We start from the raw sequence: 507,664 nt of genomic DNA on the forward strand, positions 1-507,664 counted from the left end.
AGTGTCCCACTACCAGTGAATCACATTTTTAATACCATTCATTTCCTTCAAAGGATCCTGGTGCCAAAAAAAAACTAAAATTTTGTAAATATGAATATTTCTTATAGTGAGTCAGATGAGAAAATGGATACCACATTCATATGTGTGAAATAAATACTAAGCTACAGCCAGGAAACATTTAGATTAGTTTACACGAAAGGGGACAAAGCTAGACTGGCTCGGTTCAAAGGTGAGAAAGGGCTTTGGAGCCGACACTTGTTGCCTGAAACTTTACAGGGATGCCAAGGCTCCAGGAAGTCATGGCACAAAAACCCCAATAAAACCATAATTTGTGGTTTTTACACTTTGCTTTGTGTATGAATTAAACAAATTAGATATAACATGTTAATCTGTGGATTAACAATGTCGGTAGACATTTTTTTAAGCATTTGGCAGAAAGCGTCTCCTGGCTAAAGCTTTCTATTTAGCTCACTGATATGATTGGTGTCTCATTTAAATCTTGGCATAATGTTGAACTTTTCTTCAAAAGCTATACTTTAAAGTTAGTTTTCATAAAATCAAACATCATTTTTGATGCTATCTTCAACAGCCATTCAATGTGTTAACATTCAGTAATGACCTCTCTATAGACTGTAGTAGTTTTTATTGTTTTGTGGTTCATGCCGGGAACCATGGGTTTCATCAAATCTACCGGGATGGACATCTTAAAAATAATAGTTTTAAGGTTTGTCTTTGCTTTGATGCAAGCACACATGACACCAGTGTCTGCATTGAACATTCACTCCAACACAAACACGTCCTTCATTTACTTCATTTTGAAGAAAATTAAAAACATCGGCCCTTTTTTTTCTCCAAAAGTATACCTCTGTCTAGCTCATTCACTGAGTTTTCTTCCAGAAAAGTTTAACTTTGTGTTTACAATAATGCAATTTCAATTTCCCCAATCAATTATCATTAACTTATAACATATGTGCATAACTAAAGCAATATATTTGTTGTGGTATGTGTTGTTTGGTCAGTTTGTTTCTTGAAATCATTAAGATGAATAATTTGGATTAATAACTACTAAATTAGACATTTTCCAGTAGTATGGTTACGATGATCACTTTACCATAATTGCTCAGCTGTAGTGCTTCCTCCAGATGTAATAAAATGCTTGGGTGAGTCAGTGAGCGGGTGCAGTGCAGCTTGGTGGTATCACGGTCTGCAGACTGAGGAGCTTTAGCCTACAGGATGACATCACAGCAGCAGAGCTTGTTACCTCGTCATGCTCCAGACATGTCATGGGATTATGAGTAATGTGAATCACTTAGCAAAGATATTGTGTGCCAGTGCTCCGGCAGCAAGCATTAATACCCTGTAATTGCATTAAGTGTGATTTGCATAACAAAAACATAGAATGGATTAATTTTTGCAATGATACATTTCTTTATGCACAATTTTATACATATTCATTACGTTGTGCAGCCATTTTCCGTTTTTTCAAGCTTCACTCTCAAAGTATTTGCAGCTGCCATCAACTAATTTCTTCCAGTGGATCCCCCATGGGAAATGTATCCTAACTGAGATATGAGACATGTTACTTGTTCAAATTTTTATCACTTATGTTGGATGACACACAAAAATCAGGCATTTTCATCCGTTAACAATAACATCTTTGTTAAAGCAGACTGTAGCAATTTGTGTCAAGCATTTGGGGACTTGTTCAGCTCTGATGTAAATAAGCCAGCAGTGGTATAGTTTGCTCTTACTCTGACAAACTGACAGACTTGTCAGAGGGATTATTGGGATGTTTCATTTTAAAAAAGGTACTACCTAATCACCACTGTCACACTTCCCCCGTTACTGACGAATCCTCAAAGTATTCAAAGCATTTTTCCCCTCAATTTCTTCTTGTCTGCTCTCCTCAGCACTACTTTAGTGATCTGCCTTTGTACTTATCAAGTAAAGAGTGAGCTGCACCTTTCTTTATTCAAGCTATATAACCATTACCAATTACTTTCTTAACATCCATGCCAATCTAAAAGTGTGACACATTGCATGGTTGCCGTCTTAAGCAAGCTTTCTTTCAGGCTTCTTTGCTGCATTTCCTTTATTCTCCTACATTCTTTCCCAAGGACGTTTACAGTCCTTTGTGGGCTTTCCACTGAACATATCACTACTGTCCGTGGCCATAGAGGAGCTTTTAATGGATTTCTCAGCACGCCTCTGCTAAGATTGGAGGCTTGTGTGTCGGTAATGCACCACAGGAGCCTGAACACTGACATCAAATCCACTGATCAAAGCGAAACATTTAGTTATACCAAGAAGACATCAGCTTTTAACTGTGACCTGGAGTGTCTATATATTTGACTCCTGGTGTTAGGTTTCAGGGAGTCATGAGATCTTCATTGATTTCTATCTTTCCACTATCTCTAGTCTCTTATTAAGTACATTTTTAGATTTCTTACATATACAGTGGGTTCCAGAAATCTTTGACCACATTGAAACTCTCTAACCCCAAACCTGGAAATAATCAGAAAGGATTCAGATAGTAAGTGAACGTTTTGGAAGTCAGATTGTTATTTGAAGCAAAGAGGGGATTTCTTAGCGTCAAATTCTTCTAGACTCAAGGTTTCTAAGTGGGCAGTGCACAGAACTCCAAGAAAGTGACAACACTATCAGAAGGTAAAGCTCAGTTCACTGAAAAATAGACGAGGACGAGTAGCAGTTTTAAACCACTTCTCAGGAAGGGAACCAAGGCCAAACACTTAAGGTGGGTTAAGAAATACCAGAATTTCACAGTGCAAGCCCTATGAATTGATGACTCCAAGTTTGGGATTTATGGCAGAAGAAGGACACCACAGTGTTTCAAACCCACAGTGAAACATGTTGGTGGGAAAAATCAAGTCTTGGGCAGTTTTGCCTTCTCTGGAGTTGGACACCTGCACAGAATTGACTCCACCCAAGGAGAAGTACCAATCAATTCTTCAGAGACATGCTCCACCCTCTGGTTTGCATCTCTGTGAAGGAGGATTCATACTGCAGCAGGGTAATGACCCCAAACACACCTCAAAGCTTTAACAGAACTACTTGAAGACCAAACAAGACCAAAGAGTGGTGACTGTCATGGACTTTCCTCCACAGTCACCGGTCAACCCGATTGAACCTTTATGGGGGCACTTGAAAACTGAAGCTGTGTCTCAGTTCGGGGGCTGCATCATGCAAAGGACGCGGTCCATGAAGACGTAGCCTTCATATGTCACAAAGGCCAAACTGAGCATTTAGACAGGGAGAAATGAGTTTCATATATACATCAACAACTCCCCTTGACCTTACCCTTGCGTCACAGAGCGCTGCTTCTGTCCCATAGCAACCTTGAAAGTATTGGTGTTTTGTCAGCATTCGTACCGTTGGTTATTCAAGTGATCTGAAACCACAAACTTACATTTAAAAGTGTCTTCAGCTGCTGCTTCGCTCTGTGTGTCCACCACACTTTTGGAAAAATGAATCCAACCACCAGCGCACAATGAATCTTGGGATAGAGTTGGCCAACCGTTGGATCCTTCATGGCACAGGAAAGGACTGCATTAGAAGGAATAGGACGGCCTTGTCTCACTGCTGTGATGTATTGGGTCTTCAAATGCAGCCTTCGAAAAATGCGTCCCCCAAAATGAGACACAGCCTGAGAAAGCCAAGCATTCTGTGACATCACAAGAAGCTATGTGGAACACTGTCAAATCATGTTGGGATAATGCCAGCATATATCCATGCCAGCTCGAGTGCATGCTGTCATTAAAGAAAACATACCAAATACAAAGACATTCTGAAATTCAGGGACGGGATTCCAATCACATTGTTAAAGGTCCTAAAAAAAAAAACAACTGACCCTTTGGGATGGTGGCCGACCGGACTAATGATACCAAAGCGTCAATATTTGACTAGTTGGGAATGAGATTCAAAAATGAACTTTCTTATAAATAGGAGCTTTAAGCTGATATTATCATTTGTAAGGGACAAAATAGTATCACTTTCAGTGAGTGCAAAATAGAAGTATTTTAACTGGTGGTCTCAGACTTTTAGACCCTACTGTACATAGATTGTTCATCATGTTGTAAATCCTTTTAACCTTATTCTCAGATTTCGTTACAAAAGCACAAGAGGGATCAAACCATACCAGCCTCTATTGCCACTGAAAATCCATACAGGTTTTGTGCCTAAGGGGGGTTGGAGCAACGCACACACACACACGCACACAAACACACAAACACACACACGGACACTGCTCCGTTTGATGCCTGCCTGCCAAGAGCCCTGAAGGCCGGCCAATGCCTGGTAATAATGCCAGTCTTCTGTGTGTATGTGAGCACACTCTTGTATGTAAGTCAGTGAGTATGTATGGGTGTGCATGGTCTGTGGAAGTGTGTGCATATGTGCGAGTACATGCACAGGTGTGCCCTGTCCTCCCAGAGCGATGAGAGGGCAGCTCTCCGAAGTGTGATAACTTGCTCAAGGCTGCGACTTTGAACAAGGGCGCCTCCCCGGCCATTGAGAGGAGGCTCATTCATCATTAGACATGCTGCAATACAGCCGACAGACAGTCAGACAGACAGACAGACAAAACAGACAGACAGTGAGACAAGCAGGAGCTTCTGAGGAAGACATGTCATGCCTGCAGTGAATTGATCAGCCTATTTGTGGATCCGACATGTACATGTTGTCCCAGAGCTGCTGGCCTTCACTGGAGAGCTGTCCTTAAAATGACACACATTTATCCACTCAACATGAGGTAAACTGACTGGAGAATTAGGCCAGACACTGTGTAGCTTAGATGCAAGCACGATAATTGTTCTGTTCCTTAAACGCATCAGGGTTGTTGTTTTCCCATTCTTTTAGGGTCAATTTAATGTCAGGGTCTGGTTTCCTTAGATCTAGTAAGAGATCAGATTTATGTAGTTATCTTTTTAAGCAACTTCAAGGAAAGACATTGTTTCAGAGAAGAAAGAAAACCCATTTTCCTAAGAAGCCATTAAAACAAGCCAGTCAAGCATGGACAGTGAATCGAAGACGGGATGCAGAAATGTGACGGACCACTTTCAACTGCCCAATGTCCTCGTTTGGTAAGCAAATGTTTTTGTCCTGTGTCTGCGAGGCTTGGAAAACATACAGGAAACCAACCGATTATTAAATCCGCCGGCTGAGGCTTGGAGAACATTCTCTGATCCTGTTTCCCCCTGGAGATTGATGCATGCAGACTGAGAGCTGCCTTACCATGCTGGCCAGATTTACTGTTTTTTTTTTTGTGGTAATAAAAAACATCTTCAGTGTGGTTTTGCTCTTTATAATGCACACTACCGAGGCAGTGACCAATCTCTCAGTTGCACTTATTAGTGTCAGAGCTCAAAATTAGGTTTTAGACATGTCTAATGAAAAAGGTTGGAACCAAAAGGCCAGGTACGAGCAATCGAATCAGACTTTCAGCTTAGTAATTGCGAAGTTTGGAAGATATGAGCCCCTAGATGAGCCTGGATCCTGCATCTTGCTTCTTGAAAATCAAACTCTGTCCTTTTTCGATGCTAAAACAGTTGGAGGGATGAAGGGAAGAGACTTTGGACAGAAACAATGGAGCAGAATCGCCATGGTTACTGCCAATCTCAAAATCTTTTTGCTCCTCTCTCTACCTTCAACTCCTTCTTTCCCTCCCTCTTGCTGTCTCTCCACCCGCTTGTCTGACTCCTTCTCCCCATGCTCGGTGGGTGTGATGTCTGGAGCTCATCGAGCGTTGCCAATGATTTACACCATGACATGCTGGCGCTGACGGATAGCCGCATTACTGCCAGACGTGTCACGCAAGACGAACGGCGATGGTGGCAGTTACCGGATAGGGTTTGGGTGTGGAGGGGTGTGGAGAGGCAGGGAGATGGCTTGCAGAGTGGATGGGTGTGATTGGAGGTTGTATGTGTGGTTGGGATGTTGCAGCTGGTGCAAAAAATAGAGTCTAAATTGGGAGGTAGACCTGTCATCTCTTCCACAGCCTACTCCCAGTTCGGCACTGGTTAGGCTTTTTAATATCACTGATTAGATTTGAAAACAGCGGGGGAGATGTCACACCGCAGGCAGGCAGAATTTGTTGACGATGCAGTCATCAGAACACGTTGGTGAAATAACCTGCTTAGATGGTGGCTCTGACTCTCGTCATGTCACATAGGATTTGCATCATTAGAGATCCCCCCCGAGGACAGGCTTCCTAATGTGATGAATGTGCACAATCATCAAAAGAACAAGTATTTTTAAAACGGAAACCTCTGCCAGAATCATCCAATTAGAGCATTAGGTATAACTTAAATGCTGTGTGATATTGGCTCAAACAGCCACAGCCACTCAATTTGGATTTGGGAAATTGAATCACAGCCGAAATGTTCACAAACTGAATTAGAAACAGGCTCCTGCACTCGATCACAACACTATGCTAATTTGTCAGTGTTTACCCAAAGAAGGTCATTAAACTGAATAACCGAAATGCAAATAAGCACTGCTGAAAACTGCTGTCTATTTGTGAAACTCCATTGATCCCCGTGTGCAAAAATTTGAATTTACTCCTGCCTTCATCCACAGGGACGCTGAGTTCAGCAACAGAGCAGCAAACTGCTGGGCAAGGTGGCGTCTTGCTCGTTGAGTTGTCGGCAGCAATGACGTTTGCGGCCACAGGGGCTTGAACTTGCACTTTCACATGAATGATGCTAAGTGTAATCGCCACGCCGTTTCCCTCAGTTTCCACTTTAAAATCACAAGATGCCTCCCCCATGCCACTGCAGGCGGCTCCTCTGGCGCCTGTCTTGACCTCTAACCCCCAGACACACGGCTCCTATCACACAGTCAGATGTTCATCTCTGATCCGCACATGAGGTCACCATTTCCAAGGACAGAGGTCATTAATGAGATGTGTGAAGTGGGAGGATAAAGAGCTCAACCCCCCCTCAGTGCAGGTTCATCAGAGGGACCCCTGCTGAGAGTGTAGCTGGAATTAGCATTGATCTGACTTGCTCATGTGCACATGTATTTATGGACATGAGCGTGGTTCATATTAGTGTCAGCATGGTTTGACTGGATCAGGAAAGGAAGTAAAGTTGGAAAACAGATGAAGGACAAAGGTATTTTGGGCATAAGAAAATTTGGAAGAAATTACTAAGCAACATGTTGCTCATTTGACGGCTGTCTACTTTTGTTTCTTTTGATTTCTTTTGATTTCATCATTACACTGCTCGTGTAGCTGAGGAAATTTGGGATTCTCTTAACCCTTGACTTATGGAGTGGCTCACTTGATGCTATTTGACAGTATCTAATTTCCCCTGTAAGTAATGCTGCAACAATTTGTTGATTAATCAATAAGTCAGTCAAATAAAAACATTATTGCCCACTATTATCAAAAATTTGCTTCTTAAAGGAAAAATATTATGCTCATTTTCAGGTTCATACTTTTATTTTGGGTTGCTACAAGAATAAGTATACATGCCCTAATACAAGAAAACACATTCGTTTTCTTATGACGCACTGTTTTTACCCTCTGTCTGAAATGCTCTGTTTTACCTCCGGTCTCTTTTAGGCACCCCTCCTAGTCTGCTCTGATTGGTCGGCTCACACAGGCCTGAGTCAGCACGGCAAAATGGGCTTCAAATCACCTGATTTAACAGGCTGATCTGCAAATTAAACAGAAAAGTAACATGAACCATGGCAAAACTTTCAGCTTCCAGTTTGAAGTCAGGTCACAAACAGCCAGTATTGTCATGATCCTGGTTGTGGTTTCCTGTTTTATTCAGAATTTTTTGGTTGCTGTTTCTGGATTTTCAGCTTATCATTAAAAGCTTGTTTTTTGTTCTTTATCCTGCCTCCTCCTGGTGTATTTGCAATTGGATCCTCACATTATTTTTGTAAATCATAACAAGTATCAATCTATTCCTGACTTCTGGAGCTTGCTGATAATGCAGTTTGTAGTAAAATCAACACATCCTCGAGCTTGTGATGGGAAGTTAGAGAAGTTCACAAGTGCACTTTTTTATTTTAACTGTTTGCTCCTTGAATAATTGGTCTGTGCTAGAGGATTTTAACCACCCCAGTGCCTGCCCCCTGTAAAGTCAGGCCAGTGCTGAGCCTGATGTCCCGCTAGCTCAGACTGAGATTGGATTCTTCTTGGAACAAGCAGCTCAGATAAAACAGAGCACCTGAAATGTTTCCTCGACAGATAGACTCGGTTTGTTCATGGTTGAAGAAATGTGGGATAAACATTAGTGCAGAGAGTGATAAGAGAGAGAGAGCAGGCTGTGTTTCAACATGTATTTCAGACTTCGCTGAGCATTAGCTAAACTCCTTATAACTTTAAGTACAGTGAGTGACATCTCCTTATCAGTTAATCAGCATAAGCTTGGAAGGATGTATTGTTTGCCACTGAATGATGGGAATTTTCACCCAGATCTTTATGGACAAGAAAACCATTGGCTGTCTGACAGAAATCCTTGGTTTTTCGTGTGATTAAATGCAGTCTGAACTGTTGATTGTTTGATAAAGCGACAAAATCCTTTCTTGGCTCGTCCAATTCTGAGTGTGCTTTCGAGGCTTGGCTCTATCCCACACAACATTTTGGTCGGAGTCCCTTTCAGATCACTGTGAGTGGGGCTGGAGTCTTGCCAAGAAACATCAATACTACACTGTGGCTTTCATAGATTGGTCTCATTGCACTGGAACTCTCTGGAAAACTGTTGATTACAGTAGCTTCACCGCGTCCCACCCCTTGCATCTGTACACAGATGACTGTCAAAATGTAAAAATAATGGGAGCAGCTGGAAAAGGGGGTAAAAGCTGTCAAATCGGCTGGCTAAATTTGACTCGTTTCTCTGTGTGTGCATGGCGGTTTAAACAGATTATGCTGGAGCCCATGGCGAGACAAAGTGTTTGTGGATAAGCACAGACTTTCTGGAGATTACATCCACATTTTATGCATGAAGCTGTGGCTTTTATTCGCTGTGCTGTTCTGAAAGATGGTTCGGTATCTCTTTCGAGGACACATGGCTCTTGGGGAACAAACTGGTAACCTTGGCTGATTGCGCCTCACGATTTACATCCAACGACAGTGTTCAGCATCAATAAAGGAGGTTGTGTGCTCTTTATGTATTGAGGCGGAAAGTAAGGGTGTGAAGCATTAAGTGATTTTATACTGGAAACCAGGGTTTGCATCCAACCACTGTCTTGGCTCATCCAGAAGAGTCAACAATGACCCTGATAAAGGCCGCAAGGTGAAACTTGTCCCAGATAGCAAAATTGTACCAGACAGGTTCATCTGGTCCACATACCGCTTGGAATGAGGTCCACTCCTGTTTGCCAGATCTGAGCCATAAGCAGGCCATACCATGGCCACATGTCAGCCACGAACAAACCGAATAAACCAGAACTGGCCCAAGTCTGCTGCCAGAATCAGCCCACCAGAATAGAAATGACTTGTGGCCCAGTTTTGGGCCAGTTCTTGTTAATTCTGGATGTTCTTGTCTGGTGATAGGGCTGACTTTTCACTTGATCATTTAGCTTGTATTCCATTTCCCAGGTGATCTAACCGATAAATGGCTATGTTACACTTTGGTACCACATTAAATTTATTTTATGGAAAGCTGCATCAGTATCGCTTGGTAACGTCGTGTCACTCTCTGCTGAATGATTTCTGTCTTTTTATCTACAATCGATTGAGATAAGATTGCCAGAATTCTCACAATTTCTGACCCATAAGAATTGATTTTCATTAGCTCCTGCTGTGCCTCTCCCCTTTCCTTAACAGCACACACACAAGGAGACAACTTGATTGGACCTATAACAGTGATTTATATCCTACATGCATTTAAATTGTCAGCCACAGCTGATGCCAGTCTACACACCTAGATCGCAAATGTCAAGGCTCTATCCTTGCCCCCCCTCTTCTGGTTCCTCTCAGGTTCGACACTCAGTGAACAGCCACGGATTGTCTGAAATGGAGCACTAATTGGATTGTCATATTTTCACACAGGGGAATACAAGCGAGCGAGAAAAGGGCTTCACGCAGTGGCCTTGTTTGACTCCCTTTTTTCTCCTCCTCAATCCCCTTCTTGGCCCAGTGCGATTTTTTTTTTCCATGCGACTAGCTGGAGCTTAAGCCCTAATCTCCTCTGCAGTACATGAAAAGAAACCGGCTATCGCTCCTTTGGTTTTCTTCCCCCTCCAATTCCTGGCAGATCAATTCACTCCCTCATCCTAACGCCAAACCCCCTCCACTCTACGCTATCGGCAGGAGCTACTGTTGCATCTGGAACACCATGGTGCTGTAAGTCATCTTTTACAGCTGCCTGGAGGGCCATATAATCTCTGCCACCGCCCTTCTCTCACAAACACACGCATAGATGAATGGACAGAGGAAGGTCAGCAAAGCAAGAGCAACAGAGGGAGGGGGGTGCTGCCATGATAACAAACATCAGAGTCCTCTGGGTCGCAGACCAGATCTGGTGTAAATGCTCTGTTAAAGGGACAGGAAGAGGCAAGAGAGAGGATGACAGTGACTGCACAGATTGAGTTGTGAATGGTGGACCAGATCTGAAACAGAGATAAACCCTTCCTGAACCTGATGAGCATAAATAAATTGTCAAAAAGTGTGACCTGATCTGAAACGGATCAGAGGACATAGCCCGAATTGATCAGAGGATGATCAAACCCAGTTCAAACTGCGGTCAGACCTGACCAGGTCCAAATGGAGAAAGGACACCAACACTGGCAGCAGCATGATGTGCCACCAGTTAATGAGCAGCTGTGGTTCTAAACAGTGCCAGTGCTTGTCATTTTAACCCACACCTTATTACTCATACTTGCTCTCTTGCCACGAAACTGCAGTTTTCTCTTATGATGATTACGATGCGCCACATGATCAGAGCCAGTAGCGGGTATGCTAAGATTCGTGTGGATATTTTTGACCAGACCCAAGATTTGTGGCAGTACAGCAGGACCTGATTTGACCTGACCGCATATAATTTGGACCTAGTCCAACTAGGCTAGGTAGCAAATCTCATGTTCCCCATCAGGTGTCAATAGTGGTACCTTTTTAAAAATAAAAGGCAAAATAGTAAAGCTTTTGTTGTGTGAAGAGTACACCTTTCAGGTCATGTGGAGTCGGAGGAGGGTGACCAACATGTTGAGCGGGTGGAGAGCACCTTTGATGTTACATTTCTGCTCACTGAGAAAGTCCTCACCACACATTGTGCCTTTTGCCTTTTGAGGATTATCACATATCCCCTCCCCGCAGCAGCACTGTAGGTGGGAGTGAGGTGGGAAGACACAGCATTACAGTTAAGATAGCCGGGGTGAATCTCCTCCTATGTCAGCGAAAGGAGTCCCAGTAAGCCCAACCTGATGGTAACTGCCAGTGGAGGTTGTCATGAAGGGTGGGCGTACAAGAATGGAACGATTATAAGGTCTGGAGTGGAGGGAGGTGGGGGGTATGCCTGCCTCTCCTTGGGGGCTGTTATCAGACAGGAACATGGCTGGTAGATTAGGATTAGGCAATATAAGTGAGGAGGACCACTGCTTGATGCAGAGAAGATCCGTTCATCTTTAGTGTCCTTGAGCACAATACAAAATGCTCTTCAGGGTCATTGTTTTGACCCTGACCTCTGATCTCTATGGAGGATGTTGAACGTAGTTGAAAATTTCTCAGCTGGAAAGCACAAATGGATTAAATTGCTCAGTGTGTGTCGCAGTATGGCAGTTTATATTATAACAGGCCATGCCAAACAGGTTTGGCAGACAAATACTGGAAAACTGTAGGCTTTTTAGACTCATCTCAGTTCATTACATTATGTACAATATGCAGATGAAATTGGCTGAAATTTATGAAATAGGATTTTTTGTCAGTTTTTAAGTAAAACTACAAAACATTTGCAGGTTTCAGCTTCACCGATGCTAAATTGAGATAACTAGATATAGATTTTGATTTTATTAGCAACTGGTCACATGTAGGGCTGGCCCCAGTGCTTTGAAGCTTCATGTTGCCATGGTAATTGATGTCCAAATTGGTATTCGAATGCTTCAGGGTTTTTGTTTCTGTGAAGAGGAAGGAGATGTTGCGTAGGCTGCAACGAGATAGGGGCAAAAGACTGATAAATGGGAAAGAAAGTGAGAAATGGAGCTTCTCTATTAGTTAATTAGTTTAAACCTGGGCACATAAAAACATACAAATATAGAACAGTATCCGCAGGTGGAAAACCATTCTGAAGAGGGAGCGTTTCTGCACTGCCTACACAAATGCAGTCTAGCAGTAACATGACTGTGACAAGCTTAAGCTGAACCCTCACTACACAGACAATGTCTGATGTTTCACCTTCTGTCCTTGTTTCAATAGTAGCAATACAAAGTATATAATATACAAAAGTTAGCAGGGCCTGCAAGCAAGAGGGAAGTATCATAGTGAGTGTGCCCGCCAGCCCCCAATCAAATATTCACGGGTAATACTTAATGAAGAAAGCTCTATTTTGCAGCAGCCCTAGTCACATGTTTTATGGTGGATCCTCTTTGTAGCAGCAGACTGACAATGAACTGTTTGCAACAAAAATGCAGTTATACTTTATGTTGTGTGTGTTTCCTGTGTGCAGGTGGAATTTATGGTCAGGACAAGGCAAGGTGATTAGATATATATGGAGCATTTCATAACAGGTAAGCAAAATTTGATGTGCTGTGCATCAAAGTATATATAGCAACAAAGGGCATGAGAATATCATGAATAAAGTACAAGATTATACTCCAAAAGACATCCACAAATTGAATTTTTGACCAGTAGTAGTGAAGCTGTGAAGCAAATGTTTGATGAGTGTGTCACCATCCGTTTAGTTTGTACTATACACATACGCACAAGGATGTGCATAAAGGCACATGCAACCCATTACAAATTCCAAGTTTCAAGCTACTTTGTTGATCGACAGTCAGTTGTAGTAATACACAAAGACGTATGGTAATAAATAGTAATGCAGAAAAAGTCAGTGAAGAAGACTGCAAGCTAGTAAAGCTAGACATATTGGTGTAAACAATGCATGATATTTAATATTCAGGAAATCGCCTGTTAGGCCTCAACGATACACACAATTTGGGGGAGAAACACTGAATATAAATTTAACTTTTGTTTATTTACAAGAAAACTCCAGGCATTTTCATTTAGACAGAAACAAAACCACATCACTGCAAAAATACTCTGTCTCATATGAATTGAGGCCAAACAGAGTCAAAAGCTTGATGCTGTGCAAAACACAAAGTTAGAAATCAAAGATATTTAAAGTTCACAGAGGCTTGTGGGACCGCCTTATTACATGTGCAAATTAAGGAAGCTAATTTAAGCAGGCACAAATGAGTCCCAGTTCCTCCTTTAAGTTAAGGGCACACTTTGGAGCAGTAAAGAAAGACAGGCCTCACTCTGACTGTGATCAGTGACTAAAACAATATCACATATCAAACTCTTCTAAGGGTTTGTGTCATAGCAACAAGCCTGTAAGGAGCACCTGCTGCCAGAAACACACTTAAGTAACTTCTCTATTACTTTTATGCGTAATGTGTTAGTTAGTTTGTGGAGGATAGTCATGAAAGTGTCACTGAATGTGAAAGCGTTTGTGCCAAGTTTCTTGGTTCAAACTGCCAATTGTGCCCATGTGTTAACATCTGATAATATCTCCATAATATATATTTGAATATGTCTCCTGGGTCGTCAGCGATGGATCAGGTGAACATGCAGTATTGGCAGTTGAGTGTGAGCGAGACAGCGGTTCTCTTGTGTCCACAGGCCACAGACGTGGGTTCTGGCGCTGCACACAGACCTAATCAATGCGCTCATGGCTCCCTGCCTGCTAGCTAATGAACAGCTAATGCTCTCCACTCCTGCTGTTCTGAAAAGCACCCACTTTCAAATTGCCACAGTGATGATTACCTCCTCCATATTGCATGAGTTTTGATGTAAACGATTTAGCTCCACCCCCTGCGCACTCATCTCTCAAAGCTCCCTCACATGATCATGATGCCAGCAGATGTATTTCTCCTTCCCTCCAGGCGTATGGGAGCTGTCATGCTGTGCTTTGTGCGAGAGATGTTTGTGTTTGTATCAGTATCTCCGTTTTCCTGCGCTGAGGCGCTCCTCGGAGGACATGAGCCAGGAGCACGAGCCTCTGTGTTCAGTTTTCTTGAAACAAGCTCTTCGGCTGTTTTGACACTTACGTCAGTGCTGTTTTTCAGCTGCTGCACTTGTTTTAGCATCACTGCAAAAAGACTTAACACTGACTCAGCACAGCATCAGCACACTGCTTCGAAATGTCTTCGCCTCTGAACATCCCCCTGAATAAACATATACAACCACATTGTTTATCCAGTAGGCTAATTAGCTAATTGTTTAACCCCATGCTACTCTGACTGGTGTACTCAGCAATTCCAGTCCTTCATTAAGTCTGCCTTTGTGCTTTTTTTCCCCCCTTTGTAATCCACATTTCCATGTCACAGACAGAGCTGCAGTAATTGTAGAGGGAGATAATTGTTTACATACTGCAGGACACATGAACTGACAATAGAGCCAGGCTGGAGCCTGTGTCACAGAGGAAAAAGTCATTTTTCTGTGGAAGCCAGGTCCTCAGGCGACCTCAGAGGAAAGCAAAGAGTTGATCAGGCTGCACAGCTTATTGGACTGATGACAGATGATGCATTAATGACTGCAGCATGTGATCTTTCTCTCTGTGTGCCTGGGCTTTATGTAACTGTGGCAGCCGCAGACAACAAAGGCAAAGTTGCAAGTATTGGTTTCTGAACAAATTGGCACACTGACACTGGCACACTGACACAACACTGTATTGTGTGTTTCGAAGAGCTCATGTCCCGCTAGATAGGAAAGGAGTAACCATTCTGGGGCTGATGTTTCCTGGCTAGACTGAAGGATGTTTCAGAGTCACTGATTGCATCTACAGTTTGTTGAAGTCAGATAAATCCTCTGTTTTTTATTAGTTGGATAGTGCCTTGATATTAATTTGTTTAGATGAGATAATACCGCCTGCTCGCATGCACTCAGACTAAGAATATTAATGCAGAAATAATTATATTTTATACCACTTGAAGGCAGTGGAGCAACTTGTAAACACAAAGTTGTGCCATGCTATTGTCCACATTTCACTCAGCATTGATCTCTGGTTTGTTCGTCACCAGCCCTTGAGGGAAATATCTGACTATTGTTTTGGTGCTGCAGCAATGTACAGTACATTTATCTGAGCTTTTTTATTTATTTATTTTTTCCTACAACAGCTGCTTGCTGTGGCGGAAACAAGTGTAATGAGAGCTGTGAAAATAAAAACAGTTACGCTTTGAGCTCCATTCATATTGCACATAGCCATTTGATCCACTGTTTAGGTGCAACCAGACCTTTCTCGAACAGCAAACTAATAAAAGTTAAACAGGAAAAACAGTAGATTCACTTACCTGCCTATGTTTGAGGTGTCTTAATGTGAGATACAGGTGGGATCTCTGTGGACAGCCTTCATGTAGCTGATCTCCGCATCTCTAGAGGTTAGCTTAGCATAGAATAAGGACTCGAAACAGGGGGAAACCGCTAGCCTCGTTCTGTTGCTGCGCATGGTGCGTTCCATTTCAAGTCAGAAGTTGGAATTTCTGAGTTCCCAGTGGGCACTTTCAACTGGAACGCCCCCTGAAAAAAACCAACCCCAACCTCAAAATCCAAGATGGCTGCTTTGCGGCTGAGCAGCTGTAAAGGCTGTAGAATATACTGTGTATTAGCACTAATGTTTTGTTTGTGTTTCATTAAATCAGTCTTACAAGAAGTTCTCTCCAATTTCTATCCGTGGACATGTTGCTTCGGTGTTTGTATGCTCAAAATACTGTGTAATGCATTGTAAATCTATTGTAAACAATAGCTAACAATCTCTAACCTAGATGGAACTGGTATTCCACCTTGTTTTCCTGGACCACAGTCAACTCGGCTAATTGTTATGACTGCAGCATGTGATTGCTTTGACTCCATTTGAACCTTTTGTCATTTTGTCTAATCAGGGTTTTTGTTCATCACATAATGCAAAATAAATGCTGATTGGTAATAATGCATACTTTGTATTCTGCAGACTGTATTCTGCAGTCATTTGTTGTATTAACTAAAACCACAATAGAAGCCAGTGTGAATGATATTTCAACCCACTTCAGTATAATAATCCTACTAATTCAAATGGCAGCACACTGAGTGTTAATTAGTGTTAATGTTTTTCACCACTTATAACCAAACCTGAGGATGGACCAGTATGAATTTAGGAAAATTAGACTGAAGGCAGCATGTGCGCACGGGATCATGGGATTCCTAAATGGTGTTTCCATAGCAACAGCGGTTTCCCCTCACTGCAGGTGATAATTCTGTGGTGGTCCACCCGGCCGTGGCCTACCTGTGGTGGGGGCTTTTGGAAGGGGCGGTGAGGTGGTGTGTAGTCATTCATTCTTCCATTAACCTTTGTTTATACCAGGTGGTCCAGTGAGAATTAGCAACCCTCATTTACACACAGCAATAAAGGCAGAGATAATGCATATTATGTATGTAAAAGCAAGATTTATTTAGCAAATAAAAACAGGACATTAAGAAAAGGCAGTACAGGGCTATAAAAGTGCTTAAAGATGAAGAACAGACATCAGAACAAAAGCAGCAAATTTAGAGTTTGATACAGAGTTTAGTTCAGACAAAGATTAGTATTGGAAAAATGCAGATCTAGTCTAGGCTTATGGATATGCAATTAAAGCTTTATACTCAGTCAAATACTTTGTCGATCTTTCAAATTCAACTACGGTTCCACCTGAAGCTAAATATTGACGCTTTTTTAGTTTCAAATCAATCTTAATGTCTGATCAGAGACTGCTCCAGCATCAACAGTGCTGAAGGTGGAATTCACCTTTATCTAAACCATTGGGATACCTTTGTTTTCATTGACCCGATTGTGGGAAGAAGCGTGTCTATGGATTAGTGTTCATTATACCTTGGCTCCGAGCCACAGCAGATAAATTACCCACAAACAAGGATGTTTAAGGCACCAGATTTAGACTTGATTGGAGGAAGTGTGCAGGACACCTGAAATACCGCACACAGCGTGCAGTTATTAGACTGCCAATGACTGTGACGAGCAGGTGACTGATTGGCCCCGGTTCCTAGTAAACAATGCTGTAGATTGGCCCAGTCTCTGATTGTAGACCAGTGGGGTAGCCAGCAGGAGGGAATACATTTCCGTCAACCCACTGAGCATCGCGCTTCTCTGTGTTTAATCCAAGCAGGCGTGTGAATAACAACCTGTAAGTGCTAAGTGAGATTTATAGACCATAGGTAAGCAGATTGTGGGAATTAATTTCCTCGTAGTGATTCTACTTTCCTGAAAACACACAGCATATCCTGTTTAATTAAAAATACATACATATAGAATATTGGCCATCAGTGACAATTTGGACCAACACTCACATGAATGGAGATTTGTGAGATGCATACATGGGTTGGACAAATTAACAACAACACAAACAAGAATCACAAAACTAAAGCCTAAAGTTCAAGGCAGGAATGCTGCACCATTATTCTACTTTGACTTTGGGTTTGCAGAAAATGAACAAAAGCACAGCATTCAGTTCAGCTGCCGAAAGCGATTTCACTGCCTGATGCCTATTTTATACATAACGCTAGACTCTATAACACGTCACATCTGTAGGGCCTCTTGGAAACAGCCGCAAGCTCTCTAAAATCACACACTGGGGCGGCATTATTCTGTCGTTGTTTAGTTCAGTGTAATGAAAACAACAAAGCCAGCATAATGACAGGTCCTCTGTGCCAAAATGTTAAAGGCCCTGCACACCCAAACAGCGTGTTGTTACTTCTTCTAGCCAATTACACTTATGTCCTAGTTGAGGTGGAGAACAACAGGCAAAATTAGTAAGAAGCACCCGTGTGATTGAACCATAGGTGCTGAGCCTTTAACAGCCCTTACCCACAATTTACCTAGTGCTTGGCATGTTTGTGATTGTCATGGTAACATGGGTCCAAGGGTCCAAGGATTAGGATTCATCCTCTGGGGACCACAAATATGTATACCAACGTTTCTGGCAATCCATCCAATAGTTGTGGAGATTGTTACTTCTGGAGCAAAGTGGTGGTACTGGTGAGGTGTTGATTGGGTTGTAGTAAGTGATTACTCTTTGTCACTTAAAGGCTACACAGTCCAACATCCCTGCCACGTTAGTGAGTTTCAATGTGGAGTAAGTCAAGATTATTGTTTCCAGGATCAAAACTAAACTTTAATGTTCTACAATACAGGGCTGTCAGATGATATTACATTATGTTGTAAGACAATCTATTATTTAGTCTCCCCCCTGTGGCCCCAAGACCACAAAATCACTTACAATTCCTTCACATTTGAGATTCAGCTGACTCAATGCTCTACTGAAAGACATAAAAGTGGTTCTTTCATTTATTTGTCTAATATTAGTCCTGCAGGCAACACTACCCAGTCAAACTCTATTAATAAACACTGTGAATCAAAGCTTGGAGTTTCCCTTAGCTAGTTACTTCACAGACCATCCCTTACAGCTGAGAAGAAAGCTAAATTAGTTGCCTCCAACTGTCCCTCTTGAGGATGAAGTCCAGCGGTTTATTCAATAAGCAGACAGTATAAAGTAGGACTCATGCAGCGATTACATCTGTACCCCCATGTTGCTAACTGTACGCTGCGAGGTGATGTATTTAAAGTTTGCGTACGGCCTTTAGGAGTTGCTGAGAGATTCTGCGCCTGGATATCCATTCATCATGTCTGCCATGTCTGTCACTGCCTGTTTGTTATTGTGGCTTTCTACATCCTATGTGTGGAAAAAACGGCTGCTTGCACTCTCACTGCACCACAGACTCATTCATCATGGACCTCTTTGGTGCCTCTGTGTGTCTAGTGTTCGCTTGAAAAAGAGAGGTTCTCGGAAATGGTTAACAATGTTGTTTTAAGAGTTGTTTCTATTCTGGCAGGTGACTGCACGGAGTGATAGCAGATTTGGTTGAGTACTTTGGACTTTCTGAAGTAGGCCAGCCCTCGTTTGTAATTGATGGACTGGCCTCTTTTCTTATGTTCATCCTCAGTGGAGGTGAGGGACACATTACAAGTACTGGTACAACTATCCATGCTACTACCACTGACAAGTACTACTAGCTGGTATTTGTGCCAACCTTGTTAAAACTGTTACAACTGCTACTGCTACTACTGGAAAGGTACCTTCAAATATAGCTTGGAACAGATCTGAAGATTAGACCAGACGTCACGCCAATAACTATTTCCACCACTGTACACAGATTCTTTTTGGTCTGAACATCAGAAAAGAATACATATTGAATTACTTAATAAATACAGAAGACAACACACTCGGTGACATGTCAGCTAGACAACCTCCAAAATGCCACAAGAGCACAAATCCTTCCAGGCCCTTCTTCCAAACCAGAAATGGAGATCCATCAACAACAGTTCCCCTGATGATTTATGCTGCAATTTGCAAAGAAAAGGCAAAATAGGAGGAAAAAAAGACATTTGGATGAGATGCTGTTGAGTGGAAGAACATGGGCAACACGGCCAAAAGCTACAGAGAGCTGGAGGTGAACTTTCTGTGAGCTGTGACCCTATATTGAAAATGATCAGGGCATTTCTCACTTTAAAATGTCATAATAATGATCTTAATAGAATGTCGGGCAGTGACAGGATCAGAAGTTAAGTGTTCGGAATTGAACAGACACACATTTCCCAACTGCCAATACCAAATGGCCCAGACTGGAAAGGATTTGGTCCAGCTGGGTCCATTCTGGTGCCCAATCGTAGCTATAATAAAGTAGACAGCTGTAATGTCTAGACTCCCCTTCAGCAGTTAAAACAGGAATTAAAGATGCTGTTTGTACTATTTTAGCTAGAAATGAGCCTGTATGGACGGTATTTCCTGTCTGTCTGTCTGTCTGTCTGTCTGTCTGCCAGTCAGTCCAACACTTTGATCCAGACTGAAATATCTTAATGTCTATTAAATTGGTTGCCATAAACTTTGTTAAAGATGTTCATGGTCAACAAAGGATGTTGATTCTGAACGCCACCATAAGGTTGATCAGCTTTTTGTAGTTTTTTAATGACATGTATCAATAACTAACGGATAGACTGCTATGACATCAATGTCCTCCGCAGAATTAATTGCAGTAACTTTGGTGATCCTTTTCTTTTTCTTTTTCTTTTTCTCGTGCCATCAACAAGTCAATATGTTAATTTCCCCAAAACTTTGTTTGTAAACCAAATACATGTTCAGTTATTACATTCCCATCAGTCTCTTTACTTTGTGTTCAGAGCAAATTATCAAACATTAACGTGTTCATTTTATTACTGTCAACGCAATAAAATAAATATAATACTAGCTAAACATAAGCATGTTAGCATTGTCATTGTGAGCATGCTAACATGCTTATATTTGCATTTAATTCAAAGCACTGCGTGAAGTAAGTACAACTTCACATATTGTGAGTGTCGACTCGTAGTCTTTTCTTTAGGTAATTCATTAATATATTGTTTCACTAAAAGTACCATTTTCTAAACTCTTCATCCTGTTAAGAGTAGATTTCAGAGCCGATCTAAAATGGATTCTTGGAAAACTCACACAAACAGATAAGATTTTTTTTTTTAAAAAGGGACCCAAACCAAAAAGGACCCAAGGATATTTAAACCTGCTCCAAGCTGTGGTCAAAGAACAATTAATGAGCAATGACAGTGGAAAAGAGCAGCGATATAAGAATATTTCATGCCATTTTTCTTTGCTTTGAACAGTCCATGCTCCCCATCTTTCCTCAACATAACAGTTATTTCTCCAGTGATGATTATGACAAAAATACTATGATCACTGCTCATAGTGTCCAGGTTTGAATCCACTTAGGTGTTATGTGAAGTTCACACACAACAAAGTTATAAAACGGCCAAGCAGGTCGAGCTACATTGTCGGCAAGTTGCTGTTCACGGTTTAAGCCACCTCAACTTTGAATTATAGCGCGTCATGTCGATAGTCTGTTTGTAGCTCATATCACTGGCTTCTATTGAAAATGTCTTGTGGCCTGTTCCCTTGTGGTCTGAATCCACCAGTAGACATATTGTCACAAAGACCTAAGATCTATAAAAATAGCTCTGGACTCAACTGGCCTGGATTTAAATCAGATCTCACTCAGAACTGAAATGACCGTGAAGACCTCGTGTTCACAGTAATGGGCAGGCTGGACTCAATTCCCAGCATGTATAAAAGAGCAATGTCTATGACAACTATTTAAGGTCATAAAATGACTCGAGCCTGTAAAAGCGAGCTATAAGAAGTGAATGCCGTGGAGAAAAAATAATCAGACCTGCTCTTTTCCTTTAGTTAGAGCAGCTTTAAGATGCTCTACAGAGGAGTTGTGTTTCCATCAGGGACTGCAGCGGTTTTCAGTGTGTGAAGTCAAGAGTTCACGTTGCGCCCAACCTGCCTGGACTAGTTTAGTCTCCTGACCAGTAACGGCAACAATCTCTCAACACCTGCCCATCAAAGCCTCCCACTTCCTCCCCTCTCCTCCGTGCGATTCGCTGTCGGGCAGAGCGATGACGGCTCCTCGCCTTCTAATTGGTCATTTTCCCTTCCAATATCCCGGAATGGTTGACTTCATCATTTGGCATGTCTCAATATGACTTCTCCTATTCCACTTGTGGTCAGTTCCGAGAGAGACCACATCTCTGCAGCTTTGATCTTTATTTTTTTTCATTTTTGTTGTTGTTTTTTTCCCACCGATCCGAAGACTTTAAATTGCTTTCTGGTCTCATTCTCAGGCAAAGAGCTCGGAAATGCTCCAAGGTCAGAACTACTCTGTCAGCACGTCTGTGCTTGAGTGCTAACTTACTGTGGTACAGACAGAAGAAAGCGCTTTGTCTTGAGGGTTCTGAGTTCAAGACTTTCGCATTAGCAAATCTTGAAGTCATTCATTTTCTGGGATACCCAAAAATTAGTTTTCACTTTGCACTCTTAGTTATTTTATTGGAGCTGAAGTTTGTTCGGGACAAATGGAAGAAGGATCTGGGTTTGAATCATTGTCTCAGATGTGGAAACGGTAGAGTAGTATTTGCACAACAAACTACAGCCCTTCCCACCCTTGATTTGCTTTGTGAAAAAGTTCAACAGGTCCCATATTTCTTCCTCTACCTTTTGCCTGAGAACAAGCACTTCAGAGAGGAAGCTGGAAATCAATAGTTTCTGCAGTTTTACATGCTGTTGACATCAAGCTGGGTTCATCAGGAATGAATCATTTCACTGTCGGTGATTTAAAAGGTGAGGTTGAGCAGTGGGAGGCTTCTGTTTGAATTTACGTCCAGTGGAAGCTCTGTTTGTGGCCTCCTTTTACTGCACCGCTTGGGTTTATTTGGAGCAGCTGTGCTTATCGCTACAATCAGCTTGTAAACCTCGGATGCCTTGGCAGCTCTTGGCATGATACGAATCCTCAGGTTGATTCACTGACAAATGTCAAACACCCTTTGTTATTAAAGGTTATGTAATCAAAACAGCTAAATGATATTTCATTTTCTGTTAATTATTATGGAGTGAGGACAGGCTCTCTCTTTTATTTATTTATTCGGACTTTTCTTTAGTTGCCGAGCTGGATCCCTAGGAGGGTCAATGGATGACTTTTTCAAAGACTGGTATTGTGCTGGTGGCCTCTTAAATCATTAATGCTATGGGCAGTGTAAAGATGATGCTGTGCTTCTGTCCAGTCTGTGTGGTGTGTTTTTTTGTCGGTGTTTTTTATTTTCTCCATATTTGTACATTTGTGTTAATGTTCATGTTGATTGAAAAACTAAATAAAGACTTAAATAACAAACAAGAAACAGCTAAATGAATAAATCATGTGTTTGGTTTTAATTGTCTTTGGTACTTGCATTAATCTGATGAAACATGCACAGCCTTCTCTAGGTAAAAATATAGCTAAAATTAGAGTTGCACTCTGGTATTATGCATACTTATATCAGTCATACTGTATATGTACATATACATACAGGTATTGTACATACCTCTGCCAACAGTCCCCTCTTGTACTCACTCATACATACCAGCCACCTAAATATGATTGTATGATTCAATATGATTGTTTTCATGAAGATCCATGCATTTGTCCCTGATAAACTAATGAAAATGATCCGTCCCTTTATCCAGATCTGCACCAAAAGTTTCATTTTATTCCATCCAGGTGCTCAAACACAACCAGCCAACAAACAAACAAACAGACCTGGCTGAAAACATAACCTCCTTGAATGAAAACAATGACAGAGTGTATTCATTTGTACCCATAAAACATATTTTGAAAGAAATCTTTAAAAGATGAATGAAAAAATTAACTAATTACTATTTTACACAGGTTCATGAAGAGCTCTTTTTGACTGATAAGGTGCTGGTTAGTTTAGAGCTTATAATGTTAACCCTGCTGCTGTAGGGTAAGGGGGATAACGTGAGCAGTCCTTGGCTCTGGAATCTTTAAACCAGGAATCTGGAGGTCTTCTCTGGGTTGAAAATCATTCATTAATCACTTGCCTGTCTGATTTGTCAGGAATTGTTCATTCCTTTAACTTCAAAAAAATATATACATAGACTGTATTATCATCACATTTTAAATAACCTTTGCAGAAAATGAATGTCTGAGTAAAGTGCAGCTAAATTTCTATTTTACCTTAACATTGTACGTACTTTCAAATTAAACAACACAGCTGTGGACGGCTCCATTTATACTACAATGAGCCAGCGTAGAGCCTGTGTATGGGAAGCACTGCAATTCATGTACAATCCCACTGAAAATGAGACCAGAGGTAAAAGGAAAACAGCTGTGACAAGCTTCAAAAACTGTCAGGACAACACAAAGTTATATTAGCAAGGTCTGTTGTAACCCATGTTAAAATATGACATAAATAAGAGTAAATAGTTGAATAAAAGCTGCATAAATAAGTTTGAAAGTTAGAAGTGATTTATTTAATGTCAATTAATTCATCAGAGTTAATTAAAAACGTTAATAAAACAATCATTTAGTGTTTAAGATTAAAAGTCTGTTGACAAAAAATAACGTCGCTGCCCCTTTAAGGGACCAGCGACACAGACGCAGCACCTCAGTGACGCTGCAGCAGAGACCTGAAGGAGAGAGCAGAGGAGGAATCGGAGAAAACGAGCGGTGATTAATTAACAGAAAAAGCAGTGAAAAAGTCGATAAAACAGTTGAAAAACATAACTTACCTGGTCGGGAACTGACAGGGATTTTATGAGAACTGAGCCACATCGGTTTTGGTGAGTTTTGTGTTCATTTTCATGCATTTTCACCGTGTAGTACTTTTTTTTCTATGGCGGAGAGCTAACGCTAAAAACGTAGCTGTTTACAAAGAAAAGCTCCGTCATAAACTGTTTACAAGTTAATATTTTGGGTTTATGACGACTGTGAATGTTATAAAAGTGTGTGTAAGCTGTGTGAATGAAGGATTCATGCAGTAATTAGCGCGGGAGACGGAGCCGTAAGATAAAAGAGACCGCTCCGCTGCCATTTTGAGTTGGAAAAACACCGTAGCAGTAACGTCACAACTCAGAGACTGTGAAGCATTTATTTGTGTGATTTAAGGATTTAAAAAGAGTTTTTGTCGTGTTTATGGCCTGTTACACAGGTCAGGTTTTTTTGTTCGGTTGGAAGCTCGGTCGGAGCGAGGATTGGTCTGCCGTGTGCGGGCGTGCACATCCACAGACGGGATTCAAGATGGCGGGCTAGACCCAGACCTTCAACTCATCTTCTCCATTGCATCAGTGAGGACATCCTCCTTGTGTGGTAGCTCGCTGCCAGAGTGGTAGGAGTATCAGGAACTAGTTGAACAGAACAGAACTGAGAACTGAATAAATTATCGTTCTTTTTGGACTGAATCGAACTGGAACTGTTCACTGAACTGAATATTTAGATTCACATTTAGACTTGAACTTAAAATTAAAGTGCCATACTTTTATTTTCATATGTTTATATATTTGAATGTGACTTGAGCAACTGTGGTCCACTTTAATTTTATTGTGCTTTGAAGGTGTTTTCTTACCTGTACAGGAAGGAAAAAGGAGTTAACTCCGGAAGAAAAATAGGAATCCTAAAATAGGTACAACCCAGGAAAAAAGAGACTGGTCTAACTAACTCAAATTAGTCTAACTAAAATAACCTAGGAGGAAAAAAAGAGACTGGTCTATTAAATTAGATTAGCTTTACTCAAATAACTTAGGTGAACTAAAGAACAAAAAGAAAGAGTGAGATACTTTTTTTTTTTCCATTTATACCTACTTTATTATTGGGAACCTGCAGGGTATTTTTTTGGTTTCATGCAATGTGTCTTATATGTGTTTTGCATTCAGTAAATTGCCGGCCTTTTTCTACATAAGCAACGGTCTCTGGTGTAATTATTCTTGCTCCCCACTCCTTAGAACCTAGAACTGGTCCAGTGGCGCAGTTAGTCAGGTAACCGGTGCTACAAACATGGCGAGCTAGCCAGGAGTGGCTTAAAGCATTTAAAAGTAGAAACCAGAGACCGTCTAATATTGCTGTCAGTTTTTCAAAATGGATGTCATTCAAATGAGTAGTGTAAAAATCCCTAACTCAGTCATAGTTCGTGGTTTAACCAGTACAGAAACTGATGAAGAACTACATGACTTCCTGAAACAATATGGTTCCATTCAAAGGGTAATTCCAGTAGATTTCACTGAACAAGAGCCAGGCAAACAGGTTATTGTAGAGTATGTGTATGGTACAGCTATACAGGCTCTCTTACCTTTATTGCCATACAAACTTAACAGTAAGACTAAAACTGACGTAACCTATCACATCAGAGCTTTAGCCAGCGTTTACACACCTGTAGCCAGCAAAACAGCTACACAGACTTACCTTACAGAGTTAAAGGACATTGCAAAACAGACTGGCAAAGACTTTGCAGCTGTCCTCAGAGAAGAGCTCTCCCTCATCAGTGAGACTGTTGAGCTAGATCACTCAGAGACCCAAGATGAAGATGCAGAGCAGAACTCACCTGATACCCCAGAGCAGCATGTTCAACATCATTGGTCTCCACCACCGACACCATCTAAAGAAAAGACACAGCCTGCTCTGAAACTTTCTGTTGTCAATCCACCTGACATACAAAAAGTAATCGTTGAGCACATAGTGAGAAATGAAGACTCTGCTCTGCAGGTGCACACTTCCTTAAGACTCAGACCCTTCTCTGGGCGTGTCCCACGTCCCAACAATGAAGTGGATTATGAGACATGGCGCTCCAACGTGGAACTTCTCCTTAAAGACACAACGCAGTCTGATCTTTACAAGTCACGAAAGCTCCTTGAAAGTCTCTTATCACCTGCCATTGATATTGTGAAGCACCTGACACCTGAATCTCCTCTTAAAGTGTACTTAGAGATCTTGGACTCCGCTTTCGGCACCGTTGAGGACGGAGATGACCTCTTCGCAAAGTATCTCAACACAATGCAAGATAATGGTGAGAAACCCTCAGCTTATCTACAACGGCTGCAGATGATGCTGAGCACCACCCTCAGGAGGGGAGGTGTAACTGCAAGCGACCTTGACCGGCATCTTCTCAGACAGTTCGTCAGAGGCTGCTGGGATAACATCTTGATAGCTGAACTCCAGCTAGAACAAAAGAAACAGAACCCACCTACCTTTGCTGAACTTCTCCTGTTACTCCGCACAGCCGAAGATAAGCGTTCTTCCAAAGCATCACGCATGAAACAGCACTTCAATGTTTCAAAGCCAAGAGTGTCTTCTCATTACCAAGGTGTTTATGTGCAGAGTGAAGAAGACTGCAACTCATCTCAGCTAGCTCTTGATCACAGGTCTGAAATCCAAGACTTAAAGAAACAAATAGCTGATCTACAGTCCCAGCTCACACGTATCACACAGAAAGACAGTAGAAAAGCTAAACCAGCTGCCAGACCACTAGCTCCTCAAACAGCTAGCACACATTCCCCAGCTATCACTCACACATCTCAAAGGCTGCAGCCCCACAGCCGAGATGTAAACAACAACACAAGCAATAGACCAAGGCCCTGGTATTGCTTTAGATGTGGGGAGGACGGACACATCAAGCCTCAGTGTGAAAGTGAGCCGAACCCATCTCTTGTAGCTGAGAAGAGGAAGCAGCTGATAGAAAAGCAGTTAGCATGGGATAGTCAACATGGCATTCCAAAGCCTGATCCTTTAAACTAGACCCAGTTCCGGTTGTGGGACAAACGGGGACTGGAACACAGACAAAGTGTCCCAAAAAGAAGCTACACAGAGCCCATGTGTACTCACACACACAAAGACAGTCAGTGACCCTGCCAAAAGGTCTGATTGGAGCCAAGTGCACCGCACAAGTGACCATAGCTGACAAAGACTGCAGTTGCTTGTTGGATTCAGGCTCTCAGGTAACAACGATCCCCAACTCTTTCTATCTGGAGAACCTGTCTCACTTACCTCTCAGTTCTTTGAACGACCTGCTTGAAGTGGAAGGAGCCAACGGTCAAAGCGTCCCTTACCTTGGCTATGTTGAGGCCACCATCAGATTCCCAGAGAGCTTGCTTGGAGCCGACATCGAGGTACCTACGCTGGTCTTGGTTGTACCTGACATGCGCTCCACCTTGTCATCAGTGCTTATAGGCACAAATACTTTGGATGTTCTCTATGAAAAGTACACAGACATTGCACCTCAGAACTATGAGTCTCTTCCTTATGGCTACAAAGTCGTCTTAAAGACCCTTGAAATCCGGAAACGACAGTCCGTTGATTCCAGCCTGGGAGAGGTGAGGCTTCATAGTAGAGACTTTGAGACCATTTCAGCCGGACAGACCAAAGTCCTCGAGGGATCAGTGAGCTGCAGGACGCTTGATGTTGGAAAGTGGGTGATGGTGGAGTCACCAAAGTCATCGTCCCTGCCAGGTGGCATCCTGGTGACAGATAGCCTGGTAAGTCTACCACCAAAGCTACCACGCTGCATACCAGTCACACTCAAGAACGAGTCGCACCATGACATCACCCTGTCTCCAAAAGCTGTCATAGCAGAGATACACGCTGTCAAAAGTGTTCAATCTGTTAAGACCCCTGACTCAGACTCCCCCACAAAACCTGACCAAAAACCAAATCTCGACTTTGACTTCACTGACTCTCCTGTACCCAACGAGTGGAAAGAGAGGATAACAGAGAAATTGAGTTCCATGCCGGAGGTGTTTGCACTGCACGAGCTAGACTTTGGCCGCACTGACAAAATCAAACACCACATAACACTCAGTGACGAGACACCATTCAAACATAGGCCGAGACCTATACATCCCCAGGACATAGAAGCTGTGCGTACCCATCTTCAGCAACTCCTTGATGCAGAAGTCGTCCGCGAATCGGAGTCACCTTTCTCCTCGCCGATTGTAGTCGTCAGGAAAAAGAATGGCGACGTCAGACTCTGCATAGATTACAGAAAATTGAACACACAAACAGTAAAGGATTCATATGCCTTACCTAATCTGGAAGAGTCCTTCTCGGCATTGACCGGGTCCAGGTGGTTCTCGGTGCTCGATCTCAAATCAGGCTTCTATCAAATAGAGATGGAGGAAGCAGACAAACACAAAACTGCATTCGTCTGCCCACTAGGATTCTTCGAGTTCAACAGGATGCCTCAGGGGATAACCAACGCCCCTAGCACGTTCCAGAGGCTTATGGAGCGCTGTATGGGAGAGTTGAACTTGAAGCAAGCCCTAGTTTTTCTGGATGACCTCATCATCTTCTCCTCGACATTGGAGGAGCACGAGGAAAGGTTGATGCGTGTGCTCAACCAGTTGAAAGAGTTTGGCTTGAAGCTGTCGCCAGGGAAATGCAAGTTCTTCCAAACCTCTGTGAAGTACCTCGGCCACATCGTGTCTGAAAAAGGCATAGAAACCGATCCTGACAAAGTAGCAGCATTAAAAACCTGGCCAAAACCAAACAACTTGAAGGAGCTAAGAACCTTCCTGGGTTTCTGCGGTTACTACCGCCGGTTCATAAAAGACTACTCGAAGACCGTGAAGCCACTCAACGAGCTCACCGCTGGCTATCCGCCGTTGAGAAAGCACGCTAAGATCACAGTGAACCCTGCGAAGTACTTCAATCCAAAGGATTCCTTTGGTGACAGATGGACGCCTGCTTGCCAGGCAGCGTTCGACACCATAATCGAAAAGCTGACGACCGCACCCATCCTCGGGTTTGCTGACCCTAAGCTCTCCTACATTCTACATACAGATGCGAGCACCTCGGGCCTCGGTGCTGCCCTCTACCAGGAGCAACAGGGACAGAAGTGCGTCGTTGCTTATGCGAGTCGAGGTCTGTCGAAGTGTGAGTCCAGGTATCCTGCGCACAAATTAGAATTCCTTGCCCTTAAGTGGGCAGTAACGGAGAAATTTCAGGATTACCTGTACGGGAACACATTCCTTGCTGTCACAGATAGCAATCCATTAACATACATTCTCACCTCTGCTAAGCTCGACGCCACGAGCTACAGATGGTTGGCTGCTCTGTCGACGTTCGATTTCCAGCTACAGTACAGAGCCGGTAAGCAGAATCAAGACGCGGACGGGCTGTCCAGACGTCCTCACAGCAGAGTACCTGATGACACATCATCACAAAAAGAGTTGGAGAGGATACAACAATTCACAAAAAGACATTTGTCAGAGGCTGATTATGCACACCTGAATGAAAACACCATCAAAGCCATCTGTGAGAAGCACTTGGTCCATGAAGTGATCAACAATCACCCTGGGGAAACATCACCCAGCACCACCTTGGTTGTGTCACTTGCCCACCATCCAAAGGCTCTCCCACAAAGCTTTGAAGAGGAGGATCAGCTTGGTGGCTTACCTGTCGTCTCCTCGTTAACACCAGCTGAAATAAGGGACAAGCAAAATGCTGACCCCTGCATCTGCGAAGTCCTCAGGCAAGTGGAGTCGGGAGAGAAACCCCCACCATCCTTGAGGAAGGAACTTCCTGAGCTTGGTCTCTTATTGAGAGAGTGGAACAAACTTGAGGTCTTAAATGGCATCTTGTATCGCAGGCGGCAAGAGGGTGCTCAGACTCACTATCAGCTTGTGCTCCCTGAAGCCCTGAGATCCTTAGTCCTCAAGAGCCTCCATGACGACATGGGCCACATGGGCACAGAGCGCACCCTAGATCTCGTCCGGAAGCGATTCTATTGGCCCAAAATGTCAGCCGAGGTGGAAACTAAGGTCAAAACCTGCAGCCGCTGCATACGACGTAAGACCATGCCCGAGAAAGCCGCACCACTCGTCAACATCGTGGCTACAAGACCACTCGAACTCGTGTGCATGGATTTTCTCAGTGTGGAGCCGGACTCCAGTAACACAAAAGATATTCTGGTCATTACCGACCATTTTACGAAATATGCAGTGGCAGTCCCCACCCCGAATCAGAAAGCCAGGACGGTGGCCAAGACCCTGTGGGACCACTTTTTCGTCCATTATGGCATTCCTGAAAAACTCCACAGTGACCAAGGTCCCGACTTTGAGTCTCGAACAATAAAAGAACTGTGTGAGCTCATTGGTACTCAAAAAGTAAGAACCACACCTTACCATCCGAGGGGGAACCCTGTAGAACGTTTCAACAGGACCCTGCTCAACATGTTGGGAACCCTCGAGAACCAGAAAAAGAGTCACTGGCGGGAGTACGTCAAGCCGTTAGTACACGCTTATAATTGTACTAAGAACGAGACAACCGGCTTTACCCCTTACGAGTTAATGTTCGGGCGTCAGCCAAGATTGCCAGTTGACCTAGCCTTTGGCCTACCAGTCAATCATCAGCCAGGCTCTCACTCGCAATATGTCCGCAACCTGAAATCCCAACTTGAAGACAGTTACAGAGTAGCAACTGAGAATGCTAAGAAGACAGCTAATCGCAACAAAGCGAGGTTTGACAAGCATGTTGTTGACTCCACCTTGGGAGAAGGCGACAGAGTCTTGGTCCGAAACGTCCGTCTTAGAGGCAAGCACAAGTTAGCCGACAGGTGGGAGTCCGACGTGTATGTTGTCCTGAGACAGTCTGGAGACGTCCCAGTGTATGTTGTGAAACCTGAGACAAGAGATGGTCCCCGAAGAACTCTTCATCGTGACCTCCTACTGCCATGCGGTTTCCTTCCTGTTACCCCAATCGAAAGTGAAACTAACCCACCAAAGGCAGTGAGGCGACCAAGAACTCGACAACATCCTAAAAATGACACATCAGATGGAGCTGAAGGGGATGAATCCCAATCTGACTCTGAGGAACATCACTATCACAGAAACCTGAGAGTGGAAACACTAGGTTTCAACCTGACCTCTGAACCCATGGAACACTTACCTGACAGGAATGAACTGGAACCTTCCAAAGAGTTGACTGCTGTTGAGCAAGATCCTTCAGACGTAGCCAAAGCTTTCCCTGAGGATTCTCCAGTAGAGACTCATGACTTGAACTTACCTGAACCCAGAGAGAAAGACTCACCTGATCCCGCAGTTGATGACTTGTCTGACCCTGAAAAGAAAGACTTACTTGATCCTGCAGACTGTGACTTACCTGATCCTGCAGACTGTGACTTACCTGATCCTGAAGAGAAAGACTTACCTGATCCTGAAGAGAGCAACTCAACTGCTGGACAGGAAACTGGAAACCTACCTGGGGAAGATCTGGAAAATGTCCATCCTTCTACTCAACCTGCTGAGGAGAGCAAAGAAAACACAAGTGATACGGACCAAATGAACAACCAAAACGAAAGTGACTGTTCAGAAAGACCTGTCAGAGACAGAAAAGCGATTAAAAGACTGACTTATCCTGAGCTAGGAAACCCGTTGGTTACAATAGTTCAGTCTTTATTTCAAACCTTGAGTGATGTGTTTACAGACTCCCTTGAAGAACCTAGCTTTCCAAAAACTCCTAGAGTTATGACAGTATAAATTAAAAAAATGCACAGGGACGTGCATTAGGTAAAGAGGGGAGGATGTAACCCATGTTAAAATATGACATAAATAAGAGTAAATAGTTGAATAAAAGCTGCATAAATAAGTTTGAAAGTTAGAAGTGATTTATTTAATGTCAATTAATTCATCAGAGTTAATTAAAAACGTTAATAAAACAATCATTTAGTGTTTAAGATTAAAAGTCTGTTGACAAAAAATAACGTCGCTGCCCCTTTAAGGGACCAGCGACACAGACGCAGCACCTCAGTGACGCTGCAGCAGAGACCTGAAGGAGAGAGCAGAGGAGGAATCGGAGAAAACGAGCGGTGATTAATTAACAGAAAAAGCAGTGAAAAAGTCGATAAAACAGTTGAAAAACATAACTTACCTGGTCGGGAACTGACAGGGATTTTATGAGAACTGAGCCACATCGGTTTTGGTGAGTTTTGTGTTCATTTTCATGCATTTTCACCGTGTAGTACTTTTTTTTCTATGGCGGAGAGCTAACGCTAAAAACGTAGCTGTTTACAAAGAAAAGCTCCGTCATAAACTGTTTACAAGTTAATATTTTGGGTTTATGACGACTGTGAATGTTATAAAAGTGTGTGTAAGCTGTGTGAATGAAGGATTCATGCAGTAATTAGCGCGGGAGACGGAGCCGTAAGATAAAAGAGACCGCTCCGCTGCCATTTTGAGTTGGAAAAACACCGTAGCAGTAACGTCACAACTCAGAGACTGTGAAGCATTTATTTGTGTGATTTAAGGATTTAAAAAGAGTTTTTGTCGTGTTTATGGCCTGTTACACAGGTCAGGTTTTTTTGTTCGGTTGGAAGCTCGGTCGGAGCGAGGATTGGTCTGCCGTGTGCGGGCGTGCACATCCACAGACGGGATTCAAGATGGCGGGCTAGACCCAGACCTTCAACTCATCTTCTCCATTGCATCAGTGAGGACATCCTCCTTGTGTGGTAGCTCGCTGCCAGAGTGGTAGGAGTATCAGGAACTAGTTGAACAGAACAGAACTGAGAACTGAATAAATTATCGTTCTTTTTGGACTGAATCGAACTGGAACTGTTCACTGAACTGAATATTTAGATTCACATTTAGACTTGAACTTAAAATTAAAGTGCCATACTTTTATTTTCATATGTTTATATATTTGAATGTGACTTGAGCAACTGTGGTCCACTTTAATTTTATTGTGCTTTGAAGGTGTTTTCTTACCTGTACAGGAAGGAAAAAGGAGTTAACTCCGGAAGAAAAATAGGAATCCTAAAATAGGTACAACCCAGGAAAAAAGAGACTGGTCTAACTAACTCAAATTAGTCTAACTAAAATAACCTAGGAGGAAAAAAAGAGACTGGTCTATTAAATTAGATTAGCTTTACTCAAATAACTTAGGTGAACTAAAGAACAAAAAGAAAGAGTGAGATACTTTTTTTTTTTCCATTTATACCTACTTTATTATTGGGAACCTGCAGGGTATTTTTTTGGTTTCATGCAATGTGTCTTATATGTGTTTTGCATTCAGTAAATTGCCGGCCTTTTTCTACATAAGCAACGGTCTCTGGTGTAATTATTCTTGCTCCCCACTCCTTAGAACCTAGAACTGGTCCAGTGGCGCAGTTAGTCAGGTAACCGGTGCTACACTGTGGATGTAACATTACTATCAGTCAGCTATATTAATGTAGGCTGTTAAGCATCATAATGTGCCCCTAATGTTATCCTGTGTCACCAGCTGCGATGCCTGCCAGACGTATAAAGTCCAGGAAATGTGCTGCAAACAGCTTCTGTCATAGTTCCCGCTATAAAAGGTGTCTCCAGGACCATATTCTGCAATGATGACCTGCACACACACAGAACCATTTAACCCTTCAGCTAATTTCAGCTAATAATCCTCACACTCACCAACAAAGTCTGCTCCATATCTGGCCATCATGATTGATGACCAACTAACTTTCACTAAGCATGTTGCATCTGTCACTTGGTCATGTAGCTCCACACTATATAAAGTCAGTCCTATCTGACCCCTCTTGCATGCACTGCTCATCTCTCGCCTTGTCTACTTCAACATCCCTCTGACACGGCTGCCAGCATTCGCATTAAAACCTCCGCAAATGGTCCAAAAAGTGGCAGATTGTCTGGTCGTCAACCAGCCAAAGACGGCTCGTGTCACTCCACTTCTCATTACTCTCGGCTGGCTCCTTGTGCTGCTCGCATCACGTTCAGATCACTAATGCTTGACTACAGAGTGGCCGCTAGCACAGCAACCACCTACCTGGATTGCCTCATTCAGGAGTCTTCTCGTTAACCGCTGTCTGAAAATGAACAACGACTAGTCCTACAGTCACTGTGAGGAAGGAAATCTCAGTCCAAACTCTTGTCTTGTCATGAGGAAGTCATGAATAAAGTGAAGATATTTATTTTGCATATAATTTCCAGCATTCCTTTAAATCACAGATATTCTCTGGTCAGTTCTCCAAACATGCCACCTTCTGTTGTCCTCAGGGTTTTCAAATTGAGATGTTTTCTCTGATCAGGTCAGTGTTGGCATCAATAAGTTACGTCTTGCTCTGTGACCGACGCAGCATCAGGAATTGTATTCACTCTGGTCTGATGTACTTTTACGGTGATGTTGCTTTCTGGACGCTTCTGATGGTCCTTTTGTTGTTGGCAGGGGAAGCACCCCTTTGCAGCAAAGGGCTGACGCCGGCGCATGCAATATGCATGAAGCTGTCGGACAATGGAGAAGGAAGCGAACACACGTAGCGCATTTTTAATACAAATGCTCTGGGAGAGTATCGCCTGGATGGGGAGCACTTAGCAGACCACCTCAGGCTATTGGAGGTGTTTCCTGATGACCAGCTGATTGTTCTAAATGAGCTTCTCTGTGATTGTGAGCACCAGCAGTGTTAATAGAGCAGAGAGTATCTACTGGGGTTTAAGTGTGGGCTTTTAAATGAAGATGTGTTATTTTACACTGCACGAAGGCCCTTAATCAGTTAAAGGATAAGTTCACCCAACAATGAAAATTGTCATTATCTACTCAACCTCACGCTGATGGGAAGTCAGGTGAAGTTCTCATATTTGGAGTTTCACCGCAAAACAGTATTGTATTATCCTGAACAATTGCAGTAGATGTTAATTTGTTTTCAAATGTAAAGCAACAACCGAATAGAAAAACATAAAATGGCTCCATATAGCTCACCCTTTAAAGTACTTTAAAAACGTCCCAAAACGGATCACCTCAGAATTTCCAGTTAGACTATTAAATTTAAGATGTACGAGCTAAAAAGTAAAAATTATGAGTTAATTTAAGGGACCGGTTTCCTTGATTTTCTAAAGTAAAGTTACTTTCTCAGATTTTACAATGCAATCTTTTTAAAGCTGAAATATGTGCTTAGCTGCTAAGCTAAAAGTGTGCCCCCACTTCAGACAGGGTGCACACCTCGACTGCTTGTTGTAAATAACACCATTTCAAATCAATTTGGGCTGTCGGGGCCTCTGGAAAATTGGATTACACCGGACAAGCTGTATGGAGCCATTTCATGTTTTTCTTTACATTTTTGAAACAAGTCCCCATTTACTTCAGTTGTTTAGGATAATGCTGCAGTGCTGTTTTGCTGTGAAGCTCCAGAAATGTTCTGTGGACTATGCAACTTCACCTGACCTTCTATTGGCATAAGACTGACCAGATAGCTACTGGATTTTCATTTTTGGGTAAACTTATCCTTTAAAGCTTCTATATGGGGATTTTGACATCAGTCTCGCACCGTATTATTGTACTAACTGTAGAGACATTTTAAAAATGGTCCTGAACTTACAGTTCCTTCAACAAGACCACTGGCAGCTTCTGATGATGCATTTAATCTATTTTGCAATTAGTGAGATTTGATGGGAAAACAGATGGATTCCTCTATGATATTAGAGAAAAGACTGTGACTTGAATGTAATTTCTGATTTAACTGATCTAGTTTAAGCTTCTATTCAACACAAGGTTTACATTTGTTTAGTATACAAGATTCATCAGCTGTAGATCTGGCTTTGTTTATTCCTTACAAATTGCTTCTCAGTTTTCTTTGAGGACTGTTGTTTTCTTTCTCCACCTATAGCTCCAGTTCCTCAGTAGCAGCTTGCTTACTGCTGCACTGTAGGATCTAATTGGACATCAGGCCTCCAGGGTGAGTGTGAAGCCAGTATGACCCAGACAGGGAGACATGACCCAGAACCAGAAGGGACTGCCGATAGACATATTTGTGTGTGCGTCTTAGAGAAAGGGTTGCAGTGTCTAGATTTCTTTCCATTCACGCGGTACCTAAACTGTTCCGATGCTCCGAGGCTGATATTCTTAAGGGACTGCTTTCTTTTTTTCACTTTTTCCTCTCCTCCATACCAACATCACCGCCGCCACCTTGTTGTTGTCACCCCTGCAATTTATTGCTTTGTCTGCTCCGGGGAATCTTGGCTGACCCACCCCCCAACAAATCAAGCAGTCGTCCCACCCTCCAGGCAGGTGCAGAGGTCAAACAATGCACAGCCTCCTATTTTTTATGAGGAAGGAGGAGGGACAGCGGGCGCACTGACGCCGTGGAAGTGACTAGGATGTGATAACGTCTGCCAAAGTGCCTCAAGCTATTTGGCATTGTAGAGCAATACTTGTGAGATGAGAAATTTCACACGATGAGATAAGATGAATTTTATTGATCCCTGAAGGGAAACTGGGTCATTTCAGCAGCAAATGATGGATGGTGAGCTTGAGAGTACAGAGCGAAGGAGTGATGAAGAATTTAAAAGCTAATTTTTACAAATTTTGACATGATGTTTAATGGATTCTGTTTTTAAACATAGTCTGACCCCTGGAATATTGCATGTCCAGCTTTTTATGAGATAGCGGCATACTTCAGTCTAATTTAAGCTATGAACAAGCAGATTTTTTTTATGTGTAAAAGAATTTTAAATAGTCACTAAATCAATTAATGTAAGTTTAGCAAACTTTGGCAATAAGTTATTTTGTTGACTTGGTTTCTCACTCAATAGCTGATGCTTAAGTGGAGTAGTCAGCTTATGAGCATCGTGTTTAAACTACAAATACCAGAAAAAGGCTAAAAGTCTAAAGCCATGCTAACAACTCTGTAAGGCCATGTGCAGGCATGGTGGTTGTCTGACTCTGACCTGTTGTAGGTTGTTTTTATAAGCATGCCATTGGGCACCTATTCCTATGCGAATTGCTAATTGCAGTAAGACCATTCTCCAGTGCTTACACAGTGCTGTGGAGATGGCTGTGGCTTGGCTATGCAAGACTAGCATGGCGGCGCTTTGAGTGCAATGTTAACATTAGCGTGCTTACAAGTTCGCAGTGACTGTACTTACATGCTGCGATAAATGTAGGTATACTGTATAGCAATGTTTACCTTGTTCACAGTCTTACAGTATTTTAGTTTGTCAGCATGCTAACATGCCAATTAGCCCTAAACACAAAGTACAACTAAGGCGGACGGGAATGTCAAACGTTAGGTAGGCAGGTATTTAGTTAGAAACCAAAATATTGGACAAACTGAAATGTGACCTGCAGGTGGCGCTAGAGGAAAGATGGAGATTACCAAAGTCATTAGGAATCATCATTCTGGCACCATCCATATCTGTACAAATCCATTCAACAGAGCTATTTTATTAAACCCAAATGAGATAGACCCACCAATAGACTTTGTCATCCCTAGAGCCAGGCCACTAGCATGGCTAAAAATCACCTTTGTGGAAATTCAGCTTGAAAACACTGAAAGCCAGGTACAAGAGTTTTCCACAAGTGCAACATACTATACTATATACTCTCATCTTTATTTGTGTATTCATATGTGTCAACACTACTGAGACCTCTTCCTGTCTATACCTTTGCAGATGTGCTTTGTACTCTCACTTCTCATCATTATGTTCCTGTGTCTGATTCAGTGAGCCCATTCTCCCCTGTTCGCTCCTCCACAGCGAGGTGAACATGAATCCAGCCGTGCGGATGCAGAAATGCTGTTAGTACAGGGCTCTGGCTTCATGAGGGACTGCTGGCTGAAATGTCACACCCTTAGAGAAATCGGCGAGTTTCATTGAGGAGGCTGGCAGTCGCACATGGCTCCATGTTCTGCCCGTTGTTTTCCTCTCCTCTTTACTGCTTCCCTGCATTCATGCCTTGGTGTCTCTGTGTGTTACGCCTGGTGGTGGTGCAGAGGGAGAAACGGCACAGCCTGAATGGGACACATGCACAGCTCCAATAGGTTGGCAAACTGCGCAAAAAACTGTCGCCTTTGTCCCCTCTAATTCCCTTATCTCGTGGGCAAGGTGTTGGTGTTGTTGCCTCTCAGCGCTGTTGGCAGCGGCAGCAGTGATCTCTGCTTATCTGAATTGTGAGTTAATAACCAGCAGCCAGTTCTCTCTCAGCTCTGTCCACTATTGTCTTAATCCACATGAGGACCCAAGTATTTTAAGAACAGCAAGAGCACAAGAGCATGTATTGCATCTTACCACCTACAGGTCCACATATTTATATACCCCACTGTAACGCTTACTATAGGAGTGGAGGTGGACAAAATAACAGAAACACTTTGCAATACAAGACAGTATTGTTCAAAATTGAGATGTGAGCGAAAGGGAGCCAGGCAGCAACTCTCTGGCCTCTCTGTGAGCTGTTTCTTTGACAACTGGCTTACAAAGATGGAGCAGATATTCATTAAAGCTAACACATACTGTTCTGTACTTTTAATTGATATGTAACTTTATATGATTCCCTATTACATTAGCTACTGTCTGTGGCACTGGTTGCAAACATTGCAAAGTAATAACCTGTGACAAGAGGATAAAGCCTCAAAAATCACTTCTGCACAAGAAACATGCACTGACTGACAGACAAAACGTGTGAGGCATGTAGAAAACACAGTACATGGAGAAGTTGCAGTGTAGTGTATTAAGCTGGACACTGACTCTTCTTTGAGCAAGACACTGAATCCCTGCAACTTCCCAGGACATTATAATAGAGTTAACCCTGACCTCTGAGGAAGAAGGGATGTGAAAAGAATAGCAAATGTTTTCTAGAGAGATCAGGGCCATTATCAATCAAACAAGAGTTCTATCAACTTTCCTAGAGACGTGCACAACCGGGATTTGTTGGTTTCACTTCAGGTGATATTGACAGAATCACTGTACTCTGTCTGTGTCCACCCATCATGTTGAGTTTAATATCTCTGAAGTATAGTGATTTCACAGAGTATTTCAATAGACTATCGCCCAACGTGGGGCTCGAACCCACGACCCTGAGATTAAGAGTCTCATGCTCTACCGACTGAGCTAGCCGGGCTATCAATTCTGCAAAATGGGTCCAATTTGTTGCTGCATTAACATCTATGGACTGAGAACACTGAGAATAAGGATGGTTGGAAATAATGTATCATTTGACCAAATGAACCCAAGTACAAATGTGAATAGACCCCAAGAGTCTTCTGCTGTACCGACTGGAAACTAGAAGTCTCTTTGCTCTGGAACGTGTCAATCCTCGAGTGTGGTGCCTCAGACTGTTTGGCCAGCAAACTGAAGACATATGACACTTAACACAGTTAAGTGAAAAGCACCGCACGACAATCACAAATGTCCTTGGTTCAGCTGACATTTACAGAGTCAACATACTTTGTCTGTGTCCATCCATCACATTGATTCCAACACATCCAAGGGAAAGTGACTTGATTACCGGACCGTTTGTGCTGTGCATAAACAACTTTTTTGTTAATGTTGATTGGCAGTCCTGACAAGTGAGAGCCAGGATTCAGTTAAGCAAGTAGCACGTTAGACAACCACAGATCTTTGGGGTTCAGCTGACATTGATAAAGTCGCCATTGATTGTCTTTGTCCATCCATCATATTGAGTCCAGCACATATAAGTATAAATGATATGATTGGACCAGAGTGGTCCAAAATAACATTGCCTTACATGGGGCTCGAATCCACGAACCTCGGATGAAGAGTCTCATGCTCTACCGACTGAGTGAGCTGGGCTGGATAGGTCAAAGAGATGGGTCTGATTCGGTCATGCAATTACTCTCATGGACAATGAACACTTGGAACGGTGGAGGGTTAAGAATAATATATCATTTTTTCCCTTGTTTCAGTCCAAATGAAGCGGGGTACTGGTGTGAATCCACACCAAGAGTCTCGTGCTGTACTGACTGGAAACTACAAGTTTCTTTGCTCAGGAAAAGGTCAGTCCTGAGTGTGGCGCCTGAGACTGCTGAAGGCCGGAGTTCAGTTAAGACAACGGCACCCTGCAAACACAGATATTGTGGGTTCAGATGACATTGACAGAGTCAACCGTCTGTATCCATCCATCATATCGAGCCCAACACATCTCGGAGAAACTACCTACCAGACTAAGTAGTGCAAAAGCACATCGCCCAACGTGGGGCTCGAACCCACGACCCTGAGATTAAGAGTCTCATGCTCTACCGACTGAGCTAGCCGGGCATTTTCAAAGAGAAAAATGGATCCAATTTGTTGCTGCATTGACTTTACAACTGCCACAAACGTCCTTTGTTCATGTGATATGACAGAGTCAATTTACTTTAATCTGTATGTGTTCATCCATCACCATGTCTACACAGCCAAGGAAAATTGCTTTGACGAGTGGGCAGGATAGTTCAAAACATCATCCCCCAACATGGGGCTGAAATCCTCAACCCTGAGAATAAGACTCTCATTCTCTACCCAGTCTGATGGCGAAGACTACTTGGCCATCCTGCAAGTCACAGCCAGAGTTCAGTTTAAACTAAAACATTGTTACAGTATATGTGTTTTTATTGTTTTCCTTGTTCAAAAAAAGACCAATTTTATGAAAGAAAACGTGAGAAGATGGGTAGGGGGAGCAAAATATGGCAGATAGAGACACAGAATGAAGTCAGCATACTTGATGTGAAAGTGAAGTCACCCTCCTCACATAGAATGCAGTACAGTGGATGCATGCCTGTGCATATGTGTGTGTTTCTGGTGTGTGTGTGTGTGTGTGTGTGTGTGTGTGTGTGTGTGCATGTTGGTGCTTTCTTGTGTGCATGCACCTACTTGAGATCAACGTGAGGAAATGGTGAAGTCATCCAACTTCTCCAGTCAAGCATGAGCACTGCATGCCTGCAGATGCAGTGCACCAACTGAGCCCCCACCTCAGCCCCCCTCCTCCTCCTCTGCAACACAATGGTGTGTGATCAGACAGTTCAGCCCAGTTTCTCTCCCGCATCACTATGTTGGTTGTACTCGTTCACCAGCTTCTACATTTTCACAGTTACTGTTTGAGTGTATATGTGACCTGTTTTCAGATATTTGCCATATTGTTCATTTAGTGTTTGACATCATGTTTTTCTATCTGTATTTTATTTTGAGTGTACTTCTCAACAGAGTTTTCCAAATTCTTCACTTCAATTTTTTCTCTCATGCAATGCATCCATAATTTACACTCATTAATTTCTACATTCTCCATCTGTGTAGAGTGTTGTAAAATACACAAATGAGACATTTGCTGTGGTTGGATGGACTCCCCTCAATTTGCTGTTGATAAATGTTGATGGCTTGTCAGGTTTCCCCTGTGCTGTTTGGCAAAGCCAGTAATCAATTTATAACAGAGCCAGTGCACTGAAAGTGGCTAAATTCACTTTGTTTTTCTTCATGGAAACTGAACAGAGACGTTTGGCCCCAACCTGCAGACCACGACTTCTAGTTGAGGTCGGATTACGTTTCCACCACAAATGAACAGCTCCAGAATTAATTTGTATGACCACTCCCACTAAAAGTTGGTTTCTTTGGTCAGCATCCGAATACAGATTCTACACCAGACTTTGTCTTTGATGGCCAATTAAATTACCACGTAGAACCTACATTTAAACGGCAATAAAACACAAAAACAAAAGGCTATGATCCACTGATTTGTCCTACCTGTGCTCTCACAAATGGGGCAGAACATTCAAGTCTATATTGTCCAACCTTTTAATGCCCCGATGGTGTGCATGGAAGCGGGTCTGAATGCGCAAGTAGCCTGGGCCAAGTGTGCCATTGACGAGCAGTGCGACATGCGCTGAAAACTTCCAAATATTGTTACTCACACCTGGCACGGCGCACAACAATGGCTTTGCTGGAGACGTGTTTCTAGCGATGTGTCTGGCCCAGAGATGGTTGCTTTGCCGCTGACGTTTTAGAGTTGAGTTAACTGCTGTACTTATGCTATTAATTACTTTCCATCAGACATTTTGGTATTTCCACCAGCTTGACAACTACACTTGATACCGGCAAAAAACCTACTGGAGTCTGATTCAACCAGACTAAGCAACTGAGGTTTGAAAAAAGCCCCCACTCTACTTCTATCTTCTGCCTTTCAGCTTACCAGGACTGGGGTGTAATTGTTCATCCAGCATGCTCTTTCCATTGTTCTATGCAGATAAGTTTGGCCAAGATAGGCTGTAACATTAACATGCATTTAGTGCATGAACACATACACGCTTTTCATTTCACATCACTGAGAATAACCAGCCTTCAACACCTTTTCTGAGCAGCAGACTTAATCTAAAACAACACATTATACATTCTTGGCTTTTAATTAACCTGAGCTGACTGTCTAAGTATGAATATTATGTGGAGAAAAGCTCTGAAACAGCCAGGGGCTTGAACCGCCTCCTCCTGCTGTCTAGGAAAGCCTGAATGGTCATTTCGCTGTAGATAATACAATATGTTGCTATGCTCCTCGGTTTCCTTGCTGCAGGCGTTTTCCATCACAGCTGGTTGCTCAGACGCTTCCCTTCCTGCTTGTTTGAATGTTGGCTGGACGATTCTGACCCTGCAGCCATCCTGTCCTCCTCCTCCTCTCATCATCCTCTGGCTGGTCAGTCTGGACAGAAGAAATGGGGACTGTCTCATTATCGCCTCAGCCTCCTCCTGGATCTCTTCCAAACTGGAGCGAGTTTGGTTTGTCTGGACTCAAGCTGGAATCAGTCAGCTGTCACCTCTCTGGCTGCATCTGGCTCCCTGCTTTAACATCCTCCGGTCCTCTTTATAGTCGAATCTCCTTTCAGTTTGAGTCTTTTTCTATGTAAATGTCCCTTTTCTTGTTTGCTTAAGTCATTGAGCTTTAGTCAAGTCCACTGAGCAATTTTGTTCACTGATACAACAATGCGCTTCTTCACATTCACATTGCATCACACAGTCGTACAGGGAGCTGCCCAGTATAATCACTGTCTTTCACTGGTTGCCACTGGGAGCTGCCCAGTACAGAACAGTTGGAGTGTCACTGCCTCGCTACCCTCCCGGTGTCTGTCCGATTCACTCACCTCTCTCTGATTCTGTTTTCTGTGTCTGAACGTCTGTTCGATCTTTCATCTGTCTTCCTCCTTTGTTGTTTTTCACCCTCTTTTCCTCTTTCTATCCTTGCGTCTGTCTGTCCTGTTTTTCCCTTTATTCTGTCTCATTTTCTCTCTCTCTGCCCGCTGTTCCTCATGGCCTCTATCTCCCTCTCTCTCTGTCAGTCTCTATAACCTTCTCATCTCTCCCCTACCCTTTTTGTCTCCAAAACCTTTCCTTTTTAATTGGCTTTGTTTTTCTTTTGGCCTGTCTGGCTTTTTCTGCCTCTGTCTGGGTTTTATTTCCTCCTTCGGCCCTTCTTTTAGTAAGTCAGATGCCTCCTGTTAAACCATGTTATCCCTCTGTATCCATGTGCTTGCCATCTAACTGGACACTACAAAGGTTAGATGCTTCCCGTGTCCTTGATCCTGGATCGCATCATTAAAGCATTAAAACCCTGGTTGGTTAGATTCACGGTGATTTTGACAGTGATGTGGTTAGTATGGTTCTATAATTAAAAAGGTTACTTCAAAGTAAGTACACACTCTGACTGGATGATTGAGGTGCAGTTTTTCTCATCAGGACTATGATTGGAATTATGATGAGCAACGTAGGTCAACATAGTCATACACTAGAAAGTTACAAGGTAAATGTATTTAAGGGTTTAAAAAACAACTATGTTTGAGTCCTTTGTGCTTCATCTATTTTAGAAAATGGAGTATTGATCACTTGTTGAGGACTAAGATAGAGAATATGCGACTGCCAAACTCTCACTCTGCTTGTGAGGAAGACAGCCTCATGGTGAGATTGTGTTGAATTCTGAGCTGAAGTCAGCAAACAGCGTTCTGATGTCGCTGTTCTGATTTTCCAGGTGCATGAAGACTGAGTGAAGGTCAGTAGATATGGCATCCTCTGTGGATCTGTTGGTTCTGAAAGCATACTGGTGAGGGTCCAGGCTGGCAGGGATGATGTCTGTCTTTGATGTGCTGGAGAACCAGTTTCTCAGAACACTTCATCAGGATGGGGGTGAGAGCCACAGGGCAGTAGTCATTAAGACTCAGTCACAACAGAATTTTTTCCAAGAAAATCTAACTTTTTCTACCTTAAAATGTTATTTAAAAAAATGTAGTTGTTGAGGTCCCCTGGGGTAAGGTCAAATTAAATGTAAATGTTACCATTTTAAGTTAGCTAATGAGCAAGATTATGTTAGTGGTATCACGTTTTTACTAGTAGGCTACTTTATGACATTAAAAAGTGGCTTTATATTTATTAAGAAACTCCAGGTAAATTGGAGGCAATTGGACTTGCTTGAGTTTTCAGATAATATACTGGAAGGAGGAATGTGTAGGACTTTCCTTAAAAAGGTGCACAGACTCATACAAAGATAATCCCTCTCAATAATCACTTACCCACTAGAGGTGTGTATCTGTATCTGCAGAGAACCTTCCCTCTGCCTATATTTTCTTATTTTGCTATGTTGGGACGTACACTGCGATCAGCCACAACATTAAAACCACCTGCTTAATATTGTGCTGGTTCCCCTTGTGTCGCCAAAACAGCTCTGATTCATCAAGGCACTGACAAAAGACCTCAGGTTGTGTCCTAGGGTTGGGCGATGTCTGCAGAATTGGCATATGATGATGTCTACAGTGAAACATCGTGATGGACGGTGACATCGTTGTTTATGAATTGGAGGCAGCGTGTCCCCTCAGTGTTGTCGTAAGGCAGCATTTGCGTATTAGCTCACCACTGTAGCCGCCCCTGTTTCCCACCGATGCTCTGACATGAATCTCCAACTGTCTCACCCTTCAGAGGAAACGATTGACACCGACATACACACTCATACATCCCTGTGCCAGGTTTGAAAGCGTCCTTGTCTCCTCACCACATGTCTGTAACTTAGCTTTGTTCAGCCTCATATGCATAAGACTACGTTGTCCGACTAGCCAAGGAAGCTAACTGAGAGGAACAGTGGCCCTCCAGAAAAATGTAACCGAGTGTCTTGGGTTCGCCTAACTGAGCTGATTTAATAAGAAAATAATGAACGGGACATGGAGACGTAATGTTAGTGCACTGAGCAGCAACATACTTCTTTTCATTTCCTCTCCCCACATATCACTAACAACAACTCTGCCCTACGGCAACTCTGAGGGTACAGACCACTTAATTGTGCTCTCTGGTGGGGAGCCTTTTGAATCACGGTGTTATGATGGTCAGGGATTAGTAGTCCATGGCTGTCAGCCATCAACGATGGATGATGGCATCATTTGTAGTGGATGCTTTGGAACCTTTGGGTTAGGGAGTGGGGCCTATTGGGATCTAGGGAATTTGCGGGACGGGTCAACGCCTCTGGCTTTTTGTCACATTTGCTGGGTCATCCAGAGCAGTTTTTGTGGTGTGGCAGGGCACATTGTCCTATTGGGAAGTGTCATGCCAGGAGGCTGTTTACGTCGTCTTCATCAGTGTTGGTTGGGTGGTGCATGTCATGTAATGAATGCCAGGACCCAAAGATTCTCAGTGGAACATTGCTTTGTAATGACATGATCAATGTTGATCACTCACCTGTCAGTGGTTCTAATGCTGTGGCTGATCAGTGTATCTGGATGTTAGCCTCTGGGATGCGAGGCTGTAGCCTCCAGCCAATAACAGCGCACAGACTGTGAGGGCTGCAGGTGATCCATGTTTTGTCAACTGAGATCAGCACGTAGTAGCACAAAACACCATCGCCCAACGTGGGGCTCGAACCCACGACCCTGAGATTAAGAGTCTCATGCTCTACCGACTGAGCTAGCCGGGCTGTATGTGGTCAGAAAATGGGTTAGATTTGAGCCTGCGCCACCTCCCGTTTACTAAATTCTCCTCTCCCTCTGCAGGCAGGGCTGTAGCCAGGGTTTAGAGATTAGTGAGGTCCAGATTTTCATCTCTGTTCTTCATTTATCTCTCCCGCACAGTTTAGCTGTCTTATTGAGAGCTGTCAGTTCAACATGCAGAGACAGTGGGGGAAGAGGTGGGTTGAGTAGCCAAAAACAAGTACTGTTACTTTGCAAAAACAATTAGTATAGACAGACCATGTCTGTTATGCCTAAAAGATATAAAGAGTGTTAACATGTTACAATGTCCTTAAACTTTGATAAATCCACTGTAGAGGTCCCAAGTCCCAGTTCCCATCTCAGATGACCACAGATCAGCTGTTTCCCCGACCCCGACATCCAGCTCTGTCCAATCACATGAACACAGTGAGATTAGTGATGTGGCCACATCAGTCTGATATCCTTCTGAAAATGTCTCGTATCAGATGACTAATTTAGTTTCATGTTTTCACTTTTCCCCTCTGCGGTTGAAACACATCATCAGTAGTTTGCCTCTTTTGTGTTTTCTGCTACGACCATGCCCGCAGCCATTATTAAGTTGCCCTTAAGCAAGGCTACAAACCCTGCAAAAACTTCAGCTAATTTGTATCGGGCAGCAGTAATAAATGTGTGCAACTGTGTGAAAACCAAACAGACTGGTGAAAGAGAGCATACGTGCTGAGTCGATTATTGGCTGAAGGAGGTCGGGCCAAGCAGACAGATCTGATCTGCTTTTAGCAGACGGCTCTTCATTAATTGAGGCGGTGGCTCATGTTGGTGAATAGTAAACAAAACCTCACTGCTGTTTTTCTTTAGCTGCGCTTCAGCTGTTGATGTATTCCGTGAACATAACGCTGGTTTCTCCTGAGAGTGGAAGACAGTTTCAGCTGTCATCAGAGCTTGTGAGGTGTGGTAACAAAGATGGCATCAAAGCCTTTTTCTCCTTGACTTTCTCTTTCTCACTCTTGTTGTTTCTCACTCTCCTTCACTTATTCTCTCCATGCCTCCAAGTTAGCATCCATCCCCTTTGTCACACTTTCATCATCTGTTATCCTCTCTCTGTTTCTGCCTCTGACACTTTTCTCTTCCTCTCTTATTCATTCTCTGACTTGTTCCCTCAGGCCCAAGACCATGTTGGTAGCTATGTGCATGAAGACAAAAGCGTGTGCTGCATCCCCAACTGCAGCCAACAGCCACCTCGCACCAACAAAGCTTATCTGCTTCTTTGGCCGTCCTTGGAGAGTAAGTGAATTGACGGTTATATTTTGCCTGGGAGAATTTTTTTTCTCTCTCTCCTGTATGGAGGGTGGTTGAGCCGCAGATCGTCCTCGGTGATTTGCTGCCCGTGAAGAATGAAGATGTGCGAGGTCGGGCGCGTTCAAGGACAACTCTGGACTCCAGCTGCTGGCAGGGGAGGGGACTGTAAACACAATTGTAAGAAATAGAAATTTAAAAAAAAATCAAATAGCTCTTGCACCAACAATTTCAAAATAAGATGATAAAAAATCATCGTAAAATGGCAATGAATTAAAATGATTAAAGGAAATATAAGTTTTAAGATAAACCAATCTTAAAGGAAAATCTTGAGCATTTTGAGAAGTTGCACATGTGGATTATTGAGGCCAAATGTACATTTTTTACCTTCAGTTTGGTTTGTAAATCTCACTTTTTCTCCAAATAATCATGTACGTAGAGGCTGAATGAAGAGGTACATCATGCTCCTCTACAGGCCTGAATGGTGGTTTCAGGAAGACTGAGTGTGTGTGAGAGAGTGTATTGAGCGGGACCAGCAGTACATCACAGCCTGGCTAATGGAACACTGCGCTCCTGAAGGGTCCTCAGCTCTGTCTCGTCCATCACGGCTCCCTCATGGCTCCGCGGAGGATTCTGGGTAGAATGTGACACCTGAGAACACCTGCAGGACTCAAGTCCATCATGTGTCTGTGAAGTTCTCTGCTTCTTGGTTATCAACCTTGTTAAAGTCTTAAGTATTTCGCTATTTATATTAGATATTCATGGCTAAATGACTAACAATCAAAGTTGGAGTTGGAGTTGATGTACAACTAATTAGTTTTTTTTCTAATTATGTTCTACTGGGAAACATATTTTTAATTTATATGCTAATATGGTTACATATGTATGTATTTAACCCAAACCACAATCATTCCCTAATCATAACCACATGCCTTAATGCAGGGGTCTTCAATGGTTTTTGATGCCAAGGACCATTTAGCTGATAGAGACGGAGCAGGGACCCCCTACTACATATATAGTAAAACATTCTGTTAATAATATTAAATACTAAACTTGGCCTACAAAAACGTGAAGGGCTGCCTTCAGTGTCATGTATAAACAGTAGCAGTTGTAGCTTGGCTAACGTTAACAGTCTCCTCAAATTCTTTGCTGGTGTCTGAGGTGGAGGATCTGTCAGAAGTTCTTAATAGATAAGTTACAATCCACTGTGGCTCACAAGAACGTCTGTACATAATGATCATATATACTGATACAGTTGAAGTAAAATGTAAATTCCTAATATGTTAACATCATTTTTTAGGTGACAGCATTGCTGTGTGGTTGGGATTTGATCAGATGTAAGCGACCGCTGCTCACATAAGCGAACAACCCTGAATTTGTGAACTCTAAACTCTGATTGGTGCATTGAAAATACGTGGCATCCCCTTTATTTAAATTAGCCCCAGCCTCACAAACCACTGAGTACAAAAACAGTAATCCAGACATCTCCAGTGATGGAATGTAACAAAGTACATTTAAAGCACAGTAAAGTACTGTATTAAGCACAATTTTGAGGTACTTCCTCCATTTTCTGCTACTTTATACTTCCACTCCACTACATTTTGGAGGCAAATATTGTACTTTTACTCCACTACATTTATTTCATTACTGTAGTTACTAGTTACTTTGCTGATTACATGCTGCATCAGAGATAAAGTAGCACATACAGCAATCGGATTTGATCATCAGCCAGGCCAACGATCGGTCGACCCATAGTATACACTACAGTATATATACATATTTTATATATAGACATAAAATATGTTTTTTGTCTTTTTTACTTGCAATCTTTATACTTGAGTACATTTATTAGCAGAAATTACTATTGATTCTTAAGACTTTTACTCAGGTTCTTTTATAGGGGACCTTGTACTTCTACCGAAGTAATATTTTAACACGACATCTTTACTTTTACTTAAGTTTGACTTTGGGGTTCTTTTCACAACACTTGAAATCTCTCGTGTTAAATAAGCAGCAGTGTGAGTTCATGGAGCACATTGCTCATAGTAAGAAACTCATTTAGGAAATGGGTTTTCAGTCGGCAGTGTTTTTAAAGTAATTGCATCCAAAGCTTCTTAATTCACTTCAAACAAATCCCTCTGAGCCAAGGTGATGTACAACATGCTATCGATCCCACTGGGTCACCTCTGTGCTGTTGACCAGCACCATTGAACACTGGAGTGTTTGCATGTCTCCCGGCTTTAGATTGCCGTCACCACGTGATAAGGACATCTGCATGCAGATCAGTGGATGCCTCTAAGCCTACATTGATTACCAATGGAGCGCTGCACTGTAACAGCTAACAGGATCTGATCACTGGCGTCCGATGTTGTTTGTTCTCAGGGTTGTCTCTGTTTGCCATAATTGCCAATTATGCAGAAAAAATGACAGCTTTACATGGAGATTGGAACTGATTTCAGCATCAGTGCTGCAAGTGTATTCAGATAATGTGTTCACCCTGCAGTTCAGGGTATTGATGTGTGGTGATTTGTTGTTCTTTGTGCATGTAGACAATCTTTTATTTACCCAATAAAGACTCACAGTTGCAGTCCTCCCTATTGATTTATCACACATCTGTGCTGCAGCTGCACAGTCTTTTCTTGAACAGTAACACTAACCAATGTTACTGTACTGTACTGTAACTGTTACTTTTATCATTGATGTGTTGATTTTATGTTTTATAAATAATATCAATATGATGAGAGTTAAAAAAAAAGAAAAAGACTAACTTTAACACACAGGATATACATTTTAATGTTGAAAACACACACACACATGTAGAGAGAGAGAGAGAGGGAGAGAGAGAGAGAGAATTATCAAGCATTTGTCAGATGGCTGCAGCAGAGAGCTGACAGGAGATAGAGGATAACATGCAGCAAAGCTATTTGGCTGGATGTGAACTGGGGATGGTGTGGTTCACGGCTAACTCAGCACCCAGCACAGCAACCTCAGTTGGCCCAAATTGTGATGGTATAATGTGAGTTTAAGTCATTATTCTAAAGCAAATATTGCAAAAAATATACTTCAGTCAGGACCACTTTGTCAAAATAATCTTTATTTACTTGCACAAGTTTCATTTGGTGGTATGGTACTGTTCTGGGACCCCCTGCTCTTCCACGCGCTTGCGTGGAAAGCCTGAGGCAGGAAGAGCACACCTTCCTGCCCTTCATGAGCCATCATGAACGGCATAAGCAGGGAGCGCAGCAGCAAAGAAAAACCCAGACAGAGCAAAGCAACCGACAAGATACAATGGTAATATTCATAACAGATGACAGGAGGCGCTGGGGTGGAGGTGGGTTGCAAAGAGCCAGCAGAGGAAGCAGCAAGTGAGGTCGGGCTAGAGCAGTTTAAATAGTGCGCTCTGAATGCAATTTCCCAATAGGAAGCTGGCACGGGGAGTCAGCTGAGCCATCAGCTGATCTGCTCCGTGTTGACAGCTACGCTGTTGAAGCTGATTTAGCGCTTGACGTCGTGGCCTGCCAGAACTAACGCTACGCTTGATTTGTTAGTGCTCCTCAATTGTGAATATTTGCAAATTGTCTATGTTGTTTATAACAGCAAGCCGAATGTCTTTGGGTTTTGGACTCTTGGTTGGTCAAAACAAGCTGTTTCAACATGTCACCATGGGATTTAGGAAGTCTTGATTGGCATTTTTCTCTATTTTTTGTTGGTTGGTTTCTCGGCAGGATAACAGATTAACACAGAACTATGTTTGAGTTTTGGGTCTCAGCCCAGAACAGACCCCATTAACTTTTGATGCAGATCCAGCTACAGAGATGGATAAAGGAATTTTTTCAGCCGTTTTTTGGCATTTGCGTTAATTTCTCTGGGAATAATGCATAGATCTTGATGCCTTTGGCATTCCTGTACTTTCATTTCTTGTGAGTTATCAGCCGACATATATACACCAATTATACTTATACTTGTAGTATAATATGTGAAGTAAAATTTAGGTCAATAATATGATGCGGTGAGAAAAAGAAAGTGAAAATATGCACATCACAGCTATCCAGAGCCTATGCTATAGAAATGCAAGTCCATTTACCATTTACCATCAAGAGCCTATGCTGACATTTGTCCAAAGGAATTCAATATACAAGTATATGAAACAGAGAAGAGCAACAAATCCTCACATCTGAGGTGCTGGAACCAGTTTACTTTGGCAATTGTGCTTAACAAGCTTAACAAATCATTTAAACGCTTAATTATCAAAATTGTAATTTTGTCAATCATTCCATGAACAACTTATCCATCTGATCAGTCAACCACTCATTTAAATAATTAGGAAATTGCATGTCATCTTTCATAACTGGGACTACAAACTCCAGACAGCTAAAATGATAAAATTATAATTTTCAAAACTCTACTGAAGGTGGAGTAAAATAGCATCAGAAGTTCAGTAAGCATCCAGAGAAAAGGTTTGACACCTACATACCAAGGCTACATCAGACATTTATCACCTCTGCTGTGATGGCTCTCAAAGCTGTCAGCTAATCCTAACGGCTCACATTTGGGCACACAGTGAAACCTAACCAGGCAGAACTGGTGGTTTTCCAAACTGAATGGCTCACACCTTTCTCTGAGCCACGAGCGACAGGTGAAAGATCTCGCTCAAAGTCAACAGATTGCAGCAGGTGTGCGGCCGCGGATGGATGAATGTTTATGGGCTTGTAGCTGATTAGCCGTGGGAGAGGAGCAGACAGAGGGCATGGAGGGGGGTGTATCAGAGAAAATCATGCTTATGTCATTCAGTCTGTGTTTGTGTGTGTTGGAGAGGGACAGGGGAACAGAGAGAACAGGTGAGGAAAAAAGGCAATGTGGTGTGTTAGAGTGAAAATGTGTCTGTGAGTCGGCAAGTAAGCAAATTAAATTGATAATTGGTTAATACTGCATGTGCGGTCTTTAAAGGACATATATAATACTCATTTTCAGATTCATAATCTCTTACATTTTCTCATACTGTCCAGTGCTGCAGCCCCGTATTCCCCCTCTGTCTGAAACACTCTGTTTTAGCTCCCATCTCTTTAAGGCCCTCCCCTCCCGAATATCCAGTCTGCTCTGATTGGGCAGCTCAAACACGCCTGAGCTACCAGCACTCACCATGCCTCCGTTCAGCTCTGTTGTGTTGTCAGCTTCCAGTAAGCTTCACTTCTACCATGAATGTAGGCATAAATGTGTGACGAGGTGACAAGAAATTAAATGTGAGACTACTGACAAGGTTTTTAGATACTTCAGGAGGAGTGTTTTCCGTGGGAAAGAGGAGCTCCCGATCACGCGGACTTTGACCTTTTCAACTTTCAAGATCTTTTACATGCACGAGAACCTATATAACACACTGAAGGAAAGGGGAAAAAAGCAAAATAGGTCTCCTTTAATACTGTTGAAATATTTGCTGAAAAGTAGGTGAAGGACTTTCAGCCGCCCAAAAAACCCTTCACTGACTCAAGTGTTCTTTTAGTTTTCCCTCTCTTCTCCTGGCTGTCACAGCTGCTATCTCTCACTTCACCTCGCCCTCTGCTGCCCAGTCTGTCACACTTTCACAGCCTCTCTACTCGCTCCATGAACCTGTGTACCTCTACGCTTTTTCTCACACTGGATTGCTATGGGATTCTCATTCATGTCACAGCCACGGCGACCTTGGATTCATGGCTGCACAATACAGTTAATCGCCTATAAATTACCTGTAAGGCAATAAGGCGAGAGTGAATGAGGAATAGGATGCTTTTCTCTCCTTTAAGTGGTGCTTTCTCATGCTTTGACACAGTTATACACAATCACATCAAGGAGCTGCACAGTGCAAATACAGTTTTCTACCTGGATTAAAAAGCTCAATGCCTTGCAGAGTGAAACCTCCAAAGTGTGACATTTCCTACAGTCGGTTTAATTATAGAGATTAGAATTGGGCAATTGCACGAACATATCAGCTCTAAGGGCAAATTTAGTCATTTTATTTTGGTAATTTAATGGCGTGTCTCCAAAGAACAAGTTACAGTCACTGCTAAGAAATCAAGGTAGGGTAAAAACAGTGTGGAGAGCCAGAATATGTTCGCTTCTAACTTAATGAATTAAGGATTTATTTCGACCAAACCAGAGTTGGTGATAGTTGAAACAGTCAAAATGCTTTTGCTGAATTTCATTTTGTTTCTGTCGAGTTTGAATGAAGTGTTTTACGATGAGCTAACAAGCCAATAAAGCTAACGTTAGTCCTTGTTTGCTGAAAGAGAAGAAACTTGAATTTTTCTTTTTTCTCTTCTTTTTCTCTTTAACAAGGAACATTGATGTAAGAATAATCTTATTCTTGACCATTTGTAAGTTTATTTTGTTTATTTATCAGACAAAAAAAGCTAAGAGAGCTTGTGGAAGCTGGCAAACTCACCACTTGCATACTTCTCGAGCTGAAACTACGGAACCAAAAAAGTCTTTCATAAGCTTGTGGCAGTTGAACAAAATGAACCGGATTACTTTAGGGAACTGCTCTCCTCAGTACAGCAACATTGGCAGTTGCTGGTAGTTGGGCCAATTGGAAAAAATTTTAAAAATTAGAACATGTTGCCAAACCCTAATCCAGAGGTGTACAGCTGGATTGAGGGTTTCACACCACTAACCTTTCCTCACAGGTCTGTCTTTGTTTGTTGGTCTGAAAACTCTAGTTACACTACTCTCATTGATTTTGAGAAGCCTGCACATGCAGAAGCATCACTTAGCTGTCTCTAGGCAACAGCAAAGTCAGCTGCTATCATTCACTTGAGCTTGCATTAGCTCAGCTAAACCTGCGATCCTTTGCAGTTGATACTGCACTTAGCAAGCAGCAACTTCCTTCAATGTCATTGTTTACAGAAGAAAAGACCACTTCTGGTTTAATCTGATTGGACAACAGAGAGATATGATGTGATAGTGATGTGATGTGTGAAATAGGTCTGTGATCCTGATGGTAAACAGGATACTGGACAGTTTTGTCATAATTTGCGTATGAGCCAGTCACATGCATCCAGCAGTAGTGTCACTTCATTCTCACTTTGCAAATGCCACCTAAGTATATAACTGCTCTTGCTCAGTTTAATACTTACTGTTTATATTACCTGTTCATCATCCACCTTTTTATTCCGCGTAATCTATTCGGTGTTGTATCCAATATGAGTTGTTTGATGGCATAATATTGTTCCATATGCATGTAAACAACAGAGCTATCCCATTACATTCCCTCATGCTGCCCTGAAAGCAACTTCCCCCGTCATATTGAAGTACAGATTGTGTTCCACTCTGTTCCTCAGCACACATATTTTTGGCTTTGTTGGCATGACAAGATGATGTGCAAAAGTAAAAATCAATCGTCTGTCTTTTCAGCAGCTCGCTATTCATCGGAGGATGTTTACTTTCATTCACAATGAGCTCCGTCCAAAAGAAAATTAAACAGTGGGTACTGTGTGTATTAGAGTTGGACTTCATGACTATTGACACAATCCAGATATCACTCACATGTTATAAAATAGCTGATTATGATAAATAGGAGGGAAAGTTAACAGTCCAATATTAAGATCCGGACTGTTTCCTGTACTGTACTTTGAATGGTAATTTTATTCCTAATGTAATTACATAATCATTCTTTTTTTAATAAACCCCTCTGACTCCACGTCTGACACATTGTTATTATACAACCAACCTAATTAGAGAAGGATGTAACCTATTATATTGTATTTCCGTTAGTGAGAAGTTTAATAAGGCATAAAATATACAGGATGTTGAAACATATGAAAAGATTTGTGGCAGCACACACACACACACACACACACACACACACACACACACACACACACACACACACACACACACACAAATACACAATACAAAAACACATGCAAAATAGATTTTCCAGCTGATCCTCATTATAAAAACGACCATAGAGATTGACTGTGAAAGTAACTTATCATGACCCATATTGATGTTTCTTTTCTTTTAGGCAGTAGTCGTCATTACGGCAGCAAAGGAGGATGTCAGGTGACATAGTGTAAACAGACAAAGAAATCTGCATAGGAAGGAGGCTGGGTAAATAGACGAGTCAAACAAACAACTGTTTGTGTACAGTACGAAACCAAAAATCAGTTAAGTGAGTTATTTTAATTATTTGTCGTTAACTTACATCACGCATGTAACATAACTCAAGTTACGTAACATGTGGAATAAAATAAAACAGGAAATCATAAAAACCTGTTGCAAGCATATAACTAAACCCACTTTAACGATAAGGCACGTGTTATTCTTTTATTTTCTTAACAATCAGAACCAGCATTGATGTGTTATTGATAGTTTTTAATGAGACTAGGGCTGTGGATCAAGGGATGGAAGTGTATATCAATACCTTTAAATGAAATGTCTCATCAACTTTTGGACTCAGTGCCATGAACATTCATGTTACCCTTAATGTAACCTCACAGCAATAACTCCGGTAATCCCCTGACTCTTCATCATTATCATCAGCTTTATTAGTATTTCCCTACTTAGATGTCTGCAGAGTAATTTCTTACTTCCCGTCACTAAAGCAGTCAGCGTTGGTGACTCAGACGTCGTGTTGCTGTACAGAGACTCCTCAGAGGACACCTTTGTTGACGTCACTTCCATTCCTCAAGGCATTGTTTCTCTCTCTGCCAGCCAGTCATGTTGTGTCAAGGTGAATTGATCATAACTGATGCTGAGCGGCACAATTATTTTCCCATTTTGCTCGGGTTATTGATCCTTTCCTCTGTACAGTCAAGTCAAAATGGATTAGCCATCAGATTAAGTCCAAAAAGTCCGTGGGAGGGTGGTTCAAATAGACGAAGGGTACGCACTTCTTGATCCTCTGGAGTTCCTTTATCCGATCTTCCTCCTCCCCCCGAGAGCAGAAAGCCTAAAATAATTTCAGATAGCAGTCTGGCGGCTCTGGATATGTCATGGTATCCATCATGATCTAATCACCACCAGCAGTTTGCTGTCAACGGGGGACCAATAGAAAGGCAGCCAGATGCAAACTTCAAATCCTCTCCTTTGGGAATATCATTAAACATTCATAGAATTGTAGAGTATCAGTTGGGGATATCATGCATATGTGCAACACCCTTTAAGAGCTGGATGGGATGATAAAATAAAAAAAAGAGAAATTAAACTCACATTTTGCACTGCTAATGAAAAATTAACAAACAAAAAACCTTGGCTTTCATATTAACCTGTCGTTATTGTTGTAGTCTCTGTCATAATTATGGATAGCACTGCATTTAAGACCTGCCCTACTCTGCCTCTGATTGGCTTACCCTGATATTCCTATGCTAACCCTAAGCGATCTCACTCCTCATGGTTAAACTTAACCAACCCAGCCAGCAACCAATCCGAGGCAGAATAAGGCGGGACTTAGCGAGAAAAGCAGTGGGATGTGTTGTGGTGGAAGCCGGCTGCTAGTTCATGTTTGTGGACGCTATCGTTGCTCCCTATTAGCGGAGTGGAGAGAGGCACTGACACGAGGCACTCGAAAATGTGTAAAAGTCACATCCTTTAGACTGTCAGTGAAACATCGACCCGACTCCTGCAAACATTTATAGAAGACAAATCATGTGTTTATACAGCCAGAGGCTACACAAAACATTTGCAAATGCCATCCATCATATGTGCTGAAAAAACACATGTGTGGCAGACAGAGCTACGCAACAACACATTACCATACTACCACCATCACACCCACTGACAGGACGGCAGACCACTGAACTGCTGCACATTGCTGATAGCTAAGAGTCACTTCAAATCAATTTAAAGAAAAGTGTGTACTCACAGCACAGAGGGGAACAATTAGCTTTTTTGTGGTTCACAGCGCAGAGGTCAAAGTATCAATGTCCAGTCCAGTGGAACAACAGCATTGATCCAGCGCAACTGATGGGAGCTAAAATGTAAATTTATATGCCTTCAGAGTATCTGCCAACACACACGTTCTCTCTTTTGTGTTTGAACTTGTGAGTAAATATCAAAATGTAATATGAAATAAAAAGTTTAAGCGCTTTTGTATTTATTTAATTTTTTTTTAGTGTTTAAAATAGCAAATTACACTGACATCAAGAAATGGACTGAACAGCAAATTTCAAATTTCATATTCATATATAAAAATTGCCACCTTATCACTTGATAAGTTGTTTTGAACTGATTTTTGAGCATTAAAGCGAGGGGGTCCCTCTGCTTTCTACTGTTTTCAATGTAAATGCGCTGGCAGCAACACGACCACAACCAATGAAAGTGAGGGAAACAGTACAGGAGTTCAAGAAGATCAAACTGTACTGGAGCAACATCATCTTTTACTGAGTTTAAAAACTACTTTTTTTGGACTATAAACCATGTACATATGCTGCTTGTTAGCAAAACATGCTTTATTAATCATGTCATATTTCTATTTCCCAAATTTAGGCTACAGTCCTGATTCTCTAGCTGTGTGATGAGATTATATTGGTTGGATAGCAGCAGACTGTGGTGCACAGCCTGCTAGAATCAGCAGAGCTGCACCCTGCTGTGGCTTATTCAAAATGCAGAACATTGACATTGCTGCCGGGCTGCGTCTTTACGATAAACATATTAACAAAATAAGCAAAGAAATGAGATTTTCTTTTTTTTTCTTTTGGCCTGAATAAAAGAGGAAAATGTGTGCAGAAGATGTTTCAGCATCCACGTAGCGCCCTATAAGGCGTGACGCATTACTGCCGGTGTATTCCTGGCATTAGTCCTGATTAAGCATGAAACTGCCCTAATGACCTGACATGTTTGTCAGCTGCAGCCAGTACAGAGCACAGCTGTCCTCCTGCTTTCGCTTACACTGCACACTCTCATGCTGAACGGGCTTTGCTGTCTCCCTCCATCCCGCCTCCTTCTGTGCACGCCTGAGACGCCGGGGATCTAACACCGCTGACCTCTACATGATGGACAATATTTATTTCTGCAAAAACTGGAGCCAGATTTTGAGCGCAAGTTGCCGTGCACGCCCCTCCAGACATGGATGCAGTTGCCCTCAACTGCTGCATCTTGTGGAGGAGTCTGAGGACTCTGTAGTGGGGCAGGGCTGGGTAGTTTGCCTGGATGGAAATGGGACTGGACAGAATCATTACACCGCACTTTATAGTTTCCAATTGTACCCTCTAACTATCCTCTCAAGGACACAATGAGCTTACAGTAGCCTATAGAGACCACCCAACCCCCCCCTTCACAGCCACCTTCAAGCTGGGAGCTGAGATCAGTGGCTGTCAATCTGGACGTCACTCCTCAAGTGATGGTGTTTGCTCCCTCAGCAGGAATACAAAGGGTGTTTCTGGTGTGCTCTGTCCCTCCCCCAGCCTCAGCAGGGAACATCACAGCATCTGTACACTATAGTAGGTATAGTAGAAGGCTATGATGGGTGTTTCTTGTGTACTGGAACCAAAGAAAGTTGATTTCCGCCAAAGCTCTCCAGAAGGAGTTGATGTTTTATTGGCAGTAGTCTGCTGCTCTTGTAATGGACTTGAATATTGGAAGAATTCAGTTAAAGGAGACATATAATGTTCATTTTCAGGTTCATATTTTTATTAAAGGTGTCTACTAGAATAGCTTTACATGCTTTAATGTTCAGTCCATTCCTCGCTGTCCAAAGTGTGGATTGAACTAGACACACACGCTATTCAGTAGTTTTCCAGTCGTTGTGAGGTAATTTCTGTCAAATTTACAACAAAAATAAAGTAAATCCACCAGGTCTTGATATTCTCAGATGGGAGAAGATGAAGACTCCGTGCAGCTGTGCATAGCTCTGTTCTTTGTACTGGCCCTCATCTTGTCAAAAGTATCCAGTGGTTTCACGCTTACAAATGCTGACACGTTGTGGTTCCTTGAGAAAAAACCATCCTGCAAAAGCTGTCGTCTTTGCTTGTAGAGGTGCTGGAGGTGCTGCTGTGTTACATAGTAATGTAGATTTTACGTAGAATGTTTTTGACGTTTTACATGACATAATGCACCAGAGGAAAGGGAAAAAACCCAAAAAGCATAATATATCCCCTCTAATTATTCGTTAGGAAGTCAATGTGACATTTATATTTTTCTTCGACTTATAAGATTTATTAGTTTTTACATGCAAACCCACAATTCTGCTGAAAACATTAAGAAAAGAACAGCGTTAAACTGTTTATTTTGTCTCTATGAACACTATGACTATAACAGACTTATGGCTTAAATTCATCCATGGACCCACTGAAGATTAAACCAGAAGGGGCATCAAACCAGCTGAAGCAAATTATAAGAACATGTACTTATTGTTGGTTTGTGTTGTTATTGGTGGGAATAATGGAAGAATTTTGGTCAACATGCAGTATGTAACATGGCTCACTTCATTTATCTGTTAAAGTGTTGTCATTCAGACAAAGGCGACTTGTTCACATCAATTCCATTATTTAACATTGTTAGAGAGTGAATTCTGCTTCCTGCCTTATGATATCTGACAGAACCTCATTCTCACATTCTGTATTCAAAGCTTTTTTCGGCATATTAATTTATTCTCTGAGACTGTCTGTCAGGTTATTCCTGTGCTTTGACAAGGGTTTTAAACTGAGAGGGGAGAAAAGATTTTATTGACTGATCTGATGAGAAGAATCTCCTCAATTACTTAAAATGGGCCCATTCAATGGTTTATTCTTCAGATTTTATTTTCTTTGTCCATAAGAGATGATGACTGAGATAATCGGGTGATCACGCAGATGTCAGAAGGTGTTTAATCCCTCTCTCTGTGAGTGTTTAACCTTGTTGCTGCGGCTTTTACATTAATCTGACAAATGTTTGCTGGATTACTGTTATCAGAATTTTTAGTTGCTCCTCAAGCTTAACCCAGACCCAAACCACCATAACTGTTCACACTTATCTTATTTATTTTACAAGAGAGACCTTGCCAAGGTAGCAGCCGTATACGATCGCAACATGATATACAAAAAATCACAGTAAACCAGGTATTCATCAGGCCTTTTTCTTCAGTTAGAAAGTGAACTATAAACAGTGGGTTCCAGTACATTGTGTCTGGAAAGAGATGTTGTTGAATTTTAAAGTCATTGTTCAATGCCGTGAGCGCCACAAACAAAAATCCATTAACCTCAGTTATATTGGGGTGGTGGCAGCATTCAATATCTTTAAACCTGAGCAAATAAAACCAAAACAGTGTATAATGCATTGTAGAGTGGCTTGCTATTGGACACTTGCACAGGAGGTGTAAATTGACAATTGCGCTGTCAATATTATTGGCAGATATTGGCCAACAGGTATATTGGTATTGGGGTATATGTTGCCCGATATGCAATGATATGAAACGTTTTTTAGAGGTTATATGCAGAAAAATATATTTGGGGTAATTTATGATTATTAAATTCTTAAGATTAATTAATTTAAGTTTATTGGTTACTGCAAAAAATGTGTGTATATTGGCCAGAATATTGATATCAGAATCTTTTACCTCATAATATCAGTATCTGCATGTAATATGCATGAATGTCTGCACTGGCTGTTGCCACAGTCAACACTAAGTGTTCCAGGATGCCCTCTTTAATGACCGAGCCATCTTCACCTTTTTTCCGATCAGCCTTGACAGTGTTTTATTTCCTGCCCACAGGATACGTGTTTATGGATTTGTCAAATAAAGCAGCCTGAGGGCGTCGTCCATTAGGACGAAACCACCAGGGCCTGATAATGTTAGAACTGACGGAGGGGTCTTAATGTGCTGGAGCATCGAATAAGGAGCTTAATGTGTTGTCAGACTGTAGAGGAAGGAGGAATGGTAAAAAAAAGGGATCATAACACTAATGTTAGCTTTTTTATAAATCGCTATCTGATGAAAGATTATTGCATTTTTTTCTAAAGCTGTTCAGCACCAGTGATCTTGAAGTAGTGTAATGAACAGATATTTGTTTGGAGACATTATCTCACCCTCACAAACACCCGTCGTTTGAAAAATCACAGCAAACACTTCTCCCATATTTCGCCTGTGAGCCGTGACATTTCTCCAGCGCTGATATTGATGCTCATGTCCATTAATTTGCTCATTTGGAGGCAATTACCATTGATGCCATTTGTCAGAATGCAGGCGTGAGCATTTCAGCGAGCGTGCTGCTGATTTGCACCGCTGTCCGTCAGAGTAATTAAACCACAACGAGAGGTGGAGCACCTGATTGATTTCTTTAACCTCTTTTGTGTAGAAAATGGCTCAAATGGAATTCACAGTGACATCACATGTGGGCAGTCAACACACACACACACAAACACACAAAGCAGCTGCTCTCGGGCCAGTCAGGAGGCCGTCACACTGTGGAGCCATTAGCGTCTCTTGAGCTGATGGATTGTTAAAAATCTCGGACAAAGACAAGAAAATCTGCTCAAGTGTGTGAAAGGATGGAAAAATGAGAACGCTTTACCGCCAGCCACCTCCTTAAAGTGTCTGTCATTTCACTGGAGCTGCACACGTCCACTGTCCTTTCTCTCCTACGTGTACTACAAGCCCTCTATGGTGTCTGCTTGGCTTGATTTTTGGTGGAATTTGAAGGCAAGGCAGTCACCAGGGAACCAATTACTCTTTCAAAGATTGCCTGGTTTCATCTATTTTTTATGGGAGGTACCAAAGCCTTCTCCCAGACCGTCCATTCAGAGGCAGCCTTGCTTAGTACCAAGAGTGCCACTTTTCATGAGACTGGCAATAATAATAACACTACTGTTGTCTTTTAAAGCATGGCATTGATATTACCAAGACTTAGCTTTCCCTCCTCTTTCCTTCCAGCTGTATGATAATTATTAATGTTTTTTTTTATTACGTATTTCTTTTTTAATATTACAGATTCTTTATTTTGGGAGGTTTTGGAGTGCTGGTTGTCGATTTAATTCCCTTAGAAGTCCAAATAAGGCCTGACATTTAGCTCCTAGTATGCACTATCAGGCTAATAAGAATGTTACGTACTACACTTCCCATAATACAAATTGATAGCGTCTTATTTTAGGTCACGCTTTTGTGTTAGCTTTGTGTTAAAAACCTGAAGTTCAAGCACAGTCTGAATTAAAGGTGCCCTGTGGGGTTTTTGACCACTAGTAGTGCTAAAGAGTATAATTAAAGAGTTGGTCTTAGTTTTGTTAGTTTTTCGTGCCTATGTCAAGTGACTGTTTAATTTATGATGTTAAAAAAGCGAGGTAAGTAAATAACTTTCCAATGATTCCCAGAGGTGGAAGAAGTACTCAGACATTATTCTTAAAAGTAAAAGCAATAAAACCATAATGTAGAAGTACTCTGTTACAAGTAGTCGTGCTATTTCTTTTGTATCAAAATATACTAAAAGCATCAATAGTTAAAGTACTCATTATGCAGAATGGTATATTTCATAATAACTTACATTCTATTATTGCATTATAATTAATCATACATTAATGTTCTTAACTTTCATGTTGAAGCTGGTAAGGGTGGGCTAACTACATTACTACATACATCCTGTAGAGGAGTACCTCAAAGTACCTCAAAAATTGTACTGAAGTACAGTACTTGAGTATATGTATTTACAGTGGTTACTTTCCACCACTGATGATTCCCTGGTTCAGGCCTCTCAGATGTGATTGTTTGCTTTTTTGTCTGTTTGATTTTATTGTAATTCTGTATCATTGTGTCTGGGATCGCTTCACCTGGGGCTCTTGGTAATTGTGATGGGCAGTTTCATTAATTTATCATTTCATTTTCATGATCATTTTCATTTTCATTTTCATTTTTTGGATTAAATTATTTGTTGATTAATTGAAAAAAATTAAAGATTAAATGGTCACCAATTATCATTAGTTGCAGCTCTAAATTGAAATATTAGCATAAATTATACATGTCAGGATATTCTTTCCTAATCTCAGTATTGCAGGACCTTCTCCTGCCATTAGGAAATCGAGTGCATTGGGTGTGTAATGTTTGACTTACGGTACGATGAAATACAGCACACCAATAGCACCACGCAGCAAACTGGAGGCTAATGCCCATCGAGGGGGGGGGGGGGGGGGGGGGGGGGGGGGGGGGGGGGAACACGTGTCAGCAAAATGTTAATGTTGTTCCTCATTACTGCTGTGCTGTTGGAAATGGCACATGAAATAAACCATCGCCTTCTATTGTCGCTGCATTATGGCTGTAGCACCATGTTGCAGAGAGCGGGAGTTGATGGGGGGGGGGTCGGCTGGGGAAAGGGGTGGGGTGTTGAATTATGGGAATGATCCGGTGGTACCATAGGTGTGCTCAAGGCTCATGTCCCTCTGCTATATATTTCTGCCTCTTTCATCACGGTGCACACTGTGAGCACCTCATACATGTAAAGCAGCTTTTTGATGGAGAGGGGGGTAAAGAGGAAAAAAGAGTGTCAGAAGGAAAGATGAGTGGAGGAAGGCAGGGAGGCTGGAGGAGGGCAGTGAAATGGAAAGATTGTTTTTCATTAATCTCTATTTATTCAGAGAATGTTGACCGAGCGCACATGCTCTTTCTCTTCGACGTCCTGTTTTGTATTCACATTTGCACCCATTTACACCTGGGACCTGCCCATATTTTTACTGTTTGGCCACTGAGCAGCTCACCAGGGCAACTGGGGGTTAAGTGCTTTGCAAAGGGGCACCTTGGCAACAGTAATTAAGGCAGCAAGTAGTTTATTATTCACCTCCCCTGCACAGATTTTCCAGTAATGTTCATGTCACAAAGCAGCTTTGTCTGAACTCTAGACTTGTGCCACCTCAGTAGTCACAATGTGTTTGCATCAAACACAGTTGGAGCAAGTTATTTGACCTCAGTGTTTTCTTTTCAGAGGTTTTTCTAATACAATCTGTTTTTATTTGAATTCTGTAGTTTTGACCATCTTTTTTTGGGTTATGATAACATTTTACTAGCCAAGTTCATTACTGGAACATAAGCAGTCAGATGATTACACAGGTTGGGGACAAACATCCATGGTAACATGTACTCTTAAGTTTATTCTGAGCTCACAGAATGAGTGAATGCACTGTAAATTATAATCCATTTTTATATAGAGAAACTGTGTGTGCCCAACGATCGTAAGTACAAGCCACACCAAGATTTAACCATGTCAGTCGAATCCTTTGGCAGCAAAGAAAATGTCAAAATGTGGAAAGACACTTTGTTAAGGACACATACATCAACAGGATCTAAACTGTTATTTAGTAATTATTTTGTCACCCGTCAGTCTTTGTCCTGAGATCAGATGTTCATATTTAGTCATCACATTTTTTGTGACGGTCTATATAGTTTTATCTCCCCTTTTTCGTTAATGAACATAAAGATCGATCATAAACATAAACAACATAAAGCTCTTTTTTGTAACAATATCGTATAGAGCTTTAGTCACAGCTAATGTTTAACAAAGTTGTTTAACTTAATACATTATGTCACAATTTTCATAAAATAATTAACACTAGAACGCTGTGCTTCCCCAATGCCACCATGTTGTTAATGTGTGTCTTGTACAGTTGAGCAGTATGAACTATTACTAATAAACTGTTAACCAGAACAGCAGCTATCAGCTGACATTGACAGAGTCAACAGATTTCTGTCTGTGTCCATCCATCACATCAAGCCCAACACATTCAGGAGAAAGTGATTTGATTAGTTGAGCGAGCAGTCTAAAACAACCTTCGCCCAACGTGGGGCTCGAACCCACGACCCTGAGATTAAGAGTCTCATGCTCTACCGACTGAGCTAGCCGGGCCGTTTTCAATGGAAAACGGTGACGTATTTCGCGCTCCAAGCACAAAACTCTTTGGCCACAGCTCCTCGTTATGAGTTGCACATGCGCACTTCACTCGCTGTGATACAAGCGATAGGAGCGCGCTGGGAGCTGACTTTCACCGCCCCATGACCGCGAAAGACAGCGGGAGGAGGAGCTGACGTCGAGGTTCGTAGAGAGTTGGAGAAGCCAAGAAAAAACAAGAAAATGTAGCTGAAAACAATGCCAGTCGAGAGGAGGACACAGCAGGAAAAGCTGAGAGTGAAAGAGCTCGGACCGACCAGCCGGACATGCGATAAAACAACAAGAACAAGACAGAGGAAGACAGTACACTCCGTTTTTTTCATAAGGCTGGTTAGCTAAGATGTCGTGGCTAACTGTGAGGTGCAGTGCGGTCGGCGCTTTATTTTTGCTCTCCATGCCTCCTTTTTCAAACAGCAGGAACTGAGCCAGCATGAATCCAGTCAGGTAAGACCCAATTAAAGCACTTTGCAGAAAGTGAAAAGGCATGAACAAGCTATATATAAGAGCTGCATGGAAAATACTGAAAATGCATCTTGGCATGTTTGGTAGAGTTAATATTGCTGCTCAGCTTGATGAAGGAGGAGGTTGACTAAAACAGGCACATCTTGTCTAAAATGATAGACTGTGTAAAGTTCTGTGGTGAGATTGAGCTAGTCCTGCGTGGTCATGATGAAAGTGAACGCTCAGTAAATCCGAGTGTTTTCAGAGGGGTGGTGGATTTTGTAGCATCAGTAGATGCAGCAGTACAAGAACATCTGCAGAGTGCTGCTGTGTTTAAAGGAACATCTTAAACAGTACAGAATGAACTCTCAGTTTTGAGAGAGCACATCATAGAAGTTTTAAATCATTTTGGTCATTTTTTAAGCTAAAATATCAAACATTTCCAGCTTCTTTAATGTAATTCTTTGCTGCTGTTCTTCTTGTCATTTATGATAGTTAATGGAAAGTCTGTAGGTTCTTGGACTGATGGTTTGACAAGCAGGGCTCTGGGAGTTTGTAAATCTTGTTAATGAGGTAATTATTCTTTTTTGTGGAACAACCATATCAGACCAATAGTGCTGTAGCAAAGCAGAGTATTTTTGTTTTAATGTATTTAAATAGATTGGTGTGATGCACCAGTACGATGGTTTGGCACATCTGGTTATAGCACATCTGACAAATGACTTTTACATAAAAATAAAATAAAAAAGAGATTAAGCCCTCTACTATAATACTACTAAGTATTTCTCAGATTTTATTTATAATGCTATTTCTATTTAAACATCTTAAAGAATAATGCAATTTACTTACCTACACTTAACCAAGCCAAACAATTGTCATTTTTTTTAATAGTAATATGAGTTGAGCAATTTGACTTTGCTACAAATAAGTGATAAAACTTCTGTGTCAATATGGATGTAATGGTAGGGAATCACTTTTTAAACTTGTGTCTCGGTGCATCAAGCTTAAATGAAGAAAGAGTAAAATTCTATTCCCCCTTTCCTACTCACTGAGCACAGAAACACGGTCTACCACAATACTTGGAGTTCTATGATAGCCATCAAGTTGTACAACCCGCAGCAAATTTTAACATTTGTTTATCTATGTGATGTTATGACACAGTAATTTAGACTTCATCTATTGTTAGGATCACAGAGGTAGTGAGGGTCGGGGGGCGTGCGAGATGGAGTTGAAAGTGGTCAGCAGTGTGAGAGGGTTCAAGGTTGTGGTTCTGAATTACAGAGGAGGGGCTGGGCAGCGGTTAGAGTAATGGCTCAAACAAAGGTCACGGCACATATCTGCCTGCTCTTTATGTGAGCGAAGGTGTGTAATTGGGATGTTAATGGAGAGGATAATGATCCAGTGTGACCCTCGTTGCCACCATAGACCCCGCCACACACCGGGGCTGTTCTGTACTGCGGCTGCCATCCTTTCTGTTAACAGACACAGAAAAGCGAGACCATTATTACATGCAGAGTTAACAGGACCCCAAGCATATCATTATGGTGTGATTGTAGAGAGTTATTACTGTTTGCAGGAGTGCAGCTGACAGGGCTCCTGGCCCGCGCTTTCAGACCGCCAATTTACATTTCTGGTCAGCGCTGGCCGCCCGCTCCCACTGGCACTGTTCTCAGTTCCACGCTCTGTTGCACATGGATTTCCAGAAAAGTATTGACAAATTAAGGCTTTCTTGCCAAAATGCAATGTATCCATTTTGGAAAGGGATTCTCTTTTCGCTCAATTCTTAAAGAAAAACACAGATGATGGCATCCTTTTGAAATGATATATTTTCTGAGGAAATGGTTTAACAAACCTGATAACAGAAATCATATTAAAGCCAGCAATCATTTTCTCTTGAATTGTCAAATTTTTGAAATGGTGCAATATTGATCGATGTATTTCCAGTCAAGGTCTGCAAGGTTTTTGTAGATTCATCTGTGATTCAAGCAGAATGATTCAGTCTTTTGTTCTTTTCTGTCCAAAAACTGAAGCTAGACATCTAATAAAGCATTATATTTCAACTGTCTTCATCCTGACATTAACACATCATTTTCTACCTAAGCCATGCGCATTTTCAGACTTGATGATTCTGTGTTCTCATCTGAATGCTCAATGTAGATACTGTCCGTTTTGAAAAGAACTGGCAGGTTTGGTTCTTTACTTGGCGAGTGAAGGCAGGCGATGATCCATAAATACTTGGATCCAGCACCCACTGTGGCCTGCAATTTCCTGGCATGATATTAGTGTTGTTCTCAGAGCTCGACTAACATGAGGGGGGTTGTTGTTGGAATTTATTTTTCCTCATTTAAATGGTAGGTTAATTTGTGCAAGTTCAGAGTAATGGCATGGTCACAGTGAGCATCTTTGGAGCAGATTATTGGCTTGGTGAAATCTGTTGTGTGGCACAAAATGAGAGCGGAGAGATGGCTGAAAATGTTGCACTACAAATTTAGTTTAGGAGTAAAGGGTTCAGTATGCTTCAAACGAACTACGAGGTACAATTTGTCATCCATCCATGTCCAAAGGCACAAGTGTTCATACCTGTTAATGGAACCACCCAAAGGCGGGGCAAAAAACCTGCTGTTGTAGTGGCCTGATGTTTCGCACACAAATAGTGAAGTAGTTGTACCTTTGTGCACCTGGCCAAGCTATGCGTACCAGCCCCTGCCACTTCTACTGTTAGAAAGTGGGTTTCAGACAGTTAGATGATCTGAGAACACCCTGATTGAAGCATACTGAGACCTCAGGAATGTAATCCCAATCAAATGTATGAAACAACCATGAATGTCCTCTAGAATGCCCCAATGAGGAGGACATCAAAATGTGTCCGTGTCTTCGAAAACCATGTAAAATCACTGTTGAAAAATATATTATTGTTATAATGTGACAACTCTCTGGTTAAGGAGATCTGGTTCGTTCTCATTCAGAGTGAGGGAATGATTGTGGTTTGGGCTAAAATAAATGCTTCGTCAAGGTCAGGGAAATGATGTGGTTTGGGTTGAAATGACTATTTTGTTAAGGTCAGAGGACTTTGGTGGCCATGGTTACAACAATAAACACGTGGTTAAGGTTACGGGACAATCAGGGTCGTGCTTTAAAAGAATCCATGTTGTTTGTCAAAAAAGGGAAATGATCATGGGCCTCATGTGGTGAAGTTCAATATTTTGTTGTCAAGTTCATTCACCACAACCTCCCTTCATCTGGGGACTTACTCACTATATAGTGCCTTTTCTTTCTTTGCTCTCATAACAAATCCTATGGCATACCTGCCAGCATTTGGCTTTAAAAAGGGGATATCAGCAAATAGCCTGTGGAAGTGTATTTCTTCCTCTTGGGACATGTTTGATCCATTTTCACCAGCAAACTGAGTGAAATTGAGGTCTTGAGCGAGCTCAGTGACAAGTCACACGTGTCAGGCAGGGTAACAAGTTTGCAGGTATGCTATGGCAACTGTGATTTTTGTCACTTCAATGTAAACAAACAAACACATTTTTTTGGGACTCATTCTCATTGGAAGGACAGTCTCCTGTAGACTGATGTTGTCTAAAATACAAGTTCCTTTTTTGGCAGAGAGGGACTTGGGAACATGGAAACATCACAAACTGGAATGCTTCGTGCACGGCCCAGGACAGGAATGCTCTCCACCCAGAATATCGTTGGTACCCATCTACCAAGCATCAGTGATATCTGCGAAGTGAGGTGTCAAAATATACAGACAACACAAAGATACAGAACATACCAACAGACTACAGAGTAGTTTCTTTCCTCAGGTTGTGAGACTCCTGAACTCGTCCTCTGTTTTTCTTGTGTAGCATGAAGGGACTATAATTTACATTTTGCTGTACAAACCTGTGTTGTGTTGACAATTACACTAATCTTTAACCTAACTTTTACTAACCTTTATGACCTTAGCTAAGTAAGCTCCTTTAACTTAGCAGGATTTGCGGCTGTATACTTAAAGAAACCAGAGCAAGATATTAGTTGATATCTTACCTATATTTAGTCTTGGTTCAATGGCAATGGACAATTATGAACCAACTTTAATTAACCAAACGTAAAACTAACTAGTAGAAATCAAAATAAAGTCCCTGAAACAAATATTTACATATATAAAGAGACTGCGTATACTGATGCACTGATGGGTAAACAACATTTTTATGTTGTAGCTGGTTGAGGTGAAGCTACAGTTTGTTAGTTCAATCCAGTGGTTCCCAAATTAGGGGTTGGGCCCTCATAGGGTTGATAATTTTACCTATTTGAGCCTCAAACAATTACTTTAATGAAACTATCAGATAAGTTTAGGAGGGAAAGTCTCTTTGGTGAACTGCTTATACCTCATAAATATCCGATATATATGGGCAACACATCCTTATACCTAAATGACATGCAGCATAACAGCAGGACACATACTGGACCTTTGTCTTATGGTCGCAGTTTAGTTAGATTTTGGAAAACATTGTTGTTTGGGTTAAAAACATGGCGTTACTTCTGTTACAAACATACATACTTACATTACTTAACATATGTGACATTACTTCACTGGCTTGCGGAGTTAAAAAGAACTCTCCATTGACTTCTGGTTTCACGATGGACGAGAACAGCAGTGTCTTGAATGAAGGTCCTGTGCTTGTTAAACCCGATCGTCTAGCCCCAACCTCCACCATATAAAGACTTTTCACCATTCATACTTACTCTCCACACTTCCTCCTTTGCAGCTGTAATAATCATTACAGCCACTAGAGGTCGCCACTTAACAGCAAATGTAAATATGGGTCCTAATAAGCTCTTTTCATCATGGTCGTTTTTCTGATGAGGACAGAGGACAACTAGACACTGCTTTTATGATGTGCTTTTGTAAGCTAAACAGTTTGGATTAGTCATGTACACTGTGTGTTGTATTTTTGAAGATGATCATGTTTGAAAAAGTGTGAAAATCTTACTCAGAAAAGTAGCTTAACTAGTGACTACAGTAGAGTAAACCTAGGAACAACTGAGTACAAAAGCATTATAAATACTTTATACATTAAACTAAATATTTTTCTCTGAAATATAGGGGACTACAGTAGGAGATTAAAGTAGCATAAATCTGCTTCTCTCAGTAGCATAGCATAAATCTAAGTAAATGTACTTGGTTGCTTTCCACCACTGGTTTATTGTTCCGTCAGACTTCATTTTGAGCAATTTTGCCATTTTCCCAGATCTCAACAATTACGTCAGCACATTCTTTGCTGATTATTTGTGTTTTCATAAATAAAATACATCTCATCTCATATAAATCACTATGCATCAGAATGACTGGTTAGATACACAAAACGCCAACACGGACCACCAAAGCAGGGAAGACATTGCAGACGATGAGGAGCTTTGACAGCCTCCCTCCAGTCACAGTGATCTCATTCTTTACTGGGAGTACTGGCACCTTGATCCACGACATGAGAGAGAGTGAAGAGTATACCACACACTGCTCCATTCACCCCCTCCGATCCCCCCCCGAGGCCTGTTCTGCATGACGGCATGCAACTATTTTTAAACATGCCGTCATCGGGATCACTCATGTGCACCCCCTTCCTCAGTCACCGGTGCTGTGAATCGCAGCCCCACCCCACGAAACTCAGCAGGGAGTCTGACTACGCTCGCATCGGAAAAACCAACTCTCCATGAATATTGAAGAGGCTTTTTAGCATGCAGTGTGTGTGCTGCTGGGTTTGTCTAGAGACGTAGTGTGTAGAGAGAAACGGCCTCTCTTCTGCTGGTAGAGCAGTTAACACGACAACACGCACCTGACAGGCTGCCTCCCCTGCAAAATCTATAGGGTGCTGTGAATGTTATACAGAGAGGAAAGGAAATAACTTAAGTGTATGTATGAGTCACCTCAAGGCACTGGCATATGTTGGGTGTATCAGTGCATGTGTGAAGTGACAATAAGCTGTAAATGAATGTGAAACAATTACACATCTGAAATTGTGTTGATGCAGATTCCCAAGCTTTAATTTTCTGCACTGCTGTAGTTTTGTATCTGTTAAGCATCTTTCAATATCTGCTAGTGCACTTCTTAAATATATTCAGATGCAGCTATTGCCTATTTACTGCTAAATACTTGACACAACCACATGACAAATTATTCAGAAACAGTCATAATGTACCCCTTGTTTCAGCCGCTGAAAGTTAAAAGAAATGGCACGGTAGCAAATGCTCATTTAACTCCCCTATCTTCAGGAGGCAAGTACAGAGGGCAGCTAATGGAATGTCTTGGGTGTATAATCCAGGATTAAAAGTGAAGACCAGCCACTCTCTAAAATGCAAATAAATTCTTGCGGTGGCGGAAAGTTTGCTTGAAAACTGTGGCAAGTAGGCAAGCATCTTTTTATTTGTTTTGTGTGGCTCAACACATGTGGATTTCTTTAACTGGCCAACTGCTGCAGTCTCTTTTGTCTGTTCCAGTCTTTATGAGAAACAATAATGATGACCAAAGTTAACAAGCTATGCCAATGATGAGCAGCTTTGCCTAATTTGTTCTGTAGATAGTTTTGAACAATATGTTGATACATTTTGCTCCAAAAAGTTGTTCTTATGAGTAGTAATGGTGTCAATGCAGGGTTCTGTGTTTGGTGAATATTGCTTATCTTTTCCCCACGCGGTGGTTCATGTTAGATGTAATGTAATACATTTAGGTCTATGAAAAGAATACCCACGAGGGATCCACATCCACAATTTTAATGGCAGCTCTAGTTCTCAAAAGTCAATAATTGATCTAAAACTATGCATGTGCTACTTGATTGTTCATACACAAAACAAAAAGACTGTTTTGTTGGGGTCCAAATCTGAAAGGATGACACTAATGTTTATTTAAGTGCATGAAATGATACCTAGAACCCTTTTTTAAACTGGATAATAACCCATTCTCAATATCTAGCTTTTGTCTTCAATGGCAAAAGGTACAATTGACATTCCTTCTCGGGTCAAATGACTCCACAGTGGTATTTATCGGTTACAGCTCTAGTTGGCTGTGATAGAAACACAAATAAGAAACAACCCGCTCAAGTCTATGTTTATTTTATTTTATTTTCTCTAAGTACATTTCTTCCCTTGTGCTGCTACTTTTTGTTTCCTTGTGCTGCTGTGTCAAGATACATCTCATCTTATATTATCATGCAGTCAACGTTGGGTTTGAAAGACAGACTGAAGGAAAAAGATATTTTAAAAAGTAGGCTAAGGTAACATTGACACAGACCTCCATGCTGCTTTCTTCTTCTTTACTGTTTTCCGGCATGTTTGTGACCTTGAGCATAACACAACAGACAAAAAACAAAAAACAAAAACTATTTTTAGTGGGTTTACCTGCGTCTTAAAACACCTGCATAAAAGAATCACCGTTAACATGCTAATCTTGTCAAAAATCTCAGAAAATGTCACACTATTACATTAATTAAGCCACTGAATATTTGTATAAAGTGCTTTTTGGTTAAAAGCTAAAATATTATGTCAGTTGCTCTGGACTCTGCTTAAATCAAGCTTTCTGGAACCAAAGCACTAAACCTTTGTGATATATAACAGAACCATGTAATGAAATGTATGCCTCAGCAGAGTTTTGGAAAGGATTGTGTGTTATATCCAAGATAATACCAGCGGGAGGCAAAAACTAGTGACTATAGAGAAGTATTCTACATCCTGGTGTAGCATTGGCTCGACTTCATTACAGAATTAAAGGCTTCCAAGCATAATATGTGATATAGTTGTTGGTAGCGGCTGATTCATGTTACGCCTGTTGAACTTCACAAGTTACTCATCTCAGAGCTGCTGCTTGTTTTGTTGTTACTTAATTCATTCAGCTGCAGCGCCTGGGGAGATCTGTAATCGCTTTGAAATTCTTTTTAGCAACCAAAATGTGAAGTAAGAGGTATTTTCTGAGATTTTGCTGCAAAGAAATGACTCAATACGCCTTGGAGGAAGCAATTTTCTACAATTATTTGTTTATTTAAAGTCATTAAAATGTGAAACGATTGAATCAAAATTGGAAGAGAGGTCATGAAATTCCTGAAGTACACATTGTAAAACGCTGCAGCGCTGATGCTGAGCCACACATGCACACACACAAATACACACACAGGTTATGATAGCTGGTGCACCCTTCGCGGCAGGTGTGTAGGAGCTTGTAATGATGCCCTGGGAGGCTGGCGGGTTTTATGAGTGAACCCTGGCACTGAGCACGCACTGCGCCAGGCATCACACCTCTGTCTCAGACTGGACCTTATTAATTCACACCCAGTGACTCGGTGCCTTTCTCTCTCACCCATCTAATGGCCCTGACACAGCTGGTTCACAGGTGAGCTGAAGCTTTTTACACCTCACAAGAAGAGAGCAGGATGTTGCTAAATGTTAAAATCCCAGAGCAGATGGAGAGTTAGCACAGAATTACTTTTTAAGTCAGCACTGAGTAACAGTGATATTCACAAATTAATCAGATGATAATTTTGGCACAGTAGGCCAATTTTAATGTTTATAACCTGAAAGTATTCTCGGACTAGACATTTTAATCAAAACGGGGGATGATTGATATAGTGTCAAAGAAATCATCATGTGTAATCATGCAAATGTGAGTGCCAAGCAGGTTGATTTTATGTAGCCAGAATTGTCAATGTTAATATTGTAATGTGGTCTTTAAAGACACAGTTTGACATTTTGAGAAATATGCTCAATCTTGCTGAGAATTAGATGAGAGGATCGGTACCATTCTTGTGTCGATGCGATAGTTACGTACCTAGAGTCGGGAGGTGATTAGCTTATGTTAGCAAAAAGACTGGATGGACTGGGGAAAACTGAAAAAAGAAAAACTTGGATACAACAGGTTATCTAATCTGGCTAAGTCTAATCTAAATCTCTCTAATCAAAATTTAAAAGTCCTATGAATCAAGCTGTCTGAAATTAAAATATCATTCACTGGTTGACCTGTGTTTATAATGCACGTTTTGACCTTTGTTAACGGGTCGCAAGTGCAGGCCAAAAAGGTTGGCTACCACTGCTGGAGTAGTCAGGAACCTATGTGTGTCTCAGGAGCTTTTGTAACTTACATGTCCCTTACAGAATCTGGCCATGCTAGTAACATAAATTCTTATTGTCATAGAAAAGGGATTACCCTATGAGGCAGCTGGATTTATGAGATCATGTGATCTGGCGAAACCATCTTGACAGGGATTAACCTTTCGTTTTTGGCAGACCCACAGTGGTTTGGACCAATCAGCTGTAGTGGCAGCTACAGGCGTGGTTTAGGTGTGACGACTGGCGAGAGGAGCGACTGTTGGTCATATGGTTCTTGTTCTGATTGGTTGAAGTCAACCCATGGTTGGTGATACACAGATTGTTTGTCTAATGACCTGCCAAGTATTTTTTTTAATGTGCCTGCCCTTTTCCAGGTAGTTTCTTCGGGAGACTTCCCAGATGGTTCAGTGTAACAAACCATCTGGCATCATCAGTTTAGCAAAGGGAATCCTCTTTTTTACAAGAATCTGGGTTGTAAAGGCTTTCTTTTAAGAAAACTGAGGTATTGATTGTGAATTTACTCACAACCACAAATAGGAAATGTAAAACATGTTAAATGTCCCTAATGGCTAAGAGCATATAAAAAAACATAGTCCTGTTGTGATTTCTGCCTGCGGTGCTGTGTTCAATACCTTTTGCTTTTCCAGCCTGTGATTATCCCATCTCCCTGTCCGTGCCTCCCTCCCTCCCTTGTTGAAAACCCATCTCCCGACCCCTGGTTTTCATCCGTCTGTCCCCGTGCCTTTGTTGTCTTTTTCCCTCTCCTCTGTGAGTCAGATTTAAAAGGCTCAGCGGCTGCATCCGATGGGAACACTCATCCTCCCCCTCAAACCTGAACATAATGGCTCTCCCCCCTTCTTCGTCCCTCCTCACCTTCACCTCGGTGCTGACCCGCCTCTCCTGACATCAAAGCTACGTGCAATGGGTGGCCTCTCATAATCCAATTCAATATCAGGCCTGATCCGTCACATCAACAAGTTCACAGCTTCTGAATGTCATTGGCTGAACTCTTGAAAGGCTCCTCTTCTATACTCCCTCCTTCTCCTTTCTTCCCGAGGTCAAGGGGAATTTGATCTTTTGCTTTGTGTTGAAAAGAACCACGACGTTGGATGTGGAAATTGCCAGAGAAATTACATTTTTTGTTGTATCATGTGGGCAGGTAGGGTAGGGGGTTACAATACAACACACAGAAAATGATACAGTAGTTTCAATCAAAGGCAAAGCCGTGAAAATGAAATTACTTTCCTGGATTTTTGCTTTAATCTCATCCCACATAAACATGTTCATGGAGTGTCTTTGTCAAACACACCAGCAGCCATGTGCTTGAAGTTTGCATCTGGTGTTAGTTTTTCTGCATTTGCATGGTGTTGGCATGTAATTTAAGATACATGACCGTGCAATTTAATTAGATTGCTTTTTTTTATGTGACTTCACCCCTCGTTGGAATTTAATTTGCACCAAACAACCCCTGGGCAGTTCATTTTGCGTGACAGGCAGACTAACACACATTAGGTGCCGTTCCATGTAATGCTGAGATACACGTCTGGCATTACCAGTTTTTACAGCGGCATCCTGATTTAATTTACTACCGCATTGAAGTCGAGTTGCATTTTTTTTTAAATGCAAGCATCAAATTCCCATTTTTTTCTAGTGCTGCTGCTTTCACCAAGTGCTGTTTTTTGAGGTTGTTGTTTACAGTTACCGATAATTTCTATCACAAGCTGTTGCTCATTCTCTCAGCTTACAGTTTCATCATATTAAGCGAGGCTAAAGCAGCCTTTGATGAATTTTAATGAAACATACAACAGCTGCCTATTCAGTTTCACCTACAGATATTTTTGGCTCATTGACCAGGGGCTCCCAGGGGAGCCAGAGATGTTTTGCTTTAGAATATTGATTCCTCTCTGGTAGGTCAGGCTCCAGCTCTTGCTGCTTTATTATGCGGGTGACGCCACATGGAAAACATCAGAATCTGTCTTGCCTCATGTCATCAGTGGATGTCATTTCATGGAAGACAATCACTTTCAAAAAGCTAGTGTCTTCTGCTAAATGTCTATAGCTAAATGTAAATGTAAAAAATGTAAGTTTTGGAATCGGTGGTAGATTGCCTCAGCTGGCATCAGCGACACAGCTGCAATGTAATCCTTCGGGGCAACTCCGACTTGCAAGTTACATCCACTAAAAGTGCTTGTTTTTGCCCCTGACAGGCTGAGGTTGTCTGACAACATTATGGAAATGATTCCTACAGAGTCCTATTTGTTAAATGATAAGATAATAATTGACCAGAAACACAGGTATCTTGTAAGGAGAAGTCTCGCTCTGAAATCTTGCGAGATGTTTTTCAACATTGTGATGTTTAGCAAGAAATATTTACCATGGTCAACAGCTATGTTTTACTTACTGTTAGCTGCTATGATTTGCTAATTAAAAGCCAATGTTATTATCATTTAGGGGGAACACGACAAACCACAAAAGGCAACCTTATGGTAGCGCTAGAGGAAAAATCAGTGGATCACCAAAATCCACCACAGGATTCATCGTCTTGGAAACAATCAAATATGTGCAAAAATATTTAATGGAAATCCATTAAATATTTGTTGAGCTATATCAGTCTGTACCAAAGTGGTGGACATACAGACAAACAGGGGTGTCACGATTCTATAAATCTACCTTTTTTTTAAGGTCATAATTCGATTTGATTGAAAACATTTTTCAGCACTGACAGCTATACTGTTGCTATTGCTTCTGGATTTGTAAAGATCAACAGATCACTGGTTTTATGCCCTGACGACTGTTCTTTATATCCTCAAATTCTTCCTTAAACGATAGATACAATAACAGCTTGACTACATCCTGGTTAGGGTTTTGATGATTGAAAATTGAAAGCTCATTTTGATCGATTTTTGATTTAGAATCAAAATCCTGACACCCCTGCTAAAAACTAAACACTTTTTCCTAAAGGCAATGTGTAAAAAAAGGGAAACTGTTTTTTCATTTTTGAATGAATTCCTGGCTCCAAACACACCAACCTGGCCTCTTCTGCCCAGGAGCCTCCGTCCAATTTTCCCTCATCCGGCCTGGCTGTCATGAAACATATCATACAGCTTCCACACACCCGGCTGTCCTGTATTGATTGGCTCTTGTGTCTTGAGTGACAGCCAATGTGCTAATGCTCCACAATCTCCCAAGACAAGTGGGGCTCTGTGTTGATGATAAAGGTTGTCAAAGGGCCTTGAAGCCTAAATTGAAATGGATCCACGTACGTTGTGTGTCGGAGTCATGCAATTGATGTGACGTGGCAGTTATTTGTTCGCTGTTGCCTTGAGGCAAACTGCACAGACAAATACACATGTGCAATTTTATCCAGCAGCATTGAAGAAGACTTTCCATGTAGTGTATGGACAGGTTAAGTACTTAAAGGAGGTTTTCGACAGTAGCTACCTCTGTAAGCTCTCATCACATTTGTGATAACAAAGGGATTCCGTGAGCAGGTCATTGTAGCTAAATAAGCCTTCGGCAGGGTGATTGATTCCTTTGAAGAAGTTCATTTTGCAATTACAGCAACCTCTGTGTGCTTTATCCCGCCTATCGCACAGCTCAGCCATGCAACATTTGACAGGAAATACTGATTGGAAATTGTTTTATTCCAAGCTAGCAAGTAAATTACAAGCTTCCAATAAAATGTCAGCAAAATCCAATTCAAACACCAACATGGACACATGCCTTAATAGGGTTTAATTGAATCTCTACATGTGTAACTTGAGGCCAGAGGTCAAAATGGGTCCCTAGAAGCTTTTGAATCATGGTGCCTTTGCAAATACACATAACAGAATTAGTTTCTGATGGTGCTGTTTGTTCTGCAGGGGAGCCACATAAGCCTGAATGGCTCGGAGAGAGGCCAATAAGATCCTCTCTTCCAGAAGGTATTTAAGCTGTGTCTTAAATTATTCATAATAGGGCTAATCCTCTTGATGTAGCTTTTATTAGCTTGTCTTATTTATTGTTGTTTCTCTCTGACTCCAGGGGAGAACTGGAAAAGGCTCCTCCGTATAACGTCTATCATAGGTCATGTGTAATTAGTTTTTTGTCAACATTTTGTCGTCTCTGACTTTACCCCAACGCCGGGCTCATTAACTAGCAGTTTCATTCCGCCCTGTCATTAAAGGCAGGTTTTCAGATACATGGCTCAATTTGGTCTTACAGGGAATTGCTTGTTGTTTTTTCCCCCCTATTGCGTTCTGATGCATTCAGTGAAGGATCTCGTGTACGCAACCCAGCCCAGCTTTCATTACCAGTTAACTGTAAAAACGATCTCTTTAATGCACAGGCAGTTTTCTATTTTCCTCTTCATTAACTAAAGGGAGTGCATAATCTGCCTCATAATTTAATCTCTTTGCTAATGTTTTGCACTGGCATTGAAGGAATTAGCACAAATGATGTGATTTACACTGCCTCAGTGTCGCATCATGTTAACCTTGCATTCCACTGAACAATTGCTCACCAAGGGAGCCAATTTACCTCATGCGTATGCATTTATGCACAAGGATACTTGCCAATAGTCTCTGTGCATAATGGATGCTTTCCCTCTCCAAAGGCCGTATGAAGGCCTTTGGAGAGGGAAGGCATGGGACGCAGGTCTCAATGGGAATTAGTCTTCCAGTAGTAGACCGGCCCATCAACCATTTAAAACGTTCTAGTGGTCCTTACTGTTACTGAACATCCCCCTTCCCTTATGAATCACATCCCCCATCCCATGTTTTCCCTTTACTATGCTGTTGTGTTGAAAAAGAATGAGAAAAGATGAATCACTTCTCTTACCTCATTGGACAGTGCATGTTAATCCAATTTCTTTGCATTCTTGCACTCTTTTATCCTCATTCTTTATCCTTAATTCTTTAATCCTATCATAGCCCATATTGTCAGCACACAATGGTTTCGATTCTTGGACTCCATCCTGCTGCTCTCATTGATGCTTAGTCTACTTGCACTCACTGTAAGTAAGTAAATTAGGATAGCTCTGGCTAAAACGTAAGCCAGTTTAATATACTTTCTCTTGCTGTGTAACATTGTATCTTCAACACAAAAGCATATAAAAGAAACCATTTCAGCACCGTCGCCTAGCAGCTCCAGCTCACACAGCCAGCAGAAATCCTCTAAGCAGTCACTTAGCTGCTAGGCACAGGTGTAAATGTGCATTAAGGGCCCTGTATTATGCAGTTTTGGTTGTTACATTTTCTAATATACTGAAGTTCAAACAGGATCTAACACTCACTAACTCAGCTCTGATTAGCTCACGATTATCGCCTAAATTCAAATGAGGTGAGCCCCATGAGGGAAGTTGTAAAAGCTGCACAGTGGCACAATTGGATGGATTTTAGGTATTCATTAGTCAGGAGAGCCAATCAGGGTCAAACAGTAATATATTTCCTGAAGACATACTTACACTAAACTTTTGTCTCCACAATACGAAAATTGAAGTACCTGCTATGGATGCATTGTGTTTTGATTTGATTATATGGTAGCAATGTGCCATTACCATGTGTAGTACCAAATCTTACCTCTAGACTACAAATAGCAGTGCCGTTCTCATACACGGTAAACAGTTTGTGATCACTCAATCACGCAATAGTAATTTCTACACTGACACCAAGACATCACTTTCTTTTTTGGGGCTGGGTTCAAAACCAGGTAACTGGTATTTGACTGTTTAAGCATTGCTAATATTTGTTAGTTAACACTAAAAATACAGTATAGCCTGGCTAAGGCCGATGAGAAAATCTTTAGTTTTGCAGGTATTTGGTCATAAACCACTGGACAAATAAAGATTTTGGCCTGATGGTGCCTGATGAAATGTCAAGCTGGGGTCAGTTCATTACATGGGAAAAATGAACCAAATGTTGTGCCAATCCTATACACGTACTGCTGGTGGTGCTAAATGAACTATAAGGGGATCACCAAAATCAGAAGGCTTTATGGAGACGATGAACTGTTCAAAATCACGAGGCAATCCATCCAGTGGTTTTTGAGATACTTCTTTGTTTACTAGAAAGGTGGAGCCACAGACTGACATTGCCATCCATAAAGGCTAGAATCTAATGGCATATTGTACGTTCACCAATTAAATAAATTCCACCTTCTTGATTAATTTGATAGGGACCCTTTATGTGAATCACTGACCTGCTAACCAACCCTCTGCCCTCACACTGTTGACAGTAAGAGGAGTCATCCATTGTCCTCAAGACGCTAATTCCATCATGCGCCCCTGACCTCGACCTGAGCGTATGCTCACCAATGTCAACTAGATGGATCGAGACAAAATGAGATGTAACAATACAACGGGGAGGCAGGGAGGGGTGATGGAGGGTAAGGGGGTTGGGCTGGCTTTGAGCTCAGTCGTCAATCTCTCCATCCTAGCTTACCGCTCATGCCTTCCCATTATCAGGGTGCCTGGCCTTCATCATGCGAGCCATCTCTACATGATGTGGTTATTAATGCGCTTGGTTATCGTGCCATTCTGCTTGTCTGCAGCCTGTCTTCATTATGTCAGCTAGGCGATGGTGAATCCTGCACATGTCTGGAAAGTCATATGTAACAGTACGGAAGACTAATATGAAGATTTACATATTGGAGACGTAGACCGGTTGGAAAGTTATGAGTTTGACAGAAAGCTGAACTGAATAAACAAATGAGAATATAGAATTCAATTAAAAAATCTATTAACAACTGTAGGAGCCCTCTGTGGCACAGAGGAGATGCATTCAGCCAGCCTGGGTGCTGAGACAAGCTGTCACTCTCTGCTGCAGTTCCCCCAGAGAGCTTTCCTGGATGTTCACGCTTGCCCAGAAACAGCTGGGGCCTGGGTGAAGCATGTTAATGGTGCTTAATTAACAACAGCAGAGGTTAGTCATGTCCCAGCCATGTTCTCATTCAGAAAGGATGAATGGACAGCACCAGCAGGTGATGACTTTCTTTGGGGCCACATGTCCTACAGCAGCTACTCCCAAGGGGCCATTCTGTACTGACACTATGATGCTGATTAAGAAAGAGCACCATCAGTTACTGAGGGTATACTTGTTGAGGGTGTTGAGTACTGATGAGGATCAAGCACTTGGTATGTGAGAGAATAAACAATGTTCATGCCTTGTTTAAAAGAAGACACCATGTCACAGATGAAATCATGGGTGTGATTTCATGTCAGACTGACTGGATAAAAGCCTAATTTCAAAGGATTCTGTTGTCATCTCTCGAGTTGCTCCACTTTCAGTCCTCCCATACCACAGAGAGATCCCTGTGACAAGCTTGCGGTGTGTTTATTGTGTTTTGAATACTGAACGACACAAGCACACCCACTTGCACACGCATTCGCGTTTGCGTGGCATCTGTTTCATCAGTGAAACCTAATACTGACGTTAACCTGGCGATTGTTGGAGGATGAAATCTGTCCTTGGCAGCTTTTCCGCCCTGATGAGTTTTAATGGAAGGCTGTGAAGATGTCTGTACCTGTGATTTTCCAGGCTGTATACTGTTCTCTGTTTATCTAGAATGCTGTGTTAAATTGCCTGGAGTTATGGTGCTACCTGTTTTGTGCCATAGCCATATGGGGCATCCTGGCTTCACTGCTATAGCACATCTCCTCTAGGGAAATGTACAGTATATCTCAGTATACTATATATACAGTATAAGTAAATTATTAAACTATTTTACACATTTTTGTTCTGGTTTCATAGTTTCATTGGTGCAGTGGTGGCTTTGCTTCACGCGTTTTTGGTGCCCACTGTTTAGTTTCGGTAAAGTCCATTAAATCCTTTTGGGTCTCAGTTGGCATTTGTTTTTTTCTTCCTTTTGATAGTTTTTTACAGAGAAATTTGGCATTTTGGTGTCAAAGTTTGTTTTTGGAGAGCCCCTTTCCCAAGAGATGACAGCGTTTAATGTCAAATGCACTTGGCCACTTAGCTGCCAAAATAACAGTCTTGCTTTTTAAATCTGTATTAATCTTTTTTTTTTTACCTCCGCTGAGGAGGTTAAGTGTTCACCCATGTTTGTTGGTTGGTTGGTTGGTTGGTTGGTTTGTTTGTCAGCAGGATGAGACAAAAACTACTGAGCGGATTTCCATTGAACTTGGGTTGAGGAAGAGTCTCAGCCCAGAATAGACCCCGTTAACTTTCAGTGCAGATCCAAATAAAGCGATGGATCCAGGAATTGTTTCTCACTTTCTATAACATTGCTAGATAGGGTGTTTTTTTTTTTTATTTCACAGGAAATAATCTATAATAATAATAATAATAGATTATTATAATAGATAATAATAGATTTGATTGAATTAAAGGGGACTGTTGGACCTTGGCGGAGGTTTGCACTCTACTGAGTGCCACTCTTGCATAAAGGAAATCTGCCCGAGCCCCGGTCATCCATGAAAGCTGCTCGGCGGAGCATGAAGCCAAGAAAGTTTGACTTCCCGGGCTTATTGGAAAAGTCTTTTTGGGCCAATGTGCATCAGGTGATGGTGTAATTACACTTTCTGACCTCTATGTCAAATTGGCTTCAAAGCCCGGAACTGTTCCTGGGGGCTTGGTTGGCAGTGCTGGTCGGCCAGTCTGCCAGTTTGGCCCCAACTGAAATATCTTGACAACTATGGAATGGATTACCATGACATGTGGTATAGACATCCGTTTTTCTTTTGGATTGAGGATAACTTTTAAGAGCTTTGCTGATTCCTTCACTTTTCCTATAGCTTAAGATTTTCCAATGCTTTTGTTGATGACCATACACACAAACTAATGGCATTCCCATAAACCACAGCTGTACCTTGTGTTTAGTGTTAATTGGCTCAAAGAATTGCCTCTCAGGGCCTCACAGAGCTGCCAGAATAGCTGTAGATTCTTTAGCTGAAAGCAGCAGCTGCTGCTGGTGGTAACAAGGTGGATGAGAGCAGTAAAGTAAACTACACAGTAAATGTGCTGTGAACATTTGGCTGAAAGAGGCTAAACAGCTCTGGTGCACTGCAGAGTTTGATGATAAATCTTTGCATTTACATTGAATCTTTTGTGACTATGAAACGAATTAGTGGAACTTAAACATTGGATTTTGGATCAATTGTTTGTCTTATCAAATTTGCAAATCAGGGTTGGCAAGAAATAAAAGCTAGTAGAGTGAAATGATCAAATTTGTCGACAATCACATATATTGTCATCTATGTTTTATTCCGCACTGATTATTCCTTTAATCCTAAACTTATAATGATCATTATTGTTTTTATCTCTAAATGAATTAAGCCATTGTGCTGTAAATTGAAGCGTAGGATTAATTACAGTATTCAGTTCGCTAAGCCACCAACAGTCATCCCTTTGGCCACAGTTTTCTTTCAATACATTTACTATATAATGATCAATATCACAAAATAAAATGACATATACCAGTATACACCAGAGCATTTTATCCACCCACCCCAATTGCAAAAGAATAACAATCTTTGGAACTAAAACAAGAAATTAGCCTCGTTCACATTCAGGAAATCACATCCAGTGTCCCTCCTCTGAGAGCTGTATATAAAACGAGTTGTTGGCCCTCTTACTGGCGGCTCGCCCGGGAAGCCCTTACATTTAATTGGCCTCCCGTTTGTTTTGAGCTGCACCCACCCATTACGATCTCTCATAAATGTGGTAGTATAAAACCCAACTGCACCTGGGCATCGACAGGGAGAGAGGGAGGGAGAGACAGAGCAGGACCTGCTCTGCTGCTAATGCCATTAATCGGCCTGCAGAAAGGACCCCACATATTTCTCTTAGCTATGGAAACCCTTATCTTTGAACACACACACCTCAGCTCACCCATAACCGATTTCAATTTGGCGTCTTTTCAAATGTCCTCTATCATGGCCACTAAGCCAGGCAGCCAGGGGACGGCCAATGGTGATAATGAAAGAAAAGGTCACTTCCAGCAACAACCTGTTAATTGGATTTGGCTCTTTTCTCACCAATCAAGCACTGTCCGTCAGGGATGTTCTGGTGTTAAGGATAACCAGCAGCTTGTTGTTGTCAAGTACTGAATTAGTTTATTTTTTTTTGAAGAACCAAAACTGTAGTTTTGCATTTCAGAGCTACTATAACTTTTATATTCCTGAAAATACTGCTGACTATTTCCAAAGCATACCATTAGCTTTTGGAATTAGAATAGAATTAGTTTACAGATCCAGTCTTGAGCCTCTTGAATTGCTCATTTACAATAAAAAAAAGAAGAAGAAAAAAAAAAGAATTGAATGATATTATTGGATACATTATTACTTTCCAAGCCGGACCACAATAACCAATAATAGAGGCATCCCGGAGCAGCTGACGGTGCTGCCGAGCAATGGGAAAAACTCTTGCTTTTGAGGTCAGCTAGCATACCACTGTTGACAGAAACTTAAAATCTCACCTTCAGTTCTCATTCAGACTTGTTTAACCGTCTGCTTTTGTTTTGTTCTCACTGCGCCTTACTACGCTGATCTCTATTTTGTTTACGTCTGCTTCCCCATGAGATGGGTATTCAATTTGTATTAATACTGAACGTGTCACATGTCCAAATTGCACCAAAATGGACTCTGCACTTTCTTGGGTCCCCAGCAACAAACCTGTGAGGAGTGAAGTAGATCAGATGTATGGTTCTTGAGATATGCGAATAACAGACAGACGAACATACAGATGGACAGACAGGGATTCCCTGCTTTAAAGTTAGGTTAACTACTTTCCAGGGAGCTATTCATTTCAGTATGCCATGAAAGTGCTGTTTTTGTGAGAGGTAATTTATCACTGATGACATTCAGTTTGGTTTCTCTTTGGACTGCCACAAAAGCAACTTGTTTAATGAAAGAAAAATACCAGATTTGCATGATAATTTTCACGCTTCTCACTGTCTTCTCAGTTTGATTTTGCAACAGCACATCTCATGAATTCAATTCTTTCTGACATCTGAGCAGAGCATCCGCCAAGGAGAGCATTACCTGTTGTTTACGATCAGTACCTTACCCGAATGTGACACATTTCTCCTCCCCAGACAGTCCTCACCTTTTAAGGCTGTTTTTGTTTTTGCGTCCCAGGAGGTGCACGAGTCAGACAGTACATCATGAGCGTTCCCATCAAACCTCCGCTTGGCTTGCCTGCAACCCTTAATCTGCCGTGTTGTTTTTAATATCGAGCCATATAGCATTTTCAGGAGTAGGTGTCGTTTCTTTTTCAAATATTGTAAATCTTTGCACGAAACTCTTCCGGTGAGGCGTATCTAGTCTCTCGGCAGCTTTAACCTTGTAAGCTGTTGTTTTTGTGTCCCAGGATAGAGGACGACTCACATGTCACACGTCACGCCTGTTCCCATCAAACCCCTGCTTGGCTCTTAAGTGCCTTTCAAGCCTTCTCTCTGTAGTATTCCCATCATTATTGACAGACCTCAAACAGCTTTCTTAAAGACCCGACTGGCTTGTTTTCTACTAGATTCTCAAGTGTGGTGTTGCTTCGGTAAGAAAACTTTAAAGTGGCTCTGCGTGTCTGTGAGACCAAGAGGCACATTCTAACAGTTCGTCTCCCTGACACTCTGTGTAAACTTGGCCTCGGCCTCTTGGGACTGACTGTGTAGGAGGGGAATGAAAGTGGCCTTAGAGCTGGAGATTGAAATTATGATTCTCTAGTTTTCACAACAGTTTTGGAGGAGATAGAAGTGTATAATCCTCAAAAGTAATTGATTTTCGGGAACGCTGCAGAGGTAGGATGCTGTACCTCGGTGGGGAATATGAGGGATGAGAACAATTTCCACAGCCAAAGAGAGTTGACTCAGAGTTTATTGGGCTTTTTTCCAGCAGGGGAAACTTTCCAAGAAACAATTTTGTGCAGGAAGTTGCTTTCATGTCCTGTTGTAGTGGGTAAACTTTTGGTCACACCATGTTACTATTCCAGTGGGATTGTTTGGGGGACTGCTGTGAGCTGCAGGAGGCAGCAGCAGGCATAGAGGTGGATGCTGCTGAACAAATCACTTTTTAGGATCGGCAGTATGAGGCATCTTAAGCTGTCCATGTATGAGGAATTTAAAGCTCTGTCCCCTGGTAGCCTCCCTGTTTTTTATTCTCAACTCAGCTGTGTCTAAACTGAGGTGATTATCACATTTTTTTTTTTTTTAACTAAAACCCAGGTTAAATTGTGACAAATCCCTTTTTGTCTCCTCTCTTTCCAGGATCTTTTTAGTGCTGCTGACTGCTGTGATGAATACTGATCCGTGGTCAGCGGGGGAACAGTGAAGGAGCCAGAGGAATCCTGGTTTGATGTAGGTTCAACTGCCTTTCACCCATTTATCCGTCTCATTTGCTTGACTTGAGTCTGTGGCCTGACTCTTAACTCTTCGCCCTGTCATATGAGAGGTTCTCAGGCACATTACTGCGCCTGGTGAGATTCAGATTTGAGGCACGACCTTGTGCTTGTCGGCGTTGAGATCAGTGTCATTTTTTAATCCCTCAGGAGCAGGATCAGGCACAAAACACATTATATCAGCTGAAGTAACTAGCGCGTTGGTGTTTTATAAAACTAAGTCCATAACAAACTGACAATACAGTCAGTTTTCGTTGGATTATAGAGTCTTGCTGGTTATTTGAATCAGCCACTGCAAACCTAAAATGTGCAAGCCAGCTAATTGTCAAACTGTTGGCGTCATGGTTGATTAGATGTATGGAAATATAAACATAGCGAAAAAAATGTTGCCCCCACTTTGCTGACTAAACACACTATATTAGCGTTGTCAGCCAGAACAGGTGCAACCCAATAAGCCAATCACCATTTCTAATAGCAGATTATAGTATGCAGCTTCCATGGTGGTAAGTAATTTATTACACTACACCACACAAGTGGACATATCTCAGGTTATTATTATTATTATTAATATAAAAAAAAACAAGGGATGGTAAACCATGGTCAAGAATTTAAGGACTTTTTCGCACTCTGAATCGCACCTCCTAACATCTGAAAGAAAACGACACTTGAGAAGCTCAATGAAGGCTAGAGAGTCATCTGGTTTAGTTGTCAGTCTGGCCAGCAGTTTGATTTTGGAGCCTCTCTGTAGTTTAGATATGGGGAAAGTGATAGCTGGATTTGTAAGATAAAGCAGGGCTTTCTGGCAAAAAAATCCTAAAATATTTCTTAAATATATAATAATGTTAATGCTGTTTTTTGTGAAGTAAAATGCATTTTAAATATATAGGATGCTTAATTGTTGACTATGTTTCAAAGCAGGGTGGGCAGAGAACAGTTTTGCATTTTTCACCTGATACATTTCATTATTCGTGTTTCCATCTGTGCCCTCATCTCTGGTTTGAAGTCGGAGGGGAGCATTCGGAAAATGTCATAGTTCTGCACACCAAACACAATGTTGCATCATTTGACATATGACAGGTTGTTTGTTTATGTTGGAAGGCTACTGTCAATCACATCTGATCAAACCGCAGTCCTGAATAAGCAGATTAGATGAGTGTATGAGTGTTATCCTGTTACATGATATGACAGGATTGTTTCAATACGTTGATTATTACTTATGTAGTTGGTCATGCGGACAAGTTTTTGCACCTTCATCTTGGTGTGAGCTACAGAGACACCTTAAACCAGATTTTTTTGTATATGTATGTGTAAGTAGATTATAAAAATGGGATTAAGGACTACTTGACCACTAAATGCACATGTCGCTGGTAAATTCATTGTCTTGATGTAATTTGCAGCTTGTTTTATGCTGCTGTCTTGAACAGGACTCTTCTGTAAAAGAGATTTAGAATCTCAATGGGGATATTCCTGGTAAAGTAAAGGTTACATTAATAAATAGATAGTCATGATCATTACTGATTATGATGTTACTGTGAAAGACTTTCTAAAAAACTTGAACACACAGATAGATCATAACCATTATAAGTCATAAGTCCACCATTTTGACCCTGGTGAAGGAGTTAGGGGTGTTTTTGCCCTTAAACGCATCTGTTAGGTAGGACTCCATCCCAAGTCAAGACAGCATCATCAGTCTGCCATCTGCCAACATAAAGGTCAAGATATGTATGCAGCGTAAGTGGGTTACCTGTGCCAGGCATTTGTCTTACTAACTCGACTCTGGTACCAGTCATAGATGTGATACCTAGAGGGGGTGAGTGGGACCTTCAGGGTGCTTTCAGAAAGTGAGCAGCTTATCTGGCAGTGATGCTGTTCTGTATGTAATTGCACATTGCCTTAAAGTGCCTTCAGGTTGAAGGTTTTCGGGTGCTCTGACTGAATTTTAGTTAGTTGGTACTGTATGCAAAGCAAAGTTAAAGCATATCAGAACAGTAGAGAGTAGAGCTGAATGGTTGATTATTTGCCACGTGGATTGACATGAAAATTAATCAACAACTATTTCCAAAATAGTTAATTTATTCAATAAGTCATTTTGACAAACAAAAACTCCAACCACTCTTTGATTTCAGCCTCTCCAGACATATTTGCTGCTTTCTCTGTTTTGTATAATTGTTGAATAATAAAAATGTCTTTTGGGTTTTGGAATTTGGGTTGGACAAAACGAGCAGGGTGAAGATATCACCTTGGGCTTTGGGAAACAGTATTAGACAGTTTTTGCATTTTTTTGACATGGTAGAGTAAACAATTAATGGATTATAATGGAGAATTAAAAAGTGTTAAAACGGAACAAACAGAATTTGAGTTTTTTCAATCATAACTCAGCTCATTTAATACATCTGTTTTGTTTCCATTTATATGGTCATGTGTTTAATTTAGCAGCCCCTTTATGTTTACCTTATTTAGTTTTACTGCTATAATTTCCACTTTAAATGCATCACAAGTAAATATATATGTGTAAATGTATGATTAGTTGTAATTGATGGTTCATACATAGGATTATAAGTAAATAACTATTTTTTTCTTTTGACTTTGATTGGTTTTGTTATTTATTTTACCCCACTCTACTACACTCTACTCTGACATACGGTAGTAGACTGAAGGTACTTTGAAGATAGTGTGTTTTCTGGCACACTTCACTCCTCTCCTCCCATCATGGTGTTCTTACTGGTGCCTCCACATGCTGCCTCTGCGCTCTTTGTTCCACTTCATTGGGGTGTGTGCTCATGTGTGCGCTCCTGCGTCTGTCTGTCTGTCTGTGCGTCTGTGTGTGTGTGGATGTGAGTGTGCACCAAGAGAGCATTTTGAGGATGGGTTGGATCTCTCTGTTTACTCCCCCACCCCATCTTCCCTGTGCGACGGGAGCGAGTGTGTGTGTCTGTCAGTAGCAGTGTTTGATGTTGAGTGTAAGCCTGCATGGCATGTGTATGTCTGTCTGTGTGTGTGTGTGTTTCTGTATGTGGTGTGCAAATGAAAGGAAAGGGGGAGTGTGTAAGTGAATCTGTGCAGGATTGCGGTGTGTGAGTGGGAGTATGCTCTGGTGAACGTGTGTAAAAGAGAGAAAAAACACACTTGTATCCACATATGCATGTTTGTTGCATGCCTCTATAGGTGTGTGTAGTGTAGAACCCCCCCCCTTACACACACATACACACAACTCCAGGGACGAGCATGTTCATTATTCTTCCTAAAAGAACCATTAAAATTTCATCAGTGCAATGCAATCTGTAGCAGGGCGGGGGGTAGGAGTGTGTGCATGAATGTGTGTGTGTGTGTGTGTGTGTGTGTGTGTGTCGGAGAGAGAGAGAGAGAGAGAAAGAGAGAGACTCAGCAGTGTGAGGGGAGGGAGCTCGCATCCTCCTCTCATTCACCACTGCCTGCCTTCATGCCTCTCTCCTCCTCCTCCTCCTCCTCCTTCTCTTCTTTTTCTTTATCACCTTCTTCTTCTCTGGTGGCTCGAGTCCCTCGCTGAGAGCACGCCGATGCGCAGATTACGACTTCTCTCATGATGTGAGCCGCCGGCATCCCTCCCCTCCCACTCCCTCCATCCACCCCGCCTCATTCTACTACTACTACTACTACTACTACACCTCCTCTCTCTCTCTCTCTCTCTCTCTCTGTCACACACACACACAGGCACTGGGGGAAGCTTTCCTCAGGCTACAGGAGGAAAGAGTTAGCATCCAGGACGAAAAGGGTTAACAAGGTGCAGTTGGATTCTCAGGGATGATTTTAGTCCCCTGGATGTGTGATGTTCTGCGCGCTGGATTGGTCACATTTACAAGATTTAGAGCTGGATCCTCATTGGAATATCTTTTTTTGAGTGGAATCCTCCTTTAAACTAGTGCGTGGCTGGAAATTCAAAGGTGAGCCATGCTTTTGCGTCCTGTTGCTGCCACGTGCTTCGGCGACTAACTTGTTGATTAGCGTGGAAAGATGCCACATGCTTGTTGTCTCTCCTTTGCGCACAAGTTTCCAGAGTTTTCTTCCTCCTTTTTTCTTTAATTAGACTGATCCCGCTTGTTGTGCTGGTGTTTCTCTTAAAGCAGCGAGGCTCATTAGTGCTGCGCTTTTTCCACATTGATCAGAAACACAGGGAAATTAGCAGCAGCCTTTAAAGACCGAGGGAAGTGAGTGTGCGGTGGTTCTTCTCAACAAACCCCCCAACCACCACTGCCACATCGCGTATGTCGCTTTGTTTTGCCAGCACGAGTGCGAGGCGCCGTCTCTCAGGTAGATCCGATGCTGCTAATTGTGTTCTAATTGGGTTTCCCCTAAGCTGTGGAGGTTTTTGGTTTCTGAGCTGCCGAGAGTCACAGATGAAAGAGTGTGTGGGGTGGAGTGTGTGTGTGTGTGTGTGTGTGTGTGTGTGTGTGTGTGTGTGTGTGTGTGTGTGTGTGTGTGTGTGTGTGTGTGTGTGTGAGAGTAGGGTGGAGTGTGTGTATGAGTGAGAAAGAGAGAGTGTTAAGCTGGGAGCTGCTGTGAGTGTGTGTATGTCTGGCCAACCTTCTGACTGTCTGTAGGAGTGAGAGAGAGTCTAGAGCCTGTGTGTGTGTGTTGTTGGTCACTATGCCTGTGTGTGTGTTTGTAACGGTGGGAGTGAATATGGTGTCTGTGTGTGTGTGTTATTCGCAGGCCCATCTGTGGAGGTCTTGTGTGATGGATGGTGACTGACGGAGGGTGTGAGGTGTGTGAAGGAGGAGGAGGAGGATGAAGAGGAGAGGCAGTGGGATGGGGGAGGGTGTCGGGAGGAGACTGGGAAACTGGTCTCCCATCTGTGTGTATGTGTGTTGTGTGTGTGTGTGTGCGCGTGTGTGTGTGTGTGTGTGTTGTGTGTGCGTGTGTGCGTGTGGTAGAGCAGTACATCACAGACTGGCTAATGGAATACTGGAGACTTGAAGGGTCCTCTCCTACTTCCCCTCCATCACCACACCTCAGCCCACCCTCCACACATGATTCTGGGTGGAGTGTGACACACCAGAGGGCATTCTGTAGTTTCTGTAAAATTAGAATTCTCCATGTGCGCCAGGCAGGTGTAGAAAGAGGCAACGCTAGTGCTGTCAGGATTTACAAAAAGGGACCCAAACGCAGACACAGAGGCAGACAGGTTCAACAACAAAAGGCGAGATTTGATAATGAGCTGATATCAAAGTCCAAAATCCAAAAGCAAACAACAAAAGGCAGGAAAAGGAAAGCCCATAAAAGCAAAAGGCAGGTATTCAAAACAATGGCAGTGTAACAGTAATCCACTAGTGCAAAAGTAGTCCAAACTAGGGAGACACGAGGAAGACAGGCAGCAACACAGGTTAGACACGAGGAGGACACAGGACCAGGGAACAGGTGTGACATGCAGCCGAATCATCAAAGAGGGAAGAGAGAACTAAGGCTCAAATACACAGGAATAATTAACTGATAGAACACAGGTGAGGGCAGTAAAAGACACAAAGACAGGAAGTGGAAAGTGAGGCATGAGAATATAATCACAGTAAAACAGGAAATAACTAACCAAACATCCGAACCATGACGAGTGCTGCTGCCAGTTAGTTATAATCTTTAACATTTCAGTCCTGGTAGGTTTGCATCATTGACTGTAGGGCGAATGAGATATCTGTGTTCACACAGATGTTTCCCCTTCATTCACCAATCAAGTAAGAGAAAATTACAGTACATCACAGTAAATTTTTGTAAATAGCTGCTGCAGAGGTTGAGAAAATCTGCTCCTCTGCAGTCTGTTAGTCTGTTATCTGAAAAATTCTCCGAAAGGCATCAACACCACAAATTTGGCCAGGAGGTCTTGAATTTGCCGAGCTGAAGCCCAGACAGTCACTCAAAGAGGCCACGCCCTTAATTTAGCAGAACTTTAAGCCTTAATATAATTTAGATTAGTGAGTTATTAAACAATTCATCCCATCATAAGCAAAGGGAGGGACATTTACTATAGAGACCAGAGCAGTTTTTTGTACGAGGCTGTAAACATGTTTATTTCTGCTGGAAAGTTGGGCATTTTAACATGGGGTCATTCAACATTGACTCACTTTTGGAGCCAGCCTCAAGTAGCCATTTAAGGAACTGCAGTTTTTGACCCTTCAGCTTTGGCTTCATTTCTTTAGCCCCAGAGGCTGCCGCTTGGTACAGATCCCAAAATTTGTCTATAGACAAGCAGGCTCCTTTTTGTTAGACTTGCTTTACAACTTTAAAAATATTCAAACCATGCTTTGCAAATTAAAAGCTTCACAAGGTACATTTAATGTTGAAGGTGTTACTGGCATACAGTGCACCAGATCTGGGGTAAATGCATCCATATCGCTTCAATTTTTCCTATCACAATGTCTGTAAATGTTGGTTACAGCCAGGCAGTGATAGACAAAATCTCCAGGCTACCAAGAACCAACAGTGGAGTTTCTGTCTGGCTTCTATTATTAACTTCCTGCTGTGGCTTCTTCATGGCTCCAGAGCATGTGATGGATTTACCAAATGGAACAATCACTGCAGCTTCCAATGGTAGTTTGTATCTGATACACACGCTGACTCTGAGATCTATATAGCGATGCATGAACTGTGGGGGACCTGCACTCTTTCAGGTAACGGATAACACAGTCACACACAGACACGGTGGCTTTATTCCCGAGCCACGTGAAGCCTGGGAATGATCCAGAATATCTCAATCTGTGTGGTCACCTCATTTTATTCTTTTCTGTCCCTTTGTCGATGCTGCTGGCCTGTGAAAACACCCCCGGAGCTGTTTGCGGAATTTGATTGACACACAAGAAGAGATTTTCCCAACCATTGCTTACACATATAGCAACCCCCCGCTACATGAAGTCTCCTTGTCCCCCAACACTCCCCACCCTGTTGCGAGTGTAAAAAGATGATGCATTCAGCAATCAATGGTTGTAACGCTGCTGTGCTGTTATCCCTCATTTCTGCCGAGGCCTCTGTGATTTAGCGAGGCTCCTGAGGCTCAACACCCAGGCACGGTGCACCGCTGGGGGAGGGGCAATCTGCGTGATTGTGTGCATTTGTTTTCTGCATGTGTTTGAATGTCTGTTTGTTTTTATACAGTGTGTGTGTTCAGCATGTTCGGAATGCAGAGCATGGGAATTACAGTCAGCGTGCGTATCTACATGAAAGAAAACGCTTGGTGTGTGTGTGTGTGTGTGTGTGTGTGTGTGTGTGTGTGTGTGTAGTGCATCTACCCCCCAATCCTATCCCACATGTACCCCACTGGGAATTGGTGTGTGCGCTGAAATGGTTATTTTGGCCCTCGTTGTTAAGCCCGACAATCTGTTTTATTTAACAGGGCGAGGCACTCCCCTCAACCCCACTTTGGCACGGTGGCGTTTTAAACTGAGCAAAATTGAGTCGCGTCCCAGTGCCGGCTATATATCACTTAGGCAATTACAACCTTCACGGATCTATTGGTGATAAAAAAAGAGGTTTATGAAGCACAAGAATGCCAGGCTGGGGGGAAAATGCTAACAGAGGAGAGATGGTGTAAAGGGACAAGGCGTGGTGATCTGAAGGAGAATCCTTCGGCGGTTTGATTTGTCTCCTATGTCACTTTGCTGTGCTCATTCTGACCCCTTAACCCCTGTTGGGTTTGTCCTGATCGACCGTGTCTTGTGTGTGTGTTCATGCACATGGGTGTGTTCAACAGGCCCACATAGTAAATTAGCCCCCAGACTCTTGTGTCTAATAAATCAAACAATCCCAAATGCCATCACGTGTAATTGAGATTTCACAGCTCTGATCTCATCTCTCTTCTCCTTCTTTCTGTCCTTCCTGCTCAGCTTTTCAAAACCTAAAACATAAATACAGATGTAACCCCCCCTCCCCCCCTCCAACCTCGCTCCCACCCTCCTTCCCTCTCCCATGATCCACCACAGCCATAATGAGATTTGATGTTAATCCTGACACAATATCACAAGATTACGCGCCTTCATAATGCTCCACGCAGGCACCGCCGACGGTGGAGAATGGGTTTGGCGCATGCAGAGGAGGCTTGGCTGGGTGAAAGCACATTAATGTAATCTAAGTGTAATTGGGTGGTAATGCAGCTTGTATGTGGATGAATGGGGAAGCGGGAAGGTGGGGCTTTTTTTTCCCCGTTTCATCTTCCTTGTCAGACGAGCCCAGGGAGGGAGGCAGGGATAACGTAACGCCAAGAGAGAGACGGTGGAGGTGCCTCAGCTAGACGGAGGAAGAGAGTGATGGAGTGAGGGCGACAGATTGCTTAGAGAGGGCAAAGGGAGGAATGGAGAGAGATTATTTATCTCCAAAGTGATGTCGAATTCTTCTATCCAGTGTGGATTGGACAGAGAATGTGATTTAATGGATGAATGGAGAGACGAGGCATTTTGGATTTCTAAACTGAGAGGGTTACATGAAGAGCTAGACATTTTTGTAAAAATCAAGGGCATCACTTTAGGTTGAAAAGTGGTGGGGACATGAGGGCTCAGAATGCTTTTAAAAAGCGGTGGGGACACCACTCAGAATAAAAAAAAACATCTTTTTAAAAGGTCTTCAACATATGTGAGTTTAGGCAATGTAGAGAGTAGATCATTACAGTGGGGGGGGGAATTTTAATAATGGCCCATCAAAATGATCTCATTTGTTAGTTAACATTTCCTGGTACAAGCTGTTTTTAGTACAATTGTAACTAATTATGCTTTTTAAAACTGATGGGGACGTAATTGGTCATTTCAAAAAGCGGTAGGGACATGTCTGTCTCTCTAACCTGAGACCCACTGTAGATGAGGAGCTGGTATACAGCAGTTAAGGATAAATCATCTTTCAGGTCCAACTGATCATTACAAGGGAAATGTATTGAGGTCAACTGTAGATTGATTTAGAAATAAGAAGTTATTCAGGAAGGTTAAGGATGGAAGAAATCTGAGTGTAGTGAATTCCAAAAATTAGACAGAAACAGTGGAATCTACTACTTTGTATCGCAAAATTGAGATTCAACATGTTTACCCATCTTGATCAAAATGAAAAGACTTTTTAAAAATTGTTATATAGCCTTAAATCTGCATTAAAATTGCAGTCATGGACATTTATATTAGAGGTTACTGAAAATGGATTGTTAAGGCTGATTTAATAACTTGATTAGAAACTGGATAACTGTTGTTATTTAGATTGTTTAAACTTACCACACAAATGTTTTCAGCAGAAGCGGCCCTCTAGGCTTGCACTTAAGCCCAATTCTACTGACAAAACCTTTATTTAACTTAAGCAATTAAAGCAGCTAATAAAGCTATCTTATATGAAGTACATTTTTATTTCAGTGATCTCAGGTACACAGAGGCATTACCTTTTACTTTGTGTATGGAACTTTCATGCATAACGGTGATGTACATCCCTGCAGCCATCAACTACTGTCGAAGTTCTGCCAAAAACGCCTTCTGAATGTTTCTGAATGTAGAAGGGCACGCTGCTGTAACAGCTAGACACGTGTCTCTTGATAAGTTGAAAACATAGAAGGCCACAAGGGGGTGTCACCAATTAAGGTCCCACAAACAACTGTCCTATTGGCCTACTGTCATGTCATTTCACTTGGAGCATCTTCTGTAAGGTGCATTCCTTTAACTACTTTCTCTTTTTTTTTAATGGCCAAATCGCTAAGAGCTCAAACGGTGAATGATGCACAGACAGATGAAATATTCCTAGAGGTGGATTAAGATCAGACCTTCTGGTTACACATTACACAAGCAAGGAGAACTTAGAAGCATGTTCCTCAATAATTTGCAGGAAAACACATTAAACTTTCCCACCCAAAATGAGCCAGTTTTACTAACTGCTTTTAACAGTTAACATCATTCTGGCAGATATCCAGTGGACCATCGCTGATAGCGATTCCACTGATACGAATCAGTTTAGTTGCTTAATTTTGCTACTTTAACAAGGCAGTCAAACCATAAACTAATGGAAAAGATAATCAAATCTAAACATCTACCATTTGCTGGTTTTAGCTCTATTATTAGTTTGCATTACATTGCATTTCTGTAATCCAGTGGTGATTAGCAGGTTCCCTGCAGTTGCAAGAGTCCTGATAGCTTCTCCTTTTATTTGCTACATTTGTTTTTTTTAATGGTTTAACATTTTGTTTTGTTAAATTGAGGAATCTGGCTGCCAGTGTGAGCTGGGGCGTGTGGCAGGTACTGTTTTAGCTGTGAGGGTCCTAATATCATTTTGCTGTCATGCCAAACAGTGTGTCATCTCTGGAAACAATAAACAGCAAGGTGCCAGCAAAATGTCAGACTCACGCAAGTGTGTGGAACAAAACAAAGCAAAAATTGACACTGCAACATGCATTCCTCAAGCTAATGAGCTGCTGCTTCTCGTGTCAGTCTTCACCTTCACAATAGTGATTACCCTGTTAAAGAGAGCCAGGATACCTGCAGACACACACACAATCATGCTGCCGCCCTCTCTCAGCAGTTACCGTGACAACAGAAAAAGCCAGGGTCTCATTCGTGTAGATCGTTGTTTCTGTACCAGTATACATATTGCTTAAATATACCTGCAGAACATCACAATAAATCTTGGTGTGTACAATCAGGGAGAAATGACGATTTTGGCCGTGCATTGCTTTTATTCCTTTGCTCATATATTTTAACTGCATCAGCGTACCACGGTTTTCCTTTTTATGATGCATTTCTAGCCATTTTTGTCAATCGCCTGCTGCCATCACTTATTTTTTTACACTCTAGCAGTTTAGCTCCCTCTGCTTTCTCACCTGCATGACTCGCTACATCTTCTCCTCTCTCTCTGTCACTCTCTGAATTCTCCGTACATCCTCTATAAACAGAGATATGAGGCTGGTGAGCAATCAAAGGTGCTTCCGACATTCGGCTGTGTGGATGTTTACCTGTGCCAGTCCTCGTACTCAGAAACTACTCTAGCTGTAGGCTTTTTTTGCACCTTATTTGCCAAGTTGGTTCTGCAGGGATTGATGCGACTTAAGGCTTCTTTGAGCTGCACCATTAAAGCCCAATGTGCATGAGAGAACATTTGGAGGAGGTTTGAACTAGAGATTTGATATTTAAAAGGGAAGCGAAATATCTAGAACTCATATAACATTATTGGTAAGTTTTTCCTCACTCGAATCGAGGGTCTAAGGACAGAGGATATCATTCATCGTACAGATTGTAAAGCCCGCTGAGGCAATGTGATTGTGACTTTGGGTTATGTAAATAGAAATGATTTGATTTGGTACCCCTCTACCGAGCATCAATCATATTGGTAAAGTGAGGTGTCTGCACAGAACCCAAAGGATACTAAAAGACATCACCCACCCCAGCCACAGTCTGTTCACTTTATGACCATTTATTTATTACTAGTGTAGTGCACATTCAAATAATGCTGTTCAGCACAGATTATTTGGTAATGGTAATGGTTTATAGATCCAGTTTTAAGCCTCCTGAACTGCTCACAGACTCATCGGGGCCACACTGATAATATCAAACATGTTTGATATTTAGGATTTAAAAACTGGTTCATTACAGTACTTTTTTTCCGCAACAACCAATGAGACAGGCATCCCTGAGCAGCTGATGATGCTGCCAAGCAACAGTAAATATTCCGGCCAAACTTTAGCCAGCATACTACTGTTGACAGAAACTTAAAATCTCACCTCCAGTGCTCACTGAAGAATAGAAAAACCCATCTCGACCACGTCTCCCCACTCATCCAGACTCATTTAACCTTCTGCTTTTTTTCTGTTTTCTAGCTTACTACGACATATTGTTATACCACGCTAATCTCCATTTTGTTTATGTCTGCTTCCCCATGAGATCATGAGAGAGGCATCCCATGTGAGTCCAGCTTCAGTCTGCGAAGCCAGAGCGCAGAAGCCACGGTCTCGCTGCTGCACAGTGTTGTTTGCCATTTAACTTGTTGCGTGTCCTAATCGCACCAATTTTGACACTGCACTTCCCTGGGTCCTCAGAAACCCACAAGTGTGACGTAGATAAACGATTCTTGAGATAAGCGAATAACATACATACAGACAGTGAGAGATTCTTAGAGATACTTGGATTTAATCATCCATTTATATAATTTTATTTTTGTACAGTATAACGATCAATAAATTGATCTTGAATCTTGAATATTTTTCTCTTTAATCTTTAATTTTCTTGTGAAAATTAAAGTATTGGAACTTTATTATGCATGTTGAGGTACACATAGTACACACTGCAATGATTCTGATCTTTATGGCTAGTAATAGCTTCCTCCTTTGTACCTAATGGTCTTCCTCTGCCTTAAAATGTCTCCTGAAAGTAATATCACAGGAAGAAGCATTCTGTTGACCAACCAGCCCAGCACGCTCACTATCTCACTTTGGCTGATGCAGCAAACTGAAATGTAAACACACTACTCTCATTTGGAGCCTAACTGTCCGGAGCCTGGGAAAGATTCACAGTGGTTGGTAATGTAGTCGACAACCATCATACATTTATCCTGCATTAAAACTGCATGCACACCTACACACTGTCTGTACACACATATGGCCTCTGCAGGCTTGTTTATGTTAATACGACAATGCACATTTTGCACATCATTAATATTTGCTGTAACATCTGGCATCTTTGTTCTTCCATATGTTTCCCATTACTATGCTGTGCTGTAAGTATAGTGCAGTGTAGCTATTAGTATTTTATAAAGCTTTGTGTAGAAATGGAGGTGTACTTTCATATTCTATATTCACTTTTGTATATATTTTCCTGCTACCATGTTCTTAAATATATGTTACATTTTGATAAATATTACATGTGCAGAATACTTCTTCTTGCACTTTTTCTTTCCACGTTCATGCCTAGGGGTAGGGAGAAGTCTTAGGGCTACATGTCTCTCCAAACAGAGTTTCAGAGGGACACTTCAAACAGATCCTTTTCTTTATAACAATAATAAAACAATTGCTGCTAGTTTGCTGATGTCTCGGTAGCTAACTTGAACTAGCTATCTAGCTAACTTACAATGTTATTGCTGATTTGTGCATGACAGTCCCACATTTGTACGCATTTCAATGTTGCATTCTCCCTATTGATGGCATCTGACTCCTAAAATTTGACTAAAATTCTGCAGTGAAGTTGCTGCACTCGGTACCGCTCCTCTAATATCAGTGCAGACTGGCAGGGAAGGAGCACGGGTTTCTAATATTAGCCTATAAAGCACCACAACTGGCCAGGTAGCCTAATGAAGACGTGCTCTTTTTTTATTTGATGACTTGATTGATAGCATGAAATTGTCAAGTGTCCATGCTTTTTCTCTTCATCAAATAAACAGCATTGTGATAATGGGATTGAGCCTGACTCCTCTGTGGTTTTTAGTGGTGATCTTAGTTGTGTAAATGCTATCATGTGCAGCAGTGGAACTCCAGTGCATTTATTAGATTCATCAGTATAATTAATGGCCCATTGGGGTACCAAGTGAAGTATGGTAAGGCTATTAGAAATGTCCTTATTGCTGAGAGATTTCCGTTACTCTCTTTCTCCCCAGTCATCACCACACAGTGGACACCGGCTCAGGCCTGCAATGCAAATATGTATACGAGAATATCATTTTCCTCTTTATTGTAAAAATTGTGGCAATGTTTAATCAACATCATACTTAAGGTTGTGTTGCTCTCTATTTTTGTTAATTTTGGTTGTAGGAAGCTGCACTGTACTGCTGCTGTGCTCCTTTCATATTAATAGAGGAGATGAACAAATTCTAATAAATGACATGAAATATTTTGCCGATTAAAAGTGATGTGATGTATACCTGTGGCAAATTACTTTTAGCGACCACATCAGATGTGTTTTGATAGGCTGTGATTCTCACCGAGGCTGATAAAATGAGTTTTATGTTGAAGGAACGCCATTAGGGCATTATAGTATTTTAATGTGATGGCAGGGCGTTCTTTATGTTTCACCTCTGACCTATTGAGGTGATAATTTACGACGCATGCTCCCTCCAACCCTCCTGCTCTCCCCGAGGAAATCAGTCTGGATCTATGGCCATCATTTACATCTCCTCGAATTAAAGCAGCAGTGTGTAGTTACGGCCCCAGGCCTCATGAATCAAACTTTATTGACCACTTGGAGAGTTACAGACACCCGTTGAATACCAAGTGCCGGTGAAAGGCCACTGGGTGCGGGGAAATGTCGACCAGCTGCAGAGATTGAAGGTGGGATCACCAGCGCTCCACGCCCGGCTGTGATGAAACTGCAGCGGCTGCCGCTCATAAATATGGAGATTTCGCTTCCAATAAGATTCTTTACAACCAAAAGGGATTAAAGCACACATTAATATTCTCTTAAACAATAAATACAAGAAGGTGTTTGCCAATGATACTGAAAGCATGCTGTTTTATTCTATTCATGATATTTTCAGAAGGTTTACTTGGACTTAGTTTCTACTGAGTCTAAATGATTTTTCTGGTCCCCACATGGATAATATCTGGCACTGATGTTTCTTTATTACACACGGCCATAAGAAATATTATAGAGCAATTTATTGTGAGCTTTGGAGAAATTATGTTAATTGCAATTAACCACAAATGAGTTAATGCTATCTTCCTCAGTCCTAAGGATTCAAAGTGAATTTTGTATCTCCTTTTTACTTACATGTTAATAAAATCTCAGTTGCTAGCTGTCACAAATCAAGATTGACAGTCATTATATTTGTCTTTAAATCAATATCAGATGCCTGTTGTTAGATTGAAAGAGACAGATGGGAATATGATTACTTGGATTAATTGCTTTAACTTAAAAAGGTAAAAAAACAGATCACTTTTATCACTATTTAAAATTTTTCTACATAGGCTGCGTAATTCATGTCTTGACAAGCTGTAGGAGGTTAGTTTTAAGTGACAACTGTTAATTTCACCAGCTTCAACAGCACTTCAAATGTACTCAGCTGCAGCCAATTAACAATTCAGTGAACTGGCCAAACAGCAAAAGAAAAACTCTCTTGACTGACTATACTTATACTGCATGGTGGTGTCTGTACAATTAGGCCAGATGAAAGATGGTTTTGTTGACGAAACATCACTGTTTAAACTTTTGATGAGTGTCGATTGTTTCTTTTTGGCTTTTTGTTCAAAAACAGCAAGAAAATGGTGAGTCTTTTTCTTCATAAATGATTCAGGTGATTGTTTAATTTCAGACAGGTAGATAGCATGCTTGCTCGTTAGTTGTTGAGTTGTCAGGTGAACAAAAACAGTCGTTGGAATTTCTCTGGAACCTTTAAGTTCATTATTTTTTGTAGGTTCATTGCCTTAGAAGCTCATAATTAGGTCCTGTTTTTTGGCCCATGAAGCAGTCTGTCAACCTCTATGTCAGTTATCACAACACATTTTACTGGCTGATTATAAAACAGTTTATTTAAATGTCATGATTATATTTGATGATTATTATTAAGTTTGGCTTTATGTAATAGTATAACACTAAGGTAATGTAATGTAAATGTGTATTTTATCAGTTTTATTTTGCAAGTCTACTGAGATATTCACTTTTTCTGACTGAGATGTTGAAAGAAAGGAGCCATCTCTAGAATTCTGTGCCAAAAGCAAGCGAAGGCATTATTTTATCAGATTCAACTCATGCAAAAATGACACAAGTTTGCAATTATCCTTCGTACAAACAAATCTTAATAGATAGCCTACTAAGTTGACCTCAAATGCTGGCCTGGAGTTTAATTTGTAAATAATAACTGTCCATTTTAATGGAAAAACACAAGTCTAGATGATAAAAATTTGGCTGCTTCAGTTTCAGGATCCTGGTATCATGCGTGCTGGCTCACTGTCACACAGTCATGGCTTACAGGGACACTAATAGAACAGTGCCAGTATTAATGTTCATGTTCAACAGTAGGTAACCAGTGACTGAAGCTGTCAAACAAATGTAGATGAGTGAAAGGTACAATATTTGCCTTTGGGATGTAGTGGAGTAGAAATATAACGCTGGATAAAACGGAAATACTCAAGTACAAGTTCCTTAAATTTGCACTTAAGTACAGTGATTGATGTAAATGTAGAGAGTTACATTCCACCACCGGTTACAACTATTCAATAAGTATTGCCTCATTCTCTTCTGTATGGGTCTACTTTTCCTGTCGGGTGGAGCATACCATTTTAAAGGAGGGAGGATGTAGTGGGAGCACTGGGATGTCAGATGTGACCGTGTGGCTATGGCAAAGGTTTACATGGCTTGCAGGTAGGAGGGCCCCCTTATCAGAATTTTGCTTAGGACCCCAGGGAGGTCAGGACCGGCTCTGCTCATGTTGGTAAAGTTTGTTGAATTGAAATGGCTACACGGAGCTGCAAAATTGATGCTTTGAGAAACAAGGAGACAAGTCATGTGTTTTTCACTGAAGTAAGTGTTGTCTACAATCGTGTTTTTGTTTGAGAGCCTGTTTAAATCTAGTTTCTTTCCTTAGCGAACAATGCAAGATGCAGTACAGCAATCTCTTGTCAGGCAATTTGAAAAAAAAATTCCCTTCTGAAGAGTCTGTCCTTGCTCCCTTGATAAGGATGCTCTGTACCTGCTGTTGCTTGTCAGGACAAAAGATGGAATGGATGGAAAGTGACCGCTGACTTCAGTGGCCTACATTGGAGGCCATCGTGTCACTCTATGACAGTGCCACCTAGCCTCTTTTTTACAGCAAACAGAAAGTATGCCATGGTAACCCCCGTGAGGCTCTATTGTTTCTTTTGTAATATTCAAGAAGAAAAAAGGAGAAATTAGCACTCATGCAGTATGCATGAGTTTGGAAACCCCATATAATTCCACTGCCGAGGGGAAATGGGGAAGTCTGGGAGCAATACAGCTGTGCTTTTAGCAAGTTTAGCATTTCTGGGATGCACTGTTATGGCCTACGCCAAAATTCGAGCTGTTTCTAGTCTTAGAAAAGCAGTGTCTTAATTTTCTTCATCACCTATTGCTGTAAATATTCCCTGTTCAGTGCATGTTGTTTGAGGCTACTACATAATGTAATGGAACAGCATCCCCATGGCACTGGAAAGGAGTGCTTTTTCACAGCTTATTGCTAGCAACTAACACTCTGGGTTTCAGTGGAAAATCTCAACTGGCTCCAGCACTCAACTCATGATGTCCCTTAAGAACCAATTCAGAGTTGGCAGCACTTGACATGATTGCCCTTAAGTAACTGACAGGGTTGCGGTGTTACAATGCACTCTGGAGCTTGGTAAGTGTTTAGTGGCAACGAAAACTGTAAAGATCTGGCCGGTGTTCAGAGAAGAGGCGAAGGCGAACACAAGCCAGGTTCCCTGATGACCTGGTGGTGATCGGCTGGGGAGGCCGTGTTCTGTCGTGACTTTTCTCACAGTGCGTTGAATCCTTGAGGGATTATTGGAGCGTTTGATTGGCCAACTTCTGTGGATGGACAGTGGCTAAATTGCAGTGCAGAGAGTATTGATTTTAGTGACAGTGCAATTGTGTCTCTCTGTGTGGGGAAACTGTATATGGGACTGTATACTGTATTTGTGCCAGTGTAGGGTGATTGTCCTGTCTCTGTGTTTCGCCCACAGAACACAATACAGTGTCAGTTTGCAGTAGTTTTGTGTATGTGCTATTTTAAGTATAAGCCGAGATATTGGCGCTGCCGTACTGTTCTCAATATGTCATTGTCTAATGAATTATTGCACCTTGGAATTAGGTTTGCAAACAAATTTAAGTAATGGCTTAAATGAACAAAAGCCTCAGGTGTATTAGCACTAGAAAATGCACTTGTCTCCTAGAAAACTTTTCCAATGAACCTCACTTCTCCTTGTCCCAAACATTGACACATACAAAGAAGGAAGACACGTCTCCACTTCCTCACACTGTACAAAGACAAAGCCAAACTACACTGGATACAGGCGCTGCCATCTTGTGTTGGTGACGTCATTTGGACAGAGCCAGACTGGTTGTTTCTTCCTACCCATCTTAGAACTAACCTAAGCTCACTGTAGCTTCATAAGGGGAATACATTTTTTTTTAAACCGTGGCCCTATATTTGCATTTTTCAAATCGGTTCAGTAGATCACCTCAGCCAACAGCTGTGACACGGCTGCAGTGGCTGCAACATAGTCGTTTGGTGCAACTCTGACTGTCAAACTTGCATCTACTTAAAGTGCTGGCTTTTGCCACTGACAGGCTGTGGTTGTTATTTAAGTCAATATTACAGAAACAATTCCTGCAGAGATGGACCTTTTTGTTAAAGATCAAATTTTGTAAGCAGAAACACAAATCTTGCTTGAATTCCCCTCTAACAGACAAATATGAGGCAACACAGCGAAGACGTTTATTTCCCAAATGATCAAGTTGTTTCTTTTAAAATGTAGTTTTGTTGCTAGTAGAGACTGTAAATGTTTCAGTGGTTATAATGCACTTTGATTTAGATAAATGAATGTTTAAAGCAAAATGCTTTACAAGATTAGTCCTATGAGCCAGAAGGCATTAGCAGGGTTTGGGTTTTATTCACAAATCATGCTTCATATGTAGATTATAAGACCCTTTGAATGGCAGATGTTGTGTTGCAGGATGCAAGTATACCAAACAGACAAGTTGAACCGTGGTCCACTGATCTTGTGGTTATCGTTCCGTGCTTGGACCCTTCCCAGGGTGCGAGTTTACCCGACCTCAGCGTGACTCAGTCCTTCCCCTGCTAGTTTCTGTTGGGAAATAAACAATCAAAAAACAATAACTCAGCATAGAACAAACAGCACGTACATGTACAGTTGTAGCTTCTTCTTCTCTCTGCCTCTCTGAGCACCATGGTAACATTCACTTTGATATGCAGATACCCCCACCATTTGTACAGTGCAGCACCGAGGGGAATATTGACTTTTCGGAGAGGCAGAGAGCTTTTGCATTAATTGTGAAGCTACAACTATACTCCTCCTTTTTTTTTTTTTTTTGGCTTTTTGTGCAGTTGAATTACAGCATGTCTTATCTTTCTTCTTTCCCCAGATGTGGAGTGAAGACTGTGTGCTGGAGCCAGGGATTTCACTCTGAGGAGGGAAGATAGCATAACTGTTACCTTCATGTAAAACTACACAACCTGCAGGCTGAAAGTCCTCATCTGTGATCATAATTATGCTCTCTCGGTAGCCTTTAGCTACCTGTTTGGCATTCGTCCTGTATACCCAAATCCTTCCCAGTGCTGATAACACTCAGAGACACGTTTTACTTTACCTGTACAAACCACCACCTGCCATGGATTGCCTGTGTCCGGGTGAAGGCGTGAGCCGGACACAGGCCCTCGTCGGCAAACTGTAGCCGTCTGGATTCTCTTCAACTTCTTTCCTGTGGTTTTACTCTGGAGTTATTCTTTATTTGGATCAGGGATGGATGTACCGGAAAGCAGCAAGCATGGCAAGAAGTCGACAAGTCAAAAGCTGGAGGACCAGAAAAAGGTTGGCAAAACTTTTCGTGTTTATTTTACCCTCCCTGCTATCAAATGCTCTTCTTTCATCTTCTCCTGCTGTGTGTGCGCACTGCCTTTTTAAAAAGACGATTTGCTTTGGCTTTTGCTGGTTTCCAGTTGCAGATGCATGTGGAAGCCAAGGGGATGAAAGTTTGTTTATCGCCTGGTTTGTTGTTCTCTTTACTAAAAGGAGAACATGTTGGTCCAATTGCTACTGTTGTCTGAATTCCCAGTAGCTCCTGTGCTCTATATCTCCTAATAGCTATTTATAAAGAGACGAGGGGGTGGGGAGAAAGGTGGAGTTTGTGCTCCCCCTCAGCGTCTTCAGTCTTTCATCTTGGCTCATGTGGCATGGCAGTGGGCATGGCCCGCCTCAGCCCCCCCCCGGGAATACATATTTACTCTCTGTTTGAGATGCTTTTTATGTTAACCACTCTGGGAATAGGGAGAAGATTATACCCGTAAAAATGAGACAAATAGTTTTTCTGTAAGGCGATATCATGTGCGCTAATGTTCTTCCGTTCTGCTATGGAGGGCAGAGCTCGGATAGATAACGGTGAGCTTAGCGGAGGGTAGTTTTAGTCTGGCTCTGAACGCTTTGTGACCTCGACGGGGTCAGATTCATCTGTGATGGCAGTGGCTGGATCGATGGAGGACAACGGCACTAGCCTGGTCTTTCTGGTCAATAAAAAGCAGTGGCTTGGGTGCTGAGTCTATTTATCAGAACACATAGCCACACATATACACATACTTTATACACTGAAGCGCAGCCAAATTTAAAAGTGCCCCTAGATGCAAAGAATTGGTATGCATTGGATTAGAAGAGCAGGAACACAAACATAAGACCCGTTTCTGTTCCTGCAGAGTCACCTGTGTGTAGACTGAGACATACACACCTACAAAAATGCATACACAGACTGAAACACAGATAATAGATACAGAAACACAAGCCGTCTCTCGGCCTCTCCCTCCCTCCCTCCGTCTCTCTGCCTCTGACCTGATTCCTCTAATGAAGTGCTTTTGATAACCGTAATGATTGTCCAGGCGAAGCCCAGGGAACATCTGAGAGCAGCAGCAATACATCAGCTCTGACATTTGTAGCACTATTAAGATCTCATAAAAAAGATGATTGTGCTTTATTATTTTTTTCTCCTTTCAGACCTGAGTGCCATTTGGGAGTGCTGTTTCTTTCTTTTTTTTTTTTTTTAAGTCTTTAAAGCCACACAGAGACGTACGTATTGCTGCTTGTGCTGCCAGGCAACAACATGTTATGATCTTTTAGAAAAGGCACAGAAAGGAAGGTGTTTTCCTGCCCTTGGATTTGTATCAATTCTGGATGATTGCAAAGCTCGGTGACAGACCTGACAAATAAAAATATCCATGCGACCAATCCAAAAATCACGTTATTCTGCCTTAAATTAAATGTGCTCACTGTGTATTCAATGCCAGTGTTTAGTCTCTTTTTCTGGACACTTGTAACCCTCGACACCCTCTAGGGCTTTCACATGAAGACACGTCAAAACAACAAAACAAGGCCACGTTTTCTGCAGCATACTCTTTGTTGGGGCTACAAAATGGAAGCTGATTTCTAGGTGAAGGGACCCTCCCTTGAAGCCGAGATTGGAACTGAGCAAAGAGCGACATCAAATATTCATCTGGTAAGGGAATTGATTCGGCTCACTTTGGCTACCATTCTGGTTTGAGGATGTGTGTCGTGCCAAAAGATAAGCTCTCCCTCTCCGTCTTAACTGTAACCTTCAGCTATGAGACAAACGGTTTTGAGCAGAAAGAGCTTCTTGGAAGGTTTTTAATATTCCTGGCGATGTTTCTGTGGTTACACTGGGATGTTTGCTGTAATTGCCTGACTTGATGGGTTATGTCCTGTCCCAAAAGTCTCATATTGACTGACTCCACTCTGTTAGCCTCGGTAGTTGAACCTAGCAAAAAATGATTGCACTTAAAACACACATATGCAAAGATGTAGAGAGTGTAATGCTCTGTCTCCAATGATCTAAAAGTCCAGTGTGTAGTATTTGGGGGATATATTGACAGAAATGTAATGATTATGCTTTCATTATTGTGTAATAAAAACAAAGAATTTTCTTGTCCTTACAATGAACCTTTTATATCTACAGAGAGAGCGGGTCCTCTTCCAAGAATCCCGCCACAGAACAAAGACTTGGACAAACCAAAAACTGGCTCTAGAGAGGGCCTTTCACAATTTAGCCACAGGAGAGGGGTATTCAGTTGTTTGCAATCTGCAACTTCACTGCTACACAATGGATCTCTAAAATGTGACCCGGTTGCCGCCTGTCACTGTGTACTGAGTCGGGGGGCTACCAACAAGTTGTCACTCTGAGCTCATCAAGTATGGCAGCTTGGTCAGTGGCCTTAAGTTTCCAACTATGACGCTCTACCTACCCCTCTAGCATCAGGTTTTGCAAAGTCACGTTAACGTTTAGCTTTAGTCCGGTTAGACTTTCAAAATAAAGTTGGCTGTGAAAACAATTTAGATATTATGACTTTTGGACTGTTATTAGTGTTGTGAAACAGAGTTTGGTTAGGTTTAGGTTCGTTTGTACCTTTGGACGGAACAAACCTAGCTGCTTCTCCTTGTTTCCAGTCTTCGTGCTGAAGCTAAGCTATCTGACTGTTGGCTGTAGCTTCATATTTAGTAGACAGACACAAGAGTGGTAGTAAACTTCATATCTAAATCTCAGCCAGAGAGTGAATGAATATATCTCTCTGGATTTCAATTTCTTAATTGGGCAGTTAAGATTAGAGTTTTTTTCTCTGGCTCTAGTGTGTCTAGTCACAGTGTGTCACACCCACAGCTAACGAACTTGGCACGACTAATGCGAGTCCACATGCAAATACATCAAGTGCAGTAAGGCTTCATGATCACAGATATGCTGCAAAGATTTAGCCGAATCTGTGGGGAGTTTAGGGATTGGAGATTGGAGAATGAAGATTATCTGTAGGGATATTTGTGTCAAATGACCAAAAGTTAAAAATTAAAAAGTTGTAAACTCAAGCAGAAGAAGTCCGTATCTGGCCAGCACGCCTCCTTCCATCACCCTGGGAGTCTTTATCTTCCCCTCCCTCCTACTCTCTCCTCATCTTTCCCTCCCACGCCTCTCTCATTTCCTCCCCCTCTTCTTCTCTGTCTTTTTCCCAGTTGGACGGTGCTTCTCATTTTCACGTTCATCCCTGTGAATGAACAAGCAGTGATTACAACCAGACTGTTCGTCTGACCTCCAGGGGAAATTTGCTCATAGTGATTGGTTGTGGATGGTCAGGCAGGGGCGGCAAGTGTGTTGCTAAGGCATCTCCAGGAAGTATTCTCATCAGCCAATCACCTGAGAGCTTATTCTATGCTCTGGCAAACCTTTAATGGAGTTTAGCTTAACCATTTCGGCCAGCATATCCCTACAAAGCTGTTGTTTTGCATATGCATCGTTTTCATGCTTTAACCATGCATTAAAGCTGGCCCACTGGGAGAAAGCTGCTCGCTCCCCTGTGGACTCTCACATGTGATGGACTGTTTTAAAGCTCCGTGGGCTGGCTGCTGAAATATGAGTGAATAATTTAATACGGGTTCGGTTTGTATTACTGGGATTTGAGGCACACCATCGTATCATGGCGCTGATGTCAGAACAGAGGATGCGATGGCGGTCGGTGAGAACGCGTAGCATATGTTGACTAAATAATTTACCTGACAGGTTCATATGCAGATGTGCTCCATGCTGCGGGGAACTGTGAAAGGCCATGTTCAGCAACCTATAGATCATAATGAAAGCGTGTGATGAATGTTGAATTGCTAAATAAATCAGTAGGACTGAGTTTAGCTGCACCAAAAAAGCTTGGCTGTGTCCACCTGTCCTTTGTTGGGAGAAAATGCTTTCTAAATATGTTTACCCATTTTGTTGTCAAATGTCCATCTCAGACAATAGCATGGTGCAGGTCCTGAAAATTTGAATGCTCCCTTGTAATCATTGTTGGTTCAGCTGGTTAGTCACATGCATTAAACATGAATCACTAGCTTGGTAAATATTTTATTATTTCTGTCTCTTAAAAATGTGTACGTTGGTTGAATTGTGAAGCATGCTCCGTCCTTCTGTCTGTCTATGAGTAATGTTGGATTTAGGTTTTTTTATTGGAGTGTTGCAGTACACAAGGTGTGGAGGCTGTCATCAGAACTGACGTATACCTTCAGGCCAAAATGTCAGTGTTACATTCAAAGTATCTCAAGCTATGTTCAGACTGCCGGCAAAACAGATTTGTTTCTCAAATCAGAATATTATTTACAAGTTATAAGATCAAAATTTTGTGTTCAGACATTGCCAACCTATCTGCATGAGTTACTGTAGTAACGTCAGTAAATACCTTTACTTGTAACTTTTTCCCCATGAGGAAGCATGAGAAATATACAGTAGATCCATCATCTAGAACTCCAATCACATACCAATCCAATCACTCCAATCACATTGCAGAGAAGACAATTTATTTGAGTCCGACTGTTTCTGTGTTGTCTTTCATACTTCTTCGCTAGTAGCAGCATGAATTCTGCTCAGCTGTTCTAATGCACTGTGGCTCTGGATTTGACTGTCATCATTGTGTCTTGCATTGCGAATGACACAAAAGACACTTTGAAATCCAATTTATAGAGCATTTGAGTGTCCTGACTGAATTTGAGTTCAGTCAGGACACTCACCCCCACTTGGGGGTGGTTTGAAATTTGAATCGCATTTCAAACCACCCCCAAATGTGTTTTGAATCTGATTTTAAAAAATGGCTTTCCATGTGGTTTTTTGCTGTCCAGACTTCCTAAAATCAATCTGGATACGATCTGGATATGCCAAAAAAACAGATCTGGGACAATATATCTAATGTCTGACCTCATCAACTTGATTTTTGTGAATATATTCTAATTCTAAATTTGATGCCAGCAACATGTTTCAAACAAGTTGGGACAGGGGAACTAAGGACTGGGAAAGCTGTAGATTTCTCCAAAAACACCTGTTTGGAACATTTCACAGGAAAACAGGTTCATGGCAACAGGTGAGGGTATCATGATTGGGTCTGAAAGGGGCATCCTGGAAAGGCTCAGTCATTCACAAGCAAGGATGGGGTGGGGTTCAACACTTTGTGAAACATGATTGTTTGAAGGATATTACTACATGGGCTCAGGAACACTTAGTGCACCGTTGTAGGTGAACACAGTTTGTTGGAAAATGATTGCATTCAGTTTTATTCACGTTTTGCACAACGTCCCAGCTTTTTTTGAAATTGTAGTTAACTGAGCACACTCATGCTCCCAACATGATAAACCCTTTAAATTTAAAGGACCTAGCGGCTTTTACTTTAAGTCAGCCATCACACAAAATTGTCAGTAGATTCTGTTCAATGCAGCAACATGTGCTGTGTATTGAACGCAGTAGCCTCTTGAGGCTGCTGGCAGAGCTTCAAACTTCAGACTTGTGAGATAAAATCTTGCTTAGTTAGGCAAAACTTCCACACCATGTTTTCCAAACATGATAGTAGCCACAAAAGAAATCTTGCTTGATTGACACTTCTCCATACAGATCTTTCTACATGTCTATACTCTTGGTAATAATGTGGTGACATCCTAAGAGAACTCCCTCACCTCAGCCCTCACACACACACGCACGCACACACACACACACACACACACACACACACACACACACACACACACACACACACACACACTTGGCTCGAGATGGTACATCAGCAGCTCATTCCATGAGGAATTAGTGGGTTTAGACCGCTGAATAAAGTTAGAGGGAAAACATGTCAAAACAGGACAGCGTCACAAGCGTGGCATTCATGGAAACAAGCCCCAGAGGCAAAGTGATGAGAGCGGCGATGGCCAGGTCAGACAGAGTGAGGGAGAGAAAGATAAAGAAAGAGATTATGGAGAGAGAGAGATGTCATAGAGAGTTAGACGGAGAAGATAGAAGAAAATCACACCAACTGAAGACTGAGGGAGGCAGAGAGGAACGGGATGGCCAAGAGTGGAAAAACTGAGTCAGAGAAAAGAATCAGAGTCCAGGCAGGAAGAGGATTGAACCCTGTGACACTGCTCCATCTGCATCGTGCACTGCTACAGCCGCACAGATACAGCCTGTGCACCGGATGGAGCTATCTCCAGCCTCAACACATCATAGTTCTGACATCCTTGCAGAGTTCCTGATATTCACTCACCTGCCACAAAGCAATTTGTAAAGCTGTATACTTGTGAGATACAAGCATGTCTTTGTGATGCTCTGTTTCAGACCCCGATAAAATTATTCTAGTGTAAAGATCGCCATAACATCTTTAACATGTCCATCTTTATACATAAATTATATAAAATGTGATTTCATGGAAGGTGTTGGATTGTACAATACCCACAGAAAACATCTACATCTCAGTTAACTTTAATGTTACTGCAGTCGAAAAGACTTGGGTAATTTTCTCCTGACCTCAAATGACTCTGGTAGCTATTGTTATGACTGACAAGTTGCCTCTAGCTGAAATATGAATAAACAGACAAGGAATAAAAGATAAATATGTCAGACTATGCAAAACAGAGATTCCATAGTTTACTTTGTAGCTGTGTCGTAATTTCCCAAAGTTACCAAAACTTCTTAAACTCTAACTACATACCTTAGAGGTGTGAACACTAATACACACATAGTACATACATTAGTAATAGATGCAGAATCTGTTGTTTGTTCCTGAAGCACAGCCTGGAGCTATTTTTTCTGAAAGACTTGTTGTATTGCATTGGTGACATTTAGGGGTATAATTAAAGAGTCTGCTGTCAGCTTAGAAAACCAAAAAGACACTGTACAAGTGTACCAAGAATCCTGTGTCCAAGGGAATTCATTGCCAAGAGATTATATTCTGGATCATGTAGTTTAATTTAAACTGTTAGAGCAACATTATGTAGAAATTTGCATTGTGCGATTTGGCGCCCCCGACAGTTTCTGAGTGCAACACCACTGTCATAAATACAAATCCCAGGTCTGTAACAATTTGTCAGACGTAATATAGGTTCTAACTACAAACAAAACTCATTGTTATGTCTTGAAAACTTGTATCTTGAAGTAAACATGTATGTAAAGCTGTGATCCTACCCTCTCGCTCACATAGTGCAGAAACAAGTGATGGGGGGTGGAGTGGCTGAGACAGAGACACCATTTACCCACCATTCACAAGACACTGTACCATCAACATGATTTTGAAGCTGTTGTTTTAAGGTAAAAAATTACATAATGCTGCTTTAAACCCCACTTCCAAATATATGTGTCCAAATCACAACAATTCAAATGCTGTAACCAACTGATTTGATACTAGATTGTCTAGGAGCCTCTTACAGCTTTCCAAATGAACATGACTTTTATGTTAATCATTTAGAATTTTGTCAGAGTCTGAGCGAAAATAAAGAAATAGTACCCTAGAAGAGACATTATGACTAGCTCCATACATCCAAGGCAACCATTGAACTGTCAGATCATAGTAGGTCAAGGGAAATGTAAAACCAGTTGTTTATTGCTGATGAGTCACACATATTGCGGTTCCTCACATAAAATATAATTTTTATGTGTTGTAATCACATTTTATTACCATGCGAGGAGCTGAGCGTTTGGCCCTGCCAGTCTCAGTCTTCCAGTTGGTAATGGATAAGTGAACAGACCTACAAATTAATTTGTTGTAACTTAGTTATACAGTTATGATCACTCTCTCCTGTGGACACATCCAGATTTTTACAAGTCTGGCATCAACAGGTTTTACCCTCTCCAGCAAAAGTTTTCCTCCCCAGTCGGCTGTGGAGAGCACTGGCTGTAGGACCACCACCTGTTTCCTGGGGTATGTTGTCAGGACGGTCTTGTTGCCTTTCTACCTCTGTGTACATTCTCCATATTTCCCCTTTAATTTGATTTAACACCTGATCTGTGTACTCAAAATAGTCCAATACATTGGTGCATTCAGAATGTTGAGTTTCCTTAGGAAGTGTGATTCTCACACATGTAAACAAACCCTCATGCACACATTAATAAGGGTGGTTTGGTCAGCCGGCAAGTTGACCTAGATGTAGACCACTATGTAATTAGCCTTAACGGCCATTCCAGGATGCTACTTTCTGTGTTTACTTTCAGGTAAATTCAGGGTCAAGTGGTTGAAATGATTCATGTTAAAATTGTGTTTATTTGGAAAGCTGTGGGAGGCTTAGTGCCAATATACAAGACCTATTTTCACAGAATTTCTACAGCAACATTTGTTAGTGCAAACGTATAGCCACTATAGCCACATTAATGGGAAATATTCCAGATTGAAATATACAGTAATTTTCCTGTAACAGGGTGCCCTCCCTCTGAGCGCTTCCTTACCCCATCCAGGTGACTTACATAACTCCCAACTGGGTCATACCAAGCCGTACCGACTGGTAATCTCAAAATTCCCCCAGGTGTAGTTGCTTTTTCCTTATCATGTGCCGCATGTTACTGAGATGAGATTGCCACTCCCGTTGACTCAAGTTTCCACATCGATCGTACAGGCACTGCGATCGAGCTGCATGGTATCTATTAGGACCCAGTCTTAAATCACGCAGCTTTTGGACGGGGTTACAGTCAGATGGGGAATTCAGATGGATTGCCTTCAGCTACATGCAGCATGTTGTGAGTATGCCTAGCATAAACCACTGCTGAAATCCTACTTACACGAGGTCCTTCGCAGTCAAACACCTTGAGATATTACCATGTTGTAAAAGGCGACGAGGCCACAAACAGAGTGCAAGGTGTTTAAATGGAATCCCATCATTCCTGAGCAACACCCTGTGAATGAGGGATCTGCTTTGTAACTGATGGTGTGAGCTATATAAATGGTAATCGTCTCATGACTTCAGACCTGTGCTGTGTCTCTGACGGTAGTAAAAGTGCAGAATGTGGCTTGTGAAACAGGCGATCTTGAAGCAAAGGCGATGTGATGGCTTGGGACAGTTCACCTGATTTTTGGGGGAAACAAAAGGCAAGCTTTTAATAAACCAAGCTGAATTACACAAAATGAGGAAATACAGAAAAACTAAAATGAGTCATGTAGACAAAAAACAAAGTAACAACTAAAGGCTAAAACAAAGTGCAAACAAAAGCAAAGTACAAATCAAAAGAGAAACCAGAAACCAAAACTAGAAACATACCGAACTGGAGACATGAGGAGACACTGGAGGAAACACTGGGGATGAAGCTGGGAAGCAACACGGGGAAAGACAGACCAAGACGGAGGATGACGGACAAAGACAGACACAGGCTAACACAGGCTAGGTTGGGCGAAGTAGGGAGGGCACGGCAACAGGAACGGGACATCAAAGTACGGGAAACGAAATCTCACGGACACCACGGAACACGGAGGGAAACAAAAACGAGTTGACAAAGACATGAGGGAGAACAAAGGCTATATACAGACACGCTAATGACGGGACGAGGAACAGGTGGAGTGCGGAGGGACACGGACAGGTGAGGGAATTAACGGAAAAACACACAGGAGGAACTGACAAGCACGAGGCGACACACAAGGGTAAAACTTCAAGAGGTGATAGTCAGATAGACAGCCCCTGTATCAGATGAGAGATGTATGCAAGCCGCAAGTTTGCCACGATTTACAAGCTCTCATAGCTTTTAGTGTAATAAATGAACAAAATAAATGAGCTGGGCCCTGATGTCTGTGGTGACTCCCCCCATGTTCAGAGGCCGCGGTCCAGGCAGACTTCAGTGAGCTAATAGGGCCACTTAGCTCCACGGCTAACTGAAAACCGTGGAAGCATTGGATCTGCAAAAGGAAGCACTTGAAATCAGTGAATTTTGTGTCTCAGTACTACAGCCTGATTGTTTGATTTTGTATAGTCAGTATTGCGTTCTTCATCTGTGCACATGGGTGAGTTTTGCATGTTGATGCTAGATGTTTCATACATTACGCTGCATGCACACTCACAGCATGTTGGCATGTAATGATGTGCCCCCCGAGTGCGGGGTCGTATCTCATGAAGAAGCAAGCTGTCAGCGATAACAATGCCTGCGCGAGTGCACCTGTGTACATGCGAGTGTGTCTGGATTGCATCCAAATGGATTTGCTTAGATCTAGTCTGTAGCTGTGAGGGTTAACCTGACACACATGGAGGCAGGTGAGGTGTGCTGTATTATCCCACTGCTCTTGCGTGTCTGCATCAACATTCAGGCTGTATGACTGCCCCCCCTCACCCACCTCACCTCCCTCCTGCTCCTTTAATGGCAGATAACAGGATTATCACAACAGCTGGGCTCCTAAGAGGGGCCACAGCGCCGCAGGGTTGTGAGACACGGGCGCTCACTCATGACTGATGCAGGCTTGTAGCAGCCACATGATGGAACACGGTATCAGTGTTAAATTTATTCCACCGGTGTCCTGTGCATCAAGTCATACAGGTTATATCTTCTGGGTGCTAAAACTCAACAGCAAAATAACTGAATTATCCCGACTGCGATTAACTTGTTTAATTTACACATAGAATAAGAAACACCCAGCTTTTTATTCTGCACTGCAACAAGCTTTCAGCTCGTTCTCTTCTCTTATTAAACAGTGTGTGATGCACTTGATGAAACACTACAATGAGAACTGAATTAACTGAGCCGGTTACTTGTCTTCCAAATGTGATCATCCTGACAGGAATCCACTGAAGTGAGGATGACACGTGTTCATGTTGACAGAACTGAGAGACAAGTGGTGTTACTCATGGATAATATCTGAAGTGTGTCTTCCTCATCTGCTCTGCTCAATGGAGTTCATTTCATCTCATCTAAGATTTATCTTTAGAAATGGTGCATGACTTTTGTTTCATGAGTTTTTTATGTCGTCATGTCTTCCGACTTGTTGCATCTGGCCCAGCAAGTGTCAAGTCACTGATGCTTCATTTCCATATCAGCAGAATTTAATCAGACAAAGTGATGCCATGGCATTGATGTGCTTAAATGGTAAGTAGGTGGTAATTATAAGTAACATATTTGAAATTTCTTTGAAATAAATCCCCAGTTACCGCAATAATTACCTAAAAAAATATATTGAAAATGACCCCAATGTGATTTAATAATCATATTCTGATATTTTCTAACAGCAGTTAATACATAGCTGGTAATTTCTTTAATACATTGAAGGAAATTCCTACTTTCTGCTTAACTTCTGCTGGTCATGCCAGTTTAATTTCGAACTAGTCTGTCTAACTTCCCTTCAGCAGGCCACTAATTTGAAGTAGTTGCAGCTTAGTTTCCAGTCAAGTGAAGTATAGTTTTTCAATCATTCTCACATTCAGCAGACCAGATTTTGGAACAATTGTCTTTAAATTTATTATTATTATTATTATTATTCTTAGTGTTGCAGTACTTGAGATCAGTCTTGGTCTCAAGACCACTTTTTGAAGGTCTCGGCCTTGTCTCAGACTCAAATCATGTTTTTACTTGGTCTCGGACAAAGACTGATTTTATTTTTACGAGACAGGGCAAGAGTCACTGACACCGATATATCTGTGATAGGCCAATATCAGCTGATGATATTGACCAACCAATATATCAGTCAGGCTCTAATATATATGGCATAAAAGAGGTGAATGAAGATACATTTTCATTTGTCTTTTGTGGGTGTTTTTATGCAAATGTGGACCTCGTATGCAGATGTGGTCTGCAAACCACAACCACGTCTATGGTTTGCAGGATCCACATTTTTATTGGGTGTCTTGCAGTGTGGGATTCACACTGGTCTTGGTCTTGACTTAATCCCAACCCATCAAAGTCTTGGTCTGGTCTCGGCCTCAATACACTCTGGTCTTGGTTATGACTCGGTCTCGGTTTAGGCGGCCTTGACTACAACGCTGTCATTTATAATTTGCCCCCATATATTGCTAAGTAAAGGCAAATATAACAACATAATCAAGAATGAATTATTACCTTCCCATTTTTAAAGTTTCATTCTTTGATTGCGTATTGAAGCCTAATAATAATGTCTTCACACCACTCAACTTAAATGTCCTCTTTTATATTTTAAGACAACAATATATTCGCAAATAAATTAGTAACATAAAAACAAGTTAATCTACAATCGTTTAAGTGTGTGTGTGTGTGTGTGTGTTTGTGTGTGTCTGAGTGTGACAGCTAAAGAGAGAGTTTGGTTGTTGAATTGGTGAAAATGCAGAAGTTGAGCAGAAATCAGTTGGAAGTTTCTTGGCAATGCATTTAAAAAAGCTATTTAGGTATTTATGAACTGCTTGTTGGAAAATAGCAGAATAATATTATTAAATGACTGCGAAATTTTCAATAAATTATTATTATTTCATTTCAAAATAATTTAAAATATGTTGCTTGGTAATTAGCACCTATTTACCTTGAAATTTCATGACCTGTAAAATGACGTGTTACCTAATTTTTCACTCCAGATGCCACTCATGAACAAAATTATACAGAGAAAGACGCCATGTGTTGTTTTCCTATTACAATTGCAAAACAGAAGTAAATGATATGATAGACCTGTCGAGTAGTCGTAGCATAATATTCCTTCAAGGGCTGATACTGCAAGGTTAATGTGTCTACTGGTATACAGTTCATTATTATAACAGAGGAAACTGTTCCAAAGCCAAATAACAAACTCATATTTTATTCATGTATTTGAAGTTCTCTTGTTCAGTGTGTGATATTTAGATGCCTCTGATGTTCAAGATGGATTTTGCAGTAACAGGAGGGTGGGGGTGAGAACTACAGATCACTGTCTGATTCACACAGATCCCCCTTTTTCTTTCAAGAGGTCAGCCTGCTCTGTAACCACTGACATGGACTGTCATCATACAGGGGAGGATGTTTACTCTGCGCTGTAGTAGCACTGCCGTCCTTGTGTACCTCAGGCTTTGTTGTGTTTTGAGTTAAAGGCAGTAATTGAATATGACTCACAGTCTTTGGCCAGTCTTCAGCAAGCAGAGTCCTGAGGAGACGCTGAGAGCTCCTGCTGTAGATTTATTATGTCTGAGGTCTAATGTGACTCTTTAAAATCAGCCAGAAAAGTACAGTGAAGATGTCTCCCTATGCTAAACATCCTCGCACTCCTTTACGTCATCAGTCATCTCTGATTAACCGTGATAAAGTACATGTGGCCTGGTGAAAGTTGCTAATGCAGACCTACTCAAAAGTTTGTTGATTTTTAAATCAACTGTTGAAAGACAATTCTTATTAATTAAAGAATTATTATGATGCATTGTAGTTGTTTTTGACTGGCTTAATTTTTATGTTTATTTCTTAGTCAGTCTGATCTTGTATCACCTGCACCCTGCAACAACACGGAATTGCCTTTCTTGAATGCTATTCGTCCACCCGTGCTTTCTCAACCCAATCCTATCATGCTGTGCAGGGTAACAGGGGCAACATACATACAACAAGCGGAATACAAACCAACTCAGTCACAGAATAAATGTTAGCAATGTACGTTTTTGCAAACCAAAATAATTTTGAAGCTTTATTTTAGGCTCAGTTTTCAGTTTTATGTTGTGACAACACTGTGCTTATGGTCTTAGGTTTAGGCACAAAAACAGCATGGTTAGGGTTAGGAAAAAAAAATTGTCTGGCTTAAAATACCGGCCTTTTGTCGCCAAATACAGCTGGAATTTTCCCCCAGGTCTCCTTAAAAATATCCAGTGGTGTCACGCTTACAAATGTGGAAACACAGTCTCGAACTGTGGTCACTGGCTTCGCAGCTTTGTCGCCTGTAACTCCACCACCATCCCCTCCACCTCCAAATATGACAGTCAGGTTATAAACATGTGATGTCAACATGATATGACAGTATGTAGCCTATACAAACGTAAATGTATCAGTGGTTTGCAGAAAAAACATTAGCTGCCAACATTTTCTCCTTGGGACTAGGCTGATAACAGGCTCATAGTAGGGTCCCACCTTGTAGGGTCAGTTTTGGTCCCATAACCTAAGTGCTGTGAGGTGAAAGTGTTAACCATTGAGCGCCTTTTCCTTCTCTTGAGTGTAATATAGTAGCAACAAATACAGTTATTGTTATTATAAGTATTGTAGAACAAAGTTTACTATCTTCTTTCCAGCTAGTCTCTGTAGTTTAAAAGTTTTTCTCGCTGATAGACCCTCAAAACATGCTTAAATTGTTGAACTACTACAATCACTGTTGCTGTATCCTCTGGTGAACTCTGAGAGAGTCACTATCTAAACCTCCTGTCTCTCAGAAATTTCTGTGTCAACATTTTGAAGAACAAGACTCAGGAGCCCCTTCACCTTTCTGTTGTTGAGTTATGACATATTGTCAGACATGATGAACTAAAAGGCTTTCTTTCCTTCCATCTCCTGAAACATGTATGTACCTGCACATTGAATGAATACGCAGGAAGGTAAATACATACATTGGTTCCACTTGACTGCCTGACAGGTGAAGAATGGCTCTAATATTGACTTTGAGTGGCTCTTTGTGAGAAGTGAAGGGAACAGATTGGCCCTCATGTTATGAAGGACCTTTCTTCTACCACTGCTTTTGTGTCGTGACATTTCAGGTAGTGTTTTTTTTTTTGACTTTATATCCTGTGAAAATGTGTTGTCTCCTGAGGCAACATAGGAGCTTAACCATGTTGTGGTCTTGAATTTTTGTCTTGAATGCTACTTTTCTTTTCCAACCAAACCACCAGAATGTCCCAACATCACATTTACTCTAAGAATATTAGTTTAGTTGTCAGTTATCTGGTTGGCTTCAGGTGGACGGGTTTAACATGTTTGCACAAAACAGCACAGCTGTTGGTCTGTGACAAGCTGCTGCAGGGAGTCTTGACTATAATAAACTGCACATCTGAAGCTCTCGGCCACTCTCTGCACACTTCATACAACAGCACTGTGAAGAGCTCCTCATGCTCTCAGATTGATGGAGTATTTCTGGCCCATCTTCTGATTGCATTAAAGCGTCTGCTCTATTCCAAACCATGAATGCCTGTTTGCGCGCAAGGAGGAAATGTGTGGGTTCTTGTGTTGAGTTATGTATAGATTTAAGAGAGCTGACCATGTGCACATACATGCACAGACATGTGCGCAAACTATTGATGGTAAAGCGTGCGTAAGCACCCGTGGCCTGTGATGCTTTGTGGTAACATGCAGAGAAAGCAAAAAGAAATCTTGTGGTTTGATGGCAGAAAATTGACTGGAGAAGGAATAAAAAGGAAAGAAGATTAAGACATAGCCAGACAGATGGAGACACAATGTAATATGTGACACTGGGAAAGTGTTTGTAAAAACTAGATGTAGATGGGAGAAAAAAAAATGCACATTTGACAGTGTTTGGGTCACTCTTTTTTTTTCTTTCCCAGGGCGGTTTCCTGTGGTCACTCCTCTCATTTCGCGGAGCCCCATTGAGCCATGGGAAGAGCCCTCAAGGTCACAACAAACAAGGCCCGCGTACAACCACATAATAAGCATTTCCTCCGCAACATGGCCGACTGATCACAGAGACCAGAGCTTGGCCTCGGATGAAAACGCTCTCCGTGTCCCCTCAGATAAACATGCCGTCTGGAGGCGAGGAATGGTTCTCATCTCTAATTCTGGTGTTATTTGTGGGCCTCCTGGCTGAGGGACGATGCGGTTCTGTTCGAGACAGTTTGACAAGGCGATGCCGTGGATTGCTTTAGCACTGGAAAAGGAGAAAAGAAAAGCATTCGGTAATCTAATTTGTTCAGGCATGCATTAGAAATCCAGTTAATCAATTAAAGATCATCACAGTAGAGAAAGTGAGTTTTCAAAACTGATTGGCATTGAGTCCACCTAAGCTGCTCTTTGAGACTTCCTGTATGGCTTTAGAGAGATTAGGGTGGAGAAAGCAGATACCTCACTCCTCTTAGTCTTTCTTTGTTCAGTTTTATTGAGACATGAATAAAGCCGAGAGGGATACAGAGCATGAAAGACATACAGTAGTATAAGGTTTTGATTTAATCTTCAGGGGACATGAGTGAAGTGGGCGTGCTAACCAGGGGGCCCTGGTGGAAATTATGATCCTCCTGAAAGCACTTCAACAACAGCTCTGTCACAGTTAATATCTACAACCCTTGGCACTTGCAGGAGCCTGTCCAAATCTGGGCTCTCCGATCCCTAGGATGAGCTCTTTTTCTTTATTTTGTTAACCGTTTTGACAGTTCATTCGTATAAGAGTGACTGAGTGCTTTTCCGTCCACCTGTTTTTACCCAGCTTCTAAATTTGCATATGAAAAGCCTGAGTAGAAGTGCTGGAAATAAAAAAAAAGGACTGAGGATGCATTGGACACATACTTGAGGTATAACTGGTGCACTTTTAATTACTCTATCTCAATGTGCACAACTCCTAATATTCACAGAACATTTGTAGATGGAAACACGCATTCATCTGAATTTTCTTTTTTGCCAATTTTCTGGAAATTTGGTTCAATTTTTTGCTACATTTGGCTGAAAACCTGACTAGTGTGCTGTTCCTTAAGCCTCATCAGTGTTTATTATGGTCGGAAGTATCTCCATGCCAGTGGCGAACTTGTGATGTTTGAGGGGCAGAGGTGCAAAAAATGTAAAGAAAACCAGCTGTATCTGGTGGGGCACCAGGTTGGGTGATTCTCATCATCTCATCATTTTTGAGATTTTCAAATATAATAAGTCCATGTAGTTCAAAGTCCGATAATACAAAATCCTTTTGGGTCTTTGTTACACAAGTATTACCTTTTTTTATGGACATTTAATTTATAATGATTGTGTCTGAGACTGTATCACTGTACCCACATCGCCTCATACCCCAATGGTGTTCCAAGGGCCTTCGTTGCTACTGTACACAGAGTCTCTGAAAGTCTTGGCTTCTTTTGTTCTCATAGAGTACTCACATCCTGGTTTGTGCTATAAAGGATCCAACTGATTTCCTGTAAAATCTGACCAGTCTCACAGTGTAAAATGTAGCTAAAGCTGCCAAAGGCTGGCAGTTTCCTTCATGATGGTCTTGTATGATTATTGTAATCATCCTCATGTCCGGGTGGATATGGTGATTTATTTATTTGTGCATAATACTGGTCAGCATATGAACTTAGTCCATGTACTGCTGCTTCAGTGGGGAACTAGATGATAAACAAAGGTCTGTGGCGGCGGTACAGGATTTGCTTTGACTGTAATGAAAAACTTTTCCAAGTGTGTAATTTTCTTTGACATGTCGGGTTTCTATACCTGCTTATTTGGGAGGCAATTCCTGAAGAATTCCTGTTGTTTTTTTTGTTTGTTTTTTTACAGAAATATCTCTTGCAATTTGAGAATTTGACTAGTTCACGGTCAGCTCCGTGACTTGTCTGACTCTCGTTGTCCCAGAGGTTTGTGGTGTGGTATGAAAAATCATCTCCTTAAACAAGATGGAGAACTTTTTGCTCCAAGCAATCCACAAAAAACTGTACTATAAAGGAGTTCTGATCAATTCAGTGTTCAATATGTGTTTAATTTACTACACAAAACACGTTTTAGTCAGTTTTTAATGAATGAAGATGATCTAGCAATGGTAGAGATCCATCTATGTAATAAAAACTTCTCTGAAATAAGTTGTTTTAAAAAGGACCCTTTTCAATTCAGCTCTTTTAACTCCCTTTAAAGAAACCACAGACTGCAGGAGCTGAAGAACAGGGTATTTTAGCACTATGACTGCTTTTCCTAACTGTAAAGTCCTGTAAATGAGACAAGGAAAAGATTAGTGTGGCTAATGTTTTTGAGGATGAAGAAATGTCTCAAGAGAAGATGAGTATAGGCCAGAATTCCCTTTTAAATACCTGAAACAGGTTGATGGTCTTTGATAAAGCTGAGACTGAAGCAGACTAACAGTTAAAAAAAGAAAAGTCACTTATAATCAGCTTGACCTGAGGAAACAGTCATAGTATCAAATCCATAAAAAACTAGAAGGTCCTCTTCTGTTTTTCATAGCAGATATAAGCACACTCTGTTTATTTACCTTCTGTGATATTGCCATTTTGATCTCAGTGGCCTGATCCCCAGGGGAACCTGTCGCCTCAGTTAGAAGCCTTAATTGGATGTGATTTTCTAATTTAGCCTCTGCACCGTGTTGGCTGACTCTCAGCATCATTATTATTGTTGTAGTGTGCATTTGGTCTGTGAAGTGGCTCCGTGGCCTCAACTTCATGATCACTTAATGAGGTGAACCTCTGTCACTTTCACTGTCTTGCACATGATTGAAAATTAATCCTGCCAGGGGTAACTATTCTGACCCCTGCGTTCAGCATGCATCTGTTTTCCATACTGCAACAGTAGACCATAAAACAGCACATTTTTACAGTGGCCACAGCTTACACTTGATGCCTTTTCATGGCCGACGAGGACGGTATAAATGATTCACTGAAGCTTCGTCAGATGTAACAGAAGACAGAAAAAAGTGCAGCTCTCAGTTTTGTCAAGTTTGACAAGTGAGGGTCTGTGTGGCTCTAGAAATCAAAGACAACTTTCTGCAGCTTCTTATTTTCTTTGTGAACATCAATACAGATATTTATACATTGTAAGAGTGCTCATTGATCTGCATCAGTATTTTATGATTCAACCCAACTTTGATACTGTAGATAATACTTGTCACATATTGTTAACAGATACTTGTATTCTCATTCAACAGAAGAGATGTTAAACCATTTGATATTCCAGCTGGCTGTGTTTTTCCATGCAGGATTGGAGCTGTAATGCACAATTTTGCGTAAGCCTGACAGAAAGAGGAGGAAAACAGATATAACAATCTTCCCCTTATTGCTGTTTCATTCTGGTCGAAGATGCTCATGAAAGCAACCTCAAAACACAGTGTGGATGGATGTTATTTCACATGTAGACAGTGTACACACTAAGCTGGCTTCATTTGGGCGCAGTCTCAGTCCTCAGCCTCAGCTCCTTCAATGTTGTTGTTTTCCTCTCCAATCAGTTAGTTTGTTGCAGTTAATACTGATTTACACCAGATATAAATCAAAAGGATGCATTGCCATGACAAATTTTGCTCAGTTTGAGTGGATGAAAGCATTGACTCTTGAAAAAACCAAACAAAATAAAAAACTAGGCTACTTCAAATGTTGGTTAAACATTAGGAATTAGATCATTAGAGCCTTATTATTTTTCCATACAAGGTCTTCATTCTCCTTAAGACAAATAAAGTGCCTGTTCTTCTTCAAAATAAGCTCCTCTTGCTCTTCTTACATGTCCCTTCTAGTTTGGCTGAATATCTATATCCACTATGAAGGTGCATACCTGCCAACACTCCCAACACTTCGCAGGAGTCTCCTTATTTTTGCCACTTTCTCCTGCTGTGCTCCTGATTGGTAATTTCTCCTGATAATCAACCAATTTCCAGTCAAATGGAAAATGTGTGGGATGTGTGTCGTGGTACCTGGCAACCCAACAGAGAGGCAAAGGTGAGCGAGCACAAACGACCCTGCCTGACGTCGGTCACTCGAGCCCTCCACTCTGCTCAGTTTGCTGCTGAAAATGGACAAAACAGGTCCAAAGAGGAAGAAATATGCTTCACAGTTTGACTCCAATTGGTGCGAGACTTTCCCCTTTATGACATGTGCCTCCTGTCTCACTAGCTTGTCTTCTTGCCTCCACTCTGCAGACTGTATCCTGCATCATTTTATCCTTCCTCATCTCTTTTTTAAGGTCTGACTGGCAACGATGGCTCCTCAACACACTCTCTCACAATGTTTGCACTTAAAGATACTGACTTTTGATTGCTTCGTTGTTAGCCAGGAACCCTAGCTACAAATGCAGCTCGATGTGTAGATGTATAATGTTAAGTTTATGTTTATGTTAATGTCAGTGTTGTAAGTTTTTTTTTCTACATTGTCGGCAAAACATATGAGGCTTTAATGATTTGGAATTAAAGAAGAAACGTCCACAGCAGTTATCTTTAAAGAAAGTGAGGAGCATTTCTCAGGGATATGAAATGGTTTAGTCCATTTCCTAATATTATACTGACACTGGAGGCTTCGAATTTATTTATTGTCAGCTGTTATGTTCAGTTTTTTAATTTCATCCACTATAACTGAGAAAAGTTTGTTATGGCAACGTATCCTTCTGTTGGTCATTGGGGGGCTGCTTCCTTTCAGCTTCAGTTGATCCATTACTCTTTCTCTCATGCCGAGGACCAGAGGGTCTTTACTTCACAAATTTTCTCAGTAGGGGTCTCACTAGGGAAGACATAAATGGAAGATAATGTGCTAATGTAGAACCTATTGAACCTCTATGTCCTGAGGATCACGACCAAGAACTGCTCGTTTACAAATCTACCAGTCTGACAGGTAGTCCACAGCAACAGATGTGTGTACAGTAATTGCTCTGTGTATTGGCAACCCCGGAGATTGCTCCACCACTGCTCATCTACCACTAAAGCCTGGTTATTCAGACTAAATTGAACCACTTCCCTCTAACGCGCCATGCCAGTTGGCTTGGAGAAGAGTTGTGCCTCAGCCGAGCGAGAATGGTACCTCAGACACATCCAACATCTGGCTGCGTTTTAGTAATCGCTCGTTTCTCAAAGAGATGTGAAGGGAAGGCAAAGAAAAGCAATTTTTAAAGGAAAACCACCACTGCATTATGCTGACAACACAGACAGGGTGAGATTAATAAGTGAGCGTGATTAAGTGTCACTGGGAGTTCATGAGAGTAGCGACTTTTCATAAGGAAGAAACCAGAGGACTTGTGGAAGATGGACGCTCCCCTGAGAATATTTTGAGAAATTACTAATAAATGGAGGAAGCTCTCTGAGAGAAAAAAAAAAGAAAGTAGATGTGACGAAAAAAATGTGAAAGCTGAGAAGGAAACTTTTGGAAAAGATGTGAATGAATTTTTGTTACTGTCTTTGAAAGAAAATGGCGACAGGACTTGAAGTCTATCCCACAAATATCAATCAACAGTGTTTATAAACTCTGTCATGGTTTCTGGCAAAAACAAGAAGATTGACAGTGAAATAAAGCAGTGCACTACATTATCAAATGGTTTCCACAGCAGATGTGTTTCAGGAGATATAGAGTATCCACTTTGGAAATGACAATGGGCAGCTGTTGTATGGAAAACAGATCCTCTGTCGGTTTTCTTTGTATCCCTCCCAGGTCAGTAACCTCTATGTAGATACCAGACTGCAATGCTTGACAGGCTCTAAAATGGGAAACACAGGAGGAAGAGAATATTTCAGAAGCTTTCCAAGAGGATACATACTGTAGACAACCTGCTGTGAGAAACATTCTGGAAATAGTTTCCATTTTTTGAAGCCTTGTTAATGGATATTTTTCCCATAAAGGTGGAAAACTGAGTGCTGGCCACATCAGAGGGAGCACAGCAGGGGATAAGTATCACAGAGTTATGACTGCCCGCTTCAATCTAGCAGATATACCTTTCACAGCACTAACAGGAGGCCAATTCTAATGAATAATAAAGCATTAAGTCTGCACAGTATAGCTCACATGAAGATAAAGTGAAAAAACTGACTACTACGACTAAGTTGGTCCTGTCTGTGAAGTTTGTGAAAGAAACAATGGAGTTTTTCCTGACCCATTTTGACTGCTTTCTCAGCAGCACAGTGAACAAAAAAAAAACAATGCTTGGCAGTCTAACAAAACCAACCACATGTGGTGACAATAACAACAGAATAATCTCAGCTCAACAACCACAGCGCTGCATTATTCAACGGATTCAGAACAAAATGTGTGCTGAATTGTCCAATTCACCACGTCTCCCAGTGCTTCCCATGTGGCCTACCTATGCAAAAACTTGTCCACTTTCCATAAAACTATCCAGCTGATGGCAGATATCTGTTATCGTGTCCTCAATGAGCATAAAGATGTAAACATAATGGCTCTGAGGAGATGCAAAAACTGCCTGACTGATTACGAGGGATGTTTTCAAATTCATTTTATTTGCTGCGCCATTACTGCTGTTTGTTGTTGTGTTATATCAGCCGAGCAAATGGCTCGTATTCCCGACTGCAGCAGGAAACAAAGTGGGGCAATAAGCCATGAAATGACCCCAGTTAGAGGAGAACGCGGTGCTTCTTTACATTCAGATTGCAGCGTGCAGCATCTTTCGGCTCAATAAAAGAACACAGGTTACAACTGCACATTAGCTCCGGTGCCCTTTAGCAGGAAAGCTAACTCATGCGGGCTCTCTATTTGCAAGTTGCTCTGCATCACAGTGTCAGCCAGATGCCCGGAAGGTAAATGTTATTTGCTGAGGGCACAAGGTCAAACACCATTACAGCAGCGCCTTAGCCAAGAGCTCTCTAAAATGTTGCCAGGTTTGCTGATTACCATCGATTTACCACCAACAGTTGTGTTCAAGCAAGACCACACTGTCACCTTCAATGCAGCACGTTTCCTCCACTGCCATGTGGGTAAACCAGACCTCCCAGCAGAGAACACACACATTGATCCTCAGGAGTTTTTTTTTCATCTTGGAAATTGCCCTGATTGCTTCCAACAGAGTAGCTCAGTCTCACTTCATCACCAGAGTATTGACTTTGCCGGAGAACCATCATCCGGCCAGCCACACTCACCAGAAATGTTTCCACTCACTGCCGGAGCGGTCTCTCATGGGGAAACACGACAATGGTGAAGTGGCGCATGAGTCATCTTGCTGCGCCTCCACTCAGCACACAGTGATTTTCGTAGTGAGTTCGCACACTTTGATGCTGTCTTGGTTCTTTGTTGAGGTGTCGGGTGTTTCCAGAGGGCAGACAGGGTGCTGGTGAAGCATATGTGTGGGAGACAGACGGTGCTGACAGTGACCCACTTCCCAGCATGGTCTCCCGTGGAGGGTGACAGACCTGCAGTCAGCATGAAGAGTGGCTAACACTCACCTGCTGTCAGAGAGTGTGATGACTGACACATGCCAAGACAAACTCTAATACTAAAGATTCAAAACCTGATGCTAAGCCATTTTTCTTTGTAATGGTTTGCCTTTCTGGTGTTCGAATGTGACAGTTTTGTAGACTTTTGCTCAAACATGCACCGACCTCAGCCCGATGTGGCACATCGTCAACTTACTGGAAATATTCTGCCTCTGTCAACCACATCTTATAGCCTTCATCAATGAATTGTTTGCCATGTCTTCATAGAGAAACTGAAAACTCCTCTTCCACTTCCCTTTGATGCAAGAAATACAATCTCCATGACAACTACATTCGCCAACAAAAGCCACGATTTGCTGCTGAAAGCTTCAGAAAATGTGGACCTTATCCTTAAATCTCCTATTTCCAGTATCAATACTGAACCTTTTAAGCAAGTGATTGGATTTTGTTCAATATCTAGATACATAGGTTATATATAACCATTGTTGAACACCACTGCAGCTACTACATCATACAATTAGATCCTGCTTCACATTGATTGCTGTTGAAGCAATTCTCCACTTGCACAATGTAGCGTTATGTATATCCGCTTTTCGAACGGCATGTCCTTTTACTTCCAGTGCCAGCTCTACAGTTGTGTTTTGGTGTCGTTTAGGGCTTCCGCAAAATGTCGATGATTTGTTGGTCAAGAAGCCATCATGTCTACTCTCATTCTGTCAGGTGAGTCGGTGCTTTTTGTTTCTGTTTTAGCTGCACCATTGTACGGACTAAAAAAGCACAACCGAGTTTTGTCTTGAAACTACCTTACTATAAACCCAACTGTGGTAGAAACAGAGTGTTGTCAGATGACCCCAGCTTTAGTGCTTCATGAAAAATCAGCTAAACTGCTTTTGAACCAGAAGCTAGTATTGCACGACCTCCTCTTCTGCAGTCCAGTGTGACTGACTCTTAGGTTGATAGCCCGACCGGAGAGTGTGTTAGGACCAGGAAACACACTTTTCATTGCTCCGATTGTGGAAATCTGATGTTTCACATTAAGGAATATGAAGAAAGGCATTACACCATTAGCTTTACCAGTAAAACATGACATTCATGTCGCTATTATATAAGTTCACTGTTAGGCAGCTGGTCTGAATTGTACTATGAGTGTAAGGAGTGAATAATACATTCGTCATAATTGTAGTTACAGTGCATTAAAGTGCGTAAAAACATTAGTAATGATATTAGGTATTAATAAAAACAAAACAGATCTTTAGAAAAGAAACAGCAGGTAAGTAGATATTCAGAAAAACCTGGCAACTTTGATTGAGTCACCCTGGAAAATTGTGATTCAGGTACGGCTCTAGTGCTGTCACACTGGCAGTGTAGTGCAGATTTTGTGCCTTAAAGTTCTTAAAATTAATGCTGGATTTTTTGTTCATAGAACTAGGTGATATGAGCTGTTAGAAAATCACTGTTCACATCATAACGTAGTCCAATAGTGGCACTCTCGTGTCTCTGGCAAGGAATCATGTCTTCTAAAAAAGGAAGTCAATCTTCTTGACTGACGGGGATGTTTATCAGATACACTTTGTTTTAAAAAAGGACTGGAGATTGGAAGAAGAGTAAACAAGTCTGAAAGCACATCAATTATGATCCGAACTGATCATACATCAGAATATATAGGAACGTTGCAAGCATAAGAGAGCATTAGTAACTTAGATGAGGTTGTTGTCAGTTGTTAGTCGGTGAATTAAAAGACCTGGCAATTAATCAAGGTGATAGCAGGGTCCATTCCATGTGCCTGCAGGAGCTAGATAAAAGATGAAACTGATTCACATTTGTTCTGGAGTTGTCACAAAAGTGCAGCAGTAGTTAAACAACACAATCCACATTAAAAAAAGGCTCTTCCACACTGGCCTTCGTATTACCAGCCTACTGTGACATGTTTAGGCGTCAGTCGACAAGTGCACTGGTCTGTCTCCTTCTCTGCAGCCCCCTGCTGCAGAGGCCAGATGAGGAGCCAGATTTTGGACTGGCAGGGCACCTCATTAGCCTTCTCCTGCAGGCGTCCGCTGTGTCACCTGTGTTTTGGCAGAGAGGCACAGAGAGCCACTCGACTTCGGCAAGGGCAAACGCGAAAGCAGCTCAGAAAAAATAAAGCAAATGATAGCAGAGAAAATGAAAATGAAAACACAGACTGGGGAAGTAAACAAACCTTTGAAGACCGAGCTGCAGTGGCTGCTGGGTCACAAACTTTGATCTGACTTGCTGGATGTATTTACACCTGCAAATGGTTTGATTTGGTCTGAACAAAGGACTGGAAAAGCTGACTTTGTTTCCTGTGTTTAGACTCAAACTGCCCACTTAGAAGTAAACATAATCTTCATCTATCCGTGAGAGTTAAAGAATGTCTGCTTCCTTTGAAAACGTATAAAATTGCCTGCTTCCTTTGTGATAACTGACTGTAATTTTACTGGGAGTTCATACTGAAACAGTAAAAAAAACTACATGAATAGCTGAATCTGGAGACATTGACTCCTTTTGTGAAACATAAAATCCAGGTAAAAATCATATTATACTGTAGTACTTTCAGATACCTTTCCCACTGGTAATAATTCACACCAGAAGTGGCACTGTTTAACTTAACTAACTGACATTTCTGTGCAATTTCTTGTCACTTATCTAAATATACACCCATACATACTCTATATGTTAGCAAATGAAAATTAGCCAGCATAATTAATGTCCAGCTAATGTCTAGCTCTGGCTTACAGTGTTAATGCTAGATTCCAGTCTCATTAGTGCATGGTGTTTGTATAGAAATGGTAACATATTACATTTCTCTTTGAGCTCAGATTTATTTATGTGTGAAGACCGTCTCACAATGTCAGCATTAGCTTGATTCTTTACTGATATAGTAGTCCAGATGGATGACATAAGTTTTATCACCATGCCGTCTACATTCATCAAACTTGATGTTGTACACAAGTTTATTTGCTACAGTGTGGCTTGCAATAAACTGAAAAATTTGCAGAAATCTCAGAGTCTTTACGCACCATTAGGTTTAGGGTTACAGGCTGGTCACGCTAGATGCACGAGCAGCATGTGTGCATGGCATTACGTTTTGCTTTTCATTTAGGCATCCATGTTAACAGGTTATAGCAGCCACACTGGCTTTATCACTCTTTCAAGGAAAAGGAAAATCACAACATCGTGTTTAATGATAATTATCAAAGGCAAACTCCATGTAAACAGATATGGCAGGCAGGAGCCACGCAGCAGCAGCAATGCTGCCTGTGTGGACACACACACGCATGTGAGCAGCAGCAGCTCAGCAACGCAGCCGCCACTCACTACACAAGCATCCATTGTGGCCAACCTGTTAGACCTGAATTGGGTTCTGGAGGTAGTTTAGCTATGAGTTTAGTGTGGTTAAGGTCACAGTAAAGACCTGGGAGGAATGGCAGCCTTGAATATCATGAAGGTGGCATACATTTAGCTGGTTCCACTTTCACAGTAACTGTAGCATCGACTGCCAAAACAGAGCTGAACATAATTGATTTGTTCTTTTATGACATGTTTGTTCTGTGAAAATCTTCAAACAGGCAAAACTAATTATAGATACAATGTGTAACATTTCTGCATTAAAATGACTAGACCTTCATATATGTGTTGTTGATCTGTGTACTAACATCATACCAAACATTTCCAAGAGTAATCTGTAATTTTACTCAAAGTAATGATGCGTTTCATGCGGCTGCCTGTTGCTATAACTTTTGGCGAGAGAAAAGGTTGAAGAAGGAAGTTTTGGCGATCGTACCCAATGTAACGCAACACAACATTTAACAATGAAGAAAACAACTCTCATAATCCCACACTATTTACATCTTTGCTTTGAGTGAGGCACCCTTGGCTGCAGAAATTACATACTGCACATTTAATATGATCAGTTTTATTGGAGACAAACCTTAAGCTCTCCGATATCATTTAAAAAAAAAACAAATACTGTTGTACAGCACATCATCAATGAGTGTCTCAAAAAAAAGAGACATGATATGCTTTAATTAGCCATGAAAAAAAGTGCTGTACTTTGAAGTATTTTGACAAGTCTCGTTGATGTGAGATTTTGACCTTCTTCTTTTGTGACTTAATTAATAACAAGGACTAAAAGTTTCAGTTTTGATGAACCGCTCTAAACATTTTTGAGAGTCAGTACAGCCTAGATGAAAAAGATGTGGACAGTAAAAAAGACAAAGCATAGAAAAGACACACAGTGGAAATCTTCATTTGGTATCTGGTGAGAATTTCACACCCTGGAGGAGGAGACCCGACAGCAGTGAAAATTACAGTGACACACCTTTGCAATTTCACACTGATCCCATGACTGTGGAGAGATGTTAATCCTCGCTCTATATAATCCAAGGCCGTACGCCTTACACTCCTCTTAGAGAGAGACACGCATACACACACACTGTCTGTTTCAACTCTCAGTCAGTCAATCGTAACCTCTGTCGCAGGCTCTTTTGAGAATTATCCCCCGTCTTCCCTCCATTCTCGTACTTACGTTCCACATTCAACCTTCTATGTCCTTTCAATTTCCTCACACTTCTAGTCAATGAATAAATTTGGAGCTTAATTACATTTATAAAGGCCACCAAGGTGCACAGGAACTGTGTGTGTTCAGACTATTAAAACAAGTCAGTCATGCTCAAGTTCATTGAATGTTCCAGCTGACTTTCAGTGTCAGTAATGTCACCGCTCGGACTTTCGTCATGACTGCTTAATGTGTTCTGGGTCATGAGGTTTCAGACTGTGTTCATATTTAAAGTCCCAAGGTTGTCTGTCCGTGCAGCAGATTAATTTCTGACCATGGTTAATGTGTGGCGTCTCTTCTAATGTATGCAAATAGCTCAGGCTCTTGACGAGATTACACTGTAGAGACAAATGCATTACAAGATAGTGAATGTGCGCAGTGATAAACAGCCCTGCAGCTCAGTTTTTTGGCTTGAATACACAAAACATTGGCAAGCTTTTGTTGCCTCATAAACCCAACATCCTAGAGAAACACCCAGCTGCTTGTACTTTGCTGGTTCATGAATTTTTCAGAATGTGAATTGGAAAAAAAATTCAAGCTTGTCAGAGTTGAAACTTTTTCACGTCGTGGGGGTAAAAAAACCTGCAACGACTAAGTTGTGGAAAGTTTAACTTCAGCGTCAGTCATGGTGTTATCCTGAATACTTTTCCTGAGGCTAACTTGGAACAAATGTTTCAACAAGAAGCCGTACTGTACATGTTCCCATCGATCTCTCGGCAGCTTCGTGCTCCTGTCCTCACCAGTGATGTAACCTTTGCTCTGTTCTTTGCAGTTTTGGGGTTTAACGTTGTATCTCTGTGCAGTAGCTTCATTGAGAACGTGTCAGGAATAATTGAAGATATCTGCAGGAGTTAGAAAACTCCTTCTCTATGCGTATCCTAGAGGAAAAGCTTACCTCACTGGCACATCCTAACTTAAATGCACTCTTGTTGTAGTGTGAAATCAAGGTGTTGTTGTGTTGACTTTGATGACAATCTCTGTGCAAGAACAAGAGAAAATTGCCCTCTAGCATCTATGACCATCAGTGGAAAAAATAGCTCTTGTTTGCTTGTGGGACTTGTTGCAAAGACAGGTTATTTTTATGACATGTGCTGCTATTAGACATCTCTCTCTCGCTGTCTGTCTGTATGACTGGTATGGCGAGGCAGTTACAGATATAAAATAGGGGATTTGACATGTGGAGCGGCTCTTCAACATCAGTCAGCATGAGTAGAGAGCCCGGCACTGGGTTTTGGCAGCCTGTCGACAGGTTCGGAGGCTCAGCAGGACAGCGGGCTGGTGAGAGATGCGATGTCACCTTGGCTGCGGGGTTCATTGTTGTTTGTGCCGCCGCCTCAGCAAGCTTCTTCCTCCTCTTTGTACTCAGCGCTGCAGCATCCTTTAGAGCATTACTTCCTCTCATTCTCCCCAATCTGCAGCACATGGCATCAAGAGAGAGAGCTGCAGCAATTTTGATCTGGTGGTTGGTGTGCGCATGAGTTGAATCATGTGTGTCCAGACTGTCACACAGACAGCTGGGGAGAAATATTAAAATACCGCCATTTTTAGGGGAATAGTTGCACTGCACCGTCCCTGACCTTTCCCATTGATTTTCTCTTTAATGAGCGTCCAATTTAGCCCGCAACACGCCGTCCTGTTCACTATATGAGAGGCCATTCTTGATGTATTTTGTGTCCTTCTGCAGTTTGTTCTCATTTGTCCGGCAAAAAGCTGCCCGCCCCCGCCCTCCCGCCCCGCTGTTTGCACAATGATTGGGAGGTTTCAGTGAGGTCTGCGCTACAGCCGCTGTCCTCAAAATGGCTCTTAAATGCCAGTTTGTATTATCTGGGATGAATGCTGCCCTACAATGGCAAACAACAGGAACGTTGTGTGTGTTGTAAAGGTTAAAGGGCATGAAAAGTCCTTTAGATTTCAAACTGGATAAGTCACCTGGTTTTACCCAACAATATCACTCTTAAGCTATAGCATACCATCAGAAGCTAACTGAATTGTTGATCACTGGATTGTTGAGTTGTAGCTTTTCAATGACTTTTAGCCATGAAGAGTAACATTTCAATGAGGCCTTAAACATAAGTAGCTGTCTATGTGAATGTCAGTGGAGGGACATTCAGGTTTATTACAACTTGGGCCTTATCTTTGTAGTTTAGTATGTTGAATTCTCATTATGGATGTGTCTTTATCCTGGACATAATATACAGGAGTTTGGCTCCTCCTGCTGTATATGCCAAATGCTTGGAACTTTTCTTGTTTAATCATTGAGCATTTTAGGCCATTGGAGTTGATGTTGGTGCAGCTGTATCGGTATTGGCAGATATCCAGATTCTGGTATTGGAATCAGATCAGAGTTGTAAAAAAGTGGATCAATGCATCTTTACTATTAATCACATTGAGCACAGGACTCTTTCTCTTGACATTTGCCAACGTCTATGTGACAAAAAAGAATCTCTGAAATAAGGGATAATTAATTTTACACTTCCTCAGTGTGTCCTGGTGCAGACTCTGATTCTCTATCATGGAAATCTCTGAAAGTGAACACTCCCTGCAGGGCTTCTACATCTGCCTCCCAGATAAACGCAGTGATGATATAATTTCAATTTCCCCTAATTCCTCTCCGTTTGCAATCAATTCTACAGTGTGACTAAGAACAGACTAATGGTTTGAACATCTCTGCCTCCCACCCATCGAGTGCGGAGGGAAGATGAGCCGGGGGGGAAGACAAAGACAGAAAAAGAAAGCAAGAAGGAAACAGAGCTGCAGTATCTCTATGCTGATCTCTGCTGCCGTGCATGTGGTCCTTTGCTAGAGCAGTGGGAGGAGAGATGTAGAGTGCAGGAATGAAATGTACAAAATATTCAGATGCAGTCACTTCTGCCAGCCAGCAAATCACAGCTTCAGACATGGTTCATCAGAGCTGAAACCCAAGTCATAATGAGAACAGAGGGCACACATACAGAAATACTGAAAATGTGTAATTGAACAAGTTCATTCTAAAATGTCATTTGGTCCATTGATTCTTTTTCTCTACTAATTTTTAAAACCTCTTGGATAGGTATAGGGAAAGGTCATGGTCATGGTGAAAATTAGGAAACATGTTTTGGGTTCAAATGAAAGAAACAAAAGACAAACAGGGACCTCCCACATCTGATGTTTTGTCCTTTCCATCCACCCTAAACTATTCCTTACCTTGGACATGTTGTATCACGACAATGTCACCTGACTCCTTCCTTGCTCCCATCATAGCTCCTATCAGGCTTCTTATAGCTACGAAAGGGCTTTGTCACTTAAACAGGGTGATCCTGCCTTTTACCATTTAGACCCAATTTAATTTCTCATTTACAGGCTCTTTTATCATTGTGTGACCACGCCATGGCAACACCCTGCCAATCTAGCAATCTCTGATTGACTTTAATCTGAGCTTGTTGACTGTGTTGCGCTCTTGGTAGTTTTAGCCTTGTTTCGATCAAGGAATACTTTTGACATAGTACCATTTGAACTCATGCGTAATCATGGTTAATGTACCTAATCCCTCGATCTTTTATGCATTTCAACTGCAGATGCTACTCTTTATGTAGGCAGGGTTGAGAGGGTAATCCCTTTCACTTTTTTTTTTAGGGTTCATCAGCCCTACCCTAATACCATCCACAACTTTTGATGATGAAATGCAAAAATAACCATTCAAATGTGTCTACTGCTAGTAATATACTATACTGCTCGGTCGAAATGATGCTTTTGAGATTGTTATAGGAATCATGTTAAGAATGCCTGACGTTTTTTCCGCTCAGTATGGGAATAGACTTGAGATAGGTCTTCACGCTTGAAGGATCAGGCTGCATTGATGTAGTTCACTGCAGACTGCTTTACTCATTTCAGTGTGCAGGTCATTTAGCACCGAATGGAAACAGAGAAATGATCAACTTTAACAATAGTAGAAGTGTTAATGCTCTCATGTGTAAAGCTTTTTTCAATCTTTTTTCAAGCATATTTGACCTCGACCATTGGCTCATTTTGCAGCTTCTTTCTGCACACACACCACTCACTGCGCGAGTAACCATACATCCTCACACTGCCTGAGGTGGCTGCAACACACAGCCGTGACTGTCTGTTCTTTTGTGCATTGAAAATGTGTTGATTGCTCACATCAACAGTGGTCCAAGTTCTCAACAAAAGTAAATCACACTTCTGACAGATAGATAATACAGGGCGAGAATAACACATGATTGCAATGTTCATACTTTTTGATTTGTAGTTTTTAAGATTAAACCGTGTGTTTTTTGCAAGATGAGTGACAAGTGTGTACCCTGTTAATGTGTTTATTTCTGAGTGGTCCTTTCTCTGTGTGTGTTCACACCAACACATAGTCTACAAGTGTTTTTGTCTGGAGAGGGAATAAATCTGTGTCTTTCTTTGTGATTGTTATGCCGTGTGGTTTTGTCTCTCTGCTAAAAGTGGATCGAGCTGACTCGGCAATACAACTATTCTAGAATTAGTAATTCTTTCTGCGACTGCAAAGTTAACAGGGTTTGTGTTAAATGTAATAGATTAGGAAAGAAGACAAGCAGTTAATTTCACATGAAGATGAATTAGTTGCCTTGTTAGCCAGTCAGTAATGATTAAGGACAAAAATCATCAGGATGAACAAGGGAGGAAGAGCCGTGTTAGTGTTGGCTCCCCACTCATTACTTTGGAGCGACTTTGGGCCTGTGTGTTGTTCAGCGGGGGTAAAATCTCATGAGCCGGTCTGTTTTGGTACTCTGAGGCTCTGCCATTAATGATTTCTAAACAAGCAGGCAATTAAGATTCACACTGAATAAATGGGGGAGATTTCTCATTTCTCTGTGCCTGCACTTTACCACCCAACCACAGCTAATTAATTGCAGCCTGCACCATAATGTGGTAGATAAACCACAAAGTTGCAGCTGTCACTAATGTGAGGGTTATCTATTGTGGCCATGAAGAACAAAGTCACCATGCTGCATTTTAGGTTTTTATTGGTCCAAGGCATTAGCAGGTAAAATCCTACACCAGGGGTGCCAACAATGTGCCATGAGCCTGCAGTGAGGTTCTGATTCCCACTAAAGACGCCCCCCCACTGAAAAGTACTGCTTCATTCACTGCAGAGGGAAGAACTTATCAATGACAACACCTGCTGCTGAGGTGATCATTTGAGATGAAAACTGTGAGGGTGGATGGCCACCACCCTCAGGGGATCCTCTAGGAAGAGATTCCTTAAAAATTGTCCAAATCTGTGAATATGTCAAGGTATCTTCGCTGTTATGTTAAATTACTGCAATGTTGCACTTGACAGAATGGAAAGAATAGGAAAACCTCTTTCTCTGACCTAAGAGTGTTCATTATTGCAATATTGGTGGTGACCTCCACTGCTTACCTTGTATTCGCACCATTTAAATAGCCTAAATTTGCAAATTTTACATAACTGGAGTGCTTTGTTGCTTTTTATATTAGCTTAATTAATGGTTTTAGTGTTAGAATTTGACTCTATTTAGATGTTACTACAGCTTGTTGTCGCCGCAGTAGTTCCTGTGGGGGAAGATGGGAGATATTGACTCTGAATTACAAGGAGACTGAAGTAATTTTTGATGGTAGTCATGGTCTAAATCAGTGGTTTTGCAACTGTTTTTGCCCAAGGCACACCAACGGGCAAATCAAAACTTCAAGGCACTCCCGTAATCATATCTGTGCAAAACAGCCTCTACAGTATAACACGTGTTATCTATTCACTCTGTACGTATTTATTTGTATCTACCAATGCCAGATAAGGTGACAAACAACCATATTACTCATGTAATAATTATTAACAAAATGATTCAAGAATTCATTAAAACTTTGTAAAATTCCCTGAAAGCAGCACCCCGTGCATTTAAACCAGACAGGTTACAAAATTAAAAATGAGGTAAACTTCTCTGCACAATAAAGTGCTTCATTCCCTCCCTTGTTTTTTACCTTCACACTGGCTGTCAATCAGTGCCTTTGATGTGTCACACTGTAATAAGTCCCACCACTTGACAATTGAGTGAATGGTAAAATACTGGGGTTCCATGGAGGTTTGTAAATTATTTTTTAAGGGTATAGAAATTGGTTTGGTGAATGCTAACAAAGTACTGTTGTAGTAAATTAAAAACTCATTCATTACTTGTTGTAAAGTACTACACTAAAGTACTATAGCATAGTATTCTGCAATAATAATGTATGGTTGTAATACAATCCCATGGCGCACCTGGACTTGCCTTGACACACCATTTGGGAACCACTGGTCTAAATTATATGGCTTTTAAATGCCTATGTCTAACAAAATCCACCCTCTAACCCTAACCCTAACCCACCCTCTAACCCTAACCCTGAAGTCAATGTTATTCATACAGTGCTTTGGGACTCGCATTTTTACAGTGTTTCCTAAAATTGGCAGTTATGAAAACTACAAGTAAAAAGAGGAAGCATGTGGAATACCAAAAAGCAGAATAAAGTTTTCTATCAATGGATCAAAATAGGTTTTGAGACAACACCTAACCATACTAGGGTTAACCTTAACGCTTCACTAACTTAAATTTCTTAATAATACTTAAACTTGAGTAAAATGTTTTACTGACTTTTCGACCCCATGTGCAAAAGGTCTGTAATAAGGTTAGCTCCAACTCAAAATGACAATCAACCAACTAGCTGTGACACTGGTACACGATCACTGTAGGTCACAGAGGCGCTGACGTGACATCGTGCTTCGTTCACAGACTGACAGGCAGGATAATGGATCTGCAAATGGGTTGTCAGTCAGGTTGTTCCAACAGTTGTGCAGCCCCAAAGTCGAGTTTCACCACGCCTGTCTTCCTCTCCTGCTACAATTATGCTTGGCACTTGTTCAGTCCAATTACCATCTACTGCTGGTAGTCTGCAATGGTACACTTCTTTGCCCCCCCCACATCACCCTGCACCTCGTCCAACTTGCGGTCTTTACCTACATTGTTCTGGACACTCTCAGGGGTGTCTCTCGCTTTTCCTGTGCGCGAACCAGCGCTCATTATGCAAATAGTCAAACCTCGTGAGGCAGTGCTTCCCCAGCATGGTGGAAATAAGCAAGAGCCCCTGGTCTTTCATTATACAGACACCTGCCAAGCTGGCTTCAATTTAATTAGGGCAGATATCTAATGCCGTGCCGACTGGCATGATAAGGGCCCCTCACACACGGCCTTGTAGCGATGGTGAAGGGACTGCAGAGCAGGCCAAAGAAGCTCATTACAGGGTGGCAGGAGACAGTCGATGATAGTAATGGACAGTGAACAACTAGCTGATGGAGAAATAGACTGCTGTTTAGGAGTCTGCAAAGGATGTTAGTAGAATGTTTCCCCCCTTTTTTTGTGTAATTGTTATTTATCTAAGAATGTCATAACCTCTAATGCCTCTAAACGACCATTTTTATTTATAAAATGAGCATTTGTTGTGTTTTGTTGTTGTTTTTCTTTTGCCAAGATATGGATCACCTCCACGCTTGGTATAGATTCCGTTTTTCTTCTTAATCAGGACGTGTTAGCAGTTATGTGAAGAGCATAATGGGACAGGAACAGTGGAGTGGTTAAATGAGAAAACCAATGCAAGATCTGACTGGACAGAGGGTGGGTAGAAAGGTGACTTCTTTTGAAACCGTGTGTGGAAGTAATCAACTTGTTCTATCAAACCAAGGTCACAAAAACTTTAAGAGAAGCACAAAAAGGTCCATCAGAAAAGAAAAAGCACTCTTAGGCACTGATATTCCTAAAATCAATACAGCTGGTGCAGTCTTCCACTGTTGTATACTAACCTGCCTGTTTATCAGAATCAGAATTAAAAATACTTCATTGATCCCTGAGGGGAAATTGCTTGCATTACATCTGCTCCCATTCAAAAGACTTAGAAAATATGCAGAAAAATAAAAACTATATATAAGCAAGAATAATAAAAATAGAATAAAAATATATAAAGTAGAGGGAAGGTTTTGACCAAAAATAGAGACACATATAGTATAGTATGGTATATTATGATATAGGCCGATCAAGGTTTTAAAAATAATCATTGGCCCTAAAATGAACATTTCTGCCGATATGACTTATACGGCTGACAAAACGAAGCGCACATGACACAAACCGTTGACCAAAACCATTTTTACACCAAATTAGCGATTATTTGCAGGTTTTTAAAAGTGGGAAACTCACTAAAAATAGGCAATTGACTCATTTGCCATTGTCAAGAGTCAAGTTGACCTTTATTTTCTTATTTGTGTCATTATATACCTTGTCAGACTACATCCAGAAGAAAGTAAACTTGTTTTATCGTATCTTTTATCTTGTTTAATTGTATCATAATTTATCATGTCCACCTGGTTGTTGTGTTTTCATCACAGCTGAAGAAGACAAAACCCCGTTGTGAGTGGGTGTTAGTGGGGTTTTGGTCCAGTTTAAAAGAGGTATGAGTAGTTTTCTTACTTGTAAATGTGTACATTTTGAAAAGTATTGAATGTTGCATCTGCCAGTGGGCCATCTCGATGAAAGTAATATGTTAATTCCACTACAGGAGAGACTTGATATTCCCTTCGATTAGGTGGTCAAATATGTGCATATATCAGCATTGGCACTGGCAAATAATCCAATAACATGCAGCCCTACTTTCTTTACATTACCCAAACTTGTCTGAGTACTTCCAGACATAAATCTTCATCCAGGCTGCTGTCACAGTGTTCGTACAGACGCTGAAGTGAGTGCCACAGGGTTTCAAAATGCCAGTGTCAAACAGCTATTTATCTTGTGCAGTTTATATTAAGTGAGTCAGTCAACCAGTCCCTGCTGTCTGTGCTGCTTTGTTTTGCTGGTAAAAGGGCATCTGGTGATTAGATCTTATTGCAATCCGTCACTTGTGTGCTATCGCTTCATGTCACTGGGCACTGACCTTTGAGTGTTATTTTGTTTCTGTTTGGACTTTATTGTCCCCTGAGTCAGGAAAGCATGACTTGTATTCCCGTTTCCACTGGTCAAAAAATCCCACTTAAACCTGCTCAGATCAGGCTTTTTTAATACTTGAGAAATGATTTTTGGTAATGAAAGCCTTCATGCTGAGTGCCCTCAGTTGCCAACACCCAGGAAAATTTCTACGCCTTACCTGAACCCCTTTACTGCAAGTCCAATTCATTTCCTGTGGCATTGCCTCACTCTAGCTGAGTGGTGGTAACCAGTGGGAGAAGTAGCCATTAGATGATGTGTAGACTGAAGCCATAAAGGGATTGGACTGGTGCGGAAATGGTATTAAATGGCCTAATGTGTGCCAAGATAATATTCCCCACACCATTACATTACCAACAACAAGCTAATCCATTGGCACAAGACAGGATGGTAGTGTGGTCAAGACCACCTAGATCGAGACCAACTAATGACAAAAACCAGAGTGTATAGAGTCCGAGACAAGATCAAGTCAAGTCCAAGACCAAGACCAAGGCGGTGCAAGACCAAGTCAGGACCAAGACCAGAACAGCAAATCCAACACTCACATGACACGATAAAATGTGGAAACTGCACACTGCAGGCACTAAAATTGATCTGAAGGATCCACATTTGCATAAGTACACCGACAGAAGACCAGACAGGTCTCAAGAACTACATCACTATCGAATGGATTCATGTTTTTAACGCCAAATTCTGCCTATAACATCTACATGTTGCAGCAGAAATCTAGATTTGCCAGACAATGTTTACGATGTACCTGCCACCTTGCTGTTAGCTTGGCTGGCCTTTCTCCACGGACCTCTCTCATTAAGATGGTGCAAATGCTCACATTCCTGATATTGGGCCTGAACAACAACTGAACCTTAACCATGTCTGCATGCTTTTATGCACTGAGCTGCTTTCACATAATTGGTTCCATGCATGTGTACCTAATAAAGACAGCACTGAGTGTATAGTGAGTTATATTTTTTTAGTATACCAGCCTGTCGCTTTATTGATTGAATTGCACAAAATGCTCTTAGGCAAGGTTTTTTTGTCTGGCTGTTTTTTTTTAAAATTACATTTACTTTGCAAAATTTGTAGTTTCATTTGGCTCTCCATATGAGCTATATGAGTCAGACCCAGGGCACAGTGAAAGGTTTCAGGGAAATTTTAACCTTCTCTTCTCATTTTCTTTCTTGCCCTGAAGCAAGAAGAGCCAGTCCTCAAGTATCAGTGATTAGAAAAAGATGCTCAGGACAAACAGATACCCCCTTCCACTTGTGCTAATGCATTTCCAGTGCTTCAGGGTAAAGAACAAAACCATCATTTCATAATACAGCCGCTCACCTGTAGCTGTACCCTACTGCCTGCACTCCAAACATGACTCCCATGAATCCATTAGGGCAAATGCTCTTTTTGGCTGGCTTCCATGTCTGCTTTACACATTCTGAGAGGAGGAGATGAAGACCAGCCACCAGTGTGAGTTGAATTTCACATTTCAAATAGAATTTGGGCAGGTGGTGGCCACTCTGGGACTCAGCTCGGGCCTTTGACTGACAGACGGTTTGATCGCACATCTCTCCTCCTGCTAACACTGCCAGTAGTATCTGTGAAGCACAGTGCTGCCCTGTCAATTGCCAGAGAGAAAAAGAGAGAGTATCTTATCCTTCCTCCTCATAATAAACAGTCATCCTCGTCTCCTTTGAATGTTGGACAAGTTGGAAAGTTTCCCATGGGTGCCAGCAATGTTTGATGGTAGCTACTATTGTTTAATAATGCATGATGATACCTACTTATTCAGTTTCAGGCAACGACAATGGATGACACACATGCCTTGCTATGGGTAAGTGACCTTGTAGAATGGAAGTAGCTATGTATTTTCTGCACTACGATATAAAAGTGCTCATACGCTCCCATAAAAAGGCTACAGTGACATGATAGCCGGTGATATATTGCTGCCATTTCTGTTCCTCGGTATGCGAGCACTAGTCTTGACACTCAAACTTCGCCAGTTTGATCAAAGGTGCCGAGTATTTATGAAGTCACGTCTGCAAGGTCAGGAGGAATCTTTGCTCTGTCCTCATGCAGCAGTTTGACGATGACAGTATCTGTGGAAGTGATGCAACTTTTCAGGAGACACAGCCTTTCCATTAGGCTACAGGTTATTCCCTTTTATCTCTGCCGAACTACAGCGCAGAAGAACTTGGCAACCAGGCAGATTTTCTGTGCTCTCGAGTATTTCCACTTGTGTTTTTGTCTCTGCTGTAACAAAAACACAGGTGCAGGCTGGTGAAAGAACTACTATTTCTCAAAAGATATTTTTAGCCATGCCAAGGATGGCATTGTTGGTTTGTTGAGCTGTGTGTCAGTCCACCACTTTGGAGTGAAATATCAGAACATCTTTTGAATAGATTGTTATAAAATTGTATGCAGACATTTATGGTCCTCAGTGCACGAATCCCATCCAGTTTGCTGATCCCTTCACTCTCAATAAGCACCACCATGAGGTTGATGAAATTTGGTTTTGATTGAAATGTCTCTACTGCTATTGGATGTATTGTCCTGAAATGTACAGACAGTCATGTCCCCTTCAGGATAAATAACAACATATAAATGTAAATGTAATAAACATGACTTTTTATCAAGTGCCAACAGAAGGTGAAAATTAATTTATGTTTACGTTTACGACCAATTACCTGCCAAACGAATACCATTAGTATCAGATTTACATGGTGTTGAGAGTAAGGTTGCCAGGATACCAGAATTTTAAACTTTGAACGATACTAATATCATAAATAATTCTCGATACCTCTTTGCATACCTCGGCCAAAAGAAAAACAAGTCCTATAGGCACACCAAATAGTACAAATACAGTTTGTTTGATTGAATGATTAATTGCTGGTACAGAAATAGTCACTGAACACATCCCAACATTGTAACATTGTATTTTGAAATATCAGAACTTTTGACAACCTTAGTTCAGAGCTAAGCGATGTTGTTGACTATGGTAAACATACCAAATTAATGTCAGTATGTAAGAACGCTGACTTAAGCATTTAGTTTTAATTTTTCATCTTCAATTTCATATTATATTGTTGTGTTTCTTTAATATCTTGCTTCAATATCTTATACCTTTTATATTTTATGTACAGCACTTTAAATCGCCTTGTCTTTGAAAGGTGCTATACAAAAAGCTTGCCTTGCTTTGTCTTTAGTTTCCACTGCCTCAGAGGGCCACTTACATGGCCGATGCACTTTTCTCAATGTGCGTTTTGGGGGATGTTTTGGCAGCTTTGATGAATTTTAGTAGGCTACACAATTGTAAATTTCCTTTGTATACTGGCAAATACTTATTAAGTCTTTGCCATTAGAATTTGGTTTCAGTCTAAGCCATTGTGTAGCACACGTGCCATCATTTTTCATTCTTTGTTCGAAACTGGTAGAAGAGAGCTGAGCCATTTTCTGTTCTATATGTCCAATTGGTTTATCTCCCACCCCTCAATTGTGGGAAAGAAAACACTGGTATTTTTTGCCTCCCTTTCAGGCTTTGTCCAGTTGTTTCCTGATCAAATACTGCTCTGTCTTCTGCCTAGAATGTAGTTGAAAGAATCTATTGATTCACATACAGCCACTTGGCAAAACTAGAGACATTCATCTGTGATTATTTGGCATCTCAGTCAATTAAAAGAGACAGGGAAAATAAACCAAGTGCAGGGGTGTTATAAACTGTTTCAGTTTTAATCTTACATCCTTTTCAGGGTGATGTTGCCTCATCAAATGTAGGGAGCAGCCTGAAGAAAAAAAAAAGAGGAATCACATTAGTCCACACAGAGTAACCTGATTAAACATAATTCGCACAGACATGACCAATGAATGTCCAGTTTTAACTAACAGTGAGACACCTTGCAAGAAGCTTATTGAAGAAAAATGAAGATTGACAAGCAGATGGGAGGATGTTAAACACACTGTGCACCAGATGGCCGCTACTCACACAGTTTGTGTTCCATATTCAAACTTTGCTCACAGTGACACTACTGTCTGAAACCACTCTCTGTACGAGAATGATGAGCATGTACAGTATATGAAGGGGGTTTGATACCAAAAGTTCATCATTTGACATTTCAGGAACTCAGATAACCTAGAGAACATTAGCTGTTGCACTGCCTCTGACTCTGAGTGTGTATTTGCGTTGCTGTAATTGCACCAATGTAACTGAGACAAACTCGTGTTCATTTATTACGCCTGGTGGAAAATGTGATTGTTTTCTGATGAAAGTGAAATGGCGAAGCAGTTTCCCTGGAGCTCATTATCACCTGCAAACTATTCAGCTTTCACCTTTTTACCTCAAGTCTCTGAAACAGTGATTAATCCACCCTACTGCGGGGCAATGAGCATAATCTGCATTCAATTGTGCTCATCATCACCCACCAGTCGACATTTGTTCCTGGGTGCTTTTTTCAGCAGCAGTTACTTCCGACCTCTATCACAGAGCAAGAAAAGTTTAGATTAGTTTTAATACAGAGGCAGTGAATTGGCTTCCTGGCTCGTATTCCTCCGAGGATTCAATTGTTTCAACCCTGAAGGGAGTGACCTTGTTACTTCACTCACAGTTTTTCATCAAATTCTCTGAAGAAATATCTCAGTTCAGCCTCCCATGGCAGAATAACACCCCCACCTTCAATGTTGTTGACTTAACATGCTCCTTTTTGTTTTCTTGACTTTGCTCTCTTATGTAATCCTTCCACTTTTGTATGAACATTGTGCGAGGATTATAAACTGAACCTTTGCGCTTCCTGCTGCTGTTGTGATCTTAGAATTGGAGCTTATTCTATCGCCTGGCATTACAGTAAATACGTTGCTCCAGATACGCTCATTTGCAGAATTTGCCTGATGCTCTTGAGGCAATTCAGATTACACAGTTGAGCCTTGTGGCTGCGCCTGAGCAGGATGCTATGGTTGTTAGCACGCCACCGGTGACGCAGTCTATTCCACCAAGGTATTTGGAGTGTAGTGCAGATTGTGTTATTTCAAGCATGTCAGGGCTAACCTTCTGCGTTCTGTCTGTATTTGGCTTCAGCGTTTAATCTCCAGGTGAGCACCAAGGGACCTGTCTCACGGCTGGTTGTTCACCCCCACCCCCCAGCGGGGGACCACCCTCTGCCAGCCCAAATTAACCACTGGCAGGATAGATCACAGGTCACACATGAGAGGATGTGACGGCTGCTCGCTGTATGAAAAGGTTAATGTCATGCTTGTAAGGTGATTAAAATTCATGACTGGGAGGGAGGGGTTGAGCGAAGGGTTGAGGAACTGGGTGTATATGTGTAGGGTCATGGTGCCACGTGTTTACCTCAGCTGTTTCTCCTCAGGTGCTTTTACTGCCTTCTGCTTGTACTACTGAACACAACGCAAACAAGACAAGAGATTTCATTTAAGTCATGCAGCAATGATCAGCAAGAGGGAATTTTCTGGTTGTGAGCAGGGTTGGCAGGTGTAACATGTTGATGGTGAAGGGGAGGTGAAGGGGTCGTGTTTAGCACAGCAGCATGCTGGAGGCAGAAAGTCACCCATGTGAGTAATCAAGAGACCTTTCATGCTGTTCACTGGAGCTCACCTGGAAAATGGGCCTGTTTTGGCACTTGGGGGGGAAATTACATGCCTCTAGCAGAAAAGTCAGTCCTGTGGCAACTGAAATGACTATTTGATCTCACATGTAACGGTGGTGGACACCATAATAGCAGAATGTAATACAGTTCAATAAAAGAGCCCTGCAATATACAGTATATTATCTTTATGGACCTTTTTTATTTAATTTTGTTGATACTGTTTCAGAGAGGTGATGGTTCAACTGAGGCCTCAGTCTGGGTGTGATTGTATTTGATTGTGTTGGATAGCTTTATAGGTAAGGTAAGTTGATCCTGTTTTTTTTTATTACACACATTAGAAAGTTCCTTTTACATCAAACAGTGTAACCAACACTATGACCTAATAACCTTAGCGCTATTGTATTAGACTGAGTGTTGCTGCTCTTGTATTGTGGCCATCACATATACATTAATGTCTTCTTATGTGAAAGCACAGGTGTATTTTCTAGAGAGGATTTAATTGAAGCATTACAAGGCAAATCATTGGCTACATGCACACTAATGATTTGATTGTAATTGGATTAAGATAATTTTCCACCATTGAAAATTGTCATGTAAAAGCTAGTCTGACTGAACGTAATTCACTCACTTAATTAAGCTTTTAATCAGTATGTGCATAACCCAATTAACACACCGAGAGTTTTCTGCGCATCAACGCAATTTTATTAGGGCATGTAAATGCAAATCTAATTTATTTCATTCATCCAATAATTTTCTATACAGACTTATTCTGAGCAGGGTTGGAGCCTATCCCAGCAGACTTTGCATGGACAGGTCGCATGTCTCTTTCAGACAGTCCCAGCCACTTAATCCCAGTGAGGTGAGAGTATGAACCACATTCATTCAGTGTCGTGGAACTACAGTGCTGTATGAATGCACCAGAAACAACACATCTTTATACCTAGGTTGATTGCCAATGACTCCCAAAATGACAGCTACATCGTATGACCATTGGAGTGTACCAGGTTAATGTGGCTAACGTTGTGAAACAGTTACAGTTCGGTTAGGTTTAGGAAAAGATTATGGTTTGGGTTAAAATAAGTAAGCTACAGTAAGTAAGTTACGTATGTGACATAGTTTAAGTACGTTATGTAAGTTAAAAGAACCCACAATGGCTTTTGGTTTTCCACAGGACACAAACAGTGGTCTCAACTTGTGTTGACATTGTCGCTTACTACACAGCCTCCTTTGCTCCCCTATGGCCACAAGAGGTCGCCACCTAACAATAAACGTAAATACAGGTCATTCTTTGCTGTTTGCACAGATGACCTATACAGCCCTCTGACACCAAAGAGGTCAGAGGGCAAGTTTGGTGCAAGGCCATATTTCAATGGCAAACATTTTGATGACTGTCAGTAGTTTAAAATGGAGTAAGTAAAATTATCAATAAAACAATATCTTCAACCAGACTTACTCTATTGTTCTTATCATAGTTTGTGCCACTAAAAATATGTCTCATGTAGGCTATGACACATCCTTCCATATGTAAACCCAACTATCAAACTATTAGCTTTTGCAGATTACCTTGTGTGTGTCAAGTTGGAAGCTCGACCTGAAGAGTCAACTTTTAGAGCAATACATGAACACCAGTGTAAGGAGAGGGTTATCCCTCATATGTTCTCATGGTACTGTAAGGCGCTCTTGATAAAAGTTAAAACCCTAACCCTCGTTTCCCCGTCCATACATTCAGTGACATCCACATTGAGGCAGTTTAAGCTTGAGAAATTGTCTCTGAACCATGGTTGAACTGAGCTGACTTACCTCTTAAAAGCAAAATGATGAAACACCTCTTTCAGGCTGTAGTTTATATGAGCATTGTTTCAAGTGGATCGGAGGGCCTCGGAGGGGCATGTAGCTATATCCTTCCTTCCCTTTATCAGATTTTCCCCAGGTACCTCAAGCTGACCTTAAGCTGAACCTCCCGCCGATCAATACGCATAAATCCCTCCGCTGGCTTGACTGTCCCATCTTCACCAGCTGTAACTTCATCCCCTGCGAGTCAAATCTCATTGATTATCAAGGGAGAGTCTTTGCCCCAACATGTCCTCTGATTAATTCCTCTCTTTGCTTTACCCTCTGAGCCAACCACCAACTAAACTCAATCCCAGATTCTGATGGCTTAAAAACAAGACCTTGGGCAAGCGGTGTGGTTTGAAAGTGGATTTTTGGAGTGATCCCAAGACTGGTAGTAAGGAGTCGTCAGTCTTCTCCTCAGTGCAGTTCATTAGCAACAGAGCTTGTCAAGGTTAAAGTATGCTGCGGCAGTAAATAGACTCCCGCCCTTACTCTTAATTACCTTGTCACATATATTAGTAAATCCATAGCAGTAGTTACTCCTCTGTGAGACACAGGATTAGTGGCGTAGTCGTCAGTCAGCAAGTGTAGTGTGGATCTGCATTTATGCACATGTCTCTTGTGGTCATGTTGCGAGGTCAATGTGTCTGAATGACTCAATAAAAGACAGGATAATTAAAAGTTCCAATTTCATTCCCAATGCGTCAGTTTTTGAAGAGCTGGGAATGAGACTCAAAAAATCAGCTTTCTTACAAATTGGACCTTATAAGAAATATCAAGAGTGAAAAGGGATTTTGGTTGGTCTGAGACTTGGACCAAATTAAGTCCTTGCAAGTACTATTGCCAGTACGTTCAACTGGTCAGACATACTGTTTTAAAGATGTACCAAACCAATATGTCTGATTGGTATTGGTTTGTTGAATTTGGTCACCCCTTATTTTTCCAGTGCCACTATCCTGCCAAACTTCCACTTGTACTCATGAATTGTCAGAATGTAATAGATAAATTGCCAAAGCACATTTATACACCCCAGAGAATGACTAGCTACAGTTTTTAGTCCATTGCAATCCTGAAATCAAAACATCAACCTTTAGACACAAAATCTCCAATATCTCATGAGCAGTACAACTAAATAAATTGCTAAGCACATTTTACCCAGCGAGTGAACCCTTCTGATTTTGTTGACCCCAAGGCCTTTCATCCAGTGCCACCATCACGACAGACACCATTTTTAGCCCCACAGCTAGTAAGGATCCAAAAATTCTTATTGTCTCTGTCTAACACTGTCTTACCATGGGCAGAAACAGACACTGGTCAAGGGTTGGATTCAAAACATTGAAAAAGAAAGGGCTGTTTCTTGAACTTCCATTTTTTAATGTTCCTGTTACAATCATAAGGATGACTCTATTATAGAGAAGAGATTCCAGCCTCAGTAGACCACATTGGAGTGCCACATATGGAATAAAATTAAACTGCTAAATCTGACAGTGTTGGTGCCCGCTTTTCCTCTGGGGCGACACAGAACCAGACAGCAACACACATAAACCTACATGATTTTGCATGACTGCATACAACATGGCAGCTGACAACAACCACTTTGCAGCCCTTGCTGCAATCACAGAGGAGTGTCGGGTGGACTAACAGTATAGAAAATTGCCATGAGATTCAGCGTACTGTATCGAATGCTGCGCCATGGGACTGCTGCCTCTGCTTCTGTCAGGAAGAGTTTATGATGGCTTTCTTCAGCTGAAAGTTTGACAAAATGTCATGAGGACATCACCTGGGGGCAGGATAAAGGTGAGCCGGCTTGGCATTTATGTTTGTGCGTGTGTGTAGTCATGTGTGCAGTGCAAAGGATGTGTGTTAGGACAAAAGAAAAAGACGCTAGCAGACACAGAAGACAGGAATGAGAGCTACAAAGATAGACAGTCAGATGAGCAGACAGGGTCCAACAGAATCAGACATGCAGATTGACAGGTGGCCAGAAAAAGAAACCAGTTCTCATCTTCCAAGCCAACCAGAGTCTATGTCTTACACCGACACCTGTGCGTCCCATGCTTCACTCTGTCACATTGTGTTCATTGGTCCTAATAGATACTGTAATAGTAATTAAAAACATTCATATACAAAAATACTCATTATAGACTTATTTGTTCACCATGCAGGGACCTGTTGCATTTTGTGTTTCACAACCTCCATTAACATTTTCAAGTCATAGTTCTAGCTGTTAAATTGGTCTTAACTTCAATCTCTTGAGGCATTACAAAGTGTTAACATAGCTTAGACATGGCCCTTTGAAACTTGAAGAAGAACACTGTGTCAAGGAGTTCATTTTCCACTTACAAGTGTTTCTTTTTCCCCCCTTTGACCATATGAGAGTGAGTAGTTCTGACAGGGTCATTGCTTCCCTTGGTTGCCCTGCTGTCTGCATCTCTTGATCTGTAGAGACAAGACCAAAGTGAGACAAGCTCCCCACTTCAGCCCCACCAATGCCCTTTCTCTTCTTGCTAGTCTCTCTCCCTTTATCTCACACCCTTCTTTACCATCACATCACACCTAATGTACCTAGGTTGTCAAACACTACAGACATTTACAGTTCATTATAGACTCTGGAGTGGAGTTTTAGAGTTGTGTGGGTGTGCAGTTGAAGATGTGTGTATGTAACCATGAATTTGCATGTAAGAAAGAGACTGGGTGAGACTACATTTAGATTTGAATGTCTTATATCTGAGTATAGAATCTCACTATGTATTGTATAGTAGTGTAGTGTCTGTGTGTGTGTACTATTATATTGTGGAGTTGTTTCCCTAAGTGAGTTTACCGAATAACCACTGTATTGTAATACTGCTACTGTGATTCAAAATCACATGTACCAAAACAGAAGATTTTGGCAGGCTCACACCAAGGTTAGGGTTATGCTTGTAGTGGTTGTGATAAAGTCTGGGGAGAGTTTCCACAAAACTGATGCAAGTAAATGCAATGACTCTAAAATGGTAACATTTTTCTTGTGTATATCAGCATGCAAACAATGATTTGTGTTTTCTTTATAGATTCAGTAGCTAATCGCGGTAACACTCTCTCTTACATACACACGCAGTACATATATATACTACACAAGCTGTCTTCCCTCTTCTGTCTAATTTTAAGTCTTTTCACACATATAGACTTTTTTTTGCACACACTAGTTGTCCGTCTGTCTGTGTCTCTCACAATTGAGCTTCTCTTTCCATCGCCCCCCCTCCTCTCTTTCTCCTTCCATCCTTCCTTTTCATCTTATCCTCTCCTGCTATCTAATGAGTAAGTATCAACAACCCCCATTGACTCACTGTTCTTTGATCTGATATGAGCTCTCTAAAGCCTCTCACACCACTGCTGTGAATGGTAGATCTGCTCGTTGTGACACACATACACATTCAAGCACATATACACAGACTGGTGATTTTTCTCTCCCGGCTGTAGCCGTCTCATCAGAACAACAGTAAACACTCCTGTTGATTGAGCCGGCTGACATATAAGTCTTTCACACTTGTAGGGTTGCTCTCACTATAGCTCTCAAGTCGGTGAAATTGGTCTTTTCCCTCTACTAGACCCACTGAATGGTACTTTCTCTGCAAGGGTTAGAGGTTTGATTTCCACTGGAATTCACAAATTTTCATGGGTTGTTCTCATGGCATTTAAAGCCTCAGTGGAGCCTCAATGTATTTTTTTTATTTTTAAACATTCAGATGTCAATCCAAACCAGACATCTGTTACATGATATCATATACCATATCTTTATGGGCTGGAACTCTTTTCCAATCACTCATCTCCTCTTGGTCTCAGTCTTTTATGGGATTCAATCCCAGGCCTTGAGGCTGATATCTGAGTCCAAGGCTCTGCCAAAGGTCTTCAACGTGTCATGGGATGATGTTAATGTATCAAAAAGTAGCAGACTCAAATGCCACTCACAATTGAGAGGTTGTCAGGTTTGAGCCGCAGAGATACGTGTAGCTGATAGCTGCAGAGGTCATCAGAGGTGTCAGTCTTTGTCTGGATTTTTCAGCCTCATATATCAAGCCATGCTGTTTTCAAACTCTTCATATACCACTTTCTGCTTCTACATGCCGTGCTGTTCCATCTGTTCTTAATACAGATGGGTGACCAATTAAAAGAAAGGCCTGAATATTCGATTACAGAAACATAGCAAATGTCAATGTTCCTATAAAGGGCATGAGGGCTCACTGAATGATTTGTAAAGTTGTATGCAGTGGTGTACAAAAGTGGTTATCAAAACCTTTTCATGTCAGGTACCCTTTCACTGACACAGACTGACACAGACCATGGTCCCCCTTTTGATAAAAAAAACATCGCCAAAACAGCCATATATTCTGTCATTGTGTTACTTATGGATGGAATTATAGTGAAAATAAATTTGTCTTTTTTTGATGACACTTTGAGGATACTCGTCTACACAGTCATCTGATCTCAATCCAACTCAACACGTATAATATATTTTGGAGCAACTTGTTAGACGAAGCTCTCTGCCACCATTATGAAAACAACAAATGAAGATATTTTTTTGAATGGATGCTGTTTGTCCTTTCAGTAGTCGCTTAGTCAAGTCAATAGTGGCACCAATTGGTAAGCTAGCAAGGTCAAACGGATCTGAACAGGCTGCAGAGAAGCAGGTACTCTAATCCCTGATGTTAGTCTCTATCAATGAGCAGATGTTGTGCTGAAGGTCCTGGGTGGCCACAGATTGTTTTGGCCATGGCACATCAGGACGTTAATTTGTATGCATTTGTGTGGTTATCCAGAGGCAGCGTGAGGGATGAGAAGTGTATGATTCATGCTGACGCGCCTGGTTGATGCTCAGAAAGGCAGAGAACCATTGGCACCCTGGTAGCCTGCAGTGGTCTAAACAAAGCTGCTTCTGGGAGCATTGATCCACCAAAGAGTCCTCGTGGCTTAGTGACACATCCACACACACGTGTGCACATACACACATAAAGTAAATTGGTAGAAAACATGCAAACACACATACTGTAGGTACAAAAACACACTCGTAACCTGACACAACACACTCATGGAAAGAAAGACAATATGATACATTGCTTAGAATCACATTTGGCCATTTATCTAAAACACACACACATTTGCGTGCAGTGTCGCTCTGTGGGGGGGTCACACTCTCTGACAGCTCCATTTTTCATCTAATGGAGCTTCAATGGTCCTTTTCAGTCCGGTCAGGGGCTGCGCAAACTGCTGCTGCAGGTATGCTATAGCTGTCTGGGGAGACAGCAATAAATAAGGCCACATAGTGTTTAATAAAACAATATGAAAATATTGTCTTACCCTTAATAGCCCTGCAGAAAGGAGAGGGGGATAAATCAGGGGGAGGACGCGGCTGCGGTCGGGCGTTTTCTGCAGCTCACTCCCTCCAGCCTCCCACTTCTTTTTGCCCCCTTTCCCCCTGGCAACACAGTGTAAACCGATCAGTCATTCCTCATTCTCTGTCTCGGCGGGCAAAGTGGGCGTAGATAATGGATACACTCCACTGGTGACCAGTTGAACCTTGTGCTTTATTTCTTGTCTTCGCAGCAAATGCGACATTGGAAAGATCTATGAGTTAGTATCCCCACCACAGATTAAGTGTCTCAAAGTGAACTTCAGTCTTTATGTTTTCACTTTGGGGAACACTTTTCAGTAGTTTATATAGGAAAATCTTTAACGGAGTAAAATGATATGCCAATGCACCATTCGTCATCCATGAATACCTGAAATTCGGAGAAGCTCGATTTTTCCAGACCTTCACTCAGGAATGAAGCTTGAGCTCACTGAGGGATACTAACACTGATGAATATGTGCTGTGGGATTAGATTATTACAGAGGATTATTCTAAACTCCTCTGTTCAGGTTGTTACTTTTCAGAGCTTGGACCCAACGTGGCTGCATAATGTATCCCTGTTAGGCCGGTGCAAAAATAGCCTGATGCTCATGAATGTAAATTTCACTTTCATTCATTATTCACCTCATCCCTGAAAAAATGACTTTCCAGTGGTGTTTAAACAGGAGGGGCTGTGCAAATTGAATCCAAATGCTTTTCGGATGTTTTCTAACTATTCACAGAAGGTCAGATGTTGCTGCTGAACAGAGGTTTGGCCAGTTCTTTGTTTCTCAGCACACTGATGTATTTTTTAACACTAATGCATCCTCAAGGATACTAATTTTCCGTATAACCCTGTTTCACATTCATTCTCATTCATAACCTGTAGCTAGTTCTGCTGCTGATGTTTTCTAGCTTGATTTTTAACACATTTGTAATCTAACTGGAAAGGAAGTCTGTCTACTATCTGTTTATCCACATCGGATCTACTTCACACGACTCAAGGAAGTGCAGTGCCGGATTTGGTGCAATTTGGGGAAGCAGACATAAACAAAATAGAGATAAGTGTGGTGCAACAACGTGCTGCAGTGAGAAATAAACAAAAGCAAGGTCAACACAGGTTTTCTGTTCTTCAGTGATCCCTCACAACGGTATGTTTTGAGCAGGCACTGCACTAGTTTCTACAAAGACAGCAACAGTTCTTGATGTTTTTAGTTTAGAAGTTTAGTCTCCCACTCGCTGCAGCCAACACTTTCTTAGACACTGTCGGGGGGTGGGGGGGGTGGGGGGGAATGGAAAATTCTTGTTTCCATCTCCTTTCTTCCTACATCCCTATTATGTTATCACTTCAAGCTGAGCCTATGTCTGATTTTTAGAGCTCACCTCACATTTTGCCCCTTGCATGGTTCCCTTCATCCGTTTCTTTTTTGGCATCTGTTTTTTTTTTTTTTGGAAAAGGAGAAGCTTCATCGTGTTTTGGCTCCCAGCAGCTTTGTGCAATATGAACTCAGGCACCTTGTGTGTGAAACGTCCGTGTCCCTAAAATAACTGCATCGGAGGGGAATAAACAACCTCCATTCTGTACGTGACGTAACACAGATCTGAAATTGATTCTCCCTGCAGCAATAAGGAACTAGTAGCAGTGGCACACCGGTTTCTTCAAATGCATCTGTCCGGAGTTGTAATGCATTTATTCTGCATGTACCTCATAACACAACCGAGACAGTACAGTCTCAGCAGGTCATTTGTTCTCAGTGCTGGCAGCACAAGAGAACTGTAGAGCTTCAGTTTTATGTGCTGATTTTTTTATGAATGAATTCTAGTTTCATTCTGCTTCTATTGTAAAAAATAATATGAGGTCAACATGAATGAGTGAACTAAAGGAGTGTGCCAGCTCAATGGCATCCCATCTGTGCCACACAGCGGGTGGCTTCTTTCTCAAGGTGGGTCCCGTGACGGGGCCCAGATTGGCAGCGCCAGCCGCCAAATGATGTCGCCAAGCGTCACGTGGGGCGGCAGTCTGTCGCTTTCCCCTAAGGCAGTCTTTTTCCAGATAAACGGAAGTGAGCAGGTTGGAGCTTGAGCAGAAGGACTTGAAACGGAAAGCGTATATCTGTCCCTCTGCTCGTGTTGAATTCAAAATGTGGGTGTGGGTACACACAGCTGCTAAGGTGGCCTTTTTCTGCCATGTGCTGTCAGGCCACAGTCCAACTCTAAAGACCAGCCTGGCCTTGGTGCTGTTTCCCACTTAGCTCGTCTCTCTTGTTATATCCTGACATTCCAGCTGTACCTCACTAATTTCTTTCGTTTGTGCAGAATGTTCTCTCTTTAACAATCATTTCATGTGCACAAGAAAGGTGTCAAGCAGAGCAGGAATGACTAAAATGTAAATTATGATTGTACTGAATCCCCCAGAACACGAGGGAGCACTTTTTGGAGATCATTCTCAAGCCTTTGATTTGTTAAACCAACCACGTTTGGGTTTTACCACATCTGGATAGTCCAGATGTGTCAGATACCGTGTCTGTAAGTGTCAATCACTGTCAGACTCAAGCTAAACAGGCAAAGGAATGGCAGGCACTAATTGATGGACACTTGTTGCAAAGCTGTGTTTGGACTAAAAAAAGTCTGTCTCAGCACTTTGCACACACTCATGTAAAGATACACGAGCAAACTGAAAGTCACACACACCCAGAAACACAAACAAACAGACTGTAAAGAGAGTCTCAGAATAAGCGATGCAGGAAGCGAGGCGGCTCTACACAAAGTAACTCGAGACGTCAGCGGTCACTAGGACCAAAGGAGAGGATCTCCATGCCTCAGGGTTGATGTGGGCCAAACCAGAACAGGCCTCCCTGCACCTCCTCGATCCCAAATAATCACTACTCCAAAAACCAGAGAAAATAACTTAATTGGTATGCTATTTGAGTTTTTTTTTCCAATGGCACGAAGCTGCTATAAATTATACATACTGAATTTCTCTTCTCTCTAACCAGGCAGCTCTCTGCAATCTTAATCAAACTGCACTTTTCACAATTTTCTGTCTTTTTTTTTCTTGATAGTAGCTGTGAAAACCTCATAATCTTGACAAGTTAACTATGTGTTTTCTTGGCTCCCGGTCGTAATAGTACGACTGAAATAACAGCAAAAAGCAAAGCTCCGAGTGCGGCCAAACAGTAGGGGGAAAACATAGGGCCTGTCAAATTAGAGGCAACACAAAGACCCGCTTGTTGAGGAGGGAGGGGGGTCATGAACTCGGGATCCGGACGGAGACCACAGCGTAAATTCTACCCATGTAACACCCCCCCTCCCCGCTGCCTCCACCTCCACCACCTTCCCAAAACACCAAGACGTCAAAGAAACCCAGAGAAATTGGCCTGGGTCTTTCCTCGGCCTGTCAGCGGCCATCCGTCTCTCTTATGTGTCCTTAATAGCATGTGACCACAGCAGCCAGAGGAGGAGCAGCAGCGGTGGAGCCGCAGGCTCACATCTGACCAGACTGGAAAACTCTTTATTACTTCTAACTCTATCTGTCCCTTTTCTCCTCATCCTCCCTCTCAGCAATACCTTCAGGGTGAATGAAGCGTACAAGGATTTAGCTTCGAGTCAGGCTGTAATGGAGCGATACTTTGGCTATTATAACCTCTGACCTCTGACCCAGCATGCAGTTAGACATTTCGCTGTAGGAGTTTTTTCATACCTTGCATTCATAATCTCGTGCGTCTCCCTGGCGACAGCGAGGTCAGCTGGATGTGACCCTGTTGTTACAGAGCAGTTAAAAGCCTCATTAGCGACATGAGTCATGTCCGGACAGCTCCATTATACCAGCTTACCTCTCAGGGTTTAATTAGATAAAAGGCTCATTTTTAACCCTTTCTGCTCCTTTTTTTTATTAGCACTGTTTGGACGTATTATATTTATGATTCCCTTCATGTGGAGGATTCGGTGTGTGAGTATGGGTGTTGAAACATATAAGGATGTACGCCTGTGGATTGGGTAAGTGCCACTGTAGTGGGAGACACACACACAAATTTAGTGGACTCTTCCCGGCATTATCCTGGGCGTACGGAAGGACAAATTTAGACATTGTGAACTGGGAATAAGCAAGGTCACTCTGAGCCTGCTGAGAAGGTGATCAGCGGGGTTTAATGGCATGTCTGTGCTCAGTGTACCCACAATTAGAACAATTTAGGAAGTGTTTATCTCAATATTTGAAAAATATCCGCTCTATCTTTAGGCTTGACGTTTCTGCTGTGGGTGGAGGTGACTATGACTTTGCTTTCCCAGAAGAATTACAGCTATTTTACTATTCTGCTTAAATTAGGCATTGCCCTTTTCCTTTTCAAAGAGGTGATTAAGATAGGATTTTGTCATCACTCCCTCAGCATTATCCACTGTCCAGGCTGAGTCACCTTGCCTACAAAGGAGAAAGGGGAGGCAGAGGAGGAGTGATGAAGCATTTAAGTTCGCGCTGCTTCTGTGAATTTGTCACTCAATACTTCAAAAGTGAGGAGAGACTCGATTGGAGGAGAGCATGTGATTTCTCTGGATAACATTTTACATAATTTACTCGTAGATCTGCAGATTATCACCATGTTTGATTTTTATAGCAGATTTTAGTTAATAAAACTCCAAAGATTTCTCCTCTACCCTCCTCAGTCTTTCTTTTTTCAGTGTGTGCTAGTGTTTCCTCTTAGTTCGTGTTCCTTTGTTTGATAGTTTGAAATAAACACGTTTTTAGGTGAGGTTGCTTGACAGTAACTGCGCCCTGAATTTTCAGTTAGAATCCAATTCATATCTGCAGTAGGTTCAAATGTAATCCGGTTCGAGACATTTCAGTGTAAAAGGCTTTCACCCACTTCTCACACTACTTAATTCAAGATACCTATTCCTATACCTATAAAGAGAACAAGCAAAATGTCATTATGTGTTCAAGTCAGAACTTTGGGGAACCATAGATTCACTATGGCAAAAAAAAAAGAATCTTATAAAGACTGTTGACTGTGCTGAGACTTACTGATTTGCTGTCTGGAAAAACAAAAATGCATCAGTCTTCACATAAAGTATCTGAAATTGTATTGGGTTAGTTAGCTACTTTCTCACACATTGTCACATTCATCAAACTCTTATTTGTTCTTATTTTGAATGATAAACCAGTGGTTGTCAACTTTTTCATGTCACTCTATGCTAAACTGACACAAATTAGACAACTGACCCACATCTGAGTAGAGTTTTGCTTTTAGAAGTGTTATTACAGAAAGTGTATGAAACACATAATCAAAATAGACAAACATTCTGTTATTGTGTAACTTATGGATGGAATAATAGGCAAATTTATTTACCTTTTTTGCTGGGGGCCCTCTGGAACCCCTTCAAGGACAGCTATGGGACCCTGGACCACACTTTGAGAACCACTGACGTAAAATCGCTGCATATGGTGGCAGTCGCTACTTTTCGTCATCAAAGTAAAAAGCCATCAATGCTCTTGTTTCTACTCACTGAAATCCTGAGTAATGTGTTCTTATTAAACAATCATGTTTTTAGTTTAGTTATCGTATCATATAGTCAATTCAAAATAGTCAAAATATCAGAATCAGAATCAGAAATACTTTATTATCCCTTAGGGGAAATTGTTTAAATATATTTAACATATATTTATATTATATACATTATTATATTATAATAATATATAATATATCCCTGTAATTACTTGATAATCATTGCTTACTAAACTGCTCATCTGCATCACCTCAAGAAAAGTTTTTTTTTTGTTTTTTTTCTTTTTCAGAGCTATTGGCCTCTTATTTGAAATAATTTGATGTTGCCTATTAAACTTACATCTCTTGCTCATTTCACACATTCTGTAATTATCAATTGGATAAACACACTTTCAATAAAATTGTTTTTAAAGACACATTAAAAGTTTTATTATTGTACGTCCTTGTCTCAATGCCTGTGAGACAAGCAGACTTAAGACAGCTTCAGTCGATGAAGGTTTTTCCCCTTGAATTATTCTCAATTCATGCAACATCCCTAACATACTGATGTGCTGAGATGCCACAGCATGTTTGGTTTATTGTGTATTTTGATTGATGAGGTTTTTTTGCCGATCGAGTGAACTCTCGTCCTCATTAACATGCAGACACAGCGGAGACGAGCAGGAAGCGTCTCCTTCTCAAGCCCTTTCTCACCTCTTGTGACAGCTCATAGTTATGAAATTGTTCAGAAGTGTAGAGTCAGCAGAAAAGCTCTTCTAAAGCTTACTGTAAGCCATATTTCTTTGTGCCAAGGGGTTGAGTATGTGGTTTTGGCACTGGGCGACTGAGCCACTAGGCGACCCTATCATAAGCATTTTTCGGCATTATGTTATCGTACTGGGGGGGATTGGACTGTGGTTACTGCTTGAATAACCCAAATATTTACTATCAGCTTTCAGTATGTGGTGAGTGGGTGCTGCTGATAGTGGGAGGTCATGTTGGTTTGAGCAGCAGGAGGAGAGGTAGTGAGTCGTGAAGGAGCATAAGGATGTGCATAGAAATGAAGTCTGGTCAGTAATTGATTCAAATGAGCTTAAATGCTCGAAGAACAAAGGATGTACACTTTTTGTGTATTACTGTTGCAAATTTGTAAAATGTAAAAAAAAGACCCTCTTTTGTATCTCCTTAAAAAACTTTTTAAAAGTTATCCAAGTCTCTGGAAGCCCTGAGATCACAAATTGATTTGAAAATACATACATTTTCACCCTTTCTTGAGCCAAAATCTTTACTGTAGCTGCTAAGCTAAACGCCTTAGCATCTGTAGTAGGTGTACATGCTCGACCGCATGACAAGGGTGTAATCACGTCTTTTCAAATCAGTTTGGGATCTCAGGGCCCTTGAATCACACCGGATGAGCTGTACAGAGCCATTTGATGTTTTTATTTTATTTTTTTAACCGTTTAGAACAAGTCCCCATCTACTTCAGTTGTTTATAATAATAATGCTGCAACACTGTTTTGCTGTGAAGCTCCAAAAATGTTCAAAAAACTTCACCCATATTGTCATCAGCTTCAGGGTGAGTAGATAGTGACTGAACTTTCATTTTTTGAAGACTTGTTGCTTTAATTTTTCCCCAAAATACACAAATTCACTCACAGGATCCATATACATGCAGTTGATGTTGATGATGATGTATGATGGGGCTGCCACATAGTCAGGCACCCCCAGCAGTTTTGTGGTTTGGTGCCTTGCTCAAGGGCACCTCTGCAATGCCTCTGCATTAAAGGGATCACATACAGTGGAATGCACTCTTTAAACATCCATCCCCATGGATGCTCTTTTTCTGTTTCAGCTGTTTATCTCTGCTATTGTCATAAATTAAAGTTAAAGTATCATTAAGAAAATCTAAATAAATAGAATAGTCTGCCCGACACCTGCAGAAACCCCCCTCCTAAAACCTGGGATGAAAACCACTGCTGAAGCCCTGTAGCAGCACTACTGTACATCAACTCCCTTTGCAGAGTTTCTCTCCACTTCAGCCCGTCTGTTTCTACCCCACAGGAGCCCATTTATAGACCCAGCGATGAAACGCTCGACATCTCAGTAAATAAGACAAAAGAGGATTTATCCAGGCCACAGTTTCCCTCAGTTTATCAAGGAGAAGTGCTGAAGAGGCAGCTGACCTTTTCCCTGGCATTCCCAATCTGCAGCATCCTCCTTCTCGCTTCTCTCCCTGTCTCTTTCTTTGTCTTCTGCTCCCATTTCCTCCTCATTCCTCCCTCCTTTTTTTCTCTCCTGGCCCCTGCCTCTTCATCCTCCCACCTCTCTTCTCGAGCCCCTCCTGTTTTTTTTCTTTTTTCTCTCTCCTCTCTCGTTTGTCTTCTCTCTTCCTCCAGACACATGTAGAGATGTTAAGGAGGTCATTTTTTTCTGCTTTCATCTGTGAAGAGATTAGATATGAGGAATGGACACAAATCATAAAGTTGACGACACGGCACGCTGTTCACAGCTGTCTGAGTGTGATGGTTTCCACATTTTTTTTCTGTTAGTTGGTGAGCAAGCAGCCAAAGCTTATCCTACTACACTTGTCCCAGGGGATGAAAGGGTCTGCTAAATGCCTGTAATATGAATGTAAAATGATGTTAATCTTCACATCGGTGGGTGTGTCTCCACCTCAGCACCTCATTTGCAGCCTAATCATCTCCCAAGGTTAGATCCATGATTAAAGCAGCATCCCTCTATGCAGGGGTCTACTGCCTCTCTTTCCCCACGGCATCACAGACAGAACACTGCCATCTGTTGATGGGTGGGGCTATTACACGTCTGGGGTTACTGTGCTGGTAAGTGTAGGCCGACATAGAAGAGGCTTCTCGTGGTTCCGAAAGAGTCAAGACCTTTGTTTAAAGGGTTAGTTCACCGAATTGACTTTAATATTAACATATTCTCATTTACTCTCTTACTGGTGGCATCACTACTTTTGGACAAATTCAACATGAGCGAGTCTTTAAAAAAACTCTTTGATGTGGGATACTACAGATTAGTTTAATTGTTTTGTTCTTTGCAAAAAGGTGAGCACCCAAATGCAGACACAGTGGTAGTGAGGTAAAAAAATCTCAATGCAGGCAATAAATGGCAATGACAAAAAGGCAACTAGGGAAAAGAGAATCCAAGGGAAAACAACGGAAAACTTGCTCGAGGTTTCTGCCTGTTGAAAAGCCATTTTTTTCTCACCACTGTCGCCAAGTGCTTGCTCGTGAAATGTTGAGTCTCTGTAAATAAATTAATCAAGTTGAGATGATTTTTGTTGTGAATTGGCGCTAGACAAATAAAGATCAATGATTGATTGAAAACAAAGAACAAACCCGAAAGTAACGGGGGAACAGAAACTGGAACACAGTTAACTGGGAGCACACACAGACGAACCGACACCACGAGGAAAAACAGGAAGCGCAGAAGTGACACCAGGATGAAAACAGATGAACTGACGAAGACTAAGGGAAAAACACAGGCTTATTACAGAGGGACTAAATAACAAATGAAATGCAGGTGAACAGGAAAGGTAAGACATGACACATCCCAAACCATGACAGTTTTCTGAACCATCCAGTGTTTACCATGGTAAGTTTAGCTGAAAGGGATCTCATAATACTTTGTCTGACTGTATCATATAAATATTCTGGATCTGCTTGTTCTAGCTCTTTATTAAAGCTATATGAAGGTAACACTGGGTGAAATATTCGACTTGTTTACAAAACTCTGTCTAGATGTGTTGCGCAACATTTCCCCAAATTCAACCTGATATATTTAGTTTCTTTGGAAACTTTGGGATCAACAAGAGAATTTGAATCTGTAGGTTGGAAAAAAAAAGTTTGGCTGCACAGCATGGGTTGTGGGTTTAAAGGGGCCCTCCACCAATTTTATGCATGACGTTCAGTTTACTCATCGTGACGAGTCTCTGCTCACCCTGTGACAACAGCTGTATAATGTCTTCTGTGGTTTTGGAGGGAACTTTCCAAAGTTTCAGTGAAATGACCTTGTTGATGTCATCAGGGTTATGAAGGCTTGGGTTTGAACACTTCACATCTTTAACAGAAAGCATGTGTTCCGAGAAAGCATGCGTGTTGAGTGAGACACTATAAAGTTACATTACGGGAATCATAGATTGATTTTTGGAGCTTGACCCATACTAGGGACTAAAAGTCAGGATATTTCTCCCTCTGCTGCCATGAATTTTGACTTTTTGTTTTACAATCTGTCTCTGTCTCAGTCCCATAACACAAAGGAAGACCAACATTGGCTTCAAGACGCTAATTTGCTTAAAAATGAAAATACTGAGCTATCAGGAATCTATTGATTCTACAAAAGTGAATTTTTGATAGTGGATTTGAAGATTTCAATTAGTTGTTTGGTCTATAAAATTTCCAAAAATGGTGAAAAACGTCTATCAGTGTTTCCCAAAGCCCAAGATGACATCCTCAAATGTCTTGTTTTGTCCACAACTCAAATATATTTACTTTACTGTCACAGAGGAGTAAGAAACCAGAAAATATTCACATTTAAGAAGCTGGAACCAGAGACTTTCGTACTTTAATATCTTTAGAAATGTTACTTAAACAGATTAACTGAGTAGCAAAGTAGTTGCTGATTAATGTAATAGTTGACTGGAGTAATCGTTGCAGGGATAAATTGTATTTGGGATTCTTTGTTGTGGATTTAAGAATTAACTCTTAAAGTTACGGATAGCTAGTGCTGGATAAGAGTTAGTTAGTTTGATGTATTGTTTGAGTACGTGTGGAGGTAAAAGTAGCAGTAGCTGTTCCCAATGGTCACATTTTCTGACACTCATAATGTTTCACCTGGTTGTAAACATGAAAAGCTGCAAAAGTAGTTGTGTAATTGATGAAAAAAGAGAACTAAGGAGAACTTCAAAATGTGTCAGTTTTTGAAAGTTACAGAAGTAGTAAGACAAAACCTCACCACTCAGAAGCTGGTTGACCATCAGGCAGGAACTTCTGCTGAATGTACCAGCACCTTTAACATCATTCTCTCCTCAGTGGATCCAATTCTTCTCTTATAGAGAACTTTTCTGCTTCTCTCTTCTTAAATTCTCAAGAAGAGTGCTACATATGTTCTCAGGCAGTGTGATTCATAACTCCTACTCCTCTTAGTCTAACTTTTTATACTTCAGCGTGTCAGCACAATCCTTTCATGTAAAACATGGGCTGTTGATATTAAAAGGCTTTGGCAGGAGACAAATGTTCTAATTCCAGGCCGATAATGGGCTGCGAGCAGCTTTGGCAGGACCGAGGCCTCTGTTTGATGGTCCCTGGTGGTTTGTCCTGGGTGCCGCTCAGGCCACACCAGAGGCTGGGCGGGTGGGTATATCAGTTTGGCCGCCGGCAAGCCGATCAGCTCGACACCTCGTTAAAGACCCGGCTTCCGAACCCACACACCATCCCCCGCTGAGCTGCTGCTTCAGCTCCTGATCCGGTTTCACTCAACCTCCACCGCAGCGCGAGTGTTCAGGGCATTTTTCATGCCACGGCAAGAGGAATAATGCTCCAGAGAGGCTTGACTCACAATTTTTATTATTCTACTCAAGTTATAGAACTCCAAGGTCTACAGCCAGCAGTGGCATACAATCCAGTCTTTTTATTCAGTGGCCGTGAACTCCCTGCTTATTGGGTTGTGTGTGTGTGTGTGTGTGTGTTTAAGCCATCAAAATTATGTAAAGTGCTGTATATTCACACAGACAGAGGATTTGCCTCCTTGTCTGGCTTTGACCCACACTTGTTCTGCTCTGGTTCACTCCACTCTCACTGGACATGGCTGCCATTCATGCCCCTCTCTCTCTCACTACCTCTCTATTTGTCACTCTACCTCGCTCTACCACCCAGCAACATGTTTTCCCTCACGTAAAGCCCCTATCCGTCTCCTTTCCCCTCACTGAGGCCTCTTGTGGTCTCTCACTGGCTACCTCCCTACCTCTCCTGCCCTCCCAGCGATGACGACGGCCCCGGCCATGTTCGGGTTCAGGTTGGGGTCGTCCACGGTACGGTAGGCCGGCACTTTGCCAAGTCTGTGATAGACTGCACTGTTCCTCTGTGCAGGAAAACCACCATCACTGCTGCAAAACTGATTTTTCTCACGAGGTGTTGTGTGGTGGTTCGTTGCAAAATTTAGCAGACTGCCAAATGCATCTCAATTAGAGCATGGTTAATAAGGACATTAGTAAGTCTGACTTTTTCAGGTAAAGTTTGAGGTTTTCCATAGATGGAAAAAAAGACTCATTTCTGTGACAATTAAAAAAAGTGAAATGTTTATGTAAAATGTGTTGGATGGAAACATAGTGTCTATCTTAGTTTCACCCCGTCTCTGTTCCTCCCTGCCTCTCCTCTCTGAACGCTCCTCCTCATGCTTTGTTCTCCGTTATCCTGTCACTCTTCACACAGAACAAAACACATGCTTGATAATGCTCGCCCCTTCCCTCTGTGCATTTCTCTCCTTTGTTCTTTCATCTCAGTCTGCAAAATTATTTTATTTCGGGTTGTGCTGGCTGAGAGCCACCGCATTTGAAACAGGGCAGAGGGGCTTTTGTTATCTTGGTCGCTCTGAGAACTGGAGTGATTGGTGCGTTCTTTGATCCCAACTGGTTCGACCTTGATGTAATTAGCTCTTGTAGGTCAGGTAAGCCGCCATCCACAAGCATCAGTATTTGCTTTAACTAGTAGAGTGGTTAGTCAGTTAAAATAACTCACTGTTGACTTTCACTGTCACACTGGACACGAACAGTGTCTCCTGGTGAAAATCCTCGTTATACGGACTTGTTGCTCCTTTATACTGTTTCACCTGGCTTCCTCCTTTGCTGCTGTAATAATTACTATGGTCACTAGAGGTCCCCACCTAACAACAAACGTAAATATGGATTGTAATACACTACTGACACAGTCGACCCATATGGTCGTTTTTCCGCTGAGGACAGCCTGAAGATATGTTGTTATGAAATATATAGAATATTGACGAACGTAATGGTTTACAGTTGCACTTTAACAAACAAATTCTCTCTGATTGAGTCCTCTGTGACCTTTACTAAACTCGCTTTACTAAAGGTCTGTGACTCATGCGTCTTCACATGGGGCCCACGACTTGAAAAAGCTTGTAAGCACCTGCTTTAGGAAGCTGCACTAAGATAAACAGGTTATTGAGGCTTGTCAGTAGGCAGCAGTCTAGTCTGATGTTTTCCTCCAGCATTGGGGTTGAATGCAGGTCTTGAAAAAGCTGTCTGAGGGTCTAGACAGACAGAGTGCAGCCATTGTCGCCATCTCTTACGGAGTCTTTTGAGAATGGTGAGCATTAGTTACAAGGGACATGGCGCCAGGCTTGAGGAGTGACAATCTAAGAATTGGCTGTGTTATCACAGTTACCCTTGATCTTTTCCCTCCTTTGCAGTATAATTTGAAAAACCTGCCAGGAATAAATCAGAGGAAGAAAGAGAAAAATGTCCCAAATTCCACAATTCTTGTCACTCTTCCAAGGAGCTGGCATCTTGTAACCATTGGTAACCAACAAACAGTCTTACATAGGCCTAAATCGGCTGCTTGGGAGAGAGACACATCCCAGTGGACCATAACCTGTCGGAAAGAATCTGTCCGCCGCTTCGACAGAATGAAAAACAGCAGCTCCCCTAGAATCGTATCCTGACAGGTATTCCCATAATGGGGGAAATGTCCAAGAAAGCTTCATTCATAAAGTAGGAGCAGTTTTACAAGTCCCCCTTCATGAATTTTCTTTCTTATACTTCACTTTTATGCTGTTGACAATTTTAATGCTTTCCATTAGAATCAAATTAGTATATATCAGAGCAGAACTGCGGTCTTATAAAAACCTAATAGACCATGATTTCTCATAGTATTTGATTGTTGCTTACAAATTAGGCTGCTGGAAAATATAGAAAATAACAGTGAGCTTTATTGGATTTGATTCAAGAAGAACAGGAATCACAAATCTTTGGTCCTTTTTGTGGTTTAAACTTTGCAACAGCCATGAGTAGGAGGCTTCTTTCCTACGAGTGCCACCCAAGCAGCTCTCTTGGTATAAGAGCAAGACAGCAAAAACTTCTTTTAATGTTATTTATTAGGCATGTCAAATTTCTGCATATTTATTTATTTATTTTTTTGATCATGCTTTCTTCATTGAGTCATCAAACATTTGTAACTGCATTCCACTATAGGTCATTTATGACAAGATCTTTCTAGTGTGTTCTGTATGGATTACACAGGAACAAACCAACCAATCAACAAATGGACATGGATGAAAACATAATCTCAGCAGTCAAACAGTCAATTTTATTTTCACAGGCCAAAATTATAATTGGATTGCCTCGGTGGGCTTTTCCTTGTTGCCTCACAGCAAGACCATCCTGGACTGGAGGCATGGCCTTTCTGTGTGGACTTTGCATGTTGTCCACATGCTTACCTGGGTTTCCTCAGGGTACTCCAGTTTCCCCCACAATCAAAACATGTACATTAGGTTAGGTCTCCAGTCAGTGCCCTTGACCAAGGCACTGGCTAAGTTATAAAGTTGGTCCCTAGGTGCTTCCGTTGGCTGCACTTTTGGGATAGGTTAAAATTCAGAGAACCAGTGTATTGTACAAACACTTAAACATTTGGCCAAGAAAAGGAAGAGGTTGTGGTGAAGCTTGCTTGCTGGTTGGTGAAAACTCTCTCACATGAAGTCAGATGTGCTCCACGCCTATCCATTACCCCAACCTCCTCAGAACACCTCACTTTTCCATCTTACTACATAAACAGTAGGGCACTCTACATCTTGCATTAACCTTGGCACTGGACGTAAATTGTGAGGTGCGGAATTGTCAAACATGGACATAATTCCCAATTCTCGTATAACTTCCATTTGTATCAAAGCACAAAACTTAAGTGTTCTACTCCATGCATCAGCCATAATTTGCATGCAAGCTTGCAATTGGAAGAACTGACCATTGTGTTGGCGTCCATAAGTGGTTGACCACAATTTACAACTCATACTCCAAAAGCAGTAGGCTACAGTGCCAAAGGAAAATGAAGAATTTCTTCATCGGAAAACAGCAGAGAACATGACCTAAAGAAATAGAAAAATGAAACCATGTAGATCAAACAGTAAAACTACAATCAACAGGGCAAAAAAGCTAATTTCTTGACCCTGTTTTCACTTAGCATGTGGCTAACACCTTCAAGGAAGGTGATATCTCAGTGCATTAGCTGCTATCTGTGCATCTCCATGTATTTGTTTTTTTTCCACTGCATTTTTCTTACCTGAACACTGTGCTCTCAGTAGGAACACATGTCAGACCCTCAGGGTGTTCTCTGTCCACACAAGTTACCCTGCCTGCTGCTATCGGATTGTGTCAGCGAAACCCTAAAGGCAAACACAACCCCCCCTTTTTCCATCATTCCCTTCTTCATTACCCCTATAGGACCACCTTCCCCTCACCCCAACCCCTTGTCCTTCAATCCTCACCTATGTTCCTCTCTATCTACTAATTTATGATCTCATCTCAACTCAACGCAAACATTCAAGGTGTGTGAAAGACTCTTTGTTCACACTCTATGGAGCCATTGTCCTCCATTAAACCAGCTCCGTTCACTCTCACTCAGCTCCTTCTTCAATCTGTATTCCAATCTCAGAGGAAAGGGGACCTGAGATTCACCTCGCACAAATCTTCCGCTCATTTTACCAGCAGACGGTTTGGCTCTTATTCCATACGACTTCTCTCCGTCCTCTCACGCTGGGAATCTTCACGCTCGCAGCTCAGGAGGAAATCCTGTCTTGACGTTTGTCTCACAGTAGGAGTTCACCCATCAATTACGCTGTTGTAAATCCAATCGGCACTGAACTATGCCAGACATGGACACATTAATCAACAGGGCTTGAAAGGGAGACCTGCGCTTCTGTTTTTCTTGCATAATTACTGCCTTTTTGGAATTGGAGGCAAGGTCAATCTGTTGTATAACTAAACACATGTATTAGACGAGGAAACCTAACATTAAGGGGCAGATGCTACACTCATGATGACACTTTTATTGGTATTCAGGTGAATAACAAAGTAAATTGATGGTGTATTTTATGAGTTGTTTGTTTTTCTTCGTTGACAGTGACTCACTGAGGTTTTCGTTCAAGGTGCCCGCTGTCGAAAGTCGCTGCCTCAGGGTGTGTGTAGGCATGTGTGTGTGTTATGTACTCCTGCTGGTTGTGGCTAATGTGTGTACACTTTGGAAGGAGTCCGTGCGGTCAGATCGGGGAGGACTGACATGCCACCATTGTGCTGATTTTTATCAGCCTCATGTTGAAATTAGATGCGGTGCAGTGTTCAGCCTGTTTGAACTGATGAGATAACACACGCCTCCCAATCCTCCCCCCGCTGAGGTTTGAGAGCTCTGATCCCGATCTGATCTGGTCGGGAGTGAATGGGGTGAAAAATTATGAGCTTGGTTCACTCAAGAGCTTGTTTGTTTTTGATCACAATCAAATTCGGCGTTCTTTTAGCAGCATTTATTAGCATTCACTGCTCGAACTTTCATTTAGCTAATTGGATTGGAAGCAGGACAAAAGGGGAGATGCATGGGGGAACACAGAACAAAAAACAAAGATAGGTAGGAAATTAAATTGGAAATTCAGGTTTATTATCTCCGGTGGGATGGGATGAGCCTCGAACTGTGAGCTAATTCAGTGAGGTGTGCCAGAATGAAGTCGCTGGGAGATGAACCTTCAGCAACTATTTAAACGTGTGTGTGTGTGTGTGTGTGTGAGTGTGAGTGTGAATGCCTGGCACGGGTCACAACCCTTCTCTATCAGATTTGCTCCCTTCTCACTGCATGCATGCCACACAGCGAGCAGCGATCCATGTCCCTAATGCTGCCTGCCTGTCAGGGACCCTGGAGAATGAAGGATTATCTCCTCACCCAGACTTTTAACTTGATATCGGCAATGTAAGCTAGAAGAAATACAAGATCTAACTTTGATTTAGAATAGGTTTTTGTAGGGTAATCCTGGTGATCCTGGATTGAGCCTGTTGAGCAAATGGAGAGAGTGAAGTACAGTTTCTGTCCAGGCTTGATGTTTGATGAACATCAGAATTTGCTGATGTATTGGATGTGATATCGAAAATGACGCTGGCTTAGATCTATTTTGGAAGACCCTCTTTAGGCTTTTTTTTTTTTACCCTATCATATATCATCCCTAGTCATTTTACAACACCAGAGTTGTATAACAAGATGTGTGTTGTAGTCGCGTTATGGTCTAAGAAAAAAAAAAAGCTGGAGTGTTGAAAGAAGTTAAGTGAAAGAAGCCGATATGTAGTCTGGTGGTGTGGCAGCGGATACTTCTGTATCTTTTGCCAGATAGCAGCAGGGTGAACAGGCTGTGGCTTGGTTGGTTGGACGTTCTGGATGGAGAAAAGTGAGACTAACAACTGATATAACTGTACAGAATCAAAGCCAAGCCTAAGCCATACCATTTTCTTTTCCTCCTCTCCAAAGTTTATGGCCAAACTTTGAGTCTGTTCAGCACACATCTTCTATTATCTCGCCTTAAAGCTTTGGGGTGAAACATTAATTCTTTTTTGACACTTTCTCCTCACCTGCCTGAGGTTAATTTCCCCGACCGTTCCTCTCCATCGAACAAATATTCTCTCTCTGCTCTTCTGGCTGCTTTTTTCATCTCTCTTTTTTTCCTCTGAACTTTGCTATCTGGCTGTGGAAGAGGAACCCGAGGTGGAGCAGGCCAGCAGCCTAGAAGCTATTTCTCAGAAAACAGAGCTTCCTAAACCCTGTAATCTTTTTTTTATAGTGGTGTGTGTGTTTGCACTGATGTTCATGTGTCTACTCAAAAGTGTGTAATTATAGTAGTAGTTGTTCCCCTCATTACTGTAATCCTTCTTTGTTGGTGCATATTTTTTATTTCTTTAATATTCGACAAAAGGATCAAATCTTGCTAATTCTTGAAACTACATCTTTTTTTTCAAGCTTTAATCCTAAATTTGACGTTATCCTGCAGCCAAAATGTCACAAATAAGATTGCACCGAGACTGAAACACTAGGAAAAGATTACATGACACATGACAAATGACTTCCAGTAGCTTGAGTGTGTGTAGCTCCATTGGGATTAAACCCTGCAGTAGTGCTGCAGCCCTCTCAGTGAGCCATGGGACCAGGCTCTACAGCAGTTCATGGATCACTAATAATAATTGAGTTTATACTGTGGAAGAGGGAAGCTTATCTCCAGCCAGCACGCACGGCCAACCTGACCTCAGACGTCATGTAGCCACAAGAGGGGGGTGTAGAGAGGGGGCAGTGGTCAGTCTGGGTGGGGGACAGTTACATTGTGTGTGTGCATAGATCAAAGGGTGTAGTGTTGTTTGACAGATGCTGTGATTTCAGTTCACTGTCTTGCACTGAGCTATTAGCAGCAGCACGAGGTACAATCTTGAAAAGCGAGCAAAGAGCCTTCGTCTGTTTTCAAGGTATATATGCCAACAATTAAAAAAATGGCCGCCAGCAGCTTCTTTCATGTTTGAAATGCGTAAAGATAAGCATGGCGTTTTTCCCATGCATCAAAAAGTTTATTTTTCTAAGAGTGAACAATGGGACAACTTCTGAAACAATAACAGCTGGTAGTAAATACTCTAATAGTAACATTCCTGATGATAAAATCCATCTGTGTGTTTGGAGTTTTGACAGAATCAGTTTCATCGTTTACACACAAGTGTTGCTTTTTGGAACAAAGTCCTTCATCTGAGATCATCAAGAATCACTCCAAATTTTATGTGGAAATGAATCAAAGTGTTTCAAAGCATGAAAATATGGATTGAGATGGAAATGAGTTGCAGACCTCTTCCATATGGTGCACATGTGACAAAAGTCACAGCTGTGTTTCTGAGGCCACATCCCAACAAAGAGAAAGAGAAATATTGTTAGGTCAGTGCTTGAAGAGCTCTGCGGAAAAAAGTCAAGTTTAGATTATTCTTTGGGTTTGTTAGAGTTCTGACGTTGATAATGTTACTATTAAACTGATAGTGGTGAATGTGTAAGATCAGAATGATAAGCAATTTGCACATTGATTAATGAATGTTGGCGGTGGTAGTGGCAGTTTTATGTGACATGATTGGAAACTGCAAAACAAAGGGATGGAAAATAGCACACATACACTATACTGCCACATGTTGTAGTAAATTATTACACTGTACAATTAATTTTTTGTGCCTTTCTTCTTTTGAGATGCAATTCTGCAAGGCTGTAAGTTCTGATAGAGCCCGACTGATATACTGAATGGTAGATGTCATCTGCCGAAATTGGCCTTTCACACTGGCATCGGCATATGAGTATGTTGTCCCATATGCAATTATATGGAAGCATTTCTTTTTATAGATTATAATGCAGAAAAAGAAGCTTGGAGCAGGGCTCGGCAGTATGACTTTAAATTAACTTGACATTTTGAAATGTCCTTCATAATTGCTCAGATTTATCTACAAATCAAATATCATGATGATTTTAGGGTTACACAGTTAGATTTATGAAAAATAATCATAGTAATGTTAATAACTAATTGGTTAAGGCAAGTATTAGAACTGGTAAGTTCAGAAAATTACCTAACTTTACTGTAATGCAGCCTTCAAAACCAGGATGAGACAACAATTTTGTCATATCACCATATAACGATATCCAAAATGTAATATGATAAATAGTCTCATATCACAATGTATATATGTATCGTATATATTGCCCAGCCCTGGCTTGGAGAAATTATTTAATTCCCAGTGAAGTTTACCATTTCAGTGCACAGAAGTTTTTTGTTGAACTTCAAAATATACTGCCTCCATTACAAATCTTTGTCACGAGTGTTTGATAACCACATTTGAGGGATCATCGCAAAAAAGATCAACAATCAACAAAAGAATAATAGGCAACAACTGTGATAGTCGATCGATTGCTAAAGTACTTTTGGTAGCAAAAACGCCCAACATTTCTGATAAACAGCCTCTAAATTCTTCTGGCTGATTCTCTTTATTATACCTAACAGTAAACTGTATGTCTTTGGGTTTTGGAGCATTGGTCCCACAAAACAAAAATAAAGTAATGTTGTTTTGAATCTGCAGAAAAAGGGTGCAACCATGCCAGAAGTGTTTCATCTTCAAACTCTCATAGCTTCCAAAGACAGGGTTTGGGAGGTGTTGTGAAACCAGTCCTGACCAGCGATGCGTTACACCAAAAATGTTCTGTGTGTGCATTGCAGCAATTTATGATGTTCACGTGTGAGTGCTTCAGGTAAAGCACAGTTGTGTTTTTTATGAATGAGACAAGCCAGACAGCTGCACTGTGAGTTGATTCGGAGCTTCACAGTTTGCTGCTGGCCATGACGAACAAAGAGTGGCCAGTGCAGTATGTAGGTCAGGTCGGTTGTGTGTGTGTGTGTGTGTGTGTGTGTGTGTATAGTGTAGTGTAGTGTAGTGTGTGACAGGGAGATACTTTGACTCCTGAAGCTCTTTAATGAAATGTAATGAAGCCAAGGGAGTAATGACTAGAAATACCTTTAAAACTCAAATGCAAGCAGTTAGACCATATTGCATATAAGTTTTATCTTCTCAGAAAAAATAGGCAGTACAACATAAAACTGTTCACATGGTCCCAACTTAACTTTTCCACCATGTTAGAAAGTTAAGGGCGACGCTACCAGGGCAACAGTCACAGCCATTGTTCTGGTATTGATCAGCAGCCTTCCTGATTTATTTATTCAAAGTGGTTAGAAAAGAAATACACTGTAAATGCACTCTGCAGTTGCCCTCAGCTTGTTATGGTGCCCTTTTAGCATCTAGAAATCGAGCTGTGCCTGTGTTTCTCACTTTCTTCTACCTCAAGCAAGCTAATATCGCTCTTGCACTGTTTGACTGTTTGAATACCGGCACTGGCTAAACCCCACAGCAGCCATTTATTTCAGCGTTGTTATTAACCTGAGAGAAAATGCTTGTATGGTAATGCTGCAGGCTTTGCTCTTTCTATTAAAGCCAGGGCTGCAGGGCCAAGCGCCACTCAGTGCATATTATTCTTTCATCTCTCCGACCAGTCACTAGGTGATTCTGAGGCCCTGATGGGACCAGTTCAAAGGGCCTTGGCTATCAATAAATAGACATTTGGACCTCGATGCCAACTTATTACATAATGCTGGAGACCTCAGGGCAGCTGCAGGCTGGTGGGGGGGCTTCACATCTCCCCCTTCAACCCCCGCGGGCTGGCTGCCATTGTTACCCTGGAAGCGTGTGGCAGTCTGGCTCTGGCTCACTTACAGCAGGCTCAGTGCAAACAACTGGTTGAGCCCTGAATGTAAAACAGCCTGGTGTGTGTTTGTGTGTGTGTGTGTGTGTGAGAGAACAACAGGGACGGGGTTGCATATTTTTATTTACCGTTGTTGCCGGTAGATTTGTTTTACAATTTTTGTATGCATATGTGTTTATCATCCACTTGTCTGAGTGCAGACAATGTCAAACTCTTGTTTATTTTGTAAGCTATCTGCTATTGTGAGTATGCTGTATCTGTGTGCATAAGTGTCTGCGTGTTTGCCTGCAGCCCCTAAACCGATACCTTGTTATTCTGATTTGTTGTTTTTTTTTTTAAGTTTGAGGCAGCTCAGGGCAACAGCCCATTGCTCTAAGCGATGATGTGTGCCAAGGACATGGCGGTACAGTCTAGTGACGATGAAAGATTTAAGAGTGCACGAAACAGAGTTGACACAACTCTGCAGGTCGACCTCTGAGAGCAGACAGGCACTGATTTTTAAGAGCAGACTGAGATTTGTGTGCGAGGGAGGACAGCATTGTGAGCGTAACGGAGGATTTGAGCATGCGAGAGGAATTGTGTCACTATTTGAGCCAGCCAGTAAGGATTCTCACGCTCGTAATGATCAAAGCTGCTCACACTCACTTTTAGCAGCCTGAATCCACTTAGCTCAAACTCAGAGCAGAGCACCACCAGTTCAATTTGACCTGGACATGAAGGGTCATCCTGTGAGACCCTTCCTTCTACTTTCAGAATGAAAACTGGGACAGTAATGTTTTTTCAGCCACCTGATGGAGACAAAGAAAAGTGTTTATTTTTAATATCTACTCAGTGTTTCCCACACATACACTTTTCTCAGCCACACGCTCAGAAAGACCAAAATACAGACTGGTTGGATCTCAAGAATTTGGCACAATAACAGCCTAATAATCTCAAAATAGTCTCCTTATAGAAGAGCAATATAAGCCAACTTTTTTTCCTTGTGTAGACTTTAACTTTGAAATCAACATGACACCCAGATGTGGTTGTGTCCTGTTGCAGCTCGTTGGTCAAAAATGGTTTGCAAGTGACCCCTTGTGATCTCAGGTGCTCAGAAGCTGCCATAGCATGGGAAGAAAATTGAAAGAGTGGACCCAAAAACGAGGACGAACATGATCAGAGTTGCACTCTCAAATCTGATTCTTTCCAATTCTTACAAATCCATGCGTGTTCGCTCTCAAATGTTGACCAAGTGTGAATTTGTTCTTAGCTTTCTCAAATCTGTAATCGCATCAATGTACTTCCATACAAGGATCTCCATACTACTTTGCATGTGCCACCACACACACACACACACACACACACACACACACACACACATAACACACTCGCATACATACACATTCTTGCACAAACATCAAACCTTTGCTCCAGTGGAAAGGCCTGAAAATTCATAAGAAAAGAAGATGTATAAGATGCCAAAGTGAGCTAAATAATGTAGTTTTGATAATTGATAGAAACTGAGAATTGTGAATAATTACCAACAATGCATTTCCCTAGAAATCCATAGTCATATTCATGCAGTGCTGCTTTGAAGTGTCTCGTCAAGGCTCTGAACCATGTTTCATAAATCACTGATCATCCACCTGCAGCAGTTTGCTTGCTCTCCTTCATCAAACAGCCTGTTCAGACAGCTCTCAGTTCTCCCTCACCGCCCTGATCCTGTTAATCTGCCAGTTTTTTTCTCTGAGCTCAGAAGCAAACAGCAGAATCACAGGCTCATGTGTCGGTCTGAGTGATGTTGCTGCCTAATGATGGCACCACAGAGAATGTCAGAGGAAGTGACAGCAGTGAGCATCTTAGTGTCAACAGGCTGACCACAGAGTCTGTGAGATGACAGTTGAAGTGTATCACTTACAGTGATAGCCATCGAAGCATCCTGTCTCCCACTCTGCATCTGTCCTGCGACTGTCCTCTCTTTCATTCGGCAGGAGACACACTGGCAGCTCTGATTGGACATTAGTGGGATTCTAGTGGGATATACACACACACTATAGCTTAAATTTGAGAACGAAGAACAAGGATGCAGTAAACTGTTGACAGCACGCACATGTTGACCAACCCAATAAATCTGTGATGCATTAAAACTAAATTACTTCAAGGTTTTCAGGTGTTTTTTTTTAAACCTTAGTAGCACCAAGCCATTTTGTTTGTTTTTTTAACTCTATTTCCATCAAGCTGTTCTATGTTTTCTAACTCTGGCACAACTGAGTTATTCTATGTTTTTCTGGGTCACTGTGTCTCAGTCTGACCATAAAAAGCAACCCTGACTCCACCTTTTGACTTGTCACAGTAGAAAAAGCACAGGTGTTAATAATATCATCAATGTTGGCTGGATTCTATTTAGCTATTTCAGTTTCAAGGCCCTAATATGTTTTTATGTTCAGGCTCAGTGTCACACTGTTATGACTTACATGACCTACGTGACCACTTCCTGAAAATTTGCAAATGCATGAATGCACAATAGCACCCCTAATGTTCACTTGATTACACAGATCCTTGGTTAATAAAGTGGCATTTTCAGGCTAGGTTTTCTGTATTTTTACTATATATCCAGGGAATGTAAATCACTTTTACTGATTCCACTGACAGCCAAAAAGATTAGTTTCGCTCGATCACAGAGGTGACGACACTAATGGGGAACTATAATGAAAGAATATGCTCCATACTTTCCTAACCAATTCTACCGCCTACTCTCTTAATAACCTCTTAAATGTCTTTAATTTTTCTAATGACAGTGTTTGCCTTTGTTGCCAAATAGACTTTTAATACAGTGATTGATTTAATGATGAGGTGGAGAAGGCCCCTTTTACTTGTTAGTACCAATTCACTGTTTGACATAATTACTCAAGACCATTGTTACGTAACTGTGATTCCCTGAAAGGACTGCAGGTAGACGAGCAGTGACATGTTGTTTCAAAAATAGGGCAGCTGCAAAAGCAAAGTAGCCAGTGTTTGAACGTAAATTCCCACGCTTGTAAAATTTTTATAGGAGTTAAAGTACTGGATTTTTACTACTGGAAGCTTTGGGCTAAAAATGCCCATGGGACTGATGAGAAAGCATCTTTCCTGAATTCAAAGAAAACCTAAAGCAAAAATAACTTATTTTGCTTCCTTTTCTCTGGTCAGCCTTTTCCTCTGCCGTTGCACAACCAGCGCCAACAGGAAGGACTCTGGTCAGTGTTTTGTTGATGTTTTCATGGCCCTTCATTAGGACCAAAGCCAGCCAGGTCCAAACAGTAGATTAGCAAAGCAGCCCAGTGACATATGACCTCGAAATGAACAAGTTACAAACCACAGATAGTAACTGGAAGGCCCCACACTTCTTGGAAGCACTGATGAAAAAAGTGGAGGAAGCTAGAGGGGAAGCGGGCAGATGTAAATTGGTCATCATTGAACGGAGGCTCTCAGATGTGTGTCAAACTGTAAACATTAAGGTTCAGAAATGGCTTTTCCTTTTTCTGTGTTTTTCTGAGGTCGTTTTTGGGTGTGCAGGTTAAGTATTCTTGAGTAAATGAGTTTATTTGTGTGTGTGATTTTTGCCATAAAAAAAAAAACCTTGATGGCTCATTTTCAAGGCACTCCGGTTCACAATCCTCTCTACTCCGGTCCTCTCTTTAAACATCACAATGGAAGCAGCAAGCAACTGTAAGTGAGTGATACAAACCGGACAAGAGTGAATATAAGTAAAGAAGTAGACTGATGAATCTTTACAAGGAGTAAAATGACAATAGCCCCATTCAGACGGAATTAACATGACAGGGGGACATAGAGAATTAAATATTGATGGGGCACCTTAGTAATTTAACTCATCGACCTGGAAGGCATTTTAACCATTGGAAAATGACAGGATGTGGTCTGTAATAGAAGCGTTCCACGGGACAAACCCAAAAGAGGAAGCCAAAAGCCTCCCCAGGGGAGAGCTGAGGGGGAGGCCCAGAGGGAAAGAATGAGGTGGAGATACTGAGCTAGGTGAATTGGAGTCAAAAGTACCACATAGTCATAACTCTTTAAAATCACACAGACATGGTACACATATTTTTAGATTCAGAGTGACTTACTCTTTCCAAGGATGTTGTTTGTCCGATTTAATGTGGCCTACTTAAAACGTTAAGTAGACATAGGAAAAAATGGCTACCGAACTTGCCCAAGTATCATAAAGTTTTCTTTTGTGTCAAAGTACTCCAGTGATCATTGTTTTTACATCCATGACTACATTGGAAACTGAAATTGCTACTGGCTTATTTGGAATACTTTAAATGGTGGCAATTTGCAAGAAAGTTAACAATTATGGCCAAGGACAACAGCAGTGTCGTCTGTGACTGACATTACAGCAGTCCATGTGATGGCTTGTATGGGTCTTGCTCTTCTGATGGCTTTCATCGTTTCATATCATTCATCATATGTGTCATATTGGTTCCCAGATTGGCCAATATTATTATGTTAGCATGTCATTCTAACAAGCATATGAGCAAAAACATGTTCACAAGAAGAACTGAAAAAAAAGAAGGACACGCGTCTCTTCACATGGACACAACACAGAGATCTTTTCTCCACATCATATCTGTGATCAGAGGTTGTATGTTAACCAGATCACTAGTTCTCTTCATGGGTGTCAATCAACAATACACTAAAGTGCAGTGATGAACACAGCCAAAATCTAATGATGATGGCCAAAGTGATTCAGAGATCCAAAACACTCTAATTTGGCCCTTTACAGTAAGTCTCCTGGCCAGCCTGCTTTCACATCTCCAACAATACTACTGTTATTCCATTTCCCTTCTGCACAGCTCAACAATGTCTGTATATATAAGATTTGTCCCAGGACTCAGCAGGTACCGGCTGTCGCTACTGAATTATTAAACTTGTTTGCTGAAGTTATTAGAAAAAAGAGACAGAGGGGGGAAGATAGTTGTAAGCAGTTTGGGTTTTTTTAATATGATCTTTTATGTGCATTTGTGAATAGAATCCAGTCCTTCCTAACAGTTATCATTTGGTTGTTTGGCATTCAACGAAAAAACACATTCTGCCACTGCTAATGAAATCTAAGCCTTTAGGGAATACAGACAGTATTCATACACAGGTACAGGGTGCTTCTCTGGCTCAGAGATCACTGACGTTGGCACTATTGTCATAACAACCAAGAACTCTGTCCATGGCCCAGATGAAGTCTCCAGTACATCAGTGGGAGTTTCACTTTCATTCAAACGAATTGATCTGTTTGTCAGCTAATCCATAGATGTGTCTCACAGAGTATCATACAGCAGACAGTCACAGAGGAGATCAGTGGACTACAGTGATTACTCCTGGCTTAAGCTTAGTGATACAGTGTTAGCCTTTGTTCATCCATTAATGCCCAACACTAGATAGAGACTGAATACAATATAGACAAAACGATCAACCAATTCATTGTGAAAATAATCAGCAGGTCAATCAACAATGAATGCAAACAACAATATAATAATAAATTATACAAACAATAACAATTAACAATATAAAGGGTGTTTGAATAGGCTTAGAATCACATTTGCTTTGCACTATTGAAAGTCACAAACACACAGACCATGTTGTTCAATACACATTGCCTTTAACTGCCATAGTCATTTCATGTTCACAGTAGGTAAACATTTTCCTGTGCTCATTGGTCATTTAGAATGCCTTGAGGAAGAAACAAGTGTTATCATGGATTGGCGTGGAAAGCAGCTCTCCACCACCCACTGCTGTTTCCCTGCAGCCTTTGCAAGTTACAAGGTCTCTGTGAGGAGACTAACCTAGCATACTGTATAGCCTGCAGGAGCATAACCCAGTGTTAGTGACACCAGATAACAACAACAGCTCAGCCTCGTGCAGCATTAGCATGTCATTCTGGGAGGGAATGGACTGTGGGATCCCATTTTAAGCAGGGATGAGGGATGGAGAGCTGCTCCCACTCGGGGATAGGATTTGCTGCTTCGGGCCCGTTGTTCCCCTAATGCAGCATGAGGATGGAGGCAGCGGCGTGCAGGGATTCAGCTCTGCTTTCCAGCTCTCAGCCTCGCCTGCTGCACTGCCAAACCAAAACCTTTCACATCGTGCCCCGTCTTAACAAGAAGAGCTGTTTGGGTGGTGGTAGTTTTCCCAGAGAGGCTGTGTTCTTCTTTCAACTGCCAAACACGATTGTTTGGCAAATTACTGAAGCCTAACTTTTATATGATGGAGCAAATTCTTTGGTTGCACATAATTGCTAAAACTTACTTGTTATGGCATGTACTAATGTATTTTATACACTAGTTACTCACAACCAAACAGTCTGGTCACATATTAGTTCCAACTGTGCTGATAATTCCCATGAAGCCCAATTAGTCATGCTTTTATAGTTTTTGTTCTCATGTATACACACCACTTAGAAGAAAACATTCCTTTGGTGAAACCGTAAAAAAGCCTTAATACCACTGAGGATGTTCTTTGGAGTGATTATTAGTGTGAGTTAGCTGCTTTATACTGCCTACCAATCACAATACCACCAAAAAACAAGCATATTTATCGCATGTTTTGAATGACATTTAGAACATTTCAGTGTTTCCTAAATTAAAGACCAAATCACCGTGATGTTACACTTACAACAACAGTCACCTCTGGTTAGACAACTGGCAGTTGATTTGCACTGCAGAGATGTGAAATCTGCAAACTTTATTATTTTTTAGTCATTTTCAACCGTAACTGTAACCTTTTAAGATATAAAGTAAAACACGATGGTCTGACCTATCTGATGTTTCTACAGTGCTTATTATTTTATGTACTGCCTTGCTGTCTACCCAACAGTGACATCTCAGACTAGCCTAACTGCAAGTTTTGGTTAGACTCAAGCTGTTATTTTCTTTCGTCTGTGGTCCAACAGAGAAATTAGGTCTCCAACCTAACGTTACTGTTGTTATCAATGAGATATAAAACGAATCAAACATGACTTTCAGATTCATTAGATGGTATATTTTGAAATAACATCATGAAAAAAGTGATTGTATCTGTACAGGAAGTAGTTCCGACCAAGCAGTCTGCTTGGTCAACTAGACATTTAGGACATGATCCAGTCAGCATGGCAGAACACTGAGCTCATCATCAACGATAATACTACCCATTTCCATGACACAACGCTAGTGTTAGCTCAGGTTTGCTGTTTGACTCAAGAGGGGCTAGAAATCATCTTTGTTGCTAGGTAGTTACTAAGGGGTCGGCCTATTTGCCGGAATAGTGAACTATGTAGGTGAACATGTGAGTCTACTCACATGACTAATATCCAGTTATTAGTCAGACCCCATGTATTTCAAGGGAAACAGAGCTCAAACTAGCAAAATAATTGTAGTTTTTTAGGTTTTTTTGTTACAGTAAATGCCCCACAATATGAATACATTTTGATTATATCATTTTATTTTGTTGGAAACCATTATACAGTATTTTATCAGAGCGTGAGAGATACTGACCCGCAAGGTTTACTCGGGTGATGCTTTTGGACTTTGGTGTAAGCACCTGACCGCATTAGTGTTGTGCCAACAAGTCTTTAGGTCAGGAGCAGTCTGTCTAACCACCAAGCAGTGAACTAAATTCAACTAGACTTCTTTCTAAATACATTAACATGCAGTAAAATCTTTTCTTCCATTGCCAAACCAACTTCCCTGCTCAAGTGTCCTTGGCTAAGACACTAAATGCGAACCACCTCCATGTGCTGACCCTGACCTTTGACCACCCAGTGGAGGGGATCAGGAACACTATTAGCAGCTTCATCAGCACATCTTAGACACAGCAGAAGAAATATTGAAGGAGGCCAGTACATATTGTGTGAGCAGATGACTGCTGACAGTGAAAAATGCAGATTGAACCACGTGTTTCCTGTGAACGTCTTCATCGGGACATGATGGATGGAGCTTGCCTGTTTCACAGACGTGACCCTGCAGACGGTGCTTTAATGGCTTTTCAATCAGAAGCCCTAAACTATGGTGTTGAGTTGATGGCTCCAGCCCACAGCTGGGAAGCTTCCACAACAATTTTGTTTCGATACCAATATTCTGACTTTGACCTCTGTCTATAGTGTTATACTATCTCAATACAAATAAGAAAAACCACCAAGCAGTATTACAAAACAACAGATTGCTCTAGTTCCCACATTTGGGCAGGTTTTTAGTAACTTCAGCACCGTGGTTTTGATGTAAGCTGTTCGTCCTTGTCAAGTCTGTCAAGCTAAAGCAGACTGGGATCAACTTCAAGACAAGGCCGACTGTTTGACTCTTGCTGTGTTCTAACTTATCTGACCCTGAATTCTTTCGTCTTCACAGAGCCAGACTAGCTCCGTCTGTTCCAATCCTTTCTCTCCCTACCTAACGCAACTGTTGAACAGATTTATTTTGTGATAGCGTGGATCCGTCCACTCTTACACTACGGGCAACATCATTACACAGCCGTCCACCCCTTTTGACAGGCCAAACCCTCATCTCCAAGAAAAAATAACTCATGTGCTGCAACTCTTTGGACTTGCTCATCCCTCGATATCTGTTTGACACGTTGGAGCTTTCAAATGCCAAGACTTTTGTCTAGTTTGCATGTTTTCCTCCCCTCCAGAACTGCAGATAGGGCAGATATAATGATGGTGTCCAGTTTCCTCGTTGGAAGAATTATGAGTTCTGTGTTCCCATGGATTATCCCTGTCGATAGTTGTCCTCTAGTTGCCTCTGAGCGCTGTCGACTTTCCATTTGAGCGTGTTTCTGTGCAGCCAGCAGATTTTGTTTACCCAGATTATTATTATGATTTTTTTTCCTCTTGTTTTCTATCCCAGCACTGAGTGCGGTCTTTTTATGGTTCTTATAAAAGGTTGGAGTTTGCTTTGAGGCCGCCTTGGTGCTCTTTCGCCAAAGCCACAGCAGATGTGCCGCTTTTGTTCTTCATTACCGATTGGCAGCTGCTCGGCGCTCAGAGCGGCCTGAACGTTTCAGAGACACAATGCGTGAGTGAAAGCTCACCCCTCTAATTAAGTAAATGGTGAGTATTTTGTTCCTCATGTCAGCAGGGGAAACAGAAGAATTATGTTTGGAATAAAAATAATATATTTCTGCTGTTCTGGTGTTATCAGCTGTGGGAAACCTCAGTGGTTGCTCCAGGAACAATGGCTAGATGAAGCCTTGGTGCAGAAGGACGAACACACACACATACCAAAGAGTCACGTCCAAAACGAAATGCATGCGCTGACTCAGACACTCTCTCATTCACTCGAATTCCTGCCGTGTGTGGAGCTCAGTCTGAGGTTTTGGGTGCTGGGACAGGACCTTGCCGCTTGTTTGTCCCACAAAGTCCCCAGAGCCACTTAAAAACTCATTCACTGCCGCGGACGTCTTTACCTCGAAGGAAAACAGCAACACACAAAGGAAGCAAACTCAGGACCACACATGCTTGTGTATGAGGCTATATTGGTGTCCGTTTGTGTCCGTGCCATGGAAAAAAACATTATGGCTGCCAGTATGAGACCTGTGTGCCTTTGTGGTATGATGTTACGGAAGAGGTACCGTGTGATCAAAGATTACTGGTTACTGGTAAATCCTTCAGGATGGCTGGGATGAAAGATTTAGAATGTCTCTCAGTCTTGGGACAGTGGGTGGTTTGAGCTCTTGCTTCTGACAGATGAGAGTTTATGCACCTAGAAGTAGAAAATAAAGGTAAAATGTCCAACTTCAAATTTTCAAACCAGGGATTTGAGGCTTACCTGCTGTAATGGGGTCATCCAGGGTGAGAAAAGACCCTGTGTTTGTCAGCAATAAAACCTACGATTCATGCTCCTCTCCCTTTGCTAGAATCTGGCATTGGGCCTTTCAGAGGACAATAGTTCTGTTTTCCCCTCGCTGTCCCTCTGTTTAGTTTTTGACACTGGTTTTTGTTATGTTGTTTTGTTTTCTCTCCCTTTTGCTGGCCTCTTGCATGGTGCCAACAACTGTATAACCCTTATTCCAAAAAATGTGGATGTTGTGTTAAACATAAATAGAACAGAATGTGATAATTTGCACAGCCTTTGTGACACATATTTCTCTTTTACAAAGTACACAGACATTACATTAAATGTTTTTCTTCATCAGCTTCACTGATTTTTGTAAATACATGCTTCAGCAACTCATTTCAAACATTTTGGGACAAGGGGTAACAATAGACTGGTAAAGTTGTGGAATGCTCAATAATAGGTGACAGTATCATGATTGGGTATGAAAGGGTTATCCTCACAGGAGGATGGGGCAAGGTTCACCACTGTGAAACACATGATTGTATAAAGGATATTACTGCATGAACTTGGGAACACTTCATAAAACCGTTGTTGGGAAATAAAGTCTGTTTGCAAATGATTGCATTCTGTTAACTATTTACATTTTACACAGCAAAACAATTCTATTGGAATCAGGGTTTTATTACTTTTGTTTGAGGTCACACATAAAGTCATTATCTGATCAAAAAAACACATGCATTTTCTCACCCACAACACAATGGAAGGCCCTGGGTTGTATGCTTCCAACTAATCACATATGGTTTGTTTTGTGGGTGACAAACGTTGTGTGCATGTGTTATTATATGAACATTTTACGACCTCATTACCCCCTCACTTTTATTTAAATGGTAAAACTTTCAAAGTGATAGTTGTCCTCGTTTGCTGAAAAAACAAGGTACACTTTTTCACCAAACAACAACCAATCAGACAAGGACACAGAGGCTTCTGGAACAAACAGGCGGATGAAGGGACAACCTGAGCAGTAATTGAATTGTCAGGCTGCACGATGATTAATTAGGTTGTAATGTATGGTCGAGGGATAGGCTGTCTAATCCCTGTTCTATGCTATATGGAAAAACCAGTCGAGCATGCAGTGTCTCCACAACCCGGTCCACCTTTTAAGCTTATGTGTAAAGTAATAAACCATGGGTGAGAAGTGATCTAGAAATATTGACTGTGGTGATACACCCACAGCAAGTGCAGAAGAGATGAAACAAAAAAGGGCTCTAGGAAACATGAGTTGCAAGAACATTTTAGAAGATGAAGGTAGCAACCAAAGATACGACTTAATTGGACACCAACACTAACATGGCAAAAGATCTTACTTGATGGATAATGGAAGAATAAAACTATCTGGGAAAACAAAATGAATGCTGAAAGACACAATAAAGAGGAAAGAAAGTCAAAAACAGAAGCACCCTTGCACGGCAAAAAGGGAGGCTAAAACACAAGAAATAAAGACTGAGTTTGAAGAGAAAATAAGATAATCTTAGTGAAATGATCTGTCCATGCAGTAAGAAAATTGTACTTGACAAGAACTTGAATTGAGTCTGTTCAATCTAGAAATAAGTAGGCTCTGATAAGTGTTCAAAGATTCGAAATGAGAGACAATGCTCGTTTTTCTAATTTACGCGTGATCAGATTTGATACAGCACAGCAATAAGTAAAATATGCTGAATATATATATTTAAATCCAACTTAAAAATGTTGGCATTCTTAACTTCAGCACATTTAAAAAAATGAAGGCCAAGGACTAAAACGAAACAACCCCACTAGACACAAAAGTCATGTTCATGATTAATTCAAGAATATAACATGAATTCAAAGATAAGTACTTGTACATACCTGTTAAAACAAGATGATTAAATCTTTTTGCAGTGTGATACTGGTACAATTTCACATGGGTGAGTGCTCCTCAATGATAGACATGAATCTAAACTTTTGAACCTGAAACTCGATAAGTTTCCCACAGTTATCATATTTCATTTACAGAGGAAGCAGTTTCATGTTCGCTGCGTTCCAGCAGAATTTCGCAATGCATTTTTTTTTGTAATTTCTGCAATGCACCCAGAGAGAGCGGGCAGACCTGTTGGACAAGAAGATTTACTGTCAAAGCTTAACGGGTGTTGAAAAGACACATGGCGCTAATTCAAGTTGGCAGTGAAACAATGCGGTAGTGTTGTTCATCTTCTGTTTTGACACAGCATCTCTTTCTGTTGCCACTCACTGAGTTGCCTACAGCTCAAACTATAATCCTGTGTGTGTTTGCGAATGCGAGTTATTCTGGCAAGCTTCCTTCGTCTCTTGTCGGCTTTTAAAGCACCTGCCAACACACACCTAAAGTACAAAATGTACATTACACAACAGGCATTTCAGAGGAACACTTGTGTCGTCCATTGTCCACTGATGTACCTTGTGACCTCCTTCCTGGCATCCCTCTCCCTGTCGTGTCATAAGGCAGACATCTGGTTGCCAAAATGCCAGGGAGCATTTCTACCCTGAAATGCCCATTTATTCTCTTTTTTTAAACACACATATGAAAGAGCGCGTGTTTACTAGAGATTTTATTTTTGGCACAAACTTACCAGCCTTATTCTAGGGAAAAGTAGGGATAAATTATTCAGGCAGCATGGGGAGTCATTACCCAAAATCTATTCTGGGAGCGTGTTGTGCTCAGCAGCCACTTAAGGAGATGAAAGAAATCTCCACTTTTTTCTTTGTATTTTTATAATTTCTCTGTATTCAGGGACTGTTGACCAAGTATTTTTAAATCAGGCAGGGCCTCTTCTATTTCGCAGCTGCAGTGAGCTTCCCTGTACAACCGCAGTGTTTTGCTGGTGTAAATGGCAACCTGCTGGCAACAAGCATGTTTATCTAACCTTCACGTTTGCACTGATCCCAAAGGTGTACTGCTGTATGGATATTAGATTATGAATGGTAGGCTTGACTGAATATGATATCCAGATTTATGGATATTCTGTTCATAGATATATTGGATACTAATACTGAATATTAGTTTTAAAAAAAACAACCAAAGTTGTTAACGAAATATGAAGAAATTAGGCTTTTGACGTGATCTCAAAGAGGTCTGTGAAAAGTGTTGCTGAGATATCTACTGAAGTTAGCACGCTAACAAGGTAGCTCCTGACTCATAATACTACTTTGTACCTCGAGAAGAGATAGTCCTATAGCTCAGGCCTCCAGAGGTGGGTCAGTTTCTGGTTGTGGTGCTTCAGCGTTCCCCAACGAGCGCCACCCCCATCCCGAGTCTGAGAATTCTTCTCCTGATGGTCAAAGCTCATATGGTAGTGGTGAAAACAATACAAATACTCCCCCAGTGGTCCAAGCTCCCAGTCCACAGTCAAGGCATAGTCAGCTAATATGATTTCTAGTTCACCTAAATGAGCGAACCAGCTAGTTAGCAGCAGTTAGCACTTACTCTGGTTATATCCTGCCCCCTATTTGTTTGGAGTATGAATCCGACAGGTTGCCAATTCTTACATATTCCATTTTTGAAGTTCCTTTCCTTTTCCCATCTTTTTTTCCTTTCCTTCTTACCTCTCATTTTACATCATGCCCTTTTCACTTCTCTCACCTTCTCTGTAGTTTCACTGAGTGCAGGATTTTTTTTCAGTTGCTTTGATCAAGTTTTCATCAAGACAGAAGAAGAATTTACAGTTAGATCAGGTTGGGAAACCATCAGACCCGGACTCGTGGAACCGCCGTCTTTTTCCACAAATACAAAATTTTCCGTCTGTGACATTCTCAACTGAAGTCCTGAGTTCTTTTCCCCTTTGATTGACACAAGCCCCCCATGTGAGGAGAAACCACTGACTGACTGTTTTCATTGGGGGGTCTCAGAGCTCAGCAGTGCTGCTCCGACCGAGCCAGAGTCTGTGGGCTATGATGTTGAAGGGATGTGAAGGGGGTCCTTTCCCACTTATTTAAAAGAAAAACATCTCCGCTCTTGCCTGTGTGTCAATTAATGCCAAAACTCTGGAGATGAAATTCAGCTAATCCCCCTCTGTTTCCTCCCCGTCATGAGCGTTTTGCTCTGTAATTGTTTACATCTGCACTATTCCAAAAAAGCTGTTGTTGAGGGGAAAAAAAAGGCCCTCTTAAAACGTCTCAAGTCCCCGCTGGCCCCTGGATCCTCTGGCAGAGGATAAGAGAGGCCATGCAAACTCCAGCCAAGCTGCACTGCACTGCACCAATGCCAGTCCTCTCGCTCCAAACGAAGTCGTCTCATCAAAGTCACTACTTTTTTTTTTTTTTTTCAAGTTCTGTTGGGGCTGTATCTTTATTCATGTGCAGTAGACAGTGGCCTGTCCTGACCCTGCTGTATGTCATCCTCCAAATAGTCCCACCTGTGCTGCCTTACTTTCAACCAGTCACTCTGCTCGGTAAGCCGATGCTTATTTATCACTCCACTTCAGTCATAAATATACAGTAGGCGTGTTTGTTGGATCATTTGTTGGAGGATGGGACCGGTTGCACTTTCCTTTTAGGTGACACAGTTGATTTATTGCCCATAAAAGGAACTTGGATATGAGTTCCGGTAGAGTGAGATGCTGTTTACTCTTGCACTGAAAACTATGTCGCAGAGGTGATGTATGTCTTTCTGAAAACAGACACAAGACAAGCTCATTTTAATTCATATCAGCTGCAGTAAGAAACAGCACAATGTTTTACCTTACTTTTTTTTTCAATGTTTTTGTCCATGCAGTCGAACTAAGTCTACTTAGTTTGCATCAAAATTTCAGCCCACTCTGACTCCCAATGCATCAAATAGAGTAAGTCCGTCGCTGTAGTTACTCTCTAGCATAACATCTTGAGGTGCCCCTCTGGAGCAGTAGTATAAAAAGCATGCCTAATCAGATTTGAGGTGGTTAGATGGGGCATACACAGGACTTGCAGCTTGAAACTGGTGTCCCCTGTGTGACCAAGATTCAAGACTGATTGTTGATTGATTGTTTTTTCTTTTTCTTTTTTTTTTTTTTTTTAATTTTCTTTATTATTGTTATTCTCACACATTACATTACACAGCTGGTGTTGAATTCTTGATTTACAATTATTGTCAAGAAGAGAGGATAACATCATATCAACATAGCTATCGCCATATAGTTGTGTAATGTTGAAAGAAACAAAACCTGCATACTTTTATATTTTTAAGAAAAAACAAACAAACAAACAAAACTAACTAAAGGCAAACAAGAAAAAGGAACAATGAAGAATCAAAACAGGATGTATGGGTTTATAACAGCAGCTGCATTTAGTTGTAGGGAGACTAGGTATCAAAATGATAAGAGTTCTGAAATACATACACATATAAGTATGAAACACACAAGACCTGGCGGTCCTTCAAACCAACAGGGAGATAACCGAGAGTAAGTGGGTGGAGACAAGTGATTTAGTTTCTAGAGTGAAACTGTGATGTTTGTACATAAGAGACCCATTTTGACCATGTTTTTTCTTTTTCTTTTAGTTTTTCTTTTAGTTTTTGTGCCTAAACCTAACCAAACAGTATAAAATATCTGACTAAATACTTTGATATTAATGTTGCATCAGTATTGTAGGGATGACTATTGGTACTTAATAATAATCATCATCAGTAATGTGGATATAATGACTGAGTGGGTAAAGATGGTACCAGGACAAGTGGAACAGTCTGGTAAGTTCAGAAAATTACATTACGTTACTGTAATGAAGCCTTTAAAACCAAGAAAAGACAACACTTATGTCATATAATGATATAGCAATATCCAAAATCTTAGATGGTATACAGTCTTGTTTCATTATAACGATATAATATGCCAGTGAAAGTAGCCTCAACAAAGGAAACAACAAGCACAGAGAACCTCCCAAGAGGGGAAACTGGGCATTGAGGCAGACTAACAGCTCACTTTATCCCAGCACCCTCTGGGACTTCCTGACTTTGTTCTTCTGGCTTCTACTTAGCTCCTCGGTGTAGCAGTGTGGCTGCATCACGGCCTGACAGGTACTAATAGAAGCAGTCTGCATCGAGGGTACATTTTTCTGCCAAGGCCACTTTACTCATGTCATCTGAGAGGAATTTAACTCCCAGTCTTGATATTGTTTTTAGATTATTCTCAGAGGTATCTGTGCAGGACTATAGCAAGGGATATTTTGTGATTGGAAGTTCTTAAACACTCCGTATACATTTAATACACTTCTGTTCCTAAAATCAATGTTCTGGATTGGCTAAAGGCCTTGGGGACCGCAGCTGTAGCAAGAGATGCGGTCCATACATCTCTCTCTGCTGTATTTGACGATGCTGCATTTCAGGGTGGAGTTCTGAGAACTGACCCGCCTGCTTTGGAAAAGCCCTTTTCTGTCTCCAGGGAATTAGTTTTAATGCTTCTCTCACGCCGAGACATTTACAGCCTTCTTGATTTTCTCCCGGGCCGCTTGGAGCTGGATGAAAGCAGCCGTCTCCACTGGGGCATTTCAGCACGGAGTGAGTGCTGAAAACGTGGGAGGGATGTGGGAGCAGGAAGGAATGTGGAGGAGTTCCAGCACTCGCCGTTCAAACGGTCTTGACTCCGCCCTTTTGTCCCTCCCTCCTCTTTCTCTGAATCTTCCTCAATTTCAGTTGAATTTGCTTTATTGGCTTGACATGAAAGGCCATTATAGCCAAAACCTGAAGGTGAAAGATACGTTTGTTGTTGTGTTTGTGCCTGTCTTTACCTCTGTATCCTTTCCCCTCCCATCATCCTCCTCACCCCCTGCTGTGGTAGAGAGTGTGGTTTACATTGAAGCTTGATGTTTATAAGTTTGGAACAAAGTTGTAGCTCTCTGTTGTGTAGTCCGGCTTTGTGGTGGTTGATAAAGTGTTTTTTGTAAAATATGAAACGAAGCTTTCAGTGTATTGTAGAATTTAGCCACAGGCTGTGCTGAAGCTGCTTTGATTTGGGAGGCGTATACAATCAGCTCTTAAGATAAGTCCAAGTACCATTTTGATTGAAGTTTTCAGTTGCAGCACCCTGCATAGCCCGTCTTCCCAGTGACTCTGTCAAAGACATAATGTCCCATTCGCTTTACTAAATCCTATATTCTCACAGCCCCACTACAGTTTTGGTTTGGTTCTCCTCAAAAATGTCTGCTTAAGTGTCCTGCTGTTATAATCCTGATAAGAGAAGGTACAAATGTTAATACACTCCCTAATGACAGCACCAAGCTTTAGAAGACGCGATTGGACTTCTTCGGCCTTGGCTTTAGACTTTAAGGCGAACAAGAGCTGTCTTAACCCTGCAGACACTTGATCGGGACTGAAAAAATACAGGATCATCCTCTTTATGAGTTTTTGGGGAAAAAAATGTACTTCAGTTTAGTAGTAATATAGTACTATAAATAGAAATAGAAGAGTAGCATCACACATTTTAACTTACATTTGACCTTGTTGCCTCTGTGGAGGAAATGCTCCCACTTCTTTAAGTGTAATTAACCTTTAACCTCTCACTCTGAGGCTAGATACAAGCTGACATATAACTGCAGACACAACTTGAGACTGAAATCCATCAACAGTCTGCTTGGCACGATTTTAAGCAAAGATCAAGAAAAAATACTGTATTTTGTTATTTTCAGTTGACAAGGTATCATTGTAATATATTCCTAAAATGACGGTTATTTACGGTTAATGTAGGCTAAAAAAGTTAAGGACAGTTCCCTTTTAGAGAAAAAATGTAAATGCAACATTATCAGTAGGGCTTAATGTCACAGTTTTGGCCAAGGTTTTGCCTGACAGGCTGGCCAACAATGAGTCGGCCCTCTGCACAACCATCATTATTAAACTAATTTTATTAAATTTAGTGTTAACTAAGCTTTAGTTAATAGTTACTTCACTGTTAACAAACAATGGGATGCTTTCAAATCCATTTATGAAGTAACTGCACAGGTATACAGTGTCAATATCTGTTACAACTTTATATTGGCCATCCAAATAATGTTTATAGATGAACTACACAGTATTCATTAACCATTTACAAAGTATTATAAACATTGGTTGGATCTTCACCATAAACAATTGATTATTAAATATTCTATTAAACCATTTCATTTGTTGCCAGTGAAATAACTATTAACTAAAGTTTAATTAACTATAAATTTGCCGTTTATCAACGATGGCTATTATAAAGTGTTACCTCTCTTTTAGACTCAATCAATGTTATACACAGCATCATCACCAGATTTATCAAAAATATCTTATTTGCACACACACATTTACTATAAATCAGTTTTTTCTTTGATATTCAGGAACCTTTGACTTCATCTTATGACTGTGCAACATGTGTGCTTTTTAGTCAACATTCATTATCATAATACTTTCATTCACAAACCACAACTGACACTGCTTTTATTTCCCATCCCACCACCCACAGACACAGGGACACCACTTGTTGTATTTCTCTCTGCCTCTGGCTGTTCTCATGTCAGAGCCATTGTTGGTTTTTGCTTCATCTGAGGCTTAATTGTATCCTTCCTGGTTTAAATTGAACTCATTACTGCAACAGGGAAGTTTCATTATGAATCAAGGCATGAAAGAGTACATTGGCTGTTCCCTGGCTCAGTGACATGTTTTGCATGATTCAGTGTTTGTTTCTGGAAATGTCTCACAGTCGGATATTAGACAGAGTTGATGTCTCCCCAAAGGCAGAGTTCCCTGTCTGGAGATAGACACATGCACACACACTCTCTTATACACACAAAGATACATAAACACACTCAATCAGTCATGATTCACCAGTCATCAAAAGTAGGCTATGCTTGTCACTTCAGATCTCTGTGTCTGCGTCAATGTGTTAATTCTCATTCCATGCTTTTATCTTAAGACTCAAAGTGCGGTCAACTGCAGCGTTTCCATCACACCCCAGCCACAACGTGCCATATGCGATGCCACACTGAGACAGGGGGATTAAGAGATGAATTAAGTCGAAGCTTTGGCCATATCCTCACCAGTATCACACAGACACCAGCAGAGATGGACGCCTGGCCTCCACATATGGCCATGTCCCTCCCAGCCAGGGCATGAGGCCGAGCTGGACACAGCTAACACACATCTAAAGTTGGTTACACACAGCCACACACTTTCCCCCTCTATGATTCGTCTGGAGCGTTTCTTCCAGCCAGCAATAATACCCCCCCCAGCCACTTGTAAAGCCCTGCGGGGGATTATCCTCTTTCAAAATGTACAACACTGATATTTGTTACCATGTGCTGCTATTCTGATCTGCAGGATTGTCACTTCAAAAACATGAAGTGCTGTCTTGTGGGATCAGAGTGTGGTTTTCATAAAGGCGCACTCATATGGACTTAAATAAGTGCATTGTTAACTCCATGAAATCGGTCAAACATGCATTCCATTTGTTCTGATTATTCCCATTGCTTCATTGCACAATCTTATATAAACCAGAGAGCTGTTTTACTTGTTTCCTGCTGTTTCTATTCTTGTACATATGTGCTCCTTGGCAAGAGATCTATGAACACTGTACACATGCATTTGTAAGTGTTGTATGAAAACATGTATATCTTTTGGAACATTTTTTTTTTTTTTTTTTTTACTATTATTGCGGTTACTTTGATGAAGCCACATAATTGAGGCAGAAATACCCAGCATCATGAGAACACCCCCTCTGGTGTTCCTGCTAAAACAGGGGAAAAATCAGGGTCTTGATTCATATGTTGGCTTATGTGGCTTTATGTTGTTAACAGTTCCAGTGTTTTTTCTCCTTGGTATTTTGCTGTGTTTTGTAGAGTTGTTTTTCTTTCTTTTTTTAAAGATACAGTAACATGTATTCCTGTTAGCATTTTCACCCAGCTGAAATTTCAATTCACTATGTGTCAGGAGTTGAAGATTCCTTCCTGTAGAATGGAAACTGTTGGTATTTGTCAGTGGAGCAAAGTGAGCATTTTATTTATTATTATTATTTTGGCCTTTTCAGGGCTTTACAGGATAGTATACAGGACAGTACAGAGAGATTACAGGACATGGGATGGGAGAGAGGGGATGACACGCAGCACAGGTTGGATTCGAACCACTGCAGTGTTCATTTTCAACAAATAAAATATGTTTAGAGATACAATAGGGACAAAGACATTCCATCTTAATTTAACACAAATTTTAATTCTTGGAATTTCAAGAAAAAAATGCTTGGTCCCTATCATTATAATGATTATTATGAGTTGGTTAATTGAGATAAGCAGTTGGTGGCACTCATTCTCCAGTCAAAAAAACACAATACCATTGCAGAGGAAAAGGGCGCAACAAGATGATGTGATTAAAAGATTGAAAAACATTGAAAAACAGTGTAGGAATCACAATGGAAATCTCACAGAGCACAGTCACAGGGTGCTTAACAAGTACGATGACAACCTAAATATAAAAAAAACAGCAAAAGGGAGGAAAAAATAAATAAATAAAAGCCTACATAAGAATGTGAAGAAGGTTGCATCACTATTATGTGTAGAGCGATGAGGAGACCGTTTTAATCTGCTGTTTTATTTTTTTTCCTCTCTTTAGCAGAGCAGATGCTGACTAGTCATGTGAGTTAGATGTTCGCCACATCAGACTTTAATTGGCAAAAACCACTTCAAGCAAGTGTTTTGTGGAAGTTTTAGGAAGTTTTTACTACATTATTTTTCTCAATTTTGCAATTTTGGGATACTTTAAAATGCACATAAATTGTGTGAAAACAAAGCTAGTGGCTTTAAGCGTTTTGCATTTAAAGTCTTCCTGTGTCTGGAGAACTATATAGTAGCCGCTAACCACTCCCATCCTTCTTAAAACACTGTTAATTGGCCAGAGGTATGCAGTTCCTGCTACCAGGAAACAAATCATCCTGCAGCTTAATTAGTATTTTAGTTGCTTAATTACAGCTAACTGGCTGCTCACAGTTCAGTTGCCCTGAGTCTTCTGGTGGTCCTTCATAGTGACATCCATGGTCAGAGATCACCACCACGTACATTCATTTTTCTCATCCATTTATAAATCTACTGTACGGTCTATCCACATGCATGCATTCAGATCATCCCACAATACATACATCCTGTAAATCTACATTATGTAAATCTTTCCATCCAACCAACAACTGATCAACTGTAATTCTGTATGTGCGTCCATCAGTCCCTCCATCTGTCCGTCACTCATTCCATCACAGTCGGATGTGCATCTCATAGGAAGCACTAATGCCTTCCATCCATCTCTGCTGTGTCTGATGGCCACGGGACACAGCAGGAGGTGTGTGTGTGTGTGTGTGTGTCTGTGTGTGTGTGTGTGTGGAATAGAATGCAAGTGAGGGCTAAAGTAATGTGGCTGGACAGCATGGAGAAGCAGGGAAAGTGACAGATGGTGACGGAGTGATGGGGGAAGGATTGTGTGTCACTAGGGTAGTGCGTCGGCGGGGGGTGGTGTGTGTGCATGTATCCATGTGTGTACATGCTCGTGGGATTATTGTGTGTTTGTATGCTTGTAGGTACTGTAAGAGTGTGCACGCTTGCCTGTTGGATCTGTGTCAGTGTTTAACAGTACGTGTGTGTGTAAATGTGCGTGCGTTAGGGGGATCAGTGAGGCTGAATGGGCTGTGTTGGGCAGCAGCAGACTGGTCACACCCCTCACGCAAGCTTCTGTGATGCATGTTAGACAGAAACCCACTGGTGATCACAAACCATCAACTACACGCTGGACGCATCAACCTCCAGGCTCCGTTTGACTCTTGTATCCCCTTCTGGACACTTTTTTCTGGGGCACGTCAGAGCCTCGCCGTCATGAAGTGGCTGGCATCCGTGCGCTCGGTGTTGGCCGGGGGCAGCCGTAGTGCCCCCGTGACCCCTGCTGCCAGCCCTAACATGCCCTCTAAGGCAGATCTGCGCTCCAAGCAGGTAAGCTGCACATGGAATGACATTTGGATGCTCGACCTGAGGAACAGAATGTTCATGATGATGGTTAAAAACTAGTGAAATGTGTATTGACTTTGGCTATTTCCACTGAAACTTCACTTTTGTACGAATCTGAAATAGCTTTTTTCTGCTTTCTTGAGGGTTTCCCAATCAATTCTGTCGGCTTAATGCTGTTTTTCTGCGTCTAACACACAAGCTTTGAGTCTTTGCCTGCATTGCCTGTTTTTTCTACTTTTATGATCCATCTAATTGCACTTGGATTTTAATTCAGTGAAAATTAGTGCTTTGGTGTATAGACGAGACAGTGTGCTCGTGTGTATGCAACCTGCACAAAATCACTGTCCAGGAATGCATACAAGAAGCCATGAAAGAGATTGAGTTTATTTTGCTTGGATCTCTCGCTTCCCTTTGCTTACAGTGAGTCTGAGTCAGTGTTTCACTGTGCTATTGTATGGAAATGTCTATACACTCCTTCCTGCACCAACTCTCCCATTATGTCCAAACATAATAAAAATACAGTCAGCTACATGTTCTCAAGGTCTACTCATAAATCTGCGGATATACTGCTGGGGAGGAAGTGTGCAGCAACTTTGGAGAGTAATAGGTCATGTGTGTTTGTGTTTGTGTGTGAAACCAGCAGTAGTATTAATCCCTCAGCCTGACCCCACGCTGCACTGATCCTGCAACTATCCTCCAGTATCACTGCAAGCCCCTCATGCGTGATCCTGCCTGAACATAGAGACTCAAACTGAATGTTGAATTCGGGTTAGGGTTAGGGGTTATATACTTGAACTTACAAGCTAAGAAAATCTCAGTTTTTCCAAGAGTTCCTCTCCGAGGTGGAGCAGTAGTTCAGCAGCAGTGAAGCTGGAAATAACTTCTACATGTGTGGGTGCATTTAGCCTACTCTCTCTCGAGCTCATACACACACACACTGGGGGAGCAACCAGTTAGAATTTGTCATGAATATTAATGAACGAAGATTGCTCCATTCAGAAAGCACCGGGGGGCAGCAAAGTCATTACACTCCGATGAGTGACCCCTAAACATGTCCTCTTCGGGGTGTGTGTGTGTGTGTGTGTGTGTGTGTGTGTGTGGTGGCTGCAGGCTAGATACTGGTGCATAAACCTTTTTCAAACTCCCAAGTGTGTTTCAAGTCATTCCTACTAAACTGCCATCCAATAACAACTCTCTGGGTTTTGTATCACCTCTTTGGCTCATATTTACCATTTGTTTCTCTGTATTCTGTCCAAATACAAAACACCCCTTGCCCCAACTACTTAGCCCTAACCTTCCATTTTAGCGGTCACACCTAGGTGTAGGGTGTTCTGATTCTTGTTGGGTTAGAGTGGTAGGGCTGCATGCCCAAACAATCATTTTGGACTTGATAAACTTAAAACTATTAATTCACAATCATAATAATGTTTGAAAGGAAAAGAGATACTTTGTTTCTGCCCCTTTCTACAAGCTCTGTAAATGTATTATTAATTTTAAAATATGTATTTTATCTACATAAAAATGTTATCAATATGACCTTTAACTAAAGTTAGGAAGTGAAGTTACTGCACTTGGTACTTCCACTAAAATCAGTGCAGACTTGCAGAGCAGGAGCACAGGTGGCTAATGTAAGCCTATAAAGCATTACTAGTGGTTAATGAAGCAGTATCCGTGCTTTTTTTTTATAGCCATCAGATAAATGGTAAATGGCATTGTGATAGTACCAGGAATGTCACAGTAACCCAAGAGAAATCATCACAGTTGAAGGTGGCATATTTGTAATGTCCAGTCATGTCTGTTTACAACGCCATCGACAACAGCTGATGACCTATGAGTGTTCTGAAGGGTTTTCCCATTGTATTACATCTTTGTAACTCTGTTCTGTGGGGTAAGAGGGCTCTTGAAAATGAGGGTTAGGGGTAAATTGGAAATGGGATTGAGCCAAAGTCACAGCTGCTTCTGTCACTGTTCAGTCTATTTGACATGAACTCAACAACACTGATCTGAAAGATCAGAAGTGTGGGAGTGTGTTTCATAACAAGCACTTTTATTCACCTGTGGAGTATTAACACCTTTACTTTTTTCAAATTTTTTACACTGTTCCAAAGGACCTCGATCTCAGTCTCTTCAGGTCTCAGTCGTCTGGAAAGAGATGTAAAAGATGTATAAATGATAGCTAAAAGGTCCTTATCCTTAGAAAGTTGAGCATTTCAAAGGGAACTGGAGGCAAACTGCAGTCTCAAGTGATTGTCATACAAATCTAGATATTTAAGATAGGGATAGTGTGTCTACTCATCTTTAAAGATTCCAGTGCCTTTGGGTGGTACAAAGTCCTGAGAACAGCTGAAAGCAACTATCAAACTCAAATGACTTTGCCCATTACTTGTTTCTTTTCATTCTGGTGCGGCTTTGGTGGTAAGCTGCCCTCACTTGTATTGAAAATGTTCAGACGATCTTGTGGAGTGATTACTTCCACATCTAGGGCCCAGACAGGATTTGGGGGCCACGCAGTCAGAGTTTGTGCGTTCCTTCCCAGCCTAATAGCAGATAATGAGGGCAGAGTAATATTGAATCACCTAATATTTACAGCAGGAATGTCTCTGACCAAGGCTCGTGATTGATGAGCGGGTTGTGCCCCAATCATCCAGTCCTAAGAAATTGCTTAGAGCCAGTGAGTCGGGTTGCGATGTTGTGTCTTTTCTCAAACAACCGCAGACAGTGACAGATAGAGCAAGCTGAGCAACTGAGGAGAGGGTGCCAGGTAGAAACTGAAACATTTTCTGTTCACATTTTAGACGTTGAACTTCTCTCCAGACTCATCCACAAAGAGTGCAGCAGGGAAGTAAGCAATCACTAACCTTAGCCAATACTGTAAGAGTCAAAGAGTCAGAGTCTGCACCTTGAAAGCATTCGCAAAAGTGAATGGAAAAGAGAGGAAGAAAACAACATAAAAAAAACGAAATCAATAAGTAAGAAACCAGGGCTTTGGTTGGCTCGAAGAGAGGAATGTAATTTCAGGGGGATCTTTGTAATTTCGATGAAAGCCACATAAAACAGATGGGAACAAATGAAAACCACCCACCAGGCGAAAGGGTAAAGCTATTTTGCGGTTAAAAATTAAACCCCAGTGAAACACTCATCTTGTAAAGGGACAGAGGGGAAAAGAGAAACAGGTTTTAGGTGAAGAGAGCTGGCGAAGGGTGAAGAGCGGAAACACCAGTTCGACCTTGAGCCGCCCCTTTGATTTCCTTATCGGGTCACTGACAGATAAGGAGGGAAGCAGGTTCCCAACAGCTCTGAGCTGGCTAGAGAGCAGTTTTTGTTTTATCGGTGGATGAATGTGCTTTGAATCACTTCCAGCTATCAGCATTTTCCAGTCAGTCACCTGCTTGTGCTTAATCCTCTTCTCAGGCTTCCCCTTCGCCCTGTGAGAACAATATGGTAACACCTCACTTTGGTTTTAAATGATATGGTTGTTACAATTTAATTTGTGTCTGTGAGGTGTTTGTGAGTGGCATTTGTTGACCTTTAATTGTTTCTGTGCTGATGCTCTTGGCTAACATTGTTCATAATGTTGACTCCTGCCTTTGTTTAGGCTTCACTTCCTGTGCAAAAATTGTAATTCTCCGGAAAGAGCAGTATTTAAAACCACCTTTTAAAGCTGGTTATAGATCGTCTCAAAATAGTTCAAAATACTCACATTTGCTATAGTTGGATGGTCTGCTCGATCATTGGGTTTGTAGTTTGTAATCTCTATAAACATAGACAGATCTGCATATGAGTGTCCGTACCAGGGTGTCAGAAGTGTTCTGGTTTCCATTCGCAGTTCATTTGTAGTCTGAGTACTATTGCCCAATCTCATTTGAGTGGGCTTTTTTGCATTGGTGAAAAATTCTGTCTCGGCTATTGACTATCGTCAGATGACAATTAAGACGAAAAGTCATTTTGCAGCCTTCTCTCGTCTCAAGATGGTTAATGGACTGGAAACAAGGAACTGGACAAGGAATTGCAAGTTTTGGCCTGGACATCTGTTATCCAAATGTCCACTGCTATACCAGAAGCACCAAGTCCTCAGATGATTGCCCACGGGTTCTGAGATTGGCTAGCCAGTCCCGACTTTGGTCAAAAATGAATTATCTCAACAATTATTGGATGCATTGCCATTAATGTTTGTACAGACATTCATGGTCCCCTGGGGATGCAGTCTATTGACTTTAGTGATCATTTGACTGTCCCTCTAGAACCATGAGGTTGACATTTATGTTTTAAAGTGAAATGTCTCAACAACTGTTTAATGCCATACATTTTGACAGACCTTCATGCCCTCCTCAGGCTGAATTGTTTAACACTGTCATCAGGCTAGAATTTCCAACTATGGTTTATGACCAAGTACTTGCAAAACTACTGACAATACCCATTTGCTTTAGCTGTACTTTGTGTGGCATGTTAGCATTGTCAGTGCAAGCATTTTGCCATATTAGCATTAGCATTTAGCACACCAAAGGAGTGGATCAGACTGTTGTATGTAGTTTATTCGAACCAGCAATCAGTCTTCAGTCAATCTTACATACTGTGAGAAATGCTATTATTAAAATACCACTATAACATGTGTGAAGGTCACCAGCATGAGATGGACATGTGCAACGAGCCAGTGGAAGGATATATTGTCTTCCTGTGTGCTGCAGCACGTCCTGTCACTCTTACAGTAATCACTCAAATCAACCTGAACTAATGTTTCCACTTTCTCTGTTATGACGGACCAGAGTTGTTGACCCCCATCGCTCTACTGCTCTTCCTTTTTACTTCATTGAGCTTCCTCTGCACCTCACTGCTTCATCGGCTGTCTTCTCCCTTTCCTCACTCGTTCCCTCTTCCTTCCCTCCAGTAATACAACAGCAAATGTAACATCAAGATTTATTTCCTAAAACTCTAATAGACAGGAGGCTCAGCTAAGTTTAGCTGGTTTATCCTCCATACATCCTGGTTCTCACTCTCTGGATATGACTCATGCTCACTCTTACCATCTCACTGGCTTCCTCGAGTGCTGTAATGCTGTCAGTCTTTCTGTATCAGTCTCTCTCCGTTTTTCTCAATCTCCCTCAAGTGTTACACTGATAAATCCCCATTGACTCTCTTTCTCTTAAGTGACTGTGCTGGCACTGTAAAGCCCCATTGACTTGTCCATTAACCTCTCTTTCTCTCTTTATTTTCATCATCCCTTTCTGCTTTAGTTTTCTCCTCTTTTTCTTTTTCTCCCTCCCTCTCTCCGTCTCAAGACCATCAACTGTCTCTCTTCACAGCTGTGCATTGTTGAGAGCTCTCTAAGCCACTTCTCCGAGCATATCGGTCTCACTTCCGCCGCACTAATCAGAGCTGCTGGTGTACTCCACACTTTGAACACACTCACTTAAAAGCTCTGCGCCTGTACTGTTTGACTAAAACAGGCATGAGGGCATTTGAGCTCACTGAAGACACCATTTCTTAACATTGCAGTATCAACATGACCATAATTGAGTACAACATTGCCAAAGCAGGATGCTCAAGGTTTAAATGTAAGTATAATAATTTAGAATGTAAGAAAAAACTATAACTGAGTTACAGTACATGTATACACATTATAAGTTTATGTACAATAAACAACTCACACTATACTTAAACATAGAAAGAAAACAAAACATTAAAGCTGCACTCATCAAGATTTTTATAATGACAATGGATCTAATGACGATGTGTAATGTAAAAGGGGTGACTCACAGTAATGAAACGAGTTATTACCCAATGCACCCCAACGCACCCCAAGTTCCCCACTGCTCTACAGAGCGTTCTGTAGCATCTTTCAGCTAATGGTTTTGGTTTTAAAGGGACAGTTCACTCTTGAATCATAAATACATATTTTTCCTCTTCCATGTGTTGCTATTTACCCATCTAGATTTTTTTTGGTGTGAGTTGCTGAGTTTTGGAGATATTGGCTGTAGTCTGCCTTCTTTCTAATATAATCGGCTTGTAGTGCTTAAAGTGTCAAAAAAATACATTTGAAAAACTCAGCAGCAACATCTCTTTCCATCATGACCCGTTCACTCAAGATAATCCACTGACCTTGCTGGGAGCAGTTTCATGTAGGAACTATTTTCTTTCTACCAAACCACACCTGTTTACAGATGAAAGTGTGCATCATGGCGGAGGTTGTGCTCCTGACAGCGCGGGAAACAATAAACATCAATGGCATCCTCCTTGAGCCTAGCTGTCTAACTTTAAGTTAGCCAGCCTCTCCAGTTACATCCAAACAATCTGTTCACCAAAAAAAACACAGTTCATTTTGGCGGTGAACTCTCTCTTTAAGGCACGCAACCGACCTGTTTTGGTGCACGGCTCTCATCAGCCTCGTTCCCAGCAGCAAGATGCATCTGTTTTCAGTGAAAAATCTCTGAAAAAACAATCCACTTTGGTTCCTAAACCCAGAACCAGAGTTTAAGAAAAGTTAGCGTCTAGCTGGAGAACATAATGGAAAATTTAGCAGCTAAAGAGCGAGATAGTGTTCTTAGAAGTTGGCGGAGACAAACACTCCAACAGGAAGACTCCATATACTAAATGCAAATGTTGCTTTGTTTCTTCTAGATGTGTAAATAAGCAGCTGTTTGCTAACACTAACACTAAAGAAATGTACGATGAGATATAGTTTAAACTTTAATGGTAATGAAAGTAAGAAAGAGGAGTTTTGAAGGACTTCAGTGAAGTTTCATGTGTTTTCCTCCAGCGCTGGAATGCTCAGTCATATTTTGCTGCTACCATAATACTGTCAGATTTTTCCCAAGGAAATGTTTAATTTTGTTTGGTATGAAGCTGTGGGGAATTCTTGGCATTTGGGTTTTGTTTTGGTAAAGAGCTGGGTTCTTGTGGCTGCAGTGTAGCAGGATGTGTTGCTCTGTCTCCAACTCTCGCTTGTTGGCTGAACACACACGGTCTGTCTTACCAACTTTGCCAGGTTCGTCTGAGACTGTTCACCAGTCTCGATGAAAAGGTTGTAGTAACTGTGTTTGTATTCAGTTAATGTCTTTCTGAATTTCTGGTCTCTGGATATGCTCAGACTGGCCTCTCTTTCTCCTCCACTTCATTACAGCCAGTCTAGCCAACACTGTCCTCAATAACCTGTCCTCTCCAGCTTGGCCGAACATATAAAAAAGTTCTTCCAAATTTCATCAAAAGCTAGGAAATGGCACACCCCACCTACAGTCTCTGCGTCAATGAGAGGTGGATAAAGAGACTTGAGCGAGGGAGACTTAGAGAGAAATATTAGAGAAAAAGGAGCAGGAAGGAGAGAAAGTGTTACGCAATGTGTTATTTTTGGGATTGTTGAAAAAAAACCGCCACACTCGTGTTAATACGATGCTGGAAGCCTGTGAGGAGAGGCGTGTGTGTGCGGTATCTCCCGTCCTGGCTTGATTGGTAGACCAGCGTCTGTGTGTGTGTGTGTGTGTGTGTGTGTGTGTGTGTGTGTGTGTGTGTGAGAGAGAGAGAGAGAGAGAGAGCGAGAGAGCGACAGAGAGAGAACAGCTGAAAACTTCATGCAGTTCCTCACATCATCATGTCACTGCTGAATCATATCTCTCCCCTCCATATTCTCCACCTGTGCTCGCCTTCATTTGCTCCTTACCTTGAAAAACCTTTCTACCTCTCTGTTAACTCTCATTCCTTCCACATTGGTCCTTAAGAGCTGCAGTGAGACATATTACCCCTCTTTAACAGGCTGCTTTGAAATTTGCTGGTGATTTAGTGAGGTTATTTATTCCAACTAACTCTGCTATTAAAGGATAATGTTGTTTTATTACAACTCTGGCCTCATTTTCCATCATTGCTATTATAATAATGACATTGTACTCACCAATAATTACTGAGAATGCGAGGACACGGCTGAAAAGAAGCACGGACGGGCAAGAAACATGCAAGTTTTAAAGAAACCCTCAGGTTTGCCAAGCTTGCTGTTGTAAACAACCAAATCACAGTTTATTGACTGACTTAATGATTCAGCTTTGATGGCCTATACTTGTAGTTTTACAGTTTTCTTGTAATAAGGGATTATTACCGACCTTTCAGGTGCTATTTTGATCCTACCTTTAAATGTTTACAGCCTCTCTGATCATCTGATTGCATGTTAGAAGGAAATATTGTGCTTTTTTTCTTCACTACATTATATCGACAACGTTAGTTTGTAGTTACTTTGCAGATTCAGATCATTGATACAAAATATAAATCAACAAATACATCCTGATGTATCATTAATGTTAACTACCCAGCAGAATATGAAGTAGATTATATAAGCCGGACATTTACCATTAAAGCATGTACATGAATCACTGATTATAATCCATATGATTCTGAAATGGGTTGATGATGATTAATAAGGGGTACTTTTACCTTCGGTGCTTTAAATGCACAGTGTATGATTTCTACCACTACACAAAAAAAATGTAAATAACAGATGTAGTTTGATGAAATCATGAAGTAGCATGGGATCATGGGAGTTGTTGTCTTTATTATTAATCAACAACCAAAATCTATCTGACGTGACTCAGGCAGAAATGTTCACGGACAAGATATGTATTAAAGGTATATTCACATAACATTTAGTCACCTTTGCAGACTTCCTGGTGTTCAGACGAAAACCAGTCCAGCGTGTGTTGGTTCTGGTACCAACATAAAATACGATCCGACAATCGTTTTATTTTCTGTCTTGAAGCTGCATAGTAAACAGAAATGGTGTTCACATTACTAAGTAATAGACCAGGAATGTGCACTTGTTTGATTGGCCAACGCAGCTTGCCAGATGACATTGCATTGTGGCGAAATTTGAGACAAGTTAAGATTCAAGCTTTTTGCCACTGTGCTGACCAGCAGGGGTCCAGCAGGGGTGCTGGTCAGCACAGTGGTCCCATTCAAATGAATCAGGGGCTGCGTCTTTTCTGGGTTGTTGTCTGATTGAACACAGCCTTATCATCACTCCCCACTCCCTGCTTCCTTGTTTGAAGTGATGAGGTCCGAGCCTAGACTCCCTTCTGGACTTCTGGAAATTGTTGACAAAACTACAAAAATAAGACTCACGTTGTAATAAACCATAATTCTCCTTTAATTTAGTAGTTTCTAATTATTGCTGGGCGCTTTGAGGACGGCTGTCAGCTAAACACTCAAAATGTAAAAATGTACATTTTAAAAGTCCGAAGGCCAAAGGAATAAAAAAGAACCGCAGGAGACACATCTGTCATTGCTGGGATGAAAAGCTGCACTTTCTTTCTCATGCTGTGTTATTCAACCAGAGTGGACATTATTTAAGCTGGCACACACAGGTTTGGCCGGGATAAACAGCAAAACACAGAGCGGCGTCCAAGCACCATAATCAGAATCATATACAAGTTGGCCAACTGGTCATTATAATATACTCAGAGCGGGGCGTCCCGGTTGGAGCCAAAGAACAAGAAAAATCACTTAAAGCTTTGTCTCCTGCTCTGACAGATTTGCTGAGGAGCAAAAGTTAACTGTCTGTCATTTAAAAACATTTACGGGTGTATTTTTGTCGATGCCAGATCTGAACCCTGCTCATGACCTCTGACTTTAAAGATCAAGACAGAGCTTTGGAAAGATACTGAGATGATTGGAGGTAGCATTTTGAGCAAGTGATTTAGTCTTGTTGTTTAAAAAAATTGTCTGATATTCTAATCTCTGTATACATGTGTGTCTGTTACCAGAGAACTATTTGACTTAGAGTTGATCTACAAAACTTACCTCACATGTTTATTGCTCCTATGGGAATGACAGAATCAATCCACCATTGATGAAATCTAGATTCAAGTTTTTAAATGATTTCCATCAATTAACTCTGGTGAGCAGGGTGATAATTTTCCTGTCAGAGAGCATATTCCAATCTTTGGGAAGAAACCTTGAGTCAGGGGCCAAACCACCACACATACAGTATGCTCACATTCACACACATACACACTCTCCTCATGCATGCAGTAATGAGTTTTATGGCTGAGTGATTTATGCATTTAAAATGTGGCCACGTTGTCCTTTAACCGTCCACAATGAGATAACAGAAAACACATCAGCTGCCTGACAGACAGAGACGGTGAAATGCTGCCCCAGTCTGTGCGGCTGCAGAAAAGGTCATTCGCCCCATCCCCATACCAGTCAATGGTAATTACTCTGCTTTGAGGGGCGAGAAAAAAAACATATTTTTCATTGTATGCGATAGAAATGTAAATGAAGGGGAGAGGAGGAGAGTGCAGCAAGGCATCAAAATTACTCCCTAATTTGTTTTGGGCTCATTAATGTAGATCCTCACTGACACACACACACACACACACACACACACACACACACAGACACACACACACGCGGTCCCACGACTAGATTATAAATAAGTTGCATAACCAGTGAACCACAATATAGGCTATAATCACTGTTAGACATGCTGCAGGATAAATGACATATATGATGTCTTTTTTTCCTCCATGAGAATAGCTTCCATGATAATGAATTCCAGGCTGATCCAAAAGCATCCAGTTGAGACTAATCCTTTTACTCCCTCCTGATCACCAGAGCTCAGTCTGACTGTAACACCTGCCCCCTTCTGGGGCGCAATGGGAAACATCAGCAAGAAGAGTTGTGGTTTTTTTTTTGTTTGTTTTTTTTCTTCGATAATGTGGATTTTTCTTTTGAGATATTTAGCTGTAAGAATAGACCTCAGCTCAGGCCTTTTCAGCTGAAGCATGTGGATGTTAAGATATGCTATACAGGTTGGCATTTAAATTACATTATTAAATATTTATTTTACTGACTAATTCACATAGTTTGTACTCATTCCGGGAGTTTAACAACTGTAGCCAATATCTGAAAAGGATGCTCGACTTTGGATGGCCAGAGCACACAGATTTAAAAAGAATCATCCAAGCACTCCTCTGCTAGTTATGTGTAATAAACCAACACATCCTCATACCTAAACGACTGAATAGGTCAATTGCCAGTGACTCCCAAAACGACATCTATCGCTGTTTTCAAAACAACATGCGTACCAGCGATACACTTGCAGTTTGGTTAGGTTCAGGCAACAAAACTTGGTTAGGTTCAGGAAAACATCATGGCTTAAAATAACTATGTTACACGTTACAGTTACAAGTGTACCTGTGTTATATGTAACTTCAGTTATGTGACGTAACATAATTACCATTACCACAATTACCACCACAATACCATATTAGTAAGTTAAAATAACTCACCTTTGACATTTGTTTTCACAATGGACCCGAACAGCAGCAATTTAAAAGCATTCAATTCCAATAGGTGCTGTTGGTACATTTCGGTCACTCAGTACCAAAAAGATTCATACCCACCTGTTGCAAAAAAGGATTGTGTTTTTCTTTAAGGAATTCCTTAAAGGTAGGGAAGACGATTCTGGAGAAAGAAAGCTGATTGTTGTGTCTCATTCCAACGCAAAGCATCAGTTTTTAACAACCTGGGAATGAGACTTTCTTTCTCCAGAATGGCCCCCCCTACCTTTAAGCTCTGTGCAGCAGTCAAATCATTTTCCTTTTGGTCACTGGTGCTGCTGACTTAAAAAAGGTTTTAATTGATTTGAATGAGTTGTGAATTGTAATGATGGTCTGAATGATGATCCACAATGCTGACTTTATACCTATCCAAGCAAACTGTTGTCAGGGCACACCAAAAGGCCTTTTAGCTTATTCAGGCACTGACATGCTTCTGTGCTCTCCTGAAGCTTCTTTTTCTTACCTCATGCTCTTTTAAGAACAGAAAGCACACAGTCCAGGGAGAAGGGCAGTCTGTGCATAAGTGACTTAAAGAAAGCAGCTTACGGCAGCACTACTTTGATGTGTGGACTTCACTGCAGGTCCCACTGGGCGGCCCCTGGCTTCACGCCCCCGAGCAGCAGCTCTCACTTTACCGCGACACCTCGGCAGTCCACTGAGAGCCGCTAACATGGACCCGAGAGAGTTGTGTTTCTACTTGCAGCCTGCACTTCAGGCCCATAGCGGCAGCATTGAGACTCTGCTGAGCTTGTGCATGACATGTAACTTCTGGGAGTGTCACAGATGGTGCCGATTTTCAACTTGTGTGTGAGAATTTTTGCCTCTGCCCCCAGCTGTCTCATACACTGTAGTGCATCTAGGTGGAGCATTTTTCACTGTTACGGCCACATAAATTGCTCATTTCAGCCACTTTAAAGCAACATTATGTAGAAATTGGCATTATGTGTGATCTAGTTCCCCCCACAGATAAATAAAGCCAATCTAATCTAATCTAATCAAAGATTTGGGGAAAGGTAATCTCAGCCAGAGAATTGAAATAATACAAGATGCATTACAACTATGTTAAAGGGGCACAATGTAGTTTTGGAGAAGAAATTCAAATTCAAAATTTTAATATTTACGATATTTATGATACAAACACAGAGATATGTATTTTTTCCGTAACTGAATAAACAAGCTGTTCTCAGAGGAAAATAAGGTCTCCAGAACTCTGTTTGAAGCTAGAAAGGTGGCAGGGTCTGCCAAATATTAGTCAAAGTAAAACAGTATGAAATTGTGTTTGTTTATTCAGTCATGAATACGAAGTGAGTTTGTCTATTTAGTCTGTTTAGGCATAAAAAAGTCTGTCCCTTAAGATCTTTCTCTTCTGATTATACATTCTTCCCCAAAACTACATGGTGCACCTTTAAAGCGATAAATAGATGAGCAATTAACAAAAAATATTCGACAACAACTTTGATAACTGATTAATCGTAAGTCTAAAATGCAATTATTTTGATAATCGTGCAACATTTCAAACAAAAATTGACAGTTCTAGGTTTAAAATGTAAGAATTTCGCTTCTTTTCTTGGTCTTACAGTATAGTAAATTATAGTATATACTCAGCTGTGCCTTGGATTCAGCAGCACCATTGTTTGTCCATCATCTTTGTAAAGATCACCCTCTAAGGTATTGCTGCAGTGATGAGTGAGATGGAAAACAAGATGAAGAGAAAGCTGATTTAATTCTTATTTATGACTGCAGACACGCTGCCAGGCTCGACCCCCTCAGGTAAACAAAATTAGTGGCAACATAATCTCTGTAAACTCTGCGATTTGCAAAATTGTTTTATGGGGCAAATGAAATAGAAGGAATCGAGGGAAACCAAAATGACTGGAATAAAGAGGTCATACCAGGACACGCAGAAGAATCCTTGATCCTGCGGACGCACTCTGTGACCTTCACCCGTCCCGGCGCTCTTTCACCACAGCCATTTGTCCATACGTCAGCCTTTAAGAGCTGACTATTACCATAATGAGTAGGTGTGCTCCAAACCCATTTTTGCAAAATATTCGGCAGCCTATCACTTGCTGCTTCAGGCCAATAGCGTTTGCTTTTCTTATCCACATACCCCCACCCTCCATCCTCATCTGGGCTATTAGGCCCATTTCACAGTGGCTGTGCACAGTGGCTCCAGTGGGTATTAGCCATGAGGAGAGAGATGGTTTCCCACCATCCCCACAGCGAACGCTCAGCCAAACCTGGCCTCTCTCACCGCCTGACCTCACGCTCAAGTGGCCGTGCAAAGAATATGTCTTGGAGCAGAAAGGAAAAACAACAAGGTTGAAAACCCCCAGAAGAGGGAATGAAAATCCTTATGTGCATTTAATTGCAGCTGCTGTGTCAGTTTTCAGCATGCAGTTGTCCACAGTTTACTTCACAAAGCTGCTGCCTAATGACAAATTGTGTTATGTGTATTTATTCATGGCCCTCAGTGTTTTTAATTCTGATTGACAGCTCCCGACTCTGCCAGATATTCCCTCACACCTTCCCGCCTCACTCTCCTGCCTCTGGTATCTCCATCAAGCTCCAGTTGTGTTTTCTAATTGGCCTGCTCTAACTCATTTTTCAAGGGCGGGGAGTTTATTTGTTTTCTGTCCCTGTGCAGAAACCACAGAAAGGCTAATGCCCCAATCTCTCTACTGCAGAATCTGGGGCGGGGAGTTTGTTTGTGAAATTGACATTCCTGGCCCTCAATATGGAGGCAGTGAAATATGCGTTTCAGTTTTTTTTTTTTTTTTTTCTCTTGTCGTGTTTGTGGTAATTTCACAGTTCAGTAGTCGTGGGAGAACTTTCCAGCTGGGCAGGCGGGATGCCGCAGTTTACTTTCAATTGTGGGATGTAACGCCATTCTAGTCCTTTTATCAGACAATCACATGATGTTGAGCTCATTAAGTTGCTTATATCTAATGAAAGAAGGGACAAAGTAAACTCAATCTCCTCTTTACCTTTTCTAAACTCAGTCGATGAGATTATTTTCTACTCTTACAGCAGCCTCCACGTCTAAGAAATACTTGCAGAGGTAAAACTCCAGTCTACTCTTTATGCTGAAGGCAGATTATATTAAATTTGACAAAGGTCTGCTGATGAATGTTTATCCTGGGTCTCAAAGTGGGTAACACAACAGATCCTTCTTTATGAATTATGGGAGGATGTGACTCCCTCTCTCCACCGCTGCTTGGACTCAGCTCCAGTTTTCCTTTCTGTGGCAGCGCACAGACTCATTACAAAGCCATGAAAGGATATGAACTGCTAAGTACCCCCACACGGGGCAACAAAAAGTCCTTACACTTGCACAAACAGAGACATAAATACACGTGACAAACACAAACACACAGAATCTCTTCTCAGAAATCCTTGCACTCGCTCACAAACGCACCTTCTTTTACAATACATTGAATAGTCACTCAAGCCTACCCATGACTCAGCCCGGAGGATGTTCATTCTCATGAACTACCATGTGAATCACTTTATTCCACTTCAGAAAACTCAATAATCTACAGAGCAGCTCATTGCCAACTCAGGTTCTCCTTACCTACATCCAGCTTGGCTTCAATTTATCTCCTGACAGTCTGGCAGCTCAATAGCTGCATTTCCATTGCTTGAATTTCAAGTATGTATCTAACGCATCATGACAAAAGAGCAATTTGATAGTTTCACATTTAACTGAAGCAGGACAAAGACGTTGATTATTAAAGGATGACTGAACCCTGCTAGTTCAGTTTTGTAGTATAACAATTTAAAAGTGGCTTTGGATTTTATACCATTTTATGTTGTGTGTGAAATCTTTCAGGAATATCATAGCAGGTCTCTTGTCTATGCAGTTAATAATCTTGTTCAGTCATTAATTGATGTAAAAGCTTCGCCTGAATCCTACAATCTCTGAGTCAGGTCAGACCAGCAGCGAGCTGCTTTGATGGTACAGAGCAGAGAGAAAGTGATACTGGCAGCCATCCTTTTCTCAAGGGACAGCTTGGCAGCAGGATGGGAGCTGGTCTGGCACCAGTCAACCTCCTACTGTGGCTGAAGCCCATCCATTAAGTAGATGGTACCAGTGTTTAAGAATAATTTTATGTAAATGAGACATAAAATCAATATTAGCCTTACTTATTGCATTTTTGGATCCTACAGCCGTGCTTGAACCACCATGCAATGTTGAAAATTGTCCCACTGCTGACTTTTGCAATGGTGTGTATCCAAAATATTCTGGTTTGTGAAACACATTGGAAATACAAGGCAGAACCTAGAGCAAAGTAGAGCATTCATGAATTAGTCATGAAAATGAAGAGAGTTTGATAGTTTAGTTTGTTTAGGCATAAAAAAATCAGTCACTGAAGATCTTTCTCTTCTGATAAAAATTTCTTCCCCAAAACAACATAGTCTACCTTTCAGGGCGCTGGCTTGTTAAAACTTTTCCATCCATCTCTATTCAAGGAGCGCTCAAACATCGCTCAGTTGGCGCTGAGTTACAAAGACATACAGGAGTGAGAGGTATTTAAAGTGACGAAGAGGACGGATGTGACACATCAGGAAAAAAGAACGATGCCACACTGGCAGTGGGAAAGAAGTCAATCCCCTACTTTTAGCACACATATACATGCTAATTTTGGTAGAAAAATGGTCCCGTACAATGTGACCTGTACAAGATGTACGCCATCTCTTGGCTAATGTGTATTAAATAAAGGATTGGTGGATGCGTCACTTTTCATGCAGGAGGCCAGCTTATTTTTGTCATCCTGTCTTGAACCCTGAATTGCAGATACATTATTTATATAATGGATTACTCTGCCAATTACTTTCTGCCAAGAAATTGTGAAAAATGCTCATCACAATTTCCCAAAGCCCAAAGTGACATCTCCTCCTTTTGTCCAACCAACAGTCCAAAACCGGAAGACTCTTCCTTTACCATCATAAATGACAAAGACAAGCAGTAAATCCTCACATTAAAGAAGCTGGAAGCAGCAATTGTTAGACGGTTTTGCCTGAAAAATGACTGACACCATTAAAATACATATTTTCAATGCCTTTCCCTTTCTGGAGTAACTTCACTGTTTGTGCCCCACTGACTCCCTCCATTTCTCCTTTATAAAGTGTGCAGAGTGGATGTGTAAAGTGTGCGTACTATATTAGGCCGTGCTGCTCTCCCTCAGCTCTGTGCTATTTGCTCTGACAGGTGCTGTGACGTTATTTGTTTGGGTGGAAAAATGGAGCTCAGCACTGGATCAGAGCAGCCACTGGGCTCGACCCCCGGTTAGTTCCATTGCTTCCTCTTGACAAAGTCACCTCCCCACAGCCTGCATTTTAAGCAGCACTAATACCATCTCTTAACTTTAACATTTAGAGGAGAACCTGTTCCACCGTGTCCCTGCATATGGAAAGATAAAATCAGCACCAAGCTTTGGTTAGAGACAGCAAACAGTCCAGTAATGACTTCCTCAGGCCGTGTGGAATCCAAACCTATAGTTAAGGTTAGGACATGACTGTTATTAATGGAAGTTAATATAATACTAATATCTGTGTGTGCATCCACACACATGTGAAACTTGTCATCTCTCTTGTTGATTTAATTACAGTGACTTCAGGAAACTGTAGCACCCGACCGTGACTTAGCAGTAACCACTGTCACTTCTGGAAAACTCTTTCCTGCAGTGCACCACTGTTTCCCTTGATAAATACAAAAAGACAGCAGTAGCTAAGAAGTTAAAGGAGCGAGGCTGTGGCTGGCTTCATCCTGTGTTTCTGCTCCAGTCCGGTCCTGGCAGCTCCAGCTCATTTCTGGTTTCTCAGAAGGAAACTCTGCAAACCAGAAAAGGCAGATAGAGATCAATCTGACAGAATCTCAAAGATTTACAGCAACAGGATGAGATAACAAAGACTGATGCTGAGTGTGTTTGTCAGGTTTCAGGCAGGCTTCTTTTAGTCTTATTGAGTAGTCAAACTAGAAGCCAGGGGTCAAACCAAACCTGAGAAGAAGGTCCTGTCCACTCCATTTTACCCAGGTCAGACAGACAGGGTACAAAACTTACAAAATCAGAGCAAGGGAGTGTCTTCTTGTCTCAACCTGTAAGAAACTGACCTTTTCATATTTTGGCTACAAAATCAAGTTGAGATAAACTCTTGGTTCAAAAGAGCAACACTGTTCATCACTGTGTGTGTGCAAAGGCATGTCGGGTCACTTAATCATCATTGTCTAGCTGTTCAGACAGGCTAATTTTCTATATGGCTGAAAAGTGATCTGCAAATAGTGCACTTTGACTGGGCCCTGCTCCACTGATGTCGAGATAGCATGTGCATTCAGTCTGTTGAAGGAATGGAAGAGTGATTTGTACCCTCAGGTCAGCCCTACAGCGGTATCAATCACTCAAGTGAGCAACACTTTTTTCTAATGCTGCAGTGCTGTTTTCACTGCTGTCAGCATGGAGTTTATTGGCATGGCAATAAAACTTAAAAGCTTAGATTTATTACAGTCAGCTGTTAGTTTTGAGACGATTGCATCTAAAGTCGAAGAATTATGTGTGATTAGTTTTTGTTCTAAGCTAAGCTACCTGGTTACAGGGTGCAGCTTTAGGGCCCTGACTTGACTTGGGCTGTGCTTGAGAATCTGTGGCTCTAGTTGTTGTGGTGTGCCCCGCATCTTTGGCAATCGTCGGCCTTTGCAAGCAGCTTTTCGCGTCAGGAGCCCCGCTGTGAGAGAAAGCAATCTGATTGGATGTTCAGCTAAGCCAGTCAGTGCAAGAGATGTTCAACTTCAACTTCAGCTTTTTAGCCGAGACACAGGTGAGTGACGCAATGCAACAGTTGGTCTTCATCACCGCTAGTTCCTTGATGTTGGTTGGGTGTGTCTTGGCCCTTATACTGAACCAACAGATACACTATGAAAGTCGTATCTAACTTCACACCTACAACCTACAGCAACAGTATTACTCAAAATGTCAACCTGGCACCATTCACTTCTCCATTCCCCACCTCTCCATCAAAGTACCCGCAAACATAATTTAATCAAAGTAGCTGATGTCATTTTGAGTCACTTTGATAATTAAATTATTGCCTCTATTGTTGAGATGACTCACCTGTGCTGTGCTGTTTCATGGCTCTCTCTGCAGAATTGCTTTACACACATATAGCTCAGTAAAAAGTTTAAGACCAGCCTTGTCCCGGTCATATCAGCCTATTAGCTGCAGCCATTTTCACAGTGGAGCGACATTTCATTTAAAGTGAAGTTACGGCTCAGTGTTATGGTTCACTGGCAGGAGTCTGCAATATGTTATAACACTGCTTGCAATCCTGCAGCAAGTGTAAAGTCTAGCCACCCCGCTTCAGGGCACACACACTCAAACACATCCACACTCTCCTCATACTGGCAGTTGGTCCAAACACAGTGGCAGGAGGGGTAGGGGGGCATTGATCTGACTCCTCCAGGCCTTTTATAGCCCTGTGCCCACGCGCCAGTGCCCACCCACTGATGATGTAGTGTCAGAGCGGGCAGCATCACACACCATGGCCTGTCAGGCCTGGAGAGCGAGATTAACTCCCCTGACCAGAGTGTTCGGGGCTTGGCAGCCTGTGGCAGCCTTCCTGGGCACGGAGCAGGGAGTAGAAGACCTTAATTGGACAATACGCATGAGGTGGTGAGGGGTGGGTAGCGGGGGGTTTACTGACTGGCTGGCTGGCTGGCCTCTCTCAGCCCCCGTTTGGTTTTCATCAGAGCAATTTGAGCAAGAGAAATGGGTTTCATGCTAGAGGCTCCCAGCACTTAGCCACATGTCCAGCTCTTTAATAAAGTCTGAATGCAGCCATAGAGAGGCCAAAGCGTCATCCTCACTGTACAGAATGCATACAGTGACCAGTTAAAGTGATTTATGAGCATGCTAGTGTGTGAGCACTACTTTTTTAAACCCATAGTCCTCAAAAGCTGAGATAGGAGGAAAATGCTGGTCAAGATATCAGTGAATTATTGCTGCTGTCAGTTGGATAATCAGAATATGCTGGAAACTGTTACATGTGCGGTGATATACCAATAACCAGCATCCCCTCTGACAAGCTGAGGTTTGTTTTAGCAAGTCTTCCTTCCTTTCATTCTCTCTTCATCTGATTTAAAGGAAGATCTGACTAAAAGAGGCCCAAAACCCACATGTGTTGAGGCAGCTTAACTTACAGTATAATGTGAAATGTGGAAATGTGATAAAGACTTTTTTAGCATCTGTGTGTTTATCTTTTGATCACTGGAAACTGACTAAAGTCTGTTTGTGTTCATTTAATTGCACCCGTATATTCTTGCCAATCACAACCTGAGATTGGACGCAAGCCAGCTGACTGCACCCTCAGATATGTCCTCCCTGAAGAGAACTCCTTAACTCCCAGGGTAATCAAAGTCTAAACTCCGTCAGAGCCAAACCGACAGATCTGCACATGGCGATTTCTGTTTCGACTGTTTGTCTGGAGGCAAGGAGCCAATATAGGGAAGTAGGAAGGAATTAGAAGTTTTTGGCAGTCCTACAACTCGCTCTATACTCCTCAGTTTGATTTACTACCACTGCTACAAGACAAAAATAAAGTCTGTGTTACTCTGGGGTATGATTTCAAAGTCAATTTAGTCCTTTAATCACATCATGGTACCAGTAACTGGACTGCAAATGACTTTTACATGTAAGTGTCTGCCGGATCTGTGCAAAGGAAAAGTGTCGACGCGGACTCTTGCCAATGGTTATCCACAGTAGTGTTCGGGACGTGAGTGTTGGGACAGCGTAGCGCCAGCTGTTACTCCACTGCTAAATCATGCGTTCTCCACTGCTATATCACTTTGACTAAATGGCTTCTCCACTGCTACTGCTCCACTGCTACCCCAACCACAGAGTTCAGAGAACCATTTCATGATACTCACACTTGGTAGTGACTAACGACTGCCATTACCATGTAAATTTGAGAGATTCATTGTCATTTTTTGCATCAAATGTTAATTAACATCTGGTCATTGACACATTCAGGACCATGCTCTGGTGCAAACGAAGCTATGCCAGTTATAGGTGGCTTTGGGCTCTATTCCTTTTGTATTTTCAGTGTATTATGGGGGACTGAAGTTCGTGGCCTAGGACAAGGGGTCCATTACAGAAAACCTAGGGCATTTATTTTTCAACATAGTGCCCTCTTTCATCTACACACTTAGTCCAGTGGTTGTGGAGCATACAAATCACTTCTTTGTAGGAGTCGGCGTCTTGGACCTCCAGAAAGTGGTCCACAGAAGGGATAACATCATCACTGTCAAAATGTCGACCACTGACCTCCTTCTTAATCTCAGGGAATAGGTAATAGTCTAAGGGGGTCAACTCAGGTGAAAAGGGCAGGCTTGGGTGAGTTCAAATCTGCCATCTGTGGTCCATCTTCTCAGACGCTGCTGACATTATCACTTGAAGAGCTGAGTTGCACGTGCATGGAACGAGAGCTGTATAACTCATCCGCTTCTACCTCAGGCCATGAACTATCAATCACTGCTTGCATGCTCACAATTTGTAGAAAAGTTCTCAGACAGTACAGCTAGTCTGCTACATGACAGAGTGACCTACATGGCTTGTCACTCACAGGCATTGTAACATAACATGCCATAACATGCTCCCCTGTCACATGGATGGAGGATTTTAGAGCTAGAAGCTTTGTCCTTATTGTGACTGCAGGAGGTAGTCTGAGAGCAAGTTGCAGCTGTCATTGAGGCAGAAGAAAAGGGTTGTTCAATATGAACTTGTGACTTCTTAGCACCGTTGGCCCCAGTATGAACCAAACCTCTGACCAGCCCTGCTGCACCACACTGGGAATGGATCCATTAAGCCTTTGGTTTTATTCTCTGTCTTCTGGAGTGTCAGCACTCCACATTCTGAAATTAACAGGGGCTCAGTAGAGTTGCCACAATCCAGACTCGTACCTGTGTAAAGAACCCAACCTGACTGGTTCTGAAGCTCTGTTTTTTTCTTTTTTTCTTTTTTTACTTCTCTTGGTTTGCCTGGCTAATGCAACATAGTGGCCACATTCAGTCTTTTTCACTCTTCTCACTTGGCATCGCATATCTACCATGGACGTATAATTACAGCTGGATACAGCATCGTCGGCTGGGCTTCGTCCGTTCCTATGAAAGCTGCTCGGTGGTGCAAAAAGCCAAAGAAATTTGACGTCAAATACCCGGATGGCCTGCATAGCTTCCACATTGTGGTGCCAATAGGGCATGCACACTGGAGACTTCCACCAGCTGAGATGGCTAACCTCCAGTTTAGCCCCCGGCTAACTTGAATCAGGATAAAATTATTGAATTATGCATCTCTTCCAAATGTTATTGGAGGGAATATATCTAATTCTGATAGTGAACTGAACCTTTTTACATGGGTTGTGACAATACTAAAAAAAAAATTAAAAAAAATTCCACTGCTCCTGTGCATCAGGTGATGTTGTAATTAAACAGTTTTGCCCCTATGTCAATTGCCTTCAAGGCCTGTCACTCTTTCTAGGGGCTTGGTAGCTACTTGCAACACATGACAAGCATGGACACAACAGACAATTGGCACAGTCAGAGACAGACAGAGCAACGTTTCTAAGTCAATTATATGTTAAAATACAAGAGGTGAGCCCAAAACTGCAATAGAATGGCCTGAACTCAAGCTGAAAGACAATACAAGACTAGATTGAGGACAGAGATGGAAAACATCACAATCATCTTCTGTAAGGTTACCAAAAATAGAAAAGAAGATAAATATACTTCTTTCTGATACAAATAGGGGTTGACTAAAATTTAATGCAACTATATTAGTTGGTGATTAAATGAAATTTGAGTTTATGGACAGATACAATATTTTTTTTTAAGTTAAGCAAAATTTCACCAACAACAGTACAATCAAAATGTGATAATGTAATCGTATCATAATAGTGATGTTAGTGCCATGAGCATTAGTCTGCACATGAGGTCATTGATGAAGCAACCTTAAAGATAAAGTGGACTCAAAATACCCTCGAGACAAAAGATATAGTAGCAAGAACGCTCCTTTCCAGCAATGTCTGTTCAACGCTCAGAGTTGAACACAGTCACATCTGGCAGAATTATATAGCTAACATCTGTTGTCCCATCTTTCATTTCTTCCCTATTTTTCCAGACTTTATCCTTAACTTCTACTTCTGTAATCTTGACACTTCTAATGCCTGGTGGCCCGGACACCTACAGTATACAGAGGCTTTACCGTTAGTGTAAAAGGTGATTACATGCTCATGGACTGATGAGTGAAAGTAGCATTTCCCGCCTGTTGCCTGGGCAACAGAAATCTGACAGCTGACAGTTATTTTGAGAGCTTGTCAACAGCTGCCTGTTAAAACCACAACCAGCTCTCATAAAGAGCTAAAAGTATCCAGATGGTGCTATGAACCAGCTGATGTAACAATACATTCATTTGGCTCCACTGTATGAAAATAAAGTCAAAAAGCAGGATAGAAACATTAACCACTGCAGGCAGGACAGATGCAGGAGGTGGGACTTTTTTTGTCTCGCAGCAAGCTTCAACAGTTGAAGCTTAAGTGCCTCACAACATGAGTCCTTTAGGCTATCATTATCTCTCTTCATCCAGTCCAAAACTCTCCCAAATGGACTCCAGCTTCCAGTCAACTCCTCACCTCTTCCACCTCTCTGCAACAGGAGAAACAATTACGTTCATTCGTTTCCAGTCCGTACTAGTCTCAGATTGCTGCATTGTGCCAAATATAACAGTTTAGAAATGAGTAATCTGGTGATTTGGCTGACATTACTCTCTTTATGTCACAATTTCTGATCTCCATAGCAGAATGGTTTTAGTTTGAAGGCCTCATTCGCCCCAATGTTCAACAACCCATTTCTGTTTTTTGTCTTCGTCATACATATCATATTTATCTTATATTCAAAGTTTTCTCATTTTGTTGGTTTCACAATTTAAGGATTGTTTTAATCAGTTTTAGACTACAGATTGTGCTTAATTTCCTTGTCTGGACTATTAGATGTTAGCAACGTGCTACCAATATTTAGGCAGATTGCCGCAGTAAACAAGACTTGTAATATTCACTCTATATAACTGCATTTTAAAGCATATTTATGTTAAAGGGTGAAGTTATATCTGTGTAACCCTCTTGACTTGTTTGATTATTATAATAACTCATTTTAACTAAATCTAGCTCCAGCAAGATCTTTTAAACATGTAATCCAATCAAATCTAATCACTGCTTTTCATACTGGTCAGTCACACGACTCGTTAACCTGGTGCAGAAAATCAAAAAGTGTGCGTGTGTGCCTTTGTGTGTGTGTGTGTGTTTGTGTGTGTTGCCGTTTAACTGTAAGAGAATCCTGTAATAACCAGGGTCCCCGCAAGAGAGAGCACCATTAAGCTTTCAGCGGCTGTCATCAAACACACTGAAAGCACTGAAAAGAGCCCAGAGTGTAAACACACTCGCTGGACCACCCTTAGTCACACACATACACACACCCTCATACTCATACACAGGGGTAAACACTCTTTACAGACCACTGTCTTCTTTTTTTACCCTACATTTTTCTGTTCAAGTTAAAGCTACTCACTTGCTCTCTCGGTCTCTGTCATTTTCTTAGTCTCTCTCTCTTTCTCTCTCTCTCTCTCACACACACGCGTGCACACACACACACTTCTCTCTCACTACTACTTATATAAAACGCACACAAACGCACAGATAAACAGCCTTTTCTTTTTCCGTTCCTCTTTCTCTCTTTCTCTCATATTTGTTCTCTGAAGTGTGTGTGTGTCTCTCTCTCCCTCTGAGATGCACACACACACTTCACACTGTATTGCCTCAGAGGCTTTGGTAGCATCTCACTGATTGATGGAGACAGCAGGGGAAGGAAGATAAGCAGCAGAGGAACAGCGGAGATTTAGAGACTCTCTGTTAATGCAGAGATCGTTGGCATCAGCGATGATTGCTGATGCCAACTGTACTGTTTACCCGCTCTTGTTGGTGCAGATCTGTAGAATAAAACCATGCAGATGCAAACACATATTTTGATTGTGTTCGAGATCACTAATATGCAAGTTTTTGCAATTTCTGTCAGTTGTTAGTTTGGCTTTGCCGTTCTTTTGTTTCTTATTGTTATTCAGCACTTTTAACTCCAGTCTCACATCGGTAGCCTGAAGCAGCTCACCATGGGCCACACTTGCAAAACATTCCCACAGCAAACGGGTATAACCCCAAAATGTCAAAACATCATAACTAAAATGCTCATGTTATATAAATATTTGGTTTTCCAGCAGAAGTTTATTCCCTGAAAAATAATTTAGAGCAAAAAAACCCTCAATAAAAACCCATAGTTATCATTAACTTTACATATCTAATTTTAGGGGAATTCAGATTCTCTTCATACTAATCATTACTGAGCAACTTAAAGGATAAGCCAACCCCAAAATGAAAATTCAGTCATTATCCACTCACCCTCCTACCGATGGAAAGTCAGGCGAAGTTTCGTAGTCCACAGAACATTTCTGGAGCGTCACAGCAAAACAGTGTTGCAGCATTCTCCTTAAGTAGCTGGGGACCTGTTTAACACTAAAAGAATAAACCAAAATAACAGCTCAATACAGCTTGTCCGGAGTTATCCAAGTCTCCGGAAGCCATGAGATCCCAAATTAATATGAAAAGACACTTTTTTAAAGCTTAATTATTCACTGTAGCTTCTAAGCTAAAAGTGTAAGCTCTACCTTGCATTGAGATTAAACATCTTTTCAAATCAATTTGGGATCTAGGGGCTTCTAGAGACTTTGTATTATGCCAGAATAGCTGTATAGAGCAATGTTATGTTTGTATTGTTGTTTTTTTGAATATTTTAAAACAAGTCCCCATCTACTCCAGTTGTTTAGGAGAATGCTGTTTTGCTTTGAAGCTTTATAAACATTTTTTGAGGACGACAACACTTCACCCAACTTTCCATCGGCATGAGGGTGAGTAGATAATGACTGAACTGTCATTTTTAGGTGAACTTTTCCTTTAATGAGTAGGGGATCACTAATCCCGTCTGCTTCAGCATGCTCCCCGTCAACAGGATGTACAGCCGACACATTTGTGTCAGAGGAGAGGAACTCCCACCGCCAACACTGTCTTGTCACGCACATATACAGTCATAGGTACACACTTCCTGCTCATGTCGGCTCAGCTGTGGAGGTGGACCTGGATCTTTCAGCAATCCACTGAATTGTTGCTCAGTGGGTCAGAGTGTACCAATTAGATGACTGTCCTCGCTCCCCTCTCCCCCTCCTCGTCGCATTATAAATCAAAACAGAGCAGAGACGCCCGCCAGCTGCTTTCCTTTACTAACTTATGTAACGACTGTGCGTAGTTTACAAGACAGTGAGCATGTACAGTACAGCGCTGTAGGCTGTGTTTAAAGGCATCTTTAACAAGCTAGTGCTGTTGAGTAGGCATTAAACATAATGAGATGTTGTACAGTGAATGCAGCCTGGTTCAGTCTGTTTGTTTGGTGTGCATGTGTGGTTGTGCGCTATCATGCAATGTCAGTGTGAGTGTCTTTTCATGTAAGTGGGCACATTTATGTATGTACTATGTTATATGAGAGGCCATAGGCACATGAGCACAGTTACCACGCTCACATCTGGACCTGCTGACAGCACGCCAGCTTCCAGGGGTACGGCTGAAGGCAGCTTTTAACCCCCTTCTTTAATCAGACGGCGCTCTCAGACGGCATTAAAGCGGACGTTATGTGAGCCTCGGCGCTAATGAGGGCGAGTCAAAGCAACCCCAGGCCAGCCACAGATGACACCAATATGTGTTTATCAGATGAGCAAACAACAAGCTTTCCCTATTTACATCCCAGGGGATGGAGGTTAAAAGCAGTGTAGGCCTCAGCACACATTTGAAAGTAATGAGGCTTAATCTAGTTACTCAAGGGATAAAGAACACTTGTCTATTGTTTGGCAAGAGCTTATGAGGATCAAACAAGCTGCCTTTGTTGATATTATAAAGGTGTTGACTGTAGTGATAATATATTAAAGTCATTTACTCTGATCATAGGAGCAAAGCTCTCATAAAGCTCATGTGTTTCATCTCAGTGTAAGTGTATTGAATTGCCTAGAATTTGCACATGACCTTGAAGTAAAACTTGCTATCACTGAATACAGCACGATAACTGTGTCCTCAGTGGAGTTAAGATACGAGAGGTGGTGAGAGGACAGTTGAGATGGGTTTATTGCTGGTTGATGCAGAGTTTCATGCATTCTCTCTCCTGGAGAGCTGACCTCGGTTTGTCTTCATCTTGTCTCCTTACAGGGGGCTGATTTCCAGGTGGGCTTGTATTTAAAGAAACATTTAAACATTAGCTTTCAGTTAGTTCATTGGTTTAATTTTCAACATATCGTCAAAAGAAACTTGGGGCCCTGACACACCAGGCCAACAGAATGTACAAACTAGTTGGCCGTCAGGTGTAGTCTTTGCAGCGTGTCCAAGTGCAGCTTTTTTGGCCATGACACATGTAACATAAGGCGATACAACAGTCTGCCTTTGTTGGCTTGGTGTGTCTGTGACCTCATGGACAGTTTGAGAGGAAAAGTTGTTGCTAAACTGCTTTATGTTGTAATGAAGAGCTTGGAGACTGGAGGTCTGACAAAACAACCAGTTGTACGTAGTTTTTTCCCAGAGGATGAGCACATGTTTGTGGGGATTGGTGGAGTCTTGTTTTATTGAGAAACAACATTTGAGGCAGAGCTACTGTATATTGTCACAGATGGATGCACTTTTCCAGCTGACTGTACAATCAGTTAACATGTTCAATTGCATTCCCCTGCAGGCCTTTGAAATAACAAAAAATAAATACGAAAATATATTTTTTTAAAAGAGCCACTTAAATAAATACCACATCCAGAAAGAATTGGATGCAATTTTGCATTGCCTCTCAAGCGTGCAGACACTCTTCCCACTGTGATTATGAATGAAACAATAAGTCAGTTAGGACAGAGATGATAGTGGCTGAGATATTGGAGAGTCTGACACACACCTGCACCCACAAAATGTGCCAGCTGGATGTGTATAAAGGGGCTGAATAACCAGGTTTCTCTGTTCCTTTTTAAGTGTCTCAAAGCCTGGACACTGGTTTATTGTCAGTCATTCAGTTCTTTTTGTTTGCAAGTAGGTAATGACATCCAAAGATACGCCGCAGTATCATTACTCATAGTAAAATAATTTCCCCACAAAAGCACCATGTGAAGACACCATGAAGACACTGTCTCTCTTTATTGTTGTTGTTGGGATCTCTGCCTGTAGCCACACTGGCCAAAAACGTCCTCCTACAGTTTCATCCTTTATGTGATGACTGCTGCGTTTGACCTGTCATGCAAAAACATAATTCACTAACAATAGTAATAAGTGCTTCAACATTCTGGTCATATCAGTTTGGTATTGTATTTGGCTGGGGGTGACACTGAAGCAACAGAGGGTGGTGCCAGACTGTCTGGGTGAGGTTTGTTATAGTTATTTGACTGACTTTTCTCTTGCCATTTGTTTGCATTTACACCGAATAGCACTGTAATTTCATTAGTTAATAATGTCCATTGTCATTTATAGCAGCACTTCTTTATGCTCTGTGGCAGTGGGGAGTTTTACCAGTCATCTTTTCCATTGTTTCAGGGCATTACTGCTACTTTGATATACAGTATACATGTAGCATGACTAAACAACCCAATCGCCAGAATTCTGCAAACCACAAAAATGGTGAAACTTTACATTTACCTTATGTTGCAACTTAACGTTTCTTTATGTTCAGTTTTCAATTTTATGTTGGGTCATATTTTGGCTTTGGAGAAGGTTTTGTAGCCACAAACACTGCTGGACATTGTTCTGACGTCTTGCAAATATGTCCAGTCGTTTCACACAATGTATTACGACAAAAACCTTCATCACTCTTGAAGACAACCTGATGAAGGTCTTTGTACCAAAATGTTGTTGTAAAAAAAACCAGAAACAGTGTGCAGGAGCTTTGTCCTGATTTTGTCGGCCCTCGGTCTTCTCCTACATACCTGGGCCTAAATGTAGTAACTGAGCCACTATTAGGCAAACATCGTAGTTAGCTATTTCATGAAACCAATGTGTTATTATAGGAGAAAGTTCTTGGTGCCCTCTCTTGGGCAACAGCAGCAGCTTCCCCCTTCAGCACTCCAGCACAGCTTTGGGACGACTCTACATCCCCTCTCCTGCTTGTTGTTTTTGAGGGAAGAGACCCATTCAGCACTTTAAGGACTTTATCAACTCCAGCTGTGAAATTCAAGATTTGCCTCATACTCAAGTCTTTCACAAGAAGGCAAACACAGAGATGCGGTGTGGATGTGGGGAAGACCGTAGCGAATCACAAGGGAAAGGAATGTGATGGTCGTAAATGGGATTGATTTACGCCGACTCGGCCACAAGGAATGGAAGTCATCGGACTTTGCACTATGTCAAGTGTTAAAGCGAGGGAAAGTGTGGAAGGTTTTGACAGTGGAGACTGTAAAGTGATGGTTTTGTGATGGAAGAACGAGCTGGGTCATTTTTGACAAGGAGTAGTTGTCATGATGTGTAAGAGCTCACTCTGAGTGGTACTCTGCCACTGAAACTGTCATCCAAAATGACTTTCTATATGCTGGATTTTCTCTCTATAACAGAAGCCTGTCATTGAAAAAACTGGAAAGCAATTCTGAGTAGTTGTAAGCATCCCTACATGTAGGAGAAGCTGCATTAAAATGATGTAATGTCATCGCCTTCTCCTCCCTCATCTCCCCTTTGTAGCATTATTTTATCCCCGTGTCATCATACAGGAATTATGTGTTTTGTTTTGTTTGACTCCTCCAACACAAAGGGATGGATATCAAAACTAGTGTCAACGACTCTCTTGACATCCCTGAACATTCTTGCCATAATTCTTGACCCAAGTTCTGACCCCAGAAGTGGTGTGTTACTTGTCTTGTAACATGAGCGGGGGGACTTTGATATCATTGCTCAAGAGGAAGATGGAGCAACGGAGAGAGGTTATCCAAGTGAAAGCCTGGGAGAATAGTGAGTTGGATGCGAATGCAAGATGAAGCATTTGAGTTGTTGATTGAGTAAATGAACAAATGCGTAAGTGAGTGCATGGGGGAGTGATGGGAAGACATGAAGATATATTGAGGGAAACGTGCAACTAAAGTGAATAGTTTAAGTAGTAAATGAGGAGTGAATGAATAAGTAAGCAGGTGAACGAATGACTGATGAGGTGAATTAAATCAGGAGACAATTAATTTAATTTGAGACAATTAAATGGGAGATTTAAAGCCACTGAAGGTGAGTGAATAGCAATGACCAAGTAAACAGGCGAATATGGGAGTCAGCAAATGCACATATACAGTAAGTGATTGAGTGAAGAAAGACATGCAAAAAGTGTGATTGGTGAAGGTAAATATCCTAATAAGCAAATGTTAAATTCAGTAACTGAATATGCAAAAAAAAATGGTTGAAAAAGAGAATAAGAGGAAGCTTGATCTTGTCTTAGCAATGCATTGGAAAGTAACTATAGTCATTGCATTTACTTAAGAACATGGACAAGTGTAATAGTACTATACTATAGAAATATCATAATTTAGACTGTTGATACATTTACCTGAGAGCTGTAGTTAGTTGTTACTTTGCAAATTAAAAGTACATAATTATTGTTTAAAGTTAAAAATTAAGTATCACATGTATTCATGTATGCAAAGTAGTGCGTTCTTAACTAGATGACTTATTTGCATATTGAAACATAAAGTCTCAGAAAACATGCAATACAAAAAAAAGTCCTGATATTTGTACATAACTGGGGAAGTCTAATTATTAGTTTATTAGTTAATCATTTCTCACCTGTTATGCCTCCCCTTAAGTGAAAATTCTGAGCAGAACTTGTAATAGAAAATTTGTTTTACTTCGTAATTCAGTATTATTACATTGCAGAATGCCTTATTTACTGTATTTTCTCATAATTGTTCTGCTTTTCAAAGCATGCAACACCATGAATTTACTTTTGACATTATCAAAATATTTTGACCTCCAGTATTTAAATACATTTCATTGCAGATAAACCTACACTGTTACTTAAGTAAACGTTTGAATTTACATCTCCTTTGAATGGAATGTTATTCTGTTTTGTAGTTTCAAATCAATACCTTTATTTTACCTTCATAATCCTGATTCTCCAATAAGGTCACTTCATGTTAATAATAATAATAATACCTCTAAAATGTCATTGAAAACATTTGTTTCGTGCAGCACTTCAGAACTGAATATGAAGATCTGCGATGTGAACAATGGGGTGTGGAAAACGAGAAAAGATTTTCTGTGATGCTCCAATGTTTCTGCTTGAATGCATGTTTTTGTGTGGGTGGTTGACTGCCGAGAAGCAAAAGGTTGACTGAGGAGCAGGAATCTATCTGTGAATCCTGAAGCAGAGACACAGAGAAAGGATGAAAGTATGTTTATGTCCTCCCAGGTCACGCTTGATGTATGTTAATGACACACGCCTGTGTTCACTGAGCCGCTGTGCATGCCTCCGAATGCTCAGGCACCTCTTTGTTGTGCATGTGCCAGCTCAAAGCGTGTGTTTGTTTTATTTTCCATGTTGTCTGACATGTGGTTGACTGATAGCATTCACAGTGCTGACAGGGCCAGGTGCGTGACTATCTAGCCCTGCCTCCCTGGGGGATGTGTTTAGACTCTGCGTGTGATCGTGTGTGTGGTTGTGTGTGTGTGTGCATGCTGGGAGGGTGGAAGGGTGTTTGACCCCTCTCTTATCTCCAGCACCCCGGTGTGTTTGTTTTCACAGCCACAGCGCAACCTCGGTGCTGACGTCATGTGACCCAGGGCGGTATCTATCATATAAAACCACACACACATCGAGCCAGTGCAGGTTAAGAACGATCCACCCACTGCATGGAACAGATAATAAACACATGATATTATTGATTCCATAAGATGGAAATATCTGTTATTCCTACTGACTGAACTGTTATTAGACTTGTTTTGCTTTCCTACAGCAACCAAACCACAGAACTTTGACATGAAGATCACAATGTGTCATCAAAATCAAGCAGGAGGACTACATTTTAAGGGGTTACATATTTAAGCACAACACCTACAATTAGAAAAGTGAAGCTGTCAGTTACAGTACAGATGAGAGTATTATTTTGAAGGAGGACTGAGTGTGCCCGATTCCACACAGTGCTGAATTATTGTGTCACAAGCTGCCTGTGGAGAGCAGCACTTAGCAAGTGTGGGTTAATAACACAATGCTGCTTTCAGCTGCAGCTCACCGCGTGTGGAGATGGTTAGTACAGTCAACCTCCCAGCTTTGATCCCTGCCTCCTTGACCGCCACCTCCACCTCCACCTTCCGCCTCCCCTCAGCTGGAATGCGTTCTCTCTCCACCAGATATTTAGCGGTGGCTTTGCCGGAAACCTAGAATAGGGAGGATTTGCTGAGCAGCCTCCACAGGAATAGTCACAGGAGCTTAAATATGAGTGCGGTGCAGTCTTTTTCATGTCTGTGCCAAAATAAGACGAAGGCATTTTAACAACAGGTTGTCTTTAGTTCTTGTGAAGTTGCCTTTGTCTATACAAATGAATATGGCTGCTTTAATTTGGTCTTATGCTTGCTACACATTATCAGTGTTATGGGCCTCTTTACATCACCAACTTGAAAGTTTGTAAATCAAACTCTTACTGAAGAGAGAAGAGAATGTTCCCTATCAAGAAAAGCCTTCAGTGATGTTCTTTCAATCAAATGTTCTCTCCAGCACTGGTTGTCGCACCTTAAGAACACCTGTAGCTGGCCATAGTTCCTGAAAGGGCACTGATTGGTTCAAGAACAGCGTTCAGCCACAGCTTGAACTCTGGCAAGATGGATTTGCAAGATCACGTGATCACTCAAATCTCATATTTCTAGCTTCCTTGCAATTAAACATGTATGCTTTGATTGGTCAGAATTTTACATATTAGTTAGCTGGAAATTGAAGGGATTGGTTGTGTTTCTGCAAATGTATATACATTTCAGTAGACATGTATATTGTCTGTTTGTTGTTTCAGCCTTGTTTTGACTATTGTAGAATTAATGTATAATTTGATTATTTTCTGTTCTTGGTTGTGACCAGTTGCTTAGACCCTGTTTCGAAATCGGACCGAAATCTAAACCAGACTCAACTAAGGTGGTCTTGACTACAGCTCTTCTTCTTCTGACAGTCACACATTTTGAAATATTGCTCAAAGATGTGAACAGAAGTTTAGCAATTCAGCATACAGTACGAACATTTAATCATCTTTTGTCAACATCTTCCTCACATTGATATCCATTCCATTCTTCACCTCTCCCTGTCCTCTACACATTTCAACCATGACACATTTGGCTGTTACACTATTTTTAGAGAAGTGGTCGGCCATGGTAGCCAAACATAAGGGTGCTGACCTGCCCAACTTGATTTGTGCGGATGGAAGTGAACCTGGAATCCTCTTTGCTGATGTTGACTTTGGAGGCTTTCACTGTTGTTAAATGAGAAACTTTCAGCACTGTATTACAGTGGTGGGCTTTTTTACCTGCACATAGCAGAGACGCTCTCATTCCCACTATGTAATTATTTGCAGTGTAAGGTGATTATCTCCAGAAACCAGCGAAAACAGGAGGAAGTGAGAGGTTTTCTTAGGATCTCTCTGAGGTTTGGTGTAAGCTTGTTTCGACTCAGCACCCACGGGATGGTACCTCATCAGAGACGGGTTTCCCGACAGTTCCAGACGGTCCTGGGAAGTTGGATGCCCGCCAAGTGTGCTCCAATCCGTGCAGCTCAGCAGGCAGCAGCAGTCAAAGTCGAAGTTGGACTTGCGCCATCCATTCACGTGGTATCCTGTTGTTTTAGGCTTGTCATGATAGCCCCTGGTGCATGATTGAAAACATGTTGGAGTAGCTGGTGCTATTCTGGGCCGGGGGAAGCAGCGTCCCTATTAAGGCAATTGACTGTCAAAGGAATTGAGGCTGTATGAAAGTGAGAAGAAGAGGAAGCAGCAGTGTGTAAAATAATCATGTCATACTTAACTGATTTCTACAGGAATGTTTTCATGTTGACATTTCACCTGTGCAAGTTACAAGAGTACATGGAGACTCTCAGCCCGATGGAGGGCAGTACACTTCAGGTGTTGTGATTTTTGCGGTAAGGTCACATTTGTGAGACGAGCCCTGTGTTTGGTTTTCCTCCCCTCCCCTGCTCTCTTTTATTGGCCGATGCCGTGTTAAAAAGTTCCGGTTTGCCGTGACACTGCGATGTGCCCCTCTGATTCCAGCACATCTCCTCGCCTCTCTAAACTGAACCAGATGGAGGCTTTCCATAAAAAACTTTCACTCCCTTTTAAGTCTCACATAGAGAAGAGAGCCATTAGAAAAAAAGAGTAGCAACATGTCATATTGTGTCAGCTTAATGCAGTCCAAATGCAGTACGGCTCATCTGTTTCTCACCAAGCAACAAAACATCTGATAGAACATATACACTGTAGATCCTAATGCTGCGTTCAGCTGTAGTCTTTGAAGAGATCCTCTCTCACAGATTTATATCTGGCCAGCATTTATTCTGCTGTCATTTGTGTAATACTACAAGCTACACCCGTTTAATACACTGTAACACACAATTCTTGCTGGAACCAACTGAGAACAAAAAGATGTCAAATGGACAGAGTTATTTTGTTCATTTATTTATTTATTGCCGTGGATGTCATGTTTGTGTGAGATGTTGTCAGCCTCCTGCGGTCCACACCACTGATATACATTAGACACGGATGCAGCCTCTGTTTCTTGTTAAAGGCAAGAAGCCTGAAACAAGTCTTCTTCTAGCAGCTGCAGTTGTAGCTGTTCTCATGCTTCACTGTTGCCAATTTAGTTACTTTAGACAAGATCTTTTAACCACCATGAATAATATATTAACTTAAGATTACATTTTGAAGAAGCCATTATCCGTTATGGCAGAAATGAGTCAGTCTTGTGTCATTCAGATGAAGACGCATACAACCACACATAGCATTTATCATATTCCCATGAAGTCAAAATCTATGTTTGTATCACACGTCTTGCTCTATATTTCATCCAAACATCAATCTCTGGCCCAACAATAGCAAAAAGGTGTTTTGTATGTATTCTAAATGGTATATGAGAGTTTCTAATTTCCTGGAAAACGCTGAAATATTGATGACTTATCCTGCACTCGGGGGCATAGACAATTTTTTGCGTCAGTGTATTCAGTGCAACCAATCAATATCTGCGACCAGTCCCTCCCTAGCTACACGAGAATATGCCGAAGCAAATGGCACTCCAGTAGCCATTTCATAGCAACTTCAAGCATGAAGCAAGGTTAGTAATACTAAGCGTCTGGCAATTAATATCCAATAATCAATTAGAATGGCACTCCGTAGAGCGCATACCTCCGCCAAGGCCCAACAGTCACCTTTATTTAATTCAAGCCTAATTCAGTATCAAACTTGAACCTCTATCACTAAATATTAAACAACCCATAACTGCTTAACCATAGTTTAAGCTCACTAGGATCACTCATAGATACTAGCCACCTAAAATTTACCTGAGAAATTAACAAAAATGTAAAAATAAATAAATAAATACATAAATATACTGTCCTTTCTTGCAATGCTAAATAAATTGAGAAGCCCACCAACAAATGGACACGGGTGAAAATCATCAGACGTAGCCTAGTTGAGACAGGTAAATAAACCTACCAGCAGTGCTCACATACACCTATCATAACTCAATGCTCAACAAAGGATTAAGCCCTCATATTGGTCAAATGAATTTACTGATTTAAAACTGTCACTATGAAGGGCTCATTATGGTGGGTCATCCAGCAAGTGTTTATACCATTCCAAATGGCCACAGCCAATGATGGGTGAAAAGCTGGCTATTATAGAGAGGGGCAAGATGCAATGAATCTTTTATGGAGATAAGGGGAAACACTTTCAAACAGATGCAGTTGCACACCATACAAAGTTGAAGTGACTGTCGGATTATCACTTCCAGAAAGTTAAAAAAAAATCGTTGCAGCCACACTGATTCTGACATCGGAGGGGTGTGGGAGAGTGTTTCAGACACTGTCGATCATCCGACAAGCACTTTGATTAAAGCACATTGAGGCCCCTACTTTTCTAAAAAGTCCTACTGAAGTGTTGTAGAGTCATACTTGCAAATTCTGAAGAGTGGTGAATAATATAATGACTTATTACTAAGCATTTAGTAAAACCTTTAATGATTAGAGCGGCTGTGGCTAAGGAGACGCAGCGAGTTGTCTTGGATTAGGGTTAACCAGATGGTCAGGGGTTCGATCCCTTACTTTTCCAGTCTGCATGTCGAAGTGTCCTTGGGCGGTGAATGGATGAGCATCGAAATATATATATTTACAGTTGATGAAGCTATTTGTTTCAAATGTTTCAAGAGTGAGTGTGGCCAAGAATCTATCTGTGATAGAGACAGAATACGCTTTAATCTAAGGCAAAGAGCAGCTCCAACAACATGCTCAGCAGCAGAAACCAGTTGAGCAACTTGCAGTCTGGTTCCTGATTAAAAGTAGAGAATTCTCACAAAGACGGTGCCAACCACTTCTATGTCTCCTTTTCTTATTTGAACCGTCAAATAGTCATATTTAGATTCCCTCATTATGTATAACTCTCAGGGCTTTTTCCCCTCTCACATTTTTACTATTTCTCTCATCAAAGGGAGGGGCAGCTCCAGATGTGAACGGAGAGACTGTGTCTATTTCTAGTGTTCAGTGTTAGCGTGAGGACAGCGAGAGGGAGAGGGACAGAGACAGAGAGCTGTTTTGACAGTTGTGTTGGAGAGCACTGAACACACACACACACACAGGCACACACACACACACACACACACACACACACTCATCCAGGTCTCAGTAATCACGGTTTTTGCCGAGTGGTGGTTATACCTTCCAAAAGGAGTTCACGCCCCCTTGAACTGTTTTGGCTGACTTTGTGGTACACTTCTGACAGAGAGGGAGAGAGAGAGAGTGAAGGAGAGAGAGAGAGAGGGGAGGGAAGGGGAGGGAGGAGTGTTACTTGTGGGAGGAGAAGGAGGAGGGAGTGAGCAGGAGGAAGGAGAAGCTCTCTCAGTTTCTGTGAGTCCTGCTTGCTGTAGGCTACAGAATGAGCGCAGTTGCTTTCCTCTCAGTCTGAGAGGCAACTGCTTCTTTTTCTTTTTCTTTTTTTTTTTTTTTTTTTAGTTTTGTCCTTCCTTTCCTGAGCCAGACATCAGTAGGAGTCGCTGCAGATTTCTCCTCCCTTTCCTCACGGCACTTTTTGGACCTCTCTCACACTCCTGTGTTGTTATTTCTGTGCCTGGGAAGTACCATGCCGGTGGTTGGCGTAGCCTCCAAGCTCAGGCAACCCTCGGCGGTGGGCACCAAGCCAGTGCATACCGCTCTCCCCATCCCCAGCGCAGTCAGGGCGGCCACCTCGCAGGGCTACATGGCCCGGCAGCAGGAGCTCAGGGCAGGTGAGGGCACCCCGGGGCTCTCCTGCCAGCTGTCAGTCAAGTCTGAGTACCAGCAGGAGAGGACGGCTGAAGGGAAGTCCAGAGCGGAGACAGAGGAGAGCAAGATCTGCAAGGTCAGTGGAGATGGATAGTGCGTCTGTGTGTGTGCAGGCAGCGTAGTGACACTCCACAGGTGTCAGGGATGAAAGAGTCAGGCTCGCTCTCTGTCTCTCAGCGTCTGCCATACTCACTTTCCCGATGTTGGTGTGAGCAGGTGTCTCTGAGAGAGAGCTCAAGCACACGGTGATGAGTCATGCTATAGTGGAATGATGTTGCTGTTTTTTTGTCATCAACTAAGAGGGGAAACCAGATGAGTAATGGATCTCTGTCGGTGTATTACCTCATGCTGCTTCCCGTTCAGTCTGCGCATGATTAACTAATCAGTGTGTCTGTGGAAGCACAGGGGAGTGTTTTGATGTATTTAGTCAAGACTATTAAGACCTTTACCTGGGAAGTGAACCGTGCCTGCTCTTCTATAGAAGAAGGCTAATACAGGTGTAATGGGTGCTACCTGAGAAGCCCCAAAGATTAGGTCTGGACATGGTCTGAATACACTCTTTTTCCCCCTGGTTGTCTCCCCTTTCTGTCTCCCATGCAAGGTAATATTTCAGATGGATTACCTGCCCCTTCCTTCCCAGAGCGTACTCCTAATACCCCCAACAGCACCAAAATGTTGCAGATGCTTTAATATACGCATGGAGATCATAGTTAAGTGCTTCACCATACTGAACTCAGGCCGTGCCAAGTCCTTTCCTCTTTGCAGAAATTTGGCTCCGTTTCCAAGTCTGCAACAGAGCAGGCGGGGTCGGTCCGTCTTGAGGAGGAAGGAGTTTTCAAAACTCCCCGCCAAATACTTCAAGCAGCGCCTCAGCCCGTCCCACATCCCCGAACTGTCAGACTGAGCAAACTGAAACTTTCCTGTTTGGCCGGTTGATCTCACCTCCTCCCCTCCCTCTTTTCTACCGTTACAAGACTTCCTAACAGAGACAGAGAGAAAAAATGAAAAGACTCCCTGACCCTGATTCTTTTTCTGGCTTTTGATACTGAACAAAGCTGCTGATTTTCCTCGTGACCTAGAAGAAACGTGGGCAGGAGACATCAAAGTGCAGGTCAGCGCTCCCCTGCCTGTAAATCCTCCCGGCGTGTCCGTGACTTGAGTCCAAATCGGCTGCAGGGTGACTACGAGGAGGGGAGGCAGAGAGGGGGTTCATCATTAACCTGCTGCTGAACTAGCAACTTCAGCTTGACTTTCAGCTTGTTACGGAGAAATCTACTGCTTGGTCCATTAAAAGTGTCTCTTGGAGTAAGTTTTTTTTAATCTGAGTTTGAAATGAAGCTGAAGGCTGATTTGACTTGTGTCAGCATCCATCTCACATCGTATTCTGAACAGTAAGCCCTTCATGCAGGCTTCCCCACACCTTCCTCCCCAACTTGTTCTGTACCTCATTTATTTAGCCCTCCATTATCTTGTAGGGCAAGGGTTAGTGTTATTATTATTATTATTATTATTTCTTATTGTTGTTGGTTTGTAACATTTGAGCCTTGTTCTAGTGTTCCTTTGGATAATGAATATGCTAATTTGCTTGAAATGCACAATCAGTGCGCCTGAAGTCCCCGTCCTTGGGAAGCTCATAGCGAGGCAGAACTCTCCTGCCTGCCCCAGCCTGTCGGTGTGGGTGAGGAATTGGTGGTATGGAGGGGGTAATTAGTCTGTCTAATTGTGTTGTGTAGTCCCTTAAGAGCTTTACTCTCGGGGCTTTCGGGGGAAGAAAGGGAGAGAAGGTGGAGTAAACGCTGTCATTACTCCCTCACATTAACCAACACTGCTTGTTTAGTTTATCAACCAGGATCAAGTGTAGGATTGTGTGTGTGTGTGCAGGGGCATGCTTGTTTATGCACATGCAAACCCCCTTTGTATACCATGGTGCTGGCATGTGTTGGCTTGTTGTCCTGAGGTTAAACATATCCTAACCTGGAGGGTGTTCACCACTGTTGGAGCTATATTTCTTAATTTTAAGATGTCAGGTGGTTGGTTGTGGTGGAGAATCCCACCAGTCTGATTAATAAAGAGGTTAATAGAAAGAGTATTTGACCAATGACATATTTAAAATGAAGTCTGTGTTATTTTATTGTGGCTGTCGTGCAGAACAACATGCAGTCAGCATATCGGTGAAATAACTCCTAGATCACTGAATGTAGAAGCAGCCAGAACTGCAAGAATCAGCATCACAGTATTCTGACAATATCCCTGTGCCTGCAGAATGATCATGACACATGTGCAAGAAAAATAAATAAGAGGGTTAAGTGCTAAGCAGAGAGGAAGAAGGGATTTGTTTGTTCTTTGGTGTTTGCAGAAGACAGCAGGCCTGATGTTGTTTTGAGCGAAGCCAACGAGGAAGTCCAAGCGAATGTTAAGACAAGCACCTGAAACAAATTCGATCTGCAGCTCAGCCTGACAGTCCAGGCCCTCCACTGTGTTTGGATTGAGAGGTTTCACATGTAACAGATGTAGCCGTGCCTTACCGCGCTCGTGCTCCATCTGCAAGACGAAAGAAAGTGATGCAGGGTGCTATTGAGCCGTCTAATGGTGTGTGAAGGGCACAATTAAGCTGCCCGGACGAGGTTAATTTTGGACACCATTCAGAATCAGTCGCGGCTAATCTCAGCTGTATTAATACGGTCTGTATTTATTGTGTGATGGATAATCCCTCCCGGATCTACAGGACTGCACAATAGACTGCGCCTAGTTTCATGCAAGTGTCCACAAGTTGTGTCTGCATTTTTCTGTCTGTGCACAGGTGTTTGTTACCTTGACCTGACTTCTGAACACGACGCATGGCTGCCAAGTTTTTGAACATTGTGTGATTTGGCAGCCATATGTGAAGCATGGCCATCGGTGCATTGCATTGATTTTTGACTACCTTTAGTTAATGTGACAAGTTAAACTTTAAGCTAACCATCAGTGTGAGGGATTTAACTACTTGTACATGTGCTACAGCTCTAAAGTGACAACACATGTATAGTTAGAATTAGTGTGCAAGGTAATCTTATTGTGTGTTCTGCCAATTTGGTAACATGAAATCAAGATCCTGCAAATTATAATACTTCTCTAAAGCTGACATTCATGTTCATTCATTTCAAATTTAGAGTGATACAGGGATGTCAAATGTGACATTGGAATGGGCTTGATTGAATTAAAAGGAACTGTTGGGCCTTGGCGGAGGTATACACTCTACTGAGTTCTATTCCAATATAGGTTGTGTCTGCCTGTGTGTCTAAGTTCCTCAGCTAACAGGACCACGTTCCTGTTGCAAAGCTCTCACAGCCATCTACAGGTGGACAGTTTCTATTGGTAGTGTTGGGCAACTCATGATTTCGGGGCTGTCAAAGACTCCCATTTCCCCTCCACGATGGAGACGAGAACAAGGAGAGACATTTGCTTTTCCTGTTGTACACACCACTGACAGTTCACATCAGTCACTGCCTCTGGTGCTGCAGGATGACGGGCTGGAATGAAGAGCTTATCTGAGTTGACTGGGCTTTAATGAAGTGTCAGTGCCACCACCACTGATAGAGAATTATCTTGTGCATCAAGAGTTTTGGCAGCTGTCCAAATCAGACAGCCCGGGAACTGATTTAATGGACAATTTGGAGTTCTTTTTGAGGTGGAAATGAAGATTGCATCGCCCCTTTTTTGTTAACTCTACAGTATGACAGAGGGACAAATGATGTTGATTGGATTCATCTTTATTCATCCTTGAAAAATGGTGTGGGATTTATCTAAAGTTGGTCGATTCACTCCTGAATGCTTCCCGGAGAATACTGTCTTAATGGCTCTGTGATTTGAATTGAAAGCGATTTCTGCCAGTAGAGTGGCTAGCTTATTGGTTGCCTTCCTTCCTCACTCTCCGATGTATAACCTGGTGTTTCCCTGAAAGATATAGCAGCTGGAGGGGGTAAAGGGGTTGTGATGACATTCATAAGTGACCAATGAATTGTTACCATGAATAAAATTAACAAAATATAAAACAAACATCTAGTTGTTTTTAGACATTTCAATGCAGAAATTTTACATATTACATCTGTAACCAACCTAACCTGCGTTGCAAGTTTAAAATAATGACAGTTCAATGATGAGCTAGCTCCTATAGTCTCAAGGCCTTTATGGTCTAGACTATGAGAATACAACCAATTACTGAGTCTAGCTCCCTTGTATGATGAAGAAAACACCAATTAGTGTCACCACAGTAGTCCCTGTTTTTATTGCACACTTATTCACTCCATCCCCAGAGAACAATGTTTGGGAAAGTCAAGTTGTGCCTTTCTTTTACAGGTCTCATAATAAGTCTTTACAACTGCATGGCCTTCAGTTAGGTACTATAAGTAATTGGATGCAGGTTGAATGCACACATTTTGTATTTACAATGCCACAAGTACCTATTACAGACCAATTCTAAAGCTATCTTTCTCTGCTGTCAGTCTACTGTGGCATGCCCTCTCTTGTGTCAACAGAATAGGGTCAGACTGGATACGCTGAATGTTTCTTTATCTCAGAAATGCAGCTCATTGTATACATCAGCCGCAACGGTTGCGGGCTGCTATTTCTGCAAGCCTCTGATGTCAGTGAAATGTCATCCTGGAATGTTGCTCCTCAAGAAAAAGTACACAAGTGTTTGCCGGAAGTACAGACGAGTGCCAGACACACTCACCCACTTAGAGAACAAAAAACATCCTGTTGGTTCTCTCTCTCTCTATCTCTCTCTCTCGGTGTGTGTGTGTGTGTGTGTGTGTGTGTGTGTGTGTGTGTGTGTGTGTGTGTGTGTGTGTGTGTACGCTCAGGACTGTGGAGAATAATCAGGGTCTGTTGTTGTATATTTTTCTTGTTTGGTGCATCTCCTGCTCTGGCTTGCTCGAGGCAACAACATGGGTGGGTTCAAAGAAGGAAAGTGAGGTGGAGTGCCTCAGGGGATAATGTCGGGGTCCAGTGAGTTTGAGTGAGTGAGTAGAATGTAAACAAAGCTCTGCTTCCCCATTTCTCTTCCTCTGGGTGGGCCTGACACTGTCTGCTTCTCTTGTCCTCTGTCTCTCTTCTTTCTGTTACTGCTCTCACACATTTTCTTCACTTCTTCTGTCCATGTCTACGTGTTGAGGTCTTCAAACATCATCTGCTGCTTTTGCATGCACACAATATTTGAATTACAGCGAACACTCCATAAAGCAATCAAGCCATTTACAGGCTTTAGAGTGATAACTCCACAGTAATCCCAACACATCCTCATAACATGACTTAATCGGTCAATGACTCCCAAAACAACATGACCATTGCAGGGTACCAGCAACATATGTAGCGGACCTCACTGTTTGGTCAGGTTTAGGCACTAAAACTACTTGGTTAGGTTTAGGAAGACATCATGGTTTGGGTTAAAATAAGTATGTTAGTTATGTAACTTACTGTATGTTAAGTATGTAGATTCCATTTCTGCAATGGTTTCATATTGGACACAAACAGCGGTGTCCTTGGTGAAAGTCCTCTGCTTGTTTTACCCAAACATCCACCTCAGCGACCTCCCTATACTTCACCTGACTTCCTCCTTTGCTCCTGTAATAATTACTACGGCCAGTAGAGGTCGGCTCTCAACAAGCAACTCAAATACATGTTGTATTAAGCTGCTTGTGAGGCTGACCTATATTGTCATTTTTCTGACAAGGATGAGCTAGTAATCCAGATAATGTGTTATATTATTATGACAAAATTTAAATTAAATGACAGAAATAAGCATACATACTTAAACTTGCATGACATGATGACATTATCCTTATAAAGTTGCATGAAGCCTTTAATATTTGGAGTTCAAATGCATTGAATTTGCATTTTTATGTTAAACTAAACAGACTGCTTTCATATATTCATATGCATGAGAAAGAAATAGCACTTAGCGCGGCCATTAGTGTCACTTCTAATGAACATTTATATTTATCAGCTCCATTACAGTTACATTTGCATCTGTTATGACCCAACATTTGGAGTGATTTAAAAGAGGATTATGAAAAGGAAACTTGTGGAATATTAGATCATTTGTCTACAAGTCATCTAAACCATAATTCACCACAATTCTCGCAGTGATGCATTTATGGTTTTGTCCGGCGCATCAGTGGTCAAAGCGTGCTCTCTCTGTCTTCCTGGCTCCCACTCAGCTCTCGCTCTTCCCCCGTCGACTGGCTGTGACACTGCTGAAACAACAGAGAGAACGCAGGGAGCGAGAGGGGCCAACTTGTTCCAGCAGAGGGAGGCGGGTGGGGATGGATCGGATGGGTTTTAGGGGGGTGTCTGAACGTGTCTCAGTCATGGGTGGTCTGGCTTGACGTGTGCCGGACTCCATATCTGGAAGAGAAGTTGTCGTCGTGAGGGAGGTGTGAACGCTAACAAGCAGGAATAGCGGCGCTGCTATATCTGCACTTCTTCCATTCAAAAAAGGTCAGGAGGTGATCTTTAAGACATACTGTGATGAGAATGGATCGGCTGTTCAGTTCTCATTGATCCTAAATTGCATTCTTGAAAAGGGAACCACAACTTTTTTAACTTCAGTATAGAATGTCATGAGAGTTGCATGAAAATTGCCTTGGTTGAAACCACTTTCATAACAAAAAAAAATGCGGGCCAAGTTTGTTCTTGCAGTTTTCATCATAATGTCCATGTTCTTGCTGCTGCTCCGCAGTAGTTTGTCCTTTGCAAATTTAGTGGTATTTTTAGTATGAAGGTCAACAGTCTGTGGTCTGCTCAACCAATCAGAAATAATGTGTTAACAGGGGAGTCCACCTCAGCTCACTCGGCCTCATCCAAGTTGGAAACATGGCAGTGACTTCTGGTCTAACACATGATTTTGAACCATAAGATTATCAAATTAAACCGAGAAATGTAAAAAATCAGATGAGGTTAACATATGTTGCAGCTGAATAACTACCACTAATGGCATCCACTCACATTTCTTGCATTAGTCTGTCCACTTCTGCAACATTTCCCCCCTACTCTGCTGAGATTCCTTAATGACCCCTGGGTCGAAATTGGGCAAATATCTGAGACAATATTATGCTTTCCAGCGCTCGTTCTCCCTCCTTCCTCCTGTGCTTTCTGTCTCACACACAGTATTTCATTGCCTTTCGTGCCGCGGGGAGTCTGCTGTCGGCCGCGGTGTTTAAATCTTGGAGTGAGAACACACAGAGCGGGCCGGTGTTTACAGTACAGCCACACCGGTTAAAAATACCCTCCCCTGGAAGTACAGTCACAGTGTTCGCTTGAAAAACACCAAGAAAAATAAGAGTCAGTGCAAAACAGGTCCAAGTACATGAGTGCAGTGAAATGTCTTCATGAAGAACTCCATCCATCTAGACTTGTCAGAGGAATAAATTAGAAAAATTGCCACTTTTTAAATGGGAGTTTCTTTATAACCCATTTTAACCTCACATTGCCCTTGAATTGAATATGAAGCTACACATTTAGAGCTGTTAGATCTTCAGTGCCTTGCTCACAGACATATAGGCAGGCTGGACATTGCCTTCACAGCCATTGCACCACAGTTTTTATGTCTCCACACACTCTGTTTGGCCCGAGCTCTATAATTCAACAAATAACCGAGATTAAAGCGCACAGAGCCTCCCACCGCCCTGTTAGTGTCTCATCATATTCGGTGGGGTTTCTCTCTGATGTTTTTAACTCTGTTTTGTGTGCAAGGCACCACGGCACTGATTGGATGCAGGAAAATGTGTATGTGTGTGGAAGAAAAAATCTGCTCTCATGCGGAGGCTGGTGTGGCACTAACACGTGCACATATGGACACATGCACGCACACACCCTTGCTCCAGGCCGTCTGCTAGTTCAAAGGTAGGCTTGCTAAATGATCCAAGAGAGGGACGGTTCACTTGTTTGATAATGTGGCCGTAAAAGAAGAAACGCAAACAAGAAAAAAGAGCATGGATTAGAGACAGAAGCAAACATTTTGCACATCATCTACAGTATATACATCTATCTGATGCTGTATATATGTTGAAGAAGCTCGAGCATGATGTGAAGTGGGATGTGACTATATATGGAGAGGGATGTTGCAGGATTCAAATCTGCACCTTTTCAAGTATACAACCCTGGTAAACTGCCAAGACAACACACTTAAAAACGTACACACACATATGAACATTTAATGCAGAACCTTTAATCTCTATTCCTAAATGTCTAGTTGGAAGTGGCAAGAGAAGATCTGTTTACTTTGTCAATACAGAGCTGCTTGTATTAATGCAGGATCATCATGAAGGATCTGAATTAGTTACCACTATGCATACACCAGCTTATAGGGCTAAAACTAATACAGTCCTGCAATTAAACCCCCCTCCAAAATGATTTAACACCTCTCCTCAACAGTTGTCTACTGATTAGTTTGTATTGATTATACATTTGTTTAAAGATATGCACCACCAAACAACAATACAAATAGCAAAGATAAAGGCCCAAAAGATGATGCTCCTGCATTTCTACCTGATCTTGAGGTCCATTTTTTCTAAATCTAGTTTTCATAACCGTACATTTTTGTATTTTTAATGGATATGATGCCTAAATGCCACTTATTCCTAAATTATTTTTTTCTATCAAATTACTGTGTCCCAAACAAACTCATCCCCAATTAACATGTGGGTTGTAGTGGAGGGCGTATTCCAGTATACAGTAAGAGTATCGGTGGGTTCCCTTGGCAAAAATATTGAGGTTGCAATGACTATGTTTACACACGCACAAATTCTTCACAATTATTCAGATTCCGTCAGTATTTAGAATTTGTTATGGCTCATGTAAACAGCTTATTTAGTTAGAATATTCTCAATTAGGCCCTATTCAGACTGTAGCATTCAGCAGATTAAGACATGTGCGATATACCAATGTTATTCAGCTTCCTTGGACAGCGCATATGTGTCTCAATTTGGGTTTTTACTGTCTGTATATGGTCAGCTCTGTGCTTTGTCATGGATGCATTGTACACAAACCAACTAGCCAACAGTTTGCAAGGCTGGTGTTGAAACGCAAACACAAGGAAAAGCACATTTCAGGTCCAAACAATATAAAAGACTTGGATATCAAGGTTTTTGTGCAAATATTGCAAGAAAATGGTTGGAGGAATGAAAAAGGGATGCTGTGTTTGCATGGTCAAACAAGTCTGCCAACGGTGGTTAATCCAAGTCTGCACAGCTGCATATAAAGAGGATTATCGGTGGAATATTAATTTTAATTAGCCATGTAAACCGCTCAGTAGGAATGTTCTTTTTCAGAATAAGGGCAAAAATGGAAATATGTTGTGCATGTCAAAGTAGTCCCTGTCTAGTCTGCTATCTGCACTGTACCTGATTGTTTCCTAAACTTCAAGATTGAGGGTCAGTTGAAAATCAGTTTATCAAACATTTTGAATGGCGCTGATGCTCACGAAGGGTTACTGTAAGGTCAGTAGAAAGAGACATTCACCTGACTGTAGCGGTGGCGGATGATCTTTACCTCCACCTCAGATTTCCTCCATCTGTCTCTCTTCAGCTGTCTGTCAGCAGTCTCTGTCAGCTGTGTTTTCTTTGCTACCTCTTCTCCCCTTCCTTTATTCTCCCTCAATCCCTTCATCTTCACCTCTCCCCAGAACTTCTTTTTTTCCACTCCGTCTCCTGTCACTGTCTTTCTGCTCTTTCCCATTCCCAGCATTCCTCTCTGAGTCCTTCCCTGGCCTCCTTTTTCTGTGTCTCCTGCCTGACTGGAGCCTTTTCCTCGTATTCCACTCCCTCCAACTCACTTACTGGTATTTTCCTCTGACCTTTACCCCCCTCCTCCTTCTTTGTCATATTTATCCCCCCATCCTTGCACCATCATCTTTTCCTCCACCTTTCTTCCTCTTTCGCCGTCTACCTTTTATTCTGTGATATTCATAATGAGAAAAGCAGCAGGAGGGAGTTAGCACACACCTGGCCCAGTTCTGTCTCTCCAGCTGTCACAGATAACCTTTCCTCTGCTGAACGAATAGGTCACTCTTCTCTTCTCTTCTCTTCTCTTCTCTTCTCTTCTCTTCTCTTCTCTTCTCCAATCACTTTTATTATCTCCATCTTTGCAGCGTGGTAAACCATGACTCTGCACGGAAACATCTGAGAAAGCCAAAACAACCAGTGTCAGAAGTGTCCGACCGTGCACGCACATGCTAACAAGGGCCATCGCTCTGTGGATGTGTATTTTGTTTTTAAGGCATGCAGGGAGAATGATTGCTCATGTTATGAGTCAAGTTAGCGGTCTTTGTGGTATAGTGACTCAGGGCTTACACAGCAGCGGCAGTAGATCAGTTACTTACAACATGATTACAGTGGGGAAGAAGAGGGGTGCGAGTCACCCACCCAAACAGTGCAGGAAGAACGCGTCCCAAAACCCAGATATAAGTTAGAATTTTTGTACTTTCGGTTTGTTTTGTTTTTTTAATGGGTTTTCGGTTAAATGGTCTAAATAAGGTATGTGGTTAACACAAGTTTATTTTAACATTTTGTTCTACAATATAAAATATGTCAAAAAATACCCCACTTTATAGTATTTACTTAAAAATAACAAGTGGCTAAATGAGACTCAGATGTTGTTGGGGGCATTTAAAGTCATCACGCCGAACATGGAGACTTATCTACTCACTAGTCCATCCTCACAGGTGGACATCACTTGCAAACTATTCTACCTAACTATTCTAAAATGTAAAAATTGTAGATCAATTTATAGTTAAGCTTGTACAGCACGGTGTAATAAGAGGCCTGTGGTGGTGACGGTGAAGTCATGCGACCACGATGTAGCTTAGTTTGTAGCCTAATGTTAGCTATATACTCCTGGTGGTCATTTATGCTTCAAAAAACATAAAAGTGGTGAAGATTATATTGTAGAACATTTAAGTATAATAAACTTGTGTTTGCCACAGAGCTTATTTTCTTTAATGATCCAAAATCCAATAAAAAGTCCCATTGGTTTTTCGTAGAGGGAACCACGTCATCTCTGCAGCACTCTAATAGCCAAGCTTTGACAAACACCATAATGACATCAAGATCCCTATCTGAGGAAAAAAATTAAGGATATTTGTGTTTTTTGGGGGATGGAATCAGCTTGTACATGTTCTAAAATGTGCTAGTTCGAAACCCAGGCCATGAGTAAGGACCTGACTTTTGTGTCTCCCACTCCCAACCTCATCTCCAGTAGCTCCCGTAAAGCTCCTCAATAAAAAAACGCTGCGGTTGCAGTTGGTAGTTCCCAGGTGTGAATGTTTGTAACAGTTTGAATGTGAAACAAAGTGCAGCTGAAAAACAGCATCAATCATCAACCCATGGGTTGCATTTAAGGGTTGACTGCTGGATGTTTTTGATAAATAAATAGCAAACACAAACCAACCCTCAGACGCAGATGGCTGGATGAAAAGCTCGTTCTGGTGGGATAGTGGGTGGTGGTTGGTTGCTGTACCCTCCCTTGGCACAAGCTTTTACAGGGCGCTTAACAGAGCGAGCACACATGTTTTTTTGGAGCGGTTAGCCCTCACATTTAGACTCATCATTACCCACAACCAGCATCTATGTTCTCATTATTTTCCACTTTTTTTTTTCAATCCAGACATGTCGGTTTTTCTTATTTTCTGCATTTTGTCTGTGCTGGGCTTATGTAAGGGCCAATAAAATGCCAAATGGAAATCATTAGTCTTTCTCATATATTTCTGTATGTTTACTCTGAGCAGCAGTGTCGTGTGAGGCATTTTCTTGCGTGCATTTGGTGGAAATTCTATTCAGATTGCCTTACAGTTCCATATGCGCATGTTTGTTTGAGCATTGGTGGCCCCAGTTGATTAAACCCACTGTCCTTGCGGTGGATTTACGTTGTTTAAGAGAAAAGGTGATCAGGTAATTCCCTACAGGTGGTACATGTAGTTAGAAGCAAACCAAAAGATTTTTCTTTTATATAATATCTATAGAGACATCCTTTTATGTGAAAATCATGTGAATGAAACTTTTCTGCTCTTCCATCAGTTATAAAAACTATTTCCTTTCATTTAAAATATGGTCATGGTGGAATGTTTTGATACCTGTGAGATTTTAATTCTGAAATGCAAGACAGATGTCATTTGGCCTTTCTAGTGTTACCCTGGCAGTGTTGGCGCCATGCTGGACACACTAAGAGACAGCTCTCGGAGGTTTACAGTTGTGGAAAGATCATGCAGGTTGAGGCAGACTCAGTGACCCTAATGTAGTCATGAGGTCATCGACTCACTCAGTGGTGCGTGACCCCTCCAGCCTCAGGCCTGCCTGCAGAGCATTGTGGCAGCATTTGATGTGTCCATGGCCTTTTGGTAGCAGTAAATTGAGTGTGAAACTGCATGTTGCGAAGCTGCAACTGGAGCCTTGTGGGTGCGTGTCTATGTCTGTGCGTCTGTGTCAATAAAAATGAAATGAGGGATTTTACAGTAATATAAATTATAAAGCAGTTTTTCAGTAGTAGGGGGCTTGGTGGTTGAGTTTTTAATGTTGCTGTCTCACAGCGAGAACAACTTGAAGTCGATTCTTGGCCAGAGTTCTTCCTGTATGTGGCTTGCAGGTTCACATGTTCATGTATGTTGCCCAGTTTATAGACATGTAAGTAAAGTGTAGTCTACTGTATGCTGGGTTACACACAGACCCACCGCAACCTGGAACAGGACCTGGCAGATCGAGAAAATGGATGAGTGATGATTTTTCAGTGCACCCCAATATATTATTTGACCATATGTGAGGATTTGACTCCATGTTTTGGAAAGCCAGGTCTTAATGATCCATATCTGTCCCACAGAGGTCCACTGTACTCCATTCTCAGGGTTATTCTATCGCCCTTCTGCTGTCTTCATATCACTCTTCCTCTGGGCCGCAGGTGGGCCTGTTTTCCACCAAAGAGCAAAGCATCTTTCCATTAAAGGAAGTCATTTCCGGCTCAACATCACAACCTTATTGCTTCTGCTATTCCACTGTAATAAGTTTGCTCATAAAGTGTGTGAACTCTGCCATTAATGAGTGTTAAACATAAACTACCAGCCCTTGACAGTGTCTCAAGAGATGCCGAGTAGAAGTCTAATACTACCCTTGCCTTTTGCTTTCACATTTCCCTCTCTTCCTCCTCCTCCTCCCTTCACTGGCCTCCCCACATGGCCAACAAAGCTCTGCTGTTGGGCCAGGACAAGTTTTCTCACAAGATAAGTCTCCTGACACACATTGGGGTTTGGTTTTATTTACTGGCCGCTGTTGTTGTTGCTCCCACGTGAAAGCTCATACTTGCTTTCAACCACCCTGGGTTTTTTGTTGATGTGTCCTCTGAGGCCTTTTTGGAGATCTGCTCATTTCCTCTCCAAACCCAGCAGGCCCGATTGTTGTCACTTAAACAAGCAACGGTTTGTTGAATTGCATCTGCAACTAGGAGAGTGGTACTGCCAAAGCTTACACCCGCTGGGAGTCTGTTAATTTGTGATTTTCCCCCTGTCAAACAAGGAACAGTTTCTTCTCTATTACTATTGATGATTAGCACTCACTCCTAAAATTCATATTTTCAGCATAATCCTCTAAATGACATAATGGCCCCCTCCTATAGTAAAGGAGAGGTGAATTTTCCACACAGAATCTTTGTCTCTGTTAACATTGGAAGGCCATTGCCTCAGTGAAGGGTTCATAGGTCAAGGTTTCAAGGTCATGTATTAGCCCTTAAGGGAGACTTGTGGTGGTCCTAAAAGCTCGGGCAAATGAGAAAACATTTTCCCTCATAATCCCTTAATAATGAGGAAGAGCTTTTGGCCATCTTGGTCTGAAGAGAGTCATTACTGGAGTCGTGATGAGAGGACAAGAGGTTCCTTGTAGCAGCTACCAGGGTTCACGTGCTTGCAGGCCACTTGCCAATAGCTTGTCTGACCAGAGTCAGCTGCTGCCCCATAGATAAAAGAAAGAAACTTTTGTATTTCTTTACACTGCGTTCCAATGCAAGTATCTTAAACGGATGTAAAAAGTTTAGCCTCCAGTCTTTCTATCTAAGGCCCCCAGTAGGATTCAAACCTGGGAAACCGCAGCTCATGGTTGGGACCTTCAACCTCTGCCCTCAGCCTCATTTTGAGTGCAGCTCTTATCCATTGGAAAACAAACGGTATTGGAGTGTTCAGAACCACCACTGACTGGCAGCACTGAATGATAATTCAAGGGGTTAGTGCTTGGAAAAAATTGCAAAGGAGAGAACATCCAAGGAAAGGGATTGAAAAGATTGTTTGAGTGCAATTAGAGTGAGTCAAGAGGATATGATTCATGTGGAGAGGCTGATGCAAGGTACTTCACAAAAAGATGAGTTGCCCATAACCCAAGCTTGTGACATTCAGGCAAAGGGATGGCCATTCAGAGAAGGGCAAGTGAGTGGCAGCACTGTTTCTTTTATTATTCAGTATTTATTCAGAGAAGATGTGGATAGTAGGAGTTAACTCGCCTCTGGATTGGAAGCAGATGCAGGCATGTCATTCAGGTTTAAAGCCTTAATCGCTCCCTGCATCTGGCACCCTCCTCTTGACCTTGTGGAGAGAAACAGCTGAAGGTAAGCTACCTAGAGGGTGGGGGTTGAGGATGTGGAGGAAGGAAATTGGGAGGGTGGGAAGGAAAAGTGTGAGCCTGAAGGGAGAGTAGAAATAGTGGTAGTTGTGTCGGGGACACTGCCTTGCACCATGATTTAAGAGGCCAAATATCACTCTGTCGGTTACAGTTGGAGTCAAGCCATTTGAATTAAGTTGCGAAAGGGCGTGAGAGCAGAAGAAGAAGGAGAGGAAGTGGAATGAGGGTGGAGGTCTCAAAGCATATACCAGGCAGATCTTAAGGGATTGGGAGGTGAGTGCATTGTGGGCCAGGTGCTTCATGTGAAGAATAACTGACACAGAAACACACGTTGGACCGTAAAATCCAAGCTGATGAACGCTTCCTCAGTGAGATCCACATCTGGGTGTAAGTGGGGGGGATTTGAAATCATCTCCAAATGATCTGCCAAAAGTGTAATTTAAAAGTTTTATGTTCTTGGTAAATGAACAGTTTGCAAGTATCCTTGGAGACCACCAACGTGGAATATTCCTTTTTGCCCAAGATTCGATCATACCCTCTCCCTGCCAATCACTCCATCCATCCATCCATGCAGAGAGAATCACACAGAAGTGTCTGGATGAGTGTGAATATGTTTATAGAAGTACTGAAACAGGCAAATCCCTTCTTCTCTTGCTGTCGTCAGATCTGCGCTGGCTGATATTAATTTCCGTGAGCTTGACAGGGGCCATTAGTCTTGGGGAGGAGGTTTGAGTTACAGTGTTCAGGGGGTAAAGATCCCCTGGTGCAGGCAGTAGTTTATACAGTGTGTGTTATACAATAGCATAGACCACAGAGAGGAGGAGAGGCCGAGAGGGAGAAGCAGTTGGACAGACAGTGTTAGAAGAGTGCGAAAGATGAAATGTCTTTCTCAGCCAGTCTGCCTTGCATATGAGCGCATACTGTAAGATGGTGACCTATTCGCAATAATTCATCTTTAGAGCGCAAGACCTATTCAGTGGCTTAAAATGTGAACATATCTTATTTGCTGTTATCTTGTTGGATATACAGACTTGATGCCTACTGTAGAGGGCAGCATCAGTCATCAAGTACTCAAGGGAAAACACAGTGTAATTCTTTGGAGGGGCTCGATACGTTGATAGACCCATGTACCTGTTGGGGCAATTTGTTTATTAAGCGCCAGGGAAGAAAACCCTAATTTTGTGTGCCAGCAGATCTGAGCCAGACTGACTACACTCATTAACACCGTAGGGTCTAATTTTTTGTGCTGACTGTGCTGTTCGCCAGGATGTTTAAGTTCTCCTCGTGATCGCTGTGCTGCTCCCCAGATGTGTTGAATGAGCAGGAGGAGGAAGGGCTGGTCTCACAGGGCCTTTTGGCTGTCTGCTGGTCAATCCCATACATCGTTTCTCTTGTACACACAAGAGAGACTGAGAGGGAGATAGGGCCTTTGGGTTGAAAGGTAATGTCCTCTCCCACATCCAACAAACCTCCACCCGATGACAGATATCTGGGTCAGTCTTGCAGCGGCTGCACTCCCACCCAGCACTCACTTCCCCTCTCACTCATAGAATGACGGTTGCTGGATTACATCGAGTGCAGTGGGTGTTCGGCATGATTGACTTGATAAACAAAATTCAAGACAAGCGTCACACAAAGGTCCAGGGCAAAATTTAACAGGATGTCATAGAAAACCTAAGGTGTGTGATGGTAAAGGTGCAGCCCTTGCCCTTCAAATTGACCTAGTGGTGCCCTGTTACAGCACTTTGCTCTCTTAAATAGTATAACAAGGAACACTAAAGAATGGTCATGTAACGTTATATCAGATGACAGGTAATTGGCACAAGGAACAAGGAATCCCATTCAGCAGTGGCATTGCTTCACGACTTCTCATTGTAGATGTTTCTGAGGGCCAAAAGATGACTCCATCTCTTAACATTCTCTTTCAATATGCATTATACTCAATCACTAAAATTATAGTATTATTGTATATTGTAATAATTCATATTCACTTGTGCTTCAGGCAGGAACTCTGTGGCTGCTGCAAGTTTTCTTCCTTGTAAAATGTAATAGAAGGAACTGCAGCTGTTACCTGTCCACTCAATGCTACCAATTAACATGCATACATGAATGTGTGTGTATTTGCATGTGTGTGAAAAGCACGTATCATCCCTTTTTTTCCTACATTTGTATGTGTGCATGCGCATACACTGTTGAGTAGATTGTGTGAAAAAGAGAGAGGAATGTGCGATTGCCTTTATGTGTGGGTACGTGTTAGCCTTGTTTTCCCAGGTCTCCGCTCCAGAGTAGCACTTGGCGCTGAAAGCCCCGGCTGTAACACTTTAATAGCAGAGTTGTTTACTCTTTATACCAACCCACCTCACCCCCATTTTGGGAGGGTTCCTCTGCCTTTGGCATTGCAGCATGTAGACATTTTTACAGCTTAGTATGCTCAACACCATCCTGCTAACAGATTTTATGGCCCAGTGGTTCTAGTGTGTGTTTTTATGATAAAAGCAGGTTATGCAACCAAAATATGAAAAACCAGAGGAGCCAAATGCTTGATCGTAGCGCTTGGCTTCTTCTGTAAACTCAACAGGTTGCTGAAAGTGTCTATAATCTGCATGTATATGCTTATTCTGTTATGGTTGCATCACTTTTACGATGTAGCTTACGGATGCTAGCTCCAAGTGTTCCAATCCTGCTGAGCTATGTTTAGGCAGGAGATTGTACCTTTACTTTTACTGTTACTTTATTATGTTAAAGAATCATTCATAAAGAAGAGTTTCATATTAGAAGAACAGTCTTTAGTCATAAGCTGCATATCAGAAGGCTAATGTCCAGTAAGCCGGTTATTATTGCAAAATAAGCTCTGACTGGTTAAGTAAAAAACCCCAGTGGGCAAGTGGTCATTATATAATGACCAGCTTGGTGTATATCGTCCCACATACATACAGTAACTGCTGCAAACGACCCCACAAAGTCTTAACTTGAACCACAAGTTCCCTTCTAAAGGCTAGGTGCAGACATTCCAGAGGATTTGGAGATTATCCCATTTAATATCTGACATTTTCACAGATGTTCCTGTGAAAATGTCAAAGCGGCACCTTGCAGCACTATGGGAACATACTGTATTGTTAGCATGGGTGGCCACGGTGAGAATAAGACCCCAAACCCCTGGCAGTGACTTACAGAGGGAATTTGTTCGCTGTATCAGCAACACATTACAGTGTGCCCAGAGGGTTTTACTGTATGCATTGTATTAATATCGCAGCTGCAAACGGACATGAAAGCTTCACCAACACTACAATTATTCTGCACAGGGCCTGAAGGGGGAAAGTGCTGTTACAATATGATGATTAAAGGTGATCAGCGCTTGCCAGGAAGTTGACATTTTCAATATTTGGCTGCAGCAAGAGGCCCTGCATTGCACGCACGCTGAAACTTTTCATCTTGTGAAAGGGCTCCAAATGGAGTAGTGGGAACATGACTCAAGTCACCGAAGGGAGGAAAAACTGATCAGTTTGATAGGGTTTGTGTGTATGCCTGTGCATTACAGCATGATGTTTACAACTGATGTCAACCATGGATCTGCTTTGGTCCTTTTTTTGTTTTCCTCTGAAGAACCGTCAGTCAATTGCAATATTAAAATCCCTTCTTATTATCCTTGACAAATACTGTATATCAGATTAGTGTTAAAAGCAGGTATGCAAAATAGAGTTTTAGTGTCTACAGAGGTTGCTCCCAACCTGTGCATCTAGCCTGGGTTTTTCCATCTGTCCTTACTCTGCATACAGTAAGAGAACTTACATCAGACTAAATAAATCTTAATATATAATTACTATAAAAGTAATGTTCAACATTATTAAGTGTTAGCATTAGTGGTAGCTGTCACCACCATGAAAAGACAAGGTGGTAAGTGGAAAGAGGGACACTTCGGCCTAAATGAGTCATTTTGTCAGCAGACAGTCGGTGTATCAAGAGGTGGGGGGAACATTAGGACGGAATTATGGGTACATTTTCCACCACTTTTCTCAAATCTGCCAAGCCCAAACACCGAGCTGAGACAGCAGCCAGCTTATTTAGTGGCTGCACTCTGTCTCTCCTCAGCATAAGACACTTCAGCTAATGCCTTGGGCTGCAGCATTAGCCGCACTGGGTAGAAGTATGTTTGCCTTGGAGGTGGCAGCAGAGCCGGTGAGCACTGCCATCCATGTCAAGTGGTACACCGTATAATATCGTCCCCGGCAAACTTGGATGCCTAACGTGAGGAATTACATCTGCGGTTGTTTCAACACGAGCCCTGAAGTGGTCGGCCCAGAGGCAGTATCGCATCCAGAGGTCAGGAGGGTAGTTATTAGGGGAAATCTGTTTAAATATTTTAACATGTTTATTGATGCTCTGTGACATGTGGAATTATGCCCCTCTTGCGTCAGGACTGCACAGGCTTCCCAGTAAGTTCTCTTTAGCGGCGAGCCTCCATCTGTCCTCACTGGAAAAATCGCATGAAGTCTCCATCAGCAAAGCTGAGTGTCCGCACGTTTTTCCTGTATCAATACTCTTTGCAGGCTTCGATAAGTCACGCTCACCCCGAGGCAGTTGGGAGTTGGCGTTTCTTCCACTGGCATCCGGTCAACACCCTCCTCTCTAGCTTTTAACTGAGAGATTTTACTGTGAAAGAGCAGATTTCTGTCTTTCTCCTCTCTTTCTTTCTCTGTTTGTCCTCCACTCCACCTTCAGTTTCCACCACACAGCCGTCATCACACACACGCACACACTTTCCACTTCTAGTCTCTTCATTCAGTCGCTGCAGCTTTGAGAAAAAGGCAGTCCAGAGGTCACAGAAGCACTGTGGTTTCAATATGGGATGCAGAATTTGAATGAAAAAGCTTTTAAGTCTGCAGAAGTGCCCTTGAGCAAGGCATAGGACCTCTAAGTCCTCTGGAGCTTCTCGAGCCAACAGATGACGACTTCCAGACATGAAAGTGCGGAACATTGTGAGTGTAAAAGTAAGGCACTGCTGCAGATGCATGCATGCTAAGTCAACCTTCCCTGGATAAATAAAAACTTTCAGACATCCAGATTTAGGTCCAATCCTGCTCACGACCCACTGCAAACACATCAAGGCCCAAGAGGCGCTTTTTATGGTGCAACATATTTTTGCCGTAAATCACAAAGATTCAAAAGCCTGTCTCTTTCAGCAATGTTTTTATTTTTTTTATCTCCCACGCCAGAGACACAAACGCAAAAACATTGGGCTTTTCCAAATGTCTGGAACTTAGAATGCTCAGAGGGTCGTAAAAGACTCAAGGGTGGTCGCCTGCTCTAACAGGCCAGGGTCAGCTGATATAGATTGTTTACACCGGTCAGCTGCTGGGAGCCCCGGACCCGTGTGGAGCCTTGTAAACACTGCACAAGTTATCTGGAATTTATCTGTCCCGTTGTCCATCCACTACAGTGACCACCAGCCGCTGCTCATTCATCCTGAGTGTGCTTAAGCTGTTAGAGAAGCTTCTGATCTGTGTCTCGTTGCCTTCCATTCTGAGACTGAAGCTGGTAATTATCAGGTAGTAGCTCATAATTGCAACCTCTGTATTTTCTATTGGACCAGTTCAGAAATACGAGCAGGGAGACAGAAGCCTGTAAGAACATCCTTAACTGACGCCACCGCTAATATTTAGGAACATTGGCTAGCTTGACTGAACTGCACAATGTGGGATAGTTACTTTTAGCAATATAAACATGTTATAAATAATGCTGTTTCGCTTTTAAAGGTGTTGACGTGACATTTGAGGAAAGTTGGGGCGGAGAAAGTTTCCTACTTGGAATCATCAGTTTGAGGGCGGCTGCATTGTATTATCCATGTTAAGAAGTCAGAATTTCCAACTTTCTGAACCAATGGTTCAAAGAAAAACACTCAGCCACATAGACAAGACACCGTGAGTCATTAGCAGCCTGAAGGCCATGCTCAATTCAGTGAATTAAAGGTGGATCTGAAGCTGTAAGCTTGGACCAGAAATGGTGAAGTGCTGAAAGAATGGGTGAGAGAGCACGAGAGACAGTCCTATAAAGAGAGAGAGGTAGATGCAGGGGTGGTCTGTTTAAGGATTGGCTTCGAGCCCTCACACTCAGCACATGCTGTAAACACACAAGCTCGACATGGAGTGTGTGTGAGAATGCCTGTTTTCCTACATTGAAACATATGTTGCTCTATGCTCCTGTTGGATGGGTTGCCATGCAGTGTTGCGCCAACATTCATGTTCCCCGGAGGATGTATCCTATTGACTCTGGTGACTCTTCCTCTAGTGCCACCAGCAGTCTGACAATTTTGGCTTTTACTGAAATATCTTGACAAATATTGGATAGATTTCCATGAAATTTGGTACAGATACAGTATCAGTGATGCCCAGATGATGAATCATAATGACTCTGGAGATCCCCCGACTTCTCCTCTATTACAACCAGCAGGTTTTAAGTCATCCTGTGAAATATCTACCAGATGCACTGACATAAATTTGCTACAGTCATTTATCGTAACGAGACAATGAAGGCTGATGACTTTGGCAATCCTCTGAGTTTTCCTCTGATACCACCATAAGGTTCACATCTGAGGTTTAGAGATATTTCCTCATATTGGATGGATTGCCATGAAAAATATTTGGTACACTCATTCATGTTCTCCTTAGGATATAATTGAAAAAAAAACATTTGTGATCCAAGGACTTTTCATCTAGTGTCACCATCAACGTTTATATTTGTCCAGTAATTTGGTTTATGGTGGAATTCCTGCAAAATTGATTCCATTCCCATCAAATACGTTTGTGTTCTTTGTTAATTGGCTAAATGTTAGCATGCTAAGATGCAGAATAACATAACCATGGTAGCTGCTTCACACCGGCATGTTGCAATTGTGAGCATGTTAGCATGCCAAAATTAGCATTTAGCTGAAAGCATGTCTGTGCTGTCTCCTGGTGCTGTTAGCATGGCTATAGATTTTTAGTCTTGTTTTCATGCTTCATAAGTTGCTACGAAAGCTGCACACCTTCCACTAAGTTTTCTATTTACAACGCTCTACCAGTTTCAACCCCTAAAACTCAGTTGGATTTACCATCATTTTCAATAACACTCCAGCAAGGATGATGTTTGCTGACAATGGTGCCATCCCTGTCACGCAAGTTTTCAGGTTAGCTAAGCAAATCTGGCATCTCGAAAGACGCTGTCATCACAGCCAGAGGCACATTTCACACAGTGCTTATTTGGAGACAGTTTCATAGCAGCATAATAAGCAACTTTAACAAAGAGCCCATATCAGAAAGCGTATGGCATGTATTCAGACTTTCTGTGACCTTACAGACAGTCCAAGAATGCAGAGGGAGTTCTTCGCAGGCCTCTTGTACAGTAAGGCGGAGACGAGGCCATTGATTTGTGTAATTTTAATTGACATACTTGGGGGAAACATCTTGGCATCTGTGAGGAAACACCACTGATGTGGGGAGATTGTGCAAAGCAAAGTGACCTCTGTTTGATAGCCTTTTCTTGTTTTCCTCCGAGAAGCTGGAGCTGCTTCAGACTGTATCCAGGCATTTCATTAAGCAGTGAGGAAATGCAGACCGCAGCGCTCCCTCGCATTTCTTGATGGATTGTGTTTTTAGGGAGGGTGCAGAGGGGCTAATTTAGATGTGGTCGTAATTGTTTCAGTGGTCAGTTTTTATAGTGGGAATGTAGAAGAACTTTGATTGCCAGTTAGCACATATTTTGCATGGAGAGAAATCAACTTTTAACTTGGCTCTCTTACCATATATCTGATCCACTTCAGTTCAGTTCTCAATGAGGACCATTAGTTTGCCGACATAATTTAATAAAAAGCACAGTAAAAACAAGCAGTATAACATATCACAAAATGCCTCACAAATGTGAGCTGACGAGACCAGATTGGGAATTAATAGCAGGTTATAGTGCAATGAATGATTACTCATCCATGCATAATATTAAGTTAATAAATATACACACGCACGGCTGAGTGATTTAAATGCAAATTAAGCAATCAAACTTCAACATGGGGAATACTTTTACTGTTGAGCGTATGCATCGGCTTTAACTGCTCTCCAAAGTGGGGAGAGCATGTGGGGGTCAACTTTTTAAAATAATATTATCTCATCACATAATACTGACATTGTAGGCCACTGACCAAGTTTATTGCTGGGATCGGACAACATGGCAAAAAATATTTGGGATGGGGCGCATTTTAAAGATTGATTTAACTTAATTGGAACCAAACACATAGACAAACAATGAAATGATTACCCAAGATGACCCATTATAAACATCCATAGAACATATTCCTCTGGCATAACGCTAAATTTAGGACCCTTGAATGCTGGGATAATGTTATACGACTGTGTTTTAGGTTGTAAGTCACATAAATTTAGGGAATCTTACAAATCTTTGCCATTTCACAACTTCCTGATTAATCAGCAGCTGAAAAGATGAAGGATTGTTAAAATCTGGAGGGCCATATTTCAAGGTAAAACAGCACATTTGGTAACCCATTAGCCAATGTAAGCATTCAACTTCTTCCTAGCTAATATTACTGTTTGATTCCATCCAGTGTGTTACACTTACAGGGTTAAATACATGTGTCCAAGATGTGTGTTGATATTTCAGATAATTTACACCTACTGTTAACACTATCAAACAGGAATGTTAGCTAGGCAGTGGTTCAATGCTAACGTTTGTTGCTTGTCTGACGGAAGCTAATGGGTTATCAAATATGCTGATTTACCTTGAAATATGGCCAGATGTTTCCAGATGTGTCTTTTCGGTTGCTGTACGACTTTTGAGCTTCCCACCCTGAGTGTGATGTCAGAGGAAAATGGCCGCCTTGAGAATACAGTCTTTTGAAGCTTACAGACTGACATAATGGTTCAACTTCTGCCACTGTATTTACTGTAGCAGTACAGCCAATATTTTAGGTGTGGCTGCGTCCACTTTTACCTTCAAATACATTGCTTTAGACGTCCTGGCTCAACAGTTAGCATGTTTACAACCGGTCCAATCATCTGGCCGCTCATGTTTCTTGCACCATCAGACGTTTCTGTAGCACTGCCATGTTCCCAGATCTCAGCATCCAGTTTGGCATGTACAATGTTACAAAGACCTGATAGCCAACACTACAAAGATAGGGTCCAAGTGGTAATAAACCAGCATTATCCTAAAGGGAGAGGAAATACTCGTGAACCGTAAGAAGCTAGCTGGCAAATGGTGATGGGAGAAAGCAAAATTCTGTGTTACTGGAAAATAAGAACCTTAATTGGCTGATTAGGACATGCAATTGCTTGTTAGGGCATCTACAGCTTTCCTTTTCTTTTCTGTTTCTTTTCCTTTTGACGCAAGCTGTTGCAAGTAGTTTTGTTTTATACAAATTGTATCATTATTTATGTTTTTCAGCTTTCCTAGTTGAGATCTTCTCTGGTTCGTGTTGCAGTGGCTACACAACACTCCCTGTAACTGTCTCAGCGAGGACTGAAAATGTATAATTAAGCTACTTTTTCCCCTGTCTCAATATCTCTGCTGTTTGGTGGTTGATATTTGCACAAGCTTATGGGATTCACAAGCTCAGCATTTCATCATGATAATAGCAGCCTATTTTGTTCTAAGTTACTGCGTGGCTGGAGAAGTCTCCTGTTTAATAGAGTGTTTTCATGTTTGTCTTTCTGTGAAATTGCACTCTCGTCTCTCAAATCTTCCTCCACCGGTTGCTCTAATGAAAAAGTTCTTTGTGCTCCTCTCTGCTTTGTTTTAAATACTTCGTTTTTGTTTTTTTTTCTCTTTTGATTACTTTTTTTTATCAGTTCTACTTCACATGACTTTTCTGTGATTACAAAAGCATTTCTCAGCCTTGTTTTCATTTGTTTGTAATGTGGAGTTTTTCAAAATGTGTAATGATAAGGGACACCAATTTTTCTTAAGCATTTGCTTTTACTTTTAGAGCAACCACTGCTTTAAACTCTCTCCATACATTTAGTTTGTGATTTGCAACGGCAAATTTTATACATCTGGGCCAAATTAGTGCTTTGAAATACAACTTTTTTCTCATTGCTTATATGACTATTCCTTGTCCAATTGGAGAGAAAAAATCTTGCTTGTTCCAGATAAGCAAACAGCAAACAGGCAGTGAAAAGTAGCCAGTTAAGCACAATGATTTCTTCCATCCAACCAACGCAGTATTTCTATGTAGTTTCATAACTGTGCTGTAGAACTTTCCGGGTCTTTGCTCCTGATAGCTCTGCTCCGTCATCTTGTGAAAAGGAGCGTGACCCACGCTGCCTTCATCTGATATGCAGGCAAAATATAGCTGCTTGTGTGTGTGTGTGTGTGTGTGTGTGTGTGTGTGTGTGTGTGTGTGTGTGTGTTAGTGTATCAGTCTGTATCTAGGCTTTATCACGTGTGTGTGTGTCTGGGAGCTGGTGGATTTGCTTCAGTGGCTTGGCCCCGGCGATACAGGAGCTCGGCTCGGCCCGGCTTTGATGTTGTGAGGTCGAGGCCCGTCCCGGCAGGAAGCGACAGGAGCAACCATCAGGAGGACTTTTGTTTGGCAGGGCAGCTAAAGTCTGTCTGGACTCAGAGAGAACACAGACACAACTAGAAGTGAGCAGAGTTCATCTCGTTATCTTTTCAAGGCAGATCTGGCCGAGAGATAGCCCTCTAACTCGCTGTGTTATCAGAGGAGGAAGAGAGGAAGGAAGAAAAGTCAACCGCTGTTGCTCCATTGCAGACACATTCAAATAAGCAAAATGTAGAATGCATACACAGACATTAGAGAAAGTCTTTCCTAGTATCCAGATTTTATTACAACTCTTTCTGCACAATTGAGAGAGAGAAAAGCACTCAGAGTGTGTCTTTAAGCTGGAAAAAAAACTGTATCATTTGTAGTTACTGTCTGTGTGTGTGTGTGTGTGTGTGTGTGTGTGTGTGGGTGCCCATGTGGTGTCATTGAGTATCGTTCCTCTGGAGCTTCAGTCTGAACACTACATGCTCTGACAGACAGAGAGCTGTCTGACGTCTCTGTTTGAAGTGACACTGTGATGCTAGCTGAGTTTACAGGCCGCCACTCTCAGCCCAGAACTCTCAGAGAAGACTTTTTGTCTTTTTCTGAGAAGAGTCTGGAGGTGTATCTCAAAGTCGGCCGAAGCCTCTGGAGTGTAGGTGCGTGTGTGCCAGCATGCTTGCAGATGAAATACAATAATATACCTCTAAGACATCTTGGAGCGTGTGTGTGTGTGCGCGCGCGTGTGTGTGTGTGTGTGAGCTCGCAGACGAAATAAGATATCCCACAAAGTTGAAGCTGTGTGTGCACTAACAAGTGAAATGAGATATTCCACAAAGACAGCCGTGTCACGTGGATTTATTGTGTGTGTGCGTGTGTCTGTGTGTGTGCGAGCGCGCTACCAGACAAAATAAGATACACCTCAAAGACAATGCCGACACTTGGAGTTATTGTTGGTGTGTGAGTGTGCTGGCAGCAAAAGCGCCCTGTTAAACCTCAAAGGCAAGCGTAACATTTGTGGTTATCGCCTGTGTGTGTGTGTGTGTTTGTGTGTGTGTTCCTGGGAAGCTGTCGATGTTGACATTCTCCTCTGAGCTTCATCCTCTGAAGTCTCCTCCAGTGGTCGGCTTGGATTCCTCAGAATCCCACCTGCACATTTGATGCGAAGCCCTCTGACAATAACTCACCCATCCATACCTGTCAGTCCGCCTCTGACGCCTCGAACCACCCGCAATGCACGACCTGTCACCTGGCTTTGAAGTGTCTGAAGTGTGTGTTCTCTGACTGTGTGTGTTTCTTTGACCAGATTCCTCTTTTAGATCAGGAGTCTTCTTTTTTCCAAGGACCGCTTAGCTGATAGAGTGACGGAACAGGGACCCCTTTTACATATATTACCAAAATTCTGTGGCTCACAAGAATGTCCTACAGATAACAGGCCAATATGTTTCAATAACACTTAGTAAGCTAACTAGTTGGCCCTTATGGATGGGTACTGTGCAGTGATTTAGCTTATAGTTATCTTAGCTAGCTCACTTGATTGCAAAAGAAATCATGAGTTGATTATCATCAATAGGGTCTAAATCTTGTTTCGAAGAGATCTTGATGTCTCTTGGAGACAAAGTATGTAATAATGCCGCTTAACAATACATGCCTTCACTTCCAAAAATATGGATTAAAAGGAGCAGAGGTATCAGTTGCAAAAAGTACCCAACACGTGTAACACACAAATTTAATAAACAAAGAAAAAACACAATGCCATTTGAAGCTATGAAATTCCATAATGTATCAGTTATGGGGATTAATTGATTACGTGTTTTTTTTAATTGTTCATTTTACCCAAAATTTGTCAATGAAAACGTGTGGAGTCACGTTTTTATTTCGTATTTTCAAGTATAATGTAAAGGCATAGCTCGTGTCTCTCTTCAAGTCCATTTTTCTCTTATCTCAATACACACTCTCTCTCACGCACACAATCGTTTTGACTCTCCAGCTCTGTCCCTTCTTTCCCCCTAAGCAGGAAGCAGCAGATCAGGACCAGTTCCCATGAGGATAAGATAATACAATAACCATAAAAACCCTCCTCCAGCCTCCACCACACACACACACACATATACACATACACACACACCGTTTGCCTCGCCTACAGCCTCCTGTTGGGACGACCGTGCAATAGCACCTGTTTGGAAGCTCTCCAGCTCCGCCCGGCTCGTTTCAAATCACCTCCCCGCTGTAGCCTTTTCAAGTATTTTACAGGCTTGTATCCAGTTCAGCGCTGAGCAAACCAGGCTCGTTGTTGTGTACTTATCCCAGTTAAGACAGGTTTTGCACCTGGCGGCTCAACACGGCAGCTGAGGGTAGACAGTATTTAAAGATGAATCACCGAAGGCACTTGCTGCACACTTGTTTTGGCTGAATATGCAATACAACAGCTCTTTTGCAAAATGTAGCTCTTTATAGCGTGTTTAAAAAAAGGGATGTATGCACTAATTATCACTTATTAATCATCTATGAAACATGCTTTTAGTGTGTTGCACGAAAATGTCTTTGTAGCCTAAAGACTACAAAGCCTTTAACTTATCCCCCTTATCTTGCGCACCCCCCGCTCTGGGCCTCAAAATTCGGCCGTTAAGCACATTCCCAAGATGCACTTCCACTGTCAAGCTCTCACCAGCACTGAGATTAAATCCAGCAGGGATTGCCTCGGCCAGCAGGAGTTCCTGTGTTGCAACTCTTCTCTGAGCTAAAGCCCGTTTCTCACAAGAGAAAGGAGTAGGAAGAAGAGGAAGATGCCTCGGGGAGACGCAGGAGTTGACACTGTCGGAGTTCATGAGAAAGGAAACACTGGGAAGAGAGAGGACTGGCAAAGATCAGAGCCTTAATGACTTGCAGGGCCTTTTTCTGTGATCCGTGGCTTTGCCTTAACAATCAGAATCAACCAGTCATGAATAGTGAAAGTAAGAAAAAAAGACTTCAAAATATATCCGTCCCCACTCAATCTGTGACAATCTCATACGTGAATCTTCTTTCCTATGTGGTACCAACGAGTCGATATGTGCCTAGTTTATGGAAGCTGTTGAAATTCTTGGTGTCTGGTAATACGCCCCATGAAAAATCCTTGGAAGCACAAGAAAATATGTCTTATAAATTTCTTTTTATAACTGATATGTGTGTAATTTTTTTTGGCGATGATTGGAGAACAAATTACAGCCACCAACAGAACTGTAATTCTGTCACCGATGTAGAACGAGGACATGGAGGAACGATTTTTTTCCTTCATCTGGCAGTTTGTGTTCACATTCTCTCTGATCATACATCAGTGTTGTGGTCAGTTAAGGCCAACACCCTAGACAAGGCTGCCGCCCCGCCACAGGATCAGAAACTTACGCGAGCGGTCGTGTTGCGTTTTACCACAACACCCCGATTTTCAAGGTCCTGGTCTCAGCGGGCCACATGACTTTGTGTCAAAGTTGCTCTCCCCACATTTCAAGGTCTTTGGAAAACCAAGGCTGCCAGCAACCGCTGCAGAGAGGCGGATGCTTTGCTTTCACATCATCCGATCCAGAACGGAGGAGCAAATAAAAGGAAGGAAAACAAGAGTGTAAGACATGCAAACAAAAGGAGAGGGAGTTGGGATTGGTAAATCAAAGGAGGAAAGAAAACAGAATAAAAGGAGGATATGAAGGCTTCATAAAGGAACAGAGAAACCCAAGGGTTTTCTTTTCTTCAAATTAAAAGTTTCTTGTTTTTATCTGATAAACAAGCCGACAATGGCCTGGCAACAAGAAGGTCTCAACTCAGTGAACTGTCATGTTTTACATCTGGTCTCATTTCCTGCCTGATGCAGATTGAGAGAGATGAGGGGCTGCGGCGTGGAGTCGCTCGCCTCAGGAAGGAAGCGTTATCAGGCGGATATTGAGCGAGGATGCTCTGCACAGTCATTTGGAGGCAGCAAACCCAAGGAATCAACTTTAGCCCTCCTCCTCCTGGGTTACCGTGGTGACAGGCCCTACTAATCCACTGACACACTTACTAGATTGCTATCTAGCTCTGGATTCAATTAGCTGGGTCTAGTTGGAAAGAGATAAACGGCCTATATCAAGACTTTGATATCCTAATGAGAGGGGATCAGAGGCATATGTTTGATTCTGTTTAGGAGTCAAGATACGAGATAAGAGATACAGGGAGCTTATCAGTGACATTGGAGGAAAGGAGATTAGTCTCAGAGCATTAGTGGCAATGTTACATGATACAGTGGTTAATGATGTGTAACAAACATGCTTACCCTTGCCTCTGCTTTGTTCAATATGCTAGAAAGGGAACAGCGAACAGAATGAATATTGTTGAACCATAATTTGTTCGACAGCGTTGCCCCTGCAAAGATGAAATTTCTCCAGCTTGTTCTCGGCGCATAATTCCTTTTGACAATTACACAGACACGCCATTCATCTTTTATGGCATGTTAATTGTGTTTACCAGCGGTCACGGAGGCTTGTTTGTTGGCTCCCATCAGTCATACGCCGACACAAGCTCGGCTTTTCCCAAGGAGGCTCTGCCCTCCTGTCACTGCACACACAGGCCAGCTGGTGGTTTGATCCTCATGACAAACCCTGAAAAAGAGCTACCGGCGACATGAAGTGCTTTCATATTTAGAATGCCTGTCATCAAACACAAGTACAGGGTCAAAAAGATGGGGAGTTCTGCATAGCGCCAGAAATTTCCAATGAAGTTCAGACAGGTCTGTGGGGATGGATAGTACATAGATAAGATTGTTCTGAGGTGTTTGACTACCGTGATACCTCGTGATCTTCGACCAATGCCACCAAGACACATTCGCCTGTACACGTTATTCTCAGGGAACAAAGTGAAGCTGATTGTTCCCAAACCTTTAAAAACACTCTCCTGGATGAATACAGAATACTCTCTACAGAGCCAACAGGATCTTTAATCAAATCCTCATCTGTGTTTTCACAAGAATTGCCCTTCCTTTCTTGCTCCTGAACCTGTTTCCTGTTACCTTAAATGCCTTGGAAGAAAATTGATCAAATCAAAGTAAGGGAGAGAGCACAGAAGGGTATGGACCTTCTGTGACTGCTGTAGTTTGAGATGTAACATTGAGTTGAATCTAACTAGGAGTATGGATTTAAAAGGATGCCTCCATGTTCAGAGGCACGACTCTCTTTTCCTGTTACTTTCTTTGCTTTTAAATCATTGAGTCATTGGTATCGATCAGCAGTCCTCTTACCTCCCTGCAGATATATTATGGTCGTTTTGTGCCACTGGAAGTAAATTGGCCTTCAAACAAGGGTAAAACACAGTAGGCAGGGGAAATAAATGCAAAGCAATAGACTTGAAATAAGTCAAACCATTTATTTCGAAAACTTTTTTCTCTCCGTCTTCGCCCTCATTCCTCATTATTTATGATTGATGCAATGATCATCAGTCAGCTATTGTTGCACAATTCTGTTCTGACTAATACTTGCACTGTGACATTCACTGTCTGTAAGTCTTCTCACATTAGCTTCTAAAATACCACCAAGCCCATGTTACAAAGCCCAGCACTCTCATTCCCCCTCAGTCTTCGGGGCTTTGCAGAAGTAATTGACCATATCAGCTTTTGATGTGCTTCGCTGTTGCACAACCTTCCAACGTGCTGGCTGCCACATTCCTTCAGGGCTCAGGGTAAGGTGAGGTACCTTTCCAGTCCCAGAAAGGCATTACTACTAGTTTGTTTGACAAATGGTCGGGGGCGAAGGTCGACCCCTTAGGACTGCATGCTGGCACAGCTCAAGGAAGCTTTCAGAAATGCTTTCAGACAAAACCTCTGATTGACAGCTTGGCCGCGTTGGAGCGATGGGCAGTGAGCTTGAGGCACATAAAACTGACAGCTGATTTTCTTGTAGAAATGTGTGGCATTGTGCAAGAAAGAAAAAAGAAGAAACAAGTAAAAAATTGGTCACAGTGATTGCAGTGTAACACTGAATTATGGTTGCACCATCTTTTCATTCATTTTAACCATAATCCTAAGGCAAGATGTTTCCACATGTCAGTCGCCAAAATTTAAACGGATTTATCTGAGTTATGAGTGTGTGGCTTTTCTCTCCTTTCTTAGAATATTTTATTTAGCATTTCCAATCATTTTAGTCAATAAAACCATCACTTGGGGAGCATTAGTTAGGGTTAGGGTTGCAGCTGCAAATGTTTCCTTAACTCTCGAGAGCACATTTTTCAGAAAGACTAGATTCAATCAGCCTCAATTTTATTTTTATTAGTAATAGTAAATGCCTTCCAAAACCCATATTGATTAATCCTACTTCTAAAGGCGCATTTTAAAGAGTGTACACATGCATTTCTATTACAAATATTAGAAGAGCGTGTCCACCTGTTTTCAAAGGGACAGGTTCTTGAGATAAGGATGGTACTGACGAGCCTTGTGCTCACCAAATAGCTGACTTTGTTTACTTAAGGTCAGTGTGTGTTTACCTGACCAGTCTGAGGTCACCCTGGCTGTGGGAACTACGTCCAGCGCCAGTTAGGTATTGTAGGAACTGGAGGTGACACACATTCCCGGTCATGTGAGCATTCAGAAGCATGCTGAGAAATGTGGCACAATGTGAGAGGACGTGTTTACCTGCACTTGGGATTACGCACGATGAGATCCGCTGAAGCGTCTTCTCATATGGGTGTGATGTACCTGAATCGCTGCAGGCTGATGTTGACAGAAATGTAGGCTGACGCTCAGCGCACTGATGCTGTGAACAATATGTGAGGAGTTACAGGGTAAATGTGATGTATGAGCTGGTTTTGCAATGAGGTTTTTAAATAACATGTTTTTAAGTAACAGATATGAGTAGTGGGGCACATTTGCACCTTGGTCAAAGTCAGTTTGGTGGTACTTTTCTTATTAACTTTCCCTCAACTTTATGGTAGAAAAAAAAGCAGAGTTCGTCGTAGTAGTAGACATGCTGGCAGTATCAGTAGTAGTGAAAGCATTAACAATATTTGTAGCAGCATCCCAGAAATATTGTTTCTAGCTGAACCTAACAGGAGGGCAAAGGGCATTCGAGGTTAAAACCAATCCTGCCAGATGCACTGGTCACATGATAAAGCAGCGTGGATCCAATTTCAGCTCAGAGCCATTGACCCTGCTGAAAAATACTAAGTTGGAGGGAGACGTTTCAAATTTAGGGCTCAACATTCTAGAGTGTGTGTGATTGCACGAGCAGCAGACCCAATCGCCAGAATAAATGTTGGCATTGTACCCCTCTGCAAACCAAGGATATGTTAAAACTTTACATTTCTTTATGGTAGAACCTTACGTTTCTTTATCTTCAGTTTCCATATTTATGAGGCAACAATACACTGCTTATGGCCCACTAGGTTTATAAAAGCACGAAAAACCACTCGCTTAAGGTTTGGAAGAGAGCATGTTTTGGCTTACCTGGTTCACGGCTGCAAATTGTCCCAAAATCTTGTCAAAAATATCTGGTTTTGATGCAAATTAAAACATCTTGACCATGTCCCGACATCTCATTAAAAATATCCAGTGGTTTCACGCTTATAAATGCTGGAACACCATCTTACACACTGGTCTCTCGCTCGGAAGTTGTCTCGCCTCCTCATGACAGGAAAGTGTCCCAACGTCTGGTTACATATATCCAGTGGGTTTGTGCTTACAAATGTTGAAACATCATCTCGAACAGTGACTTCTCACATGAAAACCTTTACAAACAGTGGTCTCTTGCTTGGAAGACATTATGCCTAGTGTATTAGGCAGTGGCAGAATATAAATTCACTCAAGTACTGTAATTAAGTACAATCTTGACATACGTGCACTCTAGAATCTTGCACTTTATTTGAGTATTTCCATTTTATGCTACTCTATACTTATATTCCAAATATTGTACTTAAATCTTTTCTACATTGACAGCTTTAGTTTCTGGTGACTTTACAGATTAATATTGTACATGCATACATGTACAATATATTGTAAGATTATAGAATCTACTGTTATAGATGAAGCCAATGGTTTTTGATTCAGGACTTCTTTTGTACTTTTTATGAAGTTAAGGATCTGGGTACTTCATCCATTGCTGATATTAGGGTAGTAAGATGAGGTTTGTGGTGATGGAGGCAATTCCCCTGTGGCTGCAAAATATCACTTTCTCCCTGTTGGGGGGATGGATTACTGTCACGCACCACAAAAACCAAGTGGCCCCGGGGTCTAAGGTTTCAGGGGCCCACACATTCAAAACCCTCCATTCGAGCAGAGCATATCGTTTACAAAGCCTTCCCTGGGATAGCAGTTTTTATTGGTGAAAATGACTCACTGTTTTTTGATGATTTAGTCTCATTTCGAAGAAAGAGACGAATTGACGTCACGCAGCCTCAAAGCCATGTGGAACATTCTGGGTTTTAGCGATAATTAGGGGGTTGCCCACTCTTTAAAAAAAAATCATCACGGTTTCACAAAAGCAGATTTTTCCTTCATTCATATCCCCATCAAAGCCTATTCAATTTTTTACCCTGATGAAGGTTTTTTTTTTTTTTTTTTTTTTGAAGTTTTCATTGCCAAGAATATTTCAGTTGAAAGGTTGCGGTGACCTCAGCGGATGATGGATGGCATGGAAAAGGCACAGAGAGGAACAGAAGGACAGGGACAAAAAAGATCTCGTAAAAAAAAAAAAAAAAAATACAGCCAGTCCTTTATAAAGATCAAGTTATTTAGGTTGGAGTGGGCAAAGAAGTGGAAAATTAAACTCAAACAGATGTTTCTATAGTATCTACACAATGCAGTGTCTGAGTAATATTAAAAATCGCATGGTAGATGATCTGACTTTTGTTGTTTTGTAATAATCCTGCTCTCATTTGGAATTGATAGTTCACTGCGGCTCCATCAATCAGCGCAGACTAGGAACTGACAGTGCTTTTAGGTGTAAAAAGTTTTGTATCAACATAATAGTATGGTCTGCTGCAATGCCTGCTACTATAGTGCATGAAGCCACTCACTTTAAATTGCAAGTGACTGGCACACACACCATGGCTGTTAGGATTAACTGCTGCGAAGCCAGAAACTGCAGGAACTTGGTCTTGCACACACGCTTACACACGTAGTCCCATTTCCATCCACATTATGAAGCCACAGACTCTTTGTGCTGCTGTTCACACTGCAGTGACTGAAGGCAGCGAGGTGCCTCCGCAGACAGAGAGACACTATTCTCGCTTTTCTTTCTAATGCTAAATCACTGCATGCAACCCAGCAGTAAAATGTGCCGTAAAATGGCAACAGCCACCGAGATACTGTCTATTATGTTTATAGTTGCTACTTCATCTGTGGCATAAATGAATAAACTGTTTTAGGAAGCCCCACTGGCAGAAAATGACTAAAAACAAAGATCATTATCCACAGTTTATTATCCTCCAGTCGCATCTAATCTGCATTTTACATTGAACCTCACATTAGCTGATCAGATCATGTAGTTTCGCTGCCATCACAGGCTCATTCACATACTATAGTACTGTTCTTACTAGTTATGATGTAAAATCAGGTATTTAGTGCATTTTAACTGCATAGTATGTAATGCAGCTTACTGCACATACTCAGCCGCCCCAGAATGCATCTCTTTAGACTGTCGAAGGAGGTTACGTTTTCACCCATGTCCTTGGTTGGTTGATTGGTTGTCAGCAGGATCACACAAAAACTACTGAACAGATTTCCCCAAAACTTGAATGGAGGATGGGTCTGTACCCAGAATAGACCCCATGACCTTTTGATGTGGATCTGGATAAACTCACTGTAAACATAGGGAGTAATAACCTGCTTTCATAGTGGACCTCTATGGTCGTTTTTCTGTAGAGGGTTCCAGTACGCAGCATATACTAATTGAGTATGTAGTAAGCAGTACATTAGCATGCGATTATAAATACAGCCATTGCCTTTTCGTCCTGCTCTTTAAAACAAACTGAGCAGGGCCAGGGGTTTACGGGAAAGGTGGTTTTCATTTTGAGAAATCCAAACTGCTGGCTGATTTACAGGGTTGGGGGTTTGATTCCCACTGGCTCCCAGCCCTGCTCCATACTGAAAAGCACTTTGGCTTATAGCCTCCAAGAAATGGCATAAGTTATACTGTATATTTATATGTCAAATCTACAACTGCAGCTCGGGGAGCTCGGGGTCTCGATCGAGAATCCATCCGTGAATGAAATGAATTGCTATCTGTTCCCAGAAGCATTGCTTGCCTAGCCTCTGGGGCGGCCACATTATATTGGGGAGGTAAATCAGAAACACACCCCGGGATCTCTCCTGTTGCCTCTCGTTGAGTTTTTATTCTCTGAGCTGTCGTAACCGAACCTCCCTATCAGGATTTGTTCTTTATGCACTTTAGCCAGAATGGAGACACAAACGACGAGGTGAAGAGCGAGAGAAGATGGCAGAAGGGAGAAGAGAGGGTCTATCAGAGAATCATAAGAGAGAAAAGAGACAAGGACACAGACGAGGACACCAAGAAATAGGCAGAGTTTTAAGGCCAGAACCTGGCTGTGAACCTTTGCTTATTCAGTCACATTATGTCATCCAGACAAAGCACCTGATTCTCTCATCATCTCCCTCCGTCTCACAGGCGAGACCAGACCTCTCTCCCTCCCTCCCTCTATGTCCCACCACGGCTTTGTGATCACTTGTCTGGGGGAAGATGGGGAAAAAGGAGGGGACAAAGTGAAGACAGAGGAGGATATAATGGTAACCAAAGATGAATGTGCAAGAGAGTATAAGGAGGAAGGTGAAAATGGGAGAGAAATGGGAGACGAGGTTGGGAGAGAAGAAGTGGGAGACGGACGAGATAAGAGAGGAGAGAGGGAGAATATTAACAGCCGGCTTGGATGTTGAGAGCAGAGAGGAAGGGAGATGGAGGAGCTCTTGTAATGGTACAAGATCAAAGAGGGTTTTGCAGCATTTTGCAACAGCATGGATATCAAGCTACAGAATATTTTAGGAACATTTTGTACATCATTCAGCTCAGTTCCCGCTGTGTCCCATCAAAGTGCAACAATCACTCTATTTGCCAACGTTTTTAGGTTTTATTCGATGGTGTCTTTTGAGGTGGTTATCCTCCAAACTTTTCTCTTTTCCCATCTTTGCTGCTCAGTGCTTGTAGTTGTGGTTGTCTGCACTGCATATCCCAGAGATCACCTGTCAATAAAACAGTGTAGCTGATGACTTTGAATGATTTCCTGTAGACAGACATCGCTCTTTTCTTCATCAGATGGCTTTACATCCACTGCCTTAGGTACACAGGTGAAATGAGCTCAACCTGCTTTGCACAATGTTTCCTTGTCCTAGATAACAACAATTACTACAATGCTCAATTATTGTCTGGGCGGAAGTATGCAGTATGTCAACTTGATTCATAGTAATATGAAACATGATATAAAGTGATGGCCTCATCAGTACTCACTTATTCACTGATTCGATCGAAGTGCTTGTTGGATTGTTGAAGGCTGTCAAAACCGTTTCCGTCAACACCTTTCTGGCATCAAAATAGACCTTTTTCACAGCAGACACCTTGGCATGTCATAGCAGGAAAAGCACAGGCGTAATTAAAAGCATCAACAAAGACTGCATTGTGTCTGGCTGGCTCACTGTGGAGGCTTATTGGAGCACTAATGGAACCGAGCCATGGTTAACAAAATTTGTTTCACCCATGCTTTTCCTGCCATGACAAGTCAAAAAGTAGGCCATGGAAAAGGTCAAATGGGGGCCTTCGTCTGACAATTTCTGCAACCTTTTCAAAACCAGAAATCCAAAAATAACGTTCCTTCACCCAGTGATTGGCCAGGTATGCACATGTGACAAAGTACCAAGGTTTTTCCTCTAAAGCTCTTTTTTCAGTCTTCACACATCTACTTCTTCTATCTTCTAACACTTATGTGTGTGTACAACTAAGTATAACACTATGAATGACTGTGTGGAGAGTCAGAAAGTGAGCTGGTATCCCTACTTGTATGAATCATTGAATTTCAGGTGTTATCATGTGTGTTGATACCCTGAATTATTTGTGCTTACTGCAAGACAAATTTCCCAAACAACTAACTGGCACAATGAATATAGGAGCTTTCACAGCTTCTGGAGATCAGTTGCCCACTTTTCCTGGTTGCTAATACACCCTTGAGCCTGGCAGCTGAAGGCGGACCAATCAGTCAAATACAGGCAGGGGTGTAGATGGTGTGATTTCCCGCTTGATAAATGTCCAGTCAAAAAGTACTCAGGCTATTCGTTGTACATACAAAATGAGATGTAAAATCAAGATCTGACTAGAATCTGAATAAACAAAACCATGATTCAGAGACCAATTCTGAGAACCAGTGAAAGTCATAGAACAGCCAACTTAAAATAATGCCTCTAAGAAGCATTCAGAGGCTCATCCTGTCTCCTGTGACTCATCTTGTTCCGTGCCAATCAAGGAGGCCCCTGATCCAAGAAAATAGACACAGAGGTATTTCTTGAAGAGTGTTTTAACTGACAGGAGAACATGGTGGCTTTTTCTGTTGAGAGTCCAGTGAAAAGGTCAGCCATCAAATTAAATCAGCCTTACAGGGCAGACACAGATTGTTCCATCGTGGCAGGTTGAGGTGATAAACTAATTTGCTCCCGTCTTTGCTGTACTGCTTTTAATTGAAAGTTTCTTCAGGATTAAAACACTAGTGAGCAACTTTCCTTCAGTATACAAAATCATATCACGTTCACCAGCTGGATACCTCTCACTTCATTGAATAATGAACTTGAGATAATGATTTTTTTTACTCCTGAAGCACTTCTGAATAGCACTCTTTATCTGCTAAACCACAGGCTACTCTCAGAGACAGGTTATTACCTCAGAACAGGCACTGATTGGTCGCCTCTGCATCATTCTCCTCCACCGGGTCTGCAGATGTGGCTGGATCACCTGCTTGTTATTCACCGCAGGTAGCAGCACTTGACTAGATACTTAACACTCCCTATCACAATCTCTCCTCTGCTCTGACCAGGCAGATGAGAGTGCTGATAAAGAATTCATTACTTCCTCTCTTTGTCTCTACTTTTGCTTGTTCGCCTCTCATCCCTCCATTCTTGTCGCACGTTAATTTTACTCTGTTACTGGCTTTGCTTGTGTGGGCTGTTGTGAAATATTGATTGTTGTTGTATTCAATTTTGATAGTGTTGTAAGCAAATATGTTTAAGGCTTTGTGTATACTTGGTGTCTGTTGGGGCAAGTCCAAGCCAAATGTCGAGTTAGTTGTAGCAGGCCCAAATCAAGTAACAGGCCCAAGCTCAGTTGAGAAAAGTCCAAATCTAGTCACAAATCTTGAGTAAGTGGCAAGTCAACTGCAGGGAAGTGTTGGTCAGAATTTTACTCTTGTGATGACCAGCGAGAGAAGCATCGTTTGAAGGTATCAATGACGGGTCCTCAAGAGGTTAGCGTAGCTGTTATAACATCAGTTATATCAAAACTGTAGACTGTTTTTCATTAAAAGAAGGGCAAAGAACGGCCCTGAAGATGTTTTCGCTCTTCTCTCGACTGACTTAGGCAAGAGTTTGATTTACCTACTGGCTCTGCAGGAAGAAGTCTCCTTCTACGTCATACGGTTCGTTGATTTGATTGGTTGTAGATACCCGGTAAAGACAGATGGTTCATCCGATCACCTGCCAAGTTTGCTAACATTAGCTTCCATAAGACCAGAACAGCTGTAGCAACATGTACCTTTTAAGTCTGACTCAAATCCAAGTGTCAAGTCAAGTTATCTTCTCTCTTATAGAGATCTTTTATTGAATGACCTTTGTGACATTTTGAAGATGAGAGACAGAATTGTAAGGTAGGAAAAGGAGAAAATTTCAAACTCACAAGTTTTTATTGGTGCAATGTTTCGAATCTGCAAATCTCAGCAGTTGACAGCCTCTCATTTTCCTCATTTTGTTTCCATGTGCACACCATTCACCTTTTCTTCTTTGGATTTTTGCAACTTAATGGACCAGTGTGTGCATCCGTAAACTAATAATCCAAACAGCAATGTGCTGTGGAAAGCAAAAGGCTTTCACACATTTTGTTTGCTGTACTTTTGACTCTTCATCTCTCAACTCCATCTGCCACCCACATCTGAAAGCTGAACTGTTTCATTGCTTTCAATAATGTCGGATAAACAAAAAAAAGAGGCTGTTTTAGAGTGAAAAGGTGTTGGACAGAATGTTTTTATAATGGCACCACTAACAGCACAGCGTACACTCTGTTGGAAAAGCTGACTCTACCCACATGCTTCTCAAGGTCTCATCTTTTCTGGGCGGATTTTGTTTCTTCTCCAAGGTCTTATGTTTGTAAAGATTTAGCATAGATGCTGCTGCACATTGTTAATGTTGCACTCTTTTAAAATGTTTCTCAGTGCAAGAAAGTTACATTAGTCAGTGTAAAAACCTTCTATAAAGCAATGAAAATGCAGTACACACACGCACTTACATCCACACTTCTACCGCCTTTTTTACATTTACACCAACGCACACAGTCATTTTTTATAATTTGCTCTCTCTGCAAGGCAAACAATCGATCTACAACGACGCCAGACCCCTGGGCTCTCCAGATTGTGTGTGCTGGCGTGTGCTGCAGTGCACTCTGGGAGCATGAAGCGAGATTGCTTAGTCGGTGTCTGTCTGTCGGAGCTGTGCACCTCCTGGGAGTTTTTTTTCAGCTAAATAAGGGGAAAACAAATCAATCAGTGTTTAGCGTAACTGTGCTGACTCGGAGTCAGAAGAGCGGTGACCTGGCAGGTGTGTGCTTGTAATTTCTCTCTTCATTGCACTGTTCGCCTGTCAGAGCCTTGATGACGATGCTTTTTTTTTGTTTAACCAATGGGGGAATAGTGTTTTTTTTTTTTTTTTAAAGGTCCCATATTGTAGAAAAGTGAGATTACATTGTGATTATTAAGCAAGTCTAGGTGATGTATAAATACTTTGAAAGTATTGAAATGCTCACTCCATGGAGAAATGTACAGATAATCATATTATAACAATATTCAGAAACTTTACCTTCAAACAAGCCGTCAGGACTTCCTCAAGGTTGTGATGTCACAACTATACAGTCACTGTCCCCAGCAGTGCCCCCAGCACAGTTGTGGTGGCAAAAACACAGAGCTTATACAAAAACACAGTGGGCGGTGCCTGCTCAGGCCTGTGAGAGCTGACCAATCAGAGAAGATTGGCCTTTTCAGGAGGGGGGGCCTTAAAGTGACAGGCACTAAAACAGAATGTTTAGACAGAGGGTGAAAAGAGGTGCTGCAACAAGACAGTGTGAGAAAAAGTATGTTTTTTGAGCACAATTAGCAAAACAGTATAAAAGCATACGCTGAAAATGTGCATAATATGGGACCTTCAAGCTCAAGAGGTTTGAGTAATTTCTCCACCACAAAGGAAGCATATAATTGCTCATTTAACCTGTAATTAAAATCGCCATAAGTTGCTCCCTGTGAGGTTATTTTTTAAGTTTCTTTATGCTGTAATTGGCTCGCATGCCCCGGTGGGACTGAACCCCTAACTCTCTCAGTTTAAGTGCCTTACCCCTCCCTAAACTCTGGGAAAATGAAGGAGTTGAAGTCGGTGAACAGGAGGCCCGTGGTCAGTTCTTCAATGGTGTAGAAAACTCCAGGCCAACCGTCCTTTTGATCATCGGACACTGATTATCAAACACTGCGCCACAACTTTTTGTACATTAATCAGCTTCGGAATACACACACTGCACTTCTTTTGAATATGCACATTTCAATCCCTGCCTACATCAAACACTCTTACATTAGACTTTGATCCTCGGCACCAAAATTCGATGTTTAATTTATGTATTTATCCCTTGGAAAGGATTCAGGAAACTGTGGAGCTTTTTCTCTGCGCTGCTTAAGACTCTTAATTGCCCTATTTAATGGAAGCTAATGGAGGAGAGGGAGATTGTTTACTGTGCTGTAGCAGGCGTGAGCTCTCAACTCCACCTCCAGAGCCAGAAGACATGCATGCTGCCACAGTTGAATGCCACAGTTAAAATTCCTGTTCCCTTTTCAGGCACCAAAATGGTTTTGGCACAAAGTGTCCAATGTCACAATAAACCTATTCAGCTTGATCTGGAGCACTGGTGAAAGAATCAGATGCGGTGCTGGTGAAGAGTCGTTAGAAGATAGTTTCGGGACGGGGGAGTTGACTCGATGGCTATCACTGGAGTTCAGTGTCCTCAGCTACTCCACACTGCACCCTTTCATCAGTATTTTTGGACTCTGTCTAACCTCGTGTCTGCTCTGTAATATCCAGGCTTTTTTATTGGGCCTGTCCCGTTGACTCTGGGTCTAGACGCAGGGCAAATAGACTGGAAAAACGCTCGCTGTCTCGTCCCAGACACATCTCTCTCCATCACTCTCGCTCCTCAGAGAGACGAAAAGTTTCCTCGCGCCGCTTCCTCTGACCCGTCTTCCTTCTTGTTCACTTCTTATCCTATTTTCAGAGCCCCCCCCCTTCACCCACCCATTCCTAGCCCGAGTGGGGTCAGTTACAAAGCTGTCTGTCATCCTTATGGGCGTTAGCGTTGTGTTGTCTCTGCCTTTGACCCTGCCAGTGGACTGAAACTGCTGTCACTCTAAATCCATTAGGAATGGGTCATAAATAATGTTGTCAGCCGCTGGGTTCGTGTAACCTGATCTCACCGTCCCTCACCCCTGTGTCCCATCTGCAGAGCCCCCCCTTTGCAATTTCTCCCTTGGAAGATCTGCGGTAATTAGGGAAGCTAATAGGCGCACAGCTTAAACAGGACAGCAGCCGAGGGGAGGGGCGCTGTTAATGCTCAGTTTAAAAGAACCTTTAAAAGAGCTGTGATGAAGGCCTCCAAGACTTTCAAGCATGATATGATCTTGAAAAAAAGTTCCTCCAGCCTCCCCTTCGACACGGCGTCTCAAATTCCCCTCCAACAAGACAAGGCTGAAGGGGAAAGGGAGGAAAAAAAGGTCCCGTCCCTTCACTGATCTTGACAAGTCGCTCTTCAAACAGCGTTTTTCTTCCACGGTACAAAGCCTCCTCGCACACGCACACAACTCCTTTGAACGCACTTGAAGTAGCATGCAAGCTAATTGGCCAGGCTTGCCTCGACCTTGCAGCGACTGGCGAGCCCAAGTGTCCTGAAGCAAAGGCTGTGTTTCTGTGTGTGTTTTGTTTTTTTTTTTCTGGCCCAAGTCAGTGCCAAACAATAGAACTCAGGAGCGTAAGGAACAAAGTCGCAGGGAATAGGAAAGTCCGCGTCGTTTGTCAACCTGACTCCGGTCAAAAATAGCTGTTCGTGTTTTCTTTTCGCCCTGGCTGGAAGTCCTGCAGGTTCACTCATAAAAAAACCCTGGCTTCCCTCTGCTTCCTTTTGTTTTCCTTCATTTGGTTCTCTCCCCAGCACTGACAGCAGGTGTTTGTCCTCGGTCCTGCTCCTACAGATATTTTCAAAATTCCAACTTTGACTTTGTCTCCAACCAAATCCTGTTGCACTTTGGGTCAGTATGTCCGACAGTATAGTTTGGAGTTTTAGACCTTTAATTGATTAATTCATGTTATTTTACTCAATAGCACACAATATAACTTTGACTCCAGGGCAATATAAAAATGTATTTATTATATTTTGGACTGGTATGAATGTATTAAAATGGCAAAAACACACACTAGCACTAGCCATTTTCTAGTTACCTCTTCCCTTATTTCCTTCTCCCTTTCAATACACTTTTACACACAAATACACACAGAGTGTGTGTGCCTGGACGTTGTTTTTGTAGCTGTGTGTGGGGACTGAAAGAGTGGAGTGTGTATGTGTGTGTGTGGGATGCAGAAGGGGAGCCCTCCTGTTGCTCCATGTCACCAGCCATCAATGGGAAACACGGGGTCGGTAGGAGCGTGTTTCTAGCTGTGTCCTGTCTCCATGCATCTGTCAAGACAGGCCTATTTCCCGCTTGGCCGAGGCAGCTTCTCAGGTCATTTCTTTTGGAAAAGCAAAAGAAGGAAATCCTGACAGAGCGCTGACTGAATGAACTCTAACCTCTGCTGTAACAGCTGCATATTGCAGCCTGTTCAGATAGTCAGGAGAAAAAAAGGAAAAAGGAATGAAAACAAAAGAGAAAACTGAAGTTGGTTTGATTGCCCTGATTGCTTCATTATATAACACAAGTGATGAATACGACAGAGTGCGTCTTCTCATGTTGTTACTAGCCTTTAGCCTATGTACCACTAATTGGCTGCTCAGTACAAGACCTAAGAAAAATATAACATTTTAAAATCTGAGAGGAGAGCACTAAACTCACTACTACAGAACAAGCATCCATTTTTTCCCTGAAAATGCTACATTGTTAACAGCAAATCCATGTTGATGTTAGCAGGAGACAAGCTAGGTAGCAGTTAGCTATTAGCAGCCAGTGAGCAGCAGAGTCCTGCTGTGTGTTTGGCCAAGGGAGCTAACAGAGCTAGTAGAGCTAACGCAGCAAACAGCTCAGCACACAGCAGGACTGAGTTTCTGTTCTGAGGAAGATGAAGCGGTAAACAGAGAAGACAACGAGTTTAAAAAGTAAATAGGCGAAATGTACTTTCGCTGTTAATTGCCTTATAGGATGCAGTAAATTCACTATTGATGTGACCTGCACCCAATTTTTTCCCCGATAATGCAACATTGTGAACAACAAATCCTTGAAATATGCAGGAGGAGAGCTAGTTAGCTGTTAGCAGCTGCTGGGCAGCGGGGTCCTGCTCTATGTTTGGCTACGAGAGCTGAGAGCTAACGGAGCTAATAGAGCAATCAAAGCTAACACCTTAAACACAGAGCTTCTGTTCAGAGGAACATCAAGCGTTAAACTGAACTGCAGTTTAATGTGACAACACAGTAAACACATTTACTGAAGTAACTCAGTGATAACAACAAAGTAAGGAACATTGTGATCATGGGATGGTTTACATTCACTTCTGGGCAGTTTCTGGGATGGTGGTGAAAACAGTTTCATCAAGAGCCTTGGAGGATCCTGCATTTCTTCCTGTTTTAGTACATTTTATACACTAAAAGATTAACTGATTAATAGAAAATTATCCATCATTTATATAAACAATTGTCAGTTGCAGCCCTAGCAGCGGTAGAAGCAATAGCAGTAGTCATACAATATTAGCAGAAACAGAAGTAGTCGTTGATTGATAGCCTCAATTGAAAACGTCTTTGTCATCAAAACACAGAAAACAGTCAACACAGACGAGGGTGCTATCCATCAACAGAAAGTGAGGACAGAAGTGACAGGAGAATAAAAAAACAGAAGGCTGATGGCAACAGTGACACACGAGGCAAGAATGAGCGACTCACAGTCTGTTAGCAAGTGAAATAAGAAGAGGCATCCAGCGAGGCTGAGAGAAACCACACTCTCTGGACTCTGTGACTCAGCTGCAGTCACCTGTGATTCAGGGCCGAGTCACAGACCCCCGGCCCCAGATGTTTAGCACATCCACACTACATTTACTGTAAATGTCAGGGCTGATGGGTGCAAGCAGCCAAGCTGACCGCAACATTATTTATGTCGTGTTTTTACACTGTGTTGGTGTAACTCTTTGATGGCTGGTTGCATAAGCTCACTGTTACTGGAACTCCATGTCTGGAGGTGAAGTTCAGTCTGGGGTGAGTGGTCGTCACTGTGTTGTATCAGTCTCTCTTTGGAAACATCAAGTTTCCAATGATTTTCAAGCATAGTTTCAAGTTCTTCATTTGTCATACGCACATCTCTTACCAAATCTCCTTAGTAAGATGCAGCTTTTAATTTCAAGTCTCCTGTGGTTTAGTCAAAGATAATTGAATAAAACTAGAGATTAAATCAGATTAGATTGAAATGCTTAGGATATAGTAAAGATACTGATACAGCATTTGTCCTGCTAGGTAGAGGCTCTCATTATAAGCCTACAATTAGCAACTAATTCTGTCATTTCCAGTGTCGTCAGATTCATAGCATCAGGGATAACTGATTTCATAGAGGGCTCGGGTTTGACTGAGCCGGTGCATCCACAGTAAACACCACAGGGGATTACCGGCCCTATCACTGGAATGACTCAATTAATAATCAGCACCATTTTTTTCTGGTCTGCAGGTCCCTCTGCTGGTGCCAGCACAGAACTGGCAACCCAGCGCTGACTGGTTACCATGATGGCAGGGAGGGTTTATTTACTGGTGTGAAATGGGTTTGTGTGGGAGTCTGGCAACATGCCCATCTACTTGGCAACCCATGTGTCAGTATGGTTTCTATTTGCGAGTATAATTCTGCAGAGGTCTCTCTTTCTGCTGGTTGCTTTTGGTTTGTTGTAGCATTGTGACCTCATCCTGAAGTTCAATTCTCTTTTTAAGCCATTAAAAGTTACAAGGAGTTGTTGCCCACTGACAGTTTGTGTGTGTTAGCATTTTAACTGAGCTCCGTGCACATACCGACATAGAGAGAAGAGCTCCAGTGACTCTGTTGACAGCACCATTAGACAGCCAATGAGGGTCACTCGGTCCCCGACCCCTGAAGGCCTTGACCCCAATGTCCCCCTGATTCTTTCATACTCAGCAGCACACACACCTCTCACTCACTTTAATTAAGTAATGACTGTAGATGGGTGTGAGGAGAGCATAGAGGTCATGGAAGCCCACAGTGTGCGCACTCTCTCATGCTGAGATGAGCAGTAGGGGAGATGAGGGTTTTGATTAGCCCGATTTGGCTCCTATGAGGCCATTTACAAAAAGAATATTATAGTCACTGGTATTTTGAGACTCACTAATTTACCTAACCCTGTGGAGAAAAGCTTACGGAAGAAATAAAATTAAACCCAAGTCTGTAAGTTTGAGGCCTTTTTGTGTTAGTTTAATGTAGCAGGTGTGGTCATAAACTCAGAATAACTGTGTATTTGAGTTCATTAAAAAAGTTTTTTTTTTAATCAAAATAATGGTGGTCACAGTGTGTTTTTTCATAATGCAACTTAATTTCCATGGATTACCAACATCAATAAGTATGCATAACAATTGTTGCATGAAACGAATGCCACATGTTTTTGCCGTAGAGCAAAATCGTCTAACCCCTTCATGCCCTGTGCTGTCACTGTTCATGTGGTCCTGGAAATTCATTTGGTTGCAAAATAACGTGAGGAAATTCAATTAAAGCGGAACTCCACAGGATTAGTGTTGCACTTCCATAAAGTCGGTATACTAAGGACAGTCAAAATTGATGCAGCACAGGACAAGATATGGTGACTTTTACTCCCTGATATGGGTGAAAACTGCTAGACAAAACATTTCCAATAATGCAGCTCAATATAGTCTCTTTATTAGACCCTGCCTGGATAGTAAAAGCCCACATCTTTCAAACTTTATGCCCCGACATGACATCAGCAGTTAATTTATTCATACTTTTTCATAGTCACAGAAGACATTAGAAGTGTTTTCACAGTCTTAAGCAGCGGTGGTGATGAGTCAACTCATAGTGATGTGTGAAATTGATGGAATTTGCATATTTGAAATATCACTGAGCTATGTTCAGTTTTGATCTGATTTCCGTACTATTAGCTTTCAGTGATACAGATGTGAGTGAAAACATAAATGAACCTCAATCTCAAATCATGACAGGACAGGCTAATATTTAGAATTACATAAGTTACAAACACAAGTGAAATCCTCTTCTAACCTACACCCCTTGTATCCCGCCTGTTATGGTATACTCATTGAGGTGAGTTTAAAGGGGCATTTCATGGATTCTGTCTGTCAGTTCTTACTAATCTGTTCTTTTAAGGTCTGGACAGGGGGAATCTGGTTTAATGGTTATGGCTGCAGAGAACAGAGGGAAATATGCCTCATTACAAACCAAAGAGCCAAAGCCACTCCGCGTTTGAAGTGGCCGGCAGTTCTGGCTTTCACTCTCAAACAGTGATTCACAGATGATCCTTGAATGACTCATTAAGTTCATCTGTACCGACCCCCGACTGCTTTTCGGCAGTCGGCAGCTCCTCAAAAGGCAAACTCGCTTGATTCTGCTGCTGGATGAGGAGGCTGAGGGTCAGTGTGGTGGAGCCCTCTGCTGGTCACTGTGTGGAAGACACTTTTCTTCAGAGTGGAGCCTCAAGTACTGTAAAGGTGTTGAGTGCAGTCTGTCTTTGTTGTCTCAAGGCTGAACAATCCTTACACAGCCTCAGCCTTCCTGTTGAACTGGAGTGGATTTAACAGGATTCTTTCCTATCTCACCTTTCGGCTGACTTGTGAACACTTTATTTCGGGGAAGGCATGTGACCAGGCGCTGTTGTTAGAAATTTGCCATTGTTTCTCAGTATGGTTGGAGGGCCAAAAGTGAAGCTTAACGATGGGCCACAGGCCATAAGTAAACATCTAATATATTGTGTTTTATTGTGCAGATGCCAAATAGTACTAGGATCTCAAGTTCCCTTAATTGAGTGACTTCCTGAACTCTGCCTGTGGTGCTTAGATTAAAACAATTAATAATGATCCTGCTCATTTAAAGAGGATTTTACCTCACAAAAAAACAAAAAAAACCAAACATAAATAGTGCTTTATATTATACATTTTGAAATGGATTTAGTTTTTTTTTTTTTCATTAGAAACATCTTGTGGGGCCAAATCACACGTTGTGGTTGGGCCAAATTTTCACCAGGGCGCAGGGCCACAGATAGTCTTGCGACAAGATATCGTGCATCATCTTCTATATCTGGTAGAATTGGAAAAAACTTAACACCAGAGACTTTTCATGCTGCTAGGCTAATTGATAGGGCAAAAATGAAATGAAAAGTAAAGGGACAGTATGATTGATTTCACTCTGTCTTTACAAAACAACTTCCATCCATAATAAAACCAATCACTCGAAACAAATAACAAATGACATCCTCTCGTTGCACCATCGTTTGTTATTATTGAAGCTAAAGACTTTGCTCATATTCGTACAGTCGGTTGTGTACACAGCAATCAGCGTGTTTAGCAGTCTGACCGCTTCGCTAAGTGCCTGGGCGTAGTGTCACTGTCCCGTCCTCGTCCTCCAAAGGGGCTTATTAATAAAAAGCGGCCCAGGCTCCTGGCAGTCTGGACGGCACCCAATCAAAAACCCATTAATCTAGTGATCTACATTAATTTGTTTCTCAACAAGCAGATGGCAGTCCCGATTGAAACCAAACAGACATGTGTTGTGTACTGCATATAAATGGGCTTATAAATTGGCTTTTTGCACAAGCAACAAAGGCCAGATTCGTTCAATGGGGCTGATACCTGATTGAGACCTGAGCAGTTGGTGGGCCGCTGATAGCTTTGTGGGCCTAGAACACTGTTTGCCATAAGCTGAGGGCTGTAAATATGAGTGTTTGTCCACAAAACTCCACAAACTTTTGACCTTCCATCTGCACAGGCCTGATTACAACCCCCTTGTGTTCTTATTTCTGTGTTTTCCTTGTCATTTACATTTCATACAAGGGCTGTTCTACTGAAAATAAATCCATTTTATCACACTCCAGAGAGGCAACAGTTGCTGTGAGGGAAAGTGCTTCCAAATCAGGCCTAATTGGAGCCCAGACAACCGACCAAAACTAGTGAAACTCAGCAGCTGACTCATCTTGAGTTAATGAACAGTGAGCCAGTCAGATGCTGTGAGGAAGTGTGACTAATCTGTACAGGCCAGCAGTGAGTCACACCAACACAGATCATGTCCTCCTGATTTGGTTTTTGTTGGACTCAGTTCGGAGGATAATTCAAACCCTCTGGGGGAACGATAAGGATTTGATTATGCGCATCTGCATTGCAACCGTATATATCTGGCGGAGCTTCTCGCTGCAGCAGGGGCAGCTAATGACACGGTGGCCTGTTTGCCTCTCCTGATTTATTTGTGTGTTTTGGAGTGGGCGGAGCCTGCAGAGGTCTGAAGGAATGATTACAGAGCCCTGCGGCATCCCGGAATAGACGGGTGTCAGCTGGAAGCCCCAGGACGCTTGTTAAGGCCGCCTCCGAGCAGGAACAGTTTGCCCGCCGTTCAACGCAGCTCTTCAATTAGAGCAATTACCACTACAGTGAGGTGACGCTATGTGTTGTACAGTGATGTAAGTCTGTGGAAGGAGCTCATGTGAGCTAACAAACACAGGTCTCCTCTGTGAGCCCGAATGTCACCTATCTGCTAGCTAGCTTTTTTTTCTGCATTTTCTCAACTGGAAACAGCTGACCTGCATCTGAAAGTATAACCCTTCTGTTTTTTCTGTTTTTGGATAGTTATTTTTGTGACGCACAGAATGGGTGTGAGAGGGAGGTGAGAGCCGTGGAGAGCTCAAAATGATTGTGAGGTTGCGTGCGACTGCCAGTGTGTATGTGCGTGTGTGTCCTTCACCAGCACGACGGTGGCACTGTCTGGCTCACATGCCACAGAGCCAGCGGGGCCAGACGCTGCCTCACATGCTGTGGTTAGCATGGTAAGGTGAGATACTGCTTGTGTCTGAGGGCACAAAAGTCCCATAAACCTCGCTGCGAGGATACAGTGCGTGTGTGAGCGACTGCTTCAGCATCTGCAGTCTACATGTCTGTAGTTTAAGGGCAGAGATGATGGCTGGAACACACGGCTTTGGTTGAGGTTATTTATGGGATTTCAAGTATTTTTATCTCAGTAATAAAACACACTGTAGAGGGGAGGATGTTAAATAACAGTGATAAAATGAAATGATTCAAAAAACGTACAGTGCATGAGTGAAGTTTATACATATGATGAAATATGAAATGCAGTTATTTATAACATAGGATGATTAAAAACATTAGCGTGATGTGGACAGTACATTCCTCCAAAATAAAAAACATTTTGAACACGTACTCACGCTTGAACTTGAACTTTACATTGTAAATATCACTTCATGATTGATGTGTTGTGATGTAATGAGGCGGATCAAATGATTGCTGCCATGCTGCCATGAAGTTAAACACAGAGTAACAATAAAGTCACGAATCATATTGCTTATGAAATAACCACATTAATGAAGAAGAATCTAACAACTCTTTCTTTAAATGTACCTAATTTACAAAACTAATACTCAGCCTGTGCACGGTGACTTTTATATGCAATACAATTATACAGTTTCATAAAAGTCACTGGAAGGATGCGAGTGGGTGCCATTAGAAGTGAAATTTGCTCGGATCGGCATAAACTTCAAAGATGCATCTCTGTTAGTTTTAAATATTTTGCTCTTGTCCTGAAATTATTAATCTTTTTTATGAGTACACAGAGATGAAAAGGAAAAGGAGAGAGACTGGAAGGAAATAACGGAAAGAACTGAGGTTCTAAGACCAGTCAGAGTCAGAACTGAACTCACAGTCACACACAGACACACTCCCACACATGGCATACGCAGCTACCTAGCTAGCTAACATTACAGGCAAAACTTTGCTTTCCATTTAAACACCTTTTATAGTATTATAAGTCGAATTATGTTATATGTATACTGTATAGTTTAGCACAGAGGACAAGCACTGTGTACTTTTTCTTCAGTCTTTGTATTCTCACAAACCTATATTCTAAGTTCTATTAGTGCCTTTTAAATGTCTCCATAATGGCTTGATGGGACCGTTATGAAAAACATTTCTCATATGTTCTTCAGTGTTTTATTTTTATATCTTACTCCATAAATGTAGTTTTCACCACTTCACCTCTGTGTTTTACGGCTGTGCAGACTAAATGACCTGTTGGACCCAGAGACGGTGTAAATCTACTCCTCTGTCTTCTGGTTTGGGGTCAAGGCTGCCGGCTGAGGAAGGAAGGCTGTTTGTGTGTTCGGATGTGTGTTTGGAGGTTGTATAAAGCGACTCCCGGCTTCCTGAATGAGCCGCTGAATTTAACTGGTCTGGGTTTGTTGCTGCTTCGTACATTTTCTCCGCGCAGGTCAGAGGTCAGCAGGAAATTGATGTGTCGATGCTGATGTTCCCAGTCATTGGGTTACATTGTACTCCGTGTTTTATAGTTAGTGGATAACCATGATTTAGATGTGTCCTTCATGTGCCCGGCTGGCGCTATGAAACAGAATGATATCAGATATTTTAGCATTTTTCCTGGCAAAAAAATAATGGAAAGCTGTAATAGTTCCCTCGTGTGCTACCTTAAAATTTTGCTGCTTTGGCGAATGATTGCCAGTAATTGGCGCTTGTAACCACTGACAGTTTATCAAATTGGTCAACAATCTTTTATTCTCGTCTGCCTGCTGCTGTCTGTCTCCAAATTGTGTTGTTCTCATCTGTCTTCAAGCTGCTTTAGAGCTGTCATTCTCCTTCCTTATCTTCTCTCTTTTTTCTCTCATTCTCTCTCCCTTCCTTCCCTCGTTGGCCTTCGGTTCCCGCTGCGATACGAGAGATCAGCTCATGACTGACGTGTGCGAGCGCATCCAACATGGATTGTGTGTCCAAACTTCTCCCAGCCATGCAATTATGTCATTTTGTGCTCAGGATTTCCCCTGAAACGACAAAGTGGCTTGGCAGATCGTGGCATGAGGGAGCGATGGCTGAAAGTTTTAGTTTTTAGCAGCAGGCTCATCTCTCCATCTTATCTGCTGGTCTCGGTGAAGTCATTCGGTCAGGGCCGGACTGAAAATTGTAAGGTTTGAGTCTTCTAGAATAGCTTAGAAAACAAATCAAATTCACCTTTGTCTTGCTCTGCAGTTATCTGCAGTGATCGAGCCACCTGTATGTCCGACTTCTTGGATGGAGATGCTCAATGACGTACCACTCAGCGGGACCTTGAACACAGCGTGCATGTTAATCAGTTTTCCTTGGAAAAAAATAAGCCAAACAAACAGTGATGCACGCTTATTAGGCTCTTAGGAAATGTTGAGTAAGACTTTGGCTGCGGAGTCAAAGGAGCTTTCTCTTGGCAGGAGAGATTAGAGTCAATTGACATGTTTTCATAAGCCTCAATTTAGATTTAGACATTAATTCTTGCTTCTATTTCACATCTGCAGTTGCATCTGATTAGTGTTTTATCACTGTGTGTAAAGCTGCTTTATCAGTCTTGTAAATACAGCTGGACAGATCTCCTCTCACCCCCAAATCCTCCAGCCGCACACACCCAGACTCGGCTGTGATTGACCGTTGGCACGGCAACAAAGGGTGTTCTCCCCGCTCATCCCATTCACGTCCTCCAGATCGCAGTCCCTTTCTGCCTCTTAAAATTGTTGTGGAGAACGCCGTCACGTAAATAAAGTTATTATTTTTGATCCCTCCTCGCCAGCGCCAGGCCACAAGGAAACTTTGAGTCTGCGATTTGTATATTGTCAGAGTAAACTCCCCACTTGGGTGTTTGCGAGATTGGAGTAAAGCCATGTTGGAAAGCTGCCTGCTGCTATTACCTCTGGATTAGGTGGGTTTGAAGGAGGGCCTCTCTATTCCACTCCCAGGACAAGATAATGATGGTTTCAGAGGGAATAGAGATGCGTCAGGCTTGTCCCAGAAAACAAGGTTTATATAGTGGAAATGGCTTCCAGGTGCTCCGATAATGTAGTTGGACACTGACAGTTGTGCCTGCCCCTGAAGGATTTCTCAAGGTTCAAGTCTCATAGTTATCTTTCATTTGGACCTGCTCTGCAGTGGACACACTGAAGGGGAAAGGAAGCAGATGCTCACAGTTAGATATCTCCAAGATTGACCCTAAAAAAATGGATCCACACTTTTCCTTCCTCTAAGATTTGCTGTTTGACTGCACAGCTGTCCAGATACACAAACTTTATTTTTAGAAAAGTTATTTAAAACTCAGCATCATCATCAAGCCAGGCCATATGGCATTACTACCACAGTCTTCCTTCACTGACTCCATGTTTCCAATTTAAAAGATGTCACAAGTCCTTGAGCCTTGATTGACATAACGTTCTACCTTGTAAATTCAACTTTAACATTACTCAAAATATGTTTTGCTGTTTGATATTTCGTTTGAATGTTTGACCTTCAATGTGCAGAATGCTGAGTTTGACACTTGAGGGCTGTTTTTACATTAATCTGCTGAAGGAGGACAGTTTCTCTTTGCTCACCTTAGATGTCAGTGCACTTGTGATTATGATCTCATAAATCACAACTACTTCGGAGGCCATTCGTGTTCAAGTATGCAACAAGGGTGACATGGAAAGTTTCCACCTCAAGTACACTGAGAAAGGACTTTTCCAGCCCATCCTCATCAGAAAAACGACCATGAAGGTTGACTGTGAAAGCAGCTTGTTACGACCCATAAAAGATTTTTGGTTTGGAACAATCCAAAAATTAACTAAATTATTTTAGTAAATTTAGTTATTAGCAGTATGCGAAGAATATAGATGTTCATGGTCCAGCTGCCTGCCAGCATTCCCTACTTGGTCTTCCCGGGTATGAAAACCTCCTCTTCCTGACGGTCCAAACGTCCTGTGCTAGCACTGTAAATGACACCAGTGCTCCCCAGTGGTCCAAGCTCCAGACTGCTAGCTGCATTGCTAACTAAGCCAACTCGCTAAGAGCAGCTACAGTTAGCAGCAGTTAGCGGTTGCTCTGTTGAGATGTTGCCCCCTATGTGTTCGGAGTATTCAACAGTTGGTCAATCATTACATACCACACCTTTAAAACTGTCTGGCGGGGATCATTTACTTTTTCTACAAACAGAATTTGCAGCTGAGCATTATACTGTGCACAAAGATAACACTTTTACTTTCCTCTTATTGCAGGCAGAAATAATTGTTTTCATAAAAATGGCCAAATTCTGTTGTTTGAGATCACCTGTCAGCAGCGCAGCCAGTCCAAAGTTTCTGACAAGCTTGACTTTCTGTGTCTCTTTTTGTCTACCATGCTCCATAAACTGACTTGACAGCGATGCCGCCATCCGATCCTCTCTCCATTTCTCCATCCGTCCATCACCCCTTGTTTGTCATGACCCAGAGACAGAGACGAGGCGGAGAATCATGGAGGATGCTCCATCACATCACGGCTTCATCGATTCCACTAGCTCATCGCTCGTTTAGTTAATGCAGCTTTATGTTGTGTTTAATTACATTTAGGACCCATGCGGGAGCGACGCTGGTGCCAAGTCCTGGTTTTCTCCGGCCAGTGTAGCCACAGAGGAGACGTCTCTCCAGGCTTGCCTGTTTCAAACAGCATTACACAGCTAAATGTCCTCCAAGTGACTGCATATATGCTCAAACCCCTTGAATGTAATTAAGTTCTTAATTTATTAGACGGTGTTGGAGTGATGCCCTGATTAAAGAGCCCATACATTAACAGGCATTCAATGGGATCACATTATTAAATGCAGGGGAACCACAGTGAGCCCTGCTTACTTTGACTCCCTCTCTGCCCCGTCTCCTCTCACTCCAGCATCTCATCTCTCTCCCTCTACCCGGCTCCCCCCGGAGGCTGAGCAGCGCTACTGCAGCCTGTGCCAATAATACCTGCGTAGCTGTAGTCACTGCATTGTGATCAGGACTGTTGAAGGCAGTTTATCTGCTCTGGGGTGAGAGCGGCTGTTTGTGTGGCAGCGTTTGGGATCCCCGGCTCCCAGTGGAGAGATCTGCAGAGCAGGTAGAGAGGAAGAGAAGAGAGGGCAAAAGAAGAAGATACTTCTTGTGACATCAAAAAGGATAACATCATCACAGAGAATGGACTTGTGCTGATTGATGCTGGCTGCCGAAAGGAAGAAAAAGGAAGGAGGGTGGGCAAGGGGAGGGGGATTCACTGTGTTTGCTTGTGTGTAAGTGGCTGGGGAATGTGTAGATTGTATGTGCATGTATGTGTGTGTGTGTGTGCATGTTGTCTCATCCAGCTTGTGTGTCTCTATGATGTCAGTAGTCTCAGTCAGCTCCAGTGAAGGTGGCGTTATTGCTGATGTTTTGTCTCTGTCGTAGCTCTGCTTCCCAAAGCGATTGGGATTCAGAGAGGAGAGGCTAACGAGTGCAGGAGGCTGACAGACTGAACTCTGAGGAGTCGTGAAGTGAGAGGATCAGTGAGTCGGCGCTCACGCAGAGACAGGAGGCAGCCTTCTTAAAGCATGTTTCTTTGATGTCTGCTTTGTCAGGAAGCCCAGAGAGGAGAGGGGAGGAGAGGGGAGCAGAGGTCTCAGGTCAGGTTCGAACCCAGGACACTGCAACTTTAAGCCTTTTTTCTAACTGAACTTTAAGTTCTGTCTTCCCTCATCTTTGCCTCGATTTGTCTGAACTCTGCTGAAGTTGATTCTTTGCTTGTAATGTTTCAAACTGATCTGCTGAGAAGGGAGTTCTGAGAATGTCCACACTGGCCGACACTTCCTGCAGCTGTTTCACGGCAGCAGTTATCCAGTTTTCTTCAGATTTCCTGAGATGACTGGCAATTTGTAATCCAGTTTGATCTGTGTGTGAAACAAAACAATGTGAATCAATTGTATGCACTCGGTTTATACAGCAATAAAGTCAACCGAAGACGGGTTTTGGCTAGAAACTTAATTATGTCCCTGTGGAAGTGCTGAAAAAGTGTTTTCCAGCATGATGGCTTTCACTTCCACAAGTTGACATATTTCAGCTGAAAACAGAATTTCGGAGTACACGCTGTACCAAAGTGGGCAGGTTGGACCAAAACAAACCATAGAAAGTGACTCAGCGTTATTGTGAGCTGTCACAAAGTCCTCAATATGAATACATTCCAGCAACTGGGGCTTTTCAGGAGGAGGCAACAGGGATTGAATGACTTAAAAAATCTGTTCCCCTGCTGCTCCATAACAAAGTAAAAATAGGCTGTTTTACAAGAAGCTGAAGTTTTTTTGCTCAAGTGTTTGTTAGAAGTTAAAAGAAGGCGGTCCAGATCTGGTAGCCAAAACACAGGTGCCTGTAACAAAGGTCTCAGTTCTGGGCCAGAACAGGGCCAGCTATAGCCGTACAGCTGGCTGAGATATTGTTATGTCATGGGCACCCTTGTTCTGGTGATCAGATTTGGACCACCTGTGGACCATAATTCATTGCTGTATTAGGTTTGGGTGGAAGGGGGATGTGTGGTCCATTTCGACCTTGATGGGACGTCCAGATTCATATATCCATCCATTTCACTGCAGCTCACTTGACATTGAGCTTCTGTTTAAACCACAGAAGGAAGGCAGCCATTCTCAAATCATTGGCAGAGAGCTGTTTGATACATTTAAAAAGAATGACGCTTGTTGGAGTCCAAGCCAGACTCCAATTTAATTATTGAATACCTCCAGTGCCTTGTTTGATCCATTGTAGATTCATATGCGCAGGCTTTATATCAGTCAGCAAGACAAGTGTTTGCAGACAGGAAAAGAGTGTTTGCACGGAGCAGGCTGTTAAAGTGGATTTGGTTTACTTTCCTGCGATTGTCAGCCTGTGTGAGGCTGAATAGTTCTCGCTGTGGCAAACGCTGCTAATCCACTGCAGCGTGCAGCATAAAGACAACTGTCCAAATCAGATGCAAATGTAGTTTGACCTCCAGGCTGTGTAGGTAGTGTATAGCCCTGGGGGGGGTGTGTTTATTGGTATCACATCCCTGCAGGAGCTGCAGCAGACGCAGAGGCAGCTGGCTATTTTAGCCACAAACTCACCAAAATTGAATTACTCTGTCGGGTATCTGGATTGCTCCCTGTACCTCCTCTCCTCATTTCTGACTTTCTCCCTACACGGGAATTGAGGAAATGACTGAATGACCTCTCTTTGCCGAGAAACATTGATAGTTTTCTATCCATCTGTTTTTTGGGGCACTTTCAATTTGCGCAGTGAAAAAGCAGTTGAAATTTTGCATAACTTTTTTTTTTTTTTTTTTTACGGACCGCCGTAGAAGGAAAGCATCATTAAAAGCAAAATGCAACACAGTGCAGTGGAAACGTAGATCACGACATACGGGACACATATGAGTTAAGGTGTTTGAGTCCTTTTCACAGCTACATCACAGAAAAAGAAACAAAGATACAAGAACAAACTATTTTATATGGTGGAGAGTGGAGGATTAACTGAGCAGCCTCACAGCCTGAGGAAAGAAGCTGCTCTGTGGTCTGAGGGTATGGCAGTGGATATGCAGCAGATGATGGTGGTGTCGTCTACATACTTCACTAAAGAATTCTCTTGAACTCTGGGAGTGAAGTCACGGGTGTTCAGTGTGAACAGGAGGGAGCTGAGCACACAGCCCTGTGGGGTGCTGGTGTTGAACTTACTTACCTGTCACTCTTCATGAAAAACTCTGATCTGTTTGAACATAATTGCCATATTTCCATCATGTTCTCCACATCACATTTCTTCATTTAAGGTTTGATTGGCAGCACTCTTTGAAATACTTCTTCTTCTTCTTCTGCAAACTTGTAATGGCACCTGGCCTAACTGGGGAATTAAAAGTAGAAAGAAAAAGAACATTAATTCATACTTCTTTTTGCATATTTTCGGGACGTTTAGTTCCATTTTGAGCAACATTTGGATTGAAACCTGACATCTGCTGTCGGGAGAGTCTTTACTTTGACGGTCTATCTCTCTGTTCCTCTGCAGAGGCGTTAATCCTCTGTACCTGCACCTTTTTAAGGGCAAGAGAGGAGATAAAGAGACAGATGTATGGCAGTCAAAGGTGGCTGCTGGGACAATGAAACAAATCAAACTCCCCTCCCCTTCCTCTTCGCACCAGGTCTCTGAGGAACTTAACTGTCCGGCAGCTTGGTGGGATCTGCTGCAGCCTGATGTGACTGTCAGCAGGAGCAGCGCACACTCTATTTCTCTCTTTCACACACATTTTCTCCACTCTCCTGCTCCACTGTTTGTTTACCTGCCCCCCGATGGGATGTGGCTTGCATTTGAGGTGTGATTTTCTGTGTGCGTGTCCGTTTGTGTGCAAGCAGGTTTGGGTGGCTGCGTGTTTGTCCATGTTTAAATGTGTGCTTTCCCCTCTGACGGCTCTCATTTCGTTTCGCCCTTTACGACATCTCATCATGGAGAGAGTCGTAGCAGGAAACCACAACAGAAACAAACCTCTGAGAGGCGGCATCTTTATAGCAGCAAAAAAAGTCTTGCTTCCAAGAAAACAAAAGAGCGGGAGAGGAATGGTTTTAATTGGGAGCGGTGTGTGAGGTAAATGAGGGGAAAAACGGATTATTTCATCATGAGAAACAGTTAAGTTTTACTAGGGAATTCCTTGGGGAAGTGTCTACCATTAGAGATGCTGAAAACCCTGTTCTTGTTATAGAAAGTTCGTCTGCAGAAAATCCAGAGACAGAGATGTTAAAGTTCTTTGACTGAGAGTAGGTATTGCACAGACACCACATGAGTATGAACTTAACATCCGAAGTGATTCTACTTATGGACATTAAGGGACTCGTTTTATGAGGTCCACACCAAACCCTCATGGAAGATCTTACATTTCTTTGGGGATTTTCATCATTCAAAGTCTCTCATGCTGTTCGAGCCCCTGTATTGCTTTTTTGTGTGTTAAATCCGGGCATAACAAGAAAAGTTTGAGGCTGCAGTGCAGCAGTAAGTGTCTTTATATGGGCTGGTACAGACTTTTTGTGGGTCCCAGACTCTCAGTTCAAGCCTAGCAGAAATAAAGATGTTCCTCCATGGCTGTCTATGGAAATTTGCATCAAACGCACCCACTGCACAGTGGGAGGAACCGGATCTCTTTTCTAGTTAATGTTGTCATTTCTCAGGTGCTGTCTGGTTCTTAGTGAGAGGTGTCTGGAACGAAATCTCAGAAAGTTTGGTGACTGGAGGAAAAAACTGCAAAATGAAGTGCTTGGGCTGCTTGAACCAGGGACAGAGCTTCAACCTTTAGAGTTTTCTTCGATCCTAAAGTTTGTTCGTGAAAAATGTTTCCACACAAGAGAACCTGATTCTCTCAGTATATGTCTGCTTTCATGAGGCCAAGAGCTTAGAGGCCAAATGTGATTCACATATTTCGTCTTCGGAGCCTGGAGAAACCGCAGCAGCTGTCGAGATCAATCTGTTGCCTGGCGGACGAAGCGACGCTTATCGGTCAGCTTATGGGCTCTAATGAAAGACAAAGCGGCTGTTAAGAGGTTTAGGTGACAATACAAAAGATTATCTGACATGCTGCTCTTCCGGATGTAGACACATTGTTGGGATAGTGAATCCACCTGTTGCAGCTAACGTCTTGATTAAGACTGGATTCATTATAACAGTCGTTTAATTTAAATTAGATAAAGATTCCATTTTAAGATTGTTGTAAAAGTAAAGGCAACTAAACATCCAGCAGACATCTGAAAGATTGTGTATTGTCTTACATTTGGGTACTGTATTGAAAAAGGGTTGTCACTTAAACATCTATCTATAGTCAAGGTGTTTGTTTGGATCCTTTATGAATCTCATGGAGAAAGATCATCAACAGTGGTGTTCTCTGTGAGATTAGAGTGCCAAAGCTTGATGAAATATTTGTGTTTGAGTAGCGGAGACGTGCAGGGAGTCTGAGTGTTTGGACAGCACTCCCTGGCAGGACATTTAGCACTACATTGTAGAGAAAACTGAGAGGCAGAGCAGTGTGCTCAATGAAAGCAAATCTAAGTTGGACAGAGAGTCTCAAATGTCAAGATTTTCACAAAAAGATAAGAAATGTCATGAAAAGGAGTTTGTTCAAATGTTTCACACCAGCTATTGATTATGTTTAGAGCAGTTATAAACCTCAGAAAGTCCTGTAAAGTCTTGTGAGTTGAATCTTTACTGCTGTCAGTCAGAATTTGGATTACAAATCTCTTCCATGGCCCTTTTAGTACAGAAACTGAAACAACCACCATCTAACTTCCTTACTCTCACTATGAAAATGGTTTTTAGATTGAATACATTTAATCTGATTTTTTTCCATTTCCATGCAGCTTTTTCATATGTTACTGTTTAATGCACACAGAGGCAGTTGGATGGAAACATAGTTACGTTATAGTAAAAGGATTTCTGAATTTCAGATTTCCCAAATGGACTTTTGAACCCAGAGAATTCCTGTTCAGATCATATAATTATTTATTACTATATGTTATCTGTTGTCACTTTGTCGTGTTATTTTAGAAATGCAAAATGGAAGAGTAAGGGTTGCCAGTGTGTCCTTTCACATCATAAAAGACACTCATTTTGTGCTCTTGTGTACACACTATATTATCATCAAATAAATCAATTTGCTGTACAAAAAACAGGAACACCTGTAAAACCTCAGTGTTGGTCACACAATTTACGCACACCTACTCTCTGTCTCTGTTTCTCACACACGCACTTACAGGATGTTTGTTGTGTCGTTGCAGATCTACACCGACTGGGCCAATCACTACCTGGCCAAGTCCGGCTGTCAGCGCCTCATCAAGGACCTGAGCCAGGACGTCACCGATGGAGTCCTGCTGGCACAGATCATCCAGATCATAGGTAGGGATCCACACACACACACACACACACACACACACACACACACACACACACTCACACACCTGTGTCTGTGACTCTAGTCCCTCCCTCTCCTCTTCATCCAAGCTTTCTCCATCTTTTAATGCCCAAGTGATTCACTTCACACCTTTCAGTCCATTCAACTCTAATCTGCATAATTATCATGACAGGAGAGAAAGTTCTGTTACCAGCGCAGTTTAATGTCTCACTCCAGGTATTACTTTCAGTGTTTAAAAGAAATATTAATAAAGCAAAGATGAACAAATCCAGTCATAAAACACTGCATGGGTCTATAATTCATTCTGTCTGGTAGATGAAGCGACCACCCACACACACACACACACACACACACACACACACACACACACACACACACACACACACATACACACACACACTTTGTTGTGGTGAGTTGGAGGGAAGCTGTTCCTCAGTCTGATACAGTATTTGGGCCAAATCACAGCAGCTCTCTCTTGTTTTGGGTGCTGGGCGAGTTGCAGAAGCAGAGATCCATGACTCTGACACCCAGGGGCGCAGCAGCATGTGTCTCCAGTTGGACCCCAGAGAGAGTTTATCTCTCTCTCTTCCTGTCTTCCTCTCTGTCTTCCTGTCTGTCCCTCACTCCCCTTTTATGTCTCAGCGTCTCTCTTCCTATCTGGCGCTCTCCTTCTCTCTTTCCCTTTCTCTTTCGCTCTCTCTCTCTCTCACTCCATCACAGTTGAACTTTTTCTGGGTCTCTCTCTCCCTCCGTCTCTCTCAACCCTCATGTCTTTCATTTCTCTCTCCAATCCTACTTTCTCTTGCTCTCCTCTTTTTCTCCCATCTTTTTCTCGCACTTGCTCTAACCGGAGTTGGGCAATAACTCATTACAATATTGTGATTACCATTTTCAGCAGTAGTGTGAGATTTCCAATTAAAATGCAGTAATGGCATTTAAGTTATTAATCTCAGTAAGTGTTCCTTTGATATTTTTGAGATTCTGTCTCATGGACGGCAGACTGGTCAGAGACATGTTAGCTTAGGGCAGCAGCTGGAGGTGGGGGGAGGCATCTTCCTGTAACAAATTTTTGATTTTATGTTGTAATGGTCTGGTTAGGTTTAGGCACAAAAACTTAGAAAAAGATCATGTTTTCGCTTACCTGGTTTTGTCTCCACAAACACGGCTGGAATTGTTCCAATGTCTTAAAAAAACATGTTTTTTGGCTGCAAAGTGTTAGTAGTAGTAGTGATATGCAGCCCCACAGAGTTGAGTCACTGATCACTGCTGTTTGGGTCAGGTGACAAGAATCGCTTTGTAGAAATGTTGATATGAAACGTACAAACTTGAACATATCCATAGCTCACAGAAACGTACAATGCCAACATTTTATTCTGGCGATTGGGCTTCTTGTAAGCCTTAGACTGTCTACAGCACATGCACACTGATCGATTTGTACAGTGGGTGTCTGCATACGGAGACGGGATCACACATTTGTTGGCACATGCAGTCTATGTACAACCGATTGCTGGTATCTTTAACTATAATTACACTCTTTCCTCAAGCATAAACAAGTACTATTTACTGAAACACTAACCATAGAGGTTGTATGGAAGAAAACAGTCATACTAATCATTTTTGAAACAGTCTGCATTGTGGTAGGCACCGCTGATAGGGGACGCAACATCAGAAAATGCTCAAAATTCACTGACTCAGTTCTCTTATGCAATTGTGTCTTTGGGTCTTTTCAAAAATCTTCCCTCTCATACATTCTTTTTCTTCCTCTTATGTCTGTCCTCTCTTCCATCAACTTTTCACTTTCTGGGACTCCCTCTCCCTCTGTTTATCACACACACACACACAAAACACATTTTCCTCTCTATTACACATGCTGCCTTCTCACTGATGCTGTCTGTCTCTCTAAGTCTCTCTCATTTTTTTCAACCCGTCCAACTTCCTTACTCTCTCTAACTTCTCCCTCTCTCTCTCTTTCTGTCTCTCTCTCTCTCTCTCTCTCTGCCCCCCCTCTCCCTCTTTCTCTCTCTCTCTCTCTCTCTCTCTCTCTCTCTCTCTCTCTCTCTCTGTTGGATTGAAACTTTACCCTCCCTGCTCGCCCGAAAAGACAATGAGGCCAAGCTGGCCTGTCAGAAATTCTCTGGCAGCAGCTGACGAATTAGGCAGCTTTGCTTCCCAGACCTTTCCTGCGTCGCTCTGCACGTCAACACATTCGCACACACACACACTCACGCACACACATACACACATACTCTCCCATGCTTAACTCAACGGAGGGTTTCCTGCTGGATTTGTGCACCTGAACTCAAAAGTGATTAGACGTGGGGACGTTGAAGTTCAGAATGGGACGACAATAAAACTCTTCATTTCCTTTTCTCACACAGCGAATGAGAAGGTGGAGGATATCAATGGCAGCCCCAGGAGCCAGTCGCAAATGGTGAGTGTTTCAGCTTCAGCCATCCTTTAATGCACTGTTACATGAGGAATATTTATCTGAGGTACCTACTTTTAACTGCCCTGCTGTTAGGCTGCAGTTAAGTTTCACATTTGTGGTTTTACACTTTTTTTTAAACTGAAAATAACAGAGCGCAACAGTGTGATGAACTTAAATTCCTAGATTACACGCAGCCAGTATGGTGATGCAGCAATAACGCAACATTTCACAGAATTCAGGTGATGCTCTGATTTCTTTCTGATCTAGAGATGACTCTAAAATTACAGTTAAATGATTACTCCACTTCCATGAAGTAACTAAGTATATTTACTCATTTGCAATTGTGAGAAACTTGTATTATACTTTGTATTCTACATTTCAGAGGGAATTATTGTGCTTTTTACTCCACTACACTTGTTTGACAGCTGTCATGAAATAATTAAATACATATAGAAAGCTTTTAAAAAATTACATTGTGTTGTTAAATCAGAGCCTCACAACCTTTTTTGGCTAATGCCTCCTTACAAAGCGGTGTCTGATTGGGGAACCTTGTCACATTGCAGAGGTCTATGAGTTGCTAGCAGTTCTACCAAAGACACAGTCCCCTTCTAAACTTCTCTAAATTTAATTTTGGAGGCCCAAAGAGGTCAAAATGATTGATGAATGATTCAAATAGAAGCAAAGATTATATTTCATCTGCGCGATACTGACTATAATATGTGTGCAATACTTCTGAACTGTACAATTTTGTGCAATATTTCAACTCAGTGCAATATTGTATAATTATACTAATGTTGTTTTAGCAATTACTCAACTCTGCAATTACTCCAGTGTACTGCAGCATTATACTGTAAATGATTGTCAATTATATTTCAGTATTACTCAATATTGTCTACGCTTTACTTACAGTGTAGTATGAGTATGGATCCAGGAGGTATTTTTGCGAAATAAAAAATGATGTGTATTTAGGTGGCTGGTGTCTGTGAGTGGGTACATTAGGGGACTGTTGGGTGGAGGTATGCGCTCTGTGCCATTCTAATTTTATGTATGTTTATTGACACACTCGTTATATAATCTCTATTTAATAGTTTCTTATGATTTCTACTTTAACATTTCTATTCTAGGGGTAACTGTAACAATCCAGTTTCCCCCTTGGGGATATCATTTAAGTATTTTTCTGATTCTGATGCTAATTACAGAAGACATCGTTATCACAGCATCCTAGTTGGGAACCAGTGGAGAAAGCTCCCTAATCATAGAAAGTAGATGCAAGTATCTACAGCTCAAGGATTAAAATGTGACATATTTATTAGTTTGTCAGTGTAATATCACTCAACCAGGCCAAATAGAATTCATGGAATGAAGAGTGTTTGTACATTGTTGAATTGATATTGATATTAGATGATTTTAGTTAATGACATGAATACATTGTTCACCTCCTGCCATGCACCCTCACATGGGAACACCTGAACAAACACCTTTCACTGATTTATATTTGCATGGTCACAGTTGGAGAAGTGTTTGCAGTGTCCGATGGTCAGTAGGGGCAACATTTAAGAATACTCAAAGACTGTAGTGATGAAGTGATAATTGATCATCTCCCACCGACAAAGTTTAAACTCAAATCACAAACCATATCCATCTTTATTATTCAGAAAGATGGTGATGACAGTAGTTACATCATGGCCACTTGTGCAAAAACCCAGTAGAGCTGTTAAAGTTCAGACCCTCACATATTTGACTTACTGTGCCGTTTTCAATCGTGTGTGTGTGTCTGGCTGCCATGCGGCTGAGCGATGCTGGCAGTGTCGTTTTCCCCTCTGTTAATGAGATGACGGTCTGTATAACCGCTGATTGTCGTCACTGTGAGATAATTACCCCTCACTTTAACTAGAGTTGACTAAGTGTTTATGCAGTGTTTGGTTTGCCCAGGCATTTGCCCTCCTGCCATTAAAAGTGACTAAAGCCGTTTAGCTGCTTCGCCGTGCTTTCTTAGTAAGACAGTGTGGGCGAGGAGTGTGTTCGGTCCTGACGGCGTGTGTCTTTGTGTGTCAGTCTTTGTTAGAGCTGTTCTTACTTGCTTGCTTGCTGTACTGCAGTTTTGCATTTATTGGACCATTTTCTTTCTGTCTTGTCCGAATATATGTCCGTATTTCACTGTTTCTGCTAATTAATAGAAAATTCAACGGATTAGATAAACTCTCTGGGGGTGTCTGAGGGAAATCAAGGAATCTTTTGAAAAGTGTCCTATCACAGGAATGTAGCACAATGTATTTTACAACTGGCTTTTTCTCAGGACAGTGTTCAGCTGTTTTATTTTTTCCTCCTTGGTGGGTGCAGCTGTAATGGAAGCAGAATGTGCACTCTGTTAGAAAAACAACATTAAAGAACCAGGAAGGAAGAAAACCTAAAGTCGTTTGAACCCGGTAACCTCTAATGTCACTGTGTGAGTTCAATGTGTCAAAACCGGCGCTGGAAAGATAAACAGCTGTGCTTTTATTTATTTATTTATTTATTGTCACATTAAGTGATTGTGGTCCTGGCCAGAAACAGATGAGTCCAGACTGACGCACTGGTCACTAAGGGCGAGCTGCGAGCAGCGCTGCAAGCATGTGGCTCGATATGCCAACGACCTCCGTGTGTGGTTGTGTTTGTGTGGTTTGTTCAGTTCTTTGTCTCAGTGACTTACTAAGCCCATTCATCCAACACCTGCTCTGACCACAGCTTGGGAATCTAAAGTTTGAGGAAGCATGGTAGCTTATAGTGTGGGCACAAAGGGAAGGAAACATCTGACAGCCACACACAGACAGACATACACATAACAGCCACAAAGATGTAGAAGCTAGCACAATTACTGTATAGAAAAATCAAAGCTTTATACTGTTGAAGGTGAAAGGAAGAGTTAATGAAGAAGTTGCTTTGAAGACATGCTGGCTCTGAGTTTGCATCAGACAAAGTAAAGAACAGCACAAAGTTGGTTAATAGAACAGGTGCAAGACTCAAACCTACTGAACTGTAGATGGGTTTAACACTTGCATTTAATGGGATTTTAATATCTAAGTTGGTTGCATAGTGTAAAGAGAGGAGGACTAAAGGTGCTTTCACACCTTGCATGTTCAGTTTGGTGCAATATCTAGTTTGGCTCAGTTCGTGTGAAAGCTGTCAATCAAAGTCTGTGGCAGACCAATTATCTTGGCCAAGACCCATTGGAAGTTTTACTCTGGATGCTCTCAAGTGCATGTTGTTTGTCTTCATGAAGCAAAATGGACCAACCACAGTATTTTATAGTGATACATATGTGATTTTATCCTAAATTTAAAAGCTAAACTTCTTTTAAATACATCTTCTGGCCGTGATCCATTAAGGAACAGATCTTATAGTCGATCTGTATGAGCACTGTATGTATTTTTGCAAGTCATTTGGTAACCACGGTAACATATGCATCAGCAAGGGCTGGGATTTTCCTCAAATACACAATATGTAACTTCTGCTGCTAGGGGATCTCTCAATCAGAACAATGAAAACAAATGTATTTTGATGACATCATGAAGTAGCGTGGGATCATGGGAGTTGTTGTCTTCACTGTTAAACCAACCATCATCGCTGATGAAATTCTGACTGGACTGTTCACGCACGAGTTAATGCTTTAAAGTTTTACTCACATTGAGTTTTGTCTTATTCACCAACTTCTACCTCACTCTTTCTCAGAAGTGGGTATGGACATCGTTGAGAATGTTTGGGATAATGTACACACCTAAACGAAATATAGAACAAAGGTCTAGTCCTTTTTAGTCATTGTGTTGCAGAAAGAACATATATATTTAATAAAAAAGCAAAAGTTAATTTTCTACTCCATTTATTTTGGCGGTTCCTCGTTTAAAAAGAAATAAAAGTCAGTGACCATGCAGTAACTATCTCTGTTACGGTAAAAGAAACCTCTTTTTCCTCCTGTTTTTGGTTATAATTATTCATAAAATGAAGCTGAGTTGCAGTCTCTACTATTCAAGCTCAAAGTCAGTTATGTCTCTGTGAACTCTTGGTGACACTGGGGAATAAAAACTAACATTAGGCACCATAAACTGCAGCATGACTGCCTGTTAGTCACCAAAATTCGATGATGCAGGATGACAGTTGCCAAACTCCCCAACCACTGAATCCATGTTACTGAATGCTTACAGCTCTTGGTTCATTTGTAAAAAGTCAATGTGAACATGAAGCAGAGCAGAACTAAAAGGCAATAATGTGTTTTTTTTCCTGCTTGGCCTGATGAAATGAGCCAAACTAACCCCAAGAGATCAAGGTGATGACACTAGAACAAATGACTCACCAAGTATTCTGTTTGGCTCATTTATCCCATGGGTTTGAGCACTAATATCAATCTGAAACTTTAGTTATTTACTGACAACTTTTCCCCTATACTGACTAAATCTGGAGCTTTTTTCTTTTTTACTTTTGGCTGCATATTGACAACACGAGCTGTGAATTTTGGAAACCTGCCACTGGCCACCTAGCACCTGGAGCTTAAACGCCTTGGCCAGAGACATCACAGTAGCAGCAGCTGTCAGTGGAGGGGCAGATGAGTCTGATTTACTTCCTCTGCACAGATTTTTCCCCATTTGGGACTTGAAACGGTGATCCTGCAGTCACAAGGCTGTTCCTCTAAGTGGTGGGTCGCTGCCGGTCTGGAGGGTGGACAGAGGCCAACTGAGCAGCTGCTGGAAGCTGACGAGCAGAGCTCAGAACGGCACCAGCATCTGCAAGCTTTTCAGATAATCTACATCCATAATGCACTCTTTTTGTCTAAAGCCGTGTTCACAATGCAAGAGATCCGCAAGTCAGTTCAAGAGTTAGCGTTTCCTGCAAGGCTAATCCAACAGAAAAACTTGGCCGATGTGTGGACAATCTGTAAGAGTGATTGCCAACAAAAGACTGCTAAGGCTCTTCAGAAATGTCGGCCACCGGCAGCCAATTCCTTTGACTTCCTGTTTCCCTTCCAAAGATAATTCGTATCAGTTGCATTTATCACTGGAGTTATGGTAATATTTACCTCCACAAATAAGGGTTATGTTTTCACCCATGTCTGTTTGTTGGTTGGTTGGTTGGTTGGTTGGCATGTTGGTTGGTGGAGGTATGCACTCTACTGAGTGCCACTCTGGTTAGTTATGAACTTTGATACCTGATCAGATCAAGCTACGGAATCTCCACATTTCCTTTCTTTGAACTCGGCAAGCCACTTCCTGACTTCAAACTGGCGCCTGAATACTTAGTCCTTATTATTATAAAGCCAAAGGGTACCGCCTCTGACTGCTCAGAGTGCTCATGGGATGGCACAGCGAAGAGCAGTAGAGTTATGAATTAATAGCTGCCCTTTCCTCATTTTCCCTCCTCTACTTGCTCTAATTTGCTCTCATCAAGAACAATATGTAAAAGAATCTGACCTTTGATCTCTTTACTGCTACAGTGTACGATAAAATCCTGCATTTATAGTGTGCGGGCATGCTCTATTAATCCTTAATCGTCAGCCTTTGGTCACTTGATTGCTCATGTGAAACTGAAGAAATGTCACAGCTTTTAAAATGCGGTCCCTTGATCCTCCTCTTAAGCTTGGACTGAAAATAATGCAATAAATAAAGGAGCTATAGTTGCACTTTAAGCCTTTAACTAATAGCTTGTTGATCTTCTCTTAGATCCCCCAAATCCCTCATCTTACTACTTTTAATTCCTTTCTTGGTGTTTCTCCTGAGGATAGAACAAAAGTGCAGGAGCCACTACCTTTGTACTGTGCAGTAGTTGCTTTCAGTAATGGAAGATTTTGCATTCCTCGTAGGCTTGTGAAACATCTACATTGTTAATTCAAATGGGATTCCTCACATTCGAGGCCTGGCGGTCCCAGTGGTCAGAGCGGTCAAAATCGTGGCCATGCACGTTTTTCCCAGAAGGGCTTGTGGCTGCTGTGTTTCGTGGAATAGTTAGGTTGGATTTATTGGTGCAGGAACTCGTGATTGCTGGGAATTTGTTCCTGAAATTGAGAGCGGGGCTTTTCTACAGAAGCAGACCCCCGACCACATGTTTGGTCCCGGAAGGAATCATCTGCAAACCGCCGAGGAAGCCAGCGAAGGTGATGAGAATAAGGAGTGACAGGAGTGTGGCGATAGGGTGAGGGGCTTTCAACACGGAGGAGATTTGAGTCTGCTTTTGTTTCTTTTCCACTGGGTTGAATACATCTCTTTGGTGTTTTTCAGCTGTGTGACAATAGATGAGAGTAGAGATCAAAAACATTTACAACAAGGATTTGATTCAGTGGCTAAAGAGTGATGTGAGGCAGGTTGGAATACAGACAGAAGGGTCATCAGGGGAAGAAGAGTGTCACATACACCCAATTTGTTTGCCTTCTCCTCTTAGTTTGGTCTTTATTGTCTTTATTGTCTTTGTGTACTTGCAATGGATGGATTTGACCCTCTTCTCATTTTAGGATTTTGTATAATGGCATATGATGTAAAACTATAAATGCCTCCTGTGGATTAAAGCCCTCAAACATCTCACTCACCTTGCATCACACTCTGCAATCCCTCCACCATGTAACTCCTCACGCCCTCTGACAGTGCAGTTTCCCGTAATTGTACAGACATCCAAAGGAATTAGATGCTCACCCAGGTTTTTTGAATGGAGCAAAGGTTTTTTTTTTTTCTTCATTCCTCAGAAGAGTCATGCTCAAACACAAGAACGACAGACGAGGGATGGGAGAAGAGGCCCATTCAGCAGAAAATATTAAAGCCCCGCTACACTAATCCTCCTCATTATAGACAGACATCATTAGCAAACCACAGAGCGCTTCCCTGCAATACGGATGACTGTGCAGTTTCACTTTCTGGGTGTGTGTATGTGCTTGTGTGTTGAGCTTCGAGCGACCTCAGCAAAGGATTCAGGGGAAAAACAAACACTTGTCAGAATCTTACAGAAATGCAAAGACACAGAGATTCTGTCAGCCGAAGGCTGTGCAGGTCAAAGTAGGAGAGATTACATCGAACAGCTCACCACTTTAAAGTCGGCCCGTGTTTGTTGCTTTTCATTTGTGGTATTGGATTTTAAAGTGTGTCATGGATCATATTTAGATCAGCTATTTGCAGCTCTAGCTAATGTCCAATCCAGTTTGATTTGACAGTGTAATTTATCTCGCTGTTGATTTACATTGAGGGAGTGTTTGTGTGAGATTGTAATAGTTTGTCAAATTTAAGTGCACAACATATTTCAAGATACACATTGCATTGCATAGAATTGCCACAACAAGGAGAAAGGAAATAGTCTGATGGGAACATTTGTTCTGCAAGTATCTAATTGTAAACCAAAGAATGTCATGATAAAGAATTCAAGGATCACTAAAGTCATTAGGATTCATCCCAAAGGAGACATGAATGTCTGTAAATTTCATGGCAATCCATCCAATAGTTGTTAACTTAGTAGAGATGGGACCAATCCAATCCAACATCTTTATCAGGTGCTGATACTGGCGTGAGTTACTCATCGGATATTGGATTGATGTCATCGATCCATGTACCAGTCCAGACTCCATTGTCTGATGTTTTTTTTTTATATCCCCCTGCTGCTAACAACAATGGAGCTAGTAGCTGTGGATGCTAACTCACAGGGCTCAACAGTAAAGCTTGTCCAGGGCAAGTAAACTCTGTGATACAAGTGGAATGCCTTGTGAAATTGTCCGAACAGGCAAGTGAAAATAGATGTGAGGTCTAATGCAACATTATCTAATATCCAAAATCCAAACCCTGAGTCACGCATCAAACAACACAGAGCCTGAAAGGGGAAGCATAAAGCTTTATGACTGGATGTGAACCCAACTACAGTCTGGTTCCAATATCGGTAGAAGCAGATATCCCAATTCAAGTATCTGAATTGGATCAGAACTGAAGTGGGTGACTTAGAATCTTTCCACTAAACCGAACTTACCAAACCCATATGAATCAGCAAGTGATTACTAATTTCTACTTAAACTAGAAAAGTCACACAGCTCAGTATTTTGGCCCCAGAAACACATTTGGACTTGCTGCCTTTGAGGCCTAATTGAGTCTAGGGTTTCTTGGAGACCATAAAAGCCCAGCAGTTTCATCTGGTCCCCATCTGTTGGCAGCCCGCACACCAGCCAGACAAGAGGACACACGACACGAGCCACTCAGTAGTATCATCTTCACCGGCCTGACGCTCTATCATCCGCCCAGCTCACTATTAATCTCTGCTTCTAATTGATCGTGTTCCTAATTTGAGTCGCTGGCCTGGGTTCCTGCAAGGCCAACAAACTGGCATCTGTGTGACACTATTCCTCAGGTTGTTAATTTGAGTATACCAGCCCTGGCTGTCAGGCGACTCACCTATTATGAGAGTCAGTTGGTCTGGAAATACACCGACAAATGGATGATGGGAACTCTGGGCCTCTGAAACATCCCTGATGTCATTGTGCATGAGCAGCGTTTGGCAGCAAGTGGTCTAAAGAGGGCAGAGGCAGATGGCCAGTTCAGACTGATGTAACTATACAGGAGTTGTAATTCATTCTCTCTTCTTGTTCACAGTCTGGATGCCTTAATAGTGTAGAGGTGAGCTTCTGAAAAGGAGGTTTTAAGTTCAAATCCCTCGAGAGATGGTATATCTGGCGAGCAAAAGAGAGTGAGAAATGCCTGCTGAGGCAGCAACAAAACAAAATCCTTTTAAGGCAGACTCTAGGCTTTGAAAAATCTTGTCTAAAACATTCATTACCATAAAGGACAAACGTGTCAAATCCATACACAGCAGCTGTTTCCAGGAAAAAAAAAACAAGTCAAACATAAACACAGTGTACACTACATGCCTAGTGCCAAATGGCAGACAGGCGAAGTTAACGGTTAGCTGATGAACATAGTGGAGTATTTAGCAGCTAAAGAGCCAGGTCATTTTCTCTGGAGCTAGTGGAAACCAAAAACACAGCTAAAGGGAGAGTGAATGTTGGACTTAGATTTGTCTGGTTGGCAGCAATGCATCTCCACGATAGCTCACGTATGTAAGTCAGTATCATCTGTGTGTGTAATACAGGTAGTTGGCGACAGTTAGAGAGTTTGTCAAGCTTTCAACACAGTATACACAGTGTGTCAAAGAACAAGATGTCTTGTGTCGGTATGTTTCTTTATTAGTGCAGTTGCTGTTGAAACGTGTGCACGATGGATGTGTGATGCCACAGATTGGGATGTCTGGAACCAGTGCCAAGGACTTAAGAGTGTGATCCAGTTTTAAATGTAAGGCTGCTCAAGTGCCTCGGCAGCTGTTGTGCTCAAACTCCTCACCGCTCTGTGTGACACACTGTGTGAACAACTCTCCATGACTTTTGTGAGGCTTCTTTGGGGTCCATCTCCTTTTTCTCTTTGTTCCTCTGCAGGCGCCAGTGATTTTTTTATGACAAGAGGTGTGTGTTCTAAAGCACAGGTCGACCTTCTCATATGTTAGCCAGTTTAGCAGCATGAACGGAGAGCACCCGGGGGCTCATTAAGGGCTCACTTGTAGCTCAATTGGAAGCTTTTAATCACTCATTATAACTGAACGACATCGGCAGATGTTCTGTTAAGGGAGCAAAGAGCCGGCTTGTTAAAACCGTCGCAGTGAAGGGCTGGTAACCTTTGATCCCGCTCAAGTTTGTTTGACTGCAACGCACCAGCTGCAGTCTCTGTTGACTATTCTGAATCTTCTCTTGTTTTGAAGAATGTAATAAAGTATAAATCAATAAGCCTTTTCACAAATTCCCTCTGTCGTAGCTCCTCAGAATTCGGCATAATTCTCCTCCTTCGTTATCCTCCGTCTCTCTTCCTCCCATGATATTGATTTGCATTTGCCCGAGGACCCATGAGCAGCTCATTCCCAACCAGTGCCGTTAGCTTCCCTCTCGTGCTTCCCTGCCCTCAGTGAACCCGACCCGCCTGGCACCCTCCCCAGCCACCCGCAGCGTGACATGGCAAGTGTCACGGCTGCAAGTGATCACTGAGCGTCACTCTAGTCCCTGCCAGCCAGAACAAAAAGAGGCTTGTAGTTCCCAGTGCTTTATGAAGAGAAAAAGACAACTGTGTTTTGTGAGTTGAAAAAAGTCAAAGTTCATGACTTTGGTTTAGATTTATTTTATTTATTTAAAATCCAGCTGCAGAATTGTCAAAGCCTCAGACATCAGAGTACGCGCAGATGTTTTTGTTTATCACCAAAGCTTTATACTAAACCAAAGGGACAAAGGAGCTAAAAGATTCTCGAAGTCAAAATATGGGAAGAGGGAAAATACATGTCTACAACCAGCCGCTGCACCTGATTTATCACTGCTGACTGACAATTGCAGCAGAGGAAACTGTATCTGGCATTTAACATCTGGGAAAAGCTGCTGTAAAATCTGCAGCACTGTTTTATCAGACACCCACAGAGGGTGAGAGACCACAGCCAGGTTAAAAGAGAGAGCGAGAAACAGGGAGACAATGTCAGACAATGAAAATGCTAAGTGACTGCAGTGGCCTAAAAACTATTGCAGCAAATTACAGTTCCTTTTACATTAGCTCATTGTTCAGCACGGATTTTATTTTACGGATTCATGTGACGATTGATTATTTCTCACACAAGTCTTACTCCACATCACCTCCTGCTTCATTTCCCTGATTTATAATGGCTCATAACAAGTTCCGTCAGATTCGTTGATTGAGACAGCCAATAATGCTCATTAAATTGGCCTCGTATATTACATTTTATCTGTATACTGCAAAAAGCTTCACCAGGAATCTCCCACGCTGATTTTTCATAACGTGTTCCATTAGGGGGCTTTTCGTTGAGCTGACAACATCAGGCTGTTTAACTAGCACTTCCTCACATACGGCCTCCCTGTTGTGCTATTTATCCATCCAGATTGTTTTTGGTGGGACTTGCTGTGTTTTGGAGATATTGGCCTGAAAGATGTCTGCCTTTTACTGTAATCATGCAGAAGGCACTTGGCCTGTGGTGCTCCAATCACCAAAAAATACATTTGAAAAACTCAACAGCAAAGTCTCTTTTCAGAAATCATGACTCAGCTACTCAAGATAAATCACACACCTTGATGTAAGCAGTTTCATTTGGGAACCATTTTCTGTCTATCAAACTACACTAAGTTATAATGTTAGCAAGCTTAGTAAGCTAGTTAGCCATCTTTTGTCAATGAGTAGATGCACACCTCGGTGATACAGAGGAGAATAGTTCCTACATGAACACAACAATGTCAAATATCAAGTTCAAGAAAAATCTCATTTTGATTTTTGGGTGAAGTGTCCCTTTAAGCTAACACCGCATTGTTCATTATTAGTGGTCATGAGCAGGTACTGTATCTGTATCCATCTATGCTCCAAAGACGTAACAACGTATATAAAAATGTTGTCTTCTCTTGCAGTGTCACATACTATATTTTCAATTCAGAAGGTGTTACCTTGTTTTTAACCAGTATAGTTAAAAAGAAAAGGTTAAGATCCCAAAAGAAGCAGCAGGTCTATGGAAGTATTTCTCACCTTGCTTCATAGCTGGTCAGCAGGTCATGGACACAGATGCCTGAGGAGTCAGCAGCTCAACCTCTCTGACCCTTTTGGGACGAACAGCCTCAGACGGACTGACAGCCAAATTTGTCGCCTGTCAACAGTAATGCCATCCATCGTGTTGGTGATGTTTACCTATGCAGAACACGACTGTAACAGTGCGTACGTGACCAAGAAGACAGCCGTGTCCTGCTGGGATTTAAAAGCCATCAAGAAATACTTATCGTGGTCCTCTGGCCCCTGACAAACATCCTCCGCTCATTTATCCTCCTCTGCTAATTACTTTAATGTTCTCTGGTAAGATGATGAATAATAACGCCTCTACATCTTCTTTCAGCAGTGCATTTACTTACAAAGCCATCAACTGAAATGAGTAAACCAAGATTCATTTTCCAACGCCATCTCAGCCTTTTCTCGAGTTTTCCAGTTGTTTGACGTATTTTACCTTAAAGGGACAATCCACTTATTTTTACATGTCAGTGTCTGTCTGTGACAATAGTTGTATCCCGTCAATTGAGTTATGCCATCTTCAAGACAGCAATTATTGTTAACAGAGACTTTCCCTGCATTATGGGAAATGTAGGATCCAGAGGTTTTGGGGCTTGACCCAAGTCAAGATATCTCAACTCAGATGGTGTCATTAGGATTTAACTTATCTGACATAGTGACTACACATTTGTAACCAAGAGCCTGTGTTACAGTCCTGTGGAGTTTGAAATTTGTGGGCATTTATGTGGCAGGCAATATCTTACAAAACACTGTTGAGCTGCATTATGGGAAATGTCTGCTGCTTCGACTTTGACCACACTTTAAAAATCTGTCTCCTGTGAGTCCCTTAACCTCCTGCAAGCACGTCACTAAATCTCTGGAGAACCCTTTTAAATCCACATCCGTAATGAAACGTAGTCTAGAATTACACATAATTCTACTGTAATTCAGCTTAAAATGAAATGAAAGACAATGAAATAGAGAACAGAGATAGAAAAAGGGGGACAGATTAAGTCACAACAAAGGCAGTCTTTGCATGTGCTTTGCATCATGTCCCTTTTGTTTTTTTTAGACTTCATCATCAACAGAAGTGATAATGAGATCTGACTCGAGCAGTGAAAAAGGATTTATAGAGATTAACCCGGAGATGAATGAGGTGCTTGTTAGTCTTTGTCATCCATAAAACGTCTTTGTTTGACAGTCTCTGTGTCTCTCTTTCTCTGCCACACGTCCGCACACAGCCTACCGACACATGTGGACACACACCCTGTCTGTGCAGCAGATGCGCAAAAGCCACATGGAGGCCCTCCAAGTTATTTGATGCTGTAAACATCTGAAATCTAACCCCCATATATAATTGAGACATGCATGGATATAGGCATCTGTTGCCATGCAGATCCTGTTGATTATACATCATGTGTGTTTATATGCTGACCGAGCTAGTACAGCAGTGTCTGCAGGAGCAAGGAACGTCACAGCCAGTAAAATCCTTAAAGGAAATTATTGTTTTATTTACATGAATATGAGGTATGGTGTGATAAAAATCAGCTCGGAGATTGTTTTGTCTCCGAAGTCTCGGCTACTTGAATTGAATCATTTCGTCTGGTTTTTCAAGTTTTATGGTGCCCAGTTTCATAACATTTAGGCTGCTGTGAATGCAAACACTGACTGTGTGAGCCTAAGCGGGCCAGATAAATCTGGATGCGTGAGGTTCAGTGGGAGGTTTTACACTCTTGGTGTTTCTAAAAATGAGCATAACCTCTTTTTCAAAGATTTGAGGGAAAGACAGATCCTCAGCTTTCAGCCAAGATTTCACTCAGGCCAGGAGATTATTGGGACTGCCACCGTGATCAATATTGCAAAAAACATTTCTTCAGCTGATTCCAGATGAAAATAAGTTTCCTTACTTTGGATTCTGACACGATGAGCGATGATCCCTGGATTATTAGACAGGATCCTTTAACCCAGCTTCACCTCTGCCCATCAGCTCTAAAACGCCGTCCCATTTGATTCTTTGTGATTCATCGTCTGTCAGCAGCTGTCTGCTTCGGACGCACTGAGAGTGATAGGGCACGGTGAAAGAGGAATCAATGGAGTGTTTCAGGCGAGACCGGTGGAAGCACAAGTGTCAGACCCCAGACTGAAGAGGGGAGTTGACAGAGAGGTGATGGACAATGAGAGAGGCGGTTTGTCTGGCGAAAAGAAGGCTTCACATTGTGTAGTGAAGAACTCTTAAGCTGCCATGTCCTTCAGGTATTCAGGAAGAAAAACAAATGATTCTCACCTTATGTCTTCAAAACCTTTGGGATACAAGTGAACTGCAACGAGCACAGGGATTTGGCTGTGTCTGCATGTAAATGTTTGGCTTTCGAAAGCAGCTCAGCTCAGCAGCAATGATTAATAAAGTATACTCTGGCTGTAAAAAGCCTCAGCATGAGTGATGAGCTCTGCCTCATTAGGTTTCAAGTGCCAAGAGGAATTAATAGGTACAAAAAGTGTGAATTCATCTTCTCAACATGCTGCCATGTGCGCTGAATGGAAGAATAAAGCAAACTTTGATTCAGGGGGTGTCTAAGGCAAAACTCATTTTTGTTAGCTTTAACTGCTATTGATTTTGATCTGCCAGGAGAAAGGCTTAAAACGATGACACAGAGGTTTGAAGGATTTTGATTCGATTTTGATTTGGATTCCCCTGACTTATCACTAGACTTTGATTTCTGCCTTAAGCAAAATAAATCTGAGGAGATGCTTCAAAAGCCGATCAGCCCTTCGCTGTTTTGGTTTCCTTGAGGAACACAAATAACCCACAGCCTGGAGTGTTCCTGATCCCCACGGGTGATTCAGGTTCCAACCTCCAGGACAAGATTTGAGCACAATGCTCATGTGGGTGTCAAATACATTAATAAACATTGACAACATTGAGAGAATAATCACCGGTTTGGAAGTAAAACCAACTGGAAAGAAAAACTAGAAGCAACTGAGTCATCCCAAGACAAACTCACAGAATCGCTCTGTTTGTGAATCCTGAGTCATCACTGTTGTTGAAATACTGACTTAGGGATTTAAGGTGGCGTGTATTTTCCAGTGGAGATGTAGCATTTTGGGCTATAACCCTTCAATTATTCAGCTGCGCTCATGTGCTGTAAAGCGCTAACGCCTGGTTTTCCAGTCCCGTCCTGAAGGAGGTTGTTTTCTGTCCTGCAGGAAGTTGTAATTAAGGTGTTGGCCCATTTGTATTTGACAGTTGCATCTGAGGGATAACACTTTCCAATTCCAGCCATCATACATCAGTCACTTGATGCCTTTGGAGAGGCCCCAACGTGCCGCAGCACACAGAGGAGGCACGTGAGGGAATTAAGCTGCAAACAGGCAGATGTAGCCACTGTCTCATTTTGTGCCTCACCAAGTCTCACTTTTTACCAGGAGTGGAAAGAGTTTCAAAATACACTGTAAATACTTCAACTCTGCTGTAGAGATTAACCACATGTGTTAATGTCCATGTCCATGCAGTTTTAAAAGTACACACTAGTCTTTTGATGGAAGCCAAAAAGTGCAAAAACAAAAAGTCACTGTGCAGTATTCTTTTCATGTTAACTGCTAGTAGAACTCCAAGTGGCCAGTTTACAGCTTTGCAACTTGTGTTGTCATTTCATCAAAGCCAAAACACACTTAAACTGGCAATAGACAAGGTTTTCACATTAACTTATCATTATGAGTGAATGTTGATTGCACATTTTAATTGCAATAGAACAATGACACCATCAGGGTTTAGATTGGTTTCCTGTATATCTCACTTTTACTATGTTATTTTGTCTGCCACCAGGCAAAAAAATCTCTGGGGAAAATGAGGGCAGCCTGGCGCCATAATGATCCGTAAACAGACTAAATGAACAAATAGAATCAGTTTTTGTCCTGTGTTCTTGGAGTTGCTGCTCTGAGGAAAATGGAAAGCAATCCAAATGTTTGTTTCCACTGTAAGTAGTGAGTGGAATATTATGTTAAAAATCCTAATAAAGGTGACCATGCACAACAAACATGAAGGGCCATACCAGTGATTTTGGATGTTTAAGCCAATTCACTAAAATGATATATACATAAATCATAGTAAACGTTAGTAGTCAATGTGTTTCCTACTGTTTCAGGCAGCCATTGGCTTCCATTCATTCATTCATTCATTCATTCATAGTTAAATAAACATTGTTTTAGTTAATTCAACATTGTTGACTAATCCGCTGTCAAAAACTGCTGCAAACAACCATGTCTTGTTTTCAACACCCATTCTTAATAAACAATTATAGTCAGTGCTAACCTGGGTGTTTCCTGTGACCTTCCTGCAAAGTCAGTTCCTGTTTTGAGACGGAGAAGTAATGGATACAAAAAGAAATTTTGTTTTGTCCGTCTCTTCCTTCCTATCTTTTTCCTCAATCTCTACACCTTTCTTAAAGTACTAATGCAGACTCCTAAGTGATTTTAGAGGAGACTGTAGAGGACAGGTTGAAGCAGGGAATGCGGTTTTGTAATCTGCAAGCCGAGTGTCATCATCCAGCCATGGCCAAGTTTTATTCCACTCTGCTGCCTGTGTGAGTTGGAACGTGATGTTTGGATTTGTACTGAGGCTCTGTGAATGAAACGTAACCTAATCAAAACTGATTATCACAGAAAATTAACAACTCCTACTCATTATTCTTCCAGGCTCGGTGACAAGTTTCCTTCCCACAGCAACATGTGCTCTCCTGTCACTCCTCAAAACACGCTCCCCTTTTCCTGCTCTAAGTGATCCGCGATTGGGTGAAGTGCGCCTCATCAAAAATGCCCCTTCCCAAATTGCTTTTAATGGCTTATGCGGATCCGTCTGATGCCAGCCCGTGTCGGAAAAATAAATGATGTCGGTTTCTTGAGAGGCTGTTACAGGATGCCACAAAGCCAAACAGCCCACCAAACTAGCAGTTAAACATCGCCAGAGCCCTGCGGAACATTAATGCCCCGGCCGTCATCAACGCCTTCAATCATTATTCCGCTTGTTTACGTCATTTTGGAGTTAAGGCCGACTCAAAACAAACAGCGGTTTTGTCTAAAAGCCTCAGACTTTCTGGTTGGAGTGTCAGTTGAAGGCTTAGAAGAAGAAGAAGACACGGGTTTCACCAGTGATGCCGTTAAAAGAGATCCAACAAAAGAGATTTACTGCGTGTTTATGAGCTTACTCCTGTTTTGTCTTTATCATCTATTAAACCAGCCTTCAAACGCACACATTAACACACACATCGGCTGTGGAACAGATGCAAAATGCGACAACAAGGACTCCCAAGCCTTTTTGTCATGAATATTTGCAACTAAAGGAGCCAAATTGAGTCGTCGCTTGATACAAAACCAAAAAAAAAGACTGTTATCATGCAAATATTACTGATTACGTATCGTCCGTGCCTATAGGCTGTTTTCGGAGGACAATTACATCCCACATCGCCCATTGTGGTCAGTCTAATTAAGACAGAAGTATTCGCAAACGCTGTTCCGCACATGTCGCTCCGCATACAAACTTCTGAGAGTTTGTGTGGGATAATCAAACAAGCGAGCAGCGGGCACACATGTGTCAGTCTGTGTGTGCAGCATGTTTTGAGAAGAATGTGGAAACCCACATGTGAGGGCGTTTGGTGCCTGCTGCGGGAATGTGTGTGGTGTAGGGGAGTGGGAGGTTGTGAGTTGTGTCAGGCAGATGGAGAAGCTCTGTGTGTGACTTCTGGTCGCACAGGACTCCCTGTTGATACAACCAGTGTAAACATATCAGTCTGTGGAGGGAAAGTGATGGAGGAGGGAGGTGCTCCTCTTCAACAACTGCTGGTGCTGAGGATGTGTAGTCACTAATCCTTTCCCGTAAATTAGTTATCAAAACTAGCAAGTTTCTAAAGTCAGTGAGAATTGAGTAGCCTACTTAAATCTGCCATTTCACTACTGCAATGTTATTCCAATGCACTCTTTTGGCAACGCTGACGTTGTTAAATCTTCAGTGTGTGCTGCCATGTCTGCTGCCACACAGCTCACCTGAAGGCTCTGCTGTCACTTGCTCAGCACTTGCTCTGTGGAAAACAGAAGCGTCCAAATACTCATAAAAAATGTCATTTGATATAGTATAAAGGTCAGTACAGTTGAGGCTGTGGTTGATGGATCTGTCGAATAAACACAGGACTTTCCCCAAGCAGACTGCTGTGAAACCAAAAGTCAACATTGATTTGTACATGACCGAATGTATCTAATTTATACGTAATGTAATGTAAGGTAACATAACAGAAGATAACGTGACGTAACAAGGCATAACGTGAAGTAACTTATTTCAACTGTAACCTTTTCCAAAACCTAACCAATCACCCTATGGGTGACGCCAACAAAGGTAATTTGACTGTGACTGCTATAACTTACACACATAGAAGCATTATCTGATCCTACACCAGCAGGACGGCATCATTTGTCGGTGCTTTTCAAAAATGTCAAACTGAATCAGTTTAATGATGTGACAATGCTCTGGTTAAAATTAGGTTGGGTTTAGGCACAAAAAACGCTTGATAAGGTTTCAGGTTAAACTGTGTTCTTAGTTGAGGTATTAAAATATTGTGGTTTGGGTTAATATGACTACTTCACAGTAAAAGTAATCATGCTTTGTCACTTGCGTTTAAACAGACGTCATTTTTGGGGCAATCGCTGAAATAAATGTAGTCATTTTCTTGGTAAGATAGTCTCTACTCGCTGCTACTGCCACGGCTGCTGCTGTTCTAAATGCATTTCAAAAGCCCCAGCTCCATCCCCGGAATCCACCTGTAGGCTTTGAGCTTACCTTTCCCAAGGTGGAAAGTTAGTACTGTCACTCCCCACTCCCTAATGTGCTGAGCTCGGCGCTTCCTTTTGGGGAGTGACAAGGTCAGAGTCTAGATGTCAAACATCAATGCTTAGTACATATTCTAGATTCACATATACTGTTCCAAGCGTGTTACAACTACAGAATGAGAGGAAAAACTGTATGAAATTTCCAATGTTCTCTTGCTGTCTGTACATTAAGAGAGAGCTAAATCTCTCAGTTGAATAAAATGTCACAGAAATGCACATTATTAAGCCACGGGGAACAATAAAGTTCAGCTCAGTGGGAGGAAGAGAAGAATCAGCAAGTATCCAAACGGCCTGTGTGCAGATATGACTCATTATTCTGGTTCTACAAAGTCTCTCACTAATAAAGAGATGCAGAGAGCATTAAATATAAAGAGAGAGAGAAAGCTTTAGAGAGCTGAGGGGAGTTACAGCTCATGAATCATCATTGCCCGCTGGACGTCTGGCTGAGTTGCCCATCCTGCCCTTTGTGTGGCCTTGGCACACTGCGCTGAAGCGGAGCGCTCCGACCTTTGACTTCGTCATAACAGACCTCCTGAGGGGCGTTGGCAGTCGGCCACCATGCTAATGCAGCCACCCGTTAGCCGCTGTCAAGGAATGCAAAAATCCCCCTAATAACTGCAATCTCACTGGCCCTTTGTGAAACTAATGGCAGTTTGCAGGGGTGACAGTTGTTGACTATGCTGTGAAAGGCCTCGAGTGGGCCACATTGACCTACACACCCAGTGTTTATGTACAAATCTGTGTGTATGTGTGTATGTGGATGTGAATCTACTGTCTTTATGTACTTATTACTGCCAATGTAGATGTATATGGCATGTGTGTGACATGCCAATTGAGGCTGCATCCCAGGGCTGTGTAGGTGGCGACACAGTGCGGTCAGTAAGTCACGCAGCCGGGTGCCAGGGTCGAGCGGGGGTCGGGTAATAACCACACAATGACGTGCTTTATGGGTAATAACGCTGATCGTCTCTGTCCTCTGAGCCCTCTGGCCCGAGACATTTAGGCTCATTGAATGTTAAGTATGGTCACATTCTTGCTGCGTCTGTCCTTTGTGCTGACTGTGTGCCGTCCTCTCCGCAGATCGAGAATGTGGACGCCTGCCTCAGTTTCCTGGACGCCAGAGGAGTGAATGTACAAGGGCTCTCAGCAGAAGGTAAGAAGAATAAACAATACTCAATTCAAGGCCTGACGAACTCTTAATTGAATCAGTGGAGCAGCAGAAGAGGTATCTCCCTGTTGTATTTCTAATCTGTAGACCTGGAAAATTCATTTGGCTCCAACGCCACCCAACCTTCTGTGGGTAGCTTTCCATTTCTTCACAGCACCAAATATCTTCAAAAACTGGTTTAAACCTATTTCCAAGACATACTATTATACTTCACAGCAATGGAATTTACCACGGTGGTATCATGACAGGGCACACAGTTTCTCCATCTCCAGCTTTCACTATGGCAGCATAGGCAATCATTAGGGCATCAAAGGGGATTGTGGGAGGATAGAAACTCCAGAGAGGGATTCGCCTCCAGACCATCAGGGTACACAGTGCATGGCTTACATGACAGCCGTGACTACAGTAATGCTCTGTACTGAATGACTGCTGGCCAAATTAAATGATAAGCTAAAATTGTCTCACGAGGCCAGGGTTAAAATTACAGTTAAGTTCCAGACTACAGTATGTGTCACGATTTTGTTATTCACTTGAGATTTACTCTGCAGGAGGAACCCAAGATTCCCTCAAAGAGTATAAATGAACTTAACTGTAGTCTGTTTTTCACTGCATGCATAGAGCTTCTGTGAAGTCTAAAGAGAAACACACAACAGATGTGGTCCGAGGCATTGCATCATGGGATGTGTCCCATTTGACGACTGTATCGCACACCTGACTTGCTGTACATTTAAAGTAGAGTCGAGGTACAGTAGCTAGAACGTCCTAATCTAAAGAGTGAATTGTTGTTCTCCTTTGAAAACTATGTATGAAAATGGGTCTATTTAGCTTAAAGGTCTGTTGTGTTGGAGAACCTTTTACATCTACAGAGGGAGTGGGTCCTCTTCCACAGGACTACCTAAAATCTTTGTATTTCACCTGGACGGTGCTTAAAGTCCTGCATCACATAGAGTGTTGTGTGCCTGATGGGCTTTCTCTTAGCTTGCATCAAGTGTCTTGTCACCTGTATCGTTATTTTAATCCAAACCATGATCCTTTCCTAAACCTATCCAAGTAGTTTTGTTGCCGGTCACTGTGCTTGTCGAAGCATGCACTGCTGTACCATACAAAACCAGCCCAGCCAATACCAAATACCAAGTTTTAGTGAGACCCCCTCTTCCACAGAGTCTGCAATGTTGCATTGTCATGTTTCTACAGTAGCCCAGAATGGACAAACCAAACACTGGCCCCAGAGAAACTTTTTTTGTTTTAAGCGTCCATTGTAGGGGAGGGTAAACTATTTATGTGTTGGTCACACTCTGCATCCACACCACTAGATGCCACTAAATTCTACACAATGGGCCTTTTGGAAGTCATTTTGACTGTTGCTTTGGTTGGCAGCTAGGGTCAGATGCCAAAGCGTCAGTATTTGGCGATCTTGGGATCAGACTTAACGATCAATTATCCCTGTCCAGGAAGTTACATTTTGTTTCTTTAAAAATCCCTAAAATGGAGATACGTCCATTGGCTTTACCAGACAGGGATAAAATGGTAATCTGCTGCTTTTCTGTAGCTTTACAATGTGTCAACAGTGAGAAATGCGAAAAAAACGCGAAACTCACTGGCATATCATAATGTTACCAGCATGCAGGATTACATGGAGAACAACAGGTTTGGATGATTTGACACATGTTGTCCACCACTGGTGTTTAAAAATCAACATGTCAGCAGTTTTTGGTCATGAAAACTAAACTCATTCATTCCGACAGAGTTTTCCCATAGAGTCCCATACCTACAGGCATGTCTCAATTATTCTAGCAGAAAGTTCCTCCAGCTGTTATTTAGGACCTGTACTCGTCCGGACCCCATGTTGTCTCTGCTCCCCTTTAAACATTAAAGAGGTGAGTGTGCCCTTGACCTCTCCAGCAGCAGAAATAGTCTGACAGCCTGACACACTGACCGACAGCTCTAAATTCTGCGCCCCCCCACTAAAGCACTAAAAGCAGCAAAGTGACTCGCTAGGCCTGGAATTTCAAAGTGGGTCTGTAAATATATGGGCTATTGGGTTACTCTGCCCATCGCTGTTGCTGCTGCGTTTCATCACTCCCTTCTCTCAGTCTATATTTCTCTCACTCACTCTCTGCCTTTGTCAGCCTCATTCTCAAGACTTAACTCTGCATGTGCTGTGTGCATGTGTATGTGTTTGTGAGTTGAATTGGATGGCCATGTCTGCCCTCTTATGTCTAATTGAATCAGCCCAGGGATTTCCAGGTTCTGTTCGCTGGCATGTGCAGTCTTTATTATCTTTACAAGGCATGGGAATAAAACAAAGTGGAATGTTTGATGTGCATACAGGCACATTTCCTGAGAGAGCCTACTTATTATAATAACCTTTCTAGAAGTCTCCTTGCATCTCTCTGGTGGGAGGCTGTAAACCGAAGTTCCGGAAAAACTCATCTTGTTGAAGAGAGTTATGGCTCCCCTCAGATGTTTCCGCTAAAGGAGGTTATAGGCCTTAATGAAAAGTCCAAAGTCTTTTTTTTTTAATGCAAGTAAAGAAAATTACAGGAAAGTATGACAGTGACTTGGTCATATTTTGCAGAGGGCTTGAGACTAGTACATCTACCGATCAAAATCCAGATCATAAGAATCTGATGATCAGGGGAATGATCAAGAACCAACTGACGCTCAATTACTAATGATGAGCAAGTTGGCCAACACGACAGAGCGACATGCTGTATATCACCGTTGCCAAAACAACATGACCGTTGCAGAGTACCAGTGACACACAAACCGGACATTCGTCCTACACTTGCAGTAGTGTTAGATTAAGCACTTAAACTACTATGTTGGGTTTATGAAAACATCATGGTTTGGGTTAAAATAACTACGTTTTTTATGTACCTTCATCTACAACATACTTATATTAAGTATGTAACTGCAGTTATGTTCTGTACTTGCAGAACTTCCCTACATTGGTAAGTTAAAATAACTCACTGTGGACTTGTGAATTGAAGTCCATTTTCACACCATTTTTTGAAACCATAAATTCCAACAGCTATAATAAAGATTGTAATTAAATTTTGTATAGACATTCATGGTTCCCAGAAGATGAACCCTAATGACTTTGGTGATTGACTTTTTATCTATCACTACCAACATGTCGAAGTTTTCTCATATCTATGGAAAAACCTGTATATCTACAGGATGGATTGGCAGAACGTTCTGTAAAAACATTCTTGGTTCCCAGATGATGAATCTAAATGACTTTGGTGGCTTTTCCTCTAGCTCCATAGTTTCGAACACGAAGTGGACATTTCACCCAGATAATGAATATTTTTAACACAATAGCTGCTTAAACATCAGCATGTTGACATCGTCATTGTAAAAATGTATTTAGTTCCAAGCACAAGAGTACAGCAGAGCCACCAGTGTGGCTGTAGACTCTGGATCTTGTTATAAAGAAAAAAGCTCCACCCACTCAAACTCAAACTCACACTTGACCCTTCGGCACGAAAAATGGAATCAAAACCAACAACAGAAAAAAAGTTTTACTACTTGAAATGTGATAATTATCGACAGGAAGTTCTGTCTACCGGTACCAGCCTTTAAAAAATAGGTGTAAAGCTCCAAAACACACATTTCCTGCAGTTGATAATGGGTTACAGTGAGGGGTCCTTACAACAGGCCATTAAAGCCTCCTTCCACTGCAGGGCCTCTGCAGCTGAGACCTCAGCAGAACGGGCTCCCATTGGTTGTTGTAGTGCTAGCGGGAAACCTACAGTATGACCTGCTCACCGCAATAAAGTCCCTTCTGCTTGATCTCAGTGGGTGCAAATGTTGTTAAAATAGGTCTGATTTCACTAGGCTACTTAAACACTCACCTGTGCTGGGTCATCAAGGGGTACAACCTGGTTCTCTGAGCAGAAGGTGAGGCCTAGGGCGCGGGTATGCAAGTTTGTTGCCTATGCTTTCTGGCTGCAAAACATGGCTAACTGTGTAGTACGAAGTGGGCTAGAAAAACAAATCATAAAAGTGGAACAATGGTTGTTTGAAAAGTTAATTGGGAACCGAATTGAATTAATTAAAACCAAGTTTACACAAAGACGCTGAGGGCAACAGCGGAAGCAAAGCCATTAACCAGCTGTGGAGTTGTAAAGACAGACCTTGGCTGGACATGTGTTGTCTGAGGATTAAACCCTAGGTTGATAAAGTAGGTAAAGACATAATAAATAGTGCTTAAATGCTGGTCTTCTTCTTTGTATTAACCGGCCATAATAAAACTTTTCCTTCACCTCCTCCAAAGCCCTCTGTGACTCATGAACTAACCCCTCCAAACACAAAGAAAAAAAAAAAAGACTGAATGAAACCACGTCAACCACTTAAAAGGCCTCCAGAAGCAAAGGCACATTTTCATTGAGCGTGAGCCAAGCAGAAACACTTATCCTCTACACCACTAGCAGCAAGAGCCCTCTTGCTTTTAGCCATGTATTGCTGACAAAAATGTCTAATGGGAGTTCTCCCAATGTCCTATTGCTGTCTCACAGAATCAGGCGATCCATTTCTCTGTCATTACCTCTCCCAAAATACTCAGAAACTAGAAAAGGGTGCAACGAAAACACTTACAGAGCTTTGGCCAGGTGACAAGATGAGCTGCAGACAATTGATGGTCAAGAAGATAGTTCTAATGCATTCTGTGGAAAATGTAATGCAACCCAAAGTATATTTTATTTCAACTTAATGATGAAGTGTTTACACTGAACATATCTGCAAAATGAGGAGTGTACTGCTGAACTTACCTTAATAATCACACAAGCGTTACCTAACCTTCAACAAATGTTTCAGTTGCCTAACCCTCACCACATCTGGGGCATGATCTCAGGTTTTTGGTATAAAAATCATGCCTGGTTAACCATGCACCCTGATGTTCTTGTACCAAAGAGCCAAAAATGCATCACCACTTTAGCAAACGTTTCTAAGTGGACTATATCTGTGTACAGCATCAGTGGGCAAGCTAATGGATGGAGTGATGATAGAAGAGGTTGTATCAGGGTTGAACCTCTCCCATGAGATGGTATCAGGACCAGATTCTCTACTGTTCTACTCTAACTTTTAGAAGTCTTTTTACTTTTCTACTTTCTCTAATGTAGATCAACAGCAAACACATTCACTATTTGATATAATACATGTACATTCTTTCTACTGCTACTGGAAAGTTATTTGGTGTGAAATGACTAAAGCAGAGCTGGGGTGCACACTCTTGGCTTCACCTCTATTCTTACTGACAATCACCGTGGTAGCCTAGCCCTTAAGCGTACCCTGCTTTACAGTCGATTGTACTCATCATGCTGTATCAGAGAAGACTTTAAACTAGCGATTTAGACCATAAACTCATGAAGAAATTGTGTGAGAGGTAGGGTCATTTTCTCATAAGCTTACATACAATCAGACTTCTTTGTGAAACCAGTTGAGTTGCCCCCTGCTGACCATTAGAAAGAATGCAGGTTTAAGGCCCTTCCGCATTGGCTTCACTGTTCAGCCTTGGAAATTCTCTCCATATTTTATATAGTCAGTGTTGAATACAAATAAAGTTATCATTGATTGAACATCTACATGATGCTAATAATTATAATGTACAATGTCATAATGGAGACCATCCACGAATTGTCAGTGTACAATATGTACAGTTTTTGCTACAACATAACATAGCTCAAGACTTGTTGTGGCTAATTTGATCAAACACAAGAAAGTACTGCAGGATTTTTCAACATATAAGCACTAAACAGAACTAATGAAGTTCTAAAAATTCTGATTTTGACACAGAGACATCAAGACAGGGCTTGAAGATCAGGTAACATTTCCACATGGCTTTGTTTCCTGTCCGTAACTACCGAAGTTCTCATAGGAATAAATGGAAAGAAAAATGGTAGAAACAAGGTGCCAGGCTCTCATCGTGTCAGTTAATACTCTGCTTCCGTGGTGCACATGCCAAACAATTTCTCAAATATAATAGCATAAAGCAATAACGCTTAAGCTCTGGGGGAACAGCTGCTGCCCAGTTTGCCCAGTTGGTAATGTAAGCTCGGTGCAAGCATACACTGCTAAAGTTTCTTTGAGTAAGAAAAACTCCAATGAGCTGCTATACAGCCAACCCTGACCTCAAGGGCAACTTCCCTTTTGGGAATGATGAGGTATTATTCTTCCCTGTTTCCTCATCATTATTATTTCTATTACTTTTACCAGTTGCCGCAAGTTTCATTCCGCAGCAGCTCTTTGGTCGGCTGAATCTGCAACATTGTTCCTCCCTTAAGCACAGAAAATGCTGCTGTTCAGATTCTCTCTAAGGCCCAGTATAAATTACTGCCCCTGGGTGTTAGAAAATGGAAAACACCCCCAAGAGATTAATCTTCTCCAACTTTCACAGTCTCCAAACAGCATAGCCATGGATGGCTGGGGAGAATGTTTGAGCATTGCCAGATTGAAAAATCGAGCAAAAAGCCCTGCGTCAGCCGCTGCCATCCTTCCTGTGCCTGTGTGTGCCAGCTCTCACTGAACGTTTGATATGAAAAGTCCATTTCACAAATGGCTGCGTTAGCCACAGTGATCAATTCTTCCACCTCTGTGACTGCTGAATCCCCTCTCGGCTGTGTCTGAAGAAGTCAGTGAGAGATGCATTTGTTTAAGTTTTATCGGAGATAAAGTCAGGAACTGTTGAGGATGAGATTAACACGCCAGACAAAGTTACTCTTTGATTAGGAGCTTTCCTTGCTGTTGCCAGCTCAGCATATTTAAAAGGTAACTTTATCTGCAGGGCTGCAGTTTCCTGGAGATCATGTACCCAGAACAGGGAAATAATCTCTTTAACTCTCATGCATTACTTTGAGTTCTTTTTCCAATATGAATATATTTTGGATCACTGCGGTTTATCTTTCTTCCTGCTCTTATATATGCTGCTGCTTTGTAGCTTATTTCACTTTAGATAGTGAACTCCAACTTAGTTGTTATCATTTTTCATTTTCAATCTCATGCCTTTAGATGATTTCACCTTTATCAAAACACAGAAATGTGTCATTTCTGCTATCATCCCACCGCTGCTCCAGTTCCTCATTTCATGGCAAAAGCAGAACTGTAATTGAAGTTGCTGTTGTATATTTTTGGCTATTTGGCCTCAGACTACCCTCACACCAGACTTGTGCCACTAATACGTCAGTCCAGAAGTTCCCATGCTGAGCTTCACTTCTTAAATGAAGCAGCTGTTTGATGATTTAGTCTGGATCTATTACAAGTGCTTCCTCTTCTGAGCAGTGGCCTAAATTAAAAGTGTTACTTCATGTTGAATACAGTTAAGTGACTCTGTTTATATAAAGTATATTAATATATACGCCAGCTAAAGTCAGCGTATAATTACTGTTATAAAACTCATATTCTTGTTGCACAACAGCTACACTTGAGCTCTATCCCCAAGTGCCTTTTTTAAGAAGAATTCAACATATGCTCACTTTAAGTGTTGGAAAGATGGAATAAATGATCTGGAAAATGTTCATTTTTAGCCTCACAGGACACTGCTTTAGCTGTAGACAAACAAAAAAACATTTTGTCATTTTCCCTTGGTGAGCCAAAACTGAAATTTAATGGTGTACCACAGCCCCAAAGCAAACGCCTGGTGTATTGTATTGTGCGCATGCAAAATGGTACTACAGTATAAAGAAGCCCTGAGATGCAAGAGAGGGAAAAAAAAACCTGGTGGTCATTTTTTTAGTATCTGATTTAAATTGTTTTCTCTCCTGTATTTATGACTGAATCAAGTTCCTTGATTTTTTTTTTTCCCCTTGCGAGTTCCCTTAATTAAGATGACTTCCCGCACACTGTGCTCAGATTATGAAAAAGAGCAGATCCTTCATATGTATAGAGCATTTTTATCTCACAAAAAATAGAATAAAGCATAAACGGCAAATCGTATCATATTTTTTTCGTATTCCTTTTTTTCACAAGAACCATCTGGCAGGCCAAATCAAACCTTATGCCCCCACTTTGCACAGCCCTGTTCTAAACTGACTATATTCCAAGAAAATGCATCTGTTCTGCTGTAGAATGCAGTGTAATGCTCTCTCACTGTACACACTGTAATATATGGCTGCAGGATGTATTCACATGACTGGGGAGTCATGAGTCAAAAGCAAATGCTGACACTTCCATCCATTTTGTCCCTCCAGAGATCAGGAATGGCAACCTAAAGAGCATCCTGGGTCTCTTCTTCATCCTGTCGCGCTACAAGCAGCAGCAGCAGCAACAGCAGCAGTACTACCAGTCCCTGGTGGAGCTCAGCCAGCAGACCAGCGGCACCGCACCGTCCGGCAGCAGCCACAAGACACAAGAGATGCAGTCCAGGTAGGTTGCACTCCAGTTAGTTATATTTTCAGTAGTTTGGGTCTCCTTTGGGGCAGAGGTAGCCTAGAGGTCACAGACGCAAGCCAATATCACTGGTTTGAATTAGTGGACCAATTATTTTTTAGGATCCATGTTGGGATAGGGGTTGACTGATTTATCGCCTTTGGATGCTTAATTAGGTCCAGTTACAGCTTTTGTAAACAGGAATTTGATGGATATGACCGCCTCTCAGCGGTGTTGAAAATGACTAACAGCCTTCACCGTAAATGGTTCTCATTAGCGCTTTTGCCGCATCAGCTCAATATGTAAGTTTTGACAGTAAAGAGTCAAGCTGGCTGACTGCAGAGGAGAGAAGTTACATTAGAGTGACATTTTTAATGGAGTCCTAGCCTCAGATTGTGGGGAAGGAGGGATAAATTAGAAGACTGATACCACTAAAAATCTGTCCGTTAGACATAAAGCCTCAGCTAGCAGCCTGTTAGCTTAGTTAAGCATAAACACTGGTAGCCTTGCCATTTTAAAGGTGACAGCCACTTTCCAGCAACTTTAAAGCTTGTTAATAGACTAAAACAAATAGTCCAGAACATTACTTCCCATACTGCAAATTGTCATTTCAATGCTTTTGTACCTATTAAAGATTATATAACATGTTAATCAAATAGCTGTTAGCGGTAGCCTTACGTTTAACAGACAGATATAAGAGTGGTATCAATCGTCTGATCCAACTATCTGCCAGAAATCCAATTCATATATTTCCCAAAGTATCAAGCTTATGCTTTAAAATCAGCTAAGAAGATGTTATTGTTATCTAAACAATAGCAGCTTTTAAAAAAAGTCAGGAAAAAGTTATACAGTTGTGGTATAATGGAATCATGGATCAAATTCCGATCAAGTTTCGTTTCTGGTTGTAATGCTCAATGTATTGCCCGTTTTACAGCCACTCCTCACTCACTCAAATGGTTATTTATAGGAAAAATAGGCCAGCGTGCATCATGTGATGAACGCACAATATCCTGTGCAGCCACGACGCCAAAACTGCTTCACAGCCCAGTTGTGTTCCTTGGGATGTGACGTTAAGTCTGATAGTTGACTCAAGTGATGTCATTTGAGTAAGCTTACCATGCCTCTATAGTCTGCTTCTCATCTTTGCTTGTAGCTAGCAGCTCAAGGCTACATTAGCCGCTCGTAGCATAACACAACCAAATCTTCAACTGAATTGTCAGTGTTTGAGTTGCATTGTGGGTAATCCAGGTGACAGGTTTTGACAAGAGGAAGAATATTGTTGAATAAACATGAGGATGTCTCTGCATCTCAATTGATTGAATGTTATGAGAGTGCCATGCTAAATCAGTGGAGAACTATTTTAAAGATGCAAAATGTATTGCATTTCTGCATGAAAATATCTAAAAACATAACAATTTTACTCAAGATAAGGATGCAAAACATCAGATGATTCGTCAGAGAGCGAGAGGAAGTCGGCGTAGGATAGCATTGGTTGTTAACCATGAAGACAGCAACTCCCATGATCCCACAGCGCGTCTTTTGTTTTGATATGGCAGAACTTACTGTGTGTTTAGGGGATGGTGAGATGTCCTCAGTTTAGTAGTTGTTGTAGGATTAAAATATGAGGGAGTTCATATTAATTTGCGAGGTACATTATATTATGAAGACATTGTACAGTAGAAGTGTTGGCACACAGGCAGCTAAGCAGTAAAAGGCAGTAAAAGCAAGGGAGGCCTGTCCCTGTGTGATGTAAATAGACAGAGCAGGCCTTAGAAGAGCATCTAAAGAAAGGCCTGACATGCCACACATGAGCAGCATTCCCCTTGACCAGATCAAGTTACAGCACGGCCGCTCTGTTTGACTGTGCTGTGTGTGTGTGTGTGTGTGTGTGTGTGATAGAGTCTTTGGCAGTATATGTGTGTTAAATCAGCGCAATAAGAGCAGTTAGTCTCAGCACTTGAGGAGAGGGCATGCGAGTAAGATGATATTGTCGAACGCTTTAGGCTGTCTCTGTTCGGACGAGCTGGGAGCTTGCAGCGATGGGGTCAGTGTATCGTGTGTATGTATGTGTGGGGGGGTCATTAGGGGCACAGCTGCCTCCCATTCCCACACTGCTGCCTCCCCCCCAACGACAGGTGGCGAACGCTCTCATACACACCGAACAGTGAAGTTGGGAACACATCGGCTGCATCAGTCCAGCCTGGCAAACACACCAAAACCAACACACACAATATAGGCATTACAGAAGTCATAAAATACAAGGAAGTGTCTGATGACAAGCTGGTTGAAAGATATTTGAGTAGTATTTGCAGAGATCTTTGAGGTTTCTTCACCAAGACCCCCTGCCCTCGCTGTCCACAGCCTCAGTAATGTCTCACTGCTCTGGGCTGATAAGTTAATCACGTCTCAATGCCGAAGGCCACATCCGAGGTCAGAGGATCACTCCGTGTCTGTCAGTGATAAAGTGAGCCATTAAACTGTGAGTTTTTGGGCACGTTTGGGCCACTCAGCCCTCTCTCTGTGGCCCAAGAAAGTCTGGAAAGGTGTGAAGAATGATTTTCATCATTTCTGTTGGTGGAAAAATCAGGAAATGGATGAAAAAAATGTTGCTCATACTTATTGTGTGAAGAACAATCCAACAGGAAGAGTAAGTTGGGCCATGACAACAATAAGCCACTGTCAATATAAAGCACTTGTGTTGGGAAAAGTGTGAATTAGTAAGACCTCTGATTGTTCTTGTGGTTGATGATGATGTGTGAGTGTGTGTGTGTGTGTGGTGGAAGCAGAATGAGATGATCATGGGTGTGTGAGTCAGACACAGATGATTTGCTCCGTGTTGCAGTAGAACAAAATTCCTCTGGGAGTTGGATCCCATGCTCTAATTTCCGTTTCTAGCTAAATTAAGGAAAACATTGTCTAAACAACTTCCATTTTTTCAATTTTAAAGGAAAGATTCACCATAAAATCTTCTGATTCTGATTCGGAAACACCTTAAAGGAACGGCTCACCCAAAATTCAAAATTCAGTCATTATCTACTCACACCCATGCAGGTGGGGAGTGTGTGAAAGTGTTTTTAAACGTGAACGTATCTGTGTGGTGATAAACAAATGTTCATTTTTGGGTGAACTATCCCTTTAACCTCTTAAATGCAACTGACTCACTGGTTGGTCATTCATGATGAACTCATGCTGTGGAGTCAAACATCATTTTAAACCCGCAGAGCTTTAATTTTAATTCCAGCTGAGATCACAGATTCTCAAAAGGGGAAGAAGATCAAACATGTCAGACTGACTCTGTGTATGCACATGGAGAATATTTTAATTTGATAACAACATGTAATTTTGGGTTTGAATATTTGACTCACTGTAAAGGTTACATAGCTTTAATTAGGAGCTGGAGCAGCACCATACATAATATCTATGACGCTGTCACAGTGTGAAAAGAAGGATGATTTTCTTTTTTACCTTAAAGTTGTTTAAGAGCAAATAAAAGGGAAAGTGTGGAGATTAAAGGGCTGAAATCCCTTGATGATGCCTTGTTTTGACGCATCCTGTTTTTTAGTGGTGCTCCTTTCGAATTCGATGTCAGACACATTGAAATTAAGAAAAACGGCTAACAAAAGCCTTGTCTTTGTAATGGTAAACCAAGACTCTTAGTTTAAGGCAAAATACCTTTTTGCTCATTTCTTTTTAAATTAAACAAAGGCAGCGTGCTTGTCTCACCCAGACTGTGTACAATTGGCTTTATCTGAAGAATCCACTGAATGTAAAGTAGCTGATCTTTAAGTTTGCCTTCCTTGCACTTTCTACATCGCACCATGTAAACTTTAAATTACATTAATGATTTGTAATCTTCTTTTGTTTGAAGCTTCAAACCCAGCTGGTATGCAGGCATCTTTCCCCCTTTCGCCCATCTTTGGAAACAGTGAAATGTAATTAAATGTATTCATAAAAAAAATCTGCTCTGATTCTAATTTTCCACAGTGATGAATCTTTGTAAGCTCTAGCCGACCCTGAAGATTTAGCATGTCTGAGTAACTTCATAAAATAGAAGATAAGCCAGAAGAATGGATGCTTTAAATTCAAAATGTTAAGCTTTTCAAATTATCAAATTATCTGTCTCGCAGATTTACACTGTCAGAGACACACACGCTCAAACACAAACACACGCTCACACATTTGGTCCTACTGCACATCTACAGTTGTGGTATGGAGCTTTCTATAGACAGCACCTGCTGGTCTAACTGGTGTCTCTGGGGCAGGGGATGGGATGTGTGTGACTGTGTGTGTGTGTGACTGTGTGTATGTGTGTGTCCGAGGGGGAACTCCCCTTTGGACAGATCACGACAGCCCGGAGCCACGGGAAGTTTTCAGTGCTCTAGAAGGCAGGGGGGGCCCAGGCCTGACAACCCTCCCTCTTTAGCTCAACATGTCCCGGGGCGAACAAGTTGACCCTCTGGTCTGGCGCTCGTCTCGCCTGCCTACCGCCGTGTCTCGCGACAGGAAGAGCCGTTTGCCTTATGGGAGAGCCAGCAGCCTGGCAAAGCCTGACTCGTCTCCGAGGTACAGTTTTAGTTTGTGCGGTGTGTCTGTGGTTACATGAAGGCAGCAGAGTTTGGATCTTTCTTGAGAATACATGTTGATATGAGGAGGATGGATTAGTGTCAGTGGCATCATGAACTGGTAAATGGTTTGGTTCTTCCTGTCCTGTTTGTTTGGCTTTTTATGATAGTTAATACATAGATAGAAATATAAATAATTCCTTGATCTTTGTCATGGGGAAATGTCAGTGAGATGGGTTGGTTGAGGTCCTTAATTAGCCTTGCAAACAGCTTGTTTGATGAGATGTGTGCTGCATGTATGTTGAAACAGTTCTCTTACGTTTGCTTCGTCGCCGAGAGGATGTGTTTTTATGTTTAGCTCAATAACTGTCTGCTTGATAAATGTCAGAAATTTGGAGAGGAATTTATCATTTCCTACTGGATACTGAGGACTGTCGTTATCTGGAACCACTCAAAAATGATCTACGTTTACGCTTCTGGGACTTCTTGTAGCTCTGCAAATGATGGCTGTTGTCTCTGAGAAGCAAGTCGGCTGTGTCGTGTAGCTGTTGACGTACCTCTAAATCTTCTAGGGAATGAGTCAGAGTGGATGGTTGGGTTAAGAAATGCAGGGAAGCTGCATCCAACAGTTTCCTGAAACCAAAGTTCGACATTCTCATCCACTTCATGTAGAGATTGGCCAGGTGAGAAAGTAGCTGGGGTTAGAATTTGTCTCTCAAGCTCTGTTCCCATATGTTACACAACTATCTGTGTCACGTTTCATGTGTACAACACCTTGATCATCTTCCAGAGGAGCCCGTCTGAAAATGTGTGCCATTAGCCCCATATTTAAGCAATTAGCACACGTTACCCCTCAATGACAACAGACTTTTCAAACACTTTTACCTTTCAACATGGTCGACAAGTAGGTCTTTTCTAGCACAACCCGGGATGCTGTGGTTTGATTGTCACCGTCGTGAACCCCCATTCCACAGGGGCAACCAAATGACCTTTTTTTTGTTGTTAAGCTTGGCGGACATGTTGATATATTGGTACTACAGGACAGGTGCAAGTTGAATGCCAGAGCTTCAGCTACTGTAGATACTCCCGTGTACACAATGAATGCAAGGTGAGGTGCAGCAAATAAAGCATGAAGGCCAGTTTCCAGAGCAGCTACCTGTAGATGTCTGCAGTGCAACATGTGGCCACATGCTCCGATGGATGTGACTTTGTGTGTTGTGATAGTGCTGATCCCCCCGCCCCTTGACACAAAGGTCGGGTGACATCTCATTACCTGCTGTCATCACGCTGGCCTCAATGCCCGAGCACCCGCCATTTTGGATCTGAGACCCATCAGTTTGCGTTTGCCCTCAGCGCTGCGGCTACAATCAGCTTGAAACTGATATTACTCACATTTAACAGGACGGCGACGGCATCCAATACGCGCGCCGCAGTGTCGTGGAGTATTAGACGGAGGCCCCGCTGATGTATGTTGTATTAGATCAAAAGTGACAGGCCGCACCCCCTCTCTCCTTCTCCTCTTCACCACCACCACCACCACCTCATCGCCTTTCCACACTCCTAGATCCTGCCCTCGTGTGTTCTGGTGTCTTTTTCCACATTGGAAAAGATCTTAAATGCTGTGGGTTGGATGAGCACTCCAGGCCGGGGGGATCTATACCATAGCCTTCATGTTTCAGTGCATTTTATAACGTTGGAGGAGGGGGGGGGGGGAAGGACGGGTCTCGCGGTGGAAAAATGTGCACCACAGCACCTCTGATGTATTTTACTGTCATATACAACTGTAGGCTGCGCTGACATTACCTTCTCTGAGACTTGTGCTGCCTTTGTTGCCTTTATCCTAACCCTCATGGATAGCAGCCTTGCACTTCACCCCTACTCTGAATATAACCAAAAAGAGAGGATAGACAGAATAACAGCAGAAGGACAGAGGCTATATTCCTTTAGAGGAACGTAATGCACAAATGTAAGATCTTTTTTTTCCCAACAGTAAGCTGAAAAAGCATTTTAGAGTGCAACAGGCTCCATTAATCTCTGTCTAAGCTCGTCTTTTCCATGTGCTAAGTGCCATTTAGGGTATTTAATAGAACACAAAACATACTACTGGGAGATGAACTGTGGTCTGGGTTGTGGTGAGGGGGGGCTAAGGGGGGCGAATTTAGTCGCTAGACATCATTAACCGACGTGTCATGTATCATATACTTCATTAATAACATAATACGAAGACGCTCAGCCGCTATAATGGCAAACTGCCCTGAACTTGTTTCCCCTGCGTTCTGCTGTCTGCTCCGAAGCTCGTTAGCATAACACGGCATCACGAAAACCTGCAAGGTCAATTAGAGATGTGCCGTGACTGGGCACTTCATCACAGGTGGTTTTTAAAGCGAGCTGAACTGTCCACGGGGAGAGGTGTAAACAGAGAAAGGCTGTGGATGTGTGTGTGCGCATCACATCACACTTTTTGAGAACGAGACAGCTAATTTAAATTTTTGCCCACCACCTTTAAAGATCCTTGCCGTTCACAGTTCGACCTCTCCGAACAAAGTATTAAATATGGCGCCGTCGCTCTGCCGCGGCTGGTTTGATTTTACAGAATGATGAAATGTATTCAAGATATTGACTTAAAGTCATCCCAGCAAAGCCTGAAGGTTCCGCACCACTCCTCCTTTTATTGTACTTCTCGATAAGAGAAAATGATGCATGAATGAGAGACTCATCAGTAATAGATTTTGTATGAAAGTCACGGTAAGTAAGCCACTTGTACTAAAACCTATTCCTTATAATACCAACTTTTGATTTTATATCTGGGTTGTGTAATTCCTTCAATAAAATGATATATAATCGGCCTACTGTTGGTTCTCTGGTAATCATTTTTCTGCTGAACTGTATTTACTCTGAGTCACGGTGCCAGCTAACTGCGTAAAATGCTGAAATGTAAGAGTTTAATTTTGAAACCAGGCTTTTCAGTCTCATGCAAAGTCGAGAGCTGCACACTGAAAAGCAGACAGGGCAGAAAATAAGATGTGTCGAGTGCAGTGCGTCATTCAGCCACCCAGTATAGGTAGTTTATTGTCTCTGTCCACTCACTCACCAACGCCAAACCAGCAGCCCACAATCACAAAACAGAGAACAAGTTGTTCCTCGTTGTCAGAAAAGGAGGACGTCTAAACAGACTGCTGGTGTTTGTTGCTTCCTCCAGCTGAAGCTCAGCAGCTCTGCTCACTGTAAGTTAGAGGACAGTGTGAGGACGGTTTTACAGTTGAGCTTCAGCAGCTCTGTGGCTCCCTGCTCAGAAGGAACTATCTCTGGTCAGCCTGTGGAAGGTAGGAGTAAAAGTCTGAAATTAAGACAGGCTTCAGTCAAGAAAGACTTGTCGTCAGTATTTAAAACCACTTGAAGGGGGAATTAGTTAGCTGCCAGCATGTCTAAGTTCTCAGTTAGCATATTTACTAACGCACTACTATGAGGTGAGAAGTACAGTCAGCATTTTGTTTTGTGTCAAGATTCTGTGACCAAACTGTGATGCTTCAATTGTATTTCATCCTGTGGTTGAGTTGACAGCATCCACTAGATAGCCTAGCTTAACAGTCTTTGCTGGCGACCATTTTCCAGTGCTCGTTTTCATTATTTTCTTTAGCATACACAGTGAAATGGTTCATATTTCCGTAAGTGACTATGTTTAAAAATAATTTGCTATGTTAATTATGCTAACAACAGCTTTTTGTTAAGGTCCTTGTTCCGCTTTTGAAAAACTCTGTCAAGCTATCTCAATGTGAGCACCAATTAGCTGAACCTGCCACAACACTGCTTATTATATTTTGGTTACATTTTCAACATTGTCTTTTTTTCTGTCTTTGTGTGGGTTTGTGTCCGTAATTGCTGCTGAAAATGTTGTTTTGGTTGTTTAAAGAGTGAAAAATAGCAGAAAAGGTCACAAATTTTAATGCTAACGTTATGCTAGCTGAGGCAGAGTTAGCCCACACGTCTATGAGGAATCTTTCTTTAGTCATAGGCAGAATTGAATTGTGCTGTTGCTTTGAGTGGGTTTTCACTTGCTTTTTCAAGCTCTAAAGTCAGCCACAAACATGATTTATTACTTTATTTGCAATGCTAGTCTAGTGTTTTCGTCCATAATTACTGGCAAAAATGTATTTTTGTTTGTTAAAAAAATGAAAAATGAGCAGAGCAAAGCAAAAAAGGTCAATTGTGTTTTACTGCTAATGTTATGCTAGCTGAAGGCAACCTTTAGCCAAAATGACCATGAGAAGTCTCTCTGTCTTCATAGGCAGAATTTAAAATGACACTGTTGCTTTGAGTGGGTTTTCGGTTGCTTTTGTAGCTCTACAGTCAGCCACAAACATTATTTTCTTCAGGCATTTGGAACTACTTTTAAAAGAGAAGATACTGTATGTCATGTTGATCGAGCAGCTAACTTTCAATAGAGTCTCTGTTCACTCAGTTTATGACAGGGGAGAAACACTCACATGGCTTGCGAGTCACACAGTTCACACAGGACATTACGCTCAGAGCATTTACAGGCAGGGATAAACAACAGCTTTACCGCCTGGCCTTGGACATCGCATTGTTTACAGGGTGTACGTATGGAGATTAAAGGCATCGCTTTGTCCGTGAAGCCCTCTACAAGTAGCTTAACTACTTCCTGTCAAACATGAATGGAGAGGCCCACGTTTAATTCCCGTCTCCGTGAATGACTAACAGTGAGTGTTGGGTTGTAAACTATGACTGGTGCTGTGGGCATTTCCTTCGCCTCTGCCTCGCGTGTTGTGTGTTTTGGGGTTTTCGTTAAACGGTGCCACCCTGACACTGATTGTGAAAGTTTTTCGGGCCGTTTTATTTCAGCGGCCCTATAAATGGATTGGGAAATGTTATTGGCTTAGTCACAAGCGTGTGCTAGTAAACATGTGTGAGCCATCATGTGAGAAATCAAAGCAATGTGCATTGGCGTCTTGCAGCACTGTATGCACTGTGTGTGTGTTTCTTTTGCTCTGCCTCTATCTGAATGCCTCCTCTCACTGACATTATTACATTAAGGCATGGATTAAAAAAATTTCCAACAAGATGCTAGTCTCATTCCTCCTCTAACTGTGTTAACAGTCTGTCCGTCATCTTCTCTGCTCTCTCCTCAGTCTCACAGCGCGATATGCAAGTCCTCCGGGCCACAGTGGAATAGGGTCACCACAGAAGAAAAACACAAGGTAAATGTGGCAAATACTTCATGGACCTCCTTCATTAGACTGGATAATCTGATTCTCACACTTTCCACGTTGTTTTATATGCTGTACACTTATGGTTTTAGTGTTTGTTTGCGTGACCCTGCGCCTTCACATGATTTTCCTTCATGTTTTCATGTTCTTGTGATACTCTGGTGGCACCTCAGGGAGGTCAAAGGTCAGGGTCAGCTAGAGAGCAGAGAGCAGCTGGCAGGAATTCATTGTTTTGCTCAAGGATACCTCTGCAAGGTGTACAACCCTGATTCCAAAACAAGTTAGTGTTAACAGAATGCAGTTATTTGCAAATGAGCTGTGTTTACCAACACCATAGGAAGTGTTCCAGAGTGTGTGTAGTAATATCCTTTGAGCAATCATATGTTTGAGTGGTAGACCTCGCTCATCTTTGCTTGTAATCGACTGAGCCTTTCGAGGATGCTCCTTTCATACACAATCATGATACCATCACCTGTTTACCTGTGGAATTATCCAAACAGGTGTTTATGGAGCATTTCACAACCCTCCCAGGTTTTCGTTGCCCCTGTCCCGACTTGTTTGAAAACTGTTTCTGAAGTTGATAAGGTAAAACTTTGAATATATTGTCTTTGAACTGTCTTTACCTGAGTATATGTCAAAAAGGAGTAGCAAATTATCACATTATGTTTGATTTGTGTTTTACACAGTGTCCCTGTGGACATTTTTGGCTTTGGGGATGTAGGTGTGCCTCGTGCCAGCTCACAATGAAAAGATAGTCTCTCTTAATGGGCTGAACATTTATTATAATATTCCCTTTTAGCTTTTCTTCAGGGTTATCTAGTCAAATTAGACATGCCTTTTCAGCTCTGAACTACTCACTTACTACTCTTTTATGTCAAGGCTAATGCAGCCAAATAGACATATAATTGTAAAGGTGCTTTTTCATAATTTGCTTTTTCTATATGAGTCATGTGTATTCAAGCAAATGCTGAGTGTTCAGTGAACAATTAGAATGAATGACGATTTCTAATTTGAGATGAATCACACTGCAATTAGGACTAACTTTAATCAACACTCAAAAACAGGGCGACCATAGCTCAATACATGAAGAAATAACATCAACCTTCAGAAACTCAAGAGAAAAACACCTCACAGTGTCCAAATGATTTGACTGACCAGTCACCCTGGCACGTTTTTCCCCCAGAAAGGTTTGCTCGCATCACGAAAGAAGGGGAATTGAGGATCACTGCAAAGTTTTCACACAAGCAGTTTACTTGCACTTTAAGTCTGTTAATCTCCGTGCTCAGTCCAGCGCTTTTGCTACTTGAGAAGTGCTGCTCTGTGTGATGTGTCCTTTGGGAATAGCCCTTTTACACATCTTGGCAAAGAAGCTGCTGCTAAATAAGCTACAGTGTTATAATGACACTTTTTGTTGCCAAGCTCTGGACTGTAGCTAGCAGTCAGGGAACCACTGGCTTCTAGAAGTGTCATGTGAGCTGGTAAACCTATCAAGCCCACATATACACATAGGGACACTGACCTGCCTACTGTCCCATAAACATAAAAATGTAGGCTCTGAGTCTCATGGTTGCATGTGTGTTGGTGCACTAGCGTAGGTTCATACACCTACTGTACACATTTAATGTACATGTATGAGCAATGTATGAGCAAAAAAACAGATACAGTCATATAGATATGAGACATTCACCCACACACACTGTATGTACACACCCCAGGGTCCAGTTGTCTGATGCTTGCAGCATTTGTTCCAGCTCAGATGCAGTGGGAACCAGCGTGTTGGCAAATAATTCCTCTCCAGCCGCCACTGAGCAATGGCAAAAATGCTGCAGCCAGCAGCTCCAGCCCTATGGGTGGTAATCTGCTCGCTCACATCACTGACAACAAACCTCACTGCTGCTGCTCTGCAGAAATAGCTCACTAATTCCTACACACGTGAAGATACACATTCAACACAAACAAAAACCTGTATTGGAGGTCAGTGAGTGTAAACCCTTTCTTCTGTTGCTATCTGATTCTCATTCATACAAACCTAAATTACCACATTTAATTGCTTTCTTGCAATCTGAGCGAGTTATTTTTAATCACCATGAATTGTTTCCTCTCCTATCCCTGAAGCGAGAAAGTTTTAGCAGTTCTAAAATAGGAAAACAACTCATGTCTCTCTCTCATACTGCACTGAATGAGTATTTCCCTCCAGGTGCTGGAGTTTCTTTAAGCTCTTTATTCCGCTCGTTAGCTAGAGCTAAAGAAAATGCTCTCTCTACAATAGCAACAACTGCACTTTTCACTTGCAGTCACTCATATAGATTTCTTTCCATCCATTTTTCTTAACGGGCTGAAACATGTCTACTATGTTGCATTATTGTGTTTGGTCTGCTTAGACCATTGACTGTATAAAATTTGGACGGAGCTCCCAGGTCTGAAAACTGAAGCCAATGTGAAAGTGCCTTATACCTGCATTCATTCTAATGGCCAGTAGGGGGAAACTGCACTGGTTGCAAAAAGAAAACCCATGACACTCAATTTGTTACCTCAGTAACCTCATGAATTTGTTGTCTCAATCTCTAGTGTTTTTGGTCCCATTTAGAGTAAAATAGACGATAAAGCAGGGCGTGCCTTAGGACGTGGCTACTTTGTGGTTGACAAGTCGCTTCCATCGCGTGTCCTTGGGTTCTCAGTCACATCCAATCACTATACCCTCCTCAGCTCTATTCTCTCATCCAAATATCATCACTTCTGGCTCCTAAACCAAGGTAACGACAGCCGCAATGCCGAACTCAAGGCTTTAAAATTGTATTCCACAAACCAATGGGCGACGTTGCAGTAGGTTTATACTCTGCTTAGACTCGTGCTTCCCAGTTGAGAGGGCTTTCTCTGATGTTATTTGTGATCGTTGGTGTGCATACCACTTAAGTATTCATGAAGAAATAGCTACATAGGTCCAAGACAAGTGGTTGCCCTCGTTTCTTTATGCTTGGTTTTTCAACGATGAGTAACTGGTGATGATTGGGTGCCACTATAGAACTTCTTATACATTTGTAAAATTATTATAATGGGTTACTTCCTATTGTTGGCGTTCAGTTTTGTCTTATTTCTGATGAACTGCACTCTGGTTCTCTTTGAGAAGGGCTCCTGACTAACAGTGCGCTAAAACAGTTTTAGAGTCTTAATATGCCAGGCTGGTGTGAACATACTCGAGTGCTGCCAGGGTTTTGGCCGTATTTGTCCTACAGTTCCAGGCAGCCATTGTTTTCGCACATTTTTAGGGAGCAGACTCTTGACCCTGCTTAAATTGTGTGATCCATCACAGTAAACAACAAGCCTTGGTTCATTTCTGTCAACATTTAATGTAAAATATATCTATGTATTGTTCTAAATGGGCTGCAATACTGATATGGTCCTTAAAGTTCATCATCTTTGCAGCAGGGGGTGATGTTTGACACCTTGTTGGCCACCTGCTACCATGTGGTCTGTTTCTTCCATTTTAATGAGCCTGAGGTAGCTCTGACTTTGCCCTGAAGGTAGTGTGAATTCCAGACCAGCTGGTCCAAACAACCTGCATTTGGGCAGACTGAGGATGTTGATGTAGAAATTGGCATAATACAGAAAAGGGTCACTGGTAAAACCTTGGCAGGGGGAATGAATATGAAGCACTCTCTCCTCTGCAAGAACTATTGTGTATGGCTGGTGACTGACAGGGTGAATAATGTGGTTGTCCAGCAGTTTTCTTCTTCACTGTCAGGCAGGAGATCCTCTGTTTCAAAGACACTTCCCCGAGTCTGTCCTGAAGCAAAACGACTGTCCAGAATTCACAGTTCCCTCCGAAGCTCAATTTTGCTGATGCATTATCAAACATGTGTTTTGGAAGATGAAAGAATCTTATGATAAAAGGGACTCCCTCTGATTTCCATCTGAATTGCCCCAATCTCACCCTCATTTTCTTCTCTGTTTATCTCTCATTTTCTCTCGTCTGGCTTTGCAGCTACAGTGTTTTTTCTCTGACTCTATCTGCATCTATTTCCTTTTCACTCCCATTCTCTTAATTCTTCCTTTGTTCTTTTTCATATCTTCTTAGTTTTTTTTCTTCTTTTCACTGTTTGGTCTCTTTTGTCCCCTTCCTTGTTGATTGTACCTGTGAGAGCTAAGGGCCCTATAGCTGTGCATGTGTGTGTGTGTCTGGGTGGTTTTACCTCTTTATTGTTTTGAGGTATGTCATTTGTACATTAAAATTCAGCATCTTTTTTCCTCCCTGTCATTTCTCTGCTCTCTGTTTTTCTCTCCCTTTATTAAGTGTTTACTCGTCCATCTGTTTCAGCCCTGTGAATGGCAGCCTCTGCTCTAGGCTGAGGACCACCTCTGGCTGCAGCTCAGTGCGATCACTCAGGCAGAGCACCAAGTCTTTGCTCTCAGACCTAGATCAGTATCTCTAAACAGTCTGCTGGTGTTGCTACTGTAGATGTACAGTCGGATGTTTTAGGATCTAAAACATTTAAAGGAACTGAATCTAGGCACTGGCACATTTACTGCCTCTTGATGTCAGTGTTTTTTGCACTTAAGCACATTTTATTTTTGCACAACTGTCTATATAAAACAATGTCTGCGTGGTTCAGCATATGGGCTGACTTATTAGGCGGTTCTGCTCTGACTACATGCTGTGCAGGTTGCTTAATCGCTGAGCCTTGTTCTATTTTTCAAGGGAGGCACCCAAAGCAAGCTTGAAGTTTTGCAATTATACATAGTACCATTCAGGTCCCTCTGCTGCAGTAGTGCTGAATATTGTTATTGCATGCATTCTGTGTTTCTCGTTGCATCAGAAAATGCAGCGGATGGTTATTTTGATGAGCCCTGCAGCTTAAAGCATAATTTTCCTTGCTGATATCAGTTAGTGGAGCAGCCTTCCTCTGCAAATCAAGAGCTGTTTTAGTGATTTTAAAAGATGAACTGAGAGCATAAGCATGGCAAGGTGATGTTTCTTTTACTTTTGTCTGGTATGTGAACGTAGTGCAATATCCTATATTAAAATGAATTGAGTCTTTTCAGCAAACGATACTGAAAGGTGCAGTATGTAAGAATTGGCAAATTCATACTCCAAGCAAATAGGCAGCGTATAACCACAGGCCCCCAATCACGCAGAGACTCATCACTACAGGCGCGGCCGCTTCCAGACGCTTTGAAAAAGTGTGTTTTGGGCAAAAAAATGTGGTGCGCCCATGGAGCAGCAGTTAGCTTGTTAGCTCAGTTGGCCATGCAGCTAGCAGTCCTATTAACTGACTCTGCATGAACTTTACAGTCAGACCTCTTGAAGTACAAAGTGGTATTATAAGACAGAACTGGCCAAGGCTAGCTGGTTAGCATGCTCACTTCAATAGATATCTCTGCAACATAATACATGGATGTCTTTAACATAATGTCAACGCGGTTGTTTCTTCATTCTTTTGATAATTTTAAATTAATTTCTAAAATTTTTACATATTGCATCTCAAACTTACCTTTCATGAAAAGGGTCGGTAATTTGGGGGACGGCCTTCCATTCCGAAACACCTCCATTCCGAAACACCTCCATTCTGAAACACCCCCACTCCGAAACACCGCTGTTCCGAATCCAACTTTCAAGTTCCAATTACTTCCCAATAGGGTTAGGGTTAGGGTTAGGGGTTCCCCAATAGCCTTTTCGGAATAGCGGGGTCTTTAGAAAAAATGGGAAACCCCGCCATTACGAAGAATGGAAGTCTATTTTCGGAACAGCAGGGTTTCGGAAAGGCGGGGTGTAACCGGTAATTTGAAAAATAGGCTCCATGTAAAGCATTTAACAGAGACAGTAGGCTACAGGCAGCAGTACTGTATGTGTGGCAGTAGTAATGCAGGATGGTTCTCAGACTTTATATAATGACTATCTCTCTGAACTATCAGGTCCTATCTGGACTGTCAGCCCTTTATTTTTTATGTGGACTCCATCTTATAAATCTACTAGGCTGACCTTAATGTGTTCAAAGGAAAGTCCAGGGAAATGAAACTCCCTAACACTACCTTTATTGATTTGGTCATGGACTTATCTTGTCTTGATCCAGTGCAGGTTGTCCTACTGGTGACTGATACTTTGATGGCCCCTCACAAACAGAATCAGTGTTTCAAAATAAAAGTGACCCTACATGTTCGTGTGCTGTGTTTGATAGTAGAGGAAAAAGCTGGGTGTACTGACTGATAGAGAAAAGAAACTTTATCTATTCCAGATTTTTTGCACTGCAGACAGTTTAGGGAGATATTTCTGAAAAATACAGAAGTTAGTAGTTTATCCACGCTCCACATCGACTATTTGTCTCGTTTTATTAAGTAAAGGCCTTAAAGACAAAATGGAACATATGAAATCTGTTTGGTTTTTTTCCCCTGCTGGGGCTTTTGACCACTTCAGGATTTCACCCTTGAAAAAAAACTTTCCTCTCCGACATCTCGGCTCCATCTGCAATACAGACCGAGTGACATATTCAGCGTAGCAAATCAATTATCTTTGTTAGAGGACGTCACGACAGCATTCAGGCTGGGAGACAGAAAGACACAAAGTTGTTAGAATTTCTTCAAGGTTTTTTCCCTCCCTCCTAATATTGACACAGACCAGGCTGTGAATGTAACCACCCACGGCCCTCTGATGCGAGAAAGGCCTTCACTCAATATCCATTTTTCTGCATTACCTACCTTTAATCCCACCTTTTTTGTGATGTGTTCCAACGGTGTGTCAGCTCTGAGACGTGGGATGTTTCTGTGCTTTTTCTTGTCTTTTTTATCCCTTGATGGGACATGCATTTTGGTAGTAGCAACATACAAACAAGTAATCTAAAGAGATTCAGAGGCCAGGTATGAACCATGGACTGTAATGTAAAATACAGTTTTGGAATCAGTTCATAAAAATCACATCAAACAATAACCATAGTGATTAATGGTGGAAATGGATCTAAGCTGTCATAAATCCTGCCATCTCCGAACCAGATGCCAAATCTGTTTTTGAAATAACTTACCAACAAACATCTGGGTGAAAGCATCTGGCAAAATGCATGTAAAGTTATTGTACAATAACAACAGGTTTTTGATGAGATAATTCTTTTAGCGGCCCCAAGGGAGTCGTACAAATCCTCCAGCTGCAGCATGGCAAATCAACATTTGACACTGGCAGCGTTGACTGTCGAGAGAAAAAGATTATGCGAAAGTGTGTATGTGTATGTGAGCGAGTAGAGAAACTGACTGAAAACCCAAACCTCCTCAGTGTGCATGTAAGTCCTGGTTCTCTATGCAGTGTCAGTAGAGGTAAAGGAGTGAATAGTGACTACATATCATTTGTCTCAAATGTCTATTTTCATGTACTTGTACATGTGTTTTCCCGTATTGATTTGTGCTGACAGATCTCAATCAACCTGTCGTGAAGCAAACTTATGTGTCTTTTTATATTCCGTCTCATAGTTCCACCAAAACTCAAAATTCACTTCCTTCTTTCATCTCAACCCACACGGGAACACACACTCAGTCTTGCGGCACTCCCTTGATCTCTTCATCTTACACACTGACACATACTGAGCCCCGGGTCAGTACTGTCTGTACTGTATAGAGTCTATACAGCACAAGTAAAGGCCTGACTGAGAGTCTTTTGTATGTCTTTTTGATTCCATAGTGAAACTTTTTTCACTCCCACACCACCCAGGGCTCCAATTCATGTTCAATTCAGTTTCTCTTAAAACAACACTTGATATCTTCCAAAGTGATAGTGTCTTTAGTTTTTTAGTTTTGTTTAAGCAGCTTCTTTCCCCATGCTGAGACTCAATTCATCCTCACCACTCCATTTTATAAAATAGATTGTGTTGGTTTTTTTTTTTCTGTGAATGGAGCACAGACGACTCAAAACTAGTTTTGTTTTTGTAAACCCTAGTGTTGAAATCACCTTCGGAAGGGATCTCTTCATGGATAGTACGGAGAAAAGAAACAATCACAGCAAGCAACAACTCTTTAACTTGACTGTAGACATTTTTGCCCCCAGAGGAGCTTCACCTCAAGGCTTTTTTTTCTAAAAAGATAAACCTCCAATATTGTATCTTAATGTCCAAACTCTCTCTTTTGCACCTGCCCCTACAGGTTACCAGGCCCCTCTAGAGTACCTGCTGCAGGCAGCGGGGCCTCCAGGAGCCCAGGCTCATCCAACCTCAACCGTCGCAGCCAGAGCTTCAACAGCATCGACAAGAGCAAGCCTCTTCAGTATGCCAGCGGCAACGACAGAGGTAAGAACATCATATTATTGTCTTTAATACCACAAGACACACTGTAGCACTTTCAGAAGTTAGGTTTGTGATGAATGATGGAGTTGACGGTAGGTAAGGGCATCCACTTTAAATTCTCCATCTGACCACTTGGTGGCACCACCGACTCAGACAGACAGGCCAAGGGCTGCAGTGGAGTCCAGTACCTTGCTTTACCAGTCTTCACCAGTCTGCTGAATCATCCCCAGTTCTTTATTCCAAGTGAGTTATAATGGATGCCATTAAGTGGAGGCGCAGACAAATTTTCACACTGTGGAGAGAGCCATTTGAGAGATGACCGAAGGGGCAAATTCAGGCTGCTGCTCTGTCGAGCATGATGAAGCTAATGAGAGTGTTTCTGTTTGAGAGAAGGCTCTCACAGCAGCTGAGTTAGAGCGTACAGCATTTCATTCAACGCAGAACTGATTATTCACAAATAAATAGTTGTTTTAACAGCCTCTTCCTGTTGTGAAGAGTAAATGTATCAGCACGCAATGTTTGAATTACTTATCGGCTGCTGTTGGCTTTAAGAAATTCCCTTTGGCTCGCTCAGAAGATTCATCATGACTTATTGGCTCATAGAGTGATTATAATTAAAACCTATCCCGTTGCTCACAGTCATTTTAATAATTGAAACCATTCCTGAAGAGTTTATGACATTATAATGACTACCGTTTGCTTTGGCTTGCAATATATACAATCATAAAATGTTTTAAAACTAATAAGAACTTGCATTTAATCTTATGTCTTAAATCAGATTGTCTAAATATTAAAGCACTGCCCAGTCACTGAGGACAAACACTGCAGGATTCAGTCTGTAGAGTTGGAGAAGATCAGTAAGGGGTAATGGAGGTGGAGGTGAGAGATGCAGTGAGTGGCATCAGGCAGCAGTGAAAAAAAGGCCTCCAGTTAACTTCCTTTTTGAATTGGTCTTTCTGTCTTCCTTTAAATCCTAAAAGTTCACACAAAATGTGTACTCTGCCTTCTGATTTCTGTCTGAAACTTCAAACTATTCAAGCAGAGGAAGAGGGAGTGATGATGGAAATAAGAGGGTGGACAGGGAGTGTGTGATCAAGTGTTTGTAGCTGAAAAGAGAGCAAAAGGAAGCAGAGATTATTAAGAAACCGGTTTCAGTCTTGTACTTTAGCTTAAAAATCAATTACTTGTGGAGGTTTGTCCGTCAGCAAGCCTTATCATAAAGGATTCAATGCATCAGTTTCTTTTTATTGTTGGGCGAAAATGGCTTTTTTAAAGGGAGGATTCTTCATTTTGGACCTTTCACACAGTGCAGCTCAGTCCTGCCAGAAGACAAACTTTGAGTTTTTTTCGAGATAAGACAACAGGCGTTGGTGCTTCACTGCAGGGGAGATGAAACAGTGTTTTGGTCTAAAGTAAAAGGAGAAAAAAAAATCAATTGTGGGGAAATGTCAGCAATGCAGACAGAACCTTCTGGGCAAAAGCAGGTAGCAGAGAGAGCAGAAGACAGAAATGGATACAGGAAGTGTGTGCCACAAGCCATTTAATACATCCTCACGAGTTTTTGTTCTTTGTCTTCTTCTCCAACTTTCACTCAGCCCTGTCAGGTTACACATTCTCTCGCTCTTCCTTTCATCTTGTTTCACTTTTGGCTTTACAAGCCTTAATTGTTTTATGTATTATATTTATATTTTATGTATACAAATACATTATTAAGATATGAACACGTCATTATTCTCAGCAGATACAAAAGTATCTGAATGTTTACAGTAGTGTTTGTCTCAGATTTGTGTAAACTGACAGGCTATAAACAGAAAACAATAAGGCTTGCATAGTTTTATATTTGAAAAATAATTCTGCATGGCAAGTCCTCAGTTACATCACCAGATGTGCAGTGCAACATACAGTAAAGCTCGAAAAGTGATCCAATAGTGAAGTCAGGACCTTGTAGGTGGTATTCAAATATGACTGTTCTATTGCTTGATTCATTTAGATACAAGGTTATTATACTGCGTAGTTTTTGGGAACTAAACATATATACACTGTATGCAGAGTTTAAATGGCTGTAGAAAACACCAGACATTGAAAAGGACATTGACGACTTTTCAACTTTCCCTCCTCCCTAGCGTTTCCCTGTGGTAAACTGTTGCAACTACAGCGTTAGCAACATGGCTACCTGCTAGCAGCCTGGCTATTGTCCAAAGCAAAAGACAACCATCGGCACACAATTTGACTGAGAAACCCTGATGTCAGTGCTATGAAAAGGCAGAGTAAAACACCTGGTTGTATTAATAAGTAGGCAGGTGTTGTTACTTACTGATTTAGTGGAAAGAATGCTGGTTTTGAAGCATCTGAAGACATGGTGTTAAGAGGAAACGCATATCAACGGGGGAACATACTTTGACACAGCACCAGCGCTCTCCATCAAGTGAATGCTTGTTCACTCTTGTTTTACCTCGGTTTCTATCACTCTCCCTCTTCGCCGTCTTTGCCTCCTCCATCAGCAGGGGTTCTTTTCTTTTGCAGTGGACAGTTTTCACAGAAATTCCACATTCAAGTTTTGTTTTCAGAGAAAAATCCAGCCTGGTGGCAGACCGAAAGCATAGTGAATGTGAGGTTTATAGTCAATCTGTACGCAGGTGGTGTCATTTTCCCACAGTCATCACACTGCGCAATCAGTATTCACTTCAAAATGATTAGTTAGAGAGAGAAAAAAGTTGTCTCTTGCAAGTTTCAACAGTTTTTTTTTTACATACAGGCATGTATGGCCTCGTGGGGGTGAAGTGAAGCCTTTAGAGTGTTGTTTTGTTTCTCTACTCAGACACAGTGAATCTCTGACCAAACGGACATGAGCTCAAAGGGCACATGGAGCATTGCATCAGTCTTGTTGCCATGCAACTACCTAATTAGGCAACTAAATTGAAGCATGAAAGGGCAGGGTTTATTAGTTGTAAGTAAGAATGGACTGAAGAAAATTGTTGATTGCCTTGCTTGGTATAGGATGACAATTACAAGGACACTGTGTAACTAGAGACCCTGCAGACTTCCTCCAGCAGGGCGATAATGTATTATCTGTCTGACAGTGATGTGATTGGGGAGAGCAGCTAAAGTTGAAAGTTTAAAGTGTCACAAAATCCTTACAAAACAAGAGCTGCAGAGTTTGGAAGAGTAGAAGAAAAGCCTGTTGACATTAAAAGTATGTCCATGGACCTGTATGTGGATGTACAGTATGTGTGTGCATGTGTCATTTCTTCTTTCCTTGAATCCAGGCTTTGTCTTGTAGTTGCAAACAGCACATACGTATTTGTTAACAGAGGGTCCACCACCGCCCAGAACAAGTGACATTTCATTCCTCGGCCGGTGAGGCAAAAAAAAAAAAAGCAAAGAAGAGTCTGTTGCCATGGCAACGGCAAGTCACTGCACGGTGAAAAGTGTGGTGGCGCTACAAAACAGCCTCCGGGATGAGGAGGGAGGAGCGGGGAGGAGGGAGGGGGATCTTAAGAGAGGGGTTAATTGACTGGACACACATACACAGAGTTACACAAATGCTTGTAACCTCTTTCATTCACATTCATAAACTGCCTCAAGGGCCGCTGCGCTATCTCGAAAGATGAAGGGTGATACAGAGGACACACATGCAAACACATAAACACAAGAACAGATGCTCTCTCACATTTGTATGATGGGTGTCTAGACTAACGCACAGACACAAAAAAATACAAAATTAGGGTGTTTATCTGGTGAAGATCTGTTGGTGAAGACCAACCTCTAACCTCTGCTTATCTGAGACCTGCCTGTATTCTCTGACTCATCTCAGCTTTCTAACCTGCTAACTCATCACAGAAGAGTGTCTGCCAGTCCACTGCCCTTTTAAATATGCAGAAACAGTATTTATATACAAGCTAGGGGATGTTCTGCTGTTGTACGAACACAAGTTCACACAACTCACCGACACATTCAGTGGAGATGTGTGCATACTTTTTTGCATGCTTGGATATTATATTATATTTTGTACATGCAGAGATGTAAACACAAACATTCACACGTCCACACATGCACATGCAATCAGATTTATACCTACAGGTCCATGTAGCACACACAAATACTCTTAGAAACACACAAATATGACACACACAGCAACTATGTAGAATTAGTCTTCAGAGTTAAAGAAAGATGATAAGTTTCATTGGCCACAGTTTTAATGGCATAGGGTTGGTAGGCTATAGAAAAGCTCGATTTTGAAAGTATCAATCTGAAAAATTCCCACCCTCTCGCTTCAAAGCCACTCCACCAAAACACATGGACACGCACTGCCTGCTGACACAGACTGCCCCGTACATCTCACTAGCCAGCTGGGAGATGTATTAGCAGCTTGTTTGCTTCATTCAAACAAGCTCTCTTAGCTTTTTTAGTCTACAAAATACATTAATAAACTGTTAAATGCCACACTCATGTAAAAACAAGCAAAATAGTTGTCACAGGTGTACGTGTGTCCAAAGGGGTTACGTGGCACGACAGTTGTTCCTTACTGCTGTAGGTGTGTGCATTGTGCTAACGTTAGCCGCTAAAGGAGTGCGTCATTGCCTCAGCGACTCTTTTATGGGCTCAGGGGCTGTGTGCTTTGTGGTACTCAGTTAGCGGCTGGACGACAGTCTTGTCACTACCACTGCCTCTCACTTGTTTTTTGGCTCAGGATCTGTATGCTTAGAACTACTGAGTTAGCTAACAACTGACTCAGTGGCTGCGTACCGTGAGCACAGCACATCATTGTCATTGCTAAACTCATCCAACTACCTCGTCAGAAGATTTGATTTATTGACTGCTGTTGGGATGTTAAGAGGAATTCTACAAATATAACAAAAAATGCTTGTAACTTACCAACCCTAGCTTTAAATACAGGACCTACAAAAAGTGTCCAGATAACTAGCAACAGCTGAGGAGCAGTATGTAAATGTTTGGTACAAAACTATCTTTAGATTGACTTTAATGGCCTGTATCATTAATGCTTCAACCATAGATGTTGTATATGTACAGTGTGTTTCAGTCAGATGACGTAATGATGCTTTGTTGGCAAAACAGATGATCGATATGTTTTAGTAGCCAGCTGGTTTTGTTGGATTGTGTCCTGAAATGATTTCAGCAGGATATTCATGATGCCATCAGCGTTAGCAGTTTTACGCCTGTTGATTGGCCACAATCATAAAATGCAGTCATAAAAAACATGAGGACCAGAAGTTTCACAGAAATAGCAGTGATTTTCTCTCTTACAATCCTAATGAGTGCTGTGTTAATGGTGAAGAAATAAAGAATAATAACATCCTGTCTTGAATGAAGACATGTGGAAGTAAATAAAATACCCTGACCATTACTACACATTGGGTGCTGGATTCCATTTTATACACCACAATGTAAAGAAACATCTCTGTTATATTCTGACAGATTGCACTTTTCACTTTGGATGTGACACGGTGCACTGAGGCGTTTTTGAGGCATGTTTTAAGGTTTTAGAGAATGTTGTCAGAAGTGTAAGCCGGCTAAAGTCTCTCGACCCCGGCCTCAGCTGAAGCCAAACCCCCTCCCCTTCCCCTGCCTGAAGGGGCTTTAAACTGCAGACTGGAGGTGACTCACAGCCAGCTGAACCCTGCTCACTGTGCTGACTGACAGCCAGACAGACACTCAGTCTAATGGTGCATAACTTCATGCTGTCACTCCGTCGCCTTCTCCACTTTATTCCCGCTCCATGTCTGATTCTGCCTTTCCTTTTTTTTCTCTCTATTTATTTGCCTCTCTCCCCCTCTCATAACTCACATCCTGAAGATGCATTTCTATCTGTCTGTTCCTCCCTGTCCTCTGTTGTGTCCATCGTACTATACTCATCTGTCAGGTAGTGGATCTTCTGTGTGTTTATGTGTGTGTCTAAGAGACAGTCAGGGAAGGAGAAGTCCTGATGGCCAGAGTATCAACCAGCCAGGAAAAGTGGGGTGTGTGTGTAAAGGTCAATGCTCAGTGGCGGACGCTAAAACATTTATTTTATACGCATGATGGATGTTTATGTGCGCTGTGTGTATGTGTGTGAGGCTTGGCTCAGCATGTTATATTTTCCTAGCACCATTTCACTGAAAATCTGCTACAAGTAAACAGCTTTGTCATGCATCATAGCTCAGCATTCAAGCCTGTCATGGAATAAATGCCAGTGAATGTGATAAGCAGTTAAAATCTAAACGGCTTGAAAGAATGTGATAACGTATAAAAACATCTAGACAGATATATTACATAATTAATTTGAAGAATTAATTATCTCATTAATACCTGAACAGCCTTTAACTTTTTATCACATTATGTGACATTGATTGCGTGATTATTGGTATATGTTTCGTAATACACATTAGAGCTGCAATGATCAGTCGATCACATACATACCAGTACAGTGATGTAGCAAACTTGACGGCTTTGGATGAATTACTTGTTACTACTACATGTGGTTGCTCCTACATTGATGTATTTTAGATAACACAACATGAGATATAGCTGACAGCGTGGTGGATTGGGAGTTGAGAACTATCTCAAGTGCAATTTTGTGTTTTAATGGTGCAAATGGAGAAATTTATAAGCTATTTTAAGTCTGGCCCTAGTCTACATGCCATTTCAAATTTAGAAAAAAAGAGCACAATTTAGATCTCGCATTATGACTACATAAAATAGACTGTGATAACACTCTTCTGGCTAGATAGCCTACCCCTACTAGAGGTTAAAAAAACCTCCACAGGGTACTTTTTAATGGCAAGTCTAACTTCAAATCTAACCTGTACCTTGCAAAAGTTCTTCTTCGTGTAGATAAATGTCTAAACGTAGATGACATGGTGACCAGATATTTCCAGCAGCTTTGAGTTTGATAGCAGGAAATGTTTCAGCGATTGTGGTTTTGATGTGAGCTCCTGAGAGAGCAAGGTCTTTCTTCTCGAGCTGCCATTTTCCACCAGTGTTGAACAATCATAGCAAGAGAAATCCTGGGATCAGAGGCAGACACCAATTTCTACACCCACTGCAGCCTCAATATGGAAGACATTTTCTGACTTGAGGTTGCAGTGCTCAATTTTTTTACAAGTGGAAAAGCTCACTTTCTTCTTTCTACTGCACTCGCATGTATAGCATGAGTGAATTCAGTATAATCCCACAATGATTCTAGGAAAGGCAGAAAATCAAAGTAAAAAAGTAGGTAGGTTCAGGGAAACTTCCCTCACGAATGAAAAAAAATCTCCTTAAACTCCTAGAACTTATTGATCATCAAAGGATGATGATGAACAGTGGATCTGTGGGTTGATGATTTTCTTTACTTCCATGTGAACATGGCTGGTGTGATCTCTTTTGTTGTCACAATGTTTGTTGTGTACAAAATAGTAGCCTGTCCCTTTTAACCACTGTCATCCACCTGCAAACGTGCTGTGACAGGCCTCCATAGAAGTGTAAATCAGGAGTTGGAAGTTTGAACAGAAAGTTACAGCATGCTTGAGTTCAAACTCCTTTGAGACACCAGTGTAATAATAACAGTAAAATCTTTTCTTTTAACCCAACCTGCTGTTGATATTCTGCCGGTTGGGAATAAGCTCAATGTTTTTTTACTCTACACAAAACTGAAAACCTCTGAGTTTCCCATTTTTGTTTAACTTTTGAGCTGAATGTGTGTAAAACCACAGAAGAACACTGTGGAGTACTCAGAAATTATTTCTCGTGTGAAATAAAGAAGAAACTGAAAAAGTTTGCCACAAATACAACTTGAGTCTTTGCTCCAATGTGTTTCATTGTGAGTCTCCACAGTGAATTCTACTACTGTATAAAACTGATTGTACATGCATGATGATGATCAGAATAGACTGGGCTTTTTTCAGGGGAGGGGCCTGAAAGAGACAGGCACTAAAACAAAGTGTTCAGACAGAGGGTGAATAGAAGTGCTGCTGCAAAGGACAGTATGAGAGAAATAATGTGTTGTTTGACCATTAAAGCATGTTAACATTTTCTAGTAGAAATCCAAAATCAAAGTACTATGAATACTATGGAACCTTTAATTATAAGCAATGATGAACTAATAATCACCTTGTTGTGTTTCTCTTCTTCTTTGGTTCAGAATCGGTGAGGGGTATCCCAGCACCTGGTGGGATGAATGGGAGTGGGATTGGTGGGACGGTCCCCACCAGCCTCAGCGGGCAGCAGCTGGCCTCTGCCATTCCCTCACCCACCGCCGGCAAGTCCTGGCGCAGCAAGTCCATGAACCTCAAGCACAGTGCCACTTCGTCCATGCTGGCAAGCCCCACACACTCACCCTCCCCCACACATTCACCCCAGGGCTCTGAAGGCCTTCTTCAACACGGAAGTGATGGATCAAAAGTAGGGTCAGCCGGCAGCGGTGGACCCCAGAGATCCATGTTGGATAAGTTCCGCCTGATTAACCCTAGATCGGCTTCGCGAGCGTCGCCATCTGTGGCAGAGATGGCTCTGCAGGAAGAGGATGACCTGTCGGAGTATGGCGAGGATGGATTGACGCCCATGGGGTCAGTGTGCAGCAGTGGCAGTAGCAGTGCTACAGCCAAACAAATGCCTACTAAGCCCTCTGCATCTTCTCTCGCTACACCAAGCAAGACTTCTTCCTCCCCTTCGTCTTCATTTTCAAAAGCCTCTGCAAATGGCAGCAGATCCATGTCCAAAGTCAAGGACGACAAAAGCAAGTCTGGGAAATCTTCTAAGGACAGCTCTCCACCCAAAGAGGAGCATGAGTCGTATGCTGACCCCACCAAGAAGACTTCCAAAATTGCCAGCCTCATCCCCAAGGGAGGGAAGCCTTCATCTGGAAAGAAAGATGGCATCTCCTCAGCTTCCAGCAGCATCCCTAAGTCAGGACTTAAAGCTCCCTCCACCACAAAGTCTCAGAGTCAGTCGCAGAGCCAAAGCCAGGCCACCTTAAACAGCAGTGGCAACATGCGGGGCGGAGAGGTGGAGAGGGCCAAGCTGACCAAAGGAGGGCAGGGTGGGAGTTTCTACATACAGCGCTCCATTGGGGGCCCAGAGGGCAAAAGGACCAGCATGACCTCCTCCACCAGCACCTCAGCCCTATCTGGGTCCAGTGGGATGCTGGGAGGGGGTGGTGGAGGTGGAGGGGGGGTTGGAGGAGGAGGAGCAGCACTTGGAGGGAATGGAGTGGTTCAGCTTCCTCAGCAGCAGCAGCACAACCATCCCAATACTGCCACTGTGGCCCCATTCATGTACAGGTGAGACCTGTGCGTGTGTGCGTGCGCTCGCGCATGTGTGTGTGTCTTATGCACTACAATATTTCTGGGATACAGAATAAGTGAGCAAACTTGTTTATTTCCATCTCTCCCACACATTTCTAGCCCAGAGAGGTCAATATATTGACCCCTTTCGTCAAAGTCTGCACACATTCAGTCACACATTCACAATGTATCCACTCACACACACCCCATGAAATCCTGGAGCACTCCCAGTGATCAGCTGGCGCTCCCCACCATGCATCTTGCTCTCGCCTCCACATCTCTTCACAGTCATTACAGTACAAATTAACATCCACTGCCTGCCGCTTGCCAAAGCCTATTATTTAACTGTCTGGGTTTCATCTTTGATGTGAGAATCCAGACATTGGCAGCGTTCAGGAACCCCTTGCCCTCCTCTTCATTCAACCGGTGTTGTTTTGATGCATGCAGCTGGCGCGTGGTTCCCTGACGTTACAGCCATCCGAGGTGGAAGTGGGTAAATCTGCCCAGCAGGGCCGATTTTCTCTTACAACAGCCGAGGTAATCCAGGGGGAAAAAAATGGAGGAGCCGCCAAAGTCTCTGGAAAGCCTTTGTGCTCAGAGAGAAAGAGAGTTAGGAATCCCATTAAACAAGACTTAATCCTTCAACCCTTCTTTCCCTCTCGTCTTCCTCCTCCGTTGTGCACAGTCAGCTCTGCCACATTCAGTGGTGCTTCTTTCGAGCATTAGCATTACTTTAATCCCACACATTTAGCAAGTTAAAACTACTGCGGTTATCGGTCCTGGGCAGATAGTGAGTGATAGTCAGTTATGAGGAAGAGAACCGAAACGTGAAAAGTGTAAAAGCACACACAGCCCACTCAGTGAGCATAAAGTAAAGGGAAAAACACTGAGTGCAGAAAGTGTACCATCTGTGATGTCAGCCACAGGTTTCTGAAGGACCTTTTTGAAGCCTTGGCTTGAGTTTACCACTTGCTGCCATTTGTATCAGAGGTTTGGGCAAGGAATTACAAATGTGTCCAAAGCAAACGACAAATGCTACAGCTACTCCCAAACAAGCCTTACATTTTTAAGAGACCAACACATTTGCAATTTGTATTTGGAGAGAGAAGCCTGAAGTTGTTATCCTCCCTTCAATACAGTTTAAGTATCTTGCGGCCATTAAATATTAACAACAATCTCTGATTGTTGGGATTTCAAACTCTGAAGAGTCAATGGTAGAGATGTAAAATTGAGTCTTGAACTCGAGTTGACTTGACTGTTTTGATGACTTGGCCACTTGACAGAAAAAGAATGACTTGAGACTCAACTTGGGCTTGGAAGTTAGACTCTTGACTTGACATGACTTGTGACATAATGACTCGAATAACTAGTCTCCATTCATTTTATGTTTTCAGTTAAATGTCTTTTCTTTTCTTTCTGGCTGGCAGTCGTGTTTAAAAAATGATCGAAAGGGATTTTTTTTGTTTGAGTAGAAATGAAGAAATAAATGTATAAACTTTTATAGTTATTTGTTTTTTGTTTGATTACATTATTTCAAAGAAAATCAATAGTTATAATACATGTGTCATTGTCATACTTTTTGAACAGTGAGATGAATTGAACATTAATATCAATATTAGACAAGTACTAATACATTGTCTTTTCGGTTTATAATGACCATATTCTGCAGTTTAGACACGATTTGCCCAAGAAAAAAATGACTTTGCACCAAGTTGAGAATTGCACCAAATGACTTGGGACTTACTTGAAAAACTGGACCAAATAACTTGGACCAAATGACTTGGGACTTACTTGAGAACTGGACCAAGTGACTTGAGACTTGCTTGAGAACTGGACCAAATAACTTGGGACTTACTTGTCTTGGACCAAACGGCTAGAGTCCCATATCTGGTCAATGGGCAACTGGGCTGTTAGCAGCTTCTTCTTCCTCTGTAGTTAAGGCTCCGTCACATCAGAAATTCCTCCACCCATCCTTACGAAATAATAGGTCTTTGAAGGTTGGTGCTCTCAAAGCTTTTTTCCTGTTGTTACTGTACCGGGCGGTTTACTCTCCTTGGCATTTTGTTCTTAGAACTGACATTAAATCAGTCAGTAAAGAGTTCCTGCAGGGCTGAAACCTCTCTGACCTAGCAAACTTGCCTACGAAAGATTTGTATAGATTTGCTTTAACCCCACAAGATAATTCACTGATCATTGATTTTGTCTTGATTATGCCCTTTGAAATGCTGGTGTGTTCGGGCCTTTAGACAGTTATTTTCACACATTAAATAATAATGCACTAACACTAGTCCTCACTGTCGGTGTCTTGGACTATACACTGGACCAAAGACTGTATGAATCCCCTGGTTGACTTTTCTTGCCTTTGAGACACGGTGTAGTTTCATGTCTCCCCTCTACCTTTTTTTCCTCTGTGCCAGGATGTTTCCTTGTAGGCATATTTCTGTAGCCTCCATCTTCTACCTCCTCTACTCTTGCTATAAATGTTCTTCCTCACCAGCAGGCCTCACCCACAGCCGTCAGCATGCAGACAGTAAGTGTAAAGGCCTCCTGCAGTGCTGCAATTTACCATCATTTTCAGCCCAATTAGGCATTCTTGTCTTGTTTCACGATCTACGCCCACCTCAAGTTGTTGCCTCTGCCAAGATTTATAGACCAGTGTGGTTGTAGGACTTTGCTGCCCACACACACACACAGAGTTGCAATGTCGTTAACTGTATCTTAGGTGTCCTCTTCTACTCTTATAGCCTGAACTGACCGGAGTTCAGAAACAGGATCATGAATGATAGAAATACTGCAGTGACACATATAAGCTGGGTTCAAAATTGCACAAAATTGCTACAGTTTGAATCCTACATTAAAGACAGGCCTTACCTGAGTCATCTTAGTGAAGTTACCCGTCCCTTCAAAAGTAGCTGAATCAATTTTTACAGAATAATTACTCATTACTGCAGCAGTCACCTTCTCTCCATGTATCAGCTTTCATATTTTGGTCCCAAATATCTCTGTCTCTGTGTCTGTGACTCCACTGAGGTGAGGGAAGCTGGGAGGAAGAAAAACACAAGCTGAAGTCACAGGCTGATGCTGCTGTCGCAAATGGGAGGCAATTTTTATCTGCAGCTCTGCAGGTGGTGGTGGTGGTGGTTCCTGGAGTGTGTGTGCTGTGTGTATGGGAGGGCATGAAACTATAGAGTAGTTTGGGCTTATATCTGTCTGTGTGTTTGTGTATTGAAGATTTACTGTGTATGTCAGAGTTTGCATGTGTGTGTGGTTAAAACTGATAGTTCACATGCTTTTCATCGTGTGTGTGTGTTCCTGCGAGTGTGCATTTTATTGTTTTTGCATGTGTATCATCTGTCACTGTGTTTAACTGTGTGTTCGTCTGTGTCACTGTCAGTCTGTTTTTTACATGCGTGGTTTTGTGTTTTTCTTATTATTTCCTACGTGTGTGTAGGACTGTTATCTCATGAAGTGCACTGGACTCTATCCTTGTTTCTTCACATCAGCAAGCAAACAGTGGAGCGTGATGCAGCTCAAGGTTGAGGAGGAGAGGCAGATGCACACAAACACATTTTTTCCAACACACACACACAGAACCATTCACAGAAAGCAACTCATCGGAGACCGTCCCCCCCTTCTATTTAGAGGTGTCCATCTGTTGAATATGTGACTCAAACCAGAAACGAACTTAGAAATGCAAACACTACTCTCGCTAAACATGCAAAAACACAAAGAACAGAAGAAGAAAGGGAGATTCTGACTGTCGCTTTAAATAAAACACTAAAATCTCTCAGTTACTGGTCTTTTGATCCCTTAAATTCCAACCAATGCATCTGCTTGCCTCTCTATTAGTACTGTACCATTTTAGCCACTCCACAAACCATAAAGTGTTCATGAACTACTATATTTTTAACGTGATTGTAGTTTTGATGTCAAATTAAACTCCAACCAGGGTACAAAAGGAATTTTCATCCTTGAACAAAACTACGTCCTCTTGAGATTGGGGCAGCTGTGGCTCAGGAGATAGAGTGGGTCGTACACTAATCGGGGGTCTGGTTCAATCCAGGCTCTGGTTGCATGCCGAAGTGTTCTTGGCCAAGATACTGAGCCCCAAATGGCTTCTGAAGGCTGCTCCATCAGTGTGTGACTGGTAGTGTGAATGGCTGAGCATAGAAATATTGTGTGACGCTTCAGATAGAAAATGTTGTAACACTTTATAATACCCATCATTAATAAATGGAAAATTTATAGTTAATGAAACCTTTTTAAGTGTGTTTTTTATAAACCATGTTTTAAGGACTGGTTTATTGTAAAGTTGCCACTGATAAATAATAATAATAAAGCTTTACATTTGCTTAGTAAATTGTTTATGAAGCATTTCATTGTTCAGTATGTTAGTCAAAATAACTATTAACCAACTATTAATTCAACATTTCTTAATGATGGTAATTATACTATTTACCATATTTGGAGGCAACAAAATTGTGTTAAATAGATACATTACAATACATTACAAACAATCCACTTTACAACCACCTACACCAACTTGTAAAGTAGATTATTGTGATGAACATGATTCTGAAAACTTTCCCCCCATTGCTGTTTTAAACCAACCGTTGAAGCTCTACTCTGCTTGAGTTTCCCCGATACCTCAGCCTGTCTATGTAACTGCTGTGTATTATTTGTTCTCTGTGCCTCCAGGACATTCTCAGAAAACGACTGCACCATGGTGGCCCCAGCCGACCCCTGCCTCAGCCCCACCAAGGGAGAGCTGGTCTACAGCAAGACAGCCAAACAGTGCCTGGAGGAGATATCAGGTAGAGCATCATCACACATGCTGTGGGCTCTGCATATGTGATATTTCTCTGTGTGGGTGTGTGAATGTGCACATGCCTCTGTGCATTAACATTTGTCTCTTGTGATCTTGATCATATGTTTAACCTTCATCTGCTGCTCAGCATCTATTTACCCAGAGTTGACCTGCAGTGCTGATCTACATGTGAGAGGACAATGCATTTACCCTCTTTAGGAAATAGAAGAATTGGTTTAGCTGACATTAAGATGGTTGTATTACATTATGGATTAGCTGCACTACCTAACATTAGAGAAGGAGCAGGCTGCAGGCTCTGTTTCAGTGCTAATGGACGATAGTTAAAGGGTAGCTGCAGGACAGAAGAGGTTTTGAAGGCTACTGCTGTGGATAGCACAATGCACTGGTGTCGTGCGATTGGTGTGTGAGTGTATTTTCCATGAGTATGTGTGTGTGGTGACGTGTTTTGTATTTGTGTTTACTGGGGGGATCCCTGTTGCACACTGGTTTCATGTAGCGAAGGGAAAAGGTCAGCGGACAGCCGGACACAGGGAGCATCTGCAGCTCTCTGTTTACATCCCTGCGGGCTGACATCATCTGTTACAATCCCAGTGCTGCATCACCACCAGTCACATGACACATCATCGTCAGTACAAACACATCATTTATTGTTTTCAGTCTCAGAAGAGGAACAGATTTTGCAAATTTGATGTCTATTTTTATCCAGAGCCCCTACAGTTGTGTTAGTTCAGATATTTGAGCCGTTTCTAGATGGAGGAATGGACGGACTTCACATAGAAACTACAGTGGAGCATGAAAAGTGGGTAAAAGAAGAGTTTTGAGCCTTAAAGCAACAGAGAAATTCATTTAGTAAAGGTTGTGTTGAGAGAGAGACATTGAAATCACTCAGAAATGGAAACATTTGCTCAGAAAAACAATTTACCTAAAACATTGACTTTGAATTTCTATTAAAGAATTATCAACATGACAACAACAAAGACTTTGCATTAAATGTGGCCGTTTACATTGATAGTGGAATTAGATGGAAATGAAGGGTATGTTCTCCTTTATTTTGTACATTCTGTATGTTTAGGGTTAGGGTTATGATCCTGTCATAACACCTGTGCAACCAAAAAGTACTGGTTAAAATAAATCCCACTGTTTGTTTGTGAAGACTGAAAACATCTTTACTGCCCTTTTAATTGTAGTCAGCGGACATCTGTGCAATGGAGCAGAGAGGTCAGGATCGAGGGACAGTTTGAGGGAGTTTCTAACCATAAAGTGAAATTCCTGACAAGGAGTAAGATGAGAGGTTAAGGCAGGCAGCTCACCATCAAAACACAAACCGCTGGCACAGAGAAATTCCATTGTTTCGAATGGATTTTGCCGGGCTCAAATGAAGACTTCGGTGTCAGAACTCCTCGTATCCTGTTTTACATTAAAGATCATTGTCTTTCTGGCATTAATCAGGCAATATTGACTGGATTGTGAAGTCTGTCTGAAGCACAGTTCTTTTGTAAGTGATTTAATGTCCAATCAAAATTTCTGTAAATGATTTGGATTTTACATTTTTAGCAGAAAATGCCCCTTAGTTGAAATGTTGGATATGGCCATTTGGAATGAAACTTCATCCTTGTAATAACAGGAAATATAGAGGTTAACTCGGACGATAAATCAAGCAAACAGTGAACTCAGTGAAAAATAAGATGTCAAGTTCAAAGTGCCAGTGTGCACAAACAACAGCGTGTGATTGCTGGTTTGGTTTGTCAGGTCGGCAGTGACATTCCAGACATTTTGCTCTGGTCTCGGCTTTTACGAAACCCATCATTTGAAGGATAAAATTAGACTGCGGCGCTGACCATTCCCTTTGTTTGAGGTCCATTTCAAACACTTGCTTTTTGTCGTCACACGTTTCATGGTCGGTGCACATCCTCCTTCTGTCCGACTCTTTCTCCATAGAGGGGCAGAAAGGAGTCTCTAAGAGGGAAATTCAAGCATACGCACACCGCAAATACCACATGACAAGCCTGCTCGTATTACATATACAGGCTGAACCAATGTCAGGGGTGACAATGTCCAAACATCAAGGCAGTACCATTATATAAAGTCTTTGTCCACATGTTGATTTCAGATTTTGTAAATTTATTTTTAGATGGAGAAAATAAAAACAGCTGAGGGTAAGATCTGAAGTACTGTGATTGATTTTTATCTGTTCAGCTGTTAATTTTGGATTAAAAAAAGCACAACAAATGTGTGATGAACTGATAGCTGCAGACTAATATGTAATTGAGTGTGAACACATGATAAGGATAACCTTGATGATGGTTTTCGGAGGCTTCCAGTTCCTAGCTACTAGTAACCAGCATGAAAATATGTGTGGAAGACAGCTGTGACTAATAAGGGCTAATAAAGCCTGCATTGATTGATGGGGATATGTCGGTTCTGTGGTCTCATTGTTGATCCATGATAAGCTGCGGGCTCGCTTTTTTAGCTCCTCGAGATAGCATTTAATTAAGTCGGCTGGCTGGCGCGGTGCAGCAGGGGCTGCGAGCTTACAGGTGCACTGTCCAAACAACTCACTGTCATACTGTGAGCAAAAAGATAGAGGTAGAAAGAGAGGGTGAAGGATAGTGTGAGCAGGGGAAAGATAAGGGCAAGGAAGAGGAGGGAAGTGAACAGAAAGTGAGAGAATGAGAGGGATTAAGAGGAAGAGCGGGTGATAAACAGAGAAGGAGGGCTGAGAGAGAGAGAGAGAGAGAGAGAGAGAGAGAGAGTGCTGCAGGCTGCATGCTGGAATGAACAAGCAGACCGAGAGCTACGTGAGCCTGTTCGCCGGCTTCACCAGCCGTTCATTCTCCGCTGTGAGGAGAGAGGGACCGTCAGAGAGTCAGAGGGGAGGCAGGAGAAGTGTGGCAGTAAGGTGGTAATTAAAGGAGAGACAGAAGGTGGAGGGAGAGAGATAAGAGTGGATGAGGAGAGACTGTCATTTAATAGGGGGAAGAGATAAAGGGAGTGTTGAGCGCAGGAGGAAGGGAGAACGTGTTTGTGAGGGAAGGGAGATGTAGCGACTCATTCATCCACGCCCCTGACTGTGGTGGAGGAAGAGAAAGGAGCCAAGAAGACAGAGAGACAGGAGAAGGAGTGGAAAATGAGTGTTTGTGTCATGCTCACCGTCTGACCATGAGTATGTTCTGGCTCAAGGATGGATCTGGACTCTACCTACATGCCTGAGAGGGAGGTTTTCTCTCCGCTCTTCGCCTTGCGCCTGCTTTCCCTCCATCCCTCTGAAGCCTGGACCTCAGTAGGGAGGCGTGGGACATCTCTCTGCCTCCTCCGTCCTCCGGTTCCTCCTTCCCTCCATCTGCTCTCTCAGTGACAGCCAAGATGTGAAAAGGAGACAGGTAGATTCGCTTGCACACATAGTTTCACTCAGCGAGCCACCAGAGGCGAAAAGGTAAGCCGAGAAAAGGGAGGGGAGCAGAGATGAAGAGAGGAGCGGAGTTCTCGGTGTACCAGGGGGGCAGCCCAGCTCGCCGGCCTCCCCAGCCTCTCCCCGACAACCTCAACCTGCGGATCAAGCAGCGCTCGCTCACAAACCTGACCCTGCTCAGCGACGGTGAGCAGCGGGTTTACGCCTTTGAGCTCGACGAACCGCCGTCTCGCCTTTCCCAACCTCAGAACTCTTCTGTGTACTCCTCCACACAGCGGGCAGGAGGTAGCCTGCAAGGAAGCCCTAGGAAGGAGGCAACCGCAAGGGGCGGAGGTGTGCGGGGCACCAGAGCTCGATCCCTGTCACTCTCCCTCACTAAGGTGCTTTCTCAGTCAGAACACTCCCTCATCCCGGTCCCTTGGCGATGCACGGGCGCAGGCGGGCGGCCTCAACGAGCGTCATACAGCGGACACCCACGGGCTGAACCAGCACGGAGGTCTAGGGGGGAGGGCGGGACGGATGAAGAAGGCAGCAGCGGCCGGTCAGACGAGGAACCAGCAGCAGGAAGGGGTGGTGGGAAGCGTGGGGGCAAGGAGAAGGACGGAGGGTATTGGGCGGAGGAGGAGGTCTCAGGGGGAGGTCCTCGTGAGGGAACAGCTCAGCTGGATAAAGAAGTGATTCTCACCATGCTGGGCGACCTGGAGCAGGCGCTGCACACACAACCTCGCCCACCACGTAAGTTGACACAGTCAGTAGAGTCCAGGAAATGGCCATGTATGTGGAAGGTGTTACATACCTTAGATACAAGTAATTTGGGGATTACATGCCTTCAACATTAAGGGATTACTCTGACAGCACCACAAATTGGACACTTTGTACAGGAAGTAAAATAACTGGGGTTAAAGTGAGGTTTTGGTTGTTGAAAAAAGCGAACTTGAGCAACGTGAGTGTGTCAGAGCAGAAAACGCCTTCAATAAGCTGGTTATTTTCTTAATCCTCACCATGGGGAAACCTATTTCTCAGAGCACACTATTAGCATTTTAAGACATTATTTAAAAGCAATTTGCGCGACAAGGCTGTGAAAGGACACACACACCTCCCTCGTGCACGGTGTTGTTAATGTGTCCTCGCCCACAAGATTTACACAAGCAGCAGCAGGAGTTGGAATTCATGGACAGAGGCAGATAAAAAGATAGCTTTTTTTACTCTTACAAATCCTTTTTGTCACACTGTCACAGCCTACACATGAACCACTCTGCTGTGGGTGCAACATTGTTAAGTTCTGCACTGAACTAGCAGCTAGAGTCAAACCTATAGCTTGCCATGAGAGTGTGGTTTTTGCTTTTGGAATGAGCACCTGTGTACAAACCTGGCTTTGACGTGAGAGGAAAGGGGATGTGGGAGGGGGAGGTTCAGTTGATAAGATGGATCGTTTTCTAGGTATTAGTGACGGCAGAGACTATTATTGTGACTGTGCAGATAAAGATGCACAGCACAGCAGGGCGAGCTTTGGCAACGAGCAGATTATCGCTGTATTCCTATAAGCAGGTGGAGGCATGATGCAGCATAAAGCAGAAATACCTTGAGATATAGATGCTGAAAAACCAACACCTCACCTACTGATAAAGCACAGCCCCCTCACTGCCTGTGAGTCACACTGCCAACGTGATCAATACCTTATTATAACACCGTTAATTGCGTGTGTGAATGCTTATCTACAAGCTGTTTGTGCATACAGGTGCTTTTAATCTTTTTGCCTGCATGCATGCCTCCAAGTGCGTGCATTTCTATGCGTGTGTTGGAGATCTGTTCAGATAGTTGCAAAGCCATTTACATTTTTAAATAACTCTTTCATCCCGTCAAAGTTGGCTTTCACAGTATCCAGCTGCTGCGGTGGCAGTGTGCGCTTTTAGCCTCGGGGAGCAGTTGTCGTTGATACGTATTAACAAGCTCTCAATGTGCTGCAACGCCTGTGAGGGAATACATTCAGCAACAGGGCCAGAAGATTGCGTGTGGAGACATCTATCTGTGTGTGTGTGTGTGTGTGTGTGTGTGTGTGTGTGTGTGTGTGTGTGTGAGAGAGAGAGAGAGAGAGAGAGAGAGAGAGAGAGAAAGCTGCAGTAGCCACACACCAATGACTGACAGCCAAAGCTTCATTAAGGCTGATTTGCAACATGGGTAGAGCTAGCATACAGTTATGTCGAGTAGTGTGTTTGTGTGTGCCGGCATGCATGTGTGTGTATTATAATTAGATGACTGGGATGGTTCCCTAATAGTATTCGGCTGAGGCGAGTGGCATCAGTACCAGCTAACATGCATTATTGAAGAGAGGGGGAGAGAGAGTGAACTGGCGCTGAAGCACCCACTGGTACAGTGTGTGTGTGTGTGTGTGTGTGTGTGTGTGTGTGTGTGTGTGTGTGTGTGTGTGTGTGTGTGTGTGTGTGTGTGTGATGCTGGAGTGTGTGTACAAACGTGTCAGTCCCAAATGGCAGTTATTTGCATTATCTTGTGTCAACTCTCTCGAGCAGTGTTTGTTCCTCACCACATAGTGTGTGTGTGTGTGTGTGTGTGTGTGTGTGTGTGTGTATGTGTGTGTGTGTGTGCGTGTGTGTGTGTGTGTGTGTGTGTGTGTACCTTACTCCCTTCCATGCCCCTGGTCTCAGTTTGGCTGCTACACAGCGTCACAGGGCCAAGAGCTGGGCAGCAGCTTGAATCCAAATGAATGCTTTGTGGCTTTCTCACCTCTCTGTACTGTTAGATGGTGAAGTGGAAACACCAGCTGTACATGTGAATAAGCAGCCACTGCATTATGATATTAGGAGTTAGGGATTGAGCTAGAGCTTAATCGATTAGTCGATCAAAAGAAAGTATATTGGCAACTATGTTGTTAACTGATTAATCGTTTCAGTCAAACAAAAAATTTCAAACAAATGGTGGCTTTAACTTCTCAAATAAGGATTTGCTGCTTTTTCTTTGTCATTTATGATCGTAAATGAAGAGTCTTTGTGTTTTGGACTGTTGGTTTGACAAAAGAAGCAATTTGAAGATGACATCACTTTGGACATGAGCTTTTTTCATTAGTTTTTCGACATCCTTTACTCTTAAAGATTCATCAATTAATCATGAAAATAATCAACAGATTAAACTATGATTAAAATAATCATTGGTTACAGCCATGGATTAAAGCTATGGTCTACGATTTGAAAGATTGATCATTATTATTAACATTATTTAGATGGTGGTTATGGCCCAATAGTACGACCTACACAATGTGAAGAGCAAAAGGAACCAAATAAATACATAATACAAGAGGTTTGTTTGGCCCTGAGCAGGTAATCTTTCGTCTTTATTGTGGATTTTGTGACACAGATAACTTTTATGCTGATGCTGGCTTATGACTGTGAAAGCTGCTGTTAGTTTTTTTCTGTGTTATTAGATGACGTCGAAACAATTTCTGTCTCTGCATTATTGTCAACACTTGTTTACTTGTTCAACAGAGACGTTAGCCTCTATGTTAGCATTGTAAGCTAAAATTGCTATCATGTTTACACCAAATCAGCCTATTTATTTGCTTGTGGCAGCTAAATGAAACAGCAAGTAATGCAAGTAAGATGAATGAATGGTTGAATGAAACCCCTCCGCTTCGCGTTGGGGTTTTATTCATCCTGTCCGGATTTATTTCTCCATAACAACCTCTTGCCTGGTCACTACTCAACTGTTTTGCTAACCCTCCTCCCGATCTTGTCCATTTGTTTTCAACGAAGCCTTTGCTGAATCAATATGATGGATTATCATATACGCATTACGATGTGTGTATTTGTGTGTCTTATCTGTCATAAACAAGAGATTACGGTTTACGGGGCACGTTGGTGTCGCGGTCTGGTGCTACTCAGACAACAGCTGGGACACAGCTGGTCCGAGGCTCATGTAGGTTTAGTTTTCAGCCACAATATGGAGGCGATCGTTGTGATTAAAGCTAATGGCAGCATCTGTTAGTCTCTTGGCCCTCAATAACTTTTAGAAGTGGCTAACTTAGCTGTTGATAAATAGTAACTTATTACCTAACTAACGTAACATAGCTGTAACATGCTAATGACGTTATGCTAGCTTGGCTGTGGAGCTTAGCTGTGGACATTGTAATGACTTACAAGATTTACGTTAGTTTCAACGTGCGTTGTAATAACTTTACCTGTGAATCCAACATCGTTACTCCGCTTTCAAAGCTGGCGCTGTATTTGGTTTCTGCCGGCCGGCTTGTTGCTTGTTGCAGGAGGGGGTGTGTCGCGGGAGGCTCCGAGGGGAGAGCGATACCAGCTCGGAGGGGAGGGATTAAGGAGCACAGAGGGGAGGGGTGTGTGTGTTCACATATGATGACATATTATGACTTTTGGAATGTTATTAACTTTGTCAAAGGGTCACTGCCTGGTCAGGTATAAGGAAAAGATTGTACTTTGTTAAGATAATAACTTTATTTAACTAGATAACTACATTCAGTCTCGAAATGTAAGTTACGTAAGGGACATAACCCACAGAATGTATGAGATGTCACTCACAACGTAATATGTGAAACATTACAAATGACATAAGTTACGCCATTTACTGACCGGGCTGCTGTATTTGATGCGTTGGGAGCGAGAACGGGCTGGACATTTTTCAGTTTTAACAGGGGGATGGAACCGGTCTTTTTGATTCACCCGCAACTAGCAAACTGACTCTTTTGGTTTCAGAGCCATGGAAGGGAGGTATAGATTCTAACTTGGGACGTCAGTCAGATAAATGATCTATGAGTCAGGCAAACTAGACTAACAGATTCAACTAAACAACCCCGCATGAAGAGAGGGAATAGTAGGTTAACAAGGGGGATGCATTTTGGTCATTTTGTTAACAAGGGGGATGACATCCTCCCTCATCCCCCGTCAAATTGTGCACTGTCTGCTACTCTATTTGATCCACAAAAGGCTGCTGAGCTGGTAAATTGCTTACAGGCGTTGTTTATGGAATGAATATTCATTTTCTAATTCAAGCCTCCAATGTGTGTGCGCATGTGTGTGTAAAGTGTTGTTTTGGCCGTGGGATGCTGTTGTATTGCCGAAAATTCTGCTCGCCTCTATACTGAGCAATGCAGGTGAGACCTCTGCTCCTGTACCGCATCGAATCGCTCACACACTTGCACTCAAAAAACATAAATGCACACACACGCCTTGGGCTGCTTCTCAATGTTGCATGAAGTGTCCGTTCTTGTTGGAGACTCCAGGGCCAGATCTCCTCATATCATTTTATAAAGGGGCTGTAATTGGATCTTTTTGGAAGGGGCCCTGGTGAGGGGAGAGGAGCAAGGAAGACACGAGAAAAGGAAGAAGAATTACAGAAGAAAGAAAAAACCTCTCCATTTCCTGTTAGATTCTTGGACTGGATGTCCTTTCCTTAAGGAGCTGCAACCTTCTGAAAAATGACAATATCGTACTATCCTGTGCTTCAAAGGAGAGTTTTGGTCTCTTGTGATCCTATCAGTGCTGTTTCAGATGTATTCCATCCTGACAGGAATAGATTCAGGGCACGGAAGCTTCTGTTCATCGGCCGTGAGCACAATTTTGTCACAATGACTTAATGTATTTCTAGTAACTTTTAGAACAAGATCATATGTTCCTCTTCGATTTGTAATTACTGGCCACGGAGCGAACATCTGATATGGGGTCAGAGGTTAAGAACATGAGGCATCACCTCAACCTCACACAACCTGCAGACTGTTTGCTCGGCAAAGACAAAACATGACCTCAATTATGCCAGACTGCTCCTTACCCTGTGAGGTCACTCACTGCACTATACAGTATAATTGAGGTCAAATTTTGACTTCATTTTGAAAAAAGATTTTTTGAATGCGGACATTGTAGTGTTTGGATCTTTCTCGAACTGTGAGATCTTTCATCGTTGTTACTTAGACTATGTTAACTGGCACTGAATATTGTAATTGGTAGCAGGTAAAAAAAAAATATACCTATCTGCTACTGTTTCTAGCTTGATGTGATTCAGTGATATAAACTTTATTTCAAAAAGGGCTGCAACTAAGGATTATTTTTATTGTTGATTATTTTCTTGATTAATCAATTAGCTGTTTGGTCCATAAAATGTCAGAGAATGGAAGAAAAAAGGCGACTAGTGATTTCCAAAGCCCAAGATGACATCAAATGTCTTATTGGGTTTCATATTCAGTTAAATGTTCAAATTTTAGAAGCTGGAATCAGAGAATTTTGACTTGTATTAATTTGATTTGATTAATCAATTATCAAACTAGTTGGCAATTAATTTAACAGTTGATAACTAATTAACAAAGTGTTTCAGCGCTAATTTAAGCAGCTCTTTCTACAGGAGAGACATGGCCGACAGAGCTGCATCAAACAGAACAATTGCAGCCTGTAAAAGAAGTGAATAGATTCACTGTCAGTGTCACCAAGGCAATTTTCTGCACATCCATTGTACATAGTGACTCTAACAATGCGCATTTTCACTGAGGATACACAAAACAGGAAGAGTGGTGTCAGTGTGCCACATCAGCTACACACTGGTAGTGTTGTGTGAGCCTGTTCAAATCGAATCATTTTCAGTCTGTGTGTAGAAATGCCAGAGACATAATGCAGAGCACAATTTTGCACACTGTGAAGTTTAGTTTGAATGAAATGTATACAGTCTGCGTTTTTACTTGAGAGTTTATCCAGATGCCTTGAGGTCAACTCTGAAATTCTATAGTTATCCAGGGAAAACCAGCTTAGCTTATCTGCTTGTTTTCAGTACCAACCTGCCATATATTCCTCCATATAAACACCTCATCTCTTTTCTCCTCCTGGCGCTGAGTTGTGCCGCAGGAGTAACCGGGGGCCTTTACAAACCTCCAGCCTACCAATACTCCCATCTGCCCCCATTTGCCCCAGTCAGTGTAATCACAGTAGCTTTCTGTCAGTGTGTCTGCTCACAGCGCTGGAATCAGCACACGGTGACAGAGCACAGCTTCTCGCGCTCATCTTCCCATCACACTACATTGTCGCCTTGTAGTACAAAATCTGCCGGCTTATTCACCAGTTTCCCTTGTGAGAGCACCTTAGAACTGGAAAGCAGTGTGACCGGCATCCATTTGACTGTACGTCTCATGCCACTTGTTAATTACCCATTCTGTGGTTCCTGCCTGCAGATATAGGCTAACTTGACAAGCTAAAAGAGAGGCTTAATTGGAGCAGACAAGCAGATACTTTGGTGCGCCCACAGCTCGCACTCATGAAATGTTGCCCACCCTGTGCTTATTAGCAGGAGCTCTCTCAGAATGGGCCGAATGCCTGCGTGAAACAAGCACTTCATCTGGAATCACTGAGAAGAACGTGTAACATATGAAGTGCGTTCAGAGCTGTGTGCTGCTGTAGGGCAGGGTAGGAGGATGTGGACTGAAGCGGCAGCGTTTTCTGACAGAGAGGCACAGGAGCTCTGACAGAATTTGCTTTCGCAGGCACGACTGTGTCCCGAACTAACTGACAGAGCGCATGGTGTCATGGCACGACATTTCTGCTTTGGCCTGAAGGAAATATGTCAGTACTGCGTAAAATAATGTATCTACTTTTTTAGACTAAAAGAACTGCGTGTAGTGCAGCCTGACAGGCAGATTCATTGTATAGCTTCCAAATTGTCAACATGGGGTTTAGGGACATGCAGCCATGCTGGCTGATTGGACATCCAGTGACATCCAATAAAATGCTGTATGTCAGATGTCCTAGTCGCTTCCTATATTGTGTGTTTATGCGTGTGGAGCCTTTGTGTGTATAGGTGACTGTTGTCAGTAAATCCTTTAAAATGTGTGTCCCCAGGAGAGGATCCTGAGACAAGACGCATGAGGACGGTGAAGAACATTGCTGACCTGCGGCAGAACCTGGAAGAAACCATGTCCAGTCTACGGGGGACACAGATCAGCCACAGGTAGGCACACAGATGAGACTGCTCATTACGCACAGGTCATGCTTAGTGAGTCTGGTGTGGTATTTGGTTAAGAAAACTTGTAAAAACCATGCAGACAAAGAATTTGTGAGGACATTTGTGTGCCCATGTAGATCTCACGAAAGAAACAAGAGTATAGTTATTTGCCATTTAAACCCCTTGTCCACATTTTCCCAGCCAGTCCTGGATTCAACCCATCAACCCTGCAGCCATAAGCTTAGTGAGCTGTCAGGGCTTTAGCTATAGCACAAGCAAAATTGAAATTCACCCCATAGTTAACATAGTTTAATGCTTCCGCTTCCTTGTTCTTCTCGTCAATCTGATTCAGCTGTGGCATTTTTATTTATGAGGTTTTCAATAAGCTCCACCAATCAGAATGAATTTTTAAAAGCACTTTAAAAGTTTAACCCAAAGGACTTGTTTCAGGGTTGAAGTGAATTATTCTACAAAGCCTGGCTAAAGCCTCTACATTATATAACTGAGACAATAGTGTAATGTAACACCTCCGATTGGATCATTTATAACTCACAAAAGAAAAACTTATCCCATCTGCTTCTTAGGTGGTTTACTTAACTATTTATACTTTTACTGGCATCAGATGAGTGTAACTGTGTGTTATGTCTGACCATGACTGCATCATTTGCCTGTTTGGCTTCAAAGATTCGACCGGCCACCTGGCTCACTGCAGGCATCATGCAACTTCACTCAGACACTGCTTTAGAACTAAATCAAATGCAGACAAAAAGGATGTGGCTGCCAGTAGCTACTTTAACACACCCACACCTGTTTTAAGAGACTTATAATACAGTCACAGCTATAGTTTACTGTCCGTCTGAACAAGAAAAGTAAAGTTTGTTGTAAAGATTCTTGTATTTGGTTTGTTTGAGTGACTCTGCTCAATTAACAACAGATGAGGGCTTTAAATAAGGTCCCTGAAAGTCACAAGTAAGTCAAGCCCTCACTAACTACAGTCTTTATATTTATATTTAGTTAGCTAGTTAACCTTAAAGTTCCCATTAAACGACTCGTGGAGTGCTTCGTGCTTCACCATAGTTAGGGAGAAAACCAGAAAAGCAGAATATATTTTCTCTATGAAATATGATCCAGGGTTACCCAAATCAGAAAATAAATTATGTTGCAATTAAGTTACAATGTTTTCAAAATAAGAGAGCATTTGTTGGACGCAAAATTAGTATACACCCTCTAGTGCAAGATGAGTTATCAACATTTTTTTTTTTATTGTTTTTGCCACCTTTTTGCTATTGTTGGGCCCGCTACTGCCACATTGGAGAGATATTGAGCAAGACGTAATCAAAAACACATAAGCATTGATTTTGACGTCATGGAAAGTTTGAGGCTGCATTTATTTTTTTTCTGGCCACTCGGGGGCAGTGCAACAAACTGTAAACACAACACTGACCTATTATTAAGTTGATATAGAGAATGTATTAGTAAATAGTGACTTATTTACACAGCCAGCATAGACAGAGACAGATCCATTTTCATTCTTTTAGCTCTGTATTTCTCTCCACTATCTCCTTAGGGAAATATCTAGCTATTTAGCTGCAAAATGCATCACTGTGTTTACCATCTAGTCGCTTATAACAGATCTGCCTCAAGGGACTTTACAATCTGTACAGTATTGGTAGTGTAATGTACTGTTTGTTTTTTAGAGCTTTTTGGCTGAATCCAGCTGCCTGCTGCATCTCCAACCAACACAGATGGTGTTGAGAGTTAACCAAGGCAATAAACTTGCAGGCCAAAACAATGAATTAAAAGATGCTTAAACACCCCATAGAACTGAAGAAAACCCATATGATCCATTGTAATCATTGGTCAGCTTTAAGAAGCAAAGCTGCAGTGACTACCTCTGATGTTGCCTGCTGCTATAGATAGTAATGTCTGAGTAACCCTCAACAAGAATGAGCACATGTTGAAAATGTAAAGAATGTGGGTTAAATGTCTTTTTCCTGCAAAAGAATTGTATCATCTCATCCGAGAGCCGCAGCACATATAGACCTGCCTCACACTGACAAAATGTGTGTGGTGAGTCTAAAGCGAAGACATGTTTTACTTCCTCAGTGCGTCATAGTCAAAACAAAAGACACACACTTTACAAAAGACCCACACATGTCACGACCAAACCACTGAAAATAACCAAAAAGAAGAAGAGTTTCTTTTGTGAGCACAGTTTTGCATCTCAGCAGCAATCATCCCAGTCAGTTTCCTCGTGCATCCGTTGTCCTTGGAAAATAAAAGCAGTTCTGATTTAGGTATTTCCAACTCACCCTGCGCAGTTTATCACACTGATCCGACAGCGAGATATGTCTCCAACTATTAATGATGTTCCCTCTATTACCATGCCATCTTCTCCACATTTCCTGGAGTTAATTAAAAACAGGCTTCATCTTACTCACCAGCTGGCACACGTGTAATGACATTCTGGAGTTGATGGACAACCAAAACCTTGAAACGCTGTCCCATCTGTGACCCATGGGCAACGCAGAGAATCAAACAGTGAAGACTGCAGCTCAGGCGAAGACAAAATGATAACCATTGGTTTCTGTCAGCTCCCTAGGCAGTGGTTCTCTGCTCGTCCCTCTCCTTCTCCCTCAGTCTATTATTTTGTGTGTTTTGCCCCATTTGCAGAGGAAGATGGTGGCCAGGCTGCCGACAGCCATGACAGATGGCAGTCTGTGTGTGTGTGTGTGTGTGTGCGTCCATGCAAGTGTGTGTGTTTGTTTTCTGCTTCTTTTTTTCTTCAGAGGAGTCTCAGCCGGGCGCGATCAATATAGCGCCATTGTCTTACCACCACATTTAATCCAATGGGAGTTGGGGTGGGAGGTGTTTGATTGGTCTGAGACTTCCAGGTCTCATTCACTTGCATCAGACACACAAGGACAGTCAGCATGAAATATGTGCAAAATGCATCATCATACCTACACATTAGCATCACATAACAGTGCGTCTGTGTGTGTGTGTGTGTGTGTGTGATTCGGAGCAGTGAAGCAGTAAGCACTGGTTTAAGATGGCAGCAGGCCCAGTGAAATAGTGTATGGGCTACTGCACTGTTTTCACCCATTAGATTTAATGGGAAAAAGAGGAAGTGGGCTCCTGAGTGTGTGTGGCTGTGTCAGGTCTGTTTATTTTCTGAATGTAAGGATAGCCTCAGAGTATGCATACAAATTCTGTCCATGACAAAAGCCCGGCCAGACCGTTCTAATCTCTCCCCCGGATAAGAAACGGCTGTAATCACCATGAAGCTTTGAAGCACCTTAAGTAATTAATCACTGTTACGCTCGAGCAGACATGACCATCATATTCATCACTGTGTCTTTCTCTGTCGTCTCTCTTTGGGATTCTCCCTCTATACCTGTTTACACCCCATTCATGCAGACTGGGTGTTCAAATGTCCAGCAGGAGCGCTCAAAACATAAAAATGCAGTCCACCACCACAACAACAGCCACCATAGATTCCTCTTTAATCAGCAGTTACTATGCTTATGCTACGTTCATTTTTCCTCACAATAAATAAGAAGTCTATTTATCTGTAAGTGCTGGTGTTCTATTTGTTTTGATCCTTGCCACAACCATGCACCCGATGCAGTGTTCCTGTTACTTTTCAACATCTCTTCTTAAAACAATAATATGTATCTTCTGCAGCTAGGGGGCCCTTAACAAAATGAATGAAAACAAAAGACTTGAATGACGTTGTGAAGTAGCGTGGGATTATGGGATTGTTGTCTTCATTGTCAAACAAAGACTATTGCTGCCGACAATCTATCTGATGTGACACAGGCAGAAATGTGAACGGACGCGGTGATGTAATAAAGTTTTATTCAGGTTACATTTAGTTCTGCTCTGTCGGATCGTCCAATGTTTTCCCCAGTTATTATAGCAACAGGCAAGAAAATAAAAGACACCTTTACCTTCAGTAAAATTACAGGTATCGCTAGAATTTAACATTGTTGTAAGTACACAACTACAAAAACTGCTGCAAAGGTCTAGTCATTTTAGACATTTTAATTCAGAAATGTTACATATCATATCTTTAAGAGAGAAATGGAATATCAAACGTGCCCAGATGCTAACCAGGGTCACCGCATTTCATGGTCAGCGCCATCAAATCCTAAATCCCCAAGATGTCCCATCATTTTTCAATGTTAAGTGGCTTTTGTAAATCTTTGGCCTCTTTGTTGTTCCTTGTCAGGCTTGTGTGTCCCATCGCCGCACACAGATCATTGCTTGCCATGTACTCCTCACTCCTACATGGAATTTTTTACTTATGCTAGAAGGAAAGATAGTTATTGTAATCGAGGGTGTGCTTGTTCTTAGTAGTAATGGAGCAGAAAAGCTGGAATATTTACGAAACTAAGGTACAATATAATTAATTTAACAGTTTCTCTTGGAGTTTTCAGTGAAATGTAGGGCATCTGTCACATTTGGATGATGTTACTTGTCACATGACCATGAAGACAACTTGTGTACAGCATTGTCATTTTCTGCATTTTGGCAGCTTCTGAGAAGGAATACATTTAGGCAGATGTTTTCCCCATCTGTGTTTTGATTAAACTGAAGTGCAGAAAGCCAGCTCTACACAAATACAACCCCAAACACCAAGTCTAAATACATTCTAAAATTTAGAATAGACTTACACCTGTAGTTATATAGTCTTTAGTCCTGTTCACTGCAAGAATTCATAAAATATACTTCTGTGGTGGTTATGTAGCTCACTAATATCTGCTCTTTCCACCATTAATCGTGTATCATTATGTGCCGGGCCTCTCTGCTACATTTCCCTGCTCCAGAAAGACACAGAAAATCCACGTTCATTATGAAAATGTAGATTAAAACTGACTAAAACCTACAACCGGCCCACGGTGAGGTGCAGCTTGCTGGAAGCTGGTGGCAGCTAATGTTACCTAAAATGACTGACCAAGTTGAAAAAGCTCTATGTGCTTGAGCTACAGTTTCATGAGCACTGAAACCATGTCCCTTTCTTATTGAGCTGACCTTGCTGCTTTGATGCGGCAGTCATCATGGCAGCTCAATTCACATCTGTAACATTCTCCAGAGATCCAGATGTGTTGGGGCCTCCCCAGACAATCTTTATTGATCAAAAAACACATTTAATTTCCCTCCGCAGTTTTTTTCTCCATCCAGACAATGAAAAATGGTATTGATTGACATCTGAAGGGAAGAACAGCTCCATGTGTGAAGAAATGCTTTGATTTTCAAGGACGAACCTGGCACAGCAAACAGAAAAGGGAAATCTACCCAGCTCTTGTCTCCCTGTCTGTTCAGGCCTGAGGGATCCCTGTCTAGTCCTGGGGGGATTCAGCAACCGCCAGATGACATTTGAACATAATAGCTTCACCCGGGCGAGTTTGTTTATTTTGTGTTTACATTTTGAAGACAGAAAGAATTGGGCAGGCTAAATTATTCATTGCTTTGGAAGTGAAGAGATAGCTGTTGGTCCTATGTGCGTGCATGTCCAGGATTCTGAAGCAAGGCCGAGTTTTTTTCTTTTGTTAATTTTCATTTAGCTGACGCTTCAAAACCATACAGTGAGAGCAAAAAGTAAAAGTCCTAAAGCACCAAAATGACAAGTCGTAAGAGTAATGATGGGTCAAATTCAGACACACTTTTCAAACCCAGCCTGACAATGTTCAGACTGAGTGGAGAAGTGACATGATTCAGCTGGAGGAAGGTAATACAAGGCACTTCTTGACAAGATGAGTTTTCAGTTTGTGATGGAAGACGGAAAGTGACTTGGCTGTTCTGGCTGGAGTGTGTGTTGCATGGGTGTGAAAGATGGTTGTGTTGGCGATTGGGCGGGGACAGTTTCTCAGGGTCCAGATTGAAGATCTGTGATGTGATGGCGGTGAGCAATTACTCTGAATTGCTCTCAACCTAGAAGAGTTTAATATCTGCCAGTGCTAATGCCAGTCTCACCACACACACACACACACACACACACAATGCATAGTTAAGAGTATACTTCTACTAACAATACCAAAGTACAATGTTCAAATATTACAGTCATGATGCAAAGTGGTGATTCTTACAAAAAGTGCCTGAAAACTTGATTTAATATTCACTATGGAGTTAATAATCAAATGTGTTATAGAGGAAGTTGTAACTGAGTGTATGAGGGAGTGATTTTGCATGCAGCCATTAACGGTCTTTGTTGTGATTTAATTCTCTCAGTTTATGATACAGAGTGCACCCGAGTTAATACAAACTCCCATAGAGCCATAATGGTGACATTAATAGTTTAGTCCGAAGAAGAGTCTGCACACGAAACACAGCATCTGGACCTTTTCACTGTTAAACCAAAACTTGTATTAGTCTTCCAAAATATAATCATCTCAATAACTCTTGAGACTAACCCTACATTCACGTACTCCTCAGATGTTGCCTACGATATAGCACTTAGAATTTACCTGACATCTTAGTAAAAAACTTGTCTAACTAATCCAGGTCAGTCCATGTGGACAACAACAGTTACAACCTGATACCATATTACACAATTTACATGGAAGCAAAAAATTGATATGCAAAAAGTGAATTAATAGAAAGTTTACTTTTGTCTGCCATGGTTCTGAGGTTCTGAGACTTCAGACTTTCAGGTGGTTTAGTTTGGATCGTTACTTGTAAGACAGCAAATAATTGCTAGAAACTTTAATCTTCTGTCATAACTAGATAATATTCCAAAGGTAGACAAGAGGTTTACAATGATTTTATGAACTTTCAAAGGTTGCTCCTCTTCTTTGCCTTCAAAGGGCAGATTGGACCGCCATCATAAATTTTACCTCAAGCCTACAGTACCAATTAGTGCATTTTGACAGAGAATCTGAGATGCTGCTATTGTACATGGGTTAATTAGAAACTTGGATCTATGGTCAGGAGTAACAAGACTATGTGGCTGTAAAATATGAAAGAACTTCTTTCATGAAGAAATACTGTTGTTAATATTGTACATGAAGTGTGTGGAGAGCCTTTGAAGTGTTACTGCAGAATACCATCTTTACTGAGATCAGTGAGTGAACCTTCAGGAGAAACACGCGTTTAACTGTTAAACTCTCAGACCTCGTTAGCAGCAGTGGGAGAAAGTTCCTGCGTATTTATATTTATCATTGCTCAGCAATAACCAATCCCCTGCTGTCTACATGGATTGTTCTCCTACTGAGCTCTTGGCTAAACACAACATACTCTCCCTCTGTCTGGATTTATTTTGGATTGGTTCTGCTTTATACCAGATAGTGTGATGATGCAGAGATTCTCATAAAGCAGCAGGGTTTGTGGGAAATGTGGTTTTCATTTTGAGACATACTAGTATGGAGTGTGACATATATTATAGAATTTATTATAGTGTGTCTTTTAATTGAACCTGTGTGTTCGTATGTGGTAGGTTGAGTGCGTAAAATATCTCGGCACCTTTCCTGTTCTTGCTGCACAGCCATATCCTTTAGTTTGCATGCTCATTTATCTCAACACCTACACACACACACAGTCTCTCTCAGTTTATCTGTCTTTTTTTCCCTGCTGCTGCCTGGAGATAAAGATAAGCTGATTTAGCAAGCTACATTGTGTACGAATGGTTAAATGATTCTGATTTCTATACCATGGGAAATTGATTTCTGTATTTTCATATTCCACTGTGATTGCTTGTCAGATAAGTAGCTGGGGTCTTTTTTGTTTGCATTGTTTGTTTGTTCATTTGACTTCACGGCACTCTGACATGTCTGTGTCTTTGGGCTTGTGTGCCTGTGTGTTAATCTGAGGAGGTGTTGATAGAGATGTGTTGTGAATATGGCTGGCATCGCTGCCCCTCTCATGTTGGCACTTGGCATCACAGGGGTGCGGCGTTCTGCAGTTCCTCAACCGTCACACACACACGCACACACACGTACACACACACGGCTGACCTCACACCTCTCTCGCTGCTATGTGTGAGACACTGCTCCAAGATGTCATTGCTTTTGTCACCTAATGATGGCAGGCATCAAAATAGGTGCACGTATCCAGCTACTGCCCTCTTCTTCAACTGCATCATCAGATACAGTCTTCCCTTAAAATTATTTTTTTACCTGAACAGAATCTCCAAAAGCAATATAACAGCATTTTAATAGCAAATATGCAGTAAACTGTGTGTTTTTTTGTAATGGCTACATCTGCACATCGTTTATAAATGTGTACTGGCAGATAATCAGTTTATTAACATTCAAACATCATATCTTTATATTTGAAAATCAAATACGATAGACAGTTTATTTCAGCGTTGGCATCTAAGCCCACAGGCACATGTTAAGCCTCAATCTTGTTTACACTTGCTCCATGTGTTAGTCCTGTTTCCATGGCAATATATATTTAATACAACACACCGTTATTTTGATTGCACAGAGATGTGAGCAGAATACACATTAGCAAATTATCCTAGAATTTAGAGCAGCTTTGTGGTTATCTGTCAGGTTTTTTCTGTCTCTGCTACATGTGAATGTAGTGCACTCTTTTTCCCAGCAGAGAGAGCTCCAGCTAGGTACCACTGCTGCCATGTTTTGCTCTCTGTATCCACATACTGTACAGCCAGTTTCAGGGCTTGGTGTGTGAGTGGCCATGAGTATATTATTTTGTTTTCTGTTGACTCATGCGCAGCATTTCTGTCATTCTGTTGCAAATTTGAGAAGAATTAGGAATTTGCTTTTTCTTTTGTTGAAAAATATAATCTTACAGGGCATTCTTTGAAAGATTGGATTATTGTGTTGTACAGAAATTCCTTCAATTAGATCCTTCGACAGCATTAGAGAAAAAACATGATTGTTGCAGGGCCAATGGAGAATCCTGACAGGGCTCTATCAGGTTACATTTCTTGTCTTGGCTGCTTGTATTTGTTAACATTTCACTTATTCTCACACTTAGACTGTTCTCTCTCTTTCACATAAGATCTCACTTTCTCAGGATGCTTTTTCATCCCACTGTTTCTTTGCTAATGGTGACATAACAATTTAAACAACCTGATTGGAAACGACAAAATCAAATACAATTCATCTCTAAAGTCTACAAAATTTTGTGAAGATAAGTCACTATATAGTCTGTCTTTGACATGAAGACTGTAATAATTTTATATACTGTTATGGCAATTTAGTAAATTTCATGGTATTTTAAAAGAACAGTTTTGTGTGATATGACATTAACAACTTTTTCTGACATTTCAGAGGTTTATTTACTTAACTCTACAGACATGCATTTGATTCAGATTTTATTTTCTGTGACATTTCAAAAGTTTTTCTAAAATACACTTCAGAGCTATCTCTCTCTCTCTCTCTCTCTCTGACTCTCTCTCTCCATCTCTATGTGACGTGCCGTCATGGTCTGACATATATTCTCATGGGAGCCTTCACAAGTTAACACACTGGAAGAAACAGCACTTTAGGAAAGTCACACACACATACACACAAACACACACACACATAAAGCAATGTTTGAGGAAACCGCATGTGATTTGAAGGGAGTGGCACTCAACTGAAGCAGACAGCTCTGTGCTGCCAATGTGACTGATCTTTTCACCTGAATGATTTGCCCTTTGCTCAGGAGCACGCTTGATATGATGCCTTCAGTGTCTTTTTTGCATTAGAGGCAATTTTCTTAAGACCGTCTGAGTCTTTCAGGAGGGTAAGCTGTCAGAAAACACCATGCTGATAATTATCAGCTTTCACTGTATCATATCCGGAGCTAGAATTAATTCCCTTATTTTCTCTCTCTACTCTTCTGTCTCCACAGTACACTAGAAACAACCTTTGACACCACGGTAACCACTGAGGTCAATGGGCGGAGTCTACCAGCCCTCACCACACGCTCCTCCCCCATGGCCTGGCGTCTGGGCCAATCACAAACCCCGCGTCTTCAGGCAGGCGACGCCCCCTCAATGCCCAGCAGCTATGCTGCGCCCAGGGCGAGCACGACGAGCGCTGGCACTACCACAGGGCGCTACAGCGGGCACTCGGACCCCTCCAGGTTTGTGTTCAGCGCCCCCCTGAGGCGAGCGGCAGCAGCAGCAGGGGCAAGGGGGGCGGAGCAGGGGGAGAAGGGAGGAGGAGGGCTGGAAGGAGGGAAGCAGATGGAGGTGGCAGGGTACATGAGTGATGGGGACATCCTAGGAAAGAACGGCCGGATGGATGAGATCACCAGCGGGTAGGATGAGTGCAAAGCATGTTAGCTTCCTTTGATGCACTGACTAATTATGAGTTCCTGCTTTAAAGGCCTAATCAATAATTTGACCACATTATTTACAGGTATATTTGCATACAATAGAGTCAAAAAGTCTGAGAACACTAGTCAAGACACTTCTATTTTTTATTTGTTTAGAATATAATACTTTTTTTTTACTATAAATGATAATATCAGCTTAACAGTTTGAGTGAAAAGTTGAATCTTGAAATGTCCTTAAATCTCGGAATATCTTAGTATGTTGCTTTAATGACAGTGTGCACTCAAGCTGGCATGGACTCAACAAGTTTGTGTAAAACCTGATGGCTCATGTTATAGTAGCAGATTTTGCACAAACTCGTGGAGTACATGCCATCAGCACAGCAAAATGGGGATTTACCATATACTGAGATATTCTGAAATTCAACTTTTCACTCTAATTGTTTGGCAATTGTGACTATTGGTCTTAGATTTTTTTGACCCCACTGTGAATAACTGATAAGTTTGACTTCAAGATGAGAAATCAGCATTTTGCGTCTACTTGTCAATCATACCTGAAAATAGTTTTTCCTTGGCTTAAAGGTTTCCCATAATGTTTTCTAGTAAACACAGCAAAATTATGTTCACATTTAATGTTACTCACCAAAATGTATTATTGCATCTAACAATTTTTTTAAGCGCATGTCCTTTCTGATAAAAAACATTTCCAAAGCCATTTTTGTAAATATTCTAAATTTTGCATTGTTTGCATGAATGTTTGCTTGCTAGCAGTCTTCTTATGTGTTGCCGCATTACTACATTTCTTGGTGTATTACTGCCCCCAACTGTTAATCAGAGGAATATCATGAAAGAAACAGTATCATCATAGCAAGTTTTAAATCTTATTTTCCAATGTAGGTCATAAGATAAAATAAATGTCAATCAACAAGCGAGGGTAATTGCAGGTACCAAACCTATGTTTAGAATTTTGGTTGTGGGGCCTTTATACTGATGACTGGAGATTTATGTCTGTGTTTTTTGTGAAATGCAAAATATTAAGACCATATTCTTAGACCACTGGACAAAATGGACCTCCTGATTCCCTTTAGTAAATCATTTTTGGTCCTACCTAAAACTTGTTTAAGACATGTTAGCATTTGCTTTAGCCAGGTAAAGCTTTGGTTTGGCAAAGGATTTGGTTTGATTGAGGTTAGGGTAAGTATTTGTTCATAGATCATCTACCACCTGAAGTCACTTCCAGTTATCACCCACGCATGACATATTACTAGATAAAAATGCGTTTTCTGCCTTTTTATGCATTGAACACATTACTTACACATTTGAAAACCCACTCAGGTACATACGATTTTGTAAGACTAGTAAGAGTTACTTTCTGAGGCAGAAGACATCAGCTATAAGAAAAATTGGCCTTATACATCATTTATACTACTTGATGTAAACTGCTGCTTGAAAGGCCATCTAAGTGACAAATTTCCATTCAATCTGGCAATGCATTATGGCTTTAGTCCAAAAAACTGTGAAATTCACGGTTAGCTGTGTATTCATACAGTCACCAAGGCCTTCCCCATCTTTCTGTGTGCATTAATACAAATCGCCTGCTGATGCCCACCAAGGCTATCATAGTTTTGTCATGCCTTGAAAGGGAAGGTTCAGCTGGTACATGTGCGTTAACCTTGTGGGCACCTCAACACACTGACAGATTACCTGAATGAAAAAAGAGTAGTCAGTTTCTCCCACAAAACATCACGACAACGTGTGTGCGGGCTTCTGACCTTCATTCACTTAATAGTACTAAATGCCTTGAGCAAGAGGGAGGTGTGTTGGAAAAGGAATCCACACACACACCCACATGAACACACACTCCCATGTGGCATCGATGCATTTAAGATTTCATGAAAAAGAGTTTTGGGGGGTGGGGCGGCTGTGAGAGGCAGTTGAGCGAGGAGTGATGGAGTAAAGCATCTGTAGGATTAAAGACGTGTCAGGACAGAAAATGTAACAACACGTCGGGAGGGATAGGTGATTAGCTGAATTATTAGCTCAATTAGCTCAACACTAATGATCTCCATGTCCTATCAGCCGTGTCTGATAGCTTTCTGGCTGTAGCCTCAAATCTTACCATTTATTCCCTGCCTCATACACAGAAATACCTGCATGCACCTTTTTTGCGAGTTCACAAAATTGTATATACAGTCTAAACATTGCTCATTAATCAGTATTATCTCTAATGGTTTAGTTTAATTAATCTATTGTTAAAAGATAATGCATAATTCAGACTTTTTTTTATACCAACTGAGAAACTACTTCCTCTAATTGACTCTCCTCTCACAGATACCTTACAGACGGCGGCCTTCATCTGTATGCACGGAACACAGGCCGAGCGACAGACCAGGCCTCTTCTCGAGAAGTATCCCAGAGAGGGAGCAAAGAGGTGCAGGGCGACATAGACAGGTAAGAATGGAGTCTGTCAGTCACACGCGCTGCTTGTTTTGCTGATGTGTGTTTGATATAGGCGTGGACTGCACCCAGGTCCAGCTGAGATTCATGCAAGAGACACTGTTTACATGAAAGTACATTGTTATATCCAAATTTGCATACAGTGTGAAAGTTTTGAATTCTGCACCTGCAGTGAGTTCGACAGTACACATTTAAATGGCTTTGCTTGTTGACATTCACTCTCAGCTGTGGCCAGGTGGATGTTTGCAAGGGCAAATCCACCAGACTATGCTGTGACTGCTTTCCAGTCAGTGATGCATGTGCGCGAGAAAAGTGGTTCGCTGTGATGAAAGTGGCAGAAAGGTTGTGTCAACTTTCTCAAGCAGAAACTGCAGGCACTTCCTCTTAGAGCCAATGGAGTTGAGTCAAAGTTACTGGGCAGTAAAGCATTAATCCTGTGACCTAGCTAACAAATTAGCATGTGAAGATGGAGAAGTAATATTAGCAATTAAGCTAAAGACATTTGTACATTTGGTTCTTAATTGAAAGAAGAGAGAAGAGAAGAACGGTATTGAAGGCTTTTCTCGATGGAAAATGTTATTTGCTCTTTGGTAAGAGTTTGATTTACCAAATGGTTCCACTAGCGGTATCTCTCTCCTACTGTTGATCTGATTGGTTGAAGTTAGCCTTTGATAGACAGTGATAGACAAATTGTTTATCCAATCACCTGTCAAGTATCTTTTGGAAGTGCCTGCCCTTTTTCAAACAGTTTCCAAGGATGACTTGCCAGATGGTTCTGTGCAACAAAACATGGGGTTCAACATGTGAACCCTTTGTCTGACACACAGCATTAAGGATTGTGCAGATATCTATTAATCTCTCAGAGTTGTTTTTGTTTCAATTCAAGATACAAGGTCACAAGGTTACAAAGGCAAGTTATGAGAGAGAGGAAATGATTGCGTATTGACAAGGTGATATGGACGAAGAGCTTTCAGCCTGTGACAGTATCTGGTTTTCACCAAATATGTCAAATGTTTTCATAATAACAAAAAAGACAAAAAGCCTCATATAAAAAGTAGAAATTAAGGTCTTGTCCTTCAGAGGTGACTGGCAGGGCATACCCCTACTGCAGGGACATCCGAGATTCAATGAGGTGAAAAGGAGGAGGCATTCTATCGATTGAACGCTGTCAAGCTAAGATTGTGATGACAGGTCCTCAGAGGGGCTGCTGGGAAAATCGACTGATGCAGTGACATTTCACAGTGTCGCAACTTCCAACTTCTGCCAACGCTTTAATGAGTGGCAGTGTTTAGAGGAGTGGGAGGCTTGGAGAGCAATCAGATATGGCTCTCAAGAATTAGTTGGCTTTTGTTGTAGGGCTTTAGATTAGTCAAGTGCTGTTAAAGACACACTAAGCCAAGCTGACAGCCCTCAACAAATTATTGTAACTCAAAAATATTAATATAAAGCCACATTTAGGTGTGAGATATTCTTTTTTTATATGGAGGGACTTGAGTTTAAGGATTCTACTGAGGAAAAACAAATGTGTTTAATGTGCGTGGTAACATGAGGCAAATTTAAGCAGGGTGAAGTACGACTTGCAGACATGCTGATGATATCTGTGTCTGTTTTTGCTACTCGTCTATATAATCCGATTGTTTGACAGCCCAGACGATCCTGTTGTGTCTGGGTTACGTGCTTGGTCTCACAAGCATGTTCGTCACAACAAGTCAGTCAAGCCCATCAGCCAGGGGCGAGTCTGATCATATCTGTGATCGGCCGAGCGTCAAAACACGCTAGACCTGACCGGAGGTTCAGAATAGGCGATTAACCTGACCTGCCTGTCAGCATCAGACAGATCTGCCAGTCAGACGTTGACACTCAGGCAAAGGGATGGATAGGATAAGAATAACTATGAACCCTGTGAACTGTCTCTTCCATTTGCCAAGTCTTAGCTTCACCCTGCATGGGTTTTATCTCTGCATTTGAATATTTTGCCTAAAGTGTCTCACACCTTGCCTTGACATAAATCCCAAAAAAATCAGCTTTTCTCAGCTGAAGTCTGTGTTAGCACTCTGGGCCTCCGGGGTGATGAGCAAATATTGATGCCTGCTTCCCCTTAAGATGCCTGCAGGCAAGAATCTCCCGATTGGATCAGATTCTGAACCTTCAAACCTTGTTTTCCTTCCTTCCTTCCTACATTTCCCCTTACAAAACTACATGAATGTACACACACACACACACGCACGCAAGAACACACGATTTTAATGCATCCCCCTGCCTCCCTCTGACATGTGTGATTGTCAGAAGCCGAGCTGTCACTTCCCGCTGACACACGACAAAGCTCAGGGGGGAAATTCATTTCCGAAGCGATTGCTCACCGGGCTTCACACCTCTGCCTGGCTTTAGGTCGCTCCGTAGGACAGGATCTGCCTTCCATGATTGGTTCCTTCTTTATCCCAAAGCATTCGTCTTCTTTTCCCCGTAACCCCCCTGGCTTTAAGTGAAATGAGTAGCGGATAAAGCCCAAGTTCAAACAATCAGCTTGCTGACTTTGAAGAACTTTTTATCTTCTCAAATGCAAATGCTGGCATTCTAGGAACAACAAACACCAGCAAAGCATTTGTCTTTAGATTGCCCTGGTGTCTTTAATATTGAGCTATCTTTATGATCACTGTAAACTAACCAAAATAGGAGGTGGACTGCTTCTGTAACTGGCAGGTTGCATCAGTCATTTTTTTTTTTTTTTTTTTGCACATCTGCTCAATTGATGCTTTATTCTGTCCCCCTTGTCCAAAGAAAAATGAAGCAAGAACACAAGGAATATGGCAGTAAGTAGCTGACTAAAGAGGAAAAGCCATCTTGAACAGGCTGGTAAAGTGTATCTTCAATTGATGATGTTCAGGAGTTATTTTCTGATAGAACCTGTAGTCAATATTTTTCAGAACTCAATATCAAATGCCTCATTTAAATGGAATTTTCCCTCAACATCTTTCACCAGTCTACAGAGAAGGAATAAGAAATTGTCAGACTCTGAGAATTAATGATCAAATATAAACTCTGACTACAGCTTAGATCTAACTACTGTAATAGTCCAACTTTAGAATAAGAAAGACAATCTATTAAACCAATCAGCTCTGTTCACTTTATCGCAAAATGTTTGTCTTCTGGAAGACTGTAACAATTCAAAAAACAACTTGCAGTAGCAGACCTGTGGCAGAGCTGGGATGTGGTTGTGGTTTCTTGCTCAAACAACATCACTGTTGTATGTGTCTAATGCATTACAGACAACATGTTGTAAATTATAAGCCATGTTTTCCTCTTTTTTCTTCATTTGATGCAACTGGTCAGCAGGTGTCGCATACTGTATGTCTTTTACTTAGGCCTTTCGCATTCCATGAGGAATATAGGCCATCAGTGTAAGCCCTCCATCCTCTCTGGTCTCGGGCCTTTTAATCCAGTTGCTACCATGACATCCCCTCATCTTTGATCTCTTGTTCTTTGTTTTATTACAATATGGCCGAATATAAAACATATACAAAATAGCCTAGAAATCTAGAAGAAACACAGATAAAGCTTGATAAAAACAAACTTCTAAGAAACATCTAAGCAGAACGTCCTCAGACGATCATCGTTTAGCGACTGTTAATGTTGACTGAAAAGTTTTCTGCAGTCATACAAAAGTGAAGCTGCTTTTGTTTGCGTTCCAGAAGGTTGTCTCTGTGGATATACAGTAGAAGGTAAGGCTTTGTGTTACACATAATTAGTGTGTAATTAACGCCTTGGCTGCAGGAAGTGTGCATAAACAGAAATATCTACAATGGCCATTACTGTTTATATAACAGCCTTTACACTAAACTTTTCCAAAAGTTTTACAGGAAGTCTATTTTTTTGTTTGCTTCTGGCAACTGGACAAGGGGTGATAGCGGGATCTAAAGCAGAGTTTGGGAAGAATTATTATAATTTTTTATCAGTAACAGAAATAATTACTCAGCATTAAAGATCTCCTTCTTCTCTTTTCATCTGTCTCTTGGATTTTCTCTCAATTATGAACAATAATTGGGAAATTACACACATGCAGCCACACACACTTTTTAATGCACCATGACAATCAAGCATAAACACACACAAAAGAACACATCCCTCCTGTCCCCTGTTGTCCCGCCACACTGGCAGTCGTAGACACAGTTCCTGGAAGGCAGAAAGCGGGAGTTGGTCTGTGTACATAAACTAAGTTCCCATGAGGCTCGTTATATTTCACGCTTTGCTCCGTCCATAACAGCTCCCCCGGCTGCCACCCATGGCAGCTTCACCTGAGGAAATTCATCTAAATGACTCATCAGATTGAGACACACGGCCAGCAGGTGACTAGGACCATCTGGGGCTAGAACAGTGTGGGCTTAGGTGTGCTGCGAGAAACCTTACATGATATATGCACTTGATGTGCCTATAGGTGGTATAAGATACTGCTAATCTCCATTAATTGATCAGTTCAGCTATGTGGGTGTCCTGTTCAGCTGTAGAGGAAGTGACGCATTATTTTTCTGGAGGTGGTTTGCTTGAAAGGCAGAGGAAAAAAATCAGAAGTCCAGGTTGATGTGTCTTTGAGCCTTTTCAGACCTGGCATTAACATCCATCCTGAGTGATCCAGTCACAAGTGGACAGCTCTAAGTCCATAAGTTCACACCTGGCATTAGACTGCGTCTTGCCAAGTCAAGTGATCGCTTGTGATTGGATCTCACTTCCCCACATTTTCCGAATATATACAGTTACTGTTCATAAAGTTAGTTAAAATGGCCAAATCAGTGTTTAAACAGTTGGTATGATGTACCTTAGACAAGGAAGCAGACAAGCCAGTACAGCAATGTCATGACAAACTAACATATTTTAGCCCAAAATAGCCAAATTTACATGGAGGCATGAATGATTAAGAATTTGAGGGAGCCAGTTTTTTCTCACTCAACAGTTCTCAAAATTGCAAGATTTTTCTCAAGGGAGTCTGGGGATATTGTGGTTACTAGTTTGGATCGGTTGAAACAGAAAGTGAGTTCAAAAACATCTGCTGCTGACATTGGCAGGTTAAGAGCACGAACATTACAGGTAGCCACATGTGGATTAAACAGTGTAATCAATTCTGCCTGTTGTTGTGCCTTTTTGTTGTTTTGTGGAGGATGTCAGTTGAGTAGGTGTCCTTCATTGTGGCCCAGAATACATGTGCATACTCAAGGCTAAAAGAACATGTTCACGTGCATCCCGGACCACCTCCAAATGTGGTCTGAGCGATCGGATCTCAAATGCATCCTCAGTGCGTTTGGGGGCCTTTAAACCTGTCCATTTGTGATGGGATCACTCAGGAGGGATGTTAATACCAGGTCTGAACAGGGCCTTGGTCATCACTATGGGTGTGAAGATACTGAAGTACAGTACAGAGAGTCAGAGAGACTTTTGGCAGTGTTCCTGAAACTGACCATCTGCCCCAGAGCAGCTGAACAACAAAAGCTCAGCTTCCTCTTCTGATCAGTCAGTTTTAAAACAATGGTGAATTCAGCCGCGGCTAAAAGCCCTTCTCTAAAAATACCCTCCTGTCATGCAACATAGATGAGCGCATGCTCGTGGCTTTACTGTCAAGAACAGACGCCCGAGGAGAGTGTTTTGACACCGACAGGCTTCCCGTTCTCAGCAGAGACATGAATAAGTAACAGGGCCTCGCTTTTAGCTTCCCGGTGTCTCGTGTGTGTGGCTCTCTCTCTCGTTCTCTCTTGTCTGAGGGCTGGACGATGGCAGCTGGCTCGGCGTTTTTTTGTTATGTGAAGCTTTTGGGGATTGGAGACAAGTCTGTGTGTGTGAATGTGTGTTATGGTGTTCTTGCTTGACAAAAAGAGAGCTTGTTTGTGTGCATGTCCTGGACTACATTTTAAGTGTGTGAGTGTGTGCGCAGATTTCTGCATATGTGCATGTGTGTTGCTGAGCAGCAGGATCCCGGCTGTCACTCCGCAGCACACTGACAGTCGTGGTGAAGCTGAACGGCTCATCAGTGCTGCCGTAAGCAGCGAGGAGATTTGGAGGAGAAGGTTTTTGCCATCAATGACAGTCGTTATATAAGTTCCTGTGTAGTTCATCTTTGCCAGGGGCGCCACTTAGGAAGAAAATATCCTCTCTCACGTTGCACCTGAAAATACAGCTCCTCAACGCTTCTGCTTTCTAGCTTTGAGAAGTTTTCTGGCGCCCGTCAGTCTCTCTTCTGTCTCTCACACGTTTGTCTTTTTCCACCTTAATGAAGAGCACACAGGCACACTGACTAAACTTAGAAACTGTGATGGTAATTGGGAGAAGTTTCATCGCCGATTTGAGTACCCAGCTGTTTCTGGCTCTTGTGTGTGAGTGTTCATGCAAATGTGGGCGTCCTCACTTGTGCAGGTGCTTGCATACAGATAGATTTCCTCTCAAAAAATTGCAATCCGCACAAACACACACACTAATTAGCCATCTTTTCATTCAGAGAAGCTCGTGGGAAAGTTTGCATGTTTTTGGAAGCTAAGTTTTCCTCTCATTTCTTATTCTCTGGCACTGATTCAACTGTGTCTTCCATACTGGATGCTGCTCTCTGTATTTATCATTAATCTGAATATTTCCTCCAGGGGAAGCTTGATATTCCCGTTAATTACTGTACTCACTGAATTAATAAGTGAAGTCAAGTAGTTACAGAATGGGCAGTGATGAAATAAAAAGACATCCTGCCCTACTTTGTTTTTGTGAATGTGAGTTTTGCGTCCAACAAAGCCTGTCCCACTGCTGAAGATGTTTACACTCAAATGACCGAAGGTAGATTTTCTCCAAGCCTCAAATATACACAGATGCTGTTTGCCAGGCTAAGTAGTGTATGAGTTTAGCAATTCTGCATCTATTTGGGTCTAAATTGTCTAAACTGTTTTGTGTTTGTTTGTGTGCGCGCTGAAATAGCTCCCTGATTATTCCTCTAGATGCCTTATCTTTTTAACAAATTGACTGAGATATAACTTTCATATTGTATATCACAACATGTAGAAAAAATGTGTCTTCTCAATATCTGTTCATTTGCATCACGCTTGGTGAACGAGGGCTGACTTTATATTTGCGGAGTGCTGTCAGTATATTCTGCTAACCCTCTCTGAGCCTGACTCTCAGCATGATCTTTAGGCCATATGCCTCTCTGACTGTGAACCACAGCTCTGTCTGTCAGGGGCAGGTTAGTCATCTGCTAAGCCTGGGAGGTGAAAGACAGTGCTCCTGAGAGCCCTCTTTTAGATATTATTAAAAAGCTGCAATCAAAGGGGATCTATGTAAGAATGTATTAATAACTTTCTTATTGGCCATATGTCAGTGGATTGTAATGTGACATGAAAAAATGAGAGCTTCCCATCTCTCTTGGTTGCCTTTACAAGCCTGTCAACACCTCTAGGAGCCTCTTCATTCAATTTCTACAGTGTAAATCATCAGATATGAACTTCAATAATTATAGTTTGTGTATTTCATTCATTGTAAACACAACACAGCACTTCAGCCATATGGTATGCTACACTTATTTACAGCTACAGTTATTTTCTGTCATGTAGTGAGATTAAATTAGCCTGCTTCTGTTCAAAGGTGAAAAAACAGCCTACCAACACATTTTAAGCTCCCTAATCAACAAACAATATATTATATGTTCATTTGTCAGGTTTAGATGTGCTAGTAGATGGATTTTGTTACCTACACACATAGCCAGGCTAACTGTATCCCCCTCGTTTCCAGCCTTAGTATTGGTCTTTCATCTAACTCTCAGCAAGAAAGTAAATGTGTGTGTTTCCCAAACTGTCAAATGAGTTAAGTTGGAATTCTTTGTCAGTTTTCACCATGCTAACATATAAATATCCATATGTATATTAGAACAGTGATGTGTTGAAACGTAGTAGACGAGACACTTCTTTGTGAGGAACCACCGACAGCCAATGTTGAATAATAATTCACAAGATATTAAAATATAAAAGAGATTCAGCTTGACGTTCATGGTGCCGCAAGGTTCAACTTCAGGAGCAGACACGCACATACAGATGGCATCAGACACACAAAGAAGATGTCCCAGGTCCCATAGGTGATCTGTCCACCTGGACTCTTCAGGTTGGACCCTGAGGGTGACAAGGCTGAAGGGCTGATGCTGGGTGAGGTCAGGCCAGCCTCTCTTTGCCTGTCTTCATAACAAGTCCCATATGGTCTGGTTCTAGATCAGCTCACATGGGTCAGTTCAGCCTCAATACCTGCCATATGTTTTGTTGTATGGGAGTAAAGGGACTCTATGAAAGCACTCTATCGAAAACAAAGCCCTCTCCAGCGTCATAAATATTCTCTCTGACCCTGAGTTGGTATAACTCATTTCAGCATTAGAGCCAAAGCATAAAAATGTATTGTTATTTAGCTGAGTTTCTCATATTCCAATAAACATTGATGAATTACACCAGGTGATGCTGCGGTGCGACATGTGTGACATCATAATTTTGACTGTCAATCATTATAACTAAACTAATTGCAGAATGATTTTGATAGGGTAAGGCTAAAATAAAATGTATTGACAAAAACTTTCATAACTGTTCCTTTCCATTGGTTACGTTCTCTTTCTCCATGTTTCTTGTGTCAATCTACAAAATCTTTAAACAACGATTTCTATACCCTCTGTTGATGCAAATTGTCCCAGCTGTGTGACTGTATGTGATTTATGGGAAACATTGACACCACAATGATGACTCACGTTAAAGAGACACAAAGGTGACATCAGAGGGTAATAAGACGTTTATATCCCTCCCTAGTGCATAATTCATGTGCTGAAGAGGTCACACATAAAGAATGTTCAACACCACATTTATTTGCATTGTCAAGGCAATACAGCGCTTATGCTTATTTTTTAAGATTTAAGGGAAACAGAGAGGGCATGGTGTTAAAGGCTGCTATGAGATTTAAAGACATTTCTACCTGGAATTATTTATCTTGAGTATAAGAATGGAATTATAAGATGTCCATAAATGGGTCAATATGTTGTGCCACAGAGCTACATTATAAGTAATGTGATGTAGAGATAATGGGATGTAATGTTAGACGAGAACAAGAAGGTGACCGGCGGATCTTAACAGTGCAGTGATGTAGTGCTGTATTAGAAAGAGAATGATTCTCTCCATTAACCCCAATGGTTTCAATATATCTCGAGTCTTTAACATGCTGTGTGGTCTCAAACTTTTAATCGAATAAGTTTGTCTAGTTAAGAGGCCGAGTGTGTACAGAGGGGAAAGCTGCAGCTTATTTTACTGTTGATGCAGAGCTTGTGCCCCTGAGAGTTCACCCGGATTGGGAATTCATTTAAAAAGATTAAATTGTCTGCATGTTTGTGGAGTTGGAGCGTCTTCTTTGTTATGCAGTTGGCACTAATTTGTGATCAAAAGAAAAAAAAAATTAAATGAGTGCATCAGCTATTTGGCTCATTGTCCTTCTATTCATGACTTTAAAAAAACAAATGGAGCATTTGGAATGATTCTCTTGGCATATTTTTTGCAAGAGTAGATGATTTGTGATGGTCTTAAGTCTTTGGTGTAGAGACACTACATTTTGGTATTACAGTACCAGTGTGGAGGTAGATAACAGTTCTGCTGATAGATTGAGCCAGGATGCCTTCAACAGTGTCTATAGTGCTAATACAGGATAGATTTTAGGATAAATAGTCTCAGGGGGACGTCTGCTGCGGCTGCATCAATTCATTTGGTTGAAAATTTCCGAGGATACGTCTCCATTCATCATCTGACAGGCCTAATGAGTTTGTGAAGATAAGAATCGACAAAGCTCCTATCATTGTTAATTCACTTTACTGCCATGGAGCCTGACTCTGTTGTGGATTATGAAAATGTAATCTTGTTAAATGACGAGTGTTACGGTGTGATAACGGCAGTCAAACATTTATGAAGCTGCACAGGAGCCATTATTGTTTGTGTTTCTCTTTTTCATCAGTAAACAAAGACCTATCTAAACATCAATCAAACCCGTTTCCACTACATTAATCTGTTTCTAACCTCAGGTCATTTGCTTTTTTGTTGTTGGACAAATAAATTGCAACTTTCATAGCCTAAAAGAGATAAAAGCCTAGATGTATCTTCTAGTTAGGTGTCTAGTGTCAGGACATACATACAGTTGTCAGCTAATTGTGACATGTCTGTCAACTTTGTCTCCCATAGAGACAAAGGATGGCTCATTGATTCTGGACACACGCCAAGATCACTAGCAGAGGGATTCAAACCTCAGCTGAGGGGCTTGGGAGAGCTGCCACTGTGCTTCAGTTGTAATCCCATGATCTGAGAAAGATGAATGATATCCTGTGCCAGAACAGTAGATGATGACATGTTCAATGCTCAGTTGCATTGTGGGTAATTTGAACACAAGGTTTAAAAAGGATAAAGAATTCATGGAGAAAAAAAGGCAAAATTTCCAGTTCTGCCATATCCATTTTCACATGTGTTTATATATACATATATACATTACCCACAATGCAATTTAGCCACTGAGTGACATCACTGGAGGCAATTTATCAGATTATATCCTTCCTTTTGGAGCCACAAAAGTCTTTACACTGCTTTTTTGTCATATGCAGTAGTCCATCAGCACCTGAAAACACACTTTAATGTGTAAAATTGGTGGAGTTACCCTTTAGATAGTTCATCCTTTATCAAATTTGTAAGTGATGTAATTGTTTCTTTCAAGTTTATCTTATTTTCAGGCATACAGTGCATTTCTTTGTCCTAATGTCTCCTTTCAGGCCACAGGAGGAGGTTTGCGGTTGGGCCGGCAGTGGGTTGTGAGCACTTATGGGGGCTGTTTGTTTACACATTCACCAGCAGTTTGCCATAGATGCGAACAAACCCCTGCTGGCTTGTATTAGCTCTGCTGGAAACCCCTCACTGCCAAGCGGCTAAAGATTTTTGTTGTCGTCTTTGACTGCATTGCAGTAGTAAGTCTGGACGTCTTTACCAGCCCAGGCAGGCAGCGCTGACGTCCTGCTGTCTGTCACTGCTTGGCAACAAGCACATTCGCAGCCCGTCCCTCCAAGGTCACTCTGTTCCTTTCATTAATTGAGTTGTGCTGAGCTGAATTGGATTCCACAGTCAATGACAAGTCGGATTACTTTTTTTTGTCAGCATGCAGAAGCATATTTTTTTTCCTGACACAACACCTTGAAATGATTATTTATTTTATTACAACGTCTGCTTTGCTTTACTCTCTGTCACCCTGTACCCACAGTAGTGATTCATCCTGTATTCAGCTCTTTGCTAAGAAAAAGGACTTTCCGGCATTAGAGACAAAGGTTTTATTGTGATAAAAAGAAGGATTGCATGGTAAGCATGAGCAGTGAAAAGATGACCCAAAGGAGAGGATGAAGCAGGATGTTTGTGATCTCTTGGAAGAGATTTCTTGATATGCAAGTGGCGTTTACTTTCCTCTGACAGCAGACCTCAGGAGATAAAGACGTGACACTGGGCAGCTCTGTGTGACCGTGAATTAGGATGGCACCGATGAAGTCTTCCTCGAGAAATAAAGGCGAATAACTCCAACAGCTTATCATCCTCTCCTTGCTGTACTGCCCGCCATTAGGCTCTTTCGGTGCTTGAGAGTCATGAATAATGTCCCAACACGAAGCTTGTATGGACAGACTTTTCTGAGCCTCTCACGCATTAGGAATGAGATCACTTCCAGTCAGAGGCATTCGACAAAAGATGAGGCACAGTCGGCTCTCGTCCAGCTTCCTCCTTGATTTGGCTCGATTCTGCATTGTCATCCTCCTTTAATTAACCCTTGGTAGCCCACTGCTGACGGCATGTCTGATTGCCTCTCCAAGGGCTGACAGGCCCATCCTGGTGAGGAGGGGAGGGGAGATGAAGAGAGAGGAGGGGGAGCCAGCAGCAGCAGCAGCAGGGGGTGAAAGTGTAAGAGTGAGGTAGTCCTTTCTTTCTTTGTCTCTCGTTCCCTTTTCCTCTCTGGACTCCGAATCATCTCTCAGAGCTTGTACACTAGCTTCTCTGCCAGGTGGGGTTTTGCCTCCTGTGGTAGTAGGCGCGGTAGGGAAACAGACCAAAGACAAGACGACAGGCAGCGTCCATCCACACAAGAGGTGAGTTGACAGCAAAGCTAGGAACTATTCTACACATACAACTTCTGTTGGGAACCTGTAAACAGCTGATTGATGCCACTTTGTGCTGCGTGTTGGAGTTGAGTCAGACTGTTGAGTTTGTTCTCTTTGTGTGCTCCATCAGAGTCAAAGAGAAAGTGAGCCAGCACTGGCAGCAGAAGAGTAAAGTCATGTGTTAGCACTGCTATATAAATATGTGTATACTATAAGTGTGTGGGAGAGAGAGAATGCATTTCAAAGTATTGTGTTGGACAGATAGTTGTCATGGTTCTTGGAAAAGGACATCTTTGTTGTGGCTTTTCTGTTTCCTACCCTGCGCACTTTAGCTTGTGATGTGTCACTATGACTTTGTGATTTATTATGGAACCTGAAGCAATCATTCAGAAAACACAGTAACAACACATTGTTTAAGTTTTCATTTTAGGCCTTTATCTGACTTATCTGACTTATTATTTTTTGTTGTACTCTTTGACCATGTGTTATTTTATGTGTAATAAGTGACAAAGTCATTGTAGACTGCATGAAGGATTAAGGTCTATATAGAAAATTAACACATTTAGGCAGACTTCAGTTTCTACAGTATGAACATCTCAAGCAACCAATGGAAGTACCAATCTCCTAAGTAAACAGATACAGAAATCCTTAAATTAGTGCAATTTCGGTCTCATGCTTATATTTATAAACACCATGAAGGTGCTTGTGCTGACTTTCATAAGACCTTGGCATGAGCTTTAGTTTAAAGGCTATATCTCTGTTGTAAATATTTGTTCATTTAGAAATTCTCAGTCCAGACTTTAAACCTCCAGTTTACTGTCAATCAAGCCGCAGGAAAAGCCTCTCTCTTTATTCTACAAAGACGTTTATTTGTTCACAAACACTTATTGCAGTGTAGACGATCAAAGGATGAGGAAACAGCAGTTCAATCACATGCGTTTTTCTGCTTTAGTTGCTGTCAGATGAGAAGTCTTTTGTTCTCACTGTATTTTCCAATTTGTCTGCAGGATTTCAATGGGTTTTAAAAGACAGGTGTTTTCAGATAGAAGATTAATAAAGTGCTCCTTTAGCTGAAACCAAAAAATTGATTTAAGATTGTCATAATAATGATCCCATGTCGATTAAGCCATTCATAAATCAAAACTGGTCCCAGTGTCTTCAAATGCCATTACGTGTACAGGGTTTTTTTTCTCTGTTTTGTTATTCAAGAGGTCCTCTGAGTTAGTGTTGCATTTTCTCATCTGCAGACATCCCACCTTCATTTCCTTCAACACCATTCCCTCCAAATATTTATCAATCCCCTCATCAAAATCTCATTTATCTCCATGATACAGTGTAATCACCGGTGTTATCCTTTGTTCATGCTGCTAATGACATTTTCTCCTCTGGGCCGCTAAAAGAACAAGACCCAGCGTATTGAATACTGCATGAGATAATGTTTGCATGGTTGAGTGAAGCCACAGCCGTGCATTCATAGCATGGGAGCAGCTAAATGCGGCAACGCAGGAGGCAAAAAATCAAGGCCTTGAAATAGTATCTGCAAAGAAATATAAACATTTGGAAGGTTAGATATCGATTTACATTGTCATTGTCTTTGTCCCACCTGTGACTCATAAGCGCTCCTCAACCTTGTTGGGTTTCATGCCTTGCTAAAGGCACCTCAGCAGCATCCGACAAAGAACAGGAGAGTCATTCATATAGATTTTGCCTGCTGAGATTTTCCCAACGGGCCCAAGGTTTTGAAAAACAGGTCATACCTTTTTATAGCACTAGTTATTATACAGTTCCATACCGCCCCTGCTACACACTGACTGATAAAAGGTTGCACTATGTAGGGCATTACAGTCTAAAGCATCACAGTTGTGTTTGTCCACTGAACAGAACCATCACAAGGGAAATACAGCGTGTTTTCTAAAAGATTCTGAGGGGGAGACGATGACTTGTTTCGCACCATCTGCCCATTTCTGCGCTTATGAAACATGGGAGGGAAGCCAATATCCTCCACAGCAGTCTCCTTGCAAGCATTCTGCTCTGTACATTGTTGCTCATTGTTAATTTAAGATGTTATGACACAAAAGTCCGGCTCACCCTCCCTTGCTGTAGGGTTATTGAGTTCGGCTGTGCCATTTTTAAGGAGAAGTGGTGACGTGAATGTGTGCTGGTCTGGGGGGAGGAGCTCGGTTAGTTCTGTCCTGTCAGTGCAGTCGGAGCTGATCCAGAGAGTCGGCCCGATAAAATATTCAGCCTGTTACAGTCAGCGGGTTCTCAGGAGGGGGAGCGCTGTATTTTTGTTTTCTTTTTGTTTTATCAACCTTTTATCCCAGGAAAATCCACAGAGCAGGGATGCTCTTTTTCAGTAGTCCCCAGCGTCCCATTCATCCAGACAAAACACAGTCGTCTATTACTGTTCACTGAGCAGCTCCACTGGAGCACTGATGGTGCAGTAAGAAAGGTTTTCCCTGCCTTATCTGAAGGGTTTATGGGGAAGTTGATCAATATCGATGACTCCACTACTACCTCACCTTGTCTGAGGGTATCTGGCTTTCAGAAATTGTTTTCTGACTCCTCTAGTGTGAAGTTTCAAGGTGCTCCCTATACTTTGGAAAAGAAAGCTTGTGCTTTTTGAGCTTGTTTCATAACCACTGTCCTCTGTGATCTGACGTCTTATTTGGGCGTTTGTTTTTGTTTGTCTGGGTCTTTAGAATTTAATTTATAGTATATTGTCAAGTCATAAGCATTAAGATTTCAGTCCTGGTTTATTTGCTGATATTTGTTGTTGCTGTGTGTAACAGTTAGTTTGGTTTACTTTATCCCCCAGTTTCTGGGGGCAGCAAACACTCATTGAGAAGTCAGTCAATAATCAGATTTTTTACAGTCATCCAGTGAGCAACCACAGTATGATTTAATGATGCACATAGGCTGAATAGTTTTCCACACAACAGCAAGTCACAGTAAATTAGTAATATATAAAACTGATTCAGTGTTAAAAATTCCCCAAAATGACTGTCTTGTTTTATAGACATATTTTAAACAAACAATTGTGATCAGCACGAACCTGAGCAACAATACACTGCATTTCCTGTAAATGCTTCACAATTAAAGCCACTCCATATTTTGTCATAGGAAACATAGGGTTCACATTAGCGGTACCTGACATCTCCTACATATACAGCTGTAAGAGAGTGAACAGTAAACAGTGAGGCTGATATCAATGAGATTAAAGCAACAGTAATTATTGATTACATGCTGCATTGTTTCCTGTGAATCCCTTGTGCATGTCAAGGCAAAGCAATTTTAAAGCCAGTATGTAGTGGGTATGGCGGACCCCGCCACTAACAATGAAAACTACTACTTTGAGAGATAATCACAACATGCAAAACAATCGAATGGTTATTGCAGAAAATTGCTGACCATAATTTCGTATCAAAAATAGACTTTGATATCATATTTCATTGCCAGCGTCTTAATAAAGGGTAGTGGACTGTGTAAACACCAGGGACAACAGTGTCAAAGTCCAAAGTCTGATATATTGTTTTTTACTACACCAAAACTCAAATACTTGAAGTCCCCAGTAGTGTATCAATGGTGGACATGTATTTTGCCCTCTAGCTCTGTAACTATTGCTACATCATTATCAGAGTCTAAGAAAAAATGTTCATACCTCCACTGAGTGCCCTCATGATAATCTATCCATTGTTTGCATTTCAATTAAGCAAGCTAGTTTTGCTTTTCATCGTCTTCCATTGTACTAAACTATTTTATCAAAGTGATTTTGCTGAAAGACTAACATTTACAGAAGAGAATGCAAAAGCTAAAGGGCATCTTTACTGTGTGATTATGACTCCACGAGCTATTCACTGTGACTCATTATGTTAATGAAGCAAGAATTACCCCAGAATAGTTTTAATCATGTTACCCACAGTTCAGACTAATTCTCCAGAAAGAAGATTTCCAGCACTGCACTAGAGAGACCACCCTCGGAGGAAAGAGCGATATGTTGCTGCCAGGGGAAACTGTGCAAGATTATTCTCAGGTTTAGATAAGAATTGGAAGTCAATGAGCTTCTTCACAGCCATCTGCCTCTACTCGCTCATATTACCACGACTAACCATCCTCTCATTGCTGTTTCGCCATTCTCCTTTTTGTACTAGCCTACCCACGTAAATGAGCAGCACTTCATTTTATCAAGTTCAATTTGTCTCAGTTTGGAGGAAATTAACAGTGATGTGGAAAAAGTGATCCTTATCTCACTTTAAAAGAAGCCTGAATAATATTTGAGATGTGCAATTAGACATGAGGAGCAATCAGCACTCGTAAAAGACCATCTGTGTTTGCGTTCTCCTAAATTTTCTCTCTACATCTCACTCTTTTTCATCTCTTCCATGCTCTCAGAAACAATATTTTTACACCATATAAACAGAGTTATTCTTATAGAGAGGGTTTTCTGTATATCTGCAGGCAGAATCTGTGTTTTCAACTGCAGCTAAATCACTCTGGACTGATTCATTTTGTTGAAAGCATTAAATTTGGCTCCATCTGCCCCTGTTGTCTGTCACGCACTGAAGGCTGGTCTCGGAGGAAGCTGCAGAGTGCACTGCGACTCCCCTGTCACTTCTGAGGAAAGTATAGCTGAGCAGAGGGCTAACTTTAAACCAGATTGTCAAGGTGACCCGGCAGCCCCTGTCATCACTGAAACTTCAAGACACTGCCCAGCATGGACCACACATTTAGCCTCGACACTCAGATATATTCCTCAAACTGTCGTGCTGTAAGATGATGCCCCCCTCAACTCAGAACAGATCCACGGTATCAGCAAAGACAGGCTTAAGTGCAGATGAGAGGAAATGATTAAAGGGAAACAAGCCAGGCATGGTTCAAAGCCATCGATTTCCACAGGCTTTGTTTGTAAAAGCCTTGTGTGAGCAGAAACACACCCACTAAAACACTCAGTTCAACTTCTGTTTGATATCAGAGCTCGAGTCGCAGCGCTCAACAGCAGCCTCTTTTTTATTAAAGGACTGCAGTAAAGGAGTAGATACATGAACAGCAGCGCTCAGACTGACAGCAAGGATGCCATTTATTTTTTGTATGACAAGCTAGACTGTGCCTCAAACATCCATCTCTGAGGCACTTTTCCGATAATGGGCTTGAAATGAAGGAAAATGAAATCTCCGAATGAAAGATTAAGCAAGGATTAGGTTCGATGTTCAGTAACAGAAAGGCCTGTTTCCTGTGCTTGTTTTCTTTTTTTCTTTTTTTCTTTTCTCTTCTTTTTTTTGCTACATGACTGAGGCTGATTTGAACATATTACAAATAGCTAAAACAGTCCATCCTAAAACAAAGCCTGCAGTTTGAGTCAGATTTTGGCTGTGAAGATAAATGCAGCTCATTTTAAATCAGTCATAAGAGCAAATCAATTTTGCTCTGCACCAGTGGACAACTGGGTTTCGAGGTGTCTGCTCTGCACCACATGCATTACAAACCCTTTACAGGTGTCAGGTGAATATTAACTTTTGCATTCAGAATCTAGCAACTGACCTTTACATCTCCACAGAGACTGGTTGTTTCACATTAAGAGGTTTGTACACTCTTAAGACTATTAACACTCCCTTTTAATAAAAGGATACAATACAGCAAATTAATGGCATGCCTGTTTTAAGCATAACAACTCTTATGGTTATTGATTTTTTTCTCAACAAACTTTAGAAAATCAATACTGCCATTATCTTCGGCGGACAGCTCCTGTACACGTCCGCACATCTCCCGCTCGCCCACACTTCCCTCCCATCCTCCTTTGTGAGCCTTTTAGAAAATGACTCATTATTCTCTCATTTCCAGCCTGCCTTCGGGTTTCATCCTTGTCTGCCATGAATTATAGATGGCGAGCCTGAATTGACTTGCTGGAAAAAATTGTAATTAGCTTCTGGAAGTTGTTTCAGATTTTTTATGTCAAAAAATCATTTCAAATGCAGGGCGTCTTAGGGATCCATCAGACTGAAAATTCACATCAAAGTCCTATAGGATCTGCTGGTGAAGGCAATTGTTGGCTGTTTGTATTAAACTCTTTGTAATCCGTCACTGTGATGCCGATCACAGCGTGTGGTCGTATTGACTGTCATTGCTCTCTGTTTTCATTATTCCTTCATGATTTAAATTAAACCCTTAAGGATGTTTGGTCAGATTTGTCATGCAAATTAAGGGTGGAGTCTCACACACACATAGAAATACCCACACTACATAAAAGCAATAACACATACAGATAAGACTTGACATGTTGGCATGGAAACCAATTAGTGAGGACTCTGTGTGTGTCTGTACTGTACATGTGTATGTGAGCTGTCACAGCTGCAGTGCTGGCTCACTGTCATGTCGTGTGTGGGGGTGAGAGAGGAGAGGACAATGAAAGAGAATGAGCGTTAATATATTATTATTGAAGGTGATTTATTGTGTATGATAGCTGAAAATGGGTTTGCAGATTAGAGAAACATGTTGCAGGAGTTTTCAGAGCTATTAATTTTGGTGTAATTAAAAAGCGTGTGTGTGGAGATGATGGCTGTTCGATTCATACGCTCCTCATTTAGGGGGCTCTCGGTGTCTGTCAGCCTTCCACAACAGCTAAATACTGACATGCTAATGAAGATCCCTTTTATTCCTCCACACACTCAGAGTTAATGAGAAGCTTAACGATTAATGAGCCAGTGCCTCTTTTTTCTCCAAAAACAAAAAAACTCAAATACCCACAAGTCAATGGGGCCCTAAAAAGGAGCACAGCTGTTTGAAGAGACAAATTTGGCAATTACAAATGATCTGCAAGTCTGCTAGCCGAGCTAGTGATGGGAGACTGAAAATTATACGTGTGCTTCATTCCAGCTCTTTTTTCTGCAATCCTTTAGTGACATGTTGACTTAAGTTTTAATTAGAGTAAGAAGCTGATGGAGTGCAGGTAGTTTGCATGTTAGTCAAGCACAGAGAACTGCTGTGTAAGGTCAGAAGAATGCTAATACTGCTATATTGCTCCTGTCATTACTACCACTGCTATATTTACTTCTAGAAGGTTTCAAATCAAAAACATACGTGGACCTTAGTGACGTCAATTCTTCCTTCTCCTCTGTTCCTCTCCTCCTATAGTTGGGACGACAGCAGCTCAGTGAGCAGCGGCCTGAGCGACACATTGGACAACATCAGTACTGATGATCTGAACACACCGGCCTACTCTGCTGTCAGCTCATCACGCAAAAGCAAGGGAGCACAGGTAAGCATTAACCATTAGTACCATTCCTCATCACCTGAGGTCTGATGTCACTCAGGGTCAATGAGGACCTTTAGCCACGGTAGCATTGTAGCTTCATGAATAGCAGTATTGGGTTGTCTGTTGGTCAGTCCACCACTTTGGTGCAGACCAAAATACCTCCTCTAGCACCATCATCAGGTCAAAATTTCAACTTCCCTACACTTTGGTTTATAACCAAATACAACCCCTATTCCAGAAAAGCTGGAGCACTATGTAAAAGATAAATAAAAACAGTCCAATCATTTGCAAACCAACTGGGTTTACTGATAAGAATTTTACAGTCCATGTAGTAATATCGTTCATACAATCATGTGTTTCACAGGGTAGTGAACCTTGTCCCATCCTTGCTTGTGAACGACTGAGCCTGTCGGGGATCCCTTCATACCCCATCATGATACTAACCTTTTACCAATGAACCTGCTTACCTGTGAAATGTTCCAAACAGGTGTTTTTGGAGCATTCCATGACTTTCCCACTCATTTGTTGCCCCTGTCCCAACTTGTTGGAACGTGTTGCTGGCATCAAATTTAGAATAAGAATATATATTTACAATGTTATTGTACTGTTTTATTGTAAATTATCGCTTTCTTTTTTTATTTATGCTCTACACAGCGTCCCAACTTTTTGGGGTTGTACCTGCAAAACTACTGACACACTCATCAGCCTCTGCTGTACTTTTTGTTTAGTGCTAATTAGCAGATGTTAGCATGCTAACACACTAAACTAATATGTTTAGCACGGTAAACATCATGCATGCCAAACATCTGCATGTTAGCATTGTTATAGCGAGCATGTTGCCATGCTAGCATTTAGCTCAAAGCACCACTTTGTCTAAGTGCAGCTTCACAGAGCTGCTAGCATGACTGTAGACTGCTGGTCCTGTTGCCTTTACAGCAGCTATTAGGTGGAGTTAAACAGTACCAGTAGAAGGCTAAAGTGACTACCTCTCAAGCAAGAACTTATTTTCAGGCATATTTATCTTGCTTAATGGAGTACTTATTTCTTTTCACACCTTTCACAGTCAAAATGGAGCTTTACAAAGTTGGATGATGATGTCAACAGGGTAATTGGGCTTTTTCAGTTTGGGGCTTGAGAGTCTTGAGTTGTTTTGTTTTTTTTTTTGTTTTTTTAAAGAGACTGCATTAGAAACTAGAAGTGGGCTTATTGGCTGGGAGGGTTTATTGAAATAGTCTATTGTGTAACATAATGGTTGATGTACATACAGTAGATAGTATTTTTGTAGGTTGAGTACTGCTTTAACACAAAACATGAAAGGGAAGGTATACAAAGCATTTACAGATACTGACCACTAAATAGATGGAAACAAATTGAAATGTCAGCTCTGACTAAATTCATTCTTCAAATGAGTTATAAGCATTTTGGTTTAGCATGAAATCAATGCCAGTCTGAGTGTGAGCTCTGACATCACAGCTGAGGGAATTAACTGCAGACTGAAGGCCACCGCTCAGCTCTGCTCACCGGCTTTTTGCTGTATTCTGCCAAGTATCTTTGGCCCCTCATCAAATACTCAACAGACTGCGCTCTTAAGAGACTCTGGTGTTGCTAGGGAGACTGGCCATCTGTTAAGGTAGGGTAGTTATCACTGCTGCTTGTGTGTGTGTGTGTGTGTGTTTGTGTGGGTGTGTTTGTATGCGTCCCAAAAGAGAAGATCTGGACATGGGTGATTCCAAAGATAGCTACAGCTTCACAAACAGACACACACCCTGCTGCTCTGTTTGTTCACGGACTTATATCTCTTTGTGGCTGCTGTGTTTAAATAGTCTTTCTTATAGGATCATACCAAAGATTTTTTAGACTATTATTATAAACTATTTTTTGTGATTGTTTCAGTATGTCAAGAAAATATAAAACCCAAAGACATTTTAATATATGGTACTGTAGTGATGAGCAGGTACTATTCTAAAATGTCCCCCACTGGTGCATTTAAAATCACTCCAACATTCACATTACTGGACTGTCTATTAATATCTTCATGTGCTTTGTTTGACACCTTCCAGTCCCAGAGAGGAGGCAGGTCCAAGCATGCCGAGCAGGAGGTGAGCAGCAGCTGGGCCGGAGCCGAGGACCTGAAGAAGGTTGAGGAGGAGCTGGACGCAAGCATGGACCCCGGCAGCGGCTCCTCCCGCTGGAAGCCTTCCTCATCCTCCTCTTCCTCTCAAGCCCAGGGCCAGTACGAGGAGGCCGGTCAGAAGGCCGCCGCGCTGGCCCAAATGTCCCAGACAGGCTCGTGGAGAAGGGGCATGACAGCCCAGGTGGGCATCACGCCACCCAGGTCCAAGGGAACCTCTGCTGCCCTCAAAACACCAGGTAGGACACGCAACATATATTTTTATGGTAGAAATAAAGTGCACTAGTACACTTAGTGCGAGGATGGGTTTGTTGGGGTCGCCTCAAAAGAGATTTGTCTTTGATACAAGATGCATCAGTGAGAAAAAGGTGACACATTAAATGTTGCAAAAAGGGTGGAAAAGTTCACAAATGTGCAAAAAGCATCTTGGCCCTGATACAGACACAGCTGGCATTGAAACATTAGTCCTTTAATAAAGTTTTTATTGTCTAAATCCATGTGCTTCAGTACACTTGGGACCTTATATCTGAAGTCTGTCTTTAAAAAAGCACTTTTAACATATAGTTTTGCAAGTGAAACAAACTATCTATAGCCACAAGGTACCAAAAGAAGATAAGTGTTTTTCATTGTATAGTAGTTAAATTAAACAGTACGCCATGTAGGACATTAATGAGATCATTTGCACAAGCTGTGTTGTTTTTCTCTGATACAAGTGTGTCAAAACCGATTAGTGATGAAACAAGGTCCAGTTTTCTTTTCAATTAACATGTGAAGCAATAATATTCTTTATGTCCTAATGTACAAACATCTACGTGAAACTGCATTAATTTAAAAAAGGTTAACTTGTGGTCCCTTTGAGTTTAATTTCCTTTCAGATAAGATTCTTTCACGTTTATTTTATCGTATTCCATTAACAACTTTGCACACATTGTTATGTTTTCCTGGAATAACAAGCGTTCAGTCTATTTAAAACTTTATCAAACAGGTCATGCTTCATGAACAATCTTCAATATCTTTTTACTGCCTCAACTGTTAAGGAGTCCAACAACCTAGAAACTTAACTAGAGCATGTAAAATCTTTACAGCATGTCGAAATCTCTTTAGTGAAAATGTATATAATGTGCTTCACTTTTTTTACTCACAGTGTATTGATTTTGGAAGAACAATGTTTTGGAAGTTGGAGTTATGAGTTGCAGCAGATTTACCTGAAAACTGACGATTTGATGATTTTCCTCCCTGATACCTGTGCTTGGCAACTTTACAATTGCTCTTAAATTTTCAGTCCACTCAGCAAGGTTAGCAGCTGTGTTGTAGATAAGTATTGGTTTTTGATGCAGCTGGCTGTTGGCCAAAATGTACACTAATTTCCTACCCTGTGGCACCACAGGTGATAAAAACAAGCACTGAGCCAAGAATCTGCTGAGGCTAATGTTTTTGTATTTGTGCTAATAAGTGTTTATGCAAATTGACAGGCAAAACTGATGATGCTAAGGCCTCGGAGAAGGGCAAGGCACCTTCAAAGAGTTCAGCTGGCATCCAGCGTTCACCCTCAGATGCTGGGAAGAGTAGTGGAGACGAAGGTAAGAAACCTCCCTCTGGCATTGCACGCCCACCTACCACCGGTTCTTTTGGATACAAGAAGATCCCGGGTCCTACTGGTGCCCTAATCACCTCCAGTGGTGCAACACTCACCAGTGGCTCAGCCACCCTCGGCAAGGCACCCAAATCCTCTGCTGCCCTTGGCAAAGGCACTGGCATCGGTGGTGTGCGTAAGACCAGCCTGGATGGCTCGCAGCCTCAGGATGATGGCATTCTACTCAGCTGCAGTGGCTCCAAAGTGACGCTGCAGTACCGCTCTCTACCCAGACCGGCCAAATCCTCCAGTGGGGTACAAGCAGGGCGCAGCGGGCATCGCTCTAGCTCCAGCAGCATCGACTCAAACGTCAGCGGCAAGTCAGCTGGAGGGGCAGCGACACCTGCAGGCGCCAAACGCAGGGACGGGAAAATGGGCTCAGACCGTTCCAGTCCCATCACCATTAACCAGACAGACAAGGAGAAAGTGGGGGTGTCAGACCAGGACTCAGCAGCAGGACTATCCACCTCCCCCAAGTCCAGCCCCACCTCCAGCTCTACAGGCCAATCAGGCCTCAGGCAGCCAGGCTCCAAGTACCCTGACATTGCCTCTCCGACGTTCCGCAGGTCAGACACACAAAAACATGCCTACAGCTTGTGTTCTGTCTTTGTCCCTCACCATGTGTGTTTCTATGTGAATCAAACATTTCATCACATACTTCTTCAGTCCCTCGATTATTAACAATATGGGATGTTTCTTACAGTGCAATAAGCATGCCTTTAGGTGTTCTATGTCTTATTTTATCAAGATTCAGACAAATTCATCGACACATCTATTTCAGAATTAAACAGTGTTTTCACTCATCATGATGAACTGATGTTTGTGCTGCCCAGTGACGTTTCCCTGATGCAGGCTGTTCCCCAGACTCCTGTAACAGATAGGGGCATTTATTGAAGATGTCATCTGTAGTGGTAGAGTCACACCATGGCGAAAAAATACTCTGTCATCTCTATCAATTTTAGATATGTTTGGGTGCACAAAATGAATAAAAGACACTTAATAAATCATATTTCAGCGCCTTCATAGAAAAATTGATTGAGTGAGTTTACTCGGCTGCACAGCCAAGGGGTGCCATTACGTAGATTGTTCCCTTGTGTGTGTGTGATAGCCACTCCAGATGAAACATATCTTTATCCCAAAGATGAAGGTCTGATGGCATTCCATGCAGGTCAGGCAAATCCAGTTTAGCAGTCTTGATCAGAACAGACAGGAGACAGGAGTTTCTCGGCACGCCAATCCCTGACTCATTAGAACCATGCGTACGGCAGGCGTGTCCAAACATCCGTCCCATCCAATCCGTCAAGTCAACCCGTTTCATCTGCATGTCTTCAAGCTTTTCTTTTTTTTACCTCAAGACAGCGTCACCTATATATTTTATGTGGTTGCGATGACAGACTGGGACAGACGCAGTATGAGTAGCAGACTGTCAGAGCATATGTGGGAGGCAAACAGAGTTGAGTGGCCTAACAGATTAGGTTATTTAAAGTCACAGGGTTGAAACGGGCAAAGCTGTGGAAGCAGATGTGTCGATGTAAATTACTGAGAGTTCACAGCTGAAATGAGGTGCAGTTTGCTGCGAGGGATAAATGTGTGCTCAGTCTTTTATCTGTAGTTTACAGTTGGTGTTACAGTAAAGATGCTGGGATGTTTTACTAACTGGTTTTCACTCTACCTCACTGATCCTTGAGTTTCTTGATGCGTGTGACCAATGCAGTAATACAGGTTCATATGTTAGATAACCTCAATGTAATCCACTTTCTCAACCCCAGAGTATACCAAAAGCTTTCATTTTCCAGTATGGATCTTGCAGATGCTCACCACTAGCCCTTTGAGCATTTCTAAATGACTGCACCCACCTCTCTACCCCCAGATTGTTTGGCACCAAAGCCAGCAGCAAGGCCAGCTCTCCGGGCACGCCCGACTCTGGCAAGTGCCCCTCATTACTGGGCAGCCCCCACGGCACGCTGGCGAGGCAGGCCAGTCTGGACTCGCCCTCCTCTGGCACGGGGAGCCTGGGCAGCGCCGGCGGCCTGAGCGGTGGCAGCAGCCCACTGTACGGTAAAACCCCAGACCTGTGCACTGACTCCCCAGCCTCCAGTCCGGCCTCTGGCCTCTCCCTGCCCTCCAACGCTCGGCCCTGGCCTGCCTGTAGCTCTTCAGCTGGCAGCAAGGACACACTGAGCTGCCAAAGCATGACCAGTCTGCACACCAGCTCTGAGTCCATTGATCTGCCGCTGGGCCACCACGGGCCCAAGGTCACACGAACCGGCAGTGTCAAGTCCACCCTGTCTGAGGGGTGAGTAACAGGGAATACGATTGGGCTGAATCGTATTCATTGTTTCATTTGACAACAGAGACAAAAAAGTATATCTCCCTACCCTCAAATGTAGACATACAATGCAAAGGAAGCCTTAATAATAATGAAAAATAAGAAGATTGATAATAAGAAAAAAAAATTCACTCATCCAGCACACAGTTTGTTGGATTTAAGTTTATTTTCTGGTGTGGTCTGAAAATAAGAAATCTAAATTCAGTAGATGCTGTAGTTCAGTTTAGTAAGAACATACATGAAGCCGTCCTTCTGGTAGTTTCCCAATATTATATCAAAACATGTAGCTAATGAGTGTTTCTGGGATCATTATTAATAGCATTTAACACAGTCAAGAAAATATTAATTGTTGGTCCAAAGTCATGCCAGAAAAGTACCACAATAAATTTCAGATCATTTCAGACGCTCACTTCCATGAGAAGACTTTATCAGGATGTTTCCATCGTTTTGTCCCCACACTCTGCATGCAATACATCACAGGACACAGAATAAAGAGGGCACAAGTTTACTTTCCCTTACTAGCTTAGCTGTATGTCTCAAAAATGAAACAATTGATTTAAAAATTGCCTGTGTTTTATATTTGTTGTGTGTTGTATTGTGATGCATTAGTAATGTCTTGTTTTCTCCATTGTGTGTGTCTTTACATATGTGCGTGTGTGTTTGTGTGTGTCAAAAGTTTGTAAAATGTGACAAAAGTCTTTTTCTCATGTATCGTAAAAAACAAGTGTTCTGGTGTTCATCTAATTCACTCATCCTTTGTGTTTTTAACAGCATGCCTCTTGACAGAAATACGCTTCCCAAAAAGGGACTGAGGTACAACACATCTGCAGCCAGATACCATTCTCAACTGTTATTTTATTCACTCACATAGATCACACATGTGCATGAAAATAATCATTCTGATATTATGTGTACTTTGCATGTTGATGGACTTGTGGCATGGTGTGGCGGCATCTATAGCAGTGATTCCCAACCAGGGGTAAATGTACACCAAGAGGTTGAATGAGGCTGTGTGGAAAGATTGTGAAGAAGCTTAACCAATTTGAAAAAACTGAAATTGAAATGTAAATAAAACTAAGCAGTTCTAAAAGTTAGCTGAAATTGATGGATATATCTTTAAAATAGTTAGCAAGCTAGTCATGGATAAATGGTGAAATGACTTAAAAAAATATGGATGAACGGTTAAAAAAGTGGTGGAATAGCAAAGAGTAGGCTAAAACATTAGCTAAAAGAAGGCTAACAGATAGGCTACATTGATTTACAGTATGTAGGTAAAAATTATGGATAAATATTTTTTATCAAAATAGTTAGCTTAAAGTAGTGAAAAAACATTTGAAACAGTTAACTAAAAGGTATCTAGCTCTTGCTCCTATGGGGTTTGAATGCACCTTTTTTTTTATTTAAAAAAATGACAATGACTACAATAAGAAAAACATCTGACAGGACTGTAGATAAACATTTATCAAAAAAGGTTGGGAACCACTGATCTAGATTAGCAAATGTTGTCATTATCTCAGCAGCATTTACAGCGCGTGATCAAATTTCCTGCATAAATTAGTAAATTACGCAGTGAAGAAATAAAAAACAGTTTCATCTGTTCTGTTATATTTTACATGACTGCTGAGATGATCAGAAAGGCATGTGTTGATCTGTTTGTTTGTATGTCTGCTACTTTGTGCATCCTCATCAGATTCTCATCTCATGCACTGTCAGAAATGCAGTAAACACAGCTACCATGACAGAGCAGTTCTTCCTCAGCTCCCAAAAATGGACCAAACCTCCTGATAGCATTTGCTCCGTTAGCCGAGGGGGAGAAGTAGAATGGATACTTTGACTTTAGCTGGGACTAAAGGGACTGAGACAGAAATACCATAACCCATTCATCACAGTGGCACAACCTCTGCAGGGAACAACTTCTCCAGCCAATTATGCAGTAGTGCTGCAGAGGGGTTGGATGGGGCATGCTGGTTTCAAACCATTCTTTCATTTCAGCCACATATGGTGCTTTTTGGGGGCCTAAAAGCATATGATCTTATACCATACTTTATGCCAGCTGGATGTGATGTTCAGTGCGGACTGCAGTGTTTTCTTCTTCTCAACAGTTTTTTTCTGACAACAAATTTTTACGGCCGTCTGTTCACATCTGAAACCAGGCATGATCTTTAGATTTCCTACAAGACTAATAATCGCCCCCTTTAGACAAATAAAGAAACACGCTGGTCCTGCTTAAAGGCAATTTGTAAGCACTAAGTAGGCAGAGTCAAAAACTGACCCTTGGATTTTTCAGTCAGTTCCATTTCAACTCCAAAGAGCAACGAATGCAGCTGTGTCACACCATTCAACACACTCTTAGACACCCAATCCCTGGTGGGGAGAATACGAAGCACATGCATGGGGGACTGGAGCAGGGTCAGATGTGACAAGCGTAGTAATGGGGGCGTTGGAAGGAAGACAGCGCTGAAAAGGGATGAGTGCAAACTCAATTATCATCCTCAGAGGATTAAATATGGCCGATTGTCATGCCTGCGATAAGGGGGCCTTGTGTTGCTGAGCCACTTTAGAGCTGGGGAGAGAAGAGATGAACGGCAGTGTCAGTGTGTTTGGCAGCTTTGAGCCGAAGCAGTGTGTGTATACAAGACTGTATGTGTGTAGATGCATGCATGGGAGCATCTGTGCTATGGCTGCACGTTTTTTACCATTTGCTCACATGCTCTATTATGTAGCTCGGCACTTAATTCATCACCACAGAGCGTTACTACTGGGACCTCCAAATGTGTCTCTTTTTCACCTGAAGCTTACAGTGTCTGTGTGGGTTTCAGGTACCCTCCGTCCTCCCGGCAGACATCTCATGAGGAAGGGAAGGAGTGGTTGAGGTCCCATTCAACAGGGGGGCTTCAGGACACTGGCAGCCAGTCCCCGCTGTCTCCTCCTGGAGCTTCCTGCACCACCACTGGAAAATACCACTACTCCAACCTGTGTAAGTGTATAGTAGGGCTGGCCGAAGTGGGAGTGTTTTTATGTTTTCTGGGAATATTTATTTGTCACTCTTTCATAATATGTACTGCTTGTTTTCTCTTTCTGATCTTGATGATTGATGATGATCTTGATGATTCAGAAGGACACAGTTTTTTGCCTTTTAATGACTTTAAATAGTTTGAACCATGTTTGTAAATTTCTTAATTGAAATCTTTTGTATGTTCCTAAAATGTGTGACAATACTGTATGTGAAATGGGATATAACAGTAGACAAACTCCCTTGGAAACAAACTGTGACATTTATGATTAAATGAACATTTTTTTTCATGTAGTAATTAAACATATATTTAAGTTTGGCACATCTGCAACATTATTCAATGATATCCAGCAGTAAATGGGTTCTTTTTCCTGCATGAATGAGTGATTACTGATGCATTATACACATGCGAAAATGTAGCAGGGGTAAATTATAACTCTGATTTTGGTGTTCTGTTCCTCTGTGCAGTGAGCCCCACTAACATCAGCCAGTATAACCTGCCACCAGGCAGCAGCAGCATGAGCCGCTCCAACAGTATCCCAGCCCAGGACTCCTTTGACCTGTACGGAGAGGGTCACCCACTGGGTGGCAGCGCAACCTCCCTGGAGGATCGACCAAGGGCCATCAGCCGCTCCGGCTCCTTCAGGGACAGTACTGACGAAGGTAGGAAGCACTCTGGGACACACTCTTAAACACACTGAGTGCACTGTGTTCCAAATATGAACTCAGTACTATGGAGCTGTTAATAATAATTTTAGGGCCACATTCACCAAAGCAAAGCCCCATCAGTCATTTTAATACCAGATTTAATGGGCTCGTGCTGTGTTCATACTGTGAGTGACTTGGCTGATGGCTCGCTCTGTTCAGATCTTTTTGTGGCTGATGTAAGAGGCTCTGTGATTGCTTCCATATAGAGGTCAGCTTTTTAACAGGCAAATCATGTTTTTTCACTGCCTCCTCATAACTGTTCACAACTCCCATCGTCTGAAAGAGTAACCATAGCTATAAAGTGCTAATCAGTCAGCTGGGTAAACAAGAATAAATAAGACAGCAATTAAGATGACTTTTTATAACACTTGATAATAACCATCATTAATAAATTGTCAATATCTAGTTGATATATCTTTGGTTAATAGTTATTTCAGTGTTAACAAACAATAAAATGCTTTATGAACCATTTATTAAGCAAATGTTTATTGTAAAGTTGCTATTGATGTTTATAAGCCTTTACAATTGAAAAGATGGAAGATGGTTTGGTCACATAGTCATCTAACCGATGCAGTTTTAACATTCAAGTATTTTTCTAAATCTTTTTTGTTACTCATTACTCTCCATATCTGCTTACAGTCCATGGCTCTTCGTTGTCTCTGGTTTCCAGCACATCTTCACTGTACTCTGCGGTAAGTAGCCAGCTTTCCTTCCTAAAGGACAGTAGAATTAGTGTTACTGTCAGGTGCTGTATATGTAAAACTAGTAAATGATTGTGTAAACACTCCATTAAAGTTCAAATCATTAATTTTATCAATTGACTGTATGTAATGTGAAAGGAGTTGATTGTAGTGATAGATGTATTTTAACAGCTAGCATTTAACAGCTAAAAGACAGATATTTCAGTAAAGAGTTAACTAGAGACCAAAACAGAGCTTAAAGCAAAGTAAAGTATTCGACTTTTATTCACAAGGTGGCCCAAAACACAACTCCAAAAGAATGCTAATGCTGCTTTGTGTCTGCTAAATGTGCAGATATGCAGCTGTTTGATAGCAAGTTTGCCATAACAAGCGTCAATGGTGTGTTTACAACTTGTTTTGCTGTCCCCAAGTGGCCAAAAAAAAAAATCAGTTAATGCCGCTTTAAAGCTGTACTGTCTTATTTTATTTCATTTCACCCAACAGCAGCCTCGAATTCTTAAATGTCTCAACTCATTCTTTTAAAACTCAGTCAGACAGCTCACACGCTACAGTAGGCTAAGAGGAAATTTTGAGGCAGTGAGATTTTGCAACGTGAGGTTCTGTGCTAATTTAAAAGGGCTGCATGCAAAAGAGGACCAATTTTAAGACTTGAATATCCAGATTTTTCAAAGCCTTCAACTCTTCCATGCAGAGAGGCTTTAAATGTCACACACACTCTCTTCCAATATTTTTTGTCTTGTCCCTTCTGTTTCTGATGAGCTAAAAAAATTACTTTCCATCGCTGTATGCTTCTAACTTTGGCAGATAAGACTCTGGACAAGTGTTTGGTTTCTAATAGCACAGGCAGCGCTCCAGTCTTCACGTTCAGTGAGGCAGCAGATTAGTTTGAGAGAGAAAGATCGATTACCACCCACCTCCGCCTGTTTCCAATTGCACTCACAAAGTTGCAGAGTAAAGGGCTGGATGAAGGATGGAGATAGTTTTGTTTACAAAGTTTTCCCTCCGGTCAAATGTATTTGTTTGTTTTGTGGTTATCAAAACCATTTTCTTATTTTATTTTCTATATGATTTTATGCACTTCAATACCAGTGATATTGTCTGTCACTTTAATCTCATTTGATCCAAATTTGGTTTAATTCTCACCGTCTATGCATTGGCCATTTTATCACTTTCCTTCATTTCATTTTGAAAAGATGCTTGAGTGAATATAACACACAGAGCCAATATCTTTTTTAATCCTGTATGCTTCTTCCTTGCAGACAGAGGAGAAGGCACACTCAGAGGTAAGGATGGGTGATTTTCCATCTGTCTGCATGTCTGCTTCTCTTCTCCACCTTTCCTACTGCACATTCATACAATTTGCATCTTGAAGCTGCTCAGTGGAGCTACAGTGCTGCACTGTTGGCCACTGAGCAGCTCTGCTGATGCAGGTGGGGGTTAAGTGCCTTGCTCATACATCTTACCTCAAGGAGTTTTTCATATTTATTTTCAATTAGCTGATTTTATTTCTAAAAAATTCACATCACAACTTCCATGTCACACGCATGTTTTGCTGCCCGTTTGTTGACTCCTGGCTGTGTTTCAGTGTCTGTCTGTCTTTATGTTTGTGTGTCTTTCTGTTGCACTGCACCTACAGTCAGAGAAAATCTGTCTGTGTCAATCAAAGCACAAACAGTGATATTTATTCTGATAAATGTGGCCCATTATGGAGGATCGGTTTGAACAAAAAAGTACATAAATACAACAAAAGTGATAGTGGATAAAATGATTTCAAGTTGTTCAATAAAGCAGTTTAACCCCATGTTGCATTGCTTTTTGTTAGTAGTAAACCTTTGCATTGATTCCATCTTGATAACTACAAAGCCTTACTGTGCTTCATAGCTTATACAATATACTCATTATGAAAACTTACACTATAGTCTACATATGTAATGCATGCCCTGCCCTTTGGCTCTTTTTGTGTTGGGTTCGTTCAACAATCCTATTCAGTTTATCGCTGATTCTTCTTTGATTTCCTGATTTCTGGTTTGAGTTTCTGATTTCTGTTTCTTTTCCTTTTTTCCCTGTCCTTGTTTATCAGTGCTGTAAGCTCAAGCTTGGATCAGACAGTAATGGCAAATATACTGTGGGGTTTGTTGTAACCATGCCAGATGGGTGGAGTTTAGCACTTTGAGACAGCTCACACAGTGCAAACTGAAAATCATGCACTAAAGTCACTGTGGAGTACCACAAGCCAGTTCTTGTTCTTTCTCCTTCAAATCTCATTCATATTTGATGTTTCCTACTTTCAGATCCTCAGACAGGTGACCTACACATGACTCGAATTTGTCTTCATTCACTTGAGACATGTGCCGTTATGTTGGCACAACAGCAACTTGGCTCAACAGTGTTGGCATGGAGGATGAGAAAGAACAATGAAAATAAATTATTAACAGGACTTGATTGGAATCCTCAAAATCTTAATCTCCTAAAATGTCAAAACTGTCAATGAAATGTGTTGGAAAGAGGAGAGAAATATGTCCTTTGTCATATGGATTATCTTCAAAAACAGACATAAATAGAAAAGTTCTGATGTTGACTGCCAGAAATTTGAAACCAAGCATGGAAATATTCAGTGTGAAGGGAACCAAATCCTTTCTTGTGACTGGCCATACTTTATTGCAGTGTGTTGTCCACTTTGGTAAACTGACACATCTGGCACTTAGCTTGTTTTAGAAAGATTATCAGGTATTTGCAGATACTGTTTGACCCAGGACAGCAATACTTACCTCTGGCTTCCCTGCTCAAGTCTAACCATGAGAGAACCAGTGCTGTGGCTTGTGATAACCTCTTTCCCTCCAGCCACATCAGTACATGCTGTTTGATGGAGGCATGCAACATGGTGTTAATGTTTACTCTTCTCTTTTCAATCAAGGGCCAAACAGTCCTAAATTCCACGGTAATCCCCCACACTTTGTGTTCACACCTCACCCCAGTGTCTTTTTACACAGTTGTACTATGTAACCGCAGTTTTTACATCAAAGTTATCTACAGTACAACATGGGAGTTGCAAGTTCAACGTCTCTTTGCATTACAATCATAGTTACGTTCCTTATATATTCCTCCAGGAGCGTTAACTAGACATTTACCTCTGTACTTTCTTCCCTAACCAGCAAATCAGAAAGCTGCGTCGGGAGCTGGACGCCTCTCAGGAGAAGGTGGCGACCCTCACGTCTCAGCTGTCTGCCAATGTGAGTTTGTTTACTTCAAAAGGCACCGTCCAAACAGTCGGCTCATTTGCATTATAACCTGCTGTCAGAGAGCTTTTATGGGAAGCGTTGCCTATCGAAGCTCTGGAAGGAATATAAATCTTTGGGACGCCCACTAAATCCTTTTCTCTGTGTTTGAAGCCACCCTGCGTGTATTTAGGCTCTTACTTGTTTGATTTTGTTGGTGTGTGTGTTTCTGTGTGCTTTTCCTTAGATGGGGTGTTTTCTTGTGCGTGTTTGTGTGTCTACGGTACAGAGAGGATTGTCTCTTTGCTTTTGTCTCAGCCGGTGGGGGTTTCAGCGAGAACAGGAACCTCTCCCAAATTCACCCAAGCAGGGAGAATCAAATAGAGGTAGACGGGCGTAGAAAGGGAACAGGGAGATGAGGATAAGTGAATCTAGACTCAAGTGCGTCATGCGTGGGTGAAACGGAGTAAGATATAGAGACCTCCAACCCCAAGACGGAGCTGTCTTTGTGCTCAGATGCAGATAGATCGACAAGCTCCAGTGTGTGACTCGCCTCATCCCCCCCCTCCAAACCCTCAATGCCAAGCACCTGATCAAGCGTGGAGGCAGACGGGGTCTTTGCTTCGGTCCGACGCTTTGATCACAAAGTTGTGCCGAGCTGAGACTCAAGGATACATTGCAGGAAAACTTGAGGAATAGTAGATGAAGACGTAACTCTGTGTAAAAGTTATGCAGGGACAGTCAGATAACTTTTGCTTTGTTAAGGTCATGTGGATTTACTCGACAGTGAATCTCACACAGAGCTTCGCATTGACAGTATAGTCTCAGTGGGATGATCCTCCATTCAGTACATTAAAGGGGAACTCTAAAGGGGAGTACAGGGGAGTGTAGTTTGCACATACATTCTATGTATATTCTTTTACAGCAATGTACAAATTGAGAATTTTGCTTCTTCACAGTTCAGTATAGTTATATTAAAGTGAAAGCCTGCTGATGCAGCATCATTATGTATAGTGTTTGAGACTAGCAGGATTTTCATCATCATCATCATCCTGCAACGAAATGAGAAAGAGATGATGTAATTCTGCTACAATCTGAAGCAGAAAAAACATTCATGGACCAAGATCAAGTAGTAGGCTGGGTGAGAAGAGCAATTTACGCTTAGCCTTGACTTACTGACTTTTGTAGCGTGTTTTTTTGTGTAGCAAAAGTATTTATAAAGAATTAAAAGACACAATTTCAAAAGACTGCTAACAGGGTCACTGAGCATCAAAACAGCAGTGGAGAAGGCTACCATTTTCATGCCTCACTGTGCCAAGCCATATGCAAACACTTGAACAGCAGAAATCCATATGTGCTTGTAGCTCCTACTCATGGGAGCTGTAAAGCACATATGGGAGGTGGGTAGACAGTGAGTAGGTAGTGTGGAGGCTGGTGGGAAAAAAAACTACTGGAGCTGCATCACACTGTATCTACATGATAGCATGGTGGGCTGCTTGTGCTATAAGCTCATCTCATCCCCACCTACAGTCCGAAACGAGACACCCACTGTGATGTTGATTAATCATTTATGTACCAGAACACATGTACAGAAACCTACACATAGATATTTGGCTAAACAATACAAGTGAGCCTAAACATGCATGCACAAAACAGAGACTCTCATAGCACACATACTGTCATTGACAATGCTCTGTCTTTTTCACTCACACTGAGGTTGTGATGTGCAAGGATACGTTTCAGATTGTCACCACAGAGAAAAAAACTGGTATTTTCAAAATGTCAGCTTCTCAGGAAGAAGACAGTATCTTTCTTCCCCAATGTGATATTATGTAACAATAACTTCTTTGCCATTTAGTCTGTAATATGCTTATGTAAAGGTGTGTTAGCTAAAAGGTCGTTTCAATTGGGTTGTGACTTCAACTTGCATTACATATTTGACCTTATCTTGTGAATTTAGAAAAAGCATCAAGCATCCAAATGCCAAAATGTTCTCAACCTGCAGATCAAAACTGAAGTCAAGTCATATTTTAAGGGCACAGAGGGAGGATCAGTATGTGATTTGAGTGATTTGATGAGGGAAGATGGCAACTCCATTGTTAGCAAAATGCCCAAATTGTATAACCTGCCATCTCCCTCTCCATCCCCTCATAGCATAGAGAGGGGTGGGCTTACTTTACCTGGTTACTTAAGGATTACTTACAGCTTTTGATCTGATTATCTGTTTGTAATTTAATTTGGATCTTGATTAGAGTGTGCAGGTGTGTCAATACCCTCAGCATGCTCTCATAGAAACTGACTCACATTACAAACATATTTGCTGTCGCGCTGTCATATCGAATTAATTACGCTCCACAGACGTCATTTTGATTAACTGCGTGTTTGCTTTTGGTTTTGTTCGATCAAAATGGAGCGGAATTAGTAAAACCAACATCCTGTCAGAGGGATTAGAAGAAGAACTGATGCCCAGTTGGTGGGAGTATTGTACGACTCAGTATTTTTTCTTCCCCCAGTCTATGTAGGGGGATACAGCCTGGTCTGACATTAAATTGGGTTTAAAAGTTCAGACAGGCACCCCTCCTCCCCTCTCAATCTCCTTCCTCTTTCTGCTCACCCTTCACTGTGTCACCCTGACCTTGTCAGCTCTCCCTTTCTGCTCAGCCGGCCCTACCCTCCCTGTCTTCTTATTCTACTCCTCCTCCCTCATTTTGGCTGTATCCCTCATTATCCTTCTTTTGTCCCCTCCCCTTCTTGCTGTAGTGTTTAAATAATGTAGCCCAGCAGTAGGTGCTGGCTTAGACCACTGTAGTCGTGACTGTGTCATCCGTCTTGCACCAACACATAATCCACTTGAGATGTCATCCGCATCTTTAGCGGTGCCGCCTGGCAGCACCAACACCGACAACTTCTGCTCCAGTTCACTGGTTTGGCCCACCGTCAACCTCTACCCCAGCGCCCAGGATCAGGATGATGGTCAGAAAAACTGGGGTTCAGGGGCTAAGTGTGGCCGCCTGGGCCGGGCCCCAGGAGCAGGACAGATGGGTCAGCCGTGGGACGCGTTCGAGTCTGGTCAGCGTCTCCTACAGGGCGGACAGGTGGGCAGGGAGTGTTGAGCTGGAGCTCACAGGTGGAGTTGGAAAGAGATGTGGAGCTGGAGAGATGAGTTGGAACAGTTGGCATTTCTAAAGGTCAAGACCTTTGCTGATTCAGCCAGGGACACAGAGTGGAAGAGGCAGTACAGGGTGCTACTGTGTGTTTCTGTGTTTCTAGATTTACGAGGTCCTTAAGTCCTCAAAATGTAGAAAAATAAGTAATTTTCTCATTTTGATGCTTTTGGGCTGGGTTGCAGATTTAAGAACAGATGCTGTTAATTTAAGTACATCAAAGTTCTCACAAGTTTAACGATGCAAATTTGTATGTGTGTGTGTTTGTGTTGAGCAGAGATTGTCTGATCTGTCTGGGCACGCTGCCCACCTCTGTGTGACACACCAGGCCTGACAGGTGTCTCAGGGTCTCTAGCTAAGGAGGGAGGATGAGCTGGCAGTATACACACACACACGCACACAGGCATGCACAGATTTTACAGATTTGCACAAGGAAACACAACCATGAACATAAGGCTTCAGCAGACATCCAGACATAAACATATATTCAAAAAACACATGCACTAACAAATCCAGATACACATCCAGACACACGTACAGCAGATGGCGGAACTTCGCCAAACATTTGCCATCCTTCAGCATGTCGCCTCTGCATCTTCAGGTGACAGAGGAAGTCAAGGAGGGAAGACCTGTGTGATCTGTGTGTCTCCACATCTTTCTCTCAGCGCGGAGTCTTTTTTTGATAAAACAAAAGTGAATGTATGATGGTTAATTCACAGCGAAGATGCAACAGCGAAGTCATATAAGATGCTTCTAACAAGTTCCCTGTTCCAATAAACCGTTCTGAACATGCTTGATGTGAACTTGTCCTTGAAATCTGAGAGTGACTGAAGCTGAAGACTGTCTTTGTGTCTCTGTGCAGGCTCACCTGGTGGCAGCCTTCGAGAAGAGCCTGAGTAACATGACCTGCCGCCTGCAGAGCCTCACCATGACTGCGGAACAAAAGGTACAAGAGCTTAGTCCTGAATGCTGAAATGCACTGCATATGAACTCCATGGTGAAGGGATTACAGGGAGGAGAAATGATTAGAAACAGGCAACCATTTGACACTAGAATAGTGCAGCTGAATGTAACAATGTCGAGGTCGGTGGTTCTGGATTAATGGATATTTTTATCTTTAAGGTTCAGTTCCTGACTCATGTGAAAGGTTTCCTACTGACATTTCCATTTTCACACACGTTTTTTCTGATTAACGTTTTAGTTGTTGCCCCGAATATTTCTCTAACTTTACTCCCAACTTTAACCAAAGTTGTTTGACGTGCTTAAACTACCAATCTTTTTGCTTTACAGGCAGGTAAAAGTGTCCAGATCTACACGAGCATGCAATGGTTCAGCATATACCATGAACCTAAGGCCCAAAAACCAAATTAAAGCCACTGTATTCCCTGAGAATTCTTCCACATTTGTCTCCTCCGGGGTCTATTTTTCTATATTTTCTTACAAGTCGACCTTTGACTGACAGGAGGTTTCAGAAGAGCACATAGCAGCAGTAATATGTTCAAAGATATATCCCTACCCCAAATTATGAATGCTTCCCTCTGTTCACACATCCACACACACACAGAATGCTGACAAGCCTTGGCAGCTTCTTAATCCTCTATAAATTAAAGCAGACTGGGATCTGGTGGGATGTCTTTGTTAAACAACTTTTAATTAAAGAAGAAACCCTATCTGCAGCCCTCAGTGGGTTTTCGGGCAAGGCAGAATAGGAGACTCCCTCTATCTGATCGTGTTGGTTCAACAGAGTAGAGCTTTTTTCATTCTGAGCAGGTGGTGCCGGGGTTGGGGCAAATCCTCCGGGAGACTCCCATCTTCTTCAAAATAACCCACCCTTCATTTTGGCTCTCATTCCCTCCCACTGATTGCACTCTAATTGCCAAATTTAAGAATTTGTTTCCAGTGACGCTGCTCTTCTGTTGATTCCACACATTTGGCCAAAAGAAGAGCAGTTTTTGGTGCATCATCCTCAGTTTAAAAACTCACTCTCTCTTTCCAGGAGTCTGAATTGGTTGAGCTGAGGGAGACGATAGAAACGCTGAAGACCCAGAACACCGATGCCCAGACTGCCATCCAGGTGGCGCTCAATGGCCCGGACCACTTACACAAAGGTACTAAGGAACCAGCAGGGGGTGTTGGGCCAAACTCAAATGATCTGATGTTCTGAGGCGGCCTTAAATGCCTTTCTGTTCCATGAGTTGATGCATTTTTAGCTTGATTGGTCCCCGGGGGAATTGGCCCCTCATACTTTTGCTGCATAGGTCAGTTTTAGAGAGCCTTGATTAGCCATGGAAACAACCTGAATCAGATGTGTAATCAATTTTGTGATATGATCTTTTCAAGTATTCAGCCTCCTCATAGCTGCTTATTCAAGCTGAGCTCACACCACATAGCAGTAACATAACACTTAAGTATTCACTCTTAAAACTTACAAGAAAAAGCCAATCAGTGTATTTACATTGAGGGATTATGTCTTCATATAGTTGTTTTAACACACAATTCACAGGAAACTATGCCCACATGTAAGATAGATAAATGTATAGATAGCTAGATTTTTGTATTTCATTATATTTTATTGATCTCAAACTGGGAAATTCTTGTGTCACAGCAGCCGGATATACACATTAGATATGCATATCAACACTAGCAGAGAGATGGAAAAACTATAGCTTGATGCAGAATTTAAGAATAAAACCCTAGCATGCTTTATAAATGAGATGTATATCTATAGAATATCTGTAGAATACACAATATAGTAAGATATAACCAAGTGTAATTTAATCAGTCAGATATCAGTCTCACTATTCACTCTCCTACAGCTGTACTGGAGCTGTATGAAGTAACTGCTAATGCTAACCCAACGTTTCTTACTGCTACTTATTTACATTAAGTTTTATTTGTAAAACACAGGCTTTTATTTTGAAGTAGCCACAGGAAATGCACCACATTTATTTCACTGACATTAGTGATCATTCATTAAAAATATGTGTGGAAAACTACTCACCATTAAAAGAAAGTGAGACTGTTAGGCTGTGCTGTATTTCTAACTCAACAAGTGTTTGCTTTAATATTTGACACCACCAAAACATTTTGGTATAGCCATCAACCCTGTAGGTCTTTCTCGTCTTTTCGGTGCTTTAAGGAAGATCTTGTCTGTCAATTCTAGACCTGCGGATCAGACGGCAACACTCGTCAGAAAGTATGTCCAGTATCAACAGCGCAGCCAGTCACTCCAGCATGGGCAGTCTGGGCAAGGACGCTGAAGACAAAAAGAAGAAGAAGAAGAGCTGGGTGAGTGGAGAAACTTAAGAAACTGCCAGCATTGTAAGAGGAACACTGCAAAGAAAGATTGGAACAGATATACAACTGTTCTTCTGCACAAAATGCCAGAAAATCTAAAAAGCAATCTGCCGGTCCCTCCCACGATTATGCAACTCAGGTTTCTTCATCTCAGACCTATCCATTTGGTTGCAGCAGACATCACGAGCCTTACATTTTTACATTTAGTTTTCTAGTCATTGTTTAGGAGGTGGATTTGGTGGTGAAAGCCTCCTAATTCAAAAACATATGAATTATTCAGTAGCAGTAAAGCTAGTTTGAATATACTGTATATGCCTGTATTTAGAGATTAAATGTCTTCTTGACATAGATAAAGGCATTTCCATGGATTAATGAAATAAAGCTTATTGTACTGTTGCACCCACTGAAAGAGCTTCAAAAGCAGCTAAATGCCTCAAAAGTAAAGGTAGAATGTGTTGGATATTCTAACTCGCCCTAGCTTTTGGAACCACAATACTTTTTTAATACAGTTTTAATGCTTTGATTTGTATTTCCATTCTTCTTTCTTCTTTCATCCTTTGTGAAATTGGTGTTAATGTGGGTGTTTATGTAACTGTGTGCAATTGGTCCAGTTTCAAACCAGTACTTACTTTCTTACTGTAAGTGTTGTTTGTGTCTGAAGTTGGAGGCAGAGCATGTTGGGACTCCCATAGGTCATCTGCAAAATCCCTAAAACCCCCAATCATGTCTTGCTCAACACCATCAAACCCCTGTTGCTTGGTTACAGTGCTGAGAAGGTGTAAGCTGAGTGGCTGAGGTACCATCCAGCCGACAGTGCTACCAGAGGGTCAACCACCCTGCAATTATAGCTTGAGACACACTTCAGATTCGTACACAACAGCATGTAAATTACCTTGGAAAGAAGCAAAGTGGCCACTAACATCATGGATGCTGAAGTTCAGCTTGAAACCAGAGCAACAGCTGCCCAGAGGTTAGAGAAGTGCTGGTTGAATCTCTGTTTCAAGTGGAAAAGTCTGGACAGAAGAGAAACACTCTCACTTGAAAGTACTTAATCCCTCTGTTACTCAACTGGACATGGCCAAGTTTGAAAGTGTAAGATACATCTTTATTTTCCAAAATATTTCACAGAGTTCATTTTCAACTTCTGTTTCCTTTTGGGAAAACTTGGTTTCTTTGATGGCTAAAGTGTCCAAGATGTACTTGCACCTGATTCAGGGATGCAGTCGAGCCTTGTACATTTGCTTTATGCAATGCCAATCTCCTATTTCCATTTCTACCAGGCACTGTGTTCACAAATACCCACAAATCAGAGCAACAAAGCCAAATTATCTAAAAATGCAATACACAACCACAGAGCTCAGTCTCTTCTCTCTGATTTCACTGTTCTCTGCTTCACCATGCAATAGCAGCTCAGTGTCCCTGGCTGGAGAGCTGTTATTTGCTGCAGCCCCCTGAGTCAGACAGATGACATATTAGAAGTTCCGTCCCCGCCAAAGAGCTCAGAGCCAGAGCCAGTTTTCAGTCTCTGCTGCAATGCAAAACTCCTGCCCTTGAAATGCATGCTAACAGCTAAAAAGTTCACCACTGAGAGTGACACCCTAGCCTGCTATGTTAAGTGAGACCCCCAAAAAATTCAAGTCAGGCTCATGAATACAAATCAATTCCTTATTTAAGCAGTAATTAATTATTCATTTGCATAAATTGTGCCTCGATGCATGCATGGATGGAGACGCGGATAGAGTTGAGCTGAGGTTACTGGGGAGTAAGTGAAGAGTGAGCAGAAAAGCAGCAGATCATGCTAACAGAGCGGCACCAGAAGGATGAAATAATGATTAGTGTCAATAAGGCTGGGACTTTGTGCCGGCAAGCATCTGACCTGCTGAAGTAGCTTTAAAGGATCAATTTGTAAGATATGGCCAGAATTTTAATTTAAAACATTTAGTAATGAACTAACATTAGTTGTAAAGAAACAACGGTGTTGATGCTATGTCAAAAATTGTGAGGACTTTCCATTGATGGCTCAACATGTAACACTAACATTACATGAGTGGTCGTGTATGTGGGCCAATCTGTAAGAAGGATTTATGTTGTAAAATCCATCCTTTCCCAGAATGCACTGGGCGGTGAAACTGTTTGAATTTATTTACTTGAACTTGAATCGTGTTTGTGTGTTCTGTTTAGCATGAGGAGGGCCCAGTTGAATTTATCCAACATCTTGTACTACATACTTTTTACTGTCTATGCTTGTTTGGTGCTGTAAACTGTAGGTCTTGCAAACAAGATGCACTTTAAAACAATATTATATATTTTTTTGCCAAACTCAAACTGTAATTCAGTTACATGAAGTAACAACCAAACTGGCTTTGTTTTGCAAAAAAACTACAATTCTGAATTCACATATGACAGAAAGTGTCATTGTAGGAAATATTAATCAATATGTAATGAGCAAAAGGGAAAAACTACTTTTACAGGATTTATACTGAAATCTCATGGACTCTTTCTCAACGTTTCTTGCCTTTCATAACAGCTACCATGTATAATTGATTAGTGCAGCATGTCCCCTAACTTTTAAAAACTTGTAATGTGTCTCCCTGTCATGCCATTAAGCATTTAGGAAAAGCAGTCATTAGGTGACAATAAATATACAGTATATTGTAAACGTAATCATAATAGCAATCTTTGTTATCCCTATCTGCGCAAAGACAATAACTGTGTCAGACACATTTGCAGCTTTTAGCTTCAATCACTCATCAAGAGCAGGAGTGTGTGTTTGTGTGGCTTAACGCTGGGTGTGTTCTGCGTCTTCAGGTGGCTGATTCCATCCCGGCTCAGGTCAGTGGCTCCCAGAGTGTCTTCTGTATGTGTGCTGTGGTTGTCCCCCATCCTCCCTCCCTGCGCTCCCTTATTCTTTCCTCTTTCTTCCCCCTCTCAGAGCAACCTCTTCTATTCCTTTTCTGGAAACGTCGGCATGGATAGGGCAACCCTCCCCTCCCCTGCCCCCTTGTTCCTTTCTCCTCCCTCCCCTCCTCCCTTGTTCATTTTGATTGCCTGTTCAGCCTTATTTTTAGGGTCATTTAAAAGCCTCATCACCTCTTCTCGCTTTCATTTCCATCTCTACTTACGGCCTTGCTTTTTGCCTCCCTCTCTACCCTAAACCAGACAGTGACCATTGCTTGGAAACAGCACGGCGTGACTTCCTGATCTGGCAGGATGTGATGTCACCAGAGCTGACGTGTTGTGACTGTAGAGATCGGTGGGTGGCGATATTGACGTCTTTGGCCTTGTGTGTTTTTGTGTTATCTGTTCTACAGTTACGCAGCTCCTTCAAGCAGGCGTTCAGCAAGAAGAAAACCAAATCCCAGTCGGCCCATGACGAGATGGAGGAGATGACCGACTCGCTGCCATCCTCGCCCAAGCTGCAGCACGACAACAGGCAAGGCAGCATCGCCACGCTGCGCTCTTCGCCCTCCACCACAGAGTGAGTTGTTACACGTGCATCCACTCTTTCATTCACATATACACAGGTAATTCTCTCCCCTTGTACATACTTGCATCAAACTGAAAAACATGTACAGTAAGTTGTTTTGTTCCTTCTTCTTCTTTAAGTCTAAATTTTCATCACTGTTATGTTTTTCTTTCGTTCAAAAATGATCCTTTAATCCTCACCTCACTGTTCTTTAATCTCTTCTCCCGACCTCTCTTCATCCTTTTCTTTAACGTCTCCCCACCTGCTTTAGCAAGTGCGTTTGCGATAGCAAGTCCTCCCCCATTTGGACGCCAAAGAAAAAGCAAAACGGTCACATGGTCTACAAGCACAGATCTCGGTAACAGGCACTGTATGGCATGCTCCCAGGGAGTGTGTGTGCAGTGGGGTGTGTTGGTGTGACTTTCTTCTGCATCTTAATGCCATAATTAGCTCAGCATGTCGGAGGTTGGTTCACTAACTGGACCATGCCCTCTGAAGTGAAGTAGCAGTAGGTTGATTAAAGGATGAAAAAAATAAAAAGTAGTGATTTTCTGACTCATACCAGGAAGTATTGGCTCTGTGTCACTGCCAAAGGGACAACATGTGGCCATTTTGCCAACAAGCATGCACGTACTGTACACATCTGCTGAGCCATGTGGCAGCTGGTGAGATCTTTTTTAAGATGGCATTACTCAGGGGCATGTGGACATGAATGTCACACAGTGAACTTCATGAGTGTGACAGATTCTTGTGCAAAATAGCAAAGCATCTAACTGTAGTTGTTGTAATCTCTGCCTGTTAAGTATGAAAATAACAAAATCACAACAATGGGACTGCTCCCCCAGCACCTTCTGTATATCTCATGCTGAAAGAGGTCTTCAATATAACTGCAACTTTTATACTATGGCTGTTCATTGTGCGAGCAAAGCATTGTGGGATTTGATCATCAGATTGCTCGGCTGGAAAAATTAATGAAAATCTGAAAATGGGAAGGATTCGCTGTCCCAAATGTCCCAGTTCCTCATTCACTTCCATGTCGTACCTGCCTCTGCAGTTCACATCACTGACTCCAGCTTCCCTCTTAACTTCAGCTCTGTTTCCTTTAAGTGTGTGTTATTTCTCTCTAGTGCGTGTTTGTGTGAGTGTTTGGCATAACCCTCGAGGTGACCCCCTCCTCCTCCCTGTGTGTAATCCCGGTTGCAGGCTGTGCGAATGCACCGAAGCTGAGGCTGAAATCGTCCTCCAGCTGAAGAACGAGCTGAGGGAGAAGGAGCTCAAGTTGACAGACATCCGCCTGGAGGCGCTTAGCTCCGCCCACCACCTGGACCAGATCCGAGAGGCCATGAACCGCATGCAGGTGAGATCACACTCTGCGGCTAAACGCAGGCCAAGTTTGTGCTGACTGACCAGAGGGCATCTATTTATGTTTGACACAGGTCAAAGCAGAGAAAAAATTGCTGAATTGCCTATTTGTCAGGAGATCATGGTGGTGAAGAACTCACATTGAAATATCAAATTCAAATCGTCTTTAGTTCTGTTTGCCAAGCATGAATTATGTCTTTGCCATCAGTCATGTTTACCCTTCTTTTATCTCATAGAGAGATAAGTACATTTGGTTGTGATTCAGACTGTCACTGTGTCTGTCCAATTTATTTGGGCTGAGGTGCTGTGTTTCTCCCTAAAGGCACTGGAGCATGACAGCTACCAGTTAGGAAGTTAACAATGCATTTAGTGGATGGCTGACAGGGCACCAGCGGGGCACCAGGAGGGCTGAAGGCAAACTAGCTGATTGCACATACACATACAGTATAAACACACACAAACACACACACTAACACAGAGTCATTTATACGTACTTCATTTTTTCACCTAACTGTTGCCAGTAGTTCATGATAATGTTATAGCCCTTCATTCTCTCCAGGTGGTCAAGAAAACCTGACAGCCCCTTTTCAACCCATAAGTTGGAAAACTAAAAACTAATATTCCCAGTCACCTCTAAACCCAGCAAAGATAGTTCAGTACAATGACAGTGAGGAAATAAGTTTGTTTTATAGTATCAACATAATAGATATTATGGGGGGAAAAAAACTGCTTAGCTTATCTTAGCTTAACTCAGCTTAGCTTTGTGTAAAGTCAGCGAGACATGCTTTATCAGTAGGTAACAAAATCCTCCTGTCAGCACCTCTAATGCTCACCAATAAACATGTTATAGCTTTGTTTAAACTGTACAAGAATCTGTTGTGAAATGACAACAACAACATTTTCACTTCCCTCCTCCTTATTTTTTCAGCCTGCTCTGAATGAGGTCTAGATTAGGGGAGGTTATTTAAGAGGATGTGAGTTTCTGTATTGTTTGTCTCTGATAAAGACGTACCTGGTGTCGAAACGTTACCTTCAATAACGTTTTTTGCCTAAATCCATGTGCTCCTAGTATACTTCGGACCTCATTTCTGAAGTCTTACCTGACATAATTTCACTGTTTGTTTGCTGGACTGTTTCTTGGTTTGGACCAGTAACGGTCGAGAAATTTTCCACCATGTAACGTCACCTCAGTTTTTGTATGGGTTAAACATAAAATAATTATTGTATTAATTAGTTTGCTTAGTTAAAGAGTGAGGAGGTGTATTTTTTCCCTTTGCACAGAACCAGGCTAGCTATTTCCCCCTCTTTTCTGTTTTTATGCTAAGCTAAGCAAACTGGCTGCTGCTTCCAGCAACAAATGTACCTTTCAAATTTCATTGTGGTTTCAACCTTCTCATCTAATTGTCAGCAAGAAATTTAATAAGTATTTCCCAAAATATCATTTATTCCTTAAAGGTCCAGTGCAAAGGATTTAGTGGCATCAAGCAGTGAGGTTGCAGGTTGCGACCAACTGAACACCCTTCGTCCCACCCTCCTTTAGCGCCAAAAACAGGAAAGGCCCTCTTTAGAGCCAGTGTTAGGTTTGTCCATTCTCTACTTAGTCTCAGCTGATAATACACAAATTAAAACATAATCATGAAAATTATATTTCATTTCTGCCTATAAAATCCTGTACACTGGACCTTATAATGGGAGAATATAGGACACTGTGACTTGCCAGATGGCTTTCTGATTATCACAAAGCACACTGAGCTGTATCACCTCCAAAAGTAGCAACTAATAAATGATTTTCAGTGTCTCTTTCTTAAAGTCAAGGTGAACACGCTTCAGGAAGGTGGAATGAAATTGTTTAATTGCCCATGAGGCCGAATAGGAAGATAGGAAATAAAGTTTTCTCTCTTCAAATACACATATTAGATTTATTCATATAATTCCTATTCATGTATTGCAATGAGATGCCACCCATCAGTTCAAAGAATAATGTTCAGAGGTGCTGTGTCATTTCCTATTCTTAAAAGAGGTACATGTTCAAAGAACATCACCATAAATGTCTCCGTTGAGTGGATCTTTGTAGATTTGGATTGCCTTGTCTGCCGAAGCCTATAGTCTCCGTTCAGATCTGGGGATCATGTTAGGCTCCTTATCCGAGACTTACCCTTCAGTACAAAGAGAGCCTTGAAGATAAAAATGCCGCTTACAGCGCATAATTCCAATAACACTCATTCAGAATAACAACAGTGGCCAGCGTAAATGCAGGAAAATGACCGTCAGACTATTACTAAGTCTTTTTTCATTCTTTTGTCATTATACAGAACGAGATTGAGGCTCTGAAAGCGGAGAACGATCGTCTCAAGTCCAGCGGTAACGCCACACCAACAGCCACACCCATCAAGACGGCCCGGCCGCCCTCCGAGACCTCCAGCACGTCCTCTTCCTCCTCGCGTCAGTCTTTGGGGCTGTCGCTCAATAACCTCAACATCACAGACACCATCATGTCAGGTCAGTTCACTGTCAGCTCTGGTGTCTGCAGCAGCACATTGATCTGAAGTGTCTGTGTAGCAGTAAGTGTGGGAGTGGTGGAAGTGAGTGAAATAGACATAGTGCCTTGAGAAACTAAAAATAATACATCCCTGAATGCTTTTACCAGCCAATCAGGACTGAGCGTTCAACAAAATACCCCAGAAATATTTTCTTGTTTTGGGACAAGTTTTTTTTTCTTTCAAAGCTGTTGGCAGGTGCATTCAGCTAATAAGAATTAAACCTCCGAGTATGGCATTGTAAGTGGCATGTTCTTATGTCTCGTTAAGCTGTAGGACGTACTTTATGGTCTGCAGCAACTCTCAAGGCAGAAGTTTTTTCTGTGGCATCAAGTTGGATTAGCTCTCTCTATACTTGCCTCAATAAATGTGAGAGAATTGTGTTTGCCGAGAGAAATGATCCGGAGGAGCCGCATGAAATTATGAAATAGCTGCTCTCTCTACAGCGAAGGCTCACAACACAGCAGGAGCCTGTTACACACACACACACACGCACATACATACACACACTTGAACACGCTGGAAATCTCTCCAGGCCTGCTCCGTTTGAGAAGTCAAAGAGTTCCATCCCTCTCACTTGTCCTGTAATTAACATAGAAGGCACAACTCTCTCCGAGGACTCGGGCCCTCATTAATTGATGGAGGGATGAGCCGAGAGCAGTGACGCGTGGGAAGACGAGTGGGCCAACGGGCCGTTATCACCCCAACACAGAGCCCACAGCTAAGGGAAGCCAGCCGAATACAAAGTACCCCCTACCCTCTCCAAAATGGAGTCTGGGAAAAAAGAGAATGAAGAGAGACTTATGGTGGGAGTTATCAAAGGTTAAAGGTGACAGGAAGCTGACATATAAGTCAAACACACAGCTGCAGATGGACTGGAGTGAGCTCTATTTGCTGCAGTTTTGTGAAGCTTGTTGTTAAGTAGTTGCTCATAGTTTAAGCTGCTATAATCATTATTTGTGGATGGATCATATATTTTACTTGCATATGAAAAGTTTGACTCATTGTAACAAACCCACAGAGAATTTTCACCTGACACTGCAGTTGCCCTCATCTCCGGAGAGTTGTAGCATCTTTCAACTCATTGTTTTGGTTTTCCAGTCAGCAACATTACTATTTTAGCACACTCTCACCATAGTGCTGTTTTTTGCAGAAAGAAGCAGCTGTTTTCAGACAAAAAGTTTAAAAACCCACTGTTTGGTCCGCACTTAATGATACACACGCTGACAAAGTGGCTAGCTAGTGAACATGGTGCATTTAACAGCTAAAGAGCTACTTATTTTCCTCAAGACCTGGTGGAGACCAAAAATTGATCAAAAAGTGAGTGAACAGTGGGCTTCCAGGTGGCCAAAATGATGATGTGATGTGACGTTGAGGAAAAATGTTAAAGGTTGCTGATAAACTATCAATTGCAGTTTGGTCATAAAGGGTAGGGATCAGAAACTCAACAAGCTATTGCTGCTGATATTTGTCGCTTTGAAAGAGATGATCAAGTTGTGATGTTTGTGAACTGATGAAAACAACTCTGTTGTGAGTCTGCCTTCAGTTCTGTTGCTGTTGGTGGAGAATGGCACAAATATCAAATGTTGCAGGTGTTTGATTTATGCTTAGTGGTTCAAATATACTGTGTAGTCACATACTGCTGAAAGGTGTTATAAGTGTCAGTTTCAAGGGAATGAAAAACATGTATTTCTTCAGAGAGCTGTCTCTTCTCTTGGTTACTTTGTGATTTTGATAACAGAATGCCAATTCTCTTACTGACTACATGTTAAAAATGAATCTCTTTCTGTTGAATGACTTTCCATCTTATTCTTCTAAAAAGTCTTTGTCTCTCTCCCTCAGATTGTACTGTATTTAATTTCCAAACACACACCAGATCTTACATTAACATTCTGAGCACTCTCTATGAAAACATTGATTAAATGTAAAACTCATTATCACATGAAAGAAACCCATTAGCTATCCTTTACTTTGGGGTCTGTTTGTCCATTTCCAGCTCTAATTTGCCAGCAGGCAGAGTTTGTTTATAATGAATCAAATCTCTGACAGATTAAAGTCGGGTGTGTTTCCTGACAGAACGTTTTGTTTTCAGATATTCTGCTAGATGACGGCTACGAGGGAAACCTACGCAAAGAGGGCCGGAGTGTGCGGATAGTGGTTACCATCAGCAGTGGCCCAAATAGAACCAAGGTTAGTGGAAGATGATGTCACATTATTTCTCTTTTTCTCCAGGTAAAACCACTTTAATCTTATTTGTTCTGACTGCTGTTTTTTAAATGAACTTGTTTGACAACTCCTCAGGGTATACAAACCCAGGATTACCTGATTGGGTCTATAGGTGTGAGTGGGAAGACCAAATGGGATGTCCTGGATGGAGTCATCCGACGCCTCTTCAAGGTAAACAGACCGTTGCTCACAAGTTCACGTCAGTTATTCAGGCACATGTTTTTTTTTCACTACAGACACGTTGACTTATCATAGCAGGAAAAGCACAGGTGCAACTTATAACATTAATGGTGGTTCCAGTCCATTTAGGTTTGTTATAAAGTCAAAATGTCTGCTATGAGAAATGTTTAAGATATTTTATGATGGTTGAATTGTCAAAGTACAGGCAAACACACAAAACTATAAGAATTAAAGGGCAACTGCACCAACTTTGCACATTAATGTGTGTTTACAGGTCTGGAGGAGTACTGCTGCATACTTATAGCCTTTTGTGTCTCCAGAGGAAGCTGCATGTAATCAGATGAATTGCCTACAGTGATGTCACTCAGTCACTAAGTTGCATTGTGGGTAATGTAAGCACAGTGTTTAAACAGCTTATGAACAAATGACAAATACACATAGCAGAACCAGAGATATCACCTTTTTTATTACACACATTCTTCTTCCTTTTCAAAACCTGGTGTCCAAATGACCCACAATGCAACTAAGCTACTGAATGAATCACTGGAGGCAATTTATCAGATTACATGCAGCTTCCTCTGGAGCCATAAAAAGGCTTTATGCTACTTTTTTCACATATTCAGTAGTACTCCCCAAGACCTGTTAATACACTTTAATGTGTAAAATAAGTTACCCTTTTAGTTATCCATTTTGTAGCATATTTTAATGATAAGGAAAACAAATGCTACAAAGCAACTACAATAAAAAGGCGCTGAGACTGAATCAATTGTTTGCATTTGTCTAGTTTTAATTACAACAAATACTGTAAATTGAAAAAGAGCTTCTCAGTCTCAAATTGAAAAGAAAAAACAGGGGAATGAATGCACTCTCATTACAAACACTGTATCCACAGAGCCACACTGTCATTTGTATTTATTAAAGGCATTTTATTCCGCTCGAGTGCCTGGATTTAGATTCTGTAATCCATCCTACCCATAGAAGAAGGCAGACTTTTTCATCTTTGAAATTAGTTGAATCTTCTGAAGTTAAATCAGCTGAATGTGTGACAGGCGCATCGGAGGAAGCCACAATAAAAACCTCCTGCACACTGCTTCCATTACTGCCTGTATATTCATTTATTTACAATGCTTTGGTAAGCTCAACTTTAATCAGGTATATTAAATCATAGAAACCGGCTGGTTTTTGATTTTGTGTGTAAATAATTTTGCGTCTGTCATTTTGTGTAAGATTCACTGACACACAGCTCCACTGTCAGTTTGAAAACATGTGCAAGAATCGCAGTCTATATTTAAGCACAATCAATAGTGCAATTCTTCAACATCCTCTCACCCCTCCCTCCCTGCAGGAGTATGTGTTTCGGGTGGACCCTCTGACCAGTCTGGGTCTCAGCTCAGACAGCATCGTCTGCTACAGGATGGGCGAGGTGGTTCGCTCCCACGCCTCTGAAGTGCCTGAGCTGCTGCCCTGTGGCTACCTGGTGGGCGACAACAACATGATCAAGGTCAACCTCAAAGGTATGGCTGCGAGGAAACATGGAGTTTCTATTTCAGGATTACAGTTGATATAGAAACCAGGATGGGATTCTCAAGTAAAGTCTTTTGTAGTGGTTGGTAGTGAACTAAATGTATTTTATTCCATTCTTTCCCTACTGTCTTCCCTCTTCTTTTCTAGGTGTGAAGGAGAACAGTATTGACAGTCTGGTTTTTGACACGTTGATCCCTAAACCCATCATCCAGCGGTACCTCAACCTGCTGATGGAGCATCGTCGGATCATCCTCTCAGGACCCAGCGGCACCGGCAAGTCCTTCCTGGCTGCCAAGCTGGCAGAGTACATCATTTCCCAGATGGGGCAGGAAGTGACGGAGCACAACGTGGCCAGCTTCAACGTGGACCAGAATTCCAGCAAGGTGGGATCACTCTCACCCAGTTGGCCTTTTCTGGAGTACTTATGCTTTAGTTTAGTGTCTTCTTACATCCCCCAGAATACAACAACCCAGAGGAGAGTGATGTGTGCATGAAAAGAGAATCACCAAACATATTTAGTTTATTTTTCATTGGCCAACTTTTGTTTGTTTGTTTCCTGTGATCACAAAAAGCAGTTTTTCATTGAGATAAGGACTCATTTATTGGTTGCTGAATTGGAAGTGGTTTTGGATTGATCACTGACTGCCTCCTCGGTGGAGGTCTGAAAGCATTTTCTAATTAATTTTTTTCTGGTCTCCCACCTCCCACTGTGTCTGCTTAGAAAATTTCTGCCCGTTAGACAACAGTAGTTGATGACCCTTGGTCTATATTCTGCTTCTGAGTGTGTGTAAATTGGTCTCTCTGCTTCCTTTATGCTCCCTGTATGATTACTGAATGCTGGTACAAAATTGTAGCTCTTTACGTTTGGATTCTGATCAACTGACTCTACAAGCTGGCATTTTCCTCTGATGCTTTTAATCATCCCTCAGCATAAGAAAAATATACAAGCAGTTAAATAATGGGCCTCAAAATGTGACACGCATCACCAGTGGATTTGGTTTTATGTTAAGCCAAAAAACATTGAAATTTTACCCGGTACCCAGTACAGCAGTACATGTCGAAGGTTGGCTGCTAATAAACTCTCATGTAGATTGTCTACCATAATGAAATATCAGCCTGTGATTTAAATGTTAAACCAGTCTTTCATTTGTATTTAGGTTGCATTTAAAACAGAGTTTAAAATGAATAAAAAGGGAGTACAGTTGGGTCTCTTATGTTGCTCCCTGTAAACTATTATGCGTCAAACCTCTTCTTGAAATATTTTACCTTCAGAGTATTGCATCCAAATGTAAACCTGCTGATGCTTTCCTCCCCAGGACTTGCGTCAGTACCTGTCCAACCTGGCAGAACAGTGCAACTCTGAGGAGACGGACACAGAGCTCCCCACTGTGGTCATCCTGGACAACCTCCACCATATCGGCTCCCTCAGTGACATATTCAATGGCTTCCTCAACTGCAAGTACCACAAATGGTGAGTCAGAATTACAATGTAGTGAAAAAATCAATAAATTCCTCCCTATCTCAGATATCATACAGTAGCAGTTAACACATTTGCATTTTTCTCAGTTACTTAGTTATTCAGTCAGTTATTCAAGCAGCTCAGTTGTGACTGTGAATCATTATGATGTGTTTGTCTCTATGCAGCCCTTATGTTATTGGGACCATGAACCAGGGAGTGTCCACCTCTCCTAACCTTGAGCTACACCACAACTTCAGGTTTGTGACAGACACTTTGATTTATACAGAAATGTCACTGTCTGAACTGTTGGCGCTGTCTATGCAAATATAATATAGATTATAATACAGCAGTGCTGTGGATTTAAAATATTCATCATATTATGATGTTATATTGTTTGTAATGGTTCCAAATGTTATTGGCTCCACAGAGAAATTACTTTTATTTGTTTTGCAAATCTAACATCTCACCTGCCAGACAGTGTGTTTGATTTCAGTTCTATGTCACCATGTTGTTTCTCACAGATTGTAAACTAAAGGCGTTCTTCCACAGGGAGGGCTGTAATTACATCTTTTATATAATTAGCCTCGTTAAATGAAAATGAATCGACTATAATGCATGTTCTGAGTGAGGATCATTTCTGCTTGGCATGTTTGACTAGCTGATGATTTGGCAAATATAAAGTCATTAGAGAAAGCTCATCATGAGCCAGACGTTAATTTAATATGAATATGAAAACTGGTTGTTGTGCTGGTAGAAATGCCTGAAACAGCCTCATCATCTCTAATATGAGCTGCTTTTATGGGAAATCTGGTTTAACGTTGAGCTGATTTATTTGGTCCACCGCTTCTGTTTTACCATTGATCATCTGTCCCCGTGTAGGTGGGTGCTGTGCACCAACCACACTGAGCCGGTCAAAGGTTTCCTTGGCCGATTCTTGCGGCGGAAGCTGATAGAGACAGAGATCGATAAGAACATGCGCAGCAATGACCTGATTAAGATCATCGACTGGATCCCCAAGACATGGCAGCACCTCAACGGCTTCCTAGAGGCACACAGCTCCTCCGATGTCACCATAGGTCAGTCTCACACAAGCACACACACATCCACTGTCTGTCTACTAAACACATCAATATTGAGTCTTTGATTATGTGTGAATGAAACATTTAGTCAATAAAGTGATCGGGTAAGCCTGTTTAATACTCTTACCTCCACTTTTTGGCAACAAGTGCATTGCAACACGTGTGTCGTCAATCTAACAAACACTCATCATCTGGGCTCTTTTGTCCCTACAGGCCCCCGTCTCTTCCTGTCCTGTCCCATGGATGTCGAAGGCTCTCGGGTTTGGTTCACTGACCTGTGGAACTACTCCCTGGTGCCCTACCTGCTGGAGGCTGTCAGGGAAGGGCTTCAGGTACGTTCTAGCTAAATACGTTTAATGAGGGTTTATTTGTGACTTTTATTGCTCTTTTGTTTTGTTACAGAGTCAGTAACAGCAGTAACAGTCACTGTAATTTACAATAAAACTGCATCGTAATGCACAGAAAACACATACATCAAATTTGACAATTTCTGTTTGCAACTATTCTTAACCTCCAGGACAAAAAATATTTATATTATATTCATATTTACACTGCTTCATACTTCTATTCCACTACATTTCAGAAAGTAATACTGTAATTTGTACTCCACTAGATTTATTTAACAGCCGTAGTTATAAAAGTCTCATAATACCACTTTGTACCATAAGAGGCAACAGTGTGATAGTCGTGTCAGAAGAGAAGAGAAGGGATCCAAGGTTGTTGTCCAGGCAGACTTCAGTCAGCTAATAGGGCCACTTAGCTGCACGGCTAACTGAAATAATAAGCTAATGGTAGCTAGATACAGCCAAGCATAGCTAGCAAAGAGTAGCAGTTATTGGTTGGTCTGGTGATATACTGCACCCTGTAGTTTTGGAGCTACCTTCTAATTCTGGCCATATTTTACAAAATTCACCTTTAAACTAGCCAAACGTATATCAAGGTGATGAATTTAGCTCCACCTTACATTACAGTTACTAATTACCTCTGCTTCCACTTTTACTTAAAGCTGCTGTAAGCATTGGCATCATTTTAGCCAACTTCTTCTCTCGACGCGTTCCCCGAGCAGACTGAACTGTCGCTTATTGGAGTTCTCTGTCCCAATTGGATAAAGTGGGCAGGAACCAAACATTCTATAACAGTGATTACTGTTGGAATATAGAGCCATTTAGTACTTACTTTAATAAGAAAATAATGCTTACAGCAGGTTAAGCTAATCGGCCATTTTGTTCATGCACTACTGTGACTGGCACAGCTGTTTAAATGACACGAGTATAGTGATGTAACTGAGAAGACAATGATAAGCACCACGCACTCTGATTTTTATTTCATTTCACACATTTCTTTGTCACATCACAAGATGCACATACAGTATATGAATAAATATATATAATATATGTAGCAGGTGAGCTTGGACTCCTACTAGTCTCTGTCCATAACCCACCACTTAGTGCTGGTTATTGAGTCCATCATTCACACCTGCTTTCCCTCTCTGACACACCTGCAGCTCTACGGCAAAAGAGCAGCGTGGGAGGATCCATCCAAGTGGGTGAACGACACGTATCCATGGAACGCCGCCTCACTGCAGCAGGAGGGCCAGTCGCTGCTCCAACTGAGGCCAGAGGACGTGGGATACGACGGCTACAGCTCATCCAAGGAGGGAGCCTCGTCTAAGCAAGTGTCTCAGAGCGACACCGAGGGAGACCCACTGGTGAGGAAGACACACGCAAAACAATTCCAGTGATTGTTCTGTCATGTTAAGTAGCTTCTAGTGCATGTATATCATTTAGGACGAGCAACAACACAGGAGAATATGGAAGGACTTGAATATTAAAAGGAACATGAATAAAAATAAATATCTGTCCTCCACATGTGAACTTTGAACCAAACTAAATGATTTAAGTCAATAAATCAATAATACATGGTGCATATTCATGAAGTTATTCAATTCAAGGATGCTCGTTTCCATAGAAACCTTGGATGATTGACCTTGGTTTATTCCAAGTCAAAAACACAATAAATAGATAAGCTAGTCAAGTAGCTAGTTGGTATTAACTCCTGAACATGTGGACACACACACACACACACACACACAGGAGGATGAACTATTCAGGGATGGGAGAGAAAGAATGAATTTCCATTTGGTGGGTTATTGCAGCCCAAGAGGAATTAAAGTTTAGCCATCCAAAAACAATGTGTGTGTGCGGTGTCCATCCAGGCGAGACCACTTTGAACACAGGTGTGCCGAGCCTCATTTTAGGAACACTTAAAGCAATGCGCCAGATGCAGCAGCACTTCTGCATTATTTAGTCCATTAGCTCTGTAGCAGGGATGAGAAGTTCTGCAGTTTTATTGTGGTGATTTACAGCAAGGTGTTAAAAGTGCTTTTTACTGCATGTAAAGTATAAAGACTAAGTTTGTGAGCCAGTGGACTCTTTATAATAGGTGTTTTAAGTGGTGGGTGGTCTACTCACTAGGTTATATTTCCCATAGAAACAAGAAGCTAGGTCAGAAGGAACACTACAAGAAACACCAAATTACGTGTGTAATGAGAGAAAATGTTGACATCTGAGAGGCAGTGGTTCCTTTTACACTTGGAAATCTGAGCTTAAGTTATTCATCAAAACAGCAAAGAAAACAAACATTAACCTTAATTGATGTAATTACATTCAGAGCTGTTTTGTATTTAAAGGTATATTTTATCACTGCTACGCTGATGATATTTAATTATGCTATATTAAATTTTCTATTTTACACAACTGCATAAGTGCTATTGAAACTGAATGACTGATAATTACAACTTAATGCTGACAAAAGGTCTTTAATTGCATCCCTGCCAGACTTGTTCCTAATGTGCAGGACAGCCTTGGTGCCTTCTCTTCATCTCTTAAATCCACACTCAGAAATTAAGGTGTCACTGTCGACCAGCCACTGTTGCTTGACCAGAATAGTTTGATTCGTTTCCTGTTTTTCAGTTCACAAGTTTTGTGCTCACTTCGGAGCTCTGCATGATCAGTGAAATAACGCTGCCTTCGTCTCTTCTTGTCAGCACAGTTTAGGATGCACTCGTCTTATTTGAAATCACTTTTTGGGAATTGTCAATGGACAAAAGCAACTGGGGGATAGTTGATCCATAGAGTGTGAGTAGAAAAGGTTCTGGCAGATTAAAAGGTGCAGTGTGAGTTAACATGGCCTACAGGATGTGTCTGCCAGACTTGAGAGATCTTCTGCAGCCTTGTATTATAAGTAGGTCTCTGAGGACTTCTGGTCAGGGACTGTTGTTCTTCACTTCAGGCTGAAGGAGAGCTGTGGACACTGTTGACACCTTTAAAACTAACCTGTGCTAATTATTGAATATTTTTTGTCTCTATTTTTATTTTGTTCTTTTAATATGTCTCAGGCTTTTGTCTCAATTCTGTCTTGTTTTTTATCTTTCATTTTGAACTATTTTGTGATGTCTTACCTAGAAAGCTACTATATACAGCCTAAATAAAGTTTACTTACTGAGCTAAATCCTCACTACCACAAACATATCTAACAAGAGGAAGATACAAAAACTCAATCAATTAATCAATCATTGTCCAAACGATTTGCTACATTGTGTCATGTGACTTTTGTTACAAGCCACAGAGCAAATCGAACAATGTTACAGACTTTAAAGGTGCAATATGTAAGATTTGGCAAATTCATACTCATGTCATGTCATACAAGGAGATAGGCAGCATTTATACAGATTAAGGCCCCAAATCACACAGAGACTCATGAAGCGTGGGCAAAATAGCGTGGTGTACCTGTTATCATGTGTAATTAATGGAAAACGCAGTGTGAATCTGCACCTTGCACTGAAAAGTTTAATTTGAATTCATTTTTGAATGTTTTAAACTAATATTCTTACATGTTGTAGCTTTAAGTTGAAGTTTCACAGAGAAAAATTAACAACTTAATGATGTCTGCACTGTCTGATGTTGGCATGCTTTATAACATCTTCTGTTTTCCGCCCTCAGTCTGTTACTAAGGTATTTATTTGTCTGTACATTGCCTTTTTTTAGATGAACATGCTGCTACGGCTGCAGGAGGCCGCCAACTACTCCAGCACGCAGAGCTGCGACAGCGACAGCACCAGTCACCATGACGACCAGCTGGACTCCTCGCTCGAGTCGGCATTATGAGACCAAGAGTCGCTCTGGGAGACGCCGATCACTCAGAATGCCTGGGGGCCTTTGAACCCCCGTCGCTCGCAGCCTCCGCTGTGGTGCACAGATGTGTGATATATATGAAAAGTTTTATCATCCGAAATGGTATACACACCATTTGAAAGAAAACACATTATTTTTACATAACAATGGTGCAATATTAAATCAAATTATTGTATGTTATCAACAGCCAACTTGGTCCTCAGTGGTCAAAATTATAAACAATCATACAAGTTGGATCTGTTATATTAAATAGTGAGGATTTTAATGGAGGTGTAACATTTTAGAATACAACTTTTCATATCAGGGACAGTAGTTCCTGTGAAGACGGCTTTCAAGGAGTCAATCACGTCTGTGCTCAGCCAGGATGAGCCGCAGATCGCTCCATTATTCTAACTGTGGGCGTCAATCCTACAAAGTGTCAGAACAAAAGAGAAAGCCAAGAGTTTGACGTGACAAAACTGGATTTTTCTTTTCTTTTTTTAAATCCCAGATGTATCTTCAGATGTTTACAGTGGGTGGCAAGGTTCTATTGTTTATGTCTTTCCTTGTTTACAGAGGTGCTTCTCACACAGTCACACACACACACATACACTCATACAAATGCACTTAAACACAGGCAGCAGGAGGACACTTACCTTTAATCAGAGGCTTTAATTGGTTCAAGCGCCCATGTGACCAACAATCCAGCTAGCCAAAGTGTCCTTGAGCAAGGCACAATTTACACCACCTGGGACCCTGATTCTAAACCCATCTATTGAGGGAGGCAATAGAAGAATACTGTAGTGAGTGTTTTCCGGTGATGTAACGCCCTCTGGTGGTCACAATGGAGGCTCACAGCTTTTAGAAAACAGATTTTCTCTCCACACGAATGAGATTCATCACAGATCCGTTCAGTTTGTGCTTCAGTAATGTCTAACAAAGTCATCAGCCAGCTGTTTAACCGGGCTGGCTCCTCACAAGTTACTATTTTGTTTGAGCGTAGGGCTAAGGGACACTTTTTAATCTCATTGTTCTTTGCCTATTGTGAACAAAAAGACAATTCTGCACCTCCATGAACGCACCAGATGTATTTGATTTGAGACATTTGTAAAGCCTCTACAGCTCAAATAGGATCCCAAGAATTACATTTTCATAACATGCACATACGGCTCACAGCCCATCAGTTGAGCCCCGTGGTGCTGGTCTCCTGCCCTGAGCCTCCTCAGTGTCAGGCACTGCCAAGCCGCTCCTCGCTGCCCTGCATGCCAACAACAAGCACAACGAAAGCGCATTGTCTGTGTGTCATCCAGCCACATTGCTACTGTGAAGGAAAAAAATGGTGCCAACGATTCCCTTTGATTTACTGCCAAATGTGCACACACACACTCAATACACCCACAGAGACCTTACACCACAATGCACAGCTGACCATGGTTGTAAACTTCGATTAAGTTGTTCTTGGCCTTCCACACTCCACAGCCTGTTGTCACTCCTTAGCTTCGAATGCACCATGAGAGCAGCAGGCAGCGCCCTCTGTGGGTCATCTATCTATTGATTGTTCACTAAACCCCTCCATTCGATTGACCAATCGTTAGCAACTGTAACTCGGTACAGCAGGTCTGTCAAGCTTTTCTCATATGCTAAAGAGGTGTGCCTGGAGATGTAGTCTGAGGGATGCTCATCATTTATAAATATACAATATAGTAAAGTATTGAGTGTTTACAGTATATGTGTTAGAGAATATTATAAATGCAAAATGAAATTGACAGAATGGCCATAAAGGATCATTTAGCTCGGCAGACCGGACTAACATGTTCAGCTAAACATCCCCTCTGCCTCTGCGCTCTCTGCCAGTAGGGGCTGGAGAGGAGGTGGCAGGGTACCAAGAAGGATGCATTTTGGTTATTTTTGCTAACAAGAGCATATTTAAGACCCTTTTATGAGATTATTGTTACAAATGAGTCGGCAGGAAATATTAAAAAGTCCGCCAGAGACAGCTGCATTTCCAACCAACTCATGGAGCTAACTTTAGCTTAATTAGCTAGTTAGTTAAAGCTGATAAAATCTGTCAGCAGCTGTTGTCATTTCAGCGGACAAAACTGAAGCCGTCAGCTAGAAACAGGAGGCCTGCTTTTGTTAACTTCTGTCTAAAATCAGGCACCTATTGTTTAAAAGTGACAGTGGCAGATATGTTATTGCTGAAAATGGGAGAATGGAAAGCTTGACAGCTGTAGCAGTTAACAGTTACTAAGAGGGGGGAGGGTTTAGTTAACTGTCAACTGCAAAAAGCTGAATTCCTGTGAAGTTTGCATCAAACCTGCATGGAGAACAGAGCAGGAGGGGTTTACTGCAACAGGGAGATGCAGAAAGTAACAGGAATGCAGTCGACCAACTATGAAAAAATGTGATGGTTTTCACTCCAGCAGATATGAATCAGGCTATGACACTAATAAATCAACAAATTATCAGTAATATTGAATTGAATGATGCAAGCCGACGTTTGATAGTCTAGTCAGCGTCTCCATGAGGAACCAAAAATAACCCAGAGTATTTTCAAATGCAAGTTAACCAGATCAGCCTCAGAGCTGACCAAGGGAACAATGATACTGGTGCTTTCTCACTGCCTTAAATGCGCAAAAGTTTGGGAGGCATCCTCTGCTCCCATTGGCTATAGTGAGAAGATGATGGCTGATGATGATAATGATGATGATGATCTGCTTCCTGCTACATCCAAGAAGCTGCTTGTAGTCATAAAAACAGCCTCTTTCTTTTTTTTTTTTCATTTTTATCCCTCTTCCTCCAAACCGCCCTTTCTTGTTTCTGACAGTTAAAAGTATAAAAGAGTTGATGCTGTATTTGAATTTAAAACTGACCAATATTGTAAAAACAGTTAAAAAGGGGTGGGGTATTTTTTAGTTGTTTTATCGCCCAGTTGAGCTGGGCTCACTTGAACTGACAGGAGCACAACCAAACTGTTTTGGGTTTTCTAGCCTGACGAGCATGTTTTGAAGCTTTTTAAAAGGGGGATGCATTGAGAAGAGACCTTTATCGTTATGTATGCGTGTATTGGACGGAAGCCATTTTGAATTTTGATTGTCCTCTCTTTGTTTAACGAGTGGGTTGGTTTTGCACACTTTGAGGTGGGGGTGGGTTGTAAATACTTAAGTCTTGCACAGTGAATCAAAGATGCATTCTGCCCTGTTGATGTTACAATATGCTTAACCCGCTGAGTAAATTATTGTACTTTGAAAACAGAGAGAAAAAAAAGAAATGCAAAAACTCAACACGCTGTCAGAAACAGGTGTGTGTCTTGTGGTGATTGGATGTTTTGCCTATGCAGGAGGCATACGGTGTACAGTAAGAAACTGTTTTTTAAACTCACTAAAATCACAGACTGAGAACAAAAAATAGGCACTTTTCCGGTTATCCCCCATCCTGCCATAATATTCTCTGGATCCTCTCCGTCTCTAGGAATGCCTGTTGTTCCTTTAGAAGCACTTCCTCTCTGGACATTTTAACCCAACCGCCACGTTAGGCTCGCCAGCTGTTTGAGTCACCGAAGCTGACCTGACACCGTACTGTATACATTTACCAACAACCAACAGGTGCTACTGGTCAGTCAAAACCCACCAGAGACCAAGAAGTCAAGTTGTCATAACCTCAGGACAATCCTATCCTCTACAATCCTACCTGTGTTCAGCTTCATAGGTGTCTCTGCAGCTGAGCCTCTGATGGTTCGCATATATATCTGGCCAGCTTTGGCCAGCCTTGTGTCTGCAAGGGTATGAACTTGCATGAAAAGGGTGTAGTTACCGTGTAAGAGGTTGCTCTTTTGTTACGGTTACACCCACGTATCAAACCTGAGCGTAGATCAACAACAATTCACCCTCTCAGCTACTCTACACTCCTGTTGTAGGCCATTAGTTCCCGCGTCAGCAGAACGTTAACACCGTTAACAGTGTACACCATAGTCTTGATGATCAACTGGTAATTTTTCACCACTTTACACTTTGCAGTTACATCTCAGTTGAAAACCATAGCATTTACTCTGGTTTGAGAGAAAGTTTTCTTCTTTTTGGGTGAAACATTTGTCCTTAAATGTTTTATATTTTGTACATTTGTATGTAACATATCATGTAAATAGACAGAGACAGTGATTTAACTCATCTGGAGGATTTTGTAGTCTTTGTAAAGCCCTAATAAATGGTATTTGGTGTCACACGAGCAAACAACATGCTGAGCTTTTGTCTTCAATGTGTGTGTGTGGCGTGTTTCGGACCTTTACGGTGTGGAGTGGAGAGGCATCAGAGGTAGGTAGCCAAAAGTGTACCCGGAGAAAAGTACTATTGTAGCAGTATACTTTGCAACAAGCACTGTAGAAGTAAGTGTTCACATTAAAATCACAGCTTGAGTCAGAGTATATAAGCATCTATTGACAAAGGAAGTTCATAGGTCAGCGGTTCTCAAATGTTTTCACATCAAGGAGCCATAAACTGATGCAAATTATATCACAAACCCTATTTGATCAAATTGTGTCAAGTTTCCACATCTGGTAAGATATTTGCTTATAAATGTGTTATTACATGAAGTATAGGAAACCCATGACCAAAATAGGTTTGTTATACATTCTGTTATTATGTCACTTATATATGGAATTATAGTGGAAATAACGTATTCCCCTTTATGCTGGAACACCCCCAAGGACCCCCTGGGGTCCCTGGAGCTCACTTCAAGTACCAATGTCAAAGCAATGTCAAAAAAGTGAAAATAAAGTGTCGGTAACAACAAACACATGACAAATCAAGTAAAATGTTTCATATCTATATGGTTTGAAGAAATTACTGTGTGCAATAGAGATAATCCCAATGTAATTCGTAGCATTGAGCGTCAAATGTGTTAAATCCACTCTCCCAGCTCAAGTGTCGGTGATACCATTTGATCCCCAAGTGTCCACAGAGATACTCCTCAGCTTGAGAACACTGAATCTGGAGCTTTGTCTGTCAGAGTGAAGCTAATGTTAGCTCAATCAACTAAACTGTAGAGCTGTTGACAGAAGCATGACAGTTTATTAGTTTTTTAAATATGATTTAAATATAGAAATGTGTTCAGACACTGTACCACCAGCAGTTTTCATTAATACCATTAGCATCTGTCAGTGTGAACATTGTGTAATATGTAAAATGTGAGTAGTTAGTATTTTTTCTGTAGAAAACTTGCATGTAAATGACATCAGTGAGGCAAATAAAACAAAAAAAAAGGTAATGGCCGAAACACTCTCACAGAATGCAAGATTGGGTGGACTAAAATGTGAACTGATCTTTGGTCAGAAGTGCTGTATTTAATAAAAGACAGTGCAGATAAAATGGAGGTAATAACAGCTTTACAAACGAACATTATCAAAACTTAGCGTCAGGTGTATTTTATTTTGAAAGACTACCTGACGTGCTGTGTGTTCTCTTCCGGGGAGCAAAGATGGGAGCAGGGGCGACTCCCGTGACGGAGTCTGAAGACGACCTGAAAATGTTTAAAACTAAAGGAGACTCGGTGTCTTTACCGAAACACTCCTACTGGTTTGACTTTTGGGCGTTCGTTGTCTTTGACATCGCCTTTTTCTTCTTCATGTATTACATAGTCCCGTAAAAAGGTGAGTGGGAGCAGTCTGGAGAAGTTTCTAGCTAACGAGAGGGCGGCTACGGAAGTTGCTAAACTAATTAGCTGTCCTTGTATTGTTGAAGTGATAGTTAATTAAATTAAGCTCTGAATTTGTCCTATTGTATTTCACTTAAACTAAAGCCACTTAAAATCCGCTAAGTACTCCTTAAGTACACCTTTAACTACTGTTGCTCTTTATGTGGAGTTGCTACATCAAATATTAACTTACATACATAAACAAATATTTATGTATATGTATGTATATATATGTATATATGTTCAGTTTTCATCAGAGGTGACCACAGATGTAATTACCATGTAAACACTGTCAGTTTGCTGTTATAATAACACAAAGTAAAGCAGCTAATCATCATGCTTGACAAGCATGTTTGGTCATCTTACTTGGAAAATGACCCAAACTGTCAAGATGGTTGCCTAATTCTTATCTGTCTGCCCACTTATAAATAAATAAACAATCATATCAGCTGTTATTCAGTGTGCTATACAAAGTAACAGTGTTCCCTTGTCTCCATGATGCAGTTTTAGTTTTCAATGTGATCACTTTTCTTTAAGGACTCTGGAGCCTGGAGACATGGAGTGCTGGTCCTGTCCTGCTTTTGGGAACGTGCTAACGAGCTTCGACTGAATCTAACACCACATTTTTGGAAATTACATCCTAAAGTTTCCACTCCTTGGATCCTGGAACTGCACATTTTATACAAAGACACAGATTTGAACCACAGATCTCCTTCCCTCAGCAGATTGTTGCCAGTTTTCGTGGACTGTCTTTCTGCATGGATGGATGGATTGGGAAGAGATATATTTAAAGTATTTCTATTTATAGGTGGTGATTGAGTCATCAGGTGTTGTAAAATGTACCTGCTTTAAAGTCGCTATGAAATGATTCCAAATGTCACCACTGTGAATGTCGCTCAGTAGAGCAGTCGTGCTCAGTGTTTTCAATTAGGTAACTGTCGACGAAGATAAATTGTATAGAATTCTATCTTAAAGTAGTTAAGTTTTATTTTTTCAAATTTGCTTGTTATCCTGCTCAAAACTAAGATCCCATCTCACATCTGGAAATGTTTGTTTTGTCCTAATAAGCCATCTGACCAGCGCTGTGGGGTGGGTTGTGTGACGACGGCAGAGAAACAAGATTTTACTTGAACACCATGAAGAACAATGAAATGACGAATATCATTCCAGCACACTAAACTCTTTAAAGTTTGCACATGGGAAATACTGCAAATAAAGAGTCTTGTCTACCTGCCAAGTGGTTCTATTATTTAAAACATCATTCAGTACAATATAAGGCTGAGATACACACCATACACAACCTACAGCCATTGATACACTTTATTTTTTAATACTGCCTACTGTGTTGCTGTCCACATGGATTACCTGATGCCAAGCTACAATCTTCATGTTCAGCATATCATCAGCTGGCGCTATTTATGAGAGCCGATTTTGCATTGTTGCTGTTTATTCTTGCTGAACATACAGTATTTGTGCATAACTTATTACTTTTATTTTATTTTTTTTTAAAACAATTTACAGTGTGTTTCTGCTTTATAAAGAGCTAACAACAAAGTGTTAAAACAACAAAAACCTTAATCTGCATCTGTTCCCTAATCTACAAATGATGTAACTGGATTTATTATAAATAATTCAATGAAGTTCTACAAGTGACCCGTAGAGGGCAGCAATGGGCATCTGCTGCGTCTAGTGTGCCCTAAATGTAATCAAAAGAAGAAGAAGCAGGCTAACAACCAATGCCCTGCAGCACTCTGGTTGTTTAAGTGACTTTTCAAAGTGACTGTTCGTTGCCTCAGTCATGGAAACGGTTGGCAGTGCCTACCAAGTGGAAAACACAGGTCGGTTTTATTGGAGCGTTAAATAATTCGGTCGCAGCTAACAGCGAACTAGTTAGCTGCCTTGTATAGTGTCGTTTTTTTGTAGCCCCGGCTAACAGCAGTGGTAGCTAGTAGCTAACTTTACCTCACGTAAACACAGCAAAACGTGAAATGGAGGCGACATTTACCATATTTAGGAACTTCAACATTGTTCTTGAGTGAATTGAAGGATTTAGTTCCCCTTGTGAGTGGGACAGGGTGTAAGCCAGTCACACTTCCCACTGTTAAAGCTATTTGCAGTAGCTAACTGAGCTAAAAACAACTCAATGATAACAGTTGTTGCTGTCAGCTCATGATGTGTGAGAGGAAACTCTTGGTGCAGTACATCACATACGACCTGTACAGTGTTGAAACAGTCAGATACATATATTATTAATCTAGAAAAACTAAACGCAATGAAATGCAAGGGGCTTGTAAACGTAAACACAAAACATGGCTGGGAAGAGAGCTGTCATATATCTTCACAATCATTTTCAACACTTAGATTTAGATTTAAAACGTGTTTTTTATCTGATCATTTTTCAACTGTGCTATGAACCTTAGTTTTAGCTGTAATGTAAAAACAGCTTTGTACCAACAAATTATCAATTCTGTTTGTTGTGTAATTTGCATGTTGCATGTTGTAAACTAGATTGACACTTAAAGTGTTCATCCTAATAGTCACAACAGACCCTGTGTACAAGGTAATGTTGAGTTTATGAGAAAATGCACATAGGGTTTATTAGGGATGCTCGATATATATCGGACTGATGAATTATCGATTATCGGCAGATCATGAAATTATAGCCGATGACTAGAGCCGATAATACAAAGCCAAGTTGCTTTTGTTGCCTTAACAAGTGCAGCATTTACACACAGTATTGGGCGGTCTGCACCTTTAAAGTTGGTTTGTGAGATGCCAATAAACACAGCGAAGAAGAACAACATAAACACTCGCACCTGTAGAGCCAGGTGATGTAGATGAGAGCCTCACATGCTGTCGCTGGTGTGGAGATCTTTTACATGTTCAGAAGAAGACAACATAAGTGGCATTTTCAGTAAATGTTCTGCAAGTGTTTGGAGAGGAGGGAAAGAGTCTTTGGGTTTCACCCAACAAATCTTATCAGAGCTGTGGAATATATTAAACCATCTTTGCTCAGTACATCTGAGTATTAACACTCGTGTGTATAAACTACAGGTTAGGTTTCCATTGCTACGTTATAATAAAAAAAAAACAATGCTACATTGACATGTAATGAGAAGACACTTGTTCATATGTCCATGTCTGTGCAGATATATTCCTGCCGCTGTCATCATTGAGGCTGCTGATCCCTCCTCTGCGGCTGCTCTCTGCAGCGATGTGGCAGGTGGCTCAGCGGAGAGAAGTTCTCGATTATGAAAAGCTCGATGAGTTTGTGACGCTGGTGACGGCAACGGTTCCAGACCTGCTCAGCCCAAAGCAACGGGGCAGACTGCTTCTCAGACTGAGAGCGAAAGTGAGTCAGTGGGTTGCATGTGAGATCAAGTTACAAAACTTCATGGGTTAAGCCAAGATCGTGCTGTAGGGAAACCTCTCTCTTCTGTCTGCATCTTCAGATTATTCTTGAGTTGTGCAAAAATGAGGAAACAGCCAACATGTCGACCGTACAGCCTCACCTGACACGAATCCGCCCCCCAGGACACACAGGAGTAAGTAACAGCAGTGTCTTCACATTTAAATTATTGCAATTCCCAGAAATTCCAGATCAATGTATCTGTTAGAGTATTCTTTTAAGAAAAATAGTCTTAATTCTCGGATTCCAGCTCCCACATGTGGATATTTTCTGGTATCTTTACTCTTCTTTGACAGTAAACTGAGTATCTTTGGGTTGTGGACATTGAGGGCGTCGTCTTTGTCTTTGGGAAACACTGATCATTATCTTTCACCATTTTCTGACATTTTATAGATCAACTCAGCGATTAATTGAGAAAATAGTTGACAGATTAAAGGCACACCATGCAACTTTTTTACAGGCTTTTAAACAATCTTTGCAAGAGCTGATGAAAGTTTTATATGTACTTGAAAGCCATAAGTTCACATTTGTAAACATTAGAGCAAAACAGGCGTGTATTTAGATTTATGGTGCGGTGAGAACAAAAATAGCATATTGTCCACGTAGATGTCCTACAGCTGAAGAATATAGGACCATCTAACCAAAACTGTTACAACACAAATTTACACAGTGCACCTTTTAAATAAAATAATAATAATAATAATTACATATTAATCATAGTTGCAGCCCTACAAGTGTTGTTGTTGTTTGGAGATGGTCTCAGTTACAGTGATAGTGTCTTTCAGAGCGGAGATGCAGAGGTGGATGCTGAGGAGGCCATTTTCGTGGAACTCATCCAAACACTGCTGAAAGACCCGGCAGAGAGGGAGCATTTTTATCAGGCAAGGCAACTGCACATGTAACTGTCCATCTAAAGAGTCTAATATGTTGTTTGTACCTACACCCTGTCACAGTTGGGTTTTTGATTAGCTGTGAACTTTGTGCTTCTCAGGAGGTTTTTCCCACAGAATACGGTTCCAGCTACGACACCGACATGCAGCTCCTTGTGACGGAGTTTCTCTCTAAACTGGAGAAACTCCTGCCAGTACCAGACCTCAGTCAGGTAGGAAATGACATCACACTGCAGCAGTCGCTACTTTATACCGCTTAAAGATGGTATTTGGTGGACTAAAACATAAACAGTATAACTAAAATAATTTAATTTTAAAAGCTCATCTAGCTTTTTCCCTTCCAACCTCTTTATTTCTGATGATAAGTAAAAATAGATGTTTAAGAATTAAAGAACATTTGATGTTTTTTTGAGTGCTGTGCTTTGCAAAAAGGCTCTAATATATTGAATTTAAAGGTTTTCATCATCATGAAAAATGAAGAATTCTTTACTGACCTAACCATCTTGGTTGGGCTGTAGTCACTAATAGCTTCAGTGCGGATGATTATCATCTTGAGGAGTAGTAGTAGTCATCACGTTGTGGTGGATGGAATGTTGTCTGAAGTAAGTGCCTGAGACCTTTGGGCAAGAAGCACCTCGTTCTTGCTGACACGTCAGCTTTTGTCCATAAACAGACGGTTTCCTGGCTGACCTCTGCCCCCTCTGTGCTGAGGGAATGCTGGCAAGCACTCTCCAGTCCAGACGACCTGAGGTCTCTCCTGCAGCACCACAAATCCCTTGAGAACCTCGGAACACAAGGTAAACCAGATGCGTCGGTCATTCCTGTGAGCCCTTCCTCTCATCTACTGAGAGGTATTTTTTGTGTGGATGGAGGTCTTTATAAAAATGGCTAGTGCGGACACGTGTTTTCAAATGTAGGCCAAAAACCACAGCCTCAACCTGCCATCTGAACCCAGCGATGCTGCATGCAAACACTTCGCTTTATTTGAGTAAAACGTAAAACAGCAACTGGTATTTTCTGTGTATCCATAGCTACCACTGTGGAGATGTCCACCCAGGTCTTTGCCTGCTCCGAGTGTCCGTTCTTCCACATGCAGGAGTCCTACCTGCTGCAGCACATGGAGCACAGTCACCCTGAGCAGTACGGCAGATTCCAGAGGGCCACAGAGACACCTAGGGCCCCCGAGAAGAAGATCCAGCGTCCTGAGTTCCCAAAGCCTTTCCCCATACACGACAGGCCTGTCCCCAACATGTGCCAGGAGTGTGGCAAGTCTTTCACACGCGCCTCAGACTTGACTCGTCACCTGCGGACACACACGGGGGAGCGCCCGTACACCTGCGATGAATGTCAGAAGGGCTTCAAAAACTCCTGGGACCTGACCAGACATCAGCGCATTCACACTGGAGAGCGACCCTTCCTCTGCTCCCAGTGTGGCAAACGGTTCACGCAGATGGGGCTGCTCAAGCTGCATTATGAAAGAACCGCATGTGGCCAGACTTGCAACCCTCCTATTGAGTTCACACAAGAGATCGTAGTAGTAGAGGAGACATCACAGAAAGGGGGTGCTCAGTTTAAATGTCAGAAATGTGGCGAGAGCTTCGGCAGCATCCTGGAGCGGCTCAGGCACAGGCAGAGACACGTAGTGAGGCGTCAGTACAAATGTTCCCTGTGTGAGAAGATCTACAGCCGAGCATCAGACCTCAAGAGACACCAGATGAAACACACCGGCGAGAGGCCATTTGCATGCGAGTGTGGGAAAAGCTTCACGCACGTGTGGCTTCTGAATAAGCACCAGCAGATCCACACCAGGGAGCGTCCGTACCCCTGCACTGAGTGTGGGAAGAGCTTCACGCAGCTCCAGATCCTCAACAGGCACCTGCTGACTCACAACGGCCAGCGTCCCTTCCAGTGCTCCTACTGCGACAAGAGCTTCACCCAGCTGGCCAGCCTCACCCGCCACGAACGGATCCACACAGGCGAGAGGCCGTACCTGTGCACCACCTGCGAGAAGACATTCCTCACACACGGAGAGCTGGTGAGACACGAGCGCAGCCACAGTAACCTGAGGCCGTTCAGCTGCCCACAGTGCCCCAAGAGCTTTAAGACCAAACGAGCTCAGAGCGAGCACCTCAACACACACACAGGAGAGCGTCCATTTGCATGCGCCCAGTGCGGGAAGAGGTTCGCCAAGTCGACCTCGCTCGTCCGGCACAACCTGACTCACACGGGGGAACGGCCCCACCAGTGCTCCCAGTGCAGGAAGACCTTCCTCACCTCTGGTGAGCTGCTCCTCCACAAGCGGATCCACACAGGAGAAAGACCATATCCCTGCTCCTACTGTGAGAGGAGGTTCAGGTGCTCGTCTGACCTCAACATGCACGTCCGGACACACACCGGGGAGAAGCCCCACAGCTGCCTGCTCTGTAAGAAGAGTTTCTCTACGTCCACAAGACTGAAGAGACACGCCCGCACACACATAGAGAAGGGCATCGTTGTAGAATCATTTAGTCTTTGAGCTGACAGCTGACGGTGTGGAAGATGTTTTTTGTTGCTTTATCTTAAAAAATAAAAACTTTCTTTTATCAATTGGATAGTTTCATTTTTATTTTTTATTGTTGTGATGCTCTTCATTAAAAAACTATTTTAAATATTGTTGTGTCTGGTTTGGTGAACACAGGAATGATAATGTTTTGCTACTTGTAGATGCTCTTTTGAAGTGACTTTCAGAATCTCAAAGGGGAGGCCCTCCATTTCTAATATGTGTCAAATGGAAATTGTTAATTACCATAAAAACCTAAACCTATCCATTTACTTTTTACACCCAGGGTAAAAGTGCTTTAGGTGAGAGATTCTCAATTATTTTAGCTTGCGACCCTTTGAAATAAAGGATTGCCTACTTAAAACCCATTGTCAACAGATGCATGCTGTGTGTTATGACCAAATCTAGCACCAAGTGATTATTTTGGATAATTTGGGGGCCTGAAGAGGTCAAATGATCCAGTTATACACTAAAAGTGGGAAAATTTGACAAATCTCAGAAACATGCTCATAACTCTGTGTGCATTTCTTATAATCATCTCAGGACACTTCAGATTCCATTTTCAACCTGAGGTGGGTCTGACCTCAGGGAGAGGGACAGGGGGTAGAGGGCATTCACCACAGAGAACCAGTGAAGGGAGTCTGAAAAGGAGAGCAGGAGCACCAGTCGACTTGGATAATAATTGAACAGTCTTTCTTTCAGTCTCTGTAAGTTACATTACTTCTGAAATGTGGGTTGCAAAGCTAAACAGGCAGGTTGAGAGGATGTTGATGATGCCTTTGAAACAATCCTGGAATTAAGTTTATTTTGGTAGATAACATTTAGTAAATACATCCCAAAAGGTGAATGATCAAAGAGCAAGGCGGAGGTGGAGAATCTGGAAGACAGTGACAGGAGATTAGTGATAAGGCCAAGCAAAGACAAAGAGCAGAACAGAGCAGAGAATAAAGGTCAACAGGAGCTCCAGGAAGAAAGAAGACCCGAAACAAGGCCAAACTGTCCACAGAGGAACCAAAGATAATGACAATTTTTGGAATTGATGAGAGTAAAGAAGCAGAGGCATGAAGTGAAGCTTTTGGTTTAGAGACGAAAAATACGAATGAAGTGGAGAGGGAGCACAAAAATCTGTGATGAAGCGAGAAGGCCAAAAATTTTAAAGATGGCAGCACTGATCAACATGTGGCATTGGAGGAGGAATGCTTGGGTATCAAAGGTGAGTCTTGCTCATTGATCTGTGTTGTGTTGGATAAGTTGTCATGCAGGGTCATTAGAGGGTCAGGCTTGCTACACTTCCTTTCCACTGTGTGACTGATTACAGGTTTCTGTGTTACCTGATTAAAGATAATTAGGGTGTTACACTCGAGAAAACCATGAAAGGAACGAGGTACAAGAGCAGAATGTGTTTAACCCACTCAAGGCTGAAGAACACGAAAGTGTAGTTGACCTGAGGCTGTAATTACAGCTCTATTTAGAGCAGATTGTCTCCTGATCTTTTGTTTCAGGAAATTAGATTATCTGATGATTGCTGGTATCAGTCATGTAAACACAGGTTGTGTCTGAATGTAGGACAATTCTTCAACTTTTAAGCCGTGTACCAAGGAAACATTATAGAGAAAACATTCATTCTAGTAATCATTTACAGCATTTAATTATATTTTAGATATCGATAAAGAACAAAAGTGGTCACGAGATAATCTCACTTCAAAAGAAAAAATCCCTTCATCACTGTGACCACGTGGTTATCACATGGGTTATAATTATAGCGAGGGTTCAATATTAAAATTCCCTCCAAGTTTCCCGCCGGACCGCTTATCTACAGGGACTTCCTGTCCCACCCACATTCTCGTGTCGCTTCCGGGTGGCCACACAAGACTCATCCAGCGAACCGTCGTTACCTTAACGTTGTAAACAAAAGTTACTAAACGGTTTAGCTCCCGCGACACATTGAACTAAAAGACATGCATATCAAAACAGGTAAGTTTGTACAACTTTTCGACTCACGGGACCGAAATTCCTCACTTTCATCGGTGTTATTTTGTTGTCTTGCCGACGGTGTTAGCAACTGTGCTAGCGGTATCGACAGCAGCCTGCTCGCCGCTTTGAATGGGGGGTTACGAAACTAAACTTCGGCTAACATGCTAGCTAGCTGTTATTTTCATGATAAGGTGCGAAATAAAGCCATCCCCTCGACGACAGCTTTTGTGTTTGAGATATATTTGAATTGAAAGCTTCACGTTGTAACGACAGTCTGATGAAACCGTCGAGTTTTACTCGCCGCACCATGACGCTGCTAATCAAAGTTTGCTAACACCGGTGCTGGCTCGTAGCTTTTTGCGGTCTTGTTAGCTGCCAGCACCACTCGCACGAATCTGAACATGCTGTTGTTTCCGAAGAGACGCTAACAAAGCAGTCAAGTTGCTCCTTTTGTAAGAACTTGGTGAGTTTGTACAGTCAGCTAGTTTGTCGAAATTTCTGTCACGGTACTTCAGACGGACTCTCTTGATTTAGTACACTAACGTCGCCTCAGTCGTCTTCTTAAAATGTGGCGCTGCCGAGCGGGCACACTGTTCAGGCCGAGTGTGTTCATTCTTTAATCATATGGAGTTTTACTCCTCGTTTTGTGGCCAGTCAAGTTCTTGAAGCCTACAAGTCACCTGTTGTGAGTTTCGTCCTTATCAGCGAGGCGGCATTTCCAATTACCTGCCTTTTTTAAAGACAATGAGCAGTAATGACTTCATCTGCCCGACTTATGCCATGTGGACAGAAAATGGTTATACTAGAACTAAAACAAGTTATTTAACCAACCATTCTTTTGTCACAGTGCCACCAAGAATGACTGAGTGACAGATTGTTGTGCAACACTGATACCAGACCAGTAAAGGTGATATGTAAGCTGTGACAGGCTGTAGCCAGTAAGATTTATTGTGTTATTCTTGTAATTATACAATTTCCTTAAATATTAAGACAACGTGAATGTATTCTTGTTGTTTACACCATTGAAAAATCAGATTTTCTTTTGTTATTGATCATTTAGTCTATAAAATGTCAGAAAATAGTTTGAAATCCCCAAGTTGGGAAGTTGGGGAGAGCCAGAGGCAAAGTTTTAATTTTGCTTCTTTGATGCAATCAACAGCTCAAGCCCCACATTTTAAATTTACAACTACATAAATGAGGGAAAGTTAGTTGATTGTCACATCTGAGAAACTGGGACTAACTAAATATTCTTAATTAAATGAGTTCACCCTTAAGATAGATAGGGAAGTGGTCTATAGAAGTTGTTGCAGATGATTTGTCTATTAATTGACTGATTGATCAACTACATGATTCAGCAATATAGATGTCCTCACACTCACCAGGCAATTTGAGCTTTGCATTTTGTAATGTTTCTGCTGTCAACAGAACATACTCCAGATGAGATGTTTTCCTCGAGCTGTTCCATCCTCTTAATTTAGCGTTGGGTCATTCTGTTCTTTTCTGCACAGCTTGGCAAATATTCAGCAGCAGCCAACTGTTGTACTGAACTAACCTAGCCCGGTGAAGTCATGTGAAAGTGTGTCCTCTGCTGCTGATGTTTGCTTATATGAAACAGCCAAGCTCAAAGATCATTTATAAACCAATGCCGCATGAAGCACCTACTCTGAGACACAGACCATTTTTACACCAGAATCAGCACATATACACACAGGTTTTTTTTTTTTTTTTTTTAAAAACCAAAACAATATGTGAACAAGCTCAAAATATGCGATTGACATTTTTCCCATTTCCAGTAGACAACATACTGGAAAACAGAACGGTAAAAAAAACAGCATGGAGACAAGTGTTAAGGTGGTTAGTGGTTTTGTAATATCTTTTACTTCAGTCTCTCTTTTAAAGTCAACACTGACTGAACAATGTTCGAGCATTGCTTGAACAGAGGCAGCTGTATTTATACTCCAACATCCCGGAACTTCAACACAAGTCAGAGCATTGCACCAGAAAGGGGGTGAAAATTACCACATCCATGGGGATGTCATGTTTCCATCACAGCCAGTCAGAGCTGGAGGGGCTAAAAATACCTCCCGATTACTCTAGAGCCATTAAACTTGGGAATTAATTCTAATTGTACCCCTTTCTACTGAAGACACAAGCCAGATGTTAATGGGGAGTTTTTTCCAGTGTGAAAGAGTTAATAGCGTGTTCATCACTACGTTTGTGACACAAATGAATGTTGTTAAATAAGAGCAGGACAGTAATATGTTATTAGGCTTAGCCCAAATGTTCTCCGATTCTCATTGTTTCATATGACACTAAGATACAAGTATATTGAAACGGCATGCAACAACAGCAGATATGTAATGGACATGTCCTCTTCTCCCTTTCAGGTACATGGGAAGCCAGTAACACTGTGTGCGAGTCCGATACCCTGTGTGACCCAGCAGTCCTTGTTTCAGCCACCAACTCAGAGCCACATATTCGCAACCGCCGTCTGTCTCCTGGCTCAGGCAACTGTGGAGGCGGTGGGGGTGGAGGTTGCATCTCTGGTGGTGAGCAACAGCCCCGACAGCTTTCACCTGAAGGCGACCTGATCGGACCCGGCCACACACACACCTTCAGCTTTCGCAGGGAAAAAGAACGCAAGGGCCAGCAGCACAAAGGCCGCAGCTTCCGCAGGGAAAGTCAGAAGGGGGTCAGCCGAGCAGGCGAGCGGCCCCAAAAGGTTAACCAAAAGGAGAGGTGGGTGGAGGACAGTCTGTCACTGCTCAAGCCCCCGCCTGCCTTCCCGGTGCAGGACAGCCCCGCCAAGCTGCAGCCCGCCGTCAGCTACGCATCCAAGGTGAAGGCGGGGGCAGCAACGGGGACGCTGGAGGAAGACCGCCCCGCCATCGGCGTGCTGCTACAGAACCAGTGGGGTCTCAGTTTCATCAGCGAGGCGAGGCCGGTCACAGAGGGCTCCAGCACTCGCCCCGCTGCCAACGCCCTCCCCCCTCAGCCCACAGACGCCGAACAGACAGCAGACCCACAGATCGACACAGTTCTCACAGGCCAGCCCCCCGAAGAAACGCCTACTCCAGTCGCTACCTCCGTCATCCCCACCGCACGCCCAGAGGTGGACGAGAGCAACGGAAAGCTGCTGCTTAGTTGTCGCCATCTAGTGGAAGCTTTGAACTATCACAGTAGAGGTGAGCGCTAAGAGGAGCTTTGAGAATAACCTGCCCCTTTTTTCTGTTTGATTGGTTTTATTTGTGTTTCATCTCTAACATTGTGTCTCTTGTTTTCTCTCTTCAGAATGGAATGCCATCTGCAACAAACAGAAAAAAGGTAGGTTGACTCCAAGAGTAAACCAGTCAGTGCTGTCACGCCACTTATCAGGAACAAATCATTTGCATCTTTATTGTTGTGAAACAGCCCTAGAAGTGTGAACCACAACATGTTTTAACATTCTGTTTAGTCATGTCTATTTAGGAAACCACCTAAACTGTTAGTTGTGCTTTTTGAGAATGAAGTCCGGAGAGTCATTATAAGTTAAGTTTAGGTTCTTTAGTTTAGTCACTACAGCTATGTCTAAGGGTGAAATACCAACTTTATGAAGTAGGTGTGTAACATGGTACAAATCATTAATCATTGTGCAGTAAATGCAGCTAATCAACTTAAAGTTAGAGGATGTAAACAATCAATGTTACAAGCTTATTGTGAAGAGTGGTGTGACCGGCAGTCCTTGTTGATTTATCTGACATGTGTATTGTCATTTATCTTTGCTTCAGACATGTCTCACTGACATTATTTTGTTTTGCAGTTCCAAAAAAGGTTGTCTGGTACAAGGAGACCCAGGATCACCCAGCCTAGCAGTGTGACAAACCCAAAGCATATATAAACATACACAACACACACCTACATGCACATGAAAACATGTAAAGACGGACACATTTTTGAGTCCCGTTCACACACTGCACTCAGGATGATGTCTTCACGCAAAGCCACACTGAGACACTTTGGACTAACTCCTTTGAGATCTTACAGCAATGGACTTTTTTAACGCCTTACAGAAAGCCTGCCTTAATTAATCAGACCTGTTTTCATCGCCTCTCATTACCATTTTAGCTTGTATGTGTAGAGCTGGTCTTTTTTGTTTGTTTTAAACAATCTGAGGAGCTGTAATTTAATTTCCCCCCTTTTTTGAAAGCTGCAGTTTTATCAAACTTTTCATGTCCTCTGTAAAGCGAGCGGTCAATCAAGCACTTTGTTCTAGAAAATCTGTTGTGACCAATCCCTGTGTGCGAGAAACCCTCACCAGAGTGATGTATTTCCCCCTTCTCCATTGCAAACAGAATGTCTGTCTTGTACCTGCTTGAGTTTTTATGGTTAATGTATGCAGAGGACTTGTGTATCTGTGTCTTCAGTTTACAGAGGGGTGTAGTCAAAGGCACAGTAGAGTTCACCCGTCACATCTTAATGCTGTGTTCCCTTTTTTTTTTTTTTTTATTTGGTTCCCTAATCGGGTGAATGTTACTCATGAATCCATAAGGGATCTCACCATGTTCGGTATGTTGATTTTTGAAAAGAAAATTTATTGAATAAAAAAAATTACACTGGAGAAAGAGGAGGAATGTAAGTGAAACAGTATTGCTTAATAAAAATGAATAAACTTGATAAGTTCCAGCTTGTCCTTTTTATTATCAGTTCGCATTCACTGCTGTACACACCGACAGTGGAAAAATCACGTTTCTGTTAATGTTTCCCTCGACAATTACAAGTGCATAATAACTGACAAGCTATTTACAACCCAACATAAGCTGTAAATCTTTGCTACCAAATGATAGCCCCAGAGGTTTTTATAGGGAAATGCTGCATTTATAAGGTTTAAATGTAGAAGTAGAGGAACAACAAAAGTGACTCCTTATCAGCAGCGGCCCAGGCAGAGCTGATCTCAGCATCAAACGTGCAACCTTGCAGATTTTCTTTCCTCTGACCAGAATTGTGTAGAGGTCAATAGTTCACCAGAAACCTAAACGGGTAGCAAGAGTCTCCAAAATGTAATCATCTGAATATACAATACCCTCGCTGCTGCAGTATTTGCTGCCACCAAAGATTGTAGATGACTTGTGCAACTCTAAACTATAAAGCAGGGAAGACAGAAAAAACTTCTCAAAAGAAAGTCTGACTCTTATGAGCACAATAGCTATTTTTCCCAGAGTTGAAGTGTCCCTTCAGACGTCGATAGAAAAGTTCTACACCAGCTGCCATAACAGACCTGCTGCAACAACATCTGTAGCACCAAGATGTTGCTCAGTCCATTAGTCAGTCTCTCCACGTCACCTCCACCTCATCTGTTCTGTACCTAAAACAGGAGAAAAATTCATGTCAGCATCGACACATAAGGAAGCAATATTCATGTGTCATCTACATTCTGGAAACTTTTTTTAAATATACCACAGGCACATTGGTGAAGACTGTTTAATGATTAACAGTAACGTCTTTTAGCAGGGTGACCATGAAAGCACCTTGGATCCAACTTTGTGGACCAACATGCTTCATCATTAAATAAACAGCCAGTTTGGATTTTCAATGATAGCAGAATGTAAAGAACAAGTGAGGTGAAGTCTACCTTTGTGTAATCCACGAGTCCTCCAGCTCCGTCACCTGACCGGACCTAAACATCTCCCAGCCGGCTTGAGCGATCATTGCTCCGTTGTCTATGCAGAATCTGTGGAGTGAACACTGTTAACCAGACTGAACCTGGAACACAATGTCTTAATATGGACTTTTTTCTACTGAAGCCTCTCAAATAATATGGCTACTTTTTTTTAAATTACCTTTGTGCATGTTCAGCCCCTTTACCACCACTCACACATTATTCCTAAGTGTTCTAAAAAGAAAACTGATAATTTCCCGTTTTTAAAACATCACCTTCCAACAATACCTTTATTTTGACAGCAATAAAAGCTGATTATTCTGATGAATTTTCTCAACTTAATGTATTTTAATGAAATACATGAAAAGAACATCTAAAACATGTCATGTATTGAAATAATTATCCCGTAAATTAAGATGATACGCCAAATATTACTTGTCAGACTGGAAATGCCTCTAAAACAACATTTACACCATCATGGGACACCCACACTATAGAAAGTCTGTTGGTGGGTGGGGTGGGTGTTTCTGTACTGATTTGTGTTTGCGTTCTGGATCTATTGTCATTGTAATGTCAGTGAGCGTGGCGTGGAGCGACTGGTTTACCGCTCATCCGTGGCAAACAGCTTGGCTCCTCTCTCCTTACACATCACCCCCATCATCTCCTGCAGACGCAGGTTACCTGCGAAAGAAACCAGAGGACATGTTCTCTACAGGATACAGGACTCAGACAAGGACAGGTCACATCTTCTGATAATCAGGACTTGTTCTCTTAGTTCAGAGATGGTAGAATGAAACTTTAAGGCACACTTCATGAATTCCTGAGCATCTTGTGATCAAAGTCAATGTCACACAGTAAAGTTAATTAAAAACAAGCAGTAGAATAACATCACTTCATTGTGGGTCTGATGCTTCTTAGTCTCATGAACTTTTGATAATCATAAAGGAGACAAATGTAGGAAGAGAAGGAAAATAACAGGGTTGATCAGAGCATTTAGCCAAAAACTAGAATTGAAATGTATGTATTTTTTTTAATTTCATGTCATGCCTGGTACTCCATAAAATGATATTTTTTTCATTTCGAGAACAATGTAAACTCTTGTTTCTTAAATTTCCTCTAAGAAAGCTGAAAGGAATCTTTTGTGTGGCGGCTGCTCTGCTAACACGACAGCTTCTCTGGCAGTCTGGTGATTATCACATCCAGGAATGACAATATTTGTGTTCTGACGGGAAGTCTTTTTTACAGAACTAAAGTGGGTAGCTTGTTCCTTCCAATGCAAAAACAGCCTTTAGACTGACTTTGTGATTCCAATCCATTGCACAACTGTTAAAACAGTGTACAATGCAATAGTGGGGGAAGACAGTGCACACAATCTCCTCTGTTGACTGATAAACTTGTAAAATGGCAGCTCTAGAAAGTAAACCTCACTCTCTCACGCTTCAGGACACTTACTGTTGATATTCCAGGTTCCTGTGACATTGTAAGTGTGGTACTGTACTGTACTTACTGGAAATATCTGGACATTGGGCAATGGATGATGAAAAACACATAGAAAATGACCCAGAAGCACAAAGAACATCACTACTTGTTTTTTACAGGGCTCCAATATTTAACAACCCTGAGTCCATAAATTAAAAAAAAAAAAAAAAAAAGCTGAGAGCAATGATCCTGCCTGATCATTTTTGACAGTGTTTAATTGAACACAGCAGAAACAAAAGACGTTCAATGTTCAAACTGATAACCTTTTTTTAAACATACAGTCAAGTTAAGACTCTTGCCCTGAGCTCATCTGAGATGGACTGCTGAAAAGTATAAAAGTGTGCTGTGGTCTAAAGAGTCTGACGTTGTTTTTGGAAATCATGGTCATTGTGTCCTCCAGCTAAAGAGGAAAAAGGAACATCCGGATTGTTTCCAGCGCAAAGTTCAAAACCAGCATCTGTGATGGTACGTGGGTGTGTTAGTTCCGATGGACCATAACTTGCACATCTGTGAAGGCGGGTACAAGACAGGCCTGACTGCAGTCAACAACTGTCTCCCATTGAAAATGTAGAACAGTATGAAGCACAAAATACAACAATGGAGACCCAAGACTGTTGAGTCATGTATCAAGTTTGGAAAAGAGTTTAACTTTCAAAACTTCACCAATTAGTGTTGTCTGTCACAATGTCGGGGACATTTTTCAGTTAGCAAATTCAGAATGAGTGTATATCTACAGAAAATATAGTTTACCAGTTTGAACATTAAATGTCTGTTTTCAGTTGAATATAGGTTGCAAGGGGCTTTCAAATGATTGTGTTCTGTTTTTATTTATGTTTCACACTGCGTCCAAACAAATCAGGGTTATAGACTGGATGTTTCCTGAACACATCCATCTCTGATGTACTTACAGCCAACACCCCCGACGATGAGGACCTCTTGGGAGCCGCAGTGAGCCATGGCCCTCTCTGTGATCTCCACCAGCATGGAGAACAAGGTCTCCTGCAAACAGACCATGAGTTCATGAGCTAATAAATCGATAAGTTAATCAATCCTTTTCTTTAGCACACATGAGAGTTAACAGACCAACTTTGGGTTTTGGACTGTTGGTCAGTCACAACAGTGATCATCTAAAGAGATGAAGAATTGGACTAAGGGAATATTTTAAAACTATTTTCTGACATTTTATAAATAAAACAAACAGACCACGTTGTACCCCTTTATAGTTTGAATTAGGCTTTAATCTAAGGCCAAGATGGCTTCTATAGATCTTTATCTTAACTAACTGAGCAACAGATCCTAACTGATAGTGTTGGTTAGTACCTGCAGGGAGAAACATAGGTCCTCTGGTGTACACTGACCAGAGCTCAGCATCTTATGAGAAGCTTCCTATGCAAGAAAAGAAAAACAAACAACTGTTAGGATCATGAACCAAAACAATGATGTAGTTGTAGACATCAAACTGAAGCCTTGAGTATCAGTATCAGTAGATAAATAGTTCCTTTCACCTCAATGTAGGATAAAATCCCAGAAAATGAGACGTCCATTCCTTTTACTGTATATGGCAGCTCCACAAACTGACTCCCTCTAACAGCAGGACAACAAGCAAAGTGCAGTAGTATCAGAAATATCATTCATGTAAATACAAACATGAAACACATTCCAAACAGTCCAGAGAAGAGACTTTGTGGCTGTCACTCACTTTTTGGCCATCTGCTCTATGTTGTAACCTGGACTGGGGTCATTGGAAATCTGAATGGAGAAACAGTTCCACACAAAGTATTTAACACACATCGATCACATCCGTCTGTATAGTTGCTTTAATGAGAACAATAATGTTACACACCTTTATAACTCGTGCAAATCTGTCCAAACAGTTGCCAACTGCGATGTCGATGGTCTCCCCAAATATTCTGTATCGTCGCTCTGAGTATGCAATAACCTGCACAGGTAGACATGGAGACAAGTCTCATTACACTTGTACCTAATACATGTATAACTCAGTGTATGTTAGAGCTCTGCAAACACTTTTTTAATGACAGCTAATCATCAGGAAGTGCAGTTCGGAGGCTCTGTGCCACAGGAAACTGAGGCCGACATACAGAAACCAACCTGTGTGTTCCCTCCACTAACATACAGCACGGTGGGGTTGTTGGCTTTTGTAATGAGTCGACCCATCTCAATGTGGCCGATACAGTGGTTGACACCAAGGAGCGGCTTCCCCCAAAGCTGTGCGACTGTACGAGCCACCAGAGCCGTCGTCACCAAGGGGGCACCCATACCAGGACCTGTAGGAGAAGAACAAGTGAGACTGTCACTTTGGAGTATAGCAGACATTATATCCTTGTTTGAGGGAGAACATCACATCTGTCAGTTTGTTGTTGCCTTACAGCCGCTGATAAACGTCAAGTCAAGATGTTTTATGGACACTCATATGATTACTAGGCTGCATATGCATCAATTAACTTCCACTAAAATATAAAATGATATGAAATGATAAAAATGTCCTTTCTTTATCCTCACCCAAAACCCTATGGGTGAAATCAGTCAGTAAACCTATTTAATAATCAATAATAGACAGCTAATGTAAGTGTTGCCTGGTTAATGAAATGACATGTCTAGGAAGAGATATCATGACTTTATCAATACACTGTAAATATATATGATCTCCATTTCATCAGATCCTGAAGTATCACAACATTTAGGTTTAATCCTGATAAAAGTACAATCCTTATTCCATCAAACACATTTTTTCTACCACAAGGTGATGAGCCAGGATCTTGTGTTACCTTTGGTGTATGCCACACAGTCGATGTCTGCAGGCTTCAGCCCTGCCTGCTCCAGCGCCTCCTTGAGGACGGTCAGTACGACAGCTCGGTGGTGCCTGGCAGTGTCACTTGGCATGAACCCTGATGGATAAAATAGTACGTTGTCAACTTTGATTGCAACATTGTTATATGTTGATATATATCGGCAGTGATGCAAAGGTGAAATTAGTGGTTTAGCAGAAATGTGACTTACCTTGACCAGGAGGGGTAATGTAGGTCCGTCGAGGGTTGGAAAGCACTTCTCCATCCCTGATGATCCCTATGCCGATCTTATTGGCACTGCCCTCAAATCCAATTACGACAGTCATGGCAGCTAAAAAGTATTTTTAAAAAGGAGAAAAGCAAGCGAAGCATGCCGTGAAGATTAATGTATTCTGTCTTTGCATGGAAGCCAAGACCCTTATTGATGCAGCAGTACAGTATCTGTTCCAAAGTGTATTCGCCCTTTAATTATTCAGTCTCTCTTGGAAGCCCATTTCTGATGAAGGAAAACCCCCCACAAAAAATGTAACATGATTAAAACTAGATTGTCAAAAGTGAGCAAAAATGATGACACATTAAAGGGGCACTGCTCCAATTTCACACATTACATGTTGTCTAATATTAGTCATTGCCAGCTCCACTGTGAGTAAGAAGGGCCTGACTGACGGGCATCATGGGCAGAAGGCAACTAAACTTTCCTGAATCAAATATAACAGCAGTCACTTTGTCATAACTGTATGCAAGTGTCCAATGCGACACAGTGTCAGGCATTTGCTGTCCACACTAAATCCACTAAACAGTGGCTAAATTGCATTGTGGGAAATGTAGGCACCAGGTTATGAATAGTGTTCCACTGGGTAAACACTGCACTCTTATAACACTGTTGGACTCATTAGGCACAGTTAAACAACAAATGATCAAAATGGATACAGCAGAACTAGATATATCACCTTGCACTTACATTACCCACAATGCAACTTAGCCGCCACTGACATCATCATTGAAGGCAATTTATCAGATAACATGCAACTTCCTCTGGAGCCACAAAAGGCTTTATACTACTTTTTTTTCCACTTTGCAGTAGCACTCCCCCAGACCTGTAAACACACTTTAATTTTTAAAATTCATAGAGTTACTTTTTAATTATTTACCTATTTCTGTTTTAATGATCATTAATATTTTGTGTCTGTCAGAAATGGGCTTCCATTTGTTGTTGTTGTTGTTGTTGTTGTTGTTTTGCTGATTGAGATGTCCTTTTTGGCAATTATGCATGTTCCAGTGTATCCTAACTGGGCATATCAATTTTGTAGGGTCTTGTTGATAAGCATGTATGTGTTTGTGTGTACAGAATATGAATATGTTATGAAATATAAATTTGCTGTAAAAACTTTTATAATAAGATATAGAAATTTGGTCAATGTATATATGATGTATATTATAAGCTATGTATGTATATTTGTATGTGTCTGAGTGTATGTATGTACATAGATGTGTGTGCCTGTAGGTATGTATATGTACAAGTGTTCAGCACATATGTATACATGCATATAAGGGTGTGTATGTAAATATATTTATATATAATATGTGATTTATTAATTGTACATATAATATACTGATTTTTTATAGTTAGATGGGAACGTGCGACTAAATTGATTATGATTAATTACTGAGTTGTGGAGAGGAGGTAGGTTTAAATAAGTGTATACTTTTTCCTGCTCCTTTTCGGGCATGTCAGTGCTTGTTAATAGAATATACTTTGTAACATGCGTCTCATTTTATTTTGCTTATTTGTTAATTGAACTTTTTGTTTTGTTTTCACATGTCCGAAATACATTTGCATTCATTCATGTAAACATTTAACTGTCACAATTAGACATTTAAATTCAGAACAGAGGCACAGTGCTACATCTAGGCTAGGAGACAGAACATTAGCCTTTTATACAGTAACCTTCACAATACATACCTAACCCACATAATGCTACATTATACGTTACATATTGTTCATATTTTGAAAAACCAAAGTTAGGCTCCCTGTGTAGCTGCTATGCTAGCAGTGACAGCATACGTCATAAGTAAAACTAGCTTGTATTACCGCTGCATTGAATAACAAGAAAGGTGCAACTACCTTTTTACTTCCCTTCGGTTGCTCACATTAACCCAAACACCTGGTAGTTAAACTTTTACTGCAATTATTTAACTGCCTCGGCTAACTTCTGCAGCTCAGCTACTCCATGAAGCTCGGGGGTCCCAAACACTGACAGCTGTGGAGTTAGCCTGAACAAAAGGCCTGGTGAATAGTATCTAACATCAGCAGCACTTCAGGATAATGGTATGTGCATTATAAAGGCTAGCGCTGCGTGTTTATGTCAATTGAAAATTGAGAATATATATATTTTTTAGATTATTTAAAGTATTATTTTTCATCAGGCACCTGTTTAGGCAGTCACCACGCACAGCAAGCACGTGGCCAGAAATCTTTGCTGTGCTTTTTGTGTGTGAGTGGTTGTGTGTGTGTGTGTTTGGGGGTGTGAAGCAGAAGCACAGACTGGTCTCTGCATCCTGTTGTGAAAGTACAAGTAAGCTAATTTGCATCTCCTTTTCCTGAAACGCGTAGCCCGTAGAAAATACGCTACCGTTATTTAACATTTGCATTTATTGATTAATCAAATGAGCTCCGTAGGAAGCTAATTAGCCGCTGGCTGGTTATTCTCAATTCATTCTGAGAGCAGGCCGTCTGCTGCTGGCTCTGGGCTCTTTGTCACAGCGGAAAAGCTAGCGTTAGCATAGCTTGTTATAAACCTGTTGTCTAGAGAGCTGCTGTTGGTTTTTATGTCTTCTCCATGCATGCTTGTTACTTTTGCGTCCAGTGGGTCACAAATTCATCCGTGTTTTGCTTTTAGTGTACTTGGCTAACGTTGTGCTCCTCACAGCAACGACGTGCAACCAAATAAAGGCTCAGTGCGCTTCCCCTTTGTCAGAGACTTAACTTAAGCCTTACGAAAACTCATTCGACTTTTGGCCGGCTGACAAGTAACACCTACAAAACAAATGCACGTGTAAAACTGAGGTATTTTGCAGGCACTCAGAGCTCAACATGTTTTTTTACAAGGAGGGATGCATCGGTAACACTGATACTGGTGCTGATATGGATCTTATGACGGTGTTGGTACCCACATAGGTGTTCAGACATGCTTGTTGGAGGTTGAAAACTGAAGTTGGTCTCAGACTTACAGCTGAAGAAAATGGTCAATATTCGTATTAAAAAAATTCAAATAGATTGATATGTCGGCCAATGTTAAGCTTATTACAGATAAATATGAGTTTTTATTGGCCAATGAGTAACAAGAAATCACAGAAGGGAAATGTCTTTCTCACAGCCGGCCCAACTGAGAGCAATGACAGGTTTATTTATTTTAAAGGTGCGAATTTGTAAGAATTATTTATCCAAACATTTAAAAACATGTGGGTTGCAGATGTATGTACTTAAGTTTGCATGCTATCCAGCATCCTGTCTTCCAGCAGGCCCCCAGAAAGAGCACCAGGCTTTAAAGGCAGTTGTCTTAGTGGCCAAACTGTGTAATTACAGCGTCACATGATGCACTGCAGCCCAAAAAGACTTTTTCCCAGAAGCCAACTTTGTGAAAGAAGGGTCTGTAAAATAGTGGATACATTCTTTTTTGAGCATCACAACCCCCGCAAAATGAGTCATTTCACTGTCATAATTTGAGCCATTCAGTCCAGTAAAATTTCTGAAGTCTAGAAGAGCCACGCGATTAATTATTTTCTCCCCATTCAAGTTAGCCGGTCTGAACTGGAAGTCAGCTGGCTCGGTCGGTTGTGTGGGCTGCACAATGTGGAAGATCCGGGTAATTTCACAGCCGGGAAGTCAAGCGTTTTTAGCTTCAAAATACCACTGATAAGCTTTCATAGGAATGAACTGGGCTCCACCTCCAAGGCTGTGTCCAGATGTAATATAACATCCTTGTCTTCCAGCGAGCTGCATAGCTAACTAGCTCACAGCAACAACAGTTATCAGCAGTTAGCGGTTGCTCTGGTGATCAGTGCCCTCTATGTGTTTTGAATGGCCTTAAACAGGAGGCCAATTCTTACATATGGCACCTTTTACCTAAAAATAAAAGATCCTGCTCATTACATGTCTTCGTCACAGTTCTTGAATAACAAAATGGATCCCTCTAAAATATTTTTTTCTGTTACTGTTAGTTTTTATTTTAATTTAATACAATCTTTTGTTTTAAACTGCCATCAACGTCAGAAAGCCAGCATGGGTCAGTCTCCAATAAGCAATCAGTGACTCTGCATAGAGATGTGTTGGTGACTGAAAATAACAGATATGTGTTGAATTAGAATTAATGCAACCATCAACTATTTTCATTATCAAGTAATTTTTGGAAAATTTAGTCCTTAAAATGCCAGAAAGCAAAGGGCAACTTTTTTAGAACCCAAGTTATCTTTAGATGCTTGAGTTATCGGACCAACAGTACGAACTCAAACTGAACATTAACAGTTATATATAGAACAGGAAAACGTTTGAGAAGCTGAAAACAGCAAGTGGTGTCCATTTCTGTTGCCATGTTCTCTAAAACAATTATAGTTTTTGATTCATTTTCTATCGATTGAGTAACTCGATTCCTCTTCTGTTTTTCTTTTCCAGCGGCGCGGGTGTTGTTGTGTGTGCGTGTTGTGTGTCTGCGAGGTGTGCTTGCAGTCAGGGCAGGTTCAAGCATGAAGAGAGGCAAGAAGGAAGAGGTGGCGGCTGCAGACGGGGAGAATGACACAGGCTCTGGTACTACAGCAGGCACTAATGCACATTCAAATACATACCGTTCTTCCAAATTTTGTGTGCGAGTTGCCACTTTAATGACCTTGTATGTTTCTTTCATCTCACAGCTTCTGCAAAGAAGGTAAAGAAGACTAAGGAACCAGAGGCCCCAATCCTGTATGAGGATCCTCCTGACAAACTGACCAGCAAAGATGGACGCAAAGCCAACATGAAGATCACCTCCTGGAACGTGGACGGGCTGAGGGCCTGGGTGAAAAAGAAGGGTCTGGATGTGAGTCTGCAGTGACCTTGAGAAAATGAATTGGTCTAGTTCAGTTTTGAGACTAGTTTTAATGGTTAACACATTTGTTCTTCCTTCCAGTGGGTACGTGAGGAGGATCCAGATGTTTTGTGTCTGCAGGAGACAAAGTGTGCAGAGAAGTCCCTCCCTGCTGACATCACCTCGATGCCCGAGTACCCTCACAAGTACTGGGCTGGGTCAGATGAAAAGGAGGGTTACAGTGGGGTGGCCATGCTCTGCAAGACTGAACCTATCAAAGTCACCTATGGCATTGGTGAGTGGTGTCTTTAAATTCATATTCAGCAGTGAGTCCACTAGCCAAGATACTTTTATTTGCATTTGTATTGAAGATGTGAAGTTGTTTTCAGAACATCTTAGCATTTGTTAAGCCCTCCCTTTGCTTTAATAATGAATTAATGAAATCTATAACCAAGGAACTCTGCTATAAAGGAGTTATATGCTCGTGCTGGAAGCCAGTTGTTGGTTATGAAATGGAGTCCGCTAACATAAACTAACATTTACTGTTGCTCTCGTGGTAAACAGACAGTCCTTCACAAAGAAATCCACAGTCCAGCAGCATTGAACAACTTAAACAAATTGTCCACACAATTGTATCGGCAACCGAGAGAGGGACGGTCTCATTTACAATCTGTTACATGACCAATAAAAAAAGTAATACATAAAACTTGTGACAAATTGTTACATATAGCTCCTTTAAATGGACTCATTTCTTCTGTCTTTTGTGAAAATAGTGGACAGCTGCAGAGTATAGCAGACAAATGCAGTCTATTTCTCAGATTTTCCATTTATAAACCAACACCACAAGACATTTCAGGCAATGTGAGCTTGCTTTTCATCCTAGTGATCTCATAAAACTGAACTGACAAGTAGCTAACCCACCACCACCTTTGAAATCTTTGCGTTACATTAATGCAGAATTTGTACATCTTTTATTTTTTATATTTATTATAGTCACTGTTTGTTTATTGTTTGTCTTCAATGTATGCACCTTATTCACCAAGACAAATTCCTTGTTGGTGTAAAATCCTTCTTGGCAATAAATCTGTTTCTGATTCTGAGCTGTAACGAATTATACATTTTCAGTAACTTGCATGACACTGCTGTAGAGTGACTTAGCCTTGCCTACAGTCTTTATTCGCCTTCATTTCCATTATGAATACAAATCTACATAAGGAATTCTTAAATTAAGCAATGAATTCAGGTGAGGTAAATCCATTCAGTTAACAGGGCTGCTAGATAATAAAATATAATCGAAATTGTGCAAAAGTGCAATATCCAAATCAAAGAAGCTGTAATTTTTCGATAAAGGTAAAATGTTTGACAAAGCTGCATTATAATGATTTTTTTTTTACCATATCATACAGCCCTAGTTGTTAACATGTCCTCCTCTACCAACCCTGCAGGCAAGGAAGAGCATGACAAGGAGGGCCGCGTCATCACTGCAGAGTTCCCCACCTTCTACCTGGTGACAGCCTATGTGCCAAACTCCGGCAGAGGCCTTGTGCGCCTCGATTACCGCAAAACCTGGGACGTGGACTTCCGGTCGTATCTGAGCGAGCTGGACATGCAGAAGTCTGTGGTGCTGTGTGGCGACCTCAATGTGGCACACCAGGAGATCGACCTGAAGAACCCCAAGGGAAACAAGAAAAACGCCGGCTTCACTCCTGATGAGCGTGAGGGCTTCACCCAGCTGCTAGAAGCCGGTTTCACCGACAGCTTCCGCGAGATCTACCCTGACCAGACCCACGCCTACTCCTTCTGGACCTACATGATGGGCTGCCGTGATAAGAACGTGGGCTGGAGGCTCGATTACTTTTTGCTGTCGTCCAGCTTGCTGCCAGGCCTGTGCGACAGCAAGATTCGTAACAAGGCACTGGGAAGCGACCACTGCCCCATCACTCTGCACATAGCTGTGTAGGTCACTGTCAGGTGTGTAGGGCTACTGCCTTGCATAGCCTTCACTGTTTTCTTAGTACTTCCGTTCCTACTTGGCTAAAGCTATCATGTATGCCAGAGTGTGCTCTGTTAGAGTGAGGTGTCGCCTGTCTGGGCACATCGTCTCATGGCTGAAGCACTGCCCAAACTCTTTCAGTAGGCTCAGCAGTAGCTTAGTTTCCACTTCAGTTTTCACAGGAAACTTTCATGAAATGACTTCAACATAATTCATAATACCCATTTGTCTTCGTCATGTAACTGAAGTTTGTATGTAAACCCCATGATGTTGATCTAAATTCTGTCAAGACCCAACACTAAATACTGTAAACATGTCTAAGCTGATGTTCAACAGTGACCTGTGGCTGGATGTAGAGCTGTGTGACGTCTGTCTGTACTACTGCTGACCTGAGGCACAAGCCTCCATTCCACAGAACCTGCAGGAATGTCCTTGTTACTGTTTGACCTGAAACCACTGTTCCAAAAAAATGTAACTTGTTCTAGCACAAAAATGTTTTAAGCTTCTTTTCCAAACCAGTGTTAAATTTTCTGTTGTAAAACTTGCCCACAATAAAGACTGGATTTATGTAAAACTTTCTACTGCTCATTATTTGAAGATGAAGATGGAGCCAACATGATTTGGGGAAAAAAAAAACACCACAATGAATCTGAAAAACACATTCCCCTGCTCAGTGCTTTAATGGAAACGCAACCTGGAATTCAAATGGAAGAAAAATAGCACATTCAACATGAACCTGTTCCTGCAAGAGAGTCTCTATACTTTGTAGTTCACTGCAATTGCACAATATAACGTAAAAATCATCCATCTACAGTAGATTTTGTGTCAGTCTAAACTAATCTATAATCTTGTACTGTTTAATCCCCAAAATATTAATCTCTGATCAGTAAAGTCAAGTCTCGACTATGTTAACTTCATGATATGTGTCCGCTGATGCATTTTCAGATTATATGACTGCCGGAACCCCTTCCCACATTCCACACACAGGTATGGTTTTTCCCCAGAGTGTGTTCGCTGGTGTCTTTTCAGTCGGTTGGCGCTCAGAAAGCTCTTGTCGCACTCTGTGCAGGAGTATGGCCGGACTCCGGTGTGGTAGCGCAGGTGGATGGTCAGGTAGCAAGACTGAGTGAATTTCTTGCCGCAGTGGGGGCACTGGAAGGGCTTGTGGCCTGTGTGGAAACGTTCGTGCTTCAGAAGCTCGGCATGGGAAAAGAAGCCCTTCCCGCAGTCGGAGCAGAGGTACGGCCTCTCGCCTGAGTGAGTCAGCTCGTGTCTGACCAACGTCGCCTTATAGACGAAGCTCTTGTCGCACTGTGAGCAGCTGAAAACGTTTTCCCTGGTGTGGCAGCGCTCGTGCTTCTTCATGTTGCGTTCCCTCTTGAAGCTCTTACCACAGAAGGAGCACATGAAGGGCATTTCCTCTGAGTGGATCTTCATGTGGCTCAGCAAACCCCCCTTGTAGAGGAATCCCTTCCCACACTGCGTACAGGTGTGCGGCCGCTCCTTTTGATGGATGCGTTGATGTGCGGTGAGAGCTGCCCTGTAGGCGAAGCTCTTTCCACAGTTGCAGGTGTGCACTCTTTCTTCTTGGTGAGTCTGCAGGTGCCTGTTGAGGTAGCTGGCACAGGTGAAGCCCAGGTCACAGTGAGGGCATTTGTAAGAACGTTCCACCTTGTCAGCATCCTCGCTGTGGGTCTTCAGGTGTCTCACTAGCGCCGACCTCCAGGCAAACGCCCGGCCGCACTCCGAACACAGGTACTCTCCGTTCTCCATGTGGGTGCTCTTGTGCTCCCTCTGAGCCACCAGGGACTTGAAGAACTCCCCACAGATCAGACATTCGTACTTGCGCCCCGACTTGTGCGTCTGCTTGTGCCTCTCCAGTGACTGTTTGAAGGAGAACCGCCGTCCGCACTGAGAACATAGGAAGGGCTGCTCACCTGTGTGGATGCGTTGGTGGGCTTTTAGTAAGGATTGGAACTTAAAGCTTTTGTCACAGTCAGGACAACTAAAACGTCCCTCCTCATCTGCAAGGGGATGAAGGGAAAGTTTGTCGTCCTCAGCCTCAACAGAGTGAACCTTGTCAATGTGCTGCTGGACCTGTGCTTCCTCTGAGTGGTGGAAGGAGCACTTGGGACAGGAGAAGGCAGCTGATGAGCCGTCTGCAACAGAACCTTAAGGAGAAACAAAGTCATTAGAGACTGGAGCAAGATATTACCACTGTGCTAAGAAACAGCAAAAACTACATGCTTGCATTTTGGAGAGATTAAAATGAACAGTTACCTTGTAATTTTTCCATAAATAAAACAAAAGATCAAAGATTACAATTTTCCTAAAATAACTGACAGACAAGAAGCATATTCTCACATTTGAGAAGCTGGAACAAAAGAATGTTTGTCATTTATGCTTGAAAATTCACAGAAACTTGTAGTCAATAATCAAAATTCTTGCTGAATAATTTTCTGTCAATCACGTTATCAATGAATTGTTTCTGCTCTAACAGAAAATATCAGAGATAATTAATAAGTTCCAATATCAAACGTGTTCCATATATCCAAATTAAAAAAGAAATAAAGCTGCCTATCAAGTCATAAATATGTACAAGCCAAACATGTTATGTTTAAGCTCTCATATCTCTGGTTATGCATGTATATGTAGTGAGAAGGATCAAAAAATGAACACTTACTTTCATCATCGTCCTTTGATGAGACCATGGATGACCCATAAGAGTGCTCTGCACTGTTAGAGAGATAAAAAATAAATAAAACATGAGATGCTCCATTTGCCTGATGTCACAGCCACCATATATTCAACTTAACATAATACACAGTATATTTCTCTGTGATAAAACCGTAATTACATAAACAGATCAAAGTGGTTAATAAAGACAGATGGGTTTTACCAGTTGAAAGGCAAAGGCTTCAGCTCTGGAGGGCTCGCTTTGGGGATCTCCTTCCTCCTTTTAGTGGTCATGCGCTTCTGTAAATTTATCACCTGGATCTTCATGGTCGGTTTGCGTTTGCGCCCACTTGTGCGGACCTTCACTAACGAAATGACTTCGTTGTCAACTTCAGGGGCAGCGCCTTCAGGCTCAGAGGGGGGAGGCTCACTGCACTGAACCTCTACACTCTCCAGATCACCATCTGCATCATGATCTGCCTGCAGCTGGCTGTCAGGCTCAGTGAGTGCAGCAGTCACCTCACTGACATTTTGATCCCCTTCAACAACCTCTTGGTCATCATTTTGGCTCTCTGTTGGCTTGTTTGCATTGTGATCATCAGTATGAGTCTTCAGGTGCCTCGCCAGTGCCAGCTCCCAGTTAAAAGTCTTGCTGCACTGATGACACGTGTAAACACCGTCTTCCATGTGTGTTTGCTTGTGCTCCGTGCGGGCTGACAAGGAGTGGAAGGTCTCCCCGCAGATGACGCAGTTGTACTTGCGACCAGTTTTGTGTGTGTGTCTGTGCCTGTCGAGGGACTGCCTGAAAGAGAAGCAGCGGCCGCAGTCATCGCAGCGGTGGGGGCGTTCTCCAGTGTGGATAACCCTGTGGGCAGTCAGCGATGAAGCAAATTTAAATTTCTTCTCACAGTCTGGGCAGTCGTGAGGTCCCACTGAGGCTTTGTGTTGGGAGGATGCTAAATCATCCGTGTTAGCTTCTGGAAGGATGATGTTTGTCAAACTACTTTCAGATTTGTCTTGTATTTCCTCTTCCCCCGCTTCTACTTCTTCTTCCCTGTTTGTCTCATCAGGAAGCACTACCAGCGAGTCTTCAGCCACTGTAATAGTGTCTGTTACTTCACAGCAGTCTGCTCCCATCACCATCTCGATGTCTGTGCTTGTGCCCAATTCAACCTCTGCGTAATCAGTCACTGTGATTATTTCAACTGCCACGTCGTCAACAAATGATACAGTGTGTGTGTCATCACCGAGGCCTTCCAGTGGCTCTGATCGGTTAGGTTGTTCTGTAAGTTTTGTCACTCTGCTCGAGAGAACTGCAGAGAGGGAAGAGAGGATGCTGTCGCCCATGCTAGAAGGTGGCACTAGACAAAGAACGAGAATGATACATGAGTTATTGTCTTCAGTTCTGTCTTCAACAGTGAACATGAAACATAATAGATGTGGTAACGGAAAATGACCTACCATGCTGCTCTAAATGCCCGAGGTGTTTGTGATGCTGGAGCAGAGTTTTCAGGTCTGTAGGCTCAGAGACTGAACGCACACACTCCTCCAACACAGAGCATTCAGCTCCGAGCCAGGAAACAGTCTGTGGGGAAAACATATGAAAACACACATCATGCCAATTCAATCAAAAAACTTTAAAAAACTTCAAAAACAGGATAGCACAACTTTAGTTTGCAGATGAAAGACAATTTTAGAATATTTTACTTTTTCTAAAATTGATTTGTTATTTAAGTACTGCTCTGCACCTACCCTGTACTCCACATACTCTATTAACGCTTTACATGTGCATTTGATTAGCAGGAAGCTATATTTAAGTGTCACTGAACATTACATTACTGCTTACCTACTGGTGGGATTATCAGTGCTGTCATACTGGATGTATATGTCATGTATAAATTGTGCCGAGAGGTTTGTGTGACAGAAGTTTTAGTCTGTGCTGGTAAGGCCGTATAATTAACCTCCTACTTTACCAGAGCTCATTATGTGCTACATGCGTCCTGTATGTCTGTCACTTATGTGCTGATCACTCCTATTTCACTCGTCCCCAAGTACTAGGACTGAAAAACACTGCTTTAAGTCATTTCACAGTAATAACTTATTGTCAAAATAACACCTCTTACCTGCTCGAGGTCAGGTACTGGCAACAGCTGAGCTAGCCGAAAGACGAACTCTGAAAACAGTGTCTGCAAGTCGCTGTCATACTGAGGTCCATACTCAGCAGGGAAGACCTCCTTTGAAACCAACAATGGGTAGTGATACAAGTTATTTTACTACATTATACATATAAACCTAAAGTCAGCTACTTAAAGCTACTTAAAAAGACATATGTAATGTCTGCAAGAGGGTCTTTTTTAAAGGTTTAAACATATTTCCAAGCACTTTGTACCACCTGCCAGATTCTACAACAACTGAACGTGTGCAACAGAACTACATTTCATACAAATTATAATCAATCATGGCGAGTTGAATTTGGCTCCACAGAAGAGTAGTTGATACTGCCTCACCAAGAAGAAGTCTTGTCTCTCTTCAGGATCTTTGAGCAGAGTCTGGATCAACTCAAGAAAGTTAACCGCTACCTCCTCTTCTGATTCTTTTATCTGCAATGTAGAAATAAAAAATGACACATATTACAAAGCCACTACTGGATAACTGCTGAAGTGGTTTTGATAAGTGTGTTGCCCAGCCAATACCAGCATATGTTTGCATTTGATCTATAAGGAGGCAGAAATTATGTAAAAATGGCTGTTGATGGAGTTTTAAAATAGCCATGTGAAGTGAAATCTGCTAATCTAGACTGTACACACTTACATCCACCAGGTTGGAGTGTTGCGGTTTAATCTTCTCCAGATGATCCATGATGAAGTCAGGGTCCACGAGCGCTTCACTTCGGCACAACTCTAGAATATACTGATGAGGAGAAAAAGAACACATTGCCATTAAATATACAATATAGCTCACATGTCATTAACTGTCTATAACTACATATCACTGCCTCTGTCTTAAAAAACTCAATACATCAGCTATCAATGCCTTGTGTTGTCTACTGGCACCCACCCTGGCTCTTAATCCCAGGTTAAGCTGCGTCCTGTGCTTGTGCATGAGCAGCTCTGGGACCATGTCCATCACCAGGGCGACAAACTCTGCCACCTTCCAGTAGTTCATGACATCTTGTTTCTTCAGAACCTCCCACATGGAGGCTGTCATGAGCTGGAGAGGTGGGACCAGGAGGCGCAGCGATGCCAGAGGTAAGGGGTCACCTGGGAAATACAAGAGCACTCAGACTGAAAGGGAATAAAGCTGACCCATCTGTCATATTTATCCTAATTCAACTAATCTGGTATGACATCTGTCTACTTGATACATGCCAAGTTAATGATCAGAAAACTGGACTGTACTGGGGCTGATATCAACAGCTGTTTTCTCAGTTATTCCTGAAAGTCATTCTTGGACTAATGTGGTGAATTTGTTTTGAAATAAAATGCTTTAAATCTTCTTAATTACTCTACAGAATTATCGAAAATGATTCACATGATAAAAGAACAAACGAATATGAGGACAGTAAATGTTAACAGTACAGTTCAGCAGCAGGATCCTGCTGGCAGAGTGCTATTGTGTATCAGATATACAACAGCGATGTGTTTTGAACGCAACCTTACGAGAAACACAGAGTGCGTGTTCACAAACAACAACGTTGCTCAAACCCAGTTAGCTCTACTTCCACCATGCTTGTATAGTCTGTAAGTTACATAGAGAGCTCACAATGTATTCAAAGTGATTTACAGTGCAAAATAAAACACGTGAAGGCAGCGTTACTATCCGAAGCCAATAAGCTAGCTTTCAAAGCTAACTTAGAGGTAGTAGCACTGTTAAAAGTCAAAATTAGCTGAACTGTCGCTAACTCAAAGTTTCCCCACATATCTAATCGTAATGCTTCTTGTCTTCAAAGCAAACAAACCTTTGGAAAGGGCCGTGAAGACAGCCGAGTCCATGTTTCCACACCGGAGATGAAGATTTGATCAACTAGCTGTGGTGAACCTAGCTGAGGTTAGCCAGATAGCCTAGCAACCCAGCCACATTAAGCTAGAAAAGAATTGTGACAGGATGATGAGAGGGGGCGGAGGTAGCTATCAGACTAAATCTACAAACCATTTCCTCCAAATGAGACCAGCGATCTAATTAAATGTATCTCAATCAGAACAAGCAGTTATAATACATGGTTCAACTGATGTTTTCAGAGGCTGCTTCTTCTTCTCTGTTTATATTAAACAGCTCATGACATTTTTGTAGTTGTTATCGCCACCTGCTGGAGGTTCTTTGCACTGCGGTCTCAAAGAATGAAACAATAATGCTCTGTCTGTCTTTCTAATGGCTTCAACAGTGTTAATAAATAATAATTACTATTTTATGTGTGTTTGGTGTTTTCTGCTGTGTTTCCAGCTCTCTTCTGCGGTTTTATAAAACTTTCCTTTTCCTTTATTTGCGAGTTTTCAGTCTTTTTTTATTTGTTCTGATTTAAACCATTGGTAGGCTATAACATTGGATTACTGCTGTATAATGCTGTTTTCCCACGTGTTTTGTGCCCTTGAAGGCTGCTTTCCGCCTTCATGTCATCCAGCAGGTATTAAAGCCAGCACACAGCCCTGATAATGCCTGACTGGCTCGTATTAAACGCCAGTCTTCATGGAGCCCTCTCGGTGTGAGTCCGCGGCTCTGGAGCGGTTACCTTTCAACAACACCGCGCTGAAAAGGCTGCCGGTGGAGGACTCGGAGGAGCCCGGCTCCCGGACGGTCCCAGCGGCATGCTTCTCCCGAATTCGAGCTCTCCAGCCCCTGGTCCGTCCGACCGTCGTGGCCCAGTCCCAGTCGGCTCTCTCTCTGCTCGACCTGACCGAGCAGGACGTGTTGAATAATCCCCTGAGCCCGGAGTACCTGAGCGGCTCCAGGCTGCTGCCGGGCTCCGAGCCGGCCGCGCACTGTTACTGCGGGCACCAGTTCGGCCTGTTTGCGGGTCAGCTGGGAGATGGAGCGGTGATGTACCTGGGGGAGGTAGAGTCGGGCACCCATGGGCGATGGGAGATTCAGGTGAAAGGTGCCGGAGTCACACCTTACTCCAGGTAACTCATGCCGTCTAACTTTAAGAAGACAACACGTTTGTCAGTTTTCAGGTGCTGGTAGTTTACCTCAGTATTTCCATTCTCTGCTACTCTGTAGAAGCCCATTTCTGCCAGTTAAAGGGAAAAAAAGACATTTCCACGGTAAGTCACAATTATGAAATAAAAAAGTAATAATAATAAGTTAAAAAGTCGAAATTTTTAGATTAAATCAACATTTATCTTATAATTGACTTTTTATGTCATGATTATTATTTGATATCTCATAATCTATTGTTTTCTCATAATTTGGACTGTTTATCTCATAATTAATATTACCTACCATGGGAATTTATTTATTTATTTATTTATTTTACAGAAGCTTAGTTTTCATCAATTATTTATTGAACTGGCAGGAATGGGCTCCTACATACGCCACTTAATTTTGTAGGCCAATAATACAGTATATTCTTTACTCTTTTACTTGCTTTTTACTTTGCACATTGTATCAGAGCCAAAGTAGCACATTAAATAATTTTATCAGTAATATCAAAGATAGAAAAAACTCTTATTCCGATAATCAGGAAATACTGAACATCGGATCCGCTAATTGCCAAAGCTGATAATCAGTTGGCCCATAGTATACAGTATATAGATACATGTAAAGACATTCATAATTAAATTTTACTTTTACTTTGACACTTAAGTACATTTAATATCAGATACTTCAAGACTTTTACTCAAATCATGTGTGACTCTCACTCTTACCAAAGTAATATTTAAACACAATATCTTTACTTTTACCCAAGTATGACTTTTGGGGACTTTTTACAACACTGACCATCAGATCTACATCAGAAGCAGGTTAAAGCTCTGTGACAAAATGATGTTGGAGGAGGTTTTCTCGCACCAAGTGAGAGTATTTCAGCAGGTGACACAGCCAGTCTTTCACAAGTCTTTTCTCACCGGAGGCATGTGAATGCATTAACCCAAGTTGAGCTGCTTAAGAGCTTAACTGCTTGGCACACATCAGATGTGTCCCCCGTTGCTCAACAACTGTGTGATCAGGAGAACCAGTACACATTACAGATTTGGTCTGTAAAAAATACAAAGTAAAGTGAATATTTGGAACTGTTCATTATTCTTGTTTTTTATATTTACAATAAATCTCACCAGTCTCACTCAGTCTTTTTAATGGAATAGTTAGATTAATGTACCTGGAAAGCACAAACCATTGCAGGTCTTGTTTTGTAACAAAATACAAGATTCATAACATTCAACATATTATTCAGAGTTGAAAATCAGACACGTTACAATTTCCTCAGAGATGGTGATGGCAGGAAGGTGCTTCGCTCCAGCATCAGAGAGTTCCTGTGCAGTGAGGCCATGGCTGCCCTGGGGATACCCAGCACCCGGGCAGCCTCCCTGGTGACCTCTGACCTCTACGTCAGCAGAGATCCGCTCAACAGTGGCAGGCGCGTTCCTGAACGCTGCTCAGTCGTCCTGCGTCTCGCCCCTTCCTTCATCAGGTAGGAAATATTTCTTTTTTTTTAAACTTTGGTCATGTGCTGTCTCTGGAGAGTTCATTATCTTTCTCTGACTTTTGTTTTAGATTTGGATCTTTTGAGATCTTTCGGGGTCGTGATGATTTCTCAGGCCTGCAGGGTCCCAGTGCAGGGCGGCATGACATCCGCGCTCAGCTGCTGGATTATGTCATTGAGACTTTTTATCCTTGTATCCAGCAGACTCATAGCAACCGGAAAGAGAGGAATATGGCTTTTTTCAGAGAGGTGAGTGTGATACAATCTTAAACTCATCTTAAACAGTGGCATGCTTAGTGAGATTGGTTCATTTCATGCTGATATTCTAGCATTTCAGTCATCGGATTGTTTATCCCCAGGTGATGATGCGAACCGCAAAGCTAGTGGCCCAGTGGCAGTGTGTTGGGTTTTGCCATGGTGTCCTTAACACAGACAACATGAGCATCTTGGGTCTTACTCTGGATTATGGCCCCTTTGGTTTCATGGACAGGTAGGCTGCAGAAAGTCTGCACTTATTTAATTGACCAGAGCGCCGTCTATACTTTTGCATTTAGCAATTAGATCACTCAGAATATGAAAAACTGATACTTCAACTCCACTTAAATGTTTGTAGAAGTAAAATTACAATATTTCATGCCATGGTGTGTCATATTCTGTGTCAGATTTGATCCAGATTTCGTTTGCAACGCCTCAGACAAAAGAGGGCGCTACTCATACCAAGCGCAGCCATCTGTGTGCCGCTGGAACCTGGCTCGCCTGGCGGAGGCGTTGGGCTCTGAGCTGGACGCAGCTCAGGCAGGGCCTGTCCTGGATGAATTCATGCCCACGTACGAAGCCTTCTACCTGGGTATCATGAGGAAAAAGCTGGGCCTTGTCAGAAGAGGGGAGTCAGAGGACAGCGAGCTGGTATCAGACCTGCTGGGCCTCATGCACAACACTGGTACAAATGACTCATGGAAGGAAGTTGGACATGGAAAAAACTACTGAGCCTTCACATATATTTTTTTCTAGTTATGCTTTTGCAGTCTTGTGATTTTACTCTAACATGTCTTTGCAGGCGCAGATTTCACCAACACCTTCCGCCTGCTGAGCCGTGTCCCTTGGCCTGAGGAGGGCGACAGTGAGAGGGCCACAGTGGGGCCAGCAGTGGACCTCATCCTACAGCAGTGTGCCTCTATTGAGGAGCTAAAGGTGGCTAATAAGCCAACTATGGAGAACCGGTGAGGGAGTGTATGGTGGTTGAATACGTGTGTCTCTTCATAAAGCAGCTATAATAAGAAGATCAAGTCTCCAGCTGCCCCACCATATACTCCTAATAACAGTGCATTCAATACTAGTTGAGCAGTACTGGTTTTAGATGATTAAATCTCTCTTGTCATCATTTCTGTCCGTTTTTTCCATTTCAATGCTAGCATTATGGGGAAAAATCTTTCCAAGACAATCTGTAAGTTAAATGTGTGGGTGTTTTGTAGCATTTGGTAGGATTAATGTTTTTTTTTTGTGGTCACCATCAAGCATTTTCTGCATTTCTAGTGAACTGGCGATGATTCTGTCCATGGCACAAACCAACCCAGTCATGTTTGGGATGGTGGCAGACACGCCAGGTGTGTCCCAGCAGCTGGAACGGATGGGAAGGCTAAAGGAGCTGCTTGAGACGGATCAGGATGAGCTGAAGGAAAAGCAGCGCGAGGACTGGATTCGCTGGGTTAGCAGATACAGGTAGGAAAAAAGGAGGACTCTGCAGTTCCCTTTATATCTATGAAGCATTTTAGCATCTTTCAGCTAGTTGTTTTGGTTTTACTGCCCACAACTTTACTAGTGCCAAATATATATTAAAAAAAGGAGAAGGCGAAGTATCTGAATACAGGCTATGTTCATTCCTCTGTGGATTGAGCGTTTTGATATTTTCACAGTATTTATATAGCACCTAGCTTTATTATCAAAAAAGACATTAAATCTCACTTTCAACAATATAGGACCTTTAATATACAGTACATTGTATGTTCTTTAATATTATTGTCATATATGATTAGTATATATTTATGCATATATGTCTTTCAACCAATTTCTTTGCACTGAAATACCAGGAGGCGTTTAGCCAGGGAGTGCGATGGCACAACGGACCTGTCTCTCATCAAAAAGGAGAGGCTCAGTGTGATGAACAGCACCAACCCCCATGTCGTCTTGCGCAACTACATCGCTCAGAATGCAATTCAGGCTGCAGAAAAGGGAGACTTCTCTGAGGTTAGAAGACCTATAAAAGTTTTTTCCACATCTCCATTTTGATCCATTAAAGCCGATCTAAAAAGCAACAGAGAGTTTAATAGTGTATCATAGGCTTTTCTCAGGGAAATTGGTCTGCAATTGTGTCATAAATGACGAAAGAAAATGATGTTTCCTGACACAGAATCAATAGTAAGACAGGCAGTGCTGCACTGGATAACTTTGAAACTATTCCCTAAAGGACAACAGTTTTTTTTAAATAGCAAAAATACTGCTGACTGGGCTAACCTCAGTGTATGGCTCACTTTCAGCTGTATGAATTTGGTATTTTCAGTAACGCTGTATGGGCATATGTCTGTGCACATAAAAAAGCACATGGCTTCAGAAACTATGAAGATTTGGTAGTTGCATTACCTGCTAACGGTAGCATTACCAGTCCTCTTAGTGACTTTACTGTCAGCAAACACATTCTTATATATGGAGCAAGAGAGAGGGCATTGTATTTGTGAAGTTTATATAGCAGACCTAGTTGACAACACTGTAATTTGAGTTGCCCATTAGGTGGAGACAAACAGCCATCAATGGTAAAGAACTCTGTGTTGCATTAATGGACTGAATTGTCTCAGTGGAGCTATGTGATTCTTTGTGTTTTTATGATATTTACTTAAGGGAATTGAAATCCTATTTTCAGCCTCAAGGATTAATTGTTGTCATGTGTGCTTTGTCCTTCAGGTCAACAGGGTCCTCAAAATTCTTCAGAACCCATACTCTGATGCCTTTGAGCCGGAGCCTTCAGATGGACCTAATGCGAATGGACAGACTGCTGCCTATGACAGGAAACCTCCTGCCTGGGCTCAAAGAATTTGCATCACCTGATCCTCGTAGAGCCTCCCTGACAGGTAAAGGAAAGAAGTCTGTATCCACACTGGAGGACCACATAGTCTTCAGAGCAAACAAGATGTCGGTAGTGGGTACTGTTACTGCGACTACTGTTGCTGCTCTCGGCCTCCACCTCAGACTTTCTTTCCTGCTTCCTGAAGGGAGGTTGTTATGTAACCCAGTGTGTTCCAGTGTTTAACAGTATGGCGATTAATCCATTCTCTTTAACATCTTTCAACACTGAAGATGTTAAAGAGTAATAGACCAGCACCAATAATTATTGATTGATAAATATTATTAATAAATAACCATGTTCAAATAACTTGGTTATGTTTTTAAAGATACAAACAAGAAGTCAATGAATTCACTGATGAAGTATGACGGCTCAGATAACCAGTCACACAATGACCTGTCTGGGTCTGAAACACCAGGAACACACTGACATCAATTATTAACAGACATGGGACGTATAAGGTCAACATGTCAGTAGTCACAAATATGAGAAATTCAAATTGTTTACCATTAAGGAATGATTGCTGCCATTTGGTTTCTGAGAATGTCTTAACGTTTAAAATAAAAGATCAAGTAGTATGTATTTATAATAAAGTGTGAGAGTTAATATGTGGTCCTACATGAAAACATTCTTTACATGAGGATATATGTGTTTGTTTGTGTGTTTGAAGTCGCCAGGGCCCAGAAAAAGGTGATATCACACATTTTTGTGCAACCTTTGAATCAAAATGATCGCAGTAAGTTTGTTTAGCCAGGCTTCTTTCATTTAAATCTTTTTCTTTTTTTTACTTTACTTATAGCTTTTATATAATACAAAATTGTGCACAGAAATATTGCATCAACAGTGCTGATTCAGCCAATGGACAAAAAGAAAAGGAAAAATGAACCTTTTTTGAGAGATTATTAGAATAATCGTAATCTTAGTGTTCATTCTAAAAGTAATCAAAATAAATAAAGGTAAGTGCTGACATTGGGCAATGGGAATAAATAAATTAATTAGCAATTAGCAAGGCACACATCACCAGACAGCTAAACACTTTTTAACTTGACTGAAGTGGCTACGTAGCTTCAATGATGAGTAGGCAGGACGTGCGTGAACTCCGTTTATTGAGGATACAGCGTTTCATGCCAAGCTGTTTTAATCATGTGAAACTGTAAATACAATAATGAAATAATGTAAATAAATATTATATAATGCAATGAAATATGAGCAGAAATGTTTTTTATAATCACAGATGAGTTAATCTACTCACACACAAAGCTGCTCCAAGCTCTACACAGGCAGATGAAACCAGATGAAAAAAAAGGAAGCCTCGAAACTCAACCATGCGGTCCTCTAGCCTTTTGCAACTAATCATGAGACTCGATAGCGGAAGATCATGTGACCTGAACAACCAATGAGGATGCGAACATAAAAATGTTGTGGAAAGGCTGCATTCTTCCTAAAGACCACAGGAGGCGCTATAACACTTTCACAAAATAAAACACATGCAACATCACACTCCCCGCCTGGTATTTAACACAATACCACTATGAAAGATAAACACTAGGGGAGTAAAACAAAGGTTCATGTCACCTTAGGGAGACATAAGCACCACCACCTCTGTGATGGGTGGCGAAGAAAGGTCTTGGAGGTCTCTCCTCTGACGACCTTGAGCCCCACTTTCCTGACCTTGCCATCGCTTGAAGGGAAGGTTTTTGTGACCAGCGCCATAGGCCACTGGTTCCTCTCCACCTGAGGATCACGAAGAAGCACTATGTCTCCTTCCTTGATGTTGGGGCGGCTCCTCAGCCACTTGGACCGACTCTGGAGTATCGGGAGATACTCGCGCCTCCACCTCTCCCAAAAGATGTTGGCCAAGTGCTGGACTTTCCTCCACTGCTGGCGGTGTAGATCTGCATCGACGAAGCTCCCTGGAGGAGGAGGAGAACTACAAACCTTCTGGGAAAGGATCATGGCTCGAGTAAGGAGCGATGGAGCACTCACATCTGTAGAGATAGTCGTCAGAGGTCTAGCGTTAATTATGGCGGACACTTCCGCCATGAATGTAGACAAAACCTCATGAGAAAGATGAGATGGCTGACTCTGCGACAACATGGAGTCCAGAATCCTCCTGGAGATCCCAATCATCCTCTCCCACACTCCACCCATGTGAGAGGAATGTGGTGGATTAAAGATCCATGTACAGCCCTCTTTGCTGAGGAACCGGAAGACGTTAGGCTCCTTGTCATCTCGAAGGAGTATTTTCAGCTCCCTACATGCTCCCTTGAAATTTGTGCCGCAATCGGAGCGTATCAGCTTCACCGGACCCCGAATGGCGAAAAATCGTCTAAGGGCGTTTATGAAGCTCGATGTATCCATGGCCTCAATCAGCTCGATATGAACTGCACGCACACTGAGACAGGTAAAGATCACTGCCCACCTCTTGCTGTAAGCAGCACCTCCACGTGTGCGTCGGGTAGAGATAGTCCAAGGCCCAAATACGTCAATGCCTACGTTGGTGAAAGGTGGCTCTGTGCTTAACCGGTCTGAAGGGAGGTCGGCCATCTTTTGCTCAGCTGTCCTTCCTCTGAGCTTGGTACACGTCACACACTTGAACAAATGTCTCGCAACGCACCTCTTGACGCCAATCATCCAAATGCCATCAACGTGTATCGCTCCCTCCGTAAAGATCCGGCCTTGGTGCTTAACTCTCTCGTGATAGTAGCTGATGAGCAGACCACCGATGTGGCTGCGACCAGGGACAATGAGAGGGTGCATTTCTTCTGTCTTGAGAGTTGAATGACGAAGTCGACCCCCAGTTCTCAAGAGTCCATCACTGTCAAGGATAGGATCCAACTTCCTCAATGGACTGCTCTTCGGGATGCCCAGTCCTTGCTTCAGACGAGACATCTCAGTGTGATATGTTTCACTCTGGACACATCTAATGATAACCTGTCTTGCTTTCAGCAGATTGTTGGATGTATGGATCTTTGAACATTGATGCCAACCTTTACATTCTGTTTTTCCTTGTGTGCTCTTGGTTCTCATGGTCTCAGCGATGTGAATCAGAGTGGCGATAGCTCTGATGAGAGACTGCCAGGTTGAGAACCTTTCAAATCGCTTAGAGTCCAGATTTATGTCGGTACATGTCGTGAGGTGACAGCGCACTTCTACATCAGAGTCTGGGTTCACAAGGCCATAAGATGTCTCCATAGGTGCATCTTCTTTCATGGGTAGCCGCAGGAACTCGGGCCCGGTGAGCCAGCTGGTGTTTGACAGAAGCGCAGCAGGAACTGACCTAGTTGCTACATCTGCTGGATTCTGACTGGTGGATATGTAGTGCCACTGTTCGGGGCTCGAGAACTTCCTGATGCGCTCCACCCTGTTACTGACATACACGTAAAATCTGCGGGTAACATTGTGAATATAACCCAGCACGACTTTGCTGTCAGTGTAAAACTTCATGTCATCAATCTTGACATCCAGTTCTCTGGACACCAGCTCCGCAATTTCGACAGCGAGGACCGCAGCTCCCAGCTCGAGCCGTGGGATGGTATGGACAGACAAAGGAGCTAATTTAGCCTTCCCAATGACAAATCCAACGTCCAAATCCACCTTCAAGTAGACCACTGCAGCGATGGCCTTCACGGAAGCATCCGAAAAGACGTGCAGCTCTACGTGCTGAGCGTTAGAAATGGATATACTTGTGTAGCAACGAGGAGTCTCAAAGTGTTCGAGAGCTTGTAATGAATCTCTCCAAGCGATCCACTCTCCTTCCTTATCTGCTGGGAGGGGCTCATCCCAGTCAGTGGTGCCTTGGGTTAGTTCTCTCAGCAGAAACTTTCCTTGAATAGAGATTGGCGCTACTAGGCCAAGCGGATCGAATAAACTATTCACCGTAGCAAGTACACCTCTCCGTGTGAAAGGTTTTTCTGTGCTGGAGACCCGGAAGGTGAATGTGTCTTTGCGCAGGTCCCAGTTCAGTCCTAAACTGGACTGCATTGGAAGAGAATCACTCTCTGGATCGAGTTCTTTCAAGTTCTTGGCGTACTCAGAGGCCGGAAACGCTTGCATGACTGCGGGACAGTTGGATGCAATCTTGTGGAGGCGTAGGTTAGACATGCCCAGCATACCTCGCGCCGCTTTGAGTAAGCTGACAGCTTCATCTTCTGATGGCAGTGATGCGAGGCCATCGTCTACATAGAACTCTCTATGTATGAACTCTCTTGCTGCAGAGCCAAACTCTGGTTCACCATAGAATGCAGCTCGTCTGAGGCCGTAGGTGGCCACAGCCGGAGAAGGGCTGTTGCAAAATACGTGAACCCGCATCCGGTACTCAACAACCTCATCTGTAGGGTCATTATTCTTGAACCACATGAAACGAAGAAAGTTTCTGTGATCTTCCCTCACGAGAAAACTATGAAACATCTGTTCGATGTCTGTGGTGACAGCAACCCGTTCACGTCGAAAACGCATCAGAACTCCCAATAAACTATTGGTCATGTCTGGCCCGGTCAACAACACATCGTTGAGAGACACCCCGAGATGTTTTGCGCTGGAGTCGAACACGACTCTGATGTTCCAAGGCTTGCGCGGGTGGTACACTCCAAATGTGGGGAGGTACCAGCACTCTTCTCCTTCCGCTAATGGTGGAGCCAGCTCTGCATGATGCTGATCGAAGATCCGTTGCATGAAGGCGACAAAGTGTTGCTTCATCTCTGTCTTCCTATCAAGAGTGCAAGAGAGGGATTTAAAGCGACTCTGAGCTTGCTCCCTGTTGTTAGGCAGACGTACTCTTGAAGGACGGAAAGGAAGAGGAGCTACCCAGTTGTTTCCTTCGTCGATGAACGCCTCTTTGTCCATTAGTTCGATAAACCGTTTGTCTTCAATAGAGGGGGCAATCTCATTGTCCTCCTCTGTGCGCTGGAAGACATTACTTCCCAAAGAATCGCCTTCAGAGCGTTGAACTGATATGCGAGCGAGTGGTGAGCTCTGCAGACTGTGAGGACTGTGACACTTCTGATTGCTCACAGTGGGTTTCTCCTTCAAAGTGAGATGGTTTGGGCAGGGCGTGAAGTGAGAGTGGCATCCATTCTGAAGGACGTGAGTACGGAACACGTTTACCTCTTTGGGTTTGCGTGCTGTGCCTAAACAGGCTTCCCCAACGATGACCCAACCGAGGTCCAAGCGTTGGGCGTATGGCGCACTGTTAGGCCCGTTGCGCTGCTCTCTCACTTTGTGGACTTGTAGAACATCACGCCCGAGGAGAAGGAGGATCTGAGCCTCAGGATCAAGTGGAGGAATGTGCTTGGCAACAGAGTTGAGGTGAGTGTGATACTTAGCTACTTCAGGAGTAGGTATCTCCGTCCTATCCTCAGGGATGTAGTTACACTCTATGAGAGTCGGGAGGTTTATGCTGAAGCTTCCATCCAGAGTTTTTGCAACGAAGTTTGTGGCTCTCCTCCCAGACATCTCAGTGAGGCCAGCACATGTCCGAAGTGTGTAGAGTGACTCTGTGCCCTCCAGTCCAAAGAGGTCAAAGAACTCAGATCTAGCGAGCGATCTGTTGCTCTGATCATCAAGGATGGTGTAGAGTTTCACCGTCCTGTCTGGCTGACCCTTGGGATGAACTGTGATGAGGCAAATCTTTGAGCAGGAGCGCGGGGGATTACCCTCTCCACAAACCTCCGTACACTTTGAATTCACAGTAGGAGACTGCCCACCCTTCTCCTCCCCGCCGTTCTCTGACTCAGGGGTCTGGCTAAGCCATGGGGCTGGTCCAGGATGAAGAGCCGCAACATGTTTGTCACTGCTGCACTCTTTGCACTGTACTGTGATTTTGCAGTCTTTGGCATAATGTTTGCTTGACGAACAACATCTAAAACATATGCCAGCTTCTTTAAGGTATGCCTTGCGTTCTTCGATCGTTTTGGATCTAAAGCCTCTGCAGTATTTAAGGGGGTGAGGCTTTTTGTGAATAGGACATTGCCTACTAACATCTGGCCTAGCACAAGGGGTCCCTGTATCATCAGAGTCAAGCATGGGAGAGACCTCTGTCTTGTGTGAGGAGATGAAGCCTCTGGAGCTATTCATCTTCTTTACTGTGTTATTTGGTTTCATTATTGTGTCTGCTGAAGAGGACAGAGAGAAGCTTGGGTCGTTGCGAATGAAGGCCTCTCTGCAGACGAATTCAACAAAGTAGGAGAATGGTGGGAAATGTACCTGGTAATGTGCTTTGTAATTACTACCATGAGTGATCCATTTTTCCTGGAGACTGAATGGCAACTTCTCTACTATGGGCGTCAGACCTCTCGCAGTATCCAGGCAAGCTAGTCCAGGTAGGTTCCCCTCTCACTGTGCTGATGCTAGCTCTTGTAGCAGGTCGCCCAGCTCTCTGAGCTTTTGCGGCTCTTTGTTAGAGACCTTGGGAAATTTCTCCAGTCTGTCAAAGAGAGCTTTCTCTATCATCTCTGGCGATCCATAACACTCATTAAGACGAGTCCACACCATTCTCAGGCCTTGAGCTGGGTCGCTGATGTGTACAGCTCTAATCCTCTTCACATGCGCTGAAGACTGTGGACCCAGCCACTTGGATAGCAGGTCGAGCTCCTCACTTGAGGTAAGGTCTGTTCCTTCAATGGAGTTTAGGAAACTCGACCTCCATGCCCAATAACTTTCAGGTCGATCGTCGAATTTGGTGATGCTGGAGCTAAGCAGTTCCCTACGAACGAGGAATCTTGCAATATCACCAAACCCTGTACGGTCAGCAAAGGGAGTTTGAGGAGTCTGCCTGCTGAAAGTAGGTGTGAATGGCTGTTTTGGCCTCGTAGTGTAGAAGTTATGAGGGTCATCATCAGGACCTGGCTTCAGCATTGGAGTGGTTGAGATACGTGGTCTGGTGTCTGTGTGACCATCATAGAGGTTTGGAGTTGCACTGTTCAACTTAGCGGGATTGTATAGTTGAGGCTGACTCTGTGGCGGCTCAGTGAGTACAGGGTTACAGCCTTCCTGTGAATGACGCTCAACATACTCACTGGTCCTTTCCTGTGGCAATTGAGGAGGAAGGGCCCCGATGTTGGAAGCTCTGGAGCCTTTTTCTAAATCTTCTGCTGTAGACTCGAGAGCTTGGGCTTCTGCCTCTGCAGCTGCAATCTTTTTGTCTAGCTTCAGTGTAGCTAGAGCAGCCTCCATCTTAGCCTTTTCTATTAGCAGTTCATTTTCTTTCTGAACAAAGCATGTGCAGGCACGTGCAGCTAAGACTTTAGCTCGCGCCTTAGCCGCTGCTAAGCTAGCAGATGAACTTCTTGAGCTTGAGCTGGACTCACTAGAAACTGACCTGGCAGCAGCACCCTGTTCCGCTGATGAGCCTGCCTTCTGTCCTTCTTTGGGAGGCGCAGCATCCATCTTGAAACGTACAGGGAGATCAGGCTGGCACTGCTGAAGCTTCTAATGAGGAGTGCTTCTCTTTTCGTGAAAGTATTTGCCGTGCAGAACCCGCTGAGTTGCTGTGTTTTCACTGTTCTGGCACCTGAGCGCGTAGCAAGGCACACATCACCAGACAGCTAAACACTTTTTAACTTGACTGAAGTGGCTACGTAGCTTCAATGATGAGTAGGCAGGACGTGCGTGAACTCCGTTTATTGAGGATACAGCGTTTCATGCCAAGCTGTTTTAATCATGTGAAACTGTAAATACAATAATGAAATAATGTAAATAAATATTATATAATGCAATGAAATATGAGCAGAAATGTTTTTTATAATCACAGATGAGTTAATCTACTCACACACAAAGCTGCTCCAAGCTCTACACAGGCAGATGAAACCAGATGAAAAAAAAAGGAAGCCTCGAAACTCAACCATGCGGTCCTCTAGCCTTTTGCAACTAATCATGAGACTCGATAGCGGAAGATCATGTGACCTGAACAACCAATGAGGATGCGAACATAAAAATGTTGTGGAAAGGCTGCATTCTTCCTAAAGACCACAGGAGGCGCTATAACACTTTCACAAAATAAAACACATGCAACATCACAAATTAATTAACCCTAACAAGTAAATAGTAATAAAATCAGCCATCCAAATGAAAAGCCAAGGCATTACATAGAAAACATGATACCAATAGAACAAAGGTCGCTCAAATTACAATAGTCATTCATAAGTGAGGTGTACAGCTTATACTTTAATATTTAAGTTTACTGTAGTTGGTTGACCAAGCTCATTGCATTTGGGATAAAGGAACCCTTGTAGATCTCTTGTTTGTCAGGGGTATTCTGTAGTGCTGTCCTGAGAGGAGCAGCTCAAACTCAGGGTAGAGGGGGGCTGTTTTGTGTTTATGATTGACGTGGCTTTCCTGTGTACAGCTATGCTGTAAGATCATTGAGTTCCTTCTGTTGGTGGCTTACTTAGCTTCCCTGCTGTCAACAATACTTGTCAGCTTGTTTCTATTTACAAAAGTCAAGTGCACAAAGATATTAAAAACAAGGACGCTCTCTTTTAGGGTAACATACACATTTACCCCTTCAGTTTCCTCATTAAAAACAGTCTCTGATGAGCTTTCTTACATATAAAATCAACATTTATCAGTGAAACTTAATTTGTCAACTAGATATGCTCCCAGTTTGGTCACACAGTATCAGTGATACTTACTGCTTTGTTTGAAATAAGTTAATTTGTTTGTTTCCAACATTATTGAACAATGACCTGGACTTTGAGCATTGCTCTAGCTTGGACACCTGATCAAAATAACCAGATACATAAGGCAAAGTCATCAGCATATTTGAATAGCTTAAAATAGTTGTTGTGCAGTGTCATCATTCATTGGTGTACACCGAGAGTATAACGAGATAAAAAGCAGGCCTATTGGGCGCCTGTGTTTAAGACAATCTCATCAGAGAGAGGATTTGCCTCCTCCGTCAGCGGGGATTCATTTTGTTTTGCAGTGTAGAGTTTCCACTGTTATTCCAGTTGTTCCACCGTTACCTGGGGATATTGACCTGGGAAGACAATGCCTCTGCCTGTTTTGGTTGCGCAGTGACAGATGTGCTTCCTTTGTGCTGTAATTCTACCTTTGTTCGCCCGGGGGAAAAATCCAGGCCTGTGGCAGGCCAAATAGCAAAGTGAAAGGGATGGTGTCATTTTTCTACAGCCATTACACTGTGCAGTCAGAATCTACTTCAGAATGATAAGTTTAAGGGAAAAAAAAGTTGTCACTGCATGTTAAATGATACCATCAGAGAGATCTGAACTTATACAACAGTTACTAGTGTTTTTGTATTTGCTGCAGAATGGATTGTTTGACTTAAATGCACACCATGTTACATCAATCATCTAGTTCTTTTACAGACATTTTATTGGCCACACTACATCTACACCAGCCCATCAAAAAGACAGGCAAACATTTCCGTAGTGTCATACTACTGCATGACATGGTGGGAGGATATTTGCCTTCTTTCTATTTCGGTTTATCTGAATACTAAAACAAGAACTCTACTGTGACAGTAACACATAGTGAAACTAATTATGTTATAAAAATGACCTGCCCAGTGTCTCTTCTTTCAACCTCACAGTTCTGCCCCCATACCCACCTATCGCCCACTTGACTGTACCGGCTCAACTTGTTTCAGCATGTAAACAAAAAGCTGATGACAGAGTTGTTTAGTGCATCGACAGTGCTCTCTGTGCTCTCAGTGCTCTGCATGCCTGGGGAGTGAGCTGACGGCAGCCACATCAACTCAAAACTGAAACTGTTGCTTCATTTGAAGCTTGCTTCACTCAGAGGATGGACGCAGAGCATGAGGATCGGTTGATCACATGACCAGCTCAAAGAACAGATATGGCTTCTGTTCCAGAGCTAATCTTGAACATATTGTTGGAGCTGGTTGAAAAAGATCTGGAGACTTTCCAGTTTTTCCTTTACAGTAAGGCTCTCGACGGATTCCCTCATATTCCAAAGTCTAGGGTCTATGGGGTTAACAGGCCGGGCACGGTAGAGCTTTTGGTGCTAACCTATGGCTATGACGGTGCTGTTACTGTCACAGTGGATATACTTACGAGGATGAAATTCAAACTATTGGCTGAAACCCTGAAGAAGAATTACGATGAAGGTAAAGCATGTTTGAAACGTACAAAAGTTGACTGTTTGTAGCTTGGCTTGTCACTTAACTGCTGTCTCTTCTCTTTGTTTCCTTATCAGTTTCATGCAATCAAGTTGGCACAGGTAAGCTGATATGAAGACACACAGGCATGTTTACAAGTTCAAATCCATATATCCATGTACAGTCACAAGATTAAGGTTGAACCGTATTTAAAACGGAAGTGGAATTATGGTTTTGTCAATGTATTCTTTGAACAGAAATTGACCGCCACGCAGTCCAAGAAAAACTGAAATCTACCCTGAAGGAAAAGTGCCAAAACATTTATGAAGGGAATGCAGATGAAGGAGATACTGTCTACCTGAACAAAATCTACACTGAGCTGCATGTGATCGAAGGAGCCTGGGGAGGCTTCAGTGAGGAGCATGAAGTCAGACAGCAGAGGTCCAACCATGTACAGACAGATGAAACTTCCATTAAAGCTAGCGACATTTTCAAACCCAAGCCCAACCAAGACAAGCGAATCCGAACTGTGCTTACACAGGGTATACCTGGAGTGGGTAAAACTGTCTGTGCACAGAAGTTTACCCTGAGCTGGGCAGAAGGAAATGAAAATCAGGACATCACCTTCCTCTTCCCGCTTCCTTTCCGTGAATTGAATCCAATCATAGGCGAGAAGGACTACAGTCTGATGCAGCTGCTCCATCAGTTCTTCCCTGACATAAAACCCCTTGAGATTTTGGGAACAGGATGCAAAGCTCTCTTCATCTTTGATGGCCTGGATGAGACTCTCCTGCCCTTGAACTTCAAGCACAACAAGGTCTTGAGGGATGAGAAGGAGCTGGCCCCGCTCGATGTCCTGATCACAAACCTAATCACAGGAGATCTGCTCGGCAACAGTCTCATCTGGATCACGTCCAGACCCGCAGCAGCAAGCCGGATCCCTCGAAAGCACATCCACCAGTGGACGGAGGTGAGGGGTTTTGCTAATGAACAGAGGGAGGAATACTTTAAGAAGCGTTTAAGTGATGATAACCTCGCCATCAGAGTCATCAACCATGTGAAGTCATCAAGAAGCCTCTACATCATGTGTCAGATACCAGTTTTCTGCTGGATCACAGTCACTGTAATGAAGAAAATGTTGCGCAACAATGTGACAGGAGCCATCCCCAGCACCCTGACCGAGATGTACGCATACCTCCTCCTCTGCCAGACAGACCGGATGGTAGAAGCGCACTACCCTATGGAAAGCAACAATGTTGTTTTGAAGCTAGCAGAGCTGGCGTTCCGTCAACTGGAGAAAGGCAAACTGATCTTCTACGAGGCTGACTTGAAAGAATGCGGCATGGATGTCAAAGAAGCAACCATCTACTCAGGGGTTTGCACAGAGGTCTTCATGATGGAGGGCAGAAGGAGGAGAGAAGTTTTTAGCTTCGTACATTTAACCATCCAAGAGTTTCTGGCAGCTGTGTACGCCCATCACTCCTACACGCAAAGAAAGGACAATGTTCTTCTTGGATACTTGAAAAGGGTATCTACAAGATGGCTCCCCAAATCTGTGTTCAGTTTTCACAAGACTGCCATCGAAAAAGCCTTGGAGAGTCCGGATGGCCACTGGGACCTCTTCCTCCGCTTTCTCCTGGGACTATCGCTGAAGTCCAACCAGGAGCTCCTGGGTAGAATACTGCATTTGGAAGCAGAGGGAGAGGAAGATGTGGCGAGAACCATCGAGTTTATCAAGGAGAAGATCAAAGAGGAACCAGAGGCCAAACTCAACCTGTTTCACTGCCTGAGTGAGCTCAAAGAGGAGTCTTTGGTGCAGGAGGTCCAGAGCTTTGTGAGTTCTGGGAGGCTTGCAGCCAAAAAGTTGTCTCCGGTCCAGTGGTCCGCTCTCACTTTTGAACTGATGACATCAGAGGCAACAGAGCAGGAGTTTGACTTGAAAAAGTACATAAGATCAGAGGAAGGTTTAGTGAAGCTGCTGACCGTCATTACTTCCTCCACACGTGCTCTGTGAGTTTACCCACATGACAGTAGTGTTCCTCTTCCATGTTGTTTTTAGTTTCTCTCTAAGCCACAAACACATTTAAGACCTTGGCCTGAGCACTCTCTCATCCCAAAATGACAGAAAACTAACAAACAGAAATCTTTGTATATTTATTATCTTTCTAGGCTGAATCGCTGCAACCTTACTGAGAACTGCTGTGAAGCTCTGGCCTCTGCACTGAGCTTGACCTCCTCTCACCTGACAGAGCTGGACCTGAGTGACAACAACCTGAGGGATTCAGGGGTGAAGCTGCTTTCTGTTGGATTTGGGAGCCAACATTGTAAACTAAAGAGTTTAAGGTTTGTAACAAATGTCAGCAGTCTTTTAGAAACCAAATAATTGCACAATGCAACCCTGCAAACAGCAGCAACTACTTCTTGTGGTCGGAAGAACTTGTGGTTTAGGTTTACTGCTGTTTGCTGTCTGTCTTGCTTGCTACTTGTTTGAGAACATTAACAACACTTTCTATTCTGTTTTTAGATTGCACAAGTGTAAATTGGAAGGTGATTGTTGTGAAGCACTGGCCGTTGCTCTCAGCACAGAATCAACCCAACTCAAAGAACTGGACCTAAGTGCTAATGACTTCCAGGAAGCAGGATTGAAGGCTCTGTGCGTGGGAATGTGCAGCCACAACTGCAAACTAGAAACAGTGAGGTTAGACCCTCTTCTTGCGGACAAACCTAAATCACTTGCTTGGACTTGAATTTAATTCCAATGTTTTCATGAAGAAAACAACAAAAAAGAATCTGTTGTTTTGGTGAATATTCCTTTGCAGATTGAACCAGTGCAAGCTGAGAGAGAATTGCTGTGCAGATTTGGCAACAGTTTTGAGTTCCGGCACATCTCACCTGAAAACTCTTGACCTGAGCGACAACAGCCTGAAGGATTCTGGTGTATCCCTGCTTACTGGTGGACTGAGGAGTCCACAATGTAGACTGGAAAGACTAAGGTCAGTGCATCCTGAAATAATGATCTTGATTGTGGTTGTCCCAGTCACTATATTGTAGTATAGCGGGCTGTCAGGTTACTGCATTGATTGTAAAAACAGTGGACAGAACCAACGTGACGTCACCCATGTGTCATGTATATCAACTTTGAAAGACGATGTCAATGTTGTGTTTAGAACGTGTTGTGCTGCCCTCATGTGGACAGTTCACCAAAAATGAAAATTCAGTTGTTATTTACTCACAATCTTTTCTGGAGCTTCACAGTAAAACAACTTTGCCACCTAAACAACTGATGTAGCTTGGGAATTGTTTTAAAATGCAATAAATAAATAAATAATATATGGTATGGTAGTACAAGCTCCACTGTGCATCGAGCATGTAAATTAATGCAATTTTTAACACAGTTTTTACAACTTATGTGGAGTCTTTTAGTGTGACATGACAAAGTGTTTATCATCGCTATGTCACATGCCAGGCTCAGCTGGTGTGGCCTTACAGAGAAGTGCTTCGATCCCATTGGCTCAGCTCTCAGCTCTGACTCTGCCAAGCTCAAAGAGCTGGACCTGAGTGGAAACAACCTGCAGGGTCCAGACATCCAGCTGCTGTGTGCTGGACTAAGAAGTCCAGACTGTAAACTGGAGACGCTAAGGTCAGATCACGCAAGCTCAGTGGACACAACAAAAATAAATATATATATTAATTTTTTTTTACAATTTACAATTTTTTTTACAAAAATAGATATCAGATCAGTTCAACTCCTGCTATGTTCAGGTCATTCTAAACTTTGTTTTGTCTTTTAATATACTGTAGCACATACAGTTACTGACTGGAATGAAACATATCCTCACCTGCAGGTTAAATGAGTGCAATCTCCAGAAATGCTGTGCTGATCTGGCCTCAGTCCTCAGCTCTGACACGTCTCACCTGAAGGAGCTTGATCTGAGCGGGAACGACCTGCAGGACTCAGGAGTGAAGCCACTCTCTGCTGGACTGGCAAGTACAGACTGTAAACTGGAGACTTTAAGGTAAGAAGAAGTAAGATAATCTTTAATTGCAATCAAAAATAAAAAATAATTTCTGCACAATATAAACATAGAAACACCAAGAAATAAGGTAGTAAAGTAAGAAGGGTTGGAGTGTTTTATTTTTTGAAGATCTTTATTAAATTTATCTGCATGACTTGAAAAGGCAAACATTGTATTTGTGGATGAAATGAGAAGACCCTTCCTCCACACAGGCTGTCATTCTGCGGAGTCACACAAGAAGGCTGCACTCACTTGGCTTCAGCGCTGAGCTCCAACCCCTCTCACCTGAGGCAGCTGGACCTGAGCTACAACTACCTGCAGGAGCCAGGAGTGAAGCTGCTCTCTGTTCGTCAGAATGACCCGCTCTGTAAACTGGAAAAACTAAGGTAAAATTTGTATCAGGTATTAACAATATAACTGAACACAAATGCCAAAGAAAAGAGAGCCAAAAGCTTTCTTGAAAATAAAGAAAGTGAAAACCCTAAATTATATTTAGGCCTTGTGAAGATGGGTATTTCAGAGACTATGCAACATGTCTTGTGATTTAAAGTTTCATTTAATGGTTTAGTTCCCTTTATGGTGGTGTTTATTGCCACACAGTTATCTCGCAGTTTGTTTTAGAGCAGAAACACAGGAAACAGAAATCACCATACAGAGGAAGTAAGATGCAACATTATCTAAAGCATATAGAATCATATTTTACACAAATGTAAAATACACATTACATTTTTATTGTGATTTCAAGAATCAGATATTAAGTATTATAAAACATAATAATGTGTGCTTTAATGATTCATATTTGTATATATACCCTCATGTCTGCAGTGTGGACCATAATGCAGAGTGCTACTTGAAATCAACACTGAAAAACTGTAAGTGACTGTATTTTCTATTTGTTATTCTCATCCACTTTTAATTAACTAAACAGCAACAATCTGAAATGTGGGCAGAAGCTTTCTAGTTTTTGGCAGCAGCAGGCTAAGGATCAGGCTCTGCACTCTCGATGTCCCAAGTGTATGCCAAATTGTATTTTAGTAATTATTCCATTTTAAATGTGCCATTTGTAAGAATTACCCAGATGTGGAATCCATACTAAAACAAATAGGGGGGCGGCATTTTACTAAAGTAACTGCTAACTGCTGCTTAATGTAGCTGCAGTTGTAGCTAGTTAGCTCAGTAAGCCGTGCAGCTAGCGGTCCGGACTGGGAGCTCAGAGTACTGGGGAAGTGTTAATGTTTACACCGCTGGCATAGGAGCTTTGAACCAATAACAGGCCAGGGCTATCTGGTTAGCATGCTATCTTCAGTAGATATCTCTGCAACACACGACATAGATGTCAAAAAGTCAAAACTGTTCTTTCTTCACGTTTTGGTGATAATTTTGATTAATTTTTTTTTTGATTGTTTTCAACTTAAATCTTAGCACCTTATAAATAAAACATGTTTGAATCAAATAAATAATTCTGATTACTACAAATAATTTATCTGTATTTGTATTAAAAATTCTTCTGTTGGAGTATTCAGTTTTGATTCTGTGCATATGTTAATGTCATATGCATGATAGCATCTTTCACCCCTCTCACTTTTTGCATTGGCCTGTTGTAGTGTCATTTGTCCAACAGATGGCAGGATTGAGATTTATTTAAAACTGACATTTGCTCTAATCTAGTTTCCTTCCTTCTATCCTTCCTTCCTTTCTTACTTTTTTTTTGGTGGGGGGGCAACTGCCCACGGCCACTGTGTGACAATTTTTTATATTTTAAACCCTCAAACAGGTTCAAACACGCATATCTCAAACACAAAGACACAGTTACATTTGTGTGTTACACTGTAAGTGATGCAAAAACATTGAGATTTTTTCATTACATGTATTAGTAAAGCTAAAAACCAGACCATATAGTTTGAGCATCCTTTATTACTTCCATTTATATCTTGCTTACATGTTGCATTTCACTAAGAAGAACAGACTGGGACAATTTGGGTCAACAGGGGCCCACCACTTATTTTTGCCCTGGGGCATATTGGGTTACTCTGGCCTTGGACCTCGTCATTGTTCTGAAATAAAAATGATTTAAAAAGAACACTGAAACAGCCATGTCTGTGTTTTGTACAGATGCATGCGTGCTGACGCTGGACACAAACACAGCTGCCAAGTCTCTCTATCTGCACGACAGTGGGAAGCAGGTGACGTGGGTCAGGGAGCGACAGCAGCACCCAGATCACCCCGACAGGTTTGAGAGTGTCTCCCAGGTGCTGTGTCACCAGGGCCTCACCCAACGCCACTACTGGGAGGTGGAGTGGCGAGGACGCTGGGTGGATGTCGGCATTGCTGTGAGGGGGATCCGTCGGAGGGCAGGCTCTCACCTCTGTGGGTTTGGCTACACAGACCAGTCCTGGAGTCTGTACTGCTCTGAGGATCACTACAGTGCTCAGCACGACCACCAGAATGTGGAAATACCAGCACCACCGTCTCGCTCCCACAGGGTCGGAGTATACCTGGACTGGCCAGGAGGCACCCTGTCCTTCTACAGCATCTCCTCTGGGACCCTCAGCCACCTTCACACATTCTATAGCACCTTCACTGAGCCCCTCTACCCTGGGTTTGGGATGGAGGAGGATGACTGCTCAGTAACTATTTGCAGAGTGGAAGGTTTGCTGGAACTCATTCCTCGGTCTGCTAGTGCGGAAAGAATTGAGGAATTTTGAGTGCAGGTTGATTTAATGATGTTTTGGGGCTCTCAGAGAGTGGCAGCAATGCTGAAGAGTAATATCTGATGAATAGGGAAAAAAAGAGAATTCCTAATTAACACTCAGGCTGTCAAAATTATGGGTTTTAAACTTATTTTGTGGCTCTCAAAATCAGTTCTGGAAGACAAAAAACATGGACTCAAAAACATGGACACTGTAATTAAAATGTAAATGTGAATTTTGTAGCATATATCATAGTAAAGGCTTCAGTTAAACAGCTGACTGTAAACTTCTATTTAAAATGTGTCAACCTGCACACATTATAACACACTGACACACACTTTTCATATCAAATTCTGCCAGTGAGCAGGGGCAAACATCTTGGAACAGTCTACAGGCATGCTAACATGCATTAGCAAGCAACAACCCTTACTGAGTGTGTGTGAGTCTGTGTGGTTAAATTCAGGACAACTCTCAGTGAATTCAGTAGCCTACTCACCAGACACTCAGGTTCTCTCTCTTCTTTTTGTCCCCTCTCCTGTCTGTAACGTTTTGTTCATGAAGTAAAGTACAGTTCCCCTCCAGCTCCGGTCGGCAGTCAAAATTACAGTACTTAAATACCTGAAAACAGAGGTCAGCCACGAATATCTGTACCAAATTCTGTAGCGAACCATCCAACAGTTCACAAAAACGTCACCAACAAAACATTGTTTTAGTCAAGAGCACCTCGACTGAGACCAAGTAATGATCAAGACCGAGACAAGACCAAGTGTACTGCAAGTCCCGCACTGCGTGACAGACTTACAATAAAAAGTGGAACCTGCAAACCATAGGCACGCCTAAAATTGATCTGAAATATCCACATTCACATGCAAACACCCACAGAAGACAAATGAAAATTCATCTTGGTTCTTTTTTTGCCAAATATATTAGAGTCTGTCCAATATATCGGTTGGTCAGTATTATCAGCTGATATTGGCGTATCACAGATATACTGGTATCGATACATATGTTTCGCAATATTGGTCAGGTTTTCTGGGTGACTTGTCTTCTCATAGAAACCATCATAGAGTACAGTCGAGACAAGACCGAGTAAAAATGTGGCCGAGACTGGGACCTTCAAAAAGTGGTCGCTCCAGAGGACAACGTCAGTATGACTCATCCTTTGGGAATCATGAATGTCTGTACAAATACTCAAAGAGCTGCCTGTTGTGGAATTTTGGCTCGCTTGACCATTCAGGAGAGATGAAGACTCAGAGACACCGATGACTTACGTTGAGATAGTTTATAAAACAAGATCTTGGAGGAGCAAAATAACAGCACGTCTGTCTGCACAGAGTGATGCCATGATAATCCTACCAAGTCTTCCCAAATGCTCAAATTATATCTACAGCTTCAGGACATGGTTATCTGTTTAACAACATAGCAAGGGGGGTGAATGCAGAGTTTTCCCATCTCTAGCCAGAGGAGTAGGAGGTAAATAGGTCACAGACACTAAGTCTGTTAACTGCTAACAGATAGATCGAAGGCCTCCCTTACGAGTTTTACGCAAACAGTCAGCTTTGCCTCGGCATGGTTCGTCAGACATTTGTTTTGTAGACATATCTACAGTAGCTTTGAATAACTATGTTGCAGAGACCATGAGATATAAACTTACAGGGCAGTCTTCACTATCCTTATCCAGAAGTAAACGTCTATACAGGATACGTATGACCTCCTATCGTATGGAGACAGAATGTCCTGGGAGAATCATATTTTTCTCCCACTCTGCCGGTCGTTTTGTTCTGGTTTCAAGGTAGAAATGTTCTCTTCCATGCTGTTTCACATGGAAACAAGCCCAATAACATGACTTGAGTCGAGGTATTGACACTTTGTCAGGCTTTAACAAAGCAGCAAGTATTTTTTGTTTGAGTCAGCCTTGGAATGTTGTTTTCTTTTTAGAGGTGTAGCCCAAGGGGAAACATCTGACTGTAAACGTGACTGGGTACTTTTTATAGCACAGCAGTGTTGAAATGACACAGTTGTGAAAGTTGTTAACTGTAAAGTTACATCAGAGGAGTACAGGAAGTCAGGTGACTGGGTCTGTGGTTCAGACAGCATTTATCATCAACATGAGGGCATGACGGAGGCGTGGCTTCTGTAGGGGAATTTAAGCTCGGACACAAGGTTCATCCAACACGCAGCTAAGGGGTTGGAGAGACAGATTATTGGCTATTACTGGTAGTATTTTACCCTTTAGTCTTGTGAACGAAGTCTAAATTGCCTGGTTTCTCTCATTTGTAAGTGTGTCACCATTTAAGAGTTTCCATTTAACATTCATTGAGGTAACACTTTCTTACCTGTTGGGTATAGATTGATGTTATCTATTGAAGCTAACATGTCACTTTTAAAATCAGGTCAAAATGAAGAGTCTGCTTGTGTTTTGTGGGCTCACCCTGGCATTTCTTTTGAGCTGTACAGAACAGGCTGAGGTAAGAACAAAAACTATGTAAATCTAATGTTTCGCAGGATCAATGTCAATGTCAAAATGTCTGTATTTTGAGTTCATGTACAGTAGATCAAGTCTTACTTTAAACTCTTTCTGTGGCATTTCTAGGAACGACAGACAGCACTTCAATCTCAAGGTGCAGTGCTTGTTATTCCTGCTTACAGTATTCTTACAATTGCATGTAACGGTACAGACAGTACAAGGAAACATACGTTGTTCATCCTCTTGGTTTTCTCCTGTCATGCTTACCTCAGGGACAGACTGCACACAGATTAAGGCTGTCTCACCACGAGCGTCCAGTGGGGTTTATGTCATCCAGCCTCCTGGAGTCAAGGCGCCATTTAAGGTATTATAAAAGACCTGAGACCTGACATGTAATATAACCATTTCTGCCTGTAATTTAACGTTCGCTAGGCCTGTCATAGAATCTGCTTCTTTTGGATGGTATAGTAGTAGTAGAGGCAAAGCAATGTAATATAATGTAAAATCTCCTTGGTCAAAGTAGATCATCACAAGATATGATATTATACAATTAAAGCTGAAGTAGACAATTCTCGGGAAAGAAAATTGATCATTGAGTCTCATTCCCTTGTTGTCAAATACTGACGCAGGATGCTTACTATGAATACTTGAGCTTAAGATGTAGTCGTCTTCTGTTGTATTCTGTTTTTATTTAAAGGAACAGTGTGTGGGAATTAGTAGCATCTAGCAGTGAGGTTGCAGACTGCAACAAACGAAACACCCTCGAGAAAGGCCCTCTCTAGAGCCAGTGTTTGGTTTGTGCATTGTGGGCGACTGTAGAATCATGGGGGTGTATAATGGCAGATTCCATGGAGCAGGACCTGCTCCCTCTGTACTGTAGATATAAAAGGCTCCTTCTAAGGAATTAAAAACACAATGACTCTTAGTTTCAGGTGACTATACACAAATGAAAACAAAATACATTACATTTCTGCCAATAGATCCTCCTATATCGCCCTAAATTCTACACACAGGACCTTTAAATCATGTACATAACTAAAACCAACAAACAGTGTTATGACAGATTTTGAAAATAAAAAAAACTTTGAGCATGCATGTCACTTGTTTACTTAACACACTATGTCATATTTTCCAAAGCCCTGCAGACATGTCTCAGTGTTTAGGTAATGTCTAAATAGCCTGGCAGCTAGTCATATATTTAATGGTCTGTATTTATTTTACTACTTACGTGCTCAGGTGTACTGTGAGATGCAAACAGATGGAGGCTGGACAGTGTTTCAGAGACGCAGGGGAGGGGCGCTTTCCTTCAACAGGAAATGGGCGGCATATGTTAACGGTTTCGGACACCAGAGACGTAAGTATTTCTTAACATCCCGCGTGTGTCATGATTTATTATTATGAAAGAGAATTTCCTAATAATAAGAGAATTGTGTTTGTTGAGTTTAAATTCCTGATAGTTGTGGCAGTTAATATAAATATCCCAGGAGGATATCTGACCACGACAAGATAGCACACAGGACATACAGAGTTGGGGTTTCTAAAACTAAATACTGTGAGGGGAAGCATTGTGTGAGGATCAGTCACTTCTACAATTCACAGGCTTGAACTTTCAGCTGTGCCTGGAATCTTGCCTGGCTTTCCTGCAGGCGACCTACAAATCCTGTTATTGTGAGGGGCCGAACACTTTGTCTTTAAAGTCATGGAAACCTGACAAATGTTTCATGGCTTTGAAAAGGGTTTTGAACAAAGGCATCCTCCAGGTAGTTGCATAAACTGAAGAAGGAATTGTTGAGAAAAATGTCATTCCTTTCCTTGTGCTCTGCTTATTCCCTCAGAGGAGCACTGGCTCGGTCTGAAGAAGGTTTACTCTCTGACCAAGAACGTAGCCAAGAAGTGGATCCTGAGGGTCGACCTGTGGGACCATGAAGGAGGCACCGCTTACGCCCAGTACCAAAACTTTAGATTGGGCAATGGAAAATCAGCTTTCAAACTGCATGTTGGGAGATACAGCGGAACTGCTGGTACTTTTTAACTTTTCTCCACTGTCCCTCTTTTCCCTTTGCTTTTTATAGACATGTTATCCCATGTTTTTCACTTTGATTTATGCTGGTTGGAATATTCCATAACATTTTATATTAAGGTCCTTTCAATAAGCTTTAGTTATTAGGTGAAAAGGCCCTCATAAGTCTTAATAAGATGCTTGTTAACATAAATAAGTCTGTAGACGTGTCAATAATAGCATCATCAACACCTTTTTTTCTTAGATCACAAGACATTTAAAAGTAATTATAAGAAACTTGCTAACAAGATCATTACTGAAGAATCATGAGTTCCACAATATTGTTTATTATAACATTACAAACACATTTACTGAATTTAATTTACTTATCTATTATGTCATTCTTAAATCATTTTTTATTCAGATTAATACTTAATTATGCATGTATTAGCATTTGGCTATGCACTTATTAAAAGGTGCAATATGCCACCTGTTGAATTTATACTCCAAACAAACAGGGGGCACCATATCACTAGAGTAACTGCTAACTGCAGCTAACTATACCTGCTGTTAGCTAGTTAGCTCAGTTAGCCATGCAGCTAGTGACCGAGACTAGGAGTTCAGAGAACCAGGGGAGTGTTGGTGTTTATATCACTAGCACAGGAGCTTTGGATCGGAACAGGGCTAGCTGGTTAGCATGCTAACTTCAGTAGATATCTGCAACACAGTACACAGACATCATAAGTTCAGAACTGCTAAATGCTGTGAACTTGGTCTGCAATGGTGTTTGGGTGGGCTATTCATGTAAAGTGGCATCCATATGAATGCCAGGACACAAGGTTTCCCTGCAGCACATTGCATTTAACAAGATAATCAATGGTATTCACATCACCGGTCAGTGGTTTTAATGTTGTGACTGATCTTTAAGAGTGAAAGGTATTTAATGTGCCATCAGCTTGTGGCCATATTCAGCAAAAGTTACATTCTAAAAGAACCCTCTAAATTCTGAATCCAGCCTTCCTTAAATGGTTTCCAACTTTTGTCTGAAGGTGATGCCATCCGTGGTGCTTATCGAGGCATTGACCAGAATGGCTTCGGCTTCAGCACAGTGGACCGCGACAATGACGGCTGCTCCCCGTGCATCTTCGGTGACATTTCTCAAAAGGAATGTACCTTTACAGACAGCGGCGGTTGGTGGTACAGCAGCTGTGGCTCTGCCAGTCTGAACGGCGACTGGCATGCTGCTGGTAACCACATCGGTTGGGGGTCAGGCCTCCACTGGCGGACCTGGAAATCTCGTGCTCCTTACTCCTTAAAGGGCACCAGAATGATGATCAAGTCTGTGTGAGCAGGCCAAAAGCACATTACCTAAAAGCTTTCTTTTCTAGTAGCACAGTGAGACTAGTATTATATCTTATCACATAATCTTAAAATACTTTTTTGTCTTTAAGGGCTTTTGTAGGGCTTTGAGGAGCCATTTCTTTTACTGTTCAAATTTCTTCATGTCAGAAAAATCATTCTTGATGTAAAATGGAAATTTAGCTAAAAATAATGTGGACATTAGGTTCATGAGGTTTTTTATGAGGTCATCGGTAAGTTATTCCTTTAGAAAAAGAGAGAGATAAGAGACACCAAAAGTATTCACAGTAAGAATGCTGATAATTTGATTTACAGGCATCCCTAAATTCTTGCATTCTTTAAATTCCTTGTTTGAAGCTTGAACAAACATATACAGTAGATAGCATTGGAGGCAGTTAATGATGGATGCTTAATCATGGCTTTTTAAAACTTGTACTTTTACTGTTATTTCTGTTGTGCTAATTCATTAATGAAAAAGAAACATGTAGTGCAGTTTGTAAAGGTTAACAATTCACCGAGTGCACTTCTTTCATTATTCAACACTTGGGTAGAAAGTACGTATTAATTAAATGGTTAGCAGAAACCTTGTTTTGTCTTATGATCTTTTTTATTTCTGTTGAAAAATGTCCCATGTGATTCACATTGACTTCTTCAAACATATATTACAGAATAACTGTTATGAAAATACTTTTTTTTTTAATGATTATTCCAATTTGCCACAAAAATAGACGATTGCAACAACTAACAAAATACATTTTCTTACCTTCCACCAACACACAATCAAGCATGATTAACATTTCATAAAATATTAATAATTCTGTCAACAACAGCACCAGTAGTCTAAATAATGTGCTATTTAATGGTGTTGCGCCAAAATTGATCCAATAAGCTTCACACTAAAGCTGCGACTAACAACTATTTATTTATTCATAATGTTCATCCGTGAATTATTTTCTTGATTAATCCATCGGGTGTTATGTCAGGAAATGTTGTTTACCCTCATAGAGGGGTGAAGAAACCAGAAAATATTCACTATTACTAATTGATTAATCGCTGCAGCTCTACTTCATGCCAAAGTTGACATCATCAAGTATATCATTGTCACATCATGTCAACAGTCTTTGTTTCGGTTCTTTGGAGCCAAAAAACACA

At 41.9% G+C, this 507,664-nt stretch overlaps 9 protein-coding genes, 1 long non-coding RNA gene and 4 other non-coding genes across 14 annotated transcripts; 8 read left to right on the forward strand and 6 right to left on the reverse strand.

Moving 5' to 3' along the window:
• Nucleotides 1–39,318: 39,318 nt before the first annotated feature.
• On the reverse strand, nucleotides 39,319–39,391 carry trnak-cuu (transfer RNA lysine (anticodon CUU)). Its single transcript has one exon. It is a non-coding gene; the product is annotated as a tRNA-Lys (tRNA).
• Nucleotides 39,392–40,475: 1,084 nt separating this feature from the next.
• trnak-cuu (transfer RNA lysine (anticodon CUU)) lies at nucleotides 40,476–40,548 on the reverse strand. The gene has a single exon. It is a non-coding gene; the product is annotated as a tRNA-Lys (tRNA).
• Nucleotides 40,549–46,122: 5,574 nt separating this feature from the next.
• trnak-cuu (transfer RNA lysine (anticodon CUU)) lies at nucleotides 46,123–46,195 on the reverse strand. The gene has a single exon. It is a non-coding gene; the product is annotated as a tRNA-Lys (tRNA).
• Nucleotides 46,196–65,196: 19,001 nt separating this feature from the next.
• Nucleotides 65,197–65,269, reverse strand: trnak-cuu (transfer RNA lysine (anticodon CUU)). The gene has a single exon. It is a non-coding gene; the product is annotated as a tRNA-Lys (tRNA).
• A 169,802-nt stretch (nucleotides 65,270–235,071) lies between these two features.
• nav3 (neuron navigator 3) lies at nucleotides 235,072–444,236 on the forward strand. Its single transcript, XM_073480877.1, has 42 exons — nucleotides 235,072–235,393; nucleotides 295,711–295,828; nucleotides 298,223–298,275; nucleotides 317,778–317,850; nucleotides 326,055–326,229; nucleotides 335,942–336,010; nucleotides 344,135–344,277; nucleotides 352,394–353,531; nucleotides 358,233–358,348; nucleotides 369,619–369,727; nucleotides 379,529–379,939; nucleotides 382,286–382,405; nucleotides 401,688–401,811; nucleotides 403,869–404,178; nucleotides 405,412–406,138; nucleotides 407,443–407,868; nucleotides 408,673–408,714; nucleotides 410,721–410,878; nucleotides 411,383–411,577; nucleotides 412,262–412,318; nucleotides 413,300–413,316; nucleotides 413,583–413,606; nucleotides 415,238–415,261; nucleotides 415,476–415,553; nucleotides 419,565–419,648; nucleotides 420,699–420,810; nucleotides 421,866–421,990; nucleotides 424,808–424,831; nucleotides 425,311–425,477; nucleotides 425,737–425,823; nucleotides 426,669–426,822; nucleotides 429,140–429,326; nucleotides 431,457–431,554; nucleotides 431,666–431,761; nucleotides 433,116–433,284; nucleotides 433,442–433,677; nucleotides 434,611–434,765; nucleotides 434,939–435,010; nucleotides 435,633–435,829; nucleotides 436,046–436,164; nucleotides 437,337–437,540; nucleotides 439,879–444,236. The coding sequence occupies exons 1-42, from the start codon at nucleotides 235,136–235,138 to the stop codon at nucleotides 439,996–439,998; spliced, it is 7,371 nt and encodes a 2,456-aa protein (XP_073336978.1). The 5' UTR covers nucleotides 235,072–235,135; the 3' UTR covers nucleotides 439,999–444,236.
• Nucleotides 444,237–445,470: 1,234 nt separating this feature from the next.
• Nucleotides 445,471–446,929, forward strand: LOC141008346 (uncharacterized). The gene is made up of 2 exons (XR_012180065.1): nucleotides 445,471–445,648; nucleotides 446,230–446,929. It is a non-coding gene; the product is annotated as an uncharacterized lncRNA (long non-coding RNA).
• Nucleotides 446,930–447,421: 492 nt separating this feature from the next.
• LOC141008044 (uncharacterized) lies at nucleotides 447,422–452,577 on the forward strand. The gene is made up of 7 exons (XM_073480230.1): nucleotides 447,422–447,530; nucleotides 448,842–449,044; nucleotides 449,145–449,237; nucleotides 449,887–449,982; nucleotides 450,093–450,203; nucleotides 450,665–450,788; nucleotides 451,023–452,577. Exons 1-7 carry the CDS (start codon nucleotides 447,491–447,493, stop codon nucleotides 452,504–452,506), a joined length of 2,151 nt encoding a protein of 716 aa, XP_073336331.1. The 5' UTR covers nucleotides 447,422–447,490; the 3' UTR covers nucleotides 452,507–452,577.
• A 1,789-nt stretch (nucleotides 452,578–454,366) lies between these two features.
• On the forward strand, nucleotides 454,367–459,166 carry LOC141008315 (uncharacterized). The gene is made up of 4 exons (XM_073480628.1): nucleotides 454,367–454,504; nucleotides 456,892–457,689; nucleotides 457,796–457,828; nucleotides 458,304–459,166. Exons 1-4 carry the CDS (start codon nucleotides 454,489–454,491, stop codon nucleotides 458,351–458,353), a joined length of 897 nt encoding a protein of 298 aa, XP_073336729.1. The 5' UTR covers nucleotides 454,367–454,488; the 3' UTR covers nucleotides 458,354–459,166.
• Nucleotides 459,158–466,658, reverse strand: osgep (O-sialoglycoprotein endopeptidase). The gene is made up of 12 exons (XM_073480626.1): nucleotides 466,551–466,658; nucleotides 464,637–464,756; nucleotides 464,405–464,524; nucleotides 463,728–463,903; nucleotides 463,462–463,557; nucleotides 463,318–463,367; nucleotides 463,124–463,202; nucleotides 462,939–463,004; nucleotides 462,527–462,617; nucleotides 460,745–460,820; nucleotides 460,113–460,211; nucleotides 459,158–459,845 (listed from the first exon to the last, which is right to left on the reverse strand). Exons 2-12 carry the CDS (start codon nucleotides 464,749–464,751, stop codon nucleotides 459,806–459,808), a joined length of 1,008 nt encoding a protein of 335 aa, XP_073336727.1. The 5' UTR covers nucleotides 464,752–464,756; nucleotides 466,551–466,658; the 3' UTR covers nucleotides 459,158–459,805.
• A 241-nt stretch (nucleotides 466,659–466,899) lies between these two features.
• On the forward strand, nucleotides 466,900–472,056 carry apex1 (APEX nuclease (multifunctional DNA repair enzyme) 1). The gene is made up of 5 exons (XM_073480727.1): nucleotides 466,900–467,001; nucleotides 469,098–469,229; nucleotides 469,334–469,497; nucleotides 469,588–469,780; nucleotides 470,931–472,056. The coding sequence occupies exons 2-5, from the start codon at nucleotides 469,169–469,171 to the stop codon at nucleotides 471,443–471,445; spliced, it is 933 nt and encodes a 310-aa protein (XP_073336828.1). The 5' UTR covers nucleotides 466,900–467,001; nucleotides 469,098–469,168; the 3' UTR covers nucleotides 471,446–472,056.
• A 72-nt stretch (nucleotides 472,057–472,128) lies between these two features.
• Nucleotides 472,129–478,379, reverse strand: LOC141008390 (uncharacterized). Its single transcript, XM_073480726.1, has 9 exons — nucleotides 478,113–478,379; nucleotides 477,212–477,414; nucleotides 476,966–477,064; nucleotides 476,662–476,754; nucleotides 476,278–476,388; nucleotides 475,616–475,739; nucleotides 474,378–475,515; nucleotides 474,162–474,214; nucleotides 472,129–473,649 (listed from the first exon to the last, which is right to left on the reverse strand). The coding sequence occupies exons 1-9, from the start codon at nucleotides 478,144–478,146 to the stop codon at nucleotides 472,382–472,384; spliced, it is 3,123 nt and encodes a 1,040-aa protein (XP_073336827.1). The 5' UTR covers nucleotides 478,147–478,379; the 3' UTR covers nucleotides 472,129–472,381.
• Nucleotides 478,380–478,837: 458 nt separating this feature from the next.
• selenoo2 (selenoprotein O2) lies at nucleotides 478,838–483,887 on the forward strand. The gene is made up of 9 exons (XM_073481136.1): nucleotides 478,838–479,271; nucleotides 480,573–480,776; nucleotides 480,860–481,037; nucleotides 481,148–481,278; nucleotides 481,451–481,728; nucleotides 481,846–482,008; nucleotides 482,322–482,507; nucleotides 482,876–483,032; nucleotides 483,744–483,887. The coding sequence occupies exons 1-9, from the start codon at nucleotides 478,838–478,840 to the stop codon at nucleotides 483,885–483,887; spliced, it is 1,875 nt and encodes a 624-aa protein (XP_073337237.1).
• Nucleotides 483,888–493,719: 9,832 nt separating this feature from the next.
• On the forward strand, nucleotides 493,720–500,889 carry LOC141008331 (NACHT, LRR and PYD domains-containing protein 6-like). The gene is given in 10 exon segments (XM_073480642.1): nucleotides 493,720–494,023; nucleotides 494,239–495,991; nucleotides 496,151–496,324; nucleotides 496,506–496,679; nucleotides 496,801–496,974; nucleotides 497,448–497,621; nucleotides 497,827–497,997; nucleotides 498,210–498,383; nucleotides 498,823–498,869; nucleotides 500,110–500,889. Coding segments are annotated over 10 exon segments (3,738 nt in total). The 3' UTR covers nucleotides 500,703–500,889.
• Nucleotides 500,890–502,827: 1,938 nt separating this feature from the next.
• LOC141008042 (angiopoietin-related protein 5-like) lies at nucleotides 502,828–507,089 on the forward strand. Its single transcript, XM_073480228.1, has 7 exons — nucleotides 502,828–502,963; nucleotides 503,081–503,155; nucleotides 503,281–503,308; nucleotides 503,427–503,518; nucleotides 504,391–504,508; nucleotides 504,990–505,175; nucleotides 506,203–507,089. Exons 2-7 carry the CDS (start codon nucleotides 503,087–503,089, stop codon nucleotides 506,499–506,501), a joined length of 792 nt encoding a protein of 263 aa, XP_073336329.1. The 5' UTR covers nucleotides 502,828–502,963; nucleotides 503,081–503,086; the 3' UTR covers nucleotides 506,502–507,089.
• The last annotated feature ends 575 nt before the right edge of the window (nucleotides 507,090–507,664 follow it).

The sequence above is a fragment of the Pagrus major genome, chromosome 14 (genome assembly GCF_040436345.1).
Source record: "Pagrus major chromosome 14, Pma_NU_1.0".
In the NCBI taxonomy this organism is placed as follows: Eukaryota; Metazoa; Chordata; class Actinopteri; order Spariformes; family Sparidae; genus Pagrus; species Pagrus major.

Excerpts from the sequence above, each read along its gene's own strand:
- nav3 (XM_073480877.1), top strand. The coding sequence starts at position 235,136 with ATGCCGGTGGTTGGCGTAGCCTCCAAGCTCAGGCAACCCTCGGCGGTG. Across the intron at positions 411,578-412,261 it reads CAGGGACAGTACTGACGAAG|TCCATGGCTCTTCGTTGTCT; the intron begins GTAGGAAGCACT and ends ATCTGCTTACAG. Across the intron at positions 435,830-436,045 it reads CTCCTCCGATGTCACCATAG|GCCCCCGTCTCTTCCTGTCC; the intron begins GTCAGTCTCACA and ends TTGTCCCTACAG.
- LOC141008044 (XM_073480230.1), top strand. The coding sequence starts at position 447,491 with ATGGAAACGGTTGGCAGTGCCTACCAAGTGGAAAACACAG. Across the intron at positions 449,045-449,144 it reads TTCTCAGACTGAGAGCGAAA|ATTATTCTTGAGTTGTGCAA; the intron begins GTGAGTCAGTGG and ends CTGCATCTTCAG. Across the intron at positions 449,983-450,092 it reads AGAGGGAGCATTTTTATCAG|GAGGTTTTTCCCACAGAATA; the intron begins GCAAGGCAACTG and ends TGTGCTTCTCAG.
- LOC141008315 (XM_073480628.1), top strand. Across the intron at positions 457,690-457,795 it reads TTTGAACTATCACAGTAGAG|AATGGAATGCCATCTGCAAC; the intron begins GTGAGCGCTAAG and ends TTCTCTCTTCAG. Across the intron at positions 457,829-458,303 it reads CTGCAACAAACAGAAAAAAG|TTCCAAAAAAGGTTGTCTGG; the intron begins GTAGGTTGACTC and ends TTTGTTTTGCAG.
- osgep (XM_073480626.1), bottom strand. The coding sequence starts at position 464,751 with ATGACTGTCGTAATTGGATTTGAGGGCAGTGCCAATAAGATCGGCATA. Across the intron at positions 463,558-463,727 it reads TTAGTGGAGGGAACACACAG|GTTATTGCATACTCAGAGCG; the intron begins GTTGGTTTCTGT and ends CTACCTGTGCAG. Across the intron at positions 463,368-463,461 it reads GATTTGCACGAGTTATAAAG|ATTTCCAATGACCCCAGTCC; the intron begins GTGTGTAACATT and ends TTCTCCATTCAG.
- apex1 (XM_073480727.1), top strand. The coding sequence starts at position 469,169 with ATGAAGAGAGGCAAGAAGGAAGAGGTGGCGGCTGCAGACGGGGAGAAT. Across the intron at positions 469,498-469,587 it reads TGAAAAAGAAGGGTCTGGAT|TGGGTACGTGAGGAGGATCC; the intron begins GTGAGTCTGCAG and ends TCTTCCTTCCAG. Across the intron at positions 469,781-470,930 it reads CAAAGTCACCTATGGCATTG|GCAAGGAAGAGCATGACAAG; the intron begins GTGAGTGGTGTC and ends CCAACCCTGCAG.
- LOC141008390 (XM_073480726.1), bottom strand. The coding sequence starts at position 478,146 with ATGGACTCGGCTGTCTTCACGGCCCTTTCCAAAG. Across the intron at positions 476,755-476,965 it reads AACACTCCAACCTGGTGGAT|ATAAAAGAATCAGAAGAGGA; the intron begins GTAAGTGTGTAC and ends TCTACATTGCAG. Across the intron at positions 473,650-474,161 it reads ATCAAAGGACGATGATGAAA|GTTCTGTTGCAGACGGCTCA; the intron begins GTAAGTGTTCAT and ends TTTCTCCTTAAG.
- selenoo2 (XM_073481136.1), top strand. The coding sequence starts at position 478,838 with ATGGAGCCCTCTCGGTGTGAGTCCGCGGCTCTGGAGCGGTTACCTTTC. Across the intron at positions 481,279-481,450 it reads CCCTTTGGTTTCATGGACAG|ATTTGATCCAGATTTCGTTT; the intron begins GTAGGCTGCAGA and ends ATTCTGTGTCAG. Across the intron at positions 482,009-482,321 it reads AAGCCAACTATGGAGAACCG|TGAACTGGCGATGATTCTGT; the intron begins GTGAGGGAGTGT and ends CTGCATTTCTAG.
- LOC141008042 (XM_073480228.1), top strand. The coding sequence starts at position 503,087 with ATGAAGAGTCTGCTTGTGTTTTGTGGGCTCACCCTGGCATTTCTTTTG. Across the intron at positions 503,519-504,390 it reads GAGTCAAGGCGCCATTTAAG|GTGTACTGTGAGATGCAAAC; the intron begins GTATTATAAAAG and ends TTACGTGCTCAG. Across the intron at positions 505,176-506,202 it reads GAGATACAGCGGAACTGCTG|GTGATGCCATCCGTGGTGCT; the intron begins GTACTTTTTAAC and ends TTTTGTCTGAAG.